This window comes from Chaetodon auriga, chromosome 10 (assembly GCF_051107435.1).
Source record: "Chaetodon auriga isolate fChaAug3 chromosome 10, fChaAug3.hap1, whole genome shotgun sequence".
Taxonomy (NCBI): Eukaryota; Metazoa; Chordata; class Actinopteri; order Chaetodontiformes; family Chaetodontidae; genus Chaetodon; species Chaetodon auriga.
Genome location: NC_135083.1, coordinates 27,741,492 through 28,318,207, shown reverse-complemented (window position 1 = coordinate 28,318,207; position 576,716 = coordinate 27,741,492). Strand labels below are relative to the sequence as shown.

The following is a 576,716-nucleotide window of genomic DNA, read 5'->3' as shown; positions in this document are numbered from 1 at the left end:
AACATGTTGTCCTTCATAAACATTCACAGTTGAATGTTTCCAGAGTGGAATTGTCATTCTGAGATAGTGTGACACATAAAAACAAATGAATCTTAAATGAATCTTAAATGGTGACGCTCATTTGATTTTACAGTCAAAATCACACTACATGAGCGAGCCACACAAAAACTGAACATTTGTCGTACTTTTCACAGTATCTGAAAAAGAAGTCAAATTAAAACATGTTGTCCTTCATAAACATTCACATTTGAGTGTTTCCAAAGTGGAATTGTCATTCTGAGACAGTGTGACACATAAAAACAAATGAATCTTAAATGGTGACGCTCATTCGATTTTATAGTCAAAATCACACTACATGAGCGAGCCACACAAAAACTGAACATTTGTCGTACTTTTCACAGTATCTGAAAAAGAAGTCAAATGAAATAATGCTGTCCTTCATACACATTCACATTTGAGTGTTTCTAAAGTGGAAATGTCATTCTGAGACAGTGTGACACATAAAAACAAATGAATCTTAAATGGTGACGCTCATTTGATTTTACAGTCAAAATCACACTACATGAGCCAGACAAGCACAAATTGAACATTTGTCGTACTTTTCACAGTATCTGAAAAAGAAGTCAAATTAAAACATGTTGTCCTTCATAAACATTCAAAGTTGAATGTTTCTAAAGTGGAATTGTCATTCTGAGACAGTGTGACACATAAAAACAAATGAATCTGAAATGGTGACGCTCATTTGATTTTACAGTCAAAATCACACTACATGAGCGAGCCACGCACAAACTGAACACTTGTCGTAATTCTCAGAGAATCTGAAAAAGAAGTCAAATGAAATAATGCTGTCCTTCATACACATTCACATTTGAGTGTTTCTAAAGTGGAAATGTCATTCTGAGACAGTGTGACACATAAAAACAAATGAATCTTAAATGGTGACGCTCATTTGATTTTACAGTCAAAATCACACTACATGAGCCAGGCAAGCACGAATTGAACATTTGTCGTACTTTTCACAGTATCTGAAAAAGAAGTCAAATTAAAACATGTTGTCCTTCATAAACATTCACAGTTGAATGTTTCCAAAGTGGAATTGTCATTCTGAGACAGTGTGACACATAAAAACAAATGAATCTGAAATGGTGACGCTCATTTGATTTTACAGTCAAAATCACACTACATGAGCCAGGCAAGCACAAATTGAACATTTGTCGTACTTTTCACAGTATCTGAAAAAGAAGTCAAATGAAATAATGCTGTCCTTCATACACATTCACATTTGAGTGTTTCTAAAGTGGAATTGTCATTCCGACACAGTGTGACACATAAAAACAAATAAATCTTAAATGGTGACGCTCATTTGATTTTACAGTCAAAATCACACTGCAAGAGCGAGACAAGCACAAATTGAACATTTGTCGTACTTTTCACAGTATCTGAAAAAGAAGTCACATTAAAACATGTTGTCCTTCATAAACATTCACAGTTGAATGTTTCCAGAGTGGAATTGTCATTCTGAGATAGTGTGACACATAAAAACAAATGAATCTTAAATGAATCTTAAATGGTGACGCTCATTTGATTTTACAGTCAAAATCACACTACATGAGCGAGCCACACAAAAACTGAACATTTGTCGTACTTTTCACAGTATCTGAAAAAGAAGTCAAATTAAAACATGTTGTCCTTCATAAACATTCACATTTGAGTGTTTCCAAAGTGGAATTGTCATTCTGAGACAGTGTGACACATAAAAACAAATGAATCTTAAATGGTGACGCTCATTCGATTTTATAGTCAAAATCACACTACATGAGCGAGCCACACAAAAACTGAACATTTGTCGTACTTTTCACAGTATCTGAAAAAGAAGTCAAATGAAATAATGCTGTCCTTCATACACATTCACATTTGAGTGTTTCTAAAGTGGAAATGTCATTCTGAGACAGTGTGACACATAAAAACAAATGAATCTTAAATGGTGACGCTCATTTGATTTTACAGTCAAAATCACACTACATGAGCCAGACAAGCACAAATTGAACATTTGTCGTACTTTTCACAGTATCTGAAAAAGAAGTCAAATTAAAACATGTTGTCCTTCATAAACATTCAAAGTTGAATGTTTCTAAAGTGGAATTGTCATTCTGAGACAGTGTGACACATAAAAACAAATGAATCTGAAATGGTGACGCTCATTTGATTTTACAGTCAAAATCACACTACATGAGCGAGCCACGCACAAACTGAACACTTGTCGTAATTCTCAGAGAATCTGAAAAAGAAGTCAAATGAAATAATGCTGTTCTTCATACACATTCACATTTGAGTGTTTCTAAAGTGGAAATGTCATTCTGAGACAGTGTGACACATAAAAACAAATGAATCTTAAATGGTGACGCTCATTTGATTTTACAGTCAAAATCACACTACATGAGCCAGACAAGCACAAATTGAACATTTGTCGTACTTTTCACAGTATCTGAAAAAGAAGTCAAATTAAAACATGTTGTCCTTCATAAACATTCACAGTTGAATGTTTCCAGAGTGGAATTGTCATTCTGAGATAGTGTGACACATAAAAACAAATGAATCTTAAATGAATCTTAAATGGTGACGCTCATTTGATTTTACAGTCAAAATCACACTACATGAGCGAGCCACACAAAAACTGAACATTTGTCGTACTTTTCACAGTATCTGAAAAAGAAGTCAAATTAAAACATGTTGTCCTTCATAAACATTCACAGTTGAATGTTTCCAGAGTGGAATTGTCATTCTGAGATAGTGTGACACATAAAAACAAATGAATCTTAAATGAATCTTAAATGGTGACGCTCATTTGATTTTACAGTCAAAATCACACTACATGAGCGAGCCACACAAAAACTGAACATTTGTCGTACTTTTCACAGTATCTGAAAAAGAAGTCAAAATTAAAACATATTGTCTTTCATAAACATTCACATTTGAGTGTTTCCAAAGTGGAATTGTCATTCTGAGACAGTGTGACACATAAAAACAAATGAATCTTAAATGGTGACGCTCATTTGATTTTACAGTCGAAATCACACTACATGAGCGAGCCACACAAAAACTGAACATTGGTCGTACTTTTCACAGTATCTGAAAAAGAAGTCAAATGAAATAATGCTGTCCTTCATAAACATTCACAGTTGAATGTTTCCAGAGTGGAATTGTCATTCTGAGACAGTGTGACACATAAAAACAAATGAATCTTAAATGGTGACGCTCATTCGATTTTATAGTCAAAATCACACTACATGAGCGAGCCACACAAAAACTGAACATTTGTCGTACTTTTCACAGTATCTGAAAAAGAAGTCAAATGAAATAATGCTGTCCTTCATACACATTCACATTTGAGTGTTTCTAAAGTGGAAATGTCATTCTGAGACAGTGTGACACATAAAAACAAATGAATCTTAAATGGTGACGCTCATTTGATTTTACAGTCAAAATCACACTACATGAGCCAGGCAAGCACAAACTGAATATTTGTCGTACTTTTCACAGTATCTGAAAAAGAAGTCAAATTAAAACATGTTGTCCTTCATAAACATTCACATTTGAGTGTTTCCAAAGTGGAATTGTCATTCTGAGACAGTGTGACACATAAAAACAAATGAATCTTAAATGGTGACGCTCATTTGATTTTACAGTCAAAATCACACTACATGAGCCAGGCAAGCACAAACTGAATATTTGTCGTACTTTTCACAGTATCTGAAAAAGAAGTCAAATTAAAACATGTTGTCCTTCATAAACATTCACATTTGAGTGTTTCCAAAGTGGAATTGTCATTCTGAGACAGTGTGACACATAAAAACAAATGAATCTTAAATGAATCTTAAATGGTGACGCTCATTTGATTTTACAGTCAAAATCACACTACATGAGCGAGCCACACAAAAACTGAACATTTGTCGTACTTTTCACAGTATCTGAAAAAGAAGTCAAATTAAAACATGTTGTCCTTCATAAACATTCACAGTTGAATGTTTCCAAAGTGGAATTGTCATTCTGAGACAGTGTGACACATAAAAACAAACGAATCTTAAATGAATCTTAAATGGTGACGCTCATTTGATTTTACAGTCAAAATCACACTACATGAGCGAGCCACACAAAAACTGAACATTTGTCGTACTTTTCACAGTATCTGAAAAAGAAGTCAAAATTAAAACATATTGTCTTTCATAAACATTCACATTTGAGTGTTTCTTAGGTGGAATTGTCATTCTGAGACAGTGTGACACATAAAAACAAATGAATCTTAAATGGTGACGCTCATTTGATTTTACAGTCAAAATCACACTACATGAGCGAGCCACGCACAAACTGAACATTTGTCGTACTTTTCACAGTACCTGAAAAAGAAGTCAAATTAAAACATATTGTCCTTCATAAACATTCACATTTGAGTGTTTCCAAAGTGGAATTGTCATTCTGAGACAGTGTGACACATAAAAACAAATGAATCTTAAATGGTGACGCTCATTTGATTTTACAGTCAAAATCACACTACATGAGCGAGCCACGCAAAAACTGAACATTTGTCGTACTTTTCACAGTATCTGAAAAAGAAGTCAAATGAAATAATGCTGTCCTTCATACACATTCACATTTGAGTGTTTCTAAAGTGGAAATGTCATTCTGAGACAGTGTGACACATAAAAACAAATGAATCTTAAATGAATCTTAAATGGTGACGCTCATTTGATTTTACAGTCAAAATCACACTACATGAGCGAGCCACACAAAAACTGAACATTTGTCGTACTTTTCACAGTATCTGAAAAAGAAGTCAAAATTAAAACATATTGTCTTTCATAAACATTCACATTTGAGTGTTTCTTACGTGGAATTGTCATTCTGAGACAGTGTGACACATAAAAACAAATGAATCTTAAATGGTGACGCTCATTTGATTTTACAGTCAAAATCACACTACATGAGCGAGCCACGCACAAACTGAACATTTGTCGTACTTTTCACAGTACCTGAAAAAGAAGTCAAATTAAAACATATTGTCCTTCATAAACATTCACATTTGAGTGTTTCCAAAGTGGAATTGTCATTCTGAGACAGTATGACACATAAAAACAAATGAATCTTAAATGGTGACGCTCATTTGATTTTACAGTCAAAATCACACTACATGAGCGAGCCACACAAAAACTGAACATTTGTCGTACTTTTCACAGTATCTGAAAAAGAAGTCAAATGAAATAATGCTGTCCTTCATAAACATTCACAGATGAATGTTTCCAGAGTGGAATTGTCATTCTGAGACAGTGTGACACATAAAAACAAATGAATCTTAAATGGTGACGCTCATTCGATTTTATAGTCAAAATCACACTACATGAGCGAGCCACACAAAAACTGAACATTTGTCGTACTTTTCACAGTATCTGAAAAAGAAGTCAAATGAATTAATGCTGTCCTTCATACACATTCACATTTGAGTGTTTCTAAAGTGGAAATGTCAGTCTGAGACAGTGTGACACATAAAAACAAATGAATCTTAAATGGTGACGCTCATTTGATTTTACAGTCAAAATCACACTACATGAGCTAGCCACACAAAAACTGAACATTTGTCGTACTTTTCACAGTATCTGAAAAAGAAGTCAAATTAAAACATGTTGTCCTTCATAAACATTCACATTTGAGTGTTTCCAAAGTGGAATTGTCATTCTGAGATAGTGTGACACATAAAAACAAATGAATCTTAAATGGTGACGCTCATTTGATTTTACAGTCAAAATCACACTACATGAGCCAGGCAAGCACAAATTGAACATTTGTCGTACTTTTCACAGTATCTGAAAAAGAAGTCAAATTAAAACATGTTGTCCTTCATAAACATTCACAGTTGAATGTTTCCAAAGTGGAATTGTCATTCTGAGACAGTGTGACACATAAAAACAAATGAATCTGAAATGGTGACGCTCATTTGATTTTACAGTCAAAATCACACTACATGAGCGAGCCACGCACATACTGAACACTTGTCGTAATTCTCAGAGAATCTGAAAAAGAAGTCAAATGAAATAATGCTGTCCTTCATACACATTCACATTTGAGTGTTTCTAAAGTGGAATTGTCATTCCGACACAGTGTGACACATAAAAACAAATAAATCTTAAATGGTGACGCTCATTTGATTTTACAGTCAAAATCACACTGCAAGAGCGAGACAAGCACAAATTGAACATTTGTCGTACTTTTCACAGTATCTGAAAAAGAAGTCAAATTAAAACATGTTGTCCTTCATAAACATTCACAGTTGAATGTTTCCAGAGTGGAATTGTCATTCTGAGATAGTGTGACACATAAAAACAAATTAATCTTAAATGGTGACGCTCATTTGATTTTACAGTCAAAATCACACTACATGAGCGAGCCACACAAAAACTGAACATTTGTCGTACTTTTCACAGTATCTGAAAAAGAAGTCAAGTTAAAACATGTTGTCCTTCATAAACATTCACATTTGAGTGTTTCCAAAGTGGAATTGTCATTCTGAGACAGTGTGACACATAAAAACAAATGAATCTTAAATGGTGACGCTCATTCGATTTTATAGTCAAAATCACACTACATGAGCGAGCCACACAAAAACTGAACATTTGTCGTACTTTTCACAGTATCTGAAAAAGAAGTCAAATGAAATAATGCTGTCCTTCATACACATTCACATTTGAGTGTTTCTTAGGTGGAATTGTCATTCTGAGACAGTGTGACACATAAAAACAAATGAATCTTAAATGGTGACGCTCATTTGATTTTACAGTCAAAATCACACTACATGAGCGAGCCACGCACAAACTGAACATTTGTCGTACTTTTCACAGTACCTGAAAAAGAAGTCAAATTAAAACATATTGTCCTTCATAAACATTCACATTTGAGTGTTTCCAAAGTGGAATTGTCATTCTGAGACAGTGTGACACATAAAAACAAATGAATCTTAAATGGTGACGCTCATTTGATTTTACAGTCAAAATCACACTACATGAGCGAGCCACGCAAAAACTGAACATTTGTCGTACTTTTCACAGTATCTGAAAAAGAAGTCAAATGAAATAATGCTGTCCTTCATACACATTCACATTTGAGTGTTTCTAAAGTGGAAATGTCATTCTGAGACAGTGTGACACATAAAAACAAATGAATCTTAAATGAATCTTAAATGGTGACGCTCATTTGATTTTACAGTCAAAATCACACTACATGAGCGAGCCACACAAAAACTGAACATTTGTCGTACTTTTCACAGTATCTGAAAAAGAAGTCAAAATTAAAACATATTGTCTTTCATAAACATTCACATTTGAGTGTTTCTTAGGTGGAATTGTCATTCTGAGACAGTGTGACACATAAAAACAAATGAATCTTAAATGGTGACGCTCATTTGATTTTACAGTCAAAATCACACTACATGAGCGAGCCACGCACAAACTGAACATTTGTCGTACTTTTCACAGTACCTGAAAAAGAAGTCAAATTAAAACATATTGTCCTTCATAAACATTCACATTTGAGTGTTTCCAAAGTGGAATTGTCATTCTGAGATAGTGTGACACATAAAAACAAATGAATCTTAAATGGTGACGCTCATTTGATTTTACAGTCAAAATCACACTACATGAGCGAGCCACACAAAAACTGAACATTTGTCGTACTTTTCACAGTATCTGAAAAAGAAGTCAAATTAAAACATGTTGTCCTTCATAAACATTCACAGTTGAATGTTTCCAGAGTGGAATTGTCATTCTGAGATAGTGTGACACATAAAAACAAATGAATCTTAAATGAATCTTAAATGGTGACGCTCATTTGATTTTACAGTCAAAATCACACTACATGAGCGAGCCACGCACAAACTGAACACTTGTCGTAATTATCACAGTATCTGAAAAAGAAGTCAAAATTAAAACATATTGTCTTTCATAAACATTCACAGTTGAATGTTTCCAGAGTGGAATTGTCATTCTGAGATAGTGTGACACATAAAAACAAATGAATCTTAAATGAATCTTAAATGGTGACGCTCATTTGATTTTACAGTCAAAATCACACTACATGAGCGAGCCACGCACAAACTGAACACTTGTCATACTTTTCACAGTATCTGAAAAAGAAGTCAAATTAAAACATATTGTCCTTCATAAACATTCACATTTGAGTGTTTCCAAAGTGGAATTGTCATTCTGAGACAGTGTGACACATAAAAACAAATGAATCTTAAATGGTGACGCTCATTTGATTTTACAGTCAAAATCACACTACATGAGCGAGCCACACAAAAACTGAACATTTGTCGTACTTTTCACAGTATCTGAAAAAGAAGTCAAATGAAATAATGCTGTCCTTCATAAACATTCACAGTTGAATGTTTCCAGAGTGGAATTGTCATTGTGAGATAGTGTGACACATAAAAACAAATGAATCTTAAATGAATCTTAAATGGTGACGCTCATTTGATTTTACAGTCAAAATCACACTACATGAGCGAGCCACACAAAAACTGAACATTTGTCGTACTTTTCACAGTATCTGAAAAAGAAGTCAAGTTAAAACATGTTGTCCTTCATAAACATTCACATTTGAGTGTTTCCAAAGTGGAATTGTCATTCTGAGACAGTGTGACACATAAAAACAAATGAATCTTAAATGGTGACGCTCATTCGATTTTATAGTCAAAATCACACTACATGAGCGAGCCACACAAAAACTGAACATTTGTCGTACTTTTCACAGTATCTGAAAAAGAAGTCAAATGAAATAATGCTGTCCTTCATACACATTCACATTTGAGTGTTTCTAAAGTGGAAATGTCATTCTGAGACAGTGTGACACATAAAAACAAATGAATCTTAAATGGTGACGCTCATTTGATTTTACAGTCAAAATCACACTACATGAGTGAGACAAGCACAAATTGAACATTTGTCGTACTTTTCACAGTATCTGAAAAAGAAGTCAAATTAAAACATGTTGTCCTTCATAAACATTCACAGATGAATGTTTCCAGAGTGGAATTGTCATTCTGAGATAGTGTGACACATAAAAACAAATGAATCTTAAATGAATATTAAATGGTGACGCTCATTTGATTTTACAGTCAAAATCACACTACATGAGCGAGCCACGCACAAACTGAACACTTGTCGTAATTATCACAGTATCTGAAAAAGAAGTCAAAATTAAAACATATTGTCTTTCATAAACATTCACAGTTGAATGTTTCCAGAGTGGAATTGTCATTCTGAGATAGTGTGACACATAAAAACAAATGAATCTTAAATGAATCTTAAATGGTGACGCTCATTTGATTTTACAGTCAAAATCACACTACATGAGCGAGCCACGCACAAACTGAACACTTGTCATACTTTTCACAGTACCTGAAAAAGAAGTCAAATTAAAACATATTGTCCTTCATAAACATTCACATTTGAGTGTTTCCAAAGTGGAATTGTCATTCTGAGACAGTGTGACACATAAAAACAAATGAATCTGAAATGGTGACGCTCATTTGATTTTACAGTCAAAATCACACTACATGAGCGAGCCATGCATAAACTGAACACTTGTCGTAATTCTCAGAGAATCTGAAAAAGAAGTCAAATGAAATAATGCTGTCCTTCATACACATTCACATTTGAGTGTTTCTAAAGTGGAATTGTCATTCTGAGACAGTGTGACACATAAAAACAAATGAATCTTAAATGGTGACGCTCATTTGATTTTACAGTCAAAATCACACTACATGAGCGAGCCACGCACAAACTGAACACTTGTCATACTTTTCACAGTACCTGAAAAAGAAGTCAAATTAAAACATATTGTCCTTCATAAACATTCACATTTGAGTGTTTCCAAAGTGGAATTGTCATTCTGAGACAGTGTGACACATAAAAACAAATGAATCTGAAATGGTGACGCTCATTTGATTTTACAGTCAAAATCACACTACATGAGCGAGCCATGCATAAACTGAACACTTGTCGTAATTCTCAGAGAATCTGAAAAAGAAGTCAAATGAAATAATGCTGTCCTTCATACACATTCACATTTGAGTGTTTCTAAAGTGGAATTGTCATTCCGACACAGTGTGACACATAAAAACAAATAAATCTTAAATGGTGACGCTCATTTGATTTTACAGTCAAAATCACACTGCAAGAGCGAGACAAGCACAAATTGAACATTTGTCGTACTTTTCACAGTATCTGAAAAAGAAGTCACATTAAAACATGTTGTCCTTCATAAACATTCACAGTTGAATGTTTCCAGAGTGGAATTGTCATTCTGAGATAGTGTGACACATAAAAACAAATGAATCTTAAATGAATCTTAAATGGTGACGCTCATTTGATTTTACAGTCAAAATCACACTACATGAGCGAGCCACACAAAAACTGAACATTTGTCGTACTTTTCACAGTATCTGAAAAAGAAGTCAAATTAAAACATGTTGTCCTTCATAAACATTCACATTTGAGTGTTTCCAAAGTGGAATTGTCATTCTGAGACAGTGTGACACATAAAAACAAATGAATCTTAAATGGTGACGCTCATTCGATTTTATAGTCAAAATCACACTACATGAGCGAGCCACACAAAAACTGAACATTTGTCGTACTTTTCACAGTATCTGAAAAAGAAGTCAAATGAAATAATGCTGTCCTTCATACACATTCACATTTGAGTGTTTCTAAAGTGGAAATGTCATTCTGAGACAGTGTGACACATAAAAACAAATGAATCTTAAATGGTGACGCTCATTTGATTTTACAGTCAAAATCACACTACATGAGCGAGCCACGCACAAACTGAACACTTGTCATACTTTTCACAGTACCTGAAAAAGAAGTCAAATTAAAACATATTGTCCTTCATAAACATTCACATTTGAGTGTTTCCAAAGTGGAATTGTCATTCTGAGACAGTGTGACACATAAAAACAAATGAATCTGAAATGGTGACGCTCATTTGATTTTACAGTCAAAATCACACTACATGAGCGAGCCATGCATAAACTGAACACTTGTCGTAATTCTCAGAGAATCTGAAAAAGAAGTCAAATGAAATAATGCTGTCCTTCATACACATTCACATTTGAGTGTTTCTAAAGTGGAATTGTCATTCTGAGACAGTGTGACACATAAAAACAAATGAATCTTAAATGGTGACGCTCATTTGATTTTACAGTCAAAATCACACTACATGAGCGAGCCACGCACAAACTGAACACTTGTCATACTTTTCACAGTACCTGAAAAAGAAGTCAAATTAAAACATATTGTCCTTCATAAACATTCACATTTGAGTGTTTCCAAAGTGGAATTGTCATTCTGAGACAGTGTGACACATAAAAACAAATGAATCTGAAATGGTGACGCTCATTTGATTTTACAGTCAAAATCACACTACATGAGCGAGCCATGCATAAACTGAACACTTGTCGTAATTCTCAGAGAATCTGAAAAAGAAGTCAAATGAAATAATGCTGTCCTTCATACACATTCACATTTGAGTGTTTCTAAAGTGGAATTGTCATTCCGACACAGTGTGACACATAAAAACAAATAAATCTTAAATGGTGACGCTCATTTGATTTTACAGTCAAAATCACACTGCAAGAGCGAGACAAGCACAAATTGAACATTTGTCGTACTTTTCACAGTATCTGAAAAAGAAGTCACATTAAAACATGTTGTCCTTCATAAACATTCACAGTTGAATGTTTCCAGAGTGGAATTGTCATTCTGAGATAGTGTGACACATAAAAACAAATGAATCTTAAATGAATCTTAAATGGTGACGCTCATTTGATTTTACAGTCAAAATCACACTACATGAGCGAGCCACACAAAAACTGAACATTTGTCGTACTTTTCACAGTATCTGAAAAAGAAGTCAAATTAAAACATGTTGTCCTTCATAAACATTCACATTTGAGTGTTTCCAAAGTGGAATTGTCATTCTGAGACAGTGTGACACATAAAAACAAATGAATCTTAAATGGTGACGCTCATTCGATTTTATAGTCAAAATCACACTACATGAGCGAGCCACACAAAAACTGAACATTTGTCGTACTTTTCACAGTATCTGAAATAGAAGTCAAATGAAATAATGCTGTCCTTCATACACATTCACATTTGAGTGTTTCTAAAGTGGAAATGTCATTCTGAGACAGTGTGACACATAAAAACAAATGAATCTTAAATGGTGACGCTCATTTGATTTTACAGTCAAAATCACACTACATGAGCGAGCCACGCACAAACTGAACACTTGTCATACTTTTCACAGTACCTGAAAAAGAAGTCAAATTAAAACATATTGTCCTTCATAAACATTCACATTTGAGTGTTTCCAAAGTGGAATTGTCATTCTGAGACAGTGTGACACATAAAAACAAATGAATCTGAAATGGTGACGCTCATTTGATTTTACAGTCAAAATCACACTACATGAGCGAGCCATGCATAAACTGAACACTTGTCGTAATTCTCAGAGAATCTGAAAAAGAAGTCAAATGAAATAATGCTGTCCTTCATACACATTCACATTTGAGTGTTTCTAAAGTGGAATTGTCATTCCGACACAGTGTGACACATAAAAACAAATAAATCTTAAATGGTGACGCTCATTTGATTTTACAGTCAAAATCACACTGCAAGAGCGAGACAAGCACAAATTGAACATTTGTCGTACTTTTCACAGTATCTGAAAAAGAAGTCAAATTAAAACATGTTGTCCTTCATAAACATTCACAGTTGAATGTTTCCAGAGTGGAATTGTCATTCTGAGATAGTGTGACACATAAAAACAAATGAATCTTCAATGGTGACGCTCATTTGATTTTACAGTCAAAATCACACTACATGAGCGAGCCACACAAAAACTGAACATTTGTCGTACTTTTCACAGTATCTGAAAAAGAAGTCAAGTTAAAACATGTTGTCCTTCATAAACATTCACATTTGAGTGTTTCCAAAGTGGAAATGTCATTCTGAGACAGTGTGACACATAAAAACAAATGAATCTTAAATGGTGACGCTCATTTGATTTTACAGTCAAAATCACACTACATGAGTGAGACAAGCACAAATTGAACATTTGTCGTACTTTTCACAGTATCTGAAAAAGAAGTCAAATTAAAACATGTTGTCCTTCATAAACATTCACAGATGAATGTTTCCAGAGTGGAATTGTCATTCTGAGATAGTGTGACACATAAAAACAAATGAATCTTAAATGAATCTTAAATGGTGACGCTCATTTGATTTTACAGTCAAAATCACACTACATGAGCGAGCCACGCACAAACTGAACACTTGTCGTAATTATCACAGTATCTGAAAAAGAAGTCAAAATTAAAACATATTGTCTTTCATAAACATTCACAGTTGAATGTTTCCAGAGTGGAATTGTCATTCTGAGATAGTGTGACACATAAAAACAAATGAATCTTAAATGAATCTTAAATGGTGACGCTCATTTGATTTTACAGTCAAAATCACACTACATGAGCGAGCCATGCATAAACTGAACACTTGTCGTAATTCTCAGAGAATCTGAAAAAGAAGTCAAATGAAATAATGCTGTCCTTCATACACATTCACATTTGAGTGTTTCTAAAGTGGAATTGTCATTCTGAGACAGTGTGACACATAAAAACAAATGAATCTTAAATGGTGACGCTCATTTGATTTTACAGTCAAAATCACACTACATGAGCGAGCCACGCACAAACTGAACACTTGTCATACTTTTCACAGTACCTGAAAAAGAAGTCAAATTAAAACATATTGTCCTTCATAAACATTCACATTTGAGTGTTTCCAAAGTGGAATTGTCATTCTGAGACAGTGTGACACATAAAAACAAATGAATCTGAAATGGTGACGCTCATTTGATTTTACAGTCAAAATCACACTACATGAGCGAGCCATGCATAAACTGAACACTTGTCGTAATTCTCAGAGAATCTGAAAAAGAAGTCAAATGAAATAATGCTGTCCTTCATACACATTCACATTTGAGTGTTTCTAAAGTGGAATTGTCATTCCGACACAGTGTGACACATAAAAACAAATAAATCTTAAATGGTGACGCTCATTTGATTTTACAGTCAAAATCACACTGCAAGAGCGAGACAAGCACAAATTGAACATTTGTCGTACTTTTCACAGTATCTGAAAAAGAAGTCACATTAAAACATGTTGTCCTTCATAAACATTCACAGTTGAATGTTTCCAGAGTGGAATTGTCATTCTGAGATAGTGTGACACATAAAAACAAATGAATCTTAAATGAATCTTAAATGGTGACGCTCATTTGATTTTACAGTCAAAATCACACTACATGAGCGAGCCACACAAAAACTGAACATTTGTCGTACTTTTCACAGTATCTGAAAAAGAAGTCAAATTAAAACATGTTGTCCTTCATAAACATTCACATTTGAGTGTTTCCAAAGTGGAATTGTCATTCTGAGACAGTGTGACACATAAAAACAAATGAATCTTAAATGGTGACGCTCATTCGATTTTATAGTCAAAATCACACTACATGAGCGAGCCACACAAAAACTGAACATTTGTCGTACTTTTCACAGTATCTGAAAAAGAAGTCAAATGAAATAATGCTGTCCTTCATACACATTCACATTTGAGTGTTTCTAAAGTGGAAATGTCATTCTGAGACAGTGTGACACATAAAAACAAATGAATCTTAAATGGTGACGCTCATTTGATTTTACAGTCAAAATCACACTACATGAGCGAGCCATGCATAAACTGAACACTTGTCGTAATTCTCAGAGAATCTGAAAAAGAAGTCAAATGAAATAATGCTGTCCTTCATACACATTCACATTTGAGTGTTTCTAAAGTGGAATTGTCATTCCGACACAGTGTGACACATAAAAACAAATAAATCTTAAATGGTGACGCTCATTTGATTTTACAGTCAAAATCACACTGCAAGAGCGAGACAAGCACAAATTGAACATTTGTCGTACTTTTCACAGTATCTGAAAAAGAAGTCAAATTAAAACATGTTGTCCTTCATAAACATTCACAGTTGAATGTTTCCAGAGTGGAATTGTCATTCTGAGATAGTGTGACACATAAAAACAAATGAATCTTCAATGGTGACGCTCATTTGATTTTACAGTCAAAATCACACTACATGAGCGAGCCACACAAAAACTGAACATTTGTCGTACTTTTCACAGTATCTGAAAAAGAAGTCAAGTTAAAACATGTTGTCCTTCATAAACATTCACATTTGAGTGTTTCCAAAGTGGAAATGTCATTCTGAGACAGTGTGACACATAAAAACAAATGAATCTTAAATGGTGACGCTCATTTGATTTTACAGTCAAAATCACACTACATGAGTGAGACAAGCACAAATTGAACATTTGTCGTACTTTTCACAGTATCTGAAAAAGAAGTCAAATTAAAACATGTTGTCCTTCATAAACATTCACAGATGAATGTTTCCAGAGTGGAATTGTCATTCTGAGATAGTGTGACACATAAAAACAAATGAATCTTAAATGAATCTTAAATGGTGACGCTCATTTGATTTTACAGTCAAAATCACACTACATGAGCGAGCCACGCACAAACTGAACACTTGTCGTAATTATCACAGTATCTGAAAAAGAAGTCAAAATTAAAACATATTGTCTTTCATAAACATTCACAGTTGAATGTTTCCAGAGTGGAATTGTCATTCTGAGATAGTGTGACACATAAAAACAAATGAATCTTAAATGAATCTTAAATGGTGACGCTCATTTGATTTTACAGTCAAAATCACACTACATGAGCGAGCCATGCATAAACTGAACACTTGTCGTAATTCTCAGAGAATCTGAAAAAGAAGTCAAATGAAATAATGCTGTCCTTCATACACATTCACATTTGAGTGTTTCTAAAGTGGAATTGTCATTCTGAGACAGTGTGACACATAAAAACAAATGAATCTTAAATGGTGACGCTCATTTGATTTTACAGTCAAAATCACACTACATGAGCGAGCCACGCACAAACTGAACACTTGTCATACTTTTCACAGTACCTGAAAAAGAAGTCAAATTAAAACATATTGTCCTTCATAAACATTCACATTTGAGTGTTTCCAAAGTGGAATTGTCATTCTGAGACAGTGTGACACATAAAAACAAATGAATCTGAAATGGTGACGCTCATTTGATTTTACAGTCAAAATCACACTACATGAGCGAGCCATGCATAAACTGAACACTTGTCGTAATTCTCAGAGAATCTGAAAAAGAAGTCAAATGAAATAATGCTGTCCTTCATACACATTCACATTTGAGTGTTTCTAAAGTGGAATTGTCATTCCGACACAGTGTGACACATAAAAACAAATAAATCTTAAATGGTGACGCTCATTTGATTTTACAGTCAAAATCACACTGCAAGAGCGAGACAAGCACAAATTGAACATTTGTCGTACTTTTCACAGTATCTGAAAAAGAAGTCACATTAAAACATGTTGTCCTTCATAAACATTCACAGTTGAATGTTTCCAGAGTGGAATTGTCATTCTGAGATAGTGTGACACATAAAAACAAATGAATCTTAAATGAATCTTAAATGGTGACGCTCATTTGATTTTACAGTCAAAATCACACTACATGAGCGAGCCACACAAAAACTGAACATTTGTCGTACTTTTCACAGTATCTGAAAAAGAAGTCAAATTAAAACATGTTGTCCTTCATAAACATTCACATTTGAGTGTTTCCAAAGTGGAATTGTCATTCTGAGACAGTGTGACACATAAAAACAAATGAATCTTAAATGGTGACGCTCATTCGATTTTATAGTCAAAATCACACTACATGAGCGAGCCACACAAAAACTGAACATTTGTCGTACTTTTCACAGTATCTGAAAAAGAAGTCAAATGAAATAATGCTGTCCTTCATACACATTCACATTTGAGTGTTTCTAAAGTGGAAATGTCATTCTGAGACAGTGTGACACATAAAAACAAATGAATCTTAAATGGTGACGCTCATTTGATTTTACAGTCAAAATCACACTACATGAGCGAGCCACGCACAAACTGAACACTTGTCATACTTTTCACAGTACCTGAAAAAGAAGTCAAATTAAAACATATTGTCCTTCATAAACATTCACATTTGAGTGTTTCCAAAGTGGAATTGTCATTCTGAGACAGTGTGACACATAAAAACAAATGAATCTGAAATGGTGACGCTCATTTGATTTTACAGTCAAAATCACACTACATGAGCGAGCCATGCATAAACTGAACACTTGTCGTAATTCTCAGAGAATCTGAAAAAGAAGTCAAATGAAATAATGCTGTCCTTCATACACATTCACATTTGAGTGTTTCTAAAGTGGAATTGTCATTCTGAGACAGTGTGACACATAAAAACAAATGAATCTTAAATGGTGACGCTCATTTGATTTTACAGTCAAAATCACACTGCAAGAGCGAGACAAGCACAAATTGAACATTTGTCGTACTTTTCACAGTATCTGAAAAAGAAGTCACATTAAAACATGTTGTCCTTCATAAACATTCACAGTTGAATGTTTCCAGAGTGGAATTGTCATTCTGAGATAGTGTGACACATAAAAACAAATGAATCTTAAATGAATCTTAAATGGTGACGCTCATTTGATTTTACAGTCAAAATCACACTACATGAGCGAGCCACACAAAAACTGAACATTTGTCGTACTTTTCACAGTATCTGAAAAAGAAGTCAAATTAAAACATGTTGTCCTTCATAAACATTCACATTTGAGTGTTTCCAAAGTGGAATTGTCATTCTGAGACAGTGTGACACATAAAAACAAATGAATCTTAAATGGTGACGCTCATTCGATTTTATAGTCAAAATCACACTACATGAGCGAGCCACACAAAAACTGAACATTTGTCGTACTTTTCACAGTATCTGAAAAAGAAGTCAAATGAAATAATGCTGTCCTTCATACACATTCACATTTGAGTGTTTCTAAAGTGGAAATGTCATTCTGAGACAGTGTGACACATAAAAACAAATGAATCTTAAATGGTGACGCTCATTTGATTTTACAGTCAAAATCACACTACATGAGCGAGCCACGCACAAACTGAACACTTGTCATACTTTTCACAGTACCTGAAAAAGAAGTCAAATTAAAACATATTGTCCTTCATAAACATTCACATTTGAGTGTTTCCAAAGTGGAATTGTCATTCTGAGACAGTGTGACACATAAAAACAAATGAATCTGAAATGGTGACGCTCATTTGATTTTACAGTCAAAATCACACTACATGAGCGAGCCATGCATAAACTGAACACTTGTCGTAATTCTCAGAGAATCTGAAAAAGAAGTCAAATGAAATAATGCTGTCCTTCATACACATTCACATTGGAGTGTTTATAAAGTGGAATTGTCATTCCGACACAGTGTGACACATAAAAACAAATAAATCTTAAATGGTGACGCTCATTTGATTTTACAGTCAAAATCACACTGCAAGAGCGAGACAAGCACAAATTGAACATTTGTCGTACTTTTCACAGTATCTGAAAAAGAAGTCACATTAAAACATGTTGTCCTTCATAAACATTCACAGTTGAATGTTTCCAGAGTGGAATTGTCATTCTGAGATAGTGTGACACATAAAAACAAATGAATCTTAAATGAATCTTAAATGGTGACGCTCATTTGATTTTACAGTCAAAATCACACTACATGAGCGAGCCACACAAAAACTGAACATTTGTCGTACTTTTCACAGTATCTGAAAAAGAAGTCAAGTTAAAACATGTTGTCCTTCATAAACATTCACATTTGAGTGTTTCCAAAGTGGAATTGTCATTCTGAGACAGTGTGACACATAAAAACAAATGAATCTTAAATGGTGACGCTCATTTGATTTTACAGTCAAAATCACACTACATGAGTGAGACAAGCACAAATTGAACATTTGTCGTACTTTTCACAGTATCTGAAAAAGAAGTCAAATTAAAACATGTTGTCCTTCATAAACATTCACAGATGAATGTTTCCAGAGTGGAATTGTCATTCTGAGATAGTGTGACACATAAAAACAAATGAATCTTAAATGGTGACGCTCATTTGATTTTACAGTCAAAATCACACTACATGAGTGAGACAAGCACAAATTGAACATTTGTCGTACTTTTCACAGTATCTGAAAAAGAAGTCAAATTAAAACATGTTGTCCTTCATAAACATTCACAGTTGAATGTTTCCAGAGTGGAATTGTCATTCTGAGATAGTGTGACACATAAAAACAAATGAATCTTAAATGAATCTTAAATGGTGACGCTCATTTGATTTTACAGTCAAAATCACACTACATGAGCGAGCCACGCACAAACTGAACACTTGTCGTAATTATCACAGTATCTGAAAAAGAAGTCAAAATTAAAACATATTGTCTTTCATAAACATTCACAGTTGAATGTTTCCAGAGTGGAATTGTCATTCTGAGATAGTGTGACACATAAAAACAAATGAATCTTAAATGAATCTTAAATGGTGACGCTCATTTGATTTTACAGTCAAAATCACACTACATGAGCGAGCCACGCACAAACTGAACACTTGTCATACTTTTCACAGTACCTGAAAAAGAAGTCAAATTAAAACATATTGTCCTTCATTAAAATTCACATTTGAGTGTTTCCAAAGTGGAATTGTCATTCTGAGACAGTGTGACACATAAAAACAAATGAATCTTAAATGGTGACGCTCATTTGATTTTACAGTCAAAATCACACTACATGAGCGAGCCACACAAAAACTGAACATTTGTCGTACTTTTCACAGTATCTGAAAAAGAAGTCAAGTTAAAACATGTTGTCCTTCATAAACATTCACATTTGAGTGTGTCCAAAGTGGAATTGTCATTCTGAGACAGTGTGACACATAAAAACAAATGAATCTTAAATGGTGACGCTCATTTGATTTTACAGTCAAAATCACACTACATGAGTGAGACAAGCACAAATTGAACATTTGTCGTACTTTTCACAGTATCTGAAAAAGAAGTCAAATTAAAACATGTTGTCCTTCATAAACATTCACAGATGAATGTTTCCAGAGTGGAATTGTCATTCTGAGATAGTGTGACACATAAAAACAAATGAATCTTAAATGGTGACGCTCATTTGATTTTACAGTCAAAATCACACTACATGAGTGAGACAAGCACAAATTGAACATTTGTCGTACTTTTCACAGTATCTGAAAAAGAAGTCAAATTAAAACATGTTGTCCTTCATAAACATTCACAGTTGAATGTTTCCAGAGTGGAATTGTCATTCTGAGATAGTGTGACACATAAAAACAAATGAATCTTAAATGAATCTTAAATGGTGACGCTCATTTGATTTTACAGTCAAAATCACACTACATGAGCGAGCCACGCACAAACTGAACACTTGTCGTAATTATCACAGTATCTGAAAAAGAAGTCAAAATTAAAACATATTGTCTTTCATAAACATTCACAGTTGAATGTTTCCAGAGTGGAATTGTCATTCGGAGATAGTGTGACACATAAAAACAAATGAATCTTAAATGAATCTTAAATGGTGACGCTCATTTGATTTTACAGTCAAAATCACACTACATGAGCGAGCCACGCACAAACTGAACACTTGTCATACTTTTCACAGTACCTGAAAAAGAAGTCAAAATAAAACATATTGTCCTTCATAAACATTCACATTTGAGTGTTTCCAAAGTGGAATTGTCATTCTGAGACAGTGTGACACATAAAAACAAATGAATCTTAAATGGTGACGCTCATTTGATTTTACAGTCAAAATCACACTACATGAGCGAGCCACACAAAAACTGAACATTTGTCGTACTTTTCACAGTATCTGAAAAAGAAGTCAAATGAAATAATGCTGTCCTTCATAAACATTCACAGTTGAATGTTTCCAGAGTGGAATTGTCATTGTGAGATAGTGTGACACATAAAAACAAATGAATCTTAAATGAATCTTAAATGGTGACGCTCATTTGATTTTACAGTCAAAATCACACTACATGAGCGAGCCACACAAAAACTGAACATTTGTCGTACTTTTCACAGTATCTGAAAAAGAAGTCAAGTTAAAACATGTTGTCCTTCATAAACATTCACATTTGAGTGTTTCCAAAGTGGAATTGTCATTCTGAGACAGTGTGACACATAAAAACAAATGAATCTTAAATGGTGACGCTCATTCGATTTTATAGTCAAAATCACACTACATGAGCGAGCCACACAAAAACTGAACATTTGTCGTACTTTTCACAGTATCTGAAAAAGAAGTCAAATGAAATAATGCTGTCCTTCATACACATTCACATTTGAGTGTTTCTAAAGTGGAAATGTCATTCTGAGACAGTGTGACACATAAAAACAAATGAATCTTAAATGGTGACGCTCATTTGATTTTACAGTCAAAATCACACTACATGAGTGAGACAAGCACAAATTGAACATTTGTCGTACTTTTCACAGTATCTGAAAAAGAAGTCAAATTAAAACATGTTGTCCTTCATAAACATTCACAGATGAATGTTTCCAGAGTGGAATTGTCATTCTGAGATAGTGTGACACATAAAAAGAAATGAATCTTAAATGGTGACGCTCATTTGATTTCACAGTCAAAATCACACTACATGAGTGAGACAAGCACAAACTGAACACTTGTCGTAATTATCACAGTATCTGAAAAAGAAGTCAAAATTAAAACATATTGTCTTTCATAAACATTCACAGTTGAATGTTTCCAGAGTGGAATTGTCATTCTGAGATAGTGTGACACATAAAAACAAATGAATCTTAAATGAATCTTAAATGGTGACGCTCATTTGATTTTACAGTCAAAATCACACTACATGAGCGAGCCACGCACAAACTGAACACTTGTCATACTTTTCACAGTACCTGAAAAAGAAGTCAAATTAAAACATATTGTCCTTCATAAACATTCACATTTGAGTGTTTCCAAAGTGGAATTGTCATTCTGAGACAGTGTGACACATAAAAACAAATGAATCTTAAATGGTGACGCTCATTTGATTTTACAGTCAAAATCACACTGCAAGAGCGAGATAAGCACAAATTGAACATTTGTCGTACTTTTCACAGTATCTGAAAAAGAAGTCAAATTAAAACATGTTGTCCTTCATAAACATTCACAGTTGAATGTTTCCAGAGTGGAATTGTCATTCTGAGATAGTGTGACACATAAAAACAAATGAATCTTAAATGGTGACGCTCATTTGATTTTACAGTCAAAATCACACTACATGAGTGAGACAAGCACAAATTGAACATTTGTCGTACTTTTCACAGTATCTGAAAAAGAAGTCAAATTAAAACATGTTGTCCTTCATAAACATTCACAGTTGAATGTTTCCAGAGTGGAATTGTCATTCTGAGATAGTGTGACACATAAAAACAAATGAATCTTAAATGAATCTTAAATGGTGACGCTCATTTGATTTTACAGTCAAAATCACACTACATGAGCGAGCCACGCACAAACTGAACACTTGTCGTAATTATCACAGTTTCTGAAAAAGAAGTCAAATTAAAACATATTGTCCTTCATAAACATTCACATTTGAGTGTTTCCAAAGTGGAATTGTCATTCTGAGACAGTGTGACACATAAAAACAAATGAATCTTAAATGGTGACGCTCATTTGATTTTACAGTCAAAATCACACTACATGAGCGAGCCACACAAAAACTGAACATTTGTCGTACTTTTCACAGTATCTGAAAAAGAAGTCAAATGAAATAATGCTGTCCTTCATAAACATTCACAGTTGAATGTTTCCAGAGTGGAATTGTCATTGTGAGATAGTGTGACACATAAAAACAAATGAATCTTAAATGAATCTTAAATGGTGACGCTCATTTGATTTTACAGTCAAAATCACACTACATGAGCGAGCCACGCACAAACTGAACACTTGTCGTAATTATCACAGTTTCTGAAAAAGAAGTCAAATTAAAACATATTGTCCTTCATAAACATTCACATTTGAGTGTTTCCAAAGTGGAATTGTCATTCTGAGACAGTGTGACACATGAAAACAAATGAATCTTAAATGGTGACGCTCATTTGATTTTACAGTCAAAATCACACTACATGAGCGAGAAAAGCACAAATTGAACATTTGTCGTACTTTTCACAGTATCTGAAAAAGAAGTCAAATTAAAACATGTTGTCCTTCATAAACATTCACAGTTGAATCTTGCCAGAGTGGAATTGTCATTCTGAGATAGTGTGACACATAAAAACAAATGAATCTTAAATGAATCTTAAATGGTGACGCTCATTTGATTTTACAGTCAAAATCACACTACATGAGCGAGCCACGCACAAACCGAACACTTGTCGTACTTTTCACAGTATCTGAAAAAGAAGTCAAATTAAAACATATTGTCCTTCATGAACATTCACATTTGAGTGTTTCCTAGGTGGAATTGTCATTATGAGACAGTGTGACACATAAAAACAAATGAATCTTAAATGGTGACGCTCATTTGATTTTACAGTCAAAATCACACTACATGAGCGAGAAAAGCACAAATTGAACATTTGTCGTACTTTTCACAGTATCTGAAAAAGAAGTCAAATTAAAACATGTTGTCCTTCATAAACATTCACAGTTGAATCTTGCCAGAGTGGAATTGTCATTCTGAGATAGTGTGACACATAAAAACAAATGAATCTTAAATGGTGACGATCATTTGATTTTACAGTCAAAATCACACTACATGAGCGAGCCACGCACAAATTGAACACTTGTCGTACTTTTCACAGTATCTGAAAAAGAAGTCAAATTAAAACATATTGTCCTTCATGAACATTCACATTTGAGTGTTTCCTAGGTGGAATTTTCATTATGAGACAGTGTGACACATAAAAACAAATGAATCTTAAATGGTGACGCTCATTTGATTTTACAGTCAAAATCACACTACATGAGCGAGAAAAGCACAAATTGAACATTTGTCGTACTTTTCACAGTATCTGAAAAAGAAGTCAAATTAAAACATGTTGTCCTTCATAAACATTCACAGTTGAACGTTTCCAGAGTGGAATTGTCATTCTGAGACAGTGTGACACATAAAAACAAATGAATCTTAAATGGTGACGCTCATCTGATTTCACAGTCAAAATCACACTACATGAGCGAGACAAGCACAAATTGAACATTTGTCGTACTTTTCACAGTATCTGAAAAAGAAGTCAAATGAAATAATGCTGTCCTTCATACACATTCACATTTGAGTGTTTCTAAAGTGGAATTGTGATTCTGAGACAGTGTGACACATAAAAACAAATGAATCTTAAATGGTGACGCTCATTTGATTTTACAGTCAAAATCACTCTACATGAGCGAGCCACACAAAAACTGAACATTTGTCGTACTTTTCACAGTACCTGAAGCAGAAGTCAAATTAAAACATGTTGTCCTTCATAAACATTCACATTTGAATGTTGCTCAGGTGGAATTGTCATTCTGAGACTGACACATAAAAACAAATGAATCTTAAACGGTGACGATCATTTGATTTTACAGTCAAAATCACACTACATGAGCGAGCCACACAAAAACTGAACATTTGTCGTACTTTTCACAGTACCTGAAGCAGAAGTCAAATTAAAACATGTTGTCCTTCATAAACATTCACGGTTGAATGTTTCCAAAGTGGAATTGTCATTCTGAGACAGTGTGACACATAAAAACAAATGAATCTTAAAAGGTGACGCTCATTTGATTTTACAGTTAAAATCACACTACAAGAGTGAGAAAAGCACAAATTGAACATTTGTCTTACTTTTCACAGTATCTGAAAAAGAAGTCAAATTAAAACATGTTGTCCTTCATACACACTCACATTTGAGTGTTTCTAAAGTGGAATTATCATTCTGAGACAGTGTGACACATAAAAACAAATGAATCTTAAATGGTGACGCTCATTTGATTTTACAGTCAAAATCACACTACATGAGCGAGCCACGCACAAACTGAACACTTGTCGTACTTTTCACAGTATCTGAAAAAGAAGTCAAATTAAAACATATTGTCCTTCATGAACATTCACATTTGAGTGTTTCCTAGGTGGAATTGTCATTATGAGACAGTGTGACACATAAAAACAAATGAATCTTAAATGGTGACGCTCATTTGATTTTACAGTCAAAATCACACTACATGAGCGAGAAAAGCACAAATTGAACATTTGTCGTACTTTTCACAGTATCTGAAAAAGAAGTCAAATTAAAACATGTTGTCCTTCATAAACATTCACAGTTGAACGTTTCCAGAGTGGAATTGTCATTCTGAGACAGTGTGACACATAAAAACAAATGAATCTTAAATGGTGACGCTCATTTGATTTTACAGTCAAAATCACTCTACATGAGCGAGCCACACAAAAACTGAACATTTGTCGTACTTTTCACAGTACCTGAAGCAGAAGTCAAATTAAAACATGTTGTCCTTCATAAACATTCACATTTGAATGTTGCTCAGGTGGAATTGTCATTCTGAGACTGACACATAAAAACAAATGAATCTTAAACGGTGACGATCATTTGATTTTACAGTCAAAATCACACTACATGAGCGAGCCACACAAAAACTGAACATTTGTCGTACTTTTCACAGTACCTGAAGCAGAAGTCAAATTAAAACATGTTGTCCTTCATAAACATTCACGGTTGAATGTTTCCAAAGTGGAATTGTCATTCTGAGACAGTGTGACACATAAAAACAAATGAATCTTAAAAGGTGACGCTCATTTGATTTTACAGTTAAAATCACACTACAAGAGTGAGAAAAGCACAAATTGAACATTTGTCTTACTTTTCACAGTATCTGAAAAAGAAGTCAAATTAAAACATGTTGTCCTTCATACACACTCACATTTGAGTGTTTCTAAAGTGGAATTATCATTCTGAGACAGTGTGACACATAAAAACAAATGAATCTTAAATGGTGACGCTCATTTGATTTTACAGTCAAAATCACACTACATGAGCGAGCCACGCACAAACTGAACACTTGTCGTACTTTTCACAGTATCTGAAAAAGAAGTCAAATTAAAACATGTTGTCCTTCATAAACATTCACAGTTGAACGTTTCCAGAGTGGAATTGTCATTCTGAGACAGTGTGACACATAAAAACAAATGAATCTTAAATGGTGACGCTCATCTGATTTCACAGTCAAAATCACACTACATGAGCGAGCCAAGCACAAATTGAACATTTGTCGTACTTTTCACAGTATCTGAAAAAGAAGTCAAATGAAATAATGCTGTCCTTCATACACATTCACATTTGAGTGTTTCTAAAGTGGAATTGTCATTCTGAGACAGTGTGACACATAAAAACAAATGAATCTTAAATGGTGACGCTCATTTGATTTTACAGTCAAAATCACTCTACATGAGCGAGCCACACAAAAACTGAACATTTGTCGTACTTTTCACAGTACCTGAAGCAGAAGTCAAATTAAAACATGTTGTCCTTCATAAACATTCACATTTGAATGTTGCTCAGGTGGAATTGTCATTCTGAGACTGACACATAAAAACAAATGAATCTTAAACGGTGACGATCATTTGATTTTACAGTCAAAATCACACTACATGAGCGAGCCACACAAAAACTGAACATTTGTCGTACTTTTCACAGTACCTGAAGCAGAAGTCAAATTAAAACATGTTGTCCTTCATAAACATTCACGGTTGAATGTTTCCAAAGTGGAATTGTCATTCTGAGACAGTGTGACACATAAAAACAAATGAATCTTAAAAGGTGACGCTCATTTGATTTTACAGTTAAAATCACACTACAAGAGTGAGAAAAGCACAAATTGAACATTTGTCTTACTTTTCACAGTATCTGAAAAAGAAGTCAAATTAAAACATGTTGTCCTTCATACACACTCACATTTGAGTGTTTCTAAAGTGGAATTATCATTCTGAGACAGTGTGACACATAAAAACAAATGAATCTTAAATGGTGACGCTCATTTGATTTTACAGTCAAAATCACACTACATGAGCGAGCCACGCACAAACTGAACACTTGTCGTACTTTTCACAGTATCTGAAAAAGAAGTCAAATTAAAACATATTGTCCTTCATGAACATTCACATTTGAGTGTTTCCTAGGTGGAATTGTCATTATGAGACAGTGTGACACATAAAAACAAATGAATCTTAAATGGTGACGCTCATTTGATTTTACAGTCAAAATCACACTACATGAGCGAGAAAAGCACAAATTGAACATTTGTCGTACTTTTCACAGTATCTGAAAAAGAAGTCAAATGAAATAATGCTGTCCTTCATACACATTCACATTTGAGTGTTTCTAAAGTGGAATTGTCATTCTGACACAGTGTGACACATAAAAACAAATTAATCTTAATTGGTGACGCTCATTTGATTTTACAGTTAAAATCACACTACAAGAGTGAGAAAAGCACAAATTGAACATTTGTCTTACTTTTCACAGTATCTGAAAAAGAAGTCAAATTAAAACATGTTGTCCTTCATAAACATTCACAGTTGAACGTTTCCAGAGTGGAATTGTCATTCTGAGACAGTGTGACACATAAAAACAAATGAATCTTAAATGGTGACGCTCATCTGATTTCACAGTCAAAATCACACTACATGAGCGAGACAAGCACAAATTGAATATTTGTCGTACTTTTCACAGTATCTGAAAAAGAAGTCAAATTAAAACATGTTGTCCTTCATAAACATTTAAAGTTGAATGTTTCCAAAGTGGAATTGTCATTCTGAGACAGTGTGACACATAAAAACAAATGAATCTGAAATGGTGACGCTCATTTGATTTCACAGTCAAAATCACACTACATGAGCGAGCCACGCACAAACTGAACACTTGTCGTAATTCTCAGAGAATCTGAAAAAGAAGTCAAATGAAATAATGCTGTCCTTCATACACATTCACATTTGAGTGTTTCTAAAGTGGAAATGTCATTCTGAGACAGTGTGACACATAAAAACAAATGAATCTTAAATGGTGACGCTCATTTGATTTTACAGTCAAAATCACACTACATGAGCCAGACAAGCACAAATTGAACATTTGTCGTACTTTTCACAGTATCTGAAAAAGAAGTCAAAATTAAAACATATTGTCTTTCATAAACATTCACATTTGAGTGTTTCTTAGGTGGAATTGTCATTCTGAGACAGTGTGACACATAAAAACAAATGAATCTTAAATGGTGACGCTCATTTGATTTTACAGTCAAAATCACACTACATGAGCGAGCCACGCACAAACTGAACACTTGTCGTAATTCTCAGAGAATCTGAAAAAGAAGTCAAATGAAATAATGCTGTCCTTCATACACATTCACATTTGAGTGTTTCTAAAGTGGAAATGTCATTCTGAGACAGTGTGACACATAAAAACAAATGAATCTTAAATGGTGACGCTCATTTGATTTTACAGTCAAAATCACACTGCAAGAGCGAGACAAGCACAAATTGAACATTTGTCGTACTTTTCACAGTATCTGAAAAAGAAGTCAAATTAAAACATGTTGTCCTTCATAAACATTCACAGTTGAATGTTTCCAGAGTGGAATTGTCATTCTGAGATAGTGTGACACATAAAAACAAATGAATCTTAAATGGTGACGCTCATTTGATTTTACAGTCAAAATCACACTACATGAGTGAGACAAGCACAAATTGAACATTTGTCGTACTTTTCACAGTATCTGAAAAAGAAGTCAAATTAAAACATGTTGTCCTTCATAAACATTCACATTTGAGTGTTTCCAGAGTGGAATTGTCATTGTGAGATAGTGTGACACATAAAAACAAATGAATCTTAAATGAATCTTAAATGGTGACGCTCATTTGATTTTACAGTCAAAATCACACTACATGAGCGAGCCACACAAAAACTGAACATTTGTCGTACTTTTCACAGTATCTGAAAAAGAAGTCAAATTAAAACATGTTGTCCTTCATAAACATTCACATTTGAGTGTTTCCAAAGTGGAATTGTCATTCTGAGACAGTGTGACACATAAAAACAAATGAATCTTAAATGGTGACGCTCATTCGATTTTATAGTCAAAATCACACTACATGAGCGAGCCACGCAAAAACTGAACATTTGTCGTACTTTTCACAGTATCTGAAAAAGAAGTCAAATGAAATAATGCTGTCCTTCATACACATTCACATTTGAGTGTTTCTAAAGTGGAAATGTCATTCTGAGACAGTGTGACACATAAAAACAAATGAATCTGAAATGGTGACGCTCATTTGATTTTACAGTCAAAATCACACTACATGAGCGAGCCACGCACAAACTGAACACTTGTCGTAATTCTCAGAGAATCTGAAAAAGAAGTCAAATGAAATAATGCTGTCCTTCATACACATTCACATTTGAGTGTTTCTAAAGTGGAAATGTCATTCTGAGACAGTGTGACACATAAAAACAAATGAATCTTAAATGGTGACGCTCATTTGATTTTACAGTCAAAATCACACTACATGAGACAGACAAGCACAAATTGAACATTTGTCGTACTTTTCACAGTATCTGAAAAAGAAGTCAAATTAAAACATGTTGTCCTTCATAAACATTCACAGTTGAATGTTTCCAAAGTGGAATTGTCATTCTGAGACAGTGTGAAACATAAAAACAAATGAATCTTAAATGAATCTTAAATGGTGACGCTCATTTGATTTTACAGTCAAAATCACACTACATGAGCGAGCCACACAAAACTGAACATTTGTCGTACTTTTCACAGTATCTGAAAAAGAAGTCAAAATTAAAACATATTGTCTTTCATAAACATTCACATTTGAGTGTTTCTTAGGTGGAATTGTCATTCTGAGACAGTGTGACACATAAAAACAAATGAATCTTAAATGGTGACGCTCATTTGATTTTACAGTCAAAATCACACTACATGAGCGAGCCACACAAAAACTGAACATTTGTCGTACTTTTCACAGTATCTGAAAAAGAAGTCAAATTAAAACATGTTGTCCTTCATAAACATTCACAGTTGAATGTTTCCAAAGTGGAATTGTCATTCTGAGACAGTGTGACACATAAAAACAAATGAATCTGAAATGGTGACGCTCATTTGATTTTACAGTCAAAATCACACTACATGAGCGAGCCACGCACATACTGAACACTTGTCGTAATTCTCAGAGAATCTGAAAAAGAAGTCAAATGAAATAATGCTGTCCTTCATACACATTCACATTTGAGTGTTTCTAAAGTGGAATTGTCATTCTGAGACAGTGTGACACAAAAAAACAAATGAATCTTAAATGGTGACGCTCATTTGATTTTACAGTCAAAATCACACTACATGAGCCAGGCAAGCACAAATTGAACATTTGTCGTACTTTTCACAGTATCTGAAAAAGAAGTCAAATGAAATAATGCTGTCCTTCATACACATTCACATTTGAGTGTTTCTAAAGTGGAATTGTCATTCCGACACAGTGTGACACATAAAAACAAATAAATCTTAAATGGTGACGCTCATTTGATTTTACAGTCAAAATCACACTGCAAGAGCGAGACAAGCACAAATTGAACATTTGTCGTACTTTTCACAGTATCTGAAAAAGAAGTCAAATTAAAACATGTTGTCCTTCATAAACATTCACAGTTGAATGTTTCCAGAGTGGAATTGTCATTCTGAGACAGTGTGACACATAAAAACAAATGAATCTTAAATGGTGACGCTCATTTGATTTTACAGTCAAAATCACACTACATGAGTGAGACAAGCACAAATTGAACATTTGTCGTACTTTTCACAGTATCTGAAAAAGAAGACAAATTAAAACATGTTGTCCTTCATAAACATTCACAGTTGAATGTTTCCAGAGTGGAATTGTCATTCTGAGATAGTGTGACACATAAAAACAAATGAATCTTAAATGAATCTTAAATGGTGACGCTCATTTGATTTTACAGTCAAAATCACACTACATGAGCGAGCCACGCACAAACTGAACACTTGTCGTAATTATCACAGTATCTGAAAAAGAAGTCAAAATTAAAACATATTGTCTTTCATAAACATTCACAGTTGAATGTTTCCAGAGTGGAATTGTCATTCTGAGATAGTGTGACACATAAAAACAAATGAATCTTAAATGAATCTTAAATGGTGACGCTCATTTGATTTTACAGTCAAAATCACACTACATGAGCGAGCCACGCACAAACTGAACACTTGTCGTACTTTTCACAGTACCTGAAAAAGAAGTCAAATTAAAACATATTGTCCTTCATAAACATTCACATTTGAATGTTTCCAAAGTGGAATTGTCATTCTGAGACAGTGTGACACATAAAAACAAATGAATCTTAAATGGTGACGCTCATTTGATTTTACAGTCAAAATCACACTACATGAGCGAGCCACACAAAAACTGAACATTTGTCGTACTTTTCACAGTATCTGAAAAAGAAGTCAAATGAAATAATGCTGTCCTTCATAAACATTCACAGTTGAATGTTTCCAGAGTGGAATTGTCATTGTGAGATAGTGTGACACATAAAAACAAATGAATCTTAAATGAATCTTAAATGGTGACGCTCATTTGATTTTACAGTCAAAATCACACTACATGAGCGAGCCACACAAAAACTGAACATTTGTCGTACTTTTCACAGTATCTGAAAAAGAAGTCAAGTTAAAACATGTTGTCCTTCATAAACATTCACATTTGAGTGTTTCCAAAGTGGAATTGTCATTCTGAGACAGTGTGACACATAAAAACAAATGAATCTTAAATGGTGACGCTCATTCGATTTTATAGTCAAAATCACACTACATGAGCGAGCCACACAAAAACTGAACATTTGTCGTACTTTTCACAGTATCTGAAAAAGAAGTCAAATGAAATAATGCTGTCCTTCATACACATTCACATTTGAGTGTTTCTAAAGTGGAAATGTCATTCTGAGACAGTGTGACACATAAAAACAAATGAATCTTAAATGGTGACGCTCATTTGATTTTACAGTCAAAATCACACTGCAAGAGCGAGACAAGCACAAATTGAACATTTGTCGTACTTTTCACAGTATCTGAAAAAGAAGTCAAATTAAAACATGTTGTCCTTCATAAACATTCACAGTTGAATGTTTCCAGAGTGGAATTGTCATTCTGAGATAGTGTGACACATAAAAACAAATGAATCTTAAATGGTGACGCTCATTTGATTTTACAGTCAAAATCACACTACATGAGTGAGACAAGCACAAATTGAACATTTGTCGTACTTTTCACAGTATCTGAAAAAGAAGACAAATTAAAACATGTTGTCCTTCATAAACATTCACAGTTGAATGTTTCCAGAGTGGAATTGTCATTCTGAGATAGTGTGACACATAAAAACAAATGAATCTTAAATGAATCTTAAATGGTGACGCTCATTTGATTTTACAGTCAAAATCACACTACATGAGCGAGCCACGCACAAACTGAACACTTGTCGTAATTATCACAGTATCTGAAAAAGAAGTCAAAATTAAAACATATTGTCTTTCATAAACATTCACAGTTGAATGTTTCCAGAGTGGAATTGTCATTCTGAGATAGTGTGACACATAAAAACAAATGAATCTTAAATGAATCTTAAATGGTGACGCTCATTCGATTTTATAGTCAAAATCACACTACATGAGCGAGCCACACAAAAACTGAACATTTGTCGTACTTTTCACAGTATCTGAAAAAGAAGTCAAATGAAATAATGCTGTCCTTCATACACATTCACATTTGAGTGTTTCTAAAGTGGAAATGTCATTCTGAGACAGTGTGACACATAAAAACAAATGAATCTTAAATGGTGACGCTCATTTGATTTTACAGTCAAAATCACACTACATGAGTGAGACAAGCACAAATTGAACATTTGTCGTACTTTTCACAGTATCTGAAAAAGAAGTCAAATTAAAACATGTTGTCCTTCATAAACATTCACAGTTGAATGTTTCCAGAGTGGAATTGTCATTCTGAGATAGTGTGACACATAAAAACAAATGAATCTTAAATGAATCTTAAATGGTGACGCTCATTTGATTTTACAGTCAAAATCACACTACATGAGCGAGCCACGCACAAACTGAACACTTGTCGTAATTATCACAGTTTCTGAAAAAGAAATCAAATTAAAACATGTTGTCCTTCATAAACATTCACATTTGAGTGTTTCCAAAGTGGAATTGTCATTCTGAGACAGTGTGACACATAAAAACAAATGAATCTTAAATGGTGACGCTCATTCGATTTTATAGTCAAAATCACACTACATGAGCGAGCCACACAAAAACTGAACATTTGTCGTACTTTTCACAGTATCTGAAAAAGAAGTCAAATGAAATAATGCTGTCCTTCATACACATTCACATTTGAGTGTTTCTAAAGTGGAAATGTCATTCTGAGACAGTGTGACACATAAAAACAAATGAATCTTAAATGGTGACGCTCATTTGATTTTACAGTCAAAATCACACTACATGAGCCAGGCAAGCACAAATTGAATATTTGTCGTACTTTTCACAGTATCTGAAAAAGAAGTCAAATTAAAACATGTTGTCCTTCATAAACATTCAAAGTTGAATGTTTCCAAAGTGGAATTGTCATTCTGAGACAGTGTGAAACATAAAAACAAATGAATCTTAAATGAATCTTAAATGGTGACGCTCATTTGATTTTACAGTCAAAATCACACTACATGAGCGAGCCACACAAAAACTGAACATTTGTCGTACTTTTCACAGTATCTGAAAAAGAAGTCAAAATTAAAACATATTGTCTTTCATAAACATTCACATTTGAGTGTTTTTTAGGTGGAATTGTCATTCTGAGACAGTGTGACACATAAAAACAAATGAATCTTAAATGGTGACGCTCATTTGATTTTACAGTCAAAATCACACTACATGAGCGAGCCACGCACAAATTGAACATTTGTCGTACTTTTCACAGTTTCTGAAAAAGAAGTCAAATTAAAACATATTGTCCTTCATAAACATTCACATTTGAGTGTTTCCAAAGTGGAATTGTCATTCTGAGACAGTGTGACACATAAAAACAAATGAATCTTAAATGGTGACGCTCATTTGATTTTACAGTCAAATCACACTACATGAGCGAGCCACACAAAAACTGAACATTTGTCGTACTTTTCACAGTATCTGAAAAAGAAGTCAAATGAAATAATGCTGTCCTTCATAAACATTCACAGTTGAATGTTTCCAGAGTGGAATTGTCATTGTGAGATAGTGTGACACATAAAAACAAATGAATCTTAAAAGAATCATAAATGGTGACGCTCATTTGATTTTACAGTCAAAATCACACTACATGAGCGAGCCACACAAAAACTGAACATTTGTCGTAGTTTTCACAGTATCTGAAAAAGAAGTCAAATGAAATAATGCTGTCCTTCATACACATTCACATTTGAGTGTTTCTAAAGTGGAAATGTCATTCTGAGACAGTGTGACACATAAAAACAAATGAATCTTAAATGGTGACGCTCATTTGATTTTACAGTCAAAATCACACTACATGAGCCAGGCAAGCACAAATTGAATATTTGTCGTACTTTTCACAGTATCTGAAAAAGAAGTCAAATTAAAACATGTTGTCCTTCATAAACATTCAAAGTTGAATGTTTCCAAAGTGCAATTGTCATTCTGAGACAGTGTGACACATAAAAACAAATGAATCTTAAATGGTGACGCTCATTTGATTTTACAGTCAAAATCACACTACATGAGCGAGCCACGCACAAACTGAACATTTGTCGTACTTTTCACAGTACCTGAAAAAGAAATCAAATTAAAACATATTGTCCTTCATAAACATTCACATTTGAGTGTTTCCAAAGTGGAATTGTCATTCTGAGACAGTGTGACACATAAAAACAAATGAATCTTAAATGGTGACGCTCATTTGATTTTACAGTCAAAATCACACTACATGAGCGAGCCACACAAAAACTGAACATTTGTCGTACTTTTCACAGTATCTGAAAAAGAAGTCAAGTTAAAACATGTTGTCCTTCATAAACATTCACATTTGAGTGTTTCCAAAGTGGAATTGTCATTCTGAGACAGTGTGACACATAAAAACAAATGAATCTTAAATGGTGACGCTCATTCGATTTTATAGTCAAAATCACACTACATGAGCGAGCCACACAAAAACTGAACATTTGTCGTACTTTTCACAGTATCTGAAAAAGAAGTCAAATGAAATAATGCTGTCCTTCATACACATTCACATTTGAGTGTTTCTAAAGTGGAAATGTCATTCTGAGACAGTGTGACACATAAAAACAAATGAATCTTAAATGGTGACGCTCATTTGATTTTACAGTCAAAATCACACTACATGAGTGAGACAAGCACAAATTGAACATTTGTCGTACTTTTCACAGTATCTGAAAAAGAAGTCAAATTAAAACATGTTGTCCTTCATAAACATTCACAGTTGAATGTTTCCAGAGTGGAATTGTCATTCTGAGATAGTGTGACACATAAAAACAAATGAATCTTAAATGAATCTTAAATGGTGACGCTCATTTGATTTTACAGTCAAAATCACACTACATGAGCGAGCCACGCACAAACTGAACACTTGTCGTAATTATCACAGTTTCTGAAAAAGAAATCAAATTAAAACATGTTGTCCTTCATAAACATTCACATTTGAGTGTTTCCAAAGTGGAATTGTCATTCTGAGACAGTGTGACACATAAAAACAAATGAATCTTAAATGGTGACGCTCATTCGATTTTATAGTCAAAATCACACTACATGAGCGAGCCACACAAAAACTGAACATTTGTCGTACTTTTCACAGTATCTGAAAAAGAAGTCAAATGAAATAATGCTGTCCTTCATACACATTCACATTTGAGTGTTTCTAAAGTGGAAATGTCATTCTGAGACAGTGTGACACATAAAAACAAATGAATCTTAAATGGTGACGCTCATTTGATTTTACAGTCAAAATCACACTACATGAGCCAGGCAAGCACAAATTGAATATTTGTCGTACTTTTCACAGTATCTGAAAAAGAAGTCAAATTAAAACATGTTGTCCTTCATAAACATTCAAAGTTGAATGTTTCCAAAGTGGAATTGTCATTCTGAGACAGTGTGAAACATAAAAACAAATGAATCTTAAATGAATCTTAAATGGTGACGCTCATTTGATTTTACAGTCAAAATCACACTACATGAGCGAGCCACACAAAAACTGAACATTTGTCGTACTTTTCACAGTATCTGAAAAAGAAGTCAAAATTAAAACATATTGTCTTTCATAAACATTCACATTTGAGTGTTTTTTAGGTGGAATTGTCATTCTGAGACAGTGTGACACATAAAAACAAATGAATCTTAAATGGTGACGCTCATTTGATTTTACAGTCAAAATCACACTACATGAGCGAGCCACGCACAAATTGAACATTTGTCGTACTTTTCACAGTTTCTGAAAAAGAAGTCAAATTAAAACATATTGTCCTTCATAAACATTCACATTTGAGTGTTTCCAAAGTGGAATTGTCATTCTGAGACAGTGTGACACATAAAAACAAATGAATCTTAAATGGTGACGCTCATTTGATTTTACAGTCAAATCACACTACATGAGCGAGCCACACAAAAACTGAACATTTGTCGTACTTTTCACAGTATCTGAAAAAGAAGTCAAATGAAATAATGCTGTCCTTCATAAACATTCACAGTTGAATGTTTCCAAAGTGCAATTGTCATTCTGAGACAGTGTGACACATAAAAACAAATGAATCTTAAATGGTGACGCTCATTTGATTTTACAGTCAAAATCACACTACATGAGCGAGCCACGCACAAACTGAACATTTGTCGTACTTTTCACAGTACCTGAAAAAGAAATCAAATTAAAACATATTGTCCTTCATAAACATTCACATTTGAGTGTTTCCAAAGTGGAATTGTCATTCTGAGACAGTGTGACACATAAAAACAAATGAATCTTAAATGGTGACGCTCATTTGATTTTACAGTCAAAATCACACTACATGAGCGAGCCACGCACAAACTGAACACTTGTTGTAATTCTCGTAGTATCTGAAAAAGAAGTCAAATTAAATAATGCTGTCCTTCATACACATTCAGATTTGAGTGTTTCTAAAGTGGAAATGTCATTCTGAGACAGTGTGACACATAAAAACAAATGAATCTTAAATGGTGACGCTCATTTGATTTTACAGTCAAAATCACACTACATGAGCCAGGCAAGCACAAACTGAACATTTGTCGTACTTTTCACAGTATCTGAAAAAGAAGTCAAATGAAATAATGCTGTCCTTCATAGACATTCACATTTGAGTGTTTCTAAAGTGGAAATGTCATTCTGAGACAGTGTGACACATAAAAACAAATGAATCTTAAATGGTGACGCTCATTTGATTTTACAGTCAAAATCACACTACATGAGCCAGGCAAGCACAAATTGAATATTTGTCGTACTTTTCACAGTATCTGAAAAAGAAGTCAAATTAAAACATGTTGTCCTTCATAAACATTCAAAGTTGAATGTTTCCAAAGTGCAATTGTCATTCTGAGACAGTGTGACACATAAAAACAAATGAATCTTAAATGGTGACGCTCATTTGATTTTACAGTCAAAATCACACTACATGAGCGAGCCACGCACAAACTGAACATTTGTCGTACTTTTCACAGTACCTGAAAAAGAAATCAAATTAAAACATATTGTCCTTCATAAACATTCACATTTGAGTGTTTCCAAAGTGGAATTGTCATTCTGAGACAGTGTGACACATAAAAACAAATGAATCTGAAATGGTGACGCTCATTTGATTTTACAGTCAAAATCACACTACATGAGCGAGCCACGCACATACTGAACACTTGTCGTAATTCTCAGAGAATCTGAAAAAGAAGTCAAATGAAATAATGCTGTCCTTCATACACATTCACATTTGAGTGTTTCTAAAGTGGAATTGTCATTCTGAGACAGTGTGACACATAAAAACAAATGAATCTTAAATGGTGACGCTCATTTGATTTTACAGTCAAAATCACACTACATGAGCGAGCCACGCACATACTGAACACTTGTCGTAATTCTCAGAGAATCTGAAAAAGAAGTCAAATGAAATAATGCTGTCCTTCATACACATTCACATTTGAGTGTTTCTAAAGTGGAATTGTCATTCTGAGACAGTGTGAAACATAAAAACAAATGAATCTTAAATGGTGACGCTCATTTGATTTTACAGTCAAAATCACACTACATGAGCGAGCCACGCACATACTGAACACTTGTCGTAATTCTCAGAGAATCTGAAAAAGAAGTCAAATGAAATAATGCTGTCCTTCATACACATTCACATTTGAGTGTTTCTAAAGTGGAATTGTCATTCTGAGACAGTGTGACACATAAAAACAAATGAATCTTAAATGGTGACGCTCATTTGATTTTACAGTCAAAATCACACTACATGAGTGAGACAAGCACAAATTGAACATTTGTCGTACTTTTCACAGTATCTGAAAAAGAAGTCAAATTAAAACATGTTGTCCTTCATAAACATTCACAGTTGAATGGTTCCAGAGTGGAATTGTCATTCTGAGATAGTGTGACACATAAAAACAAATGAATCTTAAATGAATCTTAAATGGTGACGCTCATTTGATTTTACAGTCAAAATCACACTACATGAGCGAGCCACGCACAAACTGAACACTTGTCGTAATTATCACAGTTTCTGAAAAAGAAATCAAATTAAAACATGTTGTCCTTCATAAACATTCACATTTGAGTGTTTCCAAAGTGGAATTGTCATTCTGAGACAGTGTGACACATAAAAACAAATGAATCTTAAATGGTGACGCTCATTCGATTTTATAGTCAAAATCACACTACATGAGCGAGCCACACAAAAACTGAACATTTGTCGTACTTTTCACAGTATCTGAAAAAGAAGTCAAATGAAATAATGCTGTCCTTCATACACATTCACATTTGAGTGTTTCTAAAGTGGAAATGTCATTCTGAGACAGTGTGACACATAAAAACAAATGAATCTTAAATGGTGACGCTCATTTGATTTTACAGTCAAAATCACACTACATGAGCCAGGCAAGCACAAATTGAATATTTGTCGTACTTTTCACAGTATCTGAAAAAGAAGTCAAATTAAAACATGTTGTCCTTCATAAACATTCAAAGTTGAATGTTTCCAAAGTGGAATTGTCATTCTGAGACAGTGTGAAACATAAAAACAAATGAATCTTAAATGAATCTTAAATGGTGACGCTCATTTGATTTTACAGTCAAAATCACACTACATGAGCGAGCCACACAAAAACTGAACATTTGTCGTACTTTTCACAGTATCTGAAAAAGAAGTCAAAATTAAAACATATTGTCTTTCATAAACATTCACATTTGAGTGTTTTTTAGGTGGAATTGTCATTCTGAGACAGTGTGACACATAAAAACAAATGAATCTTAAATGGTGACGCTCATTTGATTTTACAGTCAAAATCACACTACATGAGCGAGCCACGCACAAATTGAACATTTGTCGTACTTTTCACAGTTTCTGAAAAAGAAGTCAAATTAAAACATATTGTCCTTCATAAACATTCACATTTGAGTGTTTCCAAAGTGGAATTGTCATTCTGAGACAGTGTGACACATAAAAACAAATGAATCTTAAATGGTGACGCTCATTTGATTTTACAGTCAAATCACACTACATGAGCGAGCCACACAAAAACTGAACATTTGTCGTACTTTTCACAGTATCTGAAAAAGAAGTCAAATGAAATAATGCTGTCCTTCATAAACATTCACAGTTGAATGTTTCCAGAGTGGAATTGTCATTGTGAGATAGTGTGACACATAAAAACAAATGAATCTTAAATGAATCATAAATGGTGACGCTCATTTGATTTTACAGTCAAAATCACACTACATGAGCGAGCCACACAAAAACTGAACATTTGTCGTAGTTTTCACAGTATCTGAAAAAGAAGTCAAATGAAATAATGCTGTCCTTCATACACATTCACATTTGAGTGTTTCTAAAGTGGAAATGTCATTCTGAGACAGTGTGACACATAAAAACAAATGAATCTTAAATGGTGACGCTCATTTGATTTTACAGTCAAAATCACACTACATGAGCCAGGCAAGCACAAATTGAATATTTGTCGTACTTTTCACAGTATCTGAAAAAGAAGTCAAATTAAAACATGTTGTCCTTCATAAACATTCAAAGTTGAATGTTTCCAAAGTGCAATTGTCATTCTGAGACAGTGTGACACATAAAAACAAATGAATCTTAAATGGTGACGCTCATTTGATTTTACAGTCAAAATCACACTACATGAGCGAGCCACGCACAAACTGAACATTTGTCGTACTTTTCACAGTACCTGAAAAAGAAATCAAATTAAAACATATTGTCCTTCATAAACATTCACATTTGAGTGTTTCCAAAGTGGAATTGTCATTCTGAGACAGTGTGACACATAAAAACAAATGAATCTTAAATGGTGACGCTCATTTGATTTTACAGTCAAAATCACACTACATGAGCGAGCCACGCACAAACTGAACACTTGTTGTAATTCTCGTAGTATCTGAAAAAGAAGTCAAATTAAATAATGCTGTCCTTCATACACATTCAGATTTGAGTGTTTCTAAAGTGGAAATGTCATTCTGAGACAGTGTGACACATAAAAACAAATGAATCTTAAATGGTGACGCTCATTTGATTTTACAGTCAAAATCACACTACATGAGCCAGGCAAGCACAAACTGAATATTTGTCGTACTTTTCACAGTATCTGAAAAAGAAGTCAAATTAAAACATGTTGTCCTTCATAAACATTCACATTTGAGTGTTTCCAAAGTGGAATTGTCATTCTGAGACAGTGTGACACATAAAAACAAATGAATCTTAAATGGTGACGCTCATTCGATTTTACAGTCAAATCACACTACATGAGCCAGGCAAGCACAAATTGAACATTTGTCGTACTTTTCACAGTATCTGAAAAAGAAGTCAAATTAAGAAGAAGAAGAATCAGGGGGAGACATTCCCCTTTATTGTCACACACACGCGCACAGCACACGGAGGTGAAATTTGTCTTCCGCTTTTGACCCATCCTGGTCGTCCTTCCTCCGCGGCAGACCAGGAGCGGTGGGCAGCCAGACCGGCGCCCGGGGACCCATTCTTCTGTCACCATTGGTCAGGTGGTGATCTTCTTGCATGTTTTTAGTGGGGGTATATTTTTACGGAGGATACCCCAGGTGAACACGGGGAGAACATGCAAACTCCACACAGAAAGGCCCTCCTCGAGCAGCAGGCACCGAAGCATGGTGGAGGACACACCCAGTGCCCGCAGCGAGATTCGAACCCAGGACCTTCTTGCTGTGAGGCGACAGTGTTGCCACTGTGCCACCGTGCCACCCGGTGTTGTCCTTCATAAACATTCACAGTTGAATGTTTCCAAAGTGGAATTGTCATTCTGAGACAGTGTGACACATAAAAACAAATGAATCTGAAATGGTGACGCTCATTTGATTTTACAGTCAAAATCACACTACATGAGCGAGCCACGCACATACTGAACACTTGTCGTAATTCTCAGAGAATCTGAAAAAGAAGTCAAATGAAATAATGCTGTCCTTCATACACATTCACATTTGAGTGTTTCTAAAGTGGAATTGTCATTCTGAGACAGTGTGACACATAAAAACAAATGAATCTTAAATGGTGACGCTCATTTGATTTTACAGTCAAAATCACACTACATGAGCGAGCCACGCACATACTGAACACTTGTCGTAATTCTCAGAGAATCTGAAAAAGAAGTCAAATGAAATAATGCTGTCCTTCATACACATTCACATTTGAGTGTTTCTAAAGTGGAATTGTCATTCCGACACAGTGTGACACATAAAAACAAATAAATCTTAAATGGTGACGCTCATTTGATTTTACAGTCAAAATCACACTACATGAGCGAGCCACGCACAAACTGAACACTTGTCGTAATTATCACAGTTTCTGAAAAAGAAATCAAATTAAAACATGTTGTCCTTCATAAACATTCACATTTGAGTGTTTCCAAAGTGGAATTGTCATTCTGAGACAGTGTGACACATAAAAACAAATGAATCTTAAATGGTGACGCTCATTCGATTTTATAGTCAAAATCACACTACATGAGCGAGCCACACAAAAACTGAACATTTGTCGTACTTTTCACAGTATCTGAAAAAGAAGTCAAATGAAATAATGCTGTCCTTCATACACATTCACATTTGAGTGTTTCTAAAGTGGAAATGTCATTCTGAGACAGTGTGACACATAAAAACAAATGAATCTTAAATGGTGACGCTCATTTGATTTTACAGTCAAAATCACACTACATGAGCCAGGCAAGCACAAATTGAATATTTGTCGTACTTTTCACAGTATCTGAAAAAGAAGTCAAATTAAAACATGTTGTCCTTCATAAACATTCAAAGTTGAATGTTTCCAAAGTGGAATTGTCATTCTGAGACAGTGTGAAACATAAAAACAAATGAATCTTAAATGAATCTTAAATGGTGACGCTCATTTGATTTTACAGTCAAAATCACACTACATGAGCGAGCCACACAAAAACTGAACATTTGTCGTACTTTTCACAGTATCTGAAAAAGAAGTCAAAATTAAAACATATTGTCTTTCATAAACATTCACATTTGAGTGTTTTTTAGGTGGAATTGTCATTCTGAGACAGTGTGACACATAAAAACAAATGAATCTTAAATGGTGACGCTCATTTGATTTTACAGTCAAAATCACACTACATGAGCGAGCCACGCACATACTGAACACTTGTCGTAATTCTCAGAGAATCTGAAAAAGAAGTCAAATGAAATAATGCTGTCCTTCATACACATTCACATTTGAGTGTTTCTAAAGTGGAATTGTCATTCCGACACAGTGTGACACATAAAAACAAATAAATCTTAAATGGTGACGCTCATTTGATTTTACAGTCAAAATCACACTACATGAGCGAGCCACGCACAAACTGAACACTTGTCGTAATTATCACAGTTTCTGAAAAAGAAATCAAATTAAAACATGTTGTCCTTCATAAACATTCACATTTGAGTGTTTCCAAAGTGGAATTGTCATTCTGAGACAGTGTGACACATAAAAACAAATGAATCTTAAATGGTGACGCTCATTCGATTTTATAGTCAAAATCACACTACATGAGCGAGCCACACAAAAACTGAACATTTGTCGTACTTTTCACAGTATCTGAAAAAGAAGTCAAATGAAATAATGCTGTCCTTCATACACATTCACATTTGAGTGTTTCTAAAGTGGAAATGTCATTCTGAGACAGTGTGACACATAAAAACAAATGAATCTTAAATGGTGACGCTCATTTGATTTTACAGTCAAAATCACACTACATGAGCCAGGCAAGCACAAATTGAATATTTGTCGTACTTTTCACAGTATCTGAAAAAGAAGTCAAATTAAAACATGTTGTCCTTCATAAACATTCAAAGTTGAATGTTTCCAAAGTGGAATTGTCATTCTGAGACAGTGTGAAACATAAAAACAAATGAATCTTAAATGGTGACGCTCATTTGATTTTACAGTCAAAATCACACTACATGAGCGAGCCACACAAAAACTGAACATTTGTCGTACTTTTCACAGTATCTGAAAAAGAAGTCAAAATTAAAACATATTGTCTTTCATAAACATTCACATTTGAGTGTTTTTTAGGTGGAATTGTCATTCTGAGACAGTGTGACACATAAAAACAAATGAATCTTAAATGGTGACGCTCATTTGATTTTACAGTCAAAATCACACTACATGAGCGAGCCACGCACAAATTGAACATTTGTCGTACTTTTCACAGTTTCTGAAAAAGAAGTCAAATTAAAACATATTGTCCTTCATAAACATTCACATTTGAGTGTTTCCAAAGTGGAATTGTCATTCTGAGACAGTGTGACACATAAAAACAAATGAATCTTAAATGGTGACGCTCATTTGATTTTACAGTCAAATCACACTACATGAGCGAGCCACACAAAAACTGAACATTTGTCGTACTTTTCACAGTATCTGAAAAAGAAGTCAAATGAAATAATGCTGTCCTTCATAAACATTCACAGTTGAATGTTTCCAGAGTGGAATTGTCATTGTGAGATAGTGTGACACATAAAAACAAATGAATCTTAAATGAATCATAAATGGTGACGCTCATTTGATTTTACAGTCAAAATCACACTACATGAGCGAGCCACACAAAAACTGAACATTTGTCGTAGTTTTCACAGTATCTGAAAAAGAAGTCAAATGAAATAATGCTGTCCTTCATACACATTCACATTTGAGTGTTTCTAAAGTGGAAATGTCATTCTGAGACAGTGTGACACATAAAAACAAATGAATCTTAAATGGTGACGCTCATTTGATTTTACAGTCAAAATCACACTACATGAGCCAGGCAAGCACAAATTGAATATTTGTCGTACTTTTCACAGTATCTGAAAAAGAAGTCAAATTAAAACATGTTGTCCTTCATAAACATTCAAAGTTGAATGTTTCCAAAGTGCAATTGTCATTCTGAGACAGTGTGACACATAAAAACAAATGAATCTTAAATGGTGACGCTCATTTGATTTTACAGTCAAAATCACACTACATGAGCGAGCCACGCACAAACTGAACATTTGTCGTACTTTTCACAGTATCTGAAAAAGAAATCAAATTAAAACATATTGTCCTTCATAAACATTCACATTTGAGTGTTTCCAAAGTGGAATTGTCATTCTGAGACAGTGTGACACATAAAAACAAATGAATCTTAAATGGTGACGCTCATTTGATTTAACAGTCAAAATCACACTACATGAGCGAGCCACGCACAAACTGAACACTTGTTGTAATTCTCGTAGTATCTGAAAAAGAAGTCAAATTAAATAATGCTGTCCTTCATACACATTCACATTTGAGTGTTTCTAAAGTGGAAATGTCATTCTGAGACAGTGTGACACATAAAAACAAATGAATCTTAAATGGTGACGCTCATTTGATTTTACAGTCAAAATCACACTACATGAGCCAGGCAAGCACAAACTGAATATTTGTCGTACTTTTCACAGTATCTGAAAAAGAAGTCAAATTAAAACATGTTGTCCTTCATAAACATTCACATTTGAGTGTTTCCAAAGTGGAATTGTCATTCTGAGACAGTGTGACACATAAAAACAAATGAATCTTAAATGGTGACGCTCATTCGATTTTACAGTCAAATCACACTACATGAGCCAGGCAAGCACAAATTGAACATTTGTCGTACTTTTCACAGTATCTGAAAAAGAAGTCAAATTAAGAAGAAGAAGAATCAGGGGGAGACATTCCCCTTTATTGTCACACACACGCGCACAGCACACGGAGGTGAAATTTGTCTTCCGCTTTTGACCCATCCTGGTCGTCCTTCCTCCGCGGCAGACCAGGAGCGGTGGGCAGCCAGACCGGCGCCCGGGGACCCATTCTTCTGTCACCATTGGTCAGGTGGTGATCTTCTTGCATGTTTTTAGTGGGGGTATATTTTTACGGAGGATACCCCAGGTGAACACGGGGAGAACATGCAAACTCCACACAGAAAGGCCCTCCTCGAGCAGCAGGCACCGAAGCATGGTGGAGGACACACCCAGTGCCCGCAGCGAGATTCGAACCCGGGACCTTCTTCCTGTGAGGCGACAGTGTTGCCACTGTGCCACCGTGCCACCCGGTGTTGTCCTTCATAAACATTCACAGTTGAATGTTTCCAAAGTGGAATTGTCATTCTGAGACAGTGTGACACATAAAAACAAATGAATCTGAAATGGTGACGCTCATTTGATTTTACAGTCAAAATCACACTACATGAGCGAGCCACGCACATACTGAACACTTGTCGTAATTCTCAGAGAATCTGAAAAAGAAGTCAAATGAAATAATGCTGTCCTTCATACACATTCACATTTGAGTGTTTCTAAAGTGGAATTGTCATTCTGAGACAGTGTGACACATAAAAACAAATGAATCTTAAATGGTGACGCTCATTTGATTTTACAGTCAAAATCACACTACATGAGCGAGCCACGCACATACTGAACACTTGTCGTAATTCTCAGAGAATCTGAAAAAGAAGTCAAATGAAATAATGCTGTCCTTCATACACATTCACATTTGAGTGTTTCTAAAGTGGAATTGTCATTCCGACACAGTGTGACACATAAAAACAAATAAATCTTAAATGGTGACGCTCATTTGATTTTACAGTCAAAATCACACTACATGAACCAGGCAAGCACAAATTGAACATTTGTCGTACTTTTCACAGTATCTGAAAAAGAAGTCAAATGAAATAATGCTGTCCTTCATACACATTCACATTTGAGTGTTTCTAAAGTGGAATTGTCATTCCGACACAGTGTGACACATAAAAACAAATAAATCTTAAATGGTGACGCTCATTTGATTTTACAGTCAAAATCACACTGCAAGAGCGAGACAAGCACAAATTGAACATTTGTCGTACTTTTCACAGTATCTGAAAAAGAAGACAAATTAAAACATGTTGTCCTTCATAAACATTCACAGTTGAATGTTTCCAGAGTGGAATTGTCATTCTGAGATAGTGTGACACATAAAAACAAATGAATCTTAAATGGTGACGCTCATTTGATTTTACAGTCAAAATCACACTACATGAGTGAGACAAGCACAAATTGAACATTTGTCGTACTTTTCACAGTATCTGAAAAAGAAGTCAAATTAAAACATGTTGTCCTTCATAAACATTCACAGTTGAATGTTTCCAGAGTGGAATTGTCATTCTGAGATAGTGTGACACATAAAAACAAATGAATCTTAAATGAATCTTAAATGGTGACGCTCATTTGATTTTACAGTCAAAATCACACGACATGAGCGAGCCACGCACAAACTGAACACTTGTCGTAATTATCAAAGTATCTGAAAAAGAAGTCAAAATTAAAACATATTGTCTTTCATAAACATTCACATTTGAGTGTTTCTTGGGTGGAATTGTCATTCTGAGACAGTGTGACACACAAAAACAAATGAATCTTAAATGGTGACGCTCATTTGATTTTACAGTCAAAATCACACTACATGAGCGAGCCACACAAAAACTGAACATTTGTCGTACTTTTCACAGTATCTGAAAAAGAAGTCAAATTAAAACATGTTGTCCTTCATAAACATTCACATTTGAGTGTTTCCAAAGTGGAATTGTCATTCTGAGACAGTGTGACACATAAAAACAAATGAATCTTAAATGGTGACGCTCATTCGATTTTACAGTCAAAATCACACTACATGAGCGAGCCACACAAAAACTGAACATTTGTCGTACTTTTCACAGTATCTGAAAAAGAAGTCAAATGAAATAATGCTGTCCTTCATACACATTCACATTTGAGTGTTTCTAAAGTGGAAATGTCATTCTGAGACAGTGTGACACATAAAAACAAATGAATCTTAAATGGTGACGCTCATTTGATTTTACAGTCAAAATCACACTACATGAGCCAGGCAAGCACAAATTGAACATTTGTCGTACTTTTCACAGTATCTGAAAAAGAAGTCAAATTAAAACATGTTGTCCTTCATAAACATTCACAGTTGAATGTTTCCAAAGTGAAATTGTCATTCTGAGACAGTGTGACACATAAAAACAAATGAATCTGAAATGGTGACGCTCATTTGATTTTACAGTCAAAATCACACCACATGAGCGAGCCACGCACATACTGAACACTTGTCGTAATTCTCAGAGAATCTGAAAAAGAAGTCAAATGAAGTAATGCTGTCCTTCATACACATTCACATTTGAGTGTTTCTAAAGTGGAATTGTCATTCTGAGACAGTGTGACACATAAAAACAAAAGAATCTTAAATGGTGACGCTCATTTGATTTTACAGTCAAAATCACACTACATGAGCCAGGCAAGCACAAATTGAACATTTGTCGTACTTTTCACAGTATCTGAAAAAGAAGTCAAATTAAAACATGTTGTCCTTCATAAACATTCACAGTTGAATGTTTCCAGGGTGGAATTGTCATTCTGAGATAGTGTGACACATAAAAACAAATGAATCTTAAATGAATCTTAAATGGTGACGCTCATTTGATTTTACAGTCAAAATCACACTACATGAGCGAGCCACACAAAAACTGAACATTTGTCGTACTTTTCACAGTATCTGAAAAAGAAGTCAAATGAAATAATGCTGTCCTTCATAAACATTCACAGTTGAATGTTTCCAGAGTGGAATTGTCATTGTGAGATAGTGTGACACATAAAAACAAATGAATCTTAAATGAATCTTAAATGGTGACGCTCATTTGATTTTACAGTCAAAATCACACTACATGAGCGAGCCACACAAAAACTGAACATTTGTCGTACTTTTCACAGTAACTGAAAAAGAAGTCAAGTTAAAACATGTTGTCCTTCATAAACATTCACATTTGAGTGTTTCCAAAGTGGAATTGTCATTCTGAGACAGTGTGACACATAAAAACAAATGAATCTGAAATGGTGACGCTCATTTGATTTTACAGTCAAAATCACACTACATGAGCCAGGCAAGCACAAATTGAACATTTGTCGTACTTTTCACAGTATCTGAAAAAGAAGTCAAATTAAAACATGTTGTCCTTCATAAACATTCACAGTTGAATGTTTCCAGGGTGGAATTGTCATTCTGAGATAGTGTGACACATAAAACGAAATGAATCTTAAATGGTGACGCTCATTTGATTTTACAGTCAAAATCACACTACATGAGTGAGACAAGCACGAATTGAACATTTGTCGTACTTTTCACAGTATCTGAAAAAGAAGTCAAATTAAAACATGTTGTCCTTCATAAACATTCACATTTGAATATTTCCAGAGTGGAATTGTCATTCTGAGATAGTGTGACACATAAAAACAAATGAATCTTAAATGAATCTTAAATGGTGACGCTCATTTGATTTTACAGTCAAAATCACACTACATGAGCGAGCCACACAAAAACTGAACATTTGTCGTACTTTTCACAGTATCTGAAAAAGAAGTCAAAATTAAAACATATTGTCTTTCATAAACATTCACATTTGAGTGTTTCTTAGGTGGAATTGTCATTCTGAGACAGTGTGACACATAAAAACAAATGAATCTTAAATGGTGACGCTCATTTGATTTTACAGTCAAAATCACACTACATGAGCGAGCCACACAAAAACTGAACATTTGTCGTACTTTTCACAGTATCTGAAAAAGAAGTCAAATGAAATAATGCTGTCCTTCATAAACATTCACAGTTGAATGTTTCCAGAGTGGAATTGTCATTCTGAGACAGTGTGACACATAAAAACAAATGAATCTTAAATGGTGACGCTCATTTGATTTTACAGTCAAAATCACACTACATGAGCGAGCCACGCACAAACTGAACACTTGTCGTAATTCTCAGAGAATCTGAAAAAGAAGTCAAATGAAATAATGCTGTCCTTCATACACATTCACATTTGAGTGTTTCTAAAGTGGAAATGTCATTCTGAGACAGTGTGACACATAAAAACAAATGAATCTTAAATGGTGACGCTCATTTGATTTTACAGTCAAAATCACACTACATGAGCGAGCCACGCACAAACTGAACATTTGTCGTACTTTTCACAGTACCTGAAAAAGAAGTCAAATTAAAACATATTGTCCTTCATAAACATTCACATTTGAGTGTTTCCAAAGTGGAATTGTCATTCTGAGACAGTGTGACACATAAAAACAAATGAATCTTAAATGGTGACGCTCATTTGATTTTACAGTCAAAATCACACTACATGAGCGAGCCACACAAAAACTGAACATTTGTCGTACTTTTCACAGTATCTGAAAAAGAAGTCAAATGAAATAATGCTGTCCTTCATAAACATTCACAGTTGAATGTTTCCAGAGTGGAATTGTCATTCTGAGACAGTGTGACACATAAAAACAAATGAATCTTAAATGGTGACGCTCATTTGATTTTACAGTCAAAATCACACTACATGAGCGAGCCACGCACAAACTGAACACTTGTTGTAATTCTCGTAGTATCTGAAAAAGAAGTCAAATTAAAACATGTTGTCCTTCATAAACATTCACATTTGAGTGTTTCCAAAGTGGAATTGTCATTCTGAGACAGTGTGACACATAAAAACAAATGAATCTTAAATGGTGACGCTCATTTGATTTTACAGTCAAAATCACACCACATGAGCGAGCCACGCACATACTGAACACTTGTCGTAATTCTCAGAGAATCTGAAAAAGAAGTCAAATGAAGTAATGCTGTCCTTCATACACATTCACATTTGAGTGTTTCTAAAGTGGAATTGTCATTCTGAGACAGTGTGACACATAAAAACAAAAGAATCTTAAATGGTGACGCTCATTTGATTTTACAGTCAAAATCACACCACATGAGCCAGGCAAGCACAAATTGAACATTTGTCGTACTTTTCACAGTATCTGAAAAAGAAGTCAAATTAAAACATGTTGTCCTTCATAAACATTCACAGTTGAATGTTTCCAGGGTGGAATTGTCATTCTGAGATAGTGTGACACATAAAAACAAATGAATCTTAAATGGTGACGCTCATTTGATTTTACAGTCAAAATCACACTACATGAGTGAGACAAGCACAAATTGAACATTTGTCGTACTTTTCACAGTATCTGAAAAAGAAGTCAAATTAAAACATGTTGTCCTTCATAAACATTCACAGATGAATGTTTCCAGAGTGGAATTGTCATTCTGAGATAGTGTGACACATAAAAACAAATGAATCTTAAATGAATCTTAAATGGTGACGCTCATTTGATTTTACAGTCAAAATCACACGACATGAGCGAGCCACGCACAAACTGAACACTTGTCGTAATTATCAAAGTATCTGAAAAAGAAGTCAAAATTAAAACATATTGTCTTTCATAAACATTCACATTTGAGTGTTTCTTGGGTGGAATTGTCATTCTGAGACAGTGTGACACACAAAAACAAATGAATCTTAAATGGTGACGCTCATTTGATTTTACAGTCAAAATCACACTACATGAGCGAGCCACACAAAAACTGAACATTTGTCGTACTTTTCACAGTATCTGAAAAAGAAGTCAAATTAAAACATGTTGTCCTTCATAAACATTCACATTTGAGTGTTTCCAAAGTGGAATTGTCATTCTGAGACAGTGTGACACATAAAAACAAATGAATCTTAAATGGTGACGCTCATTCGATTTTACAGTCAAAATCACACTACATGAGCGAGCCACACAAAAACTGAACATTTGTCGTACTTTTCACAGTATCTGAAAAAGAAGTCAAATGAAATAATGCTGTCCTTCATACACATTCACATTTGAGTGTTTCTAAAGTGGAAATGTCATTCTGAGACAGTGTGACACATAAAAACAAATGAATCTTAAATGGTGACGCTCATTTGATTTTACAGTCAAAATCACACTACATGAGCCAGGCAAGCACAAATTGAACATTTGTCGTACTTTTCACAGTATCTGAAAAAGAAGTCAAATTAAAACATGTTGTCCTTCATAAACATTCACAGTTGAATGTTTCCAAAGTGAAATTGTCATTCTGAGACAGTGTGACACATAAAAACAAATGAATCTGAAATGGTGACGCTCATTTGATTTTACAGTCAAAATCACACCACATGAGCGAGCCACGCACATACTGAACACTTGTCGTAATTCTCAGAGAATCTGAAAAAGAAGTCAAATGAAGTAATGCTGTCCTTCATACACATTCACATTTGAGTGTTTCTAAAGTGGAATTGTCATTCTGAGACAGTGTGACACATAAAAACAAAAGAATCTTAAATGGTGACGCTCATTTGATTTTACAGTCAAAATCACACTACATGAGCCAGGCAAGCACAAATTGAACATTTGTCGTACTTTTCACAGTATCTGAAAAAGAAGTCAAATTAAAACATGTTGTCCTTCATAAACATTCACAGTTGAATGTTTCCAGGGTGGAATTGTCATTCTGAGATAGTGTGACACATAAAAACAAATGAATCTTAAATGGTGACGCTCATTTGATTTTACAGTCAAAATCACACTACATGAGTGAGACAAGCACAAATTGAACATTTGTCGTACTTTTCACAGTATCTGAAAAAGAAGTCAAATTAAAACATGTTGTCCTTCATAAACATTCACAGTTGAATATTTCCAGAGTGGAATTGTCATTCTGAGATAGTGTGACACATAAAAACAAATGAATCTTAAATGAATCTTAAATGGTGACGCTCATTTGATTTTACAGTCAAAATCACACTACATGAGCGAGCCACACAAAAACTGAACATTTGTCGTACTTTTCACAGTATCTGAAAAAGAAGTCAAATGAAATAATGCTGTCCTTCATAAACATTCACAGTTGAATGTTTCCAGAGTGGAATTGTCATTGTGAGATAGTGTGACACATAAAAACAAATGAATCTTAAATGAATCTTAAATGGTGACGCTCATTTGATTTTACAGTCAAAATCACACTACATGAGCGAGCCACACAAAAACTGAACATTTGTCGTACTTTTCACAGTATCTGAAAAAGAAGTCAAGTTAAAACATGTTGTCCTTCATAAACATTCACATTTGAGTGTTTCCAAAGTGGAATTGTCATTCTGAGACAGTGTGACACATAAAAACAAATGAATCTGAAATGGTGACGCTCATTTGATTTTACAGTCAAAATCACACTACATGAGCCAGGCAAGCACAAATTGAACATTTGTCGTACTTTTCACAGTATCTGAAAAAGAAGTCAAATTAAAACATGTTGTCCTTCATAAACATTCACAGTTGAATGTTTCCAGGGTGGAATTGTCATTCTGAGATAGTGTGACACATAAAACCAAATGAATCTTAAATGGTGACGCTCATTTGATTTTACAGTCAAAATCACACTACATGAGTGAGACAAGCACGAATTGAACATTTGTCGTACTTTTCACAGTATCTGAAAAAGAAGTCAAATTAAAACATGTTGTCCTTCATAAACATTCACATTTGAATATTTCCAGAGTGGAATTGTCATTCTGAGATAGTGTGACACATAAAAACAAATGAATCTTAAATGAATCTTAAATGGTGACGCTCATTTGATTTTACAGTCAAAATCACACTACATGAGCGAGCCACACAAAAACTGAACATTTGTCGTACTTTTCACAGTATCTGAAAAAGAAGTCAAAATTAAAACATATTGTCTTTCATAAACATTCACATTTGAGTGTTTCTTAGGTGGAATTGTCATTCTGAGACAGTGTGACACATAAAAACAAATGAATCTTAAATGGTGACGCTCATTTGATTTTACAGTCAAAATCACACTACATGAGCGAGCCACACAAAAACTGAACATTTGTCGTACTTTTCACAGTATCTGAAAAAGAAGTCAAATGAAATAATGCTGTCCTTCATAAACATTCACAGTTGAATGTTTCCAGAGTGGAATTGTCATTCTGAGACAGTGTGACACATAAAAACAAATGAATCTTAAATGGTGACGCTCATTTGATTTTACAGTCAAAATCACACTACATGAGCGAGCCACGCACAAACTGAACACTTGTCGTAATTCTCAGAGAATCTGAAAAAGAAGTCAAATGAAATAATGCTGTCCTTCATACACATTCACATTTGAGTGTTTCTAAAGTGGAAATGTCATTCTGAGACAGTGTGACACATAAAAACAAATGAATCTTAAATGGTGACGCTCATTTGATTTTACAGTCAAAATCACACTACATGAGCGAGCCACGCACAAACTGAACATTTGTCGTACTTTTCACAGTACCTGAAAAAGAAGTCAAATTAAAACATATTGTCCTTCATAAACATTCACATTTGAGTGTTTCCAAAGTGGAATTGTCATTCTGAGACAGTGTGACACATAAAAACAAATGAATCTTAAATGGTGACGCTCATTTGATTTTACAGTCAAAATCACACTACATGAGCGAGCCACACAAAAACTGAACATTTGTCGTACTTTTCACAGTATCTGAAAAAGAAGTCAAATGAAATAATGCTGTCCTTCATAAACATTCACAGTTGAATGTTTCCAGAGTGGAATTGTCATTCTGAGACAGTGTGACACATAAAAACAAATGAATCTTAAATGGTGACGCTCATTTGATTTTACAGTCAAAATCACACTACATGAGCGAGCCACGCACAAACTGAACACTTGTTGTAATTCTCGTAGTATCTGAAAAAGAAGTCAAATTAAAACATGTTGTCCTTCATAAACATTCACATTTGAGTGTTTCCAAAGTGGAATTGTCATTCTGAGACAGTGTGACACATAAAAACAAATGAATCTTAAATGGTGACGCTCATTTGATTTTACAGTCAAAATCACACTACATGAGCCAGGCAAGCACAAACTGAATATTTGTCGTACTTTTCACAGTATCTGAAAAAGAAGTCAAATTAAAACATGTTGTCCTTCATAAACATTCACATTTGAATGTTTCCAGAGTGGAATTGTCATTCTGAGACAGTGTGACACATAAAAACAAATGAATCTTAAATGGTGACGCTCATTTGATTTTACAGTCAAAATCACACTACATGAGCCAGGCAAGCACAAACTGAATATTTGTCGTACTTTTCACAGTATCTGAAAAAGAAGTCAAATTAAAACATGTTGTCCTTCATAAACATTCACATTTGAGTGTTTCCAAAGTGGAATTGTCATTCTGAGACAGTGTGACACATAAAAACAAATGAATCTTAAATGGTGACGCTCATTCGATTTTACAGTCAAAATCACACTACATGAGCCAGGCAAGCACAAATTGAACATTTGTCGTACTTTTCACAGTATCTGAAAAAGAAGTCAAATTAAAACATGTTGTCCTTCATAAACATTCACAGTTGAATGTTTCCAGAGTGGAATTGTCATTGTGAGATAGTGTGACACATAAAAACAAATGAATCTTAAATGAATCTTAAATGGTGACGCTCATTTGATTTTACAGTCAAAATCACACTACATGAGCGAGCCACGCACAAACTGAACACTTGTCGTAATTATCACAGTATCTGAAAAAGAAGTCAAAATTAAAACATATTGTCTTTCATAAACATTCACATTTGAGTGTTTCTTGGGTGGAATTGTCATTCTGAGACAGTGTGACACACAAAAACAAATGAATCTTAAATGGTGACGCTCATTTTATTTTACAGTCAAAATCACACTACATGAGCGAGCCACACAAAAACTGAACATTTGTCGTACTTTTCACAGTATCTGAAAAAGAAGTCAAATTAAAACATGTTGTCCTTCATAAACATTCACATTTGAGTGTTTCCAAAGTGGAATTGTCATTCTGAGACAGTGTGACACATAAAAACAAATGAATCTTAAATGGTGACGCTCATTCGATTTTACAGTCAAAATCACACTACATGAGCGAGCCACACAAAAACTGAACATTTGTCGTACTTTTCACAGTATCTGAAAAAGAAGTCAAATGAAATAATGCTGTCCTTCATACACATTCACATTTGAGTGTTTCTAAAGTGGAAATGTCATTCTGAGACAGTGTGACACATAAAAACAAATGAATCTGAAATGGTGACGCTCATTTGATTTTACAGTCAAAATCACACTACATGAGCCAGGCAAGCACAAATTGAACATTTGTCGTACTTTTCACAGTATCTGAAAAAGAAGTCAAATTAAAACATGTTGTCCTTCATAAACATTCACAGTTGAATGTTTCCAAAGTGAAATTGTCATTCTGAGACAGTGTGACACATAAAAACAAATGAATCTGAAATGGTGACGCTCATTTTATTTTACAGTCAAAATCACACTACATGAGCGAGCCACACAAAAACTGAACATTTGTCGTACTTTTCACAGTATCTGAAAAAGAAGTCAAATTAAAACATGTTGTCCTTCATAAACATTCACATTTGAGTGTTTCCAAAGTGGAATTGTCATTCTGAGACAGTGTGACACATAAAAACAAATGAATCTTAAATGAATCTTAAATGGTGACGCTCATTTGATTTTACAGTCAAAATCACACTACATGAGCGAGCCACGCACAAACTGAACACTTGTCGTAATTATCACAGTATCTGAAAAAGAAGTCAAAATTAAAACATATTGTCTTTCATAAACATTCACATTTGAGTGTTTCTTGGGTGGAATTGTCATTCTGAGACAGTGTGACACACAAAAACAAATGAATCTTAAATGGTGACGCTCATTTTATTTTACAGTCAAAATCACACTACATGAGCGAGCCACACAAAAACTGAACATTTGTCGTACTTTTCACAGTATCTGAAAAAGAAGTCAAATTAAAACATGTTGTCCTTCATAAACATTCACATTTGAGTGTTTCCAAAGTGGAATTGTCATTCTGAGACAGTGTGACACATAAAAACAAATGAATCTTAAATGGTGACGCTCATTCGATTTTACAGTCAAAATCACACTACATGAGCGAGCCACACAAAAACTGAACATTTGTCGTACTTTTCACAGTATCTGAAAAAGAAGTCAAATGAAATAATGCTGTCCTTCATACACATTCACATTTGAGTGTTTCTAAAGTGGAAATGTCATTCTGAGACAGTGTGACACATAAAAACAAATGAATCTGAAATGGTGACGCTCATTTGATTTTACAGTCAAAATCACACTACATGAGCCAGGCAAGCACAAATTGAACATTTGTCGTACTTTTCACAGTATCTGAAAAAGAAGTCAAATTAAAACATGTTGTCCTTCATAAACATTCACAGTTGAATGTTTCCAAAGTGAAATTGTCATTCTGAGACAGTGTGACACATAAAAACAAATGAATCTGAAATGGTGACGCTCATTTGATTTTACAGTCAAAATCACACCACATGAGCGAGCCACACAAAAACTGAACATTTGTCGTACTTTTCACAGTATCTGAAAAAGAAGTCAAATGAAATAATGCTGTCCTTCATAAACATTCAAAGTTGAATGTTTCCAGAGTGGAATTGTCATTGTGAGATAGTGTGACACATAAAAACAAATGAATCTTAAATGAATCTTAAATGGTGACGCTCATTTGATTTTACAGTCAAAATCACACTACATGAGCCAGGCAAGCACAAATTGAACATTTGTCGTACTTTTCACAGTATCTGAAAAAGAAGTCAAATTAAAACATGTTGTCCTTCATAAACATTCAAAGTTGAATGTTTCCAAAGTGGAATTGTCATTCTGAGACAGTGTGACACATAAAAACAAATGAATCTTCAATGAATCTTAAATGGTGACGCTCATTTGATTTTACAGTCAAAATCACACTACATGAGCGAGCCACGCACAAACTGAACACTTGTCGTACTTTTCACAGTATCTGAAAAAGAAGTCAAATTAAAACATGTTGTCCTTCATAAACATTCAAAGTTGAATGTTTCCAAAGTGGAATTGTCATTCTGAGACAGTGTGACACATAAAAACAAATGAATCTTAAATGGTGACGCTCATTTGATTTTACAGTCAAAATCACACTACATGAGTGAGACAAGCACAAATTGAACATTTGTCGTACTTTTCACAGTATCTGAAAAAGAAGTCAAATTAAAACATGTTGTCCTTCATAAACATTCACAGTTGAATATTTCCAGAGTGGAATTGTCATTCTGAGATAGTGTGACACATAAAAACAAATGAATCTTAAATGAATCTTAAATGGTGACGCTCATTTGATTTTACAGTCAAAATCACACTACATGAGCGAGCCACGCACAAACTGAACACTTGTCGTAATTATCACAGTATCTGAAAAAGAAGTCAAAATTAAAACATATTGTCTTTCATAAACATTCACATTTGAGTGTTTCTTAGGTGGAATTGTCATTCTGAGACAGTGTGACACATAAAAACAAATGAATCTTAAATGGTGACGCTCATTTGATTTTACAGTCAAAATCACACTACATGAGCGAGCCACGCACAAACTGAACACTTGTTGTAATTCTCGTAGTATCTGAAAAAGAAGTCAAATTAAAACATGTTGTCCTTCATAAACATTCACATTTGAGTGTTTCCAAAGTGGAATTGTCATTCTGAGACAGTGTGACACATAAAAACAAATGAATCTTAAATGGTGACGCTCATTTGATTTTACAGTCAAAATCACACTACATGAGCCAGGCAAGCACAAACTGAATATTTGTCGTACTTTTCACAGTATCTGAAAAAGAAGTCAAATTAAAACATGTTGTCCTTCATAAACATTCACATTTGAATGTTTCCAGAGTGGAATTGTCATTCTGAGACAGTGTGACACATAAAAACAAATGAATCTTAAATGGTGACGCTCATTTGATTTTACAGTCAAAATCACACTACATGAGCCAGGCAAGCACAAACTGAATATTTGTCGTACTTTTCACAGTATCTGAAAAAGAAGTCAAATTAAAACATGTTGTCCTTCATAAACATTCACATTTGAGTGTTTCCAAAGTGGAATTGTCATTCTGAGACAGTGTGACACATAAAAACAAATGAATCTTAAATGGTGACGCTCATTCGATTTTACAGTCAAAATCACACTACATGAGCCAGGCAAGCACAAATTGAACATTTGTCGTACTTTTCACAGTATCTGAAAAAGAAGTCAAATTAAAACATGTTGTCCTTCATAAACATTCACAGTTGAATGTTTCCAGAGTGGAATTGTCATTGTGAGATAGTGTGACACATAAAAACAAATGAATCTTAAATGAATCTTAAATGGTGACGCTCATTTGATTTTACAGTCAAAATCACACTACATGAGCGAGCCACGCACAAACTGAACACTTGTCGTAATTATCACAGTATCTGAAAAAGAAGTCAAAATTAAAACATATTGTCTTTCATAAACATTCACATTTGAGTGTTTCTTGGGTGGAATTGTCATTCTGAGACAGTGTGACACACAAAAACAAATGAATCTTAAATGGTGACGCTCATTTTATTTTACAGTCAAAATCACACTACATGAGCGAGCCACACAAAAACTGAACATTTGTCGTACTTTTCACAGTATCTGAAAAAGAAGTCAAATTAAAACATGTTGTCCTTCATAAACATTCACATTTGAGTGTTTCCAAAGTGGAATTGTCATTCTGAGACAGTGTGACACATAAAAACAAATGAATCTTAAATGGTGACGCTCATTCGATTTTACAGTCAAAATCACACTACATGAGCGAGCCACACAAAAACTGAACATTTGTCGTACTTTTCACAGTATCTGAAAAAGAAGTCAAATGAAATAATGCTGTCCTTCATACACATTCACATTTGAGTGTTTCTAAAGTGGAAATGTCATTCTGAGACAGTGTGACACATAAAAACAAATGAATCTGAAATGGTGACGCTCATTTGATTTTACAGTCAAAATCACACTACATGAGCCAGGCAAGCACAAATTGAACATTTGTCGTACTTTTCACAGTATCTGAAAAAGAAGTCAAATTAAAACATGTTGTCCTTCATAAACATTCACAGTTGAATGTTTCCAAAGTGAAATTGTCATTCTGAGACAGTGTGACACATAAAAACAAATGAATCTGAAATGGTGACGCTCATTTGATTTTACAGTCAAAATCACACCACATGAGCGAGCCACACAAAAACTGAACATTTGTCGTACTTTTCACAGTATCTGAAAAAGAAGTCAAATGAAATAATGCTGTCCTTCATAAACATTCAAAGTTGAATGTTTCCAGAGTGGAATTGTCATTGTGAGATAGTGTGACACATAAAAACAAATGAATCTTAAATGAATCTTAAATGGTGACGCTCATTTGATTTTACAGTCAAAATCACACTACATGAGCCAGGCAAGCACAAATTGAACATTTGTCGTACTTTTCACAGTATCTGAAAAAGAAGTCAAATTAAAACATGTTGTCCTTCATAAACATTCAAAGTTGAATGTTTCCAAAGTGGAATTGTCATTCTGAGACAGTGTGACACATAAAAACAAATGAATCTTCAATGAATCTTAAATGGTGACGCTCATTTGATTTTACAGTCAAAATCACACTACATGAGCGAGCCACGCACAAACTGAACACTTGTCGTACTTTTCACAGTATCTGAAAAAGAAGTCAAATTAAAACATGTTGTCCTTCATAAACATTCACATTTGAGTGTTTCCAAAGTGGAATTGTCATTCTGAGACAGTGTGACACATAAAAACAAATGAATCTTAAATGGTGACGCTCATTTGATTTTACAGTCAAAATCACACTACATGAGCGAGCCACACAAAAACTGAACATTTGTCGTACTTTTCACAGTTTCTGAAAAAGAAGTCAAATGAAATAATGCTGTCCTTCATAAACATTCACAGTTGAATGTTTCCAGAGTGGAATTGTCATTGTGAGATAGTGTGACACATAAAAACAAATGAATCTTAAATGAATCTTAAATGGTGACGCTCATTTGATTTTACAGTCAAAATCACACTACATGAGCCAGGCAAGCACAAATTGAATATTTGTCGTACTTTTCACAGTATCTGAAAAAGAAGTCAAATTAAAACATGTTGTCCTTCATAAACATTCAAAGTTGAATGTTTCCAAAGTGGAATTGTCATTCTGAGACAGTGTGACACATAAAAACAAATGAATCTTAAATGGTGACGCTCATTTGATTTTACAGTCAAAATCACACTACATGAGTGAGACAAGCACAAATTGAACATTTGTCGTACTTTTCACAGTATCTGAAAAAGAAGTCAAATTAAAACATGTTGTCCTTCATAAACATTCACAGTTGAATATTTCCAGAGTGGAATTGTCATTCTGAGATAGTGTGACACATAAAAACAAATGAATCTTAAATGAATCTTAAATGGTGACGCTCATTTGATTTTACAGTCAAAATCACACTACATGAGCGAGCCACGCACAAACTGAACACTTGTCGTAATTATCACAGTATCTGAAAAAGAAGTCAAAATTAAAACATATTGTCTTTCATAAACATTCACATTTGAGTGTTTCTTAGGTGGAATTGTCATTCTGAGACAGTGTGACACATCAAAACAAATGAATCTTAAATGGTGACGCTCATTTGATTTTACAGTCAAAATCACACTACATGAGCGAGCCACACAAAAACTGAACATTTGTCGTACTTTTCACAGTATCTGAAAAAGAAGTCAAATGAAATAATGCTGTCCTTCATAAACATTCACAGTTGAATGTTTCCAGAGTGGAATTGTCATTGTGAGATAGTGTGACACATAAAAACAAATGAATCTTAAATGAATCTTAAATGGTGACGCTCATTTGATTTTACAGTCAAAATCACACTACATGAGCCAGGCAAGCACAAATTGAATATTTGTCGTACTTTTCACAGTATCTGAAAAAGAAGTCAAATTAAAACATGTTGTCCTTCATAAACATTCAAAGGTGAATGTTTCCAAAGTGGAATTGTCATTCTGAGACAGTGTGACACATAAAAACAAATGAATCTGAAATGGTGACGCTCATTTGATTTTACAGTCAAAATCACACTACATGAGCGAGCCACGCACAAACTGAACACTTGTCGTAATTCTCAGAGAATCTGAAAAAGAAGTCAAATGAAATAATGCTGTCCTTCATACACATTCACATTTGAGTGTTTCTAAAGTGGAAATGTCATTCTGAGACAGTGTGACACATAAAAACAAATGAATCTTAAATGGTGACGCTCATTTGATTTTACAGTCAAAATCACACTACATGAGCCAGGCAAGCACAAATTGAACATTTGTCGTACTTTTCACAGTATCTGAAAAAGAAGTCAAATTAAAACATGTTGTCCTTCATAAACATTCACAGTTAAATGTTTCCAAAGTGGAATTGTCATTCTGAGACAGTGTGACACATAAAAACAAATGAATCTTAAATGAATCTTAAATGGTGACGCTCATTTGATTTTACAGTCAAAATCACACTACATGAGCCAGGCAAGCACAAATTGAACATTTGTCGTACTTTTCACAGTATCTGAAAAAGAAGTCAAATGAAATAATGCTGTCCTTCATACACATTCACATTTGAGTGTTTCTAAAGTGGAATTATCATTCCGACACAGTGTGACACATAAAAACAAATAAATCTTAAATGGTGACGCTCATTTGATTTTACAGTCAAAATCACACTGCAAGAGCGAGACAAGCACAAATTGAACATTTGTCGTACTTTTCACAGTATCTGAAAAAGAAGTCAAATTAAAACATGTTGTCCTTCATAAACATTCACAGTTGAATGTTTCCAGAGTGGAATTGTCATTCTGAGATAGTGTGACACATAAAAACAAATGAATCTTAAATGGTGACGCTCATTTGATTTTACAGTCAAAATCACACTACATGAGTGAGACAAGCACAAATTGAACATTTGTCGTACTTTTCACAGTATCTGAAAAAGAAGTCAAATTAAAACATGTTGTCCTTCATAAACATTCACAGTTGAATGTTTCCAGAGTGGAATTGTCATTCTGAGATAGTGTGACACATAAAAACAAATGAATCTTAAATGAATCTTAAATGGTGACGCTCATTTGATTTTACAGTCAAAATCACACTACATGAGCGAGCCACGCACAAACTGAACACTTGTCGTACTTTTCACAGTACCTGAAAAAGTAGTCAAATTAAAACATATTGTCCTTCATAAACATTCACATTTGAGTGTTTCCAAAGTGGAATTGTCATTCTGAGACAGTGTGACACATAAAAACAAATGAATCTTAAATGGTGACGCTCATTTGATTTTACAGTCAAAATCACACTACATGAGCGAGCCACACAAAAACTGAACATTTGTCGTACTTTTCACAGTATCTGAAAAAGAAGTCAAATGAAATAATGCTGTCCTTCATAAACATTCACAGTTGAATGTTTCCAGAGTGGAATAGTCATTGTGAGATAGTGTGACACATAAAAACAAATGAATCTTAAATGAATCTTAAATGGTGACGCTCATTTGATTTTACAGTCAAAATCACATTACATGAGCCACAGGAGCACAACATCAACACTTATATTTTTCACATTAACTGTGAAGGAAGTCAAATTAAAATATATTGTCCTTCATAAACATTCACAGTTGAATGTTTCCAAACTGGAGTTGTTATTCTGAGACAGTGTGAAACATCAAAACAAATGAATCTTAAATGGTGACGCTCATTTGATTTTACAGTCAAAATCACAATACATGAGCAGGCCAAGCACAAACTGAACACTTGTCGTACTTTTTACAGCATCTGAAAAAGAACTCAAATTAAAACATGTTGTCCTTCATAAACATTTACAGTTGAATGTTTCCAAAGTGGAATTGTCATTCTGAGACAGTGTGACACATTAAAACAAATGAATCTTAAATGGTGACGCTCATTTGATTTTACAGTCAAAATCACACTACATGAGTGAGACACGCACAAACTGAACATTTGTCGTACTTTTCACAGCATCTGAAAAAGAAGTCAAATGAAATAATGCTGTCCTTCATAAACATTATCATTTGAGTGTTTCTCAGGTGGAATTGTCATTTTGAGAAAGCGTGACACATAAAAACAAATGAATCTTAAATGGTGACGCTCATTTGATTTTACAGTCAAAATCACACTCCATGAGCGAGACACGCACAAACTGAACATTTGTCGTACTTTTCACAGTATCTGAAAAAGAACTCAAATGAAATAATGCTGTCCTTCATACACATTCACACTTGAACGTTTCTAAAGTGGAATTGGCAATCTGAGACAGTGTGACACATAAAAACAAATGAATCTTAAAAGGTGATGCTCATTTGATTCTATAGTCAAAATCATACTACATGAGTGATAGGAGCACAACATCAACACGTGTATCTTTCACATTAACTGTGAAGGAAGTCAAATTAAAACATATTGTCTTTCATAAACATTCACAGTTGAATGTTTCTCAGGTGGAATTGTCATTCTGAGACAGTGTGACACATAAAAACAAATGAATCTTAAATAGTGACGCTCATTTGATTTTACAGTCAAAATCACACTACATGAGCGAGCCACGCACAAACTGAACACTTGTCGTACTTTTCACAGTATCTGAAAAAGAAGTCAAATTAAAACATGTTGTCCTTCATAAACATTCACATTTGAGTGTTTCCAAAGTGGAATTGTCATTCTGAGACAGTGTGACACATAAAAACAAATGAATCTTAAATGGTGACGCTCATTTGATTTTACAGTCAAAATCACACTACATGAGCGAGCCACACAAAAACTGAACATTTGTCGTACTTTTCACAGTATCTGAAAAAGAAGTCAAATGAAATAATGCTGTCCTTCATAAACATTCACAGTTGAATGTTTCCAGAGTGGAATAGTCATTGTGAGATAGTGTGACACATAAAAACAAATGAATCTTAAATGAATCTTAAATGGTGACGCTCATTTGATTTTACAGTCAAAATCACATTACATGAGCCACAGGAGCACAACATCAACACTTATATTTTTCACATTAACTGTGAAGGAAGTCAAATTAAAATATATTGTCCTTCATAAACATTCACAGTTGAATGTTTCCAAACTGGAGTTGTCATTCTGAGACAGTGTGAAACATCAAAACAAATGAATCTTAAATGGTGACGCTCATTTGATTTTACAGTCAAAATCACAATACATGAGCAGGCCAAGCACAAACTGAACACTTGTCGTACTTTTTACAGCTTCTGAAAAAGAACTCAAATTAAAACATGTTGTCCTTCATAAACATTTACAGTTGAATGTTTCCAAAGTGGAATTGTCATTCTGAGACAGTGTGACACATTAAAACAAATGAATCTTAAATGGTGACGCTCATTTGATTTTACAGTCAAAATCACACTACATGAGCGAGACACGCACAAACTGAACATTTGTCGTACTTTTCACAGTATCTGAAAAAGAACTCAAATGAAATAATGCTGTCCTTCATACAAATTCACATTTGAATGTTTCTAAAGTGGAATTGGCAATCTGAGACAGTGTGACACATAAAAACAAATGAATCTTAAAAGGTGATGCTCATTTGATTCTATAGTCAAAATCATACTACATGAGTGACAGGAGCACAACATCAACACGTGTATTTTTCACATTAACTGTGAAGGAAGTCAAATTAAAACATATTGTCCCTCATAAACATTCACAGTTGAATGTTTCTCAGGTGGAATTGTCATTCTGAGACAGTGTGACACATAAAAACAAATGAATCTTAAATAGTGACGCTCATTTGATTTTACAGTCAAAATCACACTACATGAGCGAGACACGCACAAACTGAACATTTGTCGTACTTTTTACAGTATCTGAAAAAGAAGTCAAATTAAAACATGTCGTCCTTCATAAACATTCACAGTTGAATGTTTCCAAACTGGAGTTGTCATTCTGAGACAGTGTGAAACATCAAAACAAATGAATCTTAAATGGTGACGCTCATTTGATTTTACGGTCAAAATCACACTACATGAGTGAGACACGCACAAACTGAACATTTGTCGTACTTTTCACAGCATCTGAAAAAGAAGTCAAATGAAATAATGTTGTCCTTCATAAACATTATCATTTGAGTGTTTCTCAGGTGGAATTGTCATTTTGAGAAAGCGTGACACATAAAAACAAATGAATCTTAAATGGTGACGCTCATTTGATTTTACAGTCAAAATCACACTACATGAGCGAGACACGCACAAACTGAACATTTGTCGTACTTTTCACAGTATCTGAAAAAGAACTCAAATGAAATAATGCTGTCCTTCATACACATTCACACTTGAACGTTTCTAAAGTGGAATTGGCAATCTGAGACAGTGTGACACATAAAAACAAATGAATCTTAAAAGGTGATGCTCATTTGATTCTATAGTCAAAATCATACTACATGAGTGACAGGAGCACAACATCAACACGTGTATCTTTCACATTAACTGTGAAGGAAGTCAAATTAAAACATGTTGTCCTTCATAAACATTCAAAGTTGAATGTTTCCAAAGTGGAATTGTCATTCTGAGACAGTGTGACACATAAAAACAAATGAATCTGAAATGGTGACGCTCATTTGATTTTACAGTCAAAATCACACTACATGAGCCAGGCAAGCACAAATTGAACATTTGTCGTACTTTTCACAGTATCTGAAAAAGAAGTCAAATTAAAACATGTTGTCCTTCATAAACATTCACAGTTGAATGTTTCCAGAGTGGAATTGTCATTCTGAGATAGTGTGACACATAAAAACAAATGAATCTTAAATGGTGACGCTCATTTGATTTTACAGTCAAAATCACACTACATGAGCGAGCCACGCACAAACTGAACACTTGTCGTACTTTTCACAGTACCTGAAAAAGAAGTCAAAATTAAAACATATTGTCTTTCATAAACATTCACATTTGAGTGTTTCTTAGGTGGAATTGTCATTCTGAGACAGTGTGACACATAAAAACAAATGAATCTTAAATGGTGAGCTCATTTGATTTTACAGTCAAAATCACACTACATGAGCGAGCCACACAAAAACTGAACATTTGTCGTACTTTTCACAGTATCTGAAAAAGAAGTCAAATGAAATAATGCTGTCCTTCATAAACATTCACAGTTGAATGTTTCCAGAGTGGAATAGTCATTGTGAGATAGTGTGACACATAAAAACAAATGAATCTTAAATGAATCTTAAATGGTGACGCTCATTTGATTTTACAGTCAAAATCACATTACATGAGCCACAGGAGCACAACATCAGCACTTATATTTTTCACATTAACTGTGAAGGAAGTCAAATAAAAATATATTGTCCTTCATAAACATTCACAGTTGAATGTTTCCAAACTGGAGTTGTCATTCTGAGACAGTGTGAAACATCAAAACAAATGAATCTTAAATGGTGACGCTCATTTGATTTTACAGTCAAAATCACAATACATGAGCAGGCCAAGCACAAACTGAACACTTGTCGTACTTTTTACAGCATCTGAAAAAGAACTCAAATTAAAACATGTTGTCCTTCATAAACATTTACAGTTGAATGTTTCCAAAGTGGAATTGTCATTCTGAGACAGTGTGACACATTAAAACAAATGAATCTTAAATGGTGACGCTCATTTGATTTTACAGTCAAAATCACACTACATGAGCGAGACACGCACAAACTGAACATTTGTCGTACTTTTCACAGTATCTGAAAAAGAACTCAAATGAAATAATGCTGTCCTTCATACAAATTCACATTTGAATGTTTCTAAAGTGGAATTGGCAATCTGAGACAGTGTGACACATAAAAACAAATGAATCTTAAAAGGTGATGCTCATTTGATTCTATAGTCAAAATCATACTACATGAGTGACAGGAGCACAACATCAACACGTGTATTTTTCACATTAACTGTGAAGGAAGTCAAATTAAAACATATTGTCCCTCATAAACATTCACAGTTGAATGTTTCTCAGGTGGAATTGTCATTCTGAGACAGTGTGACACATAAAAACAAATGAATCTTAAATAGTGACGCTCATTTGATTTTACAGTCAAAATCACACTACATGAGCGAGACACGCACAAACTGAACATTTGTCGTACTTTTTACAGTATCTGAAAAAGAAGTCAAATTAAAACATGTCGTCCTTCATAAACATTCACAGTTGAATGTTTCCAAACTGGAGTTGTCATTCTGAGACAGTGTGAAACATCAAAACAAATGAATCTTAAATGGTGACGCTCATTTGATTTTAAAGTCAAAATCACACTACATGAGTGAGACACGCACAAACTGAACATTTGTCGTACTTTTCACAGCATCTGAAAAAGAAGTCAAATGAAATAATGTTGTCCTTCATAAACATTATCATTTGAGTGTTTCTCAGGTGGAATTGTCATTTTGAGAAAGCGTGACACATAAAAACAAATGAATCTTAAATGGTGACGCTCATTTGATTTTACAGTCAAAATCACACTACATGAGCGAGACACGCACAAACTGAACATTTGTCGTACTTTTCACAGTATCTGAAAAAGAACTCAAATGAAATAATGCTGTCCTTCATACACATTCACACTTGAACGTTTCTAAAGTGGAATTGGCAATCTGAGACAGTGTGACACATAAAAACAAATGAATCTTAAAAGGTGATGCTCATTTGATTCTATAGTCAAAATCATACTACATGAGTGACAGGAGCACAACATCAACACGTGTATCTTTCACATTAACTGTGAAGGAAGTCAAATTAAAACATATTGTCCTTCATAAAGATTCACAGTTGAATGTTTCTCAGGTGGAATTGTCATTCTGAGACAGTGTGACACATAAAAACAAATGAATCTTAAATGGTGACGCTCATTTGATTTTACAGTCAAAATCACACTACATGAGCGAGACACGCACAAACTGAACATTTGTCGTACTTTTTACAGTATCTGAAAAAGAAGTCAAATTAAAACATGTTGTCCTTCATAAACATTCACAGTTGAATGTTTCCAAACTGGAGTTGTCATTCTGAGACAGTGTGAAACATCAAAACAAATGAATCTTAAATGGTGACGCTCATTTGATTTTACAGTCAAAATCACAATACATGAGCAGGCCAAGCACAAACTGAACACTTGTCGTACTTTTTACAGCATCTGAAAAAGAACTCAAATTAAAACATGTTGTCCTTCATAAACATTTACAGTTGAATGTTTCCAAAGTGGAATTGTCATTCTGAGACAGTGTGACACATTAAAACAAATGAATCTTAAATGGTGACGCTCATTTGATTTTACAGTCAAAATCACACTACATGAGCGACACACGCACAAACTGAACATTTGTCGTACTTTTCACAGTATCTGAAAAAGAACTCAAATGAAATAATGCTGTCCTTCATACAAATTCACACTTGAATGTTTCTAAAGTGGAATTGGCAATCTGAGACAGTGTGACACATAAAAACAAATGAATCTTAAAAGGTGATGCTCATTTGATTCTATAGTCAAAATCATACTACATGACTGACAGGAGCACAACATCAACACGTGTATTTTTCACATTAACTGTGAAGGAAGTCAAATTAAAACATATTGTCCCTCATAAACATTCACAGTTGAATGTTTCTCAGGTGGAATTGTCATTCTGAGACAGTGTGACACATAAAAACAAATGAATCTTAAATGGTGACGCTCATTTGATTTTACAGTCAAAATCACACTACATGAGCGAGACACGCACAAACTGAACATTTGTCGTACTTTTTACAGTATCTGAAAAAGAAGTCAAATTAAAACATGTTGTCCTTCATAAACATTCACAGTTGAATGTTTCCAAACTGGAGTTGTCATTCTGAGACAGTGTGAAACATCAAAACAAATGAATCTTAAATGGTGACGCTCATTTGATTTTACAGTCAAAATCACACTACATGAGTGAGACACGCACAAACTGAACATTTGTCGTACTTTTTACAGCATCTGAAAACGAAGTCAAATTAAATAATGCTGTCCTTCATAAACATTATCATTTGAGTGTTTCTCAGGTGGAATTGTCATTTTGAGAAAGCGTGACACATAAAAACAAATGAATCTTAAATGGTGACGCTCATTTGATTTTACAGTCAAAATCACACTACATGAGCGACAGAAGCACAACATCAACACTTGTATTTTTCACAGAAACTGTGAAGGAAGTCAAATTAAAACATGTTGTCCTTCATAAACATTCACATGTTTCTAAAGTGGAATTGTCATCCTGAGACAGTGTGACACATCAAAACAAATGAATCTTAAATGGTGACGCTCATTTGATTTTACAGTCAAAATCGTACTACATGAGTGACAGGAGCACAACATCAACACGTGTATGTTTCACATTAACTGTGAAGGAAGTCAAATTAAAATATATTGTCCTTCAGAAACATTCACACTTGAATGTTTCTCAAGTGGAATTGTCATTCTGAGACAGTGTGACACATAAAAACAAATGAATCTTAAATGGTGACGCCCATTTGATTTTACAGTCAAAATCACACTACATGAGCGAGACACGCACAAACTGAACATTTGTCGTACTTTTTACAGCATCTGAAAAAGACGTCAAATTAAAACATGTTGTCCTTCATAAACATTCACAGTTGAATGTTTCCAAAGTGGAGTTGTCATTCTGAGAAAGTGTGACACATAAAAACAAATGAATCTTAAATGGTGACGCTCATTTGATTTTCCAGTCAAAATCACACTACATGAGTGAGACACACATAAACTGAACATTTGTCTCAGTTTTGACAGTATCTGAAAAAGAAGTCAAATTAAAACATATTGTCCTTCATGAACATTCACATTTCAGTTTTTCTGAGGTGGAATTGTCATTCTGAGACAGTGTGACACATAAAAACAAATGAATCTGAAATGGTGACGCTCATTTCATTTTCCAGTCAAAATCACACTACATGAGCGAGACAAGCACAAACTCAACACTTGGTGGACTTTTCAAAGTACCTGAAAAAGAAGTCAAATTGAAACATATTGTCCTTCATAAACATTCACATTTGAGTGTTTCCAAAGTGGAATTGTCATTCTGAGACAGTGTGACACATAAAAACAAATGAATCTTAAATGGTGACGCTCATTTGATTTTACCGTCAATATCACACTACATGAACGAGACATGCACAAACTGAACACTTGTCGTACTTTTCACAGCATCTGAAAAAGTAGTCAAATTAAAACATAATGTCCTTCATAAACATCTATAGTTGAATGTTTCTAAAGTGGAATTGACGTTCTGAGACAGTGTGACACATCAAAACAAATGAATCTTAAATGGTGACGCTCATTTGATACCTCAGTCAATATTATATTACATGAACGACAGAACCACAACATCAACACTTGTATTTTTCACAGAAACTGTGAAGGAAGTCAAATTAAAACATGTTGTCCTTCATAAATATTCACAGTTGAATGCTTCTAAAGTGGAATTGTCATTCTGAGACAGTGCGACACATAAAAACAAATGAATCTTAAATAATAACATTCATTTGGTTTTACAGTCAAAATCACATTACATGAGCAACAGAAGCACAACATCAACACTTGTATTTTTTACAGAAATTGTAAAGGAAGTCAAATTAAAACATGTTGTACTTCATAAACATTCACATTTGAATGTTTCTAAAGTGGAATTGACATTCTGAGACAGTGTGACATATAAAAACAAATTAATCTCAAATGCCGACATTCATTTGGTTTTACAGTCAAAATCACTCCATCCGAGTGACAGGAGCACAACATCAACACTTGCATTTTTCACAGTAACTGTGAAGGAAGTAAAATTAAACCATGTTGTCCTTGAAAAACATTCACAGTTGAATGTTTCTAAAGTGGAATTGTCAGTCTGAGATAGTTTGACATATCAAAACAAATGAATCTTGAATGGTGACGCTCATTTGATACCTCAGTCAAAATCACACTAAATGAGCGACAGAACCACAACATCAACCCAGAATCAGAATCAGAATCAGAATCAGAAAAAGCTTTATTGCCAAGAATGCTTTTACACATACGAGGAATTTTTTCTGGTGAAATTGGTGCATGACACATCTACTAAAATATGACACATCTACTAAAATAAGAGCATAAAAAATAACAATTTAAATATATATACACAAGTCTGTTATTGTTAGAAACACAGTACTGTTTTTCAGAAAGAAGTCCCAGTTGAGCGTTAATGTAACGCATAGAGTTATATTTATATCAGTCAATGTGACAGAATGAGTCCGAGGTGGAATGTGAAGAGTGTCAGGGGGGGTTCTGGGCCTTGTTGGTAAGGCTGACAGCAGACGGGAAAAAACTGTTCTTGTGGCGTGAGGTTTTGGTCCTGATGGACCGCAGCCTCCTGCCAGAGGGGAGTGGCTCAAAGAGTTTGTGTCCGGGGTGAGAGGGATCAGCCACAATCTTTTCTGCACGCCTCAGGGTCCTGGAGGCGTACAGGTCCTGAAGAGATGGTAGATTGCAGCCAATCACCTTCTCTGCAGACCGAATGACACGCTGCAGTCTGCCCTTGTCCTTGGCGGTGGCAGCAGCGTACCAGACAGTGATGGAGGAGGTGAGGATGGACTCAATGATGGCTGTGTAGAAGTGCACCATCATTGTCTTTGGCAGGCTGAATTTCTTCAGCTGCCGTAGGAAGTACATCCTCTGCTGTGCTTTCCTGATGAGGGAGCTGATGTTCGGCTCCCACTTGAGGTCCTGGGAGATGATAGTTCCCAGGAAGCGGAAAGACTCCACAGTGTCAATAGTGGAGTCACAGAGGGTGATGGGGGCGGGTGAGGCTGAGTTCTTCCTGTAGTCCACAACCATCTCCACTGTCTTTAGAGCATTTAGCTCCAGGTTGTTCTGATTGCACCAGGTCACCAGATGGTCAACCTCCCACCTGTAGGCGGACTCGTCGCCATCAGAGATGAGTCCGATGAGGGTGGTGTCGGCCGCAAACTTCAGGAGCTTGACAGACTGGTGACTGGAGGTGCAGCTGTTCGTGTACAGGGAGAAGAGCAGAGGAGAAAGAACACAGCCCTGGGGGGATCCGGTGCTGATGGTCTTAGCGTCGGAGAGGTGTTTCCCCAGCTTCACGCACTGTTTCCTGTCAGACAGGAAGTCTGTGATCCACCTGCAGGTGGAGTCAGGCACGCTCAGCTGGGAGAGCTTCTCCTGAAGCAGAGTTGGGATGATGGTGTTGGTATTTTTCACAGTAACTGTGAAGGAAGTCAAATTAAAACATGTTATCCTTCATAAACAATCATAGTTGAATGTTTCTAAAGTCGAATTGACATTATATGACAGTGTGACACATAAAAACAAATGAATCTTAAATGATAACATTCATTTGGTTTTACAGTCAAAATCACACTACATGAGCGACAGAAGCACAACATCAACACTTGTATTTTTCACAGAAACTGTGAAGGAAGTCGAATTAAAACATGTTGTCCTTCATAAACATTCACAGTTGAATGTTTCTCAAGTGGAAATGTCATTCTGAGACAGTGTGACATATAAAAACAAATGAATCCTAAATGGTGACATTCATTTGGTTTTACGGTCAAAATCACTCCATGTGAGTGACAGAAGCACAACATCAACACTTGTATTTTTCACAAAAACTGCGAAGGAAGTCAAATTAAAACATGTTATCCTCCATAAACATTCACAGTTGAATGTTTTTAAAGTGGAATTGACATTCTGAGACAGTGTGACCAGGGTTCTAAATTAACTTTTTTGACAAAAAAAATTTTGACAAAACAAATGAATCTTAAATGATAACATAAAATTTGTTTTACAATCAAAATCACACTACATGAGTGACAGAAGTACAACATCAACACTTGTATTTTGTGTTTTTGTATTTGTATACGGATCATTTGTTTTTACTCTCCAAATCACCCTATATGAGTGAGACAAGCATAATGACCACATGCTGTTTTTGTCAGAGTAACTGCAATGGAAGTCAGATTAACCATGCTGTCCTCCTTTGGAATTTCCCCTCGTGGGACTAATAAAGGAATATTGAATACAAAAACTTTCACACTTGAATGTTTTTCAAGTGAATTTTTCATTCTCAGACAGTCTGGAACATAGCAATAGCTGAATCGTGTCATGCCATGTTCTTCAAAAACATTCGCATTTGAGTGTTTTTCAGCTGCAGATTTAGTTCTGAGACAGTTTGGCACATAAAAACAGCCACACTTTAAATAGTGACTAGTGACATTAATGCTTCCTCTGATGAGTTTATATTACCTTCTGGCTATTTGCCCTGTATGTGCTGTAACTGCAATGTAAGTCAAATGAAGCCACATTTTCCCTCATGAACATCCACATTTGAGTGTGTATGAGATGAAAATTTCATTTGAAAAAGATTTGTTTTGTTTATGTGTTCTTGTGTGCTTGTGTGTGTGTGCTACCACCGTAGAATGTCCGTCCTCCCCCACAGAGCATAAAGTTCCCCCAACAACTCAAAGTACCAACTACAAATACCTAGAGAAGATCAAAAACCCACCACCAAAAACCACACCACTAACTCTAACACTACTACAAAATATACAGGAGATCTGGGGACAAAGTTCTTAAGTTAAGCGCCAGAAAACACATGAGCCACTGCTGTCAAGCCGAGTCCCTCGTTGAATGAAAAATCCCTGGTTTAAAACTCGCTGGATGCAGCAGCAGGGACCAATGGGAGAGCGACATCACTTACTGTATGGAGGAAAGCAGGACCAGCACAGCTGCTACAAAAAAAGAAGAGCGCACACTCACACACAGAAACATGGACCAGACAAAAGGACACCACAGGACCACACAGGAACAAACAAACACAGCGGAAGCAATAACACCCTGCAGAACTGGCACCGGCTCCACACTGCCGGCGTTCTGAGCCTGGTTACTGCGTGTCAGCCAGATAGCCAACTCGCCAGAACCAGACACAAAGTTAATCAAAGTTTATACACTCTTCTTTTTTGCACAATATTTCGGACCTGAAATGAACAGCTCATGAGAAAAATCCTCCCTGAGATCCTGAAACCACCTTTTTAAAAGTTCAAACAGTGCTGACAACCGAGGACACTGAACAAATAAATGAACCAGGGTCTCAACTTGAGAACAGAACACGTATTCCTGCTCCAACTCTGGATCCAGGTGCACTCTGTATCTGTTTGTAGCTATTGCCCCATGCTGTCCGCTTTCAATGGTTAGCTTGGACAGGGACCGCCAGCTGTCTTTCAGGGAAACGTCTGGGCCAAAAAACTCAATCCACCTCAACTCCTTCATCCCTGCCAAGGAGCGCAGGTTCAGAACCTTAAAACAGATTTGATATACTGTTTTTTTGCGAGTGTCCTGAAACTTGTCCATGTGGGGGGTTGTGAAAGATAGCAGTTGACCTCCCACCTCCCGCCACTCCCCCACAGCTGGGCTGATAACCAGAGAGGGGAAAACTGTACTCACATTCTTCACTCCACTGGTCACATGCTGTTTGATTTTCAGCAAAAGCTCTGAGGGACTCCGGCAGGGCAGCACAGACTTCCTCCACCACTCTGTTGATCGGCCTGATAGAGATGATGCCGCTGTTCTCTCTGAGGACATCTACAGATCTTCATCTGGTTTGGTGCAGCCAGCCCCTCTGAGTTTGGCTCGCAGGCTAGCAGACTGCAATGTATGAGTCTGTCGCAGGTTATTATAAAACAAAGGTTCCTCAAACAACCACATGCATGGAGTCTCATTTGTGACTTGCAAATTTGAAAATCTGCCATGTCTGCAGTACAGAGCTGTAGAAAGGTGGCAGTCTGGTGAGGTCCATATCTTCAGGTTGTAAGAGAAAAACCTATTTATCATAGCCCAAACTCCCAGCTCTCCTCAGCAGCAGACGAGCTGTGTCGAGCCAGCTTGGGCTGCAGTTATACAGCAGTCTTTGGGCAACCTGGAGTCTGAATTAGGTGATTTTGGACTGGATGTTGATCAGTCCCTGCCCCCCCTTCAGCCACCGGTAGATAGAGAACTGCTGCCTGGACCCAGTGCTGGCCAGACCAGAAAAAGTCCAGGACGGCTCTCTGAATGTCCTCTATCAGGCCTTTTGGTGGCGTCAGAGCGTTGAATCTGTGCCAAAGAGTTGAGGCGACCAAGTTATTGGCAACCAGAACTCTTCCCCTGTACAACAACTGACAACTGGGGTAGCAACCATTTCTATTTAGACAACCGAGCACACACTTTCTCCTTAACTCCCTCCCAGTTCTTAAGTTGAAAGCACTCTGTGCCCAGAAATACTCCCAACATTTTCAGCCTCGCCCTCCCCCACTCAAGTCCTCCAGGCAGACTGGGCACTGCCTGATCTCTCCACTGTCACACCAACAAAGCTTCACTTTTTGCCCATTTCACCCGTGCAGATGAAGCCTTTTCATACAGGCACAGGGTATCCTGCAAACATTGAACATCCCCCTGGCCTTTAATAAAAATGTTGACGTCATCTGCATAAGCAGAAACGGCAGGAGGCCTTTCAAGATTGGAGGACCCTGGCAGAGAGAGACCTCTGAGCCGAGCTGAAACACTCCAACAACACGACATGTAAATCAGGTTGAAGGATATTCCAGAACCGCTTATAAAAGTCAGAGGAGAGACCATCTATCCCCGGTGCCTGTCCTGATGCCATCTGGTTGACAGCGACTGTCAGCTCCTCCCCTTACAGAAAAACCACATGAATTTCACATGTGATTTGCACATGCTAAATATGGGAAACATGTGGTTTTGAAACATTTTTCATGGTGTAATGTGTGAAACCCATGTAAATTCCTATGTGAAACCCATGTGATCACATATGGTATCATGGGTACCATGTGGTAACATGTGCCCACATGTGAAACACATGTGGTACCACATGTTACCACATGGTACCTATGTTACCACGTGTCCGCATGTGAAACACATGTGGTACCACATTTGATGAACTTTTCAGTGTCAGCAAAGTAATCAGTCACTCTAACAGACTTCTTGAACGTGTCATCCAGAAAGTCATTGATCTCCTCTAAAGAATAGAGATCTACTTTCCTTTTAGAAGTTTCACCAAATACAGTATACAGTATATGAAGTATCAGATACAGTATCTGACTCTGAGCCACACTCCATGTCTTCTCTTTCACAAGATGCCTGGCTGCTAAGCACACCCTGTCCTTCATTTCTGTTCACAGTGGGATCTCTGTCAGCAGACCCTGTGGAAGCTACTTCCTCAAAGTTTCCTGCAGACTGTGTTTGCACCTCAATGCCTGCAGACTGAAAGCGGCCCAGGTTCTCTGCAGCTACAGAAACATGCTGCTCCTCAGGCTGGCTCCGCTCCTCCCTTTTGTCAGGCCTGTTCTCAGACTTTGTATCAGTGGCACCGGCACCTGCAGCCTCAGCATTATAGGGCGCGGCACTAGCCACTGCCCCCGCAGCCTCGGCAATACTGGATGCAGGACCAGCCATTGCCACCGCAGCCTCAGCTGCACTGGGTGTGGCATCAGCCGTCGCCCCCGCAGCCTCAGCTACACCGGGCACGGCACCAACTGGGCGAAATGAGCTGCCACTTGCTGTTTAGGAGAACACGCAAAACGTTTGGGTCCCACATCTCCACACTCGAAACACTTAAGTTGTCTGGAGCTGGCGTATACCATATATGAGCCATCACTGTACTTAACTCTGAAAGACACCTCCAGTGTTTGTGTAGGTGAGTCCAGGAACATAAATACCTGCCGCCGACTGCACATGCTTCAGTTTGGGATTCTTACATCCCAAACTCACTGTTTTAAAACCACTGGCAAATTTCCCAAACCTGCGGAGCTCGTTCTCCAACAACTCATTTGAAATGAACGCTGGAACATCGGATACTGTGATCCGCGTGGAGGGAACTGACAGCAGGGAGACCTGTACAAAACTGTCCCTGATAAACACGCCACTCTCTATCAGATGATAAACAAGAAGTTCATCTTTCAAGAACACAATCACTGCTTTAGTCATTCTTGATGCAAACGATAATTTGTTAAAATCTACCTGCTTGTCGACAGCCAGCAGAACCTCCTTCACGGTAACGTTACCACCTGGCGGGACAATCGTACCCCCTGCTGGATAGATGGGGGTGGCGTCTCAGAGGACGCCATTCCTCCTGAAAATCCCCTGACTAAACCACCAGTCGCTCGACCAACACAGAAAAAACATTTTTGAAAACTTACCAGATCATGTATGAAGTGAAGACCACAGAGGAAAAACCTGAGAAATAGGAATGGGAAACCATTCAAAACTCCTGCGCCACTCGCACGTCCACCACCGCCACTCATGCTCACACTCACCGGAAAAGGAAATGAGAGGAGGAGGAGGAGGAGGAGGAGGAGGATAGGAATAGGAGGAGAGGACGAGGATAGGAAGAGGGGAGGAGAGGAGGAGGAGGAGGAAGAGAGGAGAGGAGGCTAGGAGGAGAGGAGGAGAGGCAGTTTAATATGTGACGAAACAGGAAGTGCAGAGAAACAGTGGTCCAATCTGACGTTCACTCTGTGAACACATAACAGGAAACAGAGTGGACGGCGTGCAGGTTTGATTCATGGTGCTTTCTCTTCACACAAAGACAGGAATTGAGTTTGTGAGTTGACATGCAGTGCTACCTGCTGCCCATTCACATTAACATGACTTCTGACAGAAACAATAAACTCATGACTTACTGTTGGTTTGAGTGACGCCGTCTGTTTCCTCTCATCTGATGTTTGATGTAAACATCATAAACCTTCAGCTGTCTGTTAATCAAATTTAAATATTTAACTGTTTCTTTCCCCTCATGTTCCCTCTTACTTGGGGTGTTTCCTGTAGACCGTCCCATCCACCCCCACTGCGGTCTTCAGGCGGTCCAGTCCACGGTTGACCAGGATGTGGTTGGCGAGGGTAGCCAAGGCAGCAGTGCAGAGACGGGCGGAGCGAGAGGAGATGGTGTCGCAGACCAAACGCACCACGCGGGCATTGACTGGGTCCCACCTCAGGTCCAGCCTGGTCAGGATGGCTTGAGCGTTCTCCAGACCGCAGTCCTCTCTGAGCTGCACACAGACAGGAAGTGACATCATGAGGCTCATTAGTTACACTCTTTAACAGTGATGTCACTCATCAGGCGTGTTTCCATCCATAAAATAGTTATCTTGATGAACTAACTACTAATTATCACATAACAAAAGGATGGAAATGTGTGTGATGTTTGGACGAAGGCTTTAAAGGTCACTCACTCCTCAATCTGAGAGATGAACTTGGTCTCAAACGTCCCCGGGTCCACAGCAACTCCGAAGTCTGTCCTTCAAACAGCAGCTTGTCCTCTGTCATCTTCAGCAGCAACAGCCAGATGATTTCTCCCAGATACATGCCGTTGATCATCTTCTCAAAGCTGCAGGACAGAGACAGGCATCAAAAAACGAGTCTCTAAAAAGGGACAAACACTTGTTCTGGAAACATTTCCTCAGCAGCAACACAAGAGATCATAGACTGAATCAAGGACTGCAGAGATGTGTTGAGGACGAATCTTCACAACTCTGGGGATCACTTGACCTTCTCTGGTGCCACCAACAGGTCAAAGTTCTCACTGTGAAACATCTGAGCATCTACAGTGACAGCTCCGAGAAAATCTCTACAGCTATTGAATGCATTGAAGCAGTTGTTGTTCTGCGTGTCGCCCGATTGTCTCAGTGGTTAAAACATTTTCCAAACAGCTGTCGTATGTGTGGACACCGGGAATGATGGACATCTTGTCTACCACCTCATCGAACTCTGTCAGGATGTCTATCAGGGAGCCATCGTCTCCGAAGCTGCCCCACTCCGTGTTGATGCACATGCACCCGTCCTTGCACTCCATGGCTTCACGTTCTTCATCTCCTCCAGGCATTGGTTCCTGCACCTGCAGAGGAGGAGCACGACACACCAGAGCAGACCAGATGTGGTTTTTTTTGGTATTTTTTTTGGTGCTGCTGGAGGTATTTTCAGTTTTCATGCATTAGTTTGATTATGCGTGTTCTCTTGGCCTGACTGCTGCTCACTCTGTCCCCAGACACACACACACACACACACACACACACACACACACACACACACACACACAGGCACATCATCATCTTCATCATCATCTCCACACATTTTGAATCATATTCCAGCGAGCTCTCAAACTAATTACAGCAGAGAAAGGAGATGTTTCATGACATGAAGTCATTATATCTAATGATGATGCTGTCGAGGGGTGTCTCCTGCTCACCAGGTCAAACACATTATGTCTGTTCACTTGTGCTGTAAGGCTCAGTCACGCCTGAGAGAGGATGCTGTTAGAGGACGCTGTGAAGAACAGCTTTCTGGGTAATGTGTGTGCTGTAATGCTCTGAAGAAACACATATCAGCTGTGTATTTAAGATATATTTTGGATAACAGTCACTGCATCTGAGAGCTTTGTAGATGGATCGGTGTCAACTCAAAATCAAAGATGGCTGCTCTGTGCATCGACAGTGACTGAAAGCTGGAGGATAAACTTAATTAGCACTTCTGAACTGTCCATCCTCAGTGTTTGGACATGCTGCTGCAGTCTGTGAGCCCAAAACACCTGATAGTCGACTGGTATTGCAAACAACAGCTTAATTCTAATTATTACACTTATAATTTGTTTTGTTTTTATTCCTATCAACTGAATCTTTTCATGATGAAAGAAAATAAGGTCATTATTAGGCCAGACTGAGTACTCAAGCACTGTACTGTAGCCCTACTGACTAAATGTGCTTATTATATGTAGCAGAACTGGCCTATAACTGACCCTCTTTTCCCCTCTTTGCATTCCTCAGGAGCAATGGAGTTATAAAACAATCAGACTTTTAAGAGTTATTGACCATTCGGAATGTTCACAGGAAGGTGTGAATTTGGAGAGAGACAAGATGTTTGGTTGTAGAACAACTTCTCACATTCTTTCAGGGCAACAAGAGTCACTGATGGCTCCCACTTCAAAGGTTATCTTCTGCTCAGGACGTTCTCGTGGAGGTGATAATTCTTTCTTGATAGCCCATGGGAGTTAAAGACAATAAAACTGCCTGGATGGACAAATGCCATGTCTCAGAGGAATCTACAAACCAGATAATGCTGATGGGTTGTAAATTAGACATTACTGAAGCAAACTGTGCTGTATGTCTGTGTGCCTTTTTCTTAACACACCAGGATAATGAAATCTATATGTTTGAGTTAAATTTTGATGCACTTACAGCACTAAGCCCATAATCTGTGTGATATCAATGCTTTTCCCGTGTTTCTGGTTCATAAAATGACAAAACTGTGATTTTAATTCTCCTAAAAAAGTTTCTCTGAGTTTCTACCATGGAACCATACTGCCATCTAGAGGTTCATGGTTAGGTTGAATGTGCTTAGCGGGAGACATTTATCAATAAGTAACCATAATAGTGATAATCATTTCAGCAAATATAGTCTGCCCTTCTTTATTCCTTCATCATATTAAGGTAGTTATACCCTTAGTCATCATGTTTATTAGGATGAGTATTCGGAAATGTTATCATGTTTATTGTTGAATGTTGTCATTATTCATCCAAGGTGTCTGACGCATGCTGTGAACAATGTTGAAACGCCATTGAAAATTGATCATTTAAAATAATATTCAATTGACCATAGTGAGAAGCAGATGAACCCCTCGTATGAATCACTAGTTGATTCTCACTCTATGAGGTGAAATCAAGTTGCGCGTCCGCGAACCATCCCACATGCGTGACGGCCTATTGATTAGACACGCCCTAGAGCTAGTATACCACTCAGTTCAGTTTTGTTTTAGTCTCAGTTTTAGTTTAGTTTTTCTTTTAGTCTTCGTCCTGTACTGTTTCTGCGTTCGTCTTGTCTTGTCTTTTAGTCTTTTTGTTGCCGCTCATAGTTACGCCGAGTAGTTTGATTTCGTTCTTCAGAGAATGTATTTTCCTAGTTTTTAATCTTCATGAAACTTTAATTTTTGCTTGCCACGTTAAGCCGCATGATTTGTTTTGTTTTTGTGTTAAAATTCTAGTAACATAATGATAATTTTGAAGACATTTTCGACCGGCCATCGAAGAGTTTCTTAATCTTATTATTACCAATCTAAAGTCTCGCCACACGGTTGCTGACTCAACCTAAAACCTGTAGCCTGCTGACTCGCTGGTTTGGGTTAAGTAATAATCAGAAGCCTCGTCTGTGACCGACACCAGAGGTCTTCCAGCTCCTGAACATCCCTGTCCAACACCGGCTCTCAACCGTGGTTTGCTTGATTCGTCCGGCAGACCGCAGTGCAGATCGGAGCTATGGGCAGTAGCGTTGAGCCTCTTTGTGTCAGTTCAGAGCAGACATCTACAGGAGCGTCGCTGACAAAGTAGGCATGCTTAAGCGGGTTTGAATAAGAGTTGGTCCGTGAGGATAGGATTCTGTCAATTTGTTTAAATTCTCTCAATTGTTCATTCAACAAATTGACATTACATTTGCATCCCCATTTTCCCCTTAAAACCTATTTCTCACTATCGCCAAACTCATTTTGCCATTATTTTGCCATAAGTTTTTTCCTGCAGTTGTTTGTGTTACTTTGTATCACCCATATGATCTATCTATTAATTTCATTATTGTGTTTAATAAATACTCCTTTTCATACAAGCCGTGGTCAGATGGTGTCCTTTTCAGCTGGATATAAGCAATCCCTGTGCTGAGAATTTATGCCTTAGATTATCAGACTGATCTACTGTTGGTTCATTCGTTGTTGCTACATCAGCATTATAAGACATGATAAATAAAATCCTTCTTAGCTGAGGAAGGTTGGTGCCCCGTATTTTATTAACGAATGTCACAATCCAGCATAGCACTTACCTGCGCTGCAGCTCTTCAGCCACACCCCATACCTGCCTATCTGCACACCTAGCCAATGAGAGTCATCAAAGAGCATATTCCTCCTTTGAGAGTGGTTTCGACCACGCCGAAATCTGTCCGTGATTTCCGCGTTCGATCCGCTCTCCTCACACTAACTCCCTCTGAGCCAGCTCTCTGCTCAGTACAGTACATTGTTGCTCCGGTTGTCCGTTTCCCCGTATTCCCTGTAAATTGGACGGTACTGCAAATGGGTCCTCCACTAGCTCGTTACAAACGAATACAACATTAATTTAGAGGTTTAATAACTAATTCCTCTACATATATATATGTACTTAATACATCTCCACAATATTTATCTGCAAACACATTTCACTTTCAAAACAAAAGTCAAACCCATGTATCAGTTGGTCGATATTATCGGTTGATATCAGCCAATCACGGCTGTATCCGTCTCCGATGCCAATATGAAAACTTTTGAATAACATAACGAAGATTGTTTTTCTTTTAAATTATTTTCTAGTATTATGTGCAGAATGTTATGTATTATATTTGTGTTGTTTTCATTTATAGTTATTTATAATCATTAAAAGAACCATACTACCATGACCTTCAGTCATTTTGGACAATAAAGTTTGCTGTTAAACTTTAAAATCTCCTGCTTACATTACAGATATCCGTCACAGTGTTTAATTACTACATTTGATGAATCAATAATGTATGTTCATGCATCGATTCTGTATATAAAGAATACCAACATTTTTTACTTTCTAATATCATTGTCAGCATCTGCTCCAAAAGTCCAGTATCAGCCTGACTCCGATCAAAATATAAATCAAACAATTGATAATGAACTTTTACCTGTATATCAGGCCTCTTTTTGTTAAACCAATACATTTGTGGTTTGCTATTGTACCTGGTATTGCTTAGAGTGATTTCAGTTGATTTGGAGAAAAAGTTTGTTTTTTCACTCTTTTATGTTGTGTTCCTGCTCCCCTAGACTGGGGCGTAACAATGATGTATTATTATGTATTATTAAGCAAAGCTACCCAACAGTAAATGAATAAATTAAAATCAGTTCCACATTTTATTTATTTTGATGCTAAAACTTTGACTTTTCCTCCACTGTGAGGATATCTCCTCTGACTGCAGTAAGAGCTGTGAAGACTCGATAAAAAAGAGATTTGTGTCGGGTTTATCTGAGGACGTCCTGAAAGTGTTTATTCATGAAAATGTTCACTCACCGATGATCATGCCGATCTCGCAGCTCTGGTCTTTGTAGCTGCAGCTCATTATTGTGGTCACAGTGTTGTTCACGATGGCAACCGTATCTATATCATAGTCCTGCAGACACAAAGTGATATGTGTGGTACCAAAAAGCCTGCCCATACAGGAGAAACTGCAGAGGGTCACAATGCTTTTCATGAGAGTCTGAGAAACAGACAACATTCGATCAGCCAGAAACATCAAACACACTCGGACACTTTTCAACAAAGAAAAAAGTTAAATTGTTTTTAAAGTGTCAAAAGTAAAAGCAATGATCCAACTCACATTGGATTATTAGATTGTTATTAAGAAGTACTTTGTGTTATGATTTGACCATGTGCACTACTAATGCACAATCTCAACTAAAGGAAGTTGAAGTTCCACATTGAATGAATTCATCTTGAGATCCTGTGTCAACATCTTGTTTTAATAACTTCACTGTTAAGTAAAAGACTCAACTGACAGACTCACTGCTGCTCTGCACCTGGACATGTTAGAACCACACCTGAACCCTGGTAGGGTTTTTTGGAAACAAAGAGCAGGTTGAGCTGCTGTTTGACACAGTTTCAAGACTTTTCATCGCTGAATGGATCCTGACAAACACACTCAGAAGATTTTTATCTGTGTTTTTGACTGAACTCATAAAGAACAAAAGGAGGGCTGTGACTCACAACTACAAAATTTCTGAAGAGATTTTGTGTGTGCCTGATGCGTGATGCACATTTGTTCCACTCATGAATTCCGCACAGAGGTAGAGATACTGTCTGGGGCTTTTATTTTGAAAAACAAGAGCCTTAGCCAATCAGTATCAGCTTTGAACATTTCTGCCCAGCAACTGCTGAGTGACTGGATACACATACACACAGATACACATACAGAACTGTCTGACAACTCAGTTAATTTGATACAAAAATACCTCTCAAACTCCTGCTTCTAGCTCAAAGACTGTAACTGTGACTAAATGTGCATATCATGAGAGAAAGGAGACTCCACCGAACATGTCGGTGCATTTTTTATTCATGTGGTGTCAAAACTGTGAGAAAATCAGCGAGTTAGAAAACTGGTACTGTCTGCGCTTATCTGGAAATTTCCAGTCTCAATTAACATTGGAGCTTATGAGACAATAATTGGTTGGCACTCTTGTCTCTTGGAGGCTCATGGAGTCAAAAGTGTAAGTCTGTTTGTGTCTGTACTCACATGACTGTAACTGGCACAAATCCTCCTATGTTTTGATGTATAAATTATGTATGTGGAGTGAAATTTGTGGGAGTGAGAGTGAGTTAAATATATTATTTTAGAATATTTTACAGCTCCTCTCCACGCTAATGATGATGTCATCACTCTAGCTCTGAACATTCCGTCCAATACACACCCATTATAAAATATGAAACAGACCGAAAATTGTCTGAAACTTAAAAGTGTGATTTCATAAAAGAATAATGGAGAATATTGTGAAAACATTCATGTTATTAAGTCTCCATGTGAGCCTCAGCAGTCAGACTGACCCCTCTCCTGTGAATGTCCTTTTTCAGTAACCCACCACTCCGGAGCAGTTGAAGCCTTTCAAGATCAAGATCAACATTCCTTTATTTGTCCTGCGAGGAGAAATTCCAGAATACAGCAGCATCAGTAAAGATTAATATAAGAAGTGCATGCAAATTAGAAACAAAAACAGTATATACAAAAGAGTGAGGATTTAAATAAAGATAAAAAGAAAGAAATTGTAAAAAAAAAAATTAAGAAATTGTAGATCGTATTTACAGATTGTTATGTACATGTTTTTATTGCACAGCTTATTGTCCAGACTATTGCACTGATTACTTGGAGTAGCTTTTATTGTACAGTCTGACAGCTGCAGGGAGGCATGACCTGCGATACCGCTCTTTCACACACTTTGGATGTAGCATCCTGTCACTGATGGAGCTCCTCAGTGCAGTGAGTGTGTGTTGGAGGGGGTGGGAGTCATTGTCTGTCATGGAGGACAGCTTGGCTGTCATCCTCCTCCCCCCCACCTCCTCCACCAGTTCCAGAGGGCATCCCAGGACAGAGCTGGCCTTCTTAAGAGCTGCTGTAACAGGCTGCCGCTCGTACGGCACCATGCCGTGAACTTGGTCCACCGGATGAGGATGCTTTGTGTTGAGAGGACATTTACTTTGAAAATTCAACAGGAAAGACAAAATAGGTTTTTGAAGAATTTCAAGATCTGGGAAAACCCGTCGGATGTTGCGCTGGCACTTTTCTATGGCAAGCCGTCCCTGTCAGAAATACGCCACATTCAGTCACGTTCCAACTACATTACGGCGTAAAAAAACGCTGTCTTTTCAGATTTTACGGCGTTTTTTTTTTTTTTATTTGTTTGTTTGGTTTTTTACTCTGTCATACACCACGCTGCTATAATGTGATGTATTTGTTTGGATATAAACCCACTGACTTTGCAGCCCTGTGTTAGTAAACAAGATGGTAGAAACCTGTGTGTACTTGTACTTCCTCTCATTTCTGTCGTTGTTTAAACTCCCCTTCCATGCATTGTTAGGATATATAGACATGTATTTTGGGTACATATACATATACATACGTGTGTGTGTGTGTGTGTGTGTGTGTGTGTGTGTGTTTGCTCTGGTAAGCCTTCTTGTAGAATCAGGAGGGGAGGAAACACAGCAAAGATCATTATAATGCTTCACCTATCTGCAATTAAGATATGAAATTATTGGACTGCAGGTGGCGCCACGCAAATAACTATGCATTTTCACCTCTCCCTGTGTGTTTCTGTTCATAGCCAATCCACATCATCCATCCCAAAAAAGTTGTTGTTTTTGACAGCGATCAACGTGATGCTATCTCAGGGAGCTAAACATAAAGTTGTTCAGGTGAGTCCAACATCAGACATTAGAATTCGCATTACTACTGTCGGATTTACAGTACTTCATCAAGATAGCCTGCAATATTGTTATGTCCAGCTGTAGGGATGGCAGAGGCATAACGGGCAGATCGCAGTCTGCGAAGATGTAATGGGGCTACAGGTGGTAGAAGTTATTCAGCAGCTGAAGGGTTGCAGCATTGAGTCCAGCCCACAACAGTAAAACTATGTTTTAGTAAGACACTACCTTATCTTGATTTCAATGTGTCTACAAATCTCTACATAAAATGTAATGTGGCCTATTCTTATATTCATTATAGATCATCTTATCTTATAGATCATCTTCACTGGATCTGCTGCCTCATACCAAATCACAGATGTGCTGACACAACAGTGCCCCTTGTGGTGTTACACTCTTGTGATAGTTATTGAGTATTATTTTTTAAAGAATAATCTTTAAAAATTATTATATTGTACATTTGCTCAAAATTACAGGAGGTAACATGGAAGAAAGGGGAAGCATTTTGGAGAAAAAAATCCAATTTTACCACTTTTAAGAATATAGTCTTAAAATGGACAAAAAAAAAAAAAACCAAAACATTTTCTAAGCTGACAACCTGGCTAGAACACATGTTAAGGGGTTAAATATCAATACTGGATAGGTTGTATGCTTGTAACAAAAAGTGTCCGACAAAGTTTTAATATCAGTTTTGGCCCCCTGACTAAAAGCAACTGGTTAAAATAGCATTTCAGTTAGCTAGGATATTTAATGGTCTAATTTCTTTAATGAAATTTACATCGTCTTCTATCTATCTATCAATCTATCTAATAACAGATCTAACAGGATCGATCCAGTACTGGTTAGTTGTGTTGCGCCACCTGCAGTCCAATAATTTCATATCTTAATTGCAGATAGGTGAAGCATTATAATGATCTTAGCTGTGTTTCCTCCCCTCCTGATTCTACCAGAAGGCTTACCAGAGAAAAAATAAATAAATAAATAAATAAATAAATACACACACACACACACACACACACACACACACACACACACACGTATGTGTATGTACCCAAAATATATGTCTATATATCCTAACAATGCATGGAAGGGGAGTTTAAACAACGACAGAAATGAGAGGAAGTACAAGTACACACAGGTTTCTGCCATCTTGTTTACTAACACAGGGCTGCAAAGTCAGTGGGTTTATATCCAAACAAATACATCACAATATAGCAACGTGGTGTATGACAGAGTAAAAAACAAACAAACAAAAAAAACCGCAAAGGGTTCAAGTAAACAATGCCACTGACAGGATTTGCACCTGCAAGCTGTTTCAAGGTCCAGAGCTCTAACCACTGTACCACTTCTTCACTTCATTGGCCAGGGAGTAAACCAGTGAAAATCAACAATGACATAGAAACATTGACCAAACAAAATAAATAAATGATGCATGGAAGAGGAATTTAAAATAACGACAAAGTTAATTTATGGGATATTTTCCTGCCTATCACCCAAAATATTAACCTACAAGAAACTACAAAGGAGATCTGTGCTGAACTGATTTGGTCTGCTTGTCTTGATCAGCAACTGGGTGCAGACACTTCAAGTTCAGTGGCTGAGAGACGCCGTAAAATCTGAAAAGACAGCATTTTTTACGCTGTAATGAAGTTGAAACGTGACTGAATGTGGCGTATTTCTGACAGGGACGGCTTGCCATACAGAGCGAGCGCTCCAGCCTTCCATTCACTTCAACTAATTAATCTCTGATGACTCTGCCATTGTCGGCCTCATCACAGATGGGGACGACAGGTCATACAGAGGACTCATTCAGGATTTTGTGGACTGGTGCCAACAGAACCACCTCCTGATTAATGCAGGTAAAACCAAGGAACTGGTTGTGGACTTTCGTCAGTGCCCGTACTCTTCACCATCACCAGTGAACATCCAGGGAAGGGACATTGAGATGGTGACATCTTATAAGTACCTGGGTGTTCATCTGAACAACAAACTGGACTGGACTCATAACACCACTGCACTTACACAAAAAAGGACAGAGCAGATTCTATCTGCTCAGGAGGCTGAGGTCTTTTGGGGTGCGTGGGGCACTCCTGAAGACCTTCTATGACTCTGTTGTGGCCTCTGCCATTTTCTATGCTGTAGTCTGCTGGGGGAGCAGCATCACTACAGCTGACAGGAAGAGGCTGGACAAACTCATCAGGAAGGTCAGCTCGGTCCTGGGATGCCCTCTGGAACTGGTGGAGGAGGTGGGGGGGAGGAGGATGACAGCCAAGCTGTTCTCCATGACAGACAATGACTCCCACCCCCTCCAACACACACTCACTGCACTGAGGAGCTCCATCAGTGACAGGATGCTGCATCCAAAGTGTGTGAAAGAGCGGTATCGCAGGTCATTCCTCCCTGCAGCTGTCAGACTGTACAATAAAAGCTACTCCAAGTAATCAGTGTAATAGTCTGTGCAATAAGCTGTGCAATACAACCTGTACATACAGTCTGTAAATACTATCTACAATTTCTTTCTTTTTCTTTTTCTTTTTATTTAAAATTCTCACTCTTGCATATATACTGATGTTGTTTCTAATTTGCATGCACTTCTTATATTAATCTGCTCTACTGATGCTGCTGTAATCTGGAATTTCCCCTCACGGGACAAATAAAAGAATATTGAATTGAATTGAATAACCCGACCGCGTCGCTTAAAGCCGCTGAGAACATCAGTCCCATTGGATAACTGAGGACCTGACACACGGAAGTTTTTTCCTTACTGTCCGTTTTCACGTTAACGGCGATTTTCACAATGATATCTGCAACATTTCTCAAGGCAGAAACACCATTGTGTCCTTGTTAATTACACAACATTAGTGGGTTAATTTCCTGGACATCAATTTTCATGTTTTTCCCTTCGATTCTGAGAAAGAAAGGGCTCCAAAAATCATATGTTGTAAAATGTTCTTACTGGCGCAGTATGGCAGCAGACAATATGCTAGTGTGATTTTTTTTCTGTCTGTACCGTGGTGTAACTTTGTGTATTGTCATAAATAAAGATTTGTATTCTAGTTAAATCAGAAACGCGTGTGTATGACGTCATCGTATGCGACGATCCTGAAGGCAGTTGTATTTTTCCCTCCTGTCAGTAAGTGTAAATGTGAATTAATCAAATAACAGAGATAGAGAAAATATGAAAATCAAAGCCACAAAAAATGATTGACTCAGCCCAAATGTTGTGGTCAGCGCCTTTAGAATGCAGAGTTTTAATTTATAGGACTGGATTATTGATAAGATTTAGTAAAATATAACAAATGTGCAGTAACCTTTGCTGGCTAGCTGCCGTTAGCTAGTACAGAATCAAAAAGGCTGTGTCTTTGAAGTTCAACTTCATTTTGTTGTAATTTTATTTGAAGGGTTGTGTATAAAATTGACTTGACAGTTGCCATGAAGATGAAAGAGTTTTCATGAATGTTGTCAATCATGTCATGATGTTATTTTTAATGTAGTTAGTGATTGACAAAATGACACTTAATGACCATATTGAAGATTTCTTCATGACAGCAGTCGTGTCATGAATAATTCAGTTTCAGGCATATCCCTTCAAATAAAATTTTACATTTATTTGTCATTTATAAGAATATAACCATAGGAAAACGCATAATCTCCAGAAGTGATGTGTGTTACATTAGCTCACAACAGTTGGTTAGTAGCTAAGTAGTGATGTTGTAAATTAAAAAAAAAAAAAAAAAACACGTGTCAAATGTATGCTTGTTTAGTTTTGTGTTTCTCAGTTCTCCCCTCTTTCCTCAACAGGTCCTGCAAATTTGTTATCCAAAAAGCCAACCATTTTTGTTTTTCCTAAAAACAAAACAACCAAAAGGCACTTTTAAGAGCCATGTCTGTCTTGTTAACCTGTCCTTGCTGTCTTGTACCTTGTACCTGTACCTTTTTCTCTCTCTTTTACTGTGCTTACCTTTGCTTTGTTTTAACTGTATATCTCTTTGTTGCAACTCAGTTTACTCCTGTGAATGTGTTCTCTGTCCAACTCTCTTGTTGCCAGTCTTTTTTTCCAGTCTGTCTGTGTCTCTGCCCTTCATCATGAGTAATTCAGAACTCCAGGATCTGCTTATGAGTATGGATAACCTGGCTGATCAGCGAGAGCTCATTGATGACCACGAGAAGGTTGATGACTTGCTTGGTGAGCTGCAGAAAGAGGAAGCAGCAGCACCAATGGCACCTGTGCCAACGGTGAGGTGGACGAAGAGAAACAGTGACGGAAACTTAATCCATGAAAGACCACGATCAAGCAGGAATCAGTGAAGTCAGGGTCAGTATTGTTTTTGCATTCATGATATTTTAAAGATCTAGATTTTTTAGACATTCGTGTGTTTCAAATCAAGGAAAAAGTAAAGGTTTATGTATGGTACCAGGGAAAAAAAATAAATATTGGAGGAGTTAAAAGCTTTGGTTTGGTGGTATGGTAACAGATATTTTATTTTTTTGCATATCTTTTGTCAAATGGCAGAAGGTGGGAAGAGACTGTGGCTCGGGTGGGTGTTGTCTTTAGGGCTGTGACGGGGAAGAGTTTTCCTTCCCGCAGTGATGAATCAATGGATCACCGCTTTATTGTGTTAACTGCGTGGAAAAACTTTTCCATTTTACAAATGTTGTTTTAACGACCACGTTGCCAATACATTTCATACATTATTGAATCAATATACATTTTTATTTATGTCTGCAGTCTGGAGATACAATCAATGATGTGCTGCCTGCAGCTGCTGCCTCGTGTGTGTAATTGTGAGCTGGGGAAAAAAAAGTCTACTTGTCCCTTCCACACACCTCATGTAGATAAATGTTTGGCAGTGAGATTGTGCTATTTCACTCTGTTAACCAGGCTAAAATGGGTTAGGGTTAGGGACAAATAGAACATTTTAACGGTACAATGATTTTTTTTCTTTTAATTCTGATACAGCTGGTTACATCCCCCTGTTGATGCTCCCAACACGAACTCTGAGGTGGTCTTTGCTCCAGAGACTGTTGATATGTACCTTATTTGTTCTCCATATGCCCAAAGCATAATGTTCAGACATTTGGACTTGTATCTGTATGATCGATGTGATACAAAGTTAAGATGTAAAATCTGTCTCTATATTTGAATACAAATTTGCCAGAATTTTAGCACAGCAGTTACACCTTTCACAGCCACTCCATACAGTACACTTACTTTTGACTTTTTTGTACCATTTTAACAGAGGGGTTTCTACAAGATCTCCAGCAATCACTTAGTGATGCCACAGGAGATGAGGTGGAAGCACCAACCCCAAGAGCTTCTCTTCCGGCTTCATCAAACTGGAGCACACGAAAAAGTCTCTTTGCAGAGAGCTGGAGGGCAGAGAGACCACATCTGGTTAACACTGCAGTGGCACAAGAAAATGTGGAAACCCACATCTGCCAACAGTGTTGGACTAATACAGCTGTTGTCCATTGTTGTGATTGTCGACCATGCCCCTTCTTCTGTGCTGAGTGTGATGCCAGCATGCACACCAGACATCCCCTCCACAACAGAGATGCCAGTACTGCAGGATCCTTCCAGCCATTGCCCCCAACAACTTCTGTACTGAATAAGGCCCTTTGCCCCTGTGGTAAGTTCTGGTTTGTGATTGTACAAAATAAATTTCCTTGCTGTACTTGCTGAGCGCATCATGTTGAAAATTTTAGTTTCCTCAAGAGTCTTTAATACCTCTCAGCAGTGTCCATCATGTCCATTAGTCTTTTTTAATTTTCTCATGTTAGGTTCAGCCTTTAAGTAGATTCAGAAATCTATAAATGTTTTATTTACCAGTCGATACAAAAGAATCTTAATTCATGTTTGATTTTTTTTTTTTTTTTTCCAGTGCGGTTTGTACCCGGGGAGAGGCCTGACAAAATCTGTGGTTGTCTAACAGAGGCATTGAGGCTCAAACCAGGAAAGGCTGTGGCTGTGATCACAATGAATGGTAGGAATGTGGAGAACTTTTGTCCTCTTTTGTATCTTTTTATATATTTGTTATAGCTTTGTACATGAAATCTTAACATGACTATTGAGCAATATTTACCACATTCAAACAGAAACATAAATATAATCGAGTGTTGTTGTTTGTTTGTTTTTTCAAGGACGACATGCCTGAATTGGCTTTTGAATCATGCAAAGCCACATAGACTGCTGGAGTTGAGGACGTTCTTCGAAGTGACTACTGGCCAGCTACTCTTCACTTTGCAACCATTTATGCAACAGATGTTTTCTTCTCATTTGAAGAAATGAAAATGGCTGCACCTGGTCTGTCCTGTCAGGCATTTTTAAGAATGTTAGATCAGCGAACTGTCCACTTTGGCTGTGTGAGTATTGAAATTATTTGTCCTTTTTGATGTATTTGATTTGTGCGGTGAAAAGCTGTGTCCTTATAATTTATTTCTTAAATATCAGTAGCTGTTGATGTCGTTTTTTGAGATAGACTGGGAAGATCTCAGCTGACAGCTTTATAAAAAGAATGGGAGGCTGTGCGATATGAGGTGGACAGCATCTGCAAGGAGGAGCCCTTCACCTGTCCTGTGTGCAGCCTGGATATGCTTGCTGTTTCTGTGGATGGAAACCGCAAGCATTACCATTTTAAGAATGCAGCTAGGTACTAACATATAACATATATATAATGTCACATTGTTTGAATGACTAACAAAACTTTAGTCTCTTAATGTGTACCAATTAGCCTTAGAATGCGAGGTATCATAAACTGTCCCTTTGTTTTATTTAGATCTGAGGAACAGACCAACTTTGACGGGTCTCTTCATAGCCAAGGACGAGGACGTCACCAGTTTTGTCAACTACATACAGAGCACAACCAAACATGTATATACACACACACACACACACACACACACACACACACACACACACACACAGGAATACGATAATCTCCTATTGGAAAGTTTTGCTTGGTAACTCTTTGGAACATTTTCATCCATCAGTTTCTATATTACAGATCTCCGGAAGAGGTATTTGTGGAGGGGAATGGTCAGCAGCCAGAGAGACCTCCCAAAGATCGGCCAGTAAGGTAGATGAGGTGGAATTGGAGCTTGCAGTCTGTCAGCATGGAGTGCTTCTCTGTGCCCTCAATATGTACTGGAGAAAATTTTTTGCATATCCCCTGTACTTACAACAGAAGCTGGCCAGTACTAAGTTTTTTTGCATGGATGTGACCTGCAAATATTGGCCCTACCTCCAAAGAGTCACAAAAAGCTGCCCGGAGCTCCAGCATCTTCTGAACATCAAGCCCTTTCTCTCAGTGTTTCATGCCAAAGCCCATGACTTCAAATGTGAAGTAAGCAATCATTACCATACAGAATCACTTTATGTGAAAACCTCCACACCTCCATGTCAACATTGACTTTTTATAACATGCCTTGTTTTTGAATGTATTTTAAACAGGTGACATGGAGTGGGGCGTATCAGGAGGGGGCTGGATTAACACTAGGGGAGGAGGTGGAACAGGTCAACGCCTTCCTCTCTCATATAGCAGTGACCACCAAACATATGTCAAAAGCAGGTGAGATGCCAAAATAATATAAACTTTGGTGTAAGAAATAAGTGGAATAGTGATAACATCGTATTTTTTCTGTTGCAGGATGTACAGACATGCTGATGCTCATGGCCATGCACTGGAATGAGCAAAAGGTCAACAACTTGGCCACCTCACTGTCCCGCAGATATCTAAAAGTAATAACATCAACTTTTTAAGTGTTACATTTTCTTTGTTAGCAGTAGTTGAGGCTGTGGACTTGAATGTTAATTTAATTATTTTTATTATCTCTTATTGTCATATGTAGACCACAAAAGCTCTGGAAAACCAGTTGCGGAACCTGGAGTCCATGACGGCAGAGTTGGCAGTGACTGAGAGCCAGTTGGAAGACTGGGTCAGTGATGTAAAGGAGTGGGCACAAGGTGAGAAAATGATCGCTGTAGTTTTGTCAGCACAGAGTTTCTGAAGTCATGATTAATACAATTATTTTTTCAGTCTCAGAATTATTGATAACAATCTCATTACCTAGTTTTCACAAATCATTCAGGATTATGATACTTTGCATAGGAATTACAATATATCTCATTTTGAAACATTTACTAAATTTATTCTCTGAAAAGAAGGGAAGTTTTTTGTTGACCTTTATTCCAGAACATGGCATACAAAATTAATTTTTAAATCTATTACCTTATCATAATGGTGTTATGACCCTGTGGGTCATTGAGGGTGGGTCCCCCACATACATGTGAGTGTGTATGTGGGTTTTTTTTTTGCGGCAGTGTCTCCTCCCCCAGTGTGTGTGTGTGTGTGTCTCATTCTCTCTCTCTCCAGCGTGAATGGAGCATGATGATGGCTGCTGCAGCACGATTGGTCAGGGGGCGGATCCCCAGTCTATTTGAACACCGGCAGCCTACGCTCTGGCCTCTCTCCAGCATTTCCACCACAAGGAAATGCCAGCATGATGTTTGGATTGTTTGAGTTAGCAGATGCTGAGTGTGTGAAAATCAAGCTTGAACTTTTGTATGAAAATCAAGTCTAGAACCTTTGTAAATATTGTAAATAGTTGTAAATAGTTAGGGCAGTTAAGTAGGGGGAGAAGCCTTTTGTTTTGAATCCATTTTTTTATGTCAGGAACTCAGGTTATAAATTTGTCATTTATTTTCCTTTTGCTTATTAGGAAAGTGTAGTGTGATTTTAGTTTGTTCTGTTTATTATGTTGGCTTGTTCTTTCCCTGAAGCTAAATAAAACTGCACCTTGTTTGAATTTGGCTTATCTAGTTTCTGGCCTTCTTTGGAGTGGACTTACAACAGACTGGTTCCGAGCACAGAAACTCTGTGCTTGGAAACCATTCTGTCTGCAGAGACAGCTTGGCCATGGCAGCTACCACACAGTGTTAGGTACACCAGTCTGTTGAATACTTCCAGCAATTTTGAGGCACCTTCAACTTCATTAGAATTCATAGATCATATGAATGTTGAACTTTCATACATATCAATAAATGTTTTGTCAAAAATGCTTTCTAGACTTTGCTGACCTCAGGACAAAGAGAAGAGCTTTCGACATTGTCATGGCAATAAGGAGACTTGAGGAGGAGAAGAAGATTCTCGTCATGGACATGAACCACCATTGGAAGTCCCTTTCAACTCGTGATTCCCTGAAGAGCTGTCCTGCTTGGTTTCTAGGGCGACAGTGGAAAGTATGTATTCAAAATTTCATATCGCAAGAATGTACATATCAATGACTGATGATGAAGTTACTAATACAGGCTTTATCTATATCTATATCATATAGTAAAGATTCACAGTGGGGCCTAAGTGAAGACGGGCTGAAAGGTCTGCAGAGCATCATCCTAAAAAAGCAGCACGGCATCAGAGATATGATGGCTAATGCGAGATACAGCTACCTGCAAGTTCTGACTGGAGCAGAGACCATCAACTTCTTGCACGGAGTTTCAGATGATTATTCTGACAGTGACTCTGACATTTCTGATGACGCACTCTGAAGCCCCTACCAAAGTACTGTCAGTCCTTAAATCAAGGACCTAAATCAAGATCTATGAAGTGGGTATACATCAGATTGATATGAGAGAACAAGCTACGACTCAGACTGACTGCTGCGTCTCATGTGTCTGTGTCTCGGTTGAAACACTGCACTATTTCACACCATGAGGACTACAGCCTCTGACCAACAGGCTCACACATGTTGCGCATGCGCCAAAGCGGATCTCCCTCTGCCGGTATACAAACAGTTGTTATGACTGAGCAGCCTTTTTTGACTCCACACCCCACACTAATGTAGCCGCTTCTGACTGATAATATGGCTGATAAAAAGTTCATCTTCAACTTTGTCGTGAAGTTATTAGAGGCTGCTGAATTCAATTCTGCTGCCTGATGACTCAGCTCTGGTTCTGGTGTCCATTCCGGCACTGGACAGCTTTAATCTAATGGCAGGGTAAACGCTAGCTCTCCCACTGGTGCTGCTCAGCTGCAGCTACGACATGCAACAGGTAGATGTTGCTTTCAGGAACCTTTGTGAATCACAGAGTTGAGGCAGAGTAGGAATAAAACTCCTCATCTTCAGATGTCATGATACATATGTGAACTACTATAATATTTTTTTTTTTATGCCATCGTATGTTGTGTGTACTTCATATGCCAGTAACATCCTTGAAAAGTACCTTTCAAACACCTTATCGGCTGCCTTTTTTGACTGATACAGGTGCACACAGGTTCATGGCACGTAGCAGAAGCCCTTAATAGTCCTTATTTTGCTTGGTTATGTTTCATACGCATGTAAGCTATGATAATAAAACATTTTAATAGCATCGTATGCTGTGTGTACTTCACATGCCAGTAACATCCTTGAAGAGTACCTCTCAAACACCTTATTGGCTGCCTTTTTTGACTGATAAAGGTGCGTACAGGTTCATGCTATGCTGTAAACGCCTCAAATAGTTCATATTTTCCTTGCTTATGATACATAAGTGTAGTAGTAGTAGTAGTTGCATTGTTGAGGTTGGGCCTCCAAAGGGGTCAGTGGAAAGCAAGCCTGGGCCAAGGCTGTGTGGATAAAATTGCAAAATTAAAACTTTGTCATAGGACTAAACCAAATACACTGTTGGAAAGGTCTCAATCTGGAGATTAACATAATGCCAGCCTGAAGACTGTAAGTAGCTCCTGGCCTGAACTGCTGACCTTTGAACCTTAACCTCAGTGAATTTTTGAGTGCTTGTCATTTTGCTACAGAAGGTGCTACATACATGGGGGCAATTGTTATAAAGAGCTCTGGATGTTGGTATGTGACTATGTGTACATGAGTAGAGTCATCAAATGGAGGCACTGTCAAATGGGGAGAAAATTAATTTTCAGTCATTTAACAATTAGATATTATAATTTGGATCACATACATCTGTTTCCCACCACCTAAAACCCCCGACTGTACTCTCAATTCAGTATTTACATCTTTTAATCCAAAGAAAACCAATAATATTTCTGAAAACTACAATCCCAAATAGACCCGTCGTGCAGCGTGATACAAAACACCACCATATTTGTAGTCTTTCCGGTATGCAAAGCGGTGTCGTAATTAGAGTTTTAAAAAGATATATCAGCGGGGTTGATGGAATATGTAGCACAGCCGAATTAGCTATGACACTGTAAGGAGATGTTGTATGGGAAGAGAAATATTAGATGTTATTTTATTTCGGATATATTTTTAGATCCACGCTACGCAATCAGTTTCGTAGTACAAGTTCTTCCGGTATGTCAAAAAGACGTCGTAATTAGGGTTCTAAAAAGATAGATTTACAGAATATATTAAATATTTGATGCAGCCGAAACATTTATTACAATGTATTCATATGATAACATTGACAGAGAAAAGCAAACATACGCTGATTAAAGTACGAAACTTTAACAAATATTCTGGAAATGCTTTTAGTGTTGCGTTCAACGTCGGCGCGAATTATGCAACGGAGTATGAGTATTGCAATTACGGGCCAATGCTATGGCCATGTAGACACACCTGATGTCGCTGTTACGTCTGGGCAAGGATGGGAACTGACGAAAAACGCCATTGATCAATGACATGAGTTTGATTGTCTTCAGTCTACTAATAGCCAAAAGCATTGTGTAGCATTACTGTGCTACAAATGACTCATAAATGTTATATATAGGCATATGTATCAAATGCTGTCTACATTACTGTGGTATACTATGCTAAGCTATAACACCAATTATCAAGAAACCAAAAAACTATGAAAATTTGCCCCAGTCTCAATCTGATTCTATTTTGGTTGTAAATGTCAAACAGGCAAATCTAAAAATTAAAATAGTATACTTAAAGGAGACAAATTGTGCTATATTTTAGGCTAATACTTTTATATTGGGTTACCAGTACAATATGTTCCCAGGCTGGAATGCTAGAAAGCACAATATCATTCTCATACTGTCCATTGCTACAGGACTGTCTTTACCCTCTGTCAGAGACCCTCTTTTTGATCCTGTCCCAGGCATACAGGAAATCTGGTCTACTCTGACTGCAATGTTGTCAGTAATACTCAGATTGCACATAGTATTAATAAGTCCCATATGACATATGAAGGAGACCGAAATCTGAATAGCATGTTGAATGTCATGTTTTCTGACTGAGGCAGCCCACAAAAAATGACTGGATTGTCTCCTTTCAGTTTGTGGGTTTGTAGGCACTCCAGACACGCAAATGTATGCGCACAAGCACTGAAAGAGTTAGTATTTCATAATATGACCCCCTCAAGTCATTTTGTTATGTGTGGTTAAACAATCTGAGCTTAAATTTTATTTTAAGGAGTAACTGTATTGACAATTTAAAAAATGCAATAGACAACAAACATACCACAAAGAACAATTTATTTCAGAATTTCTCCAATATATTTGAAAAATGTGAGTGAGTGTGCGCGTGCGTTATTTACAGTGTATGACTGAGAAGGGTCCAGGTCTTTCAACTGAAAGAACATGAACAAACAAAAATAAAGTAGAAATAAAATAAACTAAATACGTTCATAAAATAAAGTTGCCATTTGTAAATAAAATTAACTGCACAGAACAGAATGGAACAGGACAGAACTTGTGGAAACACCAGTTATTTATTTTGGGCAGCGATACTGTTGAGCTGGTTCCCATGTGTCATCCCATTCCTTGCCACTGCCAGGATATGAAAGAAAAAACACATATAAACAGGAAACAAAGGTTAAAGGTTGACCTTGCTTCTGACATGTAAGAAAGTTAATGTTTTAATATATTTAATATAATATATTAATATGTCATGTTATAGTACTCCTGAAAAGCAAATTAAGTCTTTGTGAGCAGTTACTCAGCAAAATACGCATAATATAGTTAAAATGGTACGGTAACCAATGTATAAATCCTTTGTTTCCAGTCCAACACACAGGTTTATAGTCATTTAGGAAGAACTTACCACTTAGAGCATGGTGTCCACCGCACTTTGACTTCTTCTTTTCCCTGAAAGGCATGACATCAGAAAAAAATGACACAATTAATTATGAGAAAAACAAGCATTTCTTACAGAGACAGTTCTTAAAGATATGTGTACTGTGAAAGAGCTGAATATATTGCATAATTACTGAATTTCCAAAACCCTACGTATCACTGCAAAATTACAATACATGTAATGCCATGTATAAGCACAAGTTTTTAGTAACACTGTCAATCTGGGTCCAACAGTAAAGATTTGCATTTATTTTTAAATGGTGCAACACAAAATCCCTTTGAAATGCTAAGATTTCAGAGTGAACTAACTTAAACATTCTTGCAGGTTATAGCCATAATGTGACAACGGCAGCTGACAAGGACTGAAATAGGGAAGTTCCTGCTATACCTACTATCCTAAAAGAATTACACCAAAACTGTTAGCCTGCTCCTTCCCTGAGAAGGCTGAGAGGAGAAGGAGGATGGAGGAGAAGGCTGCGAGGAGAAGGAAGGTGGAGGAGGAGGCTGAGAGGAGAAGGAGGGTAGAGGAGGAGGATGACGGAGGAGGAGGCTGAGCAGAGGAGGAGGATGGAGGAGGAGGCTCAAAGGATAGGCTCTGCAGCGGGTGATTAAAACCTCCCAGAACATCATTGATACCCACCTACAGAGTGATATCGGTGAAGTGAGATGCCACAGTCTGTTCACACTGCTGCCATCACGAAGAAGATACAGAAGTATCCGCTGCTGTTCCACCAGAGTATGAAGCAACTTCTTTCATTAGACTGGGAGAGCCCTCAATCCACCCTCAAAACTACACCATTATTTGCTTTGTCTTGTGAAGCATAAAAGGACTACACTTTGCATTTCCTTTTATAACCCTGTGTTGTACAATGACCTATAAATAGACTTTGAACCTTAAATGTTTTTCCATCGTATTTTACAAGAAATCCATGAAGAAGAAAGAACATACTTACATTTAAAACTCTTTTGTGAACAATGCATTCATACATGAACACCTTGTGGGTCCTATGTTTTCTGCATTCTAAAAAAAGAAAAAATTATAAAAAAAAACAAAACACATGAAGTCAAGGGTGGAGGAGGAGGCTGAGAGGAGGAGGGTGGATGAAGAGGCTGAGAGGAGGAGGAAGATGGAGGAGAAGGCTGAGAGGAGAAGGAGGATGGAGGAGAAGGCTGCGAGGAGAAGGAAGGTGGAGGAGGAGTCTGAGAGGAGAAGGAGGGTAGAGGAGAAGGATGACGGAGGAGGAGGCTGAGCAGAGGAGGAGGATGGAGGAGGAGGCTCAAAGGATATAGAAGACAATGGAAGGGGCTGAGACGGGGAAGTTGGTGAAATGACAGGTACAAGGTAAAGAACAACTACTTCTTCCTCTTCTGGTTCTGGTTGTGCTCCAGACTGGTTGTCCACGGGGGGCAGGTGGACAGTTGTCCACCAGGGGCACAGGATCAGCTGGTGTCCCAGCTGCTTGTGGAGCAAACAACTCTGCAAATATTGCAAATAAAATATTGAAAAGAAGTACTCATTTTGAAGAAGATTTTGTACACAAATGTAAGTGCACGCATACACCTAGATAACTACATACTGAAATTCTCTTGTGACAATGCTATCCTTAGTTTGATTTTCAGAGAAAATGATATATCATCTGACAACATTGAAATTACACACTGTACATTGCTGTGATGCTAACCATCTGACATTTGTATGTAAGGGAGACTTAAGAGACGGTGCTTTGACCCTTACACCAAGGACACAGGCTGCTTGAGCAGTGCATGTGGGTGGCCTTTCTGAGCTGCTGCATCTGTAGGGCTGGGTATCGAACTTCAATACTTTTATGGTGGTTTTATGGTACTGACCAAACTGCTTAAATACTATCGAGTATCAAAAAATGTCACATATATTGATTGATAATTATCAATAAATATGATAATATGATTTTACCTTACACATATTGAAAAAGAGACAGAGCTGCAGGGAGAGAGGGAGGAGAGAAAAGAGGTCGTGTAAAAATCTGGTCCTTCCCCTGTTGTGTGTTCTTGTCATGTCTGTGTCATATTCTGAAGATACAGACATTAAAGCTGTAGTGAAACACTGGTGTGATGTTGATATGATTGTCTATAGGTCATTTCCAGGTCTATTTTTGCAGAGAACTGCGTGCATGTCAGAGTAAAAATAGACAAGAATACAAATCTCCCGATGAAGCGCAACAGCAGCCATGTTTGACACGTGCATAACTCGCACTGCTCATGTCGACAGTGTCGCTGCTCTGACCTGTTTGAAGCCAAAATGAAAAGCAAGCCATAACACTAAGCACATGCGCTGCAGGATTGATTGACAAATAAGATCACCATGTCTGAGAGGCCAAACCCCTTGTTAAACTATAGTGATTACAACTCACAGATAGCTGGGCTGACTTGATGATCCTGCTGGAGTTTCTGTTCTTTTGACAGATGACGCCCACTCACTGTCCTTCAGTGTGTAAACTTCCACTGGTTTAAATCTTCAGTATCACACATCCGCTTTACTGTAGCTTGCTGCATACACTCAAAATATGGGCCTATCTCTGATTTCTGATTTGATCTGATGCCAGTGGCTAGGGCACCACTGGCATCCTCAATTACAAACAATGGTCCCGGATAAAATCGTGGTGACTACATACTTATTAGAGGTGTCTATTAGGAATAGAGGATTTTTTTTAAAATCAGCTTAATATGCAATGGCAAATATAACAATACCAATAAAGTTTTGAATAAAATGTCTATTTTGTAGAATGGGAACTCATTAACGTCATTAACGTGTCAAACTGAAGACTTTTTGAGAGTTATTGCTTTTGTTATGGTTCAACCTAAGGAAAGCCAGGACCCAGTTGTGGAGACAAAGGAAATGAGGATTTATTGATCAAAAGTACAAACCAAAAATCACCTGAACCAGGGAAAAATGCATACAAGCGAGAAAACAGAAATTCACCACCACGGGAAGAAAGTATCAAAACAAAGACGATCAGAAAAAGAAACTAAGAGCAATAACAAAGTAGTAAAACAATGAAACAAAAATCACCAGACAACTGGGAGAAACTACTATCAGAATAGCTGAACAAAAGGCGATTATGAAAACTCACAGTGAAAAAATAACAATTCGAGAGAGCACTGGGGGCAGGAGGAGCAGGACTAGAGCCGAGAGAGTTTACGGCAGCGAGCTGCATGCGACAGAGAGAATAGTCCGGCACAGGAGATGAGCATGAGGTGCCTTAAGAAGCCGAGCTGATTAATTGATGAGGTGCAGGTGTGTCTCATGAAGCTCGCTCCCAGAGTAACTCGGCCTGCCTCTCTCTCCTGCTCCAACCTGCTGAGTGAGATAGAAGGAAAAAACACAGTATCAGGGAGACACAATGACCCGAGACCACAGCCATAACAGCTTTAGAGTGTATCTCAACATTATCAGTCCCTTTTGTTTCTATGGGAGATGCAGCTAACTAGTGCAATTGTACTTAAACAGTTCTGGCCCTTCTGGTGAAGCCATTTTTAGCAACTACTACATTGTTAATACTGTACTAACATTAAGCTAGCTAGCCGGCAAAAAGCTTTCAAATGAACACACGTTGCAAAGGACAGAATGTTACAGAGGATGTTCTCCTGAAGTTTCTCTCTCTCTCTCTCTCTCTCTCTCTCTCTCTCTCTCTCTCTTAAACAAAGTGCTCTTAACGAGATATTTCATTTTTGTTATGCTTGTATTTCTGTCGACATTATATTGATCAGGAGAGTTCATGACAACTTACCTGGGTCTGGCGGGTGTCAAATAAAGATCATCCAAAGTCCCGACATGAATTACGTCTACTACGACTCCCAAGGTGCACTGCGATTAAAGCATCCAATCCGAGCTGAAACTTAAGGTTGATGTTTTTTAGACACCAATTTAATTATCAATCACTTTTAATTAGTTCACATTCATAATCTGTTTCATTTTGAAATAAATAGTTAAAACGATTTTATCAAGCAAAGCGGACTGGCGTCGTCTCTGTAGCAACGGTAGCTGAGGATTATGGGTAGTGTGTTGCCTACAGCCATCCATCACTAACAAACAACTCTTTCTTTCCCAGAATCGAAGGGGAAAACACGAAAAGTGATGTCCAGAAAATTAACCCTCTAATGTTGTTTAATTAACAAGGACACTATGGTGTTTCTGTTTGAGAAATGTTGCAGATATCATTGTGAAAATCACCGTTAACGTGAAAACGGACAGTAAGGAGAATACTTCTGTGTGTCAGGTCCTCAGTTATCCAATGGGACTGATGCTCTCAGCGGCTTTAAGCAACGCGGTCGGGTTAATGAGTTGAAGTGAATGGAAGGCTGGAGCGCTCGCTCTGAGCGTCAAATATCGACTCGGATGGAATTACATCAGGGCGACCTTGTGAGTCAGAAACTGACGCCGAACTGAATGGCCCTGACCACGCGTCGGTTTTTGACGCGCTGGGAGTGAGACTGTGTTGGGAAAACGTGAAAATAGGTCGAAAGTCAAAATATTGGTGAAATTGGGTTTTCATTAAATTATTATTTTACAACATGTTGTCTATCATTCCTTAAAATATCTCATTATATTTCGCTTGTTTAATATGTTTAAAAACGCTATTTAAATTAGGCACGCTGTTTGTTGTTGTCTCCTACGAATGAAAAACGAACAGCGCATGAAATCCGCCCCTAACGTGTTAGTCTACATAGCCTACGAAGACGGTTTATCTATCATAGTTAGGGTGACCGGATGTCCCGCTTTGTGCAGTGCAGCCGCGCATTTCAATTACTTTTCACACGTCCCGCAAATTGTGATGTTGTCGCGAATTATTATTGACAGTGTCTTCGCGACAACGTTACAATTTGTTGGATGCAGGGAGCAGTGCTCGAGGCGATTGCCCCGTGGCCCTACTAATAATAAAAAGAAAAAACACGCAGGATAACAATAGAGCTCGAGGCTTCAGTTCCTGCAGCTATAGCTGTAGGGGCCAGTGCTCTGTGCGATTGCCCCATGGCCCCAATAATAAGAAAAAACACGCAGGATAACAATAGGACGCGGGGCTTTGCTCCAAGCACTGGTCCCTGCAGCTATTTGCACTGAACATAGATTTATGAGACCCAGTGGTGAAGGGCCGCATGGCTTTCTTGTCCTTGAGGACACCCTGGCTGTATCGCTTCTCTTGTGAGAATGCATAGCCCAATGTGAGCACCTGGTCAATCCAGCCCTTCAAGATTGCAGGAACAGTGAACCAGTACATGGGGAACTGAAAGATAATGAGGTCTGCCTTAGTGAGTTTGCGTTGTTTTTTAGTGATATCAACAGACAGTTTGCCAGTTTGCAGCTATTTCATAGCTATAGGGGCCAGTGCTCTGGGCGATTGCCCCGTGGCCCTAATAAATCGTTGTTTGGTTCTGGTATGAACACCTGACATGCTGACATTTAGATAATATATACACACTCATATACACACTCGCTTGCACACACACACACACACACACACACACACACACTAGCTGTCCCTAAAGAGACGTGGCTGGGCACCGAAACCTGAGGCGAGGAAGAAGCTACCTTTGGGGGCCAACCACACTGAGAACCCCCACAGAGAGGTCACAGTCCGAAACCACAGGGAGCGCCGCCACAGAGACCACCCCAACCCGGGCAGACAGGAGGCCCCACACCAAGGTGCAAAGCCCTCTAGCCACCTGGGGGCGAAACCGTCCATGGAACAGCACCCCCAGTGGCGAACCTGAGACAACTCCCAGTCTGGCAGGCCCCCATGAGGAAACAATGGAGCTAAAAACTGACAGACTAAAACAGTAAAATAAGGTAAAAGGCATAAAGGCTAAAAATACAAGGGACTAAAACAGTAAAATAAGATAAAGGATACAAATGCTAAGGCTAACACAGTAAAATAGGATAAAGGATATAAATGCTAAGAACTGGTAGACAAACAGTAGAATAAGATAAAAGTTCTAAAAGCTAGGTATTAAAGGTATTAAGGCAGAACCCTGTCAGCTTTTTCCTGTTGCTGGATCTTGTTTGTTTATCTGTGTTGTCTTCAGCCACATGAGTCCATATGAGCTGCTTCAGACACACCTGGGGGAAGCACACCTGTATGTCTGGGCAGGATGTATTTGATGGTGGTCACGTACACGTGATGGGAATATTTCACTTGGCAGTCTTTTCTATAATAATACCTCAGACAAGTTTCAACATCTCTGCCTCTGGAAAATAGGATCCATATCACCATAATATTTGGAAGTGACTGAGTGTAAAGAGTGTCCGTTTCTGTTAGCGCATTGCACACGTGCACTTTATGGTTTTATGATGGTTCATTTATTAGTGATGGTTAAACAAAAACAGGCTTCTCATTCCAACGGGACGCACATTTAGTTAATTTGCTGAAATGATCATTTTTATAGGCAGATTTAAACCAAGCCCCCAGGAATGTCTCCAAGTTAAGTTAATTTCATAGTGGCCAAACCGTGTAACTACAACATCCCATGATGCAGTGGGGCCCAAAAAGACTTTTTCACATAAGCTTACATTGTAAAAGAAGCATCTGTAAAGTAAAACAGTGGATCCATTTTTTTCCAGCGTCACAACCTCCCCAGAATGACTCGTTTCATTATCAGAATTTGATCCGTTTGGTCCGACAACATTTGGAAAGTCTAGGAGAGTCAAGTTAGAGGAGCACTAAACAGGAAGTTAGCTTAGCGGCCAGAGGAAGTCTTCTTCTTCTTTGAATTTTAACGGCAGTTGGACCAACGAAGTCCCACAATGCAGAAGCTAGGCTGAATATCCGGGTATTTCTACACTCTTCATGCTCCACTGAGCAGCTTCATAGGAATGAACGGGGCTCCACCTCCAACGGTGCAGACACTTCTTCATGATTTAAACAACTTTCGTTTGCTAGCTTGCAAATGAACACTTATTTTCAGCAGACTCATCAACGGGTACCAACCAAAAAGGTGAACTTCTATGAAGAAGATTTATGAAAAAAAAAGCATGAATAACAGATTCAATTGAACTATTTGAATACCTGGAACTAAAAGTCTGTAAAAACAGTTGTTCTTGTCCTGTTCTAATGCTCATGGTAAAAAATAAGCTGATCAGAATGTGTCAAGTCAAATTATCTTGAGAGAGAATTTTTTTGTATCTTTATTTATAATGTTAATTACATACCTTTGTTTCCAACACATTATCTCTCTCTCTCTCTCTCTCTCTCTCTCTCTCTATATATATATATATATATATATATAGATAGATATAGATATATAGATAGATAGATAAAGATAGATAGAGATATACATATATCTCACCCAAACTGTACAATGGACAGTGTTCTCATCATTCTAAAAACACACCTACAATAAACGTAAAATACAATTTTCCAAAAATTAAATAATACTATAAAAGATAATGTAGAAAAATATCTCCAAACACTTTCACTCAAAGACAACTCCAAAATGTAACTGCTCCTCCACCACTGAGCAGAGGACATCATTGTAACACCACTACTGGACAAAGGTGTCCAAACTGTCCATCTCTAAAGTCTATACAGACCCTTGCTCTGACCAGTGACGCAAACACACTGAGCGCATCCTGAAACACTCCATGTTTTACTCTGTTCCTCCTGGTGAGATATAAAGCCATTTTGGCTTCACCCAACAGGAAGTTTAGTAGCTGACACTTAGCAGCATCGCTCGTCTTGTACCCAACCCTGAATATAAACACCACTTCAGACCATTCCTCCTCAAAAGATAAAAACAGGGACTCCAAAGTCCTGAACAAAGCCTGAATCCTGCCACACTCTAAGAAACTGTGAAAAATGGTGACCGCCCTTCTCCAAAAAGGATATTCATTTGACACAGTGGGATTCACTACAGATATAAATGAGTTGACGGCCACAGCTCCATGGAGGATTCTCCACTGCAAGTCCACGGTTCGTTTCTTGGACGGGAGATTGTACAAAACTCTCCACCCTGGTCTGTCTACACCTGTTACCCCCAAAGTCTTCCTCCACACGGAGTCCTCTCTTTCATTTAGCTTGTTTTTGTTCAGAGCTTAAACACAACATGCATACAACACCTTACCTTTGACAGAATAAAAATCAACATGTTTTACATCTAGCAAAGGTCCAGAACAACCATTCAAATCAGGATAACGCTCCAGCTCTGGGAAAGGGTCCTGTTCATCCGGGGCCTCCTCCTCCCCACTGTAGACCCTCACAGTTCAAAGTCCTCCTTGGACAGTTTCTCAGACCATCTTTTTAAGATGTAGTCTGTGTAGTGCACTGACCTCAGACCCAGCAGATCAGCAGCAGCATGTGTGTCCTTTACACTCTGTCCAGCTGCGTCTACTAGTTTCCTTTGAGTGACCATTTCAGTGGCATTCAGTGTGTGGGTGAGGCCTGGTGTTGAGCCGTCCTGAATGTCCATCCGGGCCCCACTGACAAGAGGTTCCTCCAACAGCCAGTGAACAGAAACAGTAGGCCCCAGCCTTTTCCACTTAAAAAGACTGCATGCTTTAAAAAGCCCTGTATAAAATGAAGACAGTTCAGACAAGTTTAAAAAATGTGCATCCATTAAAAACAAAGCAGCATCGATCCCAAGACTCTCCTCAGAATAGCACTCACAACATCCTTCCAAACAAGAGCTTTGCCTCCAGTTGTGAGATATTTTCTGAATAAACTGAAAATGAAAAGTTGCTATCCTGCTTGCTTGCCTTGCCCTCCTTCCTCCTTAGGCAAGAAAAGAGCAGCCTGAGGTACCCAGTGTAGTCTGCCCCCCCCCCCCCCCCCAAAAAAAAAAAAAAAAAAATCTACCAAAATTAACTGTTGTTTAGGTGGCTCCATACATCCCAAGTGATGCCACAGTGTAGAGGCCACCAGATTATTGACTACTAAGGCCTTCCCCCTAAAGGACATTTTAGGCAATAACCACTTCCATTTATTTAGTTTTCCTTGTACCTTTTCTATTGCAGCTTCCCAGTTCCTGCTCACTGTCATTTTGTCGCCCAAATCAATTCCCCAAATATTTAATACCACCTTTCTTCCACATTAAGCCCCTGGGTAAATTTTGGAGACCATGAGACCATCTCCCTACTGCCAAGGCTTCACTCTTTTTCCAGTTTACCATTGCTTTCGTTAAAATACCAAAATCCAGAACACATTTTCCAAGATGATCTACATTTTTTTTGGTTAGTGACCAGGACTAAAACATTGTCTGCATATGCTGACAGAATGTGGGCTTTGTTATAAGCTGGAAGGACCAGACCACTGACACCAGACCATATCCTGTGGAGCAGAGGTTCACTGATCTAAGATCTAAGATCTTTAACTTTATTAATCACCACGCAACATGCACATGCTTTTTTTTGGTGAACACAACAGCACATGGCATGCTTTTTGGTGAAATTGTTCCTCTGCATTTAACCCATCCTGGTAAGTCCTTCCTCCACGGCAGACCAGGAGCGGTGGGTAGCCAGCTGACAGCGGCGCCTGGGGACGCAGTCCCTCTTTGTCACCATTTGGTCAGGTGGAGATCTTTTTGCATGTTTTTAGTGGGGTTTTTTGTGGAGGATACCCCAGGTGAACACGGGGAGAACATGCAAACTCCACATAGAAAGGGCCCTTTTTTCCTAAAGGGCAGCAGGCAATGAGGGCATGGTGGAGGACACCCCCCCAGCACCCACAGCACCCCAGGCAGAATTCAAGCTGTGAGGCGACAGTGTTACCACTTTGCCACCCAATGGACAGAGTATATGACATCCCTGACAGAGAACAACCTTGTCGGACCCCTCTCTCTACTTTAAAAGGAGCACTCAGCCCTCCATTGATCTTCAGCACACTCTGAATGTCTTGGTACAAAACTTTGATCATAGCTATGAGACCTGGGTTGAGACCAAACCGCTCCAAGATCTTCCAAAGGTCGAGGTGCTCAACGCTATCAGAAGCTTTTTCTTGATCTAATGAAATAAGACCAACATCTAAACCCAAAGAACTGGAAACGTCCAAAACATCCCAAATTAAAGACACATTGTCTACAATAGGTCTGCCAGGCACACAGTAGGTTTGGGCTAGATGAATGGTCTGGTCCAGGTCACTCAAAACCAAAGAATGGTCTGTAAAACCGGATACAGATAAAATCTGACACTTTTTTACAACACCAAAATGATGATTAAAACAATAAAACCTGTCCAGCCGAGCTAAAGAGATAATGTTGTCTCTGACATGAGCCCATGTGTACTGCCTCTTCTTGTCATGCAGTCTCCTCCAGATATCCACAAGATCATGTGTTTTGACAAGGTGGTTCAGCACTCTCTGTGATGCTCTATGAGGTTCAACATGGTTCCTATCTACATGGTCATTCTCAGTACAGTTAAACTCTCCTTCCAAGAACAAAATTCATGTTCAAACTTGGCTTTGACAACCATGAGTCTCCCCTCCTCCTTGTGCTCTGGTTCATGGCTGTTGGCTGCAGGATTCTCTCTCAAGATTAGACCAGTTTCAAAAATTGTCCCCGTTACTTTGAGACTGGAGTATGTTCACCACCTGGACCACACTGGACTCAGGATCCACAAACATTGACTCATATGTGTCCTCCGTTCTGGATTACATTAACACGTGTTGACATCAGGGAAGCTAAACACATTCACAAGCTACAGATTGAAGAGCACTTCCACAACAATGCCAACACCCGCCGCATGTGGCAGGGCATCCAGGCCATCACAGACTAAAAATACAGCCCCACCAACCAGGAATGCCTCCCTCCCTGATGGGCTCAATAACTTCTACACTCGCTTTGACGGGGACAACACACAACCAGCCACCAAAACTGCTCCCCACCCAGATGAACATCTCCTCACACTCTCCACTTATGACGTGCGTTCTGCACTCAGCAGGGTGAACGTCCGTTAGGCTGCTGGCCCTGATGGCAGATCCGGCCATGTGCTCAAGGCCTGTGCAGAACAGCTGGCTGGGGCCTTCACTGACATCTTCAACCTGTCACTGGCCAAGGCAGCAGTTCCCATGTGCCTCAAGATCGTGCTGGTACCGAAGCAGTCAGCTGCAATGGGCCTTAATGGCTTCCGCCCCGTCACACTCACCCCCATCATCACCATGTGCTTCGAGAGGCTGGTCTTGGCCCTAAAATGCTGTCTTCCCCCCACACTGGACCCCCATCATTTTGCCTACTGACCAAACCGGTCGATGGAGGATGCCATCTCCACGGCACTGCACTCCATCCTGATGCACCTGGACAACAACAACACCTACGCAAGGATGCTGTTCATCGACTTCAGGAAACTAAAGGCTGCAGTCAAACCCCCATTCACATCGATGGGGCTGAGGTTGAACGTGTCTCCAGCTTCAAGTTCCTGGGCGTCTACATCTCCAAGGACCTCCAGCGCAAGCGGTGTCTAAGAAGGGCACTCAGCATCAGCAGAGACTGCTCCTACCCCAACCATGAACTGTTTGCCACCTGTCATCTGGTAGAAGGTACACGAGCCTCCATTGCCGCACCAGCAGGCACAGGAACAGCTTCTTCCCTAGAGCTGTTACCCTGCTGAACTCCATCCCCTCAGCAGCCCCCCCCTCCAACCCCCACCACCCTCCCATGGACACTGACACCCCCTCTTACCACCTCGTGGCCCTCCTCCAACCCCCACCACCCTCCTATTGACATTGACATTGACAACCCTTCTTACCATATGTGTGTGAAAATGCCATTTCAAAAGGTGTCATTTTTCAATTTGTCATTGTCCTTATTTGACAAATCTTCTATTAGTTCCTCTTCTGAGGGACTTTTGATTCCCAGTTATGTTCCTGGAATTTGTTCCTTTGGTTCAATAGTTCCTGGAGCTAATTGAGTGAAAAGGACTATATGTTGTGTTCTGACTGCTGGGGATAAAACTGGTACATTTTACATTTCAAAAGACACTGAAACCATGCTCCAAATGGTTGTCCATGTCAAGTTGCTAGCTCTGTGGCTATATTTGAGCTATAAGTGACACATTTTTGGTCATCATACTGTTATCCCTAGTCCCCAGTAGTTCATGTGTCCAGCCATAATGCACTCCTGAAGTTAACTCTTTGACACTGAATACATGTATTGAGGAAGACCAGCAAGAAAATATGCACATAGGCAAATGACACATGTCATCATACTGTAGACTATTACATATTTACAGACAAATGGGTTACTGAAGGAAAACTCATTTCAAAATACAAAAGAAATATTCCACTGACGTGGTTTTATTTGATTTTTAGGCAGGTCAGAGACACATATTTAAATTCTCTATTTTGAACTTTGCAAAGGTCATGGTCAAGCTACAAAGCTACTCATCAAAGTGACAAGAAGCCAGTGGAGATGAAGATGCTAAAAAGGGTGTAATGTGCTCTCATTTATTATTATTATTATTGTTGTTGTTGTTGTTGTTGTTGTTGTTGTTGTTATATTTATCCCGCTATCTTTAGCTTCATCTCTCTTATGTTTCCTTATCTACATGCTATTCTCTGTGGTGGCACCAATCATCCTCCATACCTAAGTGCTCATACCGCGCAGTTCCAACCCGCTCGCTCCACAGATGAAGGGCGCTAACCAGTAGCGTTACAATTATTAATAACACATTTGCGAGCGTTTTCCCCACGAGACACAACACGAATGACAGGACATTATGTGCGACGAACCATGTAATTTAAGGTAAGCCTATGTATTTTATTTATTGATTTTGAAGAATGTACATCGTCGTGCGGCGGCTGCTCAGCATCAGCAGCGTGGATGCTGGATATCCATGTATCCACATGGTTGCCGAAAATACATTTACTTTGCAATCTGTAACATCTTTAGGGATCAGTGGTGAACATTTGGTCACAGAGACACTGCTTCTATTCATAACTGTAGATGTCCTGATGGGCTAAAATGAATAAAAGCTTTGTTCATCGACAACATCTGCTTGCATTAATCCTTCACATGGAGCTTTCTCTCATCCACGGGCATGTTCTCCTACAGTACAGCCCTGAAGCATGGCAATAGCGTTACTGCAATTTATGTAGAAGACCTCAAGCCATCGATTAGCCTATAATTCGAAACGAATCTAAAGTAGGCTCATGTCACAATTACGAGAGGATATCCATCAGAGGATCAACCCAGTCATAGTTTTGTAAAATTTACTGGCCAATATTATGTAGGCCTACCCGTAGCCTAATTGGCGAAAATCATAGGTATCATTCCTAATCATACTCTCCCTGCCACGTGCCTTTGATTTCTTCTGGAGTCGAAAAAAAATCACTTATCATGTGATATGTTTTCAATTCATTGTCAGTTCAATTCACTTCTAAATATCCACGTCTTGAGAAGCAAACGCGATCTTGCGCTATCTGCACCATCTTTCTGAACGCATGTACAAACCACTGCATAGCCAGCAGAGCAGAGGACCGACGTGTGGGATAATGTGTGTCGTCTGTCGCGTTGCATGCTTTGTTTCCTGTCAAGTCCACAGTGACTGTGCGACGCTGTAGTCAGGCACCCACGGCAGCTCTCCGGGGTCTCTGACCGTGTTCACAGTGAGCACAGATCGCTCAGCGGGGATTCCCACACTGCGAACCTGCGAGTTACAACTAAGCAACAACATTATTAGTATTAGAGCAAGCCTAAAGAAGAAACAAGAAGTAGAGCGTTTGACCTTTTTTTTTTTTTTAAACTTTAAGAAATTAGTACATCTGTTGGATTTATTAATGCCCACAGATATACTGTGGTAAAGCTATGGCGGACAACATGATATTTTACATTTACCCTAAGTTATAATATAATAAAGATATCGTCTAGACATAGTGCGCGTACCTCACAGCAAGGAGGTCGCTGGTTCGATCCCCGGGTCGGGCAGGGCCTTTCTGTGTGAAGTTTGCATGTTCTTCCCGTGCATGCGTGGTTTCTCTCCAGGCACTCCGGCTTCCTCCCACAGACCAAAAACATGCTCATTAGGTTAATTGGTGACTCTAAATTGTCCATAGGTGTGAGTGTGAGTGTGAATGGTTGTTTTTCTGTATATCTGTCTATGTTGATAATTTGATTTGATAATTATTGTTAATAATAATAATAATAATAATAACAATAATAATAATAATAATAATAATGCAATATTAACGGTTTCTTAAAATTGCATCTACTCCTTCATCCTCTTTGAAAAATCCACAAGCTCATTTGGACATAAAAGTCTCAAAAGTCTATTCTATGTGTACACTTGTGTAAATTGCATACTGGAACATGATTTGCTCTAAACTAGTTGTGATGTCACAAATTCCTGGTGGTTTGTCCAGGTGTTAAAAGGTTTAAGGTGACAACAGAGAGACTTTCCCTCTCCAGCAGATGAATGTGAACAGATTCTTTTAGTGTCAAAATGCACATACATTACTCTGCACTGTGAATCTCAGCTAACAGAACACAAAACACATTGTGATGGGACTAATGCAAATGAAACATTTCCTGCAGCTTCTGCATCACATATAATGCATTCAAATAGCAAAACATGACATGGTCTTCATGACCATCAATGAAATATTATATTTGCTTTTGAACTCCTTCATTTTCTAAATGATTCTTGATGTAAATTAACTGGACACCATTTACCATCATATACATGTGGTGTCACTGTTTCTATGTCACTGTAAAGCAATCTAACAATATGTGGCCGTTCTGCCTATTTTGTGAGACATTCAGTGACCATCACTCTTTTGTCCTTTACACATCATTCATTTCCCATTAATTGAACCATATAGGCTTACATATGTGCACACAAACACACTTGTTCTCTCTCTCTCTCTCTCTCTCTCACACACACACACACACATGCACAGATATTTGTATCACTAGTTGTCACCACAGTGACAGGAGGACATCATGGGTGGGTGTGCAGTCAGTTTAAAGTCCCCACTGGGAGGGGGGGTCCTGGTGCTGCTGGAGTGAAGCATTCTGAAGAGGCTATGAGCTGGTTGTGATGGGCCTGCTACTATCTGGGCCCACTGTCTGGCTGTGGTATCATACAGAACACTCACAGTTTGCCCTGTCCTGAGAGACGCCTGACTCTCCGCATGATGTGTTCTAGTCTGTGTGTGGTGTGGGTAGACACCCTCAATGGTGACTCTGTAGAACTGGGTGGGAACTTTCAGGGACATGTTCGTCTTCCAGAGCAGTCTGAAGAAGAACATTTTCTGATGAGCTCAATTGATGAGATGAGTGTGTCTCCCATTTCAGAACGCTGGTGAGTGAATTACCCAGAAACTTTCAGATTCCACCACCTTTACAGCTGCATTGTTGATGAGTAGAGGGGAATGTGAAGGTGGATGTTTATGCAAGTGCATGAGCATCTCCACCCTCTGAAGTTGCTTTATATGTCAGCTGGGGAAACCCTCTATGGGTCATGCAAGTGAAACGTGAGATGTTACGGGCCAGTAGATGAAAAAACAAGAGTAACACATCTAACTACAATTTGATGAATTGTGGAGGACCCCCAAATGTATTATCCAGGCATTAAACATGAAACATGTCCATGTCTGTGAAAATCCGAGGAGAAATAGAGGTGCACTGTAGGGAGGATAGCTGATCAGCTATACAGTCAGGAGACTTATATCTGAGCAAAAAGACAAGACTAACAATTTATATAAGCAAGATATACTGTAACATGTTAATTAGTGAGTTTCAGAGGTACTAGCAGGTGGATTTTGTTACCTCTGGACAGTCATGGCTTTACCTTTGTAGTAGATATATGAGAGTGGTATCAATCCTCTCATCTAAGTCTGAGGAAGAAAGAGAAAAAGCATGTTTCCTGAATTATCAAACTAGTCCTTTAAGTATCTTAATGCTGCTTCTAGGGCTGGGCGATATGGCTGAAAACTGTATCATGATATAAGTGTTTTATATTGGTCGATATCGATAATTATTGATATTTTTATGACCTATTTAAAATAAGGACCAGGAGATAAATACATTAAATTTAAACATTTTTATTTTAAATTCAACCTTCCTCTGATTATAATCCCCTCAGCTATCAAAGCAGAAAGGAAAGGAAATGTCAACACAAGCACAAGCTGATTAATCTTCTGGTGAATAAAGTGTTTTAAAAAAATGTGCAATGTTTTATAAACATGGAGAAATTAAAATAAACTGAGGTAGACTTTACATCTGTTACATAGAAAACAAATGGCAGTCTTAGAAAAGTACTTTCGGCCAGGTATAACATTGAGGGCAAGCAAGTGTAAGAGATTTTCATAACCTGGCTTCTCCACAGTGCTCAGCGGGAGCATGTCTTTAGTTATATGATATGCCACTGTCTCCGTTATGTCTTTGTGCCTTTTAGATGATTTGTCATAAGGCACTGAAGCAGAGTACCTCTGCATGGCGGTCTGCTGCTTGTGCGGTGGTGCTGCGGTAGGGTTGGCGAATACGCTGCACTCCGAAGGGTGAGCGCAGCTAAGGTGATAAAACAAGTTTGTGGTATTAAACGGTCTTGGTGGGACGACGGTCTTGCATACTTTACAGACCACATTGGTCTCACTACGGTCCGACTTACAAAATCCAAAAAACTGCCATATTGACGAGCTGACTTTCCCTGTTTTATCGACAATTTCTTCGCTCGCTGCAGTGCTCACTTTCTATTTCTCATCTCACTCCTCGCGAAGAATCAAACAAGAGACAACGCGATGGCGCAACCAAACTTGATACTGTTACATGACTGGCTGTCAGCGTGTCACTCCCAGTTATCAGTGATTACTCCCTACATTGCTAGGTTACCAGAGAGCGAGTGCCTTTGTTCATGCAACCAACCTTGCTTCGCAACTTCTGGTTTCTTCCGACGAAGAAAAAAAATTATTGAATGTTTTATTGAACGCATTTTTTATTGATATTGATTACGTGTCTATCGCGAGACATATTGTTATCATTTTATCGCCCAGCCCTAGCTGCTTCATAAGGATATTCTCAAGATTGATCTAAGATGTGTGTGGGGTGCATCACATTGGCAGCTTGGTTCTGGTTAGGAAATAAAGTCACTGGCTTTTTATTTAATCTGTCAGCAACTGTGTATTATTACTGATATCAGAGTTTTGTTTGATGCACAATGTAAAAATCACAGGGCGTATCTCATATTAAAAATATTCTTGTAATGACAGCACAGTTCTGTTGCTGTGGTGATAAGCACAGTGCAGAAATAATGCAGTTTAATTTGAAGAGACTGTCTGACCCAGTTCACAGAAGCAGATGGGGCCAGAGCAGGATAAGGGCTCAATGCTCCACATGGACTGTTGTGCACTAGAGTGGCAATTGAGTTATGCAATTTGTAAGCTATAAAATGTCAAAGGTACCTTTCATGTGTTAACATAATACACTAGCTTTATTGTCGGCATGAGTCTTTACATTGTCAGCTGCCCGTGCCTGTTGATGCATAACTTCAATATTGTTTCCTCAGCCACATTCAGTGGTACTGAAATAATTTGACAAATCATTTGGGGAGTGTATAAAATTACCAGGGTTGGGAGGGGGTTTAATCTTACATTTAATTTCATAAAAATGCAAGATCCTGCACAATATTATTATTATTATTTGTTTTATTTGGACCCTCCCCTTAGAAAAAACAACGCGCTCCCCATATATTTCAAAATAATATATTAATGACAATGACAAGTCTCTTAAAAGAAACTTTTATTACAGCCACTGAATCATTGAAGGGAGCAACACACACAATAACTCAATGGCTGCTAATGGGCATTGCAAAGTTGTCCAGCTGGATTTGTAGCTATTTGCATAATTACAAATTATAATTGGATTTTCTTACTTCTGGAACAGAGGGCAGAAGTTTTGGTTGCATTATAACTCTGTGTGGGGATGTGGTTAACCCCACTGCTAAGTATGACACATAATTTTAAAAGATGTGACTGATTGATAAAAAAGACTTTCTATTATCACTTTCATGATAATAGAAAGTGAAATTGATAGACATAATCATGGAATTTAGTCTCCATTAAGACATGGGGTAATAATGAATTCTGTTCTTGTAATGAATAGCTTGTTGAATAAAGTAGCCTGCACTGTAAAAAAAATGCTGTTGTTTTTACGGAAAAAAACTGACAGCTGTGCCAGAATAATTTTGTAAAAAAAAAAAACTTTAAAAATGTAAACTGCTTTATAGAACAACCTGTAAAATATACTGTTTAAAAGTGTTGTAATTCATTTAAAGAAAACACATTTTAAACTGGTAAATCCAACAGTGCTTTTCTGTTGCTAATGCATGACCACGCTGCTATTAAACTAATTCTTTCAGTAAGACTTACATGTAGTTGTCACTTATCATACATTGAATCCCATTCAATTTCACTGAAAAATACCATACAAGATTGTTTAACTGTGAAAGCCTCATTATAAGACAGTCAATTAACTCAATTTTTCCGCAAATTTTACACAAAGGTTGTTTATAATTCAAGATTCAAGATTCAAGATTGCTTTTATTCTCATTGGGCATGGACATGTCAATGAAATTTGCATTGCAACCCCCGTGTAGAAAGAAAGATAATAAAATAAAATAAGATGAACTCACAACTAAGATAACATAAACTCACAAATAAGATAAAATAAACTCATAACATAAAAAGTAAGCATTTAAAACGTATATACAATGTACATAAAATGCAATAGTACTGTGTGTATACTTAAATGTTAAGTACACAGAAGGTGCAAGTGAAGGTGGTCGCAGTGTGCAAAAAGAATTGAGGTGGGAGTGACTGTGTGTGGCTATATGGGGGGAATGTGTGTTTGGCAGCGGGGGGGAGGGGGTGTGGGTGTGAGGTGGCGGGGGAGGTGTTCATAGACCAGGAGAGGTCAGATGTGATGTGGAGGCCCAGGAACTTGATGTTGTCCACACGCTCCACCACTTCTCTGTCCATGAGGAGGGGGGCGTGATCCGTCTTCCTGGACGGCCTAAAGTCCACAATGACCTCCTTGGTCTTCCCTGTGTTCAGAACCAGGTTGTTGGCTGAACACCACTGGGTGAGCTGGTAAATCTCCTCTCGTTGTTGTCTGAGATGAGACCCACTACTGTAGTGTCGTCCACGAACTTCACGACTGTGTTCGTGGGGTAGATGGCAGCACAGTCATGTGTGAACAGGGTGAAGAGGGCTGGGTTGAGCACACAACCCTGTGGCGTGCCCGTGCTGAGGACCAGAGGGGATGATGTTGCGTTCCCTATTCTCACCACCTGAGGCCTGTTGGTGAGAAAGTCTCTAATCCAGTGGCACAGTGACGCAGGCAGACCCACCACGTGTAGCTTCAGCGCCAGCTTGTCTGGAATGACGGTGTTAAAAGCTGAGCTGAAGTCAAAAAATAGCATCCTGACATAGGTGTTGGGCTGCTGCAGATGGGTCAGGGCTGTGTGCAGGGTGATGGAGACAGCATCCTCTGTAGACCGATTCCCTCTGTAGGCAAACTGAAGGCTGTCTAGGTCCGAAGGGATGAAGTCTCTGATATACCTGAGAAGAATCCGTTCACAGCACTTCATGATTACCGGGGTTAGAGCAACAGGCCGGTAATCGTTCAGGCAGGTGGCGGACGTCTTCTTAGGCACCGGTATGATGGTGGAGGACTTGAGGCACTCAGGAACCATGGACAGCTGCAGGGACAGATTGAAAATGTCCAGGAACACTCCTGCTAGCTGGTCAGCGCATGTTCTCAGAGTCTGGCCTGACACCTTATCTGGTCCTGTAGCTTTGCGGGTGTTGATCCTCCTCAGGGTGGATGTCACCTGGTGCTGCTGTAGGATGAGGGGCTGGGGCTGCTAGATGCTAGGTGCTGGTAGATGTGTAGCTTCTCTGCTGCTTGACGTGTCAAAGCGGGCAAAGAAGCTGTTTAAGGTGTCAGGCAGAGTGGGGGTCGTAGCTGGCGAGCTGAGTGCTGGACTTGTAGTCCGTCATGGTTCTGATGCCTCTCCACATGTTCCGGGGGTTGTTGTTATTGAAGTGGTCTTCAATTTTCTGTTTATGCCGGAGCTTGGCCTGCTTAATTCCTTTCTCAAGCTCTGCTCGAGCCCTGCTATAAGCCAGCCTATCTCCAGATCTGTAGGCGGTGTCCCGGGCTTTCAGCAGGGACTGTACTGTGCCGTCCAGCCATGGTTTCTGGTTGGGAAACACTGTGATGGTCTTAACAGGGAGGACAGCATCCGTGCAGAACTGAACGTAGGACAATACAGATGATGTATACTCCTCCAGGTCTGCCCCTTCACTGAACACACTCCAGTCTGTGTGCTCAAAGCAGTCCTGAAGTGCAGAGGAGGCCTCCACAGTCCATACCTGTATCGTCCTGGTGGTTGGTTTTGTTCTGCAGGCCAGAGGCTTGTATGCAGGAATCAGTTCCACTGAGATGTGGTCTGACATGCCGAGGTGTGAAGCTGCTGCAGCCTTATAAGCAGCAGGGATGTTGCAGTAGACCTGATCCAAAATGTTATTGTCTCTGGTAGCAAAGTCTATGTACTTGTGAAATTTGGGAAACACTGCCTTCAGTTCGACATGATTAAAGTCTCCCGCCACAATCACAGCCGCTTCTGGGTTGTAGTTCATCTGCCCGCTGATTAGGCAGTACAGCTCCTCTAATGCTAGCTTAGCATTAGCCCGCGGTGGGATGTAGGCGGCCACAAGAACAATGGTCGAGAGTTCTCTAACCAGCTTGAACAGTCGGCATTTCACCACCAGGTATTCCAAATCAGGAGAGCAGAATGTGCCGACGGTGTGTGTAGCTGTACACCAGGCATTGTGTACGTACAGCGCCAAACCTCCGCCTCTGCTCTTACCCAAAGCTGCAGACCTGTCCGCCCGATACAGAGAGCACCCTGCTAGCTCCACCGCTGCGTCCGGGATGTTATCGTCCAGTCAGGTCTCTGTGACAACGGTCACATAGCTGTCCATCCGGCGAGAGACAGTCCTTAGACGGACCTCGTCGATTTTGTTGGTGAGAGACCTGGCGTTGGTGAGGAAGAGACTGGGGAGCACCGGTCTGTGAGGGTTAGCTTGTAGCCTAGCACGCAAGCCGGCTCTCTTGCCCCTCTTTTGTTTATGGTGCCTCCTCCGTCTCCTAGGCAGCAGTGGGGGGATGGTGGTGGGCTCTGGAGTCCGTAGCAGCTCCGGTGGAATAAAGTCCAGTTTAGGGGAGGTGTGGAGTCCGAACTGTACCCCAAAGTTCCACAGTTCAGACCTGCTGTACTGTGTGAGAGCTTCCAGAAGAGTGGTGAATGTAAAAATGATTAAAAACAAACAAACAAAAATGTAAACACGGGAGCCACGAGCCGCTGCGTCTGAACGTGCTGCCATCTTAATTCATATATTAATTATAATGTAGTGTATTTTGCAGTATTATGAGAAGAGCTCTATAGTGAAGGCAAGATCTAAACACTGCAATTGCATTTTCTGCAGTATTTTTTTCATTACAATTTAAAGGCATAAAACCCTTTTCTGACTTTAATATCAATCTCAAATATGAACTGTAAAACTGTCTAAAAGCATTTGTCATTACCTGTTAGGATTATAGCTCAGTGAAAATAAATAGAAGCTGTTTCTATAAATTACAGCCAAACTGAACACCTCTTATCTTTCATTTAAACTGCACTGCGTTCTTATAGATGTTTGACAGAAATGTGGAAAATGTATAGATTAATTTGAAAAGTTATATATATACCTTAAATGTTACTGTACTGAAAGATTGAAAAACGTCCAATAATAACTTGCCTTTCCAAGAATTTGTTTAAACATCTGTCATTTCTTAACATACATATTTGTGATGTACACTTTGCAAACATTGGAATAGCTCATTGTGTACAGAAACCCATTCAATTTCACAGAAAAATATGAAATAAACATGGTTTAAAGGCATAAAGGTACAGGCATGCAAATGAGGAAATACAAGAGCAATAAAATTCAGTTTCAGACAAAATAGAGTTTGTATATAATTGTTGCTTTTACTTGCTTCTTAAGCTTAAGGAACTGAACAGATAAGATGAAACAAACCTTCAAACTGTGAGTGGGGCACATCATCACATGCCGTACATCTTAGTAGAGTCCATATTCAGACATCACGCCACTCGTGATCTGAAAGTTCTTGGATCAGGAACTGTCTGATCAAGAGTCTGTGTCCGACTCATCAGTGCAATGCTTTCGTTTTCTTATTTTTGGGGTCTCTATACCCTATTTTGCAATTCCTTGACGAGAGAATGATACCCTGGCCCAATCACGTCTCCCTCTATTATGTCTTGCAGAGATTTTGGATATTTTGCCACCATCTTTTTGGCAACTTCAGTAGAGATCCTTCTACTTATGGAAGAACTTTTTCGCATAATCTCACAAACCACAATCCACACTCAGAAAAATAATCCAGGGCCTTAGTAAATATCACAATAATAAAAAGGTATACTACCTTAATAAAATCTCTGAAAATCACTTAAGTGCTTATTTGAGTTGAACATACAAAAATAAATGCTTAAAAATCAAACAGCTAATTTTGTCTTAAAATTACATGTTATATTTAAGTTTATTTCACAAAAAGAAACGACTGTTTCAGTAACTAATTATATTTCTCATATATACATAATATTTTCTGTAAATACGAGTGAAAATATTTGAGTATGGAGCAATTATACTGATCAGTTTCAAGAACTTTAATCATTACTCATTCTAACTCAATAGTCTTCATATCTAACAACAATTTAAGAAAATGAGTAAGTTTTGTTACGCAAAACGTCATGACGTGCCCCATTCGCGGGCAAAGGGTGGATTCATGGGAAATCTATCCCGCATTTTGCAGCAACAGGAGGCAGGCAACGGTGTAACAGACGACTACGGTGGAGGACTATATGTTGGTAAGTGGAGCACTTGCAATTTTTAAATCAATAGCGACCCTGTCTTCCCTCATATAACGCTGGGTGTTGTTTTTTTCTTTTAAATACTGTCGCCACCATACTGTTGTGCATTAGCTAACTTTGTTGACCGTTTTCTAGCCACCAAATTGCTCAGCTAAGTTAAGCTAGCACACGGTTCATTCGGTTAACACACAGTGTCACAGGTAACGGACCGTATAAGTTAAGCTTTCACCGCGCACTCTCTCTCTTTCTGTGTATTTGGACACCGTGTTTTACTCGGTTTTACTTAGTGTTTTTCTAACATGAGGTCGCGTTGACGTCGATGCGCTCTATGGCAAGCCGTTCCTGCCAGAAATACGCCACATTCAGTCACGTTTCAACTTCATTACGGCGTAAAAAACGCCGTTTTTTCAGATTTTACGCCGTTTTTTACGCTGTAATGCGCAAAAAGAACGCCGCTTTTTACGCCGTAATGAAGTTGAAACGTGACTGAATGTGGCGTATTTCTGGCAGGAACGGCTTGCCATAGCGCTCGGATGGGAAGCTCTTTATGGCAAGCCATTCCTGCCAGAAATACGCCACATTCAACGTTCCTGCCAGAAATACGCCACATTCAGTCACGTTTCACCTTCATTACGGCGTAAAAAACGCAGTTTTTTCAGATTTTACGGCGTTTTTTACGCCGTAATGCACAAAAAGAACGCCGCTTTTTACGCTGTAATGAAGTCCTCCGAGAACGCGCGTAAAAAACGGCGTTTTCCTAGTATGATAATAATCTCCACCCTTCTTTTCTCTCAGCCACTGAACTTGAAGTGTCTGTGCCCAATCGCTGATCAAGACAAGCAGACCAAATCAGTTCAGCACAGATCTCCTTTGTGGCAAGTTTGTCCTAACTTACCTTGTAGTTTCTCGTAGCTTAGTATTTTGGGTGATTGGCAGGAACATATCCCATAAATTAATTTCGTCGTTGTTTTAAATTCCTCCTTCCTTCTTTTTGTGTATAACGGCGTAAAAAACGCTGTAAAATCTGAAAAAACAGCGTTTTTTTACGCCGTCATGAAGTTGAAACGTGACTGAATGTGGCGTATTTCTGGCAGGAACGGCTTGCCATACATATGCACAAAACGGCGTTCTTTACGCGCGTTCTTGGAGGACTTCATTACAGCGTAAAAAGCGGCGTTCTTTTTGCGCATTACGGCGGAAAAAATGGCGGAAAATCTGAAAAAACAGCGTTTTTTACGCCGTAATGAAGTTGAAGCCACACTCTTTCTTGTGTTGGTGGAAGGACTGGTGCCGGTGTAGGTACCAAATTTGTCTGGGATTATAGTATTATAGAAGAGGTTTTCGGCCTCCTCTTGAGGGGTGCTGGGGTTCTCAGCTGTCAAGACTTTTTAATGATATTTTTGGGGAAACACTTGATACCTAGAGCAAGTAAAGGTTGAATTATTTTGTCAAGCATGTTAAAAATGTTAATGTCTCCTTTACAGCACCAACACTGCTGCAGCACCAAAACTGCTAGAGGGTGAACAAAGACATAACAGAGGAGGTAAATGGCATCTATTAATAATGTACAGAAGACTTTCGTGTTTTTCATATGCAAAAAGACTTATCTTTTTCCCCATATTTTTGAAATCTGAACTAAATTACAAATATAAAATTATTCATTAAAATTATTTATTCATGTTTTCATATAAAAATATTCATTAAAATTATTAATTATTTCATGTTTTCCATTAATTATAGTTGTAGATATAATTTACATCAATGTGCATTTTAATTCATTTATTAGAACTGTGTGATAAAAACATGTTAATTCAAAAACTATGTACATGAAATGAAACAGCATTTAATCAGTCTTTTTTTTTTTTTAAAACATTGTAACACTGTTTATCCTCCTTTTTAAGGTGGCGGCCCATGCGCTGGCAATGTAAGTTGTGCACATTTGAAGATTCTTCAAAAGGGGAGCTTCTCAAGCATTATCGAGTCAAGCACGGTACCTATAGTCGTGGCTATTCAGTACCCTGTCTTCATTTAAGCTGTCCTTGCTCCTTTAAAACATGGGGTGGCCTTCGTACACACTTGTCTAGATCCCACAATTCACAGGAAACTGAAGAGTGTGAAGGTGTGCAATCTTTCAGATGTAAAATTTGTCACTCGTTTTATCCTAGTACAAAAGACTATTTTCACCATATTAATTCCCATTTGAAAAGACATGAAACCATAGAATGTGCTTTTAGTGGATGTGATTTCAAGACTAACATATGTGGAACTTATGCAACGCACAAAAGTAGAAAACACAAGTCCCATTCATGGAAAGACTTAAAGATTGATGTGATCGCAAAGCATCCCGTTGCTACTGAGAATGAAATTGACTTTCTTGTGTTGGAATCTGATAGTCATGTTGATACCACCTTAGAGTTGGATTGTGGAAGGGATACTTCAGGTGAAATAGAGAAAAATATTGGTTCTCTCTTGTTAAAATTGGAAAGCATCTATAATGTCTCTGGCAAATGTGTTGATGACTTGGTGGAACAGCTTCAATTTATCTGCACGGCATCCACTCAGCATTTTCCAAAGTTAGTGAGTGATATTTTTGCAAAAAATAACTGTGCTGTTGATGAAGCTATTAATGAACTGGTAGCCAAACTCTCTAATCCGTTTTCTGCAGCCTTGGGCCCTGACGGTCCCTTTTCTTCTAAATTTAAGAGGGTAAAGTATTATAAGGAAAACTTCAGTGTAATTGAGCCAGTAGAGTACATTTTGGATCCAGAGGAGAAAAGTAGCTTTCAATATGTGCCTGTTCTTCTATCCTTACAGCAACTGTTGAAAAATGAAGACATTGTGAAAAGGCTATTGACTAAACATTCAGACTACTCACAGTTGGCATCCTTCCGTGATGGTAAATATTTCAAGCAAAATGAATTTCATGCTAATGAGGAGTTCAGTATTTCACTTATACTATATGTAGATGATTTTGAAATCTGCAATCCTCTCGGAACTTCGCGCAAAAAACATAAAGTAACAGCAGTGTACTGGGTACTAGCCGATGCACCACCTGAACTGAGATCACAGTTAACATCAATTTATTTAGCTCTCCTTTGTAAAGCAAATGACATAAAAAAATTTGGCTATGAAACTGTTCTTGAGCCGCTTTTGAAGGATCTCACTACATTGGAGAGGGAAGGAGTTTTTTTGCCTCAGGTTGGCAAGAATATCAGACAATACATTATGTTTTTTGCGTTTCAGCAGACAACCTTGGAGCGCATTCTTTAAGTGGACTTGTAGAAAACTTTTGTGGACATTATATCTGTAGGTTTTGTATTGGGGACCGTTCTGACTATCAGCAAAAGGAAGTGCATTCAGGAGCTTTTCCACCAAGAACAAAAGAGAGCTATAATTTACATGTTCAGACTGTAAAGAGAAATCCTGCTCTGGTACACTGTTGTGGTGTGAAGAAAGGTTGTCCCATAACTGAGAAATTAAGTTATTTCCATTTTGTAACTGGGTACCCACCAGACCTTCTACATGACCTTTTTGAAGGCATAATTCCTTTGGAACTAGCACTGTGTCTTAACGTGTTCATCCACAAGAAGTATTTCACCTTGACAGAACTTAACAAGTCCATCACTCAATTTCCATACAAATTTACAGATAAAACGGATTGCCCCCAACCTATCCCAGCAAATTTTGCTTCTCGTAAAAGTATTGGTGGGAACGCCAGTGAAAACTGGACATTGTTAAGATTATTGTCATTCATTATTGGTGCAACTATACCTCAGAATGATCCTGCATGGCACATTCTCATGATTTTAAAAGATGTAACTGAGCTTGTAGTAGCCCCCATTCATACGGAGGAAAGTATTTGCTACTTGGACACACTGATATCAGAACATCGTCACAGGCTGTTGGAAGTTTTCCCAGATCAAAAATTGATTCCAAAGCACCACTTTTTGGAGCATTACCCTGATTTGATAAGAGGGTTTGGTCCTTTGGTTAGCCTCTGGACTATGCGTTTCGAAGCAAAGCATTCTTTCTTTAAGCAAGCTGTTAGACACACAAACAACTTTAGAAATGTATTGATGTCACTTGCTTCAAAGCACCAAATGAGGATGGCTTACAGTTCACAAGAAAATGCTTTGAAACCTGCGGTATGTGTCACAAAAACATCCTCTCTTCCATTAGAAATACTTGATATGGAAATACAGCAGTCTTTTAAGGCAGTTTATCCAACACACACCTCTGTGAATCTGACCAATGTGGCCATACTCCATGGAACTAAATATGCTGCTGGGATGGTTTTGCCTCATGGGTCGACCGGTGGTTTAACTGATTTTGTTATGATTTCACAGATTGTTGTTGTAGATGACAGTGTCAGTTTCATTGTAAAAATGCTTAACAGCTGGTATGATGAACATTTTAGGGCATTTATGTTGTACCACTCTGGGAAAATGACCCTGGTACAGCATAGTGAACTTGAAGACACGTATCCCTTGACAGCGTATTTTGTGGGAGGAAAACACATGGTGACATTGAAACGTCACATTATTTACCACTGTTAGGTGATAAGTCTGACTCTTAAATGTCTAACACCTTCCTTTCTTCAGATTGATTTGATATTTTTTTTTTCCTGTTTTTGTCCAGATGGATTTGGTTGCCTTGAAAGTTATTATAGAGCACCGGAGTGAAAAGCTTACACTGCCCTCAGGAATGCCTAGCACTGTCGAACAATTACATGAAACTGTAAAAGAGACATTTGAACTCACTGATGATTTTACCCTGCATTACCTGGATGAGGACTTTGGTGATTTTTTCACTCTCCATACTACCAACCAGGTTAAACACAAGGGAACACTCAAAGTTGTGATCATTCCGTCAGTAGTTCTTACATTGACTACTGTGACTGAAAACGAGACAGATGTAATGAATGATAGTTCAACTTCTGCTAGTACTGACCTAACAGCAGATTACCAGAGAGATGACGCATCAGTGTCTTCACAAGACACTATCATCCTATCCCCACGTGCAAGCCCTCATACGACATCATGGCCAAAGCAAATCAGCATTCCACTTTTCTCTGTGGCCACAGAGGCAATACTGAGGAATGCCAATGAAGACTTTCTCAAAGATGGTACTGTGCTGAACAGTATTCCGATCAGATGTGAAATCAGGGAAAAATTAGCTGACTACATGTACAGCTACACACCCTACCCCACAGGCCTTCAGATTGGTGAGGTGGCAGAGGCTTTAGTCAGAAAGCATCCATGCCTGACAGAGCTAGGCAGTCGTAACGGCTGGCTCGGGTGGATGTATACTCTTAAGTACAAGATGGGAAATTATAGGTCAAAGCTCCGGAACCTTGGATTTCCTGAGGTTACCTGCAACTCCCTCAAGAACAAGCGCCCGAGTGACAGGTCTGCTGCAAAGAACATAAAGAAAGCACGGAAAGGAGAAGTGGTATTTCTTCCACACTATCCTGCAGGAGACAGTAAGGAACAACAAGAGCTGAACCGAAACCAACTAATCGCAGAATCAAAGAAGAGAGACAGCACAGTCATGAAGGACTTGATGTGCAGAACTTTTGCACACAGGAGACATGATGTTGTCAACCTACAGATGAGCATCAGTGACATCAAGGACAGGTGGCCTACCTTGTTTAATGTCTCACAAGTGAGTATTTGGAATTGTTGTAGCAGAGTGTTCAACACATTATGGACTGAAAACCTCTATGTTTCACAATTATACAGTTATACTTAAGTATGGACTTAAGTTTTTGTTGTCACCGGTTCTTTTGTCTCTTTTTTCATATCTCTCTTTCAGGTTAGCGCAGAGTTTCAAAGGCTCACAAAAGAGAATCTTGAGCCAAAATTCATGGAGATGTTGGACCTGTATACACCGAAACTGCTGTCCTTGTTTCAAGCAAAGAAAGGCGCTGTAGGAGCAAGAATTCAAGCACAAATGAGTGTTCTACTTCAGGTATTAAACATTATCCTCCACCTATTCAATTTGTACCTTACCTGCAATAATCATAGTTCCACCTGTCTCATTCACATTTCTCTCCATTAAGTTAATTACCATCAATAATTACATATTAATATCCAAATCAGACAACTTACCTTTATCCTCTCTGACTCTCCCTCCTATTCATTTTTCATCCTATCCTCCAGTCTTCCTTAAAGGAGCTGTATGTATGAAATGCACATCAAGTAAACATAAAATCACACAATATGTCATCAGAGACTAAGAAATCATGTTCATTTGAAATACTGATCTGACAACAAGCCTTCTGTAGATGCGGGGTTACAGTGTGTGTGTCAGCGCTGCGCGCACAGACACAGTGTCAGGGCGGTGAAAGTGAAACAATAACCCACAGATCACCTGAATGACATGAACTCTGCTCGTAGTTACTGTGAGTCAGAGTAAAAAGCTAAATATTCATCCATCCAACCTGCTTAAGCTACAGAAACCTGAACAGATATTACTGTGATAACAGATATAGATGTACTGCTGCTTCATTCCTCTGACTGCTGGTAGTTGCAGTACTGATTTTTTTGAATTTGACTCCAGCAACAGTTTTAGCCACAGTCTTACATACAGCCCCTTTAACAGTTCTTACTTTTTCTTCCTTAGTTTTCTGTCCCTCAATCTCTCACATCCTCTGCACACCGCACCACAATATCCATTTTTATATTCATCCGCCTGCTTTGGCTTCTGCCTTGTCATATGCAAAAATTTTCTGTTTTATTTTTTTTTCTGACATCACTACTTTCCAACTTCATTTTTTTTTTTCCAATTTTTCTAATCTAAATTCAATTGAAAGGTTTAACACTTAAGTTTTTCCAATGAATCAAAGCTCTGCTTCAATGTGTAGTGCATTTTATTAGTGGAAATACTTTCTGTTCGGCAGAGTGGAATCCCCATTGAGCAGACAAGGGAGGTTGTCATCCGATGCCTTATTGACTATCTTGCAGAAGATGTTAGTGCCCTATTCAAGGACTTTGAGGTTAGTATAATACTGTAGTTTTCATGATTTTAAAGGTTTTAAGGTTTTAACAAATGTAATCTCGAGTGCACAGCTGCAGTACAGTTAATTTTTTCCTTACCGCACACAAAGAAGAAGCTACTTTCCATATGGTATAAAGCAGCTGTGGACATTAGGGATGGCCATTTGAAGAAATCTTTTCGATTCATCATCAGGAAAAAGAATGACCAGTTATTGATTAATCCTTAATATTCATATTAACATTTTTTTTAAATGTCCGTGGCTACGGTGTGAATGCTCATGTGCGTGCAGAATTCGACTAGCAGCAAAAAGGTACACGGGAGGACATGTGCCAGTAATGCAGGGCAGTCCCCGTGAAGGAATGTCAGACGACAACGTACATGGATGTCTGTGTGCTCGTGCTTCATGTCGGCATTAAAAAAAAAAAAAAAAAAAGAAGAGGCTGCATTCTCCACCAGGCTCACCTGCAGCTGAACGGAGCTGCTCTGCTGTCCCTCTCTTTTCAGGCTGGTCTTTGGCTGCACTTGTACAAAAAAAATCACAAGCACTTTCAAAATGTGGAAGCGTGTGTGTTTTATTTTTATTTCAGTACCCTATAACAGTCCGTTGTCAACACACCGTGGGACGCCGCTCTGATCAGAGGAGCAGGATATTTACCTTGTGTTTCATTTTTACCTTCATTAAACAGCTTTGGACTAATTGTGATGTTAGATAAATGAATTGTAGCTTGTTACAGAGAGAGTGGAGGCTCGTTTTCCACACCGCTGCTGAAAACCAAACCTGCATGATCAGAGCCTCTGACAGTTCTCGTCTCTGACCGGTGGCACCACGAGTCCTCGACACAAAGGCGCCCCATCGTACTTTGATCAATATTATGTTGCAAATTAACTATTTCACGCATAAACTGTGCAATAATAATATATAGTAATAATAAGAATAATAATATAGATTTAGTTGGTTGTTATGAAGAAACAAAACAGGGGTATACATACATACATACATGACATACAGCTTGTACAGTGAGATTCTTTCTCTGCATTTAACCCATCCCTGAGGACCAGTGGGCTGCCACGGTGCAGCGCCCGGGGACCAACTCCAGATCTTGAGCCAGTGCCTTTGGTCAGGGTCGCTGACTGGAGGATTAACCTAACCAGGGACGGCTGGTATCAATGGGCTGGTGGGCCTAAGCCCTCCCTACATTATGCACTAAAGATGAGAGAGTTGTTGTCTAAATAACATACAAAAGACTGTTATAAGTTTAAAGTTTAGTTATAGTGAAACCTAAAGTGGTAACAGCACCAAATAGTTAAAAGAAAAACACAGGATATCTCTCAATGGGCTAATTTTATGCAGCCCAAGCTCAGCAAGTCTACTCTCCTTCATTTTCCTGGTGTAAATGATTGACAGGTGTCATGTCCCACCCCCATGATTTACTTGTCATTTGGGCTGGCAGTTAAGCTCTGTGTGTGTGTGTGTGTGTGTGTGTGAGAGAGAGAGAGAGAGTGAGAGTGAGAGTGAGAGGATGTTACTTTTATTCTGTGGCTATAATTTATTTGTTAGCCCCCCAATCAATTTCACCACCAGCCACCACTGAACCTAACTGACGTGTTTTTAGTATGTTTTTCTCCACTTAATGTCCTGCTATGCTCTTTTATGTTAGTAGGTGGTATTTGTCTTGTGACATGCAGGTTGAAAGTGAGCTCTTAACAGTTATCTTTACAATGTCTGCAGGATGCTGCGGATGGATCAGCCAGCGTTCAAGAGCAGTTCGCAGATGAAGTGATGACAATTTACCTGCTGCGGAAAGATGGGTCAGTTGATGTCGGCATAGTGATTGAGGGCAGCACCGTCCTCAGCAGTCTTGGGGATCTTAGCAGAGCCTGCTGCTATCTGATGGGACTGACCTATGCATTAGATCTGCGATACCCCAAGAACCTCAAATACAGTTTTGAGGTATTCCAGAAAGTACTGCTGGAGCTGGATTCTGGAAACCTTTCCAACAGAGTTCAAAGACTGAAGAATTATCTCTGTATGTAGTTGCTGGCTACAGTTCAGCAAGATGCTCTCTGGTTGAGGGAAGTTTTCATTGGCAAGGTTTACCTGTCCAAAGTATAGACGTTTATTGTGGTTAATGTTTACATAAGAATCTTAATGTCATCAAAATGTTGTTCTTGGTGCATTCATTTTTTATATAATACAAGTTGAGAAATCTCAATCAGACTCTGTTCAGAGATAGAGTTGATATTTTATATTTGTGGAAGTAGACAAATAAATGTTTAGTGAAAAATGTTGTCGTGTAGAATTCCTTTGTTTTTTTTTTTGTTTGTTTCATATATTGACCTGAAGTACTAAAGTAGATTAAAGAGAAAATACATTTTAAAACATTAAGTAAATAGAACATATTTATTCTGATATTTGATAGTCCATTATTAATTACATTCTGTTAAAAACATCAAGTAAATGTAGCAAATTTTTTTGTTAAATAATAATCTCATTTTCAGTTACATCTACCTAACATTGTAATTTTATCTACTCAATTTTTTGAGTGGTTCAAACTTAGGGTTACTATTGCATAGACTTAAAATTTTAATTATATAAAATAAATTTTAGATTTCATGGTACTCAATGTAGTTATCCAGATCAGCTTAAATTTTTTAATTACATTTACTTAATTCATAAGGTAAATCTAACTGATTTCACAGCTTTCAAATTTACTCAATATTTTGTGTGTAATATTGTTACACAGATTAAATTGAGTAGAGCATAGTTAAATTTTTCTAAGTGCAGACCATCTCCCTTCTCATTTGCGGACTTGGTCATTTTCCTCTCTCCAATGACTGCATCAGTTGCTCTGGGAACTTTCTCCATGGTATCATAAAGGTATCCACCCAGTCCATATCAGCGCTTTGGCAGCTGAAAGAGGTTGAGGGTGAACTAATGGGTGAGAGAGATGGCAAGGATGTGGGAGGTCCAGGTGAGGCACCAACAGATGAGCTGTCTGTTTCAGGAGTCTGACCTGCAAAAAAAAAAAAAAAAACACACGCAAAAACAGATATTAGGAACACAACATGAACTGTTTCATATTTCCAATTGATCTTTTAAGCATGCTACTATGGGTACTGGCTGCATCCTGTATTGCAATACTTGACTTACATCTTAGCTTCCAAGCAGCAAGGAGTTTTCAGGCTTGAATTGGCCTCAACGCTGACAGCAAATTGGCTTCCTCAATAAACTGAAAATCATCATATGTCTCCACCCCAAGGGAATGTAAGGTCTCTTCCAGAATATCTTTTGTCATCTCTGGAAGCTCAGGCAAGACCTCAGTGATGGCAGTGCATAGAAACGTTTGCTCCAAGTCTGTCATTTCTGGAATCAAGGAAGAAAGGCACCAGTTTTCAAATGAAAGAAGACAAAAGTAATTACACGGTTAGTCAAGTAACACAAAACGTGAGTGAGGATTTACACTTTTTATTTATGTACATCTGGGAAGAAATGCTGTCATCAAGTAGCATTTTATCATTTGTACTAAGCATAAATATGCATGTTTAGTCCACCATAATGGCCAAGATCATGTTTTTTTTTTTTTTTTTTGACAACACACTGTGTTTCAGTGGAGTTGCTTGGTGCCCGTCAACAATATATGATGGTAACAGATAAAAATCTACCAAGTTGGTAATATTAAGACATTGCAACCTTATGCTCTGTTTTGTCACTGAGTACAGATGGTATTCAGAATGATAGTCAGCTTTATGTATATCCATCACAAGATACACAGCTGCATCATTTTGAATTAACATGATAAGTGTTGTGTATATGAACACACTGAGACCGGAGGAAGGTGAACTCACAGTGATGGCTACAGAGAGAACACAGGGCATAGGCTGGTAGAAGCAACAAAAGGTTTATCAACTAAAGGTGTCCACAAAAACGGGCAAACAAAAGGCAAGAGCACAAAAACACTCTGCACTGTCCAACGAAGAGTGTCCACCAAAACGGGAAAAAACAAAAGGCGAGAGCAAAAAACACGCTCTGATCAAACTGAGCTCCAACTCCTCTCACAACCGAGGCTGGGCTGGGCTGAGGGCTATCCACAGGGAAAAGGATCCTAAAAAAAGAAAACAGAGCACAGGTCAGTGTGGACCAAAGAGACACAGGGGATCAGATGACTGGCAGAGGAACGGCAGAGTATCACTGAGGTAAGCAGATGATCTGACGAATACTGGAGGAAAGAGCCGGGGTTAAATGCAGCTGCTGATAGGTGGTGATGAGGTGATGATTTGCAGGTGTGAGAGGAGGCAGGCAGGAGGAGCTTGGCTGGCAGGCGCAGCCTCACAGCACGGACCTAGACAGAGGGGGGAGACAGACAAGACCACAAGGGGGCAAGGAAAACACAGGGAAAACACAGGGAAAAAGGGGAAGACAGAGCCCTGCCTGACAATACGTTCTCCAAACTCCATGGACTCATCATTTTTTGACACAAGAAAATGCCCTTTTTTATGTGATGTACCTTTGTGCTGTGTGTCTGTGGAAACGCTGGTATTTTTTTCTGAAAAGCCAAAGTCTCTCACTGCATGTTTAATTGCATCACTGTAAAGGTTTGGGTAAAAAGTACAACTGTCTTTAACTTGCAGAAGCTGGCATCCTGGCCCAGCTGAAAGATATGCCTGAAACATCTGATGTCTTTTGGAAAGTTAGGCATATGTTTTTAAAGTTTTTCAAATGCCTCGCACAAGTAGCTATGTGTACTTTCAAAAAGCATCGTCCAAACTCTGATCAAGGGGCCAAATTTCAAAATTAGTGCCGGATAGTGGCGCAAGAAATGATGTTTTGGTTTTAGTCTACTCTCAGGAAATAAACACTTTCTTGATTCCAAATATTCTTGGATTAAAATGTCAAGATAGGCTACCTGAGACATCGAAATCTTTTGCGCACAAATCAGATCAACAATATCTTTAAGCTGGAGTGTTAACTGCCACACATTATCTTCTGGATCTTGCACTTTGTCACCAATTAATACAGGCAGCAACCTTAACAAATTCCAATTCTGAACGGCTTGACCGGAAAGCTTAGACGACATAGTTGACGGCATACGGCTTTGTGAGAGCATCAGATCCTTTGTAATTGAACTGCCTGATTCGCCGGTTCAGAAATGAATATGTAAGCCATTACTTTTTGTTAATGAAATACTTCAAGTACAGTGCAACATCATAGGATAAAACACCCTCAAATATGTCATGGCCCAAACAAGGTGGGAGACCAGGCTGGCAAACATGAAAAGATTTCAGAGCATCGAAAACAGAGTCCACCTTTATTCCCTTGCTGTGTTGACTGTCTTCAGCTTGTAGATCACCAACAGCGGAATTGTACCTTTCAGGGGTGCGCTGTGGACCACATATATTTGGATCATCACTTTTAAAACTCACGTTGTGTTATTTCACAGTACCTGTAAAAGTACTGACATTAACTAAAGTTTTCACTGAACCCACCAATGCTGTGTGAACCCAAATTATCACCAGCAATACAATACAGAGACCCTTTGACCATTTCACCACCTACAGTTATTCCATTTTCTTCCAGATCTTTTAAATCCACTAACATCTCTGAGAAAACCTTAGCACTTCCAAATTGTTTTAGATCATTCTCTCAACCCAATAAGACAAGGGACATGTGATCAGTATTGGACCGCACATGAGCAGGTAAATTTGCCATAGAAAGATAGACTGCAACAACTGTGTGCTTTTTCTTAGCAGACCCGAGGGGATTTACAATTTCAAACACATCCTGGTACAGGATTAGCTTCAGGCATCCTGGATTATCCATGAAGAATTGGTTGGACTTAAAGTTTTGTCCGTCACTTATGTCACCTAAATCATCTGAGTCTGAGTTTCACATGATTGTTGTGACTCTTCCATAATTCTGATTCTAATAAGTTATTTACTGTTTGTTTCAAACCTTTGTGTCATATTTTAATCATTTCCTAATGTTACTTTTTAGGCTCTATGTATTTGAACATCTTTTTGAATGTCTCAGCTCTTGAATATGTTGTTCTCAGTGGTCCTTGATGACAGACAGAGAACAGATCTGAATCCTTCACACAATCACAGATTTTAGCAATAGCTAACTCATGCACATTTTGCATTCGACAATTGTCTGTATTGTTGAAGCTGGAAGAAGGAGCTGCCCTTGCAATTTTAGATAGAATAAACATACATTCTTAAGAAAAGTGTCACTGAAATTCTGTGGAAATTCACTGCTTTCATTTGCTGTTCCATCATTTGAGCTCTGGGAAGCATCTTCACATGCAATGACAGCAGAGGACTGAAAAATGGAGTCCCTGTACATGTCACTTATGCTATCCACCGAACATGCTCTATGTTGCCTGGACATATGGCAGCAAATGATGATTTCACAGTGAATGTATTCTTACAACCAGTTACTGGACATGCCACAGGTCGCCCCTCCGCTATATGCTCTTTTAAGTGGGATGCAAGTTCTTTCACTGTTTGAAATTGGTGTGCGCACTATGGAGTTATATTTGTGCCACAATCCTGAGCGAGTAATTGTAGATTTTGAGCACAGAAAAATATTTTGTGAGCACAGAAAAATATTTTGTGCCAGGACACAAATCAACTTTTGAGGACAAATTAAATGTGTCCCCTCTCACAAACTCGTTCTTAGTGCGCGAGCAGTGCGCAGCGTACTCGCTCAACATGTGTCTCTCTCTCTTCCTCTCGACCTGCCCTCACTGTGCGCTCAACTTCCCCTATGTGCTCGCTAGAGTTGTACACAGGTGTTACAAATGTGCCACAATTATCAACCAATCAGAAAACTCGGGGGCGGGTGGGTACATTCTGATTGGCTGCTTCGGCTCCAATGAGGTTACAGCATCCCAGTGGAGTTGTTGCTTCCCACCAAAGGTCAAGACGGAGGAAAATTGATTGGATGAAAACACATTTGTGGTCAGTATTTCAATCTAAGTATTAGTATTATTGAATGCTATTACATTATAATGCTGCTTTGCTGCGTTAATTGGATTAACATTAACGTTAAACGTCCATGTATCTTGAGACATTGGCCGCTGAGTGACAGTTTTCACTCATATCCCTCTTTAGCAATCCTGGCTTCTGCTAGCTTCTGACGATGTCTTCTGAAGCAAACGAACCATGGCCACATGTAATGAGTTTGTGCTTTAGTATTATGTCATGTTTTATGAATCTTTATGGCAAAATTGACAGTGAAAACAAAAAAATACAACGCATCAAAAGCCGGCGTTGCACCACCAAACGCCCGCTTATAGTAAAATGTCTGTTGGCAATGAATAGGGTGCATCACATGGCCTGTTGTCTTTCTCATGTAATTTATTCTTATAAGTCTATTTCAGTTAATGACGACAGACATATCAAAAGTCATATCAGTCATATCAAATTTCTTCAGATACTTTAATTAAGACTGTCAATTTTGCCAACTATCATGTAAGTAACGTTAATGTTTGTGAGCTTCTGCTTTTCTCCCCGACATTAACTAACTGACCTAACTTTAGAAACCTACCAAGATAGCTAACTTGGTTTACAGTCTAAAAGTGTACAGACAAAAACAAACATAATGTCATAAAGGTTCATAAAACATGACATAATGCTAAAGCACAAACTACTTATATGTAGCCGTGGTTCGTTTGCTTCAGAAGACATCGTCTGAAGCTAGCAGAAGCCAGGATTGCTAAAGAGGGATATGAGTGAAAACTGTCACTCAGCGGCCGATGTCTCAAGATACATGGACGTGTAACGATAATGTTAATCCAATTAACGCAGCAAGGCAGCATTATAATGTAATATCACTCAATAATACTAATATTTAGAGTGAAATACTGACCGCAAATGTGTTTTCATCCAATCAATTTTCCTCCGTCTTGACCTTTGGTGGGAAGCAACAACTCCACCGGGATGCTGCAACCTCATTGGAGCCGAAGCAGCCAATCAGAATGTACCCACCCGCCCCCGAGTTTTCTGATTGGTTGATAATTGTGGCACATTTGTAACACCCGTGTACAACTCAAGCGAACACATAGGGGAAGTTGAGCGCACAGTGAGGGCAGGTCGAGAGGAAGAGAGAGAGACACATGTTGAGCGAGTACGCTGCGCACTGCTCGCGCACTAAGAACGACTTTGTGAGAGGGGACACATTTAATTTGTCCTCAAAAGTTGATTTGTGTCCTTGCACAAAATATTTTTCTTTGCTCACAAAATATTTTTTTGTGCTCACAACACATTTTTTTGTGCTCAAAATATTTTTCTGTGCTCAAAATATTTTTCTGTGCTCACAAAATATTTTTCTCTGCTCAAAATCTACAATTGCTCACTCTTTGCTCACACAATTGGATTGTGACACAAATATAACTCCATAGCACACAGCGAAATGGCACATTTAAAATTTGTAACAACGGCCCTAGCACTAACAGAGGGTACAGACACACGGTGAACCCGACAGAAATGAGCTTCAAAAGCTGCATAACTAGAAAATGTCTGCTTGCAGTCAGCGCCAACACATTTGATAAAACAATGGGGTTCATTCCTATGAACTCTACAGTGTAGCACATAACCCCCCAACATCTCTAGCGTTTTGCTGGAAAAACAGCAGGTAATCATTTTGTAGCTAACTAACAAAGCCAACATTGTTTGTTTTTACCGTCCTTGAATCATGCTGCAAAAAAACAATCAAAGAACAGAAACAAACTCTACTGCTCTGTGAGTTGACGCAGAGCCAGAGCTCTTTTAGTTTGAAATTCAAACACAGGCAATTATTTTCGTGGGAATGTAAAAGTTACATTGAAAACCATCACTGTTACATTTAGTCCACTATGTCACTATCTGTAATAATAAAAAAAACAAAAAACAGAAACTTCTCATTTGATCATTTGCAATTGATTAAGTATGTGATGCAAAAATTAGATATAAACAGTTAAGACCAGAGGAAAATATATTGAGGGATTATCACAGACTGGCATCTGTTTAGCCAGGATGCTGTTTTGAAACCATTTGAAAAAGGGTAATTGGTACCATAGATTAATTTGGTGGCTGCCAAGCAACATCTGTTTCTGGTCAAAACTGACTGATGTGAAAACAAGGCATTTCACCAAAATGAGAGTGATTTTGCAGGACGGAGAAGTGCAGTGTTTTTCTAAACCCTTCGTATTAACATATTTTTACTGTATTTGTACATATTTGTATCTGTAAAATATAACATGAATTTGTAAAATCTAACACAGGCCATTTCTGTATAAAAGAAACAAATACCTGTCAAAAACATTATTTTAACACTGTTACGCTGTAATATTAACTGTATTGTATTGCTTTTTGTTTTACAGTTTTTCTGTGTTTGAACTACAGTAATCTGTAAGTTCTACAAAGAAAAATTATAATTTTAACATATTCTTACTTTAAAATTAACAGTTGTGTTTGGTTCAGTATTTAAAAAAACATTACTGTAAATTAAACACTGTGTCACTGTTTTTCTATTTACACTTTTTTGATGTCACAATTTAACAGCACTTCACTGTTAATTTCACAGACATTTTTTACAGTTTACAAAATGTTTGAAAACACAGTAGGAAAGACACAGTAACACTGCTATCATTTCCGTCATGTGAAATAGTGGTTTGAGAGAAGTGGAGTTCCTGGAAAGTGTATTATTAGTGACTCCCCCACATCCTCCCTTCAGATCTAGCCTACAGAGCCCGATAAACCGTGTACCTTTGAGATCAGGGTTTCTCCATATACTTCAGTCCAACTTCATTCTTTCATCTTTTCTTTTTTTTAAATGTTTTTTGCTTTTCATGTCAAATGGGTCCTCGCTAGTGACACCTAGCATTCTTTGTTTTTCACAATACAAATTTTCATACAATCATTTTCCTCCAGAGCCCTTTTACCCTCCATCATTCTTTCGAAGGCAGAGGCATTGCTGTGCAGACAGACGGAGAGCACCCAGCTTTGCTGACAGCTGTCTTGGTCTCATTTCAAATGCACATGGATGGCTCCTCTTGAACAAGTTACCTTTTAGGCTATGCAAACGTGTCTGGCATCTATGCGCCGATAGACTGACTCTAGGTCATTTCTTCCAGTTGGTTTTACTACCAACAGGAGGCAGCAAGGTCACATGTGCTGGCATGTCTGTGAGATGCAGGGCAGGAGGTTGATGTACTGTATGTTTGACTGTGTGTGTCCATGTCTGCAATCAGGTACATGTAACACTGTGTTTGTCAGCTTCTGGCCATTATTAAAAAAGCATCAGTTATTCTTCCCATATGTCAAACTTAGTTGCAAAGATTTAATGATGATTTCAATGAATTAGACAATCACAGGCACTTTGTCTGATGCATAATGTTTTGAATATGCCAAGCATATGATTATGAACCTTATTTGGGCAAAATTTAAAACAGTGAATACAAAATAGGTCTTCACGTGACTGGATTGCTTAAGGGCCTTTGGGTAAATATGAGGTGCTAGTCCTCTATTAATCCCCCTTCCTCCTGCTCTCTGTGAATTGTAGTCTTAGTATGTTGTATGGTAGGATTGTCCAATTTTGATAATTAACTTTTTAAACCTCTTAGTCAAGACTAGTATTAAAGGCTCGTATTAAAGCAGGACCCACCTTGAAAGTGTGCTTAAGTGCAACTAATAGTTCCTACAGCACAAAGTGTCTGTGTGCAGCCCAAAACTTAGTACAAAAGGTTCTGTTACTACTACATGGGGTGTCTGCATAGGGTTCTGTATGTGCCGATAAATGTTTGTTGTTTGGTCAGTCAGCATGGTCAAAGTTTCATACCATGCCATTAGACATTGTGCTTTAGTAATCAAAACCAAGTTAAAATTGATAAAATTACCATAAGCCAATTGCCAAATGGTGAACCCCTCACTTTTCCTGGTTGGTAATCCAGCCTAATTTTACAGAAACAACAATTAGCAAAAACTTAATGAAACATTCACAATGAAAAACATTTGATAGAGCAAAGCAAGATAAAATCAAGTGGTTTCACTTTGTCTGCAAGTAAGGACAGCCTCTACCACAGTGCTAATTACAATCAAATCAAATTTTACTTCCATACACTTGCTGAAATGATTAGACAGTTAGTTGATTGACAGAAATAATTCACTATTTTTAAAATCTGTTAGTTATTGAAGTCTATTATGAAGCAAAATGCCAAATATTTGCTTGTTCCAGCTTGTCAAATATGAGGATTTGCTGTTTTATATCATTGTAAACTGTATATCTTTGATTTTTGGACTTTTGGCTGTACAAAACAAGACATTTGAAGACTACCTTACACTCTCTGTGATGGACATTTTTACACTATTTTCTAACATTTTGTGCAGTAGTAGATTAATTGGAAAAATTATCAACATATGAATCAATCAAAACATAGGAATCATACATACAAATACATATAGTGCATGCTAATATTCTATGTGACTTTGACCAAAAGCTGTTGCTCTACATCATCAGTTTCCTGTTTTGTTTTGACAAGTTGTGATAGGGGCTCTAACATTCTGTCAGACAGCATGGACAAACTCCTCGTAGTAATCTTCTGATTACTATTTATTCAGACCAAGAAATGTTGTACTGTATATGCCTGTGTAGGGTGGCAGCCTGCTGCAGTAGCTCTGTCGTTTTTGTTTGTCTTTTGTTTATTTAGTGTATTTTTCTGCATTTCTTTAATTTCTATTTTCTTACTGCATTTTTGGAAACTGTGTCACAATGTTCGCGCACAGTTTTACAACATTTTTGTTGGCCTTTCTGTTAGTTTTTACACTCTTTGTAACGGAGGGCCATACGGTGAGCAGCTGATTGTGCTGTGTACCCACGCTGCTGCCCGGAGAGAGGATTGTAGTCCCGGACGAGCTGAGAAGATGACGTCAGGGCTGCAGAGCCGGAGCCAAATGGAAGGCGAAGGCACGGAGATACAGGCCGTCCGTTCTGGTGATCATCACGAGGAACGTGAGGTCCTTAGCAAATAAGACGATTAGCTCGTCATGCTGGTCAGGACTCATTGGGAATACTGTGGCCTTATTATTTGCCTTGGGAGTTCACCTCTGCCATCGTGATCACTGTCTACATCCCTCCAAAGGCTGACAGAGAAGCAGCACGTGACGTCATCCACTCCACCATATCGGAGCCACAAATGCAGCAACCAAATGCGTTTGTAGTCGTTACTGGAGACTTTAACCACAATACTTTGGACAAAACTCTGCCAACTTTCAACCAGTTCATCAACTGTCCCACTAGAGACAATGCCACACTGGACTTACTGTATGCTAATGCAAAGGATGCTCACAGTGCCACTGCCCTTCCCCCCCTAGGCAGAGCTGATCACTGCCTGGTGTTGTTAACACCTCAGTATGTCCCTATTGTCCAGAGGCAGCTTGTGCCCACGAGAACAGTGAGGAGGTGGACTCAGGTGGCTAATGAGTCACTGCAGGACTGCTTTGAGACAACAGACTGGAATGTGTTGTGTGAGCCACATGGGGAGGACATCAACAGCCTGACTAAATGTATTACAGAGTACATCAAATTCTGTGAACAGACTGCCAACCTGGACTATATGCTGCTTCCCCAACAACAAGCCCTGGATCACCAGTGAACTGAAAATTCTCCTGAACAAGAAGAAACAAGCTTTCAGGTCAAGGGACAAAAAAAGAACTGAGGAGTGTGCAACACGAGCTGAGGGAGAAGCTGAGGCAGATCAGAGATGCCTCCAGGAGGAAGATGCAGGCCAAACTCCAGCAGAACAGAGTGAAGGCTATGTGGACAGGAATGAAGGAGATCACGGGGCTCAAGGCAAAAGACAGACCAGCAACCGGCAGCCTTGCGAAGGCCAATGAGCTAAACTGCTTTTTCAACAGATTTAGCTCATAGCCAGGAGTTGCCCTACAGTCCCCTGCCCCTTCACACCTCCCCAATGTCCACAACGGCCTCCACGATCCCCCTCTGCCCAAGCTTTCTCCCTCCAACCCTCAACCCTCCCTGGTGATCCCTCCCTTGGACTCAACTCCCACATCCCCCACCATCCCCCACAGCACCCCCTCCTCTAGCACCATCCCCACCTGACTGCGGGCCAGGTAAGAAGACAGCTGGAGAAACTGCACCAGGGCAAAGCTGCTGGACCTGACGGCATTAGTTCCAGAGTCCTGAGGACTTGTGCCAGCCAGCTGTCTGTGATCCTGGGTCACCTCTTCAACCTGAACCTGAGCCTGCAGAGAGTCCCAGTGCTGTGGAAGACGTCCTGCATGATTCCTGTTCCAAAGAAGAAATCTCCATCTGGCCCCAACAACTACAGACCCGTCGCCCTTACATCGCTCATGATGAAGGTGCTGGAGAGGCTGGTCCTGGCCCACCTCCGACCGCAGGTGAAATCATCACTGAACCCTGTACAGTTCACCTACCAACCCCATCTGGGTGTGGACAACACCATCATACACCTGCTGCAGCGTGCCCACGCCCACCTGGATTGTAGCGGCAGTACTGTGAGGATCACCTTCTTTGATTTCACCAGTGCATTTAATACCATCCAGCCGCTGCTCCTGGGTGAGGAGCTGCGAGTGTCAACGCGCCTACAATCTCTTGCATTACTGACTACCTGACAGACAGACTGCACTTTGTCCGACTGGGCAATGTTCTGTCTCCTTTTCTCTTCACCTTGTACACCTCAGACTTTCAGTACAACTCTTCATCTTGCCACCTACAGAAATTTTCAGACGACTCAGAGGTGGTTAGGTGTATAAAGGATGAATGAGAGGAGGAATACAGAGCAGTGGTGGACAATTTTGTGGAATGGTCTGGTAGAAATCACCTGCTGCTTAACGTGGCCAAGACCAAGGAGATGGTTATTGATTTTTAGAAGGAACAGGATGACCACACAACCACTGTGCATTCTGGGGGAGAATGTCGCAGCGGTTGAGGCTTGACAACAGACTGAACTGGAAAACTAACATCAACGCTGTTTACAAGGAGATGAGCAGACTCTATTTCCTGAGGAGGCTCAGATCATTCAATGTATGCAGCAAGATGTTGGAGATCTTTCAACAGTCTCTTGTTGCCAGTGCACTTTTCCTTGCTGCAGTGTGCTGGGGGAGCAGCATCGGAGCCGGCGACATCAACAGACTGAACAAACTGATCAGGAAGGCCGGCTCTGTTATTGGCTGCAAACTAGACACTGTTGAGGAGGTGGTGGAGAGGAGGACACTGGACAGATTGTTACCCATTATGGATAACCCTGAACATCCTCTTCACCACCTCGTGGACAGACAGCGGAGCTCCTTCTCCAATAGACTGCTTCAGCTTCATTGTCACAAGGACCGCTTCAGGAATTCATTCCTCCCACCAGCCATCACAGTTTACAATAGCAACTTAAACAGTTAATCCACCAACCTCACAACCCCAGTACTTTACATTTTTATCTGCGCTATTGCAATATTGCACAACATTTATTTATATTTACAGTATATTTACATTTACATTTAGTTTTATCTTGTATTCACTGCTGCTTTTTCTATATATATTTTTTTGTCACTTTTTTGCTTGTTTAAATTCTTGTATATATTCTATGGTCATCTGTATGTTTTTTGCTCACTGCTACTGCAACAAAACAATTTCCCAGATTGGATCAATAAAGAAGCAGTCTAAAGTCTAAAGAATGATCAACAAAGCAGACAATGGAGATGCTTCATTGTCATAGAGGTGAGGGCTAAATGATCAGTGCTGTTTATTGCCTGTGGGGCCCAGTTGATGTTTGCTCTCTAAGCTGCAGCCAAGCAGAAGACCATTATGGGTCAATGCCAACTTTGTCGCATCCCTTTAATTCCCCCACAGTGACAGTGGGGCCCTGGAGGGATGGGTTACCCTGCCTTCTGTAAGATGGCTGACATACTGGACTGGGAGGACTGGAAGAGGACAGAACAACAAATAGGATCTCATCTGGGTACTGGTATACTGGCCAGGTATTGCCCTAGTGCCCATGTGTCTATTGATGTATTAAAGAGCCTTGAGTCTCATCAAAAACATTTCAGTTAGCATATGATGCATCATGAGGTGGAGGTGGCAAAGAGACATCCTCTTTTGTTGTACCATGGTATTGATTCTAGAAAATTTGATAGATTTCTGCAGTCTTGAATAAAACTAATTTTGGAATACTAAAATATTAAATTCGTAAGATGTACAGGTCACTAGTTTAACTTAAGTTAACTGTTGTAATGGGCTGATATTGCTCCAGTGTTATGTGTTCAATCAAGTGAGGTCAGGTTTAGTGCTACTATTGCTGTTTTCTACTGCTGCATTGGGTGTGGCTATCCTTGTGTGTGTTATGTAAATTCTCACATTGTATAAATTTGAGGACGGCTTTACCACTTGCATGTCTGCAAACAAACATATTCTTCTGTTTATGTCTGCACATAATGTACAGACAGCAAAATAATGTACAATAGACCTCATGGAACAAATAGACAAACAGATTTGTGCACAAGTGGCATGTATGATGGTTGGTCCACCACTTTAACTTAAATAGACTGAAATATCTCAACTGTTAGATGGCTCGTAATGAAATTTTGTGCAGATCCTCACTGGGGCCGGGCATGTTTCCACAGGGCCACATCATGGTACTGACATGAGTGATGCCCTGACTTTTCCTTCAGCGTGACATGGCGTTGAGAAAGTTTTCTCTTATCCAGTGAACTATATCAATATGTATGTGATGGATTGGCACAGGATTTTCTGCAGTCATTCATTGTTCCCAGATGATGCATAAAGACTGCGTTTCCTGTTCACATACCGAACTACCTTGAAGAAAGCCTGGGGAATGACTGAAAAAGCCCTTTATCAGATTGAACTAGGCTTGCAACATTTCCTGTCTTTCTTCCACTCTTCAATTTATTTTAAATTTTGCTCGTATACTGTCACAGTCCAGCATAGCACTTGTGCTGCAGCTCTTCAGCCACGCCCCATACCTGCCTGTCTGCCCACCTAGCCTATTAGAGTCATCAGGAGGGTATTTAAGCCACGCTGTCGTTCTTCCCAGTTGCCAGGTTGTCTTTGCGTCATGTCAGACTCTTCAGCGTTCTTTTCCAGACTGGTCTCCAGTGTCCGACCTCACCTGTTCCTGACTACTCCTTCCACCCAAGACCTGTGTCTGCGGGTGTGCAGATCTTACCGCCTTGGTGGTTTCAAAGAGCATATTCCTCCTCCGAGAGTGGTTTCGACCACACCGAAATCTGTCAGTGATTTCCGAGTTTGATCCGCTCTCCTCACACTAACTCCTTCTGAGCCGGCTCTCTGTTGGGTATGGCACATTGTTGCTCCGGTTGTCCGTTTCCCCGTATTCCCTGTAAAATCAGCCAGCACTGCAATTGGGTCCTCCACTAGCCCGTATAAACAGTACACATAATGCTAGAATTAACATTTTTTCTTTTGTTTTTGTTATATTTTTTATGTTTGATATATCGCTAACTAACACTAACTCTCATGCATGTTGGCATTTGGGCTGCTAATTTTGTTCTTGAGGGCATATTCCAGCCAGAATTCACTGAGAGTTCATGAATGAAGGCCATGAAGCAGATGCAACAAACCCACAAGCAGCATTTTAAATTTAGTCTGTAAAACTAGCATGAAAACAGCAGATGCATTGTGTATTGTTGTAAATGAAAGGGAGTTATGCTGTGGTGTGACAGTGCAAGTGTCTTAACCAGAAATACTATGTAGTCATGGAAGCAGGTGGTGCACAACAGTGCAGTCTTCATATATACAGCAGATGGAGATGATGTAAAGTTTGTCATTCCTTTGTGAAAAGTAAGGCCTCTAGTCCTCTGACTTCTTGTATTCTGTCCTGTTGCTGCTGTAACATGTGAATTTCCCCCCATTGTGGGATAAATAAAGTCTATCTTATCTTATCTTATAAAAGTCTTGAAATGAATAGGTATTTTAGATCCATCACTGCAAACTAGTTCAGGCTATAAATGCTATGGTACATGTTTTGATGTATATATAATTACCTCACTGCATTTATGTAATATTAAAAGAAAAATTACTTACCACTCCACCCTCATTACAGTAAATATAAAACACCTAGAGAATAACACATGAGGAAATGATTGCAGTCTTGCTGTAAAATAGTAAGTCCAAAAAGACAGAAATTCCAGAATGACAGACAGATCAGCAGACGTAAAGAGCATAAGGCGACCTGAGTTTGGGTGCCTCTTTTTTCATTATTTGAGTGATATCAGTGTCTTCACTGACTGAGACGAGTTGCATGTAGTAACAATCTGACACCTACCTAGCAAGGATCACTCTGACCATCTAGTTGCGTACATGATTTCCCTTCTGTCACTGTTTTTGCCTGCTTCACTTAATTTTTAAAACTGAATTTACTTCCCCACCTGTTTTCTGAGGTAATTGTAAGTCTGTTCTTATAATTCTGTATTGTCTGTGAAGATTCTCATTCATCCAGGTCATGGTGCTTTTAAGTGTTTTTCAAAGGCTACTAGACTTGCTTGAGGTTCTAGAAGACATTTCACCTCTCGCCCAAGAGGCTTCTTCAGTTTTAACTGACTGGTGGGGAGTCCCAGGCATTTGTCCTCTTGCAGGATTGTTGACCCACACTGCTATCATGTGAGTTGTTTCAACACCACATCTCTGTCCACTTCAAGTCCAGCAACACTCAGAAGCTGAAGCTTGTCCACCCCAGGGACAAAACACTGAGGCATAAGCAGAGCAATATAATGCATGCAATGTAATACAGCAAAGAATGCACAGACTTGTACATTGGGGAAAAAAACCCAGCAGCTTCACAAGCACATGGCACAATACAGGAGAGCCAACATGTCACAGGTCAAGACTCCAGCAGTCTAACTACATCTTAAGGACAAAGGACAATACTGTACATATTATGGACAGCGAAGACTGATGGTTCGAAAGAGAAGTGAAAGAAGCAATCCATGTCAAACTGGAAAGACCATTACTGAACAGAGAAGGTGTTCTACGACACCACTTACCAGCTACTTACAGTACTCCTGAGATACTGAAGGCATGGTGGAGGACATGCCCCTGGTGCCCACATCGCATTGGCAAGGAATCGAACCTTCTAGCTGTGAGGCAACACTATTACCACTGTGTCACCGTGCCACCCAACAGCCATTAATTAACAGTCATTCACACCAGGGCCCATGTGACCTGAATGACTCACATGATGGCCATTTGGGTCAATGACCCGCCCATTCACACCATGACTCAACCATTAACACCACTGACCCATTAACACCATGACTCATGTGACGACTCACGTGATAGCTTGGCGTGTCAATGATCCCACAAGATGATAAAAGCCTGGGACTCCCCACCAGTCAGTTAGAACTGAAAAAGCCTCTCGGATGAGAGGCAAAGCATCTTCTAGAACTTAAAGCAAGTCCGTTTGCCATTTTATCTTAAAGCCATTAGCCCCAAGAGATCATGGTTTACAGGGATTTTAGAACAGCTAAGGAGCATTGTTAGGCACAGCGTGGAATGGAGTGCTGAAAACCACATTAGCTGTTGTAAAATCACTGTAGACAACAGTCTTGCGTTGCTTATTGCTTTTGTCTTTGCAAATCTGTGGCAACATGGAACCAAGGTAGTTGGTAAGGAGAAAGAAAAGAAATGTTGCCACCATGTTGCAGGAGTTGTGCAGTAGTGAAGTAGAAAATTGTCTTGCCAATTTTCTGGAGATTAATTTAAATTTGTATTAAATGAGGATGGAAACTTGTCTCAGATTCAGTTCAGGAAATTGTTTTCAAGGCATAATATGGTATCATTCATCCACACCTCAAACTTAGAGATGTGAGATGTATACCTACAGAGCACAATTGCACTAAAGTCAGTGATTGAGAAGAAATACAGAAAAAAAAAAAAAAATATATATATATATATATATATATATATTTTGTATTGGAATTTAAACAGATAACATTCTGAAAATACTAAAAGCAAAAATTGAATTTAAGTTTTTTCTAAAGCCGTCAAATCTGAAAACTTTTTGGCAGTTAAATGGATATGACCCCTTGAATCCAATTTATATTTACAGTACTTTATGAATTTACATTTGGCACGCAAACTTAGCTTAACTTCGAATAAATGCAAAATCTTACGTCCATGTTGTTAGAAAGATGCCATATTTTCATTCTCGTTAAGTGCATCTCCTTGGTGACCCCACAGCCGATAACTAAATTCAATCGACTATGTATCTTCTTCCAGTGTTCAAACTCTGCAATCATCCGATTTATGAACAAATAAATCTGAACAAAATTAGTCAGAAACCCACTATTATAAACCCAGACTGGGATGAATAAAGTTTACCATATATTCTTGGTGTGAAGGAGAAGGAAAGTAAGGCTACTATGAACACTGTGGTTATCTTTTCTCCTACAAGCAATGATCAAATTGTACGTTATCTGCACTTCATGACATGCACAGGGTCAATGAGGCCAAATGCACAAAGCTGCTGAAGTTTCATTTCAGGAATGCATGTTTTTCTACTTTTAGGTTCAAAGAGCTAGTTCCTGGAATTACATCACTGCTCAGTTCAGGGTTACTTGTTCTCACAGTTTCAATCCAGTCTCACAATTTGCCCGAGTTTTATCAAAGGAATTTTATTCTAAATTAAATATTCTCTCCTTTAAAAAGAGATTGCACTTCATTGTGGTGACATCTCATAGCAATGGGAGTGAGTGACTGAAGATTGACAGTTTGAGACTTTATTTAAGTCTGTTGTTTGATAACCACATGAGGGGCTTCCCCTTGATACTTCAAATGCCTTTGTTTATAACAGAGGAGGAAAGACTCCCCAGTCCAAAGTAAACAGGTTTCTGCTGTGAAGATAAAGGACCCGGTAGGTAGGGCAGAGCCCATTGCTTATTCATTTTACAACTCCTTGTCTGATCTCACTTTGAAAACAGAAAAGAAAAGGCGAGATAGAGAATTAAATAGAAATGAAGTAAGAAAGTATCCCAGTGAGAAATTACCCATTTATGGCTTTGTTTGATTCATAATGAGTCAGGGACAGAAAAACAAACAACGGGACAGAAGGGATTTACCTCATTGTTAACAGAGTGGCCTTGTTCATCTTCCAAGACACTCCCACCTCTAGTCATCTTATCATCACCTGATAATTATCCATTCACTCCCCCTTACCTCTTGTCAAACATTTTAAAGCTTTACAGAGTCCTCTAATGTTATACTTTGTAAGAATTTACCTCAGACCACCAAGGATGACAAATAAGGTCTATCATCATTTGGCCATCCATCAACTTAAACATAATAAGATTTTAACTGGATTTTATGCTCTGGCTTCCCTCCCAAACCTTATTATTTCTACTAATGACTGATCAGCTGAATAGACAGCAGCTCACAGCAGCATGGTTGGATAGTCCTATTAATTTTCTGTTCAGCAAATAGCTTTGCTTGTCAGGACCTTCTGGTATTCAGTACTCAGTGCTGTTCACGCAGGATAATGAGCCGGGACAGCTTGCTACCAACCATTTTGCAGCTACATTTTACTTTCAGTGCTAAAATTGTAGTTATTAGTTGGACTGAAAGAGCAGTGGCAGTGCACGTGAATGACATTACGTCATTGGATGCTTCTGTATTGGCAGTAGGATTAACAGGTGGGTATTGTCTTTAAGTATGCTTGGGGCTCTGTGCAGGCACCTCGCTGATATCAGTAATGCTTGGCAGATGGGTATTGATGATTGCCTGGGTTAATCACCTGCTGCAGAGCCCTCATGTCCTGAGCCTGTTCAGGGGCTGATGTAGTGAACCCAGGTTCAGACACAGAGTCAGGTAAAAAAATTAAGGTAATGTATATCTGTGTAAAAGGGATGTAAGATGGGGCCAAGCCAAGCAGAGAGACCAAGGAGTGGGTAGCAGAGCCAAGCAGGTCCAGAGTGGAATCTGAAAATTTGCTGGGTTGAACAGGAGTTTAAGGCAGGGGGAGCAGGGCAGACAAGACAAAAGAGCAGGAGACAGGGTGTATAACAAAGCAGACAAATTACAGGGAGACATAGGGTTAGTCACAGGTAGCAAGCAATGAGCAAATGTAAACTAGAAGAAGAGCTGGAAACAGACTGACTGAGCCGGAGTTATGATCTGGCAGCGGGAATGTGGCAGAGCCTTTGGGTACATCCCAAGTATCTTATTTGATATGTCTGTATTCCTTGCTTAAAGATGTTCTGGTCTGCCATCTTGGAGGCCGTCTCAAAGCTCTTATTTCTGCTCTTAGGGACGAGGAGCAAAGAGAGATCTCTGGGGAGCTGTGAGTGAGGATACACACACTGGCCGACATGCACCCTTGGATATCAGTTGTTGATTGGACTACACAGCTGATCAGACTAATCACAGCATCACGGCAGTTTCATACCAGAGTGAACAGATTAAACTCACTCCCAAGTCTCATTGTTTATTTATTTTCTGACCAACCATCTTGTTACAAATCTGTATTAATTGTAAATATGAACATCTAAAAGACAACAAACAACTTTCTTCATTGATGAGAAAGATTTTTCTTTTCATGATCTGTTATTTTCCACATTAACTTTTATTATACATACAGTTAAAGTTGGAGAGAGTGGGGGAGTCTGTATCAGCAAGAAACAATTTTTAAATAATTGTTTTGTAATTTTCATTTAGTGAGGCTGATGAGCGTTGATATGGGTTGCATACTTTCAATTTTTCCTCAAACATTTAGCCTAGTAAATGATCACATTCTGGGTTATTGAATAATGATTTAAAATTCAGAATATTAATAACTACAGATGCAAATGATGAATACATATTATAAATGTATTCTGCCAATTGAAATTGTTCCTGTGCCTCTGAACAGGCTACAGTGAGAAAACCCCACTGCTCTGTGATGACTGTGCCTTTATTAGTATTAGCACAATGCACGTGCCGATAAAAATGTATTAAAAGTCTCTACAGCTGTTAAAGCCAACTGACATCTGATCCAGTTGCTTCATGCGATGTCTAAAAATGGATTTCCTCTCTTCTCTCCTTGCATGGTTTCCTTGCATCTCCTCATGCATCCTTGGTGGGAGGAAGTAAGATGCAAGGAAAAGATGAGAGAGACTTGCTATGTACCCTTTGTTGGAATCTTGATTATAGGATAATATGAGAGACTCTGCTATGGCTCCAGCACCCCTGTCTCCACCTAGGCAATCATACACCACACAGACACACAGGGAAAGAGAGATAGAAGGTTACTGCAGATGAGATGATGACCTTGTGAAGGATAAAACAGGGCTGTGCACAAACCATGTCAGGAGGCATGTGGATTTTATTCAAAGTTGGAGGGTGTGAACCCTGTGGCTTCACAGTGAAGACATGCAGTGCTGATTATTAAATCACAGTGTCCCCTTTTCTGTTTCCATATGTGTTAAAGATGTTGTGAATTTCCCTTGGGGATGAATAAAGTATCTATCTATCTATCATCATCATCAAGACAGAAAATGTGTGGCTGTGGAGTTTGAGTAGTTTAAATGCACTTTTGATGGAACTGTGCTAACAAAAAGAAATGCAACATGTAATGTAACTTATTACTTCTGTCATTGATTCCAAATAGCCTAACTTGCCTGACATTATCAATAGTAATTTTAGGGCCACAAAAACAATGTGCTGACTTAAAGGAGGTTAAAAAGTTACATAAAGCCAGTAGCCAGTATAGACGGTTGTGTGACATTGTTCTACACAATAAGCAAAGTCATTTGGTATAATGTTAATATGAAAACTGCTAATTTCCTGCTAATGCAGGTTTAATACTACATTATTTACTATATGCCCTCTTGTTGCACTTGAAACCAAAATCTGACTGGTCATCACTGCATGGTTGTAGAGGCCTCATTAAAGAAGCCTTCAGAGCACTGACACATTCAGGAGCACCTGAAACTCACAGTTTTATTAATGTAAGCGATCAGGAAACTGGTGCAAATTAGGGCTGTTACTTTTAAAGAAAAGTTTCAAGTTTGAATAAATGTAAACTAGCATGTTAACTGTTGGCATGGCAAGAGAACAAAGAGATGGAATAACCTGAAATTACATCTCAGCAGAACAACATATGGATATGTCAAGTGAAATAAGTGGCAGAGAGGGATGATTTGGTGGACTTCAGGCTATCAGATCACTATTTGTGGTAAAGTTCGTGATCCCCTCCAACACACTACATTAATGCAACAAAACATTCACTCACCAAGAAGCCAGTACAAAAAGATCCAACTCCTCTGTCTTTTGTGGTTTGTTTCCTGCGGTGGAACACCCTGCAAAAAGTCCCACAAGCAGCCTTGTCAAAAGAAGAGATTATGGTCAAGGAAGCAAATTTACTTTTCCCAGGATTTATCAAGCAACATAGTCATGGGGTGGAAGCTTACATTCATCTCTCACAAGACAAATGGCCTAAATTACCCAAGAAAAAGGAAGTGGACTCTCCAGAAACTTAAGAAGATCCTCGGCCCAAGTGTTTTCTTCCTCCCACACATCATCTAAAAGATAATGCCATGTTTAGTGAAGAAAAATGTATCAGAGATAAAGACAGAATGTATGTGTTTTTAACTGGAAATAGAAGAACAACATATAACTCTCATTAATGTGTAGAACCTGCCTTGAAAAGAAGCAGATCTTCTGAAAAGAATCCTATTCCTTCAGCCTTCAGGCCAGGTCTATTCGAGACTAAATTCTCTTTTCATGTTTAGAAATGAGATTTCAAAGGTTAAAAATGTAAACTAATACCCATAAATATAGCATACCATGCACCAGTCACAATAGAGTTAAACTTGAAGAGGGGATAAGGGGAACCTGTATCAAAGTTAAACAGCTCTTCACTTGGTGAATAGAGTTTCAAGGAGAAAATAAAATGTAGCATGGAGTCATATTATCCTACTGTGACAATCTGTAAAAGCAACAATACATGACAAAATGATAGAACAATTAGAATATTGCATTATAATTATTTCTATTTGAGACAAAGAGAAAAGGCAGTATTTCAAAACAAGATAAAATGCAAAATACAGATACAAATGAATCCAGCTAAAAAAAAGATTGGAAACAACACAAATACAAGAATTTGAAAATAATCTAATACTATTATGATTACAGTCCAAAGCACTGAAAACACCAGCAATTAAATTAAAGAGACAGAGAAAACAAACTGCTGTTGCTACCATTATGAACGAAAACATTGCATAGAAGTGTGGGAAATTCAAAATAGCATCATGTGTTAGGGATTACTATCAAAACCTTATACTCCAGAAGTAGAGGGTGAAGACACACAGAAAATTAAAGAATACCTGGAATTCTTAAACCCTCCCACAGCAAAGATGAACAAAATAACAACTTAGTACAGCCAATATTAGAGACAGAAATTCTAAAGATTTTCCAGGAAGGTTAAACCAGAAGGAGTCCTGTAAGTGATGTTACTGTACTAATGTTGCTTACCTCTACATGCATACTGGAGTTATAGAGGAGAAAACATGGAAGATTAGCATGTCAGCTAATTTGAGATAATAAAACAGTTTTGGACTCAATATTTTACTCGATTGGACTGTCTGGACCTCTGCCAGTATAATCATTTTTGTTTGAGTGTTATCAATTGTGGATTACTATGAGCTTTGAAATATGAGTTGTCTTTACTTTATAAATGGGTGTTCATTGTTACCGTTGATTGTACCTTCTGTTCTGATTGTGCTGTGATGGTATACATCAATCTGTAATAGCAGTGTAGGTCTACTTCTAAAATGAAACAACAAAGCTGAGCTTTTTTCTTTTTCTCTTCAGTTTTTTTCTTCTTTTGATTTTGTGTTTGTTTATACATGTGATTGCATGAATGTATAGATATGTATTGATGTATTTGTGAATATGTATGGGCTATGATCAGTAATATTTATACTGGTACAGAAGTTATTGTAAAAAGGTCATGAAATGTACAACAGAATGAATATTTGTTTGGACCCCACATTTGAATGTTATTTTGAATAAAATGCTGATGCTGATTTTTTTTTTTTTTTTAATTTGCTTTTGAACTTTACTTTGTGTGTAAGTGTGGAAAGACGGAGGCACAAATAATCAAAACAACACAGTTAACCTACAGTGGGAGGCAACAAAGCTCCAGTGCAATACTAGTGAGCAGTTATCTCTCAGGTGGATTATGTGGACTGAGAGCATTCCCCTCCCTCCAGACTGCCTGCAGTCTGATGGAGCATGTGAATGTGCTGATGCGCTGCCTCAGCGCTGGGCTATAAGAGGCTTTGAGAGATGGGCTTAGGACCTAGCATGAATACTTCTCTCTGACTCTCCATCTTTATTTTACCCTTCTATCCTCTTTGTGTAATTTTTTCCATGTATCAACACTCTTAAATGTCACCAGACCTGTTGATTATCAGATGCAAGAAGAGGTAAGAGGCTAAAAAGTATATTTAGAATTAGATTTAGTTTTTCTAGATTTAGAGCTTTGTGTTTGTCTTGGATTATTATTATTATTATTATTATTATTGTTATTATTATTATTATTATTATTATTATTTTTTTTTTTTAATTTTATTCCAATTTATTTCTTAAGCTTCAATGCTGCCATTAATGTGTTTGCTGTATGTAATTATTAGAATGTATTGTTGAATGCAGAGCAGCATCAGTGAAGTACAAGAAAGAGCTACTTTGGAGGTTTTAAACATTGTGGATGTACAAATGAACGCTGGGGCAACCTGAAAGCAAATTTGTATCTCCATAAAACTTAAAGTTGTAGGGGTGGCATTCAGTTGAAATCATGTATTATCCAGCTTCTGTGTCAACATCTACTTACTGTAAGTAGATGGCAGCAGAATAATGAACTAATGTTTTAAAATACATAAAGTGAAAATGGCTGTCAAGTTATATCTGACAAGAGAGGAAGAGTTACTGTTTTCTGGCAATACACCAAAAAATTGTCTCCTCTGTTATCAGCATTACACAGCATCATGTTAGACTTCTGGGTGATTTAGTGTCCATGTCCATGGGTCAAACATGCATTTCTAAAGCGGTCTTAATATAGTTATTATATGAGTGTGTTTTGGAGTAGAAATATATATTATGTCTCAAGCTGAACTTATTCAGATGAAATCGTATTCTACAATAGCTGGATTTGCACAGTTTTTCACGTTTGTGTTAATGAAAGCTGTGATCTGTATTTTTGCTTGCTGGAGCAGAGAATGTGACTTATGGTGAATTACCAGTGTGTGTTATTTGAGGTCTTTTTACGCCTCACTCACATGTGCAACTCCTGAAAAGCCAGGACTGCTTTAATACCCATGTCAGTGTTGCTGACATGGCATCCACATGTGGCAAAAAAAAAAAAAATCATATTCGGCAGCAGCCAATAACACAATGACACAGACTTCACAATGTCAGTTGTCCCGACATTAATATGGGGGAGTTCTGATGTGTTTAATGTGAGGATCACATCGTTTTCAAGGAAAATAGAAAAAGCCATGTGAGACTTAATATTTAATTGATAATGCATTTCTCAGCTGTGTCACTGAGTCATCCTTTGAGATTTCTATGCGTCATTCATTCATGCAACTATTAAACTATATAAATTCATTTATATACTCTCTGTCTCTCTCTCCCTTTGCCCTTTATAGGATGTAAGTACTCAACATCTGTGTGAAGCAGTCTCTCCAGCCTCTCCAGTCTTGTACAGATAGGTAAACAGGAGTACCTGAAGAGCCTTAACAAATATTCAGTGCTGTGGACACATGGAGTCAACAAGCCAAGAATAGATCATTTCAGAGACAAGCCTGACAAAGCCATGACCAGAACGAATTCATCTTGAGCTTTAGTTGATTCACATTTCCTTTCTCTACATTGTGGCTGCAAACATATTTATCTGTCATACAAGTTCAAAGACTTCCCACGTCTACCCTCAGTCTGTGCCACAGAATCCTTACAGTGCCCCTCAGAGGGGAGATGCCAGTCTTGCTAAATGCTGACGCCTCCTTCAGCTCCAAGCAGGAGCTCCTGGACCTACAAGAGTGCCCTCTCACCGGGGGTCTCTCTCTGGACACTCCCAGCCCCACGGACTCCCAGATAGGCAGCCCAATAGGCTCAGGCCCCAGAGGCCCTGGCAGCCCTGGAACTGATGGCCCCGTTCGGCCACACATTTTCACTGGAGCTTCCACACTCCCAGGGCAGCCATATGGGGTGGAAACAAGATCCAATGCAGAGACTCCTATGGGGTTAAAACTGGTCTCCACTGACTCAGATCAGCTATGTGGTTGGGGGGTTCTGACGCCCAAAGCTATTCAGGTTTTCAACACCCCTCATTGGGTGCTGTTCTTCCTTTGTGTGGCCTCCTTCCTCCAGGGGATGATAATCAATGGTTTCATTAACACAGTCATCACCTCCATTGAAAGGCGTTTTGATCTGCGCAGCTACCAGGCCGGCCTCATTGCCAGCTCCTATGACATTGCCGCCTGCGTCTGCTTGGCCTTTGTCAGCTACTTCGGTGGGACGGGACACAAACCTCACTGGCTGGGATGGGGGGTGCTGATTATGGCACTTGGTTCTCTCGTGTTTGCCTTACCTCACTTCACCACACCCTTCTACCAGGTCAGTCTGCCTGAGCGAACAGGAATGTGCTTTGCCAATCGTACCAGTCCGTGCCGGGACAAGGAGGGTGGAGGATTGTCCAACTATCGCTTTGTGTTCATGCTGGGTCAGTTTCTACATGGTGTGGGTGCTACGCCTCTCTACACGTTAGGGGTCACATACCTGGATGAGAATGTGAAGTCCAACTATGCGCCTGTATATATTGGTGAGTCATATCAGCAATTTATTTAGTACAGCATGTTGCTGCAGTTTTTGTGTGTTTTTCTGTCACAAAATGTGATGAGATTTGCAAGTAGTAGTAGCTTTATTAAGAGTTAACAGTTATTTAGCAGTTAACAGGATAAAGTGAAATTGTATTCACTATTTTAAGATAAAGCAATGTCCTTTTTAAATTATATAAATGTTGTCGTTTCATCATCAGACAAAACCTAATAAACTAATAAACTGCATTTGTATTTTGCAGTATACATACACCATTAGTCCTTCCAGATAAATAAAGGGTGAATGTCACCATCCAATTTTTTCTTTGCCTCAACTGCTTAAATACATTTTCTGAAACTCTGTTACAGTTCTCAAAGCATTAAGTGTAATCACATTATTTTTTTAGGACACCAAATAATTTTTTTTTTTTTTTTTTTTTTTTAGCAAAAACAACAAATGAATAGTATCTATTTAAATGTATGCAAAACACATTAGTGTAGATGTAACCAGAGCTGCCGGCTTATGTTGCATATTCTACTTGGTAGTTGTCATCTATTGTGCACTTAAAAACCATGTTTTTTGGACTGTGTAGAATCCATACATCACCATTTCCCATCATATTAATACAGGGAAGCTGAGCTTTCTAATGCATGTTGAGGCAGGAGGTCTATCCACTATTGTTATAAATTTCTGAATTTTCAACAGATTTTCAAGATGTTTTGTTTGTTACATATGCCAGGCATGTATTTATGATAAAATGTGAGTTTTCATGCCAAAATCTTTATATATATATATCTCTTTAATTTCTTATATAAAAAATAAAAAATATATATTTATATTAAAAAAATATTTTGGCACGAAAACCCACATTTTACCATTAATACATGCCTGGCATATGTAATAAACAAAACATCTTGAAAATATCTATCTATCTATCTATCTATCTATCTATCTATCTATCTATCTAAACAATATCAATAATATCAGTAACAATAATATTTCTATAATATTTCAAATGAACTTACACTACGTACTTAGCATATATGAGTATATTATTTTTCTTACTGCATGGAAAATGGTTGCCATGATATAAATTGGTTTATAATTTTGGAAATAAATGAAGACTTGATTAATAACAAAAATACATAATTACAACAGCCACTTAAAGGTTAAGTAAACCTCTGACAGGCAATTCTGTTACTACATATTTAGTGAAATATGCACATTTTGCTAATTTACATTTTAAGTCACACGATATGTACAAAAAATATACAGCATATTCAGTGGATCAACAGCGCTGTGCAGAGTTGCATTGGAACAGTTGCATATTCTCATTAACTAATCTTATGGTTTTGTTGGTGGTGGTGGTGATGATTTTGCTTTAATCTTGTATATAGTAAATGTATAAATAGGTGATGATGAGCTTATTGATATATGACTTTAATAAAACTTTTTTCTTTATCTGACATAGGCAAAGTTAGCTTAACCTAGTATCAGTCATACAGTGCCATTATACAAAACTATGTAGACCACAATTATAGGCCTGGAGTTTATGTAAAAAACAAACAAAAAATAAATTGCAATATTGATCAGGAAAAAAAATCACAATTGAATATTTGTTAGTTTGCTTGTTTTCCATTCACATGTACCACATTCTGACAAAATGGACAAATGAAAATATGAATAATTTGCATTATGCAAATGTTTCATTGAGATAAGCAGTAGGTGGTACCAATTCACCGGTCGACTGTGATTATGCACGTGCAAAAGAAGTAACGACAAGATGATGAAAATTGCCAGTCAAACCTTAAAAATGAAACTAAGATGGGCATATGGCATTTTGTTTATTTCATGTATTCATTCGATTACAGGTTTCTCATCTTCTTCATTTCTTGAGTGGAGTGGAGGCCTCAGTGGATGTTTAAGTCTGTACATTATGTTTTATTTACAAAGTCTGTTTCCATTGCACTTTGCTGCATTTTGCTTTTATTGTTAAACCAACTTTTGCACTTCCGCCAAGTGTAAAAATGTTTTTGCAATATTTTGAGATGTTCTCAAACTTTTAGTGTTTCTATTCAGGTTTTTTATGCATAAATTGAAAATGTGCCAAACCAGGTGGAATAATGAGAACGCACATGCAAAAAGTAGGCCTCAGAAAAATTCTCACATTCATCTTTTTTCAATAACTGCATGTCTGTTGCAGAAACAGACTCAAATAGATATTACAGAACTTGTTGTCTCACCTGCTACCATGCCGCATCACATTATTTTAACTGCATTAACTGCAGTGTTTCCCACAGCATCGGATTCTATTGGTTGTTGGGGTGGGGGTGTGCATGTGCATGTGGAAGGAGACACACCCATGTTTTCTTGAATTAATTAAGAAATAATGCTATACATAAGGTGCTCCACTGCAGTACTTTGTTACAAATAAATAACTGAACAATATATACAGGTCCATTGCTTCAATTGTGTCAAATAACTTCAAGTCTTTCATCCTTTTCACCAGTACGGTAACAGTATGAATAGATGTGCATCAAAAACAGTAGCTGACTTGATCAGTTTTTGGCAAAAGACAGCTCATTTAACTGCAGTAATCCGTACAAGCCAGGCTTCTTACATGCTTGCTAATAATTTATTTGAAGAGATCAACACTGTTGTGTTTAGAACATAGATAACTTAAACGCATCAGTTTTGGACAGATTTGTACAGTTGAGTCCATGATACTAACCATTCATGAACTCTGAATTGATTCTGTTCAGGAATTTGGAAAGCTGTCCTCTGTGTAGATTGAACAGCAACAGTCCTTCCTCCAGCACATGATCAGGTTTTGATTCAGAGTATGCACAGACAGGAGGAACTACTCACAGACGGGTTTTTTTTGTCTTTGTGTTTGTGAGAGGTCTACAATGAAATAGGATTTGACAAATTTGAAATAGTAAGAAAAAAATAACAGAAAATCAATACATGGCGGTCAATGTTGTGGCAGACCGTGACAAACAATCAATGCACTGGAAACACTGAAATGCTTTTTTTCCCTTTCCATATAAATCAAGAAAGGACTTATGTCTCTCTCTCTAATGATACTATGTAATGAGCAATGTCATTAGCACACATTATTGTTGTTACCTCTGTGACTGAGAACTGGATACAGACAAAAGAGCTTAATCAAATGTGCTTTGTACTCATCCACACAGAGGCATATAGTCAGTAAAGCTGTCACATCCAACTTCTCATTGTTGTGCTTCCATCTACAGAGATTAAGTGTCAGCCCTGTGATTTTGACCTTCTTAGAATCACCATTCATTTTCAGCTTTCAACATTCACTCTAGACATCAATAGTGCAAAAAATCCCTAATTTGTGCCTTGTCCCCTTTGCTGATTTCAAATAGCAGCAGAGCACAGTGTGACCCACTAAAGGAAATGCTTTCACCAAATCACACAAACACATGCATGGCCTCGCTCTTCAATCTTCTTTTAATCATGAAATATTCAGTTTGTGGACATGGAGTCCAGTAAAGAACAATGGGACAGCTTTAACCTGTAGGACAGGAAGAGTTAAGTAGGAAACAGGAAGTAGACAGGCACTGTACTGACACACCCGGTGTCTGGCTCTCTGTCTGTGATCTCCCTCTCTCTCCCCAGGGATCTTCTACACAGCGGCCATTGTGGGTCCAGCAGCAGGCTACCTGCTGGGAGGATACTTCCTCAACATTTACACCGAAATCCACCTGACGTGAGTCTGCTTTGGATGGCAGAATGAACTAGAACACACTAGAATAGAACTGACCAGAGTGTAATAAAAAAGAAAAGACTAGAATGGAACAGGACTAAATAGAAGTATGTAGTAGAATGTAGAATAGAATAGTGTAGAATAGAAGATTGTAGAGAAGAAATTGCATACTAAAGGACATAGCGGACTAACCTTTAGAAGTTAATATCAGTAACTGTCAAGTGATTCATACGATGTGTGTATGTGCGTGTGTGTTGTTACAGGACCGAGATGACCCCTGAGAATCCTTTGTGGGTTGGGGCTTGGTGGATCGGCTTCTTGGCAGGAGGAGCAGCAGCTCTGTTGATAGCATTCCCCATCCTAGGCTACCCACGACAACTACCAGGTATCACTCTTGTCCATTGTGCACATATTCTAGACTGTATGAAAGAAGTGGATCTAGCCACTGTAAAATCCACTGGTTTGTGGATTACCATTTTGAAGCCTCAATTTTGGCAGTCATCATCTTGTTTTTTTGGAACCAGAAGTGACCTTCTTTTGATGAGAAGGTGGGACTAATGTATCAGCTAATACCAACACTAGCTAGCTCTGTTTTTAGTGGACTTTGATTGTGTGCAGGTAAACTCACGGTGGGAAATGTCTGTATACAGGGTTATTTTACGACCCAATTGCAGCACTACCTCAGTATGGAAGTCTCTCAGAGTCTTAAGCATGGCAGGGTCAATGCTCCGTCCAGAGTCTCTGAAAAGGTTTGGTGAACAGAAGGTACAGAAGACTGAGGTATTTAACAGGGGGCAGAAGATCAGGCGAAGTCAGAGACAGGTAGGTCTGGTAATGAGAGATCCATCCAATAGAGAATGGTGAGTGAGAGTGGGAGAGCAGCTTAAGTATTGCACTGATTGCTGTGAGTATAAGGTGTCTGATCAGATGAGCGGGCAGGTAGGCGTGGCTGAGTGTGGAAGAGTACTGACAGCACAGGTGAGCAGAGAAGACACGGCAGCAGGTAAGGTACTGTGACAGTCGGGCCTCTGGGCCATGCATTAAATCATCATTAGACGATAGCCGATGGGTTCCCAGACTGCCATCGCTGTGACTTATCAATCACAGGATAGTCCCCCTAAAGCATACCCTGGTTTATTGTCTATTTTGCTTTAAATTGGACCATAATTTGCAAAATGACCACCATGCTGTATTGAAGAAGACAAAACTATGATTGAGACCATAAACACATAAGGAAACTGTTAACTGAGGTAAGGAATCGAGAGAAGGAGGGTCCTTTCTCATAGACTTCACAGATTCCTTTTTGCAACCGGTGGAGTTGCTGGTCAGTAGAAAGAACGCAGGTTCAATACATTTCTACATTAGCTTGACTTTTCTCACCCGGAGGGTATGTCCATTTCTTTTGTACATTACAGCATATACACACTACAACAGCAAGGAAGTAAAGAAGCTAAAGAGCATTCACATACCAATTTTTATCTTAAGTAGAGGTAGAAATTGGTATTGGAATGACAAATGTCCATTGGTGTCTCAATTACTCTGCCTTTTTCCACAGGCTCTCAAGAGTATGTAGCCATGCGGGTGTCTGAGGCCCACCAGCTTAAGGACGGAAGCCACACCACAGCCTCAGACCCTCAATTTGGCAAATCGGTCAAAGACATGCCTAGGTAGTGCACTTACTTTCAATAGTGCATAATTAGAGATCAGCATCTAGTGATCTGATCAGAGTTATGGATTTTGATAAGGGGCAAGCTCCAGCTGTTATTTGTTTCTGGTTGTGTAATGAAATTTGCAAAGAGCTGTCAGACTCTAAACTGAATACAATGATGATCAGTTTGTTGTGTGGTTAGAGTTTCTTGGTGACACCTGACAGAGGTGCAGACTGATGGCTTTAGATGAAAAATGCTTACATTTGTACCCTTGTAATATCTCAGAGAAAAGACAGTCACAAACATGTGTAGAGTCCCTTTTCATGATCCCCTGTAGCTGACAAGAAATACTACTATTTGACACTGTTTTAAAGTAGCAAAGGTTTGCCTGTACACACTGCAGGTTTTCTGCAGTAACAAGAGACATCTGGAAGTGTCTGCTATATTTTGATAGTAAACAGCAGGAAGTTCATACTGTACATGCTGAAGTTACTAATATCCTACTCTTGTGTTTGCAAACAACAGGAATTTTATATATGCTTACAATGCTAATGTTAATAGTATTATAGATGGCTTCAGTGCTTTTAACCCCTGCTCCCTTCTCTGGGATAAACTTATAGTTCATTTATCTCATTATGTCTAGTGTCTCTTAGGATTAGCATTGCTTGAGGTTGCCATTTCTCAGTGGAAATTCAAGTCAAATCCAAGTAAGCTAGCCCAGAACTAACAGAGGTCTGTCAATGTGAGATTCAAAGTGAAAAAGTTTTGGAAATGTCATACAAATTCAGCTCTAATAAGTAATGGCCACTGAGTAATCCTTTAATGGTAACCAGGTTCTATCAAGTCTCTCAATTTCTTAACACAGAAAATGTCCATATATAAGCTATCTATGCACCTGCTGTGTGCATGCTCAACTGTTTGTAAATTGGAAACCAGTCTGCTATGAATGAATTAAGAGTTCAGGCAGATAATAATTGCTCTTTTATGATTACTTGGTGACAACAATCCCTCCAGATTCAAATATAAAGGAATTATAAAGGAAATAAATCAGACTGGAGAGTTTACATGAGTAACAGCCCTGCCTCTTTTCCAATTCACAACCGTATTTACTATGAGCTCAGCAGCCACAGTGTGATGTCATCTCTGTAGCACTGGGGATTACAGAGACAGAGTAAGGCGATAATCACGGCATATTATGTAACATGACTGTATATCTTTTGATCTCATATAGTGTTTATCTGTATTAGGAACGTCTCCAGGCTGTTGAGATTAGAGCAGCCTGCTTTAATTAAAAACTAAGCTTAAGTTTGTTCAGTTAGTTGCACACACTGTTTGACCCTTATTTTCTCTTCTCTTTCTTTCTCCAGATCTGTGCTACTCCTCCTAAAGAATCCCACCTTCCTGTTCCTGTGCTTGGCTGGGGCTACTGAGGCCACCCTCATTGCCGGCATGTCCACCTTTGGTCCAAAGTTCTTGGAGTCACAGTTCAGTCTCAGCGCATCAGAGGCTGCAACATGGTTTGGTGAGTGACTAATAAAGAAGTAATAAATAGGTAAAATCATACAATACATGATGCAAACCCAAATGGTTGATTAAATCTATTTCAAAGCTATCTCAGATCTCAATAGCTTTTATTTTTCCATCTATTGCTCTAATTGTAAACTGCCATGACAAGCTTTTACTATGTGACCCTGACTGGTTCCTTGAGATGCTGGATATATTAAATGTCTATAAATTAGGCACTTTATTGCAATTGATCTTATATTTCCCAGCAACAGCAAAGCATTTCTCCATGATATTATTATCATTTATACCATGGTCTGGGTGAATACTCGATTCTGATTGGCTGCAGGGTGTCCGTTAAAAAGTGTTGTAGAACACCTATGAAAAAGTTCCGGTCAAATAGCCTGATTGTTCTAAATTATTGCGCTAGGTCAAACGCTAGTTGGTAACCGTGGCAACAGAAACTCAGAACATACGTTATTTCACAGTTTATTTATCACAACGGCAAGACAGTAGACAACATGAGTGATTTTATAGTTTCTCTTAACCACATTTAATGATCAGAGTGAATGGTGGATAATATTTCTTGCAATAAAAATGATTTAGGAAACTATCTGTGGACTTTGATTCTTTGAAACAAAATTTTGCATCATCCTCTGGACACACACAAGCTGTAAGAGGTGCACATGCCCTCTGAAATGATACTTTGTATCACGTAACACAACGTTAAGCAATCATCTCACTTCCCTCCACTGATTAGGCCTAATATAACAGTTGCGCCGACCGAGCTGCAGGTTCTGTGGCCAGAGCCGGTTACCTTGGCAACGCGTCACAATGAGCGATATTAAATAGTCCACTCAGCGGCTTCTTGTGAAAAACTTACAATTTTAACGGTAAAAAACAACATTAACGTATTAATAATTGATTTAATATTTGTTTCTTTCGTAAGTGACCATGGTATAAGTGGGATAATGCCCTTCGAGGTGTGCATTATCAGAAATGAATGGACTTCGCGGAAGCAACCGGTTCACGCCTCCGCGTTGTCCATTCATTTCTGATAATGGACACCTCGTCGGGCATTATCCCTTACTTATCATTTCACTACTCCAGAAGTTGGAATATGTCACAATAAGTTAACATCAGCATTCGCGCTATGCCTCTTATTATTTTTTTTATAATTTAACAGCAATTTGTTTTGAATCCAGAAAAACATACCTTTTTGTTGATTCTGAGAGATGGACACTGAAAGAGATTTCTTGTTTCAGTTTTTCACCGACTTTCCTGAATTTTTCTCTAACTGGTCAAACATTTGCAAGATATGCATTAAGTACAAAGTAGAACTTTTGCCTGGAGTGTCTAGCTGTAGCAATGCTAATGCAATGTCCAGACTGAAAAGAGTCCAGCCTCTCGGGAGCATAAGTGTGCTCAGGAAATGTCATTTTTCATTTTGATACTTTGTGTCTACAAGTAGATATTAGACTTTATAAGAATAGGATTAATGCTTTGGAGGTCATGAATATTCACAGAAAACTTCCTGAAAGTCTGGCAACTTAAAGACTTCCTGTCATTCTTTCTTTTAAGGTGCGTTCTCATTTAAGTGCCTTGGAGTGAAACTGCTGTCTGACTGCATGTGTTTTTATGTTATTTATCTCGCCCTCCCAGGATACATGGTGGTACCAGCAGGAGGTGGTGGCACCTTCCTGGGTGGCTACATTGTGAAGAGATTGAACCTGCGCTGTCGAGGCATCATCCGCTTTTGCATGATGTGTGCAATGGTCAGTCTGCTCGCTATCTTCATCTTTCTCATCCACTGCCCAAATGTGCCTATGGCTGGGGTAACAGCACCATACCAGTCTGGTCTACTGGAGGAACACCGGCTGGACCAGTACAAACACCTGTATGATGTGCCCAGCAAGCTGCGTCTCAGAAACAGGTGGGCAGGTATTTATGTTAGCTAATATCGGGAGACAGTATCCACCAACAATATTCCTGCTATAACTCCTACCAATGGCCTATAAACACAAAAGATAGCCAACTGAAAGTAACATTAATGTTACAACCACAGCCATTCATGATATTATATTAGCTTTTGTCACTTCACCTTTTAATAAATGTCATTGTGTGGGCCTGCATGTTTCTGTGAGTTGTCCCAGCTGTTTTGTTGCTGTTTCTTGTCTAATTTTAAGTGGGATTGTAGATGAGTATAATGCATCAACCTTTTATTTTTTCCTTGCAAGAGCATAAACATCACCAACTACTGCTGAGGAGGATGCATTTTAAGAATCAGGAGCATACAGTGAGTGATTCTGCAGATGCATCCAGGTCATTAAATAAGAATTAGCATCAACAGTAATTAATTCATGGTCCGTTTTGTCAAATTATACATAGTTATTATTGATTGATGAAATCAGTATTACAATGTAGGTTGTGTAATGTAATGCATTTTATCACATCCTTTACTTCTGAGATGTCACCTTTTGTTCACAATTTTGAACAACTGTTCATGCTTTGTTTCAGTTTTATAATCGTGATGTAAATCCTTCATACTTTGCAGTTGATTCCTTTTTAAGTTAGGCCACTTGTGTAGAGTGCAACCTTGGGAATACCATTTCATTCACCAAGATTTATTAAGATATGGACAGCTTATTCATGTGCTTTTCAGGAATGTCTCTATATAGGTCAGAATATTGTCATCATGATGACTTGTATAGTAGCGACATCTATATATATATATATATATATATATATATATATATAGATAGATAGATAGATAGATAGATATAGATATATATATATAGATAGATAGATAGATAGAGAGAGAGAGAGAGAGAGAGAGAGAGAGAGATAGCTCTGGAAAAAATTGAGACCACTGCAAAATTATCAGTTTCTCTGATTTTACTATTTATAGGTTTGTGTTTGAGTAAAAGGAATATTTTTGTTTTATTCTATAAACTACTGACAACATTTCTCCAAATTCCAAATAAAAATATTGTCATTTAGAGTATTTATTTACAGAAAATGACAAATGTCAAAATAACAAAAAAGATGCAATCTTTTCAGACCTGAAATAACACAAAGAAAACAAGTTCATATTCAACAACCCAGTACTAATGTTTTAACTTAGGAAGAATTTCAGAAATCAATATTTGGTAGAACAACCCCGATTTTCAATCACGTGTCTTGGCATGCTCTCCACCAGTCTTTCACATTGCTGCTGGATGACTTTATGCCACTCCTGGCACAAAAATTCAAGCAGCTCAGCTATGTTTGATGGCTTGTGACCATCCAGCTTCCCCTTGATTACATTCCAGGGGTTTTCAATGGGGTTCAGGTCTTGAGATTGGCCTGGTCGTGACAGGGTCTTGATCTGGTGGTCCTTCATCTACACCTTAATTGACCTAGTTGTGTGGCATGGAGCATTGTCCTGCTGAAAAAAAAAAAACAATTCTCAGAGTTGGGGAACATTGTAGCAGAGCAGAAGGAAGCAAGTTTTTTCCAGGATCATCACCGATTCTCCACCAAATTTCACAGTGGGTGCGAGACACTGTGGCTTGTAAGCCTCTACAGGTCTCCCTCTAACCATTGGACGACCAGGTGCTGGGCAAGCTGAAAGTTGGACTCATCAGAGTTGGACTCACTTTTGCAAACCTGAGCCTGGCTCTTATATGTTTCTCATTGATGAAGGGCTTTTTCTAGCTTTACATGACTTGAGGCCTGCCCCCAGGAGCATGTTTTGAACCATTCTCGCCGTGCACTTCACCCCAGCTGCCATTTGCCATTCTTTTTGTAGGTCACTAGATGTCATCCTACGGTTGCTGAGTGAAAGTTGAATGAGTTGATGGTCATCCCAGTCAGTGAAGAGTCGTTTTCTCCCTCTGCCAGTCTGTAGCTTTGCTGTCCCCAATGTCTGCTGCTTGCATTATGCTTATGAACTGTCATAAGACTGTGACACTCACTGTATCCCTCTGCCAGTAAAGCCAGAATTGAACCCACCTTTTCCTCACTCAAAACTTTTCTTTTCAACTCTTTTGGAGTGGTCAATAGTTATTTTTTGATTACAATTACTTTTGAGGTACTACTAGCACTTTTTGCCACCCAGCTTGTCCTATTGCAAGAGTATAGTGATAACCACAGCAGTGGTTTTTATACTTTTCCTTTTTTATACTTATACTTTTAAATCAGATTTGGTTCAGGCGATCACCTAATCAGTACCTCATTAAGTAGAATAAGGTTTGTGGAATTCAACAGACACTAGAATGGAATGGCGGAAGGATATATAATCCTTCTTTGCCCTCTGTGCCCATTATATTCTCCTTCTTTTTCTCCCTCCCTTTCCTTCTCATATCTGCAGTTCCTCTTTGGAGGAGAACCTGACAGTGGGCTGTAATGCAGACTGTAGTTGTGTCAGAGAGCTGTACAACCCAGTGTGTGGAGCAGACGGTGTGATGTATTTCTCCCCCTGCCATGCTGGCTGCAGCTCCATCAACCACACAAAACACTCCACGGGCAAACAGGTGCAGTACACATATGATACATATTTTACTTTTACTAGAGCAGTGTTAGCCTTAATTTATTAGGATCTGGGGCAGTCTGGGTGCTTACAAGAGTAAGAGCATTAAAGGAAAAAAGCAAAAAGCGTAAAGTGTCAAGTGTAAATGCAGGTGACAGCTGAAGCTTGTAGGCATGGGGCAATATGATAGATAGATAGATAGATAGATAGATAGATAGATAGATAGATAGATAGATACTTATTCATCCCCAAGGGAAATTCACTCCAAGGGAAATTCACATAGAACAGAACATATAGTCCTTCTGAAATATGTATACTGGCTTCTTTAACCAGTATGTCAAGCTTGGTAGCAGAAAGATACATATTTCTCTGTGTCATAACCTTCAGGGCATAAGGTGATAGTAAGCCATTGTGTAGTCGAAATTAAAATGTGGAAAGCTGAAGCTACAGCAGCTATTCAGGACTATTTTGAGTGCTCAGACTGGCACATGTTCAGAGATGCCTCCACCCAGGAGAACCACATCAGCCTTGAGGAATATCCATCAACTGTGACATCATACATCAGTAAGTGTGCTAATGATCTGACAATCACAAAGAAAACAATAAATGGATGAGTGAAGTCTCTATCCAGAGGCGTAAAACCTGCCTCTCAGTATGGTGACAAGGAAGCATACAACACTGCCAAAGCAAGACTGAAAGATGGTAACAAGGAGGCAAAGCAGAAACATCAGCAGTGACTGGAGATAGACCAACACCAAAAACACAAAAGATTTGTGACATGCAATCCAGACCATCGCTATAAAAGCTGGAGCAACCCCATCATGTGTGAGACCATGTTGCCAAATGAGGACATTTTGATCTCCTCAACAAAACTCAGCTGTCAAGTCAAACTCTCAAAAAATGCCTCACATTATATTTGGCGAGTCTTAGCGTGCATGACCCAAGAATCTTACAGTGTTTGTTCAGCCTGAGAAAAGTTCAGGAACAGACATATATAATTGAAACTTATGCCACACTTTTCACTTATAATACATATAATACATACATTGATGAGGATTTTATTTTCTCCTAGCAACTTCAGCTGCTTAATTCTTTAAGATACATAGAGAATTGATATCAGCAACATATTGACCTTTGAATTTATGAGAAACATACAAGCTACTGAGTTGATATTTTCATTATAAGAATGGTTGATTTCGTAACTGGTATGTTATTCATTATATTATGTGTCTGTGTATATTTGTATTTTTAGGTGTACTCTGGATGTAGCTGTGTGGTAGGTAATGTGTCCTGGGGTGAGCAGGGCTTTGCTCTGGCAGGGAAGTGTGGCAGCTCCTGCCACCACATGCCAGCCTTCCTCTCCTTCCTCTTCATCATCATTTCCTTCACCTTCCTCTGTAGCATCCCAGCACTCACTGCCACACTCAGGTATCCCTCCACTCACTTTAACCCTCTTTACTGTGTCTGTGAGGTGTAGAGTGATGTCTGTGCAGACACTGAAAGGCTGTTGAATTTATCTGCTGAACGCAGTCATTTGTCCAATTTGGAACTATATTCGAGTGTCTTGTGGAAATTTTGCATATTCAGAGATTTTCAGTTCGAAAAAGGAGTTCAATTTGGGAAAATGTAGCATAAATCAGAATTATTGTGTAAAACCTACTTTAATTGTTCTTCCAGCAATATAATTTCATAGTCATTGTAATAAAGACTGAGACTTTAGACTTTTAGACTTTAGACTACTTCTTTATTGATCCCAATTTGGGAAATTATTTTGTTACAGTAGCAATTAAACATACAGACAAACAGAGTGTATACAACAATTATTTTAAAAAGTAACAAAAAATATAAACAGCAATAACAGCAGTTTGTTAAAAAATAAAAATATAACAAAGTATAACAAAATATATAGTTATATAATATGTATTATGATGTATAATACGTATTTTCCGGACTATGAGTCGCATCAGCCAAAAAATGCGCCATGAAGAGGAAAAAAACATATAATTTTTTTTGTGATCAAATTTTTATTGAGCAATTGCACATCAAATTACAAAAAACCAAATTGGGTGGGTAAGAAAAGTGTGAGGTCGTCCATTTATCACAAAAGCAAGCTTCCAGATTCAAAGTAAAATACAGCACAACTTGAAAACTTAAACAAAACAATGACCCCTACCCACCCAACCCACCCAAACCTCAATCCAAGACAAAATTAACATGAACAATGACATGTAATAGGGAATAAAATAAAATAAACATAAAAATGAAAAATGAAAAAGCAGCCCCATGCACGCATGCCTATATGCAAAGCGATGCAATCAAAACACAAAAGAAAGACAAAAAAAAGGGGGGGGGGTTAGATACACACACACACACACACACACACACACACACACACACACACACACACACCAAAGTTAGGCTTGAGACCAGCTAGAAGGATGCGCTGGTTTAGTCTAGAAGTGTTTAGTGCTGATAAGTCATTTAATATCAGAACAGGCACAGTCGCTGGCACTGGTTCACCCTCTAGATCTGACAGTGTTGAAGCAACATCATTCCAGAACTGTGCCACTGGTGGGCAATCCCACATCATATGTATGAATGTTCTAGAACACCTTAGATTACAAAAGGAGCAGAAGGGAGAGTCTATCAGTTTCATGTAGAAAAGTTTGTGAGGAGTTAAATTAGTTCTATGTATGAAGTTATAGTGGTTAGGGTTACATGACGCCTCCTTTATACTATCCCAAACATCCTCCCAGTCAAACTCTGGATCCAGAGCAGGATAATCTTGTCTCCACAATCTATCTAAAGGCAAATAAGGGTATGAGGATTCTAGAATAAACTTGTAAAACATAGATACTATATCTTTGGTCTTATTTTGCACTGAGATCAATTTGTCAAGGGGATGAATGGGTAATGGTTGCTGCCAAGGCACTCCATATGCTTTCATGGCTGATCTGATCTGTAAGTAAAAAAAGAAAGAGGAACCTGGTAGATTGAATGAAATTCTAATATCCTGGAAGGAACCTAGAGTGGCGTCAATGTATAAGTCGTTTAGGTCAGTGTTTCCCAACCAGGGGTACGCGTATCCCTGGGGGTACGCAATAAAGATGCCAAACCTAAGCCAAGGCAGTATAGTGAAAACTATATTTTATATGGATTCACTTCTACATCTGCGGACCCACCGCAGCCTCAGTGCTACTTTTGCGGTGAAGTCCTGGCAAATAACTCCATGAAGCCAGCCCATTTACAGCGACACCAGAGCACCAAACACTTGGAAAGTGTCGGTAAAACTGAGGAATTTTACAAACGTAAGCTGTCGCAATTTAAGTCAAAACAGACTGTAATGAGAAAAGCCACAAGTGTGTCAAGCAAAGCACTGGAGGCATCTTACACCGTATCTCTGCTTGTGGTGAAATCAAAAAAGCTTCACTCAATTGCTGAAGACCTCATTCTCCCTGTAGCAGCGGTTATGGCTGAAATTATGATTGACAAGACAGCAGCCGATACACTCAAGAAAGACCCCCTGTCGAACAACACCGTGTCCCATCGGATGGATGATATGTCGGTTAATATTATTGGTCTTATTTTTTTTCTAATTTCAACTTTATTATTTTTCTTTGATAACAATATAATCATAATATATTAGTATTAATAATACAAACACTTACTAAAATATTATTTCTTATATTTATCATTTTTATTGCCTTGAAGGCAACGTAATTTTATGTTTAATTTGAGTTAAATAAGAAGATAATGCCTGAATATTCATTGTTCAATTTAAGAAGATGAAATAAAATGACTTCGTTGAATATTCAGTTGTGTTATGTTCTACTTTTTGAGAATCATGAACACGTATCAGTGAGGGGGTACTCATGGTATGACAAAAAGGCTCAAGGGGTACACAAGACAAAAAAGGTTGGGAACCACTGGTTTAGGTAACGGATACCTCTATTACTCCAGTGTGATGGAGAAATAGGTCTCCCTCCAATCAGTAACCCTTTGTTGTTAAACAGAGGGAAAAGTGTATGCCATCTACAGGATATCTTACATTCTTTGTCTTCTCGATGACCTTGTGACAGGGAATGGAGTGGAAAATAATTGCCCAGTTAGAACTTTTGCGTAGGGGTTAGAATATAAAACCTAGATCATATGGATGAAGCCTTTGCCAAACCCCATAGTCTCCAATACAGACCACAAAAGGGACCACTCCAGTCTATCAAAGGCCTTCATAGCATCAAGGGACAGCACAGCCAGAGGGACTTTTGTATCTTTCGCAGTATCAATAATGTGAAGAGGTCGTCAGTCTGGTCTTTATGAATCCAGTCTGATCACAGTGAACCAAAAATGGCATAAACTTCTCAGTATGCTGCGCAGTCAGCTTAGCATAGATTTTCAGGTCTGCATTTAACAGACTCAGGGGTCTGTAACTAGCACAGTCCGTGGGGTCTCTTTCTTACTTCAAGAGCAGTGATATAAGAGCTGTATTGACACCTCTTGAAAAAGCACCTTCTTTAATTGATGCTGTAATCATGTCTAAAAGTAAAGGACCTAATTTCTCCCAAAATAAAATATAAAACTCTAGAGGTATTCCATCTAACCATTTTTCTAATTCTTCTAATGTTAAAGGGTTGTCAAGGCTCAAAGAATCTTCTACTGACAGATGGTAAATCCAGCTGTTTAAGATAGTTAATTTTTATTTAGCTGCCCCTCACACTAGTATAAAGTGGAATAAAAATCACTAAAGGTTTTATTAATCTGTTTGGGTTCTGTTGTAATAAGGCCATCATCTGATCTAATGGAGGGGATGTCTGCAAAGTATTCATTAGATCTAATTTTCATGGCCAGTAAATGACTGGATCTGGACCCATGAAAATAGTATCGTTGTCTAGTTCTGTGTATTAAGAATTCTGATTGCAGTTTCAAAATGTCATTAATTTCTTTTTTAACAAGATCACATTTGGTTTCTGTGTCTGTGGAGTAATTATTTTGCAAAAGAAAATCAAATCTAGAAAATTCCCCTTTCCACAAACTCCACAAGAGTTTGTAATCTGGCAGGTCTCGCTTTACGCAAACTAGAAGTAAATAGTGTAGCATTACTTCTGATAAAACCCTTCACTGCATCCAATAATATCCTAGCATCATCTACTGAACCCGCATTAAAAGAGAGGAACTGAAGAAAAAGAGACTCGAACTGAGACAGGAATTGCACATTGAAATCCTCATTCTTCAATAATGAAGAGTTGAAGCGCCATCTAGTGGCACGTTTGGATAAGCATTTCAGAGTGGGGTGACAGAACACAGCTTTATGGTCTGACAGAGCAATGGGAAGCAAAGTAGTAGCCTCAATCCTTTGGAAAAGGTGGGGGGATGAAAAAAGAAAATCTATTCTAGAAAATATTTTGTGCCTGTGAGAAAAGAATGAATAGTCTTTTAGGGCTGGATTCTTTGATCGCCAAACATCTGCAAGACGTAGGCTTTGGACCCAAGATCGCAGAGCAGCAGTAGCCAACTCCTGGTCCCTTGAGACTCTTGGATGGGAACGATCCAGAGCAACATCCCACACAGCATTCATGTCAGCCCCAACTATAATTGAATACTCAGTCAGTTCTAACATATGATGCGTTGAACAGTCATAAAAATCTTTCTCAAATTTATGAGGAGCATAAACTGAAGTAAGAGTGACTTTCCGTCCATATAGCTCTGCTTTCACAATAACCAATCTGCCTACAGTGTCCAGTGTTAACAAATACCTTTCCTGTAAAAGGGTGATATTGACTTTCCTATGACGAAGCAGTGACAACACACTAGTGCGTTTATGTGGCACGTTTAAACCGCCAGCATTCCATAGTAAAATAGATAGATCACCCATTATCTTATTGACCAGATCTCATAAGAAAGCAGGCAAACTGGAAAACATATGCACCAACCGGAGACGATAATCCCAGGCATAGTGGCATAAACAGAAATCAGAAATCAGAAATCAGAAATCAGAAAAAGGTTTATTGCCAAGTATGATTTTACACATACGAGGAATTTGTTGTGGTGCAGTTGGTGTATGACACATCTATCAAAAATAAGAGCACAAAATATAACAGTATAAATATATATACACAGTCTGTTTTTTGTTTGTTTGTTTTTTCCGGAAACACAGTCTGTTTTTTCAGAAGGAAGTCCAATCTGACCGTTAATGTAACGCATAGAGTTGTATTTATGTCAATGTGGCAAGATGAGGCAGAGGTGGAGTGTGAAGAGTCTCGGGGGGGTTCCGGGCCTTGTTGATAAGGCTGACAGCAGACGGGAAAAAGCTGTTCTTGTGGCGTGAGGTTTTGGTCCTGATGGACCGCAGCCTCCTGCCAGAGGGGAGTGACTCAAAGAGTTTGTGTCCAGGGTGAGAGGGATCGGCCACAATCTTTTCTGCACGCCTCAGGGTCCTGGAGTCATACAGGTCCTGAAGAGATGGGAGATTGCAGCCAATCACCTTCTCTGCAGACCAAATGACACACTGCAGTCTGCCCTTGTCCTTGGCGGTGGCAGCAGCGTACCAGATGGTGATGGAGGAGGTGAGGATGGACTCAATGATGGCTGTGTAGAAGTGCACCATCATTGTCTTTGGCAGACTGAATTTCTTCAGCTGCCGTAGGAAGTACATCCTCTGCTGTGCTTTCTTGATGAGGGAGCTGATGTTCGACTCCCACTTGAGGTCCTGGGAGATGATAGTTCCCAGGAAGTGGCAAGACTTCACAGTGTCAATAGTGGAGTCACAGAGGGTGATGGGGACAGGTGAGGCTGAGTTCTTCCTGTTGTCCACAACCATCTCCACTGTTTTTAGAGCGTTGAGCTCCAGGTTGTTCTGGTTGCACCAGGTCACCAGATGGTCAACCTCCCACCTGTAGGTGGACTCGTTGCCATCAGAGATAAATCCGATGAGGGTGGTGTTGTCCGCAAATTTCAGGAGCTTGACAGACTGGTGACTGGAGGTGCAGCTGTTTGTGTACAGGGAGAAGAGTAGAGGAGAAAGAACGCAGCCCTGGGGGGATCCGGTGCTGATGGTCTTAGTGTCGGAGACGTGTTTCCCCAGCTTCACGCACTGGAGAGCTTCTCCTGAAGCAGAGTTGGGATGATGGTGTTGAAGGCAGAGCTGAGCCACAAACAGGATCCTAGCGTAGGTTCCTGCGGAGTCCAGGTGCTGGAGGATGAAGTGGAGGGCCAAGTTGACTGCATCGTCTACAGACCTGTTGGCTCTGTAGGCAAACTGCAGGGGGTCCAGGAGAGGGTCAGTAATGTCTTTGAGGTGTGAGAGCACAAGGCACTCAAAGGACTTCATGACCACAGAGGTCAGGGTGACGGGTCTGAAGTTGTCCTGTGGTCCTTGGCTTCTTGGGAACAGGGATGATAGCTGGAGCTGGAGCTGTTGGGAGGTGTCGTGGGGGATGGTTGCTGGACTGTCCCTTTGTCTTTTAAAGCGGCAGTAGAATTCGTTCAGGTCATTGGCTAGGCGTTGATCGTTGATGGAGTGGGGGGCTTTAGGCTTGTAGTTGGTGATTTGCCTGAGCCCTTTCCAGACAGATGCAGAGTCGTTAGCTGAGAACTGGTGTTGGAGCTTCTCAGAGTACAGTCATTTAGCCTCTTTCACTGCCTTGCTAAACTTGTACTTCGACTCTTTGTATCTGTCTTTGTCCCCACTCCTCAAGGCCTCTTCCATTGCCAACCTTAGCTGTCTGAGTTGGGCTGTGAACCAGGATTTGTCGTTGTTGTAACTCACCTTGGTGCATGATGGAACACAGCAGTCCTCACAGAAGCTGATGTAGGACGTCACAGCCTCCGTGTACTCATCCAGACTGTTGGTAGCAGTCCTGAACACATCCCAGTCAGTAGAGTCCAAACACGCCTGGAGATCCTCCAGAGCCTCGCTGGTCCACTTCCTTGATGTCCTCACTACAGGTTTGCAGAGCTTTAGTTTCTGCCTGTACACAGGAATCAGGTGTACCATGACGTGGTCAGAGTGGCCCAGTGCAGCATGGGGGGCGGCGTGATAAGCATCCCTGACTGTGGTGTAACAGTGATCCAGAATATTCTCCTCTCTGGTCGGGCATTTGATAAACTGTCTGTGTTTAAGGAGTTCGTGCTTGAGGTTACCTTTGTTAAAGTCACCAAGGACAATAACTAAAGAGTCTGGGTTGGTCCACTCCACACGCAGTATCTGGTCGGCGAGCATACGCTGTGCGTCCTGCATGTTGGCCTGCGGCGGGATGCAAATGCCGACCACAATGAATGAAGCGAACTCACGGGGTGAATAAAAAGGCTTACAGTTAATGATGAAAGATTCCAGGTCAGGAGAACAGTGCTGCTGGATCACTGTCACGTCGTTGCACCAACCACTGTTGATGTAGAAACAGATTCCTCCATCTTTAGTTTTGCCGGAAAGTTCCGTGTCTCTGTCCGTGCGGTGGAGTTGGAAGCCAGCCAGCTACAGCGCAGAGTCCGGTATTAATCCACAGAGCCACGTCTCGATGAAGCACAAAACCCTGTTCCCAAGTCCCTGTTTTTACCCAACAGCAGTTGCAATTCCTCCAGTTTGTTGGGCAGTGAACGCACGTTAGAGAGAAATATTCCCGGTAACGCCGTGCGTAGTCCGTGCTTGCAAAGGCGCACGAGCGCGCCAGCCCGTTTTCCTCTCCTCTGACGTTTCACTGCGTGAGCAAGGGTGAGTGCACCTTTGACTAGTATGTCCAAAATTTCCACTGTTGGGAGCAGAAATTTAGGAAATAAATCCTCTGGTGTTGCTGTTAATGAGCTCTTCTCTGGTGAAAGAGCTCTGGGTACCATCACAAAAAACAGGTTTAAAACACAAAACAAAACAAAACCAACACACCGAGGCAGCCGTCCGCGGCGCCATCTTGATCGTACAAATAACTCTCCTGTGGCATACATGTTGAATTGCCCCATAACGCATTGATAATGTAGTCTCTGACTATAAGATATTCCCTGAAGACAAAGACAACACAGAATTGTGCCTCTCCTCAGTGTTAATTTTCCCCATTTCTGCCTTCACATTTCCAAAACTTCCTCTTAAAGTCATTAAGTCTGCTTGTATAGCACACATTTTCCCATCAGTTTCTTTCCCAATTTGTCCCAATTGGTCAAAACGAGCTTCAAGAAAACAGCGTTGCTTTTCTAGCACTCGGTCCGCGATAGCCTCAACAGCAGCACGTGTAGTGTCACTATTCTTTTTTGAGGAGCATGCTGCTGTTTTCTTGCTTGGTTCAACCATCATAACAGATAAGGCAAGATGTAAATTTGTATAAGATTAAAATAAATGTCTGTAACCGTATGTAAGAACGAGTTTTACAAGTCGAGGTTGAGGAGAGAGAAATTACGCCACCATCCCATCAAAAAAAAAAAAAAAACATATATAAGTCACACTGAACTATAAGTCGCATTTATTTAGAAATGTATTTCACAAAATCCAAGATCAAGAACAAACATTTCATTTTCACATATTCAACTACACAATAGCACACAGAACAACAGGCTGAATAGGTGTCCGGTATATTAACGTCACACATTAACAGTTATTCAGCGACATAATAGCATAAAGAACATACCTGGGAGGCTGAAAAAGCAAAATTAACATAACAAGCCCGCGAGTCAAACAAGCAAGTTACCGGTAAGCAAGTTTACCAAGCTCTCAATCTCATTCCACATCACTGAATCCATTGAATTCTTCATCCTCTGTGTCGCTTCTGAACAGCTCCACCAACTACGGAGGAAGATGAAGTTAATTTTTTCAGTGGTACAGGAGCAGCATATAGTTGTCACAAGCCTAGAGCGCCCTCTTGCAGCTGTAGACGGTAATGTTTACTCCTGGGTTCATGTCAGTCAGTATGAATTAACGTTTAAAAACATGTTAAATTTATATATATTTTGATATATAAGTCGCACCTGACTACAAGTCGCACAACCAGCCAAACTATGAAAAAAAGTGAGACTTATAGTCCAGAAAATATGGCATATAATATTATAATAATATAATAAAAATGCAATATAACTAAGTATATAAACAAGTATTTACAGCAAAAAATTTGTGCAGTTTCAAATGCTAAATAAATGTAAACAGTAGACCGTATGTGCAAAACCATTTCTCTGTGTGATCAGGCAAGATTTTCTAACCCTTAAATTAATTTTTCCAAAGCATTCACTTCAACTGAGGTACTTCAATTAATTTTTAATTGTCTTGCACCATATCGCAACACAAAGTGTGCCAGGACATTTGTGCATAGAGCTGGTACAGACTCTTTAGGTAGAAAGAAGAAAAAGTAAGTGGATATGCTAAGTGACTGAAATTATGTCACAGGAAGCAAGGACAATGATTTTATATATAAGCATTTATTACTGTCACTTTTTTCAAAGAATGTGTAAATATTAATAAACAATAAAACGTTAGCTATACACACAAAGATGAGATTTTCATGCCATTGGATTTTACCACATAATTCCCCTGAGTTTCAAATTGCAATGTTGACAGGGAGGAGAGGAACAGACAAAACATATGAAGCAAAAGGAGCTGAAGAAAGTGTTGGCCTATATCACAATGATGTTTGAGATCCAGTATGCCTGCATGTCTGACCAGCTCTGTGTTGTGTAGGTGTGTGCCAGACAGCCAGAGATCCTTTGGACTTGGCATCCAGTGGATTGTGGTGCGCACATTTGGTAGGTACATTGTATTCTTTTACTTTTTTTAAGTTTACTTTTTTCACTTTTAACCTCTTAATCACTACCAATGCACTTAAATCTCTCCACACAAATTCAATTAAACTCACTTCAATTTTATCTATATAGTGTCAAATCACAACAGAAGTTGTCTCAGAACACTTTTCCATATAGAGCTGGTACAGACCAAACTATTTACTGACTTGGTGACAGTGGTGAGGAAAAACTTCCTTTTAACAGGCAGAATACTCAGACAAAGCCAGGCTCTGGGTGGGCGGCCATCTGCCTTGATCAGTTGGGTTAGTGAGAGAGAGAGAGAGACTGGGACAGGGATATGTGTGTATGTATGTGATAGATATATGTATTAGTAACAGATAGTATATGTACGTAAGACAGCACTAATAGTTTTAACAGTTGCAGTGGATGTTAGGCAGGGCCATGGCAAGAGATCCACAATCCAGGTTCAACCACTATCCATGGGAACCTGCGAGATGACAAAGCACAAAGACTCCAGGGAAGAAGCTAAATTAGTAACATGCCTTGGTAGGACATGAAAACATGCAGATGGAGAGAGAGAAAATAACAGAGGAGCTCGGTGTATCTGTGGAATGCCCCTGGCAGTCTAATCCTATGGCAGCATAACTAAGGGCTGGTCCAAGGCAAGCCTGAGCCGGTCCTAACTACAAGCTTTATAGAAAAGGAATGTTTTAAGCCTACTCTTAAATGTAGAGAAGGTGTCTGCCTCCCAGACAAAGACTGGAAGATGGTTCCACAGGAAAGGAGCTTGATAGCTAAAGGCTCTGGCTCCCATTTTGCTTTCTTAGACTTTAGGAGCCATAAGTAAGGCTGCATTTTGTGAACGCAGTGTTCTAGTGGGGTAATAAAGTACTAGGCACTCTTTAAGATTAGAGGGTGCCTGACCATTTAGGGCTTTATTAGTAAGGAGAAGCATTTTAAATGCTGCTTTGTTTTTTACAGGGAACCAGTGCGGAGTGGCTAATATCTGAGAAATATGGTCGCTTTTACTCATTTTTATCAGAGCACGTACCGCAGCATTCTGGATCAACTGGAGAGTATTTAGCAATGTATTTGGGCAGAGCGATGGTCAAGAATTGTAATAATCCGTTGGAAGTTACAAATGCATGGACTAGTTTTTCTGCATCATTTTGAGACAGGATGTGCCTGATTTTTGCAATGTTACGTAGGTGAGAAAGGGCAGTCCTTGAAATTTGTTTTCCATGAGATTTAAAGGACATATCCTTATCAAAGTTAACTCATAATGTAATGCCATCCATAATTGCTATGTCATCAGATAGTGAGTTTCTAAGGTGTTTAGGGCCTGGTACTAGAACTTCAGTTTTGCAACAGAAAATTGCAGGTGATCCAGGTCTTTATCTCCTTAAGAAGTGCTTGGAGTCTAGTTAACTGTTTCTTCTGATTTCATTCATAAATATAGCTGGGTATCATCTGCATAGCAATGAAAATGTATGGAGTATCCTGATAATGTAGAGAGGAAGAAAGCATATATAGGGTGAAAAGAATTGGTCCAAGCATAGTACCCTGTCGAACTCTGTGACTGGCTTTAGCATGCACAGGGAAATCATTATTAATTACAATTACATTACATTACAAATTGAGATTGATCTGAAAAGTAGGATTTAATTCAGCTTAGTGCAGTTCCCTTAATGCCTTTGAAATGCCATGATTTTGTCCAATCAGTGTTGTTGTTTCCCCACAGGTGGTATTCCAGGACCCATAGCATTTGGCTCTGTGATCGACATTTCCTGCTTACTGTGGCAGGATCAGTGTGGTGAGCAGGGCTCCTGCTACCTCTATCAGAACTCAGCCATGAGCCAGTACACACTGGTAGCTGGCATCATTTATAAGGTAATGCTATACATAGTAACAGGCCATTTACATTCAATCTTAAGATCTGATTTATTGTACTTGAAAAATTCTGCTTGTGAAGTAAGGTATCTATAAGAACTTTTGGGGTGGGGGCTTGAATCTTTAATATTAATATTCATAGTTTCTTTGGACCCTCCCCTTGACGTAGAGGGAAAAAAACTGAAACATCCTCCCCCTAATATCTCAAAATACTTTATTACAGACTGGTAGTTATTTCACTATAAATAAGTAAAAGAAGCAAAGCCTAAGTAATAACAAAACATTTAATGTCACATGTTAAAGTTTCACTACTAGATTAAACAACAATTTGTAAGCCAGAAACAGTTTTTTTTTTTTTTTTGAGATGTTGCACATGTGTATGTTTAAAGGACCACTACATTTCGGGAAACACTCTCATAAAGGTCACAACAACAGCTATCCTAGAGAGACAGGCAGAGCAATAGGCACAGCAATAACACCAACAATTATAGTAACAGATGTAATAATAATAGAACTATTACTAATAATAAATAAATGACAGCATATATAAAGTATACAGTATATCATAATAGGAATCACTAATAATAAAACACTTTTGCACATTAGTTGAATTGTTGACTTTCCCTCCTCACTATAATCCAACCTCCTCTTTTTAAGGTTTTGGGAACAATCTTTTTCCTGTTAGCGAGCATCCTCTACCAACCTCCTCCTGAGTCGCCTCAAAGCAGCTGTGAAAGCACCGACCATGGAGTAGGAGACATGAGTGACCTGGCTGTCAAAGACCTGCCTGAAGATGGCGTCATTGTTAACCTGCATGCCAGGTTATGATGTCAGAGACCCACTGATAGCTGAGTCTCCGACTGTGTGTATGTATGTGTTGGTGCTGCTGAATGCAGAATGTCTGAATTTGAGGTATTCATGGAGCCATTCGAACCCTGAGACCCGAGACCATCCTGCTGGGATGGATCCATGTTTTGCATGGTCAGTTGGGTACGATTCCGGTCCTATCCTTTTTACCACAGTCTGTCTAAAATTCTGTCTAATTGCGTGTGTGCGTGTGTGCAAGCGTGCATGCGTGCATGTTTGTGTAGGCAAGAGCAACTGCAAGCAAACTGCAAAGTGCATCTGTGGCAACAAGGTGGTACCAGATAACCTGCACAAGCAAGTGGTAATGTTAGCAACCATGGCAACAAATGAGCAGTCGCTATTATAGTTCAAAAGTGAAAACAGTAGAAATTATGTTTTTTTATGCTTGATGAAATGGAACCAATAGCACCTTTAAGATGAAATAACGAGTGGATTGGCCATGCTATTTCAATCAGCAAGACAGGAATAACAGATAACTTGGACTACTTTTCTGGCAAGGAGGATGGATTATATGGACCACAGCCAGACATGGGAGAAACTACTAACTTTAGGAAAGACACAGACTTTTGTTTTGACAATTTGTAAGTTAGCGTTAGCTTGTTAATAATTATCAGCTGTGATATCGGTGCAGACTGGGTCTGTGTCTCCCAGACGCATTCCAACTTTAAAATAAGAAAAGCATCTCGTAGGATTCTGGGTAGTACATTTCCGTATTTTTGGGGGGTTTGTGCACAAATTTTTGGACCTGTGAAGACCTTTCATCTGAATGCATGTTTTGATGGTGTTGGGGTGTCTCCTATACCAACAGCCTTCTCTCAGCCATAATGACATCACCCACCAACATACACATACAACATTGACATGCAATCACACAAAATGAATACAGATACTCTAACTCAAACAGCTCCAGGATACCTATGCCTCATGCATACTGTTCTGCTGCCTGTCTTGGCTAGGACACTCTAGAAAAAGAGATTTTTAATCTCAATGAGATTTGTTCCTGGTTAATTTTTTTTAAAGGTTTCAAGAAATGTCCACACATGCACACTGCACACACACACATGCACAGACACACATACACACGCACACAGACAAAACTTTCTGTAGTACATGATAACTTCTAACGTGCTACTCTCTTGGAAGAAAATCCTGCTGTGATTGCATGTGTGTGTATCTGAATGTATGAGAGGGCAGTGCCACACAAGTTTTTATGTTCTAGGAAACATTTCTACAAGTATCTATGGAAGTCTGATGGCATTTCTATTTTATATTTTATGTAGTTTTCTTTGAAAAGACAATGAAATAGCTGAGACCTGTATGGTTTATATTGTATGCCATGTGAATGAAGCTTTTATGATGTGGAAAAAGGCATTTATATCCAACCACTACTTATATTCTTTCCCCATTACTGGAAGATGGCAAGTGGTACACTGTTTTATTGTTTACCCACTGATAAAGCCATGGTCTTTTACTGTACAAGATCTCCAGGCCAGTAGTAATGAAGCCAAATTATTTTCATATCGTATGTCATATTTTAAGCCAAGGGTATCTAAAGGTACGTATATTAATGGGTCACAACAGCAGCACAAATATATTTTCAATTAGAAAAGCACATACGTATTTTTGATAGCAACTTGGACACATGTACAAGAGATTTATGACCAGTCATTGGCTTGTATTTAAAGTGGTAATACAGAGAAGACACAATTCAGTTTTGGATCTATATGATATAGATCCATATATATGTATACATTGGTTTGATTGCTCTGTATGTCAGAGTTCAGTAGAAAGAGCTTGGTGCTTTTGTTTCACAGAAATTGCAAACTGCAGTTTGGAAAGTATGTGTTGACACAATAAAGGCCTGGTCACAACAACACTGAAAATTGCAAATGTTTGGAACATAATCAGTTATTTCCCATGGAATTGCCTCACAGGGGTGAAGTACAGCTGCACAAATGTTTTGCTTCCAGTTCAACTTTGGTGAAGTTGAATAAACTGTGTCTACAATGCTGACCTTTGATGGAACACAGAAAAGTCCAAAATGGAGGAAGCTATTGCAGATTTTTAGTTGTATTGCACCATCAACTTCTAAAGAGTGAAGTGAAACCAGACAACCGAACATCCTGTCCCACAAGTAAGAGAACCTCATTCAAAATCACATTGACATTTGTAATAACACAAATAACAAGCACTTTGGAATAAAGCCTTTCTCAAGAGTATGTTGTGTGGTTTACTCCTTATGTTTAGATAAAGGCCGTAATTTTAAAAGACAAATAACAGTATAATATTATTAATTTCATTCCCAAAAATCCTCGGTCTGTAATAACGACAGGACAAAGTGGACAAAACATTTTGTTGCAAATATTACAGCTAAAAAAGTTGAAAAAATGCCTTTTATGGATATGAACGAAACCAACTTCCGATGATGCAAAAGCCTGCACTGGTATATTGTGGGAGCTGTAGTTTTTTGAATGCTAAAAAAAAAAAAAAAAAAAAAAAAAATCATTGTTAAACTTTTAGCAGCTGCTGTAGTGAATGCCAATTAGTCTAAGAAGATGAAAGGAAACCCCATGAACATGTTTACTTTTTTCAGAAAAATGGGTGAAAGAAATGCTGAGAGAGAGAGAGATTGCATTAAACTAAGCTAGTGGAAGAGAGGCCACGACTTTGTCTCTCCATTTAACCTTTCTATGTCTGAGTCCAAACTGCTCCACAAAACAGGATGGTGGCATAATGACTACTTGCAGGACTAGTTTGTAAACTGTTGTACATCTGACACACCAGCCAACCAGTAACATGCTGGCACTAGTCTGTCACAACAGCTCTCCAAGCTTCTCTCTAGTTTCCTGTCACTGAAGAGGGAAAAAAGCTCTCCAAACAGGTAAGCTTGCTCATTGTCATTTAGAATGCACATTAGCTTGGTCGCTAAAAGGACAATATGTCCATACAGTTTCTAGAAGATGCATTTGTAGATTCATATCCTGTCTCATAACTGTCTGTAACCTATTACTGTCCTGTGGAGCAGGTTATACTCAGACAAAGGAGGGAGGAGAAAAGGATAAATAAAAGTGAATGGTGCACCATAGCGTAGCTTGCTGCATTTTAGACTCTGCAGCTCTCCATCAATATTGTTTAGAGGCAAACAACTGGTCAAAGTTAAACACGCCATGTAACATTTGCACTGATATACGTGTCTCTGTAAGCAAATCCACTAATCACAGCCTTACCATAGGAATTAAGACCTTGTCACAGAATATCACTGTTTTAAATGCTGGTTGTAACCGTTCCTTGAAGAGGGATATTCTAGGATGTAGTTTGTAAGTTGGAGCTGCAAAGGGCAAAACACAATTGGCATAACATGTAGTATAACAAATCAGAGCTGTTATTTCGACCTAATTATCACAGTACTGTAAGTTTGCAAATGTGCCAAAGCAGCTTTGACTAACAAGTTTATTCATCATTGATCTTATTTATGCAAGTAATTTATTTAGAATATTTCAGCACTTGTATTTGTTATTTGCATTCACTGTGAAAAGATAAAAAGAATGCTGCGATGGGTTTTTTGTCGACAAAAATTCATCCTCTTGTCTTCATTGTTTATGTGAAAGTGAAACACAAGTTGTCAACCTACTGTATGCTGCCTGTGTTGTTGTCATGTAGATTATTTCACTCACATATGAATTGACTTTAACATCCTCCAGCTGATGAGGACCTCCATGTGAATGTGTAAATGCAGTCCTTATAATTGTGCTTTTCAATCAGTCCCCAAACTGTGACAAATCACACTGTAAATTGATTTTTTTTTTTCCTTTTCATTTTGGCTTTGGTACTGTATTTATTTATTTATTTTTTTTTAAAGTAGTCGTCTTGAAATCAATTATCTTTTATGTACTTATTCAAAGATGTCAAGTGTTTTCTAATTATAAAGGCAGTAAGCAGTATAAAAACAGTGGATTATTTTTTGTGTATCATTGTTTTTGTCAATGTTTGTGTGTGTGTGATCTTCCTGAGAATAGAAAGGGACACATAATGCATGATATAACATGAAAAACAACAAAGGGGGGAAAAAATCTCAGGCAGCCTAGCATTGTTTAAGCCAACACAATGTATTTATAATTTCTGTCCTTCCTTCTCCCTCAAGATAAACAGAATAAATAAACATTGTCACAATTTTGGGGAAAAAACAACAACAACAAAAAACTTTCATATCACGTTTAATGAAAATTGAAACGGAAAATCAAGGTTCACAATCGTAACATGTTGAAAAGTCTGTTAACACTGGATACGATATTGTACAATGTTACAGTCAATCATTTTCTCACTCCCTCCTCTGTTCTGTTCCCTGGATCATTGCCCATCTAACCTATCCACAGTTTTTCCATGTGCACCACCAGCCCAATACATGCTAAACTAACCTGAAGAAGACTGGAAGCAGAGGATGCATTTCCATGACTATTGTCAAAATCAGAACTCGTTAAGTTCCACTGTCACTCCCTGGATTCCTAGCTGACATGTTTGGCCTGCATAAGACACACTCACATGGGCCACTGAACACCACACACAGGCATCATTAACCCACACACACTGGTACTGCAGCTCATCAGATAATGACAGAGACAAAGTAAATATTTGGTTGAACACAGTGCAAGCAGATGAGATGACAGAGGATTAATAAAGAGGCTTATGTTTCTACACTAATGCTTTTACACAATTTGTTAAAATCTCATATGGTCTCATAGTCACAAAGTAATTTCATTTTATTTGTAGTACTTTTTTATTTTATCAAAACTTTGCTTTGGACAGCCCCAATTCAAAAAAATTGGGACACGGTGTAAATGTAAATAAAAAAAGAATGCAGTTATTTGCAAGTGAACTGTGTTTACAAATTATCACATTCTGTTCTGTTTATATTTCATGCAGGGTGCCAACTTTTTTTGTATACCCAAGTATTCCAAATAATATACTGTACATAGTAAACTATGGGAACTATCTTGTAATTTTGTTTCTCATACAAAAAAATGTAAAAAAAACAAAAAAACAAAAAACCTTCTCGCCCCCATGTGGGGCGGCCTCCTTCAAGCTCGGGTCCTCTACCAGAGGCCTGGGAGCTTGAGGGTGCTGCTCAGGATCTTGGCTGTTCCCAGGAGTGTGCTCTTCTGGACAGAGACCTCAGATGTTCTTCCTGGTATCTGCTGGAGCCATTCTTCCAGCATGGGGGTTACTGCTCCGAGTGCCCCGATCACTACCCTGGTATTTCTCCAGCTTCTCGTGCTCTTTCTTCCTGATGTTACTGTCACTTGGGATCACTAGATCCACCACTGTGACTGTCTGCTGTTCTTTGTCTACCACGACTATGTCTGGTTGGTTCGCCATCACCAGTTTGTCTGTCTGGAACTGGAAGTCCCACAGGATCTTGGCTTGGTCGTTCTGGATCACCTTTGGAGGCGTCTTCCACCTTGATCCTGGGACCTCCAGCCCATACTCGGTACAGATGTTCCTATGTACGATGCTAGCCACCTGGTTATGATGCTCCATGTATGCCTTCCCTGCCAGCATCTTACACCCCACTGTTATGTGCTGGATTGTCTCAGGGGCATCTTTGCACAGCCTGTACCTGGGGTCTTGTCTGCTGTGGTAGATCCTGGCCTCTATTGACCTTCTGTTCAAAGCTTGCTCTTGTGCGGCCATGATCAGTGCCTCTGTGCTGTCTATCAGTCCAGCCTTTTCCAGTCACTGGTATGTTTTCACTATGTCAGCCACTTCCTCAAGCTGTCGATGGTACATGCCATGCAGGGGCTTGTCTGTCCATGCCTACCCTTCTGGCTCCTCCTTACTGGGCTTCTGCTGCCTGAGGTATTCACTCAGCAGGTCGTTGGGGGGCATCTTCCTGATGTACTCCCAGAGGCTTGTTGTTTCCTCCTTGATAGTGGCTCTGACGCTCACTAGTCCGCGGCCTCCTGTCTTCCGCTTAGTGTATAGCCTCAGGACGCTGGACTTAGGGTGAAACCCTCCATGCATCGTAAGGAGCTTCCTTGTCTTGATGTCAGTGGCTTCCATTTCCTCCAGTGGCCAGGATATTATACCAGCAGGGTATCTGATTACTGGCAGGGCGTAGGTGTTTATTGCCTTGTTGTTGCCATTCAGCTGCTCTTCAGGTCCTGCCTCACTCTCTGAAGGTATTTGGCTGTGGCTGATCTCCGTGTTGCCTCCTCATGATTGCCATTTGCCTGTGGGATCCCTAGGTATTTGTAGCTGTCCTGAACATCTGCTATGTTGCCTTCAGGTAGTTCAACCCCTTCAGTGGTGATCATCTTCCCTCTTCTGCACACCATCTGTCCACACTTATCCAGTCCGAATGACATCTCGATGTCATTGCTGTATATCCTGGTGAGGTGAGTGAGGGAGTCAATGTCATGCTCACTCTTGGCATACAGCTTGATGTCATCCATGTAGAGGAGGTGGCTGCCCCACTTTGGAATCGGTATCCAAAGCCACTCTTGGTGATGATCTGGCTGAGGGGGTTTAGGCCTATGCGGAACAGCAGGGGGGACAGTGCATCTCCTTGGTATATACCACATTTGATGCTCACTTCTGCAATTAGCTGTGAGTAGGCTTCCAGAGTTGTCTTCCACAACCCCATCGAGTTCTTGATGAAGGCTCTAAGTGTCCTGTTGATCTTATACAGGTCTAAGCACTCCAGTATCCATGTATGTGGCATCGAGTCATAGGCCTTCTTGTAGTCAATCCAGGCAGTGCACAGGTTGGTACTTCTGGTCTTACAGTCCTGGGTGACTGCCCTGTCAACCAGTAGTTGGTGTTTGGCTCCTCTGGTGTTGTTGCCAATTCCTGTCTGTGCTCTACTCATGTACTGATCCATGTGTCTACTCAACTTAGTCGCTAGGATGCCTGACAGGAGCTTCCATGTTGTACTCAGGCAGGTTATAGGCTGGTAGTTGGATGGTACCAGGCCCTTCTGTGGGTCCTTCATGATGAGGACTGTACGGCCTTGGGTCAGCCACTCTGGGTGGGTTCCCGATCGTAGCAGCTGATTCATCTGTGCTGCCAGTCGTTCGTGGAGCGCGGTTAGCTTTTTGAGCCAGTAGGCGTGGATCATGTCAGGCCCAGGTGCTGTCCAGCTCTTCATCTTAGACACACTTTCTTGGATGTCTGCAGTGGTAATTTCTACTGGTTCCTGTTCTGGGAGGCTACTGTTGTCTGCTTTCAATTTGGGCAACCACTGGGCATTGGTGTTATGCGATGCCTCCTTCTCCCAGATACTCTTCCAGTAGAGCTCAGTTTCAGACTTTGGTGGGTCTATCTGGGTCTTCTTACTGCCCTGCCATTGAGTAGACCTTAGCTCGGTTGTTGGAGAACAGTCTATTCATTCTCCTGGTCTCAGCTTCTCTGCTGTATCTCTCAAGGCAGGTAACCAGAGCTCTGAGCCTCTGCTTGGCAGTCTCCAGAGCTTCATCTATGGAAAGCTTGTTGTATCTCCTTGGCACTTCCTTCTTGATCTTTACACCTTTCTGTAGTTCAGTTAGCAAGCTAACCTCCCTCCTTGTTGCTGTGATCTTGCCCTCCAGTCTCCTTTTCCATGGAGGGTTCCCCTGCTCCTTCCGGCTGCTGCTGTTCATCTTGTAGCCAAGCATGCGCAGGATGACTCTTGCCGCTGCATCAGCTGATTGGTCTCGGTGATGGTTTCTGTGGATATAGTCATCAGTGCCATGTTCACGTCTTCCAGTAGAGATTCATCTGGTACTTTGTCTCTTAACCTTGGCAGGTAGGTAGTTGTGTTCACCCAGGATTCTGTTATCTGTTCTCTCAGGTCAGCTGCCCGTGTGTACAGGGTGTCTGTGTTTCTTGGGGCTTGGTACCCAATCATGTTATGCAGGGATGCAGATGTCATCACTGCACTGACCTGTCGTCCTGGCTCCCCCTTGCCGTAGCATCTTTGTATAGTGGATAAGGCACATTGTACCTCATCAATCTCTAATTGCGACAGTAGGTTGTTCTTCCAGATATTAGATCACTGGGTCACAAGTTACTTTGCAGTCTTCATGGATGTGGGGTTTCGATGCATACATTGTTCCCACATCCTCTTCATATACCCTCTCTCACTGGGGTTGTTGGTGTAGTAGCATTCCAGCAGTGTTTTGTTCTCTGTCCTGCTCCATGCATGGCGTGTTCCAGTAGACAACGTCTCGTTAGGGTGTCCTGGTCCCCCAACACCTAATGCAGACATTGTTGGACCGGGCGACGTCCGGGCCGGTAAGGCTTTATCTGTTATTGTTGCTCTCATCTGAGGTGGAGGCATCTAACTGCAAAAGGTCTTGCCTAAGGACCCCCCTGGATATATTGTCCAAAGCAGAATTCGAACCCCGCCCTCCTGTGTGGCAGTCAGTAGCTTAAACCACTGAGCTATATATATATTATGAGACCCGGATCTCTTTATTATGAGATAGTAATTCATTAACTAATGAAGTCACAATTACAACATGAGGGTTCCACTTTGTTTCTCTCCTTTGGTGAATGCAGTGTGCTTCTGTATTACTGAATGCATTGCCATATTTACATACAGTACTGCCAAGTGACATGGTTCAAGGTTTACAATTGAACTATAATAGCGCCCATGAAAGGGAAAAAAGACAATAGTTGGCTACCCCATACTGGTAAGTTACTACACTTTGTATATTAGTATTAGGGTATTAATGAAGGAAAACAAATCTTAGTGAATAGATTTTTTCTTTTTAAAGCAATGCCAATTACAAGATCAACTACAATAAAGCGATGAAATTTAATGGTAAAGACAGGAAATAAGGAGCAGGACAGAGATATATATATATAGGAGAGATAACATAAAATAACCGAAAAAAAAGAGTCAGATTTTGAATAAGTTCAGGAGAGTTTCATATGCTGTTGTTAAGTAAATATTGAATTTTGGTCTTCAAGTGTGTTGGATGTGTCTTGAGATCTCTTTGACTGACAGCTCTCATACGTTTGGTGGTTCCAAGCCAACACTGAATGTGATGTTTGAAAAACTGATGTACAGTATATGGTCGCGCACTGCAGCTTTAGAAATATGACAATATGCACAGACAGCATGTAGTCTGCATAATAATCAAATAGGCAAGTATGCTCTTTTTCAGTCTAATAATGCCTATTTAGCTTCTCTTTGGTGGAACTGCTCATAAATATCTGAAATGTAAAAGGACCTCCAAATGTACAGTTTTTTGTGAGAGATCACCTGCCAAAAGAGTAGAACCACCATTTTAATCGAAGCATTGTATTGAATAAAATAAATTAGCTTATGTAAATCTTCATCTGAAAAGTAACTTGTATATCTGATAAATGTAGTTCAGTAAAAAGTCCAATAATTCCCTCTGAAAGTCAAAACTATAAAACAGCATAAAATGGAAATACCTCAAAGTACATAGGGTGTCCACGGGGTCTTAAGTATTAAAAGCTGATAAATCAACTAAACATTAACAACTAAATCTTTTCATTCTTTCTTTTTTTAGTTGGCATTTATAGCCAACTAAAAAAAGAAAGTATAGGAAAGTATAGGAATTATAGGTTCACTTTAGCATATAAGAAGTATGCTAAAATTGTGTAATCTCACCGTGTTGATAAACCTACTTCTGACATCCACTCACAAAAAATGACATTTTTAAACAGTTTAGTGAGAAAATGGGGGGAATGGGTTTTAAACTAACGAACTTCACATGATGCTCCATGTTTACTGTTGTTTTTCCGGGCCGGGATGGAGGGATTTCCCCTCCTACTTTGTCCAATCGACGAGTGCCCCTTTCAACCACGTGATGCTGCTCAGAAAGTTCGGTGCACTTTAGAAATCACAGTGTGAAAGCAGAACCGAAACAAGTGATAAATGCAACAATGTTGCGACTTTCAGCTCCCCAGTCGAACCGAGTCCGCTTGGTCAGGTGTGAAAACGACCTAAAACAGCAACATTGCAAGCAAGACTACAACAGTGTGCATCTCAAGGGACATTTTATTTCTCTCTCTCACATACTGTATCTATTACAAACTCCAACACACAGAGACAGACAGGAAGCTTAAGGGAAGGGCGAAACACAAGGAAAACTACTCTCAAGTACTGCATCTATGACTATGTATTATCAAATATTCATTTGAAAACGCCCACTTTTTTAGCCATTGAAAAGCTGAAGGACAGCTTACACAAAAATGATAAGACAAATATGCTTGTGGCCTACTCATTACTCTTCAGTGGCACAGGCTGGGCCTAAGAAAGCTGCAGCCAGCATTTCTCAGATGAATGGTGTCTCCTCAGTAAACTGGCTTTCCACTCTGTCGTGCATTTCTTGGTCAGGTCTTGGTGCCGCTCTCAAAAACAAGTTGAACTAGAAAATTTCCTCTGGGGAAATTTTGAAAGGGCCATGGGGGCTACTGCCGGAGTGTTTACATTATGATGAGATTCTTCAGAGATTTCAAACAATTAATACCAGTAACATTATGATGTTATACACAAGGAGCACACCTACAACAAACAACAATGTCAGTTTGTGCTGACATTGAGGGCATGTGTATGTTACCTGTGTGTGTGTGTGCATGTGTGTGTGTCTGTAACTGAAAAAGTTACCTGTGTGTTGGTGTATATTTGTATTTGTATTATTATATGGACTGTCAAATCAGATGACAGATACATGTCATTCGTGTTTGCCTGACAACAGTGGGAGAAAAAAAAAGTCACATGATCAGATCCACACGCACACACACAAACACACACACATATACACTGACATAGGTGCACAGGCAGACGCGCCCGCTCTCAGCGCAACAGACACATACGCATTCAGATGGAGAAAAAGAGTGATTTTCTGCCTCTGCACTGCTGTCACATTTGGGCTTATGCTGACAAAATGGTAGCTCCAGAAAAAACACAGCCCATCATCGCTGTAAGGACTTCCTGAACGATTTGGTGTGATTTCAGTGTTTCTACAGAAAATATTTTGTAGACACTTGCGAGTTTAAATCAGGAGTCCAGGGAGACAGACGTGGCCGCACTTAGAGGCTGCTAATTCAAATTCTGTAAGTCTCTCTGATTTTTTGAGCACAATGTGAGAGACAGAACAAATTTGTCCAAAAATTTGGAAAAAATCATGCGTATAGAGTGTAAATTGTAGCTGGGAGGAGTGTGGAAAGAGAAAAAATCTGGAATTTTTTAAGGCTCTCTCCCACTCTGACCGATGATGTCACGCACTCTGACACGAACATTCTGTGCAATACACGCCCATTATAATTTCAAGATTTCCCCAAAAATGATCATGGTCATTGAACAGTGATTGATCAAAAACTATATGACCTATCAAAACATGGAATAATACACCAATACACAAGACTTGTGTCGACAGTTTAAAGGTCTCTAGGTGAAAGTATTCCAGAGCAGTACACAGCAGTAGGCAGTACATTAAGTCCAGTGATTTGTTAGTTTTTTGACCTCCTCCCATTTGTTCTCCATGAGAAATTTTCCACCGTTTTTCGTGACTTACTTAACGATAAATTCATATTCTGTAAAGAAAAGTAATAGCACACTGATCCCAATTAAGACGCATGTTTTTATATAATTTGCCTGAGTCCTCTCAAAGCTGTAGTGAATCGAAATTTGACACGGAAGAGGAAGAAAAAGAAAAAAAACACGCAGTATAACAATAGTGCTCGGTGCGACTGCCCCGTGGCCCTAATTAAATCAGTTTTCTGGGGGTGTGACGTGCTTTTTTGGTGCTCAGTGAACGCATTTTTCAAAGTGTAAAAAAACTTCTCATGGGGGGCTGGGACAGTGACTTAAAATTTAGTTAATAAAAATGAATTATTGACTTAAAAAACAAACGAACACCCTCCCCCCAACCACTAGATGGTAGTAAGTCACAATGCTTCAGCTACCAGTGATTGATGTGTGCTGACACATTTGTGTCATGTTTGGTCTGACTGTTACATAAAATGTGTTGTTCAAGCAACAATAAAAACTTCAGCGTTTCACTGAAAAGTGTTGAAATGCAGGAAAATGGCTGTTCAAATATGACTAATGTCATATTAGACTTAGACGGTTTCTGTATTGATCCCAATTTCAGAAATTATGTTGTTGCAGTAGCAATTAAACATACAGCACAGGATGTACATAGAATTATTTCGAAAAACGAACAAAAAATATAAACAGGAATAAAACTAAAATAAAAATAGAACTAAGTAAAACTAAATATAGTTATATAATATGTATTATAATATATAATATTATAATATATAACTTTTACTATATGATATTATATAATATTATAATATAATATTATATAATATCATATAGTAAAAATACAATATAACTAAGTATATTCACAGCAAAAATCAGCAAAAAATGTTGTGCAAGTAGACGGAATGTGCAATATTGCAGTAGTGCAGATATATATGTAAAAGTAATATGTAAAAACACAAGAGTCTGTGAGGTTTGTGGATTAACTGTTTATGTTTCTATTTAAAAGTGTGATGGCTCGTGGCAGGAATGATTTCCCGAAGCATTTCTTGTGACAGTGGAGCTGGAGCAGTCTACTGGAGAAGGAGCTCCGCTGTCTGTAAACAAGGTGGTGAAGAGGATGTTCAGGGTTATCCATTATAGATAACAGTCTGTCCAGTGTCCTCCTCTCCATCATCTCCTCAAAAGTGTCCAATTTGCAGCCAATAACGGAGCCGGCCTTCCTGATCATTTTGTTCAGTCTGTTGGTGTTGCTGGCTCTGATGCTGCTCCCCTAGCACACTGCAGCAAAGAAGAGTGCACTGGCAACAACAGACTAGTAAAAGATCTCCAACATCTTGCTGCATACATTGAATGATCTGAGCCTCCTCAGGAAATAGAGTCTGCTCATCCCCTTCTTGTACACAGCGTTAATGTTAGATTTCCAGTTAGTCAGTAATCCAAGAGATTGTGGGCGCGTCGACTCCCATCACTCGCAGCTTCTCATCAATGAGCAGCCGCTAGATGGTATTAAATGCATTGGAAAAATCAAAGAAGGTTATCCTCACAGTTCTGCCGCTACAATCCAGGTGGGTGTGAGCACGCTGCAGCAGGTGTATGATGGCGTTGTCCACACCCAGATGGGGTTGGTAGGTGAACTGTACAGGGTCCAGTGATGATTTCACCTGCGGTTGGAGATGGACCAGGACCAGCCTCTCCAGCACCTTCATCATGAGCGATGTAAGGGCAATGGGTCTGTAGTCGTTGGGGCCAGATGGAGGTTTCTTCTTTGGAACAGGAACCACACAGGACGTCTTCCTCAGCACTGGGACACTCTGCAGGCTCAGGCTCAGGTTGAAGAGGTGACCCAGGAACAGTTGGCTGGCACAAGTCCTCAGGACCCTGGAACTAATGCTGCCAGGTCCAGCAGCTTTGCCCAGGTGCAGCTTCTGCAGCTGTCTTCTTACCTGGCCTGCAGTCAGGTAGGGGATGGTACTGTCGGGGATGTGGGAGTTGTGTCCAAGGGAGGGATCACCAGGGAGGGTTGAGGGTTGGAGTGAGAGAGCTTGGGCAGAGAGGGGTTGTGGAGGCCGTTGTGGACAGTGGAAAGGTGTGAAGGGGCGGGGGGCTGTAGGGTCACTCCTGGCTGTGAGCTAAATCTGTTGAAAAAGCAGTTTAGCTCATTGGCCCTTCTCGAGGCTGCCGGCTGCTGGTCTGTCTTTTGCCTTGAGCCCCGTGATCTCCTTCATTCCTGTCAACACATCCTTCACTCTGTTCTGCTGGAGTTTGGCCTCCAGTTTCCGCCTGTAGGTATCTCTGCTCTGCCTCAGCTTCTCCCTCAGCTCGTGTTGAACACTCCTCAGTTCTTTTTTGTCCCTTGACCTGAAAGCTTGTTTCTTCTCGTTCAGGAGACTTTTCAGTTCACTGGTGATCCAGGGCTTGTTGTTGGGGAAGCAGCATACAGTCCGGGTTGGCAGTATGGTCTGTTCACAGAATTTGATGTATTCTGTGATACACTCTTTCAGGCTGTTGATGTCCTCCCCATGTTGCTCACACAACACATTCCAGTCTGTTGTCTCAAAGCAGTCCTGCAGTGACTCATTAGCCTCCTGAGTCCACCTCCTCACTGTTCTTGTGGACACAGGCTGCCTCTGGACAATAGGGACATACTGAGGTGTTAACAACACCAGGATATGATCAGCTCTGCCTAGGGGGGAAGGGCAGTGGCAGTGTATACATCCTTTGCATTAGCATACAGTAAGTCCAGTGTGGTGTTATTAGGCTGCATTGTCGGTATTCCCATTGAGTCCTGACCAGCGTGAAGAGCTCGCCCGTCTTATTTGCCAAGGACCTCACATTCCCTGTGATGATCACCAGAATGGACAGTCTGTACCTCCGTGCCTTCGCCTTCCATTTGGCTCCGGCTCTGCAGCCTCGATATTGTTTTTTCAGCTCGTCTGGGACTACAATCCTCTCCAGGCAGCAGCGTGGGTTTACACAGCGCGATCAGCTGCTTGCGTATGTAGACAGTGCCCCCACTCCCCTCTGTATGGCCCGGCCCTCCGGCCCTCTGAGTGTAAAAGTAACAGAAAGGCCAACAAAAATGTTGGGAAACTGCTCGCGAACATCGACACAGGTTCCAAAAATGCAGTAAGAAAATAGAAATGAAAAGAAAAGTACAAAAACACACTAAATTAACAAAAGACGAACAAAAACGACGGAGCTACTGCAGCAGGCTGCTACCTAACACAGCGCCATCTTGCATCATTTCCACTATTATCCACTATGCACACAATTATTATTCAGGCATAGCGTAGCCTTGGTTAGCATGGTAATACTCTAAATATCCTCTTTATATCCAGTATATGGACAAAAATAATAATGAGTGAATATGTAGTTATGGGAATAGTCATAGCAGAACACTGAAGTCGCTGCATGTGAACTAAAGTGACTTGACCTTTGAAGGTTACATTTTGCCATCTATGAAAATGAGTCTAAATTTTGCTTTAAAAAGCTTTGGCATTGGAAGTCATAATTTTGACATGTAATAGGTTCTACAGTCATCTTGGACATGTTTTGGTAAAACCGGTTAAGAAGTTAAATCCTTGGGGCTAAGTTGGTAAGGTGTGTGCCCCATGTATTGGGGCTGTCAGTCCTCTGTAGTGGCTGCAGGTTTGACTCCCACCTGCGGCTCATTTGCTGCGTGTCGTGCCCTCTCTCTGCCCTCTTTCCTGTCATGTCTTCAACTGTCTCTGTCACAATAAAGGCACAATGAATCTAAATCTAAAAAAAGAAAAAAAAAAAAAAAGTTAAATCCTTTCATACACCAGTGTAATTGTGTGCCATTGTACTGATTTAAAAGTGATGTGTCACTGCAGTAATGGTGGCCAACTCACTTCCGCCCTCAACCTAGATTCACTTGTAATGTCACCCAAAGTGCATGGCTGAGCCTGTACCAATGTGTATGTGTGCGCTGCCAGGCCTTTGGCTAGGCCTATGACAAAACCTGGACCCACGTCATTTTTTCACTTGAAACAACAAAATGCTTTTGCGGTTTTAGCATATTTTTTCATTTGTTTTTTGAAAAATTTTTTAAGGCCTGAGTTACGGGAAGAGAACCATGTGTTAATGCAATAAAGCAATAATTTTTCTATTGATTTCTGATATATCCATTGTAAACCTTTTGCAAACCATTAGACATTATCAGAATCAGAAATCAGAAAAAGCTTTATTGCCAAGTATGATTTTACACATACGAGGAATTTGTTTTGGTTTACTGAAAATAAGAGTACAAAATATAACAACATACACAAGTCTGTTTTTTTGTTTTTGTTTGTTTGTTTTTTCCGGAAACACAGAGGTGGAGTGTGAAGAGTGTCAGGGGGGTTCTGGGCCTTGTTGATAAGGCTGACAACAGACGGGAAAAAACGGTTCTTGTGGCATGAGGTTTTGGTCCTGATGGACCGCAGCCACCTGCCAGAGGGGAGTGACTCAAAGAGTTTGTGTCTGGGGTGAGAGGGATCAGCCACAATCTTTTCTACACGCCTCAGGGTCCTGGAGGCTTACAGGTCCTGGAGATATGGGAGATTGCAGTCAATCACCTTCTCAGACCGAATGACATGCTGCAGTCTGCCCTTGTCCTTGGCAGTGGCAGCAGCGTACCAGATGGTGATGGAGGAGGTGAGGATGGACTCACTGATGGCTGTGTAGAAGTGCACCATCATTGTCTTTGGCAGACTGAATTTCTTCAGCTGCCGAAGGAAGTATATCCTCTGCTGTGCTTTCTTGATGAGGGAGCTGATGTTTGGCTCCCACTTGAGGTCCTGGGAGATGATAGTTCCCAGGAAGCGGAAAGACTCCACAGTGTCAATAGTGGAGTCAAAGAGGGTGATGGGGGCAGGTGAGGTTGAGTTCTTCCTGTTGTCCACAATCATCTCCACTGTCTTTAGAGCGTTGAGCTCCAGGTTGTTCTGGTTGCACCAGGTCACCAGATGGTCAACCTCCCAGCTGTAGGCGGACTTGTCGCCATCAGAGATGAGTCCGATGAGGGTGGTGTTGTCCGCAAACTTCAGGAGCTTGACAGACTGGTGACTGGAGGTGCAGCTGTTTGTGTACAGGGAGAAGAGTAGAGGAGAAAGAACGCAGCCCTGGGGGGATCCAATGCTGATGGTCTTAGCGTCGGAGACGTGTTTTCCCAGCTTCACGCACTTTTTCCTGTCAGACAGGAAGTCTGTAATCCACCTGCAAGTGGAGTCAGGCACGCTCAGCTGGGAGAGCTTCTCCTGAAGCAGAGTTGGGATGATGGTGTTGAAGGCAGAGCTGAAATGCACAAACAGGATCCTAGTGTAGGTTCCTGCGGAGTCCAGGTGCTGGAGGATGAAGTGTGAATTGAATTGGAAGTGTCAATTGAATCTGTCTTTGTGGCCACTCCTGAAGGCCTCTTCCTTTGCCAACCGTAGCTGTCTGAGTTGGGCTGTGAACCAGGGAAGATGATGAAAGGACAGTATTGTAAGTGGGAGAAAAGTTATGTCGTAGACCTCCATCTCTGTTGAAAGGGTAGGTAATGTATTGGAGAAGCATTTTTTGTTGTATTTGTTGAAAGTCTCTTGACATGCAAGCAGCAATTTATAATCAAATGCTCTGAAAAAAGGTAATATAAATATAGTTATTGGTGGAGCATGTTTTTGTGCCTCTTGGGCACGCTAAGGCTTGGCAAATTTATCTGCCAGTTGTTGCCACTTTTCTGTCCATGTGATGGACTGAAATCTGTGTTGCATTTTTGGCAGGTATTCAATCCTTCTCACTTCATCCCTTTTCTTCTTCCTATTTTTCTTCTTCTTGTTTTACTGGCGGGTGAATGTCACTAAATGTTTCAGTTAATGTTCTACATATTGCCACCTGCTGTACCGGAGGGGGATGTAGCAAACACATCAAACAGGAGGTTTTTCCTCCTGTCAACATTATAGCCTTTTTTAGGAAGAGTAAAAATGTGGGAATATTTTTTTCCTGTTTTTTATTTATTTTACTTTGTCTTTTTGTCCTTGATGAGCTGTATGTCTTTTTTCCCTATGCAAGTACATTGAGTGCAATGTCTAAACTGGAATCAAATTCCTTGTGTGTACAAACATACTTGGCAAATAAAGCCAATTCTGATTCTGATTCTGACAGGGGGAGAGAAGGGTAACATATGGAAGAATCAGGGATCAGGAAACTCCAACACACAGAGACAGACAGGAAGCTTTAGGGAAGTGCAATACACAAGGAAAACTGCTGGGGCACGGGCTTGGCTGTGACAGGACTGCTCCTTCAATGGGGCCTCCAGGCAACACTGCAGATATGAATAATTTTTTACTCAGTTAAACTACTAGAGTACTTGCTTTTAAAGATGCTTAAGTACTCAATAGTATATTTTCTTGTTAACGTAAAGGCACTTCTGTGTTGTTGCCTCAATGCATTTACAGAACTGAGTGACTCAAACAATCTACTGAATGTACTGACTTTACCTTAGAACAAAAAGCTTGTTGAAACTGCTGTTCACTGACTTCATTCCACATCTATGTTTGTGTGCATGTGTCTGTATGTGGAGGATACAGTAAGGTTAACTCTATATTTTCACTAGCTAACTATAGCTAGCAGTGAAGTCACTCAGGATGTGGTCCCAATACAACAACATGACAGACATAGTAGGTAGGTATTGGCATGTGCAATACTATGGTTGTCGGTTTTACTGTTGAAGCTATTTTGCTGCTTTTTCTCAAGATGTAGGGAAGTACAACTTCATACACATATGCCAAGAACACGCTCAGTGGGTCAATGAAAAAGTTGAGTGCAGATGGACAACATGTCGTAAAATGGTCACACTACAGCAGTCTAATGGTAGTAAAAAGTTTCACCTTCCAGCATTGCAATGCAATGGCAATGGCAATGCCATGTTCACTATGTCATCAAGGAAGGATCACAAACCAGGCAAAGACACAGCAGGAACCCAATGGGGATCATCCATGGATCTTCCTGGGCCCTGTCATGGCATAGTTGGGCAAATTTGCTCTCTTAGTTACCAGCTATGCTCCTCCAAGTGGTTACTTTTCAATGTACCCCGGGTTTTAACTGATTTGGGGAAAACTGCATTTTCCTACTATGCCCCATGGGCTTGGAATAATCTACAGGAAGATCTTGGATTAGAAACACTCATATCAATTAATAAATTTAAGGGCATCATAAAGAATGTGGTGACGGAGGCATGTACTTGTTTTTCTTGAGAGGTCCACTATGTTTTCAGAATCAGAATCAGAATCAGAATCAGAAAAAGCTTTATTGCCAAGTACGATTTTACACATACGAGGAATTTGTTGTGGTTAAGTCGGTGCATGACACATCTAATTATTTTAATAGTTGTCCATGTTGTTTTATCGTGTATTGTTTTATTTATTTAGTTTTTATTTTATTTTATTTATTTAGTTTTTATTTTTTTGCATCTTAATATGTTGTGACTGGCTGCTACCTTGGCCAGGTCTCTCTTGTAAAAGAGATTTTGAATCTCAAAGGGACTACCTGGTTAAATGAAGGTAATAAATAAATAAATAAATAAATAAATGAATAAATAAAATTTAGATGGTTGCTACTGTATTGTATGCAAAAACTGCTTTTTCTTCCAAACTAGCTTGTAGTGAAATGTGAGTTAAGCTAAAGTTGGTTGAGATAGGTCCTCTTCCTCATCTAACAGTTGCCCTGAGACTTGTGGGTATTCATGCTAATCTCTGTACACTACTCCCTACACAGTGTCTGTGCTAGAGCAAATATCCAAGGGGGGTACCAATTTACTGGCAAGTGGTTATGTGGTTGTGCATAGTGAAAGTAAAACCACTCTGCGGTATGCTGCTCAGGAGAAATTTCTAAGACGAAAATCATGAAAATAGTGTGATCTCATTGCTTTCCTGGTATTCTGACTAAGAGCACAGGGAGAATTTACTTAGGTAGCCTATAAGGATACGTATGTTTTACATTGACGAAATCGTTTTACTCACAACTATATATCTACACACACACACACACACACACATATACACACAGACACACACACACACACACATATATACGTATACACACACACACACACACACACACACACACACATATATCTATATATATACAGAGAGAGCATGTGGACAAGCAAGAGAGAGGGAGCATGAGAATACGGACAGAACTGTTGACGTGATATAAAAATTTCTTTGTTCATGAAGGCTCACATTACTCAACAACTCTGTGGTTTATCAGTGAGTCTGTTAATGGTGACAGGCGGGCAGAGCCGCAATATATACGCTTGTCAGCTCCATGAAAAATCAGTATTGTCACTGCTCTGCATTATTATAAACTATGTTGATCTAGCCCAGGTAAAGGGCTTTATCAGTTCTCATGCATCAGTTTCGTGCTGTTGACTGTATAGTTGCAGTGGCTGCTTGGACATACAGTATGTTGATGATCACATTTTCTGTTTGCTGTATTGTAAAATGTTCTCAAATTGTTGTTAATTGTTAACTATTAGATGTTATCCTGGCCATTCATATTGATATGAAAAACAGAAAAATTGTGTACTATTTAGTATGATATGATTATATAAACTGACCTCTCACACATAAGGTAACAAATGGAAGTCTCACCAAATTGACAAGGGACAAAATATCCAATTAATCTCACTGTGTCCTGTGCATTCTCAAAGCTTTACAGTGGAGACAATTCAGCCACACCCTGACAGTGGTTGGGGCATGCTCCACTTTCCACCCCAGTAATAGTTGTAGTAGTTATCATTTTATTAAATACACAGTTTGTCTGAGAAGAGGGACATCACTATTGAAACAAACAAAATGGCAGGCTTTTTGCATGCTTTCTGCTGTTACAATCTCAAGCTTTTAGTGCAGATGCTAGTTTTAGTGCCAACATAAATAATTTACTCATGAGATTACTTTCTGGCCTCTGCAGTGCAGACAGCGTTGCTGATAGGGCTCGTTGTGTGCCATGTGACCAAGTAGGAGGGAGTGGAAAGCCATATTAACTGCTTCACTAACTACTTATAAAGCAATCCAGCATCTGCTTTGCCTAGGCTGAGTAAAACACATACTGCTTTATCTGGCCATCACCCCATCTCTATCATGAGCAGTGTAGTCCAGAACCCCTACATTGGCCGAACGCCAACCTCTCGGGTGAGTAGATAAAAGTGTTTAAATTAGATTGACTGATGATGAGAGAAAAGAATGGCTGTTGCATGCTATACTACCCATGTCTAGAGTGCCAGGCTATATAGATTCATGAAGGGAAGATCACGGTGGCCCAGATTAGTTCCACAGCTGGTACTCTAATGACTTTGTCTCTTGTTCTCCTTCTTGAGGCATAGCTGTTCTTCTGCTTAGTCTCAGTGAAAGTAGCTACATCATATGTTCCATCTTCATTAGAAGGATGTGGAAAGAGGGTCTTCAATTATTGAGTGATTGGGGATTTTCTAGCATGTGCGCTCTAGCAGGTTAAAAAAATGGAGCGAGCAGAGATTGTACTCTTGATTTATTTGCATGTGTGAGGACATAAAATTTGGATTTCTGAAAATGTAAAGTTATATATCGCTGAATTTAGAATGTGTGGATTTATAAATTTACAAGTATTCATTGCAGTGTTTCTTTGCAAAAATATCAACCTCTTGTAGGCTTCTAATATTCATCGCAAAAACAGACAAGAGATGTTTAAACACAGCTTTTTGACTATTGCGGAAAATAATATTTAGGTAATATTAAGATAAGCTAAGATTAGATAACATAAAATAAGATAATTCTCAATTAATCCCAGAGATAGAAAATGTGTAATGTTAAAGCAGGAAAGGGTATTGTGTAAGTAAGAGGATGATAAGAAGCATCAGTACAAAAAAAAGCAAGATATGATAAATAAATAAATATGATCAGCAAAACAGACAGTAGTTGAATTCACATTATTACACATAGGAAACACTGATATTGCTGAGTTAAGGATGCACAGATATTGCACGAGTGGATTGTCAATTTCAGAATGCGTGGTCTACTGTGTGTAGCTTTTTTTCCCTCCCTGATTCTCCTCCTCAGCTACCTTTGCACATTCTTCAGCTCCTCTGTGTTTCCTGACCTAAAGACACAACAGCATACAGCCTGGCTTTGTTGGTTTGACAGCTGGCTGGCCCTTGTGTGGTAGCAAACAAACAGCAAAACCCATCCTAATTAAAAAGATAACAAAGGAGAGAAATTATCCTTCTCTTTCTTGATGAAATGGTCTAATCCATGTGCTGTCTCTGCATGCAGGGTGAGACTGCTGGTTGTGCAGTGATATTTCTCTGGATCCAAACAGTTCCAGTGAACACAAAACTGTTTTTTATTCATCCAGCGAGGTGGGGGACTGTTGGCTAGTTAAAGTATAAACATTGGATTAGAAACAGGACTTCTCCAATAGCAACACGCTGATGTGGAAGGGCTTGTCAATTCTTGTATCTTTAGTGATGTCACGGCTGTGTCCCAGGAACTCCCCCTGAGTTCTGATGGGTCTCATCCAATGGGAAACCAGGATTGGGATTCAAACTGAATCTTGCACCTCAGTGAGATTTGCAAGCCCTGACAGGACTTGGGTGCCAATGCATTGTTCAAGCTTTCATTTTTACATGTAGGCCTTTCTTTGTTCACTCACATGATAAGGTCCCAACAAGAACAATTCTGCAGTGAGGACATTGAGCTGTTAGCTGTTAGCATAAGACCATACTACCTACTGAGGGAATTTTTGCATGTTATTGGGATTGGGTGTATATTACCCTGTCAGCAAATGCTGACGTGACCTATAATGTCCTCTGCTCAGTTACAAGTAGGCTGCAGACACACTACCTGCATTCCCTCCTTTTTTTCTACTTACTTTAATCATTTACTCAACATGTTACACACTGCACCAAAGACAGTAAAATACTGGATCTATTTTGTGCCAACACAAAGACTTAAATGACTTATCACCCTTGCCCTGGGAAGATCTGATCACAACCTGGTGCACCTCCTGCCAGTGTACAAACTTATACACAGGCAGCTAGCTGGAGTGAAAGTGAGTGCAGTGGAAAGATGGTCCAATGAGGCTGATGAGGCTTTGAAGGACTGTTTTCATACAAATGTGTGGAAAGTACTTTGTGATGCTCATGAGGAGGACAATTACAGTCTTACACAATGTATAATAGACAATATCAACTTCTGTGTGGAGAATGCAATAGAGATTAGATAAAATGTCATCTTCCTGTCTCAAGTTGTTAACTGCACTGCAAACGATGACCGGCGCATGGAAAATTAAGTTTTGGCCCAGATACCCATTATCCTCTACAGTATCCAGATATCTGCTGGCTACATTGGAGCTCCTGAAACACTGGGGCCCAGTGGCTTAGCTGTTGCCATATGACAGCTGATACGTTCCAAGATTGCCTCTCTGATCCACAAAGCAGTCCACAAACACACATGATCCAGACCATTCACTCAACCAGCACTTCCTTGTGGATGTAGGTACAGACAATCCATATGCAAAAAGGTTGTTTTAACAAGAGCTTTGGTCTTGCAGCCATACAAGCTTTAAGTATGTAACTCCTTATGTGCCATGAATTCCAGTCTGTAGTGCGTTTAGTGTCAATTTATGTTTGCGTCTCTGTTGTGTGACCACTGCAACTGTGTGTCCAACCAGAGTTTCCCACTTTCAACCGAAGGTCATCACATTCACCTTCAGGTCCAGGTTTGTTCAATTAGGTTTTTTCTCCTCTCACATTTTGGAGGCACCTTTACCCTTTGTCTGTATGCTCAGCTTCTGTGGCAATTCCACAAAAGGTTTCCAGAAAATCTTCATATGCCATGGACGTTGGGCCAAATGTGCAGTGTCTAGCTTATGGTGCAATTTTCATGGGTTCTAAGGCAATGGGTTGTGATTCAGGGTTGGACCAGGAACTCGACCACCCTAAACAGGTGTATGTCATTGGAAGAGACTGTCTGGCTGCTTCATGGTCTCCCATTTTGACCATTGTGCTGTCATATCTGAGGGACATGGTGTCTGGATATATGCCTTGGTGCAATGTCTGTGGGGCCACTATTTTTTGGGGATTTATACACACATAAACAAAGTTTCAAGCTTGAAGGTATGTTATTATGCTATGGGATTCCCATGTGGATGGTGCTGATTGGCCAGGCCATTTAACTTTTATATTTTGTGTTTGAGTCGCTTTCACCTCTGGTGTTTACAGGTAGTGAAGCCTGCTACAGGGCAAAGCAAGTACAGAACAGAAGTAGTTACTTGGATGTAACTCCAGTTACATGTGTAGCCCTCTAACTGGGTGCCCAGCTGACCCCTATTACCTGTTGTTGAGCTCAAAAGAGAGGCAAGCCATATATGTGTCACTGTTTTAAGGTTTGTATGCTACCACCTGATTGGGCAGAGAGTGCAAAGATCTGTCTCAGTGTGCTGTCGCGGAGCCTCAAAGGGTAAACCAATACCAAACCCATAAGAAGAAGTACATGCTCATGACACTGGGGCTGCATCTCTCCAGTACTCACTGATGAAGAGAGATGAAGAGAGAGATGAAGAGAGAGAGTAAACTGTATCCAGCATGCTCTTGCTTTATGGTGCTGGTAAACAGTGTCAAAAATACCCTATGAGAATCAAAGTGTGCATCCAAAACAGATGAACAGATCCTGCACAGGATCAGTTTGCAACCCATTTTTGGGTTATATCCACAAAGCTCAGTGCCAGTACCATGATCTCTAAATCATTTCTGGATCCATCCCATTAATATACAGCTTAATTCATAATCCCCCCCCCCAAAAAAAAAAAACAAAAACAAAAACAAAACAGACTGTGTTTCTGAAAAACAAAACAAAACAAAACAAAACAAAACAAAACAAAACAAAACAAACCCAGACTTGTGTACATATATTTATATATTTTTTACTTTTTTAATAGCTTATTTTTAGTAGATGTGTCATGCACCAACTTCACCAGAACAAATTCCTTGTATGTGTAAAATTATACTTGGCAATAAGGCTTTTTCTGATACTGATTCTGATTCTGATCAAATAAATTCAGAGCTATTATTTGGCAGTACTGGCAAAATCTGTGTGTAGATACTGTAGCTGTGCACAATGAGCACAGGAAAAAATATAACAAAAATCAATACATAGAAAAATATGCAGTATTATGTGCAAATTCCAGAGACATAATCCTCTTTGTGAATTATGTTCCCTTGCTTTTTCACTTGCTCAGAACAAATCACTGGCAGTTGCACACTCAGACCTCTCCAAAAGTAAGCACAGCTGGCATAGTGTGGTTAACTTCCATATTTATTCACTTCTTCCAACATGGCATGTAACTCACTTTAAATCTTTTTTCACTAACAAATCTCCAAATGCCATTTGAAATTGTTAGTTTAATGATATACATAATCACAAACAAAATGTAATTAGATTAATTTGCCAATATTACAATTACAATTAGTCATTTGGCAGATGCTTTTATCCAAAGCAACACACATATGAATTCACATACCGACAGCACAGCATCAGGGGCAGTTTTGGGGTTCAGTATCTCGCCCAAGGCTACTTCAGCACGTGGACTGCCGAGGCCAGAGATCGAACCACCAACCTCCTAATTGGCAGATGACTGCTGTACCTCCTGAGCCCCAGCTGCCCCGGTTTTGTTTGCACAACTATAACTGACATTTTCGCTTTATTTTTTTCTTAACTGCTATTTACCTGTTAGCAATTCAATATGCATGTAAAACTCATAGTAAACATTTTGATTGAGAAACTTAATCCCTGGTTCTTTTCCTGGTTTCACCGAAATTCTTTAATGTCAAACTTTCCTAGTTTTTGATGAAGCCTTTTAATTTTGGGGGGGATAAATGTCACTTATGTCAATGGGGAAGAATGAAATTATGTATAAATGCAGAATGAGGTAATGTTCAGAATGAAAGGAAAACACAAAATCCTCCACCTTTCACCTAATAGTAGTACCTTACCAATAAAATAACACCACCCAAGGCAAATGTTAGAGTTGGTATAGTTTTTAGGACCCAAAATATCAAGCTCAGACAGACGGGAGAGGAGTCGAAGGAAGGTTAACAGTTTTAATTTGACAATTAGAGACTGTGCAACAGGTGAATCCAGATGCGTTGAAGAAGACAGACAGGGGGAGCGACAGACAGGAGACAAAAGGGAAGACAAAACACAGGAGCACAAAAGGGAAAACAAGGGGAGGAGACCGTAGATATCCGCAGAAAAAGTATCTCATAAGCATTAATCATGTGTATATGTGTCATTTACAATGGGAAGCAGTTACAGAAGGCAAATTTTTCTAACAGCTCTTGCTGCAAGAATGCCAGTGGGAAAAGGGACCGTTTTTTTGTTTTCAAGAATTTAATGCTTTTGAGTGTAAACAGTTTTTGCACTGATTAGTACAATATGTTTCCACAAATTCTCATGCCGGCCACAATTCCTCAGATGTCTATCCATGCACCCAGTATGTGAGTTTAGATCATCTTCCACTATTTTAATTAGCATGGTCTTGTGCATGTGTGCATGTTCATCTTTTCATCCATGCAGACAAACAGCAAAGCACATCAGTCCTATACATACTTAACTCACCCATTAATTATTTAGTGTTAGTGTCTCTGCTGTCTGCATTATTTAAGTATAGCGCAAGGACCATGAAACACAGCTGTGATTATGATACAAGCCTTGATGCACATGGCAGTTAGAATGGTTGACAAAAGTCTTAGAATCGTCCTGAGGACTGACTGACCCATTCAGATCGGCTGAGGAACAGGTGGTATTTATAATCATGGCTCAATCACACTCTTGTTTGATTGTAACACCTTCTTATGTTTTGTCATTAACTTCTAGATGCCAAAACCAGGGGGCAGTGGAGGGGTGCCACCTGGAAGTCGAGACAGTGGCGGGATATGTCGAAGCGGTAGCATCAGCAGTGGAATTGGTGGGTCTGGAGGCAAGATACTGTCCCTGTCATCCATGAGTGAGAGTGTGCACAGTGGTCTGAGCTGTTTCTTGTCAGAGCAAGCACTGGAGCAGCAAGAAAGGCAGCAGCGCAGCAGCCAATTGGCAGAGTATCAGCGCCTGAGAGAAGTTCGTGCAGCTGCTCAGCTCAAAAACCTGGAGGATTTCCTTAGGGTGAACCATGTTTCCCTAAGGGACAGCATATCTCATGCCACTGGCATGATTTACAGGTAAGATGAAGCCATACAACACAGTTATAGCCTTGAGCCAAGATGTGAAAGCATGAAAGTGGCTAACCAACAAATTACAAGAATAATATTTTTTATTTACCCTGCTAACAGCTAAATAGATAAAACAATTGATTACCTATCTTTTCTTCATTTCTTTTTTTGGCACTGTGAGCAACTCATTTCTTTAGAAGAGAGTTGTTCTTGTATTTTAAAGTCTGTAAATTATTTAGTAAAGCCACCACTGGAGTGATGGATTTGTTTCTGGTTGGAAGAGGGTTATGGGTGTCCATCCAAACCCGTCCTGCTGCGTTGTGTTGAAATGTCTTTATTATCACTCAACGGTAGTCATTGGGGTGGTGGTTACGCACAGCACTGCTTTAAGCTAAATGTCTTCATCATTCCAACATGCTCACAATTACAGTTCTAACATGCTCTTTGTATGAGGTTTGACACTTTAAAATGAAGATTGATGTCAACCAGAGTCACATATGACAATAACAATAAAGACTGGGAAATACAAACGTCGACTGGATTATTGACAAACTCCAGAGAAAAGGCTTGAGCCAAACTTCTCTTGTAGATTAGTCATGGAAAACCATATGAATTTTCCTTTTGTATCAAGCAGCAAGAAATATTGTAGTTTGACATTTGAGTTAATTTACATTACTTAACATCATATGTCCTGCAATATAATTATTGTGCACAGGCACATCACAATGTCAATGGTGCACCAATATTGTACAGCCCTGGGGTGAAATGCACAAAACTCTGTATGTAGGCCTAGAAATCTTTGTACACGAAAAACAAGAAACATTTTGTCAGATTTATGAAACCCATGTATGTCTATACTCACTTATTTCGTACATCTCAATCATTCTGAAGTTGTGTGCACATGCACAAGCTTTCTGAGCATACCCACAATTTATTATAAATGGCTTCAAACACACTCCAAATTGCCTGGTTTGTATACAAAGGGCCAACATTAGTTTTAAGGAGAAACGGATCTATGAAGTAGCTGAGGGTGCAATTTTACTCGAGACAGTAGTTAATCAAATCGACAGAAGAAAACATGTAGTACTTGTAAGCTTATGCTCTTCCATTACCAACAAAATGAAATGAAGTTAAATCTCTCTACCATCTTCCTTTTCAAAACCCAATGTAGTACTCTTCTATAGGGCATGCACAGCTTTGCATGGCATTATAGTTTGTTGTGCACTCTGAATGTTTATAAATGGTTTAAGTAGCTATGGCTTCAGTGGTTACCCAATGTAATCTGAGGGTTAAAATGTCTGCATTTAACAGTTTACATTGTGTGAAACAGAAAGAGCATAATGATCAAAAGGTTAGTAATTAATCACATCTTACCAAAAAGTCATCCAACAGCACTGCTCCAGATTGAGGTCTCCTTCCCACACAGCTTTGAAACAGTGTAGATGAATTGTGCCTTGACCCAGGAAATTTAGCACTCATATTTGTTAGCATCATGTGGGCATCAGAAATGACTGATAAAAGTTACAATGTTTTTCATTAATGAAAAGAAATTCATCCTGCAAAAGGTGCCCTTATTGCAATGAGTGTACAGTCAGTTGCTCAGATTACATTAGGGAAACTGGACAACACTTGTATTTTGATGTTGACCTGGTCAGCTGCTATGTAAGGGTGCCTGATGTATCTATTACTCACAGAAATAATGCCATCCCATACCATAGGCATGACCTGGCTCAGGGCAGACTGAGATATCACTGATCTGTCTGCAAACTCCCACTGAAATGTCTCCGTCACCAAAAACCTGCTTGTTGCTAATACCTGTAAATGGACAGAGATGACATGGTTTTGTAGTATTACACGGACTTTTAGTAGGTTTTAACACTCCTGCTGCTATCAGGCCCTTGATAATAGGTTGTATTCCCTCGACTTGATGTTCTTTTAGTGGATATTGCTTTTTGTATGGAAATACGATTCCTTCTTTGACTTTGATTTGGACTGGTTGTGCTGACTTAACTAGCCCTATATCTGTTTTACTTTGTGACCACAATCTGGGGGGTACTTGGCTGAGCAGTGCTTTGTGTTCTTCTGAAAGTGGCATTAGTGTTGGGATTCTCTGGCTCAGTAATACTTGGACTCCTGTTCCTTCATCATAAGTCTGTATGGAGATTTTCAAATATTGTCCATTAGAGGAAGAATGTATTTGTGGATTACGGGTGGGTCTCCAATTCGTCACCTGTAGAACGTCTTTCATCATTGGTCCTAGGTGATGTGATTCTCGTCCCTTAGCTATCATGAGAGTGACATGTGGAACAGAGTGTAGCACTTGAAACCAGTGGTGCAATTCTGATGGTAATAATACTGCTGCTGCTGCTCCTTGTGGGCCAACATACAGATCCTGACACGCCATGGAGAATATTCTGCCAGTAATCAGTTCTGTCCAGCACTCTTTGTAATCAGCATGCTGCTGTCTCTCATCAAACATCAGAGTGCAATGTAATGGCAGCTGTGGTTCCTGTGCAGAGGGAAACTCACTTTGCACTAGAGCTTTCCTAGCTCTAATGCAAAGTAAGCTCTGATTCAGCTGGCCATTGGATCCAATACACCATGGGCTGCACATAAGCTTGAGGTTTGTCATTGTCCAGTATTTCTGGCAGTTCCAAAGCAGCCATCATATGGGGGGTGTGTTCTCTCATGAATTCCAGCTTGAGACCTTTGTGAGTGCAGACAATAGTAGCTTTTAGCGTGCATAGGATGTCTCGTCCCAAAAGATTGATGGGTGTATTTTCTGAATACAACAAAGGCGCTGTTATTGTTCTGTCGCAGATTACCATATGCACCGGTTGTGTTAGAGGAGTTACTTGAGTTGTCCCAGAGAAGCCTACGGTCTTGATGGATAGGCCTGAGAGAGGAAGAGAGGAGCCTTCGCTGCCGATACAAGAATAAGTGGCTCCTGTATCCACCATAAAATCATATCTTTGATTTTGTATGACAACGTCGACAGTTGGTTCATCTTGAGGTTGGGTGGATACAACCGGTGTCATATACTTCCTCTCTGACTCCTCCGGGCTCCCCTATTGTTGCCACTCTTTTGCTGGTCCCATCCAAGGATTGACAGGACAGTCACTGCGACGGTGACCTTTCTGGCCACATCCCCAACACAGCAACTCTTCGTCTGGCGTAGCATTTAATTGGGTCTGCGATTGAGCTCGCCTCATCATTTGGGAGGAAAATCCTCCTCCTCTCCCTTGGCGGTACATGCCTCCTCTCTGTCCTGGTTGGCCTCTAAAAGATGACGCTCTATTTGGTGGGGGCTGATTCACATAAACATGAACAGGAGGTGGAGGAGGAGTCTGCTGAGGTGGCTGTTGAATGGCAGGTGGTGTCATGTGCACGGGCACCTGCTGTATTTGTGGCAGGGCTGTTGGCTGAGGTGCCATTGGCTGTTGATGCATAGTCACCGCTGCTGAAGGCGCTGGAGGTGGGTCTATGGTAAACACCGGAGCTTGCACTTTGCTTTTCTCTTTCTTCTGCTTGGTGCTTAGCTCATTTAATTGCAGCTGAGTGAGCTTGCTAGCCAGATGTTTAGTTACCTCTTCTTCTTTTTGCTTTTCTTTCCTTGTATTCTCCACATGATGTATAAGATGTTCAGAGAACAAAGGCCATTCCATCTTCATCAAGCCCACCACATTGTCCAGGCGTTTTTGCACTTCTTGAGGCATGGCTTTCTTCACCATCACTTTAAACAAGCTTTTGGTGGTGTCATTGGCATTCCATGCACCTCCTGTCTCCTCTCTCAATCTGTTTTGAAAGGTTCTTAGGAATTTGGCTGGACATTCGTCATCCTTCAACTTTTTCTCCTTCCAACTTTGAGGGATCCATTTTTTCTGGGAAGTGTTTTCTCACCTCCGTCCATATTGCCCCTCGATGCCCATTGAAGCCGACACCATCAACCGTGTGTCCTGTCACAGCTGCACGTAGCTGTGCTCCATAAAAAACTTCTTCTGTGGTTGATTTGCCTGCTACATACATGAGCAGCGCTTTAATGTCTCCCAAAGCAAGGGTGACTCCTGCTGTGTTCTCTTCCAGGGCTGTGATCCATTTATTAGCCCCTTCATGTATGTCTGGCAATCTTCCTGCCAACCCAATCATGTCACAGAATGACCAAGGCACATATTGTCGGATGTTATTCGGGCCTTTTGTCACTAGTGGCATCTGGGGATAGGCTGGTTCGCTGTATGGGTCTCTCAGTTGTTTTTTATTTCTGAGAGTCATGCCACCAGCTTGATGCATCCTCCTATCTTCTGGATCTGCCAGTGGTTCTGCGAAGGTCAGCAGATCACTCTCTGGTTCATTGAAGGAACATCGTGAATAGTCATCCATTTCTCTTTCTTCAGTTCTCAGCGTTCCTCTCAACTCCACATTCACGGTTTGTGAGGTGGATGGCAATTCCATCATTGAAAGGCGTTGGTTTTCTCTTCTGAGTTGCATTAATTCTTGATTGGTCTTCTGCAGCTCTTTCAGTTGTCCTCTCAACTTTTTCTGTTGTTCATTGAGGGCAAATACTTCTTCCAGTTCTCGTTGTATTTCATCTCTTTCCCCGCCTTTGGGCGTTTCAGAGGGCGCAGGACTTGGTCTTTGCGAAGGAGGCTGTATGAAAGGATTATTGCCTCCCCATGAAGGAGGGTGGCTTTGCTGCCCCCTGCAGGGATCTCTGCATCCTTCTGGACTACGTTCCTCTTCTTGCTCGAATGATAACTTTTTCGAGCATGCGTGACGCTTCTGTTTTTCTCTTGTGTCTTCCGTAGCATGATTTCTTGATAGTTTTGCATAGTCAGCTCTATCTCTCTCATCTTCAGTCTGAGGGGCGGCCATCACTCCATGCCTTTTGCTGGAGCATTCTCCCAGGCTGTCACATACTGATCTGATGGAGGATGAGCTTTCACTTGCCTCGCTGTTTTCCCTTTCTTCTTCAGCAGGCTGTTGGTTCCAATTAATGGTGAATTTTCCCACTATTTCACCTTCAGTTTTTCTTTCTGCTCCCCGTATTGGACACTGCTTAGCTGCTGTGTGAGTTGTTTCAGATGTGTAAGGAGGAGGCAGTAATGTTTCCATTGGAGCAGAGGGCTTCACCTGTTGCTCTGTTGTCTTCTTTTCTTTTGTCATGGCAGGCATTTGTTTCACATCCGTCAGGTGTTGTTTTGCTGTTTCTCTGAACCAGCTGAGCACTTCCCTTTCTCTGGCTCTTTTTCCTTCTCTGCTGTTGCTTGTGTCTTTAGCTTTATAATGTTTAATATTAGCTTCCACTTCTCTGCAGCAGGCTGCTTCGAAAGTTCCTCTTTCAGGCCACTGCAGTCTTCCTGATGTCCGCTTATGCCACTTTGTCATGCACTGCTTAATTTGTTTTGTATAATCTGGATGCTGTCTTATCACTAGCTCTACTGGGGTTAACAGCCCCTCCCCTTTTGACATTTTGATTCCCATAAATCCCTGTTTCACTCCTAACTCCTGTCTAGTGAGTTCAGGCTCTCCTTCTCCTTTTGTTCTTATCAATACTATTATTTTTCCCGCAGTTATGCCTTGTTTGAGCCTAGGTGTTCTAGTGGGATCATATCTCAAATCTTCAGATCCGTCTGCGGCAGGGGTTTTTGTAATATATCCAAATTTCCCTGTTTCCCACTCTACCCTTCTGGGGACGATGCGTATCTCCAGTCGCGGATCTACTGCAGCTCTGTGTCTCCCTGCTATAGTCAAATTTTCAGGAATTCCTAAAAAAGGACGCAAAGGGAGAGTCACTGAAACAAGTGGGTTATTACACAACACCTCTAGTATTGTTGCCAAAGTGCGTGGTGTCCACAAACTTCGTATCACTTTTTCCCACGGTACTGAAGGAAACTCCTCTTTTGTTTGAGCCAAATTAATAATCCGTGTGATCAGCCACAATTTCAGATTAATTTCTTGTTCAGTTTGCCAATTTTCTACTCCGTCTTTATCAATATAAGTTTGTTCCAACCAAAAGTGTGTTCTTATGCCACGAGCCTCAATATCTCCTGTGCTACTTAAGTGCTCAGGCGTTAATTTCTCATCTTCACTATCACTATTTTCTCTCTGTTCATCCATCCACCTTCTCTTATTATTCACTTAGATTTTCTCTCTTATCTCATTGACTTATATATATTTTTTTATTGCTTAAATGGTTATCTATTATTGATCTTACTATTTCATTCTATTTCTCTTATCATCTAGGCAACATTCAAATCTTCCATCATTCTCCATATGATGCCTCTGAGAAATAGTGAAAATCCTAGCAGCGTCAAAATCCCTAAAATATGCCCAATTGATGACTGATGAGCTGTTTGCTGCAGGTCTTCGATTTTTGAATCAGAAAATCAGAAGCAGAAAAAGCTTTATTTGCTCCTCCTCTTCTGCTCTCTCCCTGAAGTAACTCAACTCCGAGGCCTCTGGTGTGTGTGTGTTACTCCACAACTTTCTCTCCTGTGTGTGTGTCTCGGCTACTCTCCTCCTACGCGTATGTGTGTGTGTGTGTAGCTTCTGCACCTGCACTCTCCTCTGTGTGTGTGTCAAGGTCGCGTGTGAGAGGGGAAGAGGCCAGCTCACCCCTCCCTTCGCTTCTGCTTACTTTTCTCCTTCTTTTTTAACCCCTTTTCTCCCGTAACCGCTTCAGAGCTCTTATTCTCCTATTTTTCTGTAACTCCTTTTTTGGTTCTTTTTTACATTTTCTCTCGAAATCACTACCTAGTGATTTTGTGCACTTCTTTACTCTCGCTTTTCCTAAGCGAGGTAGCCACTCAAGCAGGTGGCTGCTTGCCTCATTCTGGGCAGCGGCACGCTGGTCAATCAATCACCTGTGCAGACCTATCTATTTCTAGACAGCGGTATCCATGCTGACGACCCACCGGTGTTGTCAAGCATTTACCCGTTCAGACCTCTTCTAGTTCAGAAAAGCGGTATCCATAAATGTTGACTATGTCGACGGCCAGACAACCCACCCGTTCAGACCCGACTAATTCTTTTTAGACGGCGGTATCCATGGGCGCCTGACTACACATAAGACAGACAACTGCGCCTGCTTTGACTTGATGTACTATTATCACACAGATCTCCCCGTTACACACGATCCTCAGTCTCATCAATCTCCCGTCTCTGCATGCTCAATTCACTTCCCCAACATGAACGGCCTACTTCTAGCCTTAAATCAACGTCTAAGGCGCTTTAATACCTCGTAAAGCTTCATTTACTCCTTTCCAGATCTGTGTTGGTGTTACGTCTTTACCTCCCAAATTCACTTCCTCAGCATTGGAAAGGCGTTTATCAAGGAAACTGTCAACTTAATAAACCTTCTCACTACGGGGTCCGTGTCGCTTTCAATTTCTGAATATTCAGACTTATCTCTACTAGGGACGTTTGCTCTGTTATCTCTAGCCGTCCCTGTTCAATATCAGCCAAATTAGTCCTCCAACAAACACCAATGATGCAATCAACCAGCATGCAATGCATATATTAAATATGATTTTTTTCACACTCTCCCCACTCATTCATGTCCGCACCATGGTTGTTACTGAAGCACTGAGACAGACACAGACATATACACAAACACAAAGCTTAAGCAGACATAGACAGACAATGCCTCTCGGCTGCCTCCCGCAATTATTAATAATTTGGTGAATTTAGAATAGGTTAGGTTCGGCAGAGGTGGATCATCAGAGGATCATACCAATCACCTGGGCGGACTACTCTCATCACTTAGACACTCTCTCCTAATTTGCAGAAATAAAGGCTCTGCTTACCTTTAAATTTGGTGGGCCCGAGTGTCTGGTGATAAAGCGTAGGCGCCTCTGGCGTTGGAGATCTCCTTGTCCGTATCCTCTCCTGGCTGGCTCGCCACTGATATGTTGTAAATCAAATTCAGCTGTCCGAGAAAAATGCTCAAAAAAGAGGCTGCAGGAGTCGAAGTCCGAGAAGCAACTTTATTGTCGACAACAAAGGGGAAACACTCAGAGACACACAAGGTGTAACTCCAATAAGTTCTCCAAGTCTCTCCAACTTAGAAGAGTCAGTGCTTGTCTTTTATACAGTTTGCTCGAGGTCACCCCCACCCTTGGGGCATCTTCTCTTTTTCTGATCCTTCTATTTTTTATACACCATTACGTTATCTTTTGACCGCTAGCCTGGGCTTTGTAGGTACTTTTACTCTTCTTATTCCCTTGAAATTTCACCATTAGCTTCTGATTGTCACAGGCTTTGTTTTTTTAAAAAGTATTTACCTCTTACAATTACACCATTAGCTTCTGATTGTCATAGGCTCTATTTTTTAAAAAGTAAGTATAATCACAATAATCACCAGAAATCAGTATGCATTAAGACATAACAAATCATAGTGTGATTGATAACATTGTTATCCTTTCATAGAGTGATGATAGATACGTAACATAGATTGAATACAGTAAGGTTATATAAGGACACACAGGGCTATGCAAGGTTACAGACAATACCGGCCAAAACCGGTTAGAACCAACTAACACTGGCTGCAGAGACACCTGCAGAATCATGGAAAGTACCAAGATTCATGATGCAGACATTTGCTCATATGATCTCTTGATTTTTGACATTTGCTGCGCAGTGTCAGCCTTGCACAGCATCACCATCTCGACTCTTCTATGTGCCTCTTCTCCATTTCTCCATTGTTCTTGTACTTTTAAGTAAATGAACTATTACACTTCTGCTACGACACTTGCTTGCTAAAAACTACCATTGATTACAGTGTTTGACTCAATTCTTCACATATCTGTTGAGAAAAATTATACTACAGTTTCTCCAAGAATACCTTTCAAAGTAAAAATGGCACAGTAGCCAGTCATTATCATGGGCCAGAAAATCAGTACTGTCTCTGAATACCCATTCTCGCCAAAATTGCACATTAGCAATATCTTCCAGTAATGCCAAAGCAGGCATTGTGTCATTTAGCACAGCCGCTACGCATAGCTACAGCCTTTACATAGTGGCATTAGACAACCAGTTAATTGGTCACACCTGAAGGTGTAGGTTAATCTTACTCCCCAGTAAGATAATATTCTTATCATATTTACACAAGGATTGTGCATGTCACGGTTGAAATAAAGCAAGGCCAGGACCCAATGGCAGAGATGTCAAAACAAAAATTTATTGATGCAAAATTCAACCAAAAAATCACCTGAACCAGGGAATGCTGCTTGCAAGCAGAACAGAAAATCACCACAATGGGAAAAAGGCACAAAAAACATGACGAGAAGAAACTAGGCGTATGCAGGAAAGTAACAAAATAATAACTCTAAATACACCAGGGCTGGGATGAGCAATCTACTAATGCTGAACAAAAAGTGACTGTGAAAAAAACACAGCAAGAATAACTAGAGGCAAAAGATTCACCAGAGGCAGGAGGAGCGAGACAAGAGAAACACGAGGAATACTCTGTGCGAGCTGCATGCGACCTGGAGCTACGGAAATAGTCCGGCGCCGGGGCAGAGCATGAGGTGCCTTAAGAAGCCGAGCCGATTAGGTGATGAGGTGCAGGTGTGTCTCATGAAGCTCGCTTCTAGAGTAACTCGGCCCTGCCTCTCCCTCGCTCCAGCCTGCTGAGAATAGGAAAGAAAAAAAAAAAATCATATCAACAGGGGAAAATCACCTCGAGACCACAGCCCTGACAGTGCATTTATAAAAAGATTATTATTATATAACTTCAAACATCTTCATCTTCAAAGAACTTTATTTATCTGTTAGGAACTTCACGTGTGGAGGAGCAGCAGCACATACAATGAGTAAACAAACACACACACAGCCATACAACACACACACACGCGCGCACAAACCATCAGTACCACATCAGACATATGGCCTGTTAAATAAACAGTACCTCCATATGGAGGAGCAATAAATAATAGTTAAAATTAGGTCAAGTGTTAAAAAGACAGTCCAAGAGGGGTTCAACCATTCAACCAAGTCTTATGGATGCTGGGACAAAGCTTGACAGAGCTCTATTTTTCCTGAATGTAGGGGCTCTGAATCTGTGGCCTGAGAGTAGGAGGCAATACTGGCGGTGTAGAGTGTGCATGATGTCCAAAATGGTTTGTGTTGCTTTTTGTTTAGACCTTTTGTTGGATATGCTGATGAGTGATTCCTGCTGTTGTCCAATTATTTTGCTGCTCAGTTTTATGATTCTGTTTTGTGGATTCCTGTGGATGTTGGACAGTGCTCCAAACCAGGAAGTGATGTTTAAGGTGATTATGGATTCAATAAAACATCTATAGAATGCAGTCAGGATGGATTGGTGGACCTGGAGTTTATGGAGGAAAAAGAGGCGCTGCTGGCACTTGGAGTGGATGATATCAATGTTTGCTTTGAAGTTGAGTTTGTGGTCGATTATTGTACCGGGTATCTGTATATGTCAACCCTCTCTATTGGGTGGTTGTTGACAGTCAGAGTGGGGATGTTGGAGGGAGCTCTACAGAAGTCTATTATTAATTCTTTTGTTTTGGTGATGTTAAGATCAAGGCAGTTCCGCCTGCACCAATCTGAAAAAGTGGCCAGCTCAGACTGTAACTGATTTAAAGAGTTGGTGGAGTCCATGATGACTGTCATCAGAATACTTGATGTATGTAATGTCCGGTTTTGTGATGACGGAGCCCTGCGGAGCACCTGTGGAGCACCTGTGGAGCACCTGTGGAGGTCTGTCTTGATGAGCTGAGGTGGTCGTTGACTCTCACTCTCTGGTGTCTGTCTGTCAAGAATGAGAGCACCCAGAGGATGAGGTGGGGGTTAACGTCCATCTTTGTGAGTTGTTGTCCCATCAGGTGGGGTTGCACAGTGTTAAAGGTGCTTGAGAAGTCCAGAAACACCAATCGTAGAAAAGACTTGGGCTTTTCAAGGTGGGTGTAAGCTCCGTGCAGCAGCGTTAGTATGGCGTCATCCAAGCTGGCTGCTGCAGGCCTTCAGTAGGCGGCCACAGATCTGGTCTGGCCCTGGTGCTTTATTTGGCCTTGTCCTCAGCACCAGCTCAACCTCCACCTGCTACAGCTCTCGGTTTACATGGTCCTGCGTGTAGTCCAACTTCTCAAACCTGCAGTAGAACTGGTTAAGGTTCTCTGCCATGTCAGTGCAGTCTTTTGCCCCGCTGGTGGATGGAGCTGAGGTGTTGTTGTTTGGGAGGCCAGCTAAGGTTTTAACACCTTGCCAGGCATTTCTTGGCTTACCCTCCAAAAAGAGTTTCTCAACTCTCTCCTTATATTCCCTCTTCGCTGCTTTGATTTGTTCATTCAGTTTATTTTGAATGAGTTTTGACTCAGTTTTATTTCTGGAGAAGAATGCAATTTTCTTTTCATTCAGGGTTGATTTCAGGGCTTTTGTTATCCAAGGCTTGTTGTTAGAAAAAACCTTAACAGTCTTGATGGGGACAACCATCTCCTCGCAGAAAGTTATATATTTAGTGACCACATCAGTAGCCTCCTCTAGGCTGTTAGCGTTAGCACCTCCCACTCAGTGCAATCAAAGCAGGCCTGAAGAGTCTCAACTGCAACAGTATCCCACTTTTTCACCTGCTTCTGTATGACACCCTCCCTTTGCAGCTTCATGCGATAAGCGGGGATAAGATGGACAACGTTATAGGAGAGGTCAATTGTTTTATCGCTTTTGGTAGTGCATGTAACATACTGTTAGTAAGTGGGGAGAATATTGTTAAGTCTACAGGCATTAAAATCCCAGAGGATGAGAACAGGGGAGTCAGGGGATGTGCATTCAATTTTGTGGACACAAGCAGCTACGGCCTCGGATGTGCGTGTGACAGAGGGACGTAAACAAGCAATAGGGCCAGCTGACTGAACTCACGGGGTAAGTATTTGGGTCTGAATGACACGGCAAGCAGCTCCAAGTCAGGTGTGCAGCAGGAGTCCTTCACAACAGCAGTTCAGCTCCATTCTCTATTTACATAGAGACACAACCTGCCCCGTGCCTTTTCTGGCTACTCACAGTGTCTTGGTCCAATCTGAGCGGAGTTCCGAATCCGTCCAGAGAGAGCTCTGAGTCCGTGATGGTATTATCCAACCAAGTTTCAGTGAGACAGATCAGGTTCGCCTGTCTGTACGCCCATTGGCAAGTTATATTCGCATGTAGTTCATCTAACTTATTCCGTAATGAGCGAACATTGGCAAGTACGATGGAGGGGAGCGGTGGGCATCTTGATGTGCCAGTGAGTCTTTTTAGCCTCTGGGTAACTCCTCCTCTCCTACCCCGCTTCCTTCTCGAAGTATCCCACCGGCAATCGTGGTTAGGGCTATATCGTCTCAGTTGTCCCCCATTTTCCAAATTCAGAGCAGAATAATCCATATGCCGCAGTAACAACAAATGATCTCGGGAACACTGCAAAATTCCAGTTCCGAGCCTCCCAAAGGCCGCGAGTGATCCGGCTATCCAAAGTAGCAGAAGCAGCAGTAGTAGACACTTTCTCATCCTGCTGGTGTATTTTGTAAACTTCAGCCACGCTGGAAACTCTTTGATCAAACCAGTAGTCTTAGTAGGCACACGACGTACCATTCAATCACAGCAGCCAACTAGACATGGGACTAAACCTTAGACAAACAAACAAAAGGCAGGACGGGACGCACGAGAGACGCTCTCCACTTGTCGCCATTACAGCGCCACATCTGCCATGTTTCCAAACCTTGTTTCCAAAAAAGCTGAGACAAAAACAGAATGATTTGCAAAACACTGAAACCTCATATTTAATTGAAAATTGTAATGGGTAGATTTAGGACCCAATCGCAGTACCACTAGAACAGAGGTATAGCTTGTAGCAACTTCAGTTTCAGGCTTGGGGGAGACAAGTAAGCAATACTATAGTTCAGTAATCAGTTTGGAAGTATAGTCTCTCAATGGAACACAGATCCTGCCTGTGATTTGGTTCACCAAACATCAAATAGTCACAGGCGAACAAAGATCCAGGATGTGCAGGGCAAGACTTGTGGTTGGAGACAAAAGGCTGAGATATTTACCAGGGAACAGGAGAACAGACATGGTCAAAGGCGGGCAGATTCTGCAATGTGAGATCAGCCCAATAGTAATTGCTGGAGAGTCTTGCAAGGAAACAAAGAACAGTCTAGCCCTGAGTGAATATGGGAGAGCAGCTCAAATACCAGACTGATTGGGAATGAATCTCAGGTGTGTGATCAGATGAGTGGGCAGGTGGGTGTGGCTGGCAGGGTAGTGAGAGTGGAAAAGTACTCACTGAGCAGGTGAACAGATGAAGGCAAATGGAAGCAGATAAGAGACCCAATGTACTGTGGCAGAAAATAGCACAAACACAACATATCAAGCATTACAACTGGGAATTTCTTATTATTATTATTTTAAATTACATCCTTATTTAACATTTGAAGCCAGCAAAGCATTTCAAAAAAGTTGGGACAGGGTCATGTTTACCACTCTGTCGCATCACCTGTTCTTTTAACAATGGGAACTAAGGAGAACTGCGGTAATTTGGGAAGTGAAATGTTTTTGCCTGATGTATGATTTCAGCTGCTCTACAGTTTGGGGTCTCCTTTGTCATATTTTATGTTTCATAATGCACCAAACATTTTCAAAAGGTGACAAGTTCAGTCAGTTTAGCATCCAGACTTGTTTACCATGGAGCCATGCTGTTGTAATACATGCAGAAAAAATGTCTTGCTGAAATAAGCAAGGCCTTCCCTTAAAAAGATGTTATCAACTTGGCAGCATATATTGCTCCAAAACTGTATATATCGTTCAGCAGTAATGGTTCCTACACAAATGTGCAGGTTCCCGATGCCATGTGCACTAACGCACCGGCGTACAATCACAGATGCTGGCTTTTTAGCTGCATGCTGATAGCCATCCGGATTGTCCTTCATTTTAGGATGCAGAATTCGTGATTTCCAAAAAGAATGTAAAATTTTGCCTCATTAGACCACAGGTGTTCAGGCTTAGCCTTAAGTAGTAATAATTTCAGGACTCAAATTAGCAGACCAATACAAAGACAATTGCCAGAAACAAACAATTGAATTTATTTACAAAAGGAAAACCAAAAATGCACTCAAACTGAGTGGAAACAGCAAAGAAACGATACAGGAGAACTGAGGCTGAGAGGCACACCGAACAGGGCTGAAGACACTGAAACAGAGAGCACAGATAAGTATAGAGTCCAAAAATACAACAAAAATAATCAACAGGAAAATCCTGGGCAAATCTTAGAAGTAGGGCTTTCAAAGTTTTTCTTTTCTCAAGTACTCACACAGAAGATAGGATGACCACACAGTTGAGATCAGGATGAACTGGCAGCCACGAGTCCAGGGGCCCGTTGCACAAAACCAGGATAAGGGATTAAGCCGGGATTTGTTGGTTATCCTGGCTCAAGTTATCCGTGATCTGGTTGCACAAAAGCAGGATAGTGGAAAGTGGGATATGTTATGGGATAAGTTACCGTGGAGATTTATTCTGTGGAGCTAGCCTGCTCCAGACCAGGCTAAGTTCCAGGATCTGTTTAATCTCATCGCTTATCTCAGTCAGCATTCATCACAAACGGAAACCAATAGTTATTCCACTGCCCACTACACATTGTTATCACATTCAACTAGATCCACTGTCATTATTTAAACATGAACACAAAACCTAAGCATCATTAATTTCAATTTTAATTAATTTCATTAATTTCAATCATTGTAGATAAATGATGATTTTAGATGATGTTGCAATCATTAGATAGACAGTTTCCCATAGACTATATATAAAATACACATCCAATATAAATATAAATACACATCAAAGAGGAACATGATGTTCCTTTATAGAATAAGGGTAAATCAAAGCATCAGTTCCTTTCAAAACTGAACAAACACAGTGACTCTACAAGATAGAAAGCACAGAATCAAAGCATATTATACAACACAAGAATAAATACACATTCAAAGGTCTGTATATAATACACCCCACATGTCTGCACACTGAAATAAATGCAGGACAAATCCGTACACAACAAATGAACAGACAAATGAATGGATGATGGAGCCTCCCTGCAAGCTTGTATACACACAGTATACAGCACAAACATAGGCCAAATCAATCTAAATAAAAAAAAAAAAAAAAAAAAAACCCACAAATTCCTCTGCCAATGCAGGCCATATTTAACTGAAATTCACAGCATGCTTCTGTGCCAGTGCAGGACATGAAATTTAAAGCATGCATGTTAACTAAAATAATTCAACACATATTGGTCCCTGACCAGCAAACCACTGTCGTCACCAAGGAAGATGGCAGGATTGTCCCAGTCCATGTGTGATGGCACTCTGGGGGCCATCTCTTTCCTCAGGCAGGCCACATTGTGGAGGACCATACAGACCACAGTGATGTCACATGCCCTCGAAGGGCTGACGGCCATGAAGACAATGAAAGCGTGCCTTCAGGAGGCCAAAGGTCATTTCAATCCTGGCCCGTGTCCTGGCATGGGCATGATTGTAGGCCTGCTATGCTTCCTGGGGGTATGTGTATGGTGTCAGGAGAAAAGGCTGGCAGGCATACCCCCTGTCTCCCAGCAAGACACCAGAGAATTCACCTTGGAATACAGCAGGAACATTAGTGAGCCCAAAAGGCATTACTAAATATTCAAAATGCCCCAGTGGTTTATTATAGGCCGTCTTCCATTCATCCCCTCCCTGATGTGAACCAAATGATAGGTGTTGCATAAGTCCAACTTAGTGAAGTGAAAAAGATGGCGCCTGTGTGTGTGGCTGGCTGTCTGCTGCTCCTGCAATGTTTGGTGTTTTTACTGTTTTAAACCATCGGCACTAAATGAGTGTCTGTTGGTGTATGATCACCAGTCCCTTTTGTTTCTCCAGCAGAATGTCAGAGATCTAGGTGCGTTTAATCATGGTGGACAGAATACTCTGCCCCCGCTCCTGGCGGCGATTCCGCGTCACTTGTACCGGGCCCTGGCCCTATCTTCTCGGCAGAAGAGTCCCTGGCACCGCGGCAGACGCTGTGGTCGGTTGGTGAGGCTGAAACTCCAGCTGGCATGCCCTTCATCCATTTCCCGGACAGGACGTGGATTATTCCCTCCTTTTGCTGTGCCTCGGCGTTTCCTGGATCCCATCGATGTCTGGTACCTACTTTAACTCCCCGAGGATGTCAGGTCGTGAAGGAGGAATGGCGACGGTTTACAAAAACGACTTTAAATTTAAGCAGCGCACCGCCTCGTCCTCTTTTTCCAGGTTTGAGGTGACTTTATTTGAGGTGGGTCGCTCCGACCCGGTTTTGTGCGCCGTCATCTACTGACCCCCCAAATATAATAGGGACTTTGTGAATGACTACTCTGATCTTCTGGCTGAAATTATGCCTTTGAAGAGGTTTCCCCAAGTATAGGGCAGTTGGTTTTAGCTATCATTAACAGTCAGAACAGAACAGTCTATCATCTGGTGTTGTTCCCCTAAGTTTTAAACATGCAGTGGTGCAGCCCCTACTTAAGAGACCTGGCTTTGATCGCAGTGTGTTGGCCAACTTTAGGCCCATCTCCAAGCTGCCTTTTATTTCTAAAATCTTGGAGAAAGTTGTTCATGCTCAGTTAAAGTCTTCCCTGGATGAGCATGGTGTCCTGGAGGTGTTTCAATCTGGTTTTACAACTCTGCATAGCAGAGTCAGCTTTATTAAGAGTTTTTAATAATATCCTCCTGGCTAATGACTCTAGTGACCATGTAATTCTGGTTCTGTTGGACCTTACTGCGGCTTTTGACACTGTGGACTACAACACTCTAGTGACTCGGTTACGTCACCTAGTGGGCATCTGTGGTACTGCACTGGAGTGGTTCAAGTCTTATCCGGCCGACAGGACAATGAGTGTAAGCCAAGGAAATTCAGAGTCCAGCTCTGCTCCACTGCTGTATGGGGTTCCACAGGGGTCGATTTTAGGGCCCCTGCTTTTCTCTCTGTATTTACTGCCTCTAGGCTCCATCCTAAGAAAGCATGGCATCTCTTTTCATCGTTATGCTGACGACAGTCAGATATATGTGCCGCTGAAAAAGAAAAATGCCTTCTCCCTCACACCACTTCTGTCATGTCTTGAAGACATCAAAGCCTGGATGGCCTTGAACTTAAATTTCAATGACAAAAAAACAGAAGTGATGGTGTTTGGTCCCAGTGGCTCTTGTGAACCCCCTCCTGTTGACATGGGCCCTTTGGCAGGCTATGTAAAGCCAACAGTCTCAAACTTGGGTTTTAAGATGGACGGTGATTTTAAATTGGATTGGCAAATTAGTGCTGTAGTGAAGTCCAACTTTTTCAGCTGGCGAAGGTGAAGCCTTTCCTTGCACAACAGCACTTTGAAACAGTAATCCATGCCTTTATCACATCTCGGCTGGATTACTGTAATGCACATTATTTTGGAGTCAGCCAGTCCTCCCTCACACGCCTCCAGCTGGCGCAAAACACAGCCGCTCGCCTCTTAACTGGAGTGTGTAAGAGGGAGAACGTAACTCCCATCCTGGCCTTCAGCTGATCTGCTGCACCTGGAGGTACCGAGATCAAAACAGAAGCTCAGAGGGGACAGAGCCATCTCTGTGGCGGCTCCTAAACTATGGAACGAGCTACCGTTGCTCATCAGACAAGCCCTGTCACTGTCCATTTTTAAAACTCGTCTTAAAACCCACTTTTATTCCTTGGCATTCAACCCCGCATGAGACTCTGCTCTTGTTTTAGTGTTTTATGGCTTGCTATTACTTACTGTTTTACTGTTTTCAATTGTTTTTAAAAACAATAAAACAATTATTTCAGTTTTCATTCCTGTTTTATTTTACTTATTTTATTGTTTTTTATATTGTTTTGTCTATTTATGTGCAGCACTTTGTTTCATCTGTGGTTGTTTTTAAAGTGCTATATAAATAAAGTTAAGTTTGAAAAGAGGCAAAGGCAGAGTTCATGAGAGGCAGACGATACTTGTTCTTTACAGTAAAATCATTTAGTCCACAAAAATCAGTTCAGGGTCTGAGTGATTTGTCCCTCTTGGCCACAAAGCAAAACCCTGCCCCGCCAGGTGAAGAGGATGGCCAAATGATACCGGCAGCAAGCGAATCCTTGATATACTGCTCCATAGCCTATCATTCTGGTCGTGACAGGTTGTAAAGTCTGCTGGAGGGAAGAGGTGCCCCTGAAAGTAGATCAATGGCGCAGTCTTATGGTCGATGAAGGAAGAGAAAGAGCGCGCTCCTTATTGAATACCTCCTGCAGGTCATGATAAGCAGGAGGAATACAGGAAAGATCAACAGTCAGATACGTTAGAAGAGTTGGAACTACCCCAAGCCGGCGGAAGTGCCGAGTGTAGACAGAGAGCATGGCAGTGGGGTCTCCAACCTGTAATCCTGCCTTGAGACCAGTCTATATGGGGATTATGCAATTTTAACCAGGGATGACCAAGAACCAGACGTGAGTGAGGAGACTGAAAAACATGGAATGAAATCATGTCATGATGATTACCAGAAAGAAACATTTTCATGGGAGTGGTGCGGTGTGTTACCTCCAAGAGCATCCTCCCGTTTTACGCATATACTTTAATGGGTCTCTCCAGAACCTCCAGCTTGCAACTCACTTGTGCCACCAACTGTTCATCCAGGAGGTTGTCCTCCGCACCAGAGTCTATGAGAGCGAGGAGTCGGAAAAAATCCCTGTCCACAAACAAAGATTCTTGTGTCTAGCACTTGCTTACTGATGGGGTATTGATAACTACTGGGTTAGGGCTCATCAGTATCCCCACATCTACCGACGAGCCATATCTTTCGGCAGAATAGAACATACAGCAATGACATGACCCCCAGCACCACAATACAAGCACTCACCTGCCTAATTTGTCAAACTTAATAATATAGAATACATTTTGAAAACCCAATGTGACTTTTCACATTGACATACCACTACACTACCACTTGAAAAGTGGTTTAGGTCTTAAAAGGTGCACTATGCAGTTATTCAGGATTTGTTTACATTTGCAGATCCTTCAATGAGTCAGCAAAACATATTTACTATACATGTAATTGTTGTAATTATTATTATGTATGGTATCCTATGCTATCACACATCAACATGAAATAATTTTCAGGCACCGAGTGAACTGTAATGGCCTGCAATATCACCGCTAACAACAATGCGTTCAATGTCTTTATTGACAATTTTCACACAGTGTCAAACACTGTTTTAGGAATAAAATTTTCCTTTGACAAAAGTTTTGTTTATTATATTGTTAAATCTAATTTAAATGTCCTATTTTATTGTTGTGACACGCTCTACATTGTTGATCTTTCCAAAATCATTGCCACCGTGGTGAATAATCAAGAGATTGTTAGGCTTAGCCTTAATTTAGAAGTGGTTGGACTCAATATACAGACTGGAGACAAGAGTAAAAAAGAAATAAGTTTATTAACAAAGTGAGGAACAAAAGGCGTACTCATAAGGAGTGGATAAAACTAACAAAAGGTGCACTCGAACGAGTGGAATAAGGTAACTCAAGGCGCACTCACAAGGAGTGGAACTCATCAAACAAAATACCACAAGGGAGTTTGAGACAGGAAGATGGTTCCACAAGAGAAGAGCTTGATAGCTAAAGGCACTACCTCCCATTCTGTTTTGTGACTTAAGGAACCACAGGTAAACGTGCATTCTGGTAACTCAGTGTTCCAGTGGAGTCATAGGGTACTATGAACTCTTTAAGACAGTGTTTCCCAACCACTGTGCTGCGGCACATAAGTGTGCCTGAGAAATCATCAGGTGTGCTCTGGAAGATTATTCAATTTCACCTGATTGGTGCTCTAAGGCCTAGAGCACCAATCAGGAGAAATCTTCCTGTGTGTCTTTCTTCAATTCCTGCAAGAATATCAGTTTTGTGTTCAACTGAACAGGCCTGGGTTTCACACTGAGTAAGTAAATTGAGTAAATTGAGACTAGATTTTTATTATATTTCAATAAACATACTTTTTGTGATATTTTTGTTTGGTAGTGTGCCTTGTGATTTTTCTAATGAAAAATATGTGCCGTGGCTCAAAAAAGGTTGGGAAACACTGCTTTAAGATATGATAGTGCTTGACCATTTAGAGTGTACAAAGGCTAATATGGGAGAAATATTATCTCTTTTCCTCATTTTTTGTCAGAGCATATGCCACAGCATTCTGGGACAACTGGAGAACTTTAGTCGCTTATTGGGGTAGCCTGACAGTAAGCAATTGCAATAATCCAGCCTGGAAATAACATGTGTGGACTAGTTTTTCTGAATCATTTTAAGACAGGATGTGCTGGATTTTCACAATGTTAGGTAGATGAAAAAGCCAGCCTTTGAAATTTGTTTGATGTGGAAGTTAAAGGACATTTCCTAATCAAAGATAACAACCAAATTCTTTAAGGTGGTGCCAGCGCAATGCCATCAAGAGCTAATAATTCATTACATTGTGAGTTTCGAAAGCGTTAAGGGCAAAGTACTATAAATTCAGTTTTGTCTGATTTTAGTAGCAAAAGGTAAGAGGCATCCTGGGGCCTCATTTATAAAACATTGCGTAGAATCCATACTAAAAGTGTGCATACGCCCAAAAGCTGAAAATGGCGTATGCCAAAAAATATTCGGATTTATAAAACGTGCGTACTCACACCTGCACGCAATTTTCCCTTTATAAATCACACTCCACCTGGAAGATTGCGCAGGTGGATTCACCTCACATCCCGCCTCCGACACACCCACATTTTACCATGAATGGTCAATGCAAAGTACCTCATGAATGGCTTTGCATATAAATATGCCTGCTGATCAATGGCATTTTACGTTCGATCATGGCAGAGAAAAGAAAAAGAAATTTTACGGAGACTGAAATCGAGGTGCTTGTGGGTGAGGTGGAGGCCAGAAAGGATATTTTGTTTGGTGGTCACAGTAGTGGCGTCACGAATACAATAAAAAAAAAAAAAAAAGAGTGGCGGCACGTCGTCGCCGCAGTGAATAGTTCCAGTGCCACAGAGCGATCTGTGGCAGAAATTACAGATCCCTACACTACTGTGCGTCAGGATGAATGAGTCATGTGTTGACCCAGGCCACCGTGCCACTACATTCGTCAAGATCATGTCCGAGGTACAAATAATTTGTACATTGAGTGAATGCACATTTTTTCGATTCACATAAGCAAATTCATTTTCACTCTGAGCCCTTATAGCAATGTGAGTGCAGTCAATTGCGTCGATTATATTTGGGAAACCGGACATTGCTGCAAATATCCCAGACCTAAGGACACAATTTAACTGAATTATATCATACCCAAAAGGGGCTTTAGACAGACAATGTAACATTATATAACATTAATCATATCAAACACTTACCTGTCGGCTAATTCCCACTGAAAGGAGCCAGTCGCCAGAAATCCCAGAGTGGTCAGCACCTGGATATGCGCCGGGATGGCGCGGTTCCGGCGGGTGGATCTAACACTGGGCCCAGTTCAGCACATAGATCCAACAGCACCGCTCTAGGAATCTAAATCGGCTTATTAGCCAGTCATCATCATGGGCCAGCAAATCTCCGTGGTCCCTAAAATTTCTCTCCATCCTGATCCTACCATTTGCGTGATCTTCCAGCAGTGCCAGCGCATCCATTGTGCAGCATTACGCACGAGTGTCACCGCACTATTTATATGCTTACTCAGCAAATTGAATGATTATTACACACCTTGTCAGAATTACTACTAATCCATCAGTGCCATCCACCGCTCTGTATCATTTGAAGATGGAAGTATGATATATGAACATTGTGCATACAGCAGTAGGCCTAACGGCTCATTAAAGGAACACATCTATAACACTGCAGACTTGGGTGTTTATGATTACGCGGGTCTATAAGTCTGATATGTGATGACATTAAATGTATGAGATCAATCTGGCTTCAATTCACCACCTCACCATCTGCACCGCCAGTTTCCCCGTCTCCAAAATGTTCGTACGCAAGCATCAAAGTTGGCGTACCGGTGCGCACATTCTCACGCTAAGTTTTTTTTTATAAATCACAACCTTTGCGTAGGAAGTTGCGTACGCAACTTTCAAGCCCCGTTTTGTGCGTAAGCAAGTTTTATAAATGAGGCCCCAGGTTTTTAAGTTTCAATTGGTTTCACTTGGATTCACTGATAAATATATCTAGGTATCATCTGCATAGCTTTGAAAGTTTATGGAGTGTTTCCTGATTATATAGCCTAAAGGAAGCAGTGTGAATATTATCGGTTCAAGGACTGAACATTGTAGAACTCCATACCTTTGGCATGCACAGAGGAATCATTAACATGTACAAACTAGAACTGATCTGATAAGTAGGACCTAAACCAGGTTATAATGCTACTTAAGTGTTTCAGTCTCTGTACCAGGATGTGATGGCCAATGGTGTTGAAGCACTGAACATTGTAGAACCCCATACCTTTGGCATGCACAGAGGAATCATTAACATGTACAAACTAGAACTGATCTGATAAGTAGGACCTAAACCAGGTTAGTTTGGTTCCTGTAATGCTACTTAAGTGTTTCAGTCTCTGTACCAGGATGTGATGGCCAATGGTGTTGAATCCAGCACTAAGATCTAACAAGACAAGTATAGAGACCAGTCTTTTGTCTGATGCAACTAAAAGGTCATTTGAAGCCAAATGAATTCAATAATGAGATAAATGCAGGTTCTCATTATTGACATCCACGTAAATAAAACCACATACAATATTACGTTATCTGTTTTATGAACAAAGCTTAATAAAAGGAGAAGAAGAAAAAAAAAAAAAAATTCAAATAAAAATTCCGAATATGGACCAAGAGTGCAGTACATAATCACAAATAGAACTGACTATAGCGTTTTCCAGTACTTGGGGCTGCTCTTCCTCAGAAGGATATGAATAAAAAGTGCAGAAGAACCTGCCACCTGAGGGTGGCCCACCAAAACAATGGACTCACATCCAGGCCAAAATTGTGTCCTATCGTCTGCCTTGCTCTCTCCTCAGCATGTCAGACTGGCTTTTCCCAAATGAGCCAATTTTAATGTGTGAAACGAAAATTTCAATTAAATTTAATCAACGTCATTACAACTTAACAATTTCCATTTGTTATTTGTTTTATTTTTAAACTGCCAAGCAATTTTCAAATGACTTTTATTTTATTCTTAAAATTCAAATCTAAATAAATTCATGATAACTAAAATGAAATGTGTAACTTAGACCAGTATCTTTTTGGTTGTGGTTACAGTTCAATTATTAAAATACACAAATAAATCATGCCTCACATGTTTTGAGTGATCACCAAATTAAAATGGATGGGCATAATTGTCAAACTACAGGGTAAAATGACAAATATCTTTGTAACATGAATGTCTGCTTTACTTCTGGTTTTCTGCATCTATTACAATAGAGGGATGTGCTCATGTTGAGATCTCTCTCTCTCCCTAGAACAGAGCCCTACTACTGCACAAGCCTGATGAAGTTAGATGTTATTGTGTGTACATGAAAGTAATGTTTTAAAAAAAAAAAAGAAAAGAAAAGAAAGAAACAAAAAAAAAGAAAAAAAAAGTCTGCGGAAGAAGAAAAAATATTGTTATTGTTATAGTTATTAATTGTTGCTCATTATCAGTGAGTGTGAGTACGGTGTGTGTGACCTTACCTTACGCTTTGTCATTTACTGATATTTTGCTGTAGCAGACTTCAAAACATTTTTATCTCTACACTGGCTTCATCATAATCTGTCTCTTGATTACAAGATTATGTTATCAAAGTCTTACCCTCAATTCTTGAGTCAGTCTCTAGGTTGTTGCTATTACCAATTTGCTTGCTAAGTTTGCTTTGTAGCAGGTCAGCTTGTGGACTAGTTGCAGTCACAAATACCTTTCATTAAGATTTCGGACACAAATATGATTGAAGTAAGAAGGGGGTCGGCTTGACATACATCCTGAGTGCTGTGATCTCTAATCCAAGCAGTTGGCTCTGACTCAGAATACAGCAGATAGAAAGTGGAGCTCAGATGCTGTCTAATCATCATGTTTGTGAGGTTATGGCTCTGAGTGACTTTTCATAATAATGTAAGTGTGAATAAAAAGTGCATTTTTAAAAACAATAATGACCGCATGTACTCCTCCATGGCAGCAGCTAGCAATGCTGCTGCTGCCCTTTCACTAGCAGGCAACTTGTGACAGTGCCTGTTTAACTAAACATTGCTGCCATCTACTGGAAAAAGCTTGGCCTTCCTTGCATTTGTCATTGTGTATCAATGCCCTGGCAAGCCAGTCTCAAAAGGATCCACATAAATCTGCTGAGATTCATACATACATTTACATGTAAAAACTGCAAAGTTGATGATTCACAACTTAATTTAAGGATTGTAAAGCCATACAAATGTGGATATTTAAAATAGAATATTGTATTCATACATGCTTTTGTTTATTTACAAATGGTGATATACACTGTGGCCAACAAGGGCAAATACACCGCATACGGCAAAATGCTGCAAATACAGGAATGATGCAAAACCAAAAACACACAAACACATAAAACAAATGCAACAGAAAAACGCTGCAAGAGAAAATGCTGCAATCACAGAAACGAAGCAGAAGCAAAAACTTACAAACCTACAAAACAAATGCAAAAGAAAAATGCTGCAAATATCAAAAAAAACAAAACAAAACAAAACACAAAACCCTAAAACAACTGCAAGAGAGATATGCTGCAAATTCATTCATTCATTCATTCATCTTCTTTACCCGCGCATCCCATTTCGGGGTTGCCGGGGGGCTGGAGCCTATCCCAGCTAGCAATGGGCGAGAGGCGGGGTACACCCTGAACCGGTCGCCAGCCGATCGCAGGGCTACATACACACACACACAGACAGACAACTCACACACTCACACTCACACCTACAGACAATTTAGAGACCAATTAACCTAACGAGCATGTTTTTGGTCTGTGGGAGGAAGCCGGAGTGCCCGGAGAGAACCCACGCATGCACGGGAAGAACATGCAAACTTCACACAGAAAGGCCCTGCCCGACCCAGGGTTCGAACCAGCAACCTGCTGCAAATTCACTCCACAAAATGGAAGTGCACCAGGCCACTGGGGGACTTGACCTAAGGGATGGACCGGTCCTGTGGGACCAAACCCTCTTGAAAAACATGAAGAAGAAGAAGAAGAAGAAGAAGAAGAAGAAGAAGAAGAAGAAGAAGAAAGTTGGCTAATATTTGGAGAGGAGAGTGAAAAAGTATGTTTTCCTTTCTGTATTTTTTTTAAACACTTGGCTGTAATCTTTTACAATATTATAGAAGAGCAGCATAGTTACGTAGCTAATGTGCACCTTGTAATAATAATAATAATAATAATAATAATAATAATAATAATAATACTAATAATAATAATAATAAAAATAATAATGGATTACATTTATATGGTGCTTTTCTATCGTTATCCGATATCTTCTTTAAATGTTCAGGAAAATAAAATATCCACTCTCTCTGACGTAACCTCGCCAATTTTATAATCTCCTCTTTCCCCTCACAGATGTACTGTCCATTCTGTGGAGCTGCGGTGATAGCTTCCGCGGACTTTTGTTGTCTGTGTGACAGAAACATTAAACTTGTAACTGATCAGGTTAACAAACCCCCCTAGGAGATGCCCACCACCAGTGCACCTCTCGATGCACAGCCAAGCACTAGTGCAGGAAAACCTGAAAATTGTGTTCTTGTATTCAATCTCAGCACTGTACATTAAATATGTGATAAATGCCCTGCAGGAAAGCTCAGTGATTAAAACAAGATCAAAGATGTGTCAGAAGCACTTACAGCTTCTGAAATGTCACATTTCACCAAATTTATGTAGTGAATTTTAATTAAATATTTATGGTTGATAGAAATTAAAGATTTAAGGATTCAAAATAACCTTTAATCACAGGTAAAACTGGGGAAATTAATGCAATTCATCTTTATACCCATAGCAATCAAGATAATTATTGCTTTTCATAGGTTGCAGTGGACAGTCTTCAAGTGATGATGAAAGTGTGGTCCATGTCAGGTTGCCATCTGGAGATGAGTGAAGTGAATTGATAATATTTTCATTTGATAAAATCTGTCATTTGTATGTTGTATGCGGGTGTGGGATGGTCCAGAAAAAGTGAGCACTCCAAGAACAGAGAACATTTTGAATGGGTAAAATACAAAACAACAACATACAAAACATTGTCCACTTCATATTTTGTTGCTCAATGCAATGCACATTACAGCTATTTAATTCATTTGTTTTTGGTATTTCCAGAGCTCTCAGACACACACAACCACAGTCTGATCAAGTAAGACTTGAATTCATCCCCTTTAGTGTTGAAAATGTGAACATGAAATCATAAAATGCCTAAAAATATTTTCATGAATTCACCAAGCCAATCATTCAAGATGTGATGTGTACTATTTTAGTTGCTAAGACAGTGGCACTGTCATTAGATTAACTGCAGTAATTTCTTCAGTTAAACTAGGATGGAGGACAAACCACTGTCCAGGAACAGGTCAAATCCACCCGGGGCCAGAACAACTACTATCGGTAAGCTGTGTTGACAGTTGCAACCTTTACAGATTTGCTTAATGATTGCTGGAAATTGTAGATAAAACAATGTGGTCAAGAAAACATTGTGACCATGGACTATTTTTTTGATGACAGTGTATTGAATCAAGATAATAAGTAAATATCTGAAAATTGCTCTACAGGCATAAATTAAAGCACTGTAACTAATTGGAATTTTAAGATCAACTCGGACATTTTTACATTTCCAAATGAAACCCCTACTTATAGCCTCAATGAAACAAAGGAAAAATTCCCACAAATAGATGTTCAATCATTTCTATTTCTTATTTTTTTCATATTTTATGAGCAGTGTGCAGGAATGTGCCAAACAAACTGGTATTATCTGTTCTAAACCTAATGTTTTCATTATCATTTAGTAGAAGCATACGAAATATTTGAAAATATTTCCTCAACTGTCCTCTCAATACAGCAACTATGCAAATGTGTATGTGCCTATCATAGTTGACAGTCAGAGTCAGAGCCAGAGGAAACTATGGAGCACTCTGCAGAGGAAAGGTAGTAATTACTAATTAGTATCTCTCTAAATCTTATTTGTGCCTTTATTATTTGAAATAATAATACACCACATCTTCTTTTACAGCACAGGCGATGTGACTGCTGCAGACATTATTTCAGAGCTCTTTGTAAAGACTACACAAACATCTCACAGCAGGTTCAACATCAATAAAGCCAATGTTTGGGACGGAGCAGTCCGTGGCTACAAATGTGCTTTATTTGACCCGTCCCATGAAATATTAGTGCGGTTCACTGACGATGAGGGATGAGCTGAGGATGGACTGGACAATGGTGGTCCAAAGAGTGAGTTCCTGACCCTCCTTATGAACTTCCTAAGAACATGCAGAATCTTTGATGGACCAGAGGACAGGAAATTTATCATGTTTGACAGCGCAGGTAATGACGTTATTTCGAGATTCAGAATTTTCTTCATGAGAACGTGGCAGCTGTTGGTTAATGTGGCATTAATTTGACAAATAATTATCTACAGCTGTGAAAGATGATGAATACTTTCTTGCTAGGAGGATGATTGCTACTTCCATCATTCATGGTGGTCCGGGTCCTCGCTTCTTGACAGAGATGCTTTACCAGCACCTCACAGGAAGAACCACTGACATTGAAGCTAAGATTAAAGATATCACCGACGACACCATGAGAGCTTCCCTGCTTGAGGTAGGTTGGCATTATTAACAAACCTCAAGTAGTTCAAGTCATGTCACAGCCATGTGGTTCTGTGGTGAACTACCCCAGGTCTCTGCAGAGCCTAATTCATTGCTGAACTGACCACTGCAGATGGAAGAGCTCCACGCTGCTCCGCAGAGGCTCTGTCCTGCCGCCGAGCTGTTGTTGCCCTCCTGCCAAAAAAAGGCAATCTGCAAGACATGAAGAACTGGTGCCCTGTGTCCTTTGCACGGACTACAAAATTCTGTCCAAGGCTTTGGTTAACAGGCGGAGGGAAGCTATGGAGCAGGTCATCCACCAGGATCAGACCTACTGTGTGCCCAGCGGGTCCATGGAAGACAATGTCGGCGTAATTTGAGATGTTTTGGAGGTGCCCAGCTCATTGGGTATAAAAACTGGTCTCATTTTGCTAGACCAGGAAAAGGCTTTTGACTGCGTTGAACACAGCTTCCTCTGGAAAACCATGGAGAAGTTTAGGCTCCAGGCTGTGGGCTCCCTGCTGAACATCCAGTCCACCAGGGTAGCTCAAAAGGTGCTGGAACTTTGGAGAGAAAGACTCTCTGGGAGGGAAAGAAGCCTCCTCATGGATTACAGCCAAGGGACTGAGCCTGACCACACAGAGATCCTTTCCCGGAGACTGACACAAGTCCTCAGTTCGGAGAGCTGGACGGACCTCTCCTCAGAGACTGTGAAAAATTTAGCCTGCACACAGCCAACAAGAAAGAACTGTACAGAAACTGTGTAAAAGTTATAAACAAGAAAGGATTGTGTGACAAAGCGCCCACTGCATTGACCAGCAAGCTGAGGGGAGATGGACTGGGCCCACAGTGGAGGGTTTTGTACAAACCTCCCCTGAAGAAAAGAACTCTGTGCTCTCACTCCCTGTGATTAGCACTGCTGTGTCAAACCAGTGTCCCCTCTGTCTCTTGTGAGACAGGTTTTCATGTTTTTACTGAGTGTAAGAGTCTTACAGTGCTCTTCACTCTTTTAACAAATGTTTATAATTTGTTCAGTGAAACATTTAGCATGAGAAGTTTTGTTTATGGTCCAGGATAAAAGAAAACAAATCAAAAATAGTGGCAGCTTTTAAACTTTTAAACAGATCAAGAGGCAGCCTCAGTTTTCTGCTGTAATGTCAGATGTCGACTAAGACTGGAATTCTGTTTTTAGAAAATAACAAAAAAAAATTAAAATTTTCTGGTTGGTGGAATGTTTCATTGATGTATCTTTTTCTTATTTTATTAATGATTTTTGTAATTTAAGTACTTAAGCACTTTCCTAATGACATATGTGTAAATTGATGTTGTGAATGAGATTAAAGTGTGTTTGTAAAAATCTTCTTCTTCTTCTTCTTCTTCTTCTTCTTCATGTCTTTCAAGAGGGTCTGGTCCCACAGGACCGGTCCATCCCTCACGTCAAGTCCCCCTAGTGGCCTGGCGCACTTCCATTTTGTGGAGTGAATTTGCAGCATTTCTCTCTTGTGGTTGTTTTGGGGTTTTGTGTATTTTTTGATGTTTGCAGCATTTTTCTTTCAGATTTGTTTTGTGGGTTTGTAAGTTTTTGCTTCTGCTTCGTTTCTGTGAAGCAGCATTTTCCTCTTGCAGCGTTTTTCTGTTGCATTTGTTTTATGTGTTTGTGTGTTTTTGGTTTTGCATCATTCCTGTATTTGCAGCATTTTGCCGTTTGTGGTGTGTTTGCCCTTGTCAGCCACGTAGATATATGGGTTGTAAATTAGACATTTATTTCCAAATGATGACATGTATATTCCAGTGAGTTTACATTTATTCAAATGGTGGGTTACAGATGCAAACTGCTCTGCATTTAACAGGAGTTAAGATGAAACTTTATTGATCAAGATAAAAAAAGGACGCAGGATTAAAAAAATAAAAAAAATTTAAAAATCAACTATGTATATGTACTTTATGTACAGATTATAAAAAGACTGTTGCCATTTTGTGAAAATCTACCAATGCCATATGTTGAATTGCGCTTGAGAAAATACAAATCGAATCGCATGAGTCAATATGGATAATGAATACAGTGTTTGTACTATTGCACTATATATATATATATATATATAACAAAATGTATATACTGAGAAAAATAAACAGAGTATATACAGAGGATGTGCAAAATCCATCCATTTTCACCCACTTTATCCGGGGCCGGGTCGCGGGGGCAGTAGTCTGAGCAGGGACGCCCAAACTTCCCTATCCCTGGACACTTCCTCCAGCTCATCCGGGAGGACCCTGAGGCGTTCCCAGGCCAACCGAGTGACATAGTCACTCCAGCGTGTCCTGGGTCTTCCTCGGGGCCTCCTCCCAATGGGGCATGCCTGAAACACCTCCCTAGGGAGGCGTCCAGGGGGCATCCGGTAGAGATGCCCGAGCCACCTCAGCTGACTACTCTCGATGTGGAGGAGCAGCGACTCTACTCTGAGCTCCTCCCGGGTGACAGAGCTCCTCACCCTATCTCTAAGGGAGCGCCCTGCCACCCTGCGGAGGAAACTTATTTCAGCCGCTTGTATCTGGGACCTCGTTCTTTCGGTCATGACCCAAAGTTCATGACCATAGGTGAGGGTAGGAACGTAGATTGACCGGTAAATCTTCGCCACGACAGACCGATACAGCGACCGCGTTACTGCTGCCGCTGCACCGATCCGTCTGTCAATCTCACGCTCCATTCTCCCCTCACTCGTGAACAAGATCCCAAGATACTTAAACTCCTCCACTTGAGGCAGGAACTCTCCTCCAACCCAGAGGGAGCAAACCACCTTTTTCCGGTTGAGAACCATGGCCTCGGACTTGGAGGTGCTGACTCTCATCCCAACTGCTTCACACTCGGCTGCGAACTGCCCCAGTGCATGCTGAAGGTCCTGGCTGGAGGGAGCCAACAAGACAACATCATCCACAAAAAGCAGAGACGAAATCTGCCGGCTCTCGAACTGAACCCCCTCCGGTCCCTGGCTGCGCCTAGAAATTCTGTCCATAAAAATAATGAACAGAACCGGTGACAAAGGGCAGCCCTGGCAGAGTCCAACATGCACCAGGAACAGGTCCGACTTGCTGCCGGCAATGCGGACCAAGCTCCTGCTCCGGTTGTACAGGGACTGTACAGCCCTCAGCAGAGGGCCTCCAACCCCATACTCCCGGAGCACCTCCCCCAGAATGACGTGAGGGACACGGTCAAATGCCTTCTCCAAGTCCACAAAACACATGTGTACTGGTTGGGCAAACTCCCATGAACCCTCAAGCACCCTGTGGAGGGTATAGAGCTGGTATAGCCAGAGTCGTTGTCTAGGGTTTGGGTCGTCGGGGCCCCCGCCCACGACTACCACCCATAACGCAATGCACCGGCCCCTTCTGGCCCTTCCTGCAGGTGGTGGGCCTATGGGAAGGCGGGCCCATGTCACTCCTTCGGGCTGTGCCCGGCCAGTTCCCGTGGGCAAAGACCCGGCCACCAAGCACTCGCCTGCGAGCCCCAACCCCAGGCCGGCTCCAGGGTGGGGCCCCGGTGACGCCAATCCCGGTGACGTGAACGTCCTTGTTTTTCCGGCTTCCATAGGGGCTTTTGAACCGCTCTTAGTCTGACCCATCACCTAGAACCTGTTTGCCTGGGGAGACCCTACCAGGGGCATTAAGCTCCTCCTCCACCTCCAGTTCAAGGAGGAGTTGGTCAAATAGGGTATCAGTATAATATAATATCAGGCAGTGAAAAGTCCAAGGGCCATTCAGAGGGAGGAGTTGTACAGGTTGATGGCCACAGGCAGGAATGATTTCCTGTGGCATTCAGTCTTGAGTTTTGGTGGGATGAGTCTTTCACTGAACATACTCCTGTGCCTGGCCAGCACATCATGAAGTGGGTGTGAGACGTTGCCCAAGATAGTCCGTACCTTAGTCAGCATCCTCCTCTCTGACACCACCGTCAGAGAGTCACACTCCATCCCCACAACGTCACTGGCCTTGCGGATCAGTTTGTTGAGTCTGTCCTCAGCCTGCTGCCCCAGCACGCAACAGCATAGAGAATAGCACTTGCCACCACAGACTCATAGAAGATCCCGAGCATAGTCCAGCAGATGTTGAATGACCTCAGTTGCCTCAGAAAATAGAGAGGACTCTGGCCCTTCCTGTAGAGAGCGTCAGTGTTCTTTGCCCAGTCAAGTGTATTGTCAATATGTACCCCCGGGTACTTGTAGTCCTCAACAATGTCCACTCTGACCCCCTGGATGGAAACAGTGGTCACTGGTGCCTTGGTTCTCCTCAGGTCCACTACCAGTTCCTTAGTCTTTGCCACATTTAGTTGCAGATGGTTCTGCTCACACCATGTGACAAAGTTGTCCACAGCAGCCCTGTACTCATCCTCATCACCCTTTTTTATCCAACTATCGCAGAGTCATCAGAAAACTTCTGAAGGTGGCAGGTCTCTGTGCAATAGTTGAAGTCCGTGGTGTAGAGGGTGAAGAGGAAGGGAGAGAGAACAGTACCCTGTGGGGCCCCAGTGTTGCAGACCACTCTGTCTGACAGACAAACTGACAGCTATGCAGGTGGATGCCGCCCTAGTGTCCTGGATTGTGGACTACCTGACTGACTTTCTTGTTCCACCACCACAGTGTGGCACTATCCTTGCAGGGGATGGAGGGCAAGCTTCTGTATAGCTGGATCTCCTGATCCACTCTCTGGGCCAGGGAAAGAAGGGGCTGCGATTTTTGAAATGACTGCAGCTCGTTGTCCTCCTCTTCAAAGAGTTCCTCCAAGGCTGTCTTTTTCTGCTTTACTGGTGGTGGCAGTGCCTGAAATTAAATGAACATGAAGCAAATATATATATATATTTATATCACTCAATAATCCATGACATAACATCATTATCCAGTGGTCATCACAAATAAATTAGTTAACCTTACATAGTCTTCCTCTACTTCTTCCTCCTCTCCATCTTCACAGCCTTCCCTCTGTGCCTCTCCTTGCTCCGGGAGCTTGAGAATTGACATAAACACATAATTAACTTTTAATACAGAGCCACAGATGAAAGGTCTCACTCTCACAATGTAATCAAATGCAATCGAAAAACATAGACAAATTCAAATACCTCATCTGTTGCTGCCACTGTGTTTGCAGTCATTGCTGCTTCCCTGATCCTGTCCCAGACTTCATCATTATTCACTTTGGATTTAAATCGGGGGTCCAAGCTGGTGGCCTCCTCCAGGAATCTCTGGATATCAGTTCCCTTAAATTTCAAAAAGGAGGACATGAGAAAGGAGGACAGGATGACATTAGACTATCCTGAATTATTTACTGCTCTTATTTCATTTAAGAGAAATAATGTACCTGGTAGCGTTTGGAAAGATCATTCCAGATGTTCTCCTTGATGCTCCTTGTGAAGGCAGAGTCACCTTCCTGCACAGTGTAGTGTTGCTCCAGCTTCTGCAAGATGGGCAAGATCTCACCACAGGTCGGACCTTTGTCGCTGGAGACTGCCAGTGTGGAGGTGTAATGCTTCCGCATGAGCAGCACAAACTCCTCTGCTTTTCTTAAGTCCTCATTGCCTATTTTGGCCAGCCTGCATTATAAACAAAACAGCAAAAGATGTATGTAGCATAAATAAACAAAAACAAAACTAGTCCGACTTTAAAACAAAGCACGTTATCATTTAAAAAAATATCTATTACCTTTCCTTTTCCATGGGCTTTCTTATCCGTGGGTCTACGGCTGCAGCCTGGATAGCAGGAAACTGCTCACAGAATCTCTCCATCATCAAATACAGAGAATTCCATCTGGTCCTTACATCCAGGAGGAGCATGTGCTTGGGCAGCTCTGAGGGTTAACACATACACAATGTAAATATTTATGTTATATTCTGAATTTAATTTCATCATGATCTAATAATTTACATGTACACATACCTATATATCTATATTTTCATGTACATATATATTGCTTGCAATGCAATGAGAGTATCTTACTGAGTAAGTCTTGTTTCTCTTTAAGTACAACTTTTGCCATGTGGGACCTCTTCATCCAAACAATGACTGCGCAAACTCGTGCTGCCCAGTTGGAAATCACAGTGCAATTGTACAGCTTCTGCGCTCCCAGGTTGAGTGTATGAGCAAAACATGGAAATTTCACAATTTGCAGCTTTTTGATAGCTACATCCATGTTTGATGCATTGTCGACAGTAGCTGCCACAACCTTTTCCCTGACACCATATTCCTCAAGGATGTCATCAATCTCCTCCGCTACAGCTGAGCCTGTCTGAGCTTGGTACACGGCTTTGGTTTTAAGCACCTTTTCCTTAGCCTGGCCATTTCTTACATAGTGCAGAGTAACTGTGAGATAATGATCTTGACTAAAACTTGTCCATCCATCAGCAGTGATGGCTGCCTTCGACACTTGTTTCAGCTCAGAGATCAGATTTCCCTTTTCAACAGCATACCAAGCAGGGATCAAGTGGTTAGTTAAGCTCTCTCTGTTTGGGGCTTTGTACTTTGGGTTGAGAATCTTGGTCATCTCCCTAGAAAATATATAATGAAAATGAATGAGTGAAACATCTTGTTAACGTGGAGGTCCTCTAATTGTGCCAAGTCATATTGTCTAAATTGAATATTTCCTCCACAATTGAGTACATTCACCTACCGAAATTCAGGGGCATCTACTGTAGCAAATGGGTGCAAGCCTTTCACAACAAACTTAGTGACTGCTCGGTGACATTCGTCTACCCTGGCCTGGGGCATTTTACTTTTGCCTGCCTCGACGAAAGGAGAAGCTAGAGCAGGTAGTGAGCAGGAGCGAGTGCTGCCAGCCTCTGAGCCAGCCAGACTCTCTCTCTCGTCACGGTCATCTTCTAAATGTAATGCAGAAGGCATTCGTTTAATAGCATAGCGTTAATGTTATAGCATGTTTTACAAAGAAGCACATAGGCAGTGGGATAGCTACTTACCAGAGTTGCCTTCCGTAGTAACCGCAGAGGTGATCATAGCTTGGCTACTGCTGGGTTGAGCTCCATCAGTCCGAAGCGCGTCAAAAACACGACACTCGTTTAACATTATTGCATGTTTTGTGCGCAAATGTTTCTGCATGTTAGTCGTGTTCCCTCCCAACGCTGTTATCTCCACTTTGCAATGACTGCAAGTCGCCTTGTTGCCATCTTTCTTGGTGAAGTGAAGCCAAACTTTGGAGCGTTTGAGCCTGGTGGGCGCCATTGTTGTTTACAACTGCAATGCACGTGCTAAACCGGCGTAACTTAATCACATAAGTGCTTTCTGGAATTGAGTGTGCGTAACTTACAACTTAAATTACGTGAGATTCGTGCTGGTTGGAATCGATAAGAGAATCGCTAGATAAACTGCCAAACGATTCCATGGAATTGAAACACACGGAACCGGTTCTCTACAGGAACCGGTTCTCGATTCCCAACCCTATACATGACAGCACTATGAAGGACCCAAGGAAGGCGAGGACCCAGAATGCAGAGAGAGTTTAACACAGTTTATTGATTTAAAAAAAAAAAAAAAATCAACAACAACCAAAAATCACCATCAGGGAAAAATGCAGCACAGGCAGACAAATAACCAAAAATCACCGCTGGGGCATCAAACTCAGCAACCAAAATTGAAGAGAACAAAAAATCACTGTTATGGAAAAATGCAGCTCAGGCAGACAAAAACCAAAAATCACCGCTGGGGGAAAAACTCAGCAAACAAAAGAGAACAACAAATCACTGTTGGAGAAGAATACAAAACTCACGTGAGCGAACCAAAAAGCCCCCCCAAAAAATTTAAGCAGCACTGGCACCAGTGACAGCTCTCAAACTGGTCAGAGCTGAAGTTCTGGCTTGGTGGATTGCTGCAGCACAGAAACCAGTGGCAGCTCTGGCTCAGGGGATCGTTGTAGCTCAAAAACAGGTGGGAATCAGGAGGAGGTGTTGGCTGGACTGCCAACTGGGAACCAGGAAAGATGTCAGCCAGGAAGTTCCATGGCACTGGGCAGTGGGACCTCCATGACATTGTGTAGTGGTGAGGATATGGAGCCAGGCAGCAGAAAGGCATGATGTTGGCAGGAGCCACACTTTGTTCTGGAAGGCACCCCAGAAGGTAGCTCCAGGGCAGGATCAGGCAGGGAAGTGCCTAGCCAACTGGTCAATCAGCTCAAGGATAGTAGTCTAGCAGGACACTGTCTGGCTCTTGAGCAAGGTCCAGCAGAGACCAGGGAGCTGGATGGATCCCCCAGAAAGGAAATGTCTGGGAATTGTGAGAGGAGGAGGAGCCAACAAAGGAACAGGACATGTTAGGAGGCTGGTGACTAGCTGACTCGAGAACAGGAACTGGCTTGTGCTTAGCAAGCCAAGGAACATACTGGAAGTTACTAGGGAGTGGATAGATGGCTGGGGACCTGGGGCTGAGGCTTGGGCTGATAGTTGGGATCGTGAGGGCTGATGGGGGTCCATGCTAAACCCAGCATGGTGGCCACTGGAGGAATCCAGATTATCCAGCATGGTCTTTAGAAGATTGTTAATTCCATTTATAATGCTCCCACACTTGGAGGTTCCTGAAACCAGGGCTTTGAGTGGATAGTGAGTTGAAATGATGCTATGGCCTTCATTCCAAGTCCAAAGCACTACTCAGACAAAAAGAATCATAATCTACAGAGGATTTCATGTCCTTAACCACCTCCAAGCAAGTAATAATGTCCCATTGGTCCTTCTCTGGTCAGGTTGCAATTTTGAGTTTAGCAGTTCAGAAAAGAAAAGAAAAGAAAAGAGAAGAAAGTAGACACAAAACAAAATTAACTTTTATAGAGTTACAGAAGAAGGAAATAAGAAGGAATAAGAAGGAATAATCCCAATGAAAGTAGTCCATTCCAAGATGGCACATGGATCAAACTCATAGACACTGGGAAAAATGCAGGACTGGCTCCTCCTTGAACCGACACCTTATCGTGGTGGAATAGTTTGTCTACCCGAATGATCCTAGTGGCTTTGTTGTCCGGGGCTTAATGCCCCTGGTAGGGTCTCCCAAGGTAAACAGGTTCTAGGTGACGGGTCGGTTCAAAAGCCCCTATGAAAGAAAAAACAACAAGGATGCTTATGTCACCCGGATTGATGTCACCGGGGCCCCACCCTGGAGCCAGGCCTTGGGTTGGGGCTTGCAGGCGAGCACCTGGTGGCCGGGCGCAGCCCAAAGGAGCGACGTGGGTCCGCCTTCCTGTAGGCCCACCACCAGCAGGAAGGATCAGAAGGGGCCGGTGCTTTGTGTTATGGGTGGCAGTCGTGGGCGGGGGCCCCAGTGACCCAAACCCTGGACGATGACTCTGGCTATGGGGACATGGAATGTCACCTTGCTGGGGGGGGGGGGGGGAAGCCAAAGCTAGCGCAGGAGGTTGAGCGGTACCGACTACAGATAGTCGGGCTCACCTCCACACACAGTCTGGTCTCTGGAACCCAACTCCTTGAGACTGCACTCTCTTCTACTCTGGAGTTGCCCGCTTTGAGAGGCGTCGAGCTGGTGTGGGCTTGCTTATAGCCCCCCAGCTCAGCCGCCATGTGTTGGAGTTCTCCCCACTGAGTGAGAGGGTGGCTTCCCTGCGCCTTCGGGTCGGGGATAGGTCTCTCACTGTTGTTTCGGCCTACGGGCCGAACAGCAGTGTAGAGTACCCGGCCTTCTTGGAGTCCCTGTGAGGGGTACTGGAAAGTGCTCCAACCGAGGACTCCATCGTTCTGCTGGGGGACTTCAATGCTCATGTGGGTAGTGACCAGGGTTCTAAATTAACTTTTTTGATCACCAGCCACATTGGCTGGTGATCAAAAAAGTTAATTTAAAACCTAAAAAAAAAGTTAATTTAGAACCTTCTAAAGTTACCAGCCAATCAGAATTTCCACTAGCCAAATTTTTTCCCGGTGAAAATAAGAGAGATTATGAGTGCCACTGCATGCATTTGATCATTTTATTTACATTGTTGGCATGAAAAATGCACAGAAAGTACAACACATGAAACAAAATATACACAGAAAGTGCAAACATTTAATTTATACAAACAAAAAATGCTGTCAGATTTATTATTTTATAAAAGACATTTTTCCATTATTTAGTATCATTACATTCCTAATAAAATGTATTTTTCCTTTCAACTTTAAGTGTTTCTGCTTTCCTTCTTTAATAAGAAATATATATAAGTAACAGCCATGACTTAAACACTTGCAAAAAATTGCATTGGTAATAAATTGAATTATGTATGTACAACTAGAAAACACAAATAGTGCAGCAGTCAGTATTGCAGACTCCTTAGGCTTTCCTGATGACTTCGGGCACTCTCATGGTCCTTTACTGCCTCGACTTTAAAATTATTAGTCCCCACCACAAAATTATTCGTCTTGTTTTTTTCTTTCGTGTACATGCGGCAATCCTTACAAAACATGACGGCATTTTCGTGATCAAACACAAGCCATTCACGACCTGTCAGCCATTTAGCGTTAAACTTTCTTTTCTTCGTTTCGCACGCTTTGTCGACATTCTCATCCCCTGCCTCCTTCCTCTTCTCGCCCCCAGACGTCTGTCCCAACCACGCATTTAGTTTAACTTTACTTTTTACTTTTAGCTAGCTCAGTCTCCTTTTTTACAGTTTATACGCCGCCGTTCATTCTTCTTCTTCTTCTTTGTGTTTGCGTTTCCGTGGTTTCTCGCGCCGGTTGCACTACAAACTGTAGTGTGCCTGCGCACAGCCAATGGGCGTCTTGTACGTCATCACGTAGCATTACGACAGTGTTCATGGGAAATGTAGGACGGACTGTCCGGGGGACAAATGACCAAGAACTGTAGAGCGGCTCTGACTGACATGATTGCCTAATGCATTACCGGCCAAATTGGCTAGTAAGTTTTTATTTACACCCGCCAATATGAATTTTAACCCGCATTTGGCGGGTTGGCGGGTGTTAATTTAGAACCCTGGTAGTGACAGTGATACTTGGAGGGGTGTGACTGGGAGGAACGGCCTCCCCGATCTGAACCTGAGCGGTGTTCTATTATTGGATTTCTGTGCTAGTCACAGTTTGTCCATAATGAACACCATGTTCAAGCATAAGGATGTCCATCAGTGCATGTGGCACCAGGACACCCTAGGCTGGAGGTCAATGATCAACTTGACCTTCGGCGGTATGTCTTGGACACTTGGGCGAAGAGAGGGGCTGAGCTGTCAACTGATCATCACCTGGTGGTGAGCTGGAACCGCTGGCAGGGGATGAAACAGGACAGACTTGGTGGACCCAATCGTACTGTGAGGGTCTGTTGGGAATGTCTGGCGGAACCCGCTGTCAGGGAGGTCTTCAACTCCCACCTCCGGGAGAGCTTCGACCAGATTCCGAGGGAGGTTGGAGACATTGAGTCCGAATGGACCATGTTCTCCACTTCCATTGTTGATACAGCCGTCCGTAGCTGTGGCCGTAAAGTCGCTGGTGCCTGTCGTGGTGGCAATCCCAGAACCTGGTGGTGAACACTGGAAATAAGGGATGCCGTCAAGCTGAAGAAGTCCTATTGGGCCTGGTTGGCTCATGGGACTCCTGAGGCAGCTGACGGGTACCGGCAGGCCAAGAGTGCGGCAGCTCGGGCGGTTGTAGAAGCAAAAACTCGGGTCTGGGAGGAGTTCGGGGAGGCCATGGAGGAGGACTACCGGTCGGCCTCGAAGAAATTCTGGCAAACCGTTCGCGCCTCAGGAAAGGGAAGCAGCTCTCTGTCAACACTGTTTACAGTGGAGGTGGGGAGCTGTTGACCTCGACTGGGGACAGGCACTCGACCATGTCACTCGTCATTCTATGGGAGGTGCTCCGGGAGTATGGGGTTGGAGGCCCTCTGCTGAGGGCTGTACAGTCCCTGTACAACCGGAGCAGGAGCTTGGTCTGCATTGCCGGCAGTAAGTTGGACCTGTTCCTGGTGCATGTTGGACTCTGCCCTTTGTCACCGGTTCTGTTCATTATTTTTATGGACAGAATTTCTAGGCGCAGCCAGGGGCCGGAGGGGGTTCAGTTCGGGAGCCGGCAGATTTCGTCTCTGCTTTTTGCGGATTGTTGTCTTGTTGGCTCCCTCGAGCCAGGACCTTCAGCATGCACTGGGGCGGTTCGCAGCCGAGTGTGAAGCAGCTTGGATGAGAGTCAGCAGCTCCAAGTCCAAGGCCATGGTTCTCGACCGGAAAAAGGTGGCTTGCTCCCTCCGGGTTGAGGGAGAGTTCCTGCCTCAAGTGGAGGAGTTTAAGTATCTTGGGATCTTGTTCACGAGTGAGGGAAGAATGGAGCGAATGGAGCGAGATTGACAGGCGGATCGGTGCAGCGGCAACAGTAATGCGGTCACTGTATCGGTCTGTCGTGGTGAAGAAGGAGCTGAGCTGAAAGGCAAAGCTCTCGATTTACCGGTCAATCTACGTTCCTACCCTCACTTATGGTCATGAACTTTGGGTCATGACCGAAAGAACGAGGTCCCAGATACAAGCGGCTGAAATGAGTTTCCTCCGCAGGGTGGCGGGGCGCTCCCTTAGAGATAAGGTGAGGAGCTCTGTCACCCGGGAGGAGCTCAGAGTAGAGTTGCTGCTCCTCCACATCGAGAGTAGTCAGCTGAGGTGGCTCGGGCATCTCTATCAGATGCCCCCTGGACACCTCCCCAGGGAGTTGTTCCAGGCATGCCCCACCGGGAGGAGGCCCCGAGGAATACCCAGGACACGCTGGAGTGACTTGGATGGCCTGGGAATGCCCCGAGATCCCCCCGGATGACCTGTCCAGGGAGAGGGAAGTCCCTGCTCAGACTGCTGCCCCCGCGACCCGGCCCCGGATAAGCGGGAGAAAATGGATGGATGGATGGATGGATGGATGGATGGATGGGAACAGAGGCGGTATAACTAACTTAAAAGGACAAAGAAATAAAGAAAGGCAGACTGTATTTGCCAAAATGATTATCAGTATGATTGTTACCAATAATAACTGTCTCATGTCAAGGGAGAGGGTCACGTGAACGGACAAAGATGGCAGCTTAGAAGAGGGGCTCTGGGCAATCGTGCACAAAAAACCTTTTTTTCCCCAGATAATGGCTTGAAATTCAAAATTTCAACTCAGGGTCAACTATGTCGACATCTCACGCGATTAAGGACTGCGACATTTTCACCAGAGCCCGAAAGTCGACCGCTCAAAACAAGAAAGAGGCCTCCTCACCCCAGCAAACCGGCGTTAGCAACATGGCCGACATAGCAGACGTGCTAAAAGAACTAAAGTCACTTCGCTCGGAGTTTGGACTAAAACTGGATGGCATTAATAACCGCCTCGGGGATGTGACTAGTGCTATAACGGCGCTTGAGGGCAAAGTGGCTGAAGTTAAACAGGACGTATCGGAACACACTAAACGCATCGAGGAAGCGGAGAACCGAGTGATGGTGGCAGAGGAGGAACTGGAAAGTGTACGGGCAGAGTTGGCTTCAACTGTGAAACGGCTGACATATGTGGAGATGAAGTCTGACGATTTGGAGAATCGAAGCAGGAGGAAGAACCTGCGTATGTTCGGTCTCAAAGAAGGCGCCGAGGGTACACAACCATTGCCGGATTTTATCCGGGAAATGTTACCGAAGTGGTTGGGGCTCAGCGCGGACCAAACCCCGGTATTGGAGCGGGTGCATCGCACTCTGGCACCAGCAAAGCCTAACCAACACAGAGCCGTTCTCATACGCTTCTGGAAATTCCAGGATAGAGAGACTGTTTATCGTCTTTCATCACAGAAGAACATCCTGCACGATGGAGCTAAGCTCACTCTGGTACAGGACTTTTCAGCAGAAACGATGCGGAAACGTCGGGAGTTTAACGCAGCCAGAAAGTTGTTCAACGAGGTGGGAAAATTTCGGGGATTCCAGCTAAATCCCTGCAAGATGAGAGTGGTCCATGACGGCAAGTTGTTCCTCTTTTCTTCACCGCGTGAAGCAGAGGAATTCTACCGTGAGATTCAACCTAAAGGATAAGCCCTGTTCTGCACAGTCAGCCTCTGATGATAGGTAACACCAGTAAAAGTCACAGTAACAGTGAGATGGACTAACGGGACTGATAATGCGAGTGTTATAATTGGCCCAGCACACTTATGTTTTTTGTTTTTTGTATTTTCTAATGAAGATTCAAGTTTATTGTATATTGTTTGTATGAACATTTGTACGGAGTGTGAACTGGGCATGATCTCAATTAGCCCCCCCCTCCCCATTTTTTGAGTTTAACATTGAGAGAGTCATTATTATTACTATTATTATTATTATTATTGCTATGACAAAGACAAAGTTTTATTTTATCTATTTCTTCTCGTTTCTCTCTCTTTTTTTTTAGTTAGTGAAGTTCTTTTTTTTAGTCTACATAAAATGATGTCTGGAAATGGGGTAGGTAGAGGGGTAATTTTAATTTCAATTTAGTATTATTTTTATTTTTTATATGTACACAAATCCGTCCCTTTTTGGATATTTGGGGATAAATAATAGTTATGATGATTGTAAGCGTGGTGCACGTTTGACGACAGGCCCAAAGACCCACGTAGACTAACTAACTGCTCCTCATTGTAAATGTGGATCAGTGTTCCTCATTTATTTAGTGAAAGTTAGGGATTAAGGGGAAGGTTCAATGTTCAGGTTTTAAAACACTTCAGTTGGGGAAGTGTGGGGGGTGGGAGGTGGAGATATCTGGCTTTTTTAAATGTTGTTTATTTGTATTTAGGTTTTTTCTGTATGTCATCAAGGCTTCTACCAGTAGTCTCTTCGTTTACTCATTTGATCTATCTGGTTAGTCAGAACTGCATCTTATTTACAAGATTAACACACCAATATGTCTACAATAAAAATCACTAGTTGGAATGTTAGGGGGCTGAGAGAAATAACTAAATTAAAGCAGGTATTAAACAGAATTAGACAACTGTCTCATGTCAAGCATATACAATCTAACCGCTACGAGTCTCTAGATGGCAGTATGGTTCCGTGGTAGAAACTCAGACAAACTTTTTAGGAGAAATAAAATCACAGTTTTGTCATTTTATAAGCTAGAAACACAGGAAAGTATTGATATCATACAGATTACTGGTTTAATAATGTAAGAACATCCAAAGTTAACTCAAACATATAGATTTCATTATCCTGGTGTGATAGAAAAGAGGCACACAAACATACAAAAACAGTTTGCTTCAGGGATGTCTAATTTACAACCCATCAGCATTATCGGATTTTGGAGGTTCCTCTGAGACCTGGCACTTGTCCATTCAGACGGTTTTACTGTCCTCATCTCTCATGGAGCTATTAAGAAAGAATTAGCATCCCCATGAAAAACATCCTGGGTGAAAGGTAACCTTTGAAGTAGAAGTGTCTGCGTCTCTTGCTCCCCTGAAGGAATGTGAGAAGGTGTTCTACAGCCAGACATCTTCTCTCTCTCTGAAGTAACACTTCCCTGTAAACAGTTCAAACGGTCAATAGCTCTCAAAAGTTGGGATGTTTTACGCCTCCATTTCTCCTGAAGGAATGCAAAAAGGGGGAAACAAAGTCAGTTATAGGTCAGTTCTGCTACATTCCAATCCACTGCTCATGAGGAGTCAGGGCCCTCTATCAATCCTGCAAATTCTCCCAATAAGACAATTCTTTCTAAAATTGGTCAATTGTACACACAATTTCCAGTATTTAAAAAACTGGCCATCTGCATCTCCTTCAAAACCCTAATTTATCCCCCTGCAACCATTGTGCCCATCCATCCACCTTTTACTTCCTCTAAAGCATATTACACACTTGAAACTTCTCAGGCCTTTAAATTATGCCACAGACTGAAACTCTTTTATCTAGCTATCAGAAGCCTGCTCCCAAAGACTAAATATATGCATAGTTTGGTATGGGAATCCTCACCAGATGTGTTCATTCTGACTGACACAGGGCTTTCCCCTAAGATCCCAAATGCTGACATTACTATAAACGGATACAACGCTTTTAGATGTGAGCAAAGAAGTGAGGGAGGCAGAGTTCTGATCTATGTAAAAGACTGCCTTACTGTCCATGAAATCACCTCGAACTCAGAGCTGAAGAAGTATGAACATATTGTGTTGGGCCTTTATCTTGGTAGATACAGATACTTGACCAATGTTAGATATATCACCCCCCTTCAGCCTTGGAGGGCATTGCAAAGCTCTGGTTACTGTATGCCTCCTCTGAGTTAATAATAATTGGGGATCTGGACCGACAGCTCTACCAAATCAAAAGAACAGTGCCTTGAATTTAATCTTTTTCAGCTCATAGACAAACCTACCAAATCAACTTTAAAAACTGTCGTAACTCCACATTAGTTGATATCATACTTACCAAAAGAGCACTCAAATACCCTGCTTCTGGAGCTTTTGCCCTTGGCATTAATGATCACTGTTATGTCACTTGTGTCAGAGGCGCAATTCCTAACTTAGGTCACATACATAACATGCTTAACTTACATCACGTATACATGTAAATGTTCCTGCATTATACAATTCATGTTCTTTTCCTCAACCTACCTGTGTTAGAAAGGCTTTCTGGCAGGCATCTCATACTGTTGCTAAAGTGTACCTTGTATGTTTGTATGCAGAGGGGTGTGACAAAAACGTTGGTATTTGAACTGGGAATGAGAACGGGTTGAACTACAGTGACATTAAACTACTTGTCTTTTCAGGTTTATGGTCACGAGTAGTGTTAACATGCAGAACAACATGCATGTTACGTGACTGTTGAGCAAACATGATGTGACACTTGCGTGTTACGATTCCGTAGAATCAGTATTTAGTTGGACCAATGAAGCGGAAGAAACAGCCGGAAAACAAGGAGCCGAAATAAACAAGCGATTTTAATAACAATGCCAAAAACTCGAACACAAAATCAGCCCAATAAAACGAAAGCGTCACTACACCATGGCGAGCAGGTAGGAGAAAACAAACCTCACTAGCTTGTAACAGAAAAAAATACTAACTACTCGATCTGATCTCAGGAAAACAGAAGAACACAAAATCAGCCAAAACAAACAAGGAATCACTACACTGTGGCGAGCGGGTAGGAGAGCTAAGAACAACGGACAAACAAAAGTAACAAACCAAAATACAAAAACAAACCAAACTAGCGCTACTAGACAATAATCAAGAACGACAAGAACAGGTCTAGGTCTAAGGCACAATGACAAGGAAACAGAATGGCTGGAGAGTCTCTGCGAAATGCTTCGACAATCTGGCAGCGTGGCAATGCTGCCAAGCTACTTAAGAGTAGGCGCAATCAGTGGAGATCTGCCTCAGGTGTGTTGGAGACCTGCAGCATCACCAGGCCACACCTCCACTGCAGGTGAGGAGAGAGAGAGAGAGAGAGCCATTAGCCAAAACATGCAAAAAAAAAAAAAACACACAAGGAAACAAGTACAAACTATGACATTGCGTTTGCATCAAAACAAAAGATAAAACAGGTGTTGCCATGATAGTTGCAAAGTGATAAAATTTGCTCTGTGTTTTATAAACTGTTGTGCAGTGTTATGGTATCTGATAAACCTTTAAACTCCTTAATTTGTCACTCCTGAATTCAGTGATGGAGGTGGGGCTTTGTTTATTCCCATTAAGTTGCTCTGCGGTGCATGAAGCCAAAAACATAACTTCCCACCATAAAGATATTTCCCAAATGAATGCATACTGTGCATGCTCTATGGGGCTCAGCATGCAGTCCAGAGACTTCTGACAGCTCAACCGGGTAACTTCTGGGTACCAGTACCGTGAACAAGACATCCTGTGTCTGTGATGGCGAATGTACTTAGTTCATTTGAATGGCTGGTACATTCAATGGTGCTGCTTTGCAGGAGACAATGGTAAGGGCTATGTAGCTCTTAGAATATATTGATAATATATACTTTAGAATTTGTTAACTGGCCTGTGATTTATTTATTTTTTTTAATTAATTATTATTATTTTTTTTTTTGGTCAACAGAAATCTGGGCAAATCTGGACTGAGGGTGTCCTGCCTTGGATTAGGTGAGTGTGGCAACAAGACCATGACTATCTATGGAAGTGTATAAACAACTGAATAAGCACAAAACAAATTTGAGTGATCTTTGGTTTGCAGGTTAACACTTTTGACTTATCACTTATTTTCATACCAGCTTTATTTTCTTTTCCATCAGTATTTTTTCAGTTAAAGCCCCTTCCAATTCTTGTAAAATTAGCCTAAAACACCCATCCAAGGCAAACTGAAAGTAAATTGAAAGCTGTTCTGGAACTATTTGAAGTACATGCATGGTTGTGGTCTCTTATGAAAGGTAACACAGCAGAATCAAGTAGTTAAGTGCTATTGGCAATGAGTAATAGAAGATTGAACACACTGAAGTTGAAGGTTTCCACCCGAATATTTGTTTTGCAAGTAAGTGCCTGTAAGATGACTACATCTGGGCCTTAGTGGGAAAACACAATGGGGACACAGCCTGACTTGGCCTGCAGTCCACATATCGAAGTATCCTTGGCCAAGACACTGAAACCCAAAAATCCTGATTGGGATGTGTATGAATCTTGCTCATGTTGTAAAGCAGTTTGAATGGTTGGTAAGACTGGAAGGGTGTGATATAAATACAGTCCGTTTACCATCTGAGAATGCATGCCTCTGCCACATAAAGCCATTCAAACTGTGTCCGTTGCACTCAGTGTAATGTTTTTCCATGTTGGTGCTGAAATGTGTTGTGGCCCCCTCTAACTCGGCATGAGATTAGTTTTGGTGGTGAGAATGCAACCAAACCTGAGACTGGGTGCCTCACGCCAAAAGCATGAGAGATGGCAACCTTGATAATATCGTATATATATTTTCTTAAACAAAAAGTGCATTGATGATGCAAAATGACGATGTGGGGTTGTATGAGGTATTTATTAATAGTGTCAGTGTATTACCTATAGTAGATGGCAGTCAAGGTATATTATGACTATAAAACTGAGCAAAAATCTGTACGTTTCAGGGAAGATAAAGTGTCACTTGTGCTATTGGTTGTGATTTGTGAAAAGATACAGATATAATGAGTTAGCATGTAATGTTGCATGTAGCACAGTAAGTCATGTAATGTAAATATAGTAATTGTCAGGATATGCAGGTTAAAAGTATGACAGGGATAGCTGTGGCAGAAATGCCTCATTTGGGCAGCTGTAGCAGTGTGACCGCCTCCCAGCGGCAAGGTCATTTGGTTGTAGTCTGGGATCTCTGTCACCAAGGCAACCTGTGGTGAGGAAACAAACATCAAACAACATAGGAGACTTCCAGTCGGCTACCGCATGGAGTATACGCGACGAATGAGAGCTCCTGCCTACTCTGTTCTTTTTCTCACTCATTCACTCTTTTTATTCACCCCGTGAGTTCGCTTCATTCATTCTGGTCGGCGTTTACATCCCGCCGCAAGCCAACGTGCAGGACGCACAGCGTATGCTCGCGGACCAGATACTGTGTGTGGAGCGGACCAACCCGGACTCCTTAGTTATTGTCCTTGGCGACTTTAACAAAGGTAACCTCACCCACGAACTCCCTAAATACAGACAGTTTATCAAATGCCCGACCAGAGAGGAGAACATTCTGGATCACTGTTACACCACCGTCAGGGATGCTTATCACGCCGTCCCCCGTGCTGCACTGGGCCACTCTGACCACGTCATGGTGCACCTGATTCCTGCGTACAGGCAGAAACTAAAGCTCTGCAAACCTGTAGTGAGGACATCAAGGAAGTGGACCAGTGAGGCTGTGGAGGATCTCCAGGCGTGTTTGGACTCTACTGACTGGGATGTGTTCAGGACTGCTACCAACAGTCTGGATGAGTACACGGAGACTGTGACGTCCTACATCAGCTTCTGTGAGGACTGCTGTGTTCCATCACGTACCAGGGTGAGTTACAACAATGACAAACCCTGGTTCACAGCCCAACTCAGGCAGCTAAGGTTGGCAAAGGAAGAAACCTTCAGGAGTGGGGACAAAGACAGATACAAAGAGTCGAAGTACAAGTTTAGCAAGGCGGTGAAAGAGGCTAAACGGCTGTACTCTGAGAAGCTCCAACACCAATTCTCAGCTAACGACTCTGCGTCTGTCTGGAAAGGGCTCAGGCAGATCACTAACTTCAAGCCTAAAGCCCCCCACTCCATCAACGATCGACGCCTAGCCAACGACCTGAACCAGTTCTACTGCCGCTTTGAAAGACAAAGGGACAGTCCAGCAACCATCCCCCACGACACCTCTGAACAGCTCCAGCTCCAGTCACCTCCACCAATGCCCACCTTAAAGGCCCCCCCCTCCCCCTCCCCACCCACCTCAGTGACGACTCTTTCCATCCATGAAAGGGACGTCAACAGACTCTTCAGGAGACAGAACCCCCGGAAAGCATCTGGACCGGATTCTGTCTCCCCATCTGCCTTGAAGCACTGCGCTGATCAGCTGTCCCCAGTGTTCACAGACATTTTTAACACCTCACTGGAGACATGTCACGTGCCAGCCTGCTTCAAGTCTTCAACCATCATCCCTGTTCCCAAGAAGCCAAGGACCACAGGACTTAATGACTTCAGACCCGTCGCCCTGACCTCTGTGGTCATGAAGTCCTTTGAGCGCCTTGTGCTCTCACACATCAGAGACATCACTGACCCTCTCCTGGACCCCCTGCAGTTTGCCTACAGAGCCAACAGGTCTGTAGACGATGCAGTCAACTTGGCCCTCCACTTCATCCTCCAGCACCTGGACTCCGCAGGAACCTACGCTAGGATCCTGTTTGTGGATTTCAGTTCTGCCTTCAACACCATCGTCCCAACTCTGCTTCAGGAGAAGCTCTCCCAGCTGAGCGTGCCTGACTCCACCTGCAGGTGGATCACAGACTTCCTGTCTGACAGGAAACAGTGCGTGAAGCTGGGGAAACACCTCTCCGACGCTAAGACCATCAGCACCGGATCCCCCCAGGGCTGTGTTCTTTCTCCTCTGCTCTTCTCCCTGTACACGAACAGCTGCACCTCCAGTCACCAGTCTGTCAAGCTCCTGAAGTTTGCGGACGACACCACCCTCATCGGACTCATCTCTGATGGCGACGAGTCCGCCTACAGGTGGGAGGTTGACCATCTGGTGACCTGGTGCAATCAGAACAACCTGGAGCTAAATGCTCTAAAGACAGTGGAAGATGGTTGTGGACTACAGGAAGAACTCAGCCTCACCCACCCCCATCACCCTCTGTGACTCCACTATTGACACTGTGGAGTCTTTCCGCTTCCTGGGAACTATCATCTCCCAGGACCTCAAGTGGGAGCCGAACATCAGCTCCCTCATCAGGTAAGCACAGCAGAGGATGTACTTCCTACGGCAGCTGAAGAAATTCAGCCTGCCAAAGACAATGATGGTGCACTTCTACACAGCCATCATCGAGTCCATCCTCACCTCCTCCATCACCATCTGGTACGCTGCTGCCACCGCCAAGGACAAGGGCAGACTGCAGCGTGTCATTCGGTCTGCAGAGAAGGTGATTGGCTGCAATCTACCATCTCTTCAGGACCTGTACGCCTCCAGGACCCTGAGGCGTGCAGAAAAGATTGTGGCTGATCCCTCTCACCCCGGACACAAACTCTTTGAGCCACTCCCCTCTGGCAGGAGGCTGCGGTCCATCAGGACCAAAACCTCACGCCACAAGAACAGTTTTTTCCCGTCTGCTGTCAGCCTTACCAACAAGGCCCGGAACCCCCCCTGACACTCTTCACATTCCACCTCGGACTCATTCTGTCACATTGAGTGATATAAATATAACTCTATGCGTTACATTAACGCTCAACTTGGAACTCTTTCTGAAAAACAGAACTGTGTTTCTAACAATAACAGACTTGTGTATATATATTTAAATTGTTATTTTTTATGCTCTTATTTTAGTAGATGTGTCATATTTTAGTAGATGTGTCATGCACCAATTTCACCAGAAAAAATTCCTCGTATGTGTAAAAGCATTCTTGGCAATAAAGCTTTTTCTGATTCTGATTCTGATTATTTTGCAAATTGAGTAATTCATATTGAACAATTTCCTTTTCGTTAAACTACGATTGTTTCAAAATGACTTCACACCGCTGCAAGTCAGGGAAAAAAGACGACCAAACCACCAGTTTAACCATGGAGGCTATCTCTGAGCTACCTGATCAGCACAGACAGGCGTTGGCTGCTGACTTTAAAACTTCCTTCAACCAGCTGGAAAGCAATTTCGACCAGATCTGCTCCGCAGTTGACGAGCATGGCCAGCGTCTTTCGTCTCTTGAGCTCGCCGCGGAGGACCTGAGCCAGCGTGTCAGTGAGCTAGAAAATGTGTGTTCCAGCCTGCCGGACAGCAACTCCAAACTAACGGCTAAAGTCGTTGACCTAGAGGGTCGCAGCAGAAGACAGAATATTCGCATCCTGGGTCTGGCGGAGTCTATTGAAGGTGGGCGTCCTTGAGCTTTTTTCTCTGATTTGCTGTGCGAGGTTTTTGGAAAAGAGATGCTTCCATCTCCGCCGATCGACAGAGCCCACCGCTCGCTAACAGCAAAACCGGCCCCCGGACAGAGACCGCATCCCGTCATCGTCCATCTGCACCGCTATCAGGTCAAGGACCTCCTGATCCGTGAGGCCCGCCTTAGAGGGAAACTGAATTACCGCGGCCATCAAGTTGGTGTTGTTGAAGACTACAGCCCAGAGGTTTTGAGCCAGCGAGCCGAGTACAGGGAAGTTATGGCGGATCTCTACAACGGAGGGCTGTTCTCGTTCTCTCCTATATCCCGCACGGCTCCGCATCACACTTCCCGACGGAGATAAGAAGTGGCTACGCTCGACCGATGAGGCGCGGAGATACATCAACGGCCTTCCTCCTTCATCTTCACCACCGTTAATGACTACTTGATGACTGCCTGGTGGTTTACAACCGGTAATGTGCTACCCTTTACTCTGGCCGCCGCCGTATACGATCTGCTATGGGGGAGCTTACTGAACCATTAGTACCACACTGACCCTGGCTGCAGGTACGTGAGTATGTCCCCCAGCCTTTAACTCAGTGAACTGTTACATTCTGGTGTGAGGACAACCTGCCAGAGCCTATGCTTATCTTTGAAGCAACATATCTCATTTTTATTTTATTATATGACTTTATAGTGCCAACAATATGTAAGAGATTTAAAAGGAAAGTTTTTTTTCTCTGTTTGTACTTCCAGAATATGTGGAGCTAGGAGTGTTGAGTGCACTTTAACATTAAAATAAGGAGTTGAAGATATTGGGTTCAAGTGACAGGAAGATTTTTTGGGGAGTTAAAAATGGGGGTCTTGGAGAGCTTGTTGCTATGTTCTTTGGCAGCTGTCTTGTTGTGGGGTGGGTGGGCAAGGGGTGGTTTCTCCAATGCCAGTATTGGTTTATTAGCCTACATAAGCCATGCACGGCTCATTTTTGGTTTATTATGTCTTTTATGTTCCTGGAGTTTTGACATCATTTGTACTTATCCTACACCTTTAGTTAAAGACAGTGTATAGGTCATTAAACTTTGTTAGCTGGAATGTCAAGGGTTTAAATCACCCTGTTAAGAGGAGGAGGGTATTTTCACATATAAAACAATTTAATGCAGCATTTGTTTTTGTTTTTTTTTTTGCAAGAGACACACATTCGCGGTTCTGATAGTACTCGCCTGATGTCATGGTGGGCGGCGCAGCACTTCCATTCCTCATTCCAAGCAAAAGCCGGGTGGGTTTCAATCCTGGTTGACCAAAACATCACTTTTGTGCATCACAGTGTTATATCAGATGCTAACGGCCGTTTTATCATTGTCTCAGGGAAGTTATATAATACAAAGATGGTGCTCGCCAACATTTATGCTCCAAATGTAGACGATGTGGGATTTTTGAACGCTTTTTTTCTTCTCTCCCGGATCTGAGCTCATACTCGCTTATATTTGGGGGGGGATTTTAGCTGCTGGTTAGATCCCATGCTGAACCTTTCCTCTCCCAATCCAGGCTCAGTTAGTAGGTCTGCCTCATTCATCCAGTCATTTCTATCTGATTTTGGTGTCTCTGATGTGTGGTGTTTCCTCCATCCAAATAAGAGAGAGTACTCCTTTTTTTCGCACGTCCACCATACCTTCACTAGGATTGATTACTTTCTCATTGACAATGAACTGATACCATTGGCGCGTTCCTGTGCTTATCAGGGCATAGTGATATCAGATCCTGCCCCTCTTGTATTATTTCTGGCGCTACCTGACCTTAAAAAAAACACTGGCGCTTTAATTCAACTCTCCTGTCAGACAACGATTTTGTGAAATTTATGGAAGAACATATATCCTTTTTCTTTCAGATGAATATCTCCCTGGATACACTTAGTTTCAAACCAAATTTGATTTGGCCTCGACTCATCCCATTGAACGCCACCTCTCGAGAAGTAAGAGTTTGTTCTATATCCATGGTGAGAAATCAGGGAAATTATTAGCTAATCAGCTGAGAGGACTCAAAGCAAAGGGGCATATTACGAATATTAAAATGGAGGATGGTAACGTTACTTCAGATCATGCAAGGATTAATGACACATTCAGGAATTACTATTCTCAACTCTAGACCTCTAAATTCTTGAATAATGCTAAATTAATGGATAATTTTTTGAACCAACTAACTATTCCCACACTCCCCCCAGACAGTAAAATGAAATTAGATGCACCCATAACAAAAGAGGAGATAGAAGTTGCTATTTCCTCGCTGCAGTCAGGAAAATCTCAGGGCCCGATGGGTTTCCCATGGAATTTTTAAGGCGTTTTCCTCACTACTCTCACCGCAGCTAAGCACAGTGCTGTCTGACTCATTCAAGCAGGGCAAGCTTCCGACATCATTTTATGAAGCATGTATCACTCTTATTACAAAAAAAGATGTAGTGCTCTTCATATAGGCCAATCTCTTCATTAAATGTTGATGTTAAAATTTTGGCTAAAGTTCTGGCCCGAAGATTGGAGAACATCTTGCCATCCGTCATATCTGAAGACCAAACGGGCTTTGCTAAAAATCGATACTCCTCCATGCAGCATGCGTAGTGAGTAGACGTGTTTTCCACAGCTCCCGCAGAAAGTTATTAAATTTATTCATTTTGGACCTCGTAACTATTTAAACTTTGTTGAAGCGCATACTAAGTACAGTACTCTAGTGTACATAATTCATTTTCCAGGATAGATTTTTTTTTGGTTGATCCCTATTTGCTCAATGTCATCACAGAGTGTAAATATGACCCAATTATTATATCTGATCATGCCCCTGTGAGCATTAAGGTAACTCTTCTGACCCAGGGGAAAAAACGGACATGGCAGCTTGACACACTCCTGCTGGCTGATTCAGACTTTGTGAAGTTCATTACAGAACAAATAGATTTCTTTCTGCAGACAAATAGGACTGATGGCATCTCAGCCTCAACACTCTGGGAAACACTTAAGGCGTATCTCAGGGGACAGATTATTTCTCGTTCCGCTCATATTAAAAAAATGAAGTATAGGAACACTGAGAAGCTATCTTATCTGGTTCTTCGACCCCTGATTTGATTAAGAAGAGAGTAGGCTTACAAACCAAGTATAGGTAGCTGGAGGCCAAGATGGCGCCGGAGGGGAAGATAATCTGCCGCAGATCTGCCAGGGGAAGATCTTGGGGAAGTGACGTCACAAGTAGGCGTATGCGGATGAAACCGAGCTGCGATAGTATTATTTGTGCAAATGTGATGGTATTTTTTGCCTTGTTTTATCTTTCAAATGTAATTTAAACAATTAATTATACTTAATACATATTTTTATCAGTTTAACAAGAAAGCTGTGATGGTATTCTTTGCCTTGTGCACAAGCTGTAAAGATAATTTTATTCATGTTTTATCTGTCAAACAATTAATTCTACGTTATAATATGTTGACATCATTTATTATGACTATTATCATTTTCAATTGTGGATTTATATCCTTTACAGCTGATAATACTATCAGTTCCACAATTTATTATCCTTATTTCTGTATATTTAGCTTACAATTTGTGGCTTACAATGTGTGAATGCTGTAATTCATACGATTTTGCACACAAATACATCTTTGTAATTGAATAAAAAAAAATAATAGAAATAAAATAAATGTATTGGTCTTGTTTAATGGGTCACACACAGCAGACATTCATCCAATGTAAATAAAGTATTAACCATTAATAAGAAAATAATCTAAAGGTAATAATAATAATAATAATAATAATAATAATAATAATAATAATAATAATAATGAAGTTTCACAACAATCCATTTCATTAATGGGAGACCCTAAGACAGGGGTTTTGTGACGTGAGATCTACTTTTAAAATGACTATCTCAACATGATCAACCCATCACAAATGTTTTACCTGAGGGCATGAGGCAGGGCGGGCTTTGGAATAGCGGCACCGGTGCTACATATTAGACAAACACACTTAGTGTAGTAAGGGGGAAATAAATGGGAAATACTCGGGGAAAATTACCATTCTGTATGAAAGTTAAAACTGTTCCAAGTTCTTTGTACTGACTGTACTGAGCATTGCATTGGATGTTTGCCTACTTTAGAGCAGGGTTTCCCATGGTGGGTGCCTTGATGCCAGTCCAGGGGTGCCTCAGAGTCATTTGCTAATATTTTGAATTCCCCAACACAACTTCACTAAGTTTAACCACTTAGATTATCTATGCTTGTTATGTTATGCTTGCTATGCTTGTTTGATCTTTTGCCGTCAGGCAGATGTTACAGGACAATCAAATCAAGAACAGACTCAAAAACAGTTTTTATCCGACAGCAATAACCATCCTAAATGCTTCAAGGAAAGATATGTTTGACTGAGTATTTACTTATTGTTATTGTTATATATTGTTATTGTTTATTATTTTTATTATTTATTTTGCACTGACTGTTCTGCACTTTTTAATTTCGTTGTACTGGTTACAATGACAATAAAGGAGTATTCTATTCTATATTCTATGGCTATTTCAATCTACCAGCTCACAATGCAACCATTCACCAAAAATGAAAAAAAGTCAAAGTGTGTAATATCTGTCAAGCATTTGAACAGAAATCTTGTATGCAGTTTCTTTGACATGATAAAGTTGCATCAGCAAATGACTGATCAATAACAAATTCACACTGAAATAGAGGCCATGTTTCTTTCAACTTTTAATATTGGCAGAAAGCACACACACCAGGGATGCCGTCTGAATAATATCTTGGGTACTCCCCACGCTTCCCATTCCCAGTGAAGCCAACACAGTCTTTAAATTGTATGCCACACTCTTGGCAATTCAATATGGCAAAGGGCACCCTGGACTCCTCCTTGCATACAGCTGGATAGTTCTTCCAGTTCACCTCACCTGTTCCAAAAACAAAAGAAAAACTATTATGGTGTATGAAAGCAAATACACTTTGTAATAAAGGTTATTTAGTCACATAATAGCAATTACCATCAAGCCAGGCAAAATGAGCCCTCTTCCTAAAGGAAGGATTTCCAGTGATGTCTCGAAAGGCCCTGCAGGTGAGTGCGAGACGTAAATAGGCCATGTCTCCTTCCTGGAGCACTACTTCAAGCAGCACCTCCTCCAGGATCTCAGGTGGAAGCTAAAGGGCAAACCAAAAATAAAACTACCAGTTGGATAAACATTGATTGCAAATAAACATTGATTCTTTCAATTCTTACACTTTACCTTAAAAATCGGTGTGCCAGGTGCCTTTTGGGGAACATAAAAAAGTAATTACACAATATCACAGCCAAACTATGGCTGACTAAATGATTGATGTGTGTACAACTTGGAGTATGTGAAAGTGTAATTGATCTTAAGCACTAACCCACAGTACAGCGTCAGCCTGTCTCCCCTTCTTTGCATAGCTGTGCTCGTCACAGACATCTCCTGGTGTCTGACATTAAAACAATACAGCTGTTATAACTATGTGGTAGGAGTTAGCAATGCAGAGGATTTGTTTTAAATTTTACAATGCAATATAGAACGTACTATAATTATTAATGCAGATATAATTTAAGACTAATGCCACACTTGATGAGGTTTAAGGTAACTCAATATAAGCACGACCAATTAAGACTGCTTACGAAAGGGGAAATCTATGCATTTCCAACATCAAACTATGTCATTATACTTTAGATCTATTGTAAAAAGTTCCATTCTTCGTAGCCTAGAATGTTGCAAACATAAAAATACATCCACCATATATCACTGGTCATATGACCGGAGTAAGTGTTCATAGGCTATTTGAACTTGATAAAGTATTATATAATATATAAAGTAGTATATAAAATATTGGAAACATCAAATATAGAATAGCTCAGTCAAACCATTTGAGTTCATTCAGGTGAAATAGCCTACCATGCCATAGGACCTGTGACACGAATGTGTTTGAATTTTCGATCCCAACGTTTTAGGCAACAGAATTAAACTTTTTCAAGAGGTCATCAGAATAGCTTGAAAGTATAGTAATGACATAGTTTAATCTTGAAGATGGGCGGAAAGTAGTCAATGTGAGAGGGTCGGTGTCTTGTGTGATGACAATTCACCATGGTGATGCTCTGATGCCTCCTCTTCCTGCTGATTCTGAAGACAGGTGGGACATTGAGAGACAGAGTTGCTTGCCCTTCTGGAGTGAAGTGGGCAAACCTTCTTCCATAACTACAATGTCAGATAACACAATATAATCAAAAGTCAACATACCACATTCCTTTGCTTTTACTTTGTGATTTAATATAAATTATGTTGGTACCCCTCAAGTTGGAAGTTCTCCACCAAGGTTGCACACCACCACCTCCTTATTCCAACCATGTCATGCTGAAGTAAATGCATAATAAAGAAATCATGTTATAACACACATTATACGCAAACCTTTTTATTTTTCACTTAACGGGATATTTCACTTTCAAAAAAACCTTTGGTCATTTTATCATCTACTCAGGCTTTTGGGAAAACCCAGGAAAGTTTTTGAGTTGCTTGATTCAGTTTAGATATTTTATATTCATTTGATCAGACACGCCCCCTTCTTATACAAACCCGTTGTGGCTTCAAACTCCATTTTAACCATGATAGATTCAGTGAAAACACCCATAATTTTTTTCTGTTCACTCATATGGCCCTCCTAATACATGAGCAGGCCATGTTTTTTGGATAAATTTTTCCATTCATTTATTATTTTCAATCTTTTTTTATTGTATTTTATATTTTTCATTTTCCCAAAGAATTATTAAAAATAAATTTAAAAAAAGTTATCAAAAAAACATGGCCTGCTCACGTATTAGGAGGGCAGTATGAGTCACCAGAAAAAAGAACAAGTGTTTTCATTGAATCTATCATGGTTAAAATGGAGTTTGAAGTTACAATGGGTTTGTATAGGAAGGGGGCGTGTCTGATCAAATGAATATCACTGAATCAAGCAACTCAAAAACTGTCCCGGGTTCCCCCAAAAGCCTGAGCAGATGATAAAATTAACAAAACATTTTTTGAAAGTGAAATATCCCTTTAAGCTAATGTGCACTTCTGATTTTCAAGTTGCACTTACAACAGTGAAGTCCATCTCAGCACCAACAGTGATGTACCAAGCATACTGTAAGTGGACATAAAACAATGTTGTGATATTTACATTTTACATGTTTTTGGTTAGCAAGATCTGAGTAACATCTCACCATGAGCATGAAGACGCCACAGTCTACACCATGAGATTGGTAAGGAACACCCTGTTGGAATAAGTCAAATAATGTTGATTCAAAGGAGAAAAGGGACATTAAATACAGGATGTCAAATAAAATATTACAACTACTGTTACCTGTAAATCCAAGGCACTGCTCTCCGTCCAGTTTCCTGGCGCAAGATGTTGTGCAACGCCTCTGATAATACAAAGGACATCATCAGTCTTTGGCCTTCAGAAGGTACACAACAGAAGAATAAAAAAAAAGAAAAAAAAAAAAAGAAACCACCACCACCAGATGTAGAACGCTGAATAGTCAGGAACATGACTGGGGGAAAAAAGACAATGTTCAAAAAGCTGTCATGCAAATCCACTTGGCCAGACAACCTGGCCGACATGGGAACACATGCAAAAAGGCACAACTGAACATGGCCATGATTTTAAGAATCAGTTGTTAAAGCTGCAATCCATTAAATTTATATTGCTTATTTAAGCCCGCTTTACAGTACTAAAGGTCCAGCAGTAGGCATAACGTGATCTATGATACAGATTAGTTAAATTAAGTCTTTTAAATAACTCTTTGATTGCAGCTTCAACATGGTCAGGTCATAGGAACGTGACCTCCAAAAATCCAGTCTCCCTATGTTAACCTTAGTAGACTTCGATAAGCCTGATTTCCGAAGCCTTGTATTCTCTCCCTGTATTTTGAGTCCAGAAAGACTATCTCTTTCGCGGCAGGCTTCATTACCTGTAGAACACATGTATCTTTGCCATAAGAGAACATGCATGTTAAAGTGAACATTATAAATGACAAACATAACAGGGGTAGAAATCCAAACTGAAAACATCACAACATGTTAGTCAAAAACATAATTAGGGAAATGCCTATCCAGGTTGCTCTTCAGTTCATATGCATTATGCTTCAAAGAAATGTACACTTACACACAGTAGATAGTGCCCTGGGGTCCACAGTGGGACGATCACAAGATCCTTATTAGAGTCTGTCACCTAATAAAGGCATGTATTGATTAAATTGACTGTAACTCTTGACTGTAATAAATGTTGCATGTTCCAACAGCAATTAAAACTTACTGAGAAGGTTAAGAGTGGGTCACAGTTGGTAGGTGGGAGCCAAGTAGGTGGGACATGCAGATCCACCACTTTAATAGTTTTCCCCTGTAGAATAAAGATTTCAAATGAGTACTGCAGCCTATCAACATATGTTACTTTAAAGACTTACTGTACAGTACCTGCTGCTCTATGGCTTTCTTGAGAACTCGGAGACACGCATTTCCCACCTGTAAAAACCACACACACAAACACAGTTCTATAAAATATTTTCAAATCAATCAATCAGTAATTGCCATTTTCTCAACCCAAGACGAGAGGCACCCAGCTGCAGCTCCGCAGACGTAAAAAAACACACAATGCGCAACAGATTTTTCTTTTTTTTTTTCTTTTTTTTTTTTATTTATTCGTTTATTTTATTTTATTTTGAAGGGATCTGATAAAAGCCGGAAACCAAACCCTTACTTTACTTTGAAGCTCACCGGAAACCTGGCCGGTGCTTTTGATGTGTTTTTTACTTGACACACTCGCTCACGAGCCACTCCTCACTCACCACACTCCTCACACGCCACGACCGTCTGCGGGTCTGCAGCTGGGTGCTATTGCCCAAGACCTGCACATACCATCGAGTCCATTTCCCTCTGTTGGCCCAGGGTTTGCATGTTGTCCCGCGTGAGGCATGTGTGGCCGTCTTTGATGATCAGCTCTTCTGCCGGCTTACTGTCATCCAAAATGTAGTCAATCTAGAATGTTGCAGCAAGCAAGTGTTATAGATTATAATGTAGTTAACAAATCCTGATAGCAGGGTTAACACTAAAACCACAACTACAGACCTCTCAAGAAGATACAGATTAGCCTAATAGCCCCTGCTCACTTTGGTAGAGTGAGATGGCTCACGGTAGAGGTCAGTACTGCCTGGTCTTCAAGATACTCAGAATCAGTGCCCCTGTACCCAACTACTTCACTGAATTGAGAAACACCAGAGGCACCTCCACTGATCTCATGCACCCCAAATTCAACATAAACATGGCACATAATATATTCAACTCTGATACCAAAATTTGTAACGCCCTACCGCAACGTATCAAAGTGTGGCAATAGTCATTCAAAACCTCAATGAAAGTGCACACGATTAAAATTTAACAGGACCTAGACAAATAGCCCTGCACACTGCTGTACATATACTTTTGCTCATGACTTTGTTCACACTGTGATTATGATTAGTATCGTCTATGAATTGAATACACAGGACCACACTGTAAGTCCCTGGCTTTTTGTGCTATCATTTGAACATTACTTGTGTATATGCTGTACTGCTAGTGTTTAATAAATGTAAATGTATAACAGCTTATCTCCAAGATAGTGTTAATACATGGTATAACGTTTTCAGCCAAACATAATAGCCTGATGAAGGAAAAGCTTCCGGCTAAACCATGTATTTACACTAAGTAAACCATGTCAGACATAAACTGCCGTGCCAAATAGAATTATTTCAAACATGTTGTGCCAAATGGAATTATTTCAAACAGTTTTTCGATATGTCCAGCACCAGCGATCTACTGGATATGTGCTACCGTCACCTTTGAACAAGGGAATGGATGACAGTCATGATAGTTTACAACCATAGTTACCAGTTCCTCCTGTAGTGGATGTCCTGGGAGGGTCCATGTTTCTCTGCAGGGCCTCAGAAGTGATGCCTTTGTCCTCCTCTCACAGTGCTCCCCACACAGGTTTTCAGGTGATCCTAGTGCACACACAAATACAAAAGGGTCAAACATACGGTGAAATGTTGTGCATTACAGACCCAGACAGGAATATTGAAATTTTAGAAACATGACAATGTTACCCATTACAGCCTGTCCATTCATATTAAGTGTGATGTCCATAGTGAGAGTCCTGTACATCTTCTCAAATCTTTTGTTGACAGATGTATTATAATGGTGGAGAATGTTCCGCATTAAAATGATGTGAGCTGATGGGGTCATCACATTGAGGAAGTAGTTGTTCTTCTTCATGTCTGAGAAGAGTTGCTCTGCTGCCTGTGAATTTACCCAACCTGCCAACTGTGGCACCAGCTCTATTCTACGGAGGACATCACTTGCATCTTTGGTGTTGTCTTCATGGAATTTGTCATAGAGGACGTAGTGCTCTGACGACCCTGTCAGAGGATGGCCACCAGTATCTGGAAGCTGTTTTTTTTCTTTCAACCAAGGCAAGTCAACTTTCACGTGCCCCTCCTTTGCAAGCCTGATGTTATCAGCTGTAGGCTCCAACAGACGTCCCTCATGGGGAGTGAAGAGGACATTTTCCGGGTTCCGCAGATTGGCATGGGTGGCAAGGCCTCGAGCAAAGTCATAGATACAGACATTTGGGATATGCTTCCAAGAAAGCAAGAGGTCTGTATAATCTCGTGGAGACTCGGCTCTCAACAGGAACTTTATGCTGTAAACCACTGAACACGGGCACATTATGACTGCCCAACCTCCTAGGAGGAAAATAAAAAAAGGGGTGCATTAATATTAAGTGCTATGTACTCAACATATATGGAAAGTTAACATTTCTTTCCTACTGTATTAGTTCAGAATGTCCATTCAAAGTTACCTGATGCTCCCCAAGAAAAATCTTGTCGTATGCTGATCTTGTCTGCATTTCATGCCTAAGTTTCAACACTAGGTCAAGTTTTGAGCCCTTTGCATCAAGACCACACTCCTTGGCCAGTTTTCTGATGCTTTCCACCTGTTGATTGATTTCATAGTGAATTAATAATAATTATATATTGTGTTGCCTCAATACACACCATCACAACAGGTGTAATGAAAGAGTGGCAGATTGCAGCTTTAAAATATTGCCCACAAAAGTACCTTTTGCTTCATCAGTTCGTTGGTGAGCCTATCCTCTGTCACTTCCTCGTGTAATACATCTGCATGCTGACTGCCTGCCACAGGAACCTTTTTCCACTCTGTATTGAGCACTGTTGTGGATTTTCGTGTTTTAGCACCGATGAATGGGGCCCAACGATAATAGTCCGGCTTGACTTTGAATGGGTTTTCACCGTCTCCTTAATGAAAACAACGTCTAGTCACTTGATGTTTACTTTGCTACTGTGCATAGACAGACTACTGCAGTGAATAATTCATATACTTACACAAAATCAATCCACTGGCAATTCTCTCCAAAGACACAGACTCCCAGAATTCGTCAAGATTAACCTCTCCATCAAAGTGTTCTGGGGGGTTCTCGATGTCACTCACTGTGAGAAGATATTAAAGCAGTATATTTCACATTAGAATATATACTTTCCATTCGTGCATAGAGTACCACAAATGTTGTCATTTCATTCACAACGAAAGCCATGCCACCTGTTAATACATAATTGAAAGAATGGCAATACCAACCTGGCATGTTAAATACTGACTTTCTATGAAGATCCATGATCACAACAGGTGGATATGAGCCACATTTATGGCATGAATATGAGTAGTTGTGATCCGTAAGGGCCTCAAAGTGGAGATATCCCTGAAACACCTCTGTACTGCACGGATACTTCACTCCTGTAGTTTTTTCCAGGCTCTCAACCACTCTGCCAACTGCAGTGTGTGTCTGTAAAGCATGCAAATGAATTATCTGTATTAAATGACACAGAAAACTACAGCCTCAGACAATGCTGGGCATTGATCCAGCACTAAAAATGTATAACGTGTAATGTTGCAAGATGTGAGGTTGTAGATCTGCAGAGAAGGGATGCTAGGCTTTAAGTGTCAAACACAGCTGCCTTTATCATTCTGGCTTTGTTTGTTTAAAACAATACAAAATGAATTTAAATTCATACCTCGATAGAGCTTCGAAGAAATAAACACAGCTGCAAGCTGATGATGATGTGATCATTGTAGTTGTGCAAACCGTCTCTCCATTCCTGGTAACGGTATATGAGGTTGCACTGTGGACATCTTCTACAGAAGGTGGATATCTCTGCAAAGAATGTAGTAGGTATATTACATAGGAAGCCAAGACAATTCATCAGTGTTGACACGGCTATATTACGAATGTTATGACAATCCATACAAAGCTATACAAACCCTCAATTACAGACGTCAAAGTGAGAATCCTTGCTTTGCCTGTGATCTTTATTGGCTCAAGTAGTGTTATGGACCCAGGACAATATGCACAGAAAGTCTCTTTAGGAAACAGTTCTGTAGGGAGGAGTTCTCTTTCCGAAATATGCTTTGTAACATTCTCTGGCAACACAGCTGGTAGTCTTTTATATTTATAGATGTAGTGGACCATCTTCCCAAGTTCCTGGTTTACTGGTGGATAGACTGGGATGTGGGACTGATTCTCAAAAGATTCGTCGTCCGATACTGGTGAAAGCCCAGCATGTGGGTCATCTTCTTCTGGGTTCTTTGTGCTGAACAGATCTCTTTTAGTTTGAAAAAGATACCACTTGGCTACACACTTGTGGATGCAAGAGACCCGACCCTTGCAACATGGACAATGCCATGTGTTTCTTTGTGAGTTGTACCATACCATCACCCTTCCTAATCTACTGTAGTATTTACATTTTGGTTCAAAAACGGAGAGGAGGTAGTTATGGACTGAAAAATTAAGATCCACAAAAGCAGCAAGGGTGGTTCCATGTATGTTGGCCTCTTCCTGCAGTTTCAGGCACTTCTCTCTCTTTTCTTGGCCAAACCATTTGTTTTCTACCATCTCTTCCAACAAATCAGCCCGCAGGTCTTCTTTCATTGCATCTGATGTGCAATACTCTATTGAACGTAGATGAGGACACATGCTAGATTTAAGACCACTAATTCTCTTAAAGTCTGCCATTGTGTTGCATTCATCCATTTCACAAATGATTCTGTGTGTATTACCCCATGTTTTCTTGATGGCATGGATGGGAAAACAAGTTCCCCGGAAAGACTTTGCCACTGCAAACACTCCATTCTCTTGGTCAATGCACTGACTACGTAGATGGCCAGCAGCTGTGATGTCATTGATAGTTGAGGTGTGCTTCTTTAAGATGTGCCTTCTCAGATTTTTTTTGTAAAGCCACAAACCACAGTTGGGACATTTGATATGCTCCTTATAAATAGACTGGCTCAATGGTGGCTGGGGTACTTTAGCTAGAAACACATGAGTGCCTGGTGTTGCTGCTGTTGTGCCTGGAGACATTGTGGTGCTGGTGAATAGGGTCGCAGATGGTTGGCCAGGGGTGTCTGCTGCTGCAGTGTCTGGGGTCACTGCTGGTGCGCCTGAAGTCGCTGGTGGTGGTGGTGGGGTGCCTGGAGTCGCTGGTGGTGGTGGTGGTGGGGTGCCTGGAGTCGCTGGTGGTGGTGGTGGTGGTGGAGCGCCTGGAGTCGCTGGTGGTGGTGGTGGTGGAGCGGCTGGAGTCGCTGGTGGTGGTGGTGGTGGAGCGCCTGGAGTCGCTGGTGGTGGTGGTGGAGCGCCTGGAGTCGCTGGTGGTGGTGGGGTGCCTGGAGTCGCTGGTGGTGGTGGTGGTGGAGCGCCTGGAGTCGTTGGTGGTGGTGGTGGAGCACCTGGAGTCGTTGGTGGTGGTGGGGTGCCTGGAGTCGCTGGTGGTGGTACGCCCTGGGTTGGTGGTGTTGAGCCTGGGGACACTGGGGTGCATGGGGTCACTGGTGTCGTGGTCAGAGTTGTTCTCCCAGATTTCTCACATTTTCTTAGGTGTTGCAAAAACTCAGCTCGGTTTATTAATGTCTTGGGGCAGTGTAGACAGTGGAAATGTTTCCGTTTGCGGCACTCCAAGTTGCAACGGATGAATTCTGAAATTAAGACAAAAACAGCATTAGTATTTCTGAAAAATGTTTGACACAATTACACAATTTACACAATTTGTCTCAGATTCCAAGCAAAAGCTTTGAAACAGCGTCGACAGGCAAGCAAACAAAACACAAAAAAATGGTTTAAGGAACCCCCCCCCCCAAAAAAAAAATAAATAAATTTGAAAGTAGACTAATTCAATATGTAATATCCATCCATCTATAAAATGCATGGCTACACAACCTCTTTAAGCAGACATACTCTCAGTAATAAGTTATTCTGAAAAGATCAATGAAACACAATTACATTCAATTATTACTGTGTTGCAAAAACTCTTTTCTGTTGAGCAACGTCTTGGGGCAGTACGGGCAGTGGAAATGTCTTTGTTTGCGGCACTCTAAATGACAAATGAATATTGTGAATTCTGAAACAAAGAAGAAAATAGCATTAGTGTTCCTGAAAGAATGTTTGAACACTCCACAAATATATTAGACAATGTGTCTCACATTCCAAGCAGGAACAATAAGTTATTCTGAAAAGGTCAATGAATAACAATCATATTCGACAATAATTAAGTTAAATTGCGCGTGTTTTGGAGGCATGAGAGCATTTTGATTTGTGAAGTGAGTTTTCTAACTGTAACACATTAGGAAATAACCTATTACTATTATGCAACTGCAAATAAAGACTAAACCAAGAAATTGCTCACCTTTATGCCGGACTGCTTTTACTCTATGTGACTCTATGTGATCCCAAACACGGTTATAGCTCTCACAGGGCTGAAAAACTGATGGATGGCAGAAAGGGCAATGGTACTTGTGGCAACATGTCTGGCACAGGGACAAAGTTACAGGACCTTTTGAAAGGTTCTGCACTGAGACATGCTGTGAAGCAAAATATTTAATATTGATTAAAACAGATATTGCATTGTAAGAAAAACAACAACACTATACTTACACAAATTAAGCAATAAACTTACATACGAAGTCACACTTAGCAGTGTTAACACCACAGGAGCCCCAGCAGCTTCTGTGCCACATGTTCACCCCAGCTTGTCTCAAATCTATAACAATATAATTTGTTGCAGTATAGCAAGTATAGGCGCGCCCATTTGTGACGTCACTTCCCCAAGATCTTCCCCTGGCAGATCTGCGGCAGATTATCTTCCCCTCCGGCGCCATCTTGGCCTCCAGCTACTCATGACTCTTACAAACTGAAATTGATCTCTTAACTACCAATCAAGCAGAGAGGCTCATTCTTAAATCCCGCAGTAGGTTCTATGAAGAGGGGGACAAATCTTCCAAATTATTAGCTAGTCAACTTCGTCAAAAAGCAGCTTTCCGTATTATTTCACGAATTATGCTACCCGATGGCTCCTCAACAGAGAATCATAATGCCATTAACGGCTGCTTTAAAGAATTTTATTCTAAATTATACTTGTGACGGCCCCAGGGCCTTAGTCCTTTGAGGATACTGTGTGTGTGCTCTGTCTTGCAGGTACTCAACTGGGTGGAGCTAGGAGGACATTAAGTAACTGGGAACACCTGGCCAGTGTTCCCAGGTTACTTAACCCCACCTGCTCAGTCCACGGGGGGGTTCGTGCTCGTCAATCACAGCAGCAGCAGCAGCGGGCTGCTGCCACGCTCTCGTCGGTCTTCACCACGCCATGCTGCCTACTCATTTTTGAGTTATTGTCTTTTGGTTTCGCACTGACAACATGCACCACATACTATTACAACACACCCATGCACCCTCACGTACCACTGACACTGATTCCCACACCCCATAGCATTTTTCCTTGTTTGCATTATTTAATAAACTTTTGTTAATTTTTGGAGCCGCCCGTTTGCATCTCCCTTATTTGTTGCGGCCTACGAGCCGGCCGTAACATACTCTTCAGATTCAACGCCTGATCACGACCATTTTGACGCTTTTTTTTCTAATTTGAATATTCCTATAATTGACTCTGACTCAAAAGAACGATTGGAACAAACCCTGACCCTGGAGGAAATTAACAATGCAATAATGTCCCTTCAGAGTGGAAAAGCCCCCGGCCCAGATGGGTTTCCATCCGATTTTTATAAAAAATTCAAGGATAAACTTGCACCTCTTCTTCTTACAATTTATATGGAAGCATTGGAGAATAATATTCTTCTGCCTACTCTCCGCCAGGCATCAATTACACTGTTATTAAAGAAGAATAAGGACTCTCGAGCTTGTTCATCTTACAGACCAATCTGACAAACTGTGATGGTAAAGTGTTTTCAAAGGCCATTGCACTCCAGCTTGAAACAATCCTTCCCCATATCATTTCGAAGGACCAGACTGGGATTGTCCAGGGCAGACATTCTTATTTTAACCTGAGACGACTGTTCAGTATCATTTATACTAAATCTAACACCTCATCTCCAGAAGCAGTAATATCACTTGATGCCAAAAAGGCGTTTGATCGAGTCGAGTGGGATTATCTTTTTTATACACTTAGCAAGTTTGGTTTTGGCCCTAACTTCATTCGACTTATCAAGCTCATTTACACTGATCCAATTGCCTCAGTTTATACCAACAGTATTTTCCTCTTCACAGAGGAACAAAACAAGGGGATCCAGTGAGTCCACTGCTTTTTATTCTAGCTATAGAGCCTCTTGCCATAGCTCTTAGATGTAACAGTAGTATACAAGGTATCTCACGTGCTGGCTTAATTTACACTGTTTCGCTATTTGTTATTATATGTCACCAACCCAATCATATCTATCCCTGAAATCCTTAGAGTCTTACAGGAATTTGGAAACATATCTGGGTATAAACTAAATCTCAATAGAAGTGAATATTTCCCTATTGATGGTGATGCTGGAGGACATCCCAACCCGCCATTTAAATTATCAGCTGAGTCTTTTACATATCTGGGTGTAAAAGTCACCAAATCTTATTACAGTCTATTTAAAAGTAACCTCACTCCTCTGTTAGAACAGTGCAAACAAGATGTTAAACGATGGTCTATTTTGCCAGTGTCTCTTATCGGTAGGACAAATTCTGTAAAGACGAATATTGCACCAAAGTTTCTATATTTATTTCAAGTGCTACCTGTTTTGATACCACAATCTTTTTTCAAGGCATTTAATCAAATGGTTTCCTTTTCCTTTATATGGAATAGTAAGTCAGCTCGCATAAGAAAATAATTTATGGAAAGACTGAAAGGTGTTGGTGGGCTTTCACTTCCAAATTTGCGCACATATTATTGGGCTGCAAATCTTAATGCAATCTCTCTGTGGTTAAAAGATTGGAATGATAATGTCCCTGCATGGCTCCAGATTGAAAAGGTTACAAGCAGTCCACACTCGCTCCCTGCCTTGCTTTGTGCGCCCTTACCATCACTAGTTAACAACATTGAGGGGAATATATTTGTAACTCAGTCACTACGCATTGTAAGTCAGCTCAAACGATATCTGGGTATTCAGAATATTTCTGTTCAATAACCAATACATAATCATCTTTTTCAACCATCTTTACAGGACAACGACTACAAAATTTGGTATGACAAGGGCATTCATAGTATTGAAGACCTGCATGTCAATAATACTTTTGCTAACTTTGAACAATTATCCAGAAAATTCGGTCTGACCAATAATTCTTTTTTCCAATACTTGCAAATAAGAGACTTTACTCATAAAAAGTTTGCCAATTTTCCTACTCTTCCCTCTCTGTCCTGTTTGGATTCCCTATTAAGGGTCAACACGCTGAATAAAAGTAGAATATCATTTATTTATTCCCACATCATGGATAGCCGCTACCTCTCCATTTCACATATTCAGGAACAATGGGAAAGTGACTTTGGGGTCCTGTTGTCAGATGAGGAGTGGGATATGGCTCTTACTAGAGTCCACTCTTCTTCCATATGTTCCAGACATGCTTTAATATAGTTTAAAGTGTTATAGGCTACACTTCTCAAAAGCTAAATTTGCAAGAATATTTCCAAATGTAGACCCATTATTTGATAGATATAAACAGACCCCGGCCACAACTTATCATATGTTCTGGTCTTGTCCGAAACTTGTTCCTTTCTGGTCGTCCTTTTTTGAAGTTATCTCTAATGCTTATGCTTATGATATCTCACCTTCTCCCTTGGTTGCTGTTTTTGGCTGGTTCTCGGATGCAACGGGATCTGCGCCCCCTGCTCATTTACAGAGGGTCATTGCCTTTTCCTCCTTATTAGCTAGACGCTTGATTTTATTTAAATGGAGGGCTGTTACTCCTCCATCACACCATCACTGGATTAGAGATGTCATGCAAAATGTAAAGCTGGAAAAGATCAGATGTACTCTCAACGGTTCCATCAACAGATTCCACAAAACTTGGGACCCTTCAATAACTTATGTGAACAATTTACCTGGTCTGGAACTGGAACTCTGAATGTTTACACCTGCCCTTGATTTGTCCTGTTAGAAGAAATTTTAGTGCACTTGAAAACTTTTTTTTTTTTTTTTTTTTTTGTCTGTCTGCGATAAGTTTGTCATGTTGTTCTACGATTTTGTCAGTCTTTGTTTCCTCATGGGGGTCCTTGGTTTTTAGGTTAAGTGTTTCCTCAAGGGGCCCCCCTCACTGGGAGCTGCTCCTGGCCTACTGTTGGGGGCGCTGCTGAGGGGACGGCTCTGGCCTGGATGGCTGGAGGCCTCTGCACCTTGGTGTGGGGCCTCCTGTCTGCCTGGGTCGGGATGGTCTCGGGCGGCGCCCCCCGGTCATGAGCTGGGGGCCCTCTCAGTGTGGATGGCCCCCAAAGGTGGCTTACAACTTATCTTGTCCGTATGGGTGTGTGTGCGGGTGTGTGTGTGCGTGCGTGTCTGTGCGTGTGTTTCTGTATGTAGTTATGGGGGCGGGAGGGCTGGGTTCTCCTCTTTGTTGTTTTTAACCTCTGTGAGGCACTTTGTGTTGCTTTTTATGTATGTAGTTATGGGGGCGGGAGGGCTGGCTTTTCTTCTCTGTTGTTTTTAGCCTCTGTGAGGCACTTTGTGTTGATTTTTAAGTATGAAAAGTGCCATATAAATAAATAAAGTTTATTTATATGGCACTTCATGGGTGGCAATGGAGTTGGGCTCTGCTAAAAACTTTTCCATTCCAGCACTTCTTGGATCTCCACTCCCTCTCCCACCAAATGAACTCATAGACAATCCAGTGGTCTGGCACACATTGAGAGTGTGGGCTCAGTTCAGGAGACATTTTGGCTTCCTCGATTTTTGCCTTTCGAGTCCCATCTCTGCCAACCATCTTTTTCAACCCTCTTTACTGGACCCATCATGCGGAGACTGGGTATTGAGCGCTTCAGAGATCTCTTCATAGACATTAGTTTTGTAACATTTGAGTAACTGACTGAAAAGTTTAGTCGCCCAAAGTCTCACTTTTTTAGGTATCTACAAATAAGACACTTCCTCCGCTGTCAGATACCAAACTTCCCTCAGACACCTGATATGAATATTGTCTATCCACTTCTCAATTTACAACCATCACGCAGGGGTTTGATCTCCATTATCTACAATTAACTGCTAGGCATAAGGCAGGCCCCACTCAACAACATTAAAATCGCATGGGAGTGAGATCTGAATCTAACCTTGTCTGAGGACATGTGGGACACCATTTTTAAGTTGGTTATGTTGTGGTCTCGAGTCTGTGCATGGTTTTGTCGTTAACTCAACTTCTCTTTGCATCCGGCACTGCTTGTTGCAATTCAAAGTTGTGCACAGGACCCATATATCCAAATCAAAATTGTCTCGCTATTATCCAGATGTAGATCCCTGTTGCGACAAATGTAAGAGAGGGGAGGCTTCACTTATTCACATGTTCTGGACATGTCCTAGCTTTGAGAAATACTGGAGGGAAGTCTTCCAAACGTTATCCCTAATTGTCGGCTTGGATATGGAACCCAACCCTCTGATTGCTCTTTTTGGCACCACAGACGATGTCGATGTGCGCCTGACCCAAGCCAAATGGCCAACTCTGTCTTTTGCCTGTCTCTTGGCTAGATGTGCATTATTGCTGAGGTGGAGGGATGCTGCCCCGCCCACCCACGCTCAGTGGTTGAGAGATGTTATGGCTTGTTTAAACCTTGAAAAAATACATCACTCACTTTGTAACTCTAAAGAAAAGTTTCAAAAAGTGTGGGGACCCTTCCTGGAATATTTCCATAACCTTCAAACTAGCTAGGGATTGGATCCCTCACTCATACTTTGTCCTTTGTTTTTACATCAGCAATACCAAGTGCATAAATGGTCCTCTCTCTGATACCTTCCTTTTATATCTATATCTATATCTATCTATCTATAGATAGATAGATATAGATATAGATATCTTTTTTTTCTTTATTTTATTTTACTTTATTATTATTTTTTATTTTTTTTATTTTTTTTACCTGCTACCTGTATCACTCCAGGAAGGAAGTACGATTGGTCTATTTGTCCTGCTGATTCTTTTATGTAAAAGTCTGGCTTGGTAACGATGGCTGGGCTGGGTGGGTTAGATAATGTTTTTTGTTCTGCGTCGTTCTTATTTTCTCCCCATTGTGTATGGACAGGATTATCTTCCTCAACCGAAGTTGATTGTGTATTCTACAAACTTCCTGTCTACATTTCACACCTGTACCATATATTTGTGAAAATGTTTTTGAGAAAAAAAGTATGACAGGAAACAAATAAAAGACAAGATAAAAGGTAATTATTTTGGGTAAACAAGACACCTAGAAAAAACGTTGAAAAGCTATCAAAGTAATAACATAGTGATTACTGTAGCCACCCATATGTTATCCTCTATGTACACATTTGTTAAGTCAGACCAGAATCAGATACCATGATGAAGCAGAAATTTGCATGAAATAGACTTTATCCTGTACCACATCAACATAACTGAATGTGGAATTACTGATTTTACACAGTAACTTGCTTTTGTAGTTGAAATACTGTTCAGTAACCAAAGCATCTGCAGCTACTGTCACCTATGGACAGCAATCATTTATTCACACATTAACCCTAAAATCTGTAGTGAGATCCCATATTTCATTAGAATGATAACCCATATCGTAAACACTATCTGATGGAAGGTCATACCTACACCTACTGATTGAACTCACATATGTATATTGTCTGACTCCACTGAAGTTCTCTCTTGTGTAATGTCTGTGTAGCAGTTTATTTTTTGTTGTTGTCATACTTGTGTTTTTATTTTGTATTGTAATGTAATTCTATCTTTTATGTGCTGACGAACCGGCTATGTTTGAGATGCAAGCCGGTTCAAACCGTCAGGGCAGTTTTAACATCTGTAATGTTACTTTTAATCTGTAATCTGTATAATATATATATATGTACGAAAAATAATGAAATGAAAATGAGGGCTGTCCAGTTTTTACATTGAATAATTTTTCACTAATCAAATAATTGTTACCAGAAATATGCTTCAAAATGTTAATCAAAGTCCAGATTATCTGTTTGATAATACCCTTTCAAAATACTTTAGAGAAAATTGTATAATTTATATTGTGATCTGTCAACTGTAATAAAGTTTGGCTGTGAGAAACAGAGAAATGTCTGCTTACAGAGTTTGTACCTTTAGTAAAGGATTATGAGCAAAACTATATATATGTATATGTGTGTGTTTGTGTCCATAAAATGCCAGATGTGTATCAATAATTGCTCATTTTAATATATAAGAAAATAAAAAGTTCAGAACAATGTTGTTTGCCTGTTTGTTGGCAATAAGTTAATCTTGAAAAGAAATCACAACAGATTTAGTAAATATTTCAGATGTTATCCCTCCATCTTCCCTGAAATGTTCAGATCTTTGCTCAGTTTTTGGTACTCAGTAGTTAAGTAATAACGGCAGTGTTTATTCTTATTATTATTTCCAAATGTCCAGATTATTTCTTAGTTGATCATGCATACCCTGTAATAATAGAATAGGTAGGAATAGGTAATAGGTAGAATAGGTAAGTAATTAAAAAATGTTCTTGTAAGTTCTTTGTAAGATCCCAAATTGTTACCCTTATTCTTTAACTTTACATCTTGGTCCCCTGTACCAACATATATCTAATTGTCCATACTGTACTGGTATACCTTTCATACAAAAGATTACCTACAGCCCTGTAATCTAAATCTTGTTGTTTATTTATTTTTAGAAATGTAATCATGTCCTGTGATCAAAGCACGCCAAAAGGATCCCAGAAATTGTTCTGCTGCAACACACACACACACACACACACACGCACACGCACACACACACCCACACACACACACACACACACACACACACACACACACATACACACACAGTGTAATAATTTTGTTTTTGTGCAGGCACGTGGGTTACCTTTGGAGGCCAAATAACGGATGAGGTAGGAGAGAACACTTGTATACTTTTAAAGTCTCATGCATTCTTGACTAAAAGTTTAGAAGGGTTTAAAAATGACAGAATAGTAAAATATACGGATTCATGCCTGTGTACTGACGAGGGATGTGTACTGATTACAGGCTTCTCAAGCTAAAACAGAGATGCAACAATTTGGAAAAATATTGTTTTAGCTCAATATACCTTTGTGGTAAATATACACACATCATTTTTAGCCATGCTGGTAGTGTCCACCGCTTGGTTCACACCAATATATATCCACTTATCTATCTACTAGATAAGTCTATCTACTGGTTGACCAGTAATGAAATTTGGTACAGGTACACATATTCCCCACAGGATGAATTCTAGTAACGTGTGGCTGCCACTTTTTATCAGTGCCATCATCTGGTCAAAAAGGTAAACTTGGTGCTCTGGTTTTTGCCCTAGTACCTAGCAAAACAGAGGAGGGACAACGTCATTGTTTTGCATGTCACAAGCAATTCTTTGAAGACCTAAGATATATTTGTTCCAAACATTGTCTTTTAAATCTTAAACTCATTGAAGTTTAAGTTAACGTCTAAATACTAGATAAAGTCATAAAAATCATTAATGCCTCAATGTACTGTACAAAGTTTGAAAAGTTATTGTGTCAAACATGCTGCATTTTGTAGTTCATTGTGTGACCATAACTGTATAGCTATAATTATCACATATAAATGTAATAATAAGAGGCTATGCAGACAGCCAACACATGACACCACAGTTAAATTTGAGTTACAAGTCTTTTACTTTTCAAAAGTAAACAGATTCCTAGCTCAAGTCTGACTCAACATCAATTTATCTGACTAGAGTACACACGTTTGCTGAGTGTGTGAGAGCTGCCAAAGGTGTGAACAAAAAGAAGCATTGTGGGAGATTTTGTGCTAACCTTTGGCATGCTAGACTAACGTTCACTTTTCAAAGGATGTTAGTCAGCCTTGCTTGTTACTCTCTCTCTGAATGAAATACAAACTAGTATGATGGGTCCCCCCCAAATGTTTAATGTTGTTATGAGGCATATGGTACACAACCAGAACTATGTGGTCAACATTGTTTTGGCTATACAGGGCTATGTGCTCAGGTGCATACCACACTATAGAAACTGACAGCACATCCCAGAACAAATCTGGCCTTCAAATGTAAATCAAACTCTGGAGCCATGCATCAGCTATATACTCCTTGACTAGCTTGGCACAAGCCACATAGAAGGTAGGATGAATCCTGATGAGCCCAGAGAGCTTGTGGCTAATAGCCAATGAATTGATTACCGTGGACACTGGGAATGGGTCCACAAACCAGGGAGCTAACGTGTAAGAGTCAACTTGCCGGGGAAGGTGGACAGCCACACTCTTTGGCCAACTTGGTAGAGGACGGTCAGCCACCTTCTCATAGCAGGCAGTACTTCTTACAAGATCCTGGCAGGCCCACTGCCCTGTACAGCAAAAACATCAAATAAAAGAATGAGCTCTGTGTCAAGGTAACAGTGGTGACTGGTAATCGTAGGCATGTTGGAAAGAAGGTTGGTGGCAGCACAATGCAGGGCTTTGTGTGCATATTCCTCCCAAAAAATATGTTTGCTCCAACAGATGGTATTCTGGGCACCAGAATGGGGCACCAGTAAAGGCTGCAGCAGATCAGGATGGGGGGAGTGGGGGTCCCTTGACCTTAAGCCTGGTTTATGCTTCTGTGTCGCGGCGACACCGTACCTACGGTGTACACCCGACGCCATCACTGAGCATTCATAGTTCTGCGTCGAGGGAACGCATTGCTCCGCAATTCACCGCCAAGCCGCTAGGGGGGTGTGGTTGTGTCTTTGTATGGTTTCGGGGGGCTCTTGTCGGATTCCTTGGTTTTCTTCCAGTCAGAGACGGTGGTCGTACTTGCGTACCTCCTAGATAATTCTTTCTTCGGCTTGGTCCATTTTTTCTTGTAGCTCTCACCACAGAAACTTTGAAAATGGTGGTGTTGTTGTGCTGCGACCATAGGGCTGCGACTGAACCGGAAATTACTTTCTGAGCGGACCAATCACAGTCCTCGACGTTCACGTCACGACGCATCGACGCGAGGAGGTGCACATCAGGCTACGGCGTAGGGTCCGCGTAGGGGTCTGCGTCAACGGTGTAGGTACGGCGTCGACGCGACGCAGAAGCATAAACCAGGCTTTATTGTGGACACACACAGGCCAGGCCTCCTGTTACAACCCAGCTCGCTAGGGGGAAGGAAGTAACAAAAAAACAAGCAGATGTAAATAAACATAACCAAAAGAGAACTCTCAAAAATGAGCGCTTACCTGAATCACACACAAAACAAAAAGAAAATAAGACCCTCCTAAATGAGGCCTACAGTAACTGTGGCAAACAAAAACCAAAATACAAAGGAAAGACAAGTGAGTAGTGTATATTTATCTTCCTGGGAATTATTGTGTCAAGTCCTTATTAATTTTTACAGAGAAGCAAAAGAAAACATCCTGACTGTCAACATTATAAACAGGCATGGAATGTGCATGGCTCAGAACAGGAGGGTTTTGGAGTGGGTGATTAAAACAACCCAGAATATCATTGGTAGCCATCTACCAAGCATCAGATCCTTAGTTTGAATCCATATCCGCATGACATGGCCATGACGTCATCAAGAATATAAGATTCAATGCAAATTCCTTTCAACTGTGATGTAAAGTCACTACAGGAGGTGTGTCATTCCCAATCAACTTTTTTTTATATATATTTGCTTGTTATATATATTTTTCTTTCTCTTTTCTTTCTTCTCTAATTTGTGTTCTTGTAAGGAGCACCTGCAACAAAAACAATTTCCCCTCGGGGATCAATAAAGGAATTCTGATTCTGATTCAAACATTTGTACTTTATGTAGCCTAGAAAAAAGTCCTTTAACTCAGTGGACAAGTAACAGACTGTTTGTGTTCACCAAACATGTTTGGATTCACAAAAATATCAGCTGTTTATGTATCCAGCAATTTCATTTTGCCTGCAGAGGCTAGATACAGATTGCCCTTTCCTTTAAGAAAAGTAAAACATAACTTCTATGGCCTGCTCTCTTTCAATTAAGTTGACTTTCAAATAGATCAGCTGTTTGTGTATCTGACAATCTCACTTTGCATGCAGAAACATGATGCAGGTTACCCATTTTCAAAAAAAAAAAAAGAAGGATGAAGAAGAATTTCAATTTGTTTTGTCCGTTACCTATGCCAACCAGCCTGCCATTAAGCCAATGATGAAGCAACACAACAGCATTTCTCTGAGTTGCCGAACCTACTAGACTGAAACACGCGTTAAGTGCTCCCAAAGCAACCTCAAGTAAGAGGCTATTTTCTCTGCAGAGACAAGATAATGATAATTTGCAACTTGTCATTTAAGCTTTATTGATTTATTTACAGATATTAACAGACCATTGAGTCCTGTTGTTGGTGTTTGAGGTACCTCAATCACTGTGCCTGCTGCTTGTTTCTATGTGCTTAGCACACTACATTCATTGTGTGGTCCGTGCCTTCAGGTCAACCCTTCTTTGTTCACCTAATAAATGTAAAATGGTAATGTTTTTAACAATGGCAATTCAATTGAACAGCCCTTTGTGAGACTGTAGGTTAGGTTGTTGGTCCCTTCTTATTTCGAATTTGTATTAATAATTTTACCTGCTCCATATATATATATATATATATATATATATATATATATATATATATATATATATATATATATACACACACACACACACACACACACACACATACATATATATACATATACATATATATATATATATATATATATATATATATATATATATATATATATATATATATATATGTATATACGTATATATATATATATTTATTTATTTTTATTTATTTTTTTTCTTCTTTCTTTTTTTCTCGGGTCCTCTGGGAGCTTGATGGTTCTGCGCGCAGGGGCTTGGCTGTTCCCAGGAGTGCGCTCTTCTGGACAGAGACCTCAGATATTCTTCCTGGTATCTGCTGGAGCCATTCTCCCAGCTTGGGGGTTACTGCTCCAAGTGCCCCGATCACTACTGGGACCACTTTTGCCTTTATGCCCCACATCTTCTCCAACTCCTCCTTGAGACCCTGGTATTTCTCCAGCTTCTCATGCTCTTTCTTCCTGATGTAACTGTCACTTGGGATCGCCACATCCAACACTGTGGCTGTCCTCTGTTCTTTGTCTACCACCACTATGTCTGGTTGGTTCGCCATCACCAGTTTGTCTGTCTGGAACTGGAAGTCCCACAGGATCTTGGCTGGATCATCTTTGGAGGCATCTTCCACCTTGATCCTGGGACCTCCAGCACATACTTGGTACAGATGTTCCCGTGTACGATGCTAGCCACCTGGTTATGACGCTCCATGTATGCCTTCCCTGCATCTTTGCACAGCCTGCACCTGGGGTCTTGTCTGCTGTGGTAGATCCTGGCCTCTACTGACCTTGTGTTCAAGGCTTGCTCTTGTGCGGCCATGATCAGTGCCTCTGTGCTGTCTTTCAGTCCAGTCTTTTCCAGCCACTGGTATGTTTTCGCTATGTCAGCCACTGATGCTCACTAGTCTGCGGCCTCCTGTCTTCCACTTAGTGTATAGCCTCAGGACGCTGGACTTAGGGTGAGAGCCTCCATACATCGTAAGGAGCTTCCTTGTCTTGATATCAGTGGCTTCCATTTCTCCCAGTAGACCAGCATGGTATCTGATTACTGGCAGGGTGTAGGTGTTTATTGCCTGGATCTTGTTCTTGCCATTCAGCTGACTCTTCAGGACCTGCCTCACCCTCTATAGGTATTTGGCTGCGGCTGATCTCTGTGTTGCCTGTGATTGCCATTTGCCTGTGGGATCCCTAGGTATTTGTAGCTGTCCTGAACATCTGCTATGTTGCCTTCACGTAGTTCAACCCCTCTTCATCTTCCCTCTTCTGCACACCATCTGTCCACACTTATCCAGTTCGAATGACATCCCGATGTCATTGCTGTATATCCTGGTGAGGTGAGTGAGGGAGTCAATGTCACGCTCACATTTGGCATACAGCTTGATGTCATCCATGTAGAGGAGGTGGCTGATTGTTGTCCCACTTCGGAATCGGTATCCAAAGCCACTCTTGGTGATGATCTGGCTGAGGGGGTTTAGGCCTATGCAGAACAGCAGGGGGGACAGTGCATCTCCTTGGTATATACCACATTTGATGCTCACTTCTGGAATTGGCTGTGAGTTGGCTTCCAGAGTTGTCTTCCACAACCCCATCGAGTTCTTGATGAAGGCTCTAAGTGTACTGTCGATCTTATACACGTCTAGGCACTCCAGTATCCATGCGTGTGGCATCGAGTCATAGGCCTTCTTGTAGTCAATCCAGGCAGTAACAGGTTGGTACTTCTGGTCTTACAGTCCTGGGTGACTGCCCTGTCAACCAGTAATTGGTGTTTGGCTCCTCTGGTGTTGTTGCCAATTCTTGTCTGTGCTCGACTCATGTACTGATCCATGTGTCTACTCATCTTAGCCGCTAGGATGCCTGACAGGAGCTTCCATGTTGTACTCAGGCAGGTTATAGGCTGGTAGTTGGATAGTACCGGGCCCTTCTGTGGGTCCTTCATGGTGAGGACTGTACGGCCTTGGGTCAGCCACTCTGGGTGGGTTCCCGATCTTAACAGCTGATTCATCTGTGCTGCCAGTCGTTCATGGAGTGCAGTTAGCTTTTTGAGCCAGTGGGCGTGGATCATGTCAGGCCCAGGTGCTGTCGAGCTCTTCATCTTAGACACTCTTTCTTATCTATTTATTCTCCTGGTCTCGGCTTCTCTGCTGTATCTCTTACGGCGGGTAGCCAGAACTGTGAGCTTCTGCTTGGCAGTCTCCAGAGCTTCATCTATGGACAGCTTGTTGTATCTCCTTGGCACTTCCTTCCTGATCTTTACACCTTTCTGTAGCTCGGTTAACCTCCCCCCTTGTTGCTGTGATCTTGCTCTCCAGTCTCCTCTTCCATGGAGGGTTCCCCTGCTCCTTCGGGCTACTGCTGTTCATCTTGTAGCCTAGCATGCACAGGATGACTGTTGCCGCTGCGTACATCAGCTGATTGGTCACCAGCGACCTGAAATGGGAGACACACTCATCTCATCAATTGAGCTCACCAGAAAATGTTCTTCTTCAGACTGCTCTGGAAGATGAACAGCTCCTTGAAAGTTCACACCAAGTTCTACAGAGCCACCATTGAGAGTGCCCTGACCGCCTCCATCACTGTGTGGTACCCCACATCCTCTGACCACACCAGACTAGAATACCTATACAAACAATTAGATGACTCACAGGGCAGGACAAAGCAGCAGTTCTATCAGGGTGGTCCCCCTGGCCACCCCCTACTGGAACTGCTTCTCTTTGGTGTAGCTTGGGTCAGTCAGTCTTGAGCAGAACCCAGTTTTTGAAAATCAGTTTTTAAAATAGCTGCCCAGAGTAGTAGGTTGTTGCTTTGCAACTCAATGATTTCATGTTGTCGATTGTCAGGCCCATTGGCAGGTTTCACCTTAAACAGTACAGCAAATATGTTCAGTTCCATTGTTTGCTTTTCATGTCTTGGAACCTTTCACCAAATGCCTGATGGAGTTTAGCACACTCACCAGCATATTCAGATGTCATAGCAGGCTTTTGTTCTTGCAGGGAAGGAAAAGGTGCAATGTTACCCTTTTCCAATTGCACTTGCCACAGGTTTACTTTTGCTTGAAATGATTTCACATTTGAAAACAGAATGCCGAGAAGCTTGAAGTTAAGCTCTCAGAGGTTCTTGGTATAATGTCCACTATGAAGGCCAAATCTCACAGCCACTTGTCATCACTTAGTTTCCACGAAAGGTTGTCCCTTCATCTCTATGAATTATTTCAGACAAACTAATACTTGGAACAACTTTACTTTGCCTGGTGCTAGAAGCTCCTCAGCAGTCTCCCCATAAACTAAGTTAGACACACATATTTGTCCATCTACTTATTTGCCATGATGCACTGACGTGATACCAACACTATGTGTGTTATTTCCTTTATTTCTTAAAAAAGTAATTGCTTCAAGTTTGGACTGACATGCCCAATATTTTAGGAGTTTCTGACAATTTGCTTAATTAGGTGCCGCCTTTTAATGTTTTGTTAATATGGCTCTTTGTTCTGAAATTTCTATTGTAAGCTCAATTTGTACAACCAAATGTCCATCTCACACCTGTTCTGGGAACTAAAGAGGACAGCTCACACTGCATCTCTCCCTGATCCAAAATTTCCATGACATTGGATGGTGCTGCATCACAACTCCCAAGCCCTCCACAACATATCAACCACTGCTGAATCACAAATCACAGCAAACTGCACCATTCCCCAGTCCCACCATTTTAATGTGTCATGCATGACATCTCAGTGTTGTTAGTTACACTGATGACTAAAGTACATGTGAGATGTTGTTAGATGTCAAGCTGTGGTTTAGAATCTGTCAAGGACAAAAGTCTTGCACCAACATGTAACTGTCACTCTAATACTGTGGAATTAAGGGCTTCCCAGAGGTTAAAATTAGAGAAAATAAACCAGCTTCACACTTTGCTCATCTTTGTCATCTCAAATTATGTTGTTGAAGGTGGCAGAAGAGCTGATGACTTTGGCATATGAGAATGGAATCAATCTTTTCGACACAGCGGAAGTGTATCATGCTGGAAAGTAAGTATGGCTCCCTTTATACTTGTCCATCCATGTCTCTCACATCTAGATAAACTCATAATGGGACTTAATACTGGGATAATAATAATAATGGGACGCTTTGGTTTTATTCTTAGCCAAATAAATCTTTGCTGGCTAACTAACAAACCTGGTGATGAAGGATGGTGCTAGTGCACCTGAAGCTGTTCACTAACATCCAAAAACGACAACTACCCATCACAACACAAATGCAACTAATAACACAAAGGAGGGAAGTCTGACCACAAGGTCAAGAAAATGTGAGGAGATTGACTCAAGAGACTTTGTCAAAGTCTAAAAAATATACTTAGGCAACCAGTGGGAAAAACAATAGCTATAACTTAATAGTTAACTTAGCTCAGCTGACTTAAATTACAGAGGTATCAGCCTAATGAGGTGCATTCAATGTGAGGCTCCATGTTGTGTGGAGAGGCAAGGCCTACTTGTGAAGAGCATAATGGGTTTCATGACAATGATATTTCTGTGCTGATCAAATGATATGAGCAACAGGATAGTTAGTTTTTTTTTTGTTTTGTTTTGTTTTTAGCCTAATTTTAGACTATGTAGCAGAACTGGTCTGTAGCTGACCCTCTTCTCTCCTCTTTGCATTGCTCAGGAGAAGTGTAGTGATAAAACAATCAGACTTTTAAGAGTTATTGACCATCTGGAAGGTTCACAGGAAGGTGTGAACTCAGGCAGAGACAGGATGTCTGGTCTAGAGACATCTTCTCACACTCTTTCAGGGCAACAAGAGTCACTGATAACACTTTTACTTCTAATTTACATCTGGTCAAGACGTTCTCATGGAGGTGCTAACTCTTTCTTGATAGCCAATGGGAGTTAAGGACAATAAAACTGCCTGGATGGACGAATGCCATGTCTCAAAGGAATCTTCAAACCAGATAATGCTGATGGGTTGTAAATTAGACATTCCTGAAGCAAACTGTTCTGTATGTCTGTGTGCCTTTTTGCTTAACCTACCAAAGTAACCAAATCTCTATGTTTGATTTAACCGTAGATGTTATTACATTGCTAAGCTCGTGATCTGTACAATAACAATGCTGTAGCAGAACTGGTCTGTAGCTGACCCTTCTCTCACCTCTTTGCATTGCTCAGGAGAAGTGTAGTGATAAAACAATCAGACTTTTAAGAGTTATTGACCATCTGGAAGGTTCACAGAAAGGTGTGAACCCAGGCAGAGACAGGATGTCTGGTTGAGAGACCTCTTATCACACTCTTTCAGGGCAACACGAGTCACTGACAACACTTTTACTTCTAATTTACATTTAGTCAAGACGTTCTCATGGAGGTGCTAACTCTTTCTTGATAGCCCATGGGAGTTAAGGACAATAAAACTGCCTGGATGGACGAATGCCATGTCTCAAAGGAATCTCCAAACCAGATAATGCTGATGGGTTGTAAATTGAACATTCCTGAAGCAAACTGTTCTGTATGTCTGTGTGTCTTTTGCTTAACCTACCAAATTAACCAAATCTCAATGTTTGATTTAACTGTGGATGTAATTACATTGCTCAGCTCGTGATCAGTACAATAACAATGCTTTCCTGGTTTTTCTAACTTACAGAATGACGAAACTGTGAATTAAACTATTTCAAAGGTTTTCTCTGAGTTTCCACCATGTAACCATACTGCCATCTAGAGGTTCAAAGCGGTTAGGTTAAATGTGCTTAGCGGATACATTTATTAATAAGTAACCGTAATAGCGATAATCATTTCGGCAAATATAGTCTGCCCTTCTTTATTCCTTCATCATATTAAAGTAGTTATACCCTTAATCATCATGTTTGTTAGGATTAGTGTTAGAAAATGTCACCATGTTCGTTGTTTAATGTTGTCGTTATTCATAAGAATTGTCTAACGCACGTAGCGAACGCGCTTGTTGTTGTTGAAGTGCCATTGAAAATTGATCATTTAAAATATATTCGATTGACCATAGTGAGAAGCAGATGAGTCCCTCGTATGAATCATTAATTAATTCTCGCTCTGTAGGATGAAATCACGTTGCGCGTCTGCGAACCATCCTACATGCGTGACGTCCTATTGATTAGACACGCCCTGGAGCGATGAAAAGGTTAGTCGCGCATCGCGGACTTCAGTTTTTAGTTAAGTTTTCCTTTAGTTCAGTTCTTTCCTTTTCTTTCTTTCAGTTAATCTAATTTTTGTTAAGTTCTTTGTCTTTAGTTTTCAAGTATTTTCCGCTCCGTCGTTTTCTCAGTCTTTTTGCTGCTGCTCACAACTACACAGAGTGGCCTGATTTAACTCTGCAGAAAACGCACTTTTCTAATCTTCGTGAAACTTTCATTTTTGCTCGCCACGCCAAGCCGCATAATTCCTATTTTTGTTGTTAAAGTCTAGTCACGTAATAATAACTTTGAAGACATTTTCGACCGGCCATCGAAGAGTTTCTCAATCTTATTATTAGTAATCAAAAGCCTTGCCAAACGGCCAACAACTAACTGACTGCACCGAAGACCTGTAGCCTGCTGCTGACCCGCTGGTCCGGGTTAAAGAACCATCAGAAGCCGTTCCTCGTCTGTAACCGACACCGAAGACCCTCAGCTCCCGAGACATCCCTGTCCAGCACTAGCTCTCATCAGCGGTTCGCTTGATTCGTCCTGCAGACTGCTGTACGGGCCAGAGTGACAGACAACGGCGCGGAGCCTCTTCATGTTAGTTCGGAGCAGACCTCTACAGGAACATCGCTGACAAAGTAGGCATACCTAAGCGGTTTTGAATAAGAGTTGGTCCGTGAGGTTGAGATATTGTTAATTTGTCTAAATTCTCTAAATCGTTCATTCAACAAATTAACTTCACATTCGCGTCCCCATTTCCCTTTAAAAGCTACTTCTCACTATCGCCAAACTCATTTTACCATTCTCTTGCCATAAGTTCCTCTGTGCAGTGTTCGTGTTAATCTATATCATCCATATAATCTATCGTATTATTCATGATTCATATTCATCTCATTATTGTGTTTAATAAATAATCTTTTGCATACAAGTCATTGTCCGACGGTGTCCTTTTGAGCTGGATATAAGCAATCCCTGTACTGAGAGTTCACGCCTTAGATTATCAGACTGATCTACTGTTGATTCATTCGTTCACTACATCAGCTTTAACAGATATAATATACAAAATCCTTCGTAGCTGACGAAGGTTGGTGCCCCTGGTAATATTAACGAATGTAACATTAATTTAGAGGTAATTCCCCTACATGCTTTCCTGGTGTTTCTAACTTACAGGATGACGAAACTGTGAATTTAACTATTTCAAAGGTTTTCTGAGTTTCTACCATGGAACCATACCGCCATCTAGAGGTTAATAGCGGTTAGGTTGAATGTGCTTAGCGGGAGACATTTATTAATAAGTAACCATAATAGCGATAATCATTTCGGCAAATATAGTCTGCCCTTCTTTATTCCTTCATCATATTAAAGTTGTTATATCCTTAGTCATCATGTTTATGAGGATTAGTATTAGAAAATGTTACATGTTCATTGTTTAATGTTGTTGTTATTCATAAGAACTGTCTAACGCATGTAGTGAACACGCATGTTGTTGTTGAAGTACCAATGAAAATTGATCATTTAAATTATATTCGATTGACCATAGTGAGAAGCAGATGAGCCCTCGTATGAATCATTAATTAATTCTCGCTCTGTGAAATGAAATCACGTTGCGCGTCTGCAAACCATCCCACATGCGGGACGTCCTATTGATTAGACACGCCCTGGAGCGATGATGAAGTTAGCCCCGCGCAACGGACTCGAGCTTAGTTTTTCTTTCTTCCAGTCTGGTTTTTAGTTTTTCTTCTTTCTTCTAGTCTCGTTTTAGTTTTTCTTTAGTCGAGTTGTGTCTTAGTTTGTGTTAAGTTCTTTGTCTTTAGTTTTCAAGTATTTTTCCGCCCCGTCGTTTTCTCAGTCTTTTTGTTGCTGCTCACAACTACGCAGAGTGGCCTGATTTAATTCTGCAGAAAACGCACTCACATCTTCGTGAAACTTTCATTTTTGCTCGCCACGCCAAGCCGCATAATTCCTATTTTTGTTGTTAAAGTCTAGTCATGTAATAATAATTTTGAAGACATTTTCGACCGGCCATCGAAGAGTTTCTCAATCTTATTATTAGTAATCAAAAGCCATGCCAAACGGTCAACAACTAACTGACCGCACCGAAGACCTGTAGCCTGCCGCTGACCCGCTGGTCCGGGTTAAAGAACCATCAGAAGCCGTTCCTCGTCTGTAACCGACACCAAAGACCCTCAGCTCCCGAGACATCCCTGTCCAACACCGGCTCTCAACAGTGGTTCGCTTGATTCGTCCGGCAGACCGCTGTGCAGATCAGAGTGATGGACGATGACGCGGAGCCTCTTCGTGTTAGTTCGGGGCAGACCTCAACAGGAATGTCGCTTACAAAGTAGGCATACTTAAGCGGTTTTGAATAAGAGTTGGTCCGTGAGGTTGATTTGTCTAAATTCTCTAAATTGTTCATTCGACAAATTAACTGCCTGGTGTCTGCCTTGAACAGCAACCAGATAAGTCACCCATGGAGTCCAATTGTTTGAGTCCTATTTTTTAGTACTTAGTTCTCCTATGACAGCACTAGTTTTGAAGGTAACCACTTTTGGTCAATGAACACAACATGTTGTTTGTGTTTTGAATGAAGCTGCATTCATTCATTGATTTAAAAATGATTTTAACAATAACACTAATGCTTTTCAACAAAGCATGGTTTAGTGCATAGTGTGTGTACGTGTGTGTGTGTGTGTGTGTGTGTTTGTGTGTTTGTGTGTGTGTTTGTGTGGACCACCTCATATACAGTACAGCAGGTATGTTTTATTTCTTGATTTCAAATTTGCAAGGTATGTATGTCAGCGGAGACTTAAAGGCAAAACAGTCACTTACAAAGGTCTTGCCTTAGTAATTTCTGAGACAAAAAATACGCCAAAGAACAAAAAAGTTCATTAAATATTTTACCTTTGTTTCAACTTTGAATCAGCTAAAATTTAGATGTAGACTGCCTTTTAGATGATGGCTGAATCAATATTGTTTCACTAAATTGTTTCAATATATAATTGGCTAAAATAGCTGTAAACTGACTCTGTAGATGACAGTTGAATCAGTATTGATTCAGTGTCAGTTATGGCTCGAAATTCAATATTTATTCAACATCAATCATAATCAGAGAAGGCAATTTCTGAAGAAACTGTGGAGTGAATGCTGGATGCTGAACTGCAATGCTGGCTGCAGAAGTTCAAGAATACCAATAAAGTTTGAAAGATATTGGGATATTTAAGGTTTAAATTAAGTTTCAAGGCCACAACCTTGGAACTATTGAGAGCCACGTGAACCATGAGATGGCATGGCTGTGAGATCAAAGAGTGTTGCATTTCTTTTTCCATGGTGCTGTGGACATGTAAAAACATGTTAGTCCAATTATCATTTTCAAAATTTCATCTTCGCTACCACTGTATTATATGTGACTGTGATCGCACTGGTAATACAATGTATGGACTCATACAGTAGCACACAGCAAAATCAGCAGTGTCAATTCAACTCTAATTGAGTTCAATTCAACACTTTGAAAGTGTCTATATTGGTCCACTCTACACTGAGATAAAACAACACTTCAAAGTGTTAAATACTTTACACTTTGACACAGTTGGAGCGACACTCTCATCAGTTAAAATTCAACACACGTCAGTGTTGAATTTACACAACACTAGTGTGTAGTGTCAAAAGTTAACACAATCAGTGTATTTTTTAACACGAGTTAAAATTATATTAACACTGTAGGCAGTCTGATATGTAACTCAATATTTAATTCTCTTACAGTTGATTTCCATTTTAAAAATACTACTGAGCCAATTAATAACCCCCAATTTTCCAGAAACAATACATGCTACTAAAATTGATGAAACAGATGACAATGTGGCATAATCTATGTTTCTCCATCCATCTCATTAGAAAATAGGGTCATTTGTCATAGGGCCTGTATTAAATCAACTCCTTAGTCAGCAAAACAGAGAATGAATCTGCTCTCTCCTTGACACAATATGCATTGAAGTGATCATCAAAGTAAAGAGTGTCCACTCTGCAAGTTAAATTAAAGCCTCATCATCATTTATAATGATGTTCTGAAAATAGGAATTTCCACATTTTTTCCAACAAACCAATCTGATATTCTTTTCCGTAGTTCTTCACACAGTATGCATTCATTAAAAAAAAAAAAAAACACTTACAATCTTACCTCCCTCCAAGCTATCAATAATTTCCTTCTTCACTGGACCAAACGCAAATCTCTTAAAATTTAAATTCTCCCAGGGCTAGCTCCCAGGGCTAGCTGTCTCTGGTGTTGTTTCACTAATGCTTCTGTGATTTCATGATATTCTTCACAGATCTTTTAAAAACATTATGTCTGGTTGACAAGGTACTGAAAGACAAGTTTCAATTCATACTGCACTACACCTTCAACCAAATTATGCATTATGTCAGCTACATAGTTGCCAAATTACAGTGTATTGAGCAAGCATGTCTTTTTGACATCAAATGTTGAAACCAACATAGCATTTTCCTGTAGAGCTGCAAAATGTTCTGTATGGATTTCTTTTGTACGAAAAATCATAGCAGGGTCTACAGACTGTAAGTCATCCTTACTTGTCAAATAAAATCTACAGACACACAGCATTGAAGGATTCAAAAAAACCAAAAGTGCATGTAACCTGTTACTTGTACAACAGAACTGAGCAATGGTGAGTATGAGAAAGGCACTTCAATTCCCTGTATTTCAAGTGTTTTAAGATCATTAGAGAGGCTTTAGAATTTCATCAAATTACAAGCAACACCCGATGTTTTGCAACTTCAATTTTGAGTGACCACACTGTCAGCATTATTAGTTAGAACAATGTCTCTATGGAAATGAATAGTGCTTCCTAAAACCTGAATAAGTACAAAATGATAAAGAACATCCCGGCTGCCTTCATTTCAAATATAATGTCTTTCCAGAATATTCCAAAATATTTCCAAAATTATTATTCCGTGACTAGAGTTTGACTTGAAAAGTTATGCGGCTTAACGTGGCAAGCAAAAATTAAAGTTTCAGATTTAAAAAAAAAATAGAAAAAGAACGGTTTTCTGAAATAAAGAAATCAAGCTACTAGGTGTAATTATGAACAGCAACTAAAAAAACTGAGAGGACAACAAGACAAGACGAAACAAGACTAAGAAGGAGTGAGAAGTACGAATGAGAGAACAAGCGAATGAACGAGAGAAGAAAAAATGAAAAGACTGCAGACAGTATATTCACTCCAGGGCATGTCTAATGACCAATAGACTGTTGTGCATGTGGGATGGTTTGCAGGCGAGCGATGTGATTTCACCTTATAGAGCGAGAATTAACTAATGATTCGTACGAGGGACTCATCTGCTTCTCACTATGGTCAATCACATATATTCTAAATGATCAATTCTCAATAGCATTTCCACATCGTTCACAACATACGTTAGACAATTTTTATGAATAATGACAACATTCTTCAATAATCATGATAACATTTTCTAATTCTCATCCTAACATACACGATGACTAAGGGTATAACTAACTTATTAGGACAAAGAAATAAAGAGAGGCAAACTGTATTTGCCAAAATGATTATCACTATTATTGTTACTACTAATAACTATCTCATGTTAGCATATGCAACCTAACCGCAATGAACGTCTAGATTGCAGTATGGTTTCATGGTAGAAACTCAAACTTTTCGGAGAATTAAAATCACAGTTTTGTCATTTCATAAGCTAGAAACACAGGACAAGCATTGATATCACACAGATTATGAGTGTAGCGATGTAAGGACATCCAAAATTAACTCAAACATATAGATTTTATTATCCTGGTGTGATAGAAAAGAGGCACACAGATATACAAAAACAGTTTCAGGAATGTCTAATTTACAACCTATTAGCATTATCTGATTTTGTAGATTCTTCTGAGGCCTGGCACTTATCCATCCAGATGGTTTTATTGTCTGTATCTGTTGTGGAGCTGTAAAGAAAAATTTGCATCTCCATGGGAGACACTTTAGGTGAAAGGTGACCTTTGAAGTTGAACTGTCTGTATCTCCTGCTCCCCTGAAAGAATGTGGAAGAGGTGTTTCTAAGCCAGACATCCAGTCTCTCTCCGAAATCACACCTCCCTGTAAAGTCCAAACGGTCAATAACTCTTAAAAATTAGGATGTTTTATGACTCTCCTGAGGGAACAGGGAGAAAAGAGAGGGTCAATTATAGGTCAGTTCTGCTACAGTATCAAAGGACATTTATCATGTTACATGTCATTCAAATGTCTTGCTCTGAGCTCCTTAAGAAGAAAAGACCGTACAAACCATCCATACCGTCTGTTATTATGGGGAATGTGAGATTTCTCCCTTATAAGATGCAAGAGCTAATGGCACTAACCAGTTTTTGTTAAATGTTTTAGCCCTTTATTATTTATTATTGCAATAGAAGACCTCAATAATTAAATTGCTTTAACTATTAAGCAAATCTTTGACACAAGTGCGCTTTAATTCCTTTGTATAAAATGAAGCACTAATATGAACAATAAAGACTTACTCATGAATTTCAACCATGTCAGCCAAAAGAAGGTTTACCATCTGTCTCTGTGTATTATCCATCAATGTCTTTGTTTGGTCATATTCATCCCAAATAATCTGTTCCCCTTGCTTGGACTGGAGAGCATCTCTCATCATCTAGAAGATAAACAATCAGGAATGATCTTAGGCTTTCCAACAACAAAACCACAGCTTATCTGCACAATACCTTTGTGTCTGAGAGTTAATGACATCATTCATTACAAAAGTGGAGGTAGCTGCACACCTCTTGCAAATTCATGGCATAGGTTCTTTTTCCTCCATTTGTCCTAACAATCATTGTTGTATCTGGCTGTTGGCAAATCAGGGGATACTAGCAAACAGGATAAGTCATCTGACACAGGTGTGGACGGGTTGTCTGACACAGGTGACTCCAATGAAGTATATGATAGATCATTTTGAAGCACAATTGTACGACAGTTTAAAGAAATATATACACACACAATGACAAAATAATTAGTCGTCCACAATATTGATCATCAGTGATCTGTTTTTGTAGCAAGGCCAAGTCTCCTTTGTTACCACTAAATCTTTTTTTTTTTTTTTTTTTTCTCAATTCTACATCATGAACCCGCTTTGTTTTGCATTACTGTTCATTACTTGCTCACATTATCCTTTTCATCTGGTGCGATTTCTAAGTTGTATATTTCTCTCAACTGTGCAAAAACACTATTTATTGTCCATATTGGCAACTGTAGTGCAATAGTATTTTTCAAGTGCAATACAACATACGACATTAGTAGTCTTCTCATAAGAATATTGGCAATAGTACTTATGGCAGTATGATTTTTATGGCATTTAGTATTTTTATATTCTGTAGAAATGTACAGAATATAAAAATAGCTAGAAATCTCAGTAGATTATATCATATATGTGATATAGAAAAGTCAAAGAAGCAAAACACATGAAAGTTGTTTCAAAACATTTGGAGCTGAAGCACTGGTGGTCTGCAGGACCTTCAAAGCTTTGGCACTGAGCTCACAGCTGTTGTGTTCACTGCGGCAGTTGACATGAACTCAAACAAGACACAGGAGGTTTTCTGTAAATGATACACATCCAGGACGCTTTTGAGTTTCTGTCAGCTTTTTGGGGGAATCTGATGTGTCAATTGCAAATATTGTGGAGGACAAATTTCCACTCTCAAAATTTTCATTGATTACGTGCATGATGTACAGTATTGGAGGGTCTGTTAAGTTCATTGTTAATTCAAATGTTAATATTTAATTCAAAAGCACTTATAACTCCTCTTAGTTTCCTCACAAGCAGAAAATGTAGTCAACATACACATACAGCAACAAACATGATGACAGCAGAAGGACTGTGTAGTTTACCCACCAATCAACTTACAAAGCTTAAAATCATGTTGGAACCCATGGTAACATGTTTTTCCATTGTAACAAGGAATCCTTCTAAAATGAAATAGTTACGGGTGAGCATACTCTTTGCTAAGGGAATGATACAGTGGTAAGAACTATCAAATTCTGAGCTCAATGCCCTCTTCATGGGCAATGTAAGTATACAGGGTTATGACATAAAATACCAAACACCAAAAAATTTAAACTAGTATACATCTGTGGCTCAAAAAGATTGACCCTTTATTTGTCAGGTATTTATTCTGAGTAGACAATTACAATAAATTAGAATTGTATTTGCAGAAAACGAACTTTCACTATATTAACTATGTTTTACCTTACTGTGTGGTCAATGTGCAACTTTGTATGGCTTGTGAAATTTACTACATTTTATTTTAAAAAATTATTTATTCTCTCTCTCTCTCTCTCTCTCTCTCTCTCTCTCTCTCAGGGCTGAAGTTGTCTTGGGAAATATCATAAAGAAGAAAGGATGGAGGTAGAGTTTTCAGACTGTGTGTCTTGTTTTTGCAGACTTTGAGTCTAGTTGTATCATATTTGAAGTTTCAGTTTAACCCTCATATTGTGTTAATTACTTGTCTCCTATAAGCATATACACATAAATCATCACTAAGGGATTGCATGACATCTTTTCACCAACTTGTTTCCTTGTCTTTATTACAATTTCTACACCTATTTTTTGGAAGTAATGGTGTGTAGACCTCAGTTATCTGAAACAATACCACTCATTTTTCAGTTAAAGAAGTGCGATTTAGTAATTACTTTGACTATAGCTAAGACCGGAAGAAAACATTGAGGGATTATCACAGACTGGTATCTGTTCATCCAGAATACTGTTTTGAAACCATCTAAAAATGTATTGGTGCTATAATCTAATTTGATGGCTGCCACAAGCAGCATCTGTTTCTGGTCAAAACACACTGATTTGATTACATTCAGAAAGAAACAACTTCTTTCTAAATGAGAATTTATTTCAAAAACATAGATTCAATCTAAACAGAGATGTTCCTCAAAAATGCTATTGACTGGAGGGAGGGTTGGGTGTGGTGTCAGGGTGGATAAATTTTTTTTCCATCAGCTGGTTGAACATAATATAGTCCCACATATTATTTATGTTATACATATATTTCCCCACATCCAGTAATTTTTTTATTGGGAACACCACACATGGATAGTTTGAATAAAGTCATTAAAAATCAAAGAAAATGAGGAGGAATGCTTGAATCCTTCCAACATTTCGACAGACTTTATCCTTTCCATCCAACCAGCAGCTGAGCTATGGATATATTCAGACAAGAATATGGTATTCATTGTGGCAGCACACTCTGACAAACCAGTATATACAAGTTGTATTCTCCTCAGTTTAGCAGGACCAGACATGATTGAACGTGACCATGTTTTTATGTATATGGAAGATGTGAGCAAGCACAGTGAAGGAGGAATGCATTCTTGTCACCAAGGAGTCCAAGGAGGACCCTGATCTGAACGTTACCATGGAAAGACACAGGTTCAGCACATGAAGATCAGATGGCTGTTGAGACTATCGAATCATTGGTGAATTAACGATTAAAGCAAAAAGTCACAATTTTGGAGATCTGTCTCAGAGAAATGCTACTGCATGACATTGACTTGACATCTCCATCTGTCAAGTGCATGATAGAAGTGCAAAAGACACTGGTTTCCCCACAGCATTCTGTCCCAATTCAGTTCCTTAGGCTTGTGGAAAAATAAAGGCATGAGACAATGATGAAAAAGTCGGAAATAAATGGTGCACAGTGTGTTGCCAGCTGCAACTGTGGAGGCATCCATTCAGCCAAGAGAGACAAATGCACAACCTTTAGTCAGTACTGCCATGCCTGTAAAAAGTGGAATCAATTTGAATAATGTTGCAAGTCCAGCTGCACATCATCTTCATCGGCAGCACCCTGCAGCTGCAGCTCCGCCCCCACATGCACCTACTGTGGCTCCATCTCCTTCCCACCACAGTTCCCTCTTCCAGATGCCATAGCACCTAACAAACAAAGCTGATATCAGTGGCATTGATGGGATGCAGGGAGCATGTGTCTGTGTCCAGCTGGGCAAAAGGAATACAGTAGCAGTCCATTATACCCTTTCTTCAAGATATAATGTGTAAAAACTGGCAACCTGTTGAAGGTTGTTCCAAGCAAATAGGGGGCAGCATATCACCAGAGTAACCACTAACTGCTGCTCTTCGCTATACTTATCTTTTGCTGTAGCTACTAGCTGCCATTACCTGGTTAGCTCAGTTAGATGTGCAGCTAGTGGCCCGACTAACTGACTGGTGTCTGCCCCGATCAAGAGCTCTGATCACCTGGCTCACTGAGGCCAGATCCGAACCGAACACAGCCTCCAAGTATGAAGGATGCCACAGAATGACACAGCAGGTCGGGACAGGAGAGACAGAATATTTTGTCACATGAAGGCAGAAGGAGACCAATTTGATAACAGGGAAAATGGTGCCGAGGTGATTTACAGTGGCTCTGACTGTGGGCGTGATGAAGACATGGTAGGCTGGGACGGGAGAACCATGGACGTGGATTACAGCGAGAGGAAGGCTGATCATTATCAGAGTGGAAGAGCAGCATGTAGAGCCAGAATATTTTCAATAGATTTCTCTTCAACATAATACGTAGATGTCTTTGACATACCATCAACTATTACTTCTTCATGTTCAGTTGATAATGGTAGTTCATTTTTAAAAATAACGTATAACATTGGATGTTTCCTCTCAACCAGTGTACTTATGCTCCTACAGAGCATTATGTAGCTTCATTCACACAGAGACACAAAGCAGAGGTCTGCCGCTGCATGCACACGGTGCAGCAGGCATAGCACAGTCACTTCCTCCAGTTTCCAGCACAGTGGCCAGCAGCAGTCCTTTTAAGAGAGCCTGGACAGTTTCACAAAACAACAGAGAAGGCTATGGGCTGGCTTCAAGTTATGTCAACAAACATGCACACACCCACTTACAGAGCTGTGCTCAACATGGCAAAGTCTGCTATTCATGAATACATGCATGTGTAATGGGGTTGAAACCCCTAATTGTTTTCTTTATAGTTCTACTGGGGAGCAGTCTGTCAATCAGCACACAGAGGCCTTAGTCTTAGCCTTAGCCTTAGTAGGAGAATTTATTTGAATTAAAACACATAAATTTGTTAAAATAGTCCAGGACTGAAGCCTCAAAAAAAACAAAAAAAAACAAAACACACAGTTCACCAGCCGCTAGGAGTTCAGGGTCCTGGGAAGAGCCTCGTCTTGCAAGACAGCTGTATCCTCTCACTGCCGCAGTTCAGCTACGTTTCCCTCACCTCTGTTCGCTCCTTCCTGACTCCGTGGCTGCCTGTCGTCCTGTAGCCTGACTCCCCTCTCCAACGCAGCGCACCTGTGTCACTTAAGGGACAAAACTAACCCCTCCATGCACCAATCACAGTCGCTGCCGTTTTGTGGACAGGTGCAAATCAATTGGTGCACTTGGTAACAACGGGGGGGGGGCAGGGGGGGTTTGGGGGGCAGGAGCAGACCCGCAACCCAACCACAGGCACACACACGCACACACGCACCCTGTGACACATGTCAAACTTAATTTCAAGAGACTACATGCTCCAGTCCACTTCCCTGTTCAACATTTTGAAGCGACAGTGCCACATCCTGACAATTAGATGTCACAGCATTTGCAAACACTAAAAACTGGCAAAAGAGCTCTCTACTTCCCTCCCAGTCTTTAATTTACCTGAACTTTACCACCTTGAGTGCAAAGTGCTAATCTCTCTCTGTCACATATTGGGCTCTATTTTTTTGTGGTGCAGTGCAAAGTCAGGTGCGCTTCGCAATGGGGCGTGGCGGCGCAGATTTTGGTATTTTTGTGCACTGCGCTGTGGGCACAACTACTCCCCCTTCTCATCATCAGGAGGGAGGGGAGAAAGCGTGGAGTAGGTTTGACACTGCCGAGTCCAACCTTCACCAATCACACCAGCTCCTCGTCTCACCTTTGAAAGGCAAGTTTCGAGGATGACTGAGCCATCCCCTCATCCAGAGGGCTGTTCCCCTGAAAGACTGTAGGTATGCTAGAATTTGCCAGGATGAATGAGTCATGTGCCAACCCAGGGAAATTGGCATACACATTTGTTACCAGGCAATTTGAGTCACAGATCACCTGAATATTAATGGAATGGACCCCCCTTAGGCTCATAAATGTGGGCTTGGGTCTCTGGGGCGCGCAACTGCAAGAGTTCAGTCAATTGCTCCCAGGACCCTGGGGAATCCAAATTTCAACAAGAACCCTCACTTAGTTTGTGTGACATTTTGTGACATGCAAAAGAGTAGATGGTTAAAGAAAATTGCATAGCCTACAGCGTTGAAGGTGTGATTCTCATTTCCCACCTGCACCCCTGCTCACTCATGTCTAAATATGAGGTCCTTCGATGGTAAATCCTCAGCCTCATTCTCCTCCTCCTCATCCTCCTCAAAGCAGTGATGTACTCCATCTTTGTAGATAACGTTAAGCATTACAATGATAATATTTGTATTTGGAATGAAATGACGTTGGTAATAGCACACAATGATCATCACATACGTTTTTTCCGTGTGTCTGTCTCTCTCTGTCTCTCGAGTGCTCTGAGATAGATGCAGTATTTATGCTCTGTAGGATGCCATGGCTGTTTCTGGTTGGCACAGCGATGTTAATTGATTAGTTTGCATCCCTGTTTCACCTGTGTACATTCGGTCAGGTTAAGTGACCGTTACGTGTGCCGAATGCGCTTGCGATGTGGTCAGATGAGATACTGATCAAAATACATAAATTTAGGTCTGACTGTATGTGCTGACTCAGATAGTTGCATTGAATCATGGCTGTTGCTAATTATTGATCGCAGTGAAATGCCAGACACTGTAGAAACCTGCCTGTGAGGTATTGGTGACGTGGGCACACGACTCCGCCCATTTACGAAAATCCACTTGCCCAGTTGCACGCCGCTGACGCACAGAGTTGACCAGGTATGGGGTGGCGAGCTTTCAGCGCACTTTTACTCTGCCGGCGTGGACCAAAGTGGACCGAAAATCCAAATTCGCCGGCTGATCCTGCCGACACCTCCCCTTGCTGCGCCGCAACGCCCATCCTGGCGTACCTTTGTGTGCACCTCTGTTTACCGAAATACCAACTGCGCTGCACGAAAATACCACTGCATGGGGTGTGCACCCTGCGCTCTGCCAGCGGCGGGGACGAAAATAGAGCCCATTGTGCTCAAATGAGTGATGACAGTGCTGTAATGCATCTCCTGGGGATGCTGTCAGCAAGCCACATGGTTGTACCCTCAGGGCTCCTACACATGAAGAAAAAACAGAGGTGATTTGGTCACCTGTGCCTCAACCCAGTTCCACATAAGAGACACGTTTGACATCCGTCTCTCATTGCAGTCAGACCTGATAATCTTTCAAGCTGCCCATGTTTTGTGACTGTCCCTTCTTCACCAGCTGTGTCTCATTGTCACTTCTTGAGACATTGAGACACACAGTTGGCTGTGTCCCATTGTCCCTTCTCGTGTGTCTCCAAGGGGAACCCCCTTGGAGGCACACAGCTGGTGAAGAAGGCACAATCCCCCATTACTTCACATAAACTGTCTGGAGCTGTCCATGGTTCTGAAAGTGTTAAAACACTTTGCTCCACTGCTGATGAACAGACATGTCATAGTAACAGCATAACAGCGACTGCATATATCTGTGAAGTAGCATCCTGGGCTTCTCCGTGTGCTTTTTTTTTCTTTCTATCTGTGCAATTCATCCTCCCTGAGTCATTCAGTTGTAAACTCGCCAGCTAGATGATACATTGTCAGACGTGGTGCTTGAGCTCAGGCCAAATGTTGTACCTCTAATCCCACCATCTCAGATTAGTGAGCTGCATGGGGACCATCATAGTATATAATCAATGTTCCACCCTTCTGTAGTGGCAGTACTGTGTCGAGGGAGTGTAATTTAACTTAGCCTCTTTTTCCACACTGGGCAGACATGGTATTATCCATAGGCACAGCTGGTGCCTCCCTGTCTTAATACCCTTCACGCTCACTGTTTACCATTCTGAAGGGGTGTATGCCCCTCAACACTGCCCCATCACCATCCTCAACAACATTCTTTGTGGGATCCACCGTCTAGCAGGACCTAAGGTTAACTTGAAATACAGCCATAGTCATTAGGAAGGTGCAACAGGGGGTGTACCTCCTGTGTCAACTCAAGAAGTTCAACCTGCCTCAACAGCTGCTGATCCATTTCTACATAGAAATAAGCCATTTGGGTCTGCCACCAAACAGGACAGTAACACACTGCAACGGATTGTAAGAAGTGCTGAGGTGCCAGTCTACCCTCCATTCAGTACTTACAACAACAAGAAGACTGAGTAAATGGCAGGAAGCATCACTGCAGACCCCTCACATCCTGAACACAACCTGTTTCAACTTCTCAAAATAACCAGGCAGGTTTCTTTCATCAGTTGTCACCCCGAACAGTTTGTTAGTCATGGAGTGTCACTAACTTTCTGATCACCGACTGGACATTTATAATTCAGTAATGCACAGTTTTTCACATAAATCCCTGCACATTGTAAATTGCATTGTATATATTCTTTATTGGCTCATCATTGTTTCTATATATTGTTTATTTTATATTTCTGGAGTACTTTTTTTTGTGTGTCCGTATTTCACTATTTAGCTTTTTTTCCTGTGCAAGTACATTGAGTGCAATTTTTAAACTGGAATCATATTCTACACACATTACCCACACATACAAACAGACATACCCTTACCTCTGTAACAATCTCTTCCATACACACAATCATACATACAAAAACACATGCCATATTTGACTGATTTCCACTCACACAGTAACTACACATTATGTTTATTACACCGTAAAAAAAGAAAGTTGAGAAAACTAAAAATTTCAAGTCAACCTTTTGCGGAAACATTTTTGAATTGTCTCGACGATTTGCTATTTCATTGAGAGCGTAGAGCAGGCCAAAAAGATATGCCTGTGTGGATGGAAGATCTGGGATGTCCTGCAGGACAATGGTTTCCTCCAAAATCACAGCAATGTTCTGCACCACTGCAGATGAAGTTGCTGCAACACAGTCCTCTAAAACAAAGAGCATGCCCACAGCCACTCCCTTGGTAGACTCATCTTCGGGATCAGACTCCTGTAAAACCAGAGCAGTGTTAAAATGTGACAACATGATGCCAAACAAATTAAACCACCACTTAGACATTTTAGACTCTCATCAAATGGCTGCTTACGGGTCACATTCAACATGCCAAGACTTCTGATCTAGTCCGCAAGATATTAATAAATTATTTTAATTTGGAAAAGAAAAAATGTGTCATTGTAGCTATGATGTGTTGCATTTAGCTCTTCCTATAGTAGAATAGCCCTAAAAACAAATGAAATTGGAGACAGTTGGAGACATTTAGTGACTCAAATATGTTGTTTTTACTTTAATCACACACTGTATAATAGGGAACCATTGCACTAAAGCGTGGCGCAAAAGCACTTATGCACACATCTCACAAAATCAAAATGCTGCTCTTTTGTGATATGTAATACTTACTAGACACTGTTTGAAAAGTTCTTTGGGCTCGTCCCGAAGGAACACTTGATGGCCTCGAAGTGCAGCATCCTTGCGATGTCTGACAATGTTAGAGGTCTATAAAAAATATAAAGCTGTATTGAGATTTTTTTTAAAGTTTGCAAACAACAAAAATTATTTCACATGACCAACCAAAGTTAAGTAAACTTATAACATTGTACCTCATCATCAAGTTTCTCCAAGAGATTTTCCATGTCCTTCCCAAAAGCTCATTTCCGGGCACGGTACAGTCGGAGAAGCTTCAGTGTGTACTTGTCCACTGCAGCTCTGTATGTTCCCAGCAATTCCTTGTTTGTGATAAGGAAAAACTCCTCACAGATCTGTCAAAACATATTCAGGATATGTACACATCAGACCAATTACTAAGAATTCAAAATGATAAACTAACATTTACACATACAAAAAATACAGAGACACAAAATAGTGAACACTTACCTGTTCTTTAAAGAACAAAGCAGGCCATTTCTTCTGGATTTCCATCACCATGGGTTGTTCCTCCACTACCTCTCTTCTCCTTAGAGAGAAAGTTAAGTCCATCTTCTCCCTAATAAATGAATGATCAAGTCACGCCTTCTTGGAGGCTTCCACCAAGGGAACTCTTTGCTCCTCAAGTGAAGCATCATCATGTTGTTCTGGATGTTCAGGATTATGGTTCACTTCTCCACGTTTAGCTCTTTTAAGGGTGTATTTAGTTTCATCCCCATTTGCTTTTTGTTTTTGTTGACTGACACTTCACTGCAACCTGCCTCTCGCAGCTTTGCTCTGTAATTATTGAGCTTGTTCCGAATGCTAACCAGCCATCCTTCATAGCCTTTGCCTTTACCAGGCTCTTTGAGGCAAGGGTACTTGATTATCAGAGCTGAAGCAATGGATTTGAGTTCGTCATGATCCGGATAGGCCTTGATGTCAAAAGCTACTTGGGCAGTTTTGTCCAGAATTTCAATCTTCATGGCTCTTGATACATCAATGCCTATTTTGTTTTTTTCATATGACTCGTTGCCCTTTCTTAATTTCAGTTCTACATCAAGAGACAAAGTGGGAATAGGAAATGGATCAGGCCACTCTGAGACACTGCGCAAACACCTTGACAAAGGAGAGGCTATTTGTCTGGCTTCCTGAAGAGTTCATGCTCACAGTGTCCAGTGAAGATATGGAGCCAAGAGACTGACTGTCATATTCTTCTGGTTGAGATACTCTTTTTCACTTGATGTGTAGAACTGCACGGTCATGGGGTAGCTCTGAAATCTCTGACAAATTGCAGAGTACATTTTGGAATTCAGGGTCCTCAAACTGTAACAAAAAGTTTCCCTGAAGTTGTAATTTTTCTTTAATAGCTTCAATGAGGGCATCCACTGTCTCTGGAACTTGAGACAGCTGAACACATCGAGCTTCCTCTTTTGAGATCACAACACGAAATAGTGCCTGTGAAACACAGAAGATAATTTTAATAAACTATCTACACTTTCTATCACTATGATTATCAGTTATATTTCCATAAAAATACTTACCATTTTCTGTCTTTAATACAAACGTGCCCTCAGTGTCACCCAAAGCTTTCCTCCAATAGAGTAAGTTGTCAAAGGATAATAATGACTCAGTTCCTCAGTATCAACAACAAATCTTCAGCATAGTCACTGTCTTCAAGTTGAAATGACCTATAATGTAAAGTACCAGGCAGTAAGTCTTTTGACAGGAAGGACACTTTACCAGAATAGACCACAATGCTCAATATCTTGAAAAATTCTGGCTGTCCAAAGCTATGCCCTGCCATGATAATCATGTTTTGAGCATATTCTGGTCCAAACAGCTGTACTTTACAGGAGATGGCGATTGTGTGGCGATGTGGAAATCTTGTCAAAATAGCATTTCTGTGGAGAGAATCCAAAGATGACACCTGAGCAGCTTTAACCTTTTCAATATTAAGATCAGATTCAAAGAGACTCTGCCTTTCCAAATGGTAGGCCATCGACTGCTGATGTTTTGTTGCTAAGGAGAGCAGCAAATTCTTTGTATTATGCCCATCACGGGCAACTTTTTTGAAGAGACCATGTTTAGATTCAAACCTCATTGTCCAGATGTCCACCAATGGCCCAAAACAGCATATGAGGTGTGGGTAATGCTCAATAATATGATTTTTTGGTTTCAAAACAAAGTTAGGAAATGTTGCTTTAAGCAATAAGCGATGATCTGACAGTTTACATGCTAGGTAACATAATGCCTCCTCTGTGAATTTACCATGATGGTTCACCCATTGAAACAATGCGACCAATCATGAGAGGAAGCAGCCGCAACAATGCCCAATTTTCATGTGCATTTCCCCCAGTAGAACCTTTTGAGAAAGCTGCTTTAGGAATAATCTTAGGTTTGTTGACTTTGTCAGAATATTTGTAAGGAAATGACCTGATGCTATGATTAAGCCTATCGAGTGTGAAATAGCCCTTAGAAATTAAGTCTTGAAGACACAAGGCTAATTCAACTGGAATAACTCCAAATAAATCGTGCAAAATATCTGGGGGGAATCCAGTCACAGGATGGAAGAAAGCCAAGTGCTTGTTTAATACACACTCCCCTTTTACTCCATTCACACTCTTAAGAGCTTGGTTTGTTTAAGCTCTTCCACAAATCTGTTGTGCTGCTCAGCAGTTCTCAAATGGAAGTCTCTTACTTTGACAGTTGCTATCTGACTAAGACTGACTGCACAGACACAGAACAGTTTTACTCCAAAGTTCTCTGAGGCTTCTACCCCATGTTCTTCAATGTATTTCAGATCCTTTAACAATGGCTCCAAAAATTTCTCATACCCAAATTTCCTCACATCTATACTTCTTCCTAATGCTGCCAACTGGATAGAAGTAAGACCTGCCCTAAACCGTGCTGGTAAATTTAAAACAATCCAATAAACTCCAACTATTTTGTGGATCTTCCTTGACGTACCCAATTGATTGCAAACTTCGAACTCATCGACGTAAAGGGCTAAACTGATGTCTTTTTCTTTGTCAGTGGAAGTATTACTCTGTTTAAAGTAAGAGCTATCCTGAAATGACCTGTAAACACCTGCTAAATGTTCTTGACTGAAAACCAAAGCACTGACAAAATCAGGACGCTTCAATAGGTTCTGAAGCACTGATGTCAGAGGTGTGCAGACAAATGTATTTTTGCAATTTTGCTTGTCAAGATATTCTACTGGCTCGATAAAAGTAAAATTATTCTTGAAATACAAGTTCCTTCTGTAGTCTGTAGATAGAGAGCCCTTTGCTGATGTTGCAATTAGTAATGGATTAGAATAATATACAGAATCCACTATCTCTTGAACAAGCCCATTTTCAGCTGAAACGTTGTGCTTTTGAAGGACCTCTGCTACAGACTGAAAACAATGCAATTTTGATGACTTTAGTATATCACAAATTGCCTCAACTATTTGTTGAACTGCACTTCGAGAGACATGTAGGGGTCACGACTGAACTAGGACTTGAACCCAAACGCACGACTCAGGAGACAAGGCTCAATGACACAATTTATTAAAGACAAAGTGAAAACAGAAAATCACTCTACCGAGGAAAAATCTCAAAATGCACAAACTAGGGAATCGCTCACAAAGAGGAAAAACAAGAACAAAAAAACTCTCAAACGAGGAAAGCGACTCAGGCTATGGCAAAGGCAAGACAAAGTATCAAAATAACTAGAGGCGAGACAAAGTATCAAAATAACTAAAGACAAGACAATGGCAAATGCTAAACAAAGTATCAACGAGACCTGAAAGAACATGAAGCTTGCCATGGGACCTGGCGTGGTTCTCTGACTTGACAAGACGAACTGGCACAGGACAAAGGGAGACAAAGACTATATATACATACGCACACACAAGGTAATGGGAAACAGGTGGAGATAATCAGGGTGGGGCAGACAATCAGAGACACACGAGGGAAGGGCAAGTTACCTGAAACGAGAGGAGAGAGGGATGTCAAAATAAAAGCCAGGAGACAACATAGACACAAGACAAAAACTAAACAAAACTTAACATAATTTCCTGGACATGACAGTAAGACAGTTTGCATAGACAGAAAAAGGTTTGCAATCTTATGTTCTATTGATTCATAAGGTACAGAATCCAAATAATTAGTTACATCTTCCCCTGTACCACTACTAGAATTATCCTGTATAGATGTTGAGGCTTCACTGGTCACTTCAGTGATGCCAGTTGATTTACCTGCACTACACTTAACCACACTTCTTAAGTCACTGATTGTGCATCTTTTGTGCTTTCTGCTTTTATGTGGGCTGAAGCCTGAGTAACTATTTGTTTTAAATTCACAATTCAAAAAAAGGACACTGAACTGTTTCCTGAACCTTAAGATGATTTCCAAGATGTTTTGTAATATCTCTTTCTGAGCACAATTCTTGGAAATCACAAAGCTCACATTTAAAAGTTACACTGTGATGATGACTGATGAACAGGTTCACCTTTGCTGTGAAATCTAGACAGATGTGATTTCAGAGCTCCTCGGGTTTTGAAGACACAAACACAGGTGGGATGGACACAGGGCCAATGATGAGGTCTTCTGTGGTACAGCTCATAGTGTCTGATTAGACTTTCCTGGTTTGCAGTAAAACTGCAGAACTTGCATTGCATGTGGTCTTAATTTTTCAACCTAAAAAAATAAAAAATACAGTCAACAACACTTTATAAAGAAATTACACCCTATTGTTCAGAAGAAATTCTTGATTTACATATATGTTAGACTTGTTCCACATTAGTGTCAAATATTAACTACAGTCCGACATATATTGTTGTGTAATAACAATAGGCAATGGGGAGAAATAATCATAGCTGTGATTTAGTGTAAATTCCTAAGCCAGGACTTTGCTGGAATTTATTAATACCCAAATCTCAAACATTCTTACACATAAATTCAGCTATTAACACCTCAAACAACATTAAAGATAATACCAATTCCAACAGCATGAAGAAGGTGCAAAAGCATAAATCACAAATGTATAAATGCATGCAAAATTCACAAAACACACGTGGCGAGCTACACTTGGCTAGCAACCGAGAGTTCTGCTCGGACATGCGCGCTCATTTTTTGTTCAACAAAACTAGCATTTAGCTCGCTCAAAATACAACACAAACCCATCTCTTATACTCTAAACATGTTAGCACTGTATTGCCACTATATTACTCTTGTCAAAACACAACAAACCTGGAAACGGGGGGAAATAATCACAAGCGGGATTTAGTGTAGGTTGCTGGAATGAGGAAAAACGCTGTGATTCTCGCTCAGAGTGGGAGGAGACAGAAGCAATCGATCTCAGACTAACCGATTGAGGCGCAATGGAAGATTACCAATCCTTTAATCACGGCATAACATAAACAGCAACGATTTAGATAAACTACATGAAATCAACCATTAATTTTTAAACTCTTTTTTAACACACATTTTTTACTACTTTTAACTCTGTATTGTAATTTTAACATACTTAGAAAGTTTCATTAACCTTTTTTTTTTTTAATTGAACTTCGAGTACGACAAAATCGGTGCAGACCACTGCATAGATTAAAATAAAGCGTTTTTGCTCAGTTACATGCGCAAGGAAAAAACGCTACTGAGACGCAAATCTTGAGGGCGCAGGCCGGTAACTTAGCTAGTTTAACTAGCATTGTTAATTTAGCTACTAGCCAAGTAACCAAGTAGTGAATTTACTTTAGTATATTTGGCAAAGCAGTAAACGCTTATCATCAAGTCACTCGCTATTATTTAATATAACGCATGTCGATTTGCACGCACAATACTTACTTTCACAAGCTTGGTCGAAGGTCTTCCTTTGAAATAAGTCCTCTCTCCGTCGTAGCTGAGCCGTCAGTTTAGAGAAAGGAAGCAGGAGGACTTGCCCTTGCTGTTCATTCTGGGAAACCCTTTGTTTTGTTTTGTTTTTTCAAACTTTGTTGTACCAACAACAAATTACAATTTCAGCTTATTCACAATTATTCACACAATGAGGTGCGCTTGATTGGCCTGATGTGTATTTTCAAGTTAAGAATAACTATTTTAATTTTCATGTTCAAACAAATCAGAATACCAGCTCTGCTGAACAGATAGTCGTTTTCTTTTTTACAGTGTACTATTCTTATAATTGTTGTGATTATTATTTAATCCTTATTTGTTTTATTTTATATATGTATCTTGCCAAGTTCTGTACATCACCCCATTTTTCCTCCGTCTGTCCAAGTGTATGTTATCCCCTTTTCTATCATTGTTGTACCTGTAAAGTCACTATTGTTTTGTTTTTGCACCAATAACAAAAAATAAAATGAAAACTAAATAAATAAACAAACATAAAAAAGTGGTCAACACACTTTAATAATCCACGGAAAGCTGCAACATGCTAATCTTCTACAGTTTCTTTGTTATATCTCCAGTAATCATGTATGTGTTGGTCTCAAGGTGGCCACTGCACTGAGAGGATGTGCTGCTTCAATGGGTACTTTACAGCCAAATCAAGTAATTCGATTCGATACGATACGATACGATATACTTTATTGTCCCCATGGGGAAATTTGTTTTGGACTCGTATGCTGTGCACAACATGCCTCCACAGTGTGATAAAACAAACAACATAATGATTTGCACATAGTCAACATTGCACATTACAAGATATTGCACATACAAATACATAACACATATTGCACATTGCACATATTGCACATACCCTGTGGTAAAAACCCATGGAAATATTGCACAATCCCTGCAGCCTCAAACAGCACTAAAAGCTTAATGGAGGTAGGAACAAATTAATTTTTAAATCGGATAAGTTTACAGTGGGGAACTCTGTATCGTCTGCCAGAGGGCGATTCAGTGCAAATGGGACATTACACAGGCTTTGAAATGATAGTTATAGTGTATGGCCTGAATGACGATATACAGCCTAAATATAATCATCATCATCATCATCATCATCATCATCTTTATTTGTATAGCACCTTTCATAAAGGAATTGTAGCTCAAAGTGCTTCACAAGAGAGAATGCACCAAGAGAGTGCTTTACATAAAAACAGATAAAAAATGTAAAATAAGATTGAGATAAGAGTAAAGACAATGCATAAAACCACACAATAAAATATTATATAAAATCTCTAAGATTCAGTGTCCTAAACCCCCACAGCAAGACCCACCTCACCACAGAATCATTTTGAGTGGATTGAAGGTGTCCTCCAGCTACATGAGGCTGGGGACAAAGGCTCACCAAAGTGACTGGAACTTTGCGGTGCTCCACAATGCCTTTCTGTATGGGTTGGCTGAATACATGAAGGATGGGTTGGTCTCCCACGAGCTGCTGTCATCGTAGGATGGAGTGATTGAACTAACCACCAGAGTGGATCTTCATGCTCCAACAGGAGTGACATTGTGGTGCAGCTGTCCGCCAGCCATCTGTCTGGTCCCAGGAGGCTCCTGTTTCCTATACTTGCTCAACAAACCTGACGCCTCCACAAGAGGGACCTGTACCCGTGCAGTTCAGCCACACCAGACTCACTTCTGAGGAGAGACAGTGGCGCCACCAGGCCAACCTCTGCCTGTACCGTGGCCAGGCCAGCCACTTCATCTCCCACTGCCCAGCAAAAGGCAGGGCTCACCAGTAGTCGGGAAGGTACTGGTGAGCCACACCTCCACACCATCCTCCTCGTCCCTCCTTCTGTTCCAAACTAAAGTCCTCCTCCTGGAGGGCGCTCGCACTATGTTCATTGACTCTGGGGCCAATTCCAGACCCATTTGGACCAGTGCACTCGATGTGTATCTACAAGGAGCTGTTAGTCATCAGACCTCGCCAGTTCATGTCCTGTTGTCCGGTAATCATCTTGAGACCATCCAGTTTCACATCCTGAAGTCACCACGCCAGTCATCCTGGTTTTCAGTAAAGCTAAGGCTACCTGCCTGCCTCATCATCATCAACATTAATCTGCAGCCTGGCAAGTTCCCACCCAAGGGATGCCTGTACCCTTTGCTCCCTAGAGAAGCAATGGACACATATATTAATGACTTGTTTGCTGCCGGTATCATTCATCTTCACCCACTGGGGCGAGGTTCTTCCTCTTTGGGAAAAAGGATGGGAATCTGAGACCCTGCATTGATTAGATGGGTCTGAACAAGATCGCTGTAAAGAATTGCTACCCCCTTCCGCTGATCTCTTCCACCTTTGAGCTCCTCCAGACCAGTCCACCAGAACCCTCTACGAGGAGACGCTGGAGAACCATCGTTGCACCCCACCTGACACCTCGGACGAAGAGGAGCCGCTTTGGAGGAGGATGGGTTCAGTTATGATGAGGATGGGTGCTGCTGGTGGAATCTGGCGATGAGGTTGGAATCGAGGATGTGGTGAGCGGGAACCCAAGATCTCTCCCCCGGCCCATATCCCTCCCAGTCGATCACATACTGAAGGCTCTCTTGGGCTGGTTGAAGTTGAAGTTGGACTATGCACTGTGGTGCTGTATAAGGTGCTGATCCTGATGCTAGGAGCAGGTAGGGAGCTATCCTGCATGCCCACTCCCTCTCTCCCAACCCACACCAGTGGGAAGGTCCCCACCTGTGGGATCTTCCGATAACTTACCTTTTCTAAGCACGGACTTCATGTTAGTGTTATTCTGGTTAAGTCATGGAATTGCCATTCATGTGTGAGACTGCATCTACAGAGACAGTAATTTTATCATTGTAACACAGACTTTATTCAAACTTGAAAGAAACAAAATAAAACTCACCCAAACCATCTTGGTTCATCCTTACACTGTTCCAACAATCACCTCCAGCTATGGTTTGGTTGAAAACCATAGCTGTGCTAAGACACACCAACTGAGAGATGGCCTCGGACCAGAGTGCATCACACAGTGTGTGTGTAAGCAAGGTCACCAATAGACCAACATGTGTAACCGGTCAATAGTATTCTCAGTGGTCATCAGATTAATGGTTAATCACTGACATCCCTAATTGAAGTATATTGTTTCGAGATGTCATTTTTGAAATAAGGAAACTACCACAGTCTGATTTCTATTTTTTTTTTTTATGTTCTCACATGCAGGCGTTCCAGTTTAGTCATCACCACCAAAATCTTCTGGGGCGGAAAGTATGTATACAATATTTCTCTCTCTCTCTCTCTCTCTCTCTCTCTCTCTCTCTCTCTCTCTCTATGTCTTCTTTCTCTCTTTCTATGATTGCAGTGATTGAAATAGACCAGCCATTGGATAATTAAGCCTGGTTTACGCTTCTGCGTCGCGTCGATGCCGTACCTACGCCGTCGACGCAGACCCCTACGCGGACCCTACGCCGTAGCCTGACACGCACCTCCAAAAAATCCTGACTACGCGTCACGTTGAGGACTGTGATTGGTCTGTTCAGAACATAATTTTCGGTTCAGTCGCAGCCCTATGGTCGCAGCTCAACAACACCGCCATTTTCAAAGTTTCTGTGGTGAGAGCTACAAGAAAAAATTGACCAAGCCGAAGAAAGAATTATCAAGGAGGTACGCAAGTACGACCACCACTACAACTCCTCTTCGTGGCAGCAAGAGCCCCCCGAAACCATACAAAGACACAGTCACACCCCCCTAGCGGCTTGGCGGTGAATTGCGGAGCAACGCGTTCCCTCAACGCAGAACTATGAATGCTCAGTGACGGCGTAGGGTGTACACCGTAGGTACGGCGTCGCCGCGACGCAGAAGCGTAAACCAGGCTTTAGAGGGAGGCACTTAAGTGAAGGTAATATAACATGTAATAATGTGCAATACATTATAGCCCATTTTATTATTCTCCAATAAAAGTCAAAGGGGAACCTGTTATTATTGAAATAACATCATATGGAAACTTCTCTCAGACACATTGCCACCAAGTTGAAAGGACATGTGCATCATTACATTAGCAGAGATCAGAGAGACACAGAGAGATGGGGCCTTAAAATAAAAGCCGATGATAAATATATGGCCCTCTTCAAGAGCTGGGATTTTTTTAGGAGGTAAATTCTGAATTTTATTTAGAAATGTAGGAACTTACATTCTGATCAAAGGTACATATATACACTAGGCTATATTGCAAAAAATTTGGAGATTGACATAACACTGAGTTCTGTAGTGCTCAACTCAAAAGGCAGTGACTGACAACAAACACACATGGTGCATGGTGGCTCTGATTCATTAGCTATCTAGTAGGATAACAATTACATAATATTTATATATGTATGAATTTGAGACCATGAACTGGGAAGTGCTGTCTTATATACTGCCATATATACTACATCAGAGGATAAATTAATTTCTGTGTGGGCAATGATTTTTCAGCCTGTAAGTTTCCCAGTCAATAGGTTCTAGATCACCAGGACATCAAGGCCCTGCTGGGGAATGGGGAAGAACTCTAACTTACTCAGAGAGCGCTTGGGAGCAACGTCAAGGAGGGCAAGGACATCTGCATGAGAAAGGCAGAGGCTAGACTGCAGCAGAAGAATACAGGGGGAGTGTAGAGACAAACACTGGCTATAATCAATCAAACAGATAGGGGTGAGGGAGTGGGGTGGTAGCTCTGGCTGATTTTACAATCTGAACCTGTTTTTGAACAGATTCGACAACCCCTACATTTTTTTGCTCACTGTGCAACTACACTCCACTCATATCCGAGCCCCCCCCTTTGATTTCTCCAGTGTTTTTAAGACCAGACACCCTCTGCTGTTGGGAGACAAGATTAGGCGATGTAGGGGAACACTCCACTTGTGTCCTGGGTGTGGAGTGGATGATGTTGTCATTGCTACAAGACATTGCCCTCTAATAGCTATCACTTTTGAGTTTATCCCTGTGCATATGTGCAGTCGTGAAGAATTTCTTTGCCCCAACTGTGTCCTGCCTCCCTCGGTACCCAATATGTAACACCATTCGTTGTCTCTGTGCTGCACTCTGATGATGACAAGAAAGTTGAATCTAATCTAATCTAAAAAAAAAAAAATATAGTGACTTCACTGTCACCAGTCTGTTGAGTGTGATGTGACAGCAGAGTTTAGAACATCCAGCAGCCTGGCTGGGAAAACGATGAAACAATGGAGTTCAGCAAAAAAGCAAACCCTTTCTGTAGAGCAGGTGAACTATTACAGACTTTTTGGCTACCAGGGGACTGGACATTGCACAACTACATTGTACTATGGCAGCACTCCAGGGCATCTTTGGCAAAAATGTAGGTACATAACATCAGCAAGTAAGCAAGCACAGCACAGCATACTCACCTGGAGATAACAATGATGAATCTGATTCTGACTCAGGACCATTAGGTTAATAAGATGCTGCACGTTGTTCTATTTCTCTGCATTACAATCTGCCAGGCCATAATCCTGGATGCAGCCACTAGAGACAGGAAAGCCTTCATAGCTTTCCCCATGTCAGTTGCTAGCTCTGTGGAAAAACCCTTGGATTTAACAGCTGCAGCAGCTTGTGCTTGCCCAAGAAGGTTGCCTTGGGCAGAAGTATAGCAGCTAGGCTTTGCTCTAGCCAAAGAGACAGAGGGAAAAACGTTTCCCATGTCTGTACAGACTCTGCAGAAAGACTCATACTTTTTTTCCAGACTTGGAAAATGCAGCCTCCCTGAAGAGCTGAAGCTCCGTAAACCAAAGCACAGTGTGGGACATCTGGCCAGTGGTTCCTGGTTGTAAATGTCCCCACTTAAGAGAGCAAATGCAGCATTGCAATGCCCCTCAGACTGACCACCTTCCTGGCGATGCCTGCCAAGTCCTGGAAAAGTCCCCCACATCCTGCATTCCTGTGTTTTTCAAACCCAGCAACCCAGAAACTGATCCACCTGAAAGACCACACACCCAAGCAAAAGAAAGGAAGTCTAGTGTATTCAGTCCAATGCAGTGAGAAATGCACAGACCTGCAGTGCAACAAATTTATTAGACCACCACCCAAAGTAAGGTTTATGCCACAGCTGCCCTAAATTAACAGCATTGGTAATTACCAAAATCATTTTTTTATGTTTCTGTAATGGTTAATACTCCAATATGTAGAAGCTCTTTAACTGAAATGATATTTTTAATGCTAAAATATAATTATTATTGTTATCCATGAATTTTCAAATTTACTGATTTACAAAAAAAATTTGAAAAAATAGTAAAGCACATTATTATTTCTTGATTAATATGTCAAATGATAATTATTTACTTGCATTCCTGAACAGAAAAATTAGTTTTAGTGGTTGAATGTTATGCTTGATTAATTTCTGACTTCTCAGAGAAGCCCAGTGAGCCAGCTCAAATTTGGTATAAAAAGGTGAATTCAGGTTGAAACTCCTCATTCCTGTTCAAAATGGTAAAACGTAGAGAGCTCACTGAAAATGAAAGAGTCCGCATTAAAGCACTTCATGATGCTGGATGGTCTCTGAGACAAATAGGGAAAGACATAAAGTGTTCTCACAGTGTGGTCAAGTATGCTTTGGAGTCAGTTGCCGAGACCAGTACTTACAAAATGCACCAAGGAAAAGGCAGGAAACGAAAGTTAACTGAAGCAGATGTCAGACACCTAAAGATTTTAAGAACAAGAGACAGAAGGAAGGCCACAGCTGATCTTCAGGCTGAGATGAATGCTTCTAGATCAGAGTCTGACAGTCTCCAGAATGACCATAAGCAGATGACTGACGGAACAAGGCTTAAAGGGAAGAATAGCTGCCAAGAAGCCATTATTGAGGCCTGCAAATATCCAGAAATGCCTCAGATTTGCCAGGGAGCACAAACACTGGACTGTTGATGACTGGAAGAAGGTACTCTGGACGGACGAGTCCAAGTTTCAACTCATCAGTAAGCATCGTTGTGTTTATGTCAGCAGAAAAGCTGGAGAACGTTTTGATGCCAGATGCATTGCACCCTCAGTGAAACACGGTGGAGATTCCATTATGGTATGGGTTCCATTTGTGGAAACTCCGTGGGCAAATTTGTGAAAATCGACGGTACCATGAACAAGACCGTCTACCACAACATCTTAGTGCATCATGGAATCCCTTCTGGACTGAATCTGATTGGGTATGGGTTCATACACCAACAAGACAATGACCTCAAGCATATTTCAAAGCTGCGCAGAGACTATTTGACCAAGAAAAAGGAATCTGGAGAACTGGAACTGATGGACTGGCCAAGTCAAAGTCTGGATTTTAATACTATTGAACAAATTTGGGATTTAGTAGATTCAAAAATTGATCGCACAAAAGTTTCATCTAAAGCAACTCTGTGGGAACAGCTAGAAACTATTTGGAACTCAATAACAAAAGAGACTGTCGAAAAGTACATAAAAACAATGCCAGCAAGAATGCAAGCTGTTATCAATGTTATGATTCAGGAGAATCAATAATATAGCTGGACCAGTGAAGTGGATAGTCAGTAGGGGACAAGGAGCTGTTAAACAAAACGGTTTATTATAGACCAAAATACAAGAACACAAAATCAGCCCAATAAAACAAAGGTTACTACACCGTGGCGAGCGGGTAGGAAGAAAAGCCTAAACTAAGATATAACAAAAGACTCAGGAAACTCAAACTCAGACTATCACTATCAAAACCTTGGAATAACAATAAACACAAAATCATCCCAATAAAACAAAATACCACTACACCGTGGTGAGCGGGTAGGAAGACAAAACCTGCACAAGACCATGTCAAGAACCAAACAGAAAAAAAAAAACCAAACTCAGATAACCAGGACTAGACCGGGACTAAACAAAGCGAACAAGGCAACGAAGAGCAAGTAGACTATGGCACAAGGACAAGAGAAAAATGGCTGGAGAATCTCAGCAAAACTGCTTTGACAATCTGGCAGCGTTGATTGATTGCTTGCTTAAGAGTGAGCGAAAGAGTGATTGCTTGCTTAAGAGTGAGCAAAATCAGTGGAGATCTGCCTCAGGTGCATTGGAGACTAGCAGCACCGCCAGGCCACACCTCCACTGCAGGCAAGGAAAAAGAGAGAGAGAGAGAGAGAGAGAGAGAGAGAGAGAGAGAGAGAGAGAGAGAGAGAGCCAAAACAAATCAAATACACTCAGAAACACATAATTATAATTCAGACTATAACAATCAAGGCCAAAGGAGACCATACAAAATATTAAGTTTATTGGTTATTATGTATGAGAAAGGACTATTTAGTCGTTTCAGTTTGTTTTTTGCCAAATAAATAACAATAACATTTTTAGTTTTAAACAAGTTTTTGAAAGATTTCTAAAATATTTATGTTTTCTCATTTTTATGACAGGGGAAACTAAATGATCTCTGAGTAAATGCATGACTCAACACAATAGGACCAATTCCTTAGGTCAGGACTCAACAGTTTACCTCCACTTGAAAGGACAACAACAGACATATTGTGGACAGGGAGCACAGATGGTTTGGAAGAAAAGTGAAGGAGGCTATTTATTTTTAGTTGAGGAATAAGGTTCATGAGATGACCAGAATCTGCTATTTGGACATTATTGGTGTTTTTGCACTCAGAAATACACCGGGCCAATACTTTCAATGATTTTGTGTTCAGGAACACATTCCAGTTGTGCTATTTGGATAGAATAAGCAGAACTTTACATGAAAGTAAAGGCATCTTCCTTCTTGAGTTTTGCCTGTTTTTCTAAAAATTGTACATTGTTTTAAAAAAATTGTCTATCAGCAACGTTTGCAATCCTGCCCAGGTTGTGACCCAAACATCTAAAAATTCTATCAACATCGGTGGTGCTACTTCTGCCTGTATTGATCATATTTTCACTAACTTACATGAGTTGTTTAACAGACAGTATCAGTGGCAGTAGAGTGCAGTGATCACAATTTGCGTCTGGAGCTGAAATTGCTTTGTGTAGGTTATAAAATATTTGATGCAGCTCATTTTTGAAGAGCACTAAAGATTTATAGCGGTCTGATGAATGTGAAGAAAATTATGTAAATGTTGAAAAATATCATACCTAAATTAGTGAAGTTGGTGGACACATATGCTCCGCTTAGAAAAAGGGTAGTAGTGCAATATGGTTAGATGTTGAGTTGAGATCTTCTGATCCTCCAAAGAGTCATGGCTAAAAGCTTTTACTGCAAATTGAAAAACAAGGTTACCAAGTAAATTACTAAAAAAAAAAAAAAAAAAAAAAAAAAAAAAAAAAGGAAGAATTTTTAATAATAAAATATTATGCATTTAAAAATATGCAGCTCTGTAAATGTTAAAATTAAGGAAATGTTTGAATGATTTAATGTGTAAGCAATTCCCAAAAAATATGTGGAATGTGCAGGTCAGTTTATCACCAGGCTCTAATACCTAGTCTGATTTTGAATGCAGTACAATTTTGTCCTTCAGACAGGTGTGTGGACAGGTGTCATCGAATTTTCAAAATCTCAGAGTCCTAATGACTGTCATGGTGGATATGTCATGTTTTTTCATAGTATGGTAACATCCTGAACTTGTGGGGGATAAAGACATGTTTGGATAAGGACTAGCTCCTTAAGGTTATAATGGGGTGTCCTAAGATAGTGTTTTACAATAGTGATCTTCCTGGCAAAAAGAGTTGGTCCAAGTGCAATTTGACAGTAGTGTCTAACTCCAATCACAATTTAAGATGAGAGATAAGATAAGATATACCTTTATTAGTCCCACAGTGGAGAAATTTCAGGTATTACAGCAGCAGAGTGGATAGCAAACATAGACGGCATCAGTAAAAAGGACATTAAATATAAAACAAGCAATAAAAACACAATAAACAAGGAATAATGAAATATGAACAATAGGTACTGATATTGTAATTGGATGATAGTACTCCTGACTGGAGTATTGATATTGCACATAGGAGTAATAATACACCTGATTGAAAGATTGATATATTGCACCTTAAGTTGAAAGTCACCTGAGCTAAATATTTTCACAGTATGAGTGAACATTTTCCCTCAATTAATAGTAGGATGTCCGGCGATTAGTGAATTCAGAATTATTGACTTTGCTGCTATTAATGACAAATTCATCTTTGCCTATTTAACTGCAAGAAAAGTAAGGTATCCTGAGTTTGTCTGTCTTCCTGTCAGTACAGGGATGGACTATGATGTTAGCTATCACTTTGAGAAGCAAACTCTGGACCTCTTGTGCTCATGTCTCAGGGCTGTAACACTCTCGGTAGCCAGAGGCAGAAAGGCTTTCAGAGGCATTGTCACTGTCTGATGGGTTATGACCATGTTATTAAGTGTGTTTAGAGATGCCTGTGGGTATTGCCTGATCACTGTATTGGCTGCTCGTTCTTCTGGGCGACAATACAATTTCTGACTATGGCCTTCTTCTTCTATTGTGAAGCTGACTATTATTAAAGCTGATGTTGATGCAGTTGGTGGACATGGTGGTAACGCTCAGTGTCCCCTTGCAGCCTTTTGTCACCCCCTTCAGGGTGTTGTGAGGTGGATCTTTTGATGCATGCTCCTGGGTTCAATGTGGCAGGCTCAGTTGTGTAGCCCCTTGCTTTGAAAGTGACAACAGGGTCATCTTGTCTAAAGCATTGGGGAGTTATTTTGACACAGCATAAGTACAACTTGAGTGCATACATGTGGATGAAGCTTGTAAACTTGGAAGGCAGAGTTTTCTGGTGTATTCTTGCCCTGGAAGTATGCATGGCTGAAATGTTTGCAGTAATCTCTGGGATACTCACAACGCAAACATTTAATTTAGAGGGCTACAACCATTAATACAGTCTTGTCAGCAAAAGATAATTCTTCTATTAGGACTTGATTGAGCTCTCTGTAGTAATTTCTGATACTAGGAGGTTGAGATTGTACAAATTTATGGACAGCTTCGAGCTGGTCTTCCACACAAGTTTAACTTTCTCCTTTTGGGTTGCAAGTCAATTTGATTGTGCTCTAGGTCCTTAATTATCTATGTTGTGTGCTACAGTTATCTGCATCAAAATGTTCAATGTCCTTAAGCTTTTTAAGATTATTGACAACAGTTCCCCTAATTTGGTTCCTAAAGAATATGTAATGAGAAGAACATTTCACAGATAACAACAATTAAATCTGTCAGTGCTCTCAGGTACAAACTAGTACCTGACAAACTAGGTAATGGAAACACTGTTTGTAAACTATATAAAACATATCTTTGGTATTTCTGTACTGTTACATAAAAGGAAATATTCTGGTAGGGATCATTCTTATGATGACTGCCTTTTCCCATTCAGCCTTGCATGCTACCCATACCTTTTATCTGCTGCCAGTCTATAACCTATTTGTTTTCAAGCTCCCAACAAGAAAAAAGGGAAGGATTGGCTGTAACGCCCTCTAAATTACAGCAGAGGTCTTCAATAGATAGTGAAAAACAGGCATGACATGTTTTACATTTTTTGTCCAACTACCCAGCACTGATGCATGGAATCTTTTTAACGATCGCTCCCAGAATTACAACATCTCAGCTCCTGTGCCTTTACAACTTCTGTCTGCATGGCGCAGTCAGTATGTGTTGTTGCCATCAATTCAAATGAAAAAAAATGCACACATTGTCAATTGGTAGACCATTCAGACTCCCCCATCAATCATGTTATTTTGTCAAAATGAAAACCAGTAACCTCACTGGTAACTACATCCCACATGAAATCATCTATCTGCCTAAATATGCTATTTACATATTTATTTTCAGAAACTGTAGAATTTGCTTCAGTGCTTTTGTGCTTACATCTGTTCAGCATGAAATGGATATCGGAGGTTTGTACACATTGAGTTCTGAAATGAAAGATGCTTGTTTTTCAGGGCAGAAACGGAAAGAGGATTGTCTAGAAAACATATAATTGAAGGTAAGTAAGTTTAGCTACCATTGATAATAACTATAAAGCTAGCATTTTGTCATGACAACTAAAGTACATTTATTTGTTTGAAAAAGAGCACATCCAAATTGTTTATAGCATCATATGTCACCACAGAACATCAGCATGTTTTATGTGATAATACAATATATGTAATTATCTTTATGAAACAGGTCTAAGGGCATCGCTAGAGAGACTTCAGCTGGAGTACATAGATGTGGTTTTTGCAAATCGACCAGATCCTAACACACCTATAGAAGGTGGGTATGCTTATCCACCACAAGATCAGAGTCTTGTTCCTTTGCTTTCAATAGTAGGTAAATTATACTGAGGCTTATTATCTCAAATTTGGCCTGGTCCAACAAGTCTTAAGAATGTTGACAGTCCATTACATTATAAAATTGTGTAAGACATGAAAACATGTTTGGATTTCCAAATACACTATAATAATAACAATAATAATGATAAACAATTTTATTGTGTTTTACAACAAAGAAATCACCACCAAACAAGTGCTTCATGTAGAAAAGACAGAATGGAAATAAAGACAGGGATGAAAATCTGAATTTATTTAAGTAAACTAAGGTGGAGAATAAAACCCACTTGATAATGACAGTAAAAGTCAGAGAGAAGAAGGATGAAAAGAAATACAATGCATAACATGAGATAGAAAGAAAACCACAGCATAATAGTAATAAATTATAGGTAAAAATAAATTACGTGGAATGCATAAGATCAAGTAAAATACAACAATTACAGCAACAATTACAGAGTACAGCAATGCATAAGCACAAGTTTCAGACATGTGTCAGGATGTCATTGCCAGCCAAGGCCAAAAGTAAAGAAGCAAGTTTTTAGCTTTCCTTATATTTAGTAAGCTGGCTTCCCTAATATGTATAGGTATTGTGTTCTAGAGCTTTGGGGCTTAATTGACAAAGGCTGCATCCCAATATTCTTTCAGCTGTTGCTGAGCACCTCCAGTAGACCAGCAGCAGATGATCACAGTGTTCTTAGAGGCAAATAATAAACAAGGGATTCAGCAATATATTCCATTAAGGGCTTTGTATACAAGGAGGAAGATCTTAAAATCAACTGTGAATGTTACAGGAAGCCAGTGCAGAGCTGCTAAAACATGGACTAATGTGCTCTCTCCTCTTGGTTTTGGTTAATAGCCGAGCTGCAGAGTTTTAAATAAGCTGAATTCTCTCAGTGTTTTTGCTATCTTGCTGGTGTAAAAACACCAAGGTTTATAACCTCAGATTTAACTGAGGGAGTTAATTTCCCCAGATTATTAAACAGCATTTCTCTTTATGTTTTAGGGCCGCCTAGTAGGATTTCAGTTTTGTCCTTTAACTTTAAGATATTATTGCTCATCCATTTATTCATTGTCAAAATATAGTTAGTAATGGAGTCCATAGCTGCAGCATGATTTGGTTCAGCAGAGATGTAACATATTCACATAACTATGGAAACATACATTGTGCTCTCTAAAGACATCGTCAAATGGCAACAGATATAGTGAGAAGCTGTCTTGGTAATGGACCGAGGCAGTTCCCTTGTGAATGCCCAAACCAGATGTTGTTAGGCTTCAGCCAAAAGGATTTGTTTGGACCCAAGGATGCAGACCTGGAGACACGAATCACGTGAACGAAAATTTATTAACAATAATAAACAACAGAAAATGCACTTGTACGAGTGGATAGTAACTAAACTAAAGGCGCACTCAAAAGGAGTGGGAATGAACAAAGGCAGCTCTGACAAGATGGGTTTGAGGCAAGGCACGCGCTGAAGTGGCAGGTAGGCACTGAAACAAAGGAGCACACAATTTAGTGGCAATTCAAGACAATTGACATTAGCTGATCTCTGGAGGAGAGGAGGAAATGACTGACTGTTTGACTCTCTGGGTGCGTTCGAGGGCTCTGATGGCAGCCTGCCAAAACTCCTTTATCCTTTTGATGTGGTCAGCCACAGCGGGGACCGCAATCTCAGCCTCCTGAGATGGAAGGAGGGGAGTTGGTAGCCCGAGGAGGCCTCAAATGGTGAGAGACCACTGACTGAGGAGGTAAGCAAGTTATGGGTGTACTACACCCAGGGAAGAAGAGAGCTCCATTCAGCAGGATTATCGGCACAGAGGCACCTTAAGGCCGTCTCTAAATCCTGATTGGCCCTCTCTGTGTGACCGTTCGACTGGGGATGGAACCTGGACGTGAGGCTGAGCTCCTAAAGCTTTGGTGAATGCCTTCCTAACCTGTGAAGAGAACTGAGGCCCACGGCCAGAAACAATGTCCAGTGGGATACCGTGCAGCCTGAACACATGGTGGATAAGTCAGCAGTTTGCTGACCAGAGGGTGGGAGTTCAGTGACGAAATCTACTGCAATGTGGGACCAGGGTCTACCCGGGATGGGTAGGGGGAGAAGGAGACCAGCTGGAGCCTTGTGTGAAGCTTTGCTACAAGCACAGGTAGCACAGGCCGCTACACACTCGCAGGCATCGGCCTCCAGCGTGGGCCACCAAAAGTGGCGTCGCAGCAGAGAGATGGTGCAGTTAGCCCCGGGATGGCAGGCAAGGCGGTGAAAATGGGTCCAGTGTAGCACCTGGGAATGAACGGTGTGGGGAACAAACAGCTTGTCTTTAGGGCCATTACCTGAGTCCGGGTGCTGTCGCTGAGCCTCTCTGATAACTGGTGGAGAACTGTTGCGACAGTTGAGTCTCTTGGCTGACTTGATGTAAGCCAAGTTCTTGTGGTCAGTCCAGACCACGAAGGGCTGCTCAGCTCCCTCCAGCCAGTGTCTCCATTCCTCCAGGGCCAGTTTGACAGCCAGCAGTTCACGGTTGTCCACATCGTAATTCTGTTCGGCAGGAGAGAGGTGGCAAGAGAAGAAGGCACAGGGATGCAGACGATTATCAGTCTTGGCATACTGAGACAGCACAGCTCCCACCCCAGTGTCCGACACATCCACCTCCACTATGAAGGGGTCTGGTTGCACTAGAATGGGGGTGGAGGTGAACAGTGTCTTGAGTTTCAGGAAAACATTGTTAGCCTCTGCTGACCAGCTAGACTTCACGGTGGAGGAAGTTAACTTGGTCAGTGGAACGGCTGTTTTGCTGTAGTCTCGGACAAACCTGCAGTAGAAGTTAGCGAATCCCAGGAAATGCTGTAGCTCCTTATGCGTCTCCGGGACCAGCCACTCCGCCACTGCCTTGATCTTTTCAGGGTCGGCCTTCAGGTTGCCCCCTTGGATGATGAATCTCTCTGATGCGGACCAGATGGTAAGCATTGCACAGGTCTAGCTTGGTGAAGATAGAGGCTTGTTCTAGAGAATCGAAAGCAGAGTTAATCAAAGGCAGAGGGTACGAATGATGATCTCGTTTAAGCCCCGGAAATCTATGCACGGTCTGAGTGTCTTGTCTTTCTTCTCCACGAAAAAAAGAAGCCAGCACCAAGAGGAGAGGAAGAGGGCCTTATGATATCAATTCAATTCAGTTCAATATTCAGGGAGAGGGCCCACACTCAGCGGCTCCCCCTGTAGGAGGAAGGGCTGAACGAAGACAAACAGCATGACACTGTGAACTCCAACCCACAATTTTAGCTTGGCCCCAGTCAATGTGTGGGCTATGCAATTGTAGCCAGGGGTGTCCTAAAACCAACGGTGAGTGTGGTACGCAAACGATGAGGAGCGATATCCCCTCGTGGTGGTTGCCTGACACAATCATCCAGATGGGAGTGGTGCGGTGAGTTGCCTTTATCATGACTTTGCCATTGAGTGCGTAAGCCTTAATCTGCTCAGCCAGCTCCTCCAGCTAACAGCCAATGTTCACTGCCATGCACTCATCTAGCGCCAGAGTCTATAAGAGCCAGAACAGAGTGCACTTCCTCTCCCATACAGAGAGAAGCAGGGGATTGAAATTTGCGAGCTTTGGGGGAGTTAAATTCACGGGAGACTGGGCTCGTCAGTACCCCCAAGTCTACTGACGAGCCGATCCTTTTGGTCGCATGGGAGAGACAGGCAGTACATGACCAGCTCGTCCACAATATAGACACTCACCCGCTCTGATCCTATGGCGCTATGACACTAGTCTCAACCTCCTCTCAAACTCTGAACGAGAGTGAGCTAATGTCGACCGTTAAGTGCATCTGCCCACATCAACACCTTGCGTCGAAGTAACCCAAACGTATAATGGACTTTCGCTTGGTCAGAGAAAAATGCACGCGGACACTGACGAAACACAATGTTACATTGTAACAGGAATCCCAGACACTTGTCGCAGGACCCGTCAAATGGTTCGGGGTTGGTGATTTGAGTTTCAGCGAGCGGCGGATCCGGTGTGTTAACCTGTGGCTGTGACTGGTGAGAAAGGAAGCCTGAGCTATATGGCGACCTGAGATGCCATATGTGACCAGCCATGAGAAAACAACAGCAACAAGTCTCCCAGGGGGCATTTTGAGTTATTTACAGATTCTGAAAGTGTAGTTTCTAAGCTTTCCAATGATGTCTAACACATGGAAATCTGAAAATATTTGAAGATGTGGCCATTTGACTGTAGGCACTCCTCAAACTACTTTAGTGAGAAATCAAGCCTGAAAGATTCTCACCTACCAGGGGAGCCAGGTAACACACTGCTGCTCATTGCATCTTATTTACATAAGGTATAAGGTATCTGTTAGCCCGCAGGACAGAAACTATTGTAGTAGTTTGAACAATGGTTATCAAATGGAAATACATCCTCTGCTGTGCTTTCTTTCGAACATCAGCTCCCTAATCAAGAAAGCACAGCAGAGGATGTACTTCCTACGGCAGCTGAAGAAATTCAGCCTGCCAAAGACAATGATGGTGCACTTCTACACAGCCATCATTGAGTCCATCCTCCACTAAAGTGCTAAGAGGCCCGGTTAGCTTACTGAATAGCTATACTGTGGTGTGAGCTTAAACTCCCATGCATCAAATTTTAACAACCCATACCTTATACTTTTAACCCTAAACCACATAACCATCCTATGAATTACATCACTTTGAAACATGAAAGACTGTCACACACAAGAATTTTATGCAAAAATATAACAATATTTATTTTAAAACCCCAACTAAAGTAATAAATGAATTAAATCATATTTAAATAATACCCGGGATGTGTTACTCAGTTTATTGGTACCATAACCGTTGGCGTGCTGTTGGAGCTCATGTGAAAACCTCTGGCGGAGAATTGTCTGTACTCACAGTCCCATGGACAGAGTAGAAAGAAGATGTAACAGTCAGTTCAAACCATTTGTCCATCGGTTAGCTGAGTGAAGAGGAGAAGCAGCCCTGGTGCCTGATCCGCGTGTGCAGGAGCAGGTTTCTCTGGCAGCAGCAAGTCCTGAGCACCTCTACTGCAGCAGCGTGTGTGGCAGTGTCCGAAGCACATGTTCTGGCAATTTTGTACTAAAAAGCACAGAGTCGTTCGTTGTCTTTCTGTGAGTTTATTCTGACGCCTGCAGACGGACTCCCTTCTTGTTGTCTCAAGTGTGAGATGACAAGAAAGAGCCCGGAGCAAGAGAAGTTGAAAGATTATATACAATATATTATCTTTGTAGACAGGATGACTTTGTTCTATCATCAGAACAATGTCAGCACAATAGGCACGTCATAATGTGTTGTACAATCAGGACACAAGGTTCACTTAATCAGTGCATAATAACATACTGTACGTGGTTACATGGTCAGCAGATTATGACATACGCACGCACCTAATCATATGATATGGTTGTTCATTTGGCTTAAAGACAGTGAATACTTATGATTAAGTACAGAGAAGATGAATAACAAGAATTCCCATTACATTCCCCCATTTGAGCGTATTACGCTCACAAATTAACATTACAAATTAACACAACAAACTAGAATTAATCATTGAAACTCACATTTTATGAAAAAAAAAAAAATAATAATCAAATAATAATAATAATAATAATTATAAAGTAAAAAATGAAGATTGAAAATTTGAAAGGAAATAAAGTAAATAAAGTCTAGATTAACAGTTAGAAATTACGACGATTTATGAAAACTGAACGCAATCAAAGAAAGCAATATTGCTAGATTAACAATTAAGAGAGTAATCAACATAAGCAATATTGCTAGATTTAAACAACAGTGTTAAAAATCATCAAGATTAGCATAGGGTGGAACCCAGTCCAGAGAGGGATCATCTTCAGACTGAATCATGAACTGTCCTACAGAGGATTTGACCTGTGAAGTGATCAAAGCTTTGATGCAAGGTATACCACAACAGATTACAATCATAAATACTGTCAGGAAAAGGAGAAAAGGTGTCAGTATTTTCAGCAATGTCACTTTCCATCCTCCGTCAGTCAGCCAAGACCACAGACTCCATTTCTCCGAGTCTTTGGTCTTTGGTCTCAGAATCTAGCCGTTGAACCTCCATAATTGGTGATGCTGATGTTGCACATGTTAATGCTCTTAGTCATGTCTGTCACAGTTCTGTTTTGCAGGGAAACCCCCAGGGTGAAGGCTAGCATGACGCCTAAGGTCTCAGAAATGTTCAGTGGTCGTGGCGTCACAGGTATTGTGTCCCCCACTCCGTGAGGAAGTTGTGTGCAGACATAGCAGCTGTCGTTTGTAATCCTTCTGGCTGTTGATAGTACTACAGTGTACCAGGAATTTTCCTCAGGCTTCAGTGGGGAGCGAGTAAACTCTGGCAGCAATTCTCTCCTCCTTCTGCAGTTGGATGCTCTGCAGCTGCTGTTTGAGTTTTTGCACCCCTGTTGTTGATTAGGCTGAGATGTGCCTTGTTGCAGGAGCAGTAGCAGGACGATGGTGGCAGTGAGCAGGAATACGCTGCGAATTCCTCTACATCCGTCACCCCTCCAGCGCCACTGTATATTCGTTGGCGTCATTGCATCAGCCGTGGCACCTCAGCTTACCCCCGTATTCAGTGTGCCTGCCTCTTCGTGAGTTTGAGAAACGTGTGGTCCTATTGTTATCCACACCCCTCTCTCCCTCGCAGACACAAGGCGGGGGAAAGCGTTGGTTCACCTACTGATGCTCCGCACGCTTGATGTTGTCTCGTCCGTCGGCTCAGGAACGCGTTTGCAGTGGCTGGCGTGTATCCAGGTGGCCCGTTCCGCGACTTTCACAGCTGTTTCCGTGGTGAGGAGGACTTGGAAAAGTCCGTTCCACCTGCGTGCTTTCCAGTTCTTTCTCCTCAGATCCTTCACTACGACCCAATCTCCTGGTTCTAGGTCGTGTAGTTTTCTCTCCGTGGCTTTCGGTAGGGCGTCCTTAGCCTGTTTGTGGATTTCAAAAAGCACAGAGGACAGGTTTGCACAATAACGTAACATTTCATCTTCGCACTGGCTGGTGTGAGGGAGCTGCCTCTTAACCGGTCCAATCCCTGTATTCATTGGCCGTGCAAAGAGGATTTCAAATGGGCTGAGGCCGTTTCTGCTTCTGACCCTAGCTCTCATGTGCATCAAAACAATCGGTAGTGCTTTTGTCCAAGTTAAACCAGTTTCATCACAGCATTTAGCCAACTTGCCTTTCAATGTACCATTCTCTCTTTCAACCGCCCCCCCGCTTGCTGGGTGATAGGCACAATGTTGCCTCATGTCAATACCAAAATACTCACCCACGCTCTTCAGGGCTGTGCTCACGAAAGGTGTACCATTGTCAGATGAGATCTTACCTGGAATTCCCCATCTGGGAATTATTTCTCTGATTAAAGCTTTTGCTACTGCTGCTGAATCCTGTTTAGAAGTGGGAAAAGCTTCCACCCACTTAGAAAACATGTCAACAAAAACCAAACAGTATTTCTTTCCCTCGCTAGGTGTTAGCTCAATGAAGTCCATTTGTAAGTGATCAAAAGGTTTTTGTGGTGGTGGATGAGCACTCTGTTGTATCTGGATGCCTCTGCCAGCATTGTTAGTAGCACAGATCACACAACTTTGACAAAATTTTTGGGAGAAGTTAGAGAAACCCTTTGTGAACCAATATCTCTGTATTTCACTCATCATACCCCCTTTTGACACATGATCTCTTCCATGTGTCAACTTAGCATAATGAGGAAACAAATATTTAGGCAAACATGGTTTGTCATTTGGTCCGTACCACACTTTGTTAGAAAAAGAGCAGCCTGCTTTTTTCCAAGCCAGCCTCTCTTCATGGCCGGCTCTGGCCTGCAGGTCCTGCAAATCAGCTGTGGGTGTCAATGGTGAGTCAACAATGGCAAGACATTGCATGTTGTTTTTAGTGTTATCTAGCTGTGCTGCTGCCTTAGCTGCAGCATCCGCTCTGGCGTTCCCCTGTGAAACAAAATCATCATTGTTTGTGTGTGCTTGGCATTTGCAGATAGCGACCTGTTTTGGAAGGAGGACAGCATCGAGAAGTGCAGCAACCATGGTGTGATGGGCAATGGGTTTGCCCGTGGAAGTTAAAAAATCCCTGTTGGCCCAAAGACGGCCAAAATCATGTACCACTCCCCATGCATATCTGCTGTCAGTATATATGTTAACTGTTTTATCAGAAGCAAGTTTGCATGCTTCTGTCAGTGCAACCAATTCTGCGGCTTGTGCAGAATAATTTGAGGGGAGTGGCTGTGCAACAATTGTGTCATGTAGTGTTGTAATAGCAAAGCCTGCTTGGTTTTTACCGGTTGTTGAGTTTCTCGAGGCTGAACCGTCCACAAACAGTTCTAGGTCAGCATTCTGTAAAGGTGTGTCCTGCAGATCAGGCCTGGGAGAACAGGTTTCATTTATGACTGCCACGCAGTCGTGCGGTTGTCCATCATCTGGTGTAGGGAGAAAAGTTGCAGGGTTAAGAACATTGCATCTTTTAACAGTGATGTTAGGCATGTCAAGCAGAATCGTGTTATATCTGAGCCACCTTGCTGTTGACAGGTGAGAAGTTTTCTGTTCAAGCAAAATCATTGAAACAGCATGTGGTACCAGTAGAGTGAGATCAGCATAGCCTACAATGTCACGTGATGCTATCACAGCTTTTTCAGCAGCTGCCACAGCTCTAAGGCATGTAGGAAGTCCTGAAGCAACTGAGTCGAGTCTTGATGAGAAGTAGGCTACAGGTCTCTGTTGTCCCCCATGGTCTTGTGTCAGTATCGAAGTCATGTACCCACCCTGTTCGTCAACAGTCTGTGTGAATGGTTTGGTGCAATCTGGAAGGCCTAATGTCGGAGGAGATTGCAATGCCAATTTCTGGTCCACAAAGGCTTTTACTGCCTCAGGTGTCCATGTGACTTTGTCTTTTGCTGTGAGGCCTTTCCCATGAGCAAGAGCGCTTAATGGTGCCTCAATTTCTGCATAGTTTGGGATCCACTGTCTGCAGTATGATGTCATTCCTAAAAAAAAACTTATAACTTGTTTCTTTGTTTCAGGCTGTGGGATGTTTTGGATTGCTTCAATTCCTTTGGGTGAGAGGGTTTTGCCCTCTGCTGTGATCACATGACCCAGAAAAGTGACTTGTTTTGAAACAAACTGAAGTTTTGACAAGCTGGCCTTGTGGCCGTTATCAGCCAGATGGTTCAGAAGAGCAAGTGTGTCTTGTTTGCAGGCTTCTTCTGTGGGGGAGCAAATCATGAGGTCATCCACATATTGCAAAAGGGCACTACCAGCTGGTAAACTGAGTGAATCTAGGTTGTCTTTTAAGGCTGCATTAAAAATGGTTGGCGATTCAGTGTAACCTTGACAGAGCCGCGAGAAAGTATACATTTTGGATTCAAATTGAAATGCAAACCAAAATTGGCTGTCTTTATCCACTGGAATACTGAAAAATGCATTTGCAAGGTCAACAACAGAGAACCACTTACTGTCGGATGGGACTTGAGAGAGGATTGTGTGTGGATTTGGTACATTTGGTGCGCGCGCATGGACTGCAGCATTTACTGCTTGCAGATCCTGTACAAATCTCCACTCATCAGGTTGCCCAGCATCTCTGACTTTCTTCACAGGAAAGATTGGTGTTCGCACAGGAGATTTTTCACATGGAATGATTACTCCTGCTTCAAGGAGGGATTCAAACACTGGTTTGATGCCCTCGACTGCATCTTTCTTCAAAGGATACTGATTTTTGCATGGTCTATACGAGGATTTTGGTGTGATCACAACCGGTTCGGCGCCTTTAATCAGTCCTACATCATATTTGTGTTTCGCCCACAAACATGATGGTACCTGTTTTAACTCAGGAATTTCTGAGACGTCTTTTATGAAAGTGTGATTGCCGAAGGATGAATCAAAAAAATCTTTTACCTTTGTTGCTGTTTGGAAATCTGTTTCTGGAATGAGCTCAACAGTCCGTACCGCAGTCACTTCAGTAGCAAACCTTTTTCGGTGCACCTTCAGATGCGGGTGGAAATCCACATCAGGATCTGATGTTTTTCCCCACCCGGAGGCCTCATTGCATGCTTTTATCCAAGGTCCCAAGTCCTTCCACCTTTTATTTTTTGGTTTGACCAGTGAAAGATTCTTGAATCTTGAATCTTGAATCTTGAATCTTGAACATGGGGGTAGGAGTGTGATACCCTGAACAGAGCTTGAAGAGATGGATCAGACAGAGTTACTGACACAGCACATTGATTATTAGTCCAGTATAACCAATCTAGCCCAAGTGTGTCCCTGTTGTGATCTGCCTGATACCAAGTTTCCTCAAACTCATTGTCTGCTCCTCGAGAGATGTGAGAAGTGCAGTGCAGGTTTCGTGATGTCATGATGTCAGTGTGTGTGTCTATAGTTAGTGTCTTGGCCTCCTGTATCAGTGTGTTGTTGACAGAGCTGAGTGTAGTGTCTGGAATCTTCCACTGATAAGCATACACAAGGTCTTCCCCACCGTATTCAACAAAGGAATTTGTTTGGGGAATTTTCGTCACAACAATACCTTGGGGAGTGGAAACCAAAACTATGCCTAGTCGACACATTAAATCTCTCCCTAACAGATTCACAGGGCAGCGTTTTGACAGCAAAAATGAATGTTTAAGCTTTCCCTCAACGTTATCCTGACATGAGAGTGGGGCTGTGTACTTCTCTATAACGTGAGTGCCTGATGCGCCCACTGTCTTTGCATACCTGCCACTTAGTTTTGGGGTTGGGCTGATATCGTTCTGCATGATAACTGATTCTGTGGCACCTGAGTCTACCAAAAAAGTGATGTCTTGTCCCTCAACTGTGAGTGTGTATTTTGGCATTTTCTTGTATGCCTCGTGTGAGAATTTTGTGTAGATTTCAGAAATTCTTTCTTCACCAGTTTTTTGTGTAGACTTCAGATGTTGAATGGCTTGTGAAATGAGGTGTTGTTTGCTGTGTGTGTCTATTTCTGCCGTGTTTTGCATGTCAGTGGATGCATCTTTACTTATCTGTTGTGTGAAGTGGTCTGCCGTCTCAGCTCTTGCGTCATAACCAGATGAGTCCATCACTGTCCTCTGCTCCGCCCCCAGTCAATCAGCCTCTGCCTCGGTCTCAGCTCCCCTGTTTTCCGGACACCCTCCAGTCCAGTGTCCCATCATTCCACACGCAAAACAAGCATCAGATGCCCCATGGCCTGCCCCCCTCCCTCTGTTGTGATGTCTTCGGCCTCGGCCTCGCCCGCATCCGTGACCCCTCTCTCTGGCTTTGCTCTTCTATAGGGAAGTTTCCAGCTACTTTTGTCCATTTGTTCCCCATTTGGACCATGAGCAGTCACTTCAGTTCATTGGTCGAAGGTCTGAATTGTTGACAGAAGATGTCCAGTTGTGTTGCAAACTCTTCTCCCCCATTTTGGACAGAAGGGAGGTGTTTGGCAGCTTCTTTCATGTCGTTGTACGTCCATGGTCTGAAGATTAGCTGAGAGTTTCCGTCTCCTCCAGCTACTTCAACCATCGGTGCAATTAACACAGAGTCTGACTGAGAAATGGAGTCTGTTTGCTTAAAAATGGTGCCTTGTCGTGTTTTGTGCGCATCCTGTGGTGGAGGGGTATGCGGTGCGCAATACTTGGTAGCATAAGGTGGAGGTCTCTCTTTTTCCCCTCTTGGGTGAGGTATTGGTTTCTCAGGCCGTGATGGTGTGGCTTGGGCTGTGGCTGTGGTTGTTTCCGGGGCGCTGGCTGCTCCTCCTCGGTCCGCAGCTGGTGCTGGCCGTTGTCTGGGCGGAGCCGAGTCCAGATCAGGATCTAGTTTGAGGCACTGAGATGCAGAGGTTAGTGTAGCTTTCCCTGCCTTTTGTTTTCTGTCCCTGATGTTGGCTTCAGTAAGCCAACAACCAAAAGCTTCCCAGTTTGCTTTAAACAGTTTTCCTTTTTTCTTTTGCTTTGTCTGACTGATTTTTTCCTTTGCTGTTAGTTGGACTCTCAAGTGTTCTAATTGGTTTAGGCTAAAACTTCCAGTGCATGGGAATCCACACTCCTGAACCCAGATTTTAATTTGGTCAGTACTCCGTTCACCATATTTTGTGATCATAAATTGAATATTGGGAGAACGCATCAGAGGTTCATTTTCAGATGCTTTTTCTTTACTGCTGTTGGAACCCATTGTTGAAAAGAAGAGAGAGAGAAAAAAAATTTGATTTAGATTTTTAGTTTCTTCTTCTCTTTAGGTGGATTTGTAAGGACCTTGGATTTTTATTTTTGTTTATTACCACTTCAACTAATCAGTGTAGATCTTTGCTATTGGTTTTCTCTAGAGGTTTTTTTTTTTTTTTTTTTCTTTTAACCTTAATTTCGATGTTTTTATTAAACTCCCCACTTTTTTTTTTTTTTTTTTTTGTGAGAGTGTAATGTAAAATTATTCTAACCCCCTGCGTTCTTAGAATAACAAACCTAAACCCTAAACGATCGTTGATGGTAACATTCAAAGCTTTTTTTTTTTTTTTTTTTTTTAATGTGCACAGGGGCTGTACCTATGTGTCCCAGACTCTACAACGGTTTCCAAAACCTGCCCCCCTGGGTCCCTGACCCGAAGCTTCCTTGATCCTACAGCGGTTTCCAAAACCTGCCCTGTTAATACGTCTATTACAACACACCCCAGGTGGTGAGGATCGTTTACCTTTTCCAGATTTACTCACCAGAAAGACAAGGTTGTGTGCCAGAAAAGGTTCTTTGGATCACGCCAGTGAGTGGGCGTCAGTCCTCACGTGCCAGGTCCCCCGCTTCTCTACCGTCTTTGATAGGGAGGTTCAGGGTTTTGGAGTCCCAGACTCCAGCTGTACAGACTTAAAACCCGCAGCGCTGAGTCCCGAACGTCGCCTCACGGGTGATCCTGCCGACAACGCCAAGTTTGTTCTGGCAATTTTGTACTAAAAAGCACAGAGTCGTTCGTTGTCTTTCTGTGAGTTTATTCTGACGCCTGCAGACGGACTCCCTTCTTGTTGTCTCAAGTGTGAGATGACAAGAAAGAGCCCGGAGCAAGAGAAGTTGAAAGATTATATACAATATATTATCTTTGTAGACAGGATGACTTTGTTCTATCATCAGAACAATGTCAGCACAATAGGCACGTCATAATGTGTTGTATAATCAGGACACAAGGTTCACTTAATCAGTGCATAATAACATACTGTACGTGGTTACATGGTCAGCAGATTATGACATACGCACGCACCTAATCATATGATATGGTTGTTCATTTGGCTTAAAGACAGTGAATACTTATGATTAAGTACAGAGAAGATGAATAACAAGAATTCCCATTACACACACTATCAATAAGATTCAAAACCTCTAATAAACACACCATCGGCAAACCATAAATTTACACTTCTTTACAGTTTCCATAATCCATAGTCACTCAGAAGCTTGAAAAAAAACGTGCTCCGCAGGCTTTCAGTCTCGTTCTCCCCCAATCCAGCAAGGCCACAGCTAGCTAGCGAACAAAAGTCCACACGTGGCTATGATATACGTGCTAACAAAGCAACATTTCGGACTGTATATTTCTTTCAAAACACGGCTAATTCTCTCGTCTCAAAGCAGTCATTCCCTGCTAAATACTGTTGTATTATACGGTATTTTTCCAGTGCACACTGACCTCTCAGCAAGTACACTGCTCATCAGCTAACATAATTTCATGCGCAGGCCTTTCCATGCCATGTCAGACTGAATGTTTGGTTAGTAGATGCTTAGTAAGGGTGATTATACTGTCCATACAGCAACCACATTTACAGTTATGATCGACCCTTCCTTAGTTCCACCCATTTTCGCCCTGTGCGAGCAAGCTTCATACCTGGCAGAACCTCAGTCAACTCTCCTCTCTCCTGTTATACTTAGATATGCTATGTGGTAGGCTTGTCTGTGTTAAAAAGAAAATCAAATTTTGAAGATGGTTAAAAGCTGGGGAAGGCATTGAGTATATTCCATTCCCAAAACTGAAAACGCATTTTATCCAATGTAAAGAGTGGATTAGGCTGTGTGATAGACCATCATCTTAACATCAACACCATCACCAAAGATACCTACATCTTCTGTTCAAAGGTAACACATTACTATGCAAAATCACATTATATTGGTGTCAATCTTCATATACTGTATATAGTCACATCTTAAGTTAATTATTATTAACAGAACACTAGATAACTACCTAGCAAATTAACTTTATAAACAGAAGTTAGCTTAACGTCAGGTCACCAATAACGGGCAAGTTTGTTTCTCTTTTTTTTTTGTTGTTTCTTCCTTATTTCTGTGATAATATTAAAGAATTTTGGAAAAGAACAGATTTGTAAGGCTGATTCTCTCCTTGAGGTAACTTGTGCTGTTATTAAAGCTGCAGTAGGTAACTTGTACAAAAGTAATTTTTAGTCATATTTGCTAAAACTGTCCCTATGCCCAGACAACGGTATGAAAAAATCTGTGAAAAAGAAATGGCTCCATTGGTCCCACCTACTGCTCCTACTGCAATTTGCAAGAATCCACCGCGCCCGACACAAAACAACCAATCAGAGCCAGAGGAGCGTTTGAGGGACTGTCTGACATCTGTCAATCAGTGCTCTTACATGCTGCAGAGGTAGGGCATGAGTGCAGCGGAGAGGGAGGGGGAGTGACGTGGAACTTGTGTTGGTTCAAATTTTCAGGCTAAGTCTGCTCTCTTCTCGATCTTACCTACTGCAGCTTTAATGGGATGTACTAATACTTTGATGACCATTTTTATGTCTATGCAATACAAAGAACAAAAGAAAAAGATAAGATACTTTAATAATCCCATGCGGGAAAATTAAATTGTTACAGACAGCAAAGAATAAAAGAGAGACAAAGACAAATCAAAAAGAAAATGAAAAAGGATACAGAATAAAACATAAAAATCAACTGTATGTAATGTTAATTATATACAAGAGTATAAGAGTCCTGTTGCCATAAAAAATACCATTGGCATATTTAATTGCACATGAGAAAAATACTGTTGCCATATTGTATTACACATGAGTCAGATATGGATAATAAATACAGTATTTGTACTATTAGACATTTTCCTCTGGGGAAATTTTGAAAGGGCCATGGGGGCTACTGCCATAGTGTGTATATTATGATGAGATTCTTCAGGGATTTCAAACACTTAATACTAGTAACATTATGATATTATATACAAGGAGCACACCTACAACAAACGTTCCTTTTTCAAGTACTTATTTAAACAGCAACCAATGCCCTCTCAACCTCAAATGTGTGGGAAAGGAGTGCTCATAGAAGTATTGAGTCTCAGAGGTTGCCACGGCAACTTGAGATGGTTGCCATCAACAATAGGGGCCCCCCACTCACTGACACAGGTGCACACGCACATGCGCCTGCTCTCAGTGCAACAGACACACATGTATTTAGAAGGAGAAAAAGAGCGATTTTCTGCCTCTGCACTGCTCTCACATTTGGGCTTATGCTGACAAAACGGTAGCTCCTATCAGAAAAAAACACAGACCATCATCGCTGTAAGGACTTCCTGAATGATTTGGTGTGATTTTGGTGTTTCTACAGAAAATATTTTGGAGACACTTGCGAGGTTAAAACAGGGGTCCATTCTGCTTGTCTCAGAAAATCTTTGTATTGGAGTCAATGAGGAGCAGAGACAGATGTGGCCGCACTTAGAGGCTGCTAATTCAAATTCTGTAAGTCTCTCTGATTTTTTGAGCACATTGTGAGAGACAGAACAAATTTGTCTATAAATTTTGAAAAAAACATGCGTGTAGAGTGTAAATTGTGGCTGGGAGGAGTGTGGAAATAGAAAAAATCTGGACTTTTTTAGGCTCTCTCCCACTCTGGCCGATGATGTCATGCACTATACACATGCACACACACACATGCACACACACACACACACACACACACACACACACACACACACGCACACACACACACACACACACACACACTGACACAGGTGCACACGCACACACTTGCGAGTTTAAAACAGGGGTCCGTTCTGCTACTCTCAGAAAATCTTTGTATTGGAATCAATGAGGCGCAGAGACAGATGTGGCCACACTGGGAGGCTGCTAATTCAAATTCTGTAAGTCTCTCTGATTTTTTTTTTTTTTTTGAGCACAATGTGAGAGACAGAACAAATTTGTCTACAAATTTGGAAAAAAATCATGCGTGTAGAGTGTAAATTGTAGCTGGGAGGAGTGTGGAAAGAGAAAAAATCTGGCATTTTTTTAGGCTCTCTCCCACTCTGACTGATGATGTCACGCACTCTGACACGGACATTCCGTGCAAACTATATGGCCTGTCAAAACGTGGAATAATACACCAATACACAAGACTTGTGTTTACAGTTTAAAGTTCAAATGGAGTCTCTAGGTGAAAGTATGTCGTAGCAGTAGACAGCAGTAAGCAGTACAAAAAGTCCAATGATTTGTTCATTTTTTGACCTCCTCCCATTCATTCTCTATGAGAATTTTGTTGCAGTTTTCGCGACTTATGTCGCTAAAAATTTGTATTCTGTAAAGAAAAGTAATAGCACACCGATCCCGATCAAGACACACGTTTTGATATATAATTTGCCTGGGTCCTCTCAAAGCTGTAGGACAAGTAGCGAATCTAAATTTGACACGGAAGAAGAAAAAGAAAAAACTAGACAATTTCCCATTGGGAAATTTTGAAAGGGCCACGGGGTCTACTGCCCGACTGCGTACATATACATTACATTGTATGCCCATTATGGCTGTTTGTGTGTGCGGGAGTGTGAGAGAGGAGTGCTCATAGAGGTACTGAGCCTCAGAGGTTGCCAGGGCAACTTGAGAGGCCCTCCCAATCATGCTCTATGAGACACAGCTGCGCACGCACACACACGCCCGCTCTCAGCACTCAGGCACACATGCACTCAGATAGAGAAAAAGAGCCATTTTCTGCCTCTGCACTGGTCTCACGTTCGGACTTCTGCTGACCAAACCGTAGCTCCTATCAGAAAAACACACACACTGTGAGCGCCTTGAGGACTTCCTGAACGATTTGGTATAATTTTGTGTTTCTACGGCAAATATTGTGGACACAGTCGCGAGTTGAAAACAGGGCTCCTTTCTGCTTCTCTCAGAAAATCTTTGTATTGCAGTCAATGGGGAGCAGAGCTTAGAGGCTGCTAATTCGAATTCTGTAAGTCTCACAGAATTTTCCAGCACATTGTGAGAGAGGGGACAAGTTTGTCTACAACTGTGGAAAAAATCATGCGTCTAGAGCGTAAATTGTGGCTGGAAGGAGCGTGGAAAGACAACAAATCTGGAGTTAAAAAAAGGCTCTCTGCCACTCTGAGTACTGAGGCTCAGAGGTTGTCATGACAACTTGAGCTAGTTGCCATTGACGACAGGGGCAGAGAGACGGGCAGACAGAAACGCAGAGAAAACAAGCGATTTTCTGCCTCTGCACTCCTCTCACATTTGGGCTTCTCCTGAGAGAACGGTAGCTCCTATCAGAAAAACAAACATACCATGAGCGCCTTGAGGACTTCCTGAACGATTTGGTGTAATTTTGTGTTTCTACAGCGAATATTGTGGACACAGTCACGAGTTGAAAACAGGGCTCCTTTCTGCTTCTCTCAGAAAATCTTTGAATTGGAGTGCATGGGGAGCAGAGACAGACGTGGCCGTGCTTAGAGGCTGCTAATTCAAATTCTGTAAGTCTCACAGATTTTTCGAGCACATTGTGAGAGAGAGGACAAGTTTGTCTACAACTGTGGAAAAAATCAAGCCTGTAGAGTGTAAACTGTGGCCGGGAGGAGCGTGGAAAGAGCAAAAACTTAGACGTTTTTAATCGGCTCTCTCCCACTCTAGTGAAGATGTCATCCACTCTAGCCTCTAACTGTCACGCAATACACACCCATTGAAATCTGAGAATTTCTCCAAAAACGCTCGTGGTCATTGATGAGGGATTACTCAAAAACTACACGAGTTATCAAAACGTGGCTTAATACACTAATAGACAAGACTTGTGTCTACAATTTAAAGTTGAAATGGAGTCTCTAGGTGAAAGTATGCCAGAGCAGTAGCCAGTAGAAAAAGTGGAAGATTTTTTTTGTTTTTCCACCCATTTCTTATGGGAAATGAATGTCTTGACTGATTATACAACCACGTAATGTCTGTACATTTTTTGCGACATCTGATGATGTCTTCAAGGTGCCATCACTATAGGAAATTCCATTCATTACATCTCCCCCTTCTCAGGTATTACACAAAATCCAGTACTAATTAATTCTGAGTGTTCCTTAAACAGTTTTCTCTTCTGCAATTTACTGTCATGTCTTAAAAATATTTAGGACCCAAACAACAAGTACTGGTTGGAGAACCGTTGATTAAATACTGTTGAGCAGGTGAGTATCTTCACTCACTACCGATAAATAATGAGCAGACTCAGAAGTAGGTGACTGGAGATTAACCTGAAGCAGTCGAGAAGACATACAAGTATCAGGAAGGCAGGTAAGCAGCAGAATAAACAGAGCAAACTCAGTGACTGGGGTCAAGATCTTACCCTGTTGCATAACGGATGATTCAACAAATACTGGGTGGAGAGCCGTTGCTGAAACTGTTACTGTTACTGTTGACACGGTGCACTAGCAGATCAGCCATCTCCTTGTCTGAGAGGAGTTTGGTAAGGCCACAAAATGCACTGCCTTGGAAAAATGGACAACTCTGGTTAGAATGGTAGTGTTACCTTGGGATGGTGGCAACCTGGTGACAAAGTCCATCCCAATATGCGACCAAGGCCAGCCAGGGATGGGTAAAAGTCTCATTAGTCCTGCCAAGGCATAATGGGAAGACCACCCTTGGGCACACATGGTGCAGGAGGAGATGAATTCTCGAGTGTCCACCTCTATCCTACCAGAAGTATTGCTTCATCAGGTGGATGTTTGTCCAGGGCCAAGGTGACAAGTGAACCAGGACGTGTGTGTTCACTGGAGAACATGGAAATGGACAGCATTAGGAATAAGCAAAAGATTGGGCAGGCCCACACCTAGGTGGGGTTGAAGGCGCTGAACCTCACTCACCACTGACTCTATTTCCCAGGACACCACCACCACCACATGTGAGGCTGGAATGATGAGACCTATAGTCTTCTCCATCTCATCAGGGTTATGCACTCTGAAACCCTGGACGGTAAGTAAGTGTAAATTGAAATCTGTTAAAAAAAAAACAAGCAGGGACCAATGTGCCTGACCGGAATTTAGTCGTTTGGCTCATTGTATATTTGCTAGATTTCTGTCATTGGTCTGTAGCACTCCTAGCCTTTCCAAATTGATGAGGTCTATGATCAAGAGCACTAACATTCACCTAGGTTCGCAAATGGATACCTGGAATTATTTTACTGACTCACGAGGGGAGTAGACGTGAAGTTAAACAGTGACAACATTTATTGCCTCAGCGACAGTCATATAGTAATGCAAGTAGATGGAAAAAAAAATAAAATATAGGAGCATACAAAATAGAGCTCTTCCAAAATGACAAAAAAAAAAAATCTAAACCAAAATAAATAAACAAAGTTCAAATAAAAGTGTCTTTATTTTGTGAAATCGTCCTTTAATAAATGAAAGGTCCAAGTTGCTTTCCCTTGACGAAGTTCTCCTTTGAGGGAAAGGAGATGAAATTTTCCTTTGACTTGTGTGCACACTTCTAACGCTACCCGGGTAGTTTTAATGTGTTAGTTCTTATCTGGTTCCTGGACGAGTGAAATGAGTCGATGGTCTTGATGTCCTCTGAGGGCGGACCCATAGCTGGCCACACCGTGGTTCCAGTCCGTCCACAGCCTACGTCTCTTGGGTTGGCTCGCCACTGAACCCGAAAGGATTCAGATTCTGAATGATCCAATCGTAGTCCAGAATAAAACCAATCTACACACATAGTGCAGAAAGCATAAATTACTATCTTCTCTTTCTGTACATCACTAGACCTCATTACTCATATCTTTCATTCAAAGTATCCTTTCAAGTATAACCAGTTACTCAGGTTTCAAAGTACTCCAATCCTTGTGAAATGGATTGATATGCATCACAACAAAAGTCTTTTAGTGCTATAAAAAGAATTATCCATCATGAATTCCCATATCACAAAATACATTTTAAATAAACCATGAAATAATTTCTCTTTCAAGCACTATTTATCCTTTTAAACAGCTTTTACATGTAACTTATTGTCCTTTAAATATACATCTTTTAATCCATTCACTTTTTTTTAAAACATCAGATGAACTATATCACTATTTATTTAATATATGCATTTTAACAACCAATGAAATAAACCTAACCGCATCTGTGTCAAACATCACAGTGAGTGAATACTCCTTTAACAAAATGATTTAAATACAAGAGAAATTGGTGTGATGCACCTTTAATGCTGCACCACGCTATCACTACTGTGCTGCTAAATTAACTTAGTTAGAATAGCCGCAGTAATAGCATTCATATTAAACAGCACTGACAAAGCTAGCCGTTAGCATCGCGGCTAGCGCGATTAGCGATCTTTTTTAAGACATCCAAAACAGATTACCGTGATACGGTCTGCACCACGGTAGTGTAAAACATTTGGCATCAGTACCATAACTCTGATTGGTTTTTTAGGAAAAGTTTCTGAACAAGGCATCATGTGGTCAACTAGTTTCAACAAGCCAACACGGAGGTTTAGCCTATTAGCAACATGCTATGCATTGCTTACCGGAGCTCACAACGAGAGGACCAACAAGACAGATGCGGCTCCTCACGTTCACTTTCACACACAAAATCAGTTCCTGATAAGCAAACGAATTAGTAGCAATTGATATGAGGATATCAACCATGAATTTATGACTTTTATATTGTGTTTTCATACTGGGAGGTCTTAAGGTTGTTAGGAGCAGCCTTTCAGGATGACGTCTCCGCCAGAAAAGGGAAGGGATGCTGAAAACGTGCGCTGACCTAGAGACACCGGAGAGTTGCACCACCCTCTGTTCTGGTGTGAGATTACACCTCTAACTGAGATATATGTTTAGTAACCCTGAATTCATGGGGGTTACACCTTCCCCTCTTGACTCTGCATGAGTCTCTTCATGCCGTTATGTAATTCATAGGGGAATCATCATAGTTACCAATTGTGTCAAGAGCTTGGTTAAAACTTTGTAAGAGACTCTGAGCAAAGGAGACAAAGGGTTTTCCCGACTGAATATAGTGAAAGCGGTCAGGGGGTTGTCGTGACCTTTCTGACCTCCGTGTGGAGTCATTTGTTTCTCCATCTGCAGGGTTCCCCATATCACCAGGAGATTCATCGCTTCCTTCATCAGCAAGAGCTGGAGTTTCACTTGTCATGTCCGGTTGATTTTCATTTGACTTATCAATTTCATTCTCATTTGTCATATCCTTTTGAGTGATATCTTTGCCAGTAGGGGGCTGCTCACCCATGATTTCCAGCCCCTCACCTTCAGCCATCTCAGGAGGTGTTCCAACAGGTTCAGCAGGAAGGCTGCCATCACTAGGCTCATCCTGAGGACAGGAGGCAGAAGGATTTGTTGGCATGGATGGTAAGTATCTATCCTCTGCTGCTGCTCGATTTACAGTGGTTTGGTGTCTCCTTGGAATTTCACACACTTGGACGAATCTTTCCTCAGGAATGACAAATGACTGGATAGGATAGATAGGTGAATCGTCCTCAGACTCTGAGTGTTCCTCGGACAGTTGAGGTTGACTTTGTCTGGTTCTTGGCCTGCGGACCTTGGGTCTGGCAGGTTCAGTTTCCTCTGCCTCGGACAGGTGACCACGAGGGAGTAGGAGATCTCTATGTAGAGTTCAGGTGGGTCTGTCTCCACTGGTAGGCTGTACTTTATACACAGGTAGGTCTCCCATCCTTCCCAAAACTTTGTACACAGTTGACTCCCACTTATCCGCAAGTTTATGTTTGTTTCGCAGCCGCAGGTTCCTCACTAAAACTTGGTCACCTTGTTCTAGTGTTGACTCTCTTACTGTTTTGTCAAAACAGCATTTGTTCCGATCAGCAACCTTTTGTGAATTTCTGGTGGCAATCTGATAACTCTCTTCTAGGCGTGCTTTCAGATTTTTTACATACTGACTGTGAGATTTGGGAGAACCATCTTTTACTGGTAGGCAGAACGCAATGTCCACTGGCAACCGCGGCTGGCGCCCAAACATCAGTTCATATGGGCTGAACCCAGTGACATTGTTCTCAGTGCAATTATAGGCATGGGTTAGCGGTTTTACATAGTCTCGCCAGTGACCTTTCTCTTTGTCTTTTAAGGTTCCCAACATACCCAAAAGTGTGCGGTTAAACCGCTCTACAGGGTTTCCTCTTGGGTGATAGGGACTTGTGCGCACCTTAGTGATACCTGCTAGGGCGCAGAGTTCTTTGATGAGTTGAGACTCAAAATCCCTGCCCTGATCACTTAGCAACCGTTCTGGAAACCTGTAATGCACCAAGAACTGTTCCCAAAGAGTCTTTGCAACTGTCGTAGCCTTCTGATCCTTTGTTGGTATGGCAACAGCGGACTTGGTAAAATGATCGGTTATCACCAAGATGTCTTTGGTTCTGTGACCATCTGGCTCTAGGGATAAGTAATCCATGCACACCAGTTCCATGGGACGAGTTGTTTGGACATTCACAAGGGGTGCTAATTTTTCTGGCTGTGTTTTCCTTCTGACACAACGTCAGCATGACTTGATCTTTTTCTCCACATCCCCAGCCATTTTTGGCCAGTAAAACCTTGCTCTGACCAAGTCCAGTGTTCTTTCCGAACCCATATGTCCCATATCTTCATGGAGGCACGTGAGAATGGTGGGTCTAAGAGACTTGGGGGTAACGAACTGGTAAGTTATATCTTCTCCTGACCAACGAGTTCTGTAAAGAGGTCATCCTTCATCTCCAACCTTTTCCACTCTTTGAACATCAGCTTGAGCTCATCAGAGTCAGAAGAAAGGTTGGGTTTGACTTCACTTCCAGCCTCCAAGACCTTGACAACCTGTCCTATGACGGGGTCAGACCTCTGATGTTGTTGGAGCTCTGCTGGGCTGCAGGTTGGTATGGTGGAAAAACCTAGGACTCCTTCATCTCCATAGGTGTCTGGTATTGCCTCAGGATGAATAGCAAGGGATTCCACTATGGTGATGGAAGGTATGTGATTGTCATCTAACAGATGGCATTGACACAAGGCAGTAATTGCGTCGGCTGGTAAGTCGTGTTGGTTAGGGAATGAAGAGAGATGATGCAAAGTGAACTGTTTAATTCGCTCTCTCTCCTCAAGAGAAGCTTGGTTGTCGGCCAGAGTGTCATGAGGCCGTCGGGACAGACCATCTGCATCTTGGTTACTTTTACCAGCACGGTACTTGATGTTAAAGTCGAAGGTGGAGAGAGCAGCCAGCCACCGATAACTGGCGGCATCAAGTTTAGCTGACTTCAGAACATATGTCAATGGATTGTTATCCGTTATGACAGTGAATGTGTCTCCATAAAGATAGTCTTGAAACTTCTCTACAATGGACCACTTCAAGGCTAGGAACTCTAGCTTGTGGTCTGGATATCGCTTTTCACTGGGCGAAAGCCCTCTGCTAGCATAGGCAATAACACGCAATTCACCGTCCTGTTCCTGGTATAGGGCAGCCCCTAGACCCGAGGTGCTTGCATCGGTGTGGAGGACATACGGTAATTTTGGGTCAGCAAAACCGAGGACAGGTGCAGAGGTAATGTTTACAATGATTGTGTGAAAGGCTTTTTGACACTCATGTGTCCATCGTTCATTAAAGGGTTCTTTGGGGTTGAAGTACCCTCCGAACCTAGATGTTTTTTGGTCTTTCCGGTAAGGTGGGTAGCCACTGGTGAGGTCATTCAGGGGTCTGACTATTTTCGAATAGTCTCTGACAAAGCGGCGGTAATACCCTGCAAAGCCTAAGAAAGACTTGAGCTCGCTAAGGGTTTGGGGTCTGGGCCAAATGCGGAGAGCACTGACCTTATCAGGATCAGTCTCTACCCCATTGCTCGAGACAATGTGGCCTAAATACCGCACTGAGCTTTGGAAGAAGTGGCATTTTTGGGGGGAAAGTTTCAGGCCATGTTCTCTCAGTTGGTGGAGGACATGCTTAAGCCTGGTTTCGTGTTCTTCAAGTGAGTGTGAGAACACGATGATGTCATCTAAGAACACCAGTACTTCCTTTAGATCGATGCTGCCCATGACTCTCTCCATCAATCGTTGGAAAGTACTGGGGGCATTTGTAATGCCCTGGGGCATTTGGTTGAACTCGTAAAACCCCAAGGGGCATACGAAGGCAGTTTTAGGCTTGTCACACTCCTCCATCTCAATCTGGTAATACCCAGATTTTAGATCCATGACAGAGAACCATCTGGATCCAGCAAGAGCTGAGAAAGCCTCTTCAAGGTTGGGAAGTGCATAGGTGTCTCGGATTGTCAGCGCATTCAATTTGCGGTAGTCTATACAAAGACGAACTCCACCAAATACTCCACCAGGTAAGGCAGAGGATTCAGGCTGTTCAGTGATTGCACATTCGCTGCTGGTGTCAGCTCTGACGTAGCTTTCAAGTAAGACTCTCTCTTGGGCAGGTATTATTTGCTGCACCTTGCCTTTGAGAGTTGCTAAACCCACTTTTCCTGTAGAATTCATTGCGTTCCTGAGCTTGAGTACATGGATGATCTGCCTGTAGCCGTAAACAGAGGACAGCTCGTTTGGGTTTTTGTCACTACAATACTCCTCATACAAGGAATCCAGTGCATTTGTCCCAATTAGCACAGGTGAGTTACAATTACTGCGCCGGTCTGGAACTACTAAGGCTAAGGTGGAAACTTCAGGCTCAGTTTCAACAAATTCTTTTGGAAACTTGAGATTGATGGGGACATAGCCTAAGTATGGAACATTCTGGCCATTGGCACCTTCAACTTCCAGGGTGTCAAGGGATTGTATGGGGTGCTCTGACAGATGGCTCTTGTAGAAAGAGTGAGTTACTGTGGTCACTTGGGACCCAGAGTCAAGGAGACATGTAGTGTTGACTCCTGACACACCAACATTAGCTGTACATTTCTGTCCTATGAGTTTTTCAGGTAGCTGAATTTGGTGTTCTACATTGTGGGTTTGATTTGATGCCTTTGTCTTAGCTTTTGCTTTTGTCTTAGTGTTTGATTTAGGACGCTCATTCACTCTTAGTGTTTGATTTGGGACGCTCATTCACAGCTTCAGTTCCTGGTAGTCCATCAACAGGAACTGCTTTCAGTTTAAACTTCCCTCCCAGGCTGCTTGTTTTTGTTTCAACTCAACGCTTCCTTTCAACTAGTTCAGGGTTTGCCTCATTCCTGCAGGAAGGCACAATGTGGCCATCCTCCCCACACTTGAAACAGTACCATGGACGGGGTTTCTTTGTGAGTTTCGGTTCTGTGGGGAACGAGGTTTCCTCTACAGTGGGAGTTTTAGGTTTAACGTTTATTTTCTTGCTTGGTTTATGTGGTATATTGAGCACAGTATTGTGTATGGTCACGTACTAATACCATCTGTACCTCCGTGGACATGGTTGAGTGTGAAGTTGTACGTTGCGCATGCGCACTGCCATTGTTATGATGAAGAGCATGGCTGAGTAAAGTAAGTTAATGAACGACAGCACTGTGTCGGCTTCGTCAATACACAACAGTTTAGCAGACACCTGGTTTGGACTTAAGGAGGCCTTAAGGGAAGCTATTTGGGCTTGGAGCTGTGCCATTTGCTTTTCTAGTTTTTGTGTGTCATAGGAGGCAGGTGTTGCTGTATCGATACTGGGGGCATATTCTTCCACTGAGAGTGAATTTGATTGGGCTTTTGTTTTAGTAATGCCAAAGTGTCGTTTCATTCGGCTGGACTTAGCAGCTTGCCTGTCCTCCTCAGAACGTACCAAGAGTAGTAGTTCAGAAAAGGGGGGTGGATCATTTTTCTTCTGCTCAAACTGGAGACTGGTAATTAAACCATTGTTCCAGCAGCCTCTGCAGAATTGCTTAAGCAGCTGGCGATCTGAATCATGAGCAACCAGGCCGCCTCGCTTAACAACTTTACTCAGGGTTGTCTGCAAATGTTGCAAGTAGCCAGAAGGCTTTTCACCAGAGTCTTGGTTCATGTTTAGGAATTTTGCAAAAAGCTCATCCCCATCTTCAATGGTACCATACGCGGAGTCAAGAAGAACAAGATATTCATGGGGGGAAGAGTTGGGCCCAAGATGCTTAACCATGGTGGCAGCAGGTGGGAGAAGGCCCTCAACCATTTTCCTGGTTGTATGTTTGTCAGACATGGCAGGATCTGCAAGGTAGAACTCAACGTTGCTGCGCCATGTGTCATAATCAGACTCTGACGGTGGACATGGGATTTTCCCTGAGAAGGCTCTGAGTCTGTCCATGACAGTGAGAAGACAGGTCATTATTCTTAATTACATGCTCAACCACTACTTTCTGCACTTCTGGAGTGGTGAGATGTTCAGAAGGTAAGTATTGGGTTTGATTCCTTTGCAAAGATGATGCCTCTGCACCTGCATCAAGTAGAAGTGAGACATGTTCATGTTCATGGGTTGAGTCGGTAGCTATTCTCAAGGGACTTGCATTAACTGCTAGGTCAGCTGCGTGTGGGGAACTGGCATGCTGAGATACCTGACTTTTTGATGTGTCTGGTTCGGTTCTCTTAGGTCGGGTAGACGCTTGAATTCTAGCTAGTTCGTCTAGCAACACCTTCTCAAAATCTGCCCCACTTAATTTAGCAACATCTTTCAGTTCACTTAAGTAGGTCTGAGTTAAGGCAGAACCTCTGTTAGCAGTGTACAGTTCAGACAGAAGCTGAATGTGGTGAGTAACATCTGGATTACTGGTAGGCCTGTCGCAAGGTAAATTATCCTGAATATACTCAATAGCTTCACCTGATTCATATTCCACTATGGCTGTGTCTTTGAACTGAGCCTCAGTGCTGGAAATCTCAATTACTCTTTGAATTTTACCATACTGTTTTAAATGCTCAAGGACTTCAGCATTCAGAGTGCAATAAAAATGTTAGACTGTTCAACATTCACGTTACCAAGGATATAAACCAATCTCCTGGCTGGCTCACCAAGAATTTATGTAGCGCTCCTTAGCCTTTCCAAATTGATGAGGTCTATGATCAACAGCGCTAACATTCACCTAGGTTCGCGAATGGATACCTGGAATTATTTTACTGACTCACGAGGGGAGTAGACGTGAAGTTAAACAGTGACAACATTTATTGCCTCAGCGATAGTCATATAGTAATGCAAGTAGATGGAAAAAAAATAAAATATAGGAGCATACAAAATAGAGCTCTTCCAAAATGACAAAAAAATCTAAACCAAAATAAATAAACAAAGTTCAAATAAAAGTGTCTTTATTTTGTGAAATCGTCCTTTAATAAATGAGAGGTCTAAGTTGCTTTCCCTTGACAAAGTTCTCCTTTGAAGGAAAGGAGATGAAATTTTCCTTTGACTTGTTGTGTGCACACTGTTCTAACACTACCCGGGTAGTTTTAATGTATTAGTTCTTATCTGGTTCCTGGACGAGTGAAATGAGTCGATGGTCTTGATGTCCTCTGAGGGCGGACCCACAGCTGGCCACACCGTGGTTCCAGTCCGTCCACAGTCTACGTCTCTTGGGTTGGCTCGCCACTGAACCCCGAAAGGATTCAGATTCTGAATGATCCAATCGTAGTCCAGAATAAAACCAATCTACACACATAGTGCAGTAAGCATAAATTACTATCTTCTCTTTCTGTACATCACTAGACCTCATTACTCATATCTTTCATTCAAAGTATCCTTTCAAGTATAACCAGTTACTCAGGTTTCAAAGTACTCCAATCCTTGTGAAATGGATTGATATGCATCACAACAAAAGTCTTTTAGTGCTATAAAAAGAATTATCCATCATCATCTTTTTTAAGACATCCTAAACAGATTACAGTGATACAGTCTGCACCACGGTAGTGTAAAACATTTGGCATCAGTACTATAACTCTGATTGGTTTTTTAGGAAAGGTTTCTGAACAAGGCATCATGTGGTCAACTAGTTTCAACAAGCTAACACGGAGGTTTAGCCTATTAGCAACATGCTATGCATTGCTTACCGGAGCTCACAACGAGAGGACCAACAAGACAGATGCGACTCCTCACATTCACTTTCACACACAAAATCAGTTCCTGATAAACAAACAAATTAGTAGCGATTGATATGAGGATATCAACCATGAATTTATGACTTAAGGTCTTAAGGTTGTTAGGAGCAGCCTTTCAGGATGACGTCTCCGCCAGAAAAGGGAAGGGACACTGAAAACGTGCGCTGACATAGAGACATCGGAGAGTTGCGCCACCCTCTGTTCTGGTGTGAGATTACACCTCTAACTGAGATATATGTTTAGTAACCCTGAATTCATGGGGGTTACAGGTCCAAACCGCAAAGGGTTGTTCAAAGCCCTCCAGCCAGTGACACCACTCTTCCAACACCGGCTTCACAACCAGCAGTTCACTGTCTCCTAGTTTGTAGCTCCATTCCACACAGATCAAGTTCAGGGCTGGAGCACTGGGACAAGACAGCTCCTACCCCAGTGTCAGCAGCACCTACCTCCACCATGAACTGAAGCACTGGGTCCAGCTGCACAGACACATGGGCAAAGGTGAACAAACCCTTGAAGTCTGTGATTGTCTCATGTATGCTCCTTTCATAAGCTGACCAACCTGATTGGATGAACTGCCACATTACCTGAAGGTAAAGGTCTGTGGTTGTGTGGTTTCTGATCTCTGTGATGTCAGTGGGACATGTTTCAGGACTGAGCATCTCATTGCAAGACTTTGCACTGGAGAGACTGCTAATACTACAGCCAATGTCTTTCCTTTGTCTTGCCTCTGCATGAAAGCACATGAGTCTCATCAGCAGCCTCTGACACCTTATCAGGATATTGTCAATGTCTTTACTGTTCATTAAGGGTACCAAGATGGTTTCCCAGGAAGCTGCTGTTTGAACTCTCTTTTAGTGCTGTTCAAATTGAGGCCACCTGCTTCAATCACTCTTACTACCTGCTGCAGACATCTATCCTGGATTTCCTGTGTTTCTCCATGACCTAGGTAGTCATCCATATAAACTTTTGTTCCTTCCAGCACCTGTTTGTTATCCCAATTGAGAGTTGGCAGAAGGCATGACTTCCAAAGGGAGTGATGGAAGTGGTGGGAATCTGTGGGAAGCACGTACCTTTCCTGTTTCACTGCACAATTTATTTTCCTTAGGTCTGCACAACAACGGACCTTTTTTCTATTAAGTTTTAGGACCAGGACCATAGCAGCACACCACTCTCTGGGATGTGCCTAATTCTAAATGATGCCCTTCTCTTCGAAATGGTGTGGCTCCTTCTTTACTAGAGGCATACAAAGCAGTGACACATGTCCAGCACATGTCTAGTGTATTTCTAAGTGGCTTCCTTGAGAATGCTTTTAACAGGTTCTGGTTCAGAATACAGTGGTGGCATTTCAAAACAAATTGAGGCACTATGCAATCAATTACACAGCATTTGAACTGTGTTTATCAACACAGGCCCTGAAATGTCCACTGATTGTAGAACCACCCTTACACCCATCATAAGCTGGGGCAACAGATATAAACTCATTTAACAGAATTTTTCTAAGTATGTAACTCTCATTACTATTTCAGATCAGTGCTCTCCAGAAGTTTCTAAATGTCTGTCATTCCAAAAACACTGCACATGGCTCATAGGGCCTCATTTGACACCTTTGCCAGCTGCTTGGTATTAATAAAGATTAAACATACCCATAACATCACCAATGTCAAGATCAAGATCAATATTCCTTTATTTGTCCCCCGAGGGGAAATTCCAGAATACAGCAGCATCAGTAAAGATTAATATAAGAAGTGCATGCAAATTAGAAACAAAAACAGTATATACAAAAGAGTGAGGATTTAAATAAAGACAAAAAGAAAGAAATTGTAAAAAAAAATTTTTAAGAAATTGTAGATCGTATTTACAGATTGTTATGTACATATTTTTATTGCACAGCTTATTGTCCAGACTATTGCATTAATTACTTGGAGTAGCTTTTATTGTACAGTCTGACAGCTGCAGGGAGGAATGACCTGCGATGCCGCTCTTTCACACACTTTGGATGTAGCATCCTGTCACTGATGGAGCTCCTCAGTGCAGTGAGAGTGTTTTTTTGTGTGGAATGCTGGAGCAATTCAGCATTTATCCAACAGCCAAGTGAGGCAACACGTCCTCATACCTAAGGGACAGACTAGGTCATTTGCCAGTGACTCCCAAAACGACATATATTACATATATATTCTCCAGAATGATATATGTAGCAGGATGAACGTTTTGGTTACCATGGCTTCCGTTACGCACTGAAGTGCGCCGGTATAAAAGCGGTAGTCCGCCCACCATCTCTTCCTCTGCGCTCCTATCGTCACCTGTGTCACTTCCCGGTCAGAGCTTGTGTGCCCGACAGTTATGGCCGTACGCTGCCTCACCACGCTGGTCATTTGGTCCAGTTATTATGCTTAACGCATTTGTGTTGTGCTGTAGGGCGACTGTTTGTGTGCTGCTCCGTGCTCCCTGTGTGCGCCGTGATTATCTGGCAGTGGTAAGTGTCATCTCTCTCTGCGTTGTGGTTGGTGCTACTAGGTGGCTAACTCTAATGTTATTTTTATTATTATTTATTTAATGAAAATATATACAAACATTCAAGGCATAGAAAAGTTATATAAATGTACATTCATTCTGCCTTAGATTGAGCAACACCAACCATAAGGCCTAAATCAGAATATGACATACATATTCATATTGTTGTGCTTTGACCCCTTGCGGAAGTGATACTCCTTCGTCCGGATGTGTGTGGGTGGGAAATATTTCACACAACAAGGAAGATCCGTTCAGGAACTTTACTGAAGTTGCTTGGTAAGTACAGAACATACAGCTGTAAACAATAGCATTGGTGAGTGTTGCTGAGGTGGGTCGTGGTCCCTAGCTCAGGCACAGAACAGCGAGTCTGCCTGTCCATGCAGTGAGCTGCGGGCACCATTCAACAAAAACTTCTTCAAACTGAAGACTCCAGTAGGGAGACCTCACCACACATCCCATGCGCATGCACGCTAAGCTTACTGACCAATAGAGACGCTACATCTAGCAACACGCAATACATCCTGCACGGGAACAAAAGAGGGTCAACATAGTCACTGTAGCCTGTCCTACAATATGTATGTACATACATCAAACAAAAAACAAAACAAAACAAAACACATATCAAACGCAACACAGGGGCCATCTCATAATAACTTAAATGTTTCCAATAGAGAGAATAGCTTAAGGGCTTTCTTTTCTTTAAGAAGACTCAGTGATTTACTCCGGAGTTTAAACTCATTCCTCCAGTGGGTTAAACATGGTTTGGTTTTATAATATCTACATTTATGAATAAAAAACTTACCAAATAGCAGCAGAGTGTTGAGAACAAAGTCCACATTCTTATTATCATCAAAAACACCAAAAAAATACTTTTCACTGTTAAAGGTAACTCAATTTCCTTGGACTGTAGCCAGCTCTGCATCTCACTCCAAAAAGATTTCACTGACTCACAATAAAAGATGTTCCAAACTTTCGATTTCCTCTTCACAGAAAACACAATTGTTCATATCAAAATTAAATCTTAATCTTAGATATTCGTTAGTTGGGTAAATTTCATTTAAAATTTTGAAGTTGATCTCTTTTACTTTAATGGGGGAGTGGAAATGAAATATAATTCTTTCTTATTTTTTTAATTTTTTCTGCTCCAAATTCCTTGAAAATATACATTCTTTTAACAGGGTTAGGGTGAAACTCTTTTAGCAAAATATCTCTAATCGTTTTGTTGGTACATTTGGAGTCATAAAAATCCACTTCTCCAATGCAGAGCTGTCTCAGTTCAGGTGAGAACTTAAAGTACTTAATGTCTTCCCTGACCATGGACCTCAGAGAAATTGGTATGGCTTTTACAATCCTTTCATAATGTTTAACATGACATTGAAGATGGTATTTAACACAAAAATCCTCATGTTGTAAAATATTTCCAGTATCATCCAAAAAATGAGCAATAGCCCAGACACCCTTGGATCTCCATTCCTCAATATACACAGATTTTCTACTAAGCAATATGTACCTATTATTCCAAACTGGTGTATTATGTGGTGTAAAATTATGACTGTAGATTAACTTCCAATAAAGGAGGGCTTGCTGATGGAAAGCAGAAAGTTTAACTGGTAATGAGCTACATTCAAAGTCACATCGCAGAAGAAAGTCTATTCCACCCATTTTTTGAAAATCATATTTGGGACAGTAAACCAAAAAGAGTCTCTATTTGTAAGGAAAGATTTCAACCATTTCAATTTCAAAACACCGTTCATAATATCAAAATCAATCACATTCAACCCTCCATCTTCATAACTTTTGACCATATCCATCTTTCTTATATATTGACATCTATTTCTCCATATGAACTTAAAATTTACAGTAGTTATCTTTTTATTTATTCTTGCTGAGATGGGTAAGGAGAAGGCTGGGTAAATGAGTCTGGACAAACTGTCCATTTTCGACAACAAAACTCTCCCAAAAATTGAGATATCTCTCTGCAGCCATCTGTCTAGAATTGACTTAAATTTGTCCACGTTGTTGCAAATATTCATATTTTCAGTTGTTGTTTTTTCTTTAGAAATAACTATCCCTAAATATTTGATCTCCTTTTTGATTTTAATGTTATATAAGGATTGCAGATGGCAATCATGTAATGTTAAGATTTCACATTTATTTAAATTCAACTGTAAGCCAGAAGCTCTTGAGAATTGGTTGATAGGCTGCAATGCTAAGGGAATTTGATCTTCCTTTTTAAGAAATAACGTTGTGTCATCTGCCAGTTGACTTACTATAATTTGTTTGTCCATCACCTTTAACTCTTCAATATTACTGTTTTTGATTAGAATGGATAACATTTCTGCAACCATTATGAACAATAATGGTGAGCTACCACAGCCATGTCGAATGCCCCTCTTAATTTCAAATCTAGGACAGGTGCCATGTCCTAAAGCTACCGAACTGTTGATTCCATTATACTGCATTCCCATCACATCTATAAATTTACTTCCAAAACCAAAATGATGCAAAGTTTTTAAAATACAAGGATGTTCAACTGAATCAAAGGCTTTATAGAAATCTAGAAATAGAATAAACCCCCTTTCTTGAACCCACTGACTGTAATCAAGCAAATCCAATACAAGTCTAATGTTATTATGAATTAACCTTCCTTTTAGAAAGCCAGATTGTGTTTCACTGATTATAGAAGAAATATCATCTCTCAATCTAGCAGCAATAGCCCCTGAGAAAATCTTATAGTCTGTATTAAGCAGAGTAATTGGCCTTAGGTTGTCTAATATCCTTTTGTCTTTTCCTGGTTTAGGAATCAGGGTGATTAACCCTTGTTTCGTGGTTGACGTCAACTCTTTTTTCTCCATACATTTCTTTATTGCTTTGAATAGTAGACTTCTTACCTCCTTCCAAAAGAATTGATAAAAATTTGTTGTGAGCCCATCTGTTCCAGGGGAATTGTTCAAAGCCATTTTAAAAATAATTGAGTCTAATTCCTCAATAATAAGGTCAGATTCACATAGAGCTTTAAACGAGTCATTGATACAGGGGATAGAGTTCCCAATCATATCAAACAGGATTTCAGTATCTACTAAAGAATAATTGGAGGAATATAATTCAGAATAAAATGAGAAAACCTCTCTTTCTATCCTTCTGGGATCTTTATTTTCTACCCCATTAATCATTAGACCTGTAATTGAATTTCTTTGCTGTCTGCTTTTTTCCAAATTGCTAAAGTATGAGGAATTTTTTTCACCCGCTTCAATCCACTTGGCCCTTGATCTTATGAAGGCGCCCTGAGCTTTTTCAAGATAAAGTTCATCTAATTTGGCATATAACTCCATTAATTTAATCTTCTCTTGTGAACTTGGGTTTGGTTTATTACAGCACATACTTATTTCTTGGAGTAAATTACTTTCATCTTCTCTTTTTTTCCTGTTAAGTTCTTTGCAAAACTTAATAGTAAACTGTCTGATTTTAAATTTGGTATATTCCCACTTACCTATGTTATTTTCGATCGATTCATTATTTTCAGTTTTCTTTATCAATTCTCTGATCTTATTACAGTATTCCTCATTCTTTAGCAGTCCGACATTAAATTTCCAATACCCTTTATTCCTTACTTCCTTCAGTGTGGGTTCTAAAAATTTATTTAAGTTATGAAACAATGATCAGTCAGGGGTGCTTTAGAGATTGTAGTACGAGAGACATAACTTAAAGTGTTATCACTCACCAACCAATAATCAGTTCTGGACTTGTTTGCTCCATTGGGCTTAAACCATGAATAACTTTTAACATCTGGGTTTACATTTCTCCATACATCAGTTAGGTTATTATCGGCCATGAACCTTTTAACTGTGTCATTACATTGTGGTTTGCCCAGTCTTGGAGGTGACCTATCCAGCCATTCATCCGGAGTCATGTTCCAGTCTCCTCCTACTAGAACACAGTTAGTGGGGTACTGCATTTTAAGATCCAATATCCCATTCGTTATATTTTCTAAAAGTTTTATGTTTTGTCCCTCATTATTATACCCATAAATATTCGTTATAATCATAAATAGACTTTCAACTTTTAACACCACCGTCAGCGAGTGACCATCTCCATCAGCTCTATGAGTTACAACTTCTCCAGGACATTTGTTGAAACATATAGCCACACCTCCTGATCGGTTGGAGCCATGACTAAATAGAATCCGGTCTCCCCACTGATTAGTCCAAAATGTTTCATCCACTTCAGCAGAATGAGTCTCTTGCAACAATAGACACTGAGTTCTTTGCCCTTTACAGAATAAGAAAAGTGCTTTCCTTTTCAGAATGTCCTTCAGGCCCCTAACATTCAATGAACCAAACGAAATGTTAACATTATCCACGAACACTAAAACAAAAGAAAAGGTGAACTACAAGTTTAACACTTGTTTACTCCGTTCACTCAGATAGTGAAAGAACCTAACTTGAATAAAGATTTAACGTCCCTTTATAAAATTGTCCACTGTATCACAGTCATATCCAATGAATTTACTTGCCATCACCAATCCGGCGTCCATCAATGTATCCGTGGGGACCCCGAAAGAAAGCCAGTTTTCCGACGCGCCTTGCCTGTTCAATTTGCGGCCATAAACGTCTCCTCTCCTCCCAGTCCTCCCGTGGCAACACTTCTGCAAAACGGATGCCTTTATCCTTGCAGACCTGCGAGTTCTTCGTCCGACGCCAGATCTCTTCTTTCATCCATCTCTTGGCAAACAGAATGATGACATTTCTGGTCTTATTGTCCATTTTTTTCCCCATTCTATGGACGATGTCAATTGCATCCACCACCTTTGACTCCAAATCTGGTGCGATTTTCCGGGGGATTTCTGTGACTTGCGCTTGGATGTTCTCATCTTTTTTCTCTTCCAGACCCTTAATCCGGAGACACCATCTCATCCTGTATCTCTCTTGTTCTCTCACTCTGTCTTTGAGTTCACTGTTATCTTTGTGAAGCTGGACACATTGTTCCTTCAGGTCTTGAACTTCCTTTCTGCACTCTCTCATCTCCTCCGCGTTGAACTGGACTGCTTTCGCTTAGCTAGTGATCATGGCGCTACTTTGTTTGGTCTGCTCCTTCAAATCAGCGAGCTGCATATCCACTCGTTTTTCCAGGCCCAGAATTGCTTGTAATATGGCGTTGTTAGAAACTTCAGCATTCTCACCATCAACTGCTGACTTGGCCTTTTTCCCCTCTGGATTCTTGACTGGTGTAGTTGGTACCGAATCGTCACTACGGTCCCTCTTGTTTAGCAGCGAGGTGTCCATAGCATAATCGTGCTCCGTAGTTTGAACGTTGGCTTTCCTTTAAACTGTCGGCGAGGTTTTCTTTTCCTTGGGTTCTATAATGAGCTTGGCCGGTTTAATATGCCTCTGTGTTGTCATTTCGACAATTCACAGTGGACTTTCAACACTTCAGATAAAACTTTGGGACTGATTTGGCTGCGTTTTGAAAAATGTGGCTGCTCAATCCGCCATCTTGCTGTCCTCCCCGGCTAACTCTAATGTGGTCACAGGTAAATGCTGGCGGCTGCCTGGAGTCCTTTCGCCCCCTCCCCCTCTCTTGTGAGTGTGTGAGTGTCTGTTGCTGCTAACAAGGTATGTATGTGCAACAGGCTACCGTAACCATTTTAGCATACTTAGTAGATGCTAACAGTGTTTTTTTGAATTAGGTGCTATTGTAACCACCTCACCGGACTGCTGCTGCTTTGTTTGCATTGCGTTTGCGGCGCGTATTCGCTGCTGCTGCTTGCCGTTACGGCGTCCTATGGCCATCAGAGTATTGGCCGCCACTTCCTCTGTGCACGATTGTTCGGCCGCATGCCAGGACCGGGCACGATTATTTTTATTCTTTACCGGGGACTGATCCCTTTTTATGCTGAATGAGTGATTGGATGTGTGTGGCTCATTTTATTTTATTATTATTTCTTTTGAGTAATGCGCTTTGGTTTATCTTTTGATTTTATTTATGTAGTTCTAGTTTGTTAATTCCGAGTTGCTTTCTGTAACTGAGGTAATTGAGTTTAGTTTTGTTTTCTTTATTTTTCTTTTCTTTGGTTAGACCGGGCAGTCTTTATTTGATAGATTTAGTCTGTGACCTGCCCACTAGTCGTGGTTTTGTTAGGTTTTCTTTCTTTTTGGTGTGTGCAACCTTATTAATTTGTTTTATTTTCCCCTTTTCAGTTGCTGTAGGCCGGTGGTGGCGGTGCTGGTGCCTTGGTGGTGGCATCCCCCCGTTTTGTCTTGCTGTGTCCCTGGGAGTGGGTTTTCTTCACGGAGAGTGTCTGCCATGTGTGCCTGGTGATTTGAGTTTCTGCTTTTTCTTTTTTTTTGGTGGATCCCTCCCTTGCACTAGCCTTCACCTATCCACTTCGGCCTCAGCCCTGATTAGGTTTGCCCTTTTTCGTTGTGTGAATGGGTTTTAGTACTGTTTTTTAGAAAATACAAATATTTAATAAATTGTATTTTGAACTTGGAACCACGTCTTGTGCTCTTAGTAACCACAAACCTGTGTGCCTGGTGTCTGATCAAGTAATTCCCAGGGTGGCGTTGTCGAGCTTTTTAGTAATATTAGGAGTTGCATCTATCCTTTTTACCACCTCCTCGCCACATATACATGACCATTGGAGAGTACCAGCAACAGGCAGACTGGACAAACAGCGCTGACTTTTGCTGTCATATGGGATATAAACAGCAGCCCACCTATTCACCCCAATCTCCTCCATACATGGATTTTTTTCGTTTTTTATTAGGGGTGGGACTCGATTAAAAAAATTAATCTAATTAATTAGAGGCTTTGTGATTAATTAATCTCAATTAATCGCCGTTTAAGGGTATAACAATATTTGCCACAAGAGGACACATTTTGCTTCATTTGCTCCAGTGTGGGTTGCCGGCACCGCTTGCTCGTACTCGGACCAGGACTGCTAGCACTAACAGCTCCGGAGGTTTCTGTGCTCGCTGCAACATGCTTTGCATTCAGGTGGTACCGTAGGCTTGATGTGCTTCGGTGGTAGGCAAATTCTTTTTTGCACAATTTGCACAAAACCACGCTCTTATCTTGGACTTGGGGCAGCCACGTATCCCAGAATGCATTTCGTAGCAACGATAGCGGAGGAGAGGACTCACAACTGTAAAGTTACAAGTCTCGAAATACTACTGTTTTAGTAGTACAGAATGTGATTTTAAGATTATTTTATGTGAGAAAGTGGATGTTAAAACTTAAAATCTGTGGTCGATTCATCACGATAGCGCGTAGTTTAAAATTTGCTCCAAAGTTTTCGGAGATAACCGGCAGACAAGCTGCGATGGTGACGTCATCAAGTACGCTGCCGTCCCTATTGCAGAATGACTGTTCTGCGTCCTCCCGTCCTGGAGAAACTGTACTACCAGGTCGAACTTGCTAAGTCCGAACTGCCAAGTTCATAAGTCCGAACTTGGCGTACTTGGTATTGAGAAACGACCCTAGCTCTGACGCGTCTTGTGCATCAGTGTGATCGGTGGACCAGGAACTCGTGCACTTACAAATGTTCTGTGTTGTCTGGAGTACAAACTGCGATTAAATGCGTTAATTTTTTTGACGCGTTAAAGTCCCACCCCTAGTTTTTATACTACATCACTTGATTTCCTCCTCTACTCCCATCATAATTAGTACGCCACTAGAGGCTCCTGCCTTACAGTTAATATGAATAAAGGTTTTAATAAACTGGTTGCATAGACAACCTATATGGCTATTTTGGGCGGAAGAAGAGTCTGGGTGACGGTTGCTGTCTCAAGTGCTAACCTCTGACTCATTTGTTCAATCACATGTCAATGAGAATCCAAGAAGTGTTGTTGTTCAGGAGTTGTTGGAAGTGTGGGGAATATTAAAAAACTTTTCAAATAAAGACTGATCCATCAACTGTATACTGAAACCAGATCTTATGTAAAGAATATTTTAGACAGTATGATTTTTATGTTATTCCTTGTTCTTCTCATTTGACCTGGTATCCTTTTTCTTCTTATAACTATTTTTTGTCTTCTGTAGTCTTTGTAGTATTTGAAAGTTTCCCCTTAACGTTCTCTAGATGTTAAAACAAAGTTTTACTGATGCAAAACTGTAAAAAGTTATTTTTATGTTCCCTGACGCTCTTGGAAGTTTTTTTTTTTTTTCTTTCAACATGGAGCTAACATGAGGCTACAAGAAGTTAGAGATGTAAGACTAACCTTCTAAGAACTTCCTGAGAATGTAGCCTCATGTTAGTTCTATGTTGAAAAAACTCTCCTTTTAACATCTATAGAACATTAAAGGGAAAGTTCAAGTGACCTTCCTAGAACATTCAAAGGTGAATATTTTCCCTTTATGGCAAGTCTTGTTAATGAGTTTTCTCCTGAAATATATACTTGACTGATTTGAAATTAAGAAATATAACATCCCTAGACTGCTGTACTGTATATAACGTGGCCCAAACTTGTAAAACACACACACTACACACTAAAGCATGTATTGTTGGCAGTTATTAGTATTATTAGGTTGCTAAAAATGACCTTTGCGCATGTTTCAATATAAACAATACAAAAAACCATGAAACTATACGTAAACACATTTGGATAATGGAAAAATAAGTAGTGAGTAAAAAAGGTTACCAGCAGGGAACGTTTGGGGAACATTACAAAAATTACAGCTGAAAATGTTACATGTGGTTATTACAAGGTTTTGGGAATGTTATGTTGAATTCTTACAACGTTGTGGAAGGGTTACCTAAAAGGCTACCAGCAGGGAACCTTAAGGGAAAGTTGATATTTACCTTCAAAAAAAGTTACTTAATGTGGTTATTAGAATGTTTTGGGATGTTACGTTGTGCAGTCAGGTAACCATGGCAACAAGAAGGAGGAGGAATGCTGAGGTTGCTGCTGTCAGGTGGGGCAATGAAATAGAGGAAACATGAGAGGAAACTGTGGTGATTCTGATCTGATTAATTGACCTGCGCCAACAGTAGCCCTGCCTATTTGAGGCTTCCCTGAGGGGGGAGGACCGAGTCAAAAAAGACAAATGTTGGTGAGAAATAGTGGAAGCCCTTCATCAGCTAGGCGAGTAGCTGGCTATATGGTCATAACATTATGCCCGGTCCTAACTGCGGTAATGTGCTTCTCATTGCTAATTCCAGATCCAACATTAGTGTAGCCTGTTTGATACAGCCAACACAGCCAAGCCTGCACCCTATCAAATAAATAATAAATAATAAAATGACTATATGTGAAACTCGTAACCTGTCATAATCGAGATGCTGCCTAGTAGGTTCGCCTCTTGCATTTGCTTTTAATGTTATAGCGTACAGCAGTTTTTTCTTACTTTTCTTTCTTTTTGGTGCACAAGACTGCAGCATCACACACAATACTTCTGTCAGTTTGACAGCTGCTTGACCCACATCCCCCAGGTGACATCTGAACTCGGGCATGATCACGAAATAAGATCGATCAAGGTCATATGTGTAGTCTGGCCAGTTACCCAGCCGAGCCACAGCATGAGTTCCTGGTAGTGTTATCGCTAAATCTGACATGGTGACGATTGTTTAAGACAAAAAAAATAAAAGTGTAGTCTGAACCAGTCCAAAGAGAAACCTGTAAAGAATATTCCAGGAATGTTACTGGGTAACGGGGTATCTGGGTGTCGGGGTTAGCTGGGCTGATGATTGCTGAAAATTTGTAAGTTAGCTAATTTGGGCTGTTTTTGTAGAGACGGTGAGGGCAATGACTCATGTGATCAACCAGGGAATGGCCCTGTATTGGGGAACATCACGATGGACCTCCATGGAGATCATGGTGAGTTCGACCAACCACTTCAGTGGGTGTCAGGCCCAAATTATATTTAGTCTAAATAGCTCCAGTGATGTCAGTGGTGGGGTGTTTGGGTCGACCAAATAGAGATCAGTTTTCTATTTTGACAATTAATTTATGCAAATTGTTTTAGGTAGGTTTTCCATGGGTCCATATTTTGATTGGGTCAAAAACTTTTTATACATGAAGACTTTTATGGTGCACAACTGTTCAGTAGTTGTTCTCTGTATTTGCTGAAGGAGGCATATTCGGTGGCACGACAGTTCAACCAAATCCCACCCATCTGTGAACAGGCAGAGTACCACATGTTCCAAAGGGAGAAGGTTGAAGTGCAACTCCCTGATCTTTTCCACAAAATAGGTGAGCAGCTGCTATAGTTTATAAGACAATTGTTCCCAATAATTATGATAATGAAGAACTCACTCTCATCATTAACATTGTGTGTTATTATGTATTTTGTTTTTAAGATATTTAATCAGCCGTGTTAATAGCCATTCTTTTTTGGGAAATTGTATACAGTGGGTAGGCTGCCGTTGAATATTCATTTTGTTTAAGCCACGAGAGTCTTTGTAAAGTTATATTTTAACTGTATTAGTTTGAATCCTGATGCTAACCTTAGCTTACTAGTTATATATTGTAAAGCTGTAGACAAGTCATTGAACATTAGAAATTTGCTGTGTGACTTGGTCCATTACAAAGGCTATTTTGGCCATGCAGGCATTGGAGCTATGACATGGTCCCCACTGGCCTGTGGGATCATCTCAGGAAAGTATAACAGTGAGATCCCTCCTTATTCACGAGCCTCGCTTAAGGTAACACTCATACATTTCCCACTTCCCACTGTGTCATTTTATTGTGTCACATCCATCCATCCATCCATCTGTTTTCACCCGCTTTATCTGGGGCTGGGTCGCGGTGGCAGCAGTCTGAGCAGGGACGCCCAAACTTCCCTCTCTCTGGACACCTCCTCCAGCTCATCCGGGGGGATCCCGAGGCATTCCCAGGCCAGCCGAGTGACATAGTCACTCCAGCGTGTCCTGGGTCTTCCTCGGGGCCTCCTCCCGGTGGGGCATGCCTGGAACACCTCCCTAGGGAGGTGTCCAGGGGGCATCTGATAGAGATGCCCGAGCCACCTCAGCTGACTCCTCTCGATGTGGAGGAGCAGCGACTCTACTCTGAGCTCCTCCCGGGTGACAGAGCTCCTCACCCTATCTCTAAGGGAGCGCCCTGCCACCCTGCGGAGGAAACTCATTTCAGCCGCTTGTATCTGGGACCTCTTTCTTTTGGTCATGACCCAAAGTTCATGACCATAGGTGAGGGTAGGAACGTAGATTGACTGGTAAATCGAGAGCTTCGCCTTTCGGCTCAGCTCCTTCTTCACCACGACAGACCGATACAGTGACTGCATTACTGCTGCTGCTGCACCGATCCGCCTGTCAATCTCACTCCATTCCCTCCATTCTTCCCTCACTCGTGAACAAGATCCCAAGATACTTAAACTCCTCCACTTGAGGCAGGAACTCTCCCCCAACCAGGAGGGAGCAAGCCACCTTTTTCCGGTTGAGAACCATGGCCTCGGACTTGGAGGTGCTGACTCTCATCCCAGCTGCTTCACACTCGGCTGCGAACCGCCCCAGTGCATGCTGAAGGTCCTGGCTCGAGGGAGCCAACAAGACAACATCATCCGCAAAAAGCAGATCTAACAGATTATTTCAAAGGAGAAAATTAGTTTGAACCAATTCTCAGTTTAAAATTTTTGATACCACCCTGACGAAGGCAAGAGTCTCCAAAGTCTCCAAAAGCAGTCATTTTCATGGTGCAAGAACCATTCACTGAAGTTTACAGGTAATAGCGTCCTCTTGTGAGCATGACAGCTTCATCTAAGAAAGAAAAATGTATGTTGTTGCTGCGCAAGTCATCCTTTGTGGTATTCAGGGTTGGGTACTCCCAGAATCTTTGTCTTGCCTTCAGCCCTGATCTCTGTGTTGTGCTGTCTGCAACAGGGTTATCAGTGGATGAAGGACAAGATCCTGAGTGAGGAGGGGCACCGTCAGCAGGCAAAGCTAAAAGAGTTGCAGGCTGTTGCTGAGCGACTGGGCTGCACTCTTCCTCAACTGGCTATTGGTAAAACAAAACTGTAACTCCATCAGTTTATCAGAAGCTATCATGCTATTATTCATGTTTTTTTCTACTGGAATACCAAATGTTTCTCTCTGTCATGATAGTTTTATTAAACTTAGTTCTCACTTCATTACATATTACAACAACTATGACAACCTCCACTATCATACTCTTAAAAAAAGTAAAGTGCACAATCTTCATTGTTATTGCCTAGTCCATGCTGTAGGACAGATGACTTCACTCTTTTCCTCTACACAACAATGGCTGCTGAAGGACTGCTCTCACCTTTTCTTCTTGTGCTTCACATTCCCACAGCATGGTGCCTGAGGAACGAAGGAGTGAACTCTGTCCTGTTGGGAGCTTCCAAAACTGACCAGCTGATGGAGAATATCAGAGCAATACAGGTCAGAAAACATGCATGCCGCAGATGGAACCACTTTGTTGATAGTTCCATGACCACAGCCAACAGTTAATGGTGACAAACAGTCTCAGATCAGTGTTTTGGATTTCTTGGTTGCTTTAGCACCTGCTGTTGAGTTTACTAGATACCAACCATTGTTACCTTTTAGTTCTGATCTGTTTTCAATTTTAAAAAGTTATTATTATTATTATTATTATTATTATTATTATTATTATTATTATTTGTTAAGTTTTGTTTTGTTTTGTTTTACAGACAAATCAAAGTCATATGGATCAACTGTATTAGACCACCCAATTCTATCCCCTTTGTTACTAAGATGTATCCAACCCCGATTCCAAAAATGCTGGGACACTGCCCAAGATGTACTGTACATAAAGACAGGCTACAATCATTTCCACAGCATTTGAATTGTGTTTACCAACAGTTTTACAAAAGGGTTCTTGTTTGAAATCTGTTGCTGGCATCAAATTCAGAGTAAGCATGAGTTTACAAAAATCAATACATTTTATGAGGTAAAGCATTTAATATTAGTATCCATATTCTAAGGCAAATTGGCATCCTTGCACTTCGAAGTTGAAATCAAAGTAAAAAAATTTAACTTTTTGTTTTAGCATTCTCAAAACTACAGCTTCCATTAAAATTTTGCAGTGCGGCAGTGGGGACTCTTTGGTTATCGGAACTTGGTTTCAACCATATCCATAAAACTCACCAATGCTCTCTTCTAAAGTCATTTTCCCAACTCCTGCCCTGCTGTTATTACAGAGATATGTGAGCTAACCTCAGCCCCTCATTTGTCAAGCACTCACCTCTTGTGTTGAGCCCTGATGTTTAACCAACAGGGGTTTGTGGAAAATTTTGTTAATTAAAAGGATATGTAGCATGAGACACATAACATAGGCCTACTGTTGAGATAGAATGATTTTTTTTTTCTTAGTGTATTTACAATTGTCAGTGGGATTTTTAGTGAAATTTCTTCTCTCTCTCTCTCTCTCTCTCTCTCTCTCTCTCTCTGTGTGTGTGTGTGTGTTTTCATTTTTATTCAAGTTGTGTTTTTCTCCTTCATTTGAGGCTGGAGGGAAGTGTGTCAATCCCCATAGACCACCATATTAAAATAGCCAGCCTGGTACAAAAAGCTATTTTGTTCTCTATTGCAAATTTCTCCATTCATGACAACTGTATGGGTGTAAATTTTTACACAACTCACTCATTTAATGATATTAAGACTTAAGTTATGCTTTCAGTAACAGCTCGCCCCTAAGTTTCAGTAACAAGGCTTCATTTGGCGAATGTCATCTACAACCAGGCTCCACCTCTTTGCTTATTTTTGGTTTAGCTGAGAGTTAGGCAGTCAGGCACTGGGAAGATGGTGACGGCAGTGACTTTTCAAAAACCTTTGGGTGATGCCTCTGACACAATGGTCACACATTTACTTGTCTAGAAATTCTTTCACTTTCTTTAAAACTCATCACTGTATGTCTCTACAGTTTCTGTCTGTGTAGGCCTGTCTCTAATATAAGGCTGTCTCAAGTAAAAGCCTGTTTTTCTCTGCAATTCAGGTAAATTAATAGCTTGAGAAATTACAGTAATCCATTCTCTCCTCTCATTCCACAGGTTCTTCCAAAGTTATCAATGTCCATTCAATCTGAAGTGGATAACCTCTTGGGAAACAAGCCCTATAGTAAGAAGGACTTCAGATCCTAGAAGTGATGTACTGCCTCTCTGTCCTCTGTTTTTGAAAAAGATGCCTATCAATGAGATAGCAACACACATGCACAATGTATTTTATATGAGAGTGTAGCAAACTGTGCATAATCCGGAATCTGTTTCCAAAAGACAGCAAGCCAAAAATATGTGCTCATTTATCTTCCACCAAGTTAATGCACTGTCATTCTAGGGCCAAGTCTAGGGCTCGGGTCAACTTTCCAAATGAAGAAATGAAAAATAGAACATTGAATTCAATTTCTTAATTTTTTTGTTGTCAGATCAATATTAAGATTTTTGAGCCATTTTTCTAATTTTGGTGAATGTTGGATAGAAAAATTAAAAATTGAAAATCAGAGGGGTTTATATAGGTTTATATACTGCATATATAATGATTTTCCAATATCACACAGGATGGAAAGCTAAACCAGCTAGCCTATGCATGTAAAATTAGCCTTGTTATATGGTGTGTCCCTGCTTAATTAACACTTGCAGATGTAGTCACTGCACAGATTGAAATAAAAAAATAAAAAAAAAAAAAAACATGTGAGCTTGTAGAAGCTATCATTGTAAAATTGATTGGCTGAGAAGCCCCCTCCCCACCCCAGGTAAATGAATACAGGAGGAATTGGTGCTATACATGTCAAAAGCTTTAGCAGCTGGTGATGAATGATTTGAGCTGTTAAATTTAAATCCCTCTTTTCCCGCATGTCCCCTGTAGTGATGTGGCTGTAGTCATCCTGCTCTCTGGCTGTGCAGCTCCTCCCTGCAGAGCCTCTTATCTCAACTCAGGACATTCCTTCAGTACTCTTCTGAAATAAACACACAGCATTTCCAGTTGTCTTTACAAACATGTTTCAGTACAAAATTTAGCAAGTAACCAAAGTCTTGTAGTTACAAATGGCTGCAAAGGTGGCTCATCCTTTGTTCTTTATACTTCTTTTAATGAGGCGATTACTGAAAACACTGCGATCGGCTGGCGACCGGTTCAGGGTGTACCGCACCTCTCGCCCATTGCTAGCTGGGATAGGCTCCAGCCCCCCGCAACCCCGAAAGGGATACGCGGGTATAGAAGACGAACGAATGAATGAATTACTGAAAGCAGTTAACACAGACAATTCAGTCCAAATGGTAGATCTGTCTGAATTCTCGGGGGAAACTGTTGTTAGCCCCAATTCTTTTATTGAAAGACCAAGAACAGTCTGGAGAAATCTTCAGTTCACAGCCAAAGTATTTATTGAGGTCACACGTATAGTAATGCAGCTCTGGTCTCAGAATGACAGAGCTCTCGCAGGATCTCCGCCAGAATGAGCACAGATTTCAGACAAAAGTTCACATTTATCTTCTGGATTTGACCAGGTATTTGCCCATTACAAAAGAAACTGGAACGATACTTTCAGGCTCTTCAGTCTTGCCTTTTCTTTCATTCTGTTCTGAGCCTACTTCAAAAGTAACTGTTTTTTATCCATATTTTAAACAGTTAAATTAAAAATACCTAATATCATTCATTGTGCAAAAATGTGTATGTCTGATCTTGTCAGTTTCTGGGTGAGTGTTAATATCAAAGCAGGACTTCCCATTTCCTAAAAGCATTTTGAGGCTGAGATTATCCTAGCCCTATTGTTTCTCCATAGACTACTATAATTTTAGCCTGAAGATGACAAAAGGTCATACAAAGGGCATGTCTTACAGTAAACTTGTTTAATTGTGAACAATCTGATGTAGGGCTGGGTGATATGGCTGAAAACTGTATCACAATATAAGTGTTTTATATCGGTGGATATCGATAATTATTGATATTTTTTATGACTTATTTAAAATAAGGACCAGGAGAAAAATACATGAAATTTAAACATTTTTATTTTAAATTTAACCTTCCACTGATTATAATCCCCTAAGCTATCAAGGCAGAAAGGAAAGGGAATGTCAACACAACCATGGAAAACACTCAAATAATAAATGTAAATAAAAGCGTAAAAATGTAAACATAGAGAAACCTGACAACTTTTTTTTCTGCAGGTTTAGTGCCAGGAAGTTCACAAGCTGATTCGGCTTCTGGTGAATAAAATGTTTTCAAATATGTGCAGTGTTTTGTAAACACAGCAGAAACTGAGGTAGACTTGACATCTATAACATACAAAAAACAAACATGATAGACAGTAACATTGATTGAACCATAAATAAATAAACTATGAATAACTTTAGTAACTCTTCTTACTCTAAACATACGTGAACTATTCAATTATATTTTTATTGCAAGTGTGCTTAAAAAAAATAAAAAACAAAAAAAATAAAAAAGCACGCGCAAGAGATTTTTATAACCTGGCTTCTCCACAGTGCTCAGCGGAAGCATGTCTTTAGCTATATGATATGCCATGGCCTCCCTTATGTCTTTGTGCCTTTTAGATGATTTGTCATAAGGCACTGAGGCAGAGTACCTCTCCATGGTGGTCTGCTGCTTGTGCGGTGGTGCTGTGGTTGCAGATGCTGTTGGACATTGGCGAATACGGCTGCACTCTGAAGGGTGAGAGCGGCTAAGGTGGTAAAACAAGTTTGTGGTGGGGGCGACGGTCTTGCATACTTTACTGACCACATTGGTCTGACTACGGTCCGACTTACAAAATCCAAAAAACAGCCATACTGGCGAGCTGACTTTCCCTGTTTTATTGACAATTTCTTCGCTTGCTGCAGCGCTCACTTGCTATTTCTCATTTCACTCCACGCGAAGGATCTAACATGAGACAACGAGATGGTGCAACCAAACATGATACTGTTACATGATTGGCGTGTTGGCGTGTCACTCCCACTGATCAGCGATTACTTTTTTGGTTGCTCGGTTACCTGAGAGTAAGTACCTTTGTTCATGCAACCAACCTTGCTTCGCAACTTGTGGTTTCTTCCGACAAAGAAAAAAAATTATCGAATGCTCTATCGAACGCATTTTTTATTGATATTGATTATGTGTCTATCGTGAGACATATCGTTATCATTTTATCGCCCAGCCCTAATCTGATGCAGTAAATGTTAAAGTTCTGCCCACAGTCTTTGTCTGTGTGCTGATGGGCATACTTTGCTCCACCTGACTGTACACGTGCAATATGTTTGAGACTCCTTATTGGTTGATACTGCTAGCCAAAAATAACTGTATCTGGGGCAAAACACTTTCCACCCAAAAAAGTTGCCAGCCTGGATGATTTTCCGCCTAATTGGGCAGCTTTAGGATAGAGTTCGATGCTGAAAAGTAGCTTGGTTAGGTTGACAAAATTTTGGCCTGACATTTTCTTATTTATTTTTCAATATTCACATTCCTTTTTTTTTTTGGCTAATAATGAAGTTTTTAAACCAACATGGCAACACTGTGAATTATCTAGAAGGCTACTTGAACATGAACAATTTGGTGAAAAGTAAATTGATACCATTTAAAGCATGCCAAATAAGTTATCAGTAGCTCCTGCTTGCAATGCAGCCATGGATGTACAGACAGCTATCACTGGATGACTTTGATGCTGAAAAAAACTTAAAAATGTGATGATTCTGACACATCTTTTTTCTTTGATTTCCAAGGTGATTTATGGACACAAATTCACAATTTACACCAGGGGTGTCATCCACTGAATCACCCTTAAAGATATACTCTGTTTCATGTTTGTGTAGTAAGATTTGACATATTGTTGATGTACTTTTGCATATGTTCTAGACTGCTACATTGTAAAGTGTACACACAGAGGTGCCTATAGGGCTGCTGCCCCATACAATGGCAAAGTCATGCTATGTCACTGCTCACTTTTGCAGCTGCGTGTAACTAAAATACATTGGTTACCAGCTAAATGATGGATAAACTTGTACTGAAGTATGTTTCTAAAGACATTTGTAAACACCAGCAATTCCTCCTAACTCTCAGTCTGCATTTACCCAGGCTGGGGAGGGGGCTTCTCAGCTCTCACCTTTACAGTGATAGTCTAACTTCTACAGTCTTTGTTTTGTTTTGTTTTGTTTTGTTTTTTTCAATCTGTGTGGTATCTGCATCTGTTTATGAAGCATGGACACACTGCATAACTTGAGAGGGTTTTAAGGGCTGAAATTAAATTCATCAATAGATTAATAATTATCGAATTAAATGCTTAAATAAATGAATAAATATCTAATTATATAATAAAAAGCTTAATTATCACCATAAATAAATCACAAATTAAAAAATTCAACATGTAAATGTTAAATTACTTTGTGTACCTATTTATTTAGTCATATTATATATATTATATACTGTATATTTCAAATGTATTTATTTAGACTTTCATTTATCTAGAGTGTTGCATGCTGCAGCAAAATAAATAAATCTGTCAACTTCATCCATCAAAAGCCAGAAGGACAAATACCAATTCCTGTGCTTTTTTAGATCAGATCCAAGAGGCTTCACATCTAACTGACTGGTAGGGAGTCCCAGGTATTTATCCTCTTACGGGATCATTCACACCTTGGGAGTCATTGACCCACCTGACCATCAAGTGAGTCGTTAGGGTCAAGAGTCATGGTGTGAAATGGTATTTGCCTCCATCTGTTCAGCTACAGCGAAACTATAACAGGACAATAAGATCCATGCCAGGTGCTGCAGTGTTCTATTCAGCAAAAGCAGTAGATTCAAGCGTCCATCCCCTGACCTTTGATGGATGAAGTTGGCGGATTTATTTATTTCGCTGGACAAAGTTATGTATGAATGAAAGCATGTATGAATGTATGAATGAAAGCATAAATAAGTAAATAGATAAATGTGTGAATAAATAAATAAATATATACACAAATACATTTATTTTAATGTCTCATTTACAGTAATTTGTGATTAATTTATTTTGGCAACTAAACATTAAATTACTCAGTTATATTCATTTCTTTAAGCATTTTGTTATACAATTATATATTCATTTCGCAATAAATAATATAGTTATTTATTTATTTGTATAAACATTTGATTGCATAATTATATAATATCTATATATCTATTCATTTATTAAATTATTTTCTTCAATTTTTATTTATTCATACATTTAGTTGCAGCCTTTAAAATCCTCTGTACATAAGATGGCTAATGTTAGCGACATAGGCTAGCGTATTTAGCATTTTTGCTCGAAGCAATGTGGGAAAATTACTATACTGTATGTGGCTCTCAAGTTATATGCTATATATATTATATTATATTATATTATATTATATTATATTATATTATATATAGTTTTATTATATATAAAACAAGGGATCTTCCTTATGACTTGGTGCCTCTCCCAAATCTGTGTGTAATGGAAAAAAATGATGACACTCATCCACAATACAGTGGTATGTGTGCACATCCATGACTGCATAATCCTTGAATGCAGACGTGATGATAAGCAGCCCCCACCAGCCAATCAAATGTAAGCTGGAACGGGTGTACCCTCAGGCAGCCCAAGACACCAGGGGCCCGTTTCTCAAAGCAGGTTTAGTGAAAACTCCGAGTTTGTTAAGCCTGAAATGAAGGAAACTCTGAGTTTTCCGTTTCACAAAGGGAGGTAACTCAAACCAGAGAAAGAGGGGTAACTCTAGCCTGTTTCACAGAGAGAGGTAACTTAAGGTCTCGTTCAGTTACCATAGTAACAGACTCTATGAACCTAACCTGGTCGGGACCAGGTTTTTCTCAATGAACCTCGAGTTTCTCTCTGTCTCCGCCCTCTCCGCACACGGTATTTGATTTCCTCATTCATTCGTCAGCAGGCGAGTTTTGGGATAACATACTTCTGCCGTCTGTTATTTAAAAAAAATCAGTCAGTAGGCACTTTTTTTCACTAACATGTCCTTTTGACAACGATCCCGTGGATGAAGGTGCAGCATTACTGCGCAGGGAATTAAATATTCGTCGGGAGATGGTTATCAGACCGCGCATAGATGTTCTGGCATTTCCAGACAATTATGTTTTTGAACGGTACCGTTTCACGTCACAGTCCATCATCTACATACACAACCTAATCCGTCTTTACATTTGCAACATTACCAGCCGGAGTCATGCTCTCACATCCCAGCAGATATTGTGTGTTGCGCTGCGTTTCTTTGCGCAGCATTATGTTGGTGATAAAACAACTGCACAGTCAAACAGCCACTTAATACTTATTTATAATATAACACATGATCAAAATGAGGTACCCCCATTAAATTATGCCGTGTCTTACCTGTTTGAACAATGTTTTTATGTTTCATCTTGAGCTGCTACCAAGTGCACTTCTCCCCCGCGGGATTGCACCTACATGAAATAAATTAATGAGCTACCATTCAAGCAGTTTTCCCTGTAATATTATTGTGATTGCAAAGGACTACATTTAAACTTACGCATTGACCCGAGCAGCAATGTTCCCCCACGCCGCCTCCCTCTCTTTTGCAGCTGCAGCGGTGTTGCACTTTTTTCTAAAAACATGCTCAAATTCGCCGTATGAGCGCATTAAGATTTCGAGTTCCAGTGAGGTAAAAAACGCAGCCCTCCTCTTCCCCGTCGCCATGGTGACTCGTCGAATCGGGGCTCCATTGATGTTGGCTTTTTATAGTCGTGGTGCACGCGCTGAACTCTGAGTTAACCTACTCTGAGTTGACTGAACTAACTCAAATCACCTGTTCTGAAACCGGAAACTCGGAGTTTCCTATCTCAGGCTAGATCAACTCAAGGTTCAGGATTAGACTCGGAGTTTGTTGAACCTCCTTTGTGAAACGGGCCCCAGGAGAAATAAAACCTTTCCATTTTCTGTTTTTCTACTTTCCATTTTCCTATCCAACATTTCACAAATAGAAAATTAGAGAAACAACTCCAGATCATTAATTAGACATTTATCTGACAAATGAAAGAATACAGTTGTAGAAAATGTAATTAAACTTTCCAATGTTTCTATTTTTCATTTTTATATGGAAAATTGAAATGATAAATTTTAAAAAGACCAATCAGATTTGCACTTATTTCCACTTAATATCAAGTTCTACAATATGCAATACTTAGTTTAGTAGTTTGAACATTGTCGTTAATGGAAAAAACCAAAACAAACAAAAACAAAATCACCTGAGCCACTGAGGCACTAAAGACACAAGTTTACCATTGAGTAAGGTGCAGCCTCCTGGACCAGCAAAGGCTTCTTCACTGTCTGCACATTGCTGCCTCAGCATGTCACAGAGTGTGCAACTTACAAAATATTTTTTTTTTTTACATTTGTGTGCAGTTAAACACATGTTGCACAAGACCTGTAAACTTACTGAGCACAAAACACTGTGTGATGCATTAACTATTTTAGTGTAATAACAGCCATACTTACACACTGTTAATGTTTGGATTTGGATTCAGCTTTAATCAAAGTTTTTCAAAGACTTGTGTTAGTGTTAGTCTCACTTCAGGCATTTTATTATAGCTACATTAATGTAGTTGTGTTTTAGTCAAAGCATGTTTGATTTTCTGTTAAGTTGTACTTTTCATTAAAATATTTACTGTGACCTTTTGTCAAACATTCTGTAGTGGTGTGTCAATTTTTTTCCTAAGGAAATTACAATATCTCTGACCTGCTAGTGTGTGTAATAGAATTCAAGGCCTCTTTTATTTCGATTTGTGTGTTAACCTGCTTAGGTTGTCTTGTCTTACCAAATTGGAAAAAATATCATAACTTTCAATATGATGTATGCCTGTATTTTTAGATGAGCAACTTTTTGGTTAACATGGTATTCCATTTTTAATGGATTTTTATGTAAGAAGCCAGGGGGGCAGTAATCAGAAAAACAAACAGGTCTGACAACAATGAAAATAAGCAGACCCATTACCAAATAAGAGATCCAGACCAACCAAGGCTTCAGTTCTCCCTACTCAGTCAACCTGAAAAATAAATTGAACAACGAAACAAGTCAGTCTTTCTACTTTTCTATAGAGTCAGATATCTTAATCCAAAAAACAAAAGCAAAAAGCTTAATCTGAAATCATTGTCAGATAAATTTAACACACTAAGTCCCATTTGAACCAGAACTAAGGCCACAATTGAACCTACACAATGTAAAACCCTCAACCACTCTCTCTGCTGCCTCATATCATAGCCCCTTACGCCAAACCCATGGCAGCAGAAGGAGTCAGTTGCCCTGCAAAACCTCATGCCTTGTATGGCCAGCTCTCTATGGCGTGAGCCTTGTCAAGACCGCAGTCCCTCTTGCCAGAGCTCATTTTTTCAAAGACCCCTCTCCAGCCCTGTCCCCCAGGTTTCAGAGGCAGCTGCGACAATGTTTTAATAGCACAATGACACACTAGTGCACCACACACACACACCACTGTACCCCCTCAAAAGTTATTCTCCACTGTTTTTCATCACGCCTCTTGCCATTAGTCAAAGCAAACACCATGGCATCAAACACAATTAGCATAAAGCCACGTGGGGAGCCAGCACGTATTGGAAATTTATGACAAGTTGCAGGAATTTCTAGAAATTCCACAGCTGAATCAGAATTTCACCTTCACTTGTTCCAGTTCTAGAACAGCACTTAAATGAAGTGTGGAGGTACTGTAGGTCTGGCTATGAGAGACTAGGCTTTCACCATCTGAAGGGACATACATGTGCATTTGCATTTGCAGAGCAGCCACTATGATCAGCCTCTCTCTGACAAGTCTCATCTCATCTGTGAGTGCCCCATCATGGGCTACATTTTCTAAAGCCTGAAAAAATGCCAAGAAAAGGTGTGGAAATCTTAGTTTTCGCTAGACCATTTGAATGACAATATGCCAAAAAGTTATTATGGAATTTTTACCGACTGATACCAAGAATGAGATAAGACTTTATTGACCCCACACTGGGTAAATTCAGTTGTTACAGCCAGCAAGTATTACAAAAAGCAAAGGCAGTGGCATAAAATGATTGAAATAAAAAAAGTGTACAGGATAAAGAATAGAAAAACAACTATGTATATGTACATTCGTACATATTATAAAATACTAAATGCCATAAAAATTCTACTGCCATAGAAAGTACTATTGCCAATATACTTATGAGAAAAAAAAAAAAAACAAAAAACTAATGTCACATGTAGGGCTGGGCGATATGGCTGAAAACTGTATCACGATATAAGTGTTTTATATCGGTGGATATCAATAATTATTGATATTTCTTATGACTTATTTAAAATAAGGACCAGGAGAAAAATACATTAAATTTAAACATTTCTATTCTAAATTTAACCTTCCACTGATTATAATCCCCTAAGCTATCAAGGCAGAAAGGAAAGGGAATGTCAACACAACCATGGAAAACACTCTGTCACGGCGAGAGGAAGGAAGGCCAGGACCCAGGAGCAGAGGCGTAATGAACCAAGATTTATTTACAAAAGATAGAACAAAAAACCACCTGAACCAGGCACAAACGCTAATCAGCGAGTAAAACTGAAAATCACCGTGAAATGGGAAAAAAGAGACAAAAACCAAAAGAGCAAAAGTACCAAAATAATATAACGAAAATTCACCAGACAACCAGGAGACCGTCTAACAACTAACTAAAAGCGACTGCAAAAAGGCTACAGTGATGATCACAGGAGAACAGACGGCACACAGGAGGAGCGAGACGAGAGACGAGCGATCCCACTGGAGAGCTTGTTCAGCATGGAACCAGGAGAATAGTCCAGCACAGGAGTGGCGCATGAGGTGGCTTAAGTAACTGCATTAATGGCTGATGAGGTGCAGGTGTGGATCCTGAGTCTGCTCTGAGGAGATCGGTCCGCCTCTCTCCCGCTCCCTCCTGCTGCGTGAAAAAATGAGAGAACAGAATGCAGTATCAGACATAGGGAGAGCAAAACTGACCCGAGACCACAGCCGTCACACACTCAAATAATAAATGTAAATAAAAGTGTAAAAATGTAAACTTAGAGAAACCTGACAACTTTTTTTCTGCAGGTTTAGTGCCAGGAAGTTCACAAGCTGATTCGGCTTCTGGTGAATAAAATGTTTTCAAATATGTGCAGTGTTTTGTAAACACAGCAGAAACTGAGGTAGACTTGACGTCTGTAACATACAAAAAACAAACATGATAGACAGTAACATTGATTGAACCATAAATAAATAAACTATGAATAACTTTAGTAACTCTTCTTACTCTAAACATACGTGAACTATTCAATTATATTTTTATTGCAAGTGTGCTTAAAAAAAATAAAAAACAAAAAAAATAAAAAAGCACGCGCAAGAGATTTTTATAACCTGGCTTCTCCACAGTGCTCAGCGGAAGCATGTCTTTAGCTATATGATATGCCACGGCCTCCCTTATGTCTTTGTGCCTTTTAGATGATTTGTCATAAGGCACTGAGGCAGAGTACCTCTCCATGGTGGTCTGCTGCTTGTGCGGTGAAGGGTGAGAGCGGCTAAGGTGGTAAAACAAGTTTGTGGTGGGGGCGACGGTCTTGCATACTTTACTGACCACATTGGTCTGACTACGGTCCGACTTACAAAATCCAAAAAAACAGCCATACTGGCGAGCTGACTTTCCCTGTTTTATCGACAATTTCTTCGCTTGCTGCAGCGCTCACTTGCTATTTCTCATTTCACTCCACGCGAAGGATCTAACACGAGACAACGAGATGGCGCAACCAAAAATGATACTGTTACATGATTGGCGTGTTGGCCTGTCACTCCCACTGATTAGCGATTACTTTTTTGGTTGCTCGGTTACCTGAGAGTAAGTACCTTTGTTCATGCAACCAACCTTGCTTCGCAACTTGTGGTTTCTTCCGACGAAGAAAAAAAATTATCGAATGCTCTATCGAACGCATTTTTTATTGATATTGATTACGTGTCTATCGTGAGACATATCGTTGTCGTTTTATCTCCCAGCCCTAGTCACATGTTCTATTGCATTTGAGAAATACGTCTGTTTATGCATAATGTATACATACAGTTTCTAAAATACTGTTGCCAATATGAATAGTAAATAGTGTTATTGCACAGTTGAGACAAATATACAACTTACAAATTGCACCAGATGAAATGGGTTGTCCATGATCGATGTCAGCCTGGCTGACATCCTCCTCTCACCCACCTACTCGATGGTGTCCAGAGGGCAGTCCAGGACAGAGCCAGCTCTCCTGACCAGTTTGTTTAGTCTTTTCCTGTCCCTCTCTGAGCTTCCACAAGCCCAGCAGACCATGGCATAGAAAACTATAAACTGCCCCATATTTTATTAAGTAATGCAACATTAATTTAGAGGTTTAATAAACTAATTCCCCTACACCTGAGATATGTTTCAGACCTCTCCACACATCTTGGACATTGTTCTTCTCCAGGCGCTGCTCATATTTTACAAACTCCACATAACATGTAGCTTGTTAGACTCTCACCCGGTCCTGAAATGGTTTACGTGTTCAACCTTTGCCTAAAACAGTTATTTTTGCAAAATTGGAAAACAAAAGCGGGTAACATACACGAGAGAGTTCTGCTCGAGCAGAGTTCATCTCCTGGTCACTGGCGGAAATGGTCTGAATTTCAGGTGACATGCGCAGGATACCGGGCTGATCCCCTACCAGCCAATCAGAGCCCAGCTCGCTCCATGTCGCTTAGGCTCACTTGCGTTTCCGACTTTCTTTCTCTTCCGTGCAAGCGGGATCAGACAGGAGTTATCGTGCTGCCGTTGAGCTGAGGAAAAACGTGAGTGTTGGCTAACTTGTTTGCTAACAGTAGTTATATTAGCCGTTTAAAGTCGAGCAAGAGCTATTGCTTTGTGACGTTAGATATCTAAAACGCTATTTACTCTCTCCTCATGTCACCTGTGTCTGCAAAGTGGGAAAAACCTGGAGTTTGTGAGCCGTGCTCCTTTACAATTTGGAGTGTGTGCCTATGACTGAACTTTTCTGGTGAGTGAATTTTATTGTTAATTTTGTGAGTGAATTAGTTGGTACTGTAGGGGAATTACCTCTAAATTAATGTTACATTCAGCTAAGAAGGATTTTTATATTATATCTGTTCATGCTGATGTAGTGAACGAATGAATCAACAGTAGATCAGTCTGATAATCTAAGGCGTAAACTCTCAGGACAGGGATTGCTTATATCCAGCTCAAAAGGACACCGTCTGACAACGACTTGTATGCAAAAGATTATTTATTGAACACAATGATGAAATGAATATGAATCATGAATAATACGATAGATTATATGGATGAGGTAAATTAACACAAACACTGCACAGATGAACTTATGGCAAGAGAATGGTAAAATGAGTTTGTCGATAGTGAGAAGTAGGTTTTTAAAGGGAAATGGGGACGTGAATATGAAGTTAATTTGTTGAATGAACGATTTAGAGAATTTAGACAAATTAACAATATCTCAACCTCATGGACCAACTCTTATTCAAAACCACTTAAATATGCCTACTTTGTCAGCGATGTTCCTGTGGATGTCTGCCCTGAACTAACACGAAGAGGCTCCGCGCCGTTGTCAGTCACTCTGGCCCGTACAGCAGTCTGCTGGACGAATCAAGCGAACCACTGATGAGAGCTGGTGCTGGACAGGGATGTCTCGGGAGCTGAGGGTCTTCGGTGTCGGTTACAGACGAGGAACGGCTTCTGATGGTTCTTTAACCCGAACCAGCGGGTCAGCAGCAGGCTACAGGTCTTCGGTGCGGTCAGTTAGTTGTTGGCCGTTTGGCAAGGCTTTTGATTACTAATAATAAGATTGAGAAACTCTTCGATGGCCGGTCGAAAATGTCTTCAAAATTATTATCGTATGACTAGACTTTAACAACAAAAATAGGAATTATGCAGCTTGGCGTGGCGAGCAAAAATGAAAGTTTCACGAAGATTAGAAAAGTGCGTTTTCTGCTGAATTAAATCAGGCCACTCTGTGTAGTTGTGAGCAGCAACAAAAAGACTAAGAAAACAACGGAGTGGAAAAATACTTGAAAACTAAAGAGAAAGAACTTAACACAAAAACTAGACTAAAGAAAAACTGAAGACGAGACTAGAAGAAAGAAGAAACAAAAACTAAAAACTGGCGTCCGTTGCGCGCGGCTAACTTTATCATCGCTCCAGGGCGTGTCTAATCAATAGGACGTCACGCATGTAGGATGGTTCGCAGACGCACAACATGATTTCATTTCACAGAGCGAGAATTAATTAATGATTCATACAAGGGCTCATCTGCTTCTCACTATGGTCAATCGAATATATTTTAAATGATCAATTTTCAATGGCACTTCAACAACAACATGCAAGTTCACTACATGCGTTAGACAATTCTTATGAATAACGACAACATTAAACAATGAACATGGTAACATTTCCTAATACTAATCCTAACAAACATGATGACTAAGGGTATAACTACTTTAATATGATGAAGGAATAAAGAAGGGCAGACTATATTTGCCGAAATGATTATCGCTATTATGGTTACTTATTAATGAATGTATCCGCTAAGCACATTCAACCTAACTGCTACGAACCTCTAGATGGCGGTATGGTTACATGGTAGAAATTCAGAGAAAACCTTTGAAACAGTTTAATTCACAGTTTCGTCATTCTGTAAGTTAGAAACACTGGGAAAGCATTGTTATTGTGCAGATCACGAGCTTAGCAATGTAATAACATCTACGGTTAAATCAAACATTGAGATTTGGTTAATTTGGTAGGTTAAGCAAAAAGGCACACAGACATACAGAACAGTTTGCTTCAGGAATGTTTAATTTACAACCCCTCAGCATTATCTGGTTTGAAGATTCCTTTGAGACATGGCATTCGTCCATCCAGGCAGTTTTATTGTCCTTACACTTCTCCTGAGCAATGCAAAGAGGTGAGAGGAGGGGCAGCTACAGACCAGTTCTGCTACAGTACCGACCTGTTGTTTACTGTTAGATAATTAAGGAGATGCTGATTTGATGCATGCATTATTTTTGTACGTGCCGTGCATAAGGCCATGCGCTGTAAATTACCCCCGCTGTTTTTTTTTTTTGTTGTTGTTTTTGCGCGGTGGTGGTGAGTAAACGAGTGAGGGTAACGTGTGGTCAGAGCAGCTAATTCATACAGAAGTTTTTGTAAAGTTTAAAAGAGTAAATACATAATTTTCCTTTTGGCCTATTGCAGGCCGGGTCTTTTTCTTTGTCCCTGTTGAAATTGTTGAAGTGGACTACTTTTGCTGCCCTCTGCGCTGCAACAGTGTTGGTAGAGTCAAGCAGTTGTGGCGAGCCAAAGCTGAGATTGGTTACATATGCACATGTGGCAGGATAGCGCTGCACTCCCTGCCGGGAGGGGCAGTGTGGCAGATAATTGTGCGATCACCTATAAATAGACCAGGTCGGATCCGTCTCGTCCTTTCCGCCTCCTCTTCCTCCTTCACGGAGCCGACAGCGTGGTGGTGGCGTCTCGCTGGTTGGCAGGTTAGATCTCAAAACCAAGGTATGCATGTTCTGTGTCTCCTCAATTAGCTCGAGTCATTCTGTGTTGTGGGCCTGGCGCTTACCTCAGTTTCGCTCCGTCCGGCAGTGCGGTGTTACCTGGAGCCGGGCTGTCTCCCTTGGGTTAGTGTGTGTGTGGCGCACTCTCTGCGGGTAAGACGCTCAGTTCTCTGCCGTTTTATATTACGCTGCTGATGGTTTGGTGAGGTGTACTGATTGTTTTCTCCCGGCTGTCGCTGCTAGAGTCTGGGCTGTGCGCTTCTTCCTCCTGCCGCTGTGACACCTCTGATCCTGCACCTCCGATCCTGCTCTCCGTGCGCGGCCGTCACGCGCCGCTGTGAGCCTCGCTGCTGTCCTGGCTCTTTGTTTCTTTTTGTGTCCTGGCGCTTTTCTTTTTTTTGTGTCCTGGCGTTTCCTTCCTTTTGTCTTGGCTTGCCATTCTGCCGGTGTAATTGCTCCCCTTAGTGCGGTTCTTCGTGGGACTCCAGCCGCTTTAACTCAGCGCTCCGGCTCGGCCTGCACCCGACTCTCTGGTCCGGCCTTGTTGACTGCAGCCAAAGACGGTGGCAACACAGCCTAGACAAAAGTTGCTGGCGTGCGCCCAGAGAGGCGTCCTAACTTTTATTGCCACAGAGCCATACCCGCCAAGACTGTTTTAAATTCGAGTGGCAGACATCTATTGATTGAGTTTATTTCTTTTCTATTTCTTTTCATTGAATTATTATTGATTGAGTTTCTGTTATATTTGGTTAATTGTTTAGAAATATTTCTTTCTTTCTGATTCTGATAATTTGTGGTTTAGCATAGTTTCTTTTGGGTTTGGGGTGGTGATATTTTGTTATGTTGTGTGTGAGGACTGCCTTGATTTTATGGTGTTAATATTGTTTCTTTCTGTTGACAGGTGCTGAGGCCCAGAGCGGCAGCGGTTCTCCTGATGGTGGTTCCTTTTCACTTTTTGGTTTGCAGTGTCACGGGTGCAGTGTAGTTTTGGATCCCTCCCTTTTTTTGTTACCGCTGTCGTGGTAAGCCCCAGCCCTGTCCCTTATTTCCTTTGGCAGCTCCTCCCATCACTCCTTACTATTATCATCATTATTTCGATTTATTTAGTCTGTGGCTCATTATTAAATTGTTTAATAAAAATACTTTTATAGTTGGAAATCACACTCTCGCCCTGTGGAATTTTTGAACCGTGTGCCTTGTTTCAAATTGACCGCTGGTAGTTTCTAGCTCTGGTTATATCTTGGGATGAAAGTCCCCAGGTGGCGTTGTCTGCAACCTTCCCTATACCGCTCGCCTTGCCACACACACACAAGAAAGAAGGAACCATGAGTATGACAGGGAAATTTAAGGAAATCTGATGCCTCAAGCCATCTGAATCCCTTCATGGTAGTATTTCACAGCAGCTGTTATGTGAGGCACCTTCACTTCATCCTAGCAACACACTGCGCAGAGAACATGTACAGTGTGTATGCTAACTGAATAATGGCAAACCTGTAGGATGAGCACAGCTACTTTCCTTACAGCAGGTGACATGCTCATAGAGCCAAACTCAAGTCAGTCAGTCACACAAACATCAGTGCATCACATTAAAGACTAGAGCTCCTGCTTTTTACTCATCACATTTGGAATTTGTAGTGTGTCCAATAAAAATGTGCAGGGAGTGTTTGCAACTTGCAACACATTTGTGGCACAACACACACATCTATAAGAGCACATAAACACAGCAAGAAAATACACAAAATGTTGGAATAAACAGGGCGGCAGAAAGAATAAATCAAAGAGAAATGAAAATTAAAACATGATTGAAATGATGATTAAAACCATAAGTATTGAGCAATATTCCTCAGATGCTAGTGACTGAAATATGGTTTGACATTAGCTGATAGTGGACCAACAGTGAACCGGATACTGGGATGTAGACTGTCAGAACCAATGACAGGGATCTCTGTTTTATCAGAATTAATTTGATAAAATTTGCTGTCATTCATTTTTTGATTTGTGCTAGACAATTTGTAAGACTGCAGAGGTTTGTGGTGTTTGTCAAGACTTTTATTACTTAAAGTATTTTATTATTATTTGTGGGTCTGAATAATTTATTTAAGGGTTTTGTACCTCTTCATTTTATTTTGAAAAGTTATTTGTAAGTCTATGTGACTTTCGGTTTTGTTGATAAGGGCAGAAGTGTATATCCAGGTCTTAGAGAGAAGCACACAGCCCATTGTTAAGCACTGTAAACTGTCATTCTCTAATAAGAGTGTTATTTAGCACTCGGACTCGATTAGTGCCGCTAGCTCGTGTTAGCATTTTCCGCTAGCTTCCGTTAGCGTTCATGGCTAACTCCGTTAGTATTCTGGGCTAGTTCCCGCTAGCATTCTCAGTTATTAATGTTAGCCAAGACACATTATAATAATAATAATAATTATACATTTTATTTAAAAGCGCCTTTCTAGACACCCAAGGACACTTTACAAATATAAAGCAAGTACAGTATAACAACAACTAAAGCTATACACAGATAAGAGCTATAAAATTGGACAGTGCAATCAGAGGGAGTATGCTTTCTTGAACAGGTGGGTTTTGAGTCTGGATTTGAAGTGAGGAAGAGAGTCAATGTTACGGATGTCCGGTGGCAAAGAGTTCCAGAGTTGGGGAGCAAAGCGGCTGAAAGCTCGGCTCCCCATGGTACTGAGGTGGGCAGGGAGCACAGTACCATGGAGGAACAGAAGTTGACAGAGGTGTTATCATGTTTGAGAGTGGAGGTAGCCGACCTGGTAACGCTGGCTAACATGCTGTGGTCAGCAACGGCCGGTGTTCCTGGGAGGGCGACGAGTGGTGGACCAGAGGGATAGGATAGCTTTGGAGCTGTTGCTGTTGAAATTCCGGCGAGACCCGCGATGAATGTATCTCCAGCGAGGCAGGAGGGCAATGTCCCGGTGAAGGTACAGTGCAGTCCGCGTAGGCTCTGACAGGTGGACGCGGAGCCAGAGGAGTTCAGCAGCCGAATACTGGAGCAGGCCTGCCACGGGTTGATGGAATAGCGACAGGAGAGTCCAGATTAGTGCAGACCAGATGTAGAGTTTGCTGACGCACATAGTGAACTCCGTTGGCCAGATGGGGACGCGAAGCCACATGGCGTGTCGAACAGGTAGGCTTATATTAGCCCCCTCACAGACACCGGAATGGTAACAGAATCACTGATAATTTGGAAGACAGCGAATGATTTAACTCTCACTTGAGTGTAGTTACAGAGTCTGTTGAGCCATAAAACACTTAAAAAAAAAACTTTAAAAAGCTAAAAGTTACTGGTGACTGGCTAAAAGTTACCGGTGAGTAGCGGCTGCGAACCGCACAAGCGTCCACACAACTGGAAGTATTAAATCATTTGGGTCTGCTGTGTTTTATGTAATTCAATATTACTTTTATATATAAAAAGGACATTTGATTGCTTGCATATTTAAAGGAATCTATGTTTTGTTTATTGGGAAAATGAAATCAGCTATTTAGTAGTTACAGCTTCATTGATATTATTATATGTAACTTTGTATTTTTCATTTGATTGTTTCAGGTTTATGACCTGTGGTCACTTGTGGTTATTTTGATGTAAAAATAAGACAAAGGACAAACACGAGTTAAAGCATTTGTGTGCTTCCTGTCAAGCCATTTTGGAGGGCTAAATCTTAAAAGTCCGAACAGTGTGTGCCGGCTCCATGTAGTAGCGGAACAAAAAGCTGTGTCTCAGTCTTATGTGGCCGAGTGGGAGCACACATAATGAAAATTAAATAAAAAAAACTTGATTTGATTTGAAAAATCGATCCCTGAGGGACTGCACCCTTTACTAGAGAGTGAGGGTCACCAATAGGAAAATAGAAACAACAAAGAAACTGTTGTTTAATTTTATAAACAGCATCAACAAATGATCTTTTTATATAGTTGGGAAGCTTAACATATTGGCAAACACAACACTGATGAGAGCTGAGAGACAGACCAAACAGAGAACTTATGGGCTGTCAAACCAAGAGAATGAGCTGTAAGATCCTAAAACTCTCCCTAGAGCTGAGGGGATCTGCAGAGTGGGATCATTCTCTGTGGGTTTATCACCAACAAGCCCTTTCACGTTACACATAGTCCACTTTGCATTTGTTTGTATAAAATATTGATGAAGGCAGATTTAAATAAGAGCTAGAACAGGCCAATGATAATAATTTGATAGATATATTGTATACAGTAGCTGCTCTGGACAGACGAAGACAAGCCTTAGATGAAAAGCTTTGTTACACTGCCCTCCAGTGGTTGAAAGTTTGAAACCTGCAGTACGTCAGACAACACCAGCACTGGTGTCAGAGTACACTGCACACAGTTTGAATACACTTTCCATCACTGCAGTAAGGTAAGAAGTTAAACCACTGGAGGTGGGCGGAAACAAGATCATTAGTTGTTTTCAAGTTATTCTTTCAGCCAGCAATCATCAGCCAGTGATGTCAACAAATCATGTTTACCATCCTGAAAAGATGTGCACTGTTAAAATATGTACAGAGAGAGTATAGAGCTTTATTTTCTGCAGCTGTTACCCTTCTTCATTTAGACAAGACCGATGAGGCTTATAAAACAGGCATGTTTGTTACATGAAAACCTCGTCCAGTGAAGCTTTAATATATCACCAGTGTCATGTGCACGGTTTAATGTGCTAGTAGTAAGTGCAGCAGTCTGCTCTCAGACAATCCATGCATGGAAGCCTGGCGGGTTCATTCTACCCTCTGTCTGCCACTGACAGATTGTCCTCAACCTCACTCTCCCCTCCTTCCCTCCCTGCTCTCTCCTCCAGTGTTTTTTATGCCTGGGAGCCAGCGGGGCAAATGGCTGCCATATTCTTATCTCTCCACCATCTGTTTGTAGCATGGGATGTCTCTGGCATATACAACTTGCTGATCAGAGAGTCCTGTGCAAGCAAGGCAACTGGAGTAACATGTACTGAATATCACACAAGACAGGTAAGACAAAGCTTTGCTGATTAAACTATGCATCCAGTACAAATTACAGTTTAAAGGCTCATTAGAGCTGCTGTCTGAGTACAAGATGATTCGTGTTAGTTTTACACATTTCACAAATCCCAGTCTGTAGCAATATTCGTTGCTAGATACTATATGTTATTTTCAATATGATTAACTATCACTTCCCTTATCCATCCATATATAGAGAACTGATGTGAATGCTGTATGTAGTCATGCTATTGTATTACTGTGAAGTATAGTGCAGTAATAGTCCACCCTGTAGTGCTGGTGTCTTTGATCTGTTTACTAGCAGATAATAATACTGCCAGAGCCTTTAAGTGATGAACTCACCCATCCCAGTTTGTGGTCAGTGATGGTGCAGGAATCCATAAATGTCTGGACAATGATGGACAGCACAGCATCCACGTGCTCTGAGGTCTCCACGTCGAAGATGAACTGTGGGCTCTTCAGCATATTGATCCAGAAAGTGGTAAACTGTTCTGCAAGGCAAGAAAGTCCATGCACATGTTAATAGCGATCCATTGATTTAATGTATATCAAGATGGCACATGTATTTATCAGAGGTGAAGAGATGCTTCAGTGAACCTTCTATTCAGATTACAACCATTGGTGAACACCAGAAAACCATAACATGCAGTCAGTCACTGGTATTTGATTCTCCTGTGTGGGTTCATGTAGCAATGATGATGCAGGATGACAGAAGGAAACGTGAGAGGGACCTAAACAGCCCTCTAATAAAAGGTTCCTGACATCTGCTCATATTTCCAGGAAGAAATAAATTTGATATTATATGGTAAAGTTCTTGCATTTCAAATGTATCTTAACATCAGCTCATAGTAAAATTATTCCATCAGCTGCTGTCCATATGTTGTGTGTGGGCAGGCTTTGCTGACACAAGATGTTCTTAAGCCGTTGGATGAAATTTCCCTTGAAGCGTGTTTAGAACTTTGGCCTGTGATTCGTTTCCGGCTTCCAGCTCTGTCTCTAACATCCAGACCTTCTTTGAGAAGCTGCCGCTGCTGCTGGCCACCTGTTGGTCTTCCAGATGTGGATGGTCTCCAGGTCCGTGATGTTGTGCTGCAGAGCCCGCTCATCCAACAAGTCGAAAAGTATTTGACAGCCAGCGGTACAGGACGGTTGGTGCTGAGGATCACAGTGAATAGATCATTCACAAACTTCTGCAGTGTTCCCTGAGACAGAGCAGAGAGAGTGAAGTTGATAAATAAACCAGATGTTTACGCAAATCTCAAGCTCACACTGGGTCCTCTGTTGATTCTCATCACTGCTGTCTGCCGTAGCGCTGATTATGTCTTTGCTATTGCTGTTTTCCTCTTCCCTCTGTATGCAAACACACACATGACTCTGCAGTTACATCCATCCAAACACACACCACATCCAGTGTAATCATCATCTCCATTAGTATTATGATTATTGAAGTGCACCAACAGATTGCTGAAGTTCCCCTTTAACCATTCTGCAACTGGACAGAAGAGCCATGTGGGAGATGAACTCGACACCATTTTTGGTATGCAATATACTGCACATTTTACTTGAAGGCCCACTGCAATGTGTACTCCATGCAGATCAAAATGTGTTTATTATGCTTTCAAGCAGAAAAGATGACAGTACAGTGTCATATGTTTGAAATAATATCAATTCGCACTGGATCGAGACTGATACACTGCAAAAACAGACCTACTAGAAAGAAGCAAAATATTCTTAAATTCAATCAAATTATCTTGTATCGAGCAAAAAAATCTGCCAATGGGGTAAGATTTTTTTTACTTGACAAGAATTCTTAAAATAAGCACAAAGTTCTTGCCTCTGAAAGACTAAAATGGGTCCTTCTATAACAAGCAATGAAAACCCACTTATTTAAGATTAAGTTACTTAAAATTAGAATTTTGGTCTCTTGACTGAGTTAACTTTAAGAAATGACACCCTAATCTGGGATTAATAATAAGTATAAAAGTATTTAAAATTAGACAAAATTTCTTCAAACAGCATTATAAAAATAAGTGACTTTGTCTTAATTCAAGACACCAAAACATTCTCATTTTTAATATTTTTTATTAACTTTGCAATACAATTGCTCAATTCAACATTCTTCAAAGAACCACCTCCAGATTCCAGATCTATCACTGACAGATTGAAAAGCCAGTTTTGATTTGAGTTATAACCTCAAATCAAAACTGGATTTAAAAAAAAATCAGCTATTGTAGCAGCATACTATAACAAAGTGTCTAAAGTGTCTAATAAGCCCATGAGGGCTGGGTACCAACCATGGACATTACTTGTGACTGCTGTTAATTCCAACGATTTACCTGAATTTGGACTTGTGAGCAATATCTATGTAATTAACTCATCATTATATTGTTTTGAGTTTAAGCAGCATAATACTGTTTGTTACGATAGAAATTACATGGCATATACAATAGAGATTCCATTCATGGCACAAGCAACTGAACTAATAACGGCTGATAGTCTGGTAGATTTCACTCCATATTACAGTTATACTCACAAGGATGTGACATATGTTCCTCCGAAATATTATCTGGGAGATGTGCTTGGGCTACACAGAGCCTCATCTGATGAACTGTAAAGGCACATTGTTTAATGTGTTGGCCTCTCATAGACAAACTTTCTTGACTGTTGTTTTTTTTTGGTTTTTTTTTTGTTGTTGTTGTTGTTTCATGATTGTTTTTTCTTTTCATGTATCAAAATAACTTTAATCTGAATGATAAAACAGCAGATCAGCAATCACTTAATTAATAGCAGTCTTTATGCTGATGCTTGCAGGATCCTACTGCATAAACCACATTCATTGCTGCATTGTGATTCGAATGCAGTTGAATCAAGGGTCATTTATTTTTGGTCATTTTGTTTTGTTTATGAGCCATGCAGTTTTTGTCCAGCATGGTTATTTGTATTATGTTGTATGTTGTATAGACCAGCCTGTGTCATCTTAATATGTTAGATATGAAGCTGCAGGTTCTGCCAGGTTCAGATGGCCTGAGAACACATAACAAATGAAAATAAACAACCTTTAATTGTTCTTGTTTCTTGGCATTCTTAAGTTGAGAAGTTGTACAAGTGGTCTTACTCTTAAAATAAGGCAAATAATCTTGTTGCTCCACTGGGTTTTACTGTAAAACATTTTTATACCCTGTTACTGGTTCATTCTAGCTCAAAATTAGCTGGAATATTTTATTAAGAAAAAGTTAGCCGTACTTTGTTAAAATGAGATTATTTTTCTAATGCAAAACATGCTTGACAAGATTAATTTTCTTTTTGGACAAAAAATAAGACTTATTTCCTTGATACAAGGCTTTTTACTTTCTTGAAATTCCTTTTTTGCAGTGTAATGGTTTCTTTGTGAAAATATAACCTGTAAAGAGCACAAAGCCAAAGTCATGAAGGCCACCATGTTCACACCCAATTAACCAATTTAGAGGTTTTACTTGCCATGAAAGAAGACCACCTCTGTTGGTCTCCATGGTGCGACAGCCTCATGGAAGTTACATGCGGTGTTAGCTAGCTCCTGGTGTTAAGTATAGAAGATTATGAAAAAGTAGAAGACTAATTGCATACGTTTTTGTAGGAACAACAGAAAAACTAAACATGTCCAGTTGTCTATTTTGCTGCCTGGAGGCAACACAGAGTTGAATATTGTGGCCTTGTAACACACTTTTTTATTTCATGAAAAGAACGCAGTAATCTAACAAGTGTGGTACAGGTAAGTATACATGACCTTGTCAGATATGAGTGAGTGAGCGCCACCTTGACGGATACCACTTAAGCTTGGTTTACACTTCTGCGTCGCGGCGTAGGTACGGCATCGCCGCGACGCAGAAGCGTAAACCAAGCTTTAAGGAAGAGGATGCGGGGGTGCCGCGCTAGGATGAAACGCCGCGACAGGAGGAGAGCTTACAGACCGACTCTCCCGTCCGTCATCATGGGGAACGTAAGATCTCTCTCCAATAAAGCCTGGTTTATGCTTCTGCGTCGCGTCGACGCCGTACCTACGCCGTCGACGCGGACCCTACGCCGTAGCTTGACGTGCACCTCCAAAAAATCCTTACTACGCGTCGCGTCGACGCGTCGTGTAGTGAACGTCGAGGACTGTGATTGGTCCGCTCAGAACGTAATTTACAGTTCAGTCCCTATGGTCGCAGCACAACAACACCGCCATTTTCAAAGTTTCTGTGGTGAGAGCTACAAGAAAAAATGGACCAAGCCAAAGAAAGAATTATCGAGGAGGTACGCAAGTACGACCACCTCTACAACTCCTCTTCGCGGCAGTATAAAGACTGCCAAATGGCCAACAATTTGTGGAGGGAAATCTCGCGAAACACAGAGATCCGACAAGAGCCCCCCGAAACCATACAAAGACACAGCCACACCCCCCTAGCGGCTTGGCGGTGAATTGCGGAGCAACATGTTCCCTCGACGCAGAACTATGAATGCTCAGTGACGGCGTCGCCGTGATGCAGAAGCATAAACCAGGCTTAAGATGGACGAGCTAGCGACGTTGACCTGGCATAATCAGGAATTCCGGTGGTGCAGTATGCTATTGTTTCTATTGGATTCTCACTCATACGGGCAGACCGGACAGAGAGGAGCGGTAAGAGGAAAGGAGGAGGGCTGGCAGTGTTTGTGAATGATAGACATCACTATCAAAGAGCAGCACTGCTGCCCAGACATTGAGCTGTTGGCTGTTAGTTTGAGGCCATATAATCTACCGCGGGAGTTCTCATGCCATAGTGGTGGCTGTGTATATTCCTCCCTCGGCTAACGCTGATGCCACCTGTGACGTCATCAACACCGTGCTCAGCAGGCTCCAGACTCAGAAACTACAGGCCCTCTTACTGATCTCTGGGGATTTCAATCATGCCTCTCTGTCCTCCACTCTGCCCAAATTCATCCAGTCTGTCACATGTGCCACCAGAGGCAATAAAACACTGGACTTATTCTATGCCAACACCAAAGAGGCATACAAATCATCACCCCTCCCCCCTCTGGGAAGAGCTGATCACAACCTGGTTCATCTCCTGCCTGTATACAAGCCCCTTGTCAACAGGTAACCAGCTGTGTCCCGCACAGTGAAGAGGTGGTCTGACGAGGCTGAAGAGGCTCTGAAGGACTGCTTCGATACAACAGTGTGGGATATATTCAGTGACTCTCATGAGGAGGACATTGACAGTTTGACAGACAGCATCATGGACTACATAAACTTCTGTGTGGAGAACACTGTACCCACCAGGACTGTACGGCGTCATTCAACAACAAACCCTGGATTAATCCTGACATTAAGGCTCTTTTAAAGGAGAAGAAGAGGGCCTTCAAGTCAGGAAACGAAGAGGAGCTGAAAACTGTTCAGAGAGAGGTAAGAAGGAATATCAGGGAGGGAAAGATAGAAGACAGATACAGGGAGAGAATGGAGGAACAGCTGCAGGGGAACAACACCAGAGGACTCTGGAGAGGCCTAAAAACAATCTCAGGCCACCAGGAGCCAAACTCCCAGGCAGCTGGGGATCCAGCTGAACACCTAGAGGAAACATCTGCCCCTCCCTCAGCTGCACCAGCACTGCAGCAGCCCTCTTTTAATCTGCCAGCATCCTGCCCAAGTACCCGACTGTCCCCCCCCCACACACACACACACGCACACAGTATTCAGCTCACCACCATCAACACCACCCCCCACTGCTCCTCCAAGCCCCCCATCCACTTCACAAGACACTCAGCCCCCCTGCTCCAACTTGTCCCTCACACCTCTCCAGGTGAGGAATCAGCTCAGGAGGTTAAAGATCAGGAAGGCTGCAGGACGGGACGGCCTCAGTCCCAGGCTCCTCAGATCCTGCTGATCCTGAGCGGGATCATTGGACATCTGTTTAACCTGAGCCTGAGACTGGGAAGGGTGCCACGCCTCTGGAAGACATCCTGCGTGGTACCGTTACCAAAGATCTCACATCCCAAGGACCCTAGCTGCTGCAGGCCGGTGGCCCTAACATCACACATCATGAAGGCCGTGGAGCGGCTGGTCCTTGCCCACCTGTGCCTACTGGTGAGCTCGTCCATGGACCCACTGCAGTTCGCGTATCAGCCTGGCATCGGAGTGGACGATGCATTCATCTTCCTCCTCCATCGAGCTCTGTCTCACCTGGAATTGCCTGGGGGCTCTGTTCGGGTCCTTTTCCTGGGCCTCAGCAGTGCTTTCAACACCATCAGGCCAGCCATCCTGAGAAACAAGCTGGCGCTTTCAGGGGTGGACCAACACCTCACATGCTGGATAGTGGACTACCTTTCCAACTGCCCACAGTATGTGAGGACACGGGACTGTGTGTCAGGGACTGTCTTCTGCAGTGTAGGGGCCCCCCAGGGAACGGTGCTGGCACCGTTCCTCTTAACCCTCTATACAGCTGACTTTTCCCACCTGTCACCCACCTGCCACCTGCAGAAGTTCTCTGATGACTGCCATTTTCGGCCTCATCACAAATGGGGACGACAGGTCATACAGAGGACTCATCCAGGATTTTGTGGACTGGTGCCAGTAGAACCACCTCCTGATTAATGCAGATAAAACCAAGGAGCTGGTTGTGGACTTCCGTCAGCACCCGTACTCTTCACCATCACCAGTGAACATCCAGGGAAGGGACACTGAGATGGTGACATCTTACAAGTTCCTGGGTGTTCATCTGAACAACAAACTCCATTGAACTCATAACACCACTGCACTTTACAAAAAAGGACAGAGCAGACTCCATCTGCTCAGGAGGCTGAGGTCTTTTGGGGTGTGTGGGGGCACTCCTGAAGACCTTCTATGACTCTGTTGTGGCCTCTGCCATTTTCTATGGTGTAGTCTGCTGGGGAAGCAGCATCACAACAGCTGACAGGAAGAGGCTGGACAAACTCATTAGGAAGGCCAGCTCTGTCCCGGGATTCCCTCTGGAACTGGTAGAGGAGGTGGGGGAGAGGAGGATGACAGCCAAGCTGTCCTCCATGACAGTCAACGACTCCCACCCGCTCCAACACACACTCACTGCACTGAGGAGCTCCATCAGTGACAGGATGCTACATCCAAAGTGTATGAAGGAGCGGTATCGGTATCGCAGGTCATTCCTCCCTGCAGCTGTCAGACTCTACAACAAAAACTGCCCCAAGTGATCAATGCAGTAATCAGTGCAATAATCTGTGCAATACAACCTGTACATACAGTCTGTAACTACTATTCACAATTTTATTTTTTAGGATGGCGTTTCTTTTTATATTTCCCACTCTTTTGGATATACTTGTTGTGTTTAATTTTGAACTTGTTACACTATCTCTATCCATTTTATTGATGCTACTGTAATTTGGAATTTCCCCTTGCGGGACTAATAAAGCAATATTGAATTGAATTGAACTGAATTTACTACCAAGCGGACAGAAGATGACAAGAAATACAGGGGGTTGACGTGTTAACCTCTCGTCCACCTGGACCCTGTTCCACAAAGCATGCTAAGAAAAGTGTAGATTTAACACCTGATTTGAATAACTTAACAATTCAAGAGACATCTAAAGCGATTCCATAAAAGGTCAGTTCAAGTTACAATATCACACTAACTTGATAAAAGTACTGTCATGAAGATAGAGCTTCTAAGTTCTAAGCAACTCATGACTGTGTCCACAATATTTGCTGTAGAAACACAAAAATTACACCGAAGCGTTCAGGAAGTCCTCAAGGCACTCACGGTGTGTGTGTTTTTCTGATAGGAGCTACTGTTTGGTCAGCAGAAGCCCGAACGTGAGACCAGTGCAGAGGCAGAAAATGGCTCTTTTTCTCTCTCTGAGTGCATATGTGCCTGAGTGCTGAGACCGGGCGTGTGTGTGCGTGCGCAGCTGTGTCTCGTAGAGCATGATTGGGAGGGCCTCTCAAATTGCCGTGGCAACCTCTGAGGCTCAGTACCTCTGTGAGCACTCCTCTCTCACGCTCCCACACACACAAACAGACATAATGGGCATATAATGTAATGTATATGTACACAGTCGGACAGTAGACCCCGTGGCCCTTTCAAAATTTCCCCAGGGGAAATTGTCTAGTAGTCATTTAAGCCTGTGTGTGTCAACTTGTGTGTTTAGTAGCACACTATTCAAGAGTATGTAAGCTTTTGATTAGGGCTTCTTGCATGATCATATATATATTTCCAAACAATGGCCAATATTTAACAAATTTGCCAGGGGTCTTTAAATGTATGAGAGTAACTGTACTATATATTCCATGCATACATTACTCCTCCTTTCCTCCATAGCTTGATTAAGTGTTGGTGCTCCTTTTTTTTTTCTTAACGCAAAATCAACCTAGCAGTGCTGGAGGAAGTATTAAGATCCTTTACTTAAGTAACAGGTTCTCCCCACTCAGTAACACACCTGCTGATTATTGGCAGCTCCATTTTGAGAAATGTGAAGTTAGCGACACCAGCGACCATAGTCTAATGCCTGCTGGGGGCCAGAGCGGGTGACATCGAATCAAATTTGAAACTGCTGGCTAGGATAAGTATAAATACAGTCAGATTATGACGTGTTATTCACGTCGGCGGTAATGACACCCGGTTACGCCAATCAGAGGTCACTAAAATTAATGTGGGATCAGTGTGTACACATGCAAAGACAGTGTCTGGACCCCTGCCAAATCTGACCAGTGATGACATGTTTGGTCGCATGTCATCATTCAATCGCTGGCTGTTGAGGTGGTGTCTAGCAAGAAGTGTGGGCTTCACTGATATTTGGCAGACTTTCAGGGGAAGACCTGGTCTGATTAGGAGAGACAGCATCCATCCCATTTCCTTATCATCAGATCTCTAAAGCTATTTTAGTAAATGAGTTAATATCAGACCATAATATTGATTTACTTTGACTGAATCCTGGGTGTGTCACGAAGAGTATGTTAGCCTAAATGAAGCTACTCCTCCGAGCCATTTTAATAATCACATTCCTCGAGGCAGCGGCCGAGGAGGTGGAGTTGCAGCCATTTTTGACTCAAGCCTATTAGTCAACCCTAAACCTAAACTCAATTATAACTCATTTGAAAGCCTTGTTCTTACTCCTTCACATCAGAACTGGAAAACAGTGCAGCCAGTTTTATTGGTTATAGTGTGCCAGTCTTCTGGTGCTTAATCTGAATTTTTATCTGAGTTCTCTGAGTCTCTATCAGGTTTATTCCTTAAAACAGATAAAGTAATTATTGTAGGTGGTTTTGATGTACATGTCGACATTGATAATGACATCCTTAGTACTGTGTTTTTCTCAGTATTAGACTCAGTTGGCTTCCATCAGAATGTACATGAATCCTCGACCTTGTTCTGACATATGGCACTGAAATTAAACACTCAATAGTCTCCTCACAGAATCCTCTTTTATCGGACCATCATTTAATAATGTTTGAATTCACATTAGCAGGCTACCGGTCAGTAGGCAAAAATTCCAGACTACCAGACTCCTGTCTGATAATACTGTAGTTAAATTTTAGGATATGATCCCATCAGTATTTAATTCAATGCCAAGTCTCAATACAACAGATGACTCCTATGCTAACTTTAGTCCCTCCCAAATTGACTACCTCGTTGATAGTACTACAGCTTCATTGCGTATGACACTTGACTCTGTTGCCCCTCTGAAAAAGAAGATAATAAAACAGAGGAGATTAGCTCCATGGTATACCCCCCATACCTGCAAATTAATATACTAATGATGCAGCTTTCTGGAGCAACTGGAGGATATTCAGCAACGTATTTGGGTGGCCTCATAGTAAGGAATTGCAATAATCCAACCTGGGAGTTGCGAATCAATGGACTAGTTTTTCTGCATTGTTTTGAGACAGGATGTACCTGATTTTTGCAATGTTACATAGGTGAAAAAAGTCTGTCCTTGAAATTTGTTTGACATGGGAGTGAAAAGACATGTCCTGATCAAAGATAACTCCCAGATTCTTTACAGTGGTGGTGGAGGCCAGCGCAATGGTATCCATAACTGCTATGTCATCAGAAAGTGACTTTCTAAGGGGTTTAGGGCCTAGTACTATAACTTTAGTTTTGTCTGAACTTAGCATCAGAAAATTGCAGGTCATCCAGCTCTTTATGTCCTGAAAACTGACTTGTAGTCTAGTTGACTGATCTGTTTCTTCTGGCTTCATTGATAAATATAGCTGGGTATCACCTGCATAGCATTGAAAATTTTTTGAGTGTTTCCTGATAATGTTCCCTAAAGGAAGCATATATAAGATGAATAGAATTGGTCCAAGCACAGAACCCTGCAGAACTCTGTAGCTGACTTTAGCAAGCACAGAGGAGTCATCATTAACGTGTACAAACTGAGAGTGATCTGAAAAGAAGGATTTAAACCAGCTTAGCACAACTCCCTTAATGCCAATGAAGTGTTCCAGTCTCTGCAATAGGATACCATGGTCAATGGTGTCAAATGCAGCACTAAAATCTGATAAGACTAATACAGAGAGCCAAACTACAAGTCCTTTATCTGATGCAATTGTCATTTGTAACTTTACCAGTGCTGTATCTGTGCTATGATGCACTCTAAATCCTGACTGGAAATCCTCAAATAAACTATTGTTGTGTAGAAAGTCACACAGCTGATTAGTAACTGCTTTCTCAAGATTTTTTGAGAGAAAGGGGAGGATGGATATCAGACTATAGTTGGCTAAAACCTCTGGATCAAGACTAGGCTTTTTAAGTAGAAGTTTTATTACAGCTACTTCAAAGGACTGTGGTACGTAGCCTGTTGATAAAGACAGATCATGTCCAATGAGGAAGAGCCAATTAAGGATAAAATTTCTTTAAGCAGTTTAGCTGGGATGGGGTCTAAAATGCAGGTTGATGATTTGATTTTGTTGACGAAATTGCTGAAATTAGTTGGTGAAGGTCGACAGGTGAAAAACAGTCTAAAACTATGACAGGTTTAATAACAGTTTCTACAGTGTACAATCAGTACCTGTTGATGGCAGGAGGTGATGAATTCTGTCTCTGAATTCTGAATGAACCCCATTCATTTTCAATGTTTCCAGGGCATGGTCATTGGTAAAATGATTAAATGACTTAATTTTTGTTTACATTTTAATATATTAACTGACCACTCATGAATCTAGTAATGGTGCTATTTTATGTAGTCAGTTTTAGTTAATGTTTATAATAAGATAATAGCTAATTGCAGTTAACTAATTTGAGCAACACATCACTAGCTACCATATCCAGATGTCAGTTGGCATACACTTTCCTTAAATTTAGTGCAGTTATTGGCACATACAAACTGTATCTTGAATGTTCCTGGAGTTACAGTTGGAAGCATAGATCGCAAGTTCAAAGTTAAAGGAACAGTGGCTACACTAACTGGATGTGGCAGAAAGAGGAAACTATCAGCGGCTGCCACCAGATTCCTGAGGAGGTAAGTGGTCAAAAACCCTCATGTTGATTGAACCAGACTAATTAGAGAAATTCCCCCATGTAAACCAAGTAAATAACTCTACAAAAAGCCTAGAGAGAGAGGGATAAAAGTTAAACCACCACTCCGAAGACAGGCAGGAGAGAAAGATGGGGCGCACCAACAACTAGCAGCTAATAAGTGTGAGCTAGCAAACAGCAGAGTCGGAGAAATGGCAGAGTTGGAGCTGATTCTACAAGAAAGGGAACCAAGGAAACGTAGAACAATTAGAGACAATAAAAGAAGAAATTGTGAAGGTGAACACCAGGCTGGACGAGGCGGGAGGGTGAAATGAGAAAGCAGAAGAGAGGATCCAAAACACAGAGGAAGTCATCATGGCTATGCTAAAGCTGCATGTTAAGCTAGAAGACAAGTTGCTGGATTTAGAAAGCTGCTCTAGACGTGAGAACATAAGGATCTATGGGGTGCCGGAGGGATCCGAGAAGGAATCAACAATGATGGTTGGGAAGAGGCTACACGGTGACAAACATCAGACCCCCGAAGTCACTCATGGAGCAGGTACAGCAGCTGTCCTGGAGGAGAGTGGACAGGCAAGCAATGAAGGACGCACTCAAAGCTGGGCGGGATACGAGCTACAAGGAGAAGCTCCGAACCTTCAGGAGGGCACCACCCACACCCTCCAGGACCTAAAGGATCAAGGACGGCGAATCCAATGGCGAAATTCTTTAAACTATAATGTAATTAGTGATGGAGATCCACTATTATATAGACTGGTTCATCCGGGGCCAGGTTTTCTTTTTTTTCTTTTTTCCACCTTGTGAATGTTGCAGGTAAGGGCCTCTCCCTCCGGTCTGAGGAGGGGGAATTTTTCCCTTCGAGCCGTCTTGGGAGGCTCAACAGGGTCAGGTGATTAGATCCCTACATAGGGAGTCACATGGACAAATTGTGTTGAGTTTGATGTTTATCAATGTATTAGTTCTTCATGATTTAGTAGTTCATTCCCTGCTGGTTCTTGCAGAGAGGGGGAAGCGCACCAGGTTCATGAGTGGGACAGAGTGGGGAATCACCTAGATGCAAAACAGATCATTAAAAGTAGTTTTGTTGAATATAAATGGGGTACTCAATCCAATAAAGAGGGGGAAAATCCTGTCAAGATTAAATAAGGATAAAATTCAAGTAGCTTTCTTGCAGGAGTCTTAACGACTAAATGATTCAGAACATGCTAAATTGAATAAATCAGGATTTAAAGGGAAAATAGATGGTATGGTGATGAGTTGCCTTAACGTGTATGTTCCCCCAGGCAGCGACTGGTCCTTCTATAAATACATAGCTGATCTAATGGTAACAAAAAGTCAAGGGATTTTAATATGTGGGGGGGGGGGGGATTTCAACATTCGACTAGATCCGAAAATTGACTCATCAAATGGGAAATCTGACGCATAAAAACATTAGCAAAAGATTCAATACCTGGATGTGTGAAGTTGGGATTGTAGATGTATGGAAAGAGATAAACCCGATAGATCGAGAATACACACATTACTTGCCTGCGCATAATGTCTACTCACGCATCAACTATTTTTTTATGCTAAAAAGAGATCTTTTTAAGGTAGATAACTGTGAAATAGGACCCAGCACTATTTCAGACCATGATCCCATCTATATGTAAGTTCATCTGAATAATAAGATTAGATCCACTCTTTGGAGACTGAACTCAAACATTCTGAATAACCCAGTTATTAAAGATAAACTGAAAGGTGAAATTAACTTGTATTTGGAAAATAACAATAGTGAATAAGTGACTATTCTCTGGGACGCATTAAAGGCAGTGATTAGGGGTAAAAGCAATCTCCTCATATGAGAAAAAGGTTAGAGAACAAAAACTCAAAAAATTAAAAGAGGATTTGAAGAGGCTACAGAAAGAACATGCAAAATCTTTTAAAGATGACATAAAATGTGAAATTACAACATTAAAAAAAGAAAAAGAGGAAATAAATACAGAGGAAATCCAAAAAAGCTTCTTTTTACAAAGCAACAATACTATGAGGTAGGAGGGAAATCACTGAAACTTCTATCAAATAGGTTAAGAAAACAACAAGTGGACAGAACTATACATAAAATAAGAAACCCCACAACAAGTGAAATAGAAATTAGTCTGGAGAAAATTCAACAGTGCTTCCAAAAATACTATAAAATATTATATTCCCAACCACAAATAAGAAATGACAACCAGATTTTTTTTTTGTCCCAGATACATCTTCCAAAGATCACAGGTGAACAAAATGGGAAATTAATATCTAAAATAACAAAAGAAGAAATTCAATCAGCAATCAGAATGAAAGGGGGACCATCCCCAGGGACAGATGTTTACCCACAGAATGGTATAAAACAATGCAAGATCAACTAATTCCAACATTATTAAGAACATTCAACTGGGTTTTGGAAAACAAAAATATACCCCCCTCATGGAGGGAGGCAATGATCTCGATAATACCTAAGGAGGGGAAGGACAAACTGGAGTGTGGGAGTTACCATCCTGTAAGCCTCCTAAATAAAGATTACAAACTATTCACCTCCATATTATCCAAAAGAATAGAACTGATATTACCAGTATTGATACATAAGGACCAGACCGGCTTTATAAGACAAAGACAGACCCAGGACAACATCAGGAAAACACTGCACGTGATGGAACACGTTACACAAGAAAAACTGGAGACACTGATTTTGAGTTTGGATGCAGAGAAAGTGCTCGATTCAGTGAGATGGTATTTCTATACAAAGTACTATCAAAATTTGGCTTTCATGCATCTATAATTGATGCATTCACAGCACTATACAATAAAGCAACGGCTAGGATTAAAATCAAGGGAGATTTAACTAATTCATTCACTCTGGAAGGAATAACCAGGCAAGGGTGTTGTGCATCGCCGCTCCTCTTCGCCTTGTTTATAGAATCCGTGAGTCAATGGATTAGGCAGAGGTCAGAAATAAAGAGGGTAACAATGACATCCGGGGAGCAAAAACTGGCCTTATTTGCTGATGATGTATTGATAAGCGTAACTCAACCCACACAGACAAAACTGATGAAATTATGAGAGATGAAATTATGAGAGGAATTTGGTTCCATTTCTGGTTATAAAATTAACATTAACAAAATTCAAGTATTAACATTGAACTATGACCTCCCATCCTCAATCAAGACCATGTACAATTGGAAATGGGACGCAGAGTCCATTACATATTTGGGTGTCTCACTGCCTAGGGACTTCTCAAGACTGTATGATATTAACTACGGCCCATTGAAATCAAAGATAAAGTCTGATACACAAAAGTGGAATGTTATTCCCTTTCTAAGTCTAAGCTCCCGGATAGAGTCAATTAGGATGACTATTCTTCCATGGATGCTGTATCTTTTCAGTATCTGCCAGTCAAAATACCACCTAAGCAATATCTTAAAATGGGACAGATTAATAGCAAGGTATCTGTGGCAAGAGAAAAGGTCCAGAATTAAATTCAAGACACTGCACTTACGAAAAGAAAAGGGTGGAATGGGCCTTCCCTGCTTACAGGAATACTACCATGCAGCCCAACTGAGACCTTTAGTCTGCCTGTGTTCACCAACATACACTGCAGCATGGAAGGAAATAGAAGGCACAATGATAAAGGTAGTCCAAATAACAGCCTTACTAAGTGCCAACAAATCACAGGGAGAACAGGAGATTCCAGAAGACTCAATATCAGGCAGCTTTCTGAGGTCCTGGCAGGAAATAGCCAAAATCTGCAGGTTAAGGGAAGCAACAAAATTATGAGGTGGTGTGCCTTTGATACATATTTTGCACCAAATAGAACTGATGGTAGGTTTAAGGTATGGATCTAAAAAGGTTTAACTACCTATTATTCATTTACCCACAAGGGGGTCTTTCAGAGTTTTGAAGCCCTACAGAAGGAGCATGGACTGGGAAGAGATGATTTTTTTAGGTACCTGCAAGTGAGACATTATTTTAACGAAAATCTGAAAGAGGTGTCAGAAAAAGGCGAATCATTGTTCATAGAAGCATTTTTATCATTTACTAACTTCAAACTTCAAACTTTATTTATTTATATGGCACTTTTCATACTTAAAAAGCAACACAAAGTGCCTCACAGAGACTAAAACAACAAAGAAGAAAACCCAGCCCTCCTGCCCCCATAACTACATACAGAAACACACGCACAGACACGCACGCACGCACACACACCCATACGGACAAGATAAGGAATAATTTACTAGACCCAGATCATGCAACAAAATTTTCTCAAAATTATCTAACGCCATACAATTATCTAAACAAGAAAATGCAGAATACATAAAGAAGAAGTGGGAAAAAGAAGTAAAGGTACTGATCACACCGGAGAGCTGGGAGAAAATATACCAGCTACAGTGGTTCTCAACCGGGTCAAATACAAGGCGGGAGTTCTGCTGGAAAAATACGGCAAGATTTTTTATCACACCCATTCAGAAATGACATCAAGGTAGCGGATGCCTGTTGGAGACTCTGTGGATCTAATGGAGCCAACCACTTTCATATTTTCTGGGACTGTCAAACTATAAGACCTTACTGGGAAGACATCCACAAACATAGTAAATATTCCATTTAAATGTGAAACAATGTATTTGGGCGATTTTTTTGTTTTAAACATGGAACAACAAAGACAAAAAACTGCTGGCTATACTTTTGGCAGCCAGTGAGAAGTCCATCACGAGGAAATGGTTAAAAATAGGACCACCCACCATTGATGAGTGGATTGACATTGTGCATGAAATTTATGTCATGGAGAAGATTTCCTTTTCCCTCAAGGTTGAAAAAGGAAACTTTTATAGGATCTGGACAAAATGGACTGAGTGTAAAACCGATTAGATCTGATTTAATTTAACTGTACTGGTGTGTAATCCTACCCTCTATTTTATGTGATGATTTGACAGTCTGATGGTGGTGCGCTCCCCTGTTCTGTTCTGTTTGATATTGTTCAGAACTAATATAACTAGTCTGTAAAAGAAATCCCAGAATGGCAATGTGTTCAAAATCATCTAGACTTTCTGTATCTATGCTTTAATCTGTCCTTGAATGACTATGGAAATGTGCCTTTCCAAATAAGAAGAGAATTTGAAAAAAAGAAAAAAGAAAAAAAAAAATCTCTTGTGGGATTTGAAGAAGGCGGTGGCAAAACGCACACCCAAAAATATTACTGAACTGGAGGCCATTGCCCATGAGGAATGGGCTAAGATTCCTCAGGAATGCTGTCAGAAGCAGGTCATAACAGCAAAAGGGTGCTGGACTAAGTATTGAAGATGCTTGTCATGAAGGGGTGGAATAATTTTGAGACTGCAGTAGTCATTAAAAGTAGGATTTTGTGTTGAATTTGGATCAAAACCCTTGTAATATTAGTTTCATTGAACCAGTTAAACAGTTCTTGTGTAATTTGTTTATTGCAAACAGCTGAGAAATTGTATATTTTGCCAATAAGCCTAATATACAATGGGGGTTGAATAATTTTGATTGCAACTGTACATTGTGTACCACCGGCCCAGCAGCCCTTACTCACAGCCAACAACAAACCGGGCAGCACAGACAATCTGCCTGAGTTCACAATGAGTACATGTTACTGAGAACCTGGAATTCACATTCAGTCCACATTCAGTCTGAGCAATCTGCAGACCAGGACTCTGGTGAGGTGAAGTGGGTGGAGAGTAAGGATTTAAGAGTGAGCAGCAGGTGACTGCACACTAAACTGTCTCTTTCATTGTATAAAAGCTCTAGAATTGTGTTTTCCAGGTGAGAATGAGGAATCTGAACTTCTCTCTGGGCAGAGTGCAGTATGACAGCCAGGCCCAGTCTACATTTCCTCTGGAGACTCAGGTGGGAGTTGGGCTGGGAGCTTCCATAGTGGCTCTCATTGTGTTCATCATAGTACTCATATACAGGTAAACACGTACAGCTTTCAATTATTTCACTGCATTTTTTCAATAACTTGTGCTGCTTTATGTCTTAACCTGAATGTTGTCTGTGCAACCTTGTTGTTTGTCAGGAGGAAGAGCAAACAGGCCATGAGGGACTATAAGAAGATGCAGATGTGAGTGTGAGAGATCGCTGTAAGAAGGAGTTCACAGGTATGATCCAGACCTTCTGTTATTGACTGCAGCTCAATCACTGTCCCAAAATAAGGAAGATGCACAAACTGCGTCCTTCATTCCCTTCATGTCCTTCAGACCTGATGACAGAGATGATGGACATGTCCAGTGGGTTCAGGGATTCCCTTCCTGGATTACCGATCATATGCTGAGCGCATTTTCTTCCCAGGCCACCAGGAGTTGCCACTGGAGACGAGATCTGGATGTTCCTGAGAGCCGAAGGCAGACTGTGGAGCAAGGGCTGGTTCAGCTGTCCAATCTGCTCAACAGTAAACTGTTTCTCACCAAGGTCAGCCAGGAGGGTCATGCTTTTTATTCTCAACTGAAGCAAGTTTTTAAATAAAGAGTTTGTTTGAAGGAATATCAGTTATATTTGGATTCACTGAGGAGCTATTTCCAGCCACATTTCACCCTGGGAACACTTTGTTACTGTTATTTTTAGTGCAGAAACTGTAATACTTTTTCCAGAACACATCTTCACATCTTCTCATTTCTGTTGTCCCTCCAGTTTATTCACACTCTGCAGGTCCAGCAGACATTCACCCCGAGGGACTGGACCTATATGGCCTCTCTGCTGACTGTAGCCCTGCACGTTAAATTGGAGTACTTCACAGACATCTTGAAGACGCTGCTTAACAATCAAGTGAAACAGTATGTGGCCAAGAACCCCAAACTGATGCTCAGGAGGTGAGGGTGAAGTCGTCCTCAGCACTGGCTTGCTGTAGTTTCTCCACCCATAAACTGTTTGCTTACATGTGTGCTTTTCCTTTTCCAGAATGGAATCAGTGGTTGAGAAGCTTTTGACAAACTGGATGTCCATCTGTCTGTTCACCTTTCTGAGGGTATGAAGACTAGTATTTTACACCTGATCAGAGACCAGTGAATGAAGTAAAAAATAGGTTATTGGTTCACCAGGTCTAAAGTAATAAATACAAAGTGATTACACCTGGTACTCTGTATGGAAAATATGGTGAAAATAAACATTATTATAATTATCATACAGAAGATAAGTAGAAGTGAAGCAGCTACTTTGCAGCTATATAAAAAGTAATCTCCTCTCCACAAGTTTGAGAGTGTCAGTAGCACATTTCCACAGTTTTTGGCTTGGGACTCCTTATAATAAAGCAAAGTCTATTTATGACCCCATCACAGATTGTGGCTTTGCTGTGGACAAAAGATGTTCAAGCAAACAGGGATTTTTCTTTTCAAATGGTTTCATTTGAAGGATTTGAACTCTCAAAGAGGTGAAAGTATATCAAAAGGAAAAAAAAGCCAAACTCAAATATGTTTGTGTGATGTAACAAATAGATTTTTTTCCTTCATGTCACTTTTTTCTTCTACTGACCTCGTATGTTTATCTTGGGACCCCTTTGCGTGCCCCCAGGCCGAGGTTGAAAACCACTGCTACAATTATAGTAGTCCTACTAAATCATGTGACTTTGTTTTTCCACAAGAATCAATAAAGTGAACATTTTATAATACACAAACTGTTAAGTTAGAAAATTAGCATTTAAATCATGTGTCACAAATGGAAACTCCCTATTGAAGCCAATACAAATGAGCTCATCATCATGGCCTCATCCACAGGACAAGTAAAGGAGATCACCTGGTCAGGACATTTACTCTTAAATTAGATTCCGTCGTATTACAATTACAACTACAGTCATTTGGAAGATGCTTTTATCCAAATCGATGTACATATGAATTCACACACCGATTCACACTGCCAAGGCCAGGGATTGAACCACCAATCTTCACCCCATGGCTGTAGACTTTCCATCTTTATGCCTGGCCAGGAATCAGCGGGAGAGTCATTCTACATGCTGTTCAGAGCAATAAAGCACCGGATAAACAAGGGACCTGTGGACGCTGTGACAGGAAAAGGGGACATGGAGTACCGCACGCTGGTTAGAGCGCACTCTGAATCAATATGCAGTATATTAACACAGGAAGGGTTGATGTCGTGACAGTGTTAGAGTCAAGACAGTACAATAGAGGAAATCCATTGTCTATTTTACTGAAAAGATGATTTTTTCCATCCTTCTTTTGTTTATCCTGAACATATTTGAAATGTAAAATGTATGTTTTGTGTGTTTTGAAGAACATACTTTACATTGAGTCACTTTTGTATTATATCAAGCAGAGGTCAAATTTTTGTATGTATACAAATAATAGACATTTAACTTCTAATTTATTCATTATATTTATTCATTGTCTAAATTGCTGAAATTACACAGACAAGTTTTAGTCAAACACACACTCAGTCAATTCACCACAATCTGAAATTCTGCATAGTGAATTTCACAATACCTCCACTCAGCCCTCCTGTTCATCTGTCCAGACCCTCAACACCGTGATGCCAGCTGCAGCTGCCAGTGCAGGCACTACTGCGCAGACAGTACCAGCCAAAGTCCTGGACTGTCACACCATCACTCAAATGAAGGAAAAGCTTGTGGAATAAACCTGAAAGGGAACCTCCTTTTCACAGAGGCCACATGTTGACTCATTACACCTTGGTGAGTCCAGTTTATTTCACAACATCACACCTCTGCTTAGCATAGTGATAAGTGGGCACATGGAGGAGTTGATCACTTGTGGGCAAGTTTCTGTTTTGACTGTGAATATTCCAAGCTGTCCTCCATGACAGACAATGACTCCCACCCCCTCCAAAACACACTCACTGCACTGAGGAGCTCCATCAGTGACAGGATGCTACATCCAAAGTGTGTGAAAGAGCGGCATTGCAGGTCATTCCTCCCTGCAGCTGTCAGACTGTACAATAAAAGCTACTCCAACTTATCAGTGCAATAGTCTGGACAACTAGACAATTTCCCTGCGGGAAATTTTGAAAGGGCCACGGGGTCTACTGCCCGACCGTGTACATATACATTACATTATATGCCCATTATGTCTCTCTGTGTGTGAGGGAGCATGAGAGAGAAGTGCTCACAGAGGTACTGAGCCTCAGAGGTTGCCACGGCTACTTCAGTGGCCCTCCCAATCATGCTCTATGAGACACAGCTGCGCACACACACACACGCCCACTCTCAGCACTCAGGCACACATGCACTTAACTCGCGGGGGACATCAGGTCGCTCCTCCGGCCGCACAGCTGTGTTACGCAGGGCCAGCAGCTGATGTAAACAATGTGAGCCATTGTCTCTCACGGACCCACAGACGCGGAGAAAGTTGCATGAGTTGCAAAGTGATGAAAAAGTAGCACCAGAGTTACCGTGCTTGATTTCTCTGATGCACCGGAGATTTACAAGCACGCAGAACTAGAATGGATAAAAAAAAGACGCACGAGAAAATAGAAAAAGAGAAGAAAAACTCCTAAGAGTCTAGAGAGCTGCTGTAACAGGCTGCCGCTCGTATGGCGCCACCGGAAACATAAAGGTATATTATTTGTACTTATTGTGACACACTGATCACTGACATGACACTCAATAACGTGATTATTTCTAACTTAGTTAAGTGGTTCTACTTTACATTGCTGTCAAAAAGGTGACTTTGCTCAGTTTAATAAGTAAATTAACTGATTGCAAAGTCTATAAAAACATGTATAAAAACACAACCTTGATCAACAAGTACACAAAACTAGCCGGCATATTTTCACAAATTTGTTTAATCTATTTTGCGCAGAGGTGGATCATACTGACCGACAGCAGATCTGCTGTAGCAGTGGTTAGTCAAAGCTCAGTTTGATAATCAATAAATTAACTAACTGCAGAGTATCCATGGCATATAGAAACACAGCAAAGTTTACTTTTATTGGTCAACAAGTCAACAGGACTAATCACCAAATCTTTTATCATATCATTTATCGTTTGTGTTGAAAGCAAAAAACTGGCAGAGTATGGTTCACGCTGACATACATTACATTCAACTCTCTGCAAGAACATTCATGGCCTGAATAAACTTTGTATGCCTAATTTGACAGATAAAGGGTGTTGCCTGGATTTCTCCTTCCTCGTCTTCCTCACACCGTGAGTGTGACGAGCTGAGGAGCAAGTGATGAGTGAAGGGAATGAGGACACATGGCTAAGAGAAATGAGATGCACCGGGGACCAGTCAAATGTCAATTATCATACACAGTTTGAAAATGTATTCAAACATTCCACATCATACACAAGGTTTGTTTGTCAAAGCGGTATAAGGTTTGGGCAAAATTCCTAAACTGTTGGTACAGCCCATAATAAGCATTAGCTCTATCAGGAAGCCATTTGTTTAAATATGTCATTTACATTGTCTTGTTTGGAAATTGTACAACGTTTTCCATCACAACTTTAGTCTTTATAAATGTCATTTGACATAAAAAAAATAATTAGGACTGGGTCTTCAACAAAACCAGTCCATTTCATTTATTAACAGTCCTACTTGTCTGTTTTCTCAACGAAATGCAAAACTGAAGTAAGAAAACCTGACATCCAATAAAGTTATTTACAAAACGTTAGCATTGAGTGTCTATGACATTTCTGGAGATCATAACAGCTTACATGCAATTTTGCGTAAGAGACAGGTGCATTTAACAACTAACAGAACATACAATCAACAGAACATACACCAACCTATAAAACAGATACTAACTTGCAACCTTTACATGAAATTTCACTGGGGTAAAAATATAAAATGTAGGCCTACTCTACATAATTCACAGTAATTGTGGCCTGTCAGTAATTACTTGTGTGTTCTGATATGTACCCATGGATGTATGATAGCAGAGATAGGCCCTTTTTTTTTTTTTTAGCAGGAATAATATATTTGATAAAAACATACACTAAGTTTTAAAAGGGTACACAGATTTTTTAACGTCAACCATTTGGCTATGTGCACTGAGTAACAAAAACATGAAGGAAAATGTTAAACATTAGCATTTGAGGCTGGCATTTCAAATGACAATTATTCCTAAAATGACAGTAATCTACTTCTGTTACAAAATCAATCTCATCACAAAACAGCATTATGCTAAGACTTTGTGTTTGATATATTATCAGTGGTATTATACATTTCCAAAGTTTGCATTGAACCATAACCAGTCCTAGTACACCAGTGATGACATCTGAAGATGTCAAATTTTTTCCTGTTTTGGAAGTCATAATTTGCAGAATTTGAAAATTTATGACTATGGTGTCCCCTTGACATCAGTGCAGACTCCAGTCCAGTATCCCTAGGTATTGTGTCCATATTGGACAATTACAGACCTAGCAATTTAGATCAAATGCCAACATTCAGTGCCAATGCAGGAAGTAGTGCAACTGTTGTGCAGCTACTCAAAAAATAAAGGTGTGGAGGTTGGGGTTATGGATGGGCATTTGTGTGTCTGACATTGATACAGGCAACCATAATATATTAATTGCAGTGCTCAAATATTACAGAAACAAGAATTTTAAGGACTTTTCCACTGAAAATAATCCAAGATTTTGCAGGACCATCCAATTCCGACATTCTTGTTTGGTTATAAGTTTGGCTGACTCACTTTTGTACAAGTACAGGGTACAGATCTCTTCTGTCACAGCCCTGATGCACATTCATTCATCAAAGATGACCACAGAGATATCTGACTTAAAGACAGCTGCTGACCTGTTGATGGAGACAGCAAATCAGAGGCTCAACCAGGGACTGGGAGGTGCACCTTTATCATCTACCATGCAAGAGGCTGAAGTGGGGGACAGTGAGGGAGACACCAAGAACAGCGAGGAAGTTTGTTTTTTGTATGACCAATGGTATGTGTGAGATGAGTGCCAAACACCACTCCTGGTATTCACCTGAGTACCTGACTAAACAGTTATGTGTACCTCTAAATACATTGGGGAAAATACATATTTGATACACCGCCAATTTTGCAAGTTTTCCCACTTACAAAGAATGGAGAGGTCTGTAATTTTCATCGTAGGTACACTTCAACTGTGAGAGATGGAATAAAAAAAAAAAAAATCCAGAAAATCACATTGTATGATTTTTAAATAACTGATTTGTATTTTATTGCATAAAATAAGTATTTGATAACCTACCAACCAGCAAGAATTCTGGCTCTCACAGACTTGTTTGTTCGTCTTTAAGAAGCCCTCCTATCCTCCACTCATTACCTGTATTAATTGCACATGTCTGAACTTGTTACCTGTACAAAAAAAAGACACCTGTCACACACTCAATAAATCAGACTCCGACCTCTCCACCATGGGCAAGACCACAGAGCTGTCTAAGGACACCAGGGACAAAACTGTAGACCTGCACAAGGCTGGGATGGGCTACAGGACAATAGGCAAGCAGCTTAGTGAGAAGGCAAAACTGATGGCGCAAATATTAGGAAATGGAAGAAACTCAAGATGACTGTCAATCTCCCTCGGACTAGGGCTCCATGCAAGATCTTGCCTTGTGGAGTATCAATGATCATGAGAAAGGTGAGGGATCAGCCCAGAACTACACGGTCAATGACCTGAAGAGAGCTGAGACCACAGTCTCAAAGGTTACCATTAGTAACACACTACGCTGTCATGGATTAAAATCCTGCAGCGCATGCAAGGTCCCCCTGCTCAAGCCAGCACATGTCCAGGCCCATCTGAAGTTTGCCAATGACCATCTGGATAATCCAGAGGAGGCATGGGAAAAGGTCAAGTGGTCAAATGAGACCAAAATAGGACTTTTTGGTACAAACTCCACTCGCCGTGTTTGGAGGAACAAGAAGGATAAGTACAATCCCAAGAACACCATCCCAACTGTGAAGCATGGAGGTGGAAACATCATGCATTGGGGGTGCTTTTCTGCAAAGGGGACAGGACGACTGCACCGTATTGAGGAGAGGATGGATGGGGCCATGGATCGCGAGATTTTGGGCAACAACCTCCTTCCCTCAGTAAGAGCATGAAGATTGGTCGTGGCTGGGTCTTCCAGCATGATAATGACCCGAAACAACTACGGAGTGGCTCCGTAAGAAGCATTTCAACATCCTGGAGTGGCCTCACCAGTCTCCAGACCTGAACCCAATAGAATATCTATGGGATTAAAGAGGGAGCTGAAACTCTGTGTTGCCCAGCGACAGCCCCAAAACCTGAAAGATCTAGAGAAGATATGTATGAAGGAGTGGGCCAAAATCCCTGCTGCAGTGTGTGTAAACCTGGTTAAGAACTACAGGAAACCTATGACCCCTGTAATTGTAAACAAAGCTTTCTGTACCATATACTTATTTCATGCAATAAAATGCAAATCAATGATTTAAAAATCATACAATGTAATTTTCTGGATTTTTTTTTAGATTCCATCTCTCACAGTTGAAGTGTACCTACAATGAAAATTACAGACCTCTCCATTCTTTGTAAGTGGGAAAACTTGCAAAATCAGCATACTTATTTTCCCCACTGTATATCTTATTATTTTGTTGGTCTGCACAGTGCTATTTTTTTCTGCCTGTGGAGATGCCACACCTCCTGAGACACTGTTGTTTTTCCCAACACAAACAATAGGCTATCAAGAGACTGGATGAGGAAGTGATTGCAACACTTGCTCATACGACCTTTTGAGCATGTGAACTTGACTACATCTTTCTCCACCAGGAGGCATGACGTGTCCTTGGAATAGACTGCTGAGGTTTGAACATGCAAGTTCAACTACAGCTAGGTGAAATATCTTCAACTTCACAAAAAACAAGCCCGGTGAATTATTTCAATCTGTTCTGGCATCTTACCACCTGCACAAATGACATGACTCTACATATTACGGCTCTATGCTTTTGATCAACCTGCTGTTGATTTGTTATTGAGTGTCATTTCAATTTTTTTTTTTTTTTTTTTTTTTTTTTAGTTCAGTGTTATATCATGAATGAAGATGAGTGAGAAGGTGAGTGAGGTTCCGAGGTACAGGCTGACAATGAAAGTGGCAATGATTTGCAAATCCACACAAATCTACAACACCTGTGAATGACTCAATGTTTGACTGGATAAGATTCAACACATTAGAAGGATCCACAAAGTTCAAAATATTGGCAGTGACTGGAAAACTTAAACTTCAAATTAGGCCATAATCATAGCTGCTGGTAACGTGCCATGTTTTAAAACAAAATATTTGTTGAAACAAAGCCAAGACACAATGATGTCGACAGTGACCAAATATGAGTCAATAAAAAAGGCAGATGCTACTAACACCCAGGTGTCTGCAGCTAACAAAGCTATTTGCACCCAAACCATGATTGTAGGTCTAACAAAGTAGTTTTGATGTCTGATCCAAAGTAAGTACTCCTAAATCTGACAAAACTGTGACAGAAAACTGAAATTAACAAGTCATCTAAATAAATAAAAAAAACAAAAAACAAAAAACATCAGCGCTGAGATCACAACCTCGGTCTTCTGGATTAAAGTCCTGTGTTTGACCCATTCATCCACCACAATCTGCTCCCTGTGCGGAATCTGTTGCTCTTTATACTATGTCACCTGGTGATGGGTGTAAATAGCTGAATAGCTGCTGTGTTTGTTCTCACCTGAGTGCTAATACACACTGATTAAAAAAAAAAGATCTGAAAGGGTTCATCTGTACAGACAAGGAAACTCTGCAAAGTCTTGGGAAAGTAAGTTAATAAGCTGAAAGGAATAGAAAAACAAATTGTAAGTCAACTACAGCCTGCGCACCTTTCTACAACATACAGAACACTCTCATTGAATTAATCCAATCAATCTGTAATGTACCTGAAAAACCTGGAAAAAAGACGAACCAGTTTGACATTAACGTACAACTCCCACTGGGAGTAACTTGTCAGCATTAAGCATGTTTCCTGTATTGAAAATACCTTTTGAACACTTTTAAACAGGGGTGAAGAGTATCATTAGAGTTAACAAGTGTGTTTCAATGAGCTAACATATCAGAACAAGAAATTAATTCATTTCAATGCACACATGAATCAGCATTCTCCTTCTTGAAGAAAATTAACAGCTCAACATTCAAAATAATGTCAATCTGTATGCTTCGCCTACTTCTTTTTGCTAAGATAGTTCCCAATCACCTTGCATGCTATGCTAAGGGGTGACAAGTAGATATCATATGACCTTAGCTCTCAAGGAATCAATGCAGTGGCTTTAGCTTCTTTAGTTTGTTCCAGGCACACGCTTCAGGCACCTCAAATGACACAACCACATCTCACTCTATTCTCTGTGTTGGGACACAGCAGCATTCCTCCCATATGCTACCACCTGGAGAGTGTGTCTAAGATACAGAGTCTTTGCTAGCTCCTGGTGGGCTTCCTCCACTTGTGACCAAATTACGGAGCAGTTTGCGTCGACCAGCCTGGTAGTCCTCCTCGTCAACATTGACCAACAGTTTTATAGCTTCGTGGCCCACAGCCTGTTTCAAGGAATCTGTGATAAAGACCCCTTTAAGGGCCTCTAGCAATGATCCATTGATGTAGTCCCTCCAGAAGGCATCCAAGTAGGTGAGCTCAGAGAACTTGATGTCACAGATGATGGAGCCCAAGTCTCGCGATTTGAGGATAGTGTTTGCTTGGTTGAAGCGCTCAAACTGTCGCTCCACTGCCTCTTGCTTGTTGGAGAAGACATTGCCCTGAAGCGCAGACTCATGCTGGCAGTATTCAGCACGAACCCGGAGGCGGATATCTGAAGGAGGAGAGCAAGGTAAGAGTCAATATCATAACTGAGCAATGGCTGGCACCCAGCATGACCTGGCAAAAATAATTCAGAATTGTCACAGGTGAATGCCTGCCATCATAGCAGCGTCCAACAATAAGGCCTGCCCAATTGTCTGAGGCCTGTAAAAAGTTACATCAGGACAGTAAATACCAGCTGCTTGATCAGGCCAGTGTCTGAAAAAAGTAAACAAAAAAATTTCAAAAGAGTTGGGATATGCTGTGTAAAACCTGAATAAGAACAGACCACAATCTAGGGCTGCAACTAACAACTATTTTGATATTCAAATAACCTGTTGATTATCATTTTGATTAATTAATTGTTTGACTATTTTCAGCATTTTATTTAAAAAAAACTTAACTTTTTCCTCATATTCTTGTACAATGATCTTTTGAACAGCTTGGCAAGGCAAGTACAGGCCACTACAATAAAAAAATGAACTGAATGGACATTAGGAATGCAGTCACTGAGAATAATTTATTTGTATAGCAAGAAATGCAGCTTAAAATCCTTTACAACGAAGCAATTAGTTAATTACAGTGCTTCACATAAAATAGACATAAAAAAAATCAGCTAGTAATACTGTATACCATGTGAATTTTTGGGAAGGGTTTAATGGTATCAAAACTGGATACTGCCCAAACCTATACTATATGTCGGTATATGTCCACAAGGACAAACATATTTCTAACGAGTTGGTGCCTTTGCACAAAGTGCATTTAGCAAGAACAAAAAAAGGTGCAACACATCTAGAGCAGTTCACTCTGTGAGCAGCCATGACTGTCAGGAGGCCAGATACAATGTTTGAAAGCCGGTGTGAGGATGGGCAAGATGGACAGTTCCAGCGGCCAATCAGATGTATTTTGGGCCAGGTGCTTAGAGCCTGCCCTCTCATGATAGAAATATTAGTGCCCAGATATTTAAATTTTCACTTTTCCACTTTCTATCCAAGTTGTAATTATACATTCATCTGACCAAGATAAAATCTTATTTCAGAAAATGTCATTTAATTTACCAGTTTTCTAATACTGACATTTTGTATGGAAAAATTAACTGATGATGACTGATCTGATACACAGAAGTTACCCAGGAATACACAATGACATATGATACAATATCCAACTGCTGAAACAGAAGCAAAAGTTGCTCAGTCAGGTATACACAATGCGTCTCATCCAAGGACCACTTGTATGACCAGGTTTGTTCTTAACTGGAATTCATCAGTTTTCTCATTCTCTGTCACTTCTTTAAAATTCTCTCGCTCCAACAGTGACTTTAGGGACTTTATGTAAGTCACTGTCTAGTATCATCCTCTATCACCCAACAATATAACATCACCTACTGCAGGGATCCCACGCATTTTCGTGGACCAAATTTTAAAACTTTTCCCTGACTTTCCAGGACCTATAATTACATTTCTATTACCATTCACAACCTAAAAGTACACAAATAGAACTGGATTATACAGGTGTGCCCATGTACTAAACAGAATAATGTTCTTTACTCCAAATGTGATGGAATCTAGGAAAACCCGTCGGATGTCGCGCTGGCACTTTTCCAGGAAAACATGAAAATAGGTCGAAAGTCAAAATATTGGTGAAATTGGGTTCTCATTAAATTATTATTTTACAACATCTTGTCTATCATTCCTAAAAATATCTCATTATATTTCGCTTGTTTAATATGTTAAAAACGGTATTTAAATTAGGCAAGCCATGCCTAGTCTACATAGCCTACAAAGACGGTTTATCTATCACAGTTAGGGTGACCAGATGTCCCGCTTTGTGCAGGACAGCCACGCATTTCCATTACTTTTCACACGTCCTGCAAAATGTGATGTTGTCATGAATTATTATTGACAGTGTCGCGAACAATATGCGACAACGTCGCAATTTGCTGGACGTGTGAAAAGTAATGGAAATGCATGACTGTCCCGCTTTGTGCGGGACATCTGGTCACCCGAACCATCAAAACATTATTTTGACACCTCAGTCAGATGCTACGAGATACACAGAGAGAGATGTCAAAGCTTCAGAGACGGAGAGAGTTTGAGGTAGCTGGTCATGTTCTGATTTAGAATCCTTGTCTTTAAACCTGTTTTTCTCAAAATACTAATCCTGCTGATCAGCTGACTGAGTGATCATAAAACTTGATACAAACCAGATATAAAAATGAGAACAGATAATAAAAAAGAGCTTGAAATAAGCTTCTAGGTGATATTAATATCTCCAAAAAGTAAAATTTCGACATGTGACTGGTTTTCCCAGATCCCATCACAAATATTAATTACTGTCTAAAAATTAAACTGTAACCTCTTTCAATAATTAATAGTTGTTAAGTCCATATTCACTTCAAATGCTTTTATCTACAGCCACAGTTCAATACCATTGTTTTTTCAATTCTTGCATATATTCTATGGTCGTCTGTATGTTTTTTGTTCATTGCTACTACAACAAAACAATTTCCCAGATTGGGATCAATAAAGAAGCAGTCTAAAGTCTAAAGTCTAAAGTCATTGTCTGTTGAAAAAAACAAAAGCTTTACAAGCACTTAAATCAGTTTGGCACTGCCTTTCAAACATGAGGGAAAACAACACCAACTGTACCATCAGAGTATTCTTAACACATTTGAATTTCTGGCTGCAAGTCTGGAAAAACAATGCAGTAAGTACAGTTGCAATCAAAATTATTCAACCCCACTGCATATTAGGCTTATTGGCAAAATGTACAATTTTTCAGCTGTTTGCAAAAAACAAAGCACACAAGAACAGTTGAAATAGTTCTGTTGCGTAGAAGTCCCTCAAAATATGAAAAAATGTTGGGCGCCAGACAGGAGAATATTCAAAGAAATCAACCTGCCAATATTTTAAAATAAATACGACCAGAAGTTTAAAAAATAACCCAGCAGCTGTCTTCTTCGCTCCAAAATGACACAATGAAAACTCAACCAAGATGCAGTTAGTAATGCTTCTTATTTTAAATCAACCATTAATCAAAACATATCAATTCAATAATCAACTCAAATATCTCTCACTTTCATACAGATCCATTCATAAAACAGAAACCCAAGTCAAAGGAAATATCCTGAGAGTAACCACTACATCCAAAGTTCGTTAAATAAATAGTAACATTTCCCATCTGTTAATGAACAAAACAAACGGTGGTTAGGTGGATTGTGTGTGAGGGGGTGTAGTTTGGGGTGTCTTCAGTCCAGTTCAGTGCAGAAGGTATTTGTGTTTGGAGGGAGGTGGAGTGTAATTCAGTCCAGGGGGATGTATGTTTGAGGAGGGAGAAAAAAAACGGAGTAGTTTGAGGTCTGATGTTAGGAGAAGCCCGGAGAGTTTCATGGAAAACGGGACTTATCTGCTTGTCGTTCTTCACCCAACTCGGACAGAGATCTCTTCTACTGTATCCAAACAGGCCACGGACCGTAGAATAAGCTTCTTTCTGCCTGCTCCAGGGATCACCTTCTTCCTCCAGCATCCAGTTGAATGTCCTTAATACTAAGTTTAATTCATTTGCTTTCTTGAAATGAAGCAGTCAACTTAAGCAAGATTTGAGTTATCTCTTTTTCTTTCTTTCTCACTTCTTTTTCAGTCCATCTTCAAAACTCCTTTGTCTGATTTTCCCCTCCTCCTAGAGCTCGCAGGTGACTCTGATTTATCATCTCCCTCCCCCTTCATTTTCAGCTCAGGTGGAAAAGGCTGTGTTGTTATTTCCTTTTTCCTCCTTCCTGCTACAGTTTAATAAAAGTAGTACTACCATGTTTTTTTTTTTATCCAAATTCAACACAAAATGCTATTTTTAATCTCTACTGTAGTCTCAAAATTATTCAACCCCTGTCTCTAGTACACCTGATGCAACTAATCAAAATTACTCAACCCCCTGTGTCAAGCACACTTAGAGCAACTAATCAAGGGCTTCATTAGTTCAGGTGTGCTTGAGATAGAACATATAAATATCTTGACTGGCTAGGAGTTTGTTGAGACTGACATTTGATTACATGTTAGAACTATGGCTAAGTCAAAAGAATTGTCCAAAAAAGTTCAGAGAAGAGATCATTGCCTTGCATAAAACAGGAAAAGGATACAAAAGATAGCAAAAGCTCTGAATGTTCATAGAGATACAGTTGGAAGCAAGGTTTGCAAGTTCAAAGTTAAAGCAACAGTGGCTACGTACACCACTACTGACCAAAAAGCACAAGAAAAGTTGGCTCCAATATGCTCAAAGCCATATAAATAAGCCACAGAAGTTTTGGAATTCTATTCTGTGGAGCGATGAAACAAAACTGGAACTTTGGCAATATACTGGCATATGCTGAAAAGAACGCCCTGCCTACAGTGAAGCATGGCGGTGGCTCAGTGATGCTCTGGGGCTGCTTTGCTGCCTCTGGCACTGGAAACCTGTAGCGCGTGGAGGGCACGATGGATTCAGTCAAGTATCAGGAAATCTTAGGAAAAAACGTCATGCCGTCTCTGAGGAAGCTGAAGCTCGGGCGTCATTGGACCTTCCAACAGGACAATGATCCCAAGCATACCTCAAATTCCACCAAGGCTTGGTTTCAGAATAAGAAATGGAAGATTCTAGAGTGGCCGTCACAGTCGCCTGACTTGAACCCCATAGAAAATCTCTGGTGGGATTTGAAGAAGGCGGTTGCAAAACACACACCCAAGAATATTACTGCACTGGAGGCCATTGCCCATGAGGAATGGGCTAAGATTTCTCAGGAATGCTGTCAGAAGCTGGTGTCTGGCTATGCATCATGTTTGTAGCAGGTCATAACAGCAAAAAGGTGCTGTACTAAGTATTGAAGATGCTTGTCATGAAGGGGTGGAATAACTTTGAGACTGTAGTAGTCATTAAAAGTAGCATTTTGTGTTGAATTTGGATCAAAACTCTTGTAATATTAGTTTCATTGAACTACTTAGAGAGTTCTTGTGTAATTTGTTTTTTGGAAACAGCTGAGAAATTGTATATTTTGCCAATAAGCCTAATATGCAATGGGGGTTGAATAATTTTGATTGCAACTGTATGTAGGCATACACTCAGACCGTGGAACTGATTATATCAACAGTGTCTTCTTAATGCATTAAATTAAATACACACAAGACTTTTAAGGAATTTAATAAAAGGTATCAAATGTATTTTTGGCAAAATGGAAGTTATTACTCTATTGATATGGATGACTTCAGTGAATAATTTCCAGTGAGAAACATGCGGTCGTCACTTGTATACTAATTTTATGGAGGAGTACAGAGGACCAATACAGATGTTGCTGCAAAGAAGATACAAAATGTAAAATGTGGATGCTTCACACACATCCTCAACCAGGCAGCACAGAAGATCTATATAATCAGCACAGTTTCAAGGTGGACACCCAAGATTAGTGTCACCAGTTTAGTACCTGACCAAATGTGAAATATGGTCACAATCTGTCCTTCTGTTCCTGAGTTATGGTGCTTAATAATGGCTAGGAAGTGTTTTTGCAAAACATGATGACATCACAGTGAAGCTGACCTTTGACTTTTTGGATATATATTGTGATTACAAGGTCATTTTATCCTATGAGACATTTGTGTGATACTTTGTCATTATTAGCAAATGCATTCTTGAGTTACAACCAAAAATGCGTTGTGTTTGGTCACAGTGGCCCTTGACCTTCGACCACTAAAATCTATTCAGGCCATCCTTGAGTTCAAGTGGACATACAGTGTGTGCCAAATTTCAGAATCAGAATCAGAAATACCTTATTGGTCCCCGAGGGGAAATAGTTTTTGTTACAGGTGCTCCTTATAAGAATAGAAGAGATAGAAGAGATTAATTAGAAGAGAAAAAAAAAAAAATAAAATAAATTATATATATGTGTGTGTGTGTGTGTGTGTGTGTATATATATGTGTATATATATATATATATATATATATATATATATATATATATATATATACACACACACACACACACACACACACACACACACACACACACACATATATAATATTATATATATAGCTGACTGGATAACTCAGTGGTTGGAATCCCACTTAGGACAATATATCCAGGTGGGTCCTTAGGCAAGACCCTTTGCAGTTAGATGCCATGAGAGCAACAATAACAGATAAGGCCATACCGGCTCAGAACGTCGCCCGGTCTAACAAGGTCCACGTTAGGTGTTGGGGGACCAGGACACCCTAATGAGAAGTTGGCTACTGGAACACGACATACCTGGAGCAGGACAGAGAACAAAACACTGCTGGAATGCTACTACACCAGCAACCCCAGTGAGAGACCGTATATGAAAAGGTGTGGGACCTATGGATGCTTTGAAACCCCACTTCCATGAAGACTGCAAAGCAACTTGTGACCCAGCGCTCTAATATCCGTATGAACAACCTACTGTTGCAATTAGAGATTGATGAGGTACAATATGCCTCATCCACGGTACAAAGATGCTACGGCAAGGGGGAGCCAGGACGACAGGTCAGTGCAGGGATGACATCTGCATCCCCGCATAACATGATTGGGTACTAGGCCCCAAGGAGCACAGACACACACACACCCTGAACACAAGGGCAGCTGACCTGAGAGAACAGATAACAGAATCCTGGGGGAACACAACTAGCTACCTGCCAAGGCTAAGAGACAAAGTGCCAGATGAATCTCTACTGGAAGACGTGAACATGGCACTGATGACTATATCCACAGAAACCATCACCGAGACCAATAAGCTGATGTATGCAGCGGCAACAGTCATCCTGCGCATGCTAGACTACAAGATGAACAGCAGTAGCTGGGAGGAGCAGGAGAACCCTCCATGGAAAAGGAGACTGGAGAGCAAGATCACGGCAACAAGGGAGGTTAGCTTGCTGTCCATGGATGAAGCTCTGGAGACTGCCAAGCAGAGGCTCACAGCTCTGGCTACCCGCCTTAAGAGATACAGCAGAGAAGCCGAGACCAAGAGAATTGTTCGAATTGAAAGCAGACCACAGTAGCCTCCCAGAACAGAAACCAGTAGAAATTACCACTGCAGACAGCCAAGAAAGAGTGTCTAGGATGAAGAGCTGGACAGCACCTGGGCCTGACATGATCCACGCCTACTGGCTCAAAAAGCTAACTGCACTCCATGAATGACTGGCAGCACAGATGAATCAGCTGCTAAGATAGGGAACCCATCCAGAGTGGCTGACAGGCCATACAGTCCTCATCATGAAGGACCCACAGAAGGGCCCGGTACCATCCAACTACCAGCCTATAACCTGTCTGAGTAAAACATGGAAGCTCCTTTCAGGCATCTTAGCAGCTAAGATGAGTAGGCACATGGATCAGTACATGAGTCGAGCACAGAAAGAAATTGGCAACAACACCAGAGGAGCCAAACACCAACTACTGGTTGACAGGGCAGTCACCCAGGACTGTAAGACCAGAAGTACCAACCTGTGCACTGCCTGGATTCACTACAAGAAGGCCTATGACTCGATGCTACACACATGGATAGTGGAGTGCCCAGACCAGTATAAGATCGACAGGACACTTAGAGCCTTCATCAAGAACTCCATGGGGTTGTGGAAGAAAACACTGGAAGCCAACTCACAGCCAATTGCAGAAATGAGCATCAAACATGGTACATACCAAGGAGATGCACTGTCCCCCCTGCTGTTCTGCATAGGCCTAAACCCCCTCAGCCAGATCATCACCAAGAGTGGCTTTCAGGGTTCTAAATTAACTTTTTTGATCACCAGCCAATGTGGCTGGTGACCTTCTAAAGTTACCAGCCAATCAGAATTTCCACTAGCCAAATTTTTTCCCGGTGAAAATAAGAGAGATTATGAGTGCCACTGAATGCATTTGATCATTTTATTTACATTGTTGGCATGAAAAATGCACAGAAAGTACAACACATGAAACTAAATATACACAGAAAGTGCAAACATTTAATTTATACAAACAAAAAATGCTGTCAAATTTATTATTTTATAAAAGACATTTTTCCAGTATTTAGTATCATTACATTCCTAATAAAATGTATTTTTCCTTTCAACTTAAAGTGCTTCTGCTTTCCTTCTTTAATAAGAAATATATATAAGTAACAGCCATGACTTAAACACTTGCGAAAAATTGCATTGGTAATAAATTGAATTATGTATGTACAACTAGAAAACACAAATAGTGCAGCAGTCAGTATTGCAGACTCCTTAGGCTTTCCTGATGATTTCGGGCACTCTCATGGTCCTTTACTGCCTCGACTTTAAAATTACTAGTCCCCACCACAAAATTATTCGTCTTGTTTTTTTCTTTCGTGTACATGCGGCAATCCTTACAAAACATGACGGCATTTTCGTGATCAAACACAAGCCATTCACGACCTGTCAGCCATTTAGCGTTAAACTTTCTTTTCTTCGTTTCGCACGCTTTGTCGACATTCTCATCCCCTGCGTCCTTCCTCTTCTCGCCCCCAGACGTCTGTCCCAACCACGCATTTAGTTTAACTTTACTTTTTACTTTTAGCTAGCTCAGTCTCCTTTTTTACAGTTTATACGCCGCCGTTCATTCTTCTTCTTCTTCTTTGTGTTTGCGTTTCCGTGGTTTCTCGCGCCGGTTGCACTACAAACTGTAGTGTGCCTGCGCACAGCCAATGGGCGTCTTGTACGTCATCACGTAGCATTACGACAGTGTTCATGGGAAATGTAGGACGGACTGTCCGGGGGACAAATGACCAAGAACTGTAGAGCGGCTCTGACTGACATGATTGCCTAATGCATTACCGGCAAAATTGGCTAGTAAGTTTTTATTTACACCCGCCAATATGAATTTTAACCCACATTTGGCGGGTTGGCGGGTGTTAATTTAGAACCCTGGTGGCTTTGGATACCGATTCCGAAGTGGGACAACAATCAGCCACCTCCTCTACATGGATGACATCAAGCTGTATGTCAAGAGTGAGCGTGGGGAAGATGATGAAGGGGCTGAACTACCTGAAGGCAACATAGCAGATGTTCAGGACAGCTACAAATACCTAGAGATCCCACAGGCAAATGGCAATCATGAGGAGGCAACACGGAGATCAGCCACAGCCAAATACCTTCAGAGGGTGAGGCAGGTCCTGAAGAGTCAGCTGAATGGCAAGAACAAGATCCAGGCAATAAACACCTACGCCATATATATATATATATATATATATATATATATATATACACACACACACACACACACACACACACACACACACATTATCGAATGTTAAAATAAAAATTATTGAATGTTCTATCGAACGCATTTTTTATTGATATTAATTACGTGTCTATCGCGAGACATATCGTTATCGTTTTATCGCCCAGCCCTGGGAGGGGCCAAAGTCATCTCCATCTGCTGAGAAGACTGAGGTCTTTTGGAGTATGTAGGACACTGTTACAAACTTTTTCTGACTCTGTGGTGACATCCGCAGTTCTTTTTTATACAGTGGTCTGCTGGGGCTGTGGAAGCTCAGAGAGGAACAGGAAAAGACTAAAAAAACTGGTCAGCAGAGCTGGCTCTGTCCTGGTCTGCCCTCTGGACACCATTAAGAAGGCGGGTGAGAGGAGGATGTTAGCCAGGCTGACCAATCATGGACAACCCATCCCATCCCCTGCATGAGACAGTGGGGGGCTCCTTCAGTAACAGAAGGAGTGTATGCATAATGTAAGAAAGAACGCTACCGCAGGTCCTTCAGCCCAACAGCTGTAAGACTGTGTAACTGTGTTGATGTTGTTTTTCCCATTTCTACATCGTAAACCTTGTTTTTTGTACTACCGTTATCTATGCTCATATATGTTCACATTATCCACTACATCTGGTGCAATACCGTTACATCTTGTGCAATTTTTAATTTGTTGTATTTTTTTTCAACTGTGCAATATGACAAACACTGTCCAAACTATTTATTATCCATATAGGCAACAGAATTCAGCACTGTACATATTGTACATATACACAGACTATACAGGAATTTGTTCTGGTGAAATTGGTGCATGACACATCTACTAAAATAAGAGCATAAAATATAACAATTTAAATATATATACACAAGTCTGTTTTTTGTTGTTTGCTATTTTCCGGAAACACAGTCTGTTTTTCAGAAAGAAGTCCAAGTTGAGCGTTAATGTAACGCATAGAGTTATATTTATATCAATGTGACAAAATGAGTCCGGGGTGGAATGTGAAGAGTGTCGGGGGGGTTCTGGGCATTGTTGGTAAGGCTGACAGCAGACGGGAAAAAACTGTTCTTGTGGCGTGAGGTTTTGGTCCTGATGGACCGCAGCCTCCTGCCAGAGGGGATTGACTCAAAGAGTTTGTGTCCGGGGTGAGAGGGATCAGCCACAATCTTTTCTGCACGCCTTGGGGTCCTGGAGGCGTACAGGTCCTGAAGAGATGGGAGACAGCCAATCACCTTCTCTGCAGACCGAATGACACGCTGCAGTCTGCCCTTGTCCTTGGCGGTGGCAACTGTGTACCAGACAGTGATGGAGGAGGTGAGGATGGACTCAATGATGGCTGTGTAGAAGTGCACCATCATTGTCTTTGGCAGGCTGAATTTCTTCAGCTGCCGTAGGAAGTACATCCTCTGCTGTGCTTTCCTGATGAGGGAGCTGATGTTCGGCTCCCACTTGAGGTCCTGGGAGATGATAGTACCCAGGAAGCGGAAAGACTCCAGTGTCAATAGTGGAGTCACAGAGGGTGATGGGGGCCGGTGAGGCTGAGTTCTTCCTGTTGTCCACAACCATCTCCACTGTCTTTAGAGCATTGAGCTCCAGGTTGTTCTGGTTGCACCAGGTCACCAGATGGTCAACCTCCCACCTGTAGGCGGACTCCTCGCCATCAGAGATGAGTCCGATGAGGGTGGTGTCGTCCGCAAACTTCAGGAGCTTGACAGACTGGTGACTGGAGGTGCAGCTGTTTGTGTACAGGGAGAAGAGCAGAGGAGAAAGAACACAGCCCTGGGGGGATCCGGTGCTGATGGTATTAGCGTTGGAGACGTGTTTCCCCAGCTTCATGCACTGTTTCCTGTCAGACAGGAAGTCTGTAATCCACCTGCAGGTGGAGTCAGGCACGCTCAGCTGGGAGAGCTTCTCCTGAAGCAGAGTTGGGATGATGGTGTTGAAGGCAGAGCTGAAATCCACAAACAGGATCCTAGCGTAGGTTCCTGCGGAGTCCAGGTGCTGTAGGATGAAGTGGAGGGCCAAGTTGACTGCATCATCTACAGAGCTGTTGGCTCTGTAGGCAAACTGCAGGGGGTCCAGGAGAGGGTCAGTGATGTCTCTGAGGTGTGAGAGCACAAGGCGCTCAAAGGACTTCATGACCACAGAGGTCAGGGCAACGGGTCTGAAGTCATTAAGTCCTGTGGTCCTTGGCTTCTTGGGAACAGGGATGATGGTTGAAGACTTGAAGCAGGCTGGCACGTGACATGTCACCAATGAGGTGTTAAATATGTCTGTGAACACTGGAGACAGCTGATCAGCGCAGTGCTTCAAGGCAGATGGGGACACAGAATCCGGTCCAGCTGCTTTCCGGGGGTTCTGTCTCCTGAAGAGTCTGTTGACGTCTCTTTCATGGATGGAAAGAGTCGTCACTGAGGTGGGTGGGTGGGGGAGGGGGGGCCTTTAAGGTGGGCATTGGTGGAGGTGACTGGAGCTGGAGCTGTTCAGAGGTGTCGTGGGGGATGGTTGCTGGACTGTCCCTTTGTCTTTCAAAGCGGCAGTAGAACTGGTTCAGGTCGTTGGCTAGGCGTCGATCGTTGATGGAGTCGGGGGCTTTAGGCTTGTAGTTAGTGATCTGCCTGAGCCCTTTCCAAACAGACGCAGAGTCGTTAGCTGAGAATTGGTGTTGGAGCTTCTCAGAGTACAGCCGTTTAGCCTCTTTCACCGCCTTGCTAAACTTGTACTTCAACTCTTTGTATCTGTCTTTGTCCCCACTCCTGAAGGCCTCTTCCTTTGCCAACCTTAGCTGCCTGAGTTGGGCTGTGAACCAGGGTTTGTCATTGTTGTAACTCACCCTGGTGCATGATGGAACACAGCAGTCCTCACAGAAGCTGATGTAGGACGTCACAGTCTCCGTGTACTCGTCCAGACTGTTGGTAGCAGTCCTGAACACATCCCAGTCAGTAGAGTCCAAACACGCCTGGAGATCCTCCACCGCCTCGCTGGTCCACTTCCTTGGCGTCCTCACTACAGGTTTGCAGAGCTTTAGTTTCTGCCTATACACAGGAATCAGGTGTACCATGACGGGGTCAGAGTGGCCCAGTGCAGCACGGGGGACGGCGTGATAAGCATCCCTGACTGTGGTGTAACAGTGATCCAGAATATTCTCCTCTCTGGTCGGGCATTTGATAAACTGTCTGTATTTAGGGAGTTCGTGCGTGAGGTTACCTTTGTTAAAGTCGCCAAGGACAATAACTAAAGAGTCCGGGTTGGTCCGCTCCACACGCAGTATCTGGTCAGCGAGCATACGCTGTGCGTCCTGCACGTTGGCCTGCGGCGGGATGTAAACACCAACCAGAATGAATGAAGCGAAATCACGGGGTGAATAAAAAGGCTTACAGTTAATGGTGAAAGATTCCAGGTCAGGAGAACAGTGCTGCTGGATCACTGTCACGTCGTTGCACCAACCACTGTTGATGTAGAAACAGATTCTTCCACCTTTAGTTTTGCCGGAAAGTTCCGTGTCTCTGTCCACGCGGTGGAGTTGGAAGCCAGCCAGCTGCAGCGCAGAGTCCGGTATTAATCCACAGAGCCACGTCTCGATGAAGCACAAAACCGCAGATGAAGAAAAGTCCCTGTTTTTATCCAACAGCAGTTGCAATTCCTCCAGTTTGTTGGGCAGTGAACGCACGTTAGAGAGAAATATTCCCGGTAACGCTGTACGTAGTCCGCGCTGGCGAAGGTGCACGAGCGCGCCGGCCCGTTTTCCTCTCCTCCAGCGTTTCACTGTGTGAGCAAGGGTGAGCGCACCTTTGACCAGCATGTCCAAAATTTCCACTGTTGGGAGCAGAAATTTGGGAAATAAATCCTCTGATGTTGCTCCCCTGATGTTCATGAGCGCTTCTCTGGTGCAAGAGCTCCGGGTACCGTCACAAAAAACAGGTTTAAAACACAAAACAAAACAAAACAACGCGCGCCAACACACCGAGACAGCCGTCTGCGGCGCCATCTTGATCTTGGTGCCAGTTACACATACATTGCAGAGAAACTGGCATTCTCCATGAGAAATCTAGATGGGGAAATTCGGTTTCTCTAATCCCCTACCATAATTTAGTTAGTTTCTCATTAAAATGCTGTAAAACAAAAATCTAACTAGAAAAAGCTGACTTTTACCTGTTTACTTAAGGCATGTACACACTGATTTAAGAGTGTTCCAGTTATGTAAGTGCATGTAAATATGTTCCTAAGTTGTTCTAAACCAGTGTCTCTGGACTGGGCTCATTTTGTCTTCATACTCTTTGAGACCAGACGAAAATGATAATGTCTGTGTTGTGTGTACCACATGTTTGCTTCTCTCTGCAGTCAGCCGAGGAAAGATTTCTCCTCCGTTTGCGGTTCGGTACAGGAGGAGCTGGCTTTATCCGGGGAGGGCCAACATGGGGTCCTGACGGGGAACAGCAAATGACTGGCTGAGGGCCTGGAAAGTGACAACAGTTTTGACGTTAATGAAATGTCTGTATCACAGTGCACATTTACTTATGAGGACTTTCCATTGATTGCACATATTACTAATCTTACTCTTGTCTTGCTGATTGAAGAAATTAGAAATATATATGTGTGTGTGTGTGTGTGTGTGTGTGTGTGTGTGTGTGTGTGTAAAAGAACTTAAACACACACACATAAACACCCACCTGTTCTTCTGTGAGGTGCAGTGTCTTTGCTCTGTACTGCTCCTCTTGGTGAAATGTAGCGCACTGATGTCTCTTCCAGGTATTTGTCAACAGGGTCTGGGCACACTGAAAACAACAATTGATTTCTGATGTTATATGTAACTGCATTGTTAATCATCACATTCAAAACAGTGAAATACACAGAATGCAGAGACAATGCTGCACCAATCAATTTTGTGCACTGCCAGGGTCAATATATGAATGATCACCTCAGTCAAGTATATACCAACATGTTTATTATGCTTGCGTATATTTATATCATTAACATTTTTGCACAGAATGATAATTTATTTGAAAGTGACTATGTAATTATGTAATTATTTTTGGTAAAAAAAAAAAAATAATAATAATAATTAATTTAAAAAAAAAAGTCAGATTTCTAAGCAATGAAAACAATATCCCACACCCACAGTAAGTTCCTGTTTGGCCACTACAGGCTATTTTTCATAAATGTTCAACTCTGACCACTTTCCTGATGTGCTGCTGAAGGTACTTTCATATGTGTTCCCAAGCAATAAGGTGTAAACAAGGGTCTCGGGCCTCGGAAGAAATGTAGCCACTGTCCATATGGTGTTTAGCGTTATCAGCGAGAAAAAAAGAGTAAGATCGGCTGAAGGTGGAGAGGCTAAAATAGAAAGTGACCAACTGTGGAGTAAGACAACAATAATTCTAGGTCAAGCAATAATGCTATGTAAGGCAGCGAAGCATCACCTGGGTACCCAAACAGACAGAGAGATGGCATCTGGTGCAGTGGCAGTTTCATGTGGAGAATAGTTTTTCTGACCATTATGACAGTTGGTTGCCGTAATTCAATATCCTAATGTTTGGCGGGTGCCTGCTACAAGATGAACTAACATAAGAGGTTTTTTTAGTGGAGGCATAAGCATGGGTGTGGTAGTGGGGGGAAAGTGGACCTGACTACCCAGGGCCCGAGTAGGGAGAGGGGCCCATGACAATCCTGATTTTTTTTTTTTTTTTTTTTTTTTTTTGTGATGTTTTTATTTCGAATGAATTGGGCCCTCCAATTAATTGGTGTCATAATTTATTTCAAATATATTTATAACATCGACTGAGAGAATGAACTTTATGTCACAGTCCTCCCAACATATTGGACATTCTGGGGGCCCCCCCTCTTGGTTCACCTTTTGGAACCAAGAGGGGGGGGGGGGGAATGGTTTAGTCCGCCCGACGGCGACCAGCGACAAGTGTAACGTCAGTGAGCCCAGATTGAATGACCTGGGGGTTAGACAGCATGCTGCCCAAAAAGCAAAAATCAGGGTATCAAAAGAAGAAAGAGCGGAAGGCAAAAGAAAAAAGGCAGAATGAAGGGAGGCAGCTGTTGACTGCTTTCTTTCCAAAAGGTGAACCGAGTTTGCTTGTTATGCAAAATCTGATTAAAGTTAACGTAGTCCACTACAGACAGCTGCTGCTGATGTTTGTATGCTCATGTGAAGTCTTTAGCTTTGCTAGTTTCCAACCAGGCTGCTTGCAGCTTTTTGCAGCTTTAGATAACGTTAGTTGTCACTATTAACCAGTTTCAGAAACAAACAGTGGCGCAGCTGCAGCAGCTGGAGCAGCAGTGGCCAGTCCTGGCAGATCCTCTGAAGATGAGCTCCCCCCTCCGACCCCCCCTTGCGTTGGTATGTTGGTTCGAGAGAGAGAGAGAGAGAGAGAGAGAGAGAGAGAGATTGAGAGAGAGAGAGAGAGAGCTGCTGGCTGGAAGAATTGCTGCCTAAATCCGAGTTGTTTACCTTAAGTTTAAAGTAAGTTAGCCTTTTGGTTCAGTCCACGTGCTATAGCCTATTGTCTACTGACACAGCAGAGCTGAAAAGTAAAACTCTGTGCTGAGACTTTATTTTTGTCTGGTAAAAAGCCTTAACAGTGCAGAGTAGTGCTGTACTTAAAATCTATTATCAGTGCTCAATAAATTAATGATGTTACCAAAGCCAATGAATAATCATGTTAAATAAGTGTGATCTCAATATCAATCAAAAATAATTGTGATTATGATTTTTGCCATACATTTTTGCCATAGAGAGAGAGAGAGAGAGAGAGAGAGAGAGAGAGAGAGAGAGAGAGATAGGTGTAGGTGGTGAGAACATACAACAATTAGTTACTCCTCTCAATCTGGCTGAAAAATGGCTTAAACATTTTTGCCTCAGCAACTTGCTGACCATGAAGAATACTGTGTGTTATAGCAAATAATTAGGCTAGTCTAAGCATCTATTGTAGGAAAGCATATCTGATGTTTACTTCATGTTTGACTTTTAATGAACATATTTGCAACCTTTCACATTATCTTTCTACTTGTTCTAAATGGTAAATGTGAAGCGCTGTCAAGCGCCCTCTTATGACTGTTTGGTTGACAGCCTTAGAGCTCAGCCTACAGCAACACAAAAATGAGCCCCATTTAAAAGACAGTCTGTCAACATAATAAGCAATGCTTGGCCATATGTTTCATTATTTTTAGCAGTTTATCTTGCACTGAAATGGCTCTAGAAATACAAAGTGAGCTTGCTTCAAAAAGTAGGCTGGGTTATTTGTATGTTAAGAGGCTAATACCAATTCTTTATTCTTGTAGATGTAGAGAGTTCTGCATCAGATGCTGAAGGCAAGGAAGGGTGTGAGTCTGAGGATGTGAGACAAGGTGAGCTCATAGAGGCAACTTTAAGTTATTATCAGCAATCATGTGTACTAGCAGTTTCAACTGAAATGAGCTGCAGCCAGTACTATCATCAAGTGAGATGCATCATTACATGTGAGACTATAATCAGGTTGAGGCTAACGTAAATCATGTGTGTTTCATGCTTATAGATGTGTTTGAGAGTAGTGAGGAGGCTGGGGAGAGAGAAAAGGAAGGGCCAAGTGAGGGAAATGCAGAGTTGTTGTCAGAGGACCCAGGACTGTGGCCAGACAAGCTAACTGCTCAGCAGAGAGAGACTATAGTTTGCAGACTGGCTAGTGAAGGTGTTGACCTGACCAAAGTGGCACCTAAAGACAAGGAAGGCAAAGCATTCCCTAACTATCTTCAATATGTTAAGTCGGCCAATGGGCGTGAGAAAATTAGGAGGGACTGGTTGATTCACAGTGGCAGTGCAAAGGCTTTGTTCTGCATCCCATGCCTTCTGTTCTCACATGAGCAGACAAGGCCATCTAAAAGTGCACTGAACAGCAAGGATGGACTTAAGTTATCCGACATCAAGTGGCAAAAAATGTATAGAAAGTTCCCAGAACATGAGACACACACTCCCCATAAGCAGTGCTATGTAAAATGGAAAATCCTTCAGCACTTATTATTGATAGCCACAGGAGTTGATGGGCATCTTCAAAAACAGTTCCAGACAGAAGCAAAAAAGCATACCAAGATCTTAGAGAGGCTTTTGGATGTAACTCTTCATTTGGCTTCAAGAAAGCTTGCATTCAGAGGCAAAACCTCAAATTTGGATGATGTCCATAATGGCAATTTTCTTGGAACTCTTGAGTTGTTGGCCCATTATGATCCCCTCTTACATGAGCACTTAGAAAAAGTAAGACAAAAGAAGAAAGGGTCACGTTTAACTCACTACCTAAGTCCAGACACACAGAACGAGTTCATTGAGCTCTGTGGCAAGAGAGTGCTCAACACTATCCTGAAAGAAAGGGAAGATGCAATTTATTACTCTGTCATATGTGACTCAACACCAGACATATCTCATACAGAACAGAATGTGCTATTGGCAAGATATGTACATCACGACAAAGAAGACAATGGTGTTTGGAAGATAGTTGAGAGGTTTATCGAATTCAAAGATTTTCACAAAAAGACAGGCCAGGAAATTTCCAAAATGATTCTAGAAGCGTTGCAGTCCAATGGGCCCAAAAGAGTACAAGCTCAGATTTTAAAATCCAATCCACTTGCTACATTCTCCCCCTGTGCTTCCCACACCCTCAATCTGGTTGGTGTCCATGCGGCTGAGTCATGTCCAGAGGTCGCAACATTTTTTGGCTCTGTAAACCGTCTTTATAATCTCTTCAGTGCTAGCCCAGAGCGATGGGCAATCTTGAAAGAAAAGACGGGATGCTCTCTTCATCGTCTTTCTGACACTCGATGGAGTGCCCGCATTGCTGCAGTACGAGTTGTGGCAGCTCACTTGCCCTCCATCCTTGAGGCACTAGAATGTGTCTTTGCCACCTGCAGTCTGACAAGTGAAGCCAAGTCCGAGGCAAATGGTTTGATCAGTTATTTCAAGACCTTTGATGCCATCGTCCTTCTTACTGTGTGGGTAAAGATTTTGCAGTACATTGAAAACCGAAATGTGATTCTTCAGGCAGGAAATATTTCTCTGGATGTTGAGGCTGCAAACATCAAGGCACTACAAGAGGAAATGCAGGCTCTTCGTAATAGATGGGACTCGCTGCTTGCAGAGGCCTCCCTAGTAGCACAAGCGATGGATGTCCCTGATCATTTTCAGAGTGAAGAGAGACGAAAGCGGAAAAGGAAACGCATGCCTGATGAGATGACACAAAAAGATGCAAGTACTGAAGACAGTGCCGAAAATGCATTCAGGAACAACATATTTTTTGTTGCAATGGATAGCATCATCAGTGCCTTGAGTGCAAGGTTCCAGACCACAGCAAACATATGTGAAACATTTGCACCTATTCTGAAGCTGACTGATATGACTGAAGCGCAAATAAAATCAACATGCCGGGCACTGGCAAAAACATATCACATGGATCTCTCACAAGAATTTGAAAATGAAGTGCTACACTTCCGCACCATATATGATGCTACATTTCCAAAAAATCTGTCCTCTCTTGAGCTCCTTAATGCTATCTGGAAGATGCAGCTACAGAGCATTTTTGGAGAACTTTGCATTGCTTTGAGAATCTTCTGCACACTTCCTGTCACAGTTGCAGGGGGTGAACGGGCTTTCAGCAAGTTGAAGCTGGTTAAGAACTACCTGAGATCAACAATGGGCCAGGATAGACTGAACAGCCTCGCCATTCTGTCGATTGAAAGCCACTTAGCCAAACAGTTGGACTTTACAGATCTTATTAGTGACTTTGCAAACAAAAAGACCCGTCAGTGGGCATTTACTGGGATGTAAATTACATCTTTACATCTCATGTCAGCAAGGCTTTATTTCTTTTTCTGCAAGCTGAAGAACAATTTGACAGTCAACATTTTGTACTATCGCAGGCTCTGTTGATAAAATGACATAGGCCTTTAATGTAAAAAGCAGAAACCAGTCACAGCTTCTTTTTTTCACATTGAACCTTAATATTTTTCTGTTCATTTACACTGTACCTTCTCATTACAAAGGTAATGCAGCTTATTTGATTTGATTCTGAGTGTGCAGTTGTCTCCTGTTCTCCTGTTCAAGAATAAATGTTTTTAAATCAAAATTTGCAAGAGTGTCATGGATCAAAACGTTAGTACAGAAACCAGATGTAGCCTAATGTTTTAGGTATTTGAGCAGAAGTAGACCAAATGCATCAATTCAGGTGGTGAATGGAAGAACCACTCATCAATATAATCTGATCTGGCTGTAGCTTAAAACCCTATTTATGCTTTTTTAATTTTAAATAAATACCCTCTTTTTGTCTTTTTCTTTTTTTTGCCCACGCGCCTTGTGCACTGGCATGGATACGGGCCCACTGACATTGAGAGTGTACAGGGCCCAGAATTTGGTGCTACGCCCCTGGGCATAAGTAACTCTAAGTTCATGTCAAGTATGACCTCTTCATGTGGAACAGCGGTCATTCTACTTCTCGCTGTAAGCAGGGATTCCAGCATGCATATGTTTTTCTGATAAATTTGAGAATTATACTGAATTACTTAGCAGAATTAATTAGCAGACAAAGGTTTCTGTTTCACCTCTCTTTCTGTCCATGTGTAAGCTCTGATTCTTGACTGCACGGGCACACTTTCTGTCTAAGATGCACCCAGTTTCAGCTTTTACAACTCAGTTTGTTCTGGAGGAACAGCCCTCTCATCTGCTTTGTGTTGTAAAGACAAATGTGCAGCACGTAATTTGTTTAGTGTTTGTTTATAAGGTGGCAGAGGTGTTGATGAATGACGGACAGGAGTCACATAATCAGTTTCTGTTGTTCAGTATTTGCTGGGGGGGGGGGGGGGGGTTGTTTGTTTTTTTAACTAGGAATATCTGTGGAAGTATGTTGTATTTAAGTCTCTCCAGACATAATGTCCATTGAAAATAATTCAAGTTACAGAGTGACAATATTCCGGCTCTACAAGTCATTTTCATTTATTTACATTTCATTCAATCCAAAGTTAGTGATGTGGGAAGAGTGAAAAGATGAAACAAGGTGTTAGTGAGCTTTATGTTGTTTTTGTTGTATTTAAAGGAAGTGTGTTTTACAATGACAAAATGTTTCTGTGAATGGAGTCTGCACACAACATCACTTTGATTGGTATTGGACATTATCTTATTTTTTTATTTCGTAATGTGTAGATATGCAGATCTTTAGAAGAAAGATTTTTATGTTGAAATAATATACAAGCAGTATGTCTTTGGTTGTATTGGTTTTCCCTCTTAGGGACATAATGCGCAAAAACAGATATTCAAATGGTTCACAGTTATGTGTTATTTTTTAGAGGGAATATTTCAACATCATTTTTGGCCAATTTTGCCAGGCCTAGGATGGTAAATGAAGTGTCATTTTACAGCCAAAGGTGAGCAGGTCCATGTAACAAGGAAGCAGGCTTGTTATCATCAAACTGGCTAAAAGTCCTGTGGCATCATTCATCATCTCTATCCTCCTCCCGCTTATGCTGATGTCAAGAAATTCAGTGCTAGACAGGTACTGCTGGCAAACAGAGGAGGGGCTAGTCAGTCTCAGCCTTAGAGTCTACAAAAATTCGATCAATTTAAAGATACACAGCTAATTAGGCTGAAGAATAACTGTTTCTGGCTTGTTAACAATCTGCTTAATAATCTGTCATTTAGATCAGTGATTCTCAACTGGTGAGAAGCTGGCGGACCCGTTTTTAGTGGGTCGCCAGCCTTTGCCTGGGCTTAAAAAAAATGTTCAGAAAAAAAACATGTGCTTTTATTTTGAAGGGGATTTTTTATGCAGCGGAGTGCCGTCTATTCGTGTCGCGGCTTGACATTAATAGGTGATGGTGGGTCAGCCAGACCAGTTGAGAACCACTGATTTAGATAACAAGCGCTGTATGGCTGTGGATGCAGAGGGGACAGCAAGTTGACTGCGGGCAGAGCAGTGGGAGACGTCGCATTTCTGCGAGTTCATATTATGAACACTCAATTCGATATGTTCTGCATGCATACTCCTGCTTTGTCCTCTCTGAGTGGAAGAGCCCAGCCCCGCACTTGTGCAAACGGGTAGTAACACACAGAGCAAAGTGGAGGGGAGACAGGCAGAATCAGAACTGTGTTTTGAGAAGCATCCTGTCCACAGCAAAAGCTACACAATATCAGCTGAAATTCATTTATCAGAACAGTTATTCAATTTACTTAGTTACTGAACAATTATGTATTAGCCACCAATGCATCTCGTGCATCCCTACTTTCTACGTCCCTCTCCCTCCTCTGATGTTTTTTTTGTCAATTTCAGTTAGTTAAATTTCATTTAAATTGGTCAGTATACTGTTCAGATAACAACACCAGTTCACCAAAGCCAGGCAGCCTATGACCCACACCTAAACCAGGTCAGGGGGAGAGTTATGAACGAGGGTTATCTAGTGGCTGCTAATGATAACTTCTCAGTAATATTTGTCTCTACATGGGCCAAGCCACAGTTGAGTCATATGAGACAACTGATTCTATAAGTGCACATGCATGAAGGTGTTTCTGTTATTAAGCCTACCCACGCTGACAAATGCCATGGACAAAATAACAGTTTTAACTCACTGTGTAACACAACACAGTTCAACAGAACCACAAACTGCAACCTCCAAAAGGATCATACAGTTGAAACAACACATCTTTTAAATAGTTTCAATAAAAACTGAATAGCAGAGTTGCTGTATTATTATAGTTTAAATTTTCTTAAATTCTTATTGCTATGGGTGTATTGCTACCTATTGCTACCCTTGTGCTGCTGCAACAACTTCCCTGCAGGGGATCAATTAAAGTTAGTTTTATCTTATTAGACTATATTAGTTTTAGTGAGGTGGACCTAATTAACTGTTTGAACCGTTTGTAATTGCGATAAAGTACATACAGTTGAAGCCGAAGTTTATATACAGTTAGGTTTGTCATTAAAACTCATTTTCCAATTCCAGAAAAGCTTCTGAGTCAACTGGAGATATATTTTAAGCCCACCATTAAACTCAGTGCCTCTGCCAAAAACTGTCGACCTCACACAGCTCTGTTTCATCTGTGGGAGCAATTTCCAAATAGTTGAAGGTACCTCATTCCTCTGTACTAACATCAGTACATAATTAAAAAAACACCATGTCACCACACAGCCATCACACTGCTCAGGAAGGAGACATGTTTTGTCTCCTAAAGATGAATGTACTTCTGTGCAAAAAGTCTTAATCAATCCCAGGACAACAACAAAGGACCTTGTGAAGATGCTACGAAGGAAACAGGGGGAAAGGAGGAAAGGAGGAAAGGAGGAAACAGGTACAGAATGATCTGTATCCACAATAAAATGAATCCCATATTGACATAACCTGTAAGGAACAACTTACTACTCCAAAACTGCCAACTGCACATTTGCACAAAGGACATACTTTTTAGAAAAATGTCCTGTGGTCTGATGACACAAAAATTGAACTGTTTGGCCATGATCATTGTTATGTTTGGAGAAAAAGGGGGAAGGCTTGCAAGCCGAACAACACCATCCGATCCGTAAAGTATGATGGTGGCAGCATCATGTTGGAGGGCTGCATTGCTGCAGGAGGACTTGATGCACTTCACAAAATAGGCGGCATCATGAGAGGAGAAAATGAGATGGATATACTGAAGCAACATCTCAAGATATCAGCCAGGAAGTTAAAGCTTGGTCACAAATGGGTCTTCCAAATTGACATGACAAACATACTTCCAATGCTGTGGCAAATTTCTTAAGGACAACAAAACTGAGGTTTGTGGAGTGGCCATTACGAAGCCTTGGCCTCAATCCAGCATAAAATTTCTGGGACAGAATTGAAAAAGCACAAGCAAGCAAAGAGACCTAACAACGTGACTCAGTTCTATCACTTCAATCAAGAGGAATTGTCAAAAGAATTTTACTTGTTGTGGGAAGCTTGTGGAAGGTTACCCGCAAACATTTGACCTAAGTTAATCAATCTAAAAGCAATCCTACAATTACTAACTAAATGTATTTAAACTTCTGACCAACTGGGAATGTGATGAAAAAATAAAAGCTGATATAAATCATTGTCTCTACTATTAATCTAAAATTTCAAATTCTTAAAAATAGTGTTGTGATCCTAACTGCCCAAAGACAGGGAATGTTTATGAGGATTAAATGTCAGTAATTGTTAAAATTTGAGTTTAAATGTATTTGGCTAGGGTGTATGTTAGGGGTGGATACCGGTTTTGTCACCACCACCAGTGTCATGTTTGCCCATAATGCGGACTTTGCAATATCGTCATGAACGTGATACATGTTTTAGCATTTTAAAAATAATGTGCTTTAACATGGCTGCAATAACATGCAGGTAGAGGGCTACGCACATACTTATAGAACCGGAGTTACACCCAGTAACTACTTTTGAACTACTACTGTTGAATTTGGGGTTAACACATTCTGTGGTGAACGTGGCTAGCGCTATCTATTGTACACCCACAGGCCGGAACAATGTTGGAATATTTAATATTGACGGACAGTCAGGGGACACTGGGTGAACATTAAGCCACATTTGAAGCCAATTAAAGAACCAGAGTAGTGCACTGACTGCGGGAAACTGTTTTTTCACATTGCTTTTTGTTATTTTTTCTTATGTTATCTCCACACTTCATACTGCAACACAAGCTTAGCTGGCTTTATTGTTCCAGGAAAGCCCCCTCTACAGTGTGCCACGACAGTTTATGTGTTGTTGCTGAACGCAAATGTAGTGGTTAGACCTGGCCCATGGTATACAGACCGTTGTACCTGCATAATAATTTTAGGGTTTTCTGCCAAATAAATGTTGTTGAGATCTACCCTTTGTCAATCTCTGAGAATGAATCACATTATATTTACTACTTAACTTACATTTGGGGGCAAGTTACTCCTCCCAAAACACAAGCAGGCCTGTGCTTCATTTTCATTCCTATTTTGAGTCCTTGAATTTTTAAATAACTTTTGTTCCCTTGTACTACCAACAGAGTGAAAAGAGGTAAAATCATGTTTTGAGTGTTTAAAAAAAAAAAAACAGACTTGTGTATATATATTTATACTGTTATATTTTGTGCTCTTATTTTTAATAGATGTGTCATACACCAACTGCACCACAACAAATTCCTCGTATGTGTAAAATCATACTTGGCAATAAAGCTTAACAAAGCTTTTTCTGATTTCTGATTTATTTTTATAATATCACCTTCCATCAATGTAAAAAACAAAACCCAAAAAAGAAAAAGAAAAAAATACCATGATATACTTTTTAGATCATCTCTTACCCTAGTGTATGTAATTTCCAACTTCGACTGTAGACATTTGTGATATACATATCAGAGAAGTTATTCTATGTTCTGTTTGGGTATTTATATATTCTGGGAGGCTGTGCCAGAAATTTCCTTTCTTAAGTTGTTTTTACCAATACACTGCTGTCTAAAAATGCTGTTAACATAAATTGTGTTGATTCTGGATCTTCAGAGTCAGCTCTGGTCTCATTAAGGTGAGCCAAGGAAAATTTTCCAACTCTGGAATGTCTTGATCTTGAGTCCATAGGCAGATGTTCTACTGATCTTAGAATAGTATAGGGCACAAAAATCTAAACTGTACATTAGTAAGGCATTTGAACCAAATTGTTAATTACTAAATATGTAATCAAAGCCTGGTGTGAACATAGTGATGACACTGCTATACTCACCAGCCTGCCGTTTCCTGAGTGTGACATAAGGCAGTAGGTCATGGCGGGTGATAATCCTTAGAAGCTGGAGAACGTGTCGGAAGTTTGTCTCATCACAGCGACCCTGGCGCTCTAGGGCCAGGAGGAAATCCCTTCCACTCCTGATGCCACCACGCTCATACTCGTCAATTACATCAACAAACAGGAATGACAGTACCCTGACATCCCGATGTGTTAGCTGGGCTCCAACTATGTCAAACATGCGGTGCAGTGAGTACAGCCCATGGGAGTTGTCGACTGCTTCCTCAGGCCATGGGTCAAAGGCCCCATCTCTTCTGGACAAGCTGGAGTTGGTGCAGGAGGCAGAAACATTCCTGTTAGCCACCTGCCCGCTAGTTGCTGCCACACCAGAGCAGCCCGGCCTGCCTGTCAGAGGTCTGTGGTCCAGAGGTCCAGCGGTTGTACTGTTCTGACTCGAGTCCAGCTGATTAGCGTGAATGTGAGGCCGGGCCTGCTGAGCAGAGGAGTTCTGGGCAAGATGGGGAGGAATAACAGCATTGGGGAGCTGTGGCTGCTGTGATGTCATCTCAGGGCCCGATGGTGGTAAGGGATGCTCGAATCCCTGCAACTCCGGCTGTCTTTGCCTGCTCCAACTGATGCGCTATGTGCGGAGAGTGGGGGATCACATATAATTATTCTAATTGTGTTTTAGATCAAGCTTACCATCAGTGGCCATCATCATTTACCAATAACCAACTAAATGACACAGCTTTAAAGACATGCAGGGTTTCCCACAACTTAAATAATGGGTGTGAGCTCCCTCTCCAAATGTTATCAGTCATAAGTACTCTTTCATTGTGGACAATGACCAAATCAATGAGCAGGGATGTTTCATGGAAATATTACATTTTTGCATGATTGTTGTATAAATGTGACAAATAACTCGGTCTGAGTAGTTGAATTGGCCAACATGTTATTTCTGTAATTGATTAAATTTTAAATTTAAGTTATTGTAGTTCATTCTACAGTTCAGTCTCCAATCAAATGAAGTGTCTTATTTATAGTATTATAATACTTATAGTAACTTGCAATGGGGATCTTGCAGTACATCTAAAAATTTTTTCTCCTGTGACTTCTAGCTTCATGTAAGTATACGGTTCATGTGTCTCGCCTGAACGACATAACTAACGAGCTGCCCTCATATCCTCCTTACAGACATTAGGGTGGTGGCGAATTTGTTAATACACAAACATGTAACTCTGTTTTAGGATGGTTGTTGAGCAAGTACGTTTTGTTTTCACCATTCTTTTTATGTAATTATTTCTCCTGTGGAGGTTATGAATTCTCCTGTTTAGCTAAATAAAAAGGAATAAAACTACACACAAAACTACACATCCTACTCAGTTACTTTTATGGTCATTTATAAAAATCACATTCTATGCACCCAAATTCTGATAAGACGAAAAAAAAAAAAGGAAAGATATTCCATTTGAAATACATTTTTTTATATTTATTATGACTTGTTTATTTTGGCCAATCAATATTGCTGGGTTGTTGGCCATAACATTAAATCTAACAACTTACTTTTTATTTAAAAACATATTAACAATTATCAGTTAACAGAACCTAATTCTAGCAAAATAAAGTCCTTCTTTTTCCCAAAAATTGTTAGAACTGACTATAAATATAACTATTAGTTAAGAACGTATTTTTGTTTCTTTTAAGCTAAACAAGTAAAATTATGACATAAAAAGATTTCAAATCAAAAAAGTACACCAGATTGGCGGCTGACCCATCGCGACAATGAACCATGCACAGAAATCTGGCCCCACCCTGTCTGACAGTGATTCGAGGGAGGAGTCAGCTGTCCAGCAAGTGCCACTCGCCTGCCACAGAGTGCCACTACATGCCATTGCTAATGAGAGGATCTTGGTGTCAAATCTACAAAATTTTTTGAGCTGTAGAAATCTGCCCTCACACTGAACTCTAAACCTCAGTTAAACCAGGTCTGAAGCAGGTATAAGTTAACCTTCAAGTGGTTTCCTAAAGACACAGAAGCTAGGTTTAGACTTAACCACAGGTGCAGCTTAAACCACAGATTCTGAGGGCACAGCAGTGGTGTTTAGACTCTGAGACCACATGATTGTGTTCCAGACAACACACGTATAAACCCTTGTTAAACTAGAGCTAAACTATTACTAGAACAACAGCCCCGATGTTCCCTTGATGAAGCTGTCAAACATCTTATGCATCATCGACATGGTGACTCGTATCTTGGCACAGGTACTGTTTTTTTTTCTGTTTACATGTTAAAACTTCTCATCATATTGCTGACATCTGTAAATATGAAATTCTGAAAATAGGCCCTTTTCACAGTAGATATTTTGTGATGTCACCAGAAAAGCACACCTGTTAAGTAATTAAATGAATGTCAACTAAATTCTATTTAGTGGCTTCAGGTTCAGGGTCCAGGTGTTGTGCATGCTTGCTCACTGTCCCAGTGTCATGGTTCACAAGGACACTTGAACTGAAGAAAGCAATCATCATTGTGCTTTTCATTCAAGTCTAAATATCTGGGTGAGAAGGCCTATACTCTAATATCTAATATACTATAATCACTGTCTAACTGGCTGTTTGGTTGATGGGCTGTTGGATTAATCATCACTTATCAACACAAATGCTGCATCAAATCAGGGGGCATATATGTTGCAGAAGAGCACCAAAGTAAGAAAAAGACATGAAAGACATGGCAGATGTGGAATTAGTGAGGTAGAGGTCGGTCAGTCACGAATTCATCAAAACCGGGTTTTGCTCTTTCTTCACTTTATAAATGCCACATCTACGGTGATCTTGAAGTGTACACGGTGCACAAAGGCATCTATGAACACAGGAAGTAATCATTATGGATCACCATAATCATCGTAAGGACTAAAAGCTTCAGTTTCCATAATGCTAGCTAAGGCGAATTTGGCGGAAGCGGTGTTTGTGTAAACACAAGAGCTGAATCTATGTAAAAATGCTGCTGCCGCTTAAATAACTAATTGGAGACAATTTCCATTGTAGACCAAACATACAAACACATTTGCAGCTGTCCAGTAAGGTAGATAACTAGCTAACAACCAGCTAGGTACCAAATGTTAATGGAAGTTAGCTAACAAGCTAACAATAGTTATCTAGAGATAAAAACAGATGCACAATGTTGATATGTGGTCTCTACAAAAGATGAGGAAGTGGCCTCTGGTTCGTGTTACACTATTTGCAACTAAATAGCTAAGCCTTTAATACGATACCGTAAATCTGCACATAACAATAACGTTGACGTTATTATTATGCGTCTTGGTTTAACGTTAGTGTGGCTGCTCTTCGCTAGCTTTCATCCACGTTTGCTGTCAGCGTTAATGTTACCCAAACTAACTTACACAAAGCCAAGTGATGCAGAAAATCAAGGCAAGCAACGTCATTATCGAACAATAACTCTGCATTACCTCGTATCTTTTGGGGGTATTCCTGAAGAGTCCGACACTATCACAGTTCGGTATGCAGCTAACCCGAAGTTAGCTTCCAAGTGTCTACTTGCACAGAAAAGCTTCTTTCAGGACAAAAAAAAAAAACACGGTTCCGTTAAATTGTTTTGGTCGACGACGTTCAACCGATATGTTTCCAGTCTCTTGTGGTGTACGGCACGGTTTCTTTCATTCCAGGAATAACAGTTCGTTTAAAGGTTTGGGTCCTCAAACAGACATCATGGAAAAACAAGCAGACACTTATCGTTCTTCAGCTAAAATGAAAGAACTTCCAGTTCACAGAACAGTTCACTTCCGGTGTTGTGTCGCTCGTGAGAGCACGCACGGCGGAAGCGAAACAATTAGACTTGAATGATTTAGAAGGGAAACTACTTTTCAAGAACGATATAGTCTCTCTTTATTGTTGCGTTCATCTGTGATGATAAAAAATCAGAAGTCTATAATTTCTCATTAATATTGAGAGTAGAAATAGCTGTCTGTAGAAATTTATAAGATTTCCCTTGAAGAATCTCAATATTTCTGAAGGTGAACTCCTTTGTGTTCATTCTCGATCTCTTTCTAAGAATTGCATTTCAGACAGTACACTAAAATCCATCCATTAAGTATAACTGCTACATCCTTTGGAGGGTTACAGAGGGCTGGAGCTGATCCCTGTTGATATTTTGCAAGAGATACCAGTTTATTGTAGGGCTGATACATGGAGACAACCATTCACCCTCATATTCACACCTACTGGCAGTTTGGACTTGCCATTTAATCTAACCTGCATGTCTTTTCAACCATGGGAGGTAGCCCATGCAGACAGGGGCAGAGTTTATTGTAAAATGTTATTCAAATATGAATTTTTTAAATGCTGACAAATGAATGCTCCTTGCCAAATTCATTCTGTTTGGAGTACATGCTGATAACAGCATTTGATTCCTATCACAGTTTGATATGAAGTGTCCTTAGAACCTCGAGTAAAATAAAGTCCTTGAAGAAAAAAATAAAAAATAAATAAAAAACCACTGGACCACTGGCAGCTAGTGGCACTAAGATCATTTTAAGTTATTTTTACAGGGAGCAGTAAGTTGTCCCACGTACTTTTCTCCAAATTTTAACACAGATTAGTCCATAATGAAAACTACAGGGAGCACAAAAGCCTCCGTTTGCATGGCTTTAGTCAGCAGAGGTGCACACACAGCCCCAACATCAGAAACCAGCTTTCATATATTGTGTCTGTTAGTTTTCTTATATCATAATCTGCTGAAATGTCCATTAAATAGCTATTAATGTGACTCAGGCAGCTGCTACATTAATCTCTGAATCTCTGAATGTCATTCAGGTGTCACTGAATGTATCTTTTTGGAACTCCCCCCCTGCCCCCAATATCTGACTGAAGATTTTGACCTTGGATGGCAGGGTCATCTAAAATAAAGTTAGATTTTCTGAACTGAACTGTAACACAAAATTTTTTTACATTTGGTTTTGATGACTATTTCTGTAAATCTGTCCAAGTACTTTAACACAACTGTCAACATTGAGATCTAAAAATAATGGAAATTTTACAGTGCCCTGCCCTGAACGTTCCCAAATGACTCCAATTATGTGGTCAAAATCAGATACCTGATTGAAAGTGAAATGCACGGAACATAAATGAAAACACGAAAGGACAAATAAATTCAGCACTTACTTTATTTGAGACAGCATTTTCTGAAGATAATGCCAGTGGATAAGGGAGCCTTGGTTTTAGAGAGCTATGTCTATACTCATAGACTGTGTAGTTATGATTTGCACCTAACATTCTATGCTTCGTACCGAGGTTAACATCATGTCAGCCCAGTGTGAAAAGGGGCAGAGTGATATTGTACTCCTTCCACACGTGCCATAATTGTCCCCCATGCAGCCCACTAATCTGTGATGGTGGGATTAGGGGTACATCGTTTGACATGTGCATGAAAGTGCCATATCTGACTAAATGTCATCTGCTGTCTACCACATTTAAGTCAGGGACAACTCAGAAATATTGCGCAGATAGAATAGAATAGAATGATAAATAGTGTAAATGGTGCCTGTTCTTCACTCAAATCTCACATGCGCAGACATTTCATGTGAAAAGAGATAAGACAAGCATTATTGGCAAATATCAGAGGGACCTGACTAAAGCTCATTGTTATTGTGGATCAAAGCACTGCGTGAAGCAAAAAGCCTTCTCTTATTCTGTACCTCAGAATATTAGTTGATAGCTCAGAGCCGTTGACCTTTTTAGATCATGCTGAATTAGAGAATACGACCACAAATGGAATCACGAGTGAACTAGAGTGAACAGTCTGCTCAAATAAGGTCTTGATGATGTTTTTCTTAAAGAATGTCTGGTGGTATCCCAGCTATACAGAGGGCCAAAAAGAAAATTTCTTCCTTGTTGTCCATGTTTCTAATACCACTAAAATGTTGCAAGGCATGAGTTGAGATAATATCATAAACAGGAACATATAAGCAAGTCAGCAGGTTAATTTGAAACATCTTGAGCAATTTCTTTGGGGCAGACAATGTCTTGGAAGATTGTAGTTGCCTCCACACACTCTAGATTCTTGGGTCTTGTAGGAATCTGTAGGTGGAATAACAGAATAACAGTCTCTTAAAATATATTCCAGGTCACTACAAATATTATTGATTAGAGTAATATTTTTTTTTTTTTAGGAAAAACAATCTATTGGTGTCAGACAGGTATCATACCCTTTTAATTAGCAATTAGCAATTTCTCCCCTAACATAAATCACAACAAATTGATATGTTGAAATTGTGGATAAATGTAGATAAACTGTAGACAAGAGCTGTTTAAGTTGATTTCATTAACTTTTTTCTACTGGACGTAAACAAAATAATCTGACACTTTCGTGATGTGGCCAAAATGCAGGTTGCTCAATCTAAACAGGAAAGTTACTACATCACCATATCTTACAAGTTGTATTTGGGCACAATCAATTACCCTTAAACAAAAAAGTAATCAGAAGCATTGAAAGATGTTATTTTTTCCAGTGCCAAAATTTATACCTGGTTGCACACAGCTTTTCCATAGCGTATAAAAGTGGCAAAGTGCTCGCAGTTGAGATTGAAAAGGTGATATGAGAACTCCTGATCAAGAAGAGCATCACACCGTAGCCTCATATCCTCAGTTGCTGATGGTGTGAAGGCATGACGGTTGTTACTGATCAAGACATGGGCTCCATTGGGGACGTTCACCTCACCAACACGCACTCTGCGGATCTTGGTTTCCCCAAGAAGAAGGTCTCCACACACAGGGAAGATTGTTTGCAGGGAAGTACGTATGGTGTTCATCAGTTGCCCCTCCTCTAAATAATGGGACAGTTTATTTTCAGGATGTGTAACACTTCGACAAACAATCTCAGTTTTCAGTCTCTGTGCAGAAATATGTATCCTTTCATTGTATACCACTGTCAAATAGCACCATAATACAGCAAACCAACAGCCATGCTCTCATAGTTCTTGAGTTCTTTTGTTGCTGCAACTGAATTACTTTACAATTTGTCACTACCGTTATCTCTAGTGGAAGCAGTACAACTTTTTGTTTTTCAATGAGCAGGGGCAGTAATCAAAAATAAATAAAATAATGCTAAATAATAGGAATAAAAAAAATGTATAGCTGTATTTTTGTGTGTTCTGTATTTTATATAGGGGCCATGATTGAGGACTAAACAATACGAATGATGCACAGCTGGATGGACAACAATGTTCCTCAAAGTGGATCTTTGTGCATTTGAGGTGGTGATTTCTTTCAAGCCTAAATTGATTCATTTTGGTGTTACAATCTGTAACAGAAAGAAACCAAACACATCTAACCCAAGTTCATTGTAAAGAAAGAGCACAACAAATCGCATGACACTACTAACCAACTGCAGACAGAGTGTGAATGACACTACTGTGTAAGAACTGCAGCAAGTTGTCGCAGGAGGCCTGCACCCAAACTTCTCTCGTCTAGACTAGTGTGTGTTCATGCTATGAAGGAACACGTCACCCAGTGCAACAGTGTGGCTCATTGTTTTTAATAGTTTTCGTGGAGCTCTCGGCACAGAGGTGAAAGAGATTTCAGGCTTTGATACAGTAGATGCATTCAGTGTTGGTTTGATTGGGGTCTTCTCATGGCATTTGACAAGAAAGATATAGAACATTACAAGCCTGATCCTTGAATAAATAATTTACTAATGTTTTACAAATCAGATATAAAACATTAATAGAAAGAACTTTTGTGTTGCTATGTTGTGACAATGCCTTTGGCTGGTACTTATCCTTCTCCACCATAACACTTGTTTTGTCATTTTTTAGCTCTTTAGATAATTAGGAAAATCCTCCTAATGGACAGCCACTTATCTTCTAGGAAAAGGTTGCAGAATAACTGGGCCAAAAATGGATTTATAACAACTCACGAACATTTACAATTTGAAAGATTTGTCTAAGCATCTATCGTTAATAACATAACATTTGCAATTTCTGATTACTGACTTTTGTATTATTAAATGGTGTATTAACCACTATTACAACTTTTGGTTAAAGCTTATAGAGTGTTTCTAAAGGGCACCTTATCAGAGAATGGCACCATATAAATCAAAGGGTAGCACCACCGGCAACATGTAATCAACCAACCAGGCAAAGCTGGCAACTGCCTGAGGGCCAAAGACCCTAGTACCAGGATCACTGTGTGTCCTTTGGCCTGTAGTCATTGAATTAGTTGCAAATTTGTTGTCCAAATTTCATATTATGCACAAGCAACATCACAATATCAACTGAAATGCTACATACAGAAAGCCCTGTAAGACAATTCAGTACATTACATTGTCACACTGTCATTGTCACTCTTTCACAACTGAAAGGTATTCCTCAGGGATTTTTGTGCAGCATCATAACCTCATCCTCAGGCATCATCATATAGAGGAGCCCCTAAGTGAACACTGAGTTTTGAGAAGCCGATATTGTCCTTAGTATTCTTCTTCTTTGTCAACTTCCAAACAAACAAACAAACAAACAAACAAACAAAAAAACATAATCTATGTAATGTAATGGATGTTGTCCTTACCTGCAATAGCAAAATGGATTACATATCCATCTTCATCATAAACTCCCCAGTGTGAATATCCAATGGGGTAGGAAAATTCGATCAAGTCTCCAAATTTGGCAGTAGACACAATTTCTTCAACCTGCATAAAACACATGACAGTAAATACTGAAGAAATAATCCTTTTCTGGCAGGTCTCCTCTCTGCTCCACTCCCACCCAATCTAGTCTGAAAGCAGGTTTAACTACATTGCATTCAGTTCAGGGCAGAGCTGCTGTCACAAGTTCTTTAGGAATAGCAAATACTGGTCATGATCATCATAACTAAAGGTGATTACCCTTGTTGTTGTTTGTCTGTCAGGCATGCACTAACGATTTTGATGACATGTAGCTCTTGTTCCTATAGTGTTTGAATGCTCTTATAAGTTGCTCTGTAAGCAAATAATGTTAAAGTAATGTTAAAATGCAGGATGCGTTTAACAGTGTTCTCAAAATTTTCCTTTGGCATATAATTAATTTCACAGTTCCACTGGCTGAAGTCACATTGCTGTATCATTACATTCTGTTACATCACATTACCTAGAGAAAAGCAAACTCTGATTTTATCAAGAATACAGGTGGAACAGCTCTCATGCTACAAAATGATAAGGGGCGAATCATACTAAAAACATTTTTATTTCAGTTGTCACTCTTAATAATACTGTGCCATTAAGGAATTGTAAACAGCTATTTCTTACCTGCTCCAGATAATCCATAGCTGAATCCTTGTAAGTTAGTGTAGGCACTGTGGTAGCTGTTGTAAGGCAGTTTGCCTTTACAGGGTGTGTTGTGTGAGAATCTGGTTTGGACTGTTTGTGGCTTGGAAGTTACTGCTGATTGGCTAATACATAACCTCAGCAGTCTTATAAAAGGCAACAGGAATAACACATCAATGAACTTTAAGACAGTTTATGAAGAACTGTCAACATATCTAGGTTTTCATACATGTGCACTTAACTGTTTTGCTCTTTCTTGAAAATTGATTAAAATCTAATTCTATCACTTGGTAACGGGGTAAATAAAACCACAAAGGACCACTCTTAGACAGGATCTGGGAAGCTGTGAATTAGTATTTAAGAGTGTGATCTTCTTTATCTCAAGTCAGTAAAAGTTTGTTTTTTTTTTGTTTGTTTTTTTTTCACCCTCCTTCTTAGTTGCATATGTTGGCATATCCTGACATGTGTTGGCCCTGCAGAGATTTTAGAATCTGGGCACTCTTGAGTTTTAATTCTTTTCTTTCAACAAGAAATCTTTCTTCCAATGCCGTGTGTAGACCATGTGTCATAACCAATGATTGTTTGGAATCAGAAGCAGAACACACAGACAGGCTTCTGCCTGCAAGTTTAAACAAGTTTTTTTGTAAAGGTAATTATGACTGGGATGGCTGTGGTGAGGTTGGAGAGATGAATGAGAGACAGGTAAGCATAAGTGTCAGCATGGAGAGACTGGTGGCAGGCATGGCTCAGCTGGAAGAAGCTTTTCAAAATTTTACAATATTCAGGAAGTGGGTGGTAGGATCATGAAATGAGCAACAGATCTGCCAGAAAAAGAAACCTTGGCACATCAGATGGAAAAGTTACAGTTTCCCCAAACATCATGTATTACCTTGAAAGAGAAGCACATGTGTGGTATGCAAAACACATAGCCAGATTACATCACTTAGGGGCCCCATGCCAGAAGTTGTTAGTTGTTGGCCCTCTTGCTGACTCCCCATTTCTCCCACTCTTATTGTTTATGTACCCAGCTGCCTTCAAGTGCCCATCATGTACAGTGCACAGTTTTGTTATTCTCATCCTTACTCTTCTTTATTGTATATATTTTATGTTTATGTGTATGTTTAACCTGCGGCTGCAACAAAAGAATTTCCCAATTTTGGTCAATAAAGTAAAGTCTAAGTCTAAGTCTAAGTCTTTATTTGTATAGCACCTTTCATACAGGATATGCAGCTCAAAGTGCTTTACAAGAAAGAAATCACATGAACCAAGTGAGTGTTTTACGTAGAAAGAAATCGCAGAATGGACATAAAAACAGGTGAAATAAGACTGAGATAAGAATAAAGATAATGCATAAAACCACACAATAAAAATCTAGGTAAAGGGGTACAGAATCATTCAGAGCCTTGTTTGTGATTAAAAACACAAATGAATTCTAAAAGAGACTGGAAGCCAATGCAGTGAAGCCAAAATTGGTGAGATGTATGAGAATTGCTTTGTTTTGGTCAGTAGGCTAGCTGCTGAATTTTGACCAATTTCAACCTGCTCCATAGCTCAGTTGTTTAGGCAAGTAAACAAAGCTTTACACCATTTGAGGTAGGATGATATAAGAGCATGTATAATTTTCTCTGTCTTACAGAAGGACAGAGCTGATTGAAATTTGGAGATATGAACTGATTTTGGAGTTGATGAACTGTTAGAGTTGATGAACTGGATTGACTGCTTTGCTCTTTGCACTTTGTGAGGTGAACAACAAAAAATGCATAGAAAACGCTACCTTTGGGGAAAAAAAATAGCCATGTACATGGAACTAGGCATTAGTTGTTTGTTATTTTAAGGAGGGCAGTTACTGTGCTATAGCTTGCAGAAGCCAGACTGAAACCTCTTAAAATTACTGTTACTATTAAGTGTCTGTAGTAGTTGAGTTCCAACACATCCAAGGAGGGACAGGGGAGGTAAACTGCAGAAGTGAGGAGAATGATATTTGGCCTAATTTGATCAATTGTTTCTGTAAATAATTAAGAATTTTGTTTCCGTCAGCGAGAGAAGAAACATTTGCAGTAGGAGCAGAAGAGTTAACAAGTTGACTGAAGGTATTAAACAGGATTCTAAAATTAAAACGAGTAACCATGTCCACGGAAGACAAGCATAACTGATTGAAGGCTAATAACGGGTCATTTGTATTAGAAAGAGTTGGCAAATTGTCATCAGCAGTAGTAAAAGTGAGGAGAAAGATTAAGTTGTGTGTTTACTAATAGTAAACATTAATAGTAAAAAGCACTGTATTTATTATTCATATCTATAGTACTTTTATGGCAATAGATTTCTTATACCCTTATATATAATTTACATAAAGTTGATTTTATTCTGTATCCTTTTTTATTGTCTTTTTTGTTCTTTTCTATGTCTCCCTTTGATGTCTCTAACACTTTAATATCTGCTGCAAGGGAATAAAGTTTTATCTGATCTTATCTGATAGCTCTGGAACATATGGGTCCATCATGGTTTCCATGCCTGCAGTGACTGCTGTCTGGCCAGCTGTGGCTGCTCCCATGGTGAGGAGACACTCTCTCAGGTGTGGGGAGAGATCACAAATTAGCCGGTAACAGACCAGCGTTGTGGGCTTGGCTGTTGAATAGGAATGTTTAGAGAGGCTGGGCCACTCCCAGGATCTTATACGCACTATCAAGGTTTCCAGGGCTGCATCTATTAGAGCATGTTATACAGCCAAATGGACAGCTTTCCAACGTTGGTATGTTGAGAGAGGACTGGACCCTACCGCGCGTCCCTTGCCTCATGTGCTTGCAGACTTTGGTATTTTCGTGCACTGCGCTGTGAGCGCAACTACTCCCCCTTCTCATCTCAGTCCCACCCAGCGGCGCAACTCAGAAGGAGGGAGGGGAGACGGCGTGGAGTGGGTTTGACACAGCTGAGTCCAATCTTCACCAATCACACCAGCTCTTCGCCTCACCTTTAAAAACGCCACTGGTTAGGCGCATGCCAAGTTTCGAGGATGACTGAGCCCATGCAGGAAACTGTCCGACGGCCAAACTTCTCCCAGGAGGAGACTGATGTTCCTAGCAGCCACCCATCCAGAGGGGTGTCCCCCTGAAAGACTGTAGGGATGCTAGAATTCACCAGGATGAACGAGTCATGTGCCGACCCGGGGAAATTGGCGTACACATTTGTCACCAGGCAATTTGAGTCACAGATCACCTGGATATTGATGGAAAGGACTCCCTTCGGTTCACATAATTGTGGGCTTGGGTCTCTGGGGCGTGCAACTGCACATGTGCAGTCAATTGTTCCCAGGACCCCAGGGAATCCAAATATCAACAAGAACCCTTGCTTAGTTTCCAGCTGGCTCTCAGGTGTTGCAGGGAAAATGATGTGCTCATTTGCATGTCGGACTAGACTGGAGGAAACTGCATGTATAGCCGAGCAGACAGCGGACTGACTGATCCCCACCACCAAGGCTACGGTATGTTGAAAAGACCCGGTGGCGAAGAAGGTCAGAGCCGCTGTCACCCTTACTGCGACTGGGAGAGCACAGCCAGGGTGCGCATCGCAGGCCGCGATGCGTGCTACCATGTTGACCACCTCCCTTAACAGATGTAATTTGTTCCTGTGACATGCAAAAGAGTAGAAGATTAAAGAAAATTGCATAGCATACAGTGTCGAAGGCGTTATTCTCGTGGCCCACCTGCACTCCTGCTCATTCATGTCTAAATATGAGGTCCTTAGAAGGTAAATCCTCCTCCTCCTCCTCCTCAAAGCAATGATGTACTCCATCTTTGTAGATAACGTTAAGCATTACACATTTGTATTTGGAATGAAATGACGTGGGTAATAGCGGACAACAATCATCACTTACGTTTTTTCCATGTGTCTGTCTCTCTCTGTCTCTCGATGAGATGAGATACTGATCAAAATATATAAATTTAGGTCTGACTGTATGTGCTGACTCAGATAGTTGCATTGAATCGTGGCTGTTGCTAATTATTGTTCGCAGTGAAATGCCAGACACTGTGGAAACCTGCCTGTGAGGTATTGGTAACGTGGGCGCACGACTTCGCCCGTTTACGAAAATCCACTTGCCCAGCGGCATGCCGCTGGCGCACAGAGTTGACCATGTCTGGGGTGGCGAGCTTTCAGTGCACTTTTACGCCGCTGGTGTGGACCGAAATGGACCCGCCAAATCCGCCGGCTGATCCTGCCAACACCTCCCCTACGCCACGTTGCGCTGCGCTGCAACGCACATCCTGGCGTACCTCTGTGCGCCTCAGTTTACCAAAATACCAAGTGCGTTGCGCGCCCGCCTGCGCTGCGCGAAAATATCACTGCGCGGGGTGCGCACCCTGCGCCCCACCAGCGGTGGGGACGAAAATAGAGCCCTAAGGTTCATTTCCCATGTGGAATTTGTCATTATGTTTTTGGCTTGTTATATTTAGTTGGGTTTAGGAAAGGACCGAAAATCCAAATCCACTGGCTGATCCTGCCGACACCTCCCCTACTGCGCTGCAGTGCCCATGGCGCAACTCTGCGTGCCTTGGTTTAGCAAAATACCAAGTGCGCTGCACTGTCTTCAGTGCTGCATGAGGCCTGGGCCCTCATATAATCTGAGTTACAGGCTGTGTTGAATATGTGGGGTATGACGGTATTTCCTTCATGGCTTGTTTATCATGTCAATGGCAGTTGGTATGAATGTTTTTTTGAGAATATATGTCTTCGCCAGAGGGTTTTTATAACAGCGGCCTGATGGGAGGGGTTGGAATCAGTTATGGGAGTGGTGTGAAGGGTCCTGAATGAAGAGACTGATCAGATAGTCCAGATATGGTGAATATGCTGATAAAGCATTCACATCAGTCAATCCCCATTCCCATACTAAAAAGATGTCACTTTGTCAGTGTTGCAGTTTATGTTGGACTACATAATGTAACAAAATTTTTCCTCAACTGAGGCTACATTTTGATGAACTGAGTGAATTTCACTACTGTACCTGTCCACTGCGCAAAAGTCAATGACTGTTACAATTAGTCATTTGCAGAGTACAGATTTACAGACTTATCCAAAGCGACCAACACATGAATTCACACACCAATGGCGCAGCATCGGGGGCAGTTTTGGGATTCAGTATCTTGCCCCAGGATACTTTGGCATATGGACTGCCGAGGCCAGGGATTGAACCACCGACCTCATGATTGGCAGACTACCACTCTACCTCTACTCTACTACCACAGCCACTCCATTATTCACAGAGAGGCAGTTTTAGAAAGAAAGAAATGCTGGGAAAATTCAAAAGAAAAAGAAGAAAAACAATGAAAGAAATGAAAGATATAAAGCTTTTAAGTGTTTTTCAGTGGCTAGTGTCCTAAACATTGTTTGAAACACAAATACAGTGGTTGTCATTTAATTAACAAAAGAGATGGGCTTCTACACCTGGGGGCAGTGCATGTAGGCTGTGTGTAGCACTTGTGATGGGCTCAAATATTCAGTTGGTAATGGTGTTTTCTTGTCATTCTATGGAAAACAGTACACAAAATGAGTCAACAAGTACATTCTTCCCTTCATCCAGAGGTCAAAGTTCATATGATATCAGTATTTAGGGTGGCTTAATCTCTTTCCTCAGGTTATTATGCCATCTGAAGTGTATGTACTACCAAAAGCATGAAGATGATTCAGGTAGGTCCTGCTTTGTCTCCTCCACAATGATGGAAATCTACATCACAACTCAGAGTCTCCTCTGCAGTGATTATTCAAAACTACCCCTTACCAAAATCAGCTTTACTGTGTCACCTGTCAGAGTCTTCAGGTTTCTGTGTTATTTTCCTCAACATCTATAATGAGGCTTAATTAAGATGTAAAATGTGGTTTAATGACTATTACTCTTAATATCTATTTAACATCTGTAAAACAACACCCACTGGAGTCAACATTCAAAACGCTCCCCTTACCAAAACCTACTTTACTATGTCTTTCTGTTATTTTTTTCCTTAAGATGTAAAATGTCATTTAATGAACATATGACAGCAGACAAAAATGTACAATTATGCAAATCTTTTTTAATGAAATTGTCTTTATACAAGACACTTTGATTTATCATCATGATCAGAAATAAAGATATTTGCAGTCAATGAAATCACCCAGCAAACTTTTCAGGACATCAGTGGGGTTGTCTGAGAGTAACTGACAGGGCAGGTGTCTACTGAGGACAGACACATTGTTTGTAAAACAGCAGACAAAGGTGGAGGCATGTCTTCAGCAATTGCCTTAAATGATAATGAGTCAATGGAAAATGAAGATGCTGCTGTGTGAGGCCTCCAGCTGAATGCTTTATTCGACACCTTTCATAAACTCCAGGAACTCTGTCAGAGAGAAATATAGATACATATATATGTTAAGTGATTAAAAAAATGGGGGAATTTAACAAATTTAACATGTACAATCAGATATTGCTGTTTTAGTGTTGTTCTTGGAAAATAATTATGTTGATACAGGGCCATTATTGCAACTGACCAGTCGCATTGTTTGATGTCAAAGCTTTGTGAGTCAGGGAAAAGAAAAAGGAAAATTTGGACATTGGAAGTTGTTAACATTGCGAAAGGGTCTGAACCCAAACCAAGATCCTTTCCTAAACCCACTACATATAACAAGCCAAAAACATAATGACAAATTCCACATGGGAAATGAACCTTAGGGCTCTATTTTCGTCCCCACCGCTGGTGGGGCGCAGGGTGCGCACCCCGCGCAGTGATATTTTCGCGCAGCGCAGGCGGGCGCGCAACGCACTTGGTATTTTGGTAAACCGAGGCGCACAGAGGTACGCCAGGATGTGCGTTGCGGCGCAGCGCAACGCGGCGTAGGGGAGGTGTCTGGAGGATCAGCCGGCGGATTTGGTCCACACCAGCGGCGTAAAAGTGCACTGAAAGCTCGCCACCCCAGACATGGTCAACTCTGTGGGCACGCCGCTGGGCAAGTGGATTTTCGTAAACGGGCGAAGTCGTGCGCCCACGTTACCAATACCTCACAGGCAGGTTTCCACAGTGTCTGGCATTTCACTGCGAACAATAATTAGCAACAGCCACGATTCAATGCAACTATCTGAGTCAGCACATACAGTCAGACCTAAATTTATATATTTTGATCAGTATCTCATCTGACCACATCGCAAGCGCGTTCGGCATCCTACAGAGCATATATACTACATCTATCTCAGAGCACTCGAGAGACAGACACACGGAAAAAACGTAAGTGATGATCGTTGTCCGCTATTACCCACGTCATTTCATTCCAAATACAAATGTTACCATTGCAATGCTTAACGTTATCTACAAAGATGGAGTACATCATTGCTTTGAGGAGGAGGAGGAGGAGGAGGATTTACCTTCTGAGGACTTCATATTTAGACATGAGTGAGCACGAGTGCAGGTGGGCCACGAGAATAACGCCTTCAACACTGTATGCTATGCAATTTTCTTTAATCTTCTACTCTTTTGCATGTCACAGGAACAAATTACATCTGCCAAGGGAGGTCGTCGACGTGGTAGCGCGCATCGTGGCCTGCGATGCGCACCCTGGCTGCGCTCTCCCGGTCGCGGTAAGGGTGACAGCGGCTCTGACCTTCTTCGCCACCGGGTCTTTTCAACATACCGTGGCCTCGGTGGTGGGGATCAGTCAGTCCGCTGTCTGCTCGGCTACACATGCAGTTTCCTCCAGTCTGCAAATGAGCACGTCATTTTCCCTGCAACATCTGAGAGCCAGCTGGAAACTAAGCAAGGGTTCTTGTTGATATTTGGATTCCCCTGGGTCATGGGAGCAATCGACTGCACTCATGTGTAGTTGCACGCCCCAGAGACCCAAGCCCACAATTATGTGAACCGAAGGGGGTCCATTCCATCAATATCCAGGTGATCTGTGACTCAAATTGCCTGGTGACAAACGTGTACGCCGTGTACCGCACCGGCGGCGGAAACGAAAATAGAGCCCTTAGTGTCTGGAGCCAAAGTCCAGTGTTTCACCCATTCATCTACCATGACCTTCTCCCTTTGTCACTTTTTGGTCGGTTGCAATGATCGTCCTGGAGGGTACGGGAGAATCATGGGAAAAATGGGAAGGTTGACAAGTCTGATTTCCACGTCCCTTTTTTCCGTTCATCTGCTTTGCTGTTTCTGCTGTTGTTACTGGTGCAGAAGTCACTGACAATGTAAATTATAACCACCATGTAGCACAATAAGTTGATTCCCTCTCTTTATTCATACCTTAAGATTCCATTCCAAAAGCAGACAAATTTTATTCTCTGCATTTTGGCATCTTACATAATAATCACCTATGATGTAGCATAGATTCTTTTAAATGCATGACAATGCACTACATTATGAAACACCATGATCAAGCGCGTATTATAATAGATGCATCATTATGTACTCCACTTTACTTAACACATGATAACTTTTGATTATGCAATGACTATTATAAAATACTATGAGTCCTTATTACAGTTGATTGGTGGGGTGTGTATAGGTAGTCATGAGTTATTATATGCCAATTTTTCATCCTCTAGTCAAGAGCATCCATAAGACACTTGAAGCTATAATTCATTATAAGTCACATCTGTAATATTTCATGACTATTGATATAGTGCATCAGATAGCTTTATCATGTGTTTATGAGAGTACTTATAAAGCATTATGAATGCATTATAATTCCTTATGAATGCTCTCATAACACACTATAAATGTGGTCTGCATAGAAAGTGTCACAAACCTTTCATGAATTAGAGTGTAATGTATGGAAGCCCATAGAGGACTAATTTAAAATGATAATGTAAACTTGAAAATGAAAATGTAATTTCACAGTAGCATTATAATGTTCCATTTATGTATGTGTTATTTGAGTGAAAATTACAAGTATTAAGAATATTGAAATATGCAAAATGCAAAACAGCACTTCCGGTCAACTGCATTTACACTTACAAGTCAACATTGCTCTTTTGATGACAAAATGAAATTTGAAGATGAAATTCCCTAACCCTGCTTCAAAGTGGACAATATTTTAATGCAATAAGGGAAACAGCATCTGTCAGTCTTCAGTTAGATCGTCACTTCCTCTATGGTGTGTTCCTCTTGGTAATATCAGTCTCAGTCTCCAAGAAAGACCAACACAGAGGTGTAGTGTGTGTGAGGGCATTTTGCTAACTTAACAGGTCCTTGAGGAAGTCAGACCACCCTCATAGTGAGAGTAGGATGAAGATAGCATCTTTAGGATTTGTGGTTGTTATTGTTTCACTAACCATATTCCTGGGGATTTGGCTAATAGCAAAACTTAAGCCATGACATAACTGAAAGAGCACAAGGTAGCTAGTCCTCAGAAACTGACTTTTTTCCCCTCGTTTTGTGAGTCTCCTTATTTACTCCTTAATATAGCACACTATTATCAAACCAAAATTTGACGATTATGGAACTTATACAAAGCAAACTGAACTAAAAGGAACAATTGTTTCATTTTACTTTCTTTTCCTACAGGTGGGGCTGAAGGACTTGACCCCTGCTGAGCTGGTGCATCATAGCTGCACATGTGTGGATGGATCAGTGTTGTGCAACCACTGTGTTACTCTCCTGTTCCAGTCAACACATTACTACCAGCTCAAAATCCCAGTGGCTCCCCCAGCACTCAGCTGTACAGAGGGTGAACAGCAGTGGCACAAGCCAAGAACTTTGCAATTGTGAGAATAACGTAATAACTCAAATATTACAACCACATACACTTGAAGTTATACTGGAGTGAAATTTAGTCTAGCTGAGGAACCACCTCATGATGACATGTAAATGCAAAATACATGGGGAGCTATTTCCCTTATTACATTCGAATATTGAAATGAAATGTCAAATGCTATTTTAATGCTCATTTTCGAATGGTTAGAAATTGCATTTTCCTTTTAACTGTGACTGAACTGTTTCGGTTATTGCCTACATTAGAGCAGGTTAAGTCTTTGAAAATCAAATGGCAAACAGCTTTTCTATTTTCATTTTAATATGGTCATCAAATTAACAATGAAATGCAGTCTGGATTATTTCATTTTCATTTAAATTTTAACTCAAATAGTACACACATAAATGGAAAACTATAATACTATTGTGGAATTACATTTTCAGGTATACATTGCCAGATCAGTGAAGTCCCCCATGGGCTTCCATGTTGGCTGGTTCACATACCATCATAATCAATTTTCCCATCATTGTTTTTGTCTCCATCCTTCATCAGCTCCTCAATATCATCTTCCGTAATGGCCTCTCCAGTGGATTCCAGCATGGTCTTCAGCTCCTCTAAGTCTATGTAGCCATCGCCATTCCTTAATGCAAGATAAAGTAATCAGCCTCCTCATCTGGGATGTCTGCAGAGATTAACCATTTTAACACTAAACTGTTATGAGTGTACTGTGCTGAACCTAACCTAGTCTATTTTGATGTTTTGGGTATTGGTCAAAGTCAGAAAGAGCGTTTAATTAGATTTTAGTGATATTTAAAACATGGACTGGTTTTTGGGAAATTGACTTGTTGTCATTTCCTTTGGATTTGGAAGTGGTTCTGTGCAGTGAGTAAACAGAAATACAAAAAGAAACTTACTTGTCAAACATGCGGAACAGTTCAGTAAACAGAAATACAAAAAGAAACTTACTTGTCAAACATGCGGAACAGTTCAGCCAACTCCTCCTCTGATTTTCCTTTGCTCTCCTCCTTCATGCAGCGGACCATCATAACCAAGAACTCATCAAAATCTACTGTGCCACTGCCTGTGAACATACAGCATGGTATTATAAAGACTCTATCTCCATCAAACTTAGCCTTGTTTCAGCCTAATTTCGAATTTAGGCCAGAGTTTAAATGCTACTAACACTTAATGGTTGCACCAACTGAAATAGTTTGAACCCAGTTGTAAGTTACAACTTAAATTTTACACCAAGTCCACAGCAAGAGTAAAATCTACTGTGAAATATTGGATTAGTGTGGTGCATTGTTTTGAAAGGTGGGAAACGTGGAGTATGAGGAGAAATAAGTCACACCAGCTGTTTTGCATCAGCAATGTGTTCTCCATTATAGTGCATAAAAACTACTCCTGTAACGGTAGAAACTGGTGTCATCATAATATTACATTATGTTATATGGCTGGGAAAGCTGGTAACTTGACTAAATGTGATATTAGACATTACTGTTACAGAGTTGGCAAGCAAATGTCTAGGGTTTGATAACTTTCTAATTAACAGCTACTAATTTATAAGAGTGTGCCATTGCAGGCTACCATTTGTTATAACACTGCATTCTCATCTGCCAGGTATTAAGGTGCTGTTACAGAACCCTATATTGTAGTTGACAGTTTTACCACTCAATGTCACTGTTGTTTGCACTTGCTGTAGATTAAGGTTGGGTAGTTATCAAGTAATCATCATGCTTTGTCTTAGTTTATGTACCTTTTTGTTGTTGTCTGGTGATTAACATTAGCTATTTTTAGCTGCTGTCCTCTTCAGTAGTGTTCAAAGACAATTGGGCACAAGAGACACCACTGTAATAAACACTTCATTAAGAATAAAGGTTTTCATTTCAAGATGAACCTTATGTCTCATCAAAACAGCTTTATCAAACAAACAAGTTTCAACATATCATTTGGTATGGATTTTGCACCCTGTCATCTTAAGAGAGAACTTACGTTTAGCTGGTGCAATGGGTCACATATCTCTATATCATATTTGCAGTCTAACCTGTCAAAATCTAGTTTTCCCTTAAATTTACACTGAAGTTGCTATAGTGTTTTAAATCATTTTGTTCCACATGAAACAAACGTGCTCCTGATGTCTACAGTACAGTGATGTGACAGGCTTAATAATACTAACATACCATCCTCATCCACCTCATCAATCATCTCCTGTAACTCTTCAGGGGTTGGATTCTGTCCCAGCATCCTCATCACCTTCCCCAGCTCTTTGGTGCTGATGCAGCCATCCTCTGCATCCTGGATGAAGATGTCAAACGCAGCCTTGAACTCTATCACGGACAAAGCAACTGTCACTGATTGACAAGGACATACTGTTGGTGTTTAAGTTACTCATAACTACAAAAACAGAAATCTATGCCCAATGTACAACATCAAGAAGGATTGCTGACATAAAAAACCTTGAGAAATGTTTTACAACATAACAACCCTCACAAAACATTTTACATGCAAGGTCCCCCACGTCCTTTTGGGGCCCTACACAACACAACTTATCTGTAATGCTTTGTCATATAGGTTTGTAATTTCCTCATAATTTCCTAGAAAGTTTTGTAGAAATAATTAGAATTTGTCACTAATTATAGGGAAAGCATGAAATTGTATTGAAAGATCCATTACAGCACAGTATCATTGTAAGAAACTGCCTGTAGACATTTATGCATTATGTATGTTTTAATGTTCAGTCAATCTGCTGTGACAGACTAAAGTTCACGACTAACTGGAATTAATATTAATAGGTAATTATCTGTATTTTATCTATAATAAGTATCAAATTAGAAACTAAACTGAGGAACAAAATGAGGAGATGAAGCTAGTAAACCATACTCAAAGAGCCACTTGAGATTTGACAGTAGTCAAATAGTAAGGAAAATAATAGTGGTAGAAATGGTTTAAAAAAAATTTGAATGGAACTTTTGCACATGACAAAACAATATCATTGCAATAGTCATTGAAGTGGTCCTTGATTTTTATTGTTGCATGATCCTGATGTTTGAATGGAGAAATGCAGAGGGGACAGACACAGCCAGCCTGTCTCTAAAGTAGTGACAATCAGTGAGTGTTTTATGCTTATTTATTTCTGTTTTAGTACATGTTAACACAATGCAGATGGTTAGGTTTTATTCCTCCTGCTCCCTCTCTCACTCTTATCTGTACACTGTTTCTCTTTGTCTCACAGATCTCTCTTCAGACTACATATTCTTAAATAAATGTCTGCCCCTCCTGATATTAATCTTAGGAGCACTCATTGTTGCCAAGCAGACAGCTTTTATTCCCCTTTCCTTCGGTTAAGAAGTAGTTCTTGTATTCCCAAAAAGATTCCTGGAAAAGGTGTATTACAACATGACTTTAAAATCAATCAGAGGAATTGGAGGAAACTTAATCTCTTCGGGTCAATGTCAGGCCCATGAAAGGGACCTCATGGATGTAGGCCAGCCAGTACTAAATGATCTATTATCTATTATTGTTTTTATCTTTGTCATTGTCTCAACTAATTGTCAAGGCTAGGAGTACTATCAGTTGTAGAATAAGGTATATAAATAAACACATAAAAGAATAAATGGAATGGTAGTAATAATGACAATAATTAATAGCAGTAGTAGTTTCCTTACCATTTTTCTGCTCCTCTGTCAAGTTCTCAACCTTAAAGGAAACAAAATCAGGATCAACATTGTGTGTATGTGTATGTGTATGTGTGTTTTTCTCACTTCTTCTTAATACTGTACAGTTGGAGTAGAAACACAGTTCAGCAACTACACTGATAATCTCTGCAATGACTGCAATGTCACACAGCCTTCTTCACCTACTATTCTTGTTGTGGGTACATGGCGGGGGGTTGGTTTAATAGCCATCAGCTGTCCCTTCTCTTCTTCCCTCTGAACTGTCTAACTGTTCTTTGTTCTACTGTCCGACAAAGACATATGAACTGACCACAGCAGTCTGTCACTCTGTGCTCTGTCTGCTCCTATTGTTTCAGAAATGAATGTCAGAAAAGTTGAACATACACTCTTATTTTTGTGTTGTCAAACATAGGAGGTGTATTTTTACAAAACATGTGAAGAAAGTGGTCAATGCAGGAAAATATACCCCCCCCCCCCGCCGCCAAAAAAGGTTGTCAAAGGTTGTCACATCCTCCCCACCAAGAAAATACCAAGGACATGAACTCAATGTCAGAGGCTAAGGCCCTCACCACAAGTATAAATTCAAATCAGTTCCAAAGTCCATTAATTTAGCCCTAAATTTCACTATTTTCATCAAACCAACATTTGTCCAGTACAATGACTGTCATAGATATATACTGTCTCGTGCCTGCAGTCAAAGCCTCAAAATATGAAAACCTAAACTGCAGTCTCAATCACTGGATTCTTCAGTTTTGTAAGATATATACATTCGTTTACGAACATGAACTAAATAATAGGAATTCCTGACAATATAATTTAAACCTATAATACAGCAGCACAAACTATGACCTCAAAAGACCATTGAATTTAATTAAAACCTTGCATTGGGTTTTACTGTGTTTTTTTTCTACAACTGTTGAACTTGACTTTGGAATTAGAGAAGCAGCTGTCACTGTTAACAGCTGACATTATCAAATGTGTCCAGAGCAGAGGCCTCCCATATCATTTCATGCAACACAGTGTGTTGTTTGTTTTATGTTTCTCTTTTTGTTGTTGTTGAAACACAAGGACATGATATATATTCCAGGATTTTCTGATTATTATATGTTTTAGAAGTCCTCACCTCAAAGTGAATTATCATCAGACAGAGAACTAATACTGCATATTGTACTTGGTCTTATCTGTACTCACCGCTGCTTTATATACGTCATCCATGGCTGCTGGTCCTTCCCTTCCTTTCACACACCAGTTCACTCAGACACAGGTCAAATACAGCTAGCAACAACTGCCTCGATCTTTACTGTTGGAGGAGTGTGGCACTAAAAAAGCTCTTGACCCATCCCACAAAATCGAAAGGTGATGGAGGGAGGAGTGACAGAAAGCAAGAGAGTTCCATAAATAGGAAACAACAGAAGCCACCCAACAATAGTGGAACATTGGCAGCAGCACTACGTAAGTGGAGCTCTCAATTACAAACTGTGTCTTTGTTTGGTTCAGCTCATTTTAATGAAAATCCAGTTGTCATTTTTACATTTTCCCTTTCATTCTCAGACTTCACCTCTGCTGCTCTACAAAGCAAAGTTCCAACCCCTACAACATGCAAACTTTGCAGTTTAAGTAACCTTGAAATGGAACTAAAAACCAAGACAAACCACAACGACTGGATTATGTCTTGTAAAACTCTGACCTCCAACACCCAGGGAGCTGGGTGCTTGGACAGCACTAGTTTGTATATCTGTGGTCTGAAACTGTTGGAAATTTGTGGATCATGGACCTGATCAAATGGGGATCATGGAACAAGACAGTCTCTCCTGGAAGATATTCATAGTGCTGTCCTCAGCTGTTCATGTGAAAGCTGACAGACATAGTTGTGTCAAGAATAGAAAAAGAGACCCAGAGAGAGAAGTTCAAACCCTGGCTCTTTTCTCACCTCCACACAGCTGACCAATCACAGCGTGAAGTGAGCATTCATGTCGGATGTCAGGTCTTAAAAATTACAGACATGGTCCAACAGACCGTCCTAATCCAACAATGGAAAGGTGTGGAGAGAGGGTTTTTTTTTAAGCTATTTGACCATCTGTCAAGCACTTCTGAAGAAGCATATTGGCAATGTTACAGCATTACAGCCAAGTCAACAGCTACAGCAAGACAGCTTTTTTTATTTAAAGCTAGTGGGTATGATGCCACAGCTATCCTTAGATTCAGCTAAGTTTACCTACTTTTTCCTTTTTCCTACCTGTCTCCTGTGATTGAAAAGAAAAAATATTGTGACATTGCAGTAATTAAGTTTGTTATGTCACTTAGATAATGAGTTTTTGTGGTTTCTCTTCCTTAAAATCAAATATTTAAGCTTGGTAGCTAAAATTGATGGAAAGATGAAAGGACACATTTTGTTTGTAGATTTTGAACTTCCCTGCCTTTTTTAGGTCTGATGTAATTTCCATGACAGCAATGTTTTGTGTAAAAACATCCAAAAAGGTAGAAAATGGAGGGGGTGAAATTATCTGTTCCCCAGTTGAACATACAGTATGCACATATTTTTATATGTGTGGCTGTGTCTGATATGGATAAAGGTATGGTATAGCTATAACTGATACTGGGGGTTTTGAAGGCAAAGGCAAAGGCAAATTTATTTGTATAGCACAATTCATACACCAGGCAATTCAACGTGATTTACAGAAGCATAAAAATACATTAAAATCATCAATAGAAAATACATTTCAAAGAAAGGGAGAAAGAAAAAAAGAAAGAAAGAATTTAGAAGAGAATAGAAAGAAAAAAATAAAATAAAATATATTTAAAGGAAAATTAAAAACAGAAGCCAGCAAAAGACAATAATTTAGCATTTAGAATGATTACTTTAAGTAAAAGCTGTACCAAAGCTGAGGCCAATAATTACGAGTTTACAAAAATCAACAATTTTTCGGCCACATTAGTTTTTAACATGAACATAAGTAAACATTTTCATAAGGATCTCTTAAATCTGGTTATTATATGAGACACAGTCACACATACAAAAATATATGCATACTATATGTACAACATAAACTGTACAAAATATTCACATACATAGACCCGTGCAGTTCAATGTACTTTTTATGCCATAATAATTCTCAAATGCAATTCAACATATGGCATTGGCGGATTTCTCATGAGAATATTGACAATAGCATTTTTATGTGCAGTAGTATTTTTATGGCAATTAGTGTTTTTAGAATCTGTACATAATGTACATGTACATAGTTGATTTTTATTCTTTATCCTGTATCCTTCTTATCTTGGCCCTTCTATGCCACTGGTTTTGCTGTTTTGCTTTTTAATACTTGCCGGCTGTAACAACTTAATTCCCCTGGTGTATGATCAATATGGTGTGGGATGTCTTATTTTATCTTATAGATACAGCATGTACTGTGCAGGACATCATACAATGTAAAAGTAAACTTGTCAGTGCTCCACTAACTAATGCCAACACTCTTCCTAAATTTTAATACACCTGCAATAAGATAATATCTGCCTTTATCTATTCATAAGTCAGACTACGTGGTGTTCAAAGTGAAGGATCTGTTGGAGAGCCTTGCCAACAATTGGGATGGCATCACAGAGAATACTTGTGAGGTCACTCATATCGATTTCACCATAAACACATAAGTTGTCATTTGAAACTTATGAAGGCCAGCCACTTGAGTGAGACTGATGGAAATTTCAATTTCAGTTTTGAGAATATACATATTCCTTATTTACTATGCTGTGAGTATAGAGTGGAGTCAAATGTCTACATGACAATACATAGACAGATAGAGCTATTTTAAATGTGTGTCCTTGACTAAAAATAGTAGTCCTCTCCCAATGGAGAGGGTGAGAGAGCGGTAATAAGTCTCTGTTATAAGGCTAACACTATGCATGGCATACAGATAGCACCTGCCATTATGCAGCAGCTGTAAAGTAAACTCAGAGGTCAAGTTTCTGACTTTAGAGTTGGTCTCTATGAACATGGATAATTTTGCTCATCTTCTGTCAAAAACATATTGACAAAAATGACAACAAACTGTAGCTTCACAGGCTATTGCAAAATGTAATGGTTCACACTGAAATAACAAAACCTCCGTTGATGAAATTATTAAATTAAGTTTTGATGAAGTTTCATCCAATTGGCAGCTGCTGGATTATTTTTTTCCCAGCCACTAGATTGTAAATGTGGCATAAATAGCATTGGGTGATGCAGTAACAAAATGTTTGCATCTGACAAGCAGTTTGATAACAAGGAAAACGTTTCTAAGACAACAGGTCCTGTTGTTCTTTCAGTCTGAGCAAGAAAATGGGTCTGAAATAAACTTTTATGCAACAGGAATCCAGCTAACGTGATCACACATCTATTAATATATAAAGGAAATGTTAATTAACATTCCTTAACTGATGAGCTAATTGTGGACTAATCACATACTATGCTATGGATCTGCAGTCTTCCCCTCCTTGGTCTGGCCTCCTACCCTGGTCTGGCTTCCTCCTCTCCTGAACACACTTGCTCACAATCAGGCAATCAAGACTCACCTGCTGCCACAGTATGTAAGCACCTGTCTTTCCACTCACTTTTTGAATCGTCAGTTCATCTGCGTGGCAATGACTGATACCATAGAAAAATCAAATTCAGTCCATGCCCTGTCTGAGTCATCAGTTTTTCAGTTTTGTGTGAATCATCTTAATTCATCTGTTGCACATTCTTTGAAACGCTAATTAAAATCCATTGACTTTTCACTCAACTGCTGCCTCCCTTTTCTGAGTTTAGCATCTGTGTCCATTTGTACAAAACCTAACACATACACACATAAGGACTTGATCATTTTTTCATGGTGAGCAGCAGCAATTCATGAAGTGTTTTTTTTAATTTTGACATTAATACCTGCCAGCCAAAATAAAGATTAATGATTCTTACCAGCATCTGTCATACAGAATAGCGAGCAGTCCAAACTGACAGTCTGTACTTCGCACTCTTTTTAGAGTCATCTGCAGTCTCTAATTGGAATGATGTTGTACACTGTCAAGAACACAACATGCCTGATCAAAATGCTGGTTAAATGATGTAAATAACCACAGAAACCTCTGTGCTTATAAATGGTTATTTTATAATGATTAAAGCGTACTTTCAGGTCAGTGAGTGTCATTCTGTATAGATCCTACGGTTTGCTGCACAAACAGACCACAGAGAATAATATTAATAATAGAAAATTATATTATATTGTTATTTATATTAATTATATATATTATATTATATTATATTATATTATATTATATTATATTATATTATATTATATTATATTATATTATATTATACATTTGTCACTGGAGATTAGGAATTTGAGTTTGGAAATTGCAAAAGTAGCATAGAATACTGTTACTGTTACAGGTTATGTGGTGACTGACATTTGTCATGTCTATGGGTCATGTGTGTGCAGGCTACTCCAGGATGCTGAACAGAAATGGCCTGAACAGCACAACCAGAGAAGAAGACACTAAGTAAGCTGGACGGGATCTGGGCAGCAACCTCAAGTGGGCATTTGTGCTCCTCCACAAATCCCCTATTAGGGTAACATTAAACCATGCCACCTATACACCCAGCTGCTCTGCAAAGTCTACACAGTAAGAGCAAACTTAGTTCTCATTCCACACACTCCAACAACAAATTCAGAAACATTCCCAACTCAACTTCAGTTACACCCTTCAACTGTATCTACTGCTGATTCCATCTCCAGCATTTTAGGTGTGTTTAGTCTATTCAATGTGAGGTCCCTTGCAAAAAAAATCTTCTATGTGGCATGACTTGATTATGACTAAACACATTCATGTCTTACTCATCACTGAGTCCTGGTTAAGCCCTGGATACTCTGCCCTACTAACAGAGGCATGTCCCCTGAACTACTCCAGTTTTAATCAACCTTTGCTGTCAGAAAGTGTTGGTGGTTTTTTACTAGAAAATGTTCCCTTGTCCCTCATTATTTTTTTTCTTGTTTTTAATCTCATGGATTTCTTTTAAATGGCAGGTATCCAGGATCGTCTGTTCTAATATATAGGCTGCCTAAGGCGAACATTGGTTTAATTCAAGACTTGTCTTGAATTTTATTTCTTTATTCAAGTGTTTCTTTCATTTATTATGACCAAATATGACAGAATTCTTATCCTCTGTTGTTTTAATATACCGTTTGTCTGGTTTCACTGCTGACTGTATCAATCTCTTAGAGCCTTTTAATCATGAACAATGTGTTAGAAAGGCATCTCATAATAAGGGACATGTCATTGACATTGCTGTCTTATGGTGTTTCTTGAAATGATACTGAATTGTTTGATCATAATGTCTCTGATGAGAGAGTTGTGATTATCCATACTTTGCTCCAACTTCCTGCTCATGGTCCATCATTCGATCTCAATCTTTTAATTCTGTCAGCTTGCAGTTTCTGCAAATGGTTCTTTGGTGCCTCTGTAATACTATTTATCAGCAGGGTCTCTCCCCCCCCCCCCCCTCTCTCTCTCTCTCGCTCTCTCGCTTGCTCTCTCAATGTCTTACTTGATAATTTTGATAGAAAATGTCTATCCTTGATAACATTGCCCCATTGTCATTGGCTGTATGTAGGAGAGCTGAGCAAAAAGACAAACTCAATGTGTCTTGATATCCTATGAGGTTACATTAGTGCACATGGCATGGGTAACCTGCACATTTGTGATGGCACCATTATTGCTGAACAATATATACAAGCTTTGGAGCAACATATGCTGCCAAGCAGACAACATCTTCTTCAGAGAGGGCCTTGCTTATCTCAGCAAGACAATGTCAAATCACATTCAGCATGTATTACAAAAGCATGGCTCTGTACTAAAAGAGTCCTTGTGCTAAACTGGCCTGCCTGTAGTCCCGACTTGTCACCCACTGAAAATGTTTTGTTCTTTATTAAATATAAAATATGACAAAGGAGACCCCGAACTGTTGAGCAGCTGAAATCATACATGAAGGAAGAATGAGGAAACATTTCACTTTGAAAATGACAACAATTGGTCTCCTCAGTTCCCAAATATTTCCAGATTGTTTTAAATGAAAGGTGATGCAACAGGACCCTGTCCCAACTTTTTTTTAAAAAAATGTTTTGCTGGCATCAAATTCTAAATGAAGATATAATTTTCAAAAACAATGAAATGTCTCAGTTTAAACATTTCATATGTTGTCTTTGTGCTATTTTCAGGTTTTTTTTTTTTTTTTTACACAGTGCTCCACTTTTTGGAAAACAGAGTTGTAGTTGCTTTTATTATAGCAGCTTGTGTTGTATTTGTCAATAGACAATGGATGTTTATTGATTGAAGGATTATTGATTGTTGATCATTATTGCAAATTAGTTACTAATGTAACCTAATCTTGGCCCTCTATGATGGCACCACATGAGTGGCAGCTTGTTACAGCAGCTCCAACCATCTTTCTTTGTTTTAATGTTTTTTTGTGCACTTCTTGTGTTTTCTCCATCATCCATCGACGAGGTGGGTGAGAGAAGGATGTTAGCCAAGCTGACATCAATCGTGAACAACCCATCCCACCCCTTGCATGAGATGGTGGGGGCCCTAAGCAGCACCTTCAGCAGCAGATTGCTGCATCCACTCTGTAAGAAGGAACACTGCCGCAGGTCCTTAATTCCAGCTGCAGTCAGACTGTTCAACTCTAGTTTTGTCTAATGCAGCACTGTGTTTACGTACTTACTGCTCTGCAGTGTTTTGCACAGTGTGACTGTGATGATGTATGTTTTATTACTAAATGCGCTGATGTTTTATTTTGGTGCATTGATATTGTCAATACTGTATGATTTTATTGCTGATCTTTTCTTGTTTTTTTTTGTTTTTTTTAATATATAGGAAGTGCTGAGAACAGATGTGGTGTCAAGTGACCATGAAACATGTAGCCAGTCAAACAAACTAAGCCTGTACTGATGGTCTAATGCCATGTATTCAGTCTTCTTGCAGTTCAATAGATTAACTTAAGAGCAAAACAGAAATGAAACAAATAGAAGCCAAACTAACACAAGCTACATGCATTTCGCTGTATGCAGCGGAAAGTTCACAAATACACTCAAAATTATAAGACACAAATAAATGCAACTAACATGCCTTGTACAACTGTAGTAGTAGTAATAGTAGTATATTGACTGTGCACTGTTTTAACTTACATAAAGCACTTTGTAACTGTGCCAAACAAATAAGTTTATTTTTATTACTGTTATTATGAATTACTGTAATGATCCCCTGACTTTTTATTGAATACCATTATCAGATCACATTTTTAATTTGTGCAATTGTTTGGTTTATGACCAAATACATGCCAAGCTAATAACATTACCATCAGCCTCAGCTGTACGTTGTGTTTTGTGCTAACCGTCAAATGTTGGCATAGTAACCTGCTAAAGTAAAATGGTGAACATGGTAAACATTATTCCTTCCTACCACCAGCATGTTTTTTCTTTGCAACCTAAAGTATACATTCAAAGCATTATCTCAGTATGTCCAACATACTGAGATAATGCTTTGAACCAAACATACTTTATTTGGGTTCATGAGGTTCCAGGTGTAACGTGAGGGTTCAATATGTGATGGATGGATCACACCAAATAAGAACAGCAGAATGGAGCTGGTTCACAACCAACAACAACACTTCCTTCTTCTGACTCACATGTGACTGAGTCAACCAATCAGAAGTAAGAACGACTTAGACTGAAATAAATGTGAGGGAGCCTAGAGGTAGATTCAGCAGATTATTGTAACTGTTTTAAAGATGCAGATGTAAAGATTTAAATATGTAAATAACTGTGCAAATGCATTTATGTGAATAATTAACTGCGTAAACATCCTTTTAGTCAATTAACTGAAATATATTAATGAACTTAACTTCAAAACCTTACATATGAATTTGACAAGTCGAGGAATATACTGTTTTTCTACAACATACTATTGATACTGTAAATAATTACTATATCAAGCAAAAATACTTACAAATATCTGACTTACACAAAGTGGCAGAAGACATTTCTTTACATAACTACGGTGGAGAAAATAAGTATTTGATATGTCACACGGCGGAAGTCTTAAGTTATTTTTTTATGCAACCGTTCTGTTTTTATTGCATATAATTCTATTTATTTATTCTTGCATGCTTTTATTGTGTTTGTGGTGGTGTTTTTATTGTGTTTTATTGCATGGTTTTAGTTGAAGCGATTTCGAGTTGTTTTACTTCCGGCCGGGCCACCCTTGTAATTAGACTGATAACTTGCACCTGTGAAGTGCATTATCTGATATAGACTGGCCAATAGCCTTGAGGCACGGAGCGGTGCACAACCAACTGGATACGGGGAGCATTGGGCGCACGTGGAAATACGAGCAGCGAGAGGAGAGAGAAAGCGTCAGACGGTGCAGACGCAAGCGGTAAATATGAGGAGAAAGAGGAAACCGACACAGAAAGCAGTGGGGAGACGCCTGAGAGGGCTATGCCCGCGGCGGCCGCGGACCAGAGACCGTGACGGAGGTGGTGACAGCAGCCGAGCCGACGAAGTCCAGAGTGTTACAACGTGACCTTAAGGCAGCGGCAGAGCGAGGAGCTCTGCCTAGCGTGTAAGTACCCTTTGGGACCCAGTAACACTCTGGCACGAGAAAGGAAGGCATCTCGGCTGCACTGTGTCGTGTACCCCCCAACTGCCGCTGTGGGGTTTTTTTGTTCCAGGTATCCTACGGCGTGAGTCGGAGGAGGAAACCGAGTGGCGTGGCGACGGTGAGGAGCAGGACGGCTGTCATCGAGTTTCGTTTTAAATCGGGCCTTGTGCTTTGTTTTAGCTGGTCTTCTTAACCGATTTTAACCCGTGGATTGGTGACTGTTGGACCGTTTTAGAGACTTTCAAGGGATACCTCTTTTTAATTTTGTTCTTTTGAAGAAAGAGTTATTGGTGTCTGTGCCAGGGACAGGTGAAATAAAATAGGATAATCTGTTCTAAACGCAAAGTTGTTGTCGTTGTCACCTCCTTGGCTAAAACATAGTGCTCACCGCTTGATGAAAAAGGACCAACACAAGTTTTACAATAAACCACCTTTTTTTTTTTTTTTTTTTTTTAATTCACATCACCTCCATTACAGATACACTGCTGATTTTCCAAGTTTTCCCACTTACAAAGAATGGAGAGATCTGTAATTTTCATTGTAAGTAGACTTCAACTGTGAGAGACAGAGTCAAAAAAAAAATCCAGAAAATCACATTGTATGATTTTTAAATAATTAATTTGTATTTTATTGCATGAAATAAGTATTTGATCACCTACCAACCAGCAAGAATTCTGGCTCTCACAGACCTGTTCATCTTTAAGAAGTCCTCCTATCCTCTACTTGTTACCTGTATTAATTGCACCTGTTTGAACTCATTAACTGTATAAAAGACACCTGTCCACACACTCAATCAGACTCCAACCTCTCCACCATGGGCAAGACCACAGAGCTGTTTAAGGACACCAGGAACAAAATTGTAGGCTGGGATGGGCTACAGGACAATAGACAAGCAGCTTAGTGAGAAGGCAACAACTATTGGTGCAAATATTAGAAAATGGAAGAAACTTAAGATGACTGTCAATCTCCCTTGGACTGGGGCTTCATGCAAGATCTTGCCTCGTGGAGTATCAATGATCATGAGAAAGGTGAGGGATCAGCCCACTACACGGGAAGACCTAGTCAATGACCTGAAGAGAGCTGGGACCACAGTCTCAAAGGTTACCATTAATAACACACTATGCCGTCACGGATTAAAATCCTGCAGCGCATGCAAGGTCCCCCTGCTCAAGCCAGCACATGTCCAGGCCCGTCTGAAGTGTGCCAATGACCATCTGGATAATCCAGAGGAGGCATGGGAGAAGGTCAAGTGGTCAAATGAGACCAAAATAGGACTTTTTGGTATAAACTCTATTCGCTGTGTTTGGAGGAACAAGAAGGATAAGTACAATCCCAACTGTGAAGCATGGGGGTGGAAACATCATGATTTGAGGGTGCTTTTCTACAAAGGGGACAGGACGACTGCACCGTATTGAGGAGAGGATGGATGGGGCTATGTATCGCAAGATTCTGGGCAACAACCTCCTTCCCTCAGTAAGAGCATTGAAGATGGGTCGCGGCTGGGTCTTCCAGCATAATAATGACCCGAAACACACAGCCTGGGCAACTAAGGAGTGGCTCCGTAAGAAGCATTTCAACGTGGCCTCGCCAGTCTCCAGATCTGAACCCAGTAGAAGATCTATGGAGGGAGCTGAAACTCTCTGTTGCCCAGCAACAGTCCCAAAACCTGAAAGATCTAGAGAAGATCTGTATGGAGGAGTGGGCCAAAATCCCTGCTGCAGTGTGTGTAAACCTGGTCAAGAACTACAGGAAACCTTTGACCTCTGTAATTGTTGTTACGGGCGTCAGGTGTTCGGTTCTTTTAATCTGTATTCTTGAGCCTCTCCAGTCCAGCAGCGTGGAACCCATGACGTCACCGGGGATTCCCTTTCGCGGCGGCTCGTAATTTGGAGATGCTCTAGCTGTGTCCCAATTCAGGGTCTGCATCCTTCGGAGGATGGATTTGAAGGCCGCTTACGTCATAACGCTGCGCGAAGGCTGTCCCAATTCGGCCAAATTCGAAGGATCCTCCAAATGCAGCCGACAAATGCGTCCTCCTTTTCCCTGTATTTGGAGGATGCGTCGCTACTATCCTTCACGGCCTCCCATATCCCAAGATGCTTTGCGCACCGATTGTTTTTTTTAATAATGGCGACCTGTTGATATGAGGAGCTCAGTTAACAGTTAGCCTTATTAAAACTCTTCACTTACAAATGTTACAAGCTCGCATGTCAACTAATATCTTATTTTGGGTGAATACTCGATTGTGATTGGCTGCAGGGTCTCCGTTAAAAAGTGTTGTAGCACAACTATAAAAAAGTTCCGGTCAAATAGCCTGATTGTTCTAAATTTTTGCGCTGGCTCAAACGCTAGTTGGTAACCGTGGCAACAGAAACTCAGAACATACGTTATTTCACAGTTTATTTATCACAAGACAGTAGACAGCATGAGTGATTTTATAGTTTCCTTTAACCACATTTAATGATCAGAGTGAATGGTGGATAATATTTCTTGCAATAAAAATGATTTAGGAAACTATCTGTGGACTTTGAGTCTTTGAAACAAAATTTGGCATCATCCTCTGGACACACACAAGCGGTAAGAGGTGCACTTGCCCTCTGAAACGATACTTTGTATCACGTAACATAACGTTAAGCAATCATGTCACTTCCCTCCACTGATTAGGCCTAATATAACAGTTGCGCCGACCGAGCTGCAGGTTCTGTGGCCAGAGCCGGTTACCTTGGCAACGCGTCACAACGAGCGATATTAAATAGTCCACTCAGTCAATTTTAACGGTAAAAAAACAAGATTAACGTATTAATAATTGACTTAATATTATTTCTTTCGTAAGTGACCATGGTAAAAGCGGGATAACGCCCTTCGAGGTGTCCATTTTCAGAAATGAATGGACGATGCGGAGGCGTGAACCGTCCGACGCGAAGCTGTGAAGATATTCACATCAGGTGAATTTGTAAGTTGTATAATAGGCTACATTTCGCGCCTCTTACAAGCGATGGGAGCTGTACGGGCGCATCTCTGCACCCCGTACGTGTGTTTTTCCCGGGTTAGGAGGGAAGAAGTTATGACGTCGTGACGCAATCACGAAATGCTCCGAAGGCTAGACCGTCCCATTTAACGATAGCTGATGCGGCCGACGGAGGATCCTCCGAAGGACCCAGCCTCCGGAGACCGCGTAGGCTGGGTCCTCCGAAGGATGCAGCCCCTGAATTGGGACACACCTATTCCCTCTCCAGTCCCAGATCCGCCCCCCCCTCCGTGAGTGTACCCGACCAATCCAGTGGCTCCAGCTGGTCTCTCCTCCCTCCATTCATCAGCGTCCTCTCCAATCCGGGCACGCGCGCACATTATAAAAAGTGTGTGCTGTCGACGCCCGGGTGCGGCTGTGATTTTCAGTGATCAGTTCGCCTCGTCGTGCCTCTTCGAAAAAGTTGTAAAATTAGTACTGACAGTGAGTCTATAGTTTTGTTCGATTAATTGCACTGAGGCACTAGGTTTGGGGAGCTGGGCTATAGTTAGTTTATTTTGTTTTTCACACATCACCGTGTACCACACCACTGGCAATTTTTCTGTTTGCGCATTAGGTTTATGGGTGGTGGTCCCCGTGTAATTTTTGTTGAGGTAAGAAATAGGGCAGGCAGATAAATTTCTTCTTTTTGTTGTTCTTTGTAGGCTATTCAATTTTGGGGTGAAATTGAAGTTAGGCGTAGCTGTGTTTTGTTTGTTTTATGATTTGCCGCCACCCGCCGCCCTCTCCCTTGGTTAGTCCTATATTTGGGTTTGTTTGTGGTTGGTAATAATTGTTGTGGTGGTTTGATTTCATTAAACAATAAACGGCATTCTGCTTTTTAACATCACGGCACCGTGTTGCTTCCCTTTATCCCTAGCTTAATCCATCAAAGGGTCATAACATTGTAAACAAAGGTTTCTGTACCAAATATTAAGTTCTATTTTTCTATTGTATCAAATACTTATTTCATGCAATAAAATGCAAATTAATCATTTAAAAATCATACAATGTGATTTTCTGGATTTTTTTTTTTTTTTTTTTTTTTTTTAGATTCCGTCTCTCACAGTTGAAGTGTACCTACGATGAAAATTACAGACCTCTCCATTCTTTGTAAGTGGGAAAATTTGCAAAATCGACAGTGTATCAAATACTTATTTTCCCCACTGTATAAAAGAATACTGCTTACACAAGTATCTGTGAATCTGTGTCTATATGTAAAAAATTTGCATTAAGTCCATTAATACTCATTGTCTTTCATCATGAACCTACTCTTGCACATGAAGGGCAGCAGGTGTTCAGTAAAGTCAGATTAGAGTTCATTTTACAGTTTGGTTGCATTCTTCTATAGCACGTAAGGAGTTTGCAGCCTTGTTCTGGATGGCTGAGTGGATTTTTTTTAGGTTCTGTCGGACTCTAACAAACTCCGTCAACTGGGCCTCCTCGCGTACCTTCTCTTCTTGTTTCTTCTCCCTCTGACAAGAGAAAAGAGAATCATTGGCACTACATATTCATGTAAAATGACAAATACTACTACTACTAATAATAATAATAATAATAATAATAATAATAATAATTGCAAAAATTTGTGATTCGAGATAAATAATGTGAACGGAATTATTCCCCTTGCTATGCATTCTACCATGACTGCAGCAAACATTTTGTGTATTCTGTGTTTATTTAAATTTGTTTTTGTATGTTTCTGTTTCCTGTTTTTGGATTGCATTTGAAATGGCTCTTATTTACTACATGTGGTTCCTCTCAACATGTTAGACTTCAGTACTGTACTGCATGTCAACTAATTTAATTTGGATTTCTCATGTTGCAGGCAGTAAAGCATTCCTAAAAATGTGATGATGGTAGCTAAATTTCATGTCTGAGATGAGATTTGACTCCACATGTAAGCAGCAGTAGATTCACTTTGCATTCATTTAGTATGGCTTGGGGAAAGATGCTGTACCACTCAACAGTGCTTCTTTGAGAACTGTGCATTGCAAGAATTTTACAACAGTGCTGCATTCCAAGGTCCAAGTCAGTTTGAACTTTGAGTTTGTATGCAAGTGAATGAGATGACAGCAGTCCATGACAACCTATAAACAACCTGTATTTGATTGAAAATGTATATATTGTGTTTGTGTATTTCCTGAACTGTACAACTCCATCTTAAAATCACAGGACAATCTTTTTTTCTGATGGAAACTCAGCAGTCAGATGGGGCTACCAGGTTGCTGGCTTGACAAATTTAAGCTTTTATGTTACCTGACACTGGTGAAGTAAAACTCTACTAGTTTGCCTCTTCATTGTGCTCTGAAACCTGCCTTTCTGTGACAAACACTCACACTTATTAAGTGTAAATGGACATCTGTAATATGTCAAGCATCATTTTATCTACAGTTGCTCTGTGGCTTTGGAACATTGTAGCTACTGTCAGCTATATTTTTCATGTCGTTTGATCCTTTAAGACAGTTCACCTCATTATTACAATAGGTGTCCATTTTTTGCCAATGCTGGACCCAATAAAGTCTGAAACCTATTATCAGGATTTATTACCTCAAGTTGTTTCTGCTGACGTCTGAGCAGTACATCCTCCAGAGGAGTCCTGCTCTGTTCCTCCACTTCCTGGTCACTCTGCATTCTCTTCCTCCTCTCCAGCACCTGCTGAAGTTCTGACCTGCTGCACAGTGCCAGACCCCTTAGCCCATACAGGAAGAGACAGAACTTGTGTTAGATATGGTGGAACAGTCAAAAGAGTACAGGTAGTACGACAGGTTCTATTTTTTTTTTTTTTCAAATTTGAAATACAAAAATAATAATAAAAAAAAATATAGAGAGAAATACTAATTTCTACCTACGGTTGCAAGTTCAGTCACAATCGTTTGGACTATACAGTTTATAGTTCCTCTTTTCTCTTTTCATTTTTACGGGGGGAGATGCTGCTATGCTCAGGTTTTATTCAATATTATTCAAATATGACTTGTTCATGTCAACCTTCTAGTGGAAATTTTTAGTAGGATTCAGTGTGTGGCTTTTGCTTTTTTTTGAGCTACTGAAGTCCTGTGTAATAGTAATATGGTTACTCTCACTGTCAAATAGCTTATATTATTATCTAAATATAAAGATATATTAAACTGAAACTGTAAGTCTGTTCACATTTTGAGGCTTTATCTTTCTTGTGGTATACCATATGTCGTAATGGTACCACATTGTGGTCTCTGTTGTTTAACTTACCCATAAACTCATAAACACATTGAAAATGTAACACAAGACAGCAGTACATTTTCTGTCCTCCATACATGATATATCTGGGCCAATCAGAAGTAAATAAACTACCTTGGTTGAAACCAAATTACAAATCACCATGTGTGAGACACTGTATTGTCTCCAGCCTATGGTTGCACAATTCCTGCCAACTTATACTAAATTGGAACCAAAATACTCAATACAATAGTGACAGATTGTTTATATATATATGTTTATATATATATATATATATGTGTGTGTGTGTGTGTGTGTATGTATGTACATACATGTATACATGTATGTATGTACATACATGTATACATGTATGTACACACGCACACACACACACACACACGCACACATATAATGACCATCATACAGTTGCTATAATAATAGATTGCCATTTAAGTCCTTTAAGTTTTGTTTTGTTTTGTTTTTTTTTTGTCACGTGGATTTTGTGAACTGTGAGGTCAGATTAACTGGCAACAACACAAAGATCCATTGCTTTCAGAGGTACAGTGTGTGCTATCAGGATCAGGATTGTGGAACTAGGTCAGTCCTCCTATGAACATATCACTTTACACCAGTTCATGCTTCCAGTGGCCTAAAGGACTGCAGCAGCATGGAGAGAAGGTGTATGCTTCCAAGCTTGTGAGAGAGAGAAAGACTCATGCATTGTTAATGATACCTGCCTTAGAAAATAATGACTGATGATACAAGCATGAGATACATTTTGATGATGGACACAAAAGCAGACAAGTTTTTCCAAAAAGCTGAGTTAATGTAGTTTAATGGCCCTTTATTCATGGCCCCATATTACAAAGGAATAATGCTTGTTTGTAATGAAATCACATCACAATTTACCCATTCATATGTTAGATGGGATTTTGCCATTTTGTATGGTACCTACTTCTTGTGGGCCAGAAGCAGTTCCTTATGAAGCTCATTGTGAGTCCTGGACGACTTAATGGGATTTGACTGGCCAGAAGAGGGTTCAGCTTTGACTCCATTATCTGACAGAGAAATCACATTAAACACATCAAAACACCACTAAATTCCTCAACAGATAAAGATCAATTTGTAGAAGGTAGAAATGGAGACTTATACGTGGTACATATGTTAATGTCCACAGACTTGGAGTGAACTTTATCTGATTGTCAATGGAGCTGTATAAACCCCTACCCTTGTTCCTTGTCATCTGGGAGAGCGGTCTGCTAGAGTGGTGCTATTGAATTATTGGTGAAACACTTTGAAATAGTTCCTTGTCACAGCTCTTTTTAGTTCATCCTCTATCTTGCTCAGGTCCATAGACTATAAGGTAATACAGTTGGCATTCGTTGCTCTTTTCTCAGTGTCTCTGCAAAACTTGCATGGAGTTACTTTTACCATGTCAATTGAAATTCTTGTCCACCACGCTGACTGGTTGGCTCTCTTTGCATTACATCAGCCCTTGGTGACCATTGTGAATCCTTTCTATTACCTGAACTGTTCTCATAGGTGGGAATCACAATGCCTGACCACTAAACCATCAACCTCTGTCATCTCTTCTCTCACCTTGAAGTCCCTGACTGTCTTTTGTATTTTTCTATCACAAACTGGCCAGCCTGGCTGGATGAAGCATCTCACTACCTGGGTCTGGCAGTCTGGTTATGTGGTCCGATTTCTTGCATCCTATGTGATGTAGCTGCGACGGCGCTCAGGTGTGTTAATATGTGCAGCTATGTGGTTGATGGCATCCCCAAAACTTTGCACTGGGACGGTTACTGCTAGTGTCTTTCTTCATGCACATGAATCTCATCAACGGCCTCTGACACCTTATGATATTGCCAAGGTCTTTACTGTTCAGTGTATCAGGGCTTGCAGTCAGTGATCACTTCAAAGTTGTCAAGTCCAAACATATTTCTCAAAGTGTCTACATGCCCAAACCCTAACTAAGCATTCTTTGAGCATATGTGGTCTCTGCAGTCCTGTGTCTCCTGGAGCTTGAGGCCATGGGTCCAGTTCTCATCATGCTGCTGCCAACTGTAACTGCTAGCATCAGCCAACACCACAATGAGAGTAGTTCAGATGCTGAGGTAGACTTCAGCATCTGGAAGGAGGTCTGCTGTTCAGATCCCCACAGCCATTCCAACTTCACCTTCAGAAGTTTGTAGAGTGGTTATCCCATTCTAGAGCACTCTTGGATGAATTTTGCCATGTGGTAAACATTCTAAGGAACTGCTTGAGCTCTGAAATGTTATGACAAGGGTTCTCAAACTTGTCAAAGGTCCATATATGATTTTTATTCAGGGTCAGAGGTCGATCAAAATAAGACAATGATTTGTGATAAATATTTAATCAATTAATGTTGCATCTCAAGCACAAAACCAAGGCAGACAAGGCTCAGACACTTAGTCCATATTTATTTCTAACTCAGACATTCTTATAACTACATTTCTACTAGTTGTAGACATTCTGTACTGAAGGCATATGTTGTATCTGCTGTTTAGGAGCTGATAAATTCTCTGGTGTAATGTTAATATGGGATCTCGGCATTGTCAACACCACTTTGTTGATGCTGCCGAGATCACTATATTTTCTGAATTAGCCTATTTTAGGTTCATTTTTTCGTTTTACCACCAAATAAATGTTATTTATTTGAGAATAATATTGGTGTGAACAGACTCTTAAAAAAAGCATGGAAAATCCATAATGATAACTAGATGTTTAGCTAGAAAATGCCCTCAGACCTCCACCAAAGGGCTACTCAGTGCTCAACACAAAACCCACAGTTCAACTATGAATGAATGAGTCCTTATCGCAACAAAAAACAATACAACTGTTGAAACAGGGCCAGAAAGACAAAAAGCAAACCCAAAATGGAGACGAAGCTGGGTGAAGGTGAAGATGAGGTGAAGCTGATGAGTCAAACTAAATCAAAATGTCCATACAACATGCAAAAAATCCAATAAACAAAGGGAACACCGTCCAATAGTCCAAAAACAAATGCAAGCTCCAGGCAAACGGCAAGGCACAGATCCAACAAACAGGTAAACCAGGGAATACTCATACAGACCATCAGGAAACAGGAATGTCACATTCAAGGGATGAGCCAACAAAGACAAAGGGGAACACGCTGACTTATATAGACACGGGAGAAGACCTAATTAGACATAAGTGAAATGAATCAGACAATCACAAGGGCGGGAAAACACAGGAAGTAAAAAAATATGATACGAGGGAAGACTTCAAAATAAAACAGGAAGTAACAAAACTGCACAGAACAGGTCATGACAACAACAGTTGACCAATGAAAATAAACCCAAGTGATGCCTCTCTCATCTAAGACAAGAACTTTGTGATTCTCCATGAGTATCTGTTTCTGTAGATTGGGTGAACCATAAATCATGTACTCTTTTCAATACAAAACCCAGTTTTATTACCAATGAATGAGTCTTTATCTAAACAAAAACGCACAAGTAACGCCTCTTGCATCTAATAGACAAGCTTTTTGATTCTTCATGATTATCCATTGAGGGGGTGACCTATGAATTGTGGATTTTTGACTTGTTGCCAGGGGTTGGCACGCTGATCAACCATCGCTCTCAGGATAGACCAGACATTTTTTACTGGTGAGTAATTCATTCCTACTCCAGGCCAGATGGAAATGTGACAGGTTGGATGTGACCCAGGAGTCCCCAGTTGACAATATGGGCTGGGTCCAGATTGACTTGCCATTGGGACTTTGCACTTTGAGGTTGTGGGAAATTTCCTATCCAAGCCACTTTCTCTGGCTGGGGTTTCACCCCCTCTCATTATTGATGTGCCCCAGGAAGTGAATCTGCCCCTGTTTAAACTTACATTTCAATTTGAGGCCAGCTGCTTCAATCACTTTCAGTACCTGCTCCATATTTCTGATGCCCATGACCAGTCTATCACAATATATCCACCCCTTTTGTCATTAAACTCAGGGTTAATGCTACTGTCTTCTCACCAGGGGGGTATTCCAGGTAGGAGGTTCAACAAACGCTGAGTCCTCACCAGGGGGGTATTCCAGGTAGGAGGTTCAACAAACTCTGAGTCCATCCCTGAACTCTGAGTTGACTTACTCTGAGATGGGAAACTCTGAGTATCCGGCTCCAGAACAGCCGATCCGAGTTAGTTCAATCAACTCTGAGTATGTTCACCTTGAGTTGCGTGCGTGCACAACCACTATCAAAAGCCATCATTAATGGAGCCCCGATACCATGAGTCACCATGACAACTGACAAAAAAAGATCAAGTTATTTTACCCTCGATGCAGCTGGAGGTCTTATTGCAGGCCTATGGGGAGTATGAGTACATATTTTGGCGTAAATGTATCACCGCTGCAGCAGCGAAGGAGAGAGAAACAGCATGGGAGCAGCACTATTCCATTGACTTAACATTTAACCGTACTTAAGATCGTAGCATACAGTTATGAATATAAACAGGAATAAAATCAGATGTTCATTTAGGTGCAATCCAACAGGGGAGAAACGAACTTGGAAGCAGCTAAAAATGAAATATAAAAACATCATTTAACAAGGTAAGGCATATTTTGCTAGGCTATGATTGTACCTCACTTCGATTTTATTTTTTTAATTGACTTAGGCTATTAAACAAAGTAAATATTAATTCAGTGGCTACTTCAAGTAGTAATTTAAACCCCTAACAAAATGTTGTTTTAACATGTCATTTCACTTAATACCCCATTTAATAGATTTAACATTTAACACGAACACTTGATACAATGTTTACACATTTTTATTTTATATGTATTGAAGTCATGAACACTCAGTAAAATACTAATTTAAAAAAGATTAACATTTGAGTTCTGCTCAGCCAACAGAAAGAAGGCAGAGGCCCAAAAAACGGGTGGAGGGCCACCTCCACCACCTCTGACAGAGGCTGAGGAGCTGGCCCTCAGCTAAAACCGTGACCGACAGTAGCTGAAGACATCCCCAGGGGAAGCTCATCTGAGCCTGTCACCCCCCAGGACACAAGTGCCTACATCAGATGCAAGTATACACTTGTGTCTTTTTAAAAAATAAAACTTATATGTAAAACTTCTTATATATAAAACTATATAAAAATAGGGTTAGGGTTACGGTGAAATAATCAAAATAATGGTTGGAACTGTATTACAAATCCTAACTAATACTAATAAATTCTACCATTTGATGAAAAGCAGAAGCATTCGAACAGATATTCCTCTGGAAATGACAGGAAATTTAATCTGGGTCAGAAGATTCTCTCGCGGCGTAAAGCATTTCGAATCAATTGGGCTTCGATATCAATCCGATTGGGAATGAATGGGCAATCCATGTCTAACAGCTTTCTTCATGTGGGAGGAGACAGGTAGAAACTCAGGGTTTCTTATAGTAAACCTGCCAGCGAGCAGGTTATATTCACAGAGTCTGTTACCATGGTGACTGACTCAGAGTTTCAGTTACCCCTCTTTCAGGAACAGAAAACTCAAGAGTTTCCCCTCATCTCAGGCTTAACTTACTCTGAGTTTTCACATAACCTGCTTTCTGGAGACAAGCACCTTTGCAAAGAGCTAGATTAGCTGTTTTCTTGTGCTTCTAGTTTTTATGCTAAGATAGACTAGCCACGTCTTCACTCCAGCAATGACAGCATAGACATGAGATTGACATTGATCTTCTCATCTCATTGAGACTGAAGAAGGCTATATTCTAGAAGTGGAGCAGGTATTGAAATACAAGGCAGTCAACAGTAAAAACATTCACTATAGCTATTTGTGGGAACGCACTAAAGATGTCACAAGCCATCTCAGATAGACATATAGTTGTTACATTATAGAGAACTGTCTTTTACAAGTTGCACTTACCTCTCCTGTGATTGCCACACTGTGGATGAGTATTATTTATCATCCTGCTTCTTGAAGCCAGTTGGATCTCCGTATGTGTGGAAGTCTTGTTGTTAGGAAATGAACCATTAAAGGACATAGTGGCTTGTGAGGTGTGAGGTGTATTTAGTTGGAGTAAGAAGCTTGGATCAGGGATGGTTTCATTGTTGTATGAGACAGAAGGAAATGGCAGGAAAAATGGTGCTCAATGTATAAAATTGCTAGATGGAGAGCAGCACCGTGGTGTGGACCCCCAGCTCCTGTTGCATGCTGGGTAGCTGCTGGGGGAGATGGAACAGAGGGTTATGATGTGTTGGCATCATGAAAAAACAGATTGAAATCAGAAAGTAGAGCAGACAGAGACACAGTAGTGTGGAATCAGATAGCTCAACTAGATATGTATTATTTATCCTCAGTGAGCAGGCATATGTAAATGACTCATCACAGAATAGATAAGCACTGGTACAGTGACAGAGATTCAATACCAAAACCACCATTTAGCCCAAAGAACTAGAAGAGAGGAGGGAGGCAGGAGAAAAGAAATGGTGTCGGATTACAAAACTGGAAAGTGTAGAAACTGATGACAGGCCTGTTGCATAACAAGTGTCAAACTATTAAGAAGAAAAACCCAGACGTATACACATGAATTTGCAACCAACACTTGCTGTTTTTTTTTGTTTTGTTTTGTTTTTTTTTAACATGAAAGACATAATTACAGTCATAACTAATTGTTGACATGGACAAATAGAGAAATATTCTGGAGTATATGGACTTAATGTAATGTATAGCATATAGAACACAAAATTTAATATTAGAAAAATTATGAATTATAAAAAGTAACCAGTATGCATTTCTCATAACACACAACATACTGGTCATTCTGTCATTCATGTGTCTAAAGAGCCTGTTGAAATTTAAAGAGGTCACTCCACCAAGCAGAAATGTGATAATTAATAACAGTACAAGCTGCTCTATATATGTCAGACAATGCAGTAGAATCTATAAGAAAATGCGTACAGGTTTCAGTCCTACCTGTGTTGTACTAGTCCTTAATGAGAGGCTGTTGTCTGAGAACATTAGCCATCGTGTGGAGCTGACAGACAGCGATACTATTGAGAGCAGTGATACTTGAGAGGCCTGAATGTGGCACTCACTTACTGTCCGGCCCTCATACTCACAGTTAACAGGGAGACACTGACTAAGCACTGCAATACTGATGACACTGCTTTTACCTGTTTCTATTTCATATACAATATTCATGACGTCACTCGTCAACTCGCAAAACACCCTGTACACTGTTGCTAGAATTCTCATTTGTGCAATGGTCTGTTATTTACCTGTAAAATAATATTAGCAGCACTAAGTGTTGGGACCTCACCACATGGATGAACAAAGAAAGGCACAGATGCAAAGACTAAACCCTGATAAAAACATCAAGACAAAAAAAACAAAAAATATAGTCTAAATCATGGTTTTCTAATGTATGAGATCCACTGGAACTCAGAGGAATACCTGCGACACGGCCATGACCTCGCCCTTTCCACTGCAACGCTATAGGAGGTGTATTGTTCCTAATCAAACATTTGTACTTTAAAGTAGCCTAGGCAACAATCCTTTATCTCACAGGACTGTTGGTGTTCACTGAACATGTTTGGATCCTGAAAAAGATCATTTGTGCATCCAGTGCACTTTATCACTTAATAGACCTCAGTTTGCATGCTTGCTTTCTGTTATTGTGTATTTCAGGCGATTAGGCGCGCTTGTGCTTTGTTTGAGTGGCTTTCTCTCTCTCTCTTTTTTACTAACCCACAGATGCCTTTATAGGCACTCACACACACACCTTAAAGGAGCATATTGCATGGTAATATAACTCAGCTTTATTACCAGCCATCTTCTTGTCACAGATGTGTAGACATGTCCTCCATTGTGCTTCTCATATGTCTTTGCAAAGCCTTGTGGCCTTGAACTTTTTGTGACAGGGCTGCGGTTAGGCCCACAATTTTGCCTTCTCTTTCCCTTCCCCTTCTCCCTCTCCCCCACACACACTGTCTCACACACACATGCACACACACTCACCCATACACACCCAGCCACTCACACACACACACACTCGTTGTGTTTTTATCACTTGTGGGGACATTACACAGACTTACATTAATTTCCTGGAGCCTTACCCTAACCCTAACCCTGACCATAACCATTATTTGCCTATTCCTAACCCCATTTGTTATTACTTTGCAGAGAGTGAAGAAAAAGGAATATTAGGCTGTTAAAAAAAAATAGCAGCGTATGCATTTTTCTTTACAAACTCAGACTTTTACTTTATAAACTAAAAAATGCTTGAAGATTTAGCTTTCTGGTGAATCACTGAACTGATGTTTAGTTGTATAACCGCTTTTTCTGAGAACTGCTTCACATCTGTGTTGCAGAGTCAACCAACTTCTGGCACCTGTGAACAGGTATTCCAGCCCAGGACGATTGAACTACATTTCACAGTTCCTCTGCAGTTCTTGGTTTTGCCTCAGAAACAGCATTTCTGATGCCACTCCACAAGTTTTCTATTGGATTAAGGTCCGGGGATTGGGCTGGCCACTCCATAACGTTAATCTTGTTGGTCTGGAACCAAGATGCTGCATTTCAAGGGCATCTTCTCTTCAACATAAGGCAACATGACCTCTTCAAGTATTTTGATGGATTCAAAGTGATCCATGATCCCTGGTATGCGATAAATAGGCCTGACACCATAGTATGAGAAACATCCCCATATCATGATGCTTGCGCTATCATGTTTCGCTGTCTTCACAGTGCACTGAGGCTTGAATTCAGTGTCTGGGGGTCTTCTGACAGACTGTCTGCGGCCCCTAGACCCAAAAAGAACAATCTTGCTTTCATCAGTCCACAAAATGTTGCACCATTTCTCTTTAGGCCAATCAATGTATTCTTTGGAAAATTGTAAAATCTTCAGCATGTCGTTTTTTCAACAATGGGACTTTGCAGGGCTTCTTGCTGATAGCTTGGCTTCACATAGGCATCTTCTAATTGTTACAGGTGACTTTAGACCTGATTTGATCATCCTGGAGCTGATCATTGGCTGAGTCTTTGCCATTTTGGCTATTCTTAAATCCATTCAATTCAATTCAATATTTCTTTATTTGTCCAGCGAGGGGAAATTCCAGAATACAGCAGCATCAGTAAAGATTAATATAAGAAGTGCATGCAAATTAGAAACAAAAACAGTATATACAAAAGAGTGAGGATTTTAAATAAAAATAAAAAGAAAGAAATTGTGGATAGTATTTACAGACTGTTACATGTTTTCATTGCACAGCTTATTGCCCAGACTATTGCACTGATTACTTGGAGCAGTTTTTATTGTACAGTCTGACAGCTGCAGGTTCGAATTCGAATTCGAATTCGAATTCGAATTCGAATGCTAGTTTTCCATGTCTTTCTGGTTTTGGTTGCCATTTTAAGCATTTGAGATCATTTCAGCTGAGCAGCCTGTCATTTTCTGCACTTCTTTATGTTTTCCCCTCTCCAATCAACTTTTTAATCAAAGTATGCTGTTCTTGTGAACAATGTCTGGAACGACCCATTTTACTCCAATTGTCAGAGAGAAATGCACTATAACCAGCATGTACAACATTTGCTGCCTTCGTCCTTAAACAAGGGCCACCTGTCTCATAGATTGAATGTACTCACTAATCGAACTCCACACTCCTATTATTTTAAACACACCTCTTTCAATTAATGATTTAATTACACAAAATCAGCAGCATGCATGTCATGAGTGTTGGGTCTGTTGGTTTTCTATTACTCTATTACTCTATTACACCTACTCCAATTTCCCTGAGGGGTCTTCCCTAAGGGATCAGTAAAGTTCGATCTTATATAATCTAGTAGGTAATTTGCCATGTAGAAACAATAATTTCAACCAAAAACAGTGATTGATGTAGTTAGTGATTTTGGACGTTGGACGTTTACTTCCTTTATGCTTGTTATTGTTGTAGCTTATGTTATACCTGCTTGTGTTGAAGTAATTATTATTGCTGAAGTTCAATAAATGCTATTGTACATTTAAAGAGCAGTCTGTGATTATTTATGCACGTGTTGTGGTAAAACCTGGCTGTGAGGGTCAGTGAGTGCTCAGATTCAACACTCTACAGCCCCTCTGTGAGACTGTATCCACTGTTTGGTTATTGGTCCCTGATCTCAGGGTGGTGAACCGTTATTATCCATTCTTATCAATAATTTTTATTGATATTAATACAGTAATTGGTATCATTAACTATCCCTTATATGCACTAATAATTGCACCTGCTCCTTCCAGATCCCAACATAAGTTCTCCAGTTTGCGCAAAGAAGTGCAGTGTTATGCACAACCATTTCACCTGTGTGTGACGGGGAGAGAACGCTGGCGCTGTTTGTTCGCCGCTTCTCCAGTCCACATTTTTGTGTCTTAGTGATTTTTTTTCCTGTGATATCTTTGTTGCCAGCAAGATATTCACAAATGCCACCAAACCTTTGAAACTGGTTTCTACCTGACATTTGCCCATCTCTGGCCGCTGGTAAACAGAACGACGTGACGACGCTTCTCAACAACCGTGGTCAGTCTACCAACTGTTCTTCAATCCTCCTGCAAAACTGCTTTCTCCCTGTGTCGTCCTCCTCTGCCATGCTGTGGATCCTCCTTTTCTGCTCGGCTTTCCATCTCTGGTCATCTTGTTCCGGGCTAGCGGCTAGCACCAGGCTAACACCCTCTGTGGCTGAAACCATGCTGACATATTACACCGCACAGCTGGTGAAATACAACAACTGCTCCATCCCAGAGTGTATTGAGAACATCAAGCTTCTTGGGCTCCTACGCAGACCACGATATGTGCACAGAAGCTCCTGCCGCAAGTTTGTTTACCTGCAGCACGGGAGCAAATTCATCCTGTCTATCTGGTCGGGCGGTGGTTTAACCCTGCTGTAAATCCGGCAAGATGGTGGACCGGGTGCATCATAACATTTGAGCGCTGTCTGCTTGTCCCAATTTTTCAAGAACTTTTCCGTCCAACTACCTTTTCCTGACCCTTTATAGCTCTTTGATTTTTTTTGTCGTTCAGTTTTGTCAAGAACCGAGCCTTGAAACCAACCATAATGAAACCTACGACTCCAGGGAATACGGATGCTACGACTGCTACCCACCACAACTACGCAGCTAAAATTGAAATATCGATGGAGAGCCTCAAAAGAAAAGACCTGTTTTCTCCGGTAAAAAAACAACCCACCACCAAAATGAGAGACGCTGCGACTACTGACGATGGTATGAGAGTTGTCCTGGAAGTGATAAAAAAGCTCACAGATAAAGTAGACGATCTCGGTAACCAAATACAACGGAACTCTGTTATGCTAGCGAGCATGGCTAAAGCAGTGGAGTTTAATGCAGCAGAGATCAACGACTGCAAAACTCAGCTAAAAACCACAGAGCGGGAGATGTCGGCGACAACGCTGAGTTAATGGAAAGAGTCCTGGAGATTGAAAGGTACAAGCGTCGCTGGAATCTCAGAATCCGAGGCATAAAGGAGAAAGAAGGTGAAAATACACGAGAGGTGGTGGCTAACTTGCTGATAAAAAATATCTCCCTCGTGGGCTCCCAACATCAACCACATTGTGGACTCGGCTCATTGGCTGGGTAGACGAGAGGAAAACAAGACCAGGCAGGTCATCGTCCAGTTCACACAGAGGTTTCACCGGGACGCGATGTGGAAGATGACCAAGGATTTCTCCATCTGCAAAGAATTTGGCATCGGCTTTATCGAAGACCTCTGCAAGGCTGATAGGGAGGTTTGAGTGATGCTATGGCCGAAGATACAACAAGCACGGGCGGCTGGAAAACGAGCTTACTACAGAGGAGGGGCAGGATACATCGACGGACACAGAATCACTTAATAAAAACACTTGAGGTATACTGGTAGTTCAATCCTATGCTTAAATAGATATTAAACAGGGTTTTACTCTTCCCTGATATAAAAAGGTTGGACGGTTAAGTTAAAGAGACTTTTTGATATTGGAGGGACATTGCCTAGAGTCAGAGGACTCTTTCTTTTCTTTTTTTTTCACTTCTCTTCACTCAGTCGGACTTTCACTGTTAGTAAACAGTGAAAGTCAACAGTGAAAATCAACAACTGCTAGTTGCTAGTTGTGGTTCAAAATGAATGTTGATTTTTCTTGTATTTCCTTGAATGCTAAGGGCTTAAGAGATATCACTAAGAGAAAATCAATTTTTTTATTAAGGGCGAGAAAGCAAACTATTTTTGATCATGGCTCCACGAAATCAGCTGGACTGGCCATTCTGTTCTGTAGCTCTCCTGGTAAATTAGTAACCTCTAAATCCAGCAACAATGGTCACTGGTTAATTTGTGTTTTTAATATTGATGGTCAATATAGTGTACTTGCTAATATCTATGGTTTCAACAACTCAAAACAAATTATTACTTACAGAGCTTTCCGATAATATTGCTAATATTAAACTTGCCTATCCACTTGCAGATGTAATTGTGGGAGGAGATTACAATATGGTTTATGATGAATATCTGGACAGATATCCTTCTAAAAGTCTACACAGCTCTCATAACCCTATCCTATCTCATTTCTGTGGCAAACATAACTTAGTTGACCCCTGGCGTTTTAAACACCCCGACACTGAACAATACTCCTGGTTCAAATCAAATAATACATTAAAATCCAGAATCGATTTCTGGTTAATTTCTACCTCAATGATACATTCTGTCTCAGACTGTTGTATGTCAGCAGCTCCTTTATCTGATCATGCTGTTATTAAATTGAGTTTTAAACCTCCTGGTAGTAGATATAGAAACAAGGGCTACTGGAAATTCAATTCAACCTTACTAAACTATCAAGTATATTGTGATGGTATAAAATCTCTAATTGCTGAAGTGATGGCTGATGATGCTATAATTTCATATATTTCAAAGTGGGAGTTTTTAAAATTTAAAATTCAAGAATTTTCCATCCATTTTGGGAAATCATTTAATAGATTTAACAGACTAGCAGAACTTAGTTTAATTAAAGAAATAAACACCTATTGTAACAAGGCATCACCAACGGATAGTGATAAACAGAAATTATTAACTCTGCAAACTAAGCTTGATGAGATTTATCTCAAAAAAGCAGAAGGGGCCTACATAAGATCTAGAGCTAAATGGATAGAAGATGGTGAAAGAAGTACAGCTTATTTTTGTCCTTCAGAAAAAAGAAGGCAAGAGAGAAATTCAGTTAAAACCTTATTAATTCAAAACCAACTATGTACAGATCCAACCTTGATTACCAAGGAAATAACTTCTTTTTATAGTAAATTATACCCATCTGCCTTTTCTGCAACAGATTCAGACTATTTCTTCAACCACATTAGAGATCTTATCCCCTGCGTGGACGAGGAGTTTGCAGAGTTATGTGGATATGGATGGATAAAGCAGCAGACAGCCTGTCTTCAAACAAATCTCCTGGCGGTGATGGCCTAACGTCTAATTTCTATCGGCACTTTTGGGTTGATTTAAAACATCTTTTTTTTCTCATGTTGAAGGAAGCAACTGAGAAGCTGTCATTTCCTCCCACTATGAAACAAGGAATTATTACTTTAATCCCCAAACCTGGCAAGGACTCCAAAATGTTAGATAACCTTAGACCTATTACCTTATTGAATACTGATTATAAAATTGTAACCCTTGTTTATGCCAACAGATTAAAAAGTAATCTAGACATGATAATAAGCGACTCCCAATCTGGATTTATGAAAGATAGATCTATTCATAACAACATCCGTTTGGTGGTCGATCTCCTAGATTATAAACATTTAATTGAAGATGATAGTTTTATTGTATTTCTTGATTTTTACAAAGCTTTTGATTCTATTGAACACCCTTTTATTTTTCAGTGTTTAAAATTATTAGGTTTTGGGAATAAATTTCGATCCACTGTAGAGTCGCTTTATGATAATGCAAATAGTTCTATTTCGTTACCACCAAGATCACCAAGATTTGCTATCAAACGTGGGGTCAAACAAGGCTGCCCTGTCTCTCCATTTCTCTTTATAATTGCCACAGAAATGCTTTCTATTTTTATTAAAAATTCAGACATCGCTCCTTTAAATGTTATTGGGTTACCTGTTATCATTACCCAGCTTGCAGATGATACGACCAAAGATAATACAAGCAATTAATACTTTTTCTAAGGCCTCGGGGCTTAAACTTAATTTGAACAAATGTGAGCTAATGCCTATTCATTAGGCATTAGCTCACTATTGATTTAACAGAAGCATACAACATTCCTATAAAACCAGCTGTTAAATATTTAGGAATACACATATCAAAAAACCCAACTGAAAGAGAAAATATGAATGTACAGAGAGTAATAACAATATGTGAAACTAAACTTAACTCCTGGTTGTTGAGAGACATTAGTTAACTAGGTCGAGTCTTTCTTACAAAGATGGAAAGCATATCAAGATGCATCTATCCAGCATATTCTTTGGCCATTCCTAATAGAGCTATTAAGAAGATCAACCAAATTAATTTTGATTACATTTGGAAGAAAAAGATGCGCTATATTAAGAGAACAGAGATGACTAAGGAATACAAGGATGGGGGCCTACAGGCCATTGATTTTGATTTCATCAATGGGACACTGAAAATCAACTCGTTAAAATCTTTCCTTAATAACATTAGCTTCTGGTATCATGTCCCCAGAAAAATCTTCAAAAAACTTGGAGGCATTGATTTTCTGCTAAAATGCGATTTCAATATTCAGAAACTTCCCGTTAAATTATCCTTGTTTCACCAGCCAGTCCTTTTGTACTGGAAACTTTTGTATAATCATAATTTCACCCCGCACAACACACCGATATGGAACAATAGATACATTACAGTTAAAAGCAAGTCGTTGTACAACAAGGACTGGATGGATAAAGGTATTTGGTCTTTAGTTCATTTGATTGAGACAGATGGGCGGGTGATGTCATATGAAAGTTTTTGTCTTAAATATAATATAGTAGTGGATCGTAACTTTTATGCATCCATAATGAAAGCCATCCCTAACCCTACTTTAAATTTAACTCAGGAGATGGTTTCAAACTCAGCTCTCATCGCTCCTAGCCTTCCACATCTTCTTGTTGGAAGCTGTGATTTTGAGAATTTTAAAATTCCGAATAAAACAATTAGAAAGATGTTCGATGATGTCACTCACCCTTTAATGTCTTTTAGAAATTCCATTAAACAAATCTTCTCCAAAGATGATATATATTCTCTATGTTCTAAATACTTAAAATTCCCCATAAATCCAAAAGCAAAAGAAATGCAGTTCAAAATCTTAAATGGTGTGTACCCATCAGGGGAACTATTACGACAGAGATTTGGTTTTGAAACAAACAATTGTGTATTTTGTAATGATATTGAAACTTCTGATCATTTATTTTTTCAATGTATGTTTTCTGAAGCTTTATGGATTGATATACATGACTGGATACACACGAAAATCCGACTTGAACCCTTTTCTCAAAAGGACATTATTTTTGGTATTGTTATGGTCAACAAAGAATGGGACTTTCTGATAATCAATATTTTAATTCTTGGGAAATTTTACATTCACAAAAGTAAATACATGAATGTAAAACCTAAATTTAATGTGTTCCATAATGAATTCCTTTCCTTCACCAAAGCCCTGAATGTAATGAAAAGTAAATGTGCAATGAAACTTTTCAATTTATTTGAAAAATACGATTTACAACAAAAGCCCAATAGCTAATCCTTTTAATTTATTTCATAGAGATGTTATTTCTCATATTGTATTTCTAAGTTGCTCTTCTCTTATGCACCTGTTCCTTTTGAAATTTGAAAAAAAGAATGCCATGTTGTTTGTACATGATTTGAATAAAGTTTATTTAAAAATATATATATAAATATATATATATATCTGGTCGGCCGGTCGCAACGTTGCACCTCTAACACGTCATCAGAATGCTGCTACTGTTGGAACTATTGTACCTGGTAGCAGCGCGAGCCCATTGCATGCTAAGTGCACTGCTGTGTTCCATCACGCACCAGGGTGAGTTACAACAATTACAAACCCTGGTTCACAGCCCAACTCAGGCAGCTAAGGTTGGCAAAGGAAGAGGCCTTCAGGAGTGGGGACAAAGACAGATACAAAGAGTCGAAGTACAAGTTTAGCAGGTGAAAGACTCTTTTTAGGCGGTGAAAGAGGCTAAACGGCTGTACTCTGAGAAGCTCCAACACCAATTCTCAGCTAACGACTCTGCGTCTGTCTGGAAAGGGCTCAGGCAGATCACTAACTACAAGCCTAAAGCCCCCCACTCCAACAACGATCGACGCCTAGCCAACGACCTGAACCAGTTCTACTGCCGCTTTGAAAGACAAAGGGACAGTCCAGCAACCATCCCCCACGACACCTCCCAACAGCTCCAGCTCCAGTCACCTCCACCAATGCCCACCTTAAAGGCCCCCCCCTCCCCCTCCCCACCCACCTCAGTGACGACTCTTTCCATCCATGAAAGGGACGTCAACAGACTCTTCAGGAGACAGAACCCCCGGAAAGCAGCTGGACCGGATTCTGTCTCCCCATCTGCCTTGAAGCACTGCGCTGATCAGCTGTCTCCAGTGTTCACAGGCATTTTTAACACCTCATTGGAGACATGTCACGTGCCAGCCTGCTTCAAGTCTTCAACCATCATCCCTGTTCCCAAGAAGCCAAGGACCACAGGACTTAATGACTTCAGACCCGTCGCCCTGACCTCTGTGGTCATGAAGTCCTTTGAGCGCCTTGTGCTCTCACACCTCAGAGACATCACTGACCCTCTCCTGGACCCTCTGCAGTTTGCCTACAGAGCCAACAGGTCTGTAGACGATGCAGTCAACTTGGCCCTCCACTTCATCCTCCAGCACCTGGACTCCGCAGGAACCTACGCTAGGATCCTGTTTGTGGATTTCAGCTCTGCCTTCAACACCATCATCCCAACTCTGCTTCAGGAGAAGCTCTCCCAGCTGAGTGTGCCTGACTCCACCTGCAGGTGGATTACAGACTTCCTGTCTGACAGGAAACAGTGCATGAAGCTGGGGAAACACGTCTCCGACGCTAATACCATCAGCACCGGATCCCCCCAGGGCTGTGTTCTTTCTCCTCTGCTCTTCTCCCTGTACACAAACAGCTGCACCTCCAGTCACCAGTCTGTCAAGCTCCTGAAGTTTGCGGACGACACCACCCTCATCGGACTCATCTCTGATGGCGAGGAGTCCGCCTACAGGTGGGAGGTTGACCATCTGGTGACCTGGTGCAATCAGAACAACCTGGAGCTCAATGCTCTAAAGACAGTGGAGATGGTTGTGGACTACAGGAAGAACTCAGCCTCACCTGCCCCCATCACCCTCTGTGACTCCACTATTGACACTTTGGAGTCTTTCCACTTCCTGGGAACTATCATCTCCCAGGACCTCAAGTGGGAGCCGAACATCAGCTCCCTCATCAGGAAAGCACAGCAGAGGATGTACTTCCTATGGCAGCTGAAGAAATTCAGCCTGCCAAAGACAATGATGGTGCACTTCTACACAGCCATCATTGAGTCCATCCTCACCTCCTCCATCACTGTCTGGTACGCTGCTGCTACCGCCAAGGACAAGGGCAGACTGCAGCATGTCATTCGGTCTGCAGAGAAGGTGATTGGCTGCAATCTCCCATCTCTTCAGGACCTGTACGCCTCCAGGACCCTGAGGCATGCAGAAAAGATTGTGGCTGATCCCTCTCACCCCAGACACAAACTCTTTGAGTCACTCCCCTCTGGCAGGAGGCTGCGGTCCATCAGGACCAAAACCTCACGCCACAAGAACAGTTTTTTCCTGTCTGCTGTCAGCCTTACCAGCAAGGCCCGGAACCCCCCCGACACTCTTCACATTCCACCTCGGACTCATTTTGTCACATTGATATAAATACAACTCTAAACGAATAGCATTTAAAAACAAGGACTGGGCCACTCTCAAAATACTCAATAGACAAATAAAGAATGATATCATCAGAGCCAAAATGGAATATAAAAACAAACTGGAACATGAATTCAGCCACATGAACACAAAACAAGCATTTCAGAAAATTAAAAAACTCACAGGTCAAGACAATAGTCACCATCACTCACCAAGCCCAGATCCCCTTCATTTTGCCAATTCTCTGAACAGCTTTTTCAACCGGTTTGACACCCATGATCACACCCCCACCTGTGAGGAACTACTCAGTACCCTCCCCCCCCATGAACCCCACCACCCACCATTCACAGAAGAGGATGTGCAGCGACAGCTGGCCAGGTGCAAACTGGGCAAGGCACCTGGGCCAGACAGCATCTCTGCAAAGGTGCTAAAAAGCTGCTCAATGGAACTTTCCCCCATCTTCCACTTCATCTTCTGGGAATCCTATAGGACAGCGAAAATACCCACTCTTTGGAAAACATCAACCATCACACCTGTTCCCAAGAAACCACGCCCCTCAGAACCCAACCACTTCCGCCCAGTTGCACTGACACCAATAATAATGAAATGCATGGAAAAAATCATACTGCGCCTCATTCTACCAACTGTCATCACACAACTGGACCCATACCAATTCGCATACAGGCCGAAAAGAGGGACAGAGGATGCAGTAGCATGCCTGCTCCACTCCCTCTTCCACCATCTTCAGACCCTCCACAACTTTGCCTCAGTTCTGTTTGTTGACTTCAGTTCCGCATTTAACACAATTCAGCGCCACCAACTAATCAAGAAACTACAGCACCTGAACATCACCCCTCCCCTCATCCACTGGATTTACAACTTTCTCAGCAACAGGCCACAGACAGTGAAAATTGGGACAATAACATCATCCACCATCATCACCAACACGGGGGCTCCACAAGGTTGCGTTCTCAGTCCGTTTTTGTACACACTCTACACAAATGACTGCCAAAGCTCAACACCCAACACCACATACTACAAATATGCAGATGATACAGCCATTGTTGGATTACTCACAGAAAACAACTCCATTACAGCCTACCATCAGTCCATCACAGACTTTGCACAATGGTGCTCTGACAACTACCTTCAACTCAATGTCGATAAAACAAAAGAACTGGTCATTCATGCATCCAAACCACTCTCCGGACTTACTCACATCTCCATCAATGGTCAGCCAGTCGAACAGGTCAGTACCTTCAAATACCTTGGACTCACAATTGACAATAAGCTACAATTCAATGAACATGCCACCATTATACAGAAACGTGCACACCAGAGACTGTACATCATACGCAAACTAAAATCACTGTCTGTTGCCCCCCACCTCCTTCTGCTACTATACAAGAGCATCATCCAACCCCTTCTACTCTACTGCTCCCCCTGTTTCTTCAACATACTAGCTGTCACCAGCAAGAACAAGCTCATTAAAATCTCCAATTTAGCATCCAAGATAATACACCTCCCTACCCCCAGCCTCACTGATGCAAATGAAAAAGCCATCACACGCCTAGCCCGCACAATAGCAAGCAGCCCTGACCACCCTCTGAACCGGTTCTTCACCCTTCTCCCATCTGGCCGCAGATACAGAACACTGGACTGGAAAAAAGCACACTTCAAGAAAAGTTTTGTCCCCACAGCAATCACTGCACTGAACAAATTCCTCTGACAATTACCATAAACCCCCCCCCCCCCCCCCCCCGACCCTTCATGTGTTTATGTATGTAGGTGTAAGTGAATGTTTAAATGGCGTCTTTGCATATATGTATGTGGAGGAGAAGAGGAGAAGAAGATATGTGTATATGTGTGTGGTTGCTTATGTGTTCTGTTGTTTGTATGTATGTAATGTAAATGTAAAATGTAAATGTGATGTGAGTCATACAAAATCTGCCCATGCCTGAAGAAACTGACCTGTCTGATGTGACAACAAATATCCCTATGGGACAATAAAGAAATCTAATCTATGCGTTACATTAACGCTCAACTTGGACTTCTTTCTGAAAAACAGACTGTGTTTCCGGAAAATAGCAAACTACAAAAAACAGACTTGTGTATATATATTTAAATTGTTATATTTTATGCTCTTATTTTAATAGATGTGTCATGCACCAATTTCACCAGAACAAATTCCTTGTATGTGTAAAAGCGTACTTGGCAATAAAGCTTTTTCTGATTCTGATTTCTGATTCTGAAATCTACAACCCTTCCCCTCATCTGCGGTGTCCCTCAAGGGTCTGTACTTGGTCCATTATTTTTCATTATATATATGCTCCCCCTTGGTCATGTCATCAGCCAGTATGGAATTTCATTCCACTGCTACACCGCTGACACCCAATTGTACCTCAGGACTGATTCAACTGGTTTGTTACCATCAACATCAATACCACTCTCAACAGTCACTACCTGCCTGGAGGAGATAAAAGCGTGGATGAGTCATAACTTCCTCCATCTCAACTGCTCTAAATCTGAATCTACCTTTTGGCACCCCCCACCAGGTCCAATCATCCTCCATAACCACCATCACCTTTTCCGGACAAAATATCCCCATTTCATCTGCTGTCACCAACCTCGGTGTCAGACTGGACCCTCATCTAACCTTTGAGAACCACATCAAACATCTGTGTAAATCCTGCTTCTTCCACTTAAGGAACATTGCCAGACTCTGCCCCTCCCTCACCGTATCTGATGCTGAGAAGCTCATCCACACCTTCATCTCCTCCAGGCTGGACTAATGTAATGCTCTCCTCACTGGGACCCCCAGCAAAAGTCTCCACAAGCTACAAATAATTCAGAACACTGCAGCCAGGATCCTACTCAGTCACGAAACATGAACACATCACCCCAGTACTCCACACACTTCACTGGCTTCCCATCACTGCCAGAATAAATTACAAAATCGCTCTCATCACCCATCAGTGCATTTATGGAAACGACCCACCCCTTACAGAAAAACCACATGAATTTCACATGTGATTTTGCACATGCTAAACATGGGAAATGTGGTTGTGGAACATTTTTCATGGTGTAATGTGTGAAACCCATGTAAATTCCTATGTGAAACCCATGTGATCATATTGGTACCATGGGTACCATGTTGTGACATGTGGTACCACATGTGTTTCACATGTGATCACGTGTGGTATCATGGGTACCATGTTGTAACATGTGGTACCACGTGTGTTTCACATGTGATCACGTGTGGTATCATGGGTACCATGTTGTAACATGTGGTACCACGTGTGTTTCACATGTGGACACATGTGGTAACATGGGTACCATGTTGTAACATGTGGTACCACATGTGTTTCACATGTGGACACATGTTACCACATGTGTCTTCTACTTCTTCTTCTACTTCCTTCCTTCTTTCAGAGCAGATGCTTTTCCTTCCTTTCCTTAGATTCTTTTGTCGATTTTTTTTTCTCGTGCCAAAAATTTTGGAAGTGGATCCTGGATACTGAATAAATGGATAAATCATAGGGACTTAAATTTCTGAAAGAAACCAAAAGTGGTAAAAAAAAATAAAAAAATATGGTGGTAACCATATTTGTATCACTTTTATTACATCTCAGTACTGTGTGAACATGAATTCCGAACAGCACAAGCCTTTCTGCTGTGGCTGTGACCACAAACCTAGGATCAGGACAGAGACAACATGGCAAAATGCGTGAGCTGCACAGAGTGTGAGCGACTGACAGAATTGCACAGCTTAAAAAGAAGATTGAAATCAAATACATGAGAATGAGCAATTCATTGACTTGTTAGCAGCTTCAGGACATGGTGCTGAAAATGGTCAGATGTGTATACAAAGGATTACATCACCTGACACAGATTTGGCTGACATGCTGTCCTTGGTGTGTCCTAACTTCATTATTGTCCTCAAATGACTTTCCCTTGTCCTTAAGGTGGAGGTGACCTGCTGAGTCTTGACCTGAAGTATTGGCCCTTCAAACTGTGCTGTATGTGGGGGTTTTCTGTATACTTCAGTGCTAAATCTTTTGTCATCAATGTGCACTGCACAACCCAAACAGGCTAGACTATTTCCTTTAACATTCTCCTGAGTGAACTTGATGTCCACTGCATTGATGTGATCCATGAAAGCTTCCACTACCTGTATTCTAATTTTGACCCAGGTATCATCCATGTATCTAAACCAATGGCTGGAGGCAGCTCCTGTAAAGAACAAAACTGCCAAACCTGGTGAAAAAACACTTGCTTCTGGTCACAAATTAATAAAATGTTCAATTAGAAGCTGCATAATTTAAAACTTTGTGGCCTGCTATTGTTAACCCCTTATTCATGATGGCTACCAACCAGAGATTCCCATCCCCCTGCTTTATGCCACATCATCATCACAGGGGCATGGCTTATTGCTGGGCTGAGGTTGCAACAAGCAGTGCAGGTGAGATCTGAGAGACAGTGCGTGGCAAAAGTGAACAACAGACTGCTGTCAAATGTGGGCAGGTGGCGAAACATTACATATCCCAGACAGACGATTTCTGTCAGGTAAAATCAATCCATCTGACATTTAGTCTGGTCATTCATGTGGGAAAGTCTGAACACAGGCTCATAAATTCTAAGTTTTGAATGGGAGAACAATTTTAACATGTTAATCTAAATTACTTCAGGGAAATTGTTTAGTGTAGAGGAGAGTGGTATACTGTCAAGATGGAATAAACTAAATTCCCACGGTCCACAGAAAAAGTCGGAAACCTTTCTCACTCTGTAATCAATCACAGCTAAAGATTCTAATTTCAAACAAATTATAATCCTTATTTATGACAAGCAATTGAAAGGTTTTATGATGCACCTATAGAGCAGGAAAAACTAATTGGTTTCAGGTGGATAACCCCCTTGATAATGTCTTTTTGGAAGTTGACACAAAGATGGTGATGACACACACTGTAGACAATTTATTGCGACAAAAGGATGCATATTATTTAAAATCAGAATAGGTCTATTAGTCATTTCTTATCAGCATACAAGACAGTACAGTTGTAGTACATAGTAAGAAAGAACAAGCAAGGAAAAACAAAACAAAAAACAAACCATAGAAGGAAAATCATAATAGTTACCCTCCCTGATTGTTATTTAGCTCCCAAACTCCCTCCCAGCTCAATTTTAGTTTTCAGAGTCAACACAGTTTACAGTTGAGTTTCCTAACAGAGCGAGTGTAGATTTAGAGTTCCTTAACTTTCATAGTGATTCTGAGACCGAGTGGATTTATGTTAAGTACATTACAGTGGCAAAGTATGAAAACTGCACCAGAAAAATCCATCTGTGCCACTGATGGACTTCATGCACTGTTCATGTGAATAACATGATTGAATGCTGTACAAACAACAGAGTGAAAAGCAAATAATGACACTGGCCAATAGCTTTCCAAATAACTATATTCTGTCAGCGTCATTGTCAATATCATTTCCATTCACATTTTTGTTGCTGGAGAGAGAAAAGCTCCACACAACTGGGCATAATGACAGTAGTTCAAACATTTGGCACTGTTCTGGTAACAATAAGGACATAAAGGAATGAAGTGGGAGGACATTTCAGTGGTAGGATAACAATTCATGGAATCCACTGTGTGTGCACTCAACTCAGCTCACCAGCAATTAGGTCATGTTTCATGGAATGAAGTTTAAAATGAATGATTTTTTGTTTCCTGGTACCCCTCCACTACATAATACAGTGTTAACATAATCCTGGACAAGATCAATAGAGAACAACCAAAGTGACGCAACAATGGAAGATTTGCATATATAATTCAGGCTCATCATTTTTGCTTTTTATTTTACCACAAGAAACGAAAGAAACACACTGATATTTCTTTTGAATATGTAGGAGATTTGGAGAAATCAGTACCAAAAGAAACCTCCATATGAACAAAACAGTCAAAATATTACAGCTGCCAGTGTCTTGTTACAGCAGGGAAACAACACACCAGTGTTCCATAGTGTAGGGGGAGATTCCTGTGAAAACAAAAACAATGAGCCTACAGTATACGTATAAAATACACACCAGGAAAAACAAAACCCAAAATCACAACTACTCACTGACCATCATCCACTTTACACAAGAAAACATGTTTCAACCCTGAAATCTCCAAATGTCTTCCCAGCTTACTGATGAAGTTGCAAAACCCAACTGAGCTGTGTTGGGTCAACAATGAATTGGGAGGAAATTTCAAAGAAAACCATCATCCTAAAGATGAGTGTACTGAGTATTTCTATACTGTGATGAATTATTTGTTCGATTTTTCCTTATGAACACTTCAGTCACACTGTGCTATGAAGTGCTGGCATGCACTGACAGACATCACTGTTACTATAACAACAATGTGGGAGTTTGCATATTAATTTACACAGTGCTAACCAAAAGTTTCTCCCTTGTACATTTACAAAAAGGTCCCAAAGCAAACATTTAAAGATAACAAATTTGTCCTAAAAAAGAATGTGTATTACTTTGTGCCATGACACAAAAATGAACAATTTCAGATTTTGATGATTTAAAGTGATAATCCTGAAGATCACATAAAATATGATATTTGACTGGTGTGTTTGAGGAAACACCCGTTCAACAGACATTTTACAAATACTTTTAAATATATGTAGGGCTAGGCCACATGATTGAATATACTATTACATCACTCATAAAAATATTTTCTGATACAGAGTGCAGTTTTTCTACTGCTGCTCCACTGATGACAGGAATGATCACACAAGTGGAAGAATCTATTATCTGTCATTCAGGTCACAAACAAACCACTAATTCACACTGTTGATGTGTATTACTAGTACTAAAGCACTAGATAACATTACTGCAAGGCATTTATAAAATGCACTGTCACTCCTATTGCACGCCCTGTTATTAACTGGGGCAATTTGTTGTTCATTTACACAGAAAACTAGTGAAACTAGGGAGCATTACTAAACAAGTGACCATGACACCAAACTGTCTAAGAAGTAATGGGAGGGAATATTTGGGATTCAACATCACAGGTGGAATCACTGTGGATAAAGGTTTGCTCACTTTTTAAAATGCACCTGCCTTACAGTAACATTACCATGACAACAAATGTGAAGTCAACTGTTGTCACTTAGTCAGGGAATGAATGGAGCAACGTTAACTCTACAATGGACTTTATGATTAGGCTATGAAGATCATGTTAAAGTAACAATTCTGTCAAGGTCAAATCTACTATCTCTTGATTAAGACACTTACATGAAATGACCAAGTAAGTGCAAATTGTGCAAATCTCTTGGCTAAAAAGATTTACCTGACTGCAGACATGACACAAGCCCCACAAGCTGGAACTCACAAGAACAACAGGAAATGAGCTGTTTGCATTCAAGGCTGGTTTCAATTCTTAACAAGGATTTGATGATCTTGGTAAGAAGAAGTCACATCTTAAGATGTGAGTACAGCATTCACACGAAAGCAAGCACCTTCACATTTCTGCAGGCACTCCCTTTCCTTATCCCCCCACAAAGGACTGACACACTCTGTCCACACTGCTAAAAGGTCAAAATCTACATTACTTGTGATTTTACAGTGACATAACAGCAAATTAAGTAGAGCAGTGTTAACTTTTAACACCATCATTGGTACTAGTTAACTGCTCTTCTGTGTCAAACTTCTAGGTTCATCCAACAGAGGGCATACAGTGGGAACATTTCCTTAAAAAGAGAAAAAACCTGGGCCTTATTTGCTTAGTTTTGGCTATCATTCCTATCAGGTATGAAAGCACTTCACTCACTTCATTGCTGAGTTCTGGTATGTGAGTCCAAACAACTAATCCACTGATCTGAAAATGAAAACTGAAATGAACACAAGGTAAATGTCTGCTTTTATAACCAACTACAATAAACACATCAAACTGGAGCTAGGAAGTAGTTCCTAAACCATGTTAATGTTTAACTTCCACTTCCAGATTTTTTCAAACGGTGTCATGACTCATGTGGTTGCTGTGAACTCCAAATTAAAGCAGGGTCTACAGCGAAGTCATTAAATCCCCAGATCTCAGCACTGAAGTACATGAAGAAAAATGTTAACAGAACTGATAGAAATAATGGCTGAAACTAGAAAAGAAAGATGCTTCTCCAAAAAACTTATTTTAAAGCTGTCTGTACTTCAGAGGGCCCATGCAAAACACGGTGCGGAAGAATGACCATGACAACCATCCCAAACCACAACTACTGGATACTACTGTGGTCAATACCCACCCAACGACATCGTACAAAAATAAGAGCTGACAGTAAAAATGTAGAGCTCAGCTATTTGTTCAACATTTAACACTGACTGATTTTGTGTGACAGATGGATCACATGTCTGCAAAGTGTCACTGTGGATTTAATAGAAGTTCTGAAATGAATGGACAAACATAGTCCAAATAAGCTGACACTTTGGCAGAGACAGTGTCACAAGTGCATTCATCACTAGTCGATGCAAATACCAAGAACTGGACACGGGGTCATTTTAGCAACAGTTTACAGATTTCAGATTAAACAAAGCAGGTGCTGAGTGTTCAGACTGAACACAGCAAACAGCATGTGGTTGATGTGTGTGTCTTCTGCCAGGGACAGGTGAGACATTCGTATACAATTTTAGAAGGCAGACTGGACTAACAGATCCACCAGTCACTTTACTACTCTGGAAAGTTGTAATGATGACAATCATTTCAAACAGTTTCTGCTGGAGCCCTGTGGGTCAACACTTACTGTGCAGACACAGTGAGCCACAGAGTTGATATTTAAGTAAAAGCTGTCTTAGATGTTGGGTGGATGAAAGATATTGTAAGAATCATCCATTCATTCAGCTTAGTAAGGACTGCTCTACTGGCCATCCTGCTATATTTGCACTAAACTTGTATTGAATGTGTATTTTTGATGTTTGATGTTACTTTTACTTTTGATACTGAGCTACAGAGCTGAATGAACAGATGATTCTAGACTGATGAACCAATGAGTCTTTATCTGTTAAGGTATTCAGTCCATTGGATAGTAGACTAGTGACCAGCATGTGAGACACTTCGGGCCTGTGCTTTTGACTCAGGACAACCACTGTCTGGCATACAACATTCAAACACACGTTGACAAACTGATAGCATTAGTGCAGCACAGAGGGTGACAGGTCCTGAGAGAAGAGAGAGGCAGTCACTTGAATGCAGACTGCAGTTCTTTGAAAGCAGCGCGTCTTTGTTTCTGCTCCTCAGCCTGCTTCTTCTTGGCCTCTTGCTCCTGGCGGATCTCTGCCTCAAACCGGTTGGATTCATTGATGGCCTGGACCTGTCAAACAGGAAAACACACAGCTGTCAGGTGATGGAGTAAAGCCACGGTGGAGCTCCTCATCTCAGAGTTGAGAATCAAAACTCAATTTCAAACACCTGTAGACGGAGGAACGTGACTGTGTTACACCCAGTATCAAAAACTGAACCTCCTCAAGTAGGCACAGAATGTATCAGAAAATTCCTATTTGAATAAACATTATTCTTTAAACTGTGCTTCCTGTGTTGAGATATTAAACCTGACTCTAAATTGTCCAGACGTGTGAATGTGACCATGGTCAGTTGTCTGTTTCTGTCTATGCTCAGACTGCAGGCACATCAGATTTGTTTTTCAAATCAGATCTTTAGGATGGCCTATCTGCACTGTATTTAGAAGTGACCTGATCAGATTTGCGCATCCAGACATCACCAACCTGCTATCTGCATAATTAGCTGCAGTAACGATGAAAGTGTCAGTAACTAGATACACAGCTTTCTATTGTCTAAGCATGAAAATGGAGATCCATCATCTTGCCCTATAACCAATCGCACTGTCAACATGTCCTGCAGAAGACTGTTGTTCTCTGGGTTGTCCTCCATAACACTCTGCTAGTAGCAGCATGGATTCTGCTCAGCTGGTCTGATGTACTTCCATCACTCTGGATTAGGGCTGGGTGGGATGATGGTATACACCACGAATAGAAATGTGTCCACCAGTAGAGATTTGGCAATTTTGTTTCCAATGCAGGAGCTATCCCTTAAACTGTATTTACACAGTGTCATTCACAGTGTATCCACTGCTACAAAGTGAGGAAGTGCGAGTGTTGATGAAGAGTGTTGCTGCTTTGTGCTCTTTTCTGCTTGCCTGTATGACGCTTTCCAGTCTTGCGTTGAAACTGTGGATACGTCCAAATACATGTAGTATTGATATCAATACAAAAACAGTCATCACTGCAGATGAGTCCTCCTCCTCCGCACACTCTACACAGCCTCCACCCCTCACCTAAACCAAACTGAGTATTTCCAGGAAGTGAGAAGGTGTCCCTTCTATATATTCAGGACGGGCAGCAACGATGTATCGATCCAGCTGACGTGACATGAGAGCAACAGTTGGTGGAGATAAGGCATCTATATTGCATCTCTGTTCTGTTTGGAACTTTGAAGCTTCTATTTTGAAGTTAGTTTTACTGTTTTTATTCTTTTGTTTTGAAGCTCAGGTGTTGTGAGGCAGTTGTTTTTAGATGTTCCAAATAAAGGAAGAAAATGATCAAATGTGATGAAGTATGGCATGTTATGTACTATGTTTCCCCCTGTGCATGTGCGTGGGGGTCGATAGTCATGAGCAAAGAGTAATGGAAAATGTTTTGCTGTTGTCGTGCAGACGTTGAAGTAAAGTCTAAAAAAGTACAATTGTCGTCATAGTTATTGAACTAACAATGGTAGCAGAGGATGGCCGCTGGTAATTATTAAGTTCCACCAGTGTTTGATGAGAAGAAATGTTAAGAAAGTTGGAAAAATGAGGTTGAAATCTGGAGACTGGTTATCGACCTGGATAAAAAGAAGCAGGCCCTGGCGCCTTATCGCTAACGGGGAGAGCGAGCGACAGCGCGCTGGAAATAGCCGCAGGTGATTTGAACAAAGATGATGGAATGACTACACTTCTGATGAAACTGGACTCTGTGTTTTTGAAGGAGGAAAAGGACCGCCAATATGAGGCGTATACAGAGTTTGACCGGATCTCGAGAGAAAATGGCGCGTCGATGGTGGATTACATTGTCGAGTTTGAACAGAGGTACAACAGAATTCACCAGTTCAAAATGGAGCTTCCAGATGTGGTGTTAGCATTCAAGCTGATAGATACTGCAGGACTCAATGTTAAGGACAAGTTGGCGCTTACCGCTTGTCCAAGTCTCACCTTTGACAACATGAAAGCTGCCTTGAAGAGGATCTTTGGCAATAATACACCACAGAGGGGTGCTGGTGAACTGCAGGTGAGCGGAGATGCAGCTGATGCTGCCTACTACACAAAGTTTGCTGGCAGGAGAGAAAGTAGGTCAAATCAGCAACGTCACACAGCTGTTCAAGGCACCAATCCGCTCGACAGATATGGTAGGAGAACATGATGTGCAGTCTGCCAAAGCATATTTCACTGGGCAAAGGACTGCCTCCACAAAAATGAACATGCAAAACTAACAGAAGATGAAAGACTGTCAGATGTTGAAGAATGCAACATTACATTGTCTAAAGACACACAGTCTGACACAGTGATTTTCATGGTAGAGTCTTTGGGATCTGTGACTGACACAGCTTGCAACAGAACAGTGTGTGGCGAAAGATGGCTTGATCATTATGTCAATCAGTTAACACAGGATGAGTTACTGAAAATGAAGGACATAAAAAGTGCAAGACCATTCAAATTTGGCGATGGGAAAATTGTCCATTCCCCAAAGAAAATTAAAATCCCAGCTGTGATAGCACAGACTAGATGTCAAATTGAGACAAGAAGTTGTCCCAACAGATATCCCATGGCTTCTAAGCAAAACCTCACTGAAAAGAGCAGGTGCAGTTCTGGACACTGAGAATGACAAAGCCATAATGTTCAAGCAACCTGTGAAACTTGAACTGACATCGTCAGGACATAATTGTGTGAACCTGAGGGATGAGAGCACCCCAGATGGAAGTGACATCCAAAATGAAGGTGACATCCTCATTGTGACAGAAAGCATGACAACACAGGACAAACAAAAAAAATTATTGAAACTGCACAAGCAATTTGGACATGCCTCAGTTGACAGACTGCAAAAACTACTGACCTGATCAGGTAATACTGATGAGGAGTGCACCACAATTCTGAAGGATATTGTACAGAACTGTGAGACATGCATCAGATACAGTAAACCAAAGCAAAAGCCAGCAATAGGTCTACCCATGGCCTCAACCTACATTGAAACTGTAGCTATGGACTTACATGAGCTAGAACCAGGAGTGTGATATCTGCACGCCATTGACCACTTCACATGCTTCAGTGCAGGGAGCATTATTACCACCAAGACACCCAGGGAGATAGCGAAGCACTTTATTCACTGCTGGATAAGTGTTCATGGTCCTCCAGGCAGACTGTTCACTGACAATGGGGGTGAATTCAACAACGAAGAAATGAGAGACATGGCTGAAAACTTTAACATCGAAGTGAAAACGACTGCAGCTTATAGCCCATGGAGCAATGGTCTCTTAGAAAGGCATAATCAAACCCTCACTGAAATCCTGTTGAAAGTAAAAAGAGACAACGGATGTGACTGGAAGAGAGCCCTAGACTGGGCCCTGATGGCAAAAAAAAATATATGCATAATGTGCATGGCTACAGTCCCTACCAGCTTGTGTTTGGACAGAACCCAAATCTGCATTCAGTTCTCACTGATAAACCACCAGCTTTAGAAGGGACTAGCACGGCTACTTGGATAGCCCAGCACATCTCAGCATTACATGCTACAAGGAAAGCATTTACAGAAGCAGAATGCTCTGAGAGTATCCAAAGAGCCCTTCGTAAACAACTGCAACCCACTGATGACTGATGCGAAACAGGGGATAAGGTTTACTGCAAGCGGGCATCGGCCAAGATGGTGTAGTGATCCAGACTTCGAAAAGCTGCTGGCTCACAAGGTATGCTGGGACAAAAGACAATCAAACTCAGAATGCCACATTACCAGAAACTGGAATCAGTGAAAGTAACCATAACACTGAAAATGAAAGTGAGGAAGAGGCACCCTCAAATGATGAAGATGTTTAGGCTAATAATGACCCCCCTCACACATAAACGGACCCTGGAGAGGGTAATCATGATCAATCTGATGCATCATGAACACACTCAAATTCTACTTGTGAAGGACTTGAGCTGAAAACTGGACAAGTAGTTACATACACAGACAGTGGAAGTGGCCACTGGAAAAATTCTCATACAAAAACTGGTACAATTTACAGTACAAAACAGGAGTAAACTGCTGGCACAACTGAATCAGTGGACCTAGGACAAGCAGACAATCTTCAAGTGGATCCATCTGAACATGATGAGTTGTGTGAAGACTGCCGTTAAGAGGAGGTACTGATTGTGAATGATGATGCTTTCATGGATGCCAAATATACTGAACTCCACAACTGGAAACAGAACAGTGTGTTTGAAGAGGTGAAAGATGAAGGTCAGAAAAGCATCTCTACAAGGTGGGTATGCACACTCAAGGAGACACCAGATGGTGCTGTACCTAAAGCCAGACTTATTGCAAGAGGCTTTGAGGAAACGAACACTAAGGAGCTCCCAACAGACTCACCCACATGTGCCTCAGAGTCTCTAAAAATGATCATGGCTGTTATATGTCAAAAGAAATGGCAGCTGAACTCCATGGACATTAAAGCAGCCTTTTTACAAGGTAAAGAGTATACCCGGAATGTCTACATTTGGCTTCCCCAAGAAGCTCAGAGCAAAGGAACTATGTGGAAGTTGAAAAAGTGTGCTTATGGCCTAGCAGACGCTTCTCTGTACTGGTACAACAGGGTGAAAGACACTATGCAGCAGTCAGGAAGTACATTGTCAAAAATTGACCCAGCAGTGTTCTAGTGGTTGGATGACTCCTGCAATATGATGGGATGGGATGTCCTTGCTTGTCATGTGGATGACTTTATCTGGGGAGGTTCTGAAACATTCTCCACGACAGTCATCCCTCACTTGAAAGCTGCGTTTCAAATTGGACGGGAAGATGAAATACAGGTGCAACAATGTAAGTACATAAAAAACCTCTAACCCATTCCTGTGGACCCCACCAGAGCCACACAGCATGAGCCCCCCCTAACAGACACTGAAACTGATATGCTTAAGTCGAAGATTGGCCAAATACTGTGGGTGGCAAGGCAGAGCAGACCCGACATAATGTGTGACATATTCATCCCGGCGTCCAGTACAAAGCATGCCACTGTTCAGACTTTGCACTGTGCTACCAAACTGATCAGAAAACTGAAATCAGAGGAAGTGACTTTGAGGTTTCATTACCTGGGAAAAGACAGCTCCCTAAAACTGGTGGTATTCAGTGATTTGTCCATGGGAAATCTTCCAGACAGAGGCACTCAAGGTGGGCACCTAATCATGCTTATGGGAGAGGATGGAAGATGCTCGCCTATATGCTGACAGTCAAAGAGGATCAGGAGAGTTGTTTGAAGCACTTTAGCAGGAGAGACTTTGGCACTTGGAGATGGCATTGACAGTGCAGTTTTCTTAACTACACTCTACTCAGAGCTCAACACAGGTGACTGTACACACAACAATTTGCTCATTGTATGTGTAACAGACAATCACTCTCTTTTTGATGCTGTCAAATCCATCAAATCAGTCACAGAGAAGAGACTCAGACTCGAAATCAGCAGTATCAAGGAGCTCATCAACTTTGGGACTATTCAACAGATCATGTGGTCAGCAACGAAGGAGCAGCTCGCTGACTGCTTGACAAAGAAGGAGACATCTGCACTTGTTCTGTTGTTTCTACCGTTCAACTACAGTTATTAAAGCTGAGACTTTAAACTTATTTATCTGTTAGAACCCCAAAAAAGAGGAAATGTTTCCTTTGCACTGTTTTCTTTAAAGAGAAAAAGGGGAGTTTGTTATGTACTATGTTTCCCAAGGCACCAATAGTCATGAGCGAAGAGTAATGGAAGATGTTTTGTTGTTGTCATGCAGACGTTTTTTTGGCTAATATCAAACACCTCCACTCTACATTTTACGTCGTAGTTGAGCATCATGTTGCAAGTAACGTAAAAGACGCAAATCCAATTGGACCAACCAGTGCGTCCTGACTGAGACCCATCTGTAGATGGTCTGCCAAATGTGGCTTGGATCTTATTTGCATTCGCAATTACTGTGTTTTTTGCTGTCTTGACTTTAATTCACCTGGATGCAGCCTGCATATGCCCACACAGATTTGGATGGGCTGTCTATGCCCTTGTTCAGACTGCCAGCCCAAATTTCTTAACTTGTAAAAAAACAGTGCAGAGAGTCTGTCTCAAAGATCTTACTTGAGAAACAAATCCTATGTGCTGCAGTCCGAACAGAGCCTATGTGTCAGCTTCATGATGGACTGGTGACCCACTGTCAGCTAGGATTGGCTCCTGCCCTGCCCATGACCCTCAAGGATAAGAGAGTATAGTCAGTGGATAGCTGGGTAGAGATTAACCCTCTGCCAACAGCCTGGAACTGGAGTGAAAACCAGGCAATAACATTCTAAGATTCAGAGTCACTCCATGTCTTTGCATGTCATATGTTTTACACAAAGTTTTCCACAGTTTTTCAACATGCAGATATGATCTGTATGACATGAATGAACAGAAGAGAACGTGCGAGAACTTCCAGTAGGACCATAGATTAATTTAGTCCCCAGATTCCAAAAACTGTTAACATGACTGACATGTAAGATGTTTGCTTATTAGTGTGACTGGTTAAGCAGCTAAGCAACTTCTGAAGTGGAGATGAAAGCTGAAGGACCAGCTACGTACAATGTGTCATTCCACATATGCTTGTAGGTTATTAAATACGACTTTGCTTTCAAATAGTCTTTTTTTTGGTCTGTGCATCCATCTTGAACATTATCCTTTAGTTTATATTTATAGATGAAAACTGGAAAACATTTTGGAATAGTTTTTAGTGTTGTATAAGAACTTGGGAGTTAACTCACTTTGGCTTCAAAGAAGGTCTTGGCTCCTTTGACCCCCTCTGTGGAGACATCAATTTCGGAAAGACGAGCAAGTACACTGAGGCCACTATCCTCTTCCAGCTCTCCTGCTGCTGCCTTCCTGAAGATCAACAGGAACTGAGCAGGATAGGAAGAGCAGCGTGACATGGATGTAGACAAAAGGAATATCATATCATGCGACAGATTCTAATCTGGTTAACCTCTCTGAAGCTGAGCTTGTTGTCCAGGTCCTCGTCCACTTCCTTGATCATGTTCTTCAAGCCAAGGTGTGTCTGTGGAGCTTCAAGCTTCTCCATCATCAGCTTAAGTTCCATCAGGTCGATGTAGTTGTCTTTCCCAGCATCATACCTTGACAGAATCAAGTACAACACCAGTTTGTTAGAGATAGTTTGAGGTCTGTTTAAGATATCAGGCATCTGCCTGCCTAATGACAGTGAATTGAATTTAGCTTGTGATGCTGATAGCGTTGAAAAAATTAAAATTAAAAAATTCAACATGTTTTAGTACCACTCTGGATAGTACATCACTGTCTTCAGTTTGCACTGGAACTTCTCTCTAGTGAACGACAAATTCCATTTCCACTACATGAATGTCATTTAGATTCCTGTAGAGAACATACGTATGAAGAACATTTTTGGATTTTTCATGTGTACAACTGAGTGCAACATTATGCACGTCTTCCTGGAGAGGAAGACGTGCATATACAGAACATTCAGTTCGGTATGCGACTTTTTGTTTCATTTCATTACAAACAATTACAGTCATGTCAATGTACTCACACGCACAGAGCAGAAATTCTAAAGACCAAGTTTTACCTGCTTATCAACTTTATTATGCTAGTCGTCTTGGCCCAGTTAGTCAAGCTCATGCAGTGTTGCTGCCTCTGAACAGTAATCACAATTCAGAGACCAGATCTAAGCCTAACTCATGACATTGAGATCCACTGTATGGGAGGATCACAATTTCTTACCCATGAATCCAAAACCAAGGAACACACCGAACTGTGAATTACTGTGAGTGTACTGTTGCACTCCTACTCTCCCTCTCTCTACATCAGCAGGCTTTTCACTCTGCTTTTCTTTCTTGTCATTCAGGCCATTTGTTATTAATGACGATTTAATTCCACCCGCCAAACACTGAGCAATAATCAATAGGCAGTCATTTCCTGAAAATAACAGGTACATTTTAAACTGTCTGCTAAACATAAAGGCATCTAAATATTCAAGTTTCCCTTAGTGGACTGACGCTTGTCTTCCCACTGTGTGTGCCCTGTTCCTCTGCCTGTGATTTTACTTTTTCTGGGTGGTTGCTGTGGGCTGCTCTTAGGTCCGGCAGCCCCTTGGCTTTGGTGTTATGGGATGCCTCTTTCTTTCATATGCCCTTCCTGTTATTGCTCAGTCTAAGCTATAAATGGGTTGGTCCTTGTGCAGCTGGGAGTACACCCTGGATGGGTACTGGGAGGCCACTGATTCTCCTAATCTCTGCATCTCTGGTGTATCTCTTCAGCTGAGCAGCCTTTGTCTCTACAGCCTCATTTGTGGACATTTTGCACTTTTTTTCATCCAGGATCCATCCCTCATGACACCCTCTGAACCTGTTAGATTGATGTAATATTTTCCCCTGAGAGCGCAGAGAGCTTGTGCTTAAATACTGTAGGTATTTTTGTTAACGTTCATCACCACCACAGAAACACCAGGTAACTGCTAAAGTATAAGATTGTCTGACATTCACTGACTACAGATATTTATTGGCTTGTGTTATGGTTTGCAGTCAAACAGTGCCTGTTGGTGTTGATATCTGACGGTGGCTGATCATCTAATTATGAGCTGAATTGTACTCAGTGTCTAATGACATGGCTGTCTACTACTACTATGACTACTACTACTACTATCCTAAACATGTTGTGCTTGATGGTGTTATTAATGGCTGCTGAGGAAACCTGGAAGCTCAGCATTCTTGTTCTCCCTTTTGTAAGTACATTAACAAAAAGTCAATATTTGTCTGTATAACATGACCTTCGCTGTCTGTCAGCAGTCTGCAGTGTATCTAGAGAAGAGAAGAGACAAGTAGTCTCGCCTTGAGATGTTTCTCATCAGTGTGTTTAATGTGAAAAAATGATTTTGTCATTCTTGTGACGCTCTTATGTCGACAGAAACTTCACATTTTAAAAAATAAGTGAGACAGCATTTTGTAGAAATATCAAACTATATAAATAAAGTCCATCTGCTATGTCTTCATAATATGGAATTATCACTTACTGTTATTGCACCATTGGTTTTGGCCTTGGTGCCCTACATTTTTTGCTGCAATTCTCCAATAAATTGGAATTCGTCAAACGCTAACATGGCTTTGCCCTAAAAATGACTTAATTCCCAGTGATGCACTGTCACTTACTTACTGTCTCCATCCTTCAACTTCCCTGACCTGCCATCCTCTAGCTGTCCACCAGATGTCCTCAGACTCTCCCCCATTCCCATGACCTGACTGCCCCACCCAATTACGCACCTGCTCTCACTTCCCATATCTGATTTAACCAAAAATCTACTTGATGGAAATGAATCTTACCAAGGCTAAGCTACTGCATCCTTCTTGAAAGGTGAAGTTACATTTGTTTTATAATTCCTACATAAGAGAAAGGATAGTATGCTGGTAAGATATTACTACCCAGTAAGACAATGGTGGACATTAATGTGCCAATGGCTAGACTACCCATCCTTAATGAGAGGCTTTCGATTGAAGGTTAAATAAGATTGATTCTATAATGCCTTCACACACTCTTATTGACTCATAATTCCCTTTACATTCATGTTGAGAATAGGTGAGGACTTTGGAATTTATGCTTAAAAAGCACAAATTGGTAAATAAAAATTCACCAGATTGCAGGAAATGATCTTCTCAAGGTCTGTTGCAACTGATCCAATCTCTGCACTTCTCCAGGACTGATGAGTGTCTTTCAGACATAAGAAATACATGTTTGAGTAATAAAGGTGAAAAAACAACAAATTAAAACATCAATATAGCAAAGTTTGAGCTACTGGCCCCAGAATCTGCAATTAGGGGGCCAAGGACAATGGCTGCCTGTGGCTACTCTGTATCGAGTAATCTTTTCCAAGTCAGTCTAACTGGTTGGCATGGATCCACACATCTATTTTGAGATATTTGCTTTCCAAAGACTTCTGAGGAAAAAAACAGAGACACAGGGTCCTGTTTCCCATTAAGGAAGCTGCACGGTGTTTTATTTCTCCAAATCAAACTGTGTTCTCTTTTATATCTTTATGAGCTACAAAACTGTCAGGGTTTTTGTACCTTCGCAAATCTGACAATACCACAGCCATTCCAAATTTCTGAGCTGACTGACCAGGTGCATAAAAACATCTGTCTCTTTGCACCACTGCTATGTTCATAACACTACAGAGGCATGTATGATCAAAAAGACAAGGGATGATTTGGACTGAAACTTGGATGAAGTTCTGAGCAAAGTCGAGTATAGGTGTAATTCTTCATTCTTTTGGACTGGATTTATGCTTTGATAGTTCCCCCAAAGCAGGCAATGATTTTATTTATTTATTTATTTATTTTAAATCAGAGACTATAATTAACGTTTACCTGCACACTTGCACTGGTAAATGTGCCCTTGCCTGGGTCAGCCATCAAACATATACACAGAGGCTTGAAGCCTATAGAGGCATTTCAGATTTGTCCCTAAATACCTTCTTTCTTCCTTTCAACAATAAAAAAAAGGGGGGGTCTACCAGTGATATCAGTTGGGTCTGGAAAAGTATTTCTAAAATATTAAACCAACTAGACTTGCACAGACCAGACCCATTTTATTTCTGTATAAAATGATCCTCTAAAACAGCCTGGCCTGGAATCCATATTAGATTTCACAGCTATAACAGCAAGAATCGAGTGGTTGGCTATATAATATTCGATATCCTTTCAGTTGTGACTTGCTTTACTGGATCCAAACACACTGTATTTTGTGGCTGGGCAAGATTAGTACAGCAATGAACTGGCTATGGAGTAAACACAGGCAGTCTAATCATCTGTCTGTTTACTTATCAATTAGATAAGGGGCACACCCACTTCCCCATCATACTCAAAAATCCCACGCATAGCTATGGCACACTAGAGTGATTTTAACTCACAAGATAAATGCTCAAACTGTACATGTTTGATTGGATCTGAAGCGTCTGAAGATAGCTGTACAGAGTCTGTGTAAGTAAGTAGTGCATTTCAAATGCCTGGACAGGACTGGACATGACAGGAACCTGAAGAATCTGGATAGAGCATCACACAGAAACAGCCTGAAGTCATACACATGCAAAAACAAAACCTCAGAGTGAATCTGAGTGAGTTTCCCTCAACGCAGAATGAAGTTCTTTCATTAGAAAGCACTACTTGTATGCTGCTCAATCACTGGAAACAGGAAGTCTTCATTGCTACAGGATCCTGGCAGTGACATAAGTACTGTTTAAAATAAAGTTACAAGTCATCTGGAGCAACAGATATTTTTGTAGGTCAGTGGAATAATTTTTTGACTCTGGTTTTACAACAGAGCCTCTAACAAACAGACAGATAGTTTAGGACACTAAATTTTTGATAACAATTACAGCTGCATGTTGCACAAAGATTGCTTATTTCCACAACAGCTTCCAGATTGTTTCTGTAGCTTTTAAAGCTTTATAATACTCTTATTACATCACTGCAGCTCAGAGCAACATCAGGCAATGATAAATCAAAGTAAAAATTAAACCCTCTGTTGTTTAGTTTCGCTTAAAGCCTTAAGTTTGATATGTGGAAAATCATTCATAGTGTTTCTACAGCTTCTTAAACCAGGCTTAGGGTCAGGGCTTACTCCATTGTAACACGTTGAATATTGCTGAATATCAGTTCCTGCCATCACTAAAACTGGATTTCCTCATGAGGATCACCATTTGATGTCCTGTCATGTTACCTGCTTCATTCATGGTTCTGGTGATGATTTTTGTAATTAATACCTCTGCCTCTGTCACATGAACATGCTCGTAAATTGTTCATAATCAGTTTCATGATACTGCTTATTCAGGATCACCAATGCTGGGTTCAATGAAGCCAGGCAACACAAAGACTAGGAGCCGAAGAGAAGCTTGCTTTGAAGCATAGGTCCCTAGTTCAACTGTGGCTTCAGGTCACAGACATGGAGTTCAGCATAAGGGGGAATAATTGTATTCAATCTGTAATCTCTTACCATGCGTGATCTTCTGAAGGTAAAGCTATGCTGTGTCAATGTGTGTGTAATTACACTTAAAATGTATTTCATTACAATTCCTTTTGACTGTAAAGGGAGAGTGACTGATTATCTGACAAACTGAACAGGTCAATTCACAGCATCTGTTAATTATTAATATTTTTATCAACCACACATCAGGTCCTGGATGGAAAGTAAGAAAATTGCACAATATTCTACACTCAATGAAAACCTCTTGAAGGATTTTATCACTGACTTGCATAATGTCCCCACCCCAAATTCCCCTTATTTTCTTTATCACTCTATTTTTTTAGTCCAAGGATTAAGCATTTATGCCACAAAACATAATGGCCATCACATCATCATGTCCCGGTATTCCAGCTCCTTCTTGGAGCTTTTATTTGTGTTGCCAACACTATTTCTCGCTCACTTGTCCTTGAATTTAGAGCTAAGTTATGAGTTATTCTGTGGTACTTCTTCCACGTTAATAAAAAGGAAGATGTGACCTTCATGAGCACTTCCGCATTAGAGTGATCTTCACGTTCCTTCCTCGTCAAAAGCTACTGACTTACATTAAATTAGGATGTCATGTTTAAGATTTAGCCTCCGACCCTGCTGGGATATCAGACAGTAACTTGACGTTACTCATGCAGACACTCACGTTTTGAACAGCTTCTCCATTTCTTTGATCTGGTTTCGGGAGAACTCCTTGAACTCGGTGTAGGGATTGAACACCCTCATGCTGGGCTGGTGGTGTTCCCCGTGGCCCTCGTTCAGCTCCTCTCGTCGGAGCAGCTTAGCTCCCAGCTCCGTGTCTGCGTTGGCCGTGCTCGGTTTCTCTTCCGATCCATTCTGCTGTCCGGGGACGTCCACAGCTACAGGCTCCTCGGTTCCTTCCTCGATCTGCAGTCGACGGCTGAGTTTTGACGACAGCTCGTCAGTGGCCATTTTCAAACTGGCAAACGTTAGCTAATAATCAAGAAAGAACGTTATCTAACGTGAGCTAACTCCAACAGAGGAGGACGCGTCCGCGCACAGGCAGAGACAGCCTTCTGTCCGATTGTTTCTGCCTTGGAACTGGCTGTACGGGGATATTTGTGGCAAGAGCCTAGAAGACTGATCAGAAATATATTTGCTTAGCTAACGTTTAGTCTCAGTTCCCTGTGCTCACGCCCCAAGCTCAGATAAACGCTTCCACTCCAGTATGTTGCATGGAGACTCATTAGCTACGTAGCATTGTATCGCTCTGTCACGCTTTGACCACAGCTTTTAAAGAGACAGTCGGATGCACGCACGGCCTTCACCACGTTGCTGATGTCTGTGGATGAGTTTCACTTCAACTCACCTCATCCCGAGCTACACCCGGTCGTATTCTGGCTCCGCTGATCAGTTCTTTACAGCAGATTGTGTATGGTGATGGTGATGTTGAGCGTTGTGCAAGTTCACACCTTACAAGAGCTGGCTCAAAGTTCAGTTCACACAGATTCAAATGAACTAGTTCTCGGTCAATTCTCAGTTTAAAATTTTGTGCTGAGATCAAAGTCCCAAAACATGAACTTGTTCACACTGATTTCTGCTTCTTCTTTTTTAGATCTCCTAAAAGGTACTCTAGTGCAAGTCTACTTGTCAGTGGTGAAATGTATCTAAGTACACTTACTCGAATACTGCACTGAAGTACAAATTTGAGCTGTGTACTTGAGCTTTGCTTGAGTATTTACATTTTATGCAACTTTATACTTCTTTTCCAGTACACCGCAGAGGCAAATATTGTACTCTTTACTCTCCTACATTCTAATCTAATTGATAATTGACTATTTTGACTAAAATGACAGTTTTGGTCATGGCTTTCATACACTTTCTGTAATAAAACATCTAAAAGCACAATATTTATCATACACAGGCCCTTTGGACAAAATCTTATCAAATGTGGGTTTATGGTCTAATTTGCATCAGTTTTGGGTTCCTTGACATAAAAAAGACAGAGGACCATGGAAATAAGTGAATATACAATTTACATCTTTAACAAACAATAGAGTTTCATGGCGGTTGTTACTGGAAGGAGGCTGATGCTTCAAAAACATTGGCCCATTTATACTGTGTATTCACTTGTTATTCTTAATGATGATATTCTTTCTCACATCAACCACATGAACTGGCGCAATTGTTTCTGATTTGTGAAACAATTCAAATGTTAGTTTAGTTTTTTTTTATTTTTTATGTTTTTGTTTTGTTTTATGCTTTGTAGAATGGCTTTCATTTAAATCCAGTGGATTGCCAGATCTGTGTTCAACACCAGTACCTCTGGCTTGGTTTTGCACTCCAGTAAATACAATTAGTATAAAAAGTAGTTTGGGAAGCCATGTGTCTGTACTCTCACCAGGACAGTAGTGGGGTTTAGCAATGACAAATATTGTGCAGTGAGGGTGTTGTTGGATATTCCAAATTGGGTCATAACATGGGTGATTAAAAAAGAAATCAGTTATATAATAAATTACACTGATATTTTTATACAACCTTGCTGTACATGGCTCAAGGCTTTTTTAAGATGTGAGGTGTAATTAAGTGATCAATGATTTTTTTTCTTAATCTTATCCTTCCTAAAAGGGAGCAGATCAACCCTTTTCAAAAGATTAGAAACTGTTGGAGAAGAGAAATTCAGTGTATAGCACCTCAGATGTGGAGTGTGCTCATGACCACAGGAGAAAGTGGCCAGATACCTGCCTCTCATCGCCTGTGTCAAGTTCAGATAATGAAGAGAATGATGTAAGTGTGTAAAAGATATAATAAGCACTCATCTAGTTTCACACAGATCTGTAGTCTACTTTTTTGTCTGTTGTTCCTAGAATTTCTGATTGTGCATTAAAAGTTTGCAACACACAATTTTAGATTGGAAAAAGTAAAGTACAGTCTTCCTTTGAAGAACTAAATGTTGTATTTGGCTTTTGTTTTCAGAAGACCTTTTTTCCTTCAAAGGCATGGAAGAAGGAACAGGAAAAGAAAATGTCAAGGGCCATTTTAGCGAACTACAAGTCATGCAAAAAGGTAGAGTTTTCAGGCAGGCTCCGATCACAACACAAATGTGAAGACACACTCATTCCTACACTCACATAATTGATAGCTGATGTAATATTTATATAATGAAAATACATTATCATTATTGAATTATATGATTTAAGCAACAGTAGGCAAGTTTCATTCAGTTTTTGGTGAAATTCCCTCTGAAATGCAGGAATGTCCTTGCAGCTAACAAATCTAACTACGTGAAAGGAGAAAAAAAATGAGGTCACAATGTATGCTTTACATATAATAACAAACCATCAGGTAAAAAAGAAAAGACACTTCAGGAGAAAGAGATGTTAGAAAAATGTGTCTTATGATTTATTTATTTTTTATTTTTATTTTTATTTTTTGAAGGCGTCAACAGATTTAGAACCCCTAAGACCTTCAGGGAACCTGGCTGTTCCACAGATTTGAGGCATAGCTAACGAAGGTTGCCTCTGCGTGCCTTTTAGTTCTGACCTCAGGAACAATGAAGAGGTTTGTTTCAGAACATCGACGCAATCATGTTGGGCAGATAGGACAGGGCAAAGCCATTCAGTGATTTAAAAACCAGTAAAAGAATTTTCAAATGAATTCTGCGACAGACAGCTAACCAATGTAAACATTTTAAGATTGGAGTAATGTGGGCTCTCTGTTTTTTGTTATGTTTTCAGCCCCTGTATTGACCAACTTAGATTGTAAATGAAAATCCAATTCAATTCAATATTCCTTTATTAGTCCCGTGAGAGGAAATTCCAAATTACAGCAGCATCAATAAAGTGGATAGAGTAGTAAAACAAGTGCATGCAAATTAAAAACAACAAGTATATACAAAGAGTGGGATAAAAAGAAATGTCATCCTAAAAAAAATTGTAAATAGTATTTACAAACTGTATGTACAGGTTGTATTGCACAGATTATTGCACTGATTATTGCATTGATTACTTGGAGCAGTTTTTGTTGTGTAGTCTGACAGCTGCAGGGAGGAATGACCTGTGATACCGCTCCTTCACACACGTTGGATGCAGCATACTGTCACTGATGGAGCTCCTCAGTGCAGTGAGTGTGTGTTGGAGAGGGTGGAAGTCGTTGACTGTCATGGAGGACAGCTCGGCTGTCATCCTCTTCTCCACCAAAATGAAACAGAGACTTTCAACAACTTTCTGATTTTGTCTTCATTGTAATTTCATTTTCTTACTGCATACACAGTACATACAGTTAGAGTTTGAAGTCCAGTCCTTAGTAGGGCTGGGAATCACAGTGTAACTCCGAATAAAATATTATCATATTTTGTCCACAATAACAATATCATTTTCAGCAGTTCTGGGATACCACATTACTGTGCACACTGCAACACAGTTATCTATAATACATCCCAATCTTCAACAGATTAGTAATTAATTAATTAATTAGTAATAGGAACAGAAAATATACACCTAAAAATAAGAGTTTTAGTTCAAAGAGTCTTCAGTTCCTTTAGTTTATTAGTTCAGAGAGTCTTTTATACACATCCAACAACAATAACACTGTGCCGTCATTCAAACAGCTATAATCTGACAAAATTGTCAGAGGGCAGAACAGGTCAAAGAGAAAATATCATCTGGGAAGGTGGCCGAAGCATCTGAAGAGAATCCTGGTTCCGGAAATCTTTTCTTCTTATTATGTTTATATGAATAGCTTCCATCTCACTTTTTCTCCTTGTCTTTCAATAAACATTATGCATGGAGGAGAGTCGAGAGGGTGAAGGGAAGTTGAGAATCTGGGTGGGGGAGCTGTCTCCTCAGATGATACTGGTTTCCCGGTTAGTGTCCCCAGTGGTTACTGTATTCAATCTAGAGAGAAGGGAGAGAGAAAAAAAAAGGGTTGGGGGTAAAGTGGTTGTGCGGAGCCTTGGTCTTTGCTCCCTAACCTAGTTATTTATAACTTAATTTCACTAACAAAGAGCATGCCAATAAGACAGACACACATTTAGAGTGGCTTAAAAATATTATGGATGGTGGAGAGCCAGTATGGTAAAGGAGGGATGAATAGGGGTGTGGAGGGAGAGAAGTGGGGTGAAGGAATGAGGATCTAGGGATGAAGGGATGGGGGGTTGATAGGTGAGGGATGGAGGGATGAAGGTAGAGGAATGAAGGGGTAAGGGGAAGAAGAGCGAGGGATGAGGGGATGAGGGGATGTTGGATCGGGGATGGAGGGATGAATGTAGAGGGATGAAAGAGGTGAAAACATCGCTGGACCTTGACAAAGTCTCCAACACTATTGAGAATTCAGAGAAAGTTTTATGGTTTACATTAGTCTAATTTATTTATTTGTCAGGGACAAGGCACATGGATTTCTCATATGTACACCGGAACATGTTTTTCTTACTCTACTCATTAAACCTGTTGATACAGATCATTAGAAGATCCTTTCATAATGCATGCACTTACAATGTAAGTGATGGAGGACAGAAACAGTCCTTTCTGTGCAAAAACATGTTTTAAAGTTTTTCTGAAGTTAATATGAGGCATCGGCAGTCTGAATAAGTCAGATCAAGAGTATATGCTTCACAGGTACAGGCATATGATGTCTAGACCACCTGCTCATTACAAGCTTTTAACCGTTCACACACACGCACACACTGATGGTACAGCATTGGGGGCAATGTGGGGTTTAGTGTCTTGCCCAAGGATACTTCTGTGTTTATGTTTAAAAAGAAAGGTACCCATTCGCTATGCTATTGTAGAAATGTTTGGCAAGTATGTTGGTTGGATGATCCTGATAAACAAGATTTTAAACCATGCCGTAATCAACACAGATTATGCTTTCTTGGTTTATGGGATACCCAATAATTTATATTGTATTACATATAAAAATGTAAGTTGTTAAGATCCCGAGTCACCCCTGTACAGGAAGACCTGGACCAGCTCTCCATTTAAAGGGTCAGATTCTCAGTTCCACAGAGTCAGGTTTGAACTTCTCTCTAGCTCTCTTTTTTCATTCTTGGCATAACTATTTTTGTCACTTTTCTCATGGATAACTTTGGTCAGTAAAATGAATGTCTTCCAGGAGTGACTGTCTGAAAATGTTCTGGTCTTTGGTGTGGCCATTCAAAATAACTACAAACAATTTTGATTTCCAACATGGTCGGACAACACAGCGTAAGAACCACCTCTGATCGAGTACACCCCGAGGCACCCAAAGTCTTTTCCGGTCAGCAATGGTATTATCTGACCGTGTAACATTTGAACACTCCAACATGTTTCTTCATCAGAGGACCCACGCAGCTTTCTCAGTCACCGTGGGGTATGTTTGATCTTGAATCCAGCCTTGGGTTCCAGCTCACTGTTGTCAGTGGTTTACTTTATCAACTAGGCACACAAGCTAACTTAAAAATACTCTCTACACAAAGGCTACATTGTGCTGCACGGGCTGGAGACTGGACACCAGCTAGACATTGTTGAAGAGATATGTGATGCGGAAAGACTATGAGTCTGACTCTTCTGACTCTTCATTCAACAATTAGAGTTATGAAAAATGGGAAAATGAACTGCTTTTAACAGTCATCACAAAGACACTACTCAAAGCATTGTTTTAAGACTGGGATATTTCAAGGTGTATCTGTATGTTGTTTACCTCACTGACAATCATTTTGAATTTCTACTGTAACAAAACAAACTAAAAAGCGATACTATTAAGTTTTAAGTTGTCCCACCTTGCTACAAGAACGCTGGACCTTTGCTGCAGTTGCATCCACTTGTGCACCAATATATATAGTGTTTCAGTATAATGCTGGCAGGGGGCGCTCAGCTTACACACAGCTTTGCACATGTAAAGAGCACTGTGGCTTGGGATGTGATGTGATGTCACAGTGCATTAAGGCAACACATCGCTGATTAAGATTGTGCAGTGTAGTGAATGACCTTAAGAGCAGGTAGGATGGTGAGGAATATGATAGGTAGCAACACAATTCCAGAACATGCCGCTTTACCACACTCACTTATTGCCATTATAATGTCCATTAAGGGACAAAAGACAGTTGCAGGTCAACACCATCAAGTAGCCAATATTTTGCATTTTAAGTATTGTGAAGTGGAAAAAAGCCATGTGACCGTGACTTAACATGGTTGTATGCTTTTGCATCACCAATCCAAGGAAATACGTACTGCGTGCTTTAGGAAAGGGAGGGACACTCCGTCAGTGTGTGTGTGTGTGTGTGTGTGCGCAAGGGATGGTTAATTTAGCAACCTCAACAAAAGGGTTGTAAATTAATCATAAACCTGTGGGTAACAAAATCAGCATCAGTGACAAGATACCATTACTTTGGAAAGAAGAAATAATTGTTACAAAACCCTCAAAACACCCTCAAAAGTCTGTGCTGTGTGGAGTCTGAGTATACTTCATTCTATCACTGTTTTCATGTGAACACAACACAGACTCAAAATCTGCTAAGAATGAAATAGGTCAGTTACAGTCAGACACAGTACTTCAGTCAAGCTTTTACATTGAAATCAGGAGAGGGGGACACACTGAACACTGACACACAACAGAATATACATGAAAACAAACAAATCAAAACAAACAAATGGGCTTCATGTTGACATTATCCTAAGTCCATTCTCTGCTGCCCTCCAGTGTTCATAAGACAAAATCAAAGATGCACAAAATATACACAAACCACTGAAACCACTAGAGAGACAGAGAGAGCATTAGGCCAGCAGTTCAGAGCAGAGGGTGGAGGTTTAGATGTTGTTGAACATTTCAAAAAAGAATACTGTTGCAGTCAGAGGTGATTTAAGTTCATTACTTCAGTTAATGTCAGAGTGCATTTATGGTCAAAATTAAGTGCAATGAACACAAACCACAACTCCCTTTCCTTGGTGTGTTTGTTGTTACAGTAATTTGATATATTGTCCATCAATAATAATTGTGAATTGCAAGGCTCCATCTATTATTGGCATGGATATACAAATGCATATATAAAGAGGAGAGAGGTCCCACACACACTCTCATTATGTTTGATAAATACAGCACGTGTCAGATCCATGCCTGAAAAACAGACTCACAAAAGTGCCCAGATACTCGAAGATGGTCCAATAGAACCACTACTTCTAACTCATAGCAACACTGAGATCTGACCAGAGTTGGAGGTAGAGCACCTTTAATAACTGACTCTGAAGAGGTGCAAGCTGTTCAGTGAATTCTTTGTCATCTTTCCAAAGCAGGACTCTGACCAGGTGGCAATGCTTTAATTGTCTTTATCTCATCTCTTGAAAAAACAATTTGGAAATCATCGATCATCAGTACGTGATGGAAGATCAACACAACTTATACTTCATTAGATTTTCAAATGTCTGAAGACATGATAAGGTAATCCTTTATTAATTCCACAAAAGGGAAAATTGGAGTAAAGTGGATGGTGCAATAGTAAAAAAAACAAAGAAGAGATGATGATACATAATGTAAACAATATCATATGCAAATGAAGGCAATGGTTGAGTTCACATTATTACACATAGGGAATAATGACATTGATAGTTTAGTATACACTGATATTGCACATGAGTGAATTTGTCAGTTTCGTGTGTGGTCTACTGGGAGCAGTGTCAATTGTAAGGTCTGACAGCAACAGGAAGGAAGGACCTCCAGTATCTCTCCTCACACACCACAGGTGAAGCAGTCACTGAAGGAGCTGCCAAGTGCTGTCAGAGTGTCTTGGGGTGTTCTCAATCATGGATGATAGCTTACCCACTATCCTCCACGGTGGCACGGTGGCATGGTGGCAACACTGTGGCCTCACAGCTAGAAGGTCCCGGGTTCGATTCTCGCTGCGGGCACCGGGGGCGTGTCCTCCACCATGCCTTTGATGCTTGCTGCTCGAGGAAAAAGGGGCCTTTCTGTGTGGAGTTTGCATGTTCTCCCTGTGTTCACCTGGGGTATCCTCCATAAAAAAACCCCCACTAAAAACATGCAAGAAGATCACCACCTGACCAATGGTGACAAAGGAAACTGGGTCCCCGGGCGCCGGTTGGATGGCAGCCCACCGCTCTTGGTCTGCCACGGAGGAACAAGGACCAAGATGGGTTAAATGCGGAAGATAAATTTCACCAATTGCATGGCGTGGTCGCATGTATGTTGTGTGACAATAAAGGGGATTGTCCCTCTGATTCTTCTTCTTCTTCTTCTTCTCCCTCCTCCCAGCACCTCCACTGGGTCGAGGGGGCATCCCAGGATGGAGCTGGCCTTCTTAAGCAGGCTATTAAGTCTGTACCTATCAGCAGCAGAGATGCTGCTGCCTCAGCAGACCATTCCATAGAAGATGGCTGGTGCCACTACAGACAAAACAGGTCCTCAGGAGTGCCCCCTGCAAAAGACCTGAGTCTCCTCAGTAGATACAATCTGCTCTGGTCTTTCTGATATAGTGCATTTGTATCATCAGTCCAGTTTCTTATTCAGGTGAACACCCAGTTAGTTGTAAGATTCCATCATCTCAATGTCTGTTCCCTGGTGTATAGGAGATTGTTTACACCTGAGTAAACACCTGTGATATCCACTGCCAGCTCTTTGGTTTTCCCTGCATTGATGTGGTGGCAGTTCTTCTGCACCAATCCACAAATCTCAGTTGTCTGTCCCTCCCTGTAGTCCCCATCTGTGATGAGACAGACAATTGCAAAGTCATCAGAGAACTTTTGCAGGTCTCAATTGACTGAATTAAGTCAGGGCTGTTCCCTGCATGGAGCCAATGCTGCAAAAAAACCATGTTGGACTCCCAGTCTATCCTCATTTACTGTGATCAGTTGGTGAGATAGTCCATGATCCATGCTGTGAGGTGTTGGTCCACCCATGTGTGCTCTACTGTGTCCCACAGAAGCGTGGGCTGTACAGTATTGAAGGTGCAGGAGAAATCAAAAAACATGATTCTCACAGACTTTTCCAGGTGACATATTGATCTATGTAGGAGGTAGATGACAACATCATCCACACCAATTCCAGGTTGACAGGCAAACTGTAGAAGGTCCATTGATGCTTTCACCAGCAGGCGGAGATGGACAAGGACCAGCATCTCCAGGGTCTTTACACAGGCTCCTGTGATGTCTGTGCCGCTGGCATGAGCTATTGAGGTCCTTGGGGTACAGAGTCTTTGGCACTGGTACCAGGCAGGATGTTTTCCACAGCTGTAGCACTCTCCCCGGCTTCAGGCTCAGAGTGAAAATGTGCTCAACTATCCCACACAACTGGCCTGCACAGGATTTGAGAATTCTTGAGCTGATACCATCGAGACCTGCGGCCTTTCTCGCCTTAATCCTCCTAAATTTGAATGAATATGAATGCATGGTGTCATTTACATGAGTTATTCCTCTAATTAAGGAAGCAAAAAATGCAGTCATAACATTTTGTGTTGTAGTGTAACTTTTTCCAAATATGCACTTATTGAAACCATTTCATACAGTGTGATGTCCAGTGTTATCTGTTATTCCCTGTAACATTTCATGCCCTAAACACCTGCAGTGTATTTATCAAACAGGCACAGTTAGTGAGTCATTGCATGAAGGTTCTCAAGGTGTGTCTCTTTCTCCTTATTGTACATGTTGGCATAACAATAGCAGAGATGGGATTTACACCAGTCACAAAGATGATTGTAATGGGGATAAGAAATCTGAATTTAATGTACTATACATTACTACAAGGAATAGATCAGCAAAAATAGATTCCAGACATTTGTAGCATTTTCATGCAGGTAGTAAAGTGGTGTTTTCCATTCAGTGGTGCACTGCACTAACCATGTGTACACGGTCAACTGCAGGTACGAAAATTACAAACAACTTCTCTGTGCTTTTTACTGAGATCAGTTTGGGCCACCCTTTCCCATTAGTCTTCTCTCTGTGTATCTTTATCTCATCCCACAGCATACTGTTACCAGGGCAACAGCTACCAGTCTACTTCTTTCCAACAGGTCTGACTAAAGTTAGCAATTATAGACAACTATAAGATAATTAATACAAACAATAAATTCTTTGAAGCATAATATACTTATGTATATAAGAGAATATCTACAACATCTCAGTTTTGACTGTAATCTATAACTGGTGTATTAACATTTTATGAATGCCTGGTGAAACATGACTTAGGAGACTTCTTTAAAAATTTAATTTTGAACCCAATTTTACAGATTTACATCTTCAGTAGGAACCAAAGTGCCTGAGAAGTCAGGAGGTACTGTTACTTTTGACGTTTTCATGGAATTTATTGACGATAACAATAAGGAAACTATAGAATAACACTAGATTCATCTTTTAAATACAGTGATATTTAGCAATGCTTTGGCAACGTTGTTTGTGAACTTTTATGGCAAAAAAAGTTAAAATGGTGACACTGTGAAAACAGATGAGGAGAGAGAGAGCGAGAGAGAGAGCAGCTGCTGTTCCACTCTCATCATCCTGCTGCTGATGGGAAGAAAAACATCATCGTCTCTCAGTTATCTCCCTCTCTTTCACATTACACAACTCTCCCACATTGGCGCAACATCACAAGCACCAACACACACATAGAGTGCATACATCTGTGTGTGGGAGCAGTGAATGGGTGTTGGGTGTGGGGATATCTCAGCTGTTGGACTTGTCAAAAGCCTGGGAAAGTGGCGTGTCACTCCTCGCTATGGCCTTGAGCCCCCCACCCCCGGGAGTCCAGCCCCCCTACCCAGTCCAGTCTGCTCACTGTTTCCCTTCATCCCTGACTCATGTCTGTGTGAAACCTGAAGCCCTGATTCTGATCATTTTTGCGAGATGACAGAGTGCTGGGACAGCAGAGCAGCACTGGAGGACTTAAACAGCCATTTGGACATAAACATTAGAGCTTTCATTTGTCAGTGATTCATGGGAAGCTGTGAATGTGTGAATATTGAGTAAACTGAAGAGTAAATACTCTCAAAATTTCACAATCCATGTGCTGGTCATGGGAACTGTCAAGGAACCGGTCACAAATTAATTAATTAACTGATTTTAGTACTGTACACATGACCACATAGATTAATATAAGCAAACATACAAAATACACATAAGATACATTCATATTGTGAATGTATTTGTTTCTGCTCAAAACTACTTTCTATGCATCTCCGCATAACCAGTGGTGGGAGTGGCACATTACAAAGTAATGCATTACTGCTATTCCACTACTTTTGGAATGGCAACTAATAATAACTCGTACTCATACTCATCATCTTCTGTCGCAGAGGCAACAGCCTCAGTAAGGAAGCCCAGGCAGCCCTCTCCCCAGCCACTTCCACCAGCTCCTGCTGATATGTTGCAGAGACGTGTCAACCAAGACAGCCCTACAACATCCAGAGCCTTGAGATACTCAGGGCGGATCTCATCCACTGCTGGGGCTCCACCATCACGGAGTTGTTTAACTACCTCGGCGACTTCAGTCCCAGAGATTGGACGACCCTTCCGCAAGCCCCCCGGCTCTGCTTCCTCTGAGGAATACGTGTTGGTGGGATTGAGGACGTCCTCAGAGTATTCCTTCCACCGCCCGACTATATCCCCAGATGATGTCAGCAGTTCCCCACGCCCACTGTAAACAGTGTGAGTGAGTTTCCACTCCCCCCAAGGTGCCAGACTGTTTGCCAGAACTTCTTCAGAGCGGATCAATAGTCTGGCCTCACTGAACTCCTCCCACGCCTGAATTTTTGCCTCAGTGACCGCCACAGCCACACACCACTTGGCTCTCCGGTAGAAGTTGGCTGCCTCTGGAGACCCACAGGTCAACCATGCCCTGTAGGCCTCCTTCTTCAGCCTGATGGCTCACCTCACCCCTGGTGTCCACCAGCAGGTTCAGTGGTTATCGCCTCAACTAGCCCCAGCAACCTTGCGGCCACAGCTCACAATGTCAAAGTTCAAAGTTCTGCCGGAGGTGGGAGTTGAAGACCAACTTGACAGGTTCTTCTGCCATGCATTCCCAGCAGACCCTCACTACTCATTTGGGCCTAGAAGGTCTGCATGGCATCTTCCCTGCCATCTGATCCAACTCACCACCAGGTGGTGATCAGTTGACAGCTCTGCTCCTCTCTTCATCCGCATATCCAAAACATTCGCCCGCAGGTCAGACGATACTACTATAAAGTTGATTATCTACCTACAGCCGGGGTCCTGGTGTCAAGTGAACCAATGCACATCCTTATGTTTGAACATTGTGTTAGTTATTGGCAAACTGCGACTTGCACAGAAGTCCAATAACTGAACACCGCTCAGGTTCAGACCAGGCAGGCCATTCCACCCAATCACGCCCCTCCAGGTCACGCTGTCATTGCCCATGTGAGCATTGAAGTCCCCCAACAGGACAATGGAGTCCCTAGTCGTGGCATTATCCAACACTTGTCCCAAGGACTCCAAAAAGGGAGGGTACTCTGAACAGCTGTTTGGTCCATAAGCGCAAACAACAGTCAAGACCCCCCGACCTGAATGCACACAGAAGAGACCCTTTCATCTACCGGGGTAAACCCCAGTGTACAGGCAGAGAGTCTGGGGGCTATAAGAAAGCCCACCCCTGCCCTCCGCCTCTCACTGTGAGCAACTCCAGCATGAGAGAGAGTCCAACCCCTCTTGAGGACTTGGGTTCCAGAGCCAGGGCTATGGGTCAAGGTGAGCCCGACTTTATCTTGTTGGTACGACTCTACCTCCTTCACAAGCTCCAGTTCCTTACCCACCAGAGAGGTGACATTCCATGTCTCAAAAGCTAGCTTCTGTGTCCGGCAAGCCCTTGCCGTGGAACGCTGTCCGATCTACACTGCACCGGACCCCTATGGCTCCTCCTGTAAGTGGTGGGCCTACTGGAAGATGGACCCATGTCTCTGTTTCGGGCTGGGCCTGACCTGGCCCCAGGCACCTGCTGGTGGGCCCAATCCCCAGGCCTGGCTCCAGAGCGGGGCCCCGGTATCCCTGCGGGCAGGGTACACTGATCCTTGATTACCTTCAAACTAATAACATAATTACTGTCCCCCAATGGGGCAATTTGTTGTGCAGCAGATAGTATAATACAAATCACACACAATCACACACACCATAAAAAGATTGCCTACCTTGCAGGCATTGGCTTGTTACTCGTTAATTTTGTCTTAGGTGAAAAGACCATCAGCACCAGATCCCCCCAGGGCTGTGTTCTTTCTCCTCTGCTCTTCTCCCTGTATACGAACAGCAACCGGTGGTGGCTTTCTCTCTGGACGCAGAGAAAGCTTTCGATAGAGTGGAATGGGAGTATCTTTTTGCAATTCTTGAGAGGCTTGATGTGGGTGATGTATATATTAAATGGGTGAAATTGTTGTATAGAAGTCCAAAGGCAGCTGTCCTCACGAATGGGAATATTTCTCATCCTTTTAGACTATCACGTGGGACCCGACAGGGTTGCCCTCTTTCTCCATTGATCTTTGCCTTGGCTGTAGAACCCTTAGCCTCTGCAATTGGGAACCATGTTGATATTAAAGGCATTTTTTCAGGACAAGAAGAACATAAACTTTTATTATATGCGGATGACATCCTATTACTGTCAAGTAACCCAGAAATTGTAGTGCCTCATATCTTATCCATGATTAGTTCTTTTTCTCGTATATCAGGTTACAAGATCAATTGGTCAAAATCTGAAGCAATGCCTTTGTCTAAAATATGCCCTCCCAGTATTTGCAATAATTGGCAATTTAAATGGCTCCCATATGGACTGGTCTACTTAGAGATCATGATTACCCCAGGATTAAAAGATGTAATGAATTTAAACCTACTGCCCCTTATCCAAAAAACTGAAAGTAATTTACAAAACTGGTCAAAATTAAGATTATCATTAATTGGAAAGATAAATTTAGTGAAGATGATGACAATACCACAGATTAATTATATAACAAGCATGCTACCTTTGGACTTCCCACTCCCCCTTCTGTCTAGATTTGATAGGGCCATAAGTGGCTTCTTGTGGATGGGGAAGAAGCCTATATGCATCAGTAGAGGAGGGTGGTCTAGGATGCCCAAGAATAGATTGGTATCACTGTGCCTTCAGTCTCAGTCAGCTATCTGAGTCAAATATGCCAGAGGTGTGTGCGCCTGCCTGGGTGGTGATAGAGAAAGAGCTGATAGAGCCCTTGTCAGTACAAGCCTTCCTCACCCAGACAGGAGGTCTATACCCTACAGAAGCCCTGTTTTGGCATTTTCTAGAGAAAGTTGGAGATGGGCCCACCAGGCATGCCATTTGAACTATTATCACACCATGGGATCATCAATATAGTATAATAAATCATTGAAAATTAACAAAAAAAATCAGTTATGTGGGAAAATTGGGTGAAGGCAGGGGTAATGTTACTGGAAGATATGTTTGACGGGAAAAAATATAATCTCCTTTGAACAATGTATATCTAAATATGATATCCCAAGAATGATTTTTGGAAGTTCCTTCAGTTGAGGAGCTGTATTACAACAGCAGATAGAAAGGTTAAATTTGCACCTGTCTCTTGTATTCAAGAGCTATGGCAATCAGGCTGGAAGCTTAGAGGAGGGACATCCAGATTTCATGATATGTTTAGAAAACATCAACCCCCAAACTACAAAGATGTTAAGCTAGCATGGAAAAAGACTTTGGGGCACCTATTGACTGGGAGGTCTGGGAGGAAACAATTAGGCCCTGGTACATTATAGCACGAGACATGCAGACATGGCTTATTTCATTCAGAATACTGAATAGGAACTATTGGACTCCGGCCAAAATGGCCAGGTTGGGACTTAGGGAGAATGATGAGTGTTGAAGATGTAAGAAGGAAAGGGGCACACTGGTACATATGTTCTATGAATGTGAGATAGTGCACAACCTTTGGGTGGCTATTATCCAATGTATTAATAAAGTACTGAAGGTGGAGTTAAGGGAGGGGCCAGCTTTATGTATTCTGGGTATCTTGCCATGGAAATCCGGCCTGTCTACACAAATGTGCACATGGGTGAAATTAGCTCTTGTAACAGGAAACAGGGTAGTCTTGAGACACTGGAAGTCAGGATAAAAGATCAGTTTTAAGGAATGGAGAGATGAACTAACCAAGATAGCTTCTTTTGAACAATTGAATAAGATTAATAAGAATTTAGATCTCTTTTTGAAGGTATGGGCTCTTTATCTGGAAATGATTGGAAAGTGATGATCATGATGGTGAATACCTGTATGCTCCCCCATGTACCTTTTTACCTAAGTCCAAGGAATGGACATGTCATGTAACATTGTTTTGTGATTAACCTAACTGTGAAGAATGTGGATCTTAATTATTACTGTATGATTATTATTTATTATTAATTGTATTTTTATTATTATTATTATTATATTTTTTCATTCTGTGTATTTTGCTTGTTACTGTCAGGTTTGTTCTGTTTTTCTTAAAATGCTGACTTGAACTCGTTTGTACTGTATGGATCTGCACATTGGCTGTGCATTTGTAAAGAAAAGTCAATAAAGAAGTTAAATCACAAGGAAAATAAATGAAAATTAAAACAATCACTGCAATAGTACAACAAGATAGGAGAAATAAATGTGGACTCCTTAACATCAGATCTCCGTCTTCTAAAGCTGTTTAGTAAATGAGTTAATAACAGACCATAATAATGACTAACTTTGTCTGACTGAATCCTGGCTGTATCATGAAGGGTATGTTAGCCTAAATGAAGCTACTCCTCCCAGCCAGTGGTCGAGGCAGTGAAGTTGCTGCCATTTTTGACTCAAGCCTATTAGTCAAACCTAAACCTAAACTCAATTATAACTCATCCTTATTCTGGATTTTTATGTAGGTTCCCAGAACCTGGTTCTGCCTGACATTTTTCCTCACAACTGTTGCCAAGTACTTGCTCATGGCGCAAATTTTGGGTCTCTGTAGATAAAGAGTATGGTCTGTACCAGCTTTATATGGAAAGTGTCCTGAGACAAATTCTGATGTGATTTGGTCCTACGTAAATAAAATTGAATTGAATTGAATTGAATTAAATTGAACTGGAAAACACAATGACATTTCACAACACGATGTTCTAAAAAATGAAGCATAGTGCAAGTTCAGGCAGGTCACAAAGGTCAAGCTCAATTGGCATTCTATCTTCATTGGCTGATGGCTCAGCAGACTGCTTTATTTAAGCTGCCATAGCCTGTTTACCCTTTGCTGTTTCATGTTGTCATTTATGATCACTCCCTGGTTAAGGCCATTCCATGTAGGCACATGGAAGAGCAGAGAGGTCTCATGTAAGTGCGTGAATATGGCATAGCAGGCATTTTCCCGTTGGGCCGATGTGCTATTTGGGCAGACAGTCGGCCACTTTTTTTTATTTTAAATATTGGTCTGACCGGCCCATAATACCAGACAGTTGATCAGCAGCCTGACTGACATTGGGCTGGCCCAATCACATCGTAAAAACACCAACCGCTTTCACTTTGGTCCTGCCCACATAATGCATTCGGCAAAAAAAAAAAGTCAGCGCAAGAGTTTGTTCATAACCACCGACTGGCCCTCGACACACGCTGGTCTGTGGCCCATAGGTTATTTCTTTACTGACATGTGACAGGGCTCATCTCGCCCAATTATATCATGAAACACTTCCCCTCTTTTGCGTCGGTAACGTAATATGTTAGGATCTTCGAAAATGGAGAGAATACGAAAAGGAGATGCAGAGAAAGTACAAGACAAGAAGAGGCTGGCTCTTCAAGCCAATGCTGCCAAATGCGCAAAAATTTCTGACATGTTTGGCAGGGCCTTCATCAGCTCCCGTTGCCGATGACAGTGGTGGTGGTGGCGGCGACATCGAAAAGGGGCATGCAGTAAAACCTGTGGTAAGCTGGACTGCTTTCAGAACACTTGTAATGAGTGAAGCAACCCAACCCCTCGATAAATCTGAAAATGGTAAAACGTCAATAACGTATTTTTGACTAATGTTCTATGGCCAGGTTAGTTTGAGTTCTAGTTAGTTCTTAATACCTGTATATGCAGACATTTATAAGACATTGTGTATGTAGCCCTCCCTCATTCATGTGTCATCATCCCTCTTAAGTTTCCAGTTTCTACACTGCTATTTTTTCTTGAAGACTGACCAATAATTAAATCTCTCTCTCTCTCTCTTTCTCTCTCTCTCTCTCTCTCCCTCTCTCTCTCAAACATACATACACAGAGTTCAAAGTTGGTGGTCCAAAATGCCAGGGCCGATTTTTTGTCCCAATCCACCCCTGGTCCCAGACCAGAGCCATACAGCCAAGTGTAATGTATGCTGATCTTTAGAGAGATTACTTAAGGAAAGATATAAATTACTGCAAAAATCACATTATGGAAATGATACCTCTAGAGAGTCTAATACAACATTGATGACTGATAACACTCCGAAAAACTGTCAATAGCAGAAGCCACGAACAGTGACAGTGGCTGTGGCATATCGGCTTTTCCTCTGCAGCAATGGCCTGACCTCACCGTGGCATGAGGACATCATGATTGATGATGAAGTTCCTAAAGTGTGAAGCAAAAGAAAAATACTGGAAATAAATAAGACACTGAACAAGTAACAAAAGTGTCAAAAATAATCATCCCAACGTGTCCTTCCTGTCAAAGGACAGTTAAATGAACATGTAGGAAAGTGAAAGTGATCTAACTGGAAACACGCAGGTGGATGTGGGAAGTGTTCACTCCCACCCAGAATCTGGTTTTCTGTACAAAACACAAAAGCAAGAGACTAATTAAAGTCAATGACTTGCCAGATTTAAAGCTGTTCCTTGATTCAGACATTTCAGGAAATGCACACAAAGCACTAGACAAGCAACCTTTACTGAACAGGTTTATCATCTCAAAAAACTGATGCAAAATGTTTCAAATAGCAAAGGATGTTGAAGTTTTGTCTCCCTTTTCTGTGCATTCCTCTCTGCCTTGTTTGAACACAGCTTTATCATTACTATGGCTATCATAAAAGTGGGCTCTTTAAATATTAATGGTAACAGGGAGGATGTTAGGACAGTAAATGTTATTTTTCAGAACAGTTACCCATTATGGAGTCATGCACAATATAACGATTTATGTATGTGTAGGCTGAACTGTTTTAAACATCAGAGCAATCTAGTTCAAAGTTGCTCCATACACCCAGTAGATATTATCTTTTATCTTTTAGAGTAACTATATCAAGACAAAATCAGAATGCATGTCTTTACGAAAGACAGACAGACAGATGAGATATAGGGAAAGATAAAACCAGATCTATGAAAGCCTTGGACAGAAACAGTGGAGCAACAACATTTAGCAGACTCCACAGGAGAAAGAGAACATATTAAAGTTGTCAAAAATAAGAAATCAATTCTCTCTGACCTGCTCGATTTTGCTGCTCATGGTGCTCTGGTTCGCTCTTGTTTCCAAAACGTTTCTTTTCCTGCAGTCCAACACAGTCCAGCAGCTGCAGGAGTCTGCAGAGACTCGCAGATTTGCACCCAGCAGGCTCATGTCTGACAGCATGATTCGTGATAATTGGACCTCTCCAGGTCATTGGGCAGTGAACTTGGTCTGATTTCCTTAAATCAAGAAAATGCTTTCAACCAAGAACACCACTACTTGTGCAGACGCTGGGTGCCTTTTGGTTCAGCTTTGGTCTCATAGGCAAGATCCAGGACTTGTATAGTGCCATTGAGAGTGCACTAAAGATTCAGATGTTGAAGTGCTCCTTAACTCCTTAACTCACAAGCGAGTTAGACATGGCTTCCCCCTATCTGGGATGCTGTACTCCTTCATAGAGCCTCTCCCGCACAAATTGAGACTGCATCTTGTTAGTATAATTGTCCCTGTTTAAATGACCTGACCTCTTGTTTAGGAGTTAGATATGTCAGGGACATCAGTCTCACGATGAACACCTGGAAGTATGAGCTGACACAGAATGAACTGTGTTGGTTAAATGCACATTGTAATGAACACTGTCAAACAAATGCTGATGATCCTTTCCCTGCACTGTAACTTGTTCCTGATTTGAAAGACTGCTCTTGTCAACAGCAAGACTCCAACAAACAGCTTAAGTAAGCTCATCTAAGTTTGAAAAATAACATCAAGCCTATGGGGAGAGAACAATATAAACCATCATCAGTCAAATGGTTGAAGTGTAAGCAGTAACTGTCTCCTCACAAAAAGAAACATTTTATCTCTATTTTTTGACTGTGGCAGACTGTGTTCGCTGCATCAGCTGCTACAGCAAATGCTCAGCATGTTTGGAGAAACATTTTCTAAACGCATGTTCATCTGAGGCTACAGATACAGTCAAAAGTGAACAGCTGTTTAATTCCATTGTGGGTCAGGCAAAAATGGAAACAAGATGGGGGGTTCTTTCCATTTTGAAGTGAAAACTTTATTTGTCAGGGTGATGAAGGCCAGATTGAAGTGGATTACAGTTTTTACAGACTAACAATGTGGAAGAGCTTCCAAATGTGGCGTCATAACAATGTTTTTGAAAATTAAAAAATTCTTTATCTGCATGTGTGTGCGCACGTGTTTCTTTGATTAGTCTTATTATAACACTTAGTATATTACTTTTCGTTTCCCATGAACATCTTAAATGTTCATCATGTCTGACCTATCTGCAGTTGTATATACGGAACATAACTTCTCTCATTTAAGGTTAAGTTAAGGTTTTTTCCTTAAATAGTATATTTTCAGGGCTCGAATGAGCAGACCAAAAACAGAGACAATGTCGCAAAAACAAACTCAATTTATTTACAAAAGGAGGAACAAAAGGCACACTCAAACTGAGTGGGAAATGACCAAAAACTACGCTGGAGACTGAGGCTGACAGGCACACCGAGCAGGACTGAGAACACTGAAACAAAGAGCAGAACAAAAGCATAAGTCCAAAAGTGCAACACAAAAATCCACTGGAAAAAGTTCCAGGACAATTCAAAAGGGCAGAGCTGACAAAGGCTTTCTAGTAATTACTCACATAAGGGACAGAACATTCACACAGTCGAGATCAGGACGAACTGGCAGCCACATGTCCAGAGAGTCTCTCCTAAATACTGCCAGCACTCAGCTCTAACACGCCTCAGGTGTGCAGGTGATTAGGCAGAGCAGCAGTGCACGGGGAAAGACCCGCCCAGTCCCAGACAGACAGGGGAGACAGACAAACAGACAAATAACACTAGGGAAAAAGGGAAAGAGAAAACACTGGGAAAAGACAAAAGGCAAATCCTAACAGAACACCTCCGATGAAAGTCAAGTTTTTAACCTTGACAACATGCTCATATGTTTTTTTTTGTATGCAACAAGACATATTGGGAGCAAAATAAGTGGTCAATGTAATAATTATAATGTAATAGAAATTATGCAAAGATTCTTTCAGTGCACCGTTGAGGTCTGTACCTGAGTCTGCATCTCACTGCAGTTACTGCTGCTATTGGTTCAGAGGCTTCTGATAAATGATAACCATTTTTGTTTTCCTTAGTTTTTATTCTTTATTGTCATACTTGAACTGTGCATCATTGTTATCTTTATGTATATTTTTATCCTAGTATGTAATTTATGTGAGCATTAGGCCTGATCTTCTTCTTAATAATAATAATAATCATAATAATTTCCTCTCTGGCGACACTGTCTCTTGTTTCTCTGTTTTATTTGTATTTTCTTTTCCTAATGTGGCCATTCTAATGCTGCTCACAAAAGCAGTTCTCTGACCTCCACCTGTTTCAGTGGGCTTGCACATAGCAGCATTAAAATGCACTGTCACTGTTGTCTTTGCTTGTTGATGTGGTATTTCAGAGGCTCCGTATTAGTCTGTACATTCAGTATTCAAGGATTTGACTCTTTTGTCTCAGCATTGAAGAAAAGCTTTAGTATGAGATATGCTGGCTGTAGAATGATATAATTTCGTGTAGTACATTTAGAAACACATAGTGTGTTTACAGGGTCATCACAATAGATAGGGGTGAGAAAAATTAGCATAGTCATTGTTTTCTTCACTTTTTTACTGTAACTCCTAAATTAATCTTTTCCTTTTCTTGAAATTGAGTCACCAAATCCTGGTAATCCTGTCTCTTGAAATCTCACATAGTCCACTGCTGGAATGGGAGTGATTATCATAAAGGCCTGTGATCTTCAAAAATTAAATTTACCTCCCAGGTCTGGAGTTTTCTCATCCCAGCTGGAGACAATGGATACATCCTAAGGAGCCACAATGGAGGGTGGGGTCACACCATCCTGATACAAGGCTTTTGTAATCCTGAGCTGTGGTGTACATGAAATCCCACTGTAATTGCCTCTTTCCCAAAGGCAGGTCGGTTTGAGCAAAGATATTCACCATTCTCAAGACAGCTCACAAGGACAATGGAGGGGATTTAGTTCCTATGCAGATCCTCAAACGTGCTGAATATTTTTAGTCGGGTGCTTTGGAAAGTCTCTGTGTTCTCACTACACACACTGAGCCCAGCTGGGTCAGAAATAAAAGTTTAGCACGAAAATCAAATATGCGGTAATGCGGTATCATGCTGAATGTTGTAGACTTACTTACATGAATGAATGTGTGTTCCTAAATTTAGGATTTGCTATTAAATGCAGGTCCACACAGTGTCTGACATAAAATGTAACCAAGCTCAAGTGAAAACGTCAAAAACATTCTTGCTGAAATGGATTTGGAATGCCAAATGAAAAGAAAAGTAGAAAGATCCTCGAATGATGAAAGCTGTTCCCTGCATTCGCCTGTTCCTGACACTTTTCTTGATACTAACAATTCACTGGCCGCACTGAAAATCACACAGAGACTATACATGGTGTCAACACAGTCACATACTGTATTTCAAATAAATTCCATTTGCCTTCGGTGTTGAAAACAAACTTCAAACATTATGACCTTGTTTTTAATGTCTGTCTTTAGTATAAGATACGATAACATAAGACTTCATTGATCCCACACCAGGGAAATTCACTTGTTACAACAGCAAGAATAAAAGGAGAGGTAGAAAAATAAATAAAAAAATATACAAAATCAAGTTAGCTATAGTTGCTTTGTACATTGTGTAAAAAAGAGTATGAAAAATATTGCCCTGTGAAGAATGGCTCAATTTCAAAGCAAACTTTGAATTGCACATGAGTTAAATATGAACTATAAAATATGGTGTCCTTGGGCTATTAAACAGTAAAAAATATATAGCACAGTAAAAACATATATATCTTATACATATATTTTTTCATTGCAGTTAATTTTAAGCCAAATCTTGACTTATTTTTATGTATTCTATAGCACAGTCCTAACTGTGCAGGAAAAGTACAGTATTTCTTCATTTAAAAAAATCATTACTATCACATTATTATTAATAATTGTAACAAATGTGCATGGATTTTTATACAAAATACTTACACATAATACATATGTGACACAACTGTACAGAACCCATACTCCCTCAGATGTACACCACATGCCGTGTATCTGCTGGTTCAGCTTACTGGCACCATTTTTGTTCCACTTCATGCTACACTGTTGACTTGTGTTTTTGTCTGCATAAAACATTATGCAAAGTGACTGGAATTTAATAGATAAACATGAGAGAGAGAGAAAGAGAGAGAGAGAGAGAGAGAGAGAGAGAGAGATTTGAGATTTAACATGCCCTTTATTTAAAATGCCTCAAAGCGGATCACATCAGCAACAAAGTTACACAACCAATCCACCACTAAATTTTGCGACTCAAAACCAACAAAACAAAAATACAAACCAATATAAAAAACAGTTGTCTTTACAAGTTACTTTCTGTTGATATCAAATGTTACAGCCAAGCACAACCATCAACTCCCAAAAATTTAAAACCAAGAGTCCTCAACAAGCAAACACAGTACATCCTGCACCCTCCACAAGTTCACAAAAATGTCAGTCTTATTTATCAGCCTGTAAAACTCAAACTCCACTCTGAGCCGAGCTGCCAGCATCCCAGTCAGCATCAGAACCACATCCTCAGTCCCCTCACTGCTCAGACGGTTTTTCCTTGTCTTTCCAATTGCCAGCTTTGTCTGTCCTGAAATGAGGTTAATAAGCGTGTACAGCTTTTTTCTTGGCCGAGTGGCATGGAACATAAATGAAAAGACAAAAAGAAAATTGTTCCCCAAAACCCTGAAACCATATGTCTAACAGTCTGAAAAGCCCTGCCAAGCTAGAATACTGAATAAACAGATGGGAGACTGTTTCAGATTGAGAACAAAAAAGACAACCCTCCCCTGTGTCAGGATTGAGGTGCACCAGATACCTGTTTGTAGCTATGGCCCCATGTACAATCCTCCACTGGAGGTCACCCGTCCGTTTATCAACGGGGGGTTTGTACAGGGACCGCCAACAGCCCCTCAAGGACAAACCCCTGCCGAAAAACTCTGTCCACTTCAACACCTTCACTCCCACCAGAGAGTGGAGATTTGAGACCTTTACACATAGATGATATGCCGCCTTCTTCCCCAGAGTCTCAAAATCACCCAACTCTGGGGTCCGAAAGGACAGCAGGATGTCCTCCTCATCCTGCCACTGATCCACAGCAGGAGAGACCGTCAAGGAAGGAAAGAGATATTCAACTCCATCCTCCCATTGATCCAGCACAGTTCTGTCTTTAGAAAACGCTCTGAGGGCTCCTGGCAGTGAAGCACAGACCTCCTCCACCAGCCTGAGCAGCAGTCTCCTGGACCTGATGTTCAGCAGCTCAGACAGATGGTCAATGGAAATCCTCATGAGGTGACCCAGCTTCACACAGCCACCCTCCCTCAGTCTGGACCTCAGGCTGACAGAGGACAGGGCCTGAGATGTAAAAAGGCTGTTACCAAACAGAGGTTCCTCCAGGATCCATATCCCCACTGTCACAGCGTCCTTCCGATGGAAACTGAAAATCTGCCACGCCTGCAGGACGGACTGGTAAAATGGTGTCAAGCCAGTCAAATCCATGATCCCGGGCCGAAGCAGGAACAGGTGTTTATCGTACCCCAAGCGTCTGGCCCTCCTCAGCAGCAAACAGGCAGTGTCAGTCCATGGCAGGCCACAGCTGTATAGTAGTTTCTGAGCTGTCTGCAGTCTGAATGCTGTGATCTGGGATGCAATGTCCACCAGGCCCTGTCCCCCTTCCTGCACTGGCAGGTACAGTACTGCTGCTCTCAACCAGTGCAACCCAGAGCAGAAAAAGTTAACAACTGTCCTCTGAAGTTCTTCCACCAGGTCCCTGGGTGGAGGTAGCACAATCAGCCTGTGCCACAGGGTGGCAGCAGCCAAGTTATTGACAATCAGGGTTCGTCCCTGGTAGGAAAGCTGAAGTAGCAGCCATTTCCATTCAGACAGTCTGGCACACACTCTCTCCACAACACCCTCCCAGTTCTTCCCCTGAAACCCCTCTGTTCCCAAGAAACACCCAAGATTTTTAACTCTTGCCTCCCCCAGCTAAGGTTTCCTGGCAACTTTGGAATTTCCTTATCTTCCCACTGCCCAACCTGCAACGCTTCACTCTTCCCCCAGTTCACTTTTGCTCAAGAAGCCCTCTCATAAAGATCTAAACTACGACTCAGCAGCTCCACATCCGCCTGATCCCGTACAACGACTGTAATATCATCGGCATAAGCTGATAGTATCAGCGGAAGGCGCTGAGGCATCCCTGGCAACAGAAGACCTCACAGTTTAGCTCTTATCCTGGTCAGAAGAGGCTCAATAACTATGGAGTACAAAATTCCAGAGATAGGACATCCCTGTCTAATCCCTCTCTGAAACTGTACTGGACAGCTCAACCCACCACCCACTTTCAACAGACAGAACACATCCTTATACAGTAGCCCCACCTGTGAAAGAAACCCCTCTCCAAAACCAAAAGCCCTTAAAGTGGAAAAAAGAAAACCATGGTCCACCCTATCAAAAGCTTTTTCCTGGTCCAAGGATATGATGCCAACATCAATACTGTACAGTTTACAAACGTCCAGTAAATCTCTCATCAGAAACAAATTGTCCATGATGAATCTGTCCGGTACACAATACAACTGGTCTCTGAATGAAGAGCCCCAGGAAGACCTTGAGCCTGTTGGCCAGCACTTTAGAAAAAAGTTTATAATCCGTACAGAGCAAAGCCACTGGTCTCCAGTTCTTGAGTAGAGCCAAATCCCCCTTTTTTGACAAAAGGGAGAGAACTGCTTGTCTACAGGATGCCGGCAACCGGCCTGTCCGGGAACACTCCTGCAACTCCTCCCACAAGTCAACACCAACACACTCCCAGAAGTGCTTATAGAAATCAGCTGGCAGCCCATCCAGCCCACAGCAGCAGTGAGTTCTTCCAGGGAGATGCCAGCATCCAGGACCGCTCTGTCCTCAGGGCTCAGCTGAGGAAGCCCCTGCAGCAGTTCATCCTCACACTGTTGGTCACAGTCCTCCCTCCTGAAAAGGTCGCTGTAAAACTCCACAGCATGCTGCCTCATCTCAGCCTGGTCAGTTGTCATCGTACCATCAGGGAGGCCGAGGCACACCATCTGCTTCGTTTGAGACTGTTTTCTCCAGATTAAAGAAAAAAGAAGTGGGAGCATCCATGTCTCTCACACTGGTGAACTGTGCCCTAACCAAAGCCCCTTTGACCCTTTCCCTTAAAAAAGAACCCAGTTCCCGTCTCTTCTGCTGAAGCCTGTGACCATCTACACTGCCATGTGTGGATAACTTATTCTCCAAATCCCTGATTTCTGTCTCCAAACCCTGTATTACTCTTTTAACTGCAACTGTGGAATGACTGGTGTACTGCTGACAGAAAACACGTATGTGTGCTTTTCCTACTTCCCACCACTGACTCAGAGACTAAAAGTCCCCCTTCCTTGCCCTCCTCATTGTCCAAAAATCCTCAAACTTCTGACAGAAATCACTGTCCTGAAGCAGCTTAATGTTAAAATGCCAATATGAGCTGCATTTAGTGGTTGGTGAAATACGAAAATCTAATGTGACTAGATGATGATCGGTAAAACCTACTGGGTAGATGTGACTGTTCCAAAGCCTATTGCAGAAATTCCTTGTCATGTAGAATCTATCTAACCTGGCTGCACTCATGTTCCCACCCACCACTCTAACCCATGTGTACTGCCTAACTCGGGGATGTTTAAGCCTCCATACATCCACAACATCTGACTCTAAAGTAATCTGGGACAACATAGTGGATGATCTCAAGTGAGGTTCCTGTCCTATTCTGTCCAATGTGAACTCTGTGGTGCAATTCCAGTCTCCCCCCATCACTACACACTCAGTCTGCTCACATTGTCTTAAAAAATCTCTTATTTTCTGGAAAAAATCCAGTCTGAGCCCAGATTAGGAGCACAGATATTGAGGAAACAAAAATGAAAGCCCTGTACTTCTGCCCTGACTGAGCCTGTCACTATCTCTGTGGTGGATGTAATATTTATATCATGCCCTGATGAAAAAAGAATGGCTACACCTGCAGAGAAATTTGTGCCATGAGATAAAACATACTGGCCCTTCCAACACAGTCCCCAGTCTATCTCATTACTTTTATCATTATGTGTTTCCTGCAGGAAAACTACATCTAACCTCTTCTGTGAGACCATTTCAGAGATAACTGCCCTCCTCTGCTGATCCCCCCCCCCCCCCATTAATATTCAAAATGCCCATCCTCACCCTATGCATCCCAGAGAGAGAAAGAGAAAGAGAGCAAACAGGTAGAGAAACCAGCAAAAGCGGAAAAATCCAGTGCAGCAACTTCATCATGTTTTACTTATTAAGTTTTAACCTTCCTGAAGCTCTTTTGGGGTTGAGGCTCTTTCTCAAGTTTGTCACATGTTTCTTCAGCCTGAAACGTTTTTTCTCATCCAATAAATCCACACCCACTATGTTCTGTAGCGTCTGCACACTTCTAATAAACTTCCCTGCATCTGGAAAACAGTCAGATACCTTAACAGACTTTCCAAATGACTCATTGAGGAAACCATCAATTTCCTCCAGTGTGTACATATCTCCACTCTGAGAGTCTGCAACAGAGGCACAGTCAGAAACATCCTCCATCTCCTCCTCATCCTCACCAGCAGCTCCCTCCATCACACCCTGCTGTCCTCCTCTCACCTGTCCATCAGCAACCTGCATGTGGTCAGACCCTGCCTCCTGACCTCTCTCACTGCTCTCCTCACTTCCTCCTCTTACTGTTTTTCCTCCTGCTACTGACCCCTCCTCTGCACCTTCCTCTCCCCCAGCTGTCCCACTCAGGGTATCCAAACTGTCATCAGCCACTGTCTGAGCCCTCTGTTCCCCAGCCTGACTGTCTGTCCACTACATCCCTCTCCTGCCTCAGAGTCGGACTCGATCTCCGCGGCATCACCCCTGCGGGGAGCAGAGTCACCAGGCGGAGCGGCGGTGTCCACACGCTCCTCTGCTGGCCCGGAGTTACCGGCCGCCGGCTCAGAGCGCTCCTCAGTCCACCTGTGAGGACAGGCCATCTGCTTGTGCCCCACATCCCCACATTAAAAACACTTCATGCTCCCTGTACTCGCATACACCATGTAGTGTCCCTCCCCGTGCTTTACTCTGAAGGAAACATCCAGCGACTGTGACTGACAGTTCAGAAACATAAACACCTGTCTCCTGAAAGACTGCACATGCTTCAGTTTCTCACTCTTACAGCCCAGGCCCACAATCCGAAAACCACTCGCCAGTTTCCCAAAACGCTGCAACTCATTTCCCAAAACCTCGTTGGAAATAAACGGGGAGAACACCTGACACTGTGACCCGGGTGGACGGCACCGCGAGTGGGGAAACTTGCAGGTAAACACTGTTCACGGAAATACCGCTAGCTATCAGATCCGCCACCAATCCCTCCTCTTTCAAAAAAACCACCACAACTTTGTTCATCCTTGAGGCGTAGGACAGGTTAGCGTGTCCCACACAGTCCCCCACAGCCAGAAGAACCGTCTCTACCGGGGCCGATTAGTCAGGCTGGACCCGCACACCATGCCTCCTTAACCAGGCTGTAGAAAGCAAAGTCCACCCTAAGCCGAGCTGCCAGCTGCCTGGTCAGCATCAGCACCACGTCCTCAGACCCCTTCCCCCTCACACGGTTCTTCCTGGTCTTCCAGATTGTTAGTTTGGCCAATCCTGAGATGAAGTTCATCAGAGTGTGTACTGTCTGTTTCTGTGCAGAGTAGTGTGGACCGTAAATGAAAAGACTCAAAGACAAATGCTCTCCTAGACCCTCAAACCATGAATGCAGCCTGATGAAGAGTGGACTCAGTCTGGAACACTGAGCAAAAAGACGTTGTATGGTTTCTGTCTGCGAACAGAAGGGGCAGTTGTCCCTTGTGCCAGGATCGAGGTGCACCAGGTACCTGTTCATAGCTATGGCCCCATGTGCAATCCTCCACTGGAGATCACCCGTCCGTTTATCAACAGGGGGTTTGTACAGGGACCGCCAACAGCCCCGCGGGGAAGATCCCCTGCCAAAAAACTCTGTCCACCTCGACACCTTCACCCCCGCCAGAGAGCGTAAGTTTAAAACCTTCACACTGATGTTGTAGGCTGCTTTTTTGCCCAGATTCTCAAAGTCTCCCAGCTGTGGAGTTTTAACAGACAGCGGAAGGTCGTCCTCACCCTGCCACTGTCCCACAGCAGGAGAGACAGCCAGGGAGGGAAAGATACACTCATGTTCATCATCCCATTGGTCAGATAGAGTGCGGTCTACAGCATACGCTCTGAGGGCTTCTGGCAGGGAGGCACAGACCTCCTCCACCAGCCTGAACAACAGTCGGTTGGACCGGATGTCCAGTCAGTCGGCCAGTTCAGGGATGGAGAGCTTCATGAGGTGGCCCAGCTTCACGCAGCCAGCCTCTCTCAGTCTGGATTTCATGCTGGCTGAGGACAGGACCTGAGAGGTGATGAAGGTGCTGGAAATCAGGGGCTCCTCAAAGAGCCACATCCCTGGATTCACCACAACCTTCCTATGGACCGTGAAGATTTGCCACGCCTGTAGAACAGACTATTAGAACATAGTCAAACCAGTTAGATCAACTGATTGTTGTTGTAGCAGGAACAGGTGCTTATCATATCCCAGCCGTCCTGCCCTCCACCGCAGCACACAGGCAGTGTCGATCCATGGTGGGCCAAAGCTGTAGAGCAGTCTCTGGGCCGTCTGCAGTCTGAAGGCTGTGATTCGAGCTGTGATGTCTATCAGGCCCGGCCCTCCTTCCTGAACAAGCAGGTATAAAACTGCTGACCTCAGCTTGTGATGTCCTGACCAGAAAAAGTCCACAACTGTCCTCTGAATGCCCTCAACCAGGCTTCTGGGTGGAGGTAAGACTAACAGTCTGTGCCAAAGGGTCGAGGCAAACCAAGTTATTGACAATTAGGACCCTGCCCCTATAGGAAAGCTGAGGTAGCACCACTTCCATCTGGACAGCCTGGCATACACTCTCTCCATAGCACCCTCCCAGTTCTTCTTGTTGAAAGCATCAGTTCCCAGAAAAACACCCTTTGGCACCACCCTGTCCACCCACTGCCCAACCAACAAAGCTTCACTCTTTCCCCAGTTAACTCATGCAGATGAAGCCCTCTGGAACAAAGCTAAAACATCACCCAAGTGCTCTACATCCTTCTGATTCCTGATCAACACAGTGACATCATCAGCATACACTGATACCACCAGTGGGGGGCGCTGCGGCAAACCTGGTAACATTAGCCCTGATAGCCTGGATCTTAAAGTATTGAGCAGAGGCTCAATGGCTAAAGAATAAAGCTGTCCAGAGATTGGACAACCTTGTCTGATGCCCCTCTGAACCTCCACTGGACAGCTCAGGCCACCTCCCACCTTCACCGAGCACAATCGGTCTTTATACAACAAACTCAACAGTGAAATAAACCTGTCACCAAAACCAAAGGCCCTTAATGTGGACAAAAGAAAACCATGGTCAACCCGATCAAACGCTTTTTCCTGATCCAAGGAAATGAGCCCAACATCAATGTTGCACAGTTTACACATGTCCCATAAGTCCTGATGAGGAACAGATTATCAAAGATGGATCTGTCAGGTATGCAGTATGATTGATCTCTATGGATAATTAAGTCCAGGAAGTTTTTTACTCTGTTGGCAAGCACCTTTGAAAGCAGTTTATAGTCTGTGCAGAGTAAAGCCACTGGTCTCCAGTTCTTCAGAAGAGCGAGGTCTCCTTTTTTAGGAAGGGAGAGAGGAAGAGAGTACAGCATGTCTGCAGGATGGAGGCAACAGACCCATCTGAGAGGACTCCTGCAGCACCTCCCACAGGTCGGCTCCTAAACACTTCCAGAAATGTTTAGAAAACTCTGCAGGCAGCCCATCCAGACCAGGAGCCTTACCAGAAGCCATCTGAGCAGTAGTGAGTTCCTCCAGGGAGACGTTGGTGTCCAGGACAGCTCTGTCCTCAGAGGTGAGCTGAGGAAGTCCCTGCAGCAGCTGGTCCATGCTGTCCCTGTCACTGTCCTCCCTCCTGAACAGGCTGCTGTAAAAGTCCACGGCGTGCCGTCTCATCTCTGCCGGGTCAGTCATCAGTCGACCATCAGGGAGGCGGAGACAGACCATCTGCTTGGTCTGAGAGACCGACTGTCTGTGCTATTATCAGTGGCTGTGCTATCTTCCAAATCCTTGATTTCTTTTTCCAGATTGTGAATGACTTGTTTCACTCTAGTTGTGGAATGACTTTGTATTGTTGACAGAACACTCGTATGTGTGCTTTTCCCACCTCCCACCACTGACTAATGGACTCAAAGTCCCTCCTCCTTTCTCTCCAAACAGTCCAAAAGGTTTCAAATCTCTGGCAGAAACCTGCATCCTGGAGGAGCCGAACATTAAAGTGCCAGTATGAGCTGCATTTAGCAATTTGTAAGGTGTGAAAATCTAAAGTGACTAAGTGATGATCTGTGAAACCAACTGGATGAATGAAACTGTTCAAGAGTCTATTACTAAAACTGTGTGATATGTAAATCCTGTCTAACCTGGCTGCACTCATGTTCCCATCTGTCACCTTCACCCATGTGTACTGCCTGACCCGAGGATGTTTTACCCTCCATGCGTCCACCACACCTGACTCTGAGATCACCTGTGACAATGTAGAGGATGAGAGTAAATGGGGTTCCTGTCGTGTCCGGTCTAAAGTGAAGTCTGTGGTGCAGTTCCAGTCCCCGCCCATCACCACACACTTGCTCTGGTCACACTGTTTCACAGAGTCTCTAATCTTATGGAAGAAGTCGACCCTGTCTGAGGCCCGATTTGGAGCATAGATGTTATAGAAACAGAACGAGATGTTGTGTATTTGTGCTCTGATCAACACAGCTCTGCCTGCGACCAGCTCTGTGGAGGAGAGGATGTCCACCTGGAGCTGTGGAGAAAACAGAACAGCTACTCCAGCAGTCATGTTCGTCCCATGACAGAGAACATGCTGTCCTCTCCACCACAGACACCAGTCAGTCTCATTGTTTGTGTCACTGTGAGTTTCCTGCAGGAAGACAACATCGAGTGATTTCTGTGATATCATCTCTGAGATGACTGCCCTCTTTTGTCCATCCCTCCCACCATTTATATTTAAAGAGCCAACCCTGATCTTACTCATGAAGGGCTGAGAGAGGAGAGCAGAGACAGGCAGAAGAGACAGTAGGAAGAAAATCACCACACACACCACACTAATTTTTCACATTACTTATTTGTTTTTAACCTTTTTGGTCCCTTTCCTCTGTTGGATGCCTTCATCTTTCTCAGACTGGTCATGGAAACGGAAACGTTTCTTCTCATCCAGTGAATCAAGTCCCACTAATCTCTGCAAAGTTAACACACTTTTAATAAATTTTTCACCACGTCGGGCCCGCCCACCGGCCCAGGCGTGGCAAGTGCCGCGCCGAGCGCCGTGCCAGAGGCCGGCCAAGGGCCGCGCCAGAGGCGCTCAGCCCGGGAACCGGCATGGAGCTCGGCCCGGGAGCCGTCACGGAGCTAAGTCCGGCGAACGACTCGGGCCCCTCAGCTGGTCTGTGCGGACAGGCGGTCCGCTTGTGCCCCACATTCAAAACATCTCATACTACCTGTGCTGGCGTACACCATGTAGACACCGTCTCCGTGTTTGACTCTAAAGGACACCTCCAGAGTCTGTGAGGGACAGGTGAGAAACATGAACACCTGTCTCCTGAATGACTGCACGTGCTTCAGCCTCTGATCTTTACACCCTAACCCCACCATCCTAAAGCTGCTCGCCAGTTTTCCGAAGCATAGCAACTGCTCCTCCAGCAACTCGTTGGGGATGAACGGGGGAACACCTGACACAGTAACGCGGGCGGAGGGCACGGCGAGCAGGGAGACCCGCAGATACACCCCGCTCAGCGTGACGCCACTCGCAATCAGCTCCGCCACAAATCTCTCCTCCTTCAAAAACACCACAACGCCTCGGTTCATCCTGGACGCGTAGCAGATGTTACCATGTCCCACACGGTCTCCCACCGCCAGGAGAACCGCCTCCACCGGCACAGATGGGTCAGGCTGAACCCGAGCCGCGTGTCGGATAGAGAGGGACGGTGTCTTGGAAGACGCCATCCTCACCGAGGAAAACGGGCTCTGCATCCACTAACACACCCTGATCACACAAACAACTGTTTACAGTGCAACAACAATAAAACTACGACACAAACATCAAACGCAAAGTCAGAAAAACAGAGAAAAGTTTGAAAAAACACATCGAAACTCACCACCGTCACTCAACACACTCACTCCCAGCATGCTGAGAGAGAGAGAGAGAGAGAGAGAGAGAGAGAGAGAGAGAGAGAGAGAGAGAGTGTGAGTGAGTGAGTGAGTGAGTGAGTGAGATCACCCACACCATCCAACCCCTGGGGCACCCACTTACGGACCAATACCTCATTTTTCAGAAAGTAACCAAAGGCAGCACTTTCCATTTCACTGCTAGGCCGCACCTGGTCAAACAGCCCACACAAAGTAACATCACCTCTTTGCTCACTAATAAGTTCCTGCTGATAGACAAGAGGCTCAGGTACATGCAAAATTGTTTCCACACCATCTTCTTTCTGAACTGAAGAATCCAACATAGCTGTGTCACAGCACAAGCTGTGAAGACATCAGGAAACTCCTGTTTACAAACATCTGGTTCCTTTAACAAAGGTTTAGCAGGAGGGGAGCCATCAGCCCAAACACGATTGCCAGCCAAATCATTCCCTAGAAAGACATCTATCCCTCCTATAGGCAAGGCAGGCCACACCCCAATATGTACATCACCGTCCACAAGGCCACAAGACAGAGTGGCTCTGTGCAAAGGAACAAACAAATTGGTTAAACTGACCCAAACCTCTCATCAGAAACAACTGGAATTACCTTTAACGGAGCACTGAGAGCGGCTGGTTTGACCTGTTTACCCCATGTGCGAGATGTCTTGCTTTTCAGGACCAGACATTCTGCCTTCCAATGTCCCTTATCATGACAATAATTACAACAATAATTACATTCCGAATTACCTGACCGTGGACCACGATTCATCTTTGCAGATTCAAACCAGGAAAATTTTGCTGAGTGACCCACAGCTTTAGCAGTTGCATTATCTGATACACAATTCTTGCCAAATTTTCCTTTATGTGCCAATGCATATTCATCTGCTAAAATAGCAGCTTCATAGACTGTTTTTACTCCATGTTCAGCAATATGAGTGGCAAACTCAGGCGGAACACAATCTTTAAATTGCTCTATTATCATTAGGTCACACATATCTTTAAAAGTAGTAACCTCTAATGCAGAGCATCACCTAATAAAGGGTTGGTCAGTAAATCAATATGTATGCAATGCCTGTGTGAGTGTGTAAGAGTGCAGCATAAAATACACAGAAGCACAGAGTCAGTCAGCAGTCCAGGGCCAGAGAGTGAGATGATTAGACAGGGCTGCTTTATAGCTTCCTGGGCTCCACCTGCTCAGGTGTGTTGCATCTGATGAGCTCACAACTCCACCCACCTATTGTCAGAAAGACAAAGCACAGCCAGCAGGGAGAAGGCATCTCAAAGCCACCACTGTGGCCATCACACCATAATAAACCTGGCAGTATCTGCTGCTGCTTTAAACACCTTCCATGTACTGGATGCATGTTGCACAGTTGCAAACCAGCTATCCTGTTGTTATTGCCTCTCTATTGTAATGGCTTAATGGGAAACATCTACAATCTTGTCCCTGATGGCTGAAGTGTGCATTCGCTGTGCCTGCTTACACATGTACGTCAGATAGTCAGGCCTGCACTGATCTTGCCAAGAAAGCGACCAGAGTCTGAAGCCCTACTGCTTTACTATCACAATGCAAAGGGGTCTTAAGGACATAAGCAGGGAGCACAAAAAGCAGATGGACACGTTTTAAGAACTCCTGTGTGTGTGTGTGTGTGTGTGTGTGTGTGTGTGTGTGTGTGTGTGTGTGACTTAGCTCTCTCCATTTTGCAGTACACCAAAGGGGAAAATAAACAAGAATTGACACCAAAAGAACCAAAATAAAACATGTTGGTTGAGAGAATCAGTGACAAGTTTAACTTTAGAGAACATTCTTAATATTCTCAGTGTCCCCTTGATAATGAAATCTACCCCAGTGCTAAATCACTTTTTGCTGTAGAACAAAACAGAGGGTTCAACTGATCCGTAGTCGAGAGGGATGATGAGTAGGACTAAAGAAACACAGACATGAAATTCAATTAGAAGAGACAGAGGGACGTAGCTTTTTTTTTTCTTTGCACAGCTTACAAGACACTGGGGAGATAGTTGGAAGTTACAACTGTGTTTCTGAGCCCTAAACAAAAGACATCTCCACCACGCTTTGCTCAGGAGAATTTACTGTTGTGGTCTGTTTTTTTTTTCCAGGCTGGAAAAAAAACTAAAAAAAATAAAGGCTATGAGACATTTTAGTTCTGTGTTGAAGTTATTAATGTTATGAGAGTTGGATGCAACAGAAAGATCTCTCTCTCTCTCTTTTTTTTTTTTTCAAAACAACATTTTCATATTATCCACTCCTGAAAGGGTTTTGGAAAAGCAAAGCAAAAACAGTGGCACAAAGGGGTCAAGATTAAAAACGTGTACAGGATACAGAATAGAAAAACAACTATGTATATGCACAATATATACAATTTCTAAAAATACTGTTGCCAATATGGATAATAAATAGTGCTATTGCACAGTTGAGAAAAATATACAACAAATTAGAAATTGCACAAGATGTAAAGATATTGCATGAAATGGGTATATTAGCATTGATAACAGTAGTGCAAAACCAAAGTAGGTTTATGATGTGGAATTTGGGAAGGACAGCATCAACACAGTGCTGCATTACATGATTCTGGCATTAAACAGCTGTTGGGATGAAGGACTTGCGGTAGTGTTCTTTCTTACACGCTGGATGCAGCAGTCTGCTGTTGAAGAAGCTGCTTAAGCCCCATATTGTTTCGTCCAGGGGGTGGGATGGATTGTCCATGATTGATGTCAGATAGCTAACATCCTCCTCTCACCCACCTCCTTGATGGTGTCCAGAGGGCATCCAGGACAGAGCCAGCTCTCCTGACCAGTTTGTTTAGTCTTTTTATGTCCCTCTCAGAGCTTCCACAGCCCCAGCAGACCACTGCATAGAAAACTGCAGATGCCACCACAGTCATAAAATGTTTTTAACAGTGTCCTACATACTTCAAAGGACCTCAGTCTTCTTAGCAGGTGCAGATGACTTTGGCCCCTCCTGTACAGGGCATCTGTGTTTTTTGTCCAGAACACCCAAGTATGTGTAATCCCCCACAATCTCAATGTCCAAACCCTGGATGTTCACCGGTGTAGTCTGTGGTACCTTCCTTCGGAAATCAGTCACTATCTCCTTCATCTCGCTGGCATTGATGTGCAACAGTCTACAAAGTTGGTTATGACCTCCCTTTATTCCAGTTTGTTCCCCTGTGATACCCATCCAACGATGGCTGTATCATCGGGGAACTTCTGGATGTCACTGCTGTCAGTGTTCTGTCTGACATCTGATGTGTAGAGGGGGAAGAGGAACAGTCAGAGACACGATCATGAAGCCTCACATGCTGTGGTCTGTTGGTGAGGTAGTTGATGGGCCACACAGCCATGTGGCAGTCTACGCCAACTCTTTCTAGCTTCCCCCTAAGCAGTGATGGTTGGATTGTGTAGAAAGCACTGGAGGAGTCAAGAAACATGACCCTCATTGGGCTTCCAGTATGTTCCAGATGAGAAACAGATCGATGGAGCAGGCAGATGGCTACTTCCTCCACACCAATGCTTGGCAAACTGTTGGGGCTTCAGCTCGCTGCTCAGTTAAGGCTACCGGTTAAGGCTACCGGTCTGAAGTTGCTGGGACTGGAACCACACAGGAAGGTCTGGAACTCTCTCCAGACTGAGGCTCAGCATTTTTAAAAAAGACTGATGACGGTTTCAAATTTAGCTGACAATAACCCCAGGTTTTTAAAATTTCTTTCTTTTTTTTGTTTGTTTGTTTGTTTACACTCATAATTTGTTTTTGCTGTGATTTTTAAGGTATTATCAAATGCTTTATATTTTTTTCAAAATCAGCACAACCTCTCCTCTCCAGTGATGTAATAATGGAGAAAAAATACAAAACAGACAAGAAACATGAACAAGAAATTTTGCAACATATTAAACACACAATGGAACTGTGGAACAATGGGGCATTGAACTGCCTCACATAGTTCAAGTCCTCACATAATTATAGCTTTCACAAGGATATCTAAACAACAGGTGCTTTTTTGCCGCACAATTCTTAAACCAACAATATCTGTTACTGTGGTACAGATTCTGCCCACAGTGACACAGAAAGGAATCTGACAGGCCCAATGGAGTGATCCATTTACACACTGCATTTCTTCCCTTGGGTTGCCTTCTCTTTCAGAAACAATTGCCACCGGTTTATGAATATATACTGTCTGGGACTATAAAGTCCAGTGGACTCAGCTCAGCTGCATGTTTCTCTTGAAATTCCTGGTGGGTCATGGTCCTTACCTCTGCAGCACACAGTTCCTTGTGCACGATGTAGCTGTTGGTGGCAACAATGTCAACAAAATGAAAAAAGAAGGTCCAATACCACCTCATGGTCTTGTGATGTATGGTGTAATATCCCAGCACCTGATTGGACAGGACCACACCACCCATGTACCTGCTGAATTATTAGATAAACCTTACATTGTTCAAAAACAGTGTTCATTCAAATGCAAAGAAAAAGAATAATGACAAGAATCATAAAATACCTGTTGTTGTACTCTCTTTTAGAGAATTACCATCTCTGATCAAACATACAGAGCCTCATAGGGAGTGCATTTTGCTTTGTTTATACATGGTGTTTTTCTTGACCAGTAGCTAAAATTCTTAGTTTGTTGCAGTGATCACATGTTGGACAGAAATTTTCCTGAGAATATTCCCAGTAATGGTGTGTGAAGTTACATCACCAGTGACCCACAAGCACACCAGCACATTACCCTCTCCACCTGTGCTTCAGGAATCAAAGAGAAGACAGGGAAGTCCAATTCTGTTCACTCATTTTTGCCATGTGCAGCAAAGATGAGAAGATATTCAGCTCTTACGAGTTTGAAGTGGAGGAACATAGAAAAGCCTCTGGTTCAACCAGCTGTGGTGCACGTGGCTAATGTAAATGTTAGGAGACAGTGTGGGCCTTCTGCCGACTCCCTTTTGGCATAACAAGCATGCTAGAAATCGTCTGGTGGAAAATGGAAGACACCTTCCATGGGCTTGAAGGAACAAAAGTCTATATGCATGAGAGACTGGATCATGGGGAAACTGAGAAGATCCACAATATATGTCTGGAGCAGCTTCTGAAACGGCAGCTGGCCTCAAATTCAAGAGGCTAAATGTAAGTAAAACCAGTGGCAGATTCACTTTTTCTGGGGCACATCATTGATGATAGTGAGTGAGACCCAACCCAGAGAGTTTTGGAGCTCAAGTGATTCCTGGTTGGAATACATGGCCAAATTCATCCCAGAGCTTTGTACAGGGTGACATGTTACGGCCGGCAAGAAAGGCGAGGACCCAGGATGCAGAGAGGAAGCAGGTACACAGTTTATTAGACGAAAAGTTCAACACAAATCTCCAGAACGGGAAAATGCAGCTCAGGCAGATAATGAACCAAAAACCAATGCTGGAGGGAGGAAACTCAACAGCCAAAACAAAAAACTCCACAGGGGGGATAATGTGCTCAGGCAGACAACAAAAAAACCTCAACTGGAGGAAAACTCAGCTACCGCTGGTAAGAGAACAAAAAATCACCATCTACGGGATAAAGGGCTCTCAGGCCGGCACGAAAATGAACTAACACAAAAATACAAGGAATGCAGTGAGACAACAAGCGATCGGGAGAAGCGTGGCAGAGACCAGGCGATCTTGTCCGTGGCGAGACACTGGCAACAAGTGCTAGAATCATCTGGCACAGGAGTGTGGGAGAAGCCAGCTTAAAAAGGAGTTCTGATGAGCCTAGATTAGTTACAGGTGTGTCCAGCCGCCACTCACCTGGGGAGATCGGCCCTGCCCCCGCCACGCTACAGCCCTGTAGAGACACAGAGGCAGAATCAGAGCAGCCAGAAACACAGCCATAACATGACAGCCACTTTACAAACTGTTGAGGACTGGAAACCTGTGACCTACTGCTCAACAAGACACAGAGACGCAGAGACCAGGTATGTTCAAATAGAGAAAGAATGGTTGGTCAAGATGAGAGGAGAGTTGACAGAGGTTGATGGTTTAGTGGATCAGGGGTAACAGTATTGTTATTCCCATCTCTATGAGTACAGAGATAATAGAAAGGATTCATAATGGTCACCAGGGGTGGTGAAATGCAGAGAGAGCCAACCAGTCAGTGTAGAAGAATTTCACAGGACACAGTAACAAAAGTAACAGTATAATTTTTCCAGAGAGAACAGAAACAGAGGACAGATCCACTAATGCCAACTGTATTACTTTCTAGACCATGGCAAAAAAGTGGGCACTGTTAGGCAGTGCTCGGTTTCCTCCTTTCCCCTTGTGTTTTCCCTGTGTTTTCCTTGCCCCCTTGTGGTCTTGTCTGTCATCACCTCATCTACGACTTAATCAGCAGTTGTATTTAACCCCGGCTCAGTCCACCAGTATTCGTCAGATCATCTGCTCAGTGGTACACCTGTTCGTTCCTCTACCCGTTTTCTGCTCTCCTGTATTTTGTGTCTGTGCTGACTTAGACTCTTTTATTTTTTCAGGGGCTTCCACCTGTCAGCAAGCTCTAAGAGGAGTTTGTTTACGACCTACTAGAGTGTTTTATGCTCTCGCCTTTTGTTTCCAGTTTTTGTGGACACCCTCTGTTAAATCATATTATGTTTAGAGATCCTACATCTACCCGTGCCAACCAGTAGCCAGATCACAAAAAGCTAACAGCCACTTTTGCATGGTATGGATTTCCAGAAGTGCTAGTCACCAATAATGGATGTTAGCGAGTTTCAGAGCACTTCAGAAAGCACGGTGAGACATATAATTTTATTCATGTAACCTGTAGCACACATAATGGACAGGCCAAGAGGGTTGTATAGGGAGCAGAGGGATCCTTAGGCAGGAAGGCCATGCCATCTTCCTTTACCAGTGTCAGCCAGCAGAGCTGCTGTTCAGATAAGTTAAGCCACCCCGTCTGAGGACTTAGGTCCAAACTGGTTAAATAAGGAGAAATCAAGAAAGCAGATGCAGCCGCCAAGCAGAGACAAGTATACTATTACAGCTACAGGAATGAGGTGAGAAATCTACCTTTGCTGAAGACAGACAGGAGGAGACAGTGCTGTGTTTTGGTGGACACAACCCAAGGGGGACAGCACAGATGAAAGTGTAAACCTTTTGAGAAAGAAAAGGAATAGTAAAGGGGATAGTAACTAGATTCAATGGCCAGTGAAACAGAAGTTCTAAGATCGACTACGCCCAGGATTGATCAAACGATGACATAGAAACAAGATGAACACAGTATTCTCTTTAAGAAAAAATGACGCTTCCCTATTTATTACAGGATGGGAAGGATGAATAAAACACATTAATTGCACAGAATATCACAACTCTTACCCGGGTAAGTATAGAAAAATAAAAAGTTAAATAAAGTTTTGGCAGCTGTCTTTTTTTACTTTTTTCTAAAGTTCAGTTCACCTTTTTCAGTGACTTTTTTTTTTTTGGGTCAACACCGTAGGAGGTGGAAAATCAGTCCCACCGCACTGTTGTGTGGGTGGTGTGTGTGTATGTGTAAAGGTGTAAAAGGATTCAGGTTCCACGGCGTCATATCTTTAAGTATCCTCTGGGGTCTGGCTCGCCATCAAACTTCAACTGGCTCCAATATCCAGGTAGGTCCATATCTCTATGGTCCATCAAAAAAAAAAACCTGACCTACAATAAGTAGGATTGGAACATTCATTTAAATTTTTCTCAACTCTCAATAATGAATTATAGAACATTAATCATGTTAAATCCCCACAAACTCTATATCAATAGAGAATAACTGTTTTACTGAATTACCGTTGCAATATAATATCACAATGTTCAGTATTAAAATAAACAACTCAAAATATCTCATTAGGTTATTAAAATAATTTCTTCAAATCAACAGTATCAAAATATTTTGTGCTCTTTACATGGTAATTAGCACACAAACAACATCAATCATTTAGAAAGAAAAATACGTAATGTGCACAGTTGGTAAAATATGGCTAAATGTGCTTAGAATGCACAGATAAAGTGCTAAACACACACATACTACATTACAACTCAATGTAACAAGTGAAACAAAAGAGCAACCAAACGTCTCATAGGGACTTTTAAATGTCGGATCAGTGCTTCAGCATTACTGCATCTAGTGTGTCTGCTCTTGTGCCGATCAGTACCGGAAGCTAGTGGTTAGTTCCTATGCTAATGGTTAGCTTGTGGCATTAGCATTAGCAATTTAGCATTTAGCATGTCAGAATGGTTGCTCACCGATGCGTTTCTCTTCCCGAGAGGTTCCTCCAACTGCGCTCACACAGGTCCAGGTTGTCCTGGGAGATTTCGCCAATGGTTCTTTTTCCAAGTTTTTGCAGTTTTGTCCACTTCGTTGTTTTACTGTCCTAACGTGAGTGTTGTGTTCAATGCGGCTTGCTCTCTCTCTTCCCAGCATCTTCACAAGAAGTGAACCTGCTCCGATCGGGTCAATGGGCGGGCTTGTTTGTGATTGGGTGACGGACAAATCTTTTTCTTCTTTTAAGTAAATATCTATTTTAATCATTAACCAAAACATTGTGTTTAATGAATTGATTTTTCCACCATCAATTTCACTATTTTTAACTCAATCGTCTCTGTTTTGAATACACCATGAACTATTTTTTTTAATGCAGATTTTTAACCTGGGTAACAAAAGTGACGTAATATATTGAGTGCACCACAGTACCAGCACACTGTGTCCCAAAACTAAACTAAAGAGCAGGTTACTGCAGAGGTGTCCGAGGATTCTGGGAGTGACAGAAACAACAATCACAGAAACATAGGCACCTTAACTGGAGCAGTTCTTACACACCCAAGTGAAGTGAGTAAGATAAGATAAGATAAAATAAGATAAGATAGACTTTATTTATCCCATAATGGGGGAAATTCACGTTACAGCAGCAACAAGACCGAGTGCAAGAAGTCAGAGGGCAAGAAAACAAAAAAATATTGCACAAGTGTTATATACCCTATGGTAATTTGCAATATATACAATGTGTACACACTGACGTAATTTGAAAATGACAATTGCACATGAAAACAGAGGAAAAATGTGAGATGTGATCAGGTTATCAGTTCAACATTGCATTTGAGTGGATGTTATTGTGCACTGAACAAACTTGTCAGCGCGGGTATCAGACTTACCCCTCGCCCATCTGGGGTCCTGTCCCCCCAAATTCCACCCCGCCCCCTACAACCACCCTGTCCCCCTCCACCACCACAGCGCCGACGGGCACCACCTCCACCCCCTCCACGGCTTGATCTGAACCTACTCCAGTCCCCTAGTAAGAGCCCAGCACAGCCACCTATTTGTGTTGGTAACTGATGTGTTCCGGGTCCAGCTTTTAAGGCAAATGTTATGCCTGACTTTTCCAAGGAAAAGCCAGGGCCCATTGTGCCGGAAGCAGTGATTCATGTCTCAATAGGTAGGAGGAGAAGATCGGCCCATCTCTCCAGAAACATCACATCATCGAATTTAACATGTATTCCACGTCAGCCACAGTATGTTCTAAAACATGGGGATGTTGGACTTTTTAGCACATTTAATTTAGCCCTTTTAAATGTTAGGTCTTTGGCAGGCAAATCATTCTTAATCAATGACTTTATCATCAAGCACAAGCTTGATTTTATGTTTTTAACTGAAACTTGGTTAGGACAAGATAACAGCGCAGCAGTTCTCAATGAGTCAGCCCCTCCGAACTTCAGTTTCATAAGTGAAGTAAGGATGCATAAGAGAGGAGGTGGAGTCGCCATTTTGTTTAATGATAGCATTCAATTCAGCAGAGTCTCTTATGGTCAGTTTGAATCTTTTGAATATGTTGCCATTCAATCTAAGTCTCCCTGTCGATCAGTCTTCGTAACCATCTACAAGCCTCCAAAATACAATGCAAAGTTTTCCGATGAGTTTGCCAATCTACTGTCTGTTGTTTGTATTGATTTTGACTGTGTTGTGTTAGTGGGTGACTTCAACATTCATGTTGATAATCTCAAAGATGGATGTGCTAAAGAACTTCTAAACATCCTGGATCATTTTGGCCTATCTCAGCACGTAACACATTCAACACATAACAAAGGGCATATATTAGATTTGGTTATTTCCAAAGGGCTCAATATCTCTGAGGTTGTGGTGATGGATGTTGCTCTTTCTGATCATTACTGTGTGTCATTTAAAATGGCCATACCTGCTACTCTTAACAAAAGTGGAACAGAGGTAATCAAAAAGCGTTATATTAATGATAACACCTGTGCAGTCTTTACTCAGTGTTTTACACCATCACCAACACTGCCCTCAGCTTCAACTGATGACCTTGTAAATAGTTTCAGTTCCAAAGTTATGGCTATTATTGACTCCATCACCCCAGTTAAGACAAAAGTTTTATCAGGAAGGAAAAAGACACCTTGGAGAAACACCACACTGGTCAAAGTCCAGAAAAGAGTCTGCAGACAGGCAGAGCGCAGGTGGCGAAAAACTAAACTCCAGGTTCATTGTGAGATTTACAAAAACAGTCTCCACACCTATAACCATGAACTAAAGAAGGCAAGGCAAGCATTCTTCTCAGAGATTATCAACAGAAACTGTAATAATGCCCGCACTTTGTTTTCTGTTGTGGATAGACTGACAAACCCCACAGCATCAGTCCCTCCTGAGCTGCTATCCAACAAGTCATGCAATGAATTTGCAGCCTTTTTTACAGATAAAATTTCAAGGATAAGACAAACAGTGTGCAGCTCCAGCTCAGGCAAAATGATAAGTCCATCTGTGCCTTCTTGTTCTCCAGTTAATCTAGCACATTTTAACCTTCTAGATCATACAAGGCTGGCAGAAACTGTATCACAGTTAAAATCCACAACATGCTGCCTTGATACTCTGCCAACAAACTTTTTTTAAAATGTCTTTAATTGCATAGCTCCAGATGTGTTGCAGATAATAAATAATTCTCTTCAGTCTGGTCACTTTCCCCAGGCCCTGAAAACTGCAGTAATAAAACCTCTCCTAAAAAAGACTAATCTGGATGCTTCAGCGATAAGTAACTACAGGCCAATATCAAATCTTCCCTTTCTAGGAAAAATTATTGAAAGGGTTGTTTTTCAACAAATGCATGCTTTCATGATGCAGAACAATCTTTTTAATGCATTTCAGTCTGGATTTCGTCCACACCACAGTACTGAGACTGTACTTATCAAAGTTTTAAATGACATACATCTGAATAATGATGCTTCCAAAACCTCAGTCTTAGTATTATTGGATCTCAGTGCTGCCTTTGATACAGTTGATCATGACATACTTCTTGACAGACTGGAAAAGTGGGTGGGACTTACTGGCACTGTACTACACTGGTTCAAATCTTACTTACAAGATAGAGACTACTTTGTGTCAATTGGTGAGCATGTGTCTGAACGACAGAAGATGATGTGTGGGGTGCCACAAGGGTCCATTCTCGGACCACTTCTTTTCAATATCTACATGTTGCCCCTAGCTCAGATCATGGAGCAACATAATATTTCTTATCATACTTATGCAGATGATACACAACTTTATATTTCTGTGTCATCACATGACTACAGTCCCTTACTTTCACTGAGTGACTGTATTCATCAAATCAATGAGTGGATGTGCCAGAATTTTCTTCAGCTTAATGCAGATAAGACAGAAGTGATTGTATTTGGCCCCAAAAATGAAAGGTCAAAGATCAGTGCTCACCTTAATTCCATGTCACTGACAACAACAGATAAAGCCAGAAATCTTGGTGTAATTATTGATTCTGACCTGAATTTTAACAGCCAGTTAAAGCTCATTACCAAATCAGCCTACTACCACCTGAAAAATATAACCAGAATTAAGGGATGTCTGTCCAAAGAAGACATGGAAAAACTGGTTCATGCATTTATTTTCAGTAGGTTGGACTATTGCAATGGAGTCTTTACTGGTCTAAACAAAAAATCAATTAGGCAACTACAGCTGATTCAAAATGCTGCTGCACGAGTCCTTACAAACACCAGAAAAATGGACCATATTACACCAGTCCTCAGATCACTACATTGGCTTCCTGTGAATCAAAGAATAGACTTCAAAATCTTACTGTTGGTCTACAAAGCATTAAATGGTCTAGGACCGAAATATATTGTAGATTTATTAACTCCAAATGAAGTATCCAGACCTCTCAGGTCATCAGGGACAGGTCTATTGTGTGTTCCCAGAATGAGAACCAAACAAAGTGAAGCAGCTTTCAGTTATTATGCTCCTCACCTGTGGAACACTCTCCCTGCACACCTGAGGTCTGCACCAACTGTCAGCTCGTTTAAATCAGAGTTGAAAACATTATTATTCGCTACAGCTTTTACTTAAAGTAATCATTTTAAATGCTAGATTATTGTCTTAAACACTAAATTATTGTCTTTTACTGGCTTCCTTTAATTGTATTTTATTTTTATTTTTCTATTCTCTTCTAATCTCTTTCTTTCTTTCTTTCTTTCTTTCTTTGAAATGTATGATTTTAATGTATTTTTATGCTTCTGTAAAGCACTTTGAATTGCCTGGTGTATGAATTGTGCTATACAAATAAATTTGCCTTGCCTTGCCTTGCCTTGTTATACAAGCTGATGGATGTGGGCAGGAATGACCTGCGGTAGCGCTCCTTCCTGCACTGGGGATGTAAAAGTCTTTGCTGAAGGAGCTGCTCAGGGTCCTCACAGTGTGGTGCAGGGGGTGGGAGGAGGTGTCCATGGTGGATGTCAGCTTGGCTAACATCCTTCTGTACGCCACCTCCTCGATGGAGTCCAGTGGGCAGCCCAGGACAGAGCTGGCTCTCTTAACCAGTTTGTTCAGTACTGCCCTTGCAGTGCGTTCACTTGTGCAATGCTAGACAGTCAATTAACATTTTAAAGTCCTCCAATAATCACACAAGACTTGACTTTTCTTGTACTACTTGTTTCCTCTTTAGGTTATGCTTTATTTGTAAAACTGCAACATTACAGAAATAAAAATACGAATTAGTACAGAAGCATTTTCATTTGCATGTAAAAATTATGTGTTTTAAACACGTGTGCTTGACTGCATAATTACCTGAGATCAGTAGGTGACAGCACCGAACATGAACTAATCTAGAAAAATCAACTGCTTTTAACATCTTAAATTATGAAGATCACTTTTTAACCTTTTTGACTTTAACTTATTTACTTAAAGGCATCACAACCCCATTGGCTGGACTTGTGAGGACATTCTCCCTAATAAGAAAGAAAGACAGAAAAAAAAAGAGATTTTTTACCTGTTAAATCCCTTTTACAGGTAATTCACTCCATTGAAGCAAACACTACATTGACATTTACTCACATTATACACAGTTAGAAAGCTAAAATTCTCACGAATCGATTGATGCAAACCATTTCAAGATACAATCAAAACAGGAGGCACAATAAATGGCATCAGCAGACAAGGAACCTTTTTTAGAATTGAGGCAACGTTGAGGTAACTTACCGATAACGTGTGCCACTGATCCACAGATCGACAACACTCTGACAAACACTGACAAAGATCCAGATAATTCACAGCAGTAAAAACATTTAGTCCAAATCATGATAATAATCCACAGACACATTGATCAAGATCAAGATGGCGCCGCGGATGGCTTGTGCGCATTGTTTTGTTTTGTTTTGTGTTTTAGACCTGTTTTTTGTGACGGTACCCGGAGCTCTTTCACCAGAGAAGAGCTCATGAACATCAGGGGAGCAACACCAGAGGATTTATTTCCTAAATTTCTGCTCCCAGTGGAAATTTTGGACATACTGGTCAAAGGTGCGCTCACCCTTGCTCACGCAGTGAAACGCCGAAGGAGAGGAAAACGGGCCGGCGCGCTCATGTGCCTTCGCCAGCGCAGACTATGCACGGCGTTACCAGGAATATTTCTCTCTGCGTTCACTGCCCAACAAACTGGAGGAATTGCAACTGCTGCTGGGTAAAAACAGGGACTTTTCTTCATCTGCGGTTTTGTGCTTCATCAAGACGTGGCTCTGTGGATTAACACCGGACTCTGCGCTGCAGCTGGCTGGCTTCCAACTCCACCGCGCAGACAGAGACGCGGAACTTTCCGGCAAAATTAAAGGTGGAGGAATCTGTTTCCACATCAACAGTGGTTGGTGCAACGACGTGACAGTGATCCAGCAGCACTGTTCTCCTGACCTGGAATCTTTCATCATTAACTGTAAGCCTTTTTATTCACCCCGTGAGTTCGCTTCATTCATTCTGGTCGGCGTTTACATCCTGCCGCAGGCCAACGTGCAGGACGCACAGCGTATGCTCACCGACCAGATACTGCGTGTGGAGCGGACCAACCCGGACTCTTTAGTTATTGTCCTTGGCGACTTTAACAAAGGTAATCTCAAGCACGAACTCCCTAAATACAGAGAGTTTATCAAATGCCTGACCAGAGAGGAGAATTTTCTGGATCACTGTTACACCACAGTCAGGGATGCTTATCACGCCATCCCCCATGCTGCACTGGGCCACTCTGACCACATCATGGTACACCTGATTCCTGCGTACAGGCAGAAACTAAAGCTCTGCAAACCTGTAGTGAGGACATCAAGGAAGTGGACCAGCGAGGCTGTGGAGGATCTTCAGGCGTGTTTGGACTCTACTGACTGGGATGTGTTCAGGACTGCTACCAATAGTCTGGATGAGTACACGGAGGCTGTGATGTCCCACATCAGCTTCTGCGAGGACTACTGTGTGAGTTACAACAATGACAAACCCTGGTTCACAGCCCAACTCAGACAGCTAAGGTTGGCAAAGGAAGAGGCCTTCAGGAGTGGGACAAAGACAGATACAAAGAGTCGAAGTACAAGTTTAGCAAGGCGGTGAAAGAGGCTAAACGACTGTACTTTGAGAAGCTCCGACACCAGTTCTCAGCTAACGACTCTGCGTCTGTCTGGAAAGGGCTCAGGCAGATCACCAACTGCAAGCCTAAAGCCCCCCACTCCATCAATGATTGACGCCTAGCCAACGACCTGAATGAGTTCTACTGCCGCTTTGAAAGACAAAGGGACAGTCCAGCAACCATCCCCCACGACACCTCCCAACAGCTCCAGCTCCAGTCACCTCCACCAATAGCCACCTTAAAGGCTCCCCCCTCCCCCTCTCCACCCACCTCAGTGACGACTCTTTCCATCCCTGAGAGGGACGTCAACAAACTCTTCAGGAGACAGAACCCCCGGAAAGCAGCTGGACCGGATTCTGTCTCCCCGTCCGCCTTGAAGCACTGCGCTGATCAGCTGTCTCCAGTGTTCACAGACATTTTTAACACCTCACTGGAGACTTGTCACGTGCCAGCCTGCTTCAACTATCATCCCTGTTCCCAAGAAGCCAAGGACCACAGGACTTAACGACTTCAGACCCGTCGCCCTGACCTCTGTGGTCATGAAGTCCTTTGAGCGCCTTGTGCTCTCACACCTCGAAGACATTACTGACCCTCTCCTGGACCCCCTACAGTTTGCCTACAGAGCCAACAGGTCTGTAGACAATGCAGTCAACTTGGCCCTCCACTTCATCCTCCAGCACCTGGACTCCGCAGGAGCCTACACTAGGATCCTGTTTGTGGATTTCAGCTCTGCCTTCAACACCATCATCCCAACTCTGCTTCAGGAGAAGCTCTCCCAGCTGAGCGTGCCTGACTCCACTTGCAGGTGGATTACAGACTTCCTGTCTGACAGGAAACAGTGCGTGAAGCTGGGGAAACACGTCTCCGACGCTAAGAGCACCAGCACCAGATCCCCCCAGGGCTGTGTTCTTTCTCCTCTGCTCTTCTCCCTGTACACAAACAGCTGCACCTCCAGTCACCAGTCTGTCAAGCTCCTGAAGTTTGCGGACGACACCACCCTCATCGGACTCATCTCTGATGGTGAGTCTGCCTACAGGTGGGAGGTTGACCATCTGGTGACCTGGTGCAACTAGAACAACCTGGAGCTCAACGCTCTAAAAACAGTGGAGATGGTTGTGGACTACAGGAAGAACTCAGTCTCACCTGTCCCCATTACCCTCTGTGACTCCACTATTGACACTGTGGAGTCTTTCCGCTTCCTGGGAACTATCATCTCCCAGGACCTCAAGTGGGAGTCGAACATCAGCATCAACAAAGCACAGCAGAGGATGTACTTCCTACAGCAGCTGAAGAAATTCAGCCTGCCAAAGACAATGATGGTGCACTTCTACACAGCCATCATTGAGTCCATCCTCACCTCCTCCATCACCATCTGGTACACTGCTGCCACCGCCAAGGACAAGGGCAGCGTGTCATTCGGTCTGCAGAGAAGGTGATTGGCTGCAATCTCCCATCTCTTCAGGACCTGTACGACTCCAGGACCTTGAGGCATGCAGAAAAGATTGTGGCTGATCCCTCTCACCCTGGACACAAACTCTTTGAGTCACTCCCCTCTGGCACGAGGCTGCGGTCCATCAGGACCAAAATCTCACGCCACAAGAACAGTTTTTTCCCATCTGCTGTCAGCCTTATCAACAAGGCCCAGAACCCCCCCTGACACTCTTCACACTCCACCTCTGCCTCATCTTGCCACATTGACATAAATACAACTCTATGCGTTACATTAACGCTCAGATTGGACTTCCTTCTGAAAAAACAGACTGTGTTTCCGGAAAAAACAAACAAACAAAAAACAGACTTGTGTATATATATTTATACTGTTATATTTTGTGCTCTTATTTTTAATAGTATTAATGTGTCATACACCAACTGCACCACAACAAATTCCTCATATGTGTAAAATCATACTTGGCAATAAAGCTTTTTCTGATTTCTGATTTCTGATTTCTGATTCATGTTTTGTCCTTCCAAATTAGCAGGTGATGTGCTCGTCTCCTGCTTGGCTTCTGTGTTTTCTCCTTTAAACCTTCCTGAAATATATATAGATGGGTGCCATCTTGTCTCCAGTTACGAAGGATCAAGAATTATCAAGGATTTCAGAGCTAAGAGAATATTACACACAATTTCAAGTGACCAATATTGTAAATGGCCTCAATATTAAGATACATAGCCAAAATTTGGGTACAGATACCTAAAATACAGATGGCTAAAATTTTGATATCATGGATATCAGAATCAGAATCAGAATCAGAAATACTTTATTGATCCCTGAGGCGAAATTGTTTTCATTACGGGTGCACCTTATAAGAATAGAAAAGAAAGAAGAGAGTAATTACAATAGATAGATAGATAGATAGATAGAGATATAGACATATAGATTTATGTAGATATACTGTATATATAGTAAAATGCAAAACTCTATTACTCAATACCAGTAGCACTTACAGTGATTCGGACTGCTGGAGACAAAAGTTCAGAGTGTTACCTTTCAAAAGAATCCCAAACCATGCATGTACTCCAATTCAAGCACAGCTATCAGTTTACTTTGGGCATGCCTTCTCTTTTAGGCTATTTGTACTGGACTAGTATGGGGTTAAAATGGAAAAAATAAATAAATAAATAAATAAAAAAGTTTAAAAAAATTACATTTTAAAATTGTGTCATAAAATGTTGTGAGAATGCATCTTTAAGGGGGAGATGTAATGTAGGGAACTTCAGTGATGGTACCAGGAAGGCATCAACACACATCAAGTGACTTTGAGGTACTTGATGGGAAGAAAAACAGTCAAAAGTTCATTAAATCCCACTGTCAGTGTTCCAAGAGTGTCAGTTTTGTGTTAGATGTCAAGCAGACATTACAAACAACCATGGAACATATACAATTTTTGGGGAGCATTACTTGAGTGAACCCCAGACTGGTTGGCAACTAAGCAATATTCCCTGCAACAGCCCACCAAACACTAGGTTCACTTTAATCAGTAAAAGAACCGATGTTCCAGTGACGTGGGGAGGCAGGGGAGGCAGTGCCTCACCTGTTAACTTGCTGTGGTTTATAAATTCACTAAGAGGAGGAAATTCGGACTTAAGCTCATGACTGATCTATAAATTTGTTTTCTGTATGATTTCAACATTTCTATGGTCAAAATTGCTAAATTTCCGCATTTCCTGTTCAAATATGTGGGAGAAGGGCAAGGTGAGGCAGCAATGAGCTGTGCCTCACTTCTGACGATGCTGTGCCACACACATTGACTGACGCAGGCAATTGGCGCATGCCTATTGTCTCTCTTTATATCGGCCATGCGCAGTGAAAATGCTCTGGATGAGGCAGAAAGTACCGTGCCGCACTGATAGGTGGCAGTGCTGAGATCCATCGGCGCAATGCACGCCGCTACATGCTTTCCTATGCAGAGGGTGATAGTGAGTGTCCAATTTTAATTCAAAAAAGAGAGATCAGCCAAAAAAAAACATTTAAATTTAAAAAAAAATTGAATTTGACCTTATATTAAATATTCTTTTGTTTTTCTTGCTATCATATTGTTGAACAGTGTGGAATTGATTAAAGCATAATTTAAAGCTTTTAAAACAACTAAATGTTTCAATTAAGGTCAAAATTGAAATATAAGCTTCTATTTTGGGTTCATATATTTTTACATCTGACTCCAGAGGAGTCAGTGCCTCACCAATCATGAACCTCACCGCCTGTCACTGCTGTGTTCATACCAGTGTTTCTTAACAACAGATCAACTGTGTTACACAAGCGATACAAAAATGCCCCTGTGTGGCACAGGTCAGCGGAGAACATGCTGAATATTTCTTGTCTCTTATCTCATCTGCCATTACTGGTGGAGAAACCAAATGCAGTGTTGGTATATAACAATATCAAGACAGCTAAGTAGCTTTATTTTCAATAGCAGCTGTCAAATTAATTTATCCTTGGTAGATCACAGTCAGACCACACCACCTTGGGAAGAATAGGAGCCATGGGTATCAACTGAGAATCACCAACCATGGAAAAGTTGAGCATCCAACTTCTTTCTTGACCTCTGGATATAGTGGTTTGACAAAATATACTGCATATCATGCAGTGTGCCTTTTGACAAGCTTCGGCACCCTACAATTGTTAGAGTCTTTTAGTGGCCTGGTCTTGTCTCAACCACAGCTCACCACTATATCACAAAAACTTGCCCAGAACTGGATACAGTTCATCAGAGCTGAAATTACATTAGCTTCCTGTATATACACTGCCTTCTGCTCTTATCTTCCCGCACAGCCAGACCTGCTGCCAATGCCATAGTTGTCTTTGTCCAGAGCCCAACTGCTGGTCCAGGCCAGACTGAAGCTCTTCTTAGCAGACTGTTGGCTTTCAGGTCGTAAAAACTCTTGCAGATGAAGACAACAGTTTCTCTGGCTAACCAGAACCTTGAATGGCTGCCTCTGATGATGCATACATCAGCAGGGTGATCGTTTTGTTTCATCATCATCATCATCTATTGTCTCCACCTTATTTCTATGCCAAGGTCTACACCAGTGACACATAGAGGTAGAATTCTGTTTCCCCTGGATTTTAGTTTAATTTGTTGTAAAACTGTTTCCACTGTCAGGTGCTTCCATTGCTGTCCATCAACCATAGAGGCTTAAGTGCACCATGTGTTACGCCCCAGTCTAGGGGAGCCAAGACGCAACATAAAAGAGTGACAAAAAAAAACAAACTTTGTCTCCAAATCAACAAATACTCTAAGACCAAACCCAGGTACAATGGTAAACAATCAATTTATTGTTATTAACAAAAAGAGACCTGATGTACAGGTAAAAAAAGGGCCACAGCCAAAACAAAACAAAAATAGTGCTGACTATATACAGTGTAACAAACTACAAACCAAAACCGGGAGAAGATCCAAAACCCACCACCAAAAAAACCACACTACCAAAACTAACTCTACCACAACATACACCTGAGATCTGGGGACAAAGTTCTTGAGTCCAAAACGCCATAAACATACGAGCCACTGCTGTCAAGCCGAGTCCCCCGGTGAATGAGAAATCCCTGGCTCAAGAGACGCTGGATGCTGCAGCAGGGACCAACAGGAGAGTGACACCACGTGGCGTACGGAGGAGGGCAGGACCAGCACAGCTGCTAAAAAAAAGAAGAGCACACACTCACACACAAAAACATGAACCGGACAAAAGGACGCCTCAGGACCAACACAGGAACAAACACATAGCGCAATACGGCCAGGGCCGTAACACCATGATAAACAAAAGGTGTCGCCCTAAGAAGTTCTTGGCTGAAACATCTGAATAAAAATATTTCGATTTTCTCTAACTTTTTGTTAAATTGAATAGACTCTATGTTTTTGTTTCATTCATTTTTTTCCACAATAAGAATGTGGTTGATGAAGACTTAGAATCACTGCAGAAAAGCCAAATGATTTCTAGGCAAATATTTGACATATTTGTAGGCTATAAGTCAGTATTTATGCATTAAAGGACCTGGTCAGACTACTATTTCTAACAGCCAAATTCTTTAAATTATGATTCATTTCAGTGGAATTGTTGTGATGACTGATTTGCTCACATGCCTCATCCACACGTACACAGGTATTTGTCACACAGCACAGCAACACAACACAGCATTTTCTATGCGTTTTGGCCTTTTGTTGACACACTAATAGAATTTTATCTGAAAACTATGTTGCAATCACTTGAGCTCTTTCTGGCCTTAAAATACTGTCTGAAGAACTAGCAAAACACTCAGGGATTGAGAGCCCACTAACTAATTGGCTAGATAGAACATTTGGCAAATGGAAGACACTGATTGCTTCTGTATTTATCTCACTGGTTGCAGCAATGACTATTTAACAGGAGGCAGATGACACTTCGCTTTTCTGTCAGTGAGATCTGTTGCATTAGATACACGCCACAACACTCACACACAGGTTGCTTATCACATTCCAAGGGCAAGATGTGGACAGTAGTCAGGTTGTCCACATCTTGGCAACTGGCCAATTACATTCGGTCGCGTAAGTTCTGTACAGGACTGGCTTGGCCTGTGAAGATAAATGTGAACTTTATCAGAGATTTGGGCTCACTCATTCCTGCCCACTCAATTCCTGCGAGAGCTCTGTCATTCTGAGCCCAGCGCTGCTATACTTTACCTGTGACCTCAATAAATACTTCGGCTGTGAACTGAAGATTTCTTAGTTTTTGTACAACTAAGCTTTTAGAAAACTGCTTATAGGGTGGGGATATTTAGAAACTCACTGTTGACATGTAGACAGGGAAACCGGGAGTGAGTTTGTGACAACAGAGTTGCACCGTTATCTCTTTTGTTTACTACGTCAAAGGCAAGCCATAATAACATCGGACATCTACCTGCAGGTAGCCTATCTGTACTTGCTTTTTCTGCACCAGGCTTTCAACTAACTGCAATATAAGCCCATCCAATCCCATCCAATATTAGGCCATCTGACACATTCTCATTAGACGCAGAAAGACTTCCAGAAAGCCTTTCTAACACATGGTTCATGTTGTGAAACAGTTGGAGTTTGGTTAGGTTTAGACACCAAAACAACTTTTGGGTTGGAAATTTTGGTTTTGGTTGAAATTAGCTGACAGCGCTTCACTTTTGTTTTTGCATGTCCATATAGACAGATTTGTTTTAAAGCAGCACTTGTGTGGACAAGAGGAGGAGGTATGTTAGTATATTCAGGTGAAAATATTAACATTAACCCTGGCAACATAGGACCCTGGGAACATAGGAACCTTTGTCGTGTTGTCATTATGTGCCATATAAATTTGAAGAATATAGGACCTAGTGACATTGATAGGTTCAAATATATACAGCATATATTAAAATGTGTTAACTTAATGTTGCTGTTGCTTGCTGTTTGTTTTACTCGTGTTTGTGTCTCTACACTGACTTATTACACCGTTCCAGTCCTGTTGGCCGCTGCGCCTGCAGTAGGCTTGGAACAGTCATATTTTTTTCATTTTTGGTGCACATTGTCCACTGTATTGTAATTTTTTTGTGTTTATTTTGCATTTCTTTTTGGTTATGTAAATTTGGTTTTCCTTTTTGTTTATTTTATCAACATATTGTCTATTGCAGGACTTCTAATTGATTTTGTGTTTGGGTTGAACAAGAGCTGTGGGACCCCGGTGCATGGCAGCCCAATCCCTTGGTGGTGGTATCCCTTTGCAATGAAGTGCACTTTGGGTGCCCTTATTTTTCTTTTGGTGTTTAGAGTAGAATCCCTTCCCCGCTGGCTGCCCTGATAAGCCCCAGTCTTAGTTCCTTTTTGATTTATATGGTTTAAGTTTTTTTTCTTTGGTTTTGTTCCAGCAATAGACAATTACCTAGACTATGTGCACCATGTTTCTGAAGAAAAATGAACGGTTAACTGCCATTTTAATTGATTAACATAAAATTTGTTAATTTGTAGAATCACGTCTCTAGCCACTCATTCTGTCACGAACCTGTGCGACCTTAGGTGTTGCTTGACTCTACATATTAAAATTATTTCCTGGGGCGAAACACCCCAGGTGGCATTGTCTGCACACCCTTTTAAGAAAAAAACCTACTGCCCTGCCAAATATGTTAATTATCATAATGTATAGTTTCATGGACTGTGGGCTTTATTAAGGCAATGCAATTACCTACATGGAATCACCCCTGCTAAATAAATGGAGTTTGATATATTTCCAGTGCTCTATTGTCAAGTAATAGCCATTAACTGATTTTAAATGGTTGCACCATTTATGACAATCTCAACTGTCAGTGATATTCATAAGTGATTTGTCTGCATGTTCTTTGCATTGTGGAGCCAGTTGGGCATCAGCAAGTGATGTTGCCTTTTAAAGCCAAGGTTTTCAGAGCGGCTGTCAGCTTAGACATGTTGACTCAGACGTACTGAAGTCTTTTTCCACAAAGAGGCTGATTGAGGGCCTGGTGTCGGGGCTGAGAGGTTAGTAAGACACCCAGCTTCCTCCCAGCTTAATTTCAAAGTGCTACTGTAGTGAGGAGATTAGAATGAGTGTGGGTGTTGAAAGTGAGGGGGCAGGGTGTGAGAGTGGGGTGCGGAACAACAGAGGTTGCTACAGAGCTCAGTTATAAACATTCAGGGGGGACTGCTGCGATAAGACATAAAAGTCACCAGATTTGAGGAAAACCTTGACACTAAATGGAAGACAAGGAAAGTGATAGCAGCAGCAGTGTGTGTGTGTGTGTGTGTGTGGGGGGGGGGGGGGGGGGTTAGAAAAGTGGTAAAGTGGTTTGAAAAACATAGTATGTCTCACTTTCCTTTGTTGTTTGGAAAATGAAATCTGCAAGGTAAAGAAAAGATGGAACAGTGGGAACAACAGCAACCAACAGCAGTTAGGGAGGAGAGAGGGTAGGATCTAACAATTTATTTCCTCTGTCTGTTTCACACTGCTTAAGCTCACTACTTACAAGCTGATATTATGAGCCAATCAGAACAATCTGTCTCCAGTAAGCTGATTGTAGAAGGTGCAATCCCTTTACCGTGGCGATCACACAGCTGCAG

At 40.6% G+C, this 576,716-nt stretch overlaps 9 protein-coding genes and 3 long non-coding RNA genes across 16 annotated transcripts; 5 read left to right on the top strand and 7 right to left on the bottom strand.

The window, feature by feature from the left end:
* Window positions 1-99,358: 99,358 nt before the first annotated feature.
* On the bottom strand, window positions 99,359-100,955 carry LOC143327444 (uncharacterized). Its single transcript, XR_013077739.1, has 3 exons — window positions 100,605-100,955; window positions 99,933-99,976; window positions 99,359-99,658 (listed from the first exon to the last, which is right to left on the bottom strand). It is a non-coding gene; the product is annotated as an uncharacterized LOC143327444 (long non-coding RNA).
* An 11,562-nt stretch (window positions 100,956-112,517) lies between these two features.
* On the top strand, window positions 112,518-199,279 carry slco4a1 (solute carrier organic anion transporter family, member 4A1). 5 transcript variants are annotated; one of them, XM_076740647.1, is made up of 13 exons: window positions 112,518-112,666; window positions 156,516-157,687; window positions 159,555-159,608; window positions 161,329-161,419; window positions 161,680-161,801; window positions 162,972-163,083; window positions 164,433-164,587; window positions 166,231-166,501; window positions 168,920-169,082; window positions 170,331-170,506; window positions 179,724-179,788; window positions 181,527-181,675; window positions 182,333-184,761. In XM_076740647.1, the coding sequence occupies exons 2-13, from the start codon at window positions 156,841-156,843 to the stop codon at window positions 182,501-182,503; spliced, it is 2,376 nt and encodes a 791-aa protein (XP_076596762.1). In that variant the 5' UTR covers window positions 112,518-112,666; window positions 156,516-156,840; the 3' UTR covers window positions 182,504-184,761. The 5 variants fall into 5 exon arrangements, 4 of the variants coding, with proteins under 4 accessions (XP_076596762.1, XP_076596764.1, XP_076596760.1 ...); XM_076740645.1 differs by lacking the exon at window positions 112,518-112,666 and adding an exon at window positions 153,342-155,294; XM_076740649.1 differs by lacking the exon at window positions 159,555-159,608.
* LOC143327466 (uncharacterized) lies at window positions 127,368-132,069 on the top strand. Its single transcript, XM_076741818.1, has 4 exons — window positions 127,368-128,516; window positions 128,667-128,822; window positions 129,754-129,849; window positions 131,581-132,069. The coding sequence occupies exons 1-4, from the start codon at window positions 127,491-127,493 to the stop codon at window positions 131,884-131,886; spliced, it is 1,584 nt and encodes a 527-aa protein (XP_076597933.1). The 5' UTR covers window positions 127,368-127,490; the 3' UTR covers window positions 131,887-132,069.
* Window positions 199,280-203,143: 3,864 nt separating the features above from the next.
* LOC143326776 (voltage-gated potassium channel subunit beta-2-like) lies at window positions 203,144-371,254 on the top strand. Its single transcript, XM_076740655.1, has 15 exons — window positions 203,144-203,218; window positions 208,937-209,277; window positions 255,032-255,075; window positions 281,920-281,957; window positions 289,596-289,675; window positions 300,163-300,207; window positions 316,444-316,488; window positions 325,121-325,164; window positions 325,347-325,433; window positions 365,957-366,042; window positions 366,297-366,417; window positions 366,775-366,869; window positions 368,061-368,181; window positions 368,494-368,582; window positions 370,211-371,254. The coding sequence occupies exons 1-15, from the start codon at window positions 203,168-203,170 to the stop codon at window positions 370,298-370,300; spliced, it is 1,377 nt and encodes a 458-aa protein (XP_076596770.1). The 5' UTR covers window positions 203,144-203,167; the 3' UTR covers window positions 370,301-371,254.
* On the top strand, window positions 235,831-236,536 carry LOC143326541 (uncharacterized). The gene is made up of 3 exons (XR_013077686.1): window positions 235,831-235,865; window positions 236,317-236,402; window positions 236,488-236,536. It is a non-coding gene; the product is annotated as an uncharacterized LOC143326541 (long non-coding RNA).
* Window positions 268,199-270,289, bottom strand: LOC143327360 (uncharacterized). Its single transcript, XM_076741656.1, has 3 exons — window positions 269,655-270,289; window positions 269,440-269,552; window positions 268,199-268,551 (listed from the first exon to the last, which is right to left on the bottom strand). Exons 1-3 carry the CDS (start codon window positions 270,274-270,276, stop codon window positions 268,408-268,410), a joined length of 879 nt encoding a protein of 292 aa, XP_076597771.1. The 5' UTR covers window positions 270,277-270,289; the 3' UTR covers window positions 268,199-268,407.
* Window positions 270,430-273,097, bottom strand: LOC143327361 (uncharacterized). Its single transcript, XR_013077731.1, has 6 exons — window positions 271,885-273,097; window positions 271,638-271,777; window positions 271,204-271,408; window positions 270,954-271,058; window positions 270,670-270,866; window positions 270,430-270,544 (listed from the first exon to the last, which is right to left on the bottom strand). It is a non-coding gene; the product is annotated as an uncharacterized LOC143327361 (long non-coding RNA).
* A 32,989-nt stretch (window positions 371,255-404,243) lies between the features above and the next one.
* On the top strand, window positions 404,244-408,187 carry LOC143327299 (plexin-B1-like). Its single transcript, XM_076741570.1, has 5 exons — window positions 404,244-407,099; window positions 407,204-407,285; window positions 407,385-407,595; window positions 407,815-407,993; window positions 408,082-408,187. Exons 3-5 carry the CDS (start codon window positions 407,452-407,454, stop codon window positions 408,152-408,154), a joined length of 396 nt encoding a protein of 131 aa, XP_076597685.1. The 5' UTR covers window positions 404,244-407,099; window positions 407,204-407,285; window positions 407,385-407,451; the 3' UTR covers window positions 408,155-408,187.
* Window positions 408,188-411,382: 3,195 nt separating this feature from the next.
* dedd (death effector domain containing) lies at window positions 411,383-445,589 on the bottom strand. Its single transcript, XM_076739993.1, has 5 exons — window positions 445,290-445,589; window positions 441,826-442,465; window positions 430,791-430,895; window positions 430,439-430,576; window positions 411,383-416,902 (listed from the first exon to the last, which is right to left on the bottom strand). The coding sequence occupies exons 2-5, from the start codon at window positions 442,388-442,390 to the stop codon at window positions 416,496-416,498; spliced, it is 1,215 nt and encodes a 404-aa protein (XP_076596108.1). The 5' UTR covers window positions 442,391-442,465; window positions 445,290-445,589; the 3' UTR covers window positions 411,383-416,495.
* A 1,433-nt stretch (window positions 445,590-447,022) lies between these two features.
* LOC143327535 (phospholipase A and acyltransferase 2) lies at window positions 447,023-451,183 on the bottom strand. Its single transcript, XM_076741949.1, has 4 exons — window positions 451,115-451,183; window positions 450,400-450,520; window positions 448,362-448,660; window positions 447,023-447,915 (listed from the first exon to the last, which is right to left on the bottom strand). Exons 1-4 carry the CDS (start codon window positions 451,130-451,132, stop codon window positions 447,817-447,819), a joined length of 537 nt encoding a protein of 178 aa, XP_076598064.1. The 5' UTR covers window positions 451,133-451,183; the 3' UTR covers window positions 447,023-447,816.
* A 6,086-nt stretch (window positions 451,184-457,269) lies between these two features.
* Window positions 457,270-465,825, bottom strand: LOC143327154 (troponin C, slow skeletal and cardiac muscles-like). Its single transcript, XM_076741371.1, has 6 exons — window positions 465,703-465,825; window positions 464,503-464,533; window positions 463,018-463,164; window positions 461,804-461,918; window positions 461,341-461,477; window positions 457,270-457,494 (listed from the first exon to the last, which is right to left on the bottom strand). The coding sequence occupies exons 1-6, from the start codon at window positions 465,724-465,726 to the stop codon at window positions 457,463-457,465; spliced, it is 486 nt and encodes a 161-aa protein (XP_076597486.1). The 5' UTR covers window positions 465,727-465,825; the 3' UTR covers window positions 457,270-457,462.
* Window positions 465,826-503,241: 37,416 nt separating this feature from the next.
* Window positions 503,242-520,835, bottom strand: efhd2 (EF-hand domain family, member D2). The gene is made up of 4 exons (XM_076740773.1): window positions 520,225-520,835; window positions 514,534-514,681; window positions 514,316-514,450; window positions 503,242-507,627 (listed from the first exon to the last, which is right to left on the bottom strand). Exons 1-4 carry the CDS (start codon window positions 520,509-520,511, stop codon window positions 507,496-507,498), a joined length of 702 nt encoding a protein of 233 aa, XP_076596888.1. The 5' UTR covers window positions 520,512-520,835; the 3' UTR covers window positions 503,242-507,495.
* Window positions 520,836-576,716: the final 55,881 nt, after the last annotated feature.

Excerpts from the sequence above, each read along its gene's own strand:
- LOC143327535 (XM_076741949.1), bottom strand. Across the intron at positions 448,661-450,399 it reads AATCCATTTTGCTATTGCAG|AGGAGGGGCAACTGATGAAC; the intron begins GTAAGGACAACA and ends CCCATTATTTAG. Across the intron at positions 447,916-448,361 it reads GAAAAGCTGTGTGCAACCAG|ATTCCTACAAGACCCAAGAA; the intron begins GTATAAATTTTG and ends TTCCACCTACAG.
- dedd (XM_076739993.1), bottom strand. The coding sequence starts at position 442,390 with ATGACATCACAGCAGCCACAGCTCCCCAATGCTGTTATTCCTCCCCAT. Across the intron at positions 430,577-430,790 it reads TGCACCTCACAGAAGAACAG|GCCCTCAGCCAGTCATTTGC; the intron begins GTGGGTGTTTAT and ends GTCACTTTCCAG. Across the intron at positions 416,903-430,438 it reads CAGAGAGAAGCAAACATGTG|ATATCCGCCTCCGGGTTCGT; the intron begins GTACACACAACA and ends CTCCTCCTTCAG.
- LOC143327299 (XM_076741570.1), top strand. The coding sequence starts at position 407,452 with ATGCTGAGCGCATTTTCTTCCCAGGCCACCAGGAGTTGCCACTGGAGA. Across the intron at positions 407,596-407,814 it reads GTAAACTGTTTCTCACCAAG|TTTATTCACACTCTGCAGGT; the intron begins GTCAGCCAGGAG and ends TTGTCCCTCCAG. Across the intron at positions 407,994-408,081 it reads CCCAAACTGATGCTCAGGAG|AATGGAATCAGTGGTTGAGA; the intron begins GTGAGGGTGAAG and ends TTCCTTTTCCAG.
- LOC143327466 (XM_076741818.1), top strand. The coding sequence starts at position 127,491 with ATGGATTTGGTTGCCTTGAAAGTTATTATAGAGCACCGGAGTGAAAAG. Across the intron at positions 128,517-128,666 it reads CCTTGTTTAATGTCTCACAA|GTTAGCGCAGAGTTTCAAAG; the intron begins GTGAGTATTTGG and ends TCTCTCTTTCAG. Across the intron at positions 128,823-129,753 it reads AAATGAGTGTTCTACTTCAG|AGTGGAATCCCCATTGAGCA; the intron begins GTATTAAACATT and ends TCTGTTCGGCAG.
- efhd2 (XM_076740773.1), bottom strand. The coding sequence starts at position 520,511 with ATGGCCACTGACGAGCTGTCGTCAAAACTCAGCCGTCGACTGCAGATC. Across the intron at positions 514,682-520,224 it reads ATGGAGAAGCTGTTCAAAAC|GTATGATGCTGGGAAAGACA; the intron begins GTGAGTGTCTGC and ends GATTCTGTCAAG. Across the intron at positions 514,451-514,533 it reads ACAAGCTCAGCTTCAGAGAG|TTCCTGTTGATCTTCAGGAA; the intron begins GTTAACCAGATT and ends TATCCTGCTCAG.
- LOC143326776 (XM_076740655.1), top strand. The coding sequence starts at position 203,168 with ATGAGCAGTGTAGTCCAGAACCCCTACATTGGCCGAACGCCAACCTCT. Across the intron at positions 203,219-208,936 it reads GCCGAACGCCAACCTCTCGG|ATGCCAAAACCAGGGGGCAG; the intron begins GTGAGTAGATAA and ends ATTAACTTCTAG. Across the intron at positions 366,043-366,296 it reads GGACCTCCATGGAGATCATG|GAGGCATATTCGGTGGCACG; the intron begins GTGAGTTCGACC and ends TATTTGCTGAAG.
- LOC143327154 (XM_076741371.1), bottom strand. The coding sequence starts at position 465,726 with ATGGATGACGTATATAAAGCAGCG. Across the intron at positions 463,165-464,502 it reads GACAGAGGAGCAGAAAAATG|AGTTCAAGGCTGCGTTTGAC; the intron begins GTAAGGAAACTA and ends TGTCCGTGATAG. Across the intron at positions 457,495-461,340 it reads TGGGAAAATTGATTATGATG|AGTTCCTGGAGTTTATGAAA; the intron begins GTATGTGAACCA and ends TCTCTCTGACAG.
- LOC143327360 (XM_076741656.1), bottom strand. The coding sequence starts at position 270,276 with ATGTGCCCGTGTTCAGTGGTTTACAGCATAAAGTTCCTGTTGAGAGCC. Across the intron at positions 269,553-269,654 it reads GAATGGACAGGCTGTAATGG|GATCACCTGAAAACCTGTGT; the intron begins GTAACATTGTCA and ends TGTGTGCACTAG. Across the intron at positions 268,552-269,439 it reads ATCCACTACAGGAGGAACTG|ATTGACTACATTTTGGATGA; the intron begins GTAACTATGGTT and ends GCAACATTCTAG.
- slco4a1 (XM_076740647.1), top strand. The coding sequence starts at position 156,841 with ATGCCAGTCTTGCTAAATGCTGACGCCTCCTTCAGCTCCAAGCAGGAG. Across the intron at positions 169,083-170,330 it reads AACACTCCACGGGCAAACAG|GTGTACTCTGGATGTAGCTG; the intron begins GTGCAGTACACA and ends TTGTATTTTTAG. Across the intron at positions 179,789-181,526 it reads GATTGTGGTGCGCACATTTG|GTGGTATTCCAGGACCCATA; the intron begins GTAGGTACATTG and ends GTTTCCCCACAG.